The 552,120-nt window shown below is 42.5% G+C and overlaps 5 protein-coding genes and 4 long non-coding RNA genes across 24 annotated transcripts; 5 read left to right on the forward strand and 4 right to left on the reverse strand.

Annotated features, from left to right (window-relative positions):
- Nucleotides 1-15,057: 15,057 nt before the first annotated feature.
- Nucleotides 15,058-18,429, forward strand: MYF6 (myogenic factor 6). Its single transcript, XM_083400882.1, has 3 exons — nt 15,058-16,026; nt 16,251-16,341; nt 17,685-18,429. The coding sequence occupies exons 1-3, from the start codon at nt 15,430-15,432 to the stop codon at nt 17,801-17,803; spliced, it is 807 nt and encodes a 268-aa protein (XP_083257008.1). The 5' UTR covers nt 15,058-15,429; the 3' UTR covers nt 17,804-18,429.
- Nucleotides 18,430-28,753: 10,324 nt separating this feature from the next.
- On the forward strand, nt 28,754-39,275 carry MYF5 (myogenic factor 5). Its single transcript, XM_083400683.1, has 3 exons — nt 28,754-29,528; nt 34,574-34,649; nt 35,588-39,275. The coding sequence occupies exons 1-3, from the start codon at nt 28,977-28,979 to the stop codon at nt 35,785-35,787; spliced, it is 828 nt and encodes a 275-aa protein (XP_083256809.1). The 5' UTR covers nt 28,754-28,976; the 3' UTR covers nt 35,788-39,275.
- Nucleotides 39,276-52,495: 13,220 nt separating this feature from the next.
- LIN7A (lin-7 homolog A, crumbs cell polarity complex component) lies at nt 52,496-88,835 on the reverse strand. 3 transcript variants are annotated; one of them, XM_083401182.1, is made up of 7 exons: nt 88,710-88,806; nt 82,051-82,179; nt 78,534-78,652; nt 63,099-63,170; nt 59,396-59,605; nt 58,287-58,493; nt 52,496-57,171 (listed from the first exon to the last, which is right to left on the reverse strand). In XM_083401182.1, exons 1-6 carry the CDS (start codon nt 88,753-88,755, stop codon nt 58,287-58,289), a joined length of 783 nt encoding a protein of 260 aa, XP_083257308.1. In that variant the 5' UTR covers nt 88,756-88,806; the 3' UTR covers nt 52,496-57,171. The 3 variants fall into 3 exon arrangements, with proteins under 3 accessions (XP_083257308.1, XP_083257309.1, XP_083257310.1); XM_083401183.1 differs by lacking the exon at nt 82,051-82,179 and having other exon boundaries at nt 88,710-88,835; XM_083401184.1 differs by lacking the exons at nt 78,534-78,652; nt 82,051-82,179 and having other exon boundaries at nt 88,710-88,760.
- A 29,866-nt stretch (nt 88,836-118,701) lies between these two features.
- On the forward strand, nt 118,702-191,871 carry ACSS3 (acyl-CoA synthetase short chain family member 3). 3 transcript variants are annotated; one of them, XM_083400963.1, is made up of 21 exons: nt 118,702-119,253; nt 124,693-124,837; nt 132,693-132,881; nt 137,970-138,104; nt 138,432-138,572; nt 140,843-140,923; nt 141,493-141,588; nt 143,345-143,496; nt 145,665-145,768; nt 155,809-155,904; nt 158,781-158,844; nt 165,561-165,642; nt 166,575-166,697; nt 173,538-173,637; nt 173,771-173,946; nt 175,533-175,600; nt 176,922-177,410; nt 177,813-179,193; nt 180,098-180,226; nt 185,671-185,815; nt 190,076-191,871. In XM_083400963.1, the coding sequence occupies exons 1-17, from the start codon at nt 118,922-118,924 to the stop codon at nt 177,010-177,012; spliced, it is 2,175 nt and encodes a 724-aa protein (XP_083257089.1). In that variant the 5' UTR covers nt 118,702-118,921; the 3' UTR covers nt 177,013-177,410; nt 177,813-179,193; nt 180,098-180,226; nt 185,671-185,815; nt 190,076-191,871. The 3 variants fall into 3 exon arrangements, with proteins under 3 accessions (XP_083257089.1, XP_083257088.1, XP_083257090.1); XM_083400962.1 differs by having other exon boundaries at nt 176,922-177,385; nt 177,792-179,193; XM_083400964.1 differs by lacking the exons at nt 176,922-177,410; nt 177,813-179,193; nt 180,098-180,226; nt 185,671-185,815; nt 190,076-191,871 and having other exon boundaries at nt 175,533-175,847.
- Nucleotides 181,733-453,941, reverse strand: PPFIA2 (PTPRF interacting protein alpha 2). Of its 12 annotated transcripts, none has more exons than XM_083400929.1 (34): nt 453,678-453,940; nt 443,993-444,243; nt 311,310-311,372; nt 307,668-307,709; nt 280,057-280,158; nt 274,414-274,578; nt 271,142-271,216; nt 258,966-259,082; nt 250,656-250,877; nt 250,326-250,472; nt 248,801-248,935; nt 241,100-241,186; nt 240,574-240,657; nt 239,678-239,809; nt 239,006-239,068; nt 234,894-234,985; nt 227,921-228,056; nt 227,358-227,578; nt 226,139-226,376; nt 223,663-223,692; nt 223,079-223,209; nt 220,093-220,244; nt 215,452-215,545; nt 200,750-200,831; nt 197,379-197,579; nt 194,983-195,045; nt 193,671-193,700; nt 192,420-192,595; nt 192,017-192,114; nt 191,369-191,544; nt 191,207-191,275; nt 188,253-188,412; nt 185,638-185,734; nt 181,733-183,247 (listed from the first exon to the last, which is right to left on the reverse strand). In XM_083400929.1, exons 2-33 carry the CDS (start codon nt 444,239-444,241, stop codon nt 185,676-185,678), a joined length of 3,891 nt encoding a protein of 1,296 aa, XP_083257055.1. In that variant the 5' UTR covers nt 444,242-444,243; nt 453,678-453,940; the 3' UTR covers nt 181,733-183,247; nt 185,638-185,675. The 12 variants fall into 12 exon arrangements, with proteins under 12 accessions (XP_083257055.1, XP_083257051.1, XP_083257056.1 ...); XM_083400925.1 differs by having other exon boundaries at nt 220,093-220,247; XM_083400930.1 differs by lacking the exon at nt 307,668-307,709 and having other exon boundaries at nt 220,093-220,247; nt 453,678-453,941.
- On the forward strand, nt 196,544-213,647 carry LOC310658704. The gene is made up of 3 exons (XR_014502427.1): nt 196,544-197,172; nt 197,919-197,996; nt 213,477-213,647. It is a non-coding gene; the product is annotated as an uncharacterized lncRNA (long non-coding RNA).
- LOC310658718 lies at nt 255,942-257,816 on the reverse strand. Its single transcript, XR_014502449.1, has 3 exons — nt 257,732-257,816; nt 256,853-256,978; nt 255,942-256,052 (listed from the first exon to the last, which is right to left on the reverse strand). It is a non-coding gene; the product is annotated as an uncharacterized lncRNA (long non-coding RNA).
- LOC310658546 lies at nt 316,615-323,863 on the forward strand. Its single transcript, XR_014502365.1, has 3 exons — nt 316,615-316,709; nt 323,079-323,234; nt 323,332-323,863. It is a non-coding gene; the product is annotated as an uncharacterized lncRNA (long non-coding RNA).
- Nucleotides 453,942-493,662: 39,721 nt separating the features above from the next.
- LOC310657953 lies at nt 493,663-521,672 on the reverse strand. The gene is made up of 3 exons (XR_014502028.1): nt 521,545-521,672; nt 515,524-515,600; nt 493,663-493,741 (listed from the first exon to the last, which is right to left on the reverse strand). It is a non-coding gene; the product is annotated as an uncharacterized lncRNA (long non-coding RNA).
- Nucleotides 521,673-552,120: the final 30,448 nt, after the last annotated feature.

The following is a 552,120-nucleotide window of genomic DNA, read 5'->3' on the forward strand; positions in this document are numbered from 1 at the left end:
CAAGGAGTCATGGGACCGCCTCGCCACTTCCCCCACCTGCCTCCCCTTCTCCACTGGTGCTATGCTGATTCTCTTCCGCAGAAGATGGGCTGCTTTTCCCGATCCCTGGACGCTCTCTGGAATCCCTCTGGCTTTTGCGCTCTCCCTCCGGTACTGATGGCAGTTCCCTGACACATGTTAACTTCAAAATCTATTTAATATAAAGCAGGTTGTGCCTATCCTGGGTTTCTTCCAGTGTTGTTAGACTACAGCTTCCATCATCCATAATCATTGGGCTGATGGGAGCTGAAGTCCACAAATCTCTGGAGGGCTACAGGTAAGCCCCCCCCCCCTTGATTATAAAGATTATTTCATATTTCCCTCAAGCTTTTGAGTAAGAGTAATTTTGTCTCATTTGAGTGAAACACTTTCTTCTGTCAACTTATTTAGGGGTACCTCATCTTCTATATGTTAAGGGATTACATCACTCTCAGTTACTTAGGGGGCTATTTATAGCAGGCTGCCTTCCATGCGTTGGGGAGTGGGGCAAGGTTTTTATTCTTAGTGCTGCTACTAAATTAATCTATTCTGCCCCTCTCCTCTCCCTGATAGATGCTGGACGTTCCAGAAAGGCTTATTTATATTATTGGGACCTGGAAATGGCACAAATGGCTTGCATAGCTCACATGTCACTACACAGCCTGTCCTGATTAGCACCCCACTCCTGCAGTCTTTAATAAGCATAAACGTGCCTCATATTTATGCTGAAATAGGGCTTCCATACATCCGGACTTTTCCAGCCATTACATGAGATCTCAAAGGTGGAATTGACACCCAGGGGGAATTTCTGAAAGGTGGTGCTTTGTCCTGGATCTTAGGCAAGTCAATCGAAAAATCAACAACTTTGGGGTTTGTCTTAAAAAAACACCTCAACCCTATAAATGCCCTGCAACAATCCTTATCTCCTCTATTGCTTTGTTTTGGTCTTTTCCTATTAAAACAACACAGCATCTCTACCCTTCTTCCACTCCATCTGTTGTAACACTGCTGCTATGGAACCATCTACATTTCAGTCTGAAGACTTGTAGGAAGGAATCCTGTTTGAGCACATGTTCATCACTTGAAATCTGAAAGCTGGCCCCTTCAAAAATTGTTTGAAATCTGCTCAGTTCTGCCTGGAAACTGAATTTTCCCCAGAGGGAAGCTTAATTAGGACCCGAACAGGTTACCTGTTGGGATGCTGTGTTTTCCATACAGCTCTTACCAATCTGTATGGAAAAGTTTTTACTGCCACTTCATGGGCCACTGCTGGTTAACCTCACTAAGTTACTGGAAAAGGTGCAGCAATGAGGGAAGTGGCTGTGGTGGTCCAGTGATTGATTGGCAGCTAATTGTAAGGTAAGAGTTGATGGAAGGCACTCTGTGCCTCCAGGGCTACCTGTGTCTTGAGTGACAGCAGTGGATCCAACAGAACCTCTGGTGAGCATTCTTGAGTGCCCCCATCTTCTTTCACGATTTCCCCCCACCCCTTTTGAAAAGATGTTTGGAATAGGGTGAATATCAGGGAGAAGGAGCAACACGCCCCCATTGTTGTGGTAACTGTGTCAATCTGCACTCTCACAATCCAATCAACCAAGGAGTTGATTGGGATTCAACCAAGGATTCCCACCATTAGAGGCCCTGTGCAAGAGGTTCTGCTGGTGCAGCAGGGCTTTCCCATTTCTGCTGCTCTGTGCCCCCTTAAATTGGCTTGGGGCAGGGTGGGGGTGGTCAGGAGAGCCCCTGGAAAAGTGTCACTAGTCTGGGGTGTATTAACAGCCCAATTGTTGCTGTTGCTTTCTTGTCTCCTTATACCTAACTAAACAAACCCAGTGTCCTTTTGCAATGTAATTCCATCCCATTTTGGTGCTGCAAATCCCCCAGAATGTTTGTGGCCTGGGAGGGTCAGCTGGGGCGTTATCAAACCTGTTAACACAATGCGTTGGATGCTTCATCGTGAAATTTAATTTTTAGGATCTATGCCAGTGAAGGTCAACTTGCTGAAAGGTAATCTACTGCCCCATGCCAGAAATGTCACCACTCAGTAGTGATGAAAATATAAACCTGTCTAATAGCCCTCCTCAGATTACTTCTGATCAGAGAACAACCTTACATATGAGGGGGGGGGATTCTTTTCAAAATACCACCTCAAAATGGAGTTCATTGGAAGGCACACACACACATATATATACTCTGTGTGTGTGTGTGTGTGTGTGTGTGTGTGTGTGTGTGTGTGTATCCCTTAAAAATGATAAAGCAGTATGAACGGCTGATTGGCTCTTTCTTAAGTCACATGACTTCTAACCCTCTGGCTGGAAGTCTGGCATAGTTACCTCTGCACCCTGGTGAGAAATTGACATATATCAATTACAGAAGAAGACCCCTGTTGGGTCAGGCCAAAGGTCTCTCTAGTCTAGCATCCTGTTCTCTCAGTGGCCAACCCAGTACAGATGAAAGCCTGTGAACAGGGTGTAAATGGAGCAGCACTCTCCCACTTCTGCTACCCAGAGGCAGTAGAAGATGGCAGGGTGAGCCAGGGGCACTTACCTGACCTTGTGGCAGCAGAGTTGCCAATTTTGGACGGCTATGTTTCAGTTCACATATTTTTTCAGAAAGTAAGAGGCAGGACCGGATTTAGATGAAGAGAGGCTCTAGGCTACTCCATTTGTGAGGCCCCTCCCCATCCCCCACCCTCAAAACTAGAAGAAAATGGGCAGGCTGGGTTGTCCTCTTATATACCTGCTGGGATTGACAAGGCATCTGACCCTCACCTGAATCTCATAGCTCTCCTGTAGCTGCCTCTGATTAAAGGTAAAGGTACCCCTGCCCGTACGGGCCAGTCTTGACAGACTCTAGGGTTGTGCGCCCATCTCACTCAAAGAGGCCAAGGGCCAGCGCTGTCCGGAGACACTTCCGGGTCACGTGGCCAGCGTGACATCGCTGCTCTGGCGAGCCAGAGCCGCGCACGGAAATGCCGTTTACCTTCCCGCTAGTAAGCGGTCCCTATTTATCTACTTGCACCCAGGGGTGCTTTCGAACTGCTAGGTTGGCAGGCGCTGGGACCGAACAGCGGGAGCGCACCCCGCCGCGGGGATTCGAACTGCCGACCTTTCGATTGGCAAGCCCTAGGCACTGAGGCTTTAACCCACAGCGCCACCCGCGTCCCAATTAGTTATCATTTAACTCTTGGGGAAAATAATTAGCTGAAGTTGCCAAACCAATTAACCAACTAGAAGCACCAGTTTTCCTATAACTTGATATTGCTGCATAGTTTTGATGAACTGCAAAAACATTTTTAGTTTGCTTTCTGTTGCCACCCTGGAACTTTTCTTTATTAGTGCCACTTTGTTTTGTACAATTCCTTGCAAATGAAGGGAAACAACTTTTCTGCTTGAATATGTTGAGAATATAATTTTGGTTACTGAGGACGATTGTACGAAAACAAGATTGGGTGCAAGGCTAGGCAGGACATAGGCATCCTGACTGTGACAAAGGTGAGCTGTGTGCTTGCTTGCTTAACAGCTGTTGGGAACTTCAAGGTCCCTGCTCTCCCTTCTTATGGTCTTTGTACTGGACCTGGAGACTGCAATAGAGAGCATTCCATGTCAAGAAGGAGAGCAAGTGGGCACCCTAGCATATGACAGGACAGGAGTTACATGGAGCAGGGCCTTTTCACTGGCAGTGCCCATTGTATGCCTCATTCTTCCCAGACCTGCTCTCTTTTGGCCTGTATTTTGGAGCTTTATAATTTAGGAAGACTTTGGAAGAACTGGTTGACAAGTCTTATCAGTTGCTGACATATGAGCGGATTTTATTTGCTGCTGTTCTGGGCTTCTGGTGCACCAGGGTTTACACCAGCGTAATGGAGTTGGCCAGGATGACAGAAGAGATACAATTTATGAGCTTTCTCCATTAACTGCCCAGCAAGGGGTGTTCAGTCAACAATGCAAAGGCTGAGCTCAAGCATTCCCTGCTGGTTACCTGCTTTCAGCAATAGGGGTCGCTGTTTGGTAGTACCCAATTGGTTAGCTGTCAGATTCTAGAGCTCCCTTTTGGTGGCTCTTAGGTAATTCACAAAATACAGAGTCCGTTCATAAAACAGAGCATTCATAAAGCAGTAACATAAATCTCCATTGCTACATATTGGGTGTATATTTCAGCGGTTGAACATACAAGTTTATGGCCATGCTGTAGTGTAGTGCTTATGTGACTGTGAATAAAGGTGGCAGGCTCATTGTATCAGGGTTTGGGGGGGGGGGAGAGGTGACAAAACTGATTTCCAATAACAAGGCCCCCCTTATTTCCATAACAAGTCCTTGAGTCTGTACTCTGAATGGTAACACCAGGGACCTAGAAGGTGCAGGGCTTGTCAGTCCAACCCCTGCACAGTCTCATCAGGGCTGACCTTAAGGCAATTGGAGCAATTGGGCCAAATTGGGCCCCATGGGCCGCTCCTAAGGGGGCCCCTGCATCAGGGCAATCTAGATGGATTTTATTTATATCTATAAGATTTTATAGACTTTGGCGGTGAACTGGGGCCCTGCAAGGAAAAAAAAAATCAAGTTGCGCCCCACTGCTTCAAATTGGGCCCCACTGGCTAGCCCTGTCTCATAGTTGCTGGGCCTGAGTTGCCCTGCCCTTGTATGAAGTCTTGGGTTTGCAATTTGGGGAGAGGGGAGACTGTGGCACTGGGGAATGGGAGGGCTGGCGAGGCCCCACAGATTTAGAGGCCCTAGGCTTCAGCCTACTTAGCCTATACATAAATCCGGCACTGGAGTTAGGTAGGTTCACCTGTAAATGTGAACTGAATGGAATTTCTCCCCTGCCCCTCATTTTACACTCCCCTGGAAGTAACCTGAAAATTTGTGGATTTGGGGCTTGTAGCGACAATTGGAAAAGGCAATTGAACCACTTGTTTAATGTCTCGCCCCATAGGTGGGATGGAAGTAAGGAGGATGACACCATCTTGCACTTCTCTGTTCTTTTCCAGGTTTTTGTTTTGCCCTTCCCATTGAGAACAATGGAAGACAAATTTACTATGCCAGTTCCAGCGGCAGTTTAGGGAAATGCTTCAGCTCGGTGGCAGAGCATCTTGTCTGCAGAAAATTCTGGTTTCTCCAAGGACTGTGAATGTCTCATGCCTGAAATCTTACCATGGACAGTCTGTGTAGACAAGATTGAGCTAGACGGACCCAATGATCAGACTGGGTATAAGGCAGCTTCTTATGTTCCTAGTTTCCCCCCTGGTTTGGGGTGCCTTCCCCTGGTCTGCCCCAGCTGCAACAAAACATCTCTCTCCCATATTGGTCTCTACAGCCACAGCAGGTGCTGTAATCTCCCAACAGTTTGGCTTTACCCCAAAGGCACAATTCTCCATTGTCTCCCAAGAAAGACGGATGCCAACCAACCAACCAACCTGCTTTCAGTATCAGCAGAGTAAGGTCAACTGATGTTTCTGTCACGAGAGGAAGGAAATATTCAACACTGGGTCTCTCTTTCTGATGGTTGGTGTTCCTGTTTTTAGAGACAAACATTTGATGCTTCCTATCGCCCATACGAGGATGCGGGTAGCGCTGTGGGTAAAACCTCAGTGCCTAGGACTTGCTGATCGTTGGTGGTTCGAATCCCCACGGCAGGGTGAGCTCCCGTCGTTCGGTCCCAGCTCCTGCCCACCTAGCAGTTCGAAAGCACCCTTAAGTGCAAGTAGATAAATAGGTACCGCTTTACAGCGGGAAGGTAAACGGCGTGTGGCACTGGTGCTGGCTCGCCAGTTGCAGCTTCGTCATGCTGGCCACGTGACCCGGAAGTGTCTTCAGATGGCGCCATCTCCCAGCCTCTTGAGCGAGATGAGCATGCAACCCTAGAGTCGGTCACGACTGGCCCGTACGGGCAGGGGTACCTTTACCTTTACCTTTATTGCCCATACAACACCCTCCCAGGGACTGTAGAAGTGCAAAGACCATGAATCCATTAATAATTTTTAGTCTTCTGAACTCTATTTGCCAGTTAACATAGGCAGCTATGTTATCAATATCCTCAGCAAATAGCTACTTAGCAAAATAGATAGATGATAGATGATAGATGATAGATAGATAGATAGATAGATAGATAGATAGATAGATAGATAGATAGAGATAGATGATAGATAGATAGATAGATAGATAGATGATAGATAGATAGATAGATAGATAGATAGATAGATAGATAGATGATAGATAGATAGATAGATAGATAGATAGATAGATAGATATAGATGATAGATAGATAGATAGATATAGATAGATAGATAGATAGATAGATAGATAGATAGATAGATATAGATGATAGATAGATGATAGATAGATAGATAGATAGATAGATAGATAGATGATAGATAGATAGATAGATAGATAGATAGATAGATAGATAGATGATAGATAGATAGATGATAGATGATAGATTGATAGGCAGAAATTTGAACGTACAGAAGGTGGGTAGGATGTAGTAACAGTGAAATTCTAATCACCTAAAATGCTAAACTAAAACTGCTAGCATCTACTCTGTTCACTACAATTGCCTTGTTCAGCCTGGTGGTATATTCTTTTCCAGAAAGAAGGAGGGAAATGCTTATTTTTACAAGAGGAACTTTGAATTGACAGGGGCATGTAACAATGATTAAGAATCTGTTGCTCTTATTTTAGACCTTTATTGCTTCAACTACATGAGCAGCTGTTGGTTCTTTTTTTAATTCAGCAACCCAGAAGGGCTGTTGGCCTACTACACTATACAAAAGTTTGATAAGAGATTCTAGCTAGTCATGGGGGTGCCTATTTGAGTGACACGTGTGGTATCCCAAAATGCTAATTCTGGGTCTTGTCTGGTGGTTTGGGAGGCCGTAGCTCAGTGCTTTGCATGCAGAAGATGCCAGGTTCAATTCCCAGGCAGGGCTGCAAATGCACACAGAGTCTAGAACCCGGGAAAGCTGCTGCCAGAACGTGTAGAAAATACTGAGTAAAATGGACCTATGGTCTGATTTAATACATGGCTGCTTCCTGTGTTCCTTCATTCCATTTGTAAAACCTTTGGATTTCCAGAGTGCTCCTCTGCCTAGGCTGGTGTGCCTCTTCTCCATCCATCCATCCATTTTGACTACTTTCCTGTGTAGCAGTTGTTTGACATGTCCTCCTCTTTCTGTTCCAATAAGAAGGAAGGAGTGGCATTGCAATCCCTTGCTATTTCCCCCAATGACCGTGGGAGCTGTGCCAACCCTTCTAAGAATGTGCTTTTCTTGGAAGATCACCATAGCTGGTAAGAAGAACCCTGGGACACTGAAGCCTTTGCATCTTCAACAGCCAACCAGGCAACTCCTGTGGCTTTGGGAATCATTTACAGCTAATGTTGCTCTTGCCTTTAACTTCAGGCCTATGTGGCCATGACTGGCAGATCTCTAGACACATTGCATAGGCCTTCCAGCAAATGAAAGACAGTTCCTTTGCATTTTGCAAAGCATGGGAAATACAATCAAAGCTTCATCTATTTGCTTGGATAATAGTTGCTCTCTTTATCTCTCTCTCTATATGAGATAACAAGTAGCTACTAACTGCACTGTTTGATATCAAATCATACAATATAAGTGAATAAAAATTATGTGCCTGCCATTTCACTGTCAACAATCTCCATGCCATCACCTCATTGTCTCCAATGATGTTTCTGCTCACAGTTGTTCCAAGTGCTGTTGAGGAAGAAGTAGCCATAGAATGTTGGCAGTCATAGCTACAATATCACCCCTGAAAAGTGGTCCCATTCCCCACCCATGAAATGTTTGCTAATGATGGGGTGAAGACCTGGACCTTTCGGTGCTGAACTTAAAGACAGGGCAGGTTCAGAGGGGTGAAGGCAGTCCTTAAAATAGCCTGTAAAATGGAGACTAGCTGCAACCATTTTGAAGCTAGGTAAGATGAGAAGGCATCAGAAGCAAGCTTTGTGACCTAGAATGTTTCAGGATGACCAAGAAGTCCAAACATTACTGCAAAGGCCTTGTGTGCAGCTGAAAGGGAGACCCCGTGCCGAGAGAGGCCGTAGCATTTCTTAGAACGATTTGACTCTAGTTGCCTTAGTCGCACAGCTTGTATCCATAGTTACAGAGAGTACAGTTGGGAGTACAGTATTATGGATACTCTGCCAGCTTTGCAGCTGTGCAAGGAGTTCTGACACTATGTGTGATAATAGAGGTCACACCCGAGGTTGTCTCCGCTTCTCCGTAAAGAACCAATTTCCCCTCAGAAGCCATTTGTAAAAAGCTTCCCTATGTCTTTCTGTGCTAACAACAGGCTTGTAAGGAGTCTTCTGCAAGGTATGAGGTGTGAAAATGTCTTTAAGTAGAGAAGATTAGGAAGGTGTGCTTATTTTCTGTTCTGTTCTTGGTAGAGGCACAAAGCAGAATCTCTGTATAGGATACATCAAGTGAGACTTGCATAGATCCAAGGATCTCAAATCTGTGCCATTATCTCAAGATGAGGTTTTTTACAACTTTTACATGCATAACCAAACGTATTGGACTGGTCTGAGGATTATGTGGTAAAATCCTTTTAAAATATTTGCAAACATGAACAGCCCAAACCAAACCAAACCCTAACCTTTGGACCTATTTATTATGTTGACCTTTATATTCTTTCTCTGTACTGCTTCTTTTTCTCTTTCTAGACGGAGAGGATCCATAGCAGGGGTCGACATGGCTCAGGGCAGTGGACATATCTGGAACATTGAGGAAGTACCGTGGGCACCAGCCACAAAATGGCTGCTGTGGGCAGGTGGTATAATGATTTTTTTTTGCAGGAGAAGCCGAGCTAATGCAAACAGGAAGTGAGCTGGAAGACCAAACAGTCCCTTGTGTCTTTTGGATTTTTGAAGGGATATTTACTAAGGTCTTTTGTGCAAAACAGGAGGTAGTCCTGACTATTGTGATCATGCCTGCAAGTCCATGAAAACCTAAACATAGGAATAATCATATTAGAGCCTTCAGCCTACTTGCCTATAAGCTACTTACCCTTCATCCGTTTCACACAACACAGAATGCTGTAATGCTCTAGGTAACTTCAAATGATCATACTATCAATATTCTTTTTTTAAAAAGGCCAGAGATGAGTGGCCATATTGGGATGCTTTGTTAGTTATCAAAAGCAGATGGCTCAATGCCCCTAGTTCAGATACAGCTGTTTGACCCACAATAAATGGCCTCTGATGCCTATTCCAAATGGAATGGGTGCCAGGAAATAACTGGAACAGGTTGAACAAGAAACTTCCTTGCTCAGTATCTCTATGGTGTCTTCTACACTACAGAAAGTTCCTTGTATGAATACCATTCACTGTTGTATGCAACTGTTCTCCAAAATTGACTCTTAAGGTGGAATAACTAAGTCTTAACATACTTTAACTGGCATATTATAGTCACAATCAGGGTGGTTTAAATCTTTTTTTCGCTATCTGTCTGAGAAGGTATCAAGAGGGTTGTTAGGCACTTTCCAAACCACAAAAACACATGGAGAAAATGCATTGATTATCCCAATTATAGGCTAAGTGCTACATTTTTACATGAAAATGTAGTGAGTGCTGCATGTAATTTCAGGAATAAAAGCATCATTAAGTCCCCTGTGTCTCAGTAATCAAAACATTTCATATAAATTGACCTTCAATAATTGTGCAGGTTAGCTTTTGAACAACGCTCGGTGACCATCCTTTGACTGTGAAATCCCTGCTGCCACCATTACAAATGGGGATATCTTGCTATAGAATAAATGTGTTTATGCAGTGGTGGTGATTTGTCACTGCAGACCATGACACAGGCATGAAGGCATCTGCCACTTAGAACTATGCATCATAACCACCCAATCTGAGAATGGTAATAAAACACTGCCTTCCTATTTTAAAGTAGAAGTGTCTGTTTAGTTAGCAAGGTTGCACCTCGAGACGACGAGAGGGACTTGTAACTGATCTGAACACAAAAGTCCATTTCTGTTCAAAGGGCAACAATAATAATTAGTAACACTTGCCCAGCCAAGATCTCAGCAAAGTAAGACGCCTCTACCAAGAACAGAAACAAAAAGATCAAACAGAAAATTGGCCATCCAAATAGATTTTCTGATTGAGTCTCACCTTTATTCATATATGTCCACAAAATTTTTATTATTCTAGAGCTATGCGATATTAGCAAGTATTAATTGGAAAAAATAATTGCCTACATTTCAAAGATATGTGTACAAGAGCTAACGTTTAGCATATAGTATGTTTCAATAGGATTGTGTGTGCTTAAATTATTAAAACATAACTAGGTACCTGCTTATTCTTTCAGTTGCTTTGAAATATGAATTTCCCCACATGCTTAGAAACTGCAGTTTGTTCAAAATACAGCTGCAAGATTACAAATCAGGATTAGATATGATCGTATTACACTGTACTTTACAGTGGAATGGGTCCAAATTAAAGTGCTGATTTTGACCTTTAAAAACCTTCATGGCTTGGGATCACAGCATCTGAAGCCTGTCTCAACCTTTGCTTATTCCTATCCTCTCCCCATCTAGTGTGTGTCAGGTAAGAGGGAGAGGGTCTTGTCTGTATCATCACACTGGTTGTGGAATGCCCTCCCCAAGGATGCTTGCCTGACATCTACACTGATGCCACCATTTTGTGGTGCCTCTGCCCCCACCCCAATAACCTTTGCACAAAAACTGTTTTGTCACTGTGAGGTTCTTACATGGTGCTGTTTAGATTTCAGATCCTGCCACTTTTCATCAGTTGCATTTTGGTGCTTTTAAATGCATTTGAGTGTGTTTTTTATTATTTAGCATTATAAACTACCCTAACGGTCTATCAGGCACATGGGATGTAAATTCCAATGATAAACACACATCAAACAAATATTTGCCCTTTGACTTCAATACAGGTCAAATATTGATGGTGGGGTATGATTAAATAATTTTATTTTCATACATAAATGGTGTGAAAGATGGATGGTGATGTTATTAATCATCATAGAATCATAGATTTGGAAGGGACCCTGAGAATTATCTAGTCCAAGCCCCTGAAATGCAGGAATAAGTAGCTGTCCTAGCTGTCCCAAATGGGGATCAAACCTGTAACCCTGGTGCTATCAGCACCATGCACTGAGCTCTCCAGAAGTTACCAGTAAATGGTGCTTGATTGTAGCAAGTGCGCTTAAAAAGTCTCAGGAGGCAAACTCTGCACACCAAACACGAACTACTTAGCCATCCTGCTGCTGTCTCTGAACTAGCTTGTAACAAGCAGTAGAGCATATGGAGAAATCCCTGCCCATTGCTACCTTGCAGCTGCAGGCCCAAGTCGGGCTGCGGCCTGAGGAGGGAAAATGTGGTCCTCCTAACTGCTTCCTCCAATGGCTTGAATGACAAGGCTTCCAACCAGCACCTAATAATAATGATTGTGCCAGACACACCTCCAGGGAAGGCAATTCTGCATGATTCGTCTTCAACTAGATCCCACAAATTCATAGTCAGAGGTGCCCTAGATCCAAACATATCTAATCCAGAGTTATTTCACTTGATAAATGTGACAGCTTGTCATTTATATGTGCTGATAAGTGCCATATATAAATAACTGCACCATCAAATAACATACTGAATGTGCGAAAAAGCAGATGAAATGTAAGGCATGCATCCTTTCCCCTCAAACAGAAGATCGGAGATGTATATGACTGTCTCCTGTATAAATCTTCATTAAATGTGCAGTGTGGGTCATGTGCATTCCCACAACACTTTAAATACTGTACAGTCTACTTACATACTCATCTGCAAGTGTCGAAGTCCGAAGTAATGACATTTTAAAAGATCAAGCAATGTACAGTATATGCATCTGTGAACTGGCTTCACATTTAAGGAGGAGATATATTTGTTTCAGAATGAAGAAATTTCAGAATGAGAGCAAGCACCCTTATTGAAAATGTACAGCTCTTTCCAATGGTCCACAATGGTTGGGGACTTGGTGGTGCAGTCCTAGGATCTCAAAGACTGAGCATTAGGATCCCAGCATCAGCACAGCAGGAAGTCAACTTACAGTATACAGTGGCACCTCAGGTTAAGAACTTAATTTGTTCTGGAGGTCCGTTCTTAACCTGAAACTGTTCTTAACCTGAGGTACCACTTTAGCTAATGGGGCTTCCCGCTGCGGCTGCAGCGCCACCGCACGATTTCTGTTCTCATCCTGAAGCAAAGTTCTTAACCTGAGGTTAGAACTTTCTGGGTTAGCGGAGTCCGCAACCTGAAGCATCTGTAACCTGAGGTACCACTGTATCCTCAGTCCATCACTTGGAGCTGGACATACTCCTAGCACCTGGACAGCAGCAGTCCTCGATCCCTTCAAAGGGGTGGGTGCAAGGGAATGCTATGGAGTGAGGAGGGCACAGAAAGTGAGGTTATTATCAATATCAGAGATGCACTTATCTCATTTGTCTTGTATAAATTGCCACAGTTGGGGTTTTTTGGGTACGAACCATCGTCTATGCATCTGTATCTATCAGTATCTTTTGCATTTTGGATCCCAGCTAAAGGTGGCGTTCTTTGCCCGTAATTTCATCGTAAAATTGTACTCCATGCAACACATTCTTTGCATTTTAACAAGAATTTTGAATTTCAGTCTCAAGGCCAATCAACAAGACTATTTCTGAAGTGTGAAGCTCTCCCAATAGCTTCATTTTCATGTGGGAATCCATATGTGTGAAACAGCCCCATGGGAAAAACTGAAAAGTGGTCATGTACAGAAAATCGTAATTTTCACGCATTTTCCCTGATGTGGTCACATTTTTGTGTTGCCCCACCCACTTCTCCAAGTAGAAGCTGTTTTGCACAAGTAGGAAATCAGCCATCACAGAAAAAGTTTGTTACTTAATGAGATAAATGTGTGGATTCACATCGAAAAATCAAGAGTCAATGCGATTGTTTCAAAATTAGGGATTTTACAAAAAAATGAAATATTGACCACACTATTTTGCTTTTTTCAGCTGCAAAGCAGCTTTCTGAAAAGGACAGGTTAGAACTTTTTTCATGTCTGAAATATGAAATTTGCACCACTTCTGGTCAAGTTTCCGATGTTAGACTATAAAATAATAAAAAAGATAATTAAAACAGTAATAATCTTAAAGAAGGGTGGAAAAGGGTGAGGCAATGGCATACCAGTCATTGCAAATGGACAAGGACATTTGCAAGGTAACTATGGTGCTCCTAGGAAAAAAAGGAAAAGGAAAAGTGGACATATTAAGTTTAACTCTTCCTCCCCTCCTTTTCATTATGGATGAGCCAATCTCATGTCAGAGTTAGAGGTCTGGTGTCTAATCCCCCAGTATCTACTCATTAAAAACGAAAGCCCGTTGACTCTGATACCAGTGGAAAAATCAAAATAGTTTAATTGGTATCAGATTTTTACAAAAACAAAAAAGGCCAAGGAATAAATTGCAACACAGGAATGGGGAAACTGGCAGAAAAACAGGCCTGCCTCTTAAACTCAGTTGTGCTGTGTTCCTAGTCACATATAGCAAGGGTGACTAACCTGTGTCTTTTCTCACGTTGCTGACCTAACCATTGGTCATGCAGGCTGGGGTTGGAGGGTCACAGGTTAGTCACCTCTGACATATTGAAAGACATCTTCTTGGCATTCATAAAAATGTATCTTTCTCCGCAATTTAATCCCTAAACTAACTGAAAGACCCTATGGCCATAGATACAAGCAGAGCATCTATCCAGATCATATATCCAGAGAAGTGGTGACATAATAAAAATTGTCTTGCCAAGTATGTTTGACTTAGCTATCCAATTGTCTCACCACAGATTAGTTGTTTTTTCATGCACACCCAGAGGAATGGCTGGCTCACCTCCGTTCATCACTTTGTATCTGCAGCATCACAGTGGTTCAGTTTGTGCATAGCACTAAATTGTGGCTAAGCATAAATGTGCAAGCATGCTAGAAACCGGGACCACTCCACTCCACTCCTGGTTCTGCTGCTGCTGCACTACCCAAGGCCAAGCCATGGTTTGGTTTAGCGTTACATCTGAACCAAAGCTCATGGTCTGTTCCAAAACAGACAAACTACAAATTTCCACCCTGGCTTGTTCTGGGCTTGCCATTCACATCTGTAAGACTTTCATTTTGAATATTGGCTGAATTTCAAGCTGAACAATTTGAGGTGGGCTGGACATGGTACAGACCCACTCAGTGCACAGCGGCAAGAACCAGCCTGGTTTTGTGATTGGTTAAATTATTTCTGTCTTGCCTTTAATCCAGCAATTTAACCTGAAGTCTCACTAGACAGAACATGGTTTGGGAGATTCCAGGAACAGAGCCCAGAGACACTCCAACATCACCACCAGTACCATTAGAGGCTGGGGCTCTTCTTCCTGGCAGCATCCCCTTGGAGCAGGGATTGGGAACCTGTGTCACCCTCCTGGCATTGTCAGGCTCCAACCCATATCAGTCCCAGTCAGTGCGGCCAATGGTGACAAGAGTTGTCCTACAACACCTGGAGGATGCTAGAAGTTTCCCAATTCCTCTTCAAGAAGCCCAAGCACTACCAGCAGCAGGTCCCAGGCTGCTTTCACTTTATCATGGGGATTGAAAACTTGTGGACTCCAACTTCCACCAGCCCCTGCTGCTAGCACAACCAGCTGTCAAGGTTGATGGGAGATGTGCTCCAGCAACAAAGATCCCCATCCTTGTTTTGCGCCCTTGAGCTGGTCCTAAGGCATTTAGGCCTTAGGAGTGACATGTTGTTGCCCAGATGGGTGGGGTACAAATAAATAATAATAATAATAATAATAATAATTATTATTATTATTCTGTAGTTTGTTTTTTTAAAAAAGCACAACTCCACAAAGTTATTACCTGGCCTATTTGTAAGTATAATCATTAGAGCCTAGCCAGAGTTCTATACTTAGCCCAAGGCTGGGGAGGGAGAGGGGATTTTCGTTTGAAGCCCTTTGGCCTGAAACCAACCTGCTGCATTTAACTCACGCCCATGCCAGCAAGCGATTCCCATGTGTCCAACTTTGTCACTCTGGCTGTGCTGGACGGGTCTGGGATTCAGAAAGCTGGGAGCGGGCTTTGGGGAGAAGGGGATCTCTCCCCAAGGCCTCTTATTCCTCGACTAGGCGAGGATGGTCTCTGGCTGTCGCTCTGTCCGGCCAGCAGCAGCAGCACCCAGAAGGAGCGTCGTGTTGGCCGGGCTCGCCGAGGGTGATGCGCCGCGACAGCTAAACCGGGGATAGGGTTTCAGCGGCGACTCTATATATAAAGCAGCCGGGGGCCCTGATGTCAGCGCGCTAATTAAATTCCGCCGGGCCAGGCGGCTTCTCTGCGGGGGCTTCTCGGTCGGGAGCCCCTCCGAGAGAGGCGCGCAGAGGCGGCGGGAGAGCCATGATGATGGACCTTTTCGAGCCCGGCTCCTATTTCTTCTACTTGGACGCCGGCGACCATGGAGGCCTGCAGGCCCTGGACATGGCCGACGAGGGGTCGCCGCTGTACCCGGGCAGCGAGGGCCCCTTGTCGCCCAGCTCGTGCCCCGACCAGCTGGCCCCGGAGGCCGGAGGGGGCGGCGGGGGCGACAGCAGCAGCGGCAGCAGCAGCATCGGGGGCGACGAGGAGCAGCACGTGCTGGCGCCGCCGGGCCTGCAGGCGCCCCACTGCCCGGGCCAGTGCCTCATGTGGGCTTGCAAAACGTGCAAGAGGAAGTCGGCACCCACCGACCGGCGCAAGGCGGCCACGCTGCGCGAGAGGAGGCGCCTGAAGAAGATCAACGAGGCCTTCGAGGCGCTCAAGAGGCGCACGGTGGCCAACCCCAACCAGCGCCTGCCCAAGGTGGAGATCCTGCGCAGCGCCATCAGCTACATCGAGAGGCTCCAGGACCTCCTGCACCGCCTCGACCAGCAGGACAAGAGCCACCAGCAGCTCCTGCTGCCCGCCAACGGGGGCGCCGTCGGAGACGCCTTCGCCGGCAGCGCCAAGCAGGGCCATGTAAGCGCCACTGCCGCGCGCAAAAGGCGCGGTCGCCTCCCTTAGCCCAGCTCCGAGTTGGCGAGGGGGGCGCAGCCGGGCCAGCGGCGGATCTGCTGCTGCTGTTGCTGCCGCCGATCGGCACTCCCCTTTCGTGCCAGCCCCCTCCCTCTTCCCTCTTCCCCTGCCCCTGCCCCACTCCCGCCCCCAACTCTCTCTCTTTCTCTCCTTCCTTCCTTCCTCAGGTGCCCCCGCCCGACTTCTTGAGCCCCTGCAGCGCCGACTGGCCCAGCGGCTCGGAGCATTCCAGGGCGCTGCCCATCGGCGCCAAGGAAGGTAAAGCTCCACGCTGACAAGGAGACTGGGGGTGTGGGGTGGGGTGTTTCATCTGGCTGGGAGACTCGGGATTGTTGTGCCCCCACTACGCCCTCTCTTCCCCCACCCGCAGCCCAAATGCTTTCACTTCGCAGGATTCCCCTGGTTTAGCTACTTACATTTGCGCGCGCGCGCGCACGCACGCAAAGTCCCACTTTTCTGGCGCCGACGGGTCCTCTGGAGCAGCCCTGCTTCCCAAGGGACTCTTTCCCGGAGAGATGGTGCCTGGTTTGGAATGGAAGGGGAGGGGGCGGCTCACAGACGCCTTTGAAAGTTTCTGGCCTAATAAATCAGGCGCAGTGCCATCCTGAGCTGAGCAGGACCTCCCCTCTACAGCGCGGGTACTTAAGTTTGCAAGCGCGCTCTCTGTCCTAAGGAGAAGCGCACAGAAGCGCACGTTTCCTTTCAACACCAGCTGCGAGTTGCACCTGTTCCGCTCCTTTATCAGGCCAAACCTGGGTAATCTCCCCAATGGGTTTGTTTTCTGGAGAGCTCCCGTTGGATGGCTCAGGAGAGTGAATTGCCTCGGGAGTTGCCTGCAGGATCGCAGCACACCGCACCCCTCACTCCGTCCTGAGCTCACTGACATGAAAGCGGACCCGATTCTTTCAGCGGCACATTTCGCAATAGGGTCCTCCTCAGCCTGTGATCCTAAAAACACGTCCTCTGAGAGGCGCAAATCCCCCCACAACTAGAAAACGTTGTGCTAGTTTACTTTGGATGTTTTGGGCTTGTGAGCAAAATCCTTGCTGGAAATGAATGGGATTCACGTTTCTAAATAACTCCCGGTTGCGGGGGGGAGGGGGGCTAACCCTGTCAGTCTGCTGCATCTGTCTAAGTGGCGTGTGTCCCAGAAAGGTGATAACACACGGAGGGGTCCCCTGGGTGGTCGATCTCTCCGTCATTTGGAATAGATTCCGGCTGCCAATTCTTTTAACGATGAGACCCCAACTCCTTGAATTCGGCGGAGGAAACGAATATATATAGGTGGTAACCAGAAGTGTCAGCCCCGTGCTGACAATAAATGGCCGGATTCAGAATCTCCACCACCACGATTTTATTCTAAACTGCCTGCCTTTTGCACCTGACTTTGGGTTGGTAGATCTTGGTATTCCACCGTTTTGCAACAAAACAGATCTGACGCGCCTGTCCGCCCCTTCCATGATCAGTGTGTGGGTCTTTGAGGGGCTCCTGCCGTGGGATTCTGTGGGTGCTTTTCGGTTCAAAAACACAAGTGGCTCGTGAGGAGGATGGGGCCCCGATCCCGCGTGCGCTAAAATGCCTTTTCCCCCTTCCAAACCCAGGGAATCCCCTTGGCGACTCGTCCGCGTCGAGCAGCCTCCGTTGCCTCTCCTCTATCGTGGATAGCATCTCGTCGGAAGACCGCAAAGTACCCAGCGGGGAGGAAGTCGTGGAGAAGTAGCAGGCCTGGTAGTATTTTTGGAAACATGCAGCAGCCCTGGAAGGGACGGTCTCTCTCCCTCCCTCTCGGCCCCTCCCTCTCCACTTCGCCCTTTGGACTAAATCACAATTAATTTAATCTTCTGGAAATCCTAGATGGGGTGGAGGGCGGCGTTGTGGAAAAGAACACACAGCTGAACAAATAAAAAACGCATCTTCTTAAAAGGAAGTTTTGCCCTCCGACAAAAGTGCGCCGGCCCGCAAAACCAATTTTCAGTGGTATTTTTATTTTACCGAACGTTGCCTCGACCACCCCAACCCTCTCCTTTTATAATTAATATATTGCCTTGTGGTTTACTGAGGGTCTTTTCTTTGGGTAACACAGTTCATTCCTGTTTGAAGGAAGTTCCTGGTTGCCTTGTATTCTCTTCTCTCTCTCTTTTTTTAAAGTTCCTGAGATTTAGGGTTTGTGTTTGCGTGGGTTTTGTTTTTGTATATAATGTTAGTACTTTTCTTTATCTCTTATTCCCTTTTTTAAGAAAGACAAAAAAATTATTATCTATTTAAAATGTGGAAAGTGATCCTGTATATAAGAAAAGCTAGATAAAGTTTCCAAGGTTGTAAAATAAATCTCTTTGTGTAAAAAAAGAAGCTATGCTTGAATATTTTTAGCCTTTTGGCGTTTGTGTGATTCAACTGAAGACTCCAAGCTGGGGGGGGGGGGGGAGAGATAAATGATATGGGTTCTTCTCTTTCTCTAACCCCGACCCCCCAAAAGGAACAATCGGGACCGCTTTTTCAGAAACGTACTACCGGTTATTGAAACGGATGGCATTTCCTCGTGCGTGGGATTATTTTAAGATCGAGCTCTGGCCATTTTTCTACTGAAATAGTATGAGTGCCTCCTCTGAAGTCATAAAATGAATGGGACAACAGCAGAGTAAATGGCTTAGGAACAGAAAAAGCGAGAGAGAGCACTTTCATTATTTGTGGATTGCCTTCTTCGCTTGTCGCTTTTACCCAACAACCTCCCATTCTGTATGTCTTCTCAAGTCGCTAGGCCTCATGCATTCAAAGAGCATCTACTGCCGCGAATCCACGCTTTTCTTGTTCTTTTGCCGACTTTCCAGAGACCACTCCTCCTTTTGCGTCCGATCTCCGCATGTTGCCAGGATCTATTCCCCCTCCCCCCATTTGCGGGTTGTGCGCCTGGGTTGTACTCCAGCCTTGTTTAAAGCAGAATGGATGGGCGTGAGATCCCGAGGCTCCGACAGGAGGCTGTCCAGTCCCTTGAGATGTGGAGAAGGGGCGTCTCACGTGATGAAGGGGTTAAGTGGCTGAGAGGAAGGGGCCAAGCGCGCACCTCTGGAGGAAAACAATCCGCTTCTGAGGCTGGCAAGGCGAGCCTCTTCCTCCCAGGGAGAACAGCCCTTAGTTGTAACCAGAGTTGTTTATCATCCCAGGAAGGGGCGACCACCAAGAATCCACAACCCTCCCCCCACGTCTCTCTTCCCTGACCTCCTCCGGCGTCCCCGCCAGCCTCACCGTGCAGAGCGAGAGGCAACGTTTCCAATGCTCTGCAAGGCGCTTTGTGGGTTTGTCCCGGTTCTGCGTATTTTGTGGTTTGGTGCTGCTACTTTAATTATGTTCTGGGACTCTCATGATATTTATGATTGCAACTTGTTTTTAATATTGTGGTTTAATGCTGCAAGTCGCCCTGGACCGTAAGGTAAAGGGCGGGTAATTATTATTATTATTATTATTATTATTATTATTATTATTATTATTATTATTATTTATCTCAAGGGTGGCAGATCTCTCAGCCTCTCATTCAGAGACTGCTGATCTGGAGATTTTCCCTTGCCTTCCTATCTTAACGGGCTGTGGCTGTCCGAACATCATTCTTTGCATCATCCTAAAGTCTCGATCCTGCGTTCACTTACTTGGGAGTAAGTCACATGGAAATCCGTGCGACTTTCTTCTGAGTAAACATGGACTCTGTGCGCGTGTGTGATTCACAGGCAAAATTGCGCCTGCCCGATTTTTTTTTTTTTTTTTTATCACGCTCCATCCTCAACAGAGAACAGCTCAGGCCTGAGCTGTTAGTATGACAGAATAATCACGATTTTTCAAGCAATCTTGCAGCGTGTGGCCTTGCAGAAGGGCAGTTCTGGGCCCGCTTACGCGGAAGTAAGGCCCTAGGACTTACTTCCGAGTAAAGAGGGATAGATTCACGGTGTCGATTCAGTTCCACGTGTTATATAATTTCGCCTGACCTCAACATTTTGTCCTATTCTTTTCAGTAGGATTTATTCCCGAGTAAGTGCGCAGAGGACTCCAATCTGGCATCTTAGTTACAAGACGAGAATTTTACTCCGATATTTTGAAGGTCGCCTTCCAATCCAAACTCTGGAAGCCGATTGTCTTCAGAGAATAGTTCTTTTTACACACTCCAAAACTGTAATGTTATCTGCACAATTTCATATATATTGCGACTGTCTTCAATGCAGGCTCACGTCACAGTCTTCTTAGCGACTTTACATCCAAGTCCCACTGAGTCCAAAAGCGTTCTACTGCATTGTATAGAGAAAACCCTGGTTTATTATCCTTAGAGCAATTGGATTTAGCAAATCTGTGTGTATGAAGAGCAGCCCTTCGCGAACCTAGATGCTGACCGACCCTTCTCTTTTATTACCAGCAGACTCTTTGTGTCTTAAGGCCTAGAAACTTAAACGCTGTCTGTGCTTTTAAGTTGAAAGGGTCTGTAGGGAAGAGTCCCTCTGCCTTGAGAGACCAAACTGTCCCTGGCGCGACTCTGCCGATCTCGAAGGCGGGAAAGCTTTTAGGGCCCCCAAACCATCCGAAGGAAACAGCAGCTAGGAACGAAAACTATTCCCCCCCCCCCCCGCCAATGTCTGTGGGTCCCCGCCTAGTCCCAACTCTTCCTTGTGATATTTTAGCCTTACCAAACGGTGTTGGGTTCCCCTTCCGTCCTTGTCTTCTCCCTGCAAAGCGCAGTAACGTGAGAAATTGTTTGGAGTAAACGGGACTTCCAAGAAAGTTTCTCATTAAAGAAAGAAAATAGTCTCTCTCCCTGGGCCTGCCCCCTCCCCAGCCCAACGCGACCTCGGTGGCTGCAGCCAAAGAGACCCCGGGTGTGTTTGCAATTACACTGTTTGGATTTGATATTAATAATGATAATCTTTACCTAACTCTAAAGCCAAAGCAAACCGGGCCGTTGGAAGCACAACTCTGGAGAAAGATAAGCAGGTTTTGTGTCTGGCTCTAGTGAGAGGTCTCTCCACCCCCACCCCCTTTTTGCTCCCCTAAGCCCACCCACCAGCCAGGGAGAAGGCGGTCTGCAAAAGGAGCAGCTGGAGAACGAAGGAAAGAGATTTATTCGGCTTGGGGCTGACTGAAACAAGGTCAACTTTACCTGCAGGTTGGACTTGCTACATCCTTGAGTCATCTGATGGACCTCAAAGATTAGGAGATCTTCCCGCTCCTGCCCCTAGCCTCACATCCACACCAGACAGTTAAAGCGCCCAGTTTTCTCAAAAAAAATCCTGGGAACTATACTTTAACTCACATGGAACTACAATTCCCAGCACCCTTAACAAACTACGGGGGAGGAATGTGCTTGGCAGAACTTTGCATTGGGAAGATAATGGGGTGGTCGCAGAGGCAATGTGTCTCTTACTGCATAGCGTCTATAGGCAACAAGCCAATAATAGATTGCTTTGTCTGTTGTTGTTGTTGTTGTTGTTGTTGTTGTTGTTGTATATTTCTTGCCAATTATCCCAAGTGGACACATGGTTCTCAAACAGTCTCCCATTCAGGCATTGTCCAGTCCCAGACTTGCCGGGTTTCAGCAAGCTGATGGCCTCATGCACCCTCTCTCACCATACCATAACCCAGGCTTCCTCAGCCTCGGCCCTCCGGATGTTTTTGGCCTACAACTCCCATGATCCCTAGCTAACAGGACCAGTGGTCAGGGATGATGGGAATTGTAGTCTCAAAAAACCAATGGAGGGCCAAGGTTGGGGAAGACTGCCATAACCAATATGGAGCTTCAGAGAGCTCAAAGCGCTTCACACAACCCTGTAAGGTAGGGCACATTGTTTACCCTGCTGGATTCTGATGGTTTTGATCCACTAGAATTTTGAGAGCTTTCAGATGGGTGTTAATGTTGGGGTTGGAATTATTTATTTTATTATACACACACACATTCTTTAATCAAAGATAAAAAAATTACAAGTGCACAAAGATAAGATGGGGAAAAGAAAGGGCGGGGGATAGAACCCATGTAGAAAACAAAACAGAACGGAGAGGGGGAGAAAACCTGTGTACATTACAAAAAATGGTTATTGTTGTTAACCAGACCTTAACCTAGTATGGTATTTATAAAAATAAAAATTGGAGTTCCGCATGCATGCTAGTTTGCTTGTTTTCAGTGCCCATGTGATGCCGTTGTCATCAAAATGCGGGGCCAGCAGCCCCCCCCATGAGGCCAGGTGTGGCGGGGGGGGGGCACAAGAGGTGCCAAAATATATTGGCTTGGCTCTGTCAAATTGCCAGTTCATACTGCACCCAATAATAATAATAATAATAATAATAATAATCCAATTTACCCTTTGTAGGTGATATCTGATACATTTTTTTTTTAAGTTGTCATTGACCCCTTTGCAATATATCAAGACCGGTTTGGAGTATTACACGCACACACCCCGCCCCAAAGCACCCTTTGTCATGTCAACAAGATGGTCATGGCCCTTTGCTGAAAAAATAAATCCACTTCATCTGTTTGCTGAACACTTGTGGTTCTAGTAACAGAATCCTGAGCATGGAGCCAATCCCATGCTCTTTTTCACCGTGCATAGACTCATACAAAATAACTAGAATGCATGGTGAATCTGAACAGCGTTCCATCTCCTCCACCCTCAGCTGCACGCAGTTTCGGGGGAAATCTAGTGGCTTGAAACCCAGCAGTGTATATCATCTGAACCCGGACCCCACTTGGTCATTTATCCTTCCAGTGAGAACCAACAAGCTTCCCCACCTCACCCCGCCGCCAGACCCTCAGCTAGGATCCATGCTCGAATTGCTTGCTTTAATGAGCATCTGTTGAATTCATTTCTAGCTGTTGAAACTGCTGCCTTGTTTAGATGGGGCTGGCTGGCTGGTGGTGGAAGGAGCTGAAGTCACCAGATTGTTGTGAACCGCCCTGAGATCTACGGATGAACCGCGGTATACCAATTTCATACATACGTACATAGTCATCAGTTCGCCAACCTGAGAATCAGCTCCCTGGAGAGAAACGCAGCCAACGCCTCTGGAACAAGGAACTCGGGAGGGCGCACCCGAGGGCCCAAAGGAGTCCCTGGCCTCTTGTCCCTGGCCCGATGCTCCTGTTGCCTCCCGCAGGCCGCTTTTGATCTCGGCCAGGCCAATGGCTTCTGCAGCTGGGCCGGAGCCCTCCCGCCGCCGGGGCAGGTACGGCTGTGTTGACATAGGTGCGCTCTCGGGCGCAGACGGGCCCCGCAGCCGAGTAGAGGTTGGGGGGAAGGGGGATGGGATCTGCCAGCGGCGGGGGAGTCTTTGGGGACCACTTGAAGATGCCAGCCCCCCATCCCACCCCGCATATGTTGAATGGTGAAAAACTGAGCTTTCCAAGGAGGAAATCATTTCCTTGAGGACCAGCGTCCCGAGCTCGAGGTTTTTCCTTGTCTCGTGTTGCCAACTCAGCCATCTCCATCTGAGCGGGTCTTTGTATAAAATCTCTCTCTTTCTTTTACCTGAATGTTGCTCCGTGGTCCCCCCCCCCCCAAGTCTTCTCTTCCAAATCAATCGCGGCTGTCACGCCGTCCTAAGAAGTTCCTCTGTCCCCAGAACATTTTGGCTGACGGCGCATGGCTGCAGAGCCGCCTGCATTCCTGACAAAGGAGGAAGCGACGGCAATATTTGCTACCCGCCTTTCGCCATGAGATCCCAGGGCGAGTTACAACAATGTGAATCCCCACCATTAAACTCAGTTAAAACGGTTGCCATGTTATCAATCTTAAGACTGCCTATCTTTCTTCTGTCACTTATTTACATCGTGCGAATCTTTGCTGTATACAGTGGGACCTCGGGTTACATATGCTTCAGGTTACATACGCTTCAGGTTACAGACTCCACTAACCCAGAAATAGTGCTTCAGGTTAAGAACTTTACTTCAGGATGAGAACAGAAATCGTGCTCCGGCTGCGCGGCAGCAGCAGAAGGCCCCATTAGCTAAAGTGGTGCTTCAGGTTAAGAACAGTTTCAGGTTAAGTACGGACCTCCGGAACGAATTAAGTACTTAACCCGAGGTACCACTGTACATCAAACAACCTTGCGTTTGATAAATGCAAAGATTTGCAAACTCCTCCCCCACACTGTAGCAAAAAAGTAAGTACTGTATTGGAATTTCCACGGGATGTGGAACAGATCCTGTGTAGCAGAAACCTACGCAAAAGTAGGGGAGCAGGCCAGACTCCTTGTCCTTCGATAGTTTTGGCAACTTATTCTGGCAATGAGAGCTTAGTTCGCCCTTGACTTCCCATTGATTTGAATACTGGCTGGACCTGGAATTGAAAGCAGGTTCAATCTCTAGCCAGCCTCTCGTGAGCCCTGCGTAAAAATCTTCACAGCTTTGTAGAGGCCTCTGAAAAGAGGGAACGGGTCAACTTCTTGCCGGCTCTCTCCCCTCCACGTGCAGCCTCTCACTCACTCAGTCGGTGCCCGGTTCCCACAAGTGCCTCCTGGGGGGGGGCAACTCCTTTGCTCCCCCACTCCCTGCTTCTCTGGTTCCTCTCTCCGGCTGGACGTTTGCAAATTTGTTTTGAGATCAGTTTACAAAAAGGGAGCCGGCTCCTCCGAGAGATACCAAATGCACTTTTGCTGGAGTGACGACACACACAGACCAGCGCTCCTTTTAGCAGGAGAAAGCAGCCCAGGACTTTCCCAAAAGCTCTGGACAAAGGAGACGAGAACTGACGTGCTGTAAGCGCAAATATCCCTTCAATAATCATCACAACGAAGCCTGGAGGGATCGCTTCTTACTCAAGAGAAAGAAAGAAGCACTGGGCTTGCGTACACACCATAAATTTAAAGCAAATAGCTTCCAGGAAAGAATCATGGGAAACTGTAGTTAAGTGTGTTGTTAAGCTCTGTGAGGGGTAAACTACAGTTTCCATGGTTTTGGGGGCGGTGTGCTTCAAACGCGCTCATCAGGTGCAGCCACTGGCTCGAGAAAAATTGATAGTATTGTTGATTCAATGGCTCATTTTTTGTTTCTCTGTGAGGGTGCATCTAAACTCCTTCTCCCGGTGAAAAAACCGAGTTCTCCTTCCAAAATCTGAAGAAATCTTTTATTGCCATATATTTTGACAGCATTCCTGTAAAGGCACTTTCCTCTCTGTACTTTCAGACGTTCAGAAACTCCCTGATAGAAGCATGATTGACTGTCAAGTAATGATTGGAGCTTCGGGGCTGTTGACTTGAAAATGTGCACATTCGCCATAAGCGAGCTTTTTAAACAGAACATTGGCGGGGAATATGCAAAAGCTACTAAGCGCTTTCTGAGCAACGCCTGGCGAATGCGCACAATAACTGGCGTCTCTGCACATTCTCCATTCAGCTCACAAGAATCAGCTCTCTATGAGCTGGTGGTGTATCCTTTATCCAGGCTAGTTCTCGCCTTCTTAACGATTTCTTTTCGACTGCACCAGCCATGCTTCCCATCCCTTTGCGCATCTGCTCGAGTATTTGATGCCCCCTGAGGTCACGAAGCAACAAGGCGAGCGACGCGCAGCGCTTCTGGTCCTCCTGATAGGAATCAAACTGTATTATTAGCCCCGCTGCGAGGCCCTCTCAGCCACCGAGCTGATTTGCAGAGAAAGCGCCCTGGAAAAGGCGGCTGGCGCTTGCAAAAGATCAAGTTTATTTGTGTTCTTCGGAGGATAAATCGGTAAACGGGTTAATTTTCGCCCCTGGGGAATCCGCGAGCTCAAAACCTCCATCCGAGCCAGTCCTCGAGTTACAGCTCACCAGATATCTCTTTCTTTGCTTGGTGGGCGATTCCTCCCCGAAACCAGAGGAACGGATCCGCCGGTTGTCCAGAAGTTTATTTTCTACCAGCGTCTCCTCCTCTGCAAACTGCTTTAGAGCAGCCTTTACCAACCTGGTGCTCGCGACAACCCCCTTCAGCCCTAACCAACGCTATGGTGGCTGGGAAGTTATTAGGGGAGAGAGATGACTCAAAACATTTACCTGTATCAAGTGGGGAATATATTCAAAGCATGTGTAAGAGACAGACACGCCTGTGCTTTATAGCTTTATAATAGGCAGAAATCGCCTTCGCTAAAATGAAAGCTTTATATTATGTATTCGCTTATACACACACACGAAAGGTGAATGCTGCGCGCGCGCGCACACACACACAGCATTCACCTTTCCTTAAAATATTAATTGAAGGCACCTCTGTTACCTTTCGCTATTATTTATTGTAAAGTAGTCCACCATCAATTATTATTGATGATCATTTATTATTGATGATCGATCCACCCCAGTGAAGATGGACGAGATCTCCGATTCTCAGTAAAATTTTCAGGTTTCTTGGGGGGGGGGGTGTTAAGTGTAGACATAGCCCTAATCACTGCTCTCCTTTGAGCAGCGAAGAAGGGACTCAGCAATTCATCTGTTAATTGTTCATACAAGACATTTACTTTGCGTCTGTATTTGTGTACGCCCCTTCGAATACCTTTTGACTTACTTATTACTACTTGTCTTTCGATGCGTTTCAACGCTGAAAAATAAAGTGTTTTTTTATTGTGAAAAAGTAACAAATAAGTTACAAAATGAACCCAATACCCGCACAAAATCAGTATTAGTCCACTGAAGTCAACGGTTTAACTTCCTTTTCGGATTCGTTCGCCTACACTGCATCATAGATAGGAAACATTTTTCAACAGGTGGAGGGCCGCATTCCTTTCTAGACAATGTTCCGGGGGCCACATTCCAGTAGCGGGTGGGTCCAGAAGCAAATGTGGGCGGAGCAACGCATTTTGCCTTCCTAGACGGACTTCTTCCATCCCCCTTTCTCGCATCCAGGCCAGCAAGAAGCCTTGCCAGAAGGCAGGAGCTTTCTCTGCATCTGGACTCAGGAACACGGATCGAAACTGCCCTCTCCCTTCCTATGCGGCCGTTTAATACCGACCTCTTTCCATAGGAAAAGTAGCGCTTAAAAAGTGCAGGATGCGAACTGGGGAAAGCATGTTGGGGCCTTGACGAAGGCTTTCGAAAAAGCCTTTTCCTAGCCCACCTTGAGGCTCCCCCTCCTTCCGCCTGCCCTGCTGCACTTCTTAATTGCTGGGACCCCAGGGAGGCTGTTCCCACCGCCTCGTGTCAAGCTGCTCAGGATCTGTGAGACTCGAAACTTTACCCTGAGAGGAGGGGCGGGGCGGGCGGGGGCAGCTGGAACGCATCTGTAACGGTGCAGAGACAGGATTGGAGCCGCCTCCCGCCGGCGCAGCCTCTGTCAAAATGAAACCGCAGCAAGGGAGGGAAATAGGAGAGCGAGGAGGAAAGGCGGCAGGGCAAGAGTTGCTTGGGCTAAAGCAGCCTGTCCTTGGGCTTCCGGTGACTCCGCAGAAGCAGGGGCTGGGGGGGGGGGGACCAAGTCAAGATTTTAACACCCCATGCGCCCCACTCCACAAATCCTTATCTCTCCCTGCTGCTGTAGTAGTAGTAGTAGTAGTGGTAATAATAATAATAATAATAATAATAATAATAATAATAATAATATAATTATTTTATACCCTGCCCATCTGGGCGGCTCCCAATAGAATATTAAAAGCACAATAAAACATCAAACATTAAAAACTTCCCTAAACAGGGCTGCTTTCAGATGTCTTCTAAAAGTCAGATAGTTGTTTATTTCCTTAACATCTGATGGGAGGGCGTTCCACAGGACTAACAGTCAACGGGGCTTTAAATGTTGACTCTTTGCTTGCCCAATGATCTTAACCATTCGGTTTAAGAAAGCGTCAGCCTTTGAGAGGGTGGGGTGGAAGGAAAATTATGTGAAATTTTCTCCTCCTCCTGCCCATCAGGAAATTCCGAATTGCTGGTAGAACATTAGGTATCATTCTCCAAGCCCGCCGCATTGGGAAGCCAGGAGTCGTGAAAGCTTTGATCAGTCATTAGAAAGGAGCGTGTGTGTGTTCTGGTATTATTACTATTACTGTCCATAGGCAGCTCATGAGACTCTTAATCTTAGGGTTGTGGGTTCGAGCCCTGTTTTGGGTGAAAGATTCTTGCACTGCAGGGGGCTGGACTAGATGACCCTTGGATCCCTTGCAACTCTACAATATGATCATTCTAAGATAGAGACTCTAGGGCTGCGATCGTCCCTCTGAAACTGGGGGCGGACACACATAGTAATTTTTAACTCATAGGAACAGCAGGGAAGTTTCCGAATGTGCCTGCCTAATGGCTTTTGAGCAGGTTCCTTCAATTGCCCTTCGTGTTCCGTTTAGCACCTCTGCTTCCATGGACAAGCGCTGCTACCTGAAATCTTGTCCAAGTTTGTTCTCTTCTTAAGAGCAAAGGTCAGCCCGTTCGAAAGCTGCATTCCTAGCCACGTCTACTCAGAAGAAAGTCCTAAACTCCCAGGAAAGTGGAGTTAGGAATGCACCCTTCCTTGGAAAGAGGACTTTCCCTGTGGGATTTCCTTCTAAACAGAAGGCCTAGGATGGAGCCATCGGCTTCCTGAAGGCGGGAACTGACCTGACACTTAACTGAGCCGCCGCGTTTTTGAAAGGCGGCCTCTCCCCCCGCCCCCGCTCCTGGTTGCTCCTGCTTGTCTCTCTTCCTTCTGCTCTGATCTCCAAAGTGCTACTAATTGAGCCTCCCGGATCCGCGCCTTTAAAAGGCAGCAGCCAAAAGGAGCTGGGAAAGAGACTGTTGTCCCCCTGGGAGAGAGGAGGGGGAAGCTCTACACAGACGTCCCCCCGTCCAATCCCATCCCCAAGTAGGGGTCGTGGCGATGATGCTCTGAGCAAGTAGGCAGCCCCTGGGTGGGCAGCCTAGCCTGTCCTGCGGGTATAAAGAGCCCCGGCCTGGCCTGCCCGGCTCCCAGATCCCGGGCGCCTGGCGCACCCTCAGCTCCAAGGATGGACGAGTTGATGGACGGCTGCCAGTTCTCTCCATCCTCAGCCGTCTTCTTCTACGACAGCTCTTCCTGCATCCCTTCCCCCGAGGAGGAACTGGTGGAAGAGGACTTCGCGCAGCGGGTGGCAGCTTCCTCCTCGTCGTCGTCCTCGTCTTCTTCCTTCGGAGCGCACCCGGCAGATCTGCCCGGGGGATCCGACGGCGAGGAGCACGTCCGGGCGCCCACGGGCCACCACCAAGCCGGCCACTGCCTGCTGTGGGCTTGCAAAGCCTGCAAGAAGAAGTCGAGCACGGTGGACCGGAGGAAGGCGGCCACCCTGCGGGAGAGGCGGAGGCTGAAGAAAGTCAACCAAGCCTTCGAGGCTCTCAAGAGGTGCACCACGGCCAACCCCAGCCAGCGGCTGCCCAAGGTGGAGATCCTGAGGAACGCCATCCGTTACATCGAGAGCCTCCAGGAGCTGCTGAGGGAGCAAGTGCACCACTACTACCGCTTGCCCGGCGGACAAAGTTGCTCCGAGCCCAACAGCCCCACCTCCAGCTGCTCCGACGGCCTGGTAAGGACTTCGGAGGGACCCCACCCGAGGCTGGTGGACCGGGCCAGGGAGGGAAAGGGGACCTCTTCGCGCTCTCCCAGAGGAAGCGGCTGCGCGGGGGCCACGTCGGGGGTCGTGGCGGGTGTGGAGCGCGCGGGGAGCTTCGCAGCGCCGCGAGGGGAAAGGCAGGCGCTTCCTTAAGCCGCCTGGAAACAAAAGGCGCTTCAAGGTTACGCATTGCGCCCGGGCTTCCTGCAGAGCAGAAGGGCATAGCGGTCTTGGAAGACGCTGCCTCCGACGATCATTTTATGTCTAGGTTTGTCCTGATATGGTTTCCGCTCCCGCTTTCGACGCATAAGGCCTCAGTCGAGGCGGCTTGCCTAAGCGCGATCACAATAAATACCGATCGCGCACCCCTATATATATATATATATATAGACAGATTAGAAAAACAAACACAAACCAGCCTATGGGAAGGTAAAGGCTTACAGAGGGGAAACGGCAAGAGTGGAGAATCTTTTGAACCTCGGTGAGCAAGGTACGCGCGCGCACTAAGCTGATGCGAGGATGGAGCATCTCGCTAGTTGCGCGTGCGCGCACTCCCAGAGCAAGGCATTGTGATAGACTGCTAGTCGTCTTTAGAGAATTTCCAATGTGCTTGGAAATGCTTTCCTCATCCACAACAATCATGCGAGGTAGGTCGTTATCCATCTAATCTGACAGATGGAAAACAAAGTATTGAGTTCAATACTCCCAAATAAGCTGGTGAAGTATTGCAGTGCAAATTCTCCTCGCTGAGCACGCGCTTGAACCCAGTCCTCTCATTTAGATAGACCTCTCTGCTGGCGGAGATAGTCAAATACGGGAGCCGTTCGCGTTTCTGCAGATGGTGAGAAATGTGAGCGTATGATATATTTTAATGCTGAACACTGAAACGAATTGACTTACGTCAGAACAAAATGGATTTGGGGTGATTTCATAAACTTGTTGCGTCATTGGCCAAATTGTTTGCTTCTGAGGAAGAGCCTTGCGTTGTTCAGAAGCTAGCAACTTTTATCAAGCCGATCTAAGGTAGGAGCATATCCTTCAAAGCAATGTGACATAATGCAAAAGACTTAAATAACTGGAAGGCTGCAGTTTTAGGCAAAATAATTTGGGAGTATAAGCCGAATTTTTGCTAGGGGGCACGTCGGTTTTACTAACTATGCCTCGCATGGGACCACACGGTTGCGTGAGAAAGTCGCGCGTTTTGCCGCCGCGGCCGGGTCAGCAAAGGAGTAAATGCAAAACTTGCGCTCACTTTGCGCTGCGATCTTACGCGCCATTCTTTGTAACGCGAGGCAATGAGCTTCCGGCTGTGACCCTGTGCGTGTTTTCTTGCAAGCAAGCGAACGTTGAACTCAGCGTGTTCCTTATTACGGAAGTACTGTAAACATGTTTGTGGTTTGTGGTGTTAGTCCTAGATCACTCTTAATGAAAGCAATTAGCCAGACGCCCTGATCTTGAAAAGCCGTTTGAAATCGACAGGCAAGTGAAAAGTCCTTAAATTCTAACTAATCCAGTTCTCTGGGCGTGCTGAAGGAGCCGTTGCCTGCGGTCCTATTAAGCACGTTTCTTTAGGAGGAAGATCCTGGGAAATCGGTGTGTAAATTTCCTTGGATTTAGCCCTATTGAACTAACTTACTTCTGATCAAGTATTGCACTGTCAGAGTTTTCCACTGTATGTTTATTTGATCAAAAGATATAACTATGAACAAGGTAATGGTGGAAACAACAGCTCCCTCTGAGATGACGCTTGTTTTCTCCTAGTTTTTCTTCCCTGCTGATGGAGAGAACGGCCTCCCTCCCACATTGTGTTATGGGACTGTTGTTGTTGTTGTTGAAACCACATTCTTTTCACCAGGCATTTGGCTCCGGATGTGCCAAGCTTTGATGCGCTTGGGAAAGGGTCCTGTCCTGGCTGGCTGCGGCTTTCCCTTGCTCCAATCCATTCTCCATGGTCAGTGCAGCTCACACAGATTGGAGATGCCCCAGGTTGCTTGGCCTTCGTTCCCCTTCTTCCTCGGAGCACAGCGTTGAGGAAATATTGGAAGTCAAAGGGAACTCATAAAACTGCGCCTGGGCTGGTTGGCTGCCTTCTCAATGGTTTCTTCCCTCCTCCAGAAAGCAGAAAATACACTCTGTTCAGGCAAGGGCCAGGCTCCCATCCGATTTAACCAAATTCATAAGAAATGCTACCGTTACTACTACAGTACCAGCTGTGGCAATTCAGGGTGTTCCTGCCAGATTGTGGGGAAGTGCTTAAATCGCAAATGGGCCACTCAGAGCCTATTTTTCTGTGTACATTATTTGTCTGGCACCATCTGTCTGGAACATCAGCTTACACACATTCCTGTCCTCTCCCTCTCTCCCAGTCATGGATTTTCGTTGCTATTCCATTGCTTCCCATCCACACCAGAGGGTGGAAGTTGATGGAGTGTATTGAGAGATAGTATATTCCCTCCTCTCAACCATCCCTCCTCTCCAGTGCCATTTTCTCTTCTGGCCATGTGCACAGGTATTTCTGTACCTCTGTGTATGTGTGAGCACATCTTCTTGAAAAATAAACAAACCAGGGAATGTGCAAAAGCATCAATTATTTTGTTTCACAATCAGAAAATGGAAGCTTGCACTAAACAAAATATATTTTTTTAAATTTTTAAATCCAGGTCTTGTGCAAGAGCTGATATTTACTGGATTAAGGCTTGCACAGGAGAGATAGAGGTGTTGCACAAAACCTCTGCAATGATGTGTTTTTAAAAGTGCACAACGCATTATCATAGAATAGAATAATAGGATTATAGAGTTGGTAGGGACCCCAAGGGTCATCTAGTCTAACCCGCTGCAATGCACATATTAGTCTGCAAGGTGTTCCCACCCAGCAGAGTCCCTGAGAAACCAGCTCCTTCTGACTGGGCTGTTGAAATCTGGCCACATTTTCAGTAGGCTACAATTGGTGGAAATATGTATGCTTGCATTGTTTGGGCACCCAGAACAAAATGGCTAGTTGTGCTTGGGTAAGCAGCAAATAGAAGTAGCAGAGGGAGTGATAGAGGCCACCCACGAAAAGGCCACCACCACACATGTGACAATCCCCCCTCCCCCCCCGCAAATGATGCTAATGAGCTTCCACTCTAGCAGCAAGTGCAGATGTTTAACAGCTTTTTTTAAAAAAAACTTTTGCATGTTCAGCTGTAAAATTAAATTTGAATTAAATATAAAACACCCCCCCCCAAAAAAATATGGGCTTGCAGCCCAATGATATTATGGGGGTATGGGCGCTGCAAAAAACAACACTTGTGTGTGGACGCACAGCAAAAAACTCCTGTCTGGAAGCAATCTCAGTAGCTGATCTGCCCATGTGATTACTACTATTTGTAGTAATATTGTAACAAAGAGTCTTATCACGCATGGGTTTGTGGTGTTGCTGTTCTGCATGTTTTATTGAGAGGCCTCCTCCTTTGGTTCATTAGTAAACTTTTGTAGGCTGGAGTCCATCAGCTCCATGAAGTGTATTCTGAATAGGCAAGGATATATACAGATTTACATATGTAAATATGTAAATATGGGAGGTGGGGGAGCAGGGATGGAGAGAAATGGGGTTGGTTAGAAATGAAGTGCATTTCAGAAATGAAATGGTGATTACAGAGTAGTTGCGGAGCACAAAAACTCATGCAGCCAATTCTTTGTTGCACCGCATAGATTTTAAGCTGCTACTCCGTTGCTTTTCTGCAGCAGCAGCAATACTATATGATTCTATAATAACAATATAGTATCACATACCGGTAGTTGGGAAGGTCTTCCAACCAACTTCCTCTTGAAAGGTAGACAAGATCAAGACTTCAAAGTGAAGCACAGCTCACCAGGGCTCCTTCTTTTAATGCCAGGTCTCAGACCTTGAACATGTGGCATGGTATAGAGAGTCTCTGAGTACATAAACATTCCAATGAGTAACCATACACCAGGGGTTGTTGGGAGCAGGGCTTTCAAGGCAGGTGGCTCCATAAACCGCACAGGCCCAAATCTCTTGTTTTGGAAGCTAAGCATTAGGAGCTTCCATGGGCAGCTTCCTACAAACACTACCTTCCAGGACCCAGAATCTTTTGGACTACGGAAGAAGGAAGCTGCTTCGGCGAAAAAGGACAGCAGCACAACCAAATAGGCAGAACCAATTTCAAACAAGGCACCTGGTTTGAGATAACACAAAACCAAGCACCCACACATCCTCAGTCACAGGGTCATTGCTAGCCACCCTAACCTGGGAGAAAATCTGTCAGTCAGACTATGAGTAAAGTCCATCCATAAAGTTTCTTTGTGAAAGAAAACCTTTATTGAGAAGGTTCACTTATGTAGCTTAGCAGGAGAGAAGAGTTTGGATTTGATATCCTGCTTTATCTCTACCCGAAGCGCAGTGGCTAACATTCGGCTAACATTCTCCTTTCCCTTCCTCCCCCACAACAAACACTCTGTGAGGTGAGTGAGGCTGAGAGACTTCAGAGAAGTGTGACTAGCCCAAGGGCACCCAGCAGCTGCATGTGGAGGAGCGGAGACGCGAACCCGGTTCCCCAGATTACAAGACTACCGCTCTTAACCACTACACCACACTGGCTCTCATGCTTTTTGCATGCTTTTGCATGAAAATGGCCTCAGGTTCAGTCCCTGGCAACTCACAATGCTGAGCTAGGTAGACCAAAGCAGCTTCCCATGTTGAACATAAGAAGAGCCTGCTAGATCAGGCCAGTGACCCATCTAGTCCAACATCCTATTCTCACAGTGGCCAACCAGATACCCTTGGGAAGCCCCCAGGCATATCCTGAGCACAACAGCATCCTACCGACCCGCCGTTTCCAGCAACTGGTATTCAAAGGCCTACTGCCTGTCAGTGGAGGTGGAACGTAACCTCCATATTGCCATAGCTTCCTGTCTTATTCTGGGGTGCTCCTTCTTGGATGCCCCACACCACTGCAGCAGAAGTAGTAGCCATTGCAGGAATTGCTATGAGACTCATTTCTTCTCTCATCTTTCAGGCTGAATGCAACATCCCGATGTGGTCCAGAAGAAACATCGCTCATGACAACGTCTATTGCTCTGATCTCCAAAATGGTAAGGCTCAGCGTCCTTTTCCCACTCCAAGGAAGTGCTGATAAAATCAAGACCAGAGAGGTGCTCTCTCTGATGGAAGATCAGCAAAGGGCCAACAGGAGAGGGCAGCTTCAGTTGCATTTCAGTTATATTCTCTGCCAACTGCCTATTCATTAAAAATGCTCAAGCTGGGATAAAAAATAATAATATACTGTATAAAGCAATGAACCATAGTGATCAGGAGTTGGCAGGTGGTAGATTGAGATCTGCTGGTAGATTTCTGGGTGCTTTTCAGTAGATCAGCAAGGGTGTTTGGTTCTCAGTTGCTTAATAATAGCAACAGCAAAGGAGGCTTTTGCCCCATGTGAAGTTTATGCCAAACAAAGGAACTCAAGCTTCCTACAGACTATACTTTTAAAGCCCATCTAAAGCCCATTTCCCCCCTCAAATAATTTTGCCCAATGCAGTTTACTCCTCACAGAATTACAGCCCCCAGCATCCCTTAATAAACTATTCTTTGAGGGGGGAAATCCAGTGTGAATGTTTGTCATGTTTGCAGCCTCAGATGTAGATTTGTAGAGGCAAATCATCTCAAAGCAGGAGGTAATTGGCTCTGTCCCTGAACCACCATTTTGCCCCTGACTCTACCCCAACACCAATCTCTATTTTGGATCTAGTCTGATTAGTGGATCTCAGTGGTTTTTTTACCCAGTGCTTTTTTTTTCTAGAAAAAGAGATGTCGGTACTTACCGTGAAGTTGTTACAGTAAATGCCACACTCTTAAACAACAACAAAAAGAGGTGCCGGTACCGTGTACCTTTGAGTACCCCTGGGGGAAAAAGCACTGGTTTTACCTAAAAAGAGAGAGAGATCCCACGGGCCTTAAGTCTGCCCATCTAATGCCAAGTCTAATGTTATCACTTTCCATTGAATGTCCTTTGTTTCTTCCCCCGACCCAGTCTATCCGTCTGAAGTGAGCACAGCCCTCTCCAGTCTGGATTGTTTATCCAGCATAGTGGATAGAATCTCTTCCTCGGACCAGGCAGGCCTCTCTCTGCAGGACTCCACTTTGCTGCAGGATTCTCCTGGTGCCAGCCCTGAGTCACAGCCAGGCACTCCGGAGACCCCTCATCCCAAGCTCATCTATCATGTACTATGAGCTGGCTGAGATTTGAAACCAGCTCCGGCCGCGTTCGGACATTGCTGAGAACTCCCAACAGCAACGAGAAGGAGGCTCTCCATTGAAATCTGAGGCCCTTGGAATTCCACTGGACCAAAAATATGTATATAGAGGAGACGTCACTTTAAAATGTGTACATTTGTGAATATATTTGCCCCGTCGCCCTTTTTACAAGGGGAATGACATTATATTTAACCAAGACATCTATATTTTAATATTATATAATTCTATGTTGGGTTTTTAAACTGTGCCGCATTAAAACCCTAGTTATTGTCAAGAATCAGAGCTGGCTCACACATAAAAACACTTCATGTTTTGAGATGCCCAAAATGACAGATAGAATTTAAGTTATATTTTCATATGTGTATTTTTCCCAACTGAGGAGAAAAACAACACTGACATGCTGTTTTTATGAGTTGAGATGAAAATTCTTAGAAGACATTTTTCTGAGACAGGTTCTGAGGTTATCTTTTTCTTGTGGGATGAGAGAAAGTTGGCCACTTTGCAGAATTTTATTTGAATATGTTCTACCATTTTTGTGTGTGGCAACCATCATTTCCCCCTCTTCTATGACCTGGAACAACATCAGGTCTGTGTGAAGGATGCAGAACGGTGGCCAGGCTTTCAACGAAGTGCCGACTGCTTTCATTTGCAACAGGGGGAGAGAATGGAGAGAAACTTTAGAGAAAAGGAATGAAGATATTTCCATGGCTAATGGTCAGCTCCATTCCTAAGAAAATTTTGGATAATTTCTACTCCCTCGTAGAAATTTTGCTGAAATAGCACTCCCGTTTTTCTGCCCACAAATAAAGTGGAGAATTTTGAGAGGCAATTTTCACACACCTCTGCTTTTTATAGCAAGTAAACAGCCTTAACCAGGAGCAAATTGCCATTATATTTTGGCCACTAGGGGAGCCATTGGACACTGATGTTCCTGCCTCTAGGGTTTTGCACTGCCTCTGTCTTTACTGCCATGGCGGTATCATTTTACACAGAAGCCTTTAGAAATCAAATAGCACCCCCAAAACAGTTTTTGATGCTCTATTTTACTATTTCCAGTCAAGAGGCCCCCTCCAACGGAGAGGAGCACTTAAATGTTTTGGTGGGCTTTCTTCAAACTAAATCGGTGCTTGAAAAACTGGAATGCAAATCCAATTCTGGTTTAATTTTTTTATAGCCATGCTTTCAATGGTAATAAAAAAAGCCTTGTGGGGGTTAGGAAAGAAATCTCTGTTTCGGTTCATTGTATGTAAAAGAAGAGTCTTGGTACAGTTTTGGATTATGGAGCAGCTCTTCAATATGATGTACTTAAAGGAAAAAAAGCAGGAAGGCTCAAGCGTAACATTTAAAAGCACTTTTGATCTCCATGGAACTCAATCATGCAGTTTTATGAAAGGAAAGAGTTCTGCAAAGGGCAAAGCACATTAAGGTTTATGGTGGTTAGCAGTTCTTCAGAGACATGGAAAACTTCTCAATTTATATGTAATGTAACCCTGTTATTTCCCCCCTGCCTTGGACATCGGGGTGGGCAGGGGAGAATATGGTGATGCCAGCATAGAAGTTCCAATCTGATCCTTTTCAATGCTTCTACTGCCTCTATAAACTGTAAATTTTGTAAACCAGCTCTGACAGTAATTACCCACCTTTACAACACAACGCTACACAGGTCTACCCAGTAGTTGGTACAATTGAACTCAATGGGATTTGCTTCTTTATGCTGGTGGTGTTTTCCATACTATTCAGCACAGACCACAGTATAACTGTTGCGTATGTGCATGTGCTGTTCTTTTGGTGTGTTCCATGTAGGTTATTTTACACCATCAGCGCCACAAGCAAAGTGCAAAAATCCACTGTAATAAAACATAGCGACTATGGAAAGTATCATCAGCTCCAATGAATGGTGGCCCACTACATACTAGAGAAGCTGTATGGAATCATCCGTTTCAGTTTGTGCCACAATGACCTTGCAAACGACCTTCTGCAAGGCATGCAGTGTAACACTGACAAACCACATGCCCGTAATATAATATACGCCTCTTTCTGGCTAGCTGGCATTTTCAAGAGTCACAAGCAAGGTCAATGGCTCTCTTTTCGGCTGGCAAATGTTTTCAAACAGAGAGTCCTGCTGTTCATTACTTACTATCCCGAAACAGCTGTATATCAAGCTTGAATATCAAGCTGAAGAGCAGAAGGAACCAGGATGTTGGATTTTTGCAAATATTGTAAAACTATCCATGACTCCAAAAGCCTTTCTTGTGGGAACTTTTCTATCTGGGGGAGTGTACTCAGGAGGACACATCTGAGCTGTATCTACAGGGCTTTAAGTGCCAAATCAAAGCACAATGAGAGAAGTGAGTTATGTAACTTCCCATGAGCACACCTTATGTGGACACCCAGAACACAATAATATAAATTGTGCTGTAATATGCATTGCACTGCTCCATAAGGGAAGGTCCATCACAGCTCAATGGTACAGTATTTGCTCCAGGCAGGGTTGGGCGAGATCCTTGACCGAAACTCTAGAGCGCCAGTCAGTGGGCCAATCAGTATCAGCAATACTGCACTAAATAGACCAATAGCCCTCTGCTCCTATCAGCTACACAGCTGACAGGGACTACCCAAAGCTCTGGGCTCCAGCATGGCTGTTAGGACTCTGGGGAATTGTTGCACTACTTTGGCATCTATCCATTTGCTGAAAATAAATTGCTGTGCAGATGGGCTCTTAGATTCACCTGTCTGCTTTTGTAGCTGATTTTAAGGTTCATAGGAGAAAGAGTTCCATTAGCCTTCTTTAGGACTTGCACAGAAGGCAGAATTTCATCAGCTGTGTCTTGACCCATGAAATGCCTACAGTTCTTACAACCTAACCTTATGCCCATCTGCATAAGAAGAAAGTCCCACTGAGTTAAATGGCTCTTACTCCCAAGAAGTAAGTTAAATGGCTCTTACTCCCACCTGAGGCACAACAGGAATGTACAGCTCCCTGCCCTGCTGTGCCCCATCCACTCCACTTCAGCCACCAGCCGGATGCCCCCACCTCTCATCAAACTTGCAGAGAGTCAAGGCGTTGCTTCGCATCTTTTCCACCCCAGAAGATGAGCGGCAAAGCTGTGTGCTGGAACGCCTGCTTCTCACGGGCGAGAGGGAAGTGTTCTGGCAGCAGTGCTGGCTGTGGTGTCATCTTTTCTGCTTCTGCTGCCTGAGCTGGGTGCATTGCCCCACTTCATTGGTGAATTGGCTCTGCTCCCGAGTATAAGTGTGTAGGATTGCAGCCTTAAAAATAAAGGAGCTCAACTCAAGGTCTGAATCTGGCAAGCAATGTTCTGTAGAAATTCTAAAACTAAAACTGGCAATACTGCCTCCTTTTTAAAACCCGAGTAGTGGTTCTACCTGGGGAAATAATTTTATTTGTTTATTTTGCAAGGTTATATACTGTTGCATTGTAATAAAACCTTACTTAAAACCAGTATGTATGGGCTAAAACTCCTTTGTTGACTAGCAAGGCCGCTCTTACACCTCAGTAACTGTTGATACATATACCATTGCTATACTGTGTATTTTGGTTCTATGGACTGCAATAAAGCTCTTTCTCTCTCTGTGTGTGTACATAAAAGGATAAAACAGTAAAACTATAAGAAAAGAAAAAGTTAAAAACACTATTTAAAACATTCGGAAAATAATTAAAATCAACAATAAGTTAAAAACTATATTAAAACACATGTCAGCATTCTAAGTTAAAAACTATATTAAAACACATGTCAGCATTCTACATGTCCAGACAGGCTTGCCTAAACAAAACTGTTTTTAGCAGGTGCCAAAAAATAGGTACTTTTAATGCCGGGTCATTGTGAAATGGCAATCAAGTCTATAGAAGGGACTCTTCAATGTAAAATGAATACAACATGATTAAATATTGCAAGCAAGTGGAAAAAGAATGCCGTACCTATGGAGTCATTTACACTAACCATGGAGAACAAGAAAATCTGTGAGTAAATCTCCAGCTGGGCTTTCTCAGTGCCTGATACGTGCCCATTCCACAGTGTAGGAATTTCTCACACAGTAAAAGAAAAAAGTCTGGAGTTCGAAATCTGAAACTACCATGTCGGTGGTTTTTAATAAGTAGTATTAACTTTACAGCGAGACATATTATTTGGCTGCCAAAGAGCACGCTTGCAAATTCTAAAACAAAGAAAAGCACTGCAAATGTGTGAGGGGAAAAATACCGGGCAACTCATATTGGTTTAGAACTTAGAAATAACAATTACATTACAGAACATGTTTTTTACTCAAAATGAGTATGAAATTAAATTTCATGTTTGTGCTTTTCTTCCCCTTTTTCTCTATAAAAGTAGCTTAGAAAACAGACAAGCAACCGATTTTCCTTAGACTGAAAGAGATTTTGTGCAGCCTTTTATCGGAGTTAATGCTTGTTGCTGTCACAACTATGTTGGTAGCTCTCGCAAAGTACACATAATCTTGAAAATATCGTGGCAGTAGATGCTAACGTTTCAAAATAACATGGCCAGTGTAAAAGAACACAGGAATATTTTTTTAAAAAAATCATGATTTTAAAACCAATTATCACTTTTCTAGCATTTACACAACTGTTCATATGTCAGGTTATCTGTTCTGGAATAAGAACATCACTCATGTTTGTGCAAATATAAGGGAGCTGGAGAATATCCTTGGGTACCACCTCCCCCTCAGAGTACTATTCAAAATCAAATTTGGTATGTACTTCTGTTCTTTTCTATCCCTATATGGTAGCATTTGTAGCTATTTCAAGTATTGGAAACCACAGTTCACATTTTTCCTTGACATATCACTCAACAAGTATAGCAATCCTTCCTCTTTCTGATCAATAGTGGTATTTTTTTTGGGGGGGGGGGTAGTTTGGATGATGCCCCAAGTCCCTTCCAATTCTTGGGATCGTATATCCAGTGGGGGGTTAGAATCTAGTAGAAGAGGTTGTTGAACTGGTCAGACAAGTTTCTTTGTAAAACAATTAGCTGGCCACTTCAGTGCCCTCATCAGCAATAATGAGCTAGGTTGCCACAGCTACAGCGAAGCGATGGAGAATGATAGGCCAAAGGACAGGGAGTGAGGGGAGGGCTGGACTAGACAGTTGTTGTGCCTGTGAGCTGAAAAGCTGAACGTGAGAAGTTGCAGGTAGAGAGATATATCTTATGATTCTATGCTTCTATGCTCTGTGCTGAACCTAAAACTGTGACTAATGGAGGAGCGAGTTCTTTGGGGATGTTCATGCTGCGAGCCTCTCCATCCTAGGCTCAGGTTGTACATTTGAGTAAATAAAACCATATATCTTAAAGACACTGCAATCTCAGCTGACCTTCATTCCAAGAAAATCGAACCTTGGGTAAGTGCTCGAACCCAACCTTTTGGAGGGGTGGCATGTAATGGTATTTTAACTTCTAGCACTCCCTTGCTTAACTCCGGGCTATGCACACATTAGCTACATAAAACACAGCAAGGTCATTTCACCCCACTGACTTCCAGGTCTCATTTGCACTTGCTGCACATACCACAGAGGAAGCAGAGAGTGCACCTGTAACTCTCCAAACACCAATTCAAGGAAGGTGTCTCCTGCACTGATGCAACAGCTGTCTGAACTGTACACAAATCAGCTTAAGTGCATCTTGTGGCTTCAAATGGGATGAAAGCTGGTTTGAGGGGAAACGCATCAAACGTGAAGATTTCTTGTGGGGGGAAATGCAGGATAGATATGTGTCAGGGAACTGTCATCGGAGCCAGAAGGAGAGGGAGGGCTTCAGAGGGATTCCAGAGAGCGTTCTGGGAGGGAGAGAAGCAGCACATCTTCTGGGGAAGGAAATCAGCGTAGCACCAGTGGAGGAGGGGGGCAGATGGGGGAATTGGCGAGGTGGCTCCAAGACTCCTCACCGGGGACCAGCGGGGAGAGCACGGGTCCCCCGGTGCCCACACCCTCCTGGCGCAGAAGGCTTCTGCGCAGGGAGAGTAGGCGGCGACTAGGCGTCAAAGAACTTTTATGCTGGAAGAAGTTCAAGAAATGCCCACTGACGGATTCTGCCAGCGATTGAGACAGCCACGGGTGAGTGGCCTGTCCGGACAGGAAAGGTTCACTCAGGCAATCCAGCCAGGTGTTGGCACTGATTTACGCACGAGCAACCCCTAGAACCATTACAATCTGGATTGTGGCTAACGCCATCTGCAAATGCCTCCAAACACCATTGATGGGAATGCATTGGAGTCAGAGTAAAGGGTAACTTGCATGCAGCCTTGCTTGGAGGAAAGCAATGTTGGACGGAATGGTACCAGAAACAAAGAGGTTAGCCATTCTCTATAGACTCAGCACAGACTTTAAATGCTATTTTACTGATTGAACCACACTCCCATTCTGCCTGTGTATGAAGACAGCATACACAGAGTTCAGATGTGACCTCCCATCGAGCACAAACTGGCAAGACTTGCACCTGCCCAGTTTCCTCAAGGTCACACATTGTGTCTTCACACCAAGCCTTGTGATCTAGTGTAGATGAGGGCACAGCGTGTTTCAGTTTCAGTTTTGTTTTGTTGACGTGACCTTCCCTGAGAATATATCTACTGAAGGGCAGCAAGAGGTGGGTGAGTCACAACATTCATGAAATAAAATAAATGGAGACTGTAAGAAAATGTTGCAGCTGTGGAGTATCCATGGCTGACTGGCGTCTTGGCTGGCTGGGACTTTGCCCTTTTGCTGGACATTCCATTCCATTCCCCCTCCAGTTTTGTATTCTCCCCCCATTCCTCAAGCACCACCTCTAGAAGTCAGTCAGCATTCTGTGCATTTCATTCCCACTGACCTGTATAATATTATTTTTTGCGGGGGCTGGCCTTCAATGCTGAGGGTCCCCCCTAATGTTTTATTGCACACCTGCATACAAAGTGATCCTCCAAATTTGTGGACACCACCCTCTTGTGCATGGTTAGTGCTGTTTTGGCTACATAAGGGTGGAAATAAGATTAGTGTCACAGGAGCAGAGAACCTCTGGCCCTCCAGATGTTGTGGAACTGCAACTCACACCAGTGCTGGCAAGCATGGCCAATGGCCAGGAAAGATGAAGTGCAGCAACATCTGCACTAGAACGTACTTAGCAAGAGTTCCCACTGAAGTTAATGGTAGATCTTGTTTTGTTTCGTCTTAATCATGGCTATTTGATTTCAAATTTATAGAAGAGGACATCTACCGGCAAGATTTGGCAGTGCTATTTGCTTCAGACGAAAGCGTAATCAAATGTGTTTGCACTGACAGTCTGTCAGCACAGAGGCTCAGGTCTGAAAGCAGAACCGAGTAGTATAAGTTAAGTTTTATATTCACTGAAATGCACTTTAACTCGGTGGTTGTGGCATGGGGGGGGGGTGACCTGCATTCTGCAATGTCATTTGTGCCACTTCAAGGGGAACCAAAGTGGGGCTCCGTATGGTGTTTGGAAGAAGGTGTTTGTTTAGCTGAGATCTAAGGACTGAATTTCTTGTTTTATGATGCAGTAAAAATCTCATGTGGTGAGGTGTTAAGTGCAAAATATCCCCCACCTGGAACAATCAGCACTCAGCATGCCAGAGCAAATGCTTTAGTAACTGATGATTTTCTCAAGTGTTGCGTGTTCACACAAACACCTTGTCACAGAAAAACTTTGCGGTAAAGTCACAGTATAAAGCCCATGTAAATAGATATAGGTATGGTTATATATATAGATATATAGTTTCACTTACTGTGCTCCAGCAATTAACACCATTCAAGGTATTTATTTCAGAATCTCTTTTCAGTCCCAGGGCTTAGCCCTGAAATATCCAACTATTTAAAAAAGGGTATAGTTTTCCCAGTACTGATGTATGGAAGTGAAAGCTGGACCATAAAGAAGGCTGATCGCTGAAGAATGGATGCTTTTGAATTCTGGTGCTGGAGAGTCTTGAGAGTCCCATGGACTGCAAGAAGATCAAACCTCTCCATTCTTAAGGAAATCAGCCCTGAGTGCTCACTGGAAGGACAGATCCTGAAGCTGAGGCTCCAATACTTTGGCCACCTCATGAGAAGAGAAGACTCCCTGGAAGACCCTGAAGTTGGGAAAGACTGAGGGCAAAAGGAGAAGGGGGTGACAGAAGACGAGATGGTTGGACAGCATTCTCAAAACTACCAACGTGAGTTTGACCAAACTGCGGGAGGCAGTGGAAGACAAACTGTGGGAGGCAGTGCCTGGCATGCTCTGGTCCATGGGGTGACGAAGAGTCAGACACGACTAAATGACTAAACAACAACATAGTTGGGCATGTTCAGAGAACATTTACTTCACTGAATAAGCACAGCTCTTCCTTTTCCACCCATCTAGGAAGATGGTCTGGATGCAAGATTTCAAGAAGATCTGGAGCATCATGACACCTTTCATTTTAGAATTTAATTATTGCTTTTGTTAAAAGAGTTGAGGAATTATGAAAAAAAGGCAATGCGTCATAAATAAGACCTCATACTTCCTAATATGAAAAGAAAACTAGTTTAAAGACTGCACTCTCCATTTTGAAATCCCACAGAGCCAATTCAGCAGACACGAATAAAATATAACCTTTATTTATTTGGGCTTCTAGAAGTTCTAGATATCTGAACACTGATAGCCACGAGTGGTTAATTTTGAGGTGCTATGTTCTCTTTGAACAGTAGGTGGCTCCCATGATTTGCTGTATTGTGTCATTTTTTGATGCAACTTTCCCTCTGTTCAGAAAAATGCCTAGAAAATATGCATGAATGGCTTTTCCTACCTATTATGAGACTATATATAGCTAGGCTTGCTATACATCAGGAAAATTCCTGACATGTCCTGGTTTTCGGGTATAAAAATGGTGTCGGGGTGAACTTTCGGGGTGAAAAATGGTGCCGGGGTGAATGGAGAAAGCTGCAGAAATAGCTCCAAAAGCTTAAAAAATCACTATTTGGGGGGGAGGTTTCCCCAAAAAAGCTGAACAACTTTGCTGGTGGCAGGAAATTTACTTCCTTAAATATGGAAACCCTACATATAACTGTTGGGTTGCGGGTGGCGCTGTGGGTTAAACCACAGAGCCTAGGGCTTGCCAGTCAGAAGGTCGGTGGCTCGAATCCCTGCGACAGGGTGAGCTCCCGTTGCTCAGTCCCTGCTCCTGCCAACCTAACAGTTTGAAAGCACGTCAAAGTGCAAGTAGATAAATAGGTACCGCTCCGGCGGGAAGGTAAACAGCATTTCCACGCTCTGCTCTGGTTCACCAGAAGTGGCTTAATCATGCTGGCCACATGACCTGGAAGATGTACACCGGCTCCCTCGGCCAGGAAAGTGAGATGAGCGCCGCAACTCCAGAGTTGGCCACGACTGGACCTAATGGTCAGGGGTCCCTTTACCTTTACCTTATACAGTGGTACCTCGGGTTACATATGCTTCAGGTTACATACGCCTCAGGTTACAGACTCCTCTAACCCAGAAATAGTACCTCGGGTTATGAACTTTGCTTCAGGATGAGAACAGAAATCGTGCTCTGGCGGCGCAGCAGGAGGCCCCATTAGCTAAAGTGGTGCTTCAGGTTAAGAACAGTTTCAGGTTAAGAACGGAGCTCCGGAATGAATTAAGTATGTAACCAGAGGTACCACTGTATATAACTGTATTCCATGTACCCTTTTACTTAAGACATTTTATTCTTCATTGTTTGAACATTAAAATATAAAATTTCTACCACAAACACTGGAGGAAACAGAGAAAGTGTCTGGAGATAAGAATGGCTGTCCCACTGACCTCAGTCAACCTATGAGGTAAAGTCTAAATAGTTCATATTAGCCTATTCATAGATGGAGCTGTAAGAAAGAAAGAAGCCTTAATTCTGAAATGTAGGCCATGGACAGAATAAAATAGATCAAATGTTAATCTAGTAACGAGTTCAGAAAACCAGGTTTTGATCCTTACAAACTTGCTCTGCCTTAAAACCCCCCACAAAAAAGTCTATAAACAAATGTAGACAAATTCCAAGGTAGTTTTTGGTTGTCAGAGTACCTCTTGCAGGAGATGACCCAAGTCCCCCACCCCCAAAGCATAGCTTTTAATGTGTTAGGAGTTTCTGTTATTTCAATAGATCCTATTTTGCTGTTATTGATTCTCTTACTTTTAACGTCCATGGATTGGTTGCTTAGAAATGGTTTATGCTGATGGCAGAGCTGTAAATTATCCTTGCAATTCTTTGCCAAAACAGAGCCAGCTGTTTGGCACAACCCTATTATGGAATAGTAACTGGCAGGTAGCATAGCAACAATTTGGGCAGCACCCACGTGCTTTGGAGATGAAAAAATGGTTGCACCGTGTAAGCATGTGGTTGTCCGGACTGAGGCGAGGGGCTGGGGCAGAGAAGAAAGAAGCAGAAATTATATACTCCCTCTAACTTTGTTAACTTTGTGTTGGAAGGTTGGTGGTTTGAATCTCCAAGACGGGGTGAACTCCCATTTATCATGCTGGCCACATGACCCGGAAGCTGTCTGTGGACAAACGCCGGCTCCTTCGGCCAGTAAAGCGAGATGAGCGCTGCAACAACAGAGTTGTCCGCGACTGGACCTAACGGTCAGGGGTCCCTTTACCTTTACGTAACTTTATGTTATGTCATGTTCCACCGTGACAGCCATGTTGTATTATGGCATGGTCCCCCATGGTGGCCATTTTGTGTTAGGCCACATTCCCATGGCAGCCATTTTGTGACCGACACTCACAGCACTCTCTCAAAATTCAAAACGTGCCCACTGGTCCAAGAATTCTGGTGAATCCTGACTTGGTTGGATACAACCCAGTGCATCAAATATTGGCCTAGTCTGCAATCCTGAAAGTATTTGTAACAGTGCAGGCCCCCATTGAACTCAGGAGAGAGACGAGGACAGCAGCGTTCAGAGCTGCTCCATTCCAGCACCATGTTTGTGCTCTGATGTTCATATAACTCTCTTGTGACTGCAGTTTCCCATTTCATTCAGCAGGAGGATAAAGGATGTGTGTGCGGAGCTCCCTGCTCCTGTGAAATGAAAAGTCCTTGTAGGTAGTCGGAGGAGCCTTGTACTAAGTGATCTACAGTGGTACCTCGGGTTAAGAACTTAATTCGTTCCGGAGGTCTGTTCTTAACCTGAAACTGTTCTTAACCTGAAGCACCACTTTAGCTAATGGGGCCTCCCGCCGCCGCCACATGATTTCTGTTCTTATCCTGAAGCAAAGTTCTTAACCCGAGGTACCATTTATGGGTTAGCGGAGTCTGTAACCTGAAGCGTCTGTAACCCGAGGTACCACTGTATTGAAGTACCATTCTAATTTTTCCCAAACAGTAACTATTTTGCTTTTACTGGGCAGCAAAGACCCGAGCAAAATTGTGGCTGATTTCTATCAACATTTTAATCCTAATTCTCGCAACGTGTGTTGCAAATTGCTCTTCCAAGATACAGCTTGCCCTTCCCAGCAGGACTTTGGAGAATTTACTGGCAATAATCAGAACATAATGACATAAGGAAAACCTGCTTCATCAGGCCATCCTGATGCAACTAGTCTGTCATTCTGTTCTCAACAGTGGCCAAGCAGATGTTTGTGGGGAACCCACAAGCAGGAGTCAAGCCCAAGAGCCCTCTCCCCTCCAGCAACTGGGATTCAGAAGCAGGACTGCCTCTTCCTCGTGGAGGAAAACCATCACCATCATGGCTAGTAGCCATCAATAGCCCTCTCAGCCACAGATTGGTCTAATCCTCTTTTAAAGCCATCCTGGTTGGAAGCCATCACTGCCTTTTGCGGGAGCGAGGTCCATCCTTTGACTGTGCATCAGATGCCCCTAAGTCCTGGTGTTATAAGGGAGGGGAAAAATTCCTCTGCCAGCTTTCTTCACGCCATGCATAATTTAGGTATGTAATTTCCAGTTAACATCTGATCTCACTCTGAAAGGAGCCATGCTTGCAATTCAATGCAGTGTTTAAATGCATGCTGAATTGTAACCTTTGTGTTTGCCAGTAGTCCTTAGTTGCGATTGCAGCTTCCTTTCTAGCTATTATTCAGCCCCGCAATAAGGTTCCTACATGTGCTGTGCCATCGCATCTCTTTAGACAGGCAATTTTTAAGAATTTACTTGTTAGAACACATTCAGGTCACATCAAAGATGGCAAGCTGAAGGGTTTTATTCTTGGCCTTCGCTTTTTCAGGATATCTTCCCTGTTTTTTTAACCCTAGAATAACTGTAGAATTTCAGAAGCATTTCATTTTAAAATCAAAACATCCAACATTTCTTTAAGCAGGTAGGTAAACGTCTGGGGCTGGTGTATGTTTTCCGTCATTTCAAAGGCAAGTCAGGGGAATAGGTAGACTATAGATCTTTCAGAAGCATGTTTTCCCCACAACCAGTTCTATCATGCCCCGATCTGCCCCTGTCATGCTCCATGTCAGCCCCTACTGACACTGAAGCTCTGCTCAGTGGCATAGAGAGGTCGTCTGAGGTCAGACCTCTTTCTCTACCCTCAGAATGGGAGGTCCAACACATCCAATTCCCCAGAATGTCCTCAGGGACAACAGAAGGCTTATTTTATTTGTATTATTGTTTTCTTTCTCTTTAAACTTTTTATTCCATGGAAATGCACCAGAATGGAAAGACTTTAAAAATTCAACACAGACATGAAAAAGTGGAAATATAGACTGTTCCAACATGAGACATGGAGAAAGGATAATTACATGCCATCTTGAAAAAGTGGTGTCTCTCTTGAATGTGCCTGTCTTAACTCTCTTGAAGAAATTCCATCCAAAAGGTTTAACTGGATGGCCTCAAGTTCGAGAATTAAGAGAGGGAGAAAAGCTTTCTTCACCCCATGCATAATTTTATACGCTTCTATCATGTCCCCTTTTACTCACATTTTCTCTGAACACAAAAGCCCCAAATATTGTAATATTGCCTTATAAGAGAGTTGTTCCAGCACTATGAGAATTTCAGTTGCCCTGTTCTAAAACTTTTCCAGCTCTACAACATTCATTTTGAGGTGAGGCAACTAGAAGTGTACATGGTATTCCAAGCATGGTCACACCATACATTTTCAAACTCTTTCCTAATGATTCCTAGCGTGGAATTTGTCTTAAAAACAACAAAAAAAAAAACAAAAAAAAAAAAAACAGCTGCTGGACACTGGTCCATCATTGTGCACTATGGCCTCAAGTTTTCATTCGCAGTCAGTCACTGGCAGTTCAGACTCTATTAGCACATATGTGAAACCAAGATTTTGTTGCCCCAATGTGGATCACTTTGCACTTGCTTATATCAAATTCCTTTTGCTGTTTTACTGTCCATTCACCAAGTCTGGAGGCTAGCAGAGCTTTCTTAATTGGGGCTCATCTGTCAAAGACGCCCAGGCCTTCTCTGGACTATCTATGCATCTTTCAAAAAAATATTGAGGAGGTTCTTTATATATTTCCCATCAGCAGACGTTTTGAGATATTTTATGATTTCATATGTTGTCTTACTTTGCACAGATGGAAGATGGTACTCACTGAGAAAGTATCCTTACTGGTTTCATCCACCAAGTGTTACATAACCAGGAATATATCTAAATGCTAAATTATGCTTCTGGGACCTCTGGCGCAGCCGAGATAGATGTTGTGACTTATGAATTCAGGCAGCCTGCTCTTGCTTATTACAGAAGTTAACGGGTAGAAAAGGTTTTTTAGATCAAACAGCTCTTCTCGCTGCTTATGTAGGTTCAGAATATTTGAAGTTGCTCAAGAGGGATTCATTTTGAAACTGAAACTTCTTGGATTAATTCTTGAGTTGTCAACTGAGCCAGAATGAAACCTGGCAGGCTCAACATAATCTCTGTATATGTCAGGCCATGCTTTTATTTAAGCAGCTCTGCACTTGGGGCTTAATTTTTTTACTGAGCTATTTATGGGTAAATTTATGTGCATCACAAATGCAGAAATGTGCAAAACTGAAGCACTGCAGTCAGGTTGCAACCATATGGGTTGCAAACATTTCAGGGGCTCCTCATGCAGCTCTTTAAACAACTTGGAGAAAGCTGCTACTCTCTGTACTTTTTGAAAGAGGTGCACAGGAAAAGCTTAGCAGATTGTTTGCTGGGAGAAATTATCCTGCATCCCAGGGGACAATCAAGAGCCTTCTGAGCTCCATATGTTACCCGGGGTATAGCCATAGTTATAAAATAAAAACAGAAAAATAGTATTCTAGTCAGTTTTATGTTGCTCAGAATAAAATAAGATGCAAATGGAAGGCAACATCTTTTAAAAGTGACCTACTGTGCTTCTTGAAGGGACGCGGGTGGCGCTGCGGGTTAAACCATAGAGCCTAGGACTTGCCAATCAGAAGGTCAGCGGTTCGAATCCCCGCAAAGGGGTGAGCTCCCGTTGCTTGGTCCCTGCTCCTGCCAACCTAGCAGTTCGAAAGCATGTCAAAGTGCAAGTAGATAAATAGGTACCGCTCTGGCGGGAAGTTAAACGGCGTTTCCGTGTGCTGCTCTGGTTCGCCAGAAGTGGCTTAGTCATGCTGGCCACATGACCTGGAAGCTGTACGCTGGCTCCCTTGGCCAATGAAGCGAGATGAGCGCCGCAACCCCAGAGTCAGCCATGACTGGACCTAATGGTCAGGGGTCCCTTTACCTTTACCTTTTACTGTGCTTCTTGGAATAAATTAATACTATGTCAAGAGAATCAGGGTCACACTTAACTAACTTTCTACACCTTAGCAATCCTCAGTTAAAATGTCTGTGTAATGGGATTTTCAAAGGAATATCTGAAATTTTGGTATTTGAATTGCAGCAAAGGTGGCTATGCTCCTAAAATGAGAGGACTTCTCCCATTTATTGTGTCATAGTGTATATCTTAGAACTATGGCCACTGGTGTGCATGGTTAATATAGATTTCTTCTCCATTTGCAGTTTTTCCAGTTTGTTGGCTTTTCTCCCCAATTGTTGGAATGCATCTTTATAAATAATAAAAAGGCTGGGCATGTCTACATTATGAACCTTACATTCTTAAACTTAAGCTATCACTGTTTCTTCCACAAACACCCATGGGACCTGTAGATTTTGGCCCATGTTGTGAATCCTGTATTTTTAAAAAAACAGTGCAATCTGAGAACTGTAATTTCCAGCCCCTGTGTGGAACCATGGGAGATATGCAGTCAAATCTAATGATGTATATTCTTGCTAGTTAGCATGTGAAGGAGTTAAGCAACTGTATTGCTGATAGGCAGACTCAGATCATAGAAATGTAATTGGTAGAGAAAGCTCTGTGTGGTGTCATTTCCCCTCCTCTCCTGGGAGGAAAGAAGCAAATTAGTATTTCCTGTCCCCCCCCCTTTCTCTTTCTCTTCAACTAGCCATGGCAGTGGACACCTGTCTGCTTGCCTGCAGCTGTTTTTGCTGTAGATGCAAGTATTTTACCTGCAATAGTTGTTACTGCTGTTGCTGCTCAGGAGGAATGCTTGACTGTGAGTAAACTATATATTTTAAACTCTCAGTCTGTAGCCTGTTCCTTTGATAAAAGGGGTAACAAAACAAGGAGATCAGCCTAACGGCTAATTCCTATGCTTTCTTTTAAACTGCTTAAGATGGGATTTAAACTCTGCTGAGATTGCTTTCTCTTGTGGGAGGGTCTGCAAAAGCCCTGCACTTTGAAAAAGGCTTGCAACCACATACGTATTCTCTTTGCCTCATCCTACATAAGTGGGTCTGTCGAGGGATAAAATATAGTTAAGATTACCTGCTTAATAAAACCCATCAGGAACCATCAAAACAAAACAGGTTTGAAAATTGACAGTGAAGAACTAAGTTGAAATCATACTTCATGTGCATACCAATCTATACTGTGCATTCCAATAGCAGAACCAACACTGCATTTTGTGGTAGTTTTTAGACACCCCAATTTCAACCCTTCTGCTCTAGCTCCTTTCCTGTCAATTTCAGCCTGGCTGAAATATTTGAAATATTGGTGAGTTTTTTGGGAAGCTGCCATGATTCTCTCTCTCTCTTTCTCTTAAAGGAAGCACATAAATACTGTAATGAAATGCAAATGTTGTGTTATATAGTTATGCAAGCTAGGGATTCATAGCAATATGCATAGCAGCTTGTGCCTTCAGTCATTTTAGATTTCTTTTGAAAAAGTTAAGAAAAGAGAAGGTCACTAAACATGCCTTTCTGTCATCATGAGAATTTGAACATAGAAAGGGAGAAAATGTTAACTAAAAACAACAACTATTTGGGGACAAAATGCCACTCCAGCAGCAGGGATCTGGGCTCAAAAGTAGAATGAGGATGCATAGCAAGTACATATACATAATCTTAAAAGCTCCGTATCAAAAAGCTGCAAGACGCACATCTTTTAAAGCTCTAGTCTCTGCAATTTTCATCCTCTTGCTTCTTTCCTTTCTTCTCAGTGGGGTCCATGATGCCAAAGGAACCATGACTTGGGTTCTTGCAGATCTGTGATGCACTGTTCCTCCTAGTCCCGGCATGTGGTTAGAAAAATGGATGAACTATTGGTGACTTGTGGAAGTCAGCTGGTCGTTCACCACACCTCAGCCATGCGATTTATCAGCAGAGAATGTGGAACCCCAGCACAGACACCAGACATTTCTGCTCCCAGCAGAACTTCCAGAGTCCCTGTTTGACAGAAAAAACTCCTCTCCCACATAGTTCAAAGTAACAAAGTGTTTACTGTCTCCAGATACAAGACAAAGCTAAACACTACTATCTACTATATACAGTTATTCTGGTCTTTGAAGTAGAGATACAAATGTACAGAGTGATCGGCTAACGCTATCACCATGCTAACTAATGCCGCTGTGTAAAACCTACCCAATTCTCTCAGTCAGACCATGGCAGCAAACAGGAATAGTATAACCATCTCTACATTCCTGCAAAGGGTGAATGACTCAGCAAGTCATGCCCTTGACCTTACTGGTGTTGCTATGGTAACCCAGTGAGCCTGGCACTCTTCTCTTAGAACATCCAGATGTGGGAGATATGCTCCTCAATGCATGAGACCAAGCACTGTGTCACATTGCACCAACATGAACTGCAGATTCATACAACTCTCCTTGTAAAGAGGCATACCAGTGGATTCTGTTTCGACATTCACTGTTTAAAAACTTTCCTATGCAGCACGTGGCTCTGCAGCCACAGTCTAAACACCTCTGCATGTCACATTAATAGTAAACTGGAACAGGAAACAAACATTCTGTGCAAATAATTTATTAAACCATAAGATCAAAATTGTGTTGATATTCACTATTGAAATATGAGTGACAATCTACTTATGCAATATATCCTTATGCACTGCCATTTTATCAAAATCTTTATTTTTCTGGTGGAGTTTGACAACAACGTATGCTAAATATATAACAACATTTTACAGGGTTGGCTATAACTGAGGTTTGTATTAACATAATACAGAATGTGTGGAAGGTGAAAACAGCTTCTGTACACTCAATTCTGACATAAACCCTTAAGCAATATCATTTTTAAGAAGCTAGATATTTCTTAACACACATCACAATTGGTAAACACAACAAACTAAAACCCAAATATAAAATTCCACGTTTAAAGTTGGATGGCACAGGGCTAATGTAGTTGCACTGTCCGGTTCCAGACGTCACTGAAACAATACTAAAAACACAATTCCACACAATTATGTTTTATCTCATATTTTCTAAAGCCATGATCCTAAATCTCATGTGTTCTGTGTCAAAGAGCTATGGCCGTAACTTTAATTTGGCCTTAGAAGTACTTTTCTCAAATTATTTTCAAAAATCTTTGCACAAAGCACCACCCGACTTCTTACAAAGAGGAAAGTTTATGTGTGTTCATCGAAACCCATCTAAGCTCTGGCTAATTCCTACGGCTGTTCTTCTTTAAGGATGTTTTTCATAGCCATAAAAATTCTAGGATCGACTTCTATAAATTATTCCCAAGGAAAACGACATCCTTAGCAACCTTTCAACATGACTATTATTCAAATGGTTCTGAAACTGCATGTAAATTTTAACTGACGTTTTAATTTGATTACTTGCAACTAATTCACATGAATTGCACACATTATGAATTATCCTGATGACAGCAGGTGTCGGCATGTCTTTTTATATTCTTGGGTCTGAGATTGGTTTGTTACGATGCCAGCATTTGAAATCAGTGGTTGAGTACTTGCTTCGCATGCGTAAAGTCCCATAAATCCCTGATGTTTCTGGTTAAAGACTATTTTGTATCCAGGTTGAGAAAGAGCCTTGCATGAGACCTGTGGGGGTTAGGGTTCAATATGGGCTGAGTTCATGGCTAAGGCATGAGGATGTAATCTCCTTTCCTAACCATCAGTAGCAATAGACTGGGCTGCACATGTAGTAGAATGGAGTGGTTAAATCCTGAGCTGGTAGAATGGACTGTATAACTCAGAAGATCTTATTTTGAATGCTACTCCAAAGAAGAAAAAGAAGGGGGGGGGAGACTCACTGCAAGTAAAAATAATAATCTAGTATGTTAATAATGTGCTGTGCTGGAACCCAAATGAAGGGAATTGCAGGGGAGCATTCAAAAATATGATGCATCACAAGCAGTTCAAAAGCCAGGAATGTCCCCAAACATTTTGTTGTGTGAGGTGAAGGACCAGGTGGCACCTCTCCCTACAGCACAGACAGAAGCCAATTGAACTGGCTGATGAATTAACTTCAACGCTAGTGACAGGACAGGAGCCTCCACCACACCAGAGGGCAGTGCGGGGGGTGGGGCAGGGCAGTCCTCATGGCAATATAGCTCTGTCCCTCATCAATTTGCCACCATTCCTGACATATGTTGCCTAAGGCAGCCACCTCACTCTGCCCATTAGTAGGACCAACCCTGCTGAGGGGCCAACCTAGAAGAGACACCAATCACATAACGAGCAATTTTGTGAATGGCTTTGTAAAAGTGGCAGGCGTGGATGGGAACCTTGGCATGGGGCGACGGGGCTCTTTGGTGCCAACGGAATATTCTCTTCCAATGCAAATAGCAGGCACTGGGTTCCAATTCCAATTGGGACTTGCAGATGAGGCAAAGGGTTAAAGCCCCTTGCTGTTCTCACCTGGATAACCAACCTCATTTTTACTGCATGTGTAGATCAGACCTATGTTGAACAAGTCAAAAAAATCCTAATATTATTTTAGCAATCCTTTGTGCCTCTTTGGGGAAACCTGCCTTCCCACTATGGGATAATAATAATGCTCAAGGTTTGTATAGCACTTTCAAGTGTCCATTGTGCTTCGTGTGCGCTAACTTATCTAGTTGTAATGCTTACAACAACCCTGTAAGGTAAGTCAGCATTGTTATCCCCCATAAAGTAGGGGGGCGACTGAGACTGAAAGGGAGAGTGAGTTGCCTAAGGCCACCTAGTGAGATTGTGGCAAAACATGAGATTTGTAGCTCAGTTTCTCAGCCACTTGGCTACGCCAGCTTTCTTGACTAAGTATTTGGGTGTATTAAATCCAAAAACATAAACAAAATAAAGAATATATCTGAAAAATAGAGAAAATACTGATACCCTGTTTTATCTATTTTTCCCCCAAAAGAATTTTTTGTCTCATTAACATTATCTTAAAACATTTGTAATATATAATAAGTACAGATCCTACCTCTGGAACACATACATTCTGACAATATATATATGTTGGGGATATATATCTATAGATATAGATTTATTTATTATATCATATCATATATATCTTATAAATATACTGTAAACATTATAGATTTCTGAATAATTATAGCTATAATACTAGCAATATCTATATTTAAAAATACAGTTCAAGGGTCCTCTAGTCTTACTATTTACAGAAGACAGAATTAAACCTGCTGAACAGAATTTATGAATACACCAAGAGTAAAAATGCTTTTACAAATAAAATATAAATTAGGGCTGCTGTTTGATTAAAATAAAGTTTAGTTGATTAATCCACTGATAAAAATCTGCCCAAATGGTTTATTATTTTTATTATTTTTTATTCTGTATAGGCTATGAAGTACACATGTCTACTCAGAAAGAAGTCCCACTGAATTCAATGGGGCTTATTCCAAGGTACGTGGTGGAGTAAGCTGCTACTCCAAGGTACCTAGGAGTAAGCTGCATAGAACTCAGTGGAGCTTACTCTTAGTAGACACGTACAGCATTGTACTGTTAAGGCTACATAGTTCCAAATGAGTTCAAAACTATAGTTTTGAAGAAGAAAAATTCCTCCATTGTTTTTAGACGATGCAAGCATGTGGTGGAGCAAGCATGATCTCAGAAGCACCATTACTTCCTACAAGGTGGAGGAGGAAATTGCCCCCCATGGATTTATAACCACTTGCATTAAAAATAATAATTAACCATCAAAAACAAAACAAATATTAATCAGGAGCATCTCTTTCATCAAGTAGCAATATTTTGATTCAGATCCATTGATTAATCAACTCAACTCTGCAGCCACAGTATAAATATTGTAATAACTCCCAGGAAGGAAAAAAAGTTTAGAACTAGATTACAAACTGGATTTCAGATCAAAGCACCTGTACAAGATTGTGAAGTGAAGATGTTCTGCAAGATGCAAGAAGGGCTTTTGTAAGTGGTAACATTTTATAACTGATGCCATCTCTCCCTGAATTTGTAACGTCTTGGGGCCACAGGCCTCAATCCAGATAGGGAGATTTGTACATTTAAAAGGTGGTCTTCCTCACATGTATCACTTACTGGCTTAGGAACCGTGGACACAAAAGGGGTGGCATTCAATTGTCAGCACCCAAATGTCAGCACATTGCTTTCAGTGTGCAGTCTAGAGCACTTTTCCATCTACATTCTGAATCAGCTAGTTCTGATCCTTTTAAAATCAACTAGTTCTGATCCTTTTAAAAGCATGGCTTAGGCTAGATAGGGCCAGAAATACTGGACAGCTGTTACTCTCAGCAGTGGCCCCATCTTGCATCCATCTGATAAATTCCCACTGAAGTATCACTGTAAAGCAAGCAGGGTTGGACCATAGACACATTCATTCATTCATTCATTCACTACCAAAACTCTCCATTTTACAGAGTGTTCTTTTTCTTTTTTAAAAAGCCTTACCACACGGAACAGGAGTCAAAGAAACCTTTCATCCTAGGACTTCAGTACACCAAAAAACCTTTTTTGGAAGGATTTCACTATGTTATTGACCTGCCAAGCAATTCTTATGGCAGCCTTTCACAGTTTGCTGGTGAATGCAGCTGTTGTATTGTCATTGCTGCTGCTCTTTTACTGCATGTTGGAATTCAAAATACAGCTTTGCTGCTAAATTGTTGGATTCTTGGTTTAGAATTTCTTCTTCGAGGACAATCTATAATTAAACAACAACAACAAAAATACTGAGGAATTAACCAACATCTGTCCCTTCTGTCTATTTCCTTCATTACTCTTTTTCATCTACCATATGTGTAGCCACCAGGGAGTCACTACACTGGTGTTGCCCAGCGTTAATATCGTGCAGCCATTAGTAGCCCTAGCAACTAAGGGCCAGTCAATTGGTCGAGCAGCCAAATGATAAGTGTAGTCTGCTCTTTTTTGCTTTGTGTTTGGCTCTGTAGCGAATGGTGGGGCAGCCCTGTTCACATGACCTCTCGTTGGTCATGCTGTCTCTGCTTACTGAAGGTAAAAGGGGATGGACAAGGTGTCAGGATGGACAAGGATGGCACAGTGCAAATGCACCAGTGGGAGAACTGGATTGGTTCTGCCATTGCATTTGCAACCTTGCCCCTCTCCATCTATGTCTCAGTTAGCAGCAGTGATGTGACCACCCAGAGGTCAGGTGAATGTTGCAAGCCCACCATGCTGCCTGCTACTGGTCTTAATTGTAAAGAGTTTCTATACAACTGCAATTGTGCAATGGAGCCAACAGATACAACAACTGTATTGAGACCAGGTGTCCTGCAGAGGAATCCTATTCCTTGTGCAGGTGATGGAGCAGCTATGGATCCAGCTATGGCCTGCTCTACTCCACATCAGGGTCCAACACTTGATGTCATTGGTGGGAACACTGCTGGAGATCGCTGCTCAACCGCTGTGCTTTTTAGAGGGTGCAGTAAGCCGCCAACAGAGGTCAACGACCAGACACTGCCTCATAACTCCCTCCAGCAGCACAGGTCAGGGGTTAGGACTGATCTGGTATTTCTATATGATTCAGTTCATATTCCTGAATTTTGAACTTGAGCCTAACAACTATATTTGAGAATTCTGCATAAAATATAAGTTATGAAATAATCACCTGCTGCTCTATTATCAATCAACATTGAGCAAGGATTTCAGGGTATGGCATGTCAAAGCAAATTATGGATTAGCACCTAAACCCAAATTGTTAAAGCAGGGCTTGTGAAAGTACAAGCAGGCTATGGATCACAACATGCCAAAAGTCTTTTCTAATGGTAGGCTAAAAGCAAGACCATCGGATTCTCTCACCTACGACATATGGTTTTGTTGTGCATTCTGCTGCTGCTGCTGAATTAGCAACTGCTGCTGTTGTCTGCGCCGTGCTGTCCTTAGCTTCTCAAAGCGAGCCTCCATCTCATCCAACACTTTGGGAGTGTAGCGCACCACTAGCTTGACGCTGTCCTTAGCGGCCTTCAGGAGCTCCACAGCTTTTTCGTGATGCTCTCCTTCCACACTCTGATTATGAAAGGAAAGAATAGTGAAAAACCACATATTGCAAGAGGTGCCTTTCTATTAAGGACTTGGGTTTGGAAGGCAATACCTGAACTTCTTACCCTTTGCCTGCTGGAAAGTGTCCAAGGGAGAGTGAAAAGGCAAGAAAGCAGAGCCCAGGATCAGGGCAGAAAACACAGTTCCAGCAGCTTGATAAATCCTTAAAGTCTTTTAGCTTTTTGCAGTTGGTGCAAGAATTATATTAAATATGCAGTTGGCTTGTATTGATGCACCTACTGCAGGGATGAGTTCTCAGATAACTGGCACTTACAGATTTACTGCACCCCAACACACCCTTCTAAAATCAATATATGGCTACACAAAATCTCCACTTTGCAATTTTTGTATCTGAAATGTCACATTATGACTGCCTGTTGTTATGCTTTGTTTTTGTTTTTAATTATCATTGACTTGCAAACTATTCCTAATATTGCATATCATAACAGCAGCTTTTTGTAACAACACAACAAATGTTTGCAATTCCACACTGATCCCATCAAGACTCAGGAGCTACATATAATGGTTTGTATCCAGATTTCACTCCAACCTGTGGGAGCATCCCCTCAGTGGAACTCATGGGACACTCCCAATGACAGACCAATAGGAGACAGCTGTTGCCTGTTTCTTCCTCCCACTACAGCCTCTTCCACAGTTCCTGAGGGTTAGGTGACTCTCTGAAGCAGTGTAGGGAGAGGGAAATGGCAAAAGTCTTCCATGGATGGAAGGAACATTTCCATCAATGGAAGGTGATGTCTGGACACAGCCCACAGTATTTCCAGCTACGACTTCTTACTTGCAGCATGGGAGCTGAAGCTCCTTCAAAAAGCACAGTTCATAAAAAAATAATAATCAACATGTTCACATACCACTCCATTAACAGAAAGTAACTGGTCTCCCCGTTTGAGTCCTCCATGCCTCTCAGCTACTCCTCCAGGAATTATGCGAGAAATATAAATAGGAGAATTTTGTTCTTTTCCTCCCATTACATTAAAGCCAAGGCCTTCATCAGTCTTTGGCAGTTCTACCACTCGAGGGTGAGAATGGCCTTCACTAGCTGCAAAGGCAGCAACTGTTGCCTAGAAGAAAACACATCTCCTCAGCATATAGCGAGTACAGTGAAAAGCACTGGTGCTGACTTTGTTTAAAATATTAATTTGCATGAAACAGTATTTGCAATTCCTTAATTTTAAGCAAATATATTGTCAATTCTTCTGAATACGAAGTATTGATGGGGAGCATTTAGTACAGAATTGCCCAAGGCCTCCAAGCACAGTTATGTGCCATCATCGTTGGTATTATGACTGGGGTGCATGAATCCCAAGTTCGGAGTTTCACATGTGCTTAGAGGCTCCCATGGAGCTCCTGCACTTTGGGGTACCCTATTTCCATAAACGCAACCCATGCACATGAAGCAAATATGAAAATCAGTTCTGTGCACTACTTGGAGAAGTTTTTCTGGGCAGAGGGATGCCATGATTTCGGTAGAGTTTCTAAATCTATAAGCAGTTTTCTATGTTCTCTAGAATGTGACCTCCCTATGAAACCTGAATAATAATAATAATAATAATTTATACTCCGCCCATCTGGCTTGGCTTCCCCAGCCACTCTGGGCGGCTTCCAACAAAATATTAAAAATATATTAAAACATCAGTCATTAAAAACCTCCCTAAACAGGGCTGCCTACAGATGTCTTCTAAAAGTCAGATAGTTGTTTATTTCCTTGACATCTGATGGGAGGGCGTTCCACAGGGCGGGTGCCACCACCGAGAAGGCCCTCTACTTGGTTCCCTGTAACTTCGATTCTCGCAGTGAGGGAACCACCCGAAGGCCCTCAGAGCTGGACCTCAGTGTCTGGGCAGAATGATGGGGTGGAAATGCTCCTTCAGGTATACTGGACCAAGGCCGTTTAGGGCTTTAAAGGTCAGCACCAACACTTTGAATTGTTATTTAAATTGAATTTTTATAATGCAAACTCTTTCTGCTGTGAATAATGATAATAAAAAGTAAGCTTTGCCAGACTACAAAAAAGGGAGCTGTTTTTTCCTTAAATATGTATTTTCAAAGTAACATTTAAAAATGTTTTAACAGATTTGATTAACAACTGAAAGCTCTGCAGGGCCTTTATGCACACACTGAGCTTCATGCTAGCAGGGGCAGGCATGCAACATCCCTCAGCAGCAAAGTGGAATCTGTATACCATAGTCTTTACATGCGAAGTAGAGCCACTGGACTCTGGCAATGGTAAGGAGTGGAAGAAAAAATACTTTAATTAGGGGAGTTTAGTTTAAATAACTGTGTCGAATAAATTTAGGACTCCTGAAATAAAAACAGTTGCTGAAATTAAAGCAGCAGGAAACCAGGATTGCATTGCTTAAAAACCCCCAACAACGTTTAGAAGTATACCTTAATTCTCAAAATAAACCAATTTGTATTGTGGAAACAGACATTTTCCCACCAGCAACTGTTTTTCAAATTGTTTTGTATGTTTCTTTGGCATGTTAAAATGCAGAAAAGAAGTTAGCTAAAGTTAAACACTTTAAGGGCTTCATTCATTTCCATAGGAGAGATATACACTAGAATCCTATATTTGCATATTCAGAAGTAAGTCCTATTGAGGCTTAGCCTCAGGCAAGTGGCTATAGAATGGTAGCCCCAAGCACATACCTAACTCTTCTATTGAAATAAATGATGCTAGAAAGTGCTTAACTTCTGCTGGAATGATGCCCACGGTTCCTAAAGGTCCTATGAGAGATTGTTCTATTAGGGATGTTTAATGGATGGAACTAGGTAACATGAGTATGAGACCTTAGTTACATATGCAACATGTGTTATCATGCAAAAATTGTAACCATGCACACATTAAATGTCAAACATAAATGCACAAGATAATGCAATGCAGACAGCCCAGAAAAAACCAGGAAATATTGTGATATTGAAACATTGCTCTACAATCCTGCTGTTCTAAATGAATAAGAAATGAGAATGGCAAACCTGGAGAGTTTTTCACCTTTAACTGTACTTTTCCATCCACAGCAGAAATAATATAGAACACACCTTTCTTGGATAAGTAGTTACAAAGCTCAAGCTCAAACCACTCTTGGATATGTGCAATGTTCCAGAAGCTGATAACATAATGGAGGAATTTTATTTAGACCTACCTATAGCTTATTAAAGTTAAAAAGTACTGCATGGCTCAGAATGGTGTGTTTTTTTACTCTCTAATAATCTAAAACACATTATTTTAATGGTTTTAATAATACATTTAAAACAATGTTCCCCCTACATCAAACTTTGGGTTTTCTCCATTTCAAATCAACAGGATTCTTTCACTGGAAGTGTGGAAAGAACATTAGCATTAATTGCTTTGATTTGCAAAGAACGGTGTTCTTAGGTTTGTGTGCATATGCTTTGCAAAAGTTCTACAGTTTTCTTAGTTTTCTTTCCCCTGCCTCACTCATGCAGAGAAAATTCATTCAAGTTTTATCAGTGTTATAAGGCAGAATCTATTCCATGGGGAAATGTGTATTTTATTGCAAACATTTATTCTCTGCACAATGTGAACACAAAAGTACATTTCAGATTTAGTTACAAAAGCAATGGGATGGATTGGATAAAATGCTAAACCACAGTTTAGCATTGCAAGGATGATTCTAGCCTCCCACTGGGCTTGCACATGCCCCTCCCCTCTACACAGAATTCCTGAGGTGTTATGAAGCTTTCACTTCTGCTTCGATGAACCTCAGGTTATTGTGTAATCTGAAGCCACACAAACGGCGGTTAATCTTAACTATGGTTGGTGGAAACAAGCTAACTTCAAACCATAGTTTATTAACTTAACTTGCTTATCTGAACCCCCTTTCACGTTTTAGATGGCATGCCAAACTTTGGTAAATCAAAGATGGAAGAAAAAACTTCCAATCTCTTTGGAGTTGCACCAGATGGGAGAAGTAGGAAGCCTGGGGAAAGCAAAGCTTTTTGTAATGATAAAACCAATGGTTTAGTGTTGCAACTGAACGCAGCCATTGTTTCTCTTGATGTTGGGCACATACAAAGATTTGTAAGGATTCTTCCTGAAATTTCGTCATAAGGCCCTGTTTTTCAGAAGTGATGAACAACACACAGCTGCTGCTGCTGCTTTCTGTTGAGGAAATATGTGTTCAGCATCTCTGAAAGTGAGAACCTTTACTGTCCTAAAGGCAGGCCTGTGCCATACTATGAGGAAAAAAAAATGTTACAGGAGAACTTAGCTAAAGAAGCGCGAATGGCCAGTACATTGTTCTATGCAATGAAATAGTAGATTTGACCTGAAGCTGGCTCCCCGCTCCCCACACTGCAAGCCTCTTTATTCTGGAAAGCATTCTCTTTTCTTAAGCTACAGAAGCAGCAGCACAAAGGTTGAATTTGCCATTATAGTTGTTACCTGGAAAGTAGCACTGGTTCTAGACTCTGGGCTGCCACTGATGTCTAAATTTTCTTACAGTCTACACACGAATACCTGAAACATACACGCGCACAGTCAATTACTGGGGCATCTTAGGAGTGTCTATTTTAAAGCTGCAAGCACCCTACCTTTGCTGTTGCCCTTGCGCGGAATTCGGGGCAGCCATTAACGTTTATGGTTTCATGCATATATTGATATACCTGAAGCAGAAAAAACAAACAGAAGCAAAACGAATCATCAAGTGTTTCTCCGCAAGTCAAAAGCTCTGAATACAATTTAGTGCTTGTTTGCCTGGCCAGTTTGTTTTTTGTATTTCTCATGTCATAGGACAATGCTACCTTCAACAGCCTTTTTGTACTATAGATTTAATAATCCGTATGTCTCCCCTCAAGGCTATTGGAAGCATATTGCCATATTTCAAGCACTCAAACATCTATATTTGATACACAGAGAATATGTAACACTTCCTTGGATTGCCATACATGGAACACTTGAGTGGGCCATAATCATGTAAATGGGTGCATTTCATCCTTCACACTTTATATATTTCTTGTAAAAAAACATGAGTGTTGCACTGGCGTGCACAAAGCAAACACATCTGCCTTATGAAGTGTAGAGCCCTCTTTAATTAAAAAACAAACAAGCCACTTTTACATTTAACTATTAGCAGCATGTGCCAGGAGCAGGTCAGCAATAAATCACACGGCGTCAGTGAATTAATTCTTTCTTCAAGGAAACAAGGTTGACTCAGGAGGCCATGCCTAGTGAGCACAGCAACTCGTCCTGGTAGATCTTGCCCCTATGAGACAGTTGTGGGGGCTGAAGGTCCCCACCTTCCCACAGTTCCCTAAGTCTCCTCCTCGCCTGTGTCCTTCCCAAGCAATCTGATATTCTGCTGTTGTGCCTCTCTTCATACTGGGTCCTGGGAGACCAGGGGGGAGAGGAACTGGTTGTAGCATGAGTGGGAGACCCCCCTGGCTTCTTCACAGCCTGACTCATCTCTGCTTCTTGTGCCCCATCCTCTTCATTCTCCGCTTCTACCTCTGATTCTGCACTGCTCTCTACCACAGCCTCTTCCTGCTCACCAAACCCTGTTACTTCTTCAGCTTCCGATACCTTCTCCACCCAGTCTGCTCCCTCTGACCACTCGTCCCACCACCCATCCCCTGGCTCTAAGTTTTCTTCCCTTGGGGGTTGCCCAGCTGCTGTCTCCCACCACTCCTCTGTACCCAGCCAGTCCATGACATTAAGACAAACAGACACACACACAAGTTTTGCCTGTCTTTTTGTCAAGAAGCTGAACTTGTTAGCAATGTGAACTCCGGTAGTAAGACACCAACAAGAGCAAAGAACAAAACACCACTTTTCTTGATTTCTTTTTTCACACAGAACTACTAAGAAGATAGGCCCTTTTAGTGTGGTTTAATTATTTAACACCAATCAAAAAATAGGTTGCTTTGTTGACTTTCTTGGGGATTTTTTCAAAGTTTTGCTGAGAGTGTTCTTTTCTGCTGTAGAACTGACCAGTGAAACTTTCAGTAAAGGCAACATTGCCATTAAGATACTTTGAACTAAGTTGTCAGTTCAGACTTTGGTACTTTTGATGAAGATATAGATGAAGATATCGACAGTGTGCAAAGCCTGTGAAAAAGGCAAACTCCATGTGCAGACTTCCCCCCCCCCCCACTTTTGGTCCTGGCACAACAGCAAAGAGGAGTAATTTTCTTTTTTAAAAAAATGTTTACTACATAATCTAGGCATGATGTTGGCACATCACTAACGACATTACTGGATTCCCTACGCATGGTCCCTGTTCTATACCCAACAGAGCACAGGATCAGACTCTTTGAATATCTGCGAACTTCTACATTCTTATACAGCGGAACTGCACTCAAACAAGTTGCAGCAAGAATGCTTAGTGCACTGAAGATACCTACTGGCATATTTATTAAATTTGAAATTGTAGTCCTGTGGCTCTAATCAAATACTAAATCATCAAGACATCCTTAATCATCTCAGGTCTAATTTAATGTACCATGACTTATTGGTGTGATAAATAATCAAGTTATAATTGCTTTCACTTGAATACTCACTCCAAGTGAAAAATGTCAATGTTTAAATAATGTAAGAGGCCATCAATTAATTTCAGAGTCTGCTTGATATTATGCTGTTCTGCTCAATAGCAATAAACACAAAGTGGGTACTATGTTTGCAGTACTAGTGTGGAGGGACATATCTTTCTGTTTCTGCTCTAGGATCCAGCAGTGTTTTTTTATAGTGGGACAATAGCAGTCAGTACTGTACTGAGGAGACATCTGTATGTGGGTTTGAGCTTTGAAAAAGGGTTTTTTTGGGGGGATGATAACACCTTTGGCACCTTGTTCCATCTGCTACAGTGTAACACAAGAGCAATTTTCCAGGACCAACAGCACAAAACATAGTTATGTGGACATGTTTTGTTTTTTGAAGGCTCATGGGGCACAGCTGGATGCTGCAATTAGTTCACAACTGCAAGCCAGAAGTGAGGAATAATTGTAAGACCACAAAAGATACATCCAATTTATCTTTTCTTATTACAAGGAGGAGGAATGGATGCTGCAAGATAGTGTGGTTTGTCAAACTGGAAATTAACAATAATAATAATGCTACCACTTAAAAGGAAACTGATTCCGAGTTGCACAGCTAAGTCCACATAGAGTATACCCATTGAAACCAATGGATAAGTTAGTCATATCAATTGATATCCCTTGGGTCTGCTAATGGTATGGCTTACTTGGTCCCAGCCCTCTGAGCATAATTTTTGGTGATGCAAATGGATCTTTGATATCCCTCTAAAATGCACTTTAGTATGATTTAATGAATGAGCAGTATGATTATTTTGACCAGGGTGAATCTGGTTCAAATCCTACATCAGCCATGAAATGTTCAAAGGGCCCTTTCACAAGCTTTCAGCCCAAACCACCTCATGGGGTTGCTAAGAGCAGAAAATGGGGAGGGTAGCATTTATGCTGCATTCAGCTCCTTCAAACGAGGGCAGCATATAATTGCAAGAAAGAAATGCTGTTTTAAAGAGGGAGATGGCAAATAAAAAACAAGGGCCACAGTCCTCCTCATTATTTAAGCTGCCTTCATTTGTGCAGAATTTCAGCAATGATTTAATGAGCTTTAGATCAAAAAAGACTTGGTCCAGGCAGGGTTGACCAACATAGTGTATTAATAATGTTTGCATTTTATCTTAATCTTGAGAGATATGCTTTTTTAAAACAGCACCATCCCTTCTAATTTTGAACTCAGGTGGTTGAGTGCCTATTAGTTTTGAAATGAAACTGAGTCATCCAAAAATACAGAAATGGTTTCTTCATATTTCAAGGATTCCCTAGGCATGCAGAAGGCTAAAAACCCCTCAAACCTGCCTGACCATAACTAGAGTGTTTATAGAATGTTGAGAGGGGTGGGGGAATCTAAAGAAACCAGAATGGAACTTCTTAAATTTTGACAACTTGCAGGTCTGAAAACAGATGTTTTAATTTACTCTTGAATGCCTTGTCCCCCACCACAATACAATTTATTTCAATATACATTGGAAAGGTCAAACAGTAAAAATCTGGCTGATTGACAGAAGTTAGGCAGACTGGGTGAGTCTTTCAATTAGGTCTATGGTTGAAAGCAGTTGAGGCAAGGAATGTTCAGAAGTTTACTGTAATGATAATACTCTCTATATGGGGCTGCTTTTAAAGACAGTACAGAAACTTCAGCTGATACAGAATGCAGCTGTTATGATGCTTGTCCAGGGGACAGGCATTTGAATCAATTCTATACCAGTTGCACTGGCTGCCTATTTGCTTCTGGCCTCCATTTGAAACACTTGTTTTGATTCTAATCAATTAACCCATTTCACTAATAACACATGTGTTCTTATTAACTGCATGTGTAGTTCAATGCCTTTGAGATCTGGGTCAAATTAATAGATCTAAATGATTGACAATTAGCAGGCTGTTTATTACTATTATTAGAAACTGGCAAAAATATCCCAATAATTTTGAACTGGGGGTAGCCAAGACTATATTGCCAATAACACACTTGTGCTTTTTTAAAATCATACTGCCACTCGCAGCTAACGGGAACATGGAAATGATCAGTCTTTGGAGCCTCATAATTAATAGATCAATACATATTGCTTATGTATTGATCTATTAATACAGCATCAGTTTAAAAGTGTAAGATTGCCTTTGCTCAATCTGATCAGTGATCCATCTAATGCAGAATTCTGTTTCACTCATGGCCTGTTGGATGCCTGTGGGAAGTTTGTGTGAAGGACATTAAGGCAACAGACATAACCCGCTGTCTGTACTAACATCTTTATTCACCGCCTCTGAATTCAGGGATTCAGTTTTGTTATCATGGCTGATAGCTGTTGATAGAACAAGCAGCCATCACCTTTGTACTGCAGGGGCCAGCAAGGTTTATCTTGCCTGGGCTGGATCAGTGCTGTGGTGATCCCTCCGTGGACATGCACGCCCGTGATTTCCAGCATCTGTGCATGTGCAGACGCGATTTCAGCACCACGGAAGTGATTCCCCACGCCGTGCTAGTTTAGTGTAGTGCGTGAGTGGGCAGCTCAGTTCGGGGGTGGCTTGTGGGCCAGTCAAATGACCTCCGTGGGCTGCTTCCGGCCCATGGGCCTTAGGTTGCTGACCCCTAGTGTACAGCATCTTCTGGTAGAAAGCTGTTGTAGTCCTATATAAAAGGGCTCTGGCAGCAAGCAAGGATCACTAAAGCTCCAATCCTACCAAGGAGGGCAAAAACCAAAGTTGGATGAACAGCAGGGTAGATGTGAGGTAAAAAAAAAAGAAAGAACACTTGAAATCCTTCTTCCTTTAAATGTATCCCTTTTTAACATTTCCCTTTTCATCATGGGAGAGATTTAGACCAACTACTGAGCTGGTCTAAATCTTCCCTGTCTTGAGGGTATGTCAGAGGACTGTGGCAATTTTGGATTATTTGGCTCCAATATGTTCTCTGGTCCTTCCCTTGCACAGTTCCATCATGCCCCCTTTCTGGCCCTACTGATGTCGTGGCTCTGACAGAGATTGTGCTGGGATATCAGGCGTTCCCATGTTGGTGGGGAGTCAGGATCCAACCTTGGCTCTCCCTCTTCAGTGTTGGAAAGGGAGATCCAATGTATCCTATGGCCCCCGAGATGGTCTCTCAGGGGTAATAGGATCACCCCCTAAATCTACTACATGTTTCTGAACCATTATTGCCCAGGTTATGAAAAACACCCACTGCACTCATATCAATTTTCAACATGCGTTATATGCTGAATGCAGAAAACAGTACCACCTGACTCCTAGATATGCCAGGCAAGGATGCACTGAGGTAAGGAAATGCATATGTATTGTGGCTGTCAAGCACATCAAAAATTAAGCTGATTAATTATAGAAGCTTTAGCAAACTAATTAACCACTACAATTATCATAAATTATAATGTGCAAAATAAAATTATTTCAAAGACAAAATGAAGTTCATTTGCAAAGAACAAGAGCCAACTGTCATGGGGCCAATCTGGAGGGCCACAGGCTTACTGATCTACAGAAAACATTGACGTGATACCCACAAGGGGGATTCTAACAGGCCAAATGATACTTCACTATTGCAGTTACTAAAAATACTGCTTTGACAGGACAGGAGAAAGCATAGTGGCAACAAACCCTTTTTATAAAATGGAAATTCAAATCTCTTGTGAGAATAGGAAAAACAAGAACAGAGAAGAAGCGTAAGGAAAAACAAAAATAAGGTCCCAAGTTCTGCTAATCAGGGAGGCACGACTGCTCAGTTTTGGAACATGATTTGAATACAGAAGATAATGGCAACCCCGGCTAAAAAGGACTCAGCAGATCAGGCCTCTGTCTGAAACATTATAGTACTGCTGACAGCTGATGCTAACTGTACTGTGATAGACGCACCAATGGTTTGACTCAGTATAATTGACATAATCTCCACCAATGCATAAAGAAATGGCCTATTACCTAATGCAGCTTTTACTTTGCTATTTACATTGTGGGCTGATGGTTAAATATATGGGCATATCCATACAGGAAGATGGATATGCTTCTTCGGGCACCTCTGCTGTTGGAGGCAAGGTGGGTAACTGCTGGGAGAGGGATTTCCCAGTGATGGAGCTCCAGTTAGGAATGCTTTTTCAAGAAAGGTCCTCTTGACACTTGCCTTATTCATTTGGCAGCAGGTAAGCGTCGTTTAGGGATGCGGGTGGCGCTGTGGGTTAAACCACAGAGTCTAGGACTTGCCGATCAGAAGGTCGGCGGTTCGAATCCCCATGATCGGGTGAGCTCCCATTGCTCAGTCCCAGCTCCTGCCAACCTAGCAGTTCGAAAGCACGTCAAAGTGCAAGTAGATAAATAGGTACCGCTCCAGTGGGAAGGTAAATGGTGTTCCCGTGCGCTGCTCTGGTTCGCCAGAAGTGGCTTAGTCATGCTGGCCACATGACCCGGAAGGTGTACGCCGGCTCCCTTGGCCAATAAAGTGAGATGAGCGCCGCCACCCCAGAGTCGGTTATGACTGGACCTAATGGTCAGGGGTCCCTTTACCTTTACCTTTTTAAACATCTTTTCTTATTATTTCCCTAGGCACTTTAAAGTCAACTTTATGCCTGCTGTCATACCCAGGGTGGCAGGATTCACCGGGGCAGCAGATCCCAATGATGATCATTCTTCCGCCCTTAATTTAAGCATTTCTATATGAATTTCTGTAATAAACTAACAGTGAAGGTCATTGCACCCACACCATACATTTAAAACGCTTAAAACCACTTTAAGAGTCATGGAGAATCCTGGAAACTGTAAATTGATAAGACTGCTGGGAGCTGTAGATCTTCAGTCAGCACTCTTAATAAAGTACAGTTCCCATGATTCTTTGGAGGCAGCCATGGATGTTAAATTGAGTGCTTTAAATGTAGCACATGCTCCACATCAGGGAGCTATGGGACTTTTACAACAGTCTCAACGTCTCTTGTCCTTTGTCCCCCCTTTTTAAACTTTAAAAGAAACACATATTTTTACATTGTTTTCAGAGCAGCTTCTTTTCTGAAAGTCAGCCTACATTTGCAATTACACACAGAAATAAAAATGTGCAAATTTGTGTTCTGGGTCTGTGCCGCAAGTCTTTTAAAGGCCTAGCAATGTCCCTGCCTTTCATGCAGAAGACCCCTGATTATTGCCTGATAAAGAAAGGATTTGATAGTATCTTATGGAAAATACCTCCTGAGATTCTGGAGAGCTACCATTCAGCACAGACAATACTGGCCTGCATTGTCTGACTGAGTATAAAGTAGCTTTATGTGATGATTTGAATAAAAATAAAATTGGTCTGTTACTAAAGCTGTTAGAGCTTTGGTATGATACTCTTTTATTAATCTGAAAAAAAAAGTCATGTGCTTCTGTCAGGACAGTGTTAGCAGGCCTCCCTTGGAGACAAACATCTGCATCATTACGCCAGCTGTCAGAACAATTGGATGCCATGCAAGAAAACTATGTGTCACTTTGCCTCATGCAGTGGGGATGATGATTCATTAACAATCCCAAACCTGCAATGAACTAAATCTCATTTAGCTCTCTGTGGAGCTATGACATTTTTAATTACAAAACATACCGCAAGAGTATATGGAAAAAAATATAAAGGTCACCTAATGAAATGTTTCTTTGAGAGTGTGAAGAAGAGGAAATTAGACTTATTTTACCATATGGGGGGAGGATGAATATTAATTATAGTTAATTTCAAACCTTATATTTGGAATTAAATATCCTGAAAAAGCATCGCATCTGAACAAAGGAGGGATGAAGTGCTTCCAAATACAAGGATTTAAGATGCTGATATGGATTTCTGCTTTGCACATCTGCCTACTTGCATCCATCTCAGTGTGCTTCCACACCAGATCTGTACTTTGCCTTCTGACTTCACTGTGAGCTGTGGAGGGAGGGAGGAACAGGGTGCTGAATAAGATGCAATGGAGCATTTCACTAAGAAATCCCTCAGCAGCCCAAGAACAAACATCTGATTCTGATCATGGTTTCTTTAGGGAAGAACAAAGATCCTGGTTTGGATAAATTATTATTTATACCCTGCCATTCTGGGGGGTTTCCCTGGCCACTCTGGGAGGCTTCCAACAAAATATTAAAAATACATTAAAACATCAGTCATTAAAAACTTCCCTAAACAGGGCTGCCCTCAGATGACTTCTAAATGTTAGATAGTTGTTTATATCTTTGACATCTGATGGGAGGGCATCCCACAGGGCAGGTGCCACCACCGAGAAGGCCCTCTGCCTGGTTCCCTGTAACTTCACTTCTCGCAGTGAGGGAACTGCCAGAAGGCCCTTGGTGGTAGACCTCAGGGTCCGGCCAGAACGATGGGGGTGGAGACGCTCCTTCAGGTATACTGGGCCGAGGCCATTTAGGGCTTTAAAGGTCAGCACCAACACTCTGAATTGTGCTTGGAAACGTACTGGGAGCCAATGTAGGTCTTTCAAGACCAGTGTTATGTGGTCTTTGGACAACATGGCATGTCAAGGTTTATGGGTTGTTGCTCCTGCTTGTGCTATGGGAGGAGTGAAGCAGCAGGGATGGACTTTGGGGCTTTCAAATTTCAGTGGTGCTCTGTGTGAGCCCAAAATTCAGCACCCCTCACCTTCCGTTCTGCTCAACATCATAGTTGGGACACCCTGCGGTGCCCCTTGGGCTCGGTGCCCAGTGGAGCAGAACTGGTCACGCTGCCCTAAATCTGCCTCTGGAAGCAGGAGCAATCCGGCAGCATACTTTCTCACAGCAAGCCATGGTTTATGGCTTATTGCAACATGTGAACATGGCCTACCAATGCAATCCTATGCATATCTACTCAGAAGTCAGTCATATTGAGTTCAGTGAGGCTGGTTTTCAGGTAAGCATATACAGGATTGCAGCCTATGTCCAGTGCTCATCTTCTGTGCAACACTCAATCACTTTTAATAGGCTTTTTCTCTCTCAAGAGATGTCTCCCAGTGGACTTTGCTAACAGCGGGAATATAAATACGTAGGATGACAGTGCACTGCAGACCATCTCCACCGTCAGCTGCAATTTTGCTCAACAGTGGATGAAGATGAATAGCACTATGTGCTTTAAGTCTAGGATTTTGTAGAACTAACTATAGTACTGCATGGCAAAGCAGAAATTTGCAACAACCTGCAAGCAAAGGGAACAGGTAGGCAAGGTCCATAAACAAATCTTACATAACAAACATGGCTTACATAACTATAAATAATTGTGGCAATAACTGAAGTGAATCAGCATCTACAAATGTGGATTGTTCTATAGAATTTAAGGGACTGACAAGAGCAGCACATCAATATCTTACCATTTGCTAGTCAAGCTTTCTGTATTCATTCCTACCCCCCAACCGTTAGTTGTCTCATCCCCTCCTGAGGGTCATCTAAGCAACCGGGCATAGCTGAAAGTATGTACATTGCTGGTGGTCCAATATTTTCTTCCCCTGCAACTGATTTTTATCTTAGAGTCAGTAGGGGACCTCTGATTACACATCAGTCCTTTCATGTGACTCTGAATTCTGAGGTATTAACATTTGTAGCATCACTGAAAGCAGCACAAAACTGTGTATCACTAGCAGTCGTTTTAGAACTCCTGTAGGGAAGTCATCAGGATGTAGCAGCCGTAAATAGGCTTAACAAAGCCTCTTCTTCAGTAAATCTTGGGTTGCCTAGCCGACTCTTGTAATTAATGACAGCAATCTGACGCATGAAAAAGGCAATCATACATAAAAGTTCTGATTCATACTATTCAGGGCTTTGTGGCAGCAATGCCAGGGAGCCACTGGTTGTGAAAGAAAATACTTAAGTTTGTCATTTGGCAAAAATTACATTTAGTGTCCTACTTGAGCTATAGCAAATGTTATCATTATACTAAATGTATGCAGAAATACCCGCTTGTGTGGCTTTTTATACCATGCATTCTAGCTGCCCAAAACCGTGATGCACAAAGGGGACAGCATAGATTTTTCTATCGCCACCCCCATCCCTGTTTCCAGTCAACTCTCCTACAAATATTCAGGTTCTATCAAGAGAAGGGTATTCTCTATTGCTTTGGAAGACAGGTCACAATTGTGATGGTTGCCCAGCTGATGTGAAGACATGGCCAGTCTGCAACACCCCCAGTTTATGTCGGCTGTCTCCTCTCCACTTCCCCTTCCTTGGGAAAGAGATACAGCTCAGTGATAGAGCATTTGTTTTGCATGCAGAACATCTCAGGTTCAACCCCCGTACATCTGCTGATAGGGATGGGAGAGACCCACAAACAAAATCCTGCAGCTGCTACTAGTGAAGGCAATGCTGAGCTAGATGGCCCCAATAATCTGACTTGGAATAAGGCACCTTCCATGCTCCCAATGCCCAAGCAAAAAGATCTCTAAGAGATGCAGTTTAATTTTCAGCCTGGGAGGAAGGGTAACTTCCCAGCCACCACTGAGCAAGTTCAGCCTCTTAAGTCTGCTGGGTCAAAGTGTATCTTGTGAAACCACGGGAGGAGAAAGTACCCAATAGTGCAGATGGAACCTGTTTTTTGTGTTTTTTTACAAAGTCATGTGGAGGGAGATTTGGGGAGGCAAGGAATAAATCTGCCCTCCCTCCAAGTTGCAATCCCAGTAACAATCAGTTTCCCACAGCTGTAAGCTAATTCAATAAAAAAAACAGATGTTGTTGCATGCAAGACATTAAGCATGACATATACCTCTGACCCTTAAAATGCATTGGTGATACAAGACCAGATATATTTTTGGGCTTAGCAGGCACAAGATCTAATCAGATTTCTAGACAAAATTAGAGAGCCTAGCTGAGCAAGATTTATATTATTAACACAAAATAAAATAAAAACAACATTTCATGCTTGGGTGACATCTGTTATTGCTGAGGCTTTCCCAATTTATCTTTTGCAATAGGTTACATGTCTTCTCCCTAAACCCTGGTGAGAAGCAGATCCCTTCTGAACGCCAGATGCAAAATATAAGCCACATTCACCTAAACCACATTTTAGGTCTACATACATGAGGTGGAATGAGTATGAGCAAAGCCTCAGATTTGCATGCTCCTTCCTCAGTCCCCTGTCCTCCCACTTAGCTGAGGACTTTGTGAGTATTCAGCAACACTTTACATTGATTGGCTTATCATTGGGTATGAATCAGGGCTTATAATCTATCAACCACGTTTTGAAGTTGGCTTGCTTTTGAAAATGACCAGTGTTTGATATGCAGTTAATTATAGACTATAATCTCTGGTTCACACACAACAAACTGAGATTAGCGGGAAAGTGAAAGTAAACACTGGCAAACTCCTTCTCTTGGCCAGATGGGAGTGTGCAAGCCTGAGGCTTAACTTGGTTTCATGGCATACATGCGGCTGCTTTGAACCAGAGGTTCAAAAAGCAGTGCAGGGCTGCATGAAAGATGTTTTGCAAACATCCCCATCTTCCTCTTTGAACCTCTGGTTGCAATCAATGAGAAGGAAATAGGTTGGTGTAAAAAACGGATTTATCCCTCATTTGAGGGGTGTGGGTGTTAGGGGAATGGAAGCATCCATCACTTTTCCTAATGCCCCCCCCCGCCTTTTTGCCCTCTGTGATGTTGGACAGGCACTGACTACAGATCTTTTCACAGCTTCATGGAGGAGTCATAGAAGGTCAAACCTCCCTCTCTGGAAGCATGTCTCAGGGAGGGAGACACAATGAATCTATGGTGCCCCAAACACCTTCCCAGGGACCATAGGATTGCTTAATATTTCTTACTAATGGAAACAGGTTTACCACAACTATCAGCCAATCACCCATTCCCACCACCCTTCTGAGCAATACCCCTCCCCACCCTCTCACTATATATAAGGGTCTGGTGACTTCTGTTTCAGTGTATCTGAAGAGGTGTGCATGCACACGAAAGCTCATACCAAGAACAAACTTAGTTGGTCTCTAAGGTGCTACTGGAAGGATTATTATTATTATTATTATTATTATTTTACAATGGAAACTGAAATAGTGATAGTTCACTGATGGACAAATTTCAAGAGAGCACAATGAAGGTGTTAGTTGTGAGTGTGTAGAGCAGGGGTCAGCAAGGTTTACCTCACCTGGGCCGGTTCACTCCCGTGGAAATCGCTCCGTGGGCCAGATCGTGTCTGCGCAGACATGATTTCCAGCACCGAGGAAGTGAGTCCCTGCTCCGTGCTGTTTAGTGCAGCACATGGGGACTCACCAAACAGGCGGCTTGGTTCAGAGGCAGCTCATGAGCTGTTTAAATAACCCCCGTGGGCTGCTTGTGGTCCATGGGCCACAGGTTGCTGACCCCAAGTCAGGATGGGTTGTTTAATTTCATCCCTTGTAAATGAATCAAAGCCTATGTTATGAGACATATTGACAGTATAACAAAATCAGTGTTCTTAACACACTGATTTGTGGGGACAGATATCTGTAGAGCAAGTAATGGACATTTTGGGATGATAAAGGTAAAGAGACCTCTGACCATTAGGTCCAGCCATGACCAACTCTGGGGTTGCGGCGCTCATCTTGCTTTATTGGCCAAGGGAGCCGGCATACAGCTTCCGGGTAATGTGGCCAGCATAACTAAGCTGCTTCTGGTGAACCAGAGCAGCGCACGGAAACACCATTTACCTTCCCGCCGGAGCAGTACCTATTCATCTACTTGCAATTTGACGTGCTTTCAAACTGCTAGGTGGACAGGAGCAGGGACCGAACAACGGGAGCTCACCCCATTGCGGGGATTCGAACCGCCGACTTTCTGATCGGCAAGTCCTAGGCTCTGTGGTTTAGCCCACAGCGCCACCCGCGTCCCCTTTTGGGATGATACCTTCTAAATATTCCTCCACCATGGCTGAGATTATTGCAAGGCACCAATCAATGCCTCAGTAAGCGTAGACATTTAAAGAAAGTGAAAGCATCCTTTCATTCAACATGTGGTTTCTTTCCAGCCTTAGGCTATGTACACATTCACAGTTTAAAATGCAGCAAGGTCGTTGTGCACCCCCACTCCCATTTCAAGTAGTATTTGCAGGTTGTTGTACACACCAGAGAGGGACTGGGGATGTCAGCACCCAATGTGCCTTATCTGTTGGGTCTTCCTGCCCCTGCAGTACTCTCCCCCCACCTCCAATTCCTATTTCTGAAGCTGTCATCCATGCATGTGCAATGGCTACCTCAAATGTACATACCTCAGCATACCTCCAAAGTGGATGTGCCTTAAAATTTCCTTTAGGATTTAAGCTGCTTTAAAAGAAAATGCACCCAGGAGCAGTTTTTCTCCATAAACTACAGAAGAGCTCTGCATTGTGGGTAGCATCACATGTACACAGATTCAAAAGCCAGTGGCAGGAGTGCACTGGAGCCAGAGTAAGCGGTAATGTGCGCACAGACCTATTTCAAACCCCTTGTCATTTTCTTCTGGTAGGAGTGAATGAGTTTCGAAAAATCAAGATCTTCTCATGGTGTAACAGTCACTCAGCAGTCGTAACTAATCAAGAGTTGATAACCTGAGCATACTTTAATGCAGCTATGCAATCACTTAAGAGGTTCATCTGTTTCCTCATTGTGAGCTCATTTTCTCTGTTTCTGGAACAGTAGTTTCTTTTTAAGACGTACAAGACTAGTCAGAGGGATCATGTTAGGTACTTGGCATAAATATCAATCTATTTCTTCAGAATTCAGCAATAACTGGTTAAACATATAATTATATGCTCTTTAGGCTGCTGTCTTATACCTAATTACCTGGAAGGAAACATAATTGAACTCAATTACACTTACTTCTGAGTAGACATATGTAGGATTGCACTGCGAAACTGAACTTCATTTTCTTGCTATTAATGGGGGTGTGGAGGTCAGCTGTCACTAAACAATAGCCCATAAGAGCTTTTGTGGGCTATTCACTGTCTTGTCAAAGTCCAGCTAGATAGCTTTTAGCTCATTCAACCGATAGTGAATCACAGTCTAAGTAATTTTCTGCTTTCCTGAATTTTGCACCTGTTACAAAGGACTGCATTTTGGCTGCTGTTCAAAACACTCTTCACAGATGAATATAAATGTAATCGACATTCCTAGTAGTATTACAGAAAGGCAAATCTATACCACATAAAGACAAAGCTACAATACAGCCTGTCATCAGTTAGAAGCTTTTAGTTGGTCAAATTAAAGGCCTTCATCATGATAGCTACTGCAAATCAAAGACAGCACCAATCTTTTGCAAAAGAGCAACATTCTCTTAAAAATAGTTTAAAAACATACACATTAAACTACTGTACACTGTGTGTGCTGTTTCTGTTAGCCATCAAAATATTTCTTCATTTAAAAACAGTGTTTCATTCTGTGTACTGTTATTGCCTAGGAACCCTAGTGTTGTTGCTGCTGCTATTGCTTAGATAATAAATAAATCAGAATAGTGGCAGGCAGTCCATAGAGACCAAGAAAGAAAATGGAGGCACTTGCTAATTTTCAGGTACCAATTGCTATTTCCAAAGAGTGTTTGACAACACACTCCTGGAACAGCAACTTTAAGGCTATTTTATCCAACCATCTAATGTTTATGTGGCTCTAGGCTTTATTGTAATTAAAAATTATGAAGCAGATCAATTTCTCTCTTCCTTTCAAACACCTATAAAACTGACATGAACATGTTAATAGAATTAAGAAGGGAAAGCATAAATGGTTTTCTAATGAGTAACAGCAATGTTGTGAAGATGTCCATAGTGCCTTCCTTCCTGCCACAGATCACAAAGTGGTAAATCTACAGGGCTGCAATTAATCAGTTAAGTAAGTTGAAAGTTTATTAGCCAATTTAAAATTTGTCCATGGAAGGATGCTACTGAATAATTAGTCAGAAGATTTAAATATAGAAATGATTATTTGAAAAATAAGTACTTAAAAAAAACTAAAGAAGGCACTTGCCTCTTCTAAGATAATGCTTACTGTTAATCTATTTATAAAACTGGACTTTTCCTTTAAAAATTATTGTTTGTTCACAGGGGGAAAAAATATGCAGGTTTAAATTGATTAATTAAAACTCCTACCTGTGAGAGAATGCCACTGAACGTAGTGTACATCATTTCCTGGTAGCCATGCATGGCATTGTGCCCATAAATCAAACAAATATTTCTTTAATCAGATAGCAGATTTATAAATTAGCTGACCTCACAAAGTTCTCCTTATGTTATGTGCGATAGAAATTACTACACCAATGGAACATATTTATTAAGAATCTGCTGTGTGCCTTAAGACCCTGATCTCTCTTGTTCGACACAGATGATTGGACCCCACGAGGTTCCTGAGTTATTACAAACGTTCATTTTTTTTAATGGAGGCAGTAAGTCTCTGGACACATGCTGCTGACTCTTACGGAAACGTAATAGAACGATTTTCACTTATTTGCATAATACAGCATAATGTGCAGTGGCTCGTGCACATTGTGAGTCTCCCCATTAATAAATACAGCCAGCGATTCATTACCATACCTCTCTGATAGCTGTACAAAACTCACTCTGCAGTACTTTTTTAAGTGACTGCAGCTTGTGTCCTGGTACTTCTCCAGCTTCTTGTAGTTTCTCCAGCAGTTCAATTGCTCTGGCAACATCTGAACAGATAAAAATAAGGCAAAAGGTCAGGGAAGGACACATTTTGACTTGTATTACTGCTGTTCCAGCTACACCAAGGAGCATATGTTGCAATTTTCAAATTGGACAGTGAGATTTTGCCACCCCACATCCCCGCTCCCGTCTGTTCAAGTTCAGTTCTGCGTTTTCACTGACTTAAAAAATATATATGACTGTTGCTTTAGGCTGCAATCCTAGGCAGTCATACATGCAGGCATTGGAAAAGAGCAAATATTGCCCAAGGGGTTTTGAAAGTTTTCCCTACAGTCAATCATCTAGTTAATCAGGTAAGCCCACTTGGGCAAATCTTACAACACAACACACAAGCTGACACAATGCACCAAGCTCCTACATGCTTGACATACACCTTTCCCTCATTTTGGCAGTCTTAGTAAAAAAAGAGGAAAACCCCCCTCAAACAACAACAAAAGAGCAGCAGAGTATTCAATTGTGGGGACTGGAATACCAAGATAATGGAATACATTGGATTGTTCAACAGTGGAACATATTACCTCTCAGAAGGTGGTGGGTGCTCCTTTGCTGGTGATATTCAAACCACCAGTGGTCCAATGGACATTGGCTAAGAGTGCTGTAGTTGCATCCTGCATTTGTACATTTTGCATTGAAGTGGGGTTGGACTAGATCAGGATTTCCCAAACTGTAGTCCAAAAACAGTTCCCTTCATCCCTGACCACTGGTCCTGCTAGCTAGGGATAATGTGCTTCGAAAACAGCTGGAGACCCAGGCTTGGGAAACACTGGATCAAATGACCTCCAAGGTCCCTCCTAACTCCCATGATTAAACCTGGCAGACCTGGTCATTTTGTTATTCCTAGGTTGGTTTGGGTACCTTTCAAGGCTATTAGCATTAATAATGGTCCTCTTTCGATCCTAATGCAGAGCACTAGGCTGAATGCAAGGATCTCATCACCTAATGTATGGCCCACAGATGGCTTAACTTCGGGAACACTAATGGAGAGAAGAGATGATGGCTCTGACCCAGTTCCTCACTCATTCTGGTGACAAGACCTGCCAAAGCAGATCAACCTTCTGTCCGCTGCCCAGAGGGACAGAAATGCAATGACCACAATAATGGGACGAAGAGCTGTTTATCAGCAGGTGCCCCATGTTTGCATGATAAAAAGTTGCTTGCTGGCATGCTTGCTGCCTCCTTGTCTTGCTATTTTGTGAGCTGCATGTATAATGTGAAGGTCTGGTCCTGATTTATTAATTTTGATTGACTGATGGGATAAGGGAAAACTACAGCTTTAAAGACAGTATCATTTTCTCCTGTTTGGTCTAGAGATGTGAAGGCTTGAGGGGGGAAAAAACAGGTGGGACCCAGTTTTGCTCCATTTCCTCCCTTATTTATTTCTTTAAAAATTGGGGGGAAATGGAAAAAATGGGTGAGAGGACCCCTCCCCCTGCCCCATATTTTTCTGTGGTCCCCTCTCTGCTCTGACTGGCAACAGCTCTCCACTGGTCAGGCAGAGGTTTCCCCCAGTCTTACTATCAGCAGAACTGAGCACATGTATTTACCAGGAAGACACGGAGCCCATTCATGTATGCATTTCGGTGTGGCAGGAGGTTTGTGTAGCGTTCAGGCTATACAACAAATCCACACCAGAACACACATTCTGCTAAAACCTGGGAACAGCTGTAATGAAGCATTAAAACAAGTGCTGTGCCAAAAATCTCTCCTATTCCCCCCTCCCATCTATTTTTGATGAGAAAAATTGTAACAAAATTTTTTGAAATAGGAATAAGATTTTTGTGAAATTCTCATGGGTGGGGAGGTACAGTCTCATGGGGTTTTGTTGTGATTACTGGCTGCTAAGGTGGGCATGGGCTACCTTTGAACGCCCTTTCTTTTGTTCCAAAAATAATCTCTCCAGCCTTCCTGGGTGTCCATTTTTCCTGGAAATCCCATGATGCCTTCAGCTGAGCTTCCCTGTAAGCACAGGGAGGTGATAGAGCTACCTATTATGAACCCAACAGCTGTTGTTTTTTTACATGAAATCTTTTTACATTTTTTAAAAAGTGTAGATTTAAAAAATAAAATCAGTGACTGTGTCAATCTGAGATGCTTGTTAGCCAACCTCCTTAACTTCCTGTGCCTCAGTTAAAGCTCAGAATAAGGCATAGTGGAGTAAATTCTCCTATCGGTTTTTTTCTTCCAGATCAAGATGTGCATGCAGCCCAGAAGGTTCAAGAGCACTGGATGAATGTTTAATCTTTATTTTAATGTTTAATCCCCATGCAATGATAAGGTAAGCTCAACCCTGCATTCACTGAATTTTTTAAAAAAATGCCACGAGAAAGAGCCAGGCAAATAGAAACATCTTTTGCACTGAAATAAAACTTTTGAGTTACTGGAGAATAGGGTTCAGAACAACACTAATTAAAACCAACAGTCCTTCTTTACAAGTATGGAAATCAACTCGCATTGAACAAGACAGAGATTCCTGGCTGTTCTACAGAGTGTGATATAATGAAGATTAAATGCTGATAAGACTATGGCTTTGCTGGGATGAGAAATTATGCAACCAATCTCCTTTATTGGCATAAAAAGTGCATGGATATACATGGATCGGAACACAACACAGTTAACGAAACATAGTAGGAGATACTTTAGGATAAAACTACCAGGACATCATGAGGTACAAAGATGGCTCTTAGGACCTATGGTGACGTAATTTCATAGCGTCACTCAAAAATCTTGCCACATTCTCCACAATATCATTGCTACAATCGTTCAGCAGATAAGACACACTGGAAGAGTCTGTGCGATAAATCTCCTCTTCAGTAAGGGGGTCAAATACTTACCATATATTCCTGAATAAAATAGGCAATTAAATAAAATGTGTGTGATGGATTCAACCTGTTTTGTGCCACAAGGGCAGTATCTTTCAGAGTGTGGGATTTTCGAGAATCTACCTTGCTGAAGGTACACTTGCTGAAAGTCTTTGAGCCAAAGCTGAACTACAGTGACCACAATGTGATCAAATGGGTGAGGTACATTGGTAGGAGTGGAATCTATGAGACAAGATGGTAGCCCTGAGCAGCCAGCTGGCTCCCTCTCCCCTAGTCTCCCTTGATTTCAAAGTACAATTGAAGAGCTAGACTCCTGCGGCTTCTATGGAAAAAGAACACTGGTGCCTGCTTTGGCTTCAGTCACTGTTGGAGTTTGCAGCTGGCGTTGGGCAGCCAGATAGCCCCCTGTCCCAGCTCACCTCTTGCTTCTGTCCCAGGGTATAAAAAGGCCAGTCTAACCACCACCCAGGGAGCATCCACCACCACATGATAAAACCCTCCTCTTCTGTTGGTGTCACCACTTGTATCATATCCTAGTATTTTTGGAAGTTCTTGTGCATACATACTTGCTGGGCAAACCTTGAGTTGACTGTCTCCTGTGCTTGCTATTGCTGTTGTGATTGGTTGGCGGCTCACACTTCCCCATCTATCTTTGTCGTGCAGAGTCCTTGATATGGAGCCCGCTCTGGGAAGGTCTGTGACCAAAAAGGCTGAGGGTTGGCATCTGCTCCTTGTTGGGCTGGGGTGGGTGGGCGGGCATGGCACAACATTTGAAAGCTTTGGAGTCCTGTTAATGGCTGGCAAGGCCAGCACCTCCCCCTCCCCAGTCAGAACTACACCCTCCTGCAAAAAGTAAACCCAGCAGGCACACGAGGACAGATCAACTTGTTTTTAAAAATCTACAGGTTTTGTCCTCTTAATTTGAAATTGGCCAGTAAGTAATTCCTTGCCTCCATTCTTTTCTCTCTCACTTGCCTCCGCCCTGCAATTGCAGTTCACCCCAGGGGATCAAAGACAACTTGTCTGAGTCACCATGGCCACTGCTCTAATAAACAAGACTTAGACAATCAACATTATAGTTTGCTTTTATTCCATACAATGAAATGGCCAGAGCTTTTAAATACTTTTTCTACAGAATTACTGCTTGCCTAAACTGAGTAAAAAATCCATAAATTCATGTCTGTACTTGAATAAAAATATTCATGGCTTAAAAGCAAGCAAATAACCAATGAAAAGGGAAGAAATAGGAAATAAAAAAGGGGAAATTAAGAATTATAGTATGAAAACCATATTCCAGCTTGTGGGTTGCGATTATAGGATTCTGTCATTATCCTGTTTTGAATGTTCATATTCAGGGATCATTTTATACTCTATCCAGGTCTCTCTCTTTAGTCTTTATCTCTATGTATCGACATATCCAGCCCATTCACAAGTTATTTGCATTTAGACAGAGGAAGAAAATGAGGTTGAGCTTTGCGAACTTTGTAGTGAAAAGCCTTTCAAATATCTTAGGACAGATTTGAGAGCAAGATGAATCATTGCCGACAAGTTTGCATTATTTTGATGCCATACTCCTATGTATTAATTTCTGGATGGATTTAGAGTAAACCCACCTCAGTCTCCCATTTGCCTTGTTTACAGCTAACAGCTTTGATGAAAGATTAATGGACAACGTAGCGGCATGTGTATCTGTGGCAACAAGAGGAACTGTACGTTCTATGTATCAAAGGGACATTAATGATGTCTTAATGCAAGTAAGGAAAAGATCAGGTCTGCAATTTGCTGAAAGTAGCAGGCTATATATAGGGTGCTGTCCCAAGCCATCCATAATGCGATATTGGATGTTTCATCTAGATAACTTAAAAGTCGATTCATATATTATTACTGAAGGAACATATGCAATCTGCCTCTATTCCACCTGCATTAGCCTCTCTCCCTCCTTTCAGCAACCAATGCAGACAACAACTGCAAAGCTATTCAACAGCCTCTCCTGGCACAGAAGGATCCCTTGGTACCTTCATCACAGCCCTCATCTAACTGCTGATAAAAGTCTATCTCCAACCTCAGAAGCATAATATCACCTTAGGGAGCAAGCCTACATATGAGGCTGTTAAGATTCAGGTAGTCATCCTTTCTCTTTGCCTCCTCTTCCCCCCACCACCCCGCTCACCACATATCAACAACTGTTTCATGTACTTTTGGGTGTTGCAGTTCTGAGATTATTACCTTGCTCTCTACATTAACTGCCTTCAGATTTGCCTGAAAAACTGGCCTACTTAATTGTTCTCCTGAAAGGTCTCAATATATTTCATACTAGGTTCAGCCAACTACCAAACACTCAACGGGCGTTTTCAAATCAGCAGTGCCCTTATGTACATTTTAGGATACTAAATTTTGCCTCTCATAATGAATTCATCATGTATTGGCTCTTAATGAATTTACTGGCAGTGGCTAGTGGCTAATTATATGTTTCACTTCTCTCCTTTCACTCTGCTATGCCTCTCTCCATTCTCAGTTTCTCCCTTACTATGCTCCACCATTCAGCCTTACCCACTATGTGCCACATGATCTTTTGCCTCCCAAATCCCTTAAACCCTGGAACATCTGCAATTCAATCTCCTGGTTAGTTGCACTGCAGCACGTTCCTTGTTCTGCCAGAACAGCTCCATGCAAGCTAAACGGCAATGCCTGTGAGATTAAACTATAAAGTGATTAATTTTTTTCATTATTTCGGAAATGTATTCTACGCAACAGAGAAGTTGTGCAAGACAGTTTTGCAGGTAGAGAAGACATATGCTGGCAGAAATTAAAGAAAGTAACTCCTGTGTTTGAGATTCAAGTAATCTACCACCATTAAATTAGCATTCAGGGATTTACAGCGGGGGGGGGGGGGGAGGCTTTTTAGGTTTGAATTGCTTTACGATGTTTTGTATGGGATTTGTATCTAATTGTCACTCTTGCGTTCATGAAAAAATAAGGCATGATTTTATCTTGCTATAGTACAAGAAAAAGGAATCTTCTTTAGTGACTGGTAATATTTTACACTGTCTGCACTCCTATACTCTAATTAGCAGAGGACAGAGTTGCAACTAACAGAGAAATTCTATGTATTATCTGGCTGCCCCAAAGTTAGCCCCATTGATTTCAATGGGATTTACTCTGCCACAGGCAATTGAGACTGCAATCTTGTACATGCTTACCTGGTAGTAGCTACAGGTTACAATGGCAGAGTGACTGTGTTTCAGCCAGTGTAATTATTACGATCTGAAGGCAGGATCGGAAGACATCAGTTGGAATGCAGGATAAATGCACACCCAGTGGTAGAGTTGAGAACTGGGCTGAAGCATGAAGAATGGGAAGGAGAGCACCTTGGTGCTAGAACCTTTTCTCAGTTGCTCACTGTCTCCTCTCTATCCTGTGCCATGTGGACCAGCGGTATATCTGGTATTTTTGCAGGACTCCAGTACTTGAAAGATACTGGATGGACACCTGTGTAGCAGAAGCAGTCATATCCAACATGTGGCTGCACTCTTTACTCTATTATTGTGATGAGGAATCTGTGGCTGCTCCCTCATACATTGTTGGATTCCAACACCCATCAGTTCCAACCAGCATGGCCAATCATTAGGAATGATGGGAATTGTAGTCCAGCAACGTCCAGAGGACCAGAAGTTCCCCATCCCTGTCACCTTAAATGCTGAAAAGAAAACAATTTTGGTTCCCCTCCACATCAGCATTTAGTAGGCATTTTTTCTGAGGTGAAGGCTTGCCAAAGTTGTCACCCTTACTACTAATGCAGCTAATGTTGTTGTTTTTTATACTTCATATGAATAGATAGTATATAAATCTAAGAAGCACGCCTCTACCTTCTTGTTATTTCCTTGCTGTTTGTCTGGGAACTACTATTTACCCTACGTAACACGGTATGTTACAATGTCAAAGCTGTGAATATTAGCATGGCAACACTAGGGCCTGTTTATGCATTTATGTAAACATGCAGATCATCACTGCTACTAAATGTTATTTAATGTCATTTTCATTTGCAAAATTCAAAACATTGGAAAGTTCAGACTGTTTTAGTAAAACATCAGTATTAATTAAATTTTGACTCACCTATACAGCTATCATGTTGAAGTTTATTAATAGTGAGAGTTTTCAAGTATGTTCTCAGATTTATGTAACTGGTGATACTACCTCCCACCTCCAAACAATATTTTCATTGTTTTATGTATAACTTGCCTTGCCAACTGGGACCCCAAGCAAGGGCATTTTGGTACCTTTTCTATACACTCTTATGCAAGTTCCACCTGCAACCTACATGTAAAAAAGACAGAAGTGTAATTACATCTAACTTTAGTTTGCTAGCCTTTAAAAATAAATAAGGGTCATGGTTGTGTGATACTTTCCTTTGAAAAGCTGTGCTTCCTAATGGATTGCCATCTGTTCAGCCTTTTGCCAGGAAATATTTATCCTGCTTAATGTGGTCACCACAGAGGTGGAGCTGCAGATTACACACTGAGCTTCTAAAAAGAAGAAAACACACATTCTTCCTCCTAACCAATGCTCTCCCTTTTCTTTATCTAACACTTTATCTAAGCTTTCCTTTGTTTGATTTGTGTGCCATAAACCACACATTTCAGAAATCAATTTTAAGCCATGTAATTGTGGACATCATATTATAAATTCCTCTGCTCTTCATCAGAATCCAACAAAGCAGAGACTGTCTAAATTTTAAATGGAGACTGAACATATCTTTTCTACATTGAATGTACAGCAGGAACCTCTCTATCTTGTTTTTAGAGTCTGTTGTAATCCTCTACAGAGCATACAATTATAATGAAGACACTGGCTTTAATCATTCCCAAATCAAGTACAAGACTTTAAAATTCTTTAGGAAGCTTAATCCATACAGATAAAGATTAAAAAAAAAAATGAAATGCTTTAAAGACTCTGAAACCATGTGGATGGAATTTATTTGATTTAATTCAGTAGAATGCACAAATAAGTAGTGTTAAACAGCAAATAAGAAAGCAAATTATTATTCTTACCTGTTTCAGGTAAGCACAATACCCCTATATTTCAAGTAAGCATAATAGGCCAAATGCCTATTAGGAACTATGCCAATCTTTTAAAGTATTTAAAAGATTTTATCATTTAACCATTTTTTATCCCTAGTGTAACAGTAGGTTTGCAATACAAAACTTCATTTGTTTTGCTAAGTTTTAAAAATAAATACAACTTCAGTAATTCTGCCTTGTAACTTAATTATAGCAGTGAAGAATGCAACAGTATCCCTCAGTTGCAGCATCAAGGATAACAGTGATAATGTAACAGTCGCTAAATGGGAAAAATGTGGTATAGTGGTTATTAGACTGGAAGGATATTTAAATCCCCACTCAGTCATTAAGCTCAGTGAGTGAGCCTGGGCCAGTCACTATCTCTCAGTTTAGCCCACCTTACAGGGTTATTCTCAGTGCAATGAAGAAGAAGAATATTCTTCTTTGAAGGAAAGGTGGGGGAGAAATTTGACTAACAACCAATCAATTAGCTGTCTTTAGTGATATACCATGCTCCCACTACAAACAGCAGTGGTATCAAATTAAAAGCCTACAGGGAAGGAATCAAGTGGTTAGTTTAACTAACTTAAACCAAGATAAAAAATTCCCCCTTATATGAAATTCTTAAAGGTATAGTCTCTCTAAGGCTATAGATCTGGAAGCCCTATCTCCACAATAGTCTCCAGTCCCAAATAGTCTCCAGTCCCCAATACTTCCACCCACACCAGGGCTGTCTCCTCTACCTGCCCTTTCCTTGACTCTGGGCTCTCCGCTCCTCATTTTCCATATCTTGGGGGTCTTCTCCAAGTGAGTCTTCTATTTCTCAGTACAGGGTTGGGGAACCTGTGGCCCTCCAGGTATTACTGGAATTCAACTCCTATCTTCCCCAGCTAAAGTGATCATCAGGGATTGAAGGGAGTTGTAGCACAGCAACATCAGGAGGGTTTCAGATTCCTGCCCCCTGCTTTTTGGCATGCTCTTCCTTTCCTAAGGTCTCTATTAGGGTTTAATTTCAGCCAAACTGCCAGCTTTCTCTTTTCTCACAGGAACCAGACTGCAAACATTCTGCCAGTTTGGGAACGGGTTTAGCTATTCCATGGCATCACACCAGCTCAGCCAATTGGCACCAGAAGCTTCACCATAGCAGCGCAATGCAATACAGACTGGGATCAGAAGCACAAGAGCTTTCAAATCAGATTTGATTCTGGTTCTGTACACGTGCAAGCCTTTTCTCACCCTGCGAGGGCTTATTTTTCTAGCAGATGCTTGATGGAGGACGTGACGATGGGCGAAAAGAGCCCCCGAAAAGTAATCCACAGTTCCTCTACCACTGCTGTGGATAGATCAGTACACTGCAAGGAGAAATCAGCTCCCGGCCATGCTATGCAGCGAAATAAGTAAACAGCAATGAAGACTGATTACTCCAAACCACATTAGTAATCCTTGTGCGGCCAAACTGTGACAAATGAGTAGCTTCCCCCTCCCAATGCATTTCCAATGCACGCTTACGTATGGAGTTGCGAATCTCCTCCACACCGATTGCTATTCTGGACCGTGGGCTTTTGCATTTATTTCTGGCGACAGGGCTCTTCTTAAGAAACCTGCCATTTTGGTGCAGGTGGGTACACCCGCGAGTCCCTGATCTCCAGGCAACGGGATCGTGATGACCTGGGGCAATCCGGCTCCCCAGTCTTCCCAAACTGGCGCAGAAGCTCACACAAAGTTTCCCTCTTTTTCATCCTCCCACCCCAAGACCCATTCGCTCGCTGCCTCGAGTCTCCCTCCGCGCTCATCGGAAGCCCCAGCTGATCCCAGCAGCTCGGCCGCCGGCGCCCTTCTCCGAGGCTCGAGGCTGCCCTTTCCCGCCCGGCAAAAGCCGGACGCTTGACTCCGGCGCAGGATTCAAGCGAGAGGTCACTGCGGCGGCGGCGGCAGGTCACGGCTCCCTACTTGGCGCACTTGCCCGCCTGCTCTCGGCTCCTTCAGCCAAAAGGCAGCAGCGGACAAGCGAGGCAGCCTCTCAAGGATGGCTCGGTTCCCAGGACCCTTTCGTGGAAACAGCAGCAATGGGGCTCCAATGGCCCCGGACGGACAAGGCATCCTCGAAGCCCGCCCCCCCCCCCCTCAGCGAGCAAGGCGGGGCGGACCTGAGGCGGCGGCGCGCTTACCTCGGTCCAAAGTGAGCGGCTGGACGGCTGTCAGCGTCGTCGCCATGTCTGCAGCGCCGCGGAGGCTGAAATGACGCTCGGCTCCAGTGTGAGGCGGGAGAGGGTGGCTGGGGGAGGGAGGGGCGGCGAGGGTGGGGCTACGCGAGGAGGAGGGGGCGAAGGGGAGACGCGCGTGGCCGGGAGGGTGGCGCGAGGGCGCAGCGGCGCGCGCCCAGGGGAGGCTAGGAGACGCCGCCGAGCGGACGGGGCAGTTGTCAGGCGGGCGGGAAAAGGGGAAGAGCGGCAGGCAGGGGTCACGCCGAGGCCAGCCGCATCCCTGGGCAACAGCTAGGGCGTGAGCGGAGTTTCAGGGGAGACGTGCAAAGACTCACGGGAGCTGGAAGGAGCCTGGACGCGTAACAGCCCGCTTCTGCCATTCCCACCTCCCCTTCCAAGTCATGAGGTGGTGGCTTTAAGACTCTGGACCCTCGTTCTAGGGGTGACACCGTTCAGACGACCTGTGTGTGACCAGATGAGAGTAGCAGAACTAGAACTTCTTCCCTCCTGCCCCTGCCCCCCGTTCCAAAAACATAAATAAAAAATCCCATGTTTTAGGACTGTTCCTACATTTCTGGACCTGATAGGATAGTGTGTAACAAACAAACCAAACAAATTTGCCAACCCCGTTTTGAAAGAAAGACTCTATGTGCAGTTTTTCACTTTAAACCCACTTCAATCATAGTAAAGTGGAGGTTTGCTCCTGACTTGCGAATAAGTGCTGGGTTGCTGTAGAAAAGGATGAAGTAAAAATCATAAAATGAGCACCTGCAACCCCAGACAATACAATGTTTTTTAAAAAACGTAAGTTTGGAAAGGATGCCATCAGCATCAGTAGTCCCAGGAGACCCTGGGCATGCTCATGCCAGCCTAGGTGCAGACACAGGATGCCAAGCCGGGGAGGCCTACATTTTATCCTAAGACTCAGCCCTAGCTGTACCACTGCCCTTCTGAATAACACATAATGTCAGATACCACAGTGTCCCTCATGCAGGAGCAAACAAGGCACAGCACGGATAACCTGAGATGAACCAAGAAAGTGGGCCACACAAGCTGTGGAGGAAGGAAGAAGGAAAATTAGATACTCCCTGTAGGTGGATACTAGACCATATGTCATGCCGACTAGAAACAACTCGGAAGCAAAACCATGTGGATCAAAGAATCCCAGGTGGTTGTCCTTGCCAACAAATCCACCTGTGACACTTCAGCACCAACGGATCAAGTAACTCACATCATGCAGACTGCGGAAAATGCCACATGCAGAGAGCAGTAATGAACACTGCAAAGCAGCATAACCAGTTATGCTTATACAGAGCAGAAATAGCCCAAGAGGACCCAAATGAATCTACAAAGCAACACTTAGGAAGAAAGCTCTCTCCTCCTCAAACACCAGATGTGATTACATGAGCATAACAAATCCCAGTGGATCAGATCTTCATATATACATACCTACACACAAGCCATGATGTGTTGGCAGCTTTGAAGAAAACCAACAGGGAACCTTGTGGCACCTTAAACACTTAAGACATTTTATTATGGCATAAGCTGAAGAGGAAGAGATGGAGAACAAGGTGTGGGTGGGTGGAGAAATCACACACATCTCAGACACACTTTTGCGCATACACACATTGATTATAGGTAGATACATTTGTACACAGCCCAGATGCATAGCACAGCAAAGAAAGATGTGCAGTCCCTCTGTGGACATACATACTGTGAGAATCAGATGTAGTGTTAAATTCTAGCAGAACAGCTGCACTACCATTGCTGTCTGTTACGATGTCTTAAAGACTAACACATGTGGCATGAGGCTTCACAGACAAGAGCCTAATTCATCAGCTGCAGATTTGTCTGTTTACAAAGTGATATGGAGTCAGATGTTTACACACAGAAAAAGCACACATTGATATGTGTCTGTGAAGTCAGAGTTAATGGTACACAGATAGAAAGGGCCTCACTGAGTGATCTACTCCTGATAGGATTCTGCATTAGTAATGACAACAAACTCCCAGTGACATCTTTTTTGGAGGCTGGCTACTCTCTGGTGCTGCCTAAATATATAATTCCTATTATCTTCCACTGACCCTTATAAGAAAATAATTGGAAAGTTTCCTCCTAGGTGCCTCAGAACAGAAGAACTGCTTCACTTGGGCACCACTTGTAACCAATGAATTTTTGGTAAGAGAAGTTAATGCTCAGGTGCTTCCTTTTCCAGAACTACAATCCTGCCTGGGAAAAATTCACTTCAGCAGACGAATCATGGATGGCCAAAACACTGGACACTTATGTAATGGAAAGTCATTTTCCCCCTTTAGATTTGCCTAATACATTCCATGCCATTCCACTGTTTGGAACAATGTGAGGGATACATTGGAACACTAGAAAGCCCAGTTGGGTCAGCTCAAAGGCCTGTTTTGTCCAGCATCTTGTTTCTCACAGTGGCCTGCTCTGGGAAGCTCACAAGCAGGACAGTGGCACTCTTCCACTATAATTGCTTCTGATGCTGGAGGTACGACATAACACCATGTCTAAGGGTTTATTCGTGCTTCCTCTTGTCCCACTGCTTTCCCACTCTTTAGCACTCAATCAAAGCAAACAGCAATTTAGGTTTTCCTTGGATTTACATTTGTTCTGATCTATCTCTAAATATCAGGTTTTCCCTTGGAAAGGAGCAAGGGCAAGGGGGAAACCTCTTGGACCTATGCTTTCCAGGCACAACACAAGCAGAAGTATGGATGAACCCAACAGTCACCGATAGCCTTAACCTCCATGGAGTTGTCTAAGCTGATACCCATCATCATATCTTGTGGGAGCAAATTCCAACTATGTGTTGTGTGAAGAAGTACTTCCCTTTGAAGAGAATGTGTATTTCAATAACCTCTTAATACCTGCCATTGGTGATTGTCATCTTCTGGGGGCATGTACAGCTGTTTAGTTATTATTGTAAAAGTCACCATCTTAATACAGCTTATGCAATTGCTATGAACACTGAGGTTGTTCTAAGAAGGTAGATATTTATCTGTACAGTTTCCATATATTACCAGCTTTAAAGTCAAATGGTCACCATGCAGACTAAGTTAAAGGAGCCACGTTGCATTTCTTGGAAACTAGTGGGTCTCATTGGGACGGAAGCATGGGTTTTTTGTGTTTTTTTTTTTGGTATTGTGCCATATGTGGACAAATACATCCAAATAAGCTCTTTTCTCTAGAAACATAGACTACAGATTATAGTCCAGTCCTATAAATCTGCTTTGATAGGTGCAATGTTGTAAGCGACATATACCCCAGAAGCTAAAGTGGGATCCTGTGTTTGCCCAGTGGGGCACAGCCAGCCAAATCTGACTTATCTGCCAACAGAACAAAAACACAAACTGGGCTAAAATGATCTGATTCTTCAGCCACTTAAGTGGGCTTTTTAGCATATGGATATGGTGCACAGGACCTACCAGTGGGGCTGTACAAGAACTTCTTTAATTGTATCAGGGGGAAAAATCAATCTTAATTGTAGCCACATTGAGGACTGCTGTCGATGGCCACAGAAAGTTCATATGCATCTGCTTCCACTTGTAAACAAACCACAACTCCAGACTTTGGAGACTGTGGTTTGTTTAAGCTATGATTTAGTCAAAACAAGTCAGGATCAAATTTTAGATCCAGTTTCTATAGTTACTTTGTCATGTTGCTTATTTTTTAACTGGAGCACACATCGGTTCTGTTGCCATTACTGTAATAGCACTCTGTGAAAACCATCTGCTTAAGGCTCTCAAAACGGCACTGCTCTGATTAACTGGAAGTTCACAGTAGAAGCTGTCATATTTGCCTTCAAGCTGACCCACATTCTGTTTCATGCTGGGGGGAAAAAATTCTAATGACTTCAGTACTGCTGATAGGTTTACAATCAAAGGCTTCCACCCTGCCCCAGTGGATGTAAACAGTTCTGGGTGGAAGAAGTGTTCAAAAGACACTCTTAATGGTAAATAGTTGAATTTTTCCTGCTGGTGACAGGGAAGATGAGCTCACTGATACTCATCATGTCAGTTATAATCAAATACGCCGGCATCTAGCTCCTACTATGTCTGTCTCTACTGCTGCTTTTAAAGGTCAAAATAATTTAGGAAATTGAGGATTGAGGGTCAAACTACATGTCTGCATTTGCTTCTGCAGCACACATGAGAGGATACATGGATTGGGTTCAGTGCCATTATTATTATGTTCCTATTGTCACATCATCATGATAGGTGCATGGCAACCTAGTTGTCAGGTACGATGTTGGTGTTCCTGTAGTTTTCTGTTTTTGCACTCTTTGCTGTTGGAAGAGAATAAGAGCATGGCTAGGTTATGGTGGTGTTAGTAGAAGCATAGAATCAGCATAGATATTATGAAGAAACTTTAATTTAGGTTGTGAGTGACAGAGATTAAAATTTATGTGTGTTCAATAATCTCTCCGGGTAAAACTACATGGAGTCCTAAATTGTGAGAATATTTTCTCCAAGGTTTTAATGTTATTATTTTACCCAAACCAGGTAGAAGAAGATGCAATAAAGATTGGAAGTTTACACAGGGAGATAGATCATAGAATTGTAGAGTTGGAAGACACCCCGGGTCCTCTAGTCCAACTCCGTGCAATGCAGGAATCTCAACTAGATCATACGTGACAGGTGGCCATCCACTCTCTGCTTGAAAACCTCCAAGGAAGGAGAGTCCACCACTCCTCCTGGGAGTCTGTTCTACTGTTGAACATCTCTTACCGTCAGAAAGTTCTTCCTGTTGTTTTCTTGGAATCTCCTTTTGTGTAACCTGAATCCATTGGTTCGAGTGCTAGCTTCTGGAGCAGGAGAAGCTTGTTCCATCCTCCAGGCAGCTTCAAGATGAAATATCAATCATCTGGAATCTTTTCTGGTGAGTCGCTTTCCCAAATTTTCCACCCACAGGTTTTCCAGAACAGGGAAAGAAGACATTCCCCCCTATCAACCATGGAAACAACATTTCTTTGCACTGATACTGCATTAGTTTGTAAAGTTCCCCACTTTACCTGAAAACTCCTGTTTTCAACTTTCCTCCTAATACACAAGAGATCCTCTACAAACAGTTACATTTTGATTTCAGAAGTTTGAATTTTTGCTAGTATGTTGCTTAGTGTCATATAGTGTTACTTAGTTTCCTGTTGAGAGAATTCAAGGCTACAAGAGAAGTAATTTGAAAAAGGAAAGACTGTCAAACTCCCAAACTGATTTTTTAAATAAATATTGTAACAGAGGAAGTTGAATTAAATATGCTGATACAATATAGCATCTAAAGAAACTAACTGAAAGAAAATTAAATCCCCTCACCTGTATTGTAAAGGTTTGTTCTTCCAATGTGTAAAATAATAATAATAATAATAATAATAATAATAATAATAATAATAATAATATTCCTTGGCCAACATGCCATCAGACTGGGCATCATCTAGCAGAAGGAAATATCTAAAGAATTCAGAATTTGTTGAATTTACAAACTGAGATCCAATAACTTTCTGAATTCACCCTTGTTAGAATTCCTGTTTAATAATCTAATCCCTCTCCATATGGGAGAAGCTATATATTAGTGATAGTACTTTACACATACTTTGCACACACAATTCCCAGGTTTAGTCCCTTGTACCTCCACCTAAATAAATGCTGGGAAGAAGTACTGAGAAAGACCTGAACCTGATACCCTGGAGACCTGTTACAAGTCACAGCAAACATAGCAACATACCATCTAGCTCAGTACTGGCTACCCTGACTGGCAGCAGCTTTCCAGGGTTTCAGACAGGGATCTCTCTTCCAGCCCCACCTGGAGGTGCTGGAGACAGAACATGAGAATGTCTGCATGCAAAGCAGATGCTCTGTTGCTTTGGACCCCAGTAAGATGGATCAGTCAGTAGTCTGACTTGGTACAAGGTAACTTCATATGTTTATGGGATTTCCTCCTGCCACAGAATCTATCTTGAATATGCTATGAAGCATCAAAGGCAAGAGGAAGCATTTATTTTCTCCCCACCACCACCACGAAATTTCAAAACAATCTAAAAACAATGTCTAAAAAGCCAATGGAAATGATATTATGGTGACATCTGGGGGGCTCATGAGAATTAAGATTCAATTGATTTCAAACTAGGGATATAAATATATTTGCTATCATTGCAGAGCAGTTTGCAGCTGTTACTAAAGGGAATTAATTGGTATCAGTGTAATGTATATAGAACCTCAAAAAAAAAAAAATGATTACAGTTAAAGGTTTCGTTCTAAAACATGGGAGAGATTATTTCAGTGACATTGTTTTCAAAACTGAAAATTGTTTGTGACTATCTTAGAGAAAAGGCTTCTTTTAAACATATGAATGTGGCTTTATGGATTGGACCAAGTACAGATTAGAAATATATAACTACAAAGAGCAGATGGTGTGAGAGTTTTATTTGTAGCAAACAGCCTTTTTGATTCTATTGGGCCAAAATGAATTTAGGCCAGCAGTATGATTCTTTTTTGGGACGCGGGTGGCGCTGTGGGTAAAAGCCTCAGCACCTAGGGCTTGCCGATCGAAAGGTCTATGGTTCAAATCCCCGCGGCGGGGTGCGCTCCCATTGTTCAGTCCCAGCGCCTGCCAACCTAGCAGTTCGAAAGCACTCCCAGGTGCAAGTAGATAAATAGGGACCGCTTACTACCAGGAAGGTAAACGGCATTTCCGTGTGCGGCTCTGGCTCGCCAGAGCAGCAATGTCACGCTGGCCACATGACCCGGAAGTGTCTCTGGACAGCGCTGGCCCCCGGCCTCTTGAGTGAGATGGGCGCACAACCCTAGAGTCTGTCAAGACTGGCCCGCACGGGCAGGGGTACCTTTACCTTTACCTATGATTCTTTTAAAGAAGTTTTCTTATAATATTTGAGTCTGTGAAAGCTCCCCTGCTTCACATAAAACAATGGCTTCAAAAGCTTTTGACGTACGTCCACTCCATAACTGCATATCTCAAGAGTGGTGTTAAAATTAATGTGCATTGCCTAGGAATCCAGAGGAGGAATATATTCCAAATTTTTACAGATTTAACACATCTATGGACACACACAGAGAGAAGTAAGCCCCACTGAACAAAGTTGAAATTATTTCCAATTAATGCCCATAGGTTTGTGCTGCAAGTCTTCCCAACCTTCTCTCCAGAAGTTTTGTTCAACCATTTCCATCTAGTTGACATTGTCAAGGGATAATTGGAAAAGCGCTTTTGGAGATCAGGTTTGGCAGTGGTGTCAAGCTGCAATAAAAGACTTGTTCAGATTTCAAAAATAGTCATTCAACAGCCAGACTATTTACCTGTCTCATCGGTCACTGTGACAGTGCTGTCACAAGTCCAATTAACAGGCAGCGTTCCAGCTGTTCCTTCAACTCCATACCCACTACTCATTAACTGACAACTGAAAGTTAGCTGTAATGCAACTTTCAACAAGACATTTCCAACAAATCTTGTCTTCCAGTAAGGTAAGTTTCAACCAGACATTTCTAGCCCCCTAGTCCTTGTTCAAGGCTGCATCCACTCAATCACTATTGTGTTTTGCAAGGAAGCTTACTCAATATGGAGGTCTTGAAAACTTGGAAATATTTTCTTCCTCGTTGCTTCTTATTTTGGCCCAGTCATATGGTAACTTCATAACCCACTGCAGTGTGGTGTAAGAGAACCAGTGTGGTGTAATGGTTAGTGTGTTGCACTATGACCTGAGAGACCAGAGTTCAAATCCCTACTCAGCCATGAAGCTCACTGGGTGACCTTGGACCAATCACTGTCTCTCAGCCTAAGTTACCTGACAGGTTGTTGTGAGGATAAAATGGGGTGGGGAGAACCATCTACCTTTTTTCAAGTCCCTTGGGGGAGGTGGTATATAAATGCAATGCAATCAATCAATCCATAGAAATTTATCATTAAATTATTCTTCCTGTGTTTATTTATTCATTCAATCATTTACTTTCTGTGGTTATAGATTGCCCTATAATAAAGCCAGGACAGATTACAGTGAGAAATAAAAAGAAATGGAATGATAATGATACATTAAAAAACTGCTCTTTAGCCATAGCATCCACAGTGTGTATCTTAATTACAGAATAAGTTTAATTATTCAGATAACAATATGTATGTATGCATGCATGTATGTATGTATGTATGTATTTAAAATACTCCATTCAAATAAATGGCTTTTCCATTGCCTGTAATCATGGCAGCATCTAAGCTGATTGCTGCTCTTCTTAAGTGACTGGCAGAACAATCTGCTTGGTTGGCTATGGACAAAATTACACCAATTATCCCATCTCTTATTGTTCTTCACACCTCCTTATTCTTTTTGTTATTCATCTTAAAATGTCATCAGTAGGTCTAATTCCCTCCCCCGCAAATATCCCATCCTACAAGCAGAGATGCCTATTCATACGTATACAATGCTTTGAGCAATCTATCTCCAGTGACTATTTAGCATACCATTTCAATATCCATTTTCACAATGGAAGATTCCATAAGTTAGTAGGGTGACTGACATACAGAAGTGGACAATAGGTGTTGACCAGCAGGCTGTGAGGGGCCTTTCTCATATGCCAGACAGATCAGACTATTAAGCTGTGGGGAATTAGCAGTCCTGAGGAAAACTCATGTGCAAACACACCAGTGAGATCCATATGCTTGAAGGAATGATTTGAGTCTTATGACACCTTGAAGGCTAATGAATGTGTGTAGGCATAAGCTTCTCAGAATGGGCCAGAATCCACTTGGTGTCATGCTTCCATCAGAGGAGATGAAGACACTGAACTTTGAAGGCCCAATGGGGCCTCCTGACTCAGAGTTACCTTAAATATCTCCAGCAGAGCAGGAGAAGCTATGATTTGCCCATCTGCAGCAGAGGACTAGAAGGGACCTGTGGACAGGGTTGCTGACTTACCTGCAGCAGTTGTCTCACCTGCAGAATTAGAGAGGGGAGTGCCAGTGTCAGGAGGTGCAGAAAGAGGCAGCTACCTGCCAATTAAGTACATGCCTCAAGGCTCAGAAGAACCAGGCTCCTCAGGAGCAGGTAACTTGAATGGCTGGTGTAGCCAGTTGCAGCTGAGCCTGGGTGGGTCCTGGGTGACCCCAGGGTACAGAAGTTCCCAGTTGCTGACAGGCTCTGAGGATGAGAAGGTTATAATTTCATCTGAGTGAAGAGCTCACTGGGTGTTTTCTGAAGGCACAAGAACCCCAGGGGCTCTGAAGACCCTTCAAATCCATGGTGGGAGGGCGGATCTCCCCATAGCCACCTTCTAATGAACTGTAGTTCTTTTGGTTCTAACTGGTTAGCCAGTGATTCACATGCACACAAAGTATCTCCTTCTCGCAAACAGCACAATATTTCCTGCTTGAGGTTTTCAGGAAGCTTGGCATATATTGTGTTCAACTGGCTCTTCTCATGGTTTTCAATTCCCACCTTCTGAGGCAGGTGTTGGGTGTCCTAAATTGGTGCACCCAAAACCCACAAGGCATCCCCGGGCAGGCACATGGTCCACAGCAGTGACTGCAACACAAAACCCTTCTAGTTGGTACCTCTTTGGCAACATTACTTTGTACCTTTTCACTGTTTCCTGTTCAGAAGTACAGGAAACTAAGGTCTGCATACAGTCTAACCTGACTATAGTTTATTGTCTGCGTTGTTAGGAGAATAGAAGGGTCAATATAACGCTATAAACATTTTCAGTTCTCCATTTCAAGGAGGAGAAACTGAGTACGTTATAAAGAAAGCTTTATGGATATTCTGAACTATCACACTTTGTGGATTAAACAGTTTAAGTTCCTTCCATTTAAAAAATGTATGGATGCCATTTTTTGTCACTATCTCTTTTTGACTGCCTCACTTCCTCCTGGGAAGTGGTTGAGATTCTTTTTATTGACATGATTCTGTTTATTTCCTCTATTTTAAGTGAAAGGTTGGGAATATACTTTCCCCCATCCCCATATATGTCTCCATATTTGCATTATGTAAGCATAATTTCTTGCTGCAAGCTCAAAGTTGCACTGCTAGTACTCTAGAAAGTGGGGGATATTAACACCAGTCCCTTGTCATGATCCCTTCCTGTTGAGATTTAGGCTTTCAGCATATTTTCTACTCTGTGGAGGTGGAAGACCTATTAGGATAGTCTGCCCTCAGAGGCTGATGTATCCAATGGGTTTTCAGACAGCTCTGGGGGATTTTCCAGCTGATAATACTGGTGCTCCTGTCAAAGCCCTGGCTGACTTTTGGAACACCCAAGTGGCTTGGGCCATTGACATGATTGCTCCTGAGTGCCGTCTCCCACTTTGTAGAGCCTGTTTGGCTCCCTAGTATACTCCAGAGCTTAGGGCAAAGAAGCAAGCTCGAATGCCGGTGGAGGAAAACTCCACTTGAATGCAATCAAATACAAGTGAGGCCTCATCATCAAGCCTACCTAGCAAAGAAGGTATACTTTGCTGCCTTCGCTGCATCTTTATTGTGCTGTCCATCAGAGATTTTCCTGGTAGTAAAAGGATGGTTAAGTCCAGTCAAAAGTGACTATGGGGTTGCAGTGCTCATCTTGCTTTAGGCCGAGGGAGCTGGGATTTGTCCACAGACAGCTTTCCGGGTCATGTGGCAAGCATGACTAAACTGTTTCTGGTACAATAGAACACCGCGACGTGTGCCAGAACGCGCGGAAATGCCGTTTGCCTTCCCACTGCAGTGGTACCTATTTATCTACTTGCACTGGCGTGCTTTCGAACTGCTAGGTTGGCAGAAGCTAGGACAGAGCTCATATACCAAAAAAGTTTAAGCTATACTTTGGTAAATACACACACATATATAACATTAATCAGAGTAGACATACCATTACAGAAAGAAAAAAATATGCTCAAATCATGAGACACAGTTATGAAACTTCTTCCAGTTTGGTAGCCTTATTCAACTCAGGGCATATGTTAACTGGACTCTATAGAATTGTTTTGTCAGTCAGCCTCCTCCTCTTTTATTCTGTAAATATACACAGAATGCTAACTGGAAGCAGAGCGACAGAAAGCTTATACAATAAATAGACATGAAAAGCATCAGGTTTTCCTTTTTTGGAAGCGCCAAACTCGCTGTCAATGCTTTATTTCCCATGTTCAGTTTAAAAGACGAAGACATATTTGGGGCATCGTGCAGAGCAGTGATTTTAAAATTTTCTGCCTATGGGAAACCTTTTCCTCATTATCTCATCTACCATGTAACTTCCCTGCATCGCAGAAGGTTCTAGAATATGATCTACTTACTTTTATTGATTTAACATATCTCTGTACTCCTTAATATGGAACATCTAAGCAGTACACTGTATCATATAAAACCCCCTGCCCCCAAATAAATAATAAAACAAATATCAGCCTGCATATCAGCCCACTTGGTTAGAGTGTGGTGCTGGTAATGCCAAGGTTGCAGGTTTCATAGAATCATAGAATCATAGAATCATAGAGTTGGAAGAGACCACAAGGGTCATCGAGTCCAACCCCCTGCCAAGCAGGAAACACCATCAGACCACTCCTGACATATGGTTGTCAAGCCTCTGCTTAAAGACCTCCAAAGAAGGAGACTCCACCACACTCCTTGGCAGCAAATTCCACTGTCGAACAGCTCTTACTGTCAGGAAGTTCTTCCTAATATTTAGGTGGAATCTTCTTTCTTGTAGTTTGTATCCATTGCTCCGTGTCCGCTTCTCTGGAGCAGCAGAAAACAACCTTTCTCCCTCCTCTATGTGACATCCTTTTATATATTTGAACATGGTTATCATATCACCCCTTAACCTCCTCTTCTCCAGGCTAAACATGCCCAGCTCCCTTAGCCGTTCCTCATAAGGCATCGTTTCCAGGCCTTTGACCATTTTGGTTGCCCTCCTCTGGACACGTTCTAGTTTGTCAGTGTCCTTCTTGAACTGTGGTGCCCAGAACTGGACACAGTACTCCAGGTGAGGTCTGACCAGAGCAGAATACAGTGGCACTATAACTTCCCTTGATCTAGATGCTATACTCCTATTGATGCAGCCCAGAATTGCATTGGCTTTTTTAGCTGCCGCGTCGCACTGTTGGCTCATGTTAAGTTTGTGGTCAACCAAGACTCCTAGATCCTTTTCACATGTACTGCTCTCAAGCCAGGTGTCACCCATCTTGTATTTGTGCCTCTCATTTTTTTTGCCCAAGTGCAATACTTTACATTTCTCCCTGTTAAAATTCATCTTGTTTGTTTTGGCCCAGTTCTCTAATCTGTCAAGGTCGTTTTGAAGTGTGATCCTGTCTTCTGGGGTGTTAGCCACCCCTCCCAGTTTGGTGTCATCTGCAAATTTGATCAGGATGCCCTTGAGTCCATCATCCAAGTCGTTGATAAAGATGTTGAATAAGACCGGGCCCAAGACAGAACCCTGTGGCACCCCACTAGTCACTCTTCTCCAGGATGAAGAGGAACCATTGATGAGCACCCTTTGGGTCCGGTCAGTCAGCCAGTTACAAATCCACTGAGTGGTAGCATAGTCAAGACCGCATTTTACCAGCTTCTTTACAAGAATATCATGGGGCACCTTGTCAAATGCCTTGCTGAAATCAAGGTAGACTACATCCACTGTGTTCCCTTCATCTACCAGGCTTGTAATTCTGTCAAAAAACGAGATCAGGTTAGTCTGACATGACTTATTTTTCAGAAATCCATGCTGACTATTGGTGATCACAGCATTCCTTTCTAGGTGCTCACAGATTGTTTGCTTAATGATCTGCTCCAGAATCTTCCCTGGTATTGATGTCAGACTGACTGGGCGGTAATTATTTGGGTCCTCTCTTTTCCCCTTTTTGAAAATAGGGACAACATTTGCCCTCCTCCAGTCTGCCGGGACTTCGCCTGTTCTCCAGGAATTCTCAAAGATGACTGCCAGTGGTTCTGAGATCACATCTGCCAGTTCTTTTAATACTCTTGGATGCAGTTCATCTGGCCCTGGAGACTTGAATACATCTAAACTAGCCAAGTATTCTTGTACTATCTCCTTAGTTATTCTGGGCTGTGTTTCCTCTGCTGAATCATTTCCTCCAAATTCTTCAGGTCGGGCATTGTTTTCTTTATCGGAGAAGACTGAGGCAAAGAAGGCATTGAGGAGTTCTGCCCTTTCTGTGTCCCCTGTTTGCATTTCACCATCTTCTCCTCTGAGTGACCCCACTGTTTCTTTGTTCTTCCTTTTGCTACGAACATACCCATAGAAGCCTTTTTTGTTGCTTTTAACCTCTCTAGCAAGCCTGAGTTCATTCTGTGCTTTAGCTTTTCTGACTTTGTGTCTACACGGGGTTTGATCCCCGTATGGGACAACTGCAGATTCCTGCATTGCAGGGGGTTGGACTAGATGATCTTCAGGGTCCCTTCCAACTCTATGATTCTGTGATATAATACAAACTCAGTTTTACAATAATGATCTGTAATAAATAAAAATAGCTGGAGTCATACTTGTCATGGATGTAAATCACAAAGTGGCTGCCATGGGGGCATGGCATAACACAAAATTAGACAGTGTAATTGTGGTGAAGTTTTGTCTATAACTATATTTTCATGCAGTACTTTAATTTCTGCCTGCCATGCAGCTGTTATAGACACAAACTCCAAGTTTTCTCTTAAATTTAAACCAAATACTGGGCTTACACAAAGAGACTTTCTTCTAATAATAAATATATACCATTGTACTTAAAGTAAACTATACAGTGAATTGTTAATAGCTGTCTGGTCTTTAGCTCCTGCATAGCAGGAGACATGTCCAAGCCTCTTGGCAGCGTTTTCACATTTGGCTTTTGGGAGGGAGGGTGGGGATTGTTTGACATCCTTCCACACTTATTGTGTAGTAGTATCTGCAGTATCTGTGAGGGACGTGGGTGGCGCTGTGGGTAAAAGCCTCAGCGCCTAGGACTTGCCGATCGAAAGGTCGGCGGTTCGAATCCCCGCGGCGGGGTGCGCTCCCGTTGTTCGGTCCTAGCGCCTGCCAACCTAGCAGTTCGAAAGCACTCTCGGGGGCAAGTAGATAAATAGGGACCGCTTACTAGCGGGAAGGTAAACGGCGTTTCCGTGTGTGGCTCTGGCTTGCCAGAGCAGCGATGTCACGCTGGCCACGTGACCCGGAAGTGTCTTCGGACAGCGCTGGCCCTTGGCCTCTTGAGTGAGATGGGCGCACAACCCTAGAGTCTGTCAAGACTGGCCCGTACGGGCAGGGGTACCTTTACCTTTTATCTGCAGAAAATAACTTCTAAGGACTACCTGATCTAAGTTGAACCCACCATAGTAAAGTTGCAAAGGCAAATTAAGGAGATTCAAAGAACTGGAAATAATACAGAAGCAGGAAAAGTGCATGAAAGTGGAGGGGAAAATAGCAACTCTTTAGGACTCTAAATATTCCTAATATCTGGTGTCCAAACAACTCACTTATCAATCACTGCTCTGACTTCACTTATTGGCTAAAAACCTGACAGGCAGGAGCAGCCATACTGGCTCATTTCACAGAAAATGCTTACTTTACTTCATTATTTTCTTTCTAGGAGGGCTGGAGACTTATTAAAAAGTTTTAAATAAAAGTTCCGAGTCCGGTGTGCCTGACGGGGGGAATCAATGAAGGCCATCACAGGATAACAGAGTGCTCAAATCCACTTTAACTGTACAAACTATTTTTCTGGGATGCAGAATCCCTCCTCCATAGTAGTGATAGTCTGGAGGCACGCAAAAGGATTTTTTTGCTTTTCTGTACAGCACAGATTTAGTCTTGGGAAGGCTAATGTGCATTGCCTACTTAAGATTCCATAATTCCAGTGGAGAATAATCCTAGATAAAGCAGCTGCACTCAATAGTCTTCAGCAGTATTTTGTAACTGCAGCATGGTACTGATCTAACCTAAGGATGTCCCACGTTTTCAACCTTGCGCTTTGGAAACCACCAGTGGCATCGCTTTTGTCTCTGTGCACATTTGTCAGCTTAAGTAGCATGGAACCCAATGAAGTATGCATGTGGTTCCTAGTCACTCATCCATCCAGATACTGATCAGACCCAGACGTGCTTAGCTTCAGCGAGAATGTGGCTCCATGTGCCTTGAGACTCTGGCCTGCATTAAACAGGATTAATTAACTTCAACATAACCTGCTAAATATTTCAAAAGAGCTATTCTTTTGGAACACATCAGACAAAACTTTTTGGTAACCAGTACATGGTTACTTTTTAAAGACATATTGTAGTATAGGGGTTTTTTAAAAAAAAAATATTTTTGCAGGAAGGAATATGAAAGTGCAGCTCTAATGATTTCCCTTAAGAGCTTTGAAGGGTTGCTATGATTAATTGAAAGGAATATATTCACACTGACTAACAAGTCCCATTCTTCTTCCTGTTCCACATCTGCCCACACTCTTCATATGAATCTCTATGTTTGAAGAGAGTTTTAAAAGTATGTACACATTAATAGCAATTTTGACAGCTGCATTGTTTCTTGGAGAAGCAATCATCTTTTCCCCTATTAACTCCAGGCTGAAGGTCTTCGCAGTCATTTCAGAGCACAGGTTCAGTTTCCCAAATATAAGCTTCATTAAATTTCCAACAAAACAGTCATTTAAAATCAGACACAGAGGGTAGTTGGCTCCATTGTAGTTGTTCATTTAAGCTTACTGTGACTCATTGTGTTACTAGAATTTGGAGACAGAAAAGAAAGCTGCGAGGATCATCAAAAATAAAACCTTTGGTTTATGTTTTGTGAAATCGGCACAGTGGGAAAATCTGGGCATTGCCTTTCCAGTGTGGCACTGTACTTTAGGCTGAGTGGCTACCCATATCTACCATAAGATTCAAATTGCTAGTAGGCGAATTGGTTCTGTTATCTATACATGGGATCAAAACTCCAGACTAAAGAGTTAATTTAAGAGCCAGCATAGTAGGGCTACCAACAGATTATAGAGATTCGCTGTTTAAATGGATGGATGAATCAGTTATGATAGATGCTGTAGTATCTCAGTACATGCAGACGTTTGAGGATATTTCATGGTGGAAACAGTTTCATTTAATTAAACGAACCAGAAGACATAATAATTGCTTATACAAATTACATTATATGCAAATAATTTCAGAAGTTTAGCATATTTTGCCACGGTGTCTCTACGTTAAACGCTCTTCATCTATAGCCAACAGATTATTTACAGTGCAATCCTATGTATATCTGCTAAGAAATAAGCAGTAGTGGGACTCACTGCCAGGTAAGTGTATACAGTGGACAATCAGGTTGCGAACGTGATCCGTGTGGGATGCACATTCACAACCCACAGTGTTCGCAACCCGCGTCTGCACACGTACTGATTGCCATTCGGCGCTTCTGCGCATGTGCGATTGCCAAAACCCAGAAGTAACCCGTTCTGGTACTTCTGGGTTTTAGTGGTCCGTAACCTGAAAAAACGCAACCTGAAGTGTCTGTAACCCAAGGTATGACTGTATATGATCGCAGCCTTGCAGCACAATTCTATACAACACCACTCCATCCGAAGTGTGGCCCATTGAATTCAGTGGGGCTTACTCTTTGGCAAGTAGGTATCAGATTGCAGTCTTAATGATGCAATTTATATTCTGTTTATATTTATATTTAAATCCTGGAGGTTTTTAAGCAGAGAGTGGATGGTCACCTGTCGTGCATGATCTAGTTGTGATTCCTGCATTGCAGGGGGTTGGACTAGATGACACTTGGGGCCCATTCCAGCTCTACAATTCTATGATTCTATGAATTAAACAAGAATAAAGTACATTAAATGTCTGCTTTTGTTCAGCTGGGCTCATTTCTGAGACTCACACAAGTGTCTTAATACCGGTGTTTGCAAAACCATTTCATTCTGCTTGCAGCACCTCAAAGGATGCAATTTCTTCTTTCCATCTTTAAATTGGGTCTGCAGTTGTTCAGAAAAAAGGTATTCATAAAGCACATTCGAATGAAGGCTACATAAAAACCCCCATTTTAATTACAATCATACTTTGATTTCTGCTTCTGTCTCTGAATGTTTGCGGCTTGTTTTGGTTCAACCTCTGGGTCAGTGCCAGCTTACTAAAATTATATTTTCTCTGTGTTTTGCTTTGAAATAACCCCAGGTGAATAATGTTTCCTGCATTACCTCAGAAGCGGCGGTACGGTAATTTTTGTTTGGGGAAGAGGCTACAAGTCACTTTCAAATGTTAACTTGCTTTTGAGATAATCATATATTGAGTGGGAGCCACCCGTGGAATCCATACTCTGTCTTCCTACTAACACGATTACTACTAACATGATTATAATAGAGCCAGTCCAGTCTACTAAATAAGAAGATGAAAGCATTAATCTTCTTGCCTCTTGGGTATACCTATGTGGCTTGAAATGATAGACAAGGAAAATAATAATATATTATTGTTCTGTGGTGTACTTCAGAATGCCAAGGCTTTTCACTTTTATACTCTGTCAGCAAGCTGACGAAACTCAGTTCTGTTTCTTCTTTTCCAGATGGGGCCCTGAGGTCTCAAAATCCATGCCAGCCACCAGCGGTGGAGTGGATGGTGAATATTTTCAGACTCAATCTAGATGCAGAGTTGATTATAGTGATAAGTCAGTGAGCTTGTTGGCTAGTGCGTTGTCAGGGATGATGGGACTTGCAGCTCAAGTACCGTATTTTTCTGTGTATAAGACTAGGTTATTTTATTAAAATATTATGCTAAAAACTTGGGGTTGTCTTATACACAGACAGTGGAGAAGTGGGATGGGTGATTGGTGGCTGCCGCGAGCTGTATATTGTTTGTGGCATTTTTGCTGGTGATTGGTGGATGCTTCAAGGTCTGCTGGCTATTGGCTGCTGCGGCAATTGGGCGGGCGATTGGTGCTTGCTTTCAGCAAGCATGCAGACGATTGGTGCCTTTGCCAATGTGCGATTGGCTCTATTTAGAGTCCCCAAAAATAGGGGGCGTCTTATACACAGAAAAATATGGTATATCTACGTAGAAGGCACCGCCTTGGCAACTGCTGCCAGAGTGTGTCTATAGCTCAGCTGCACTCCTCTCAGCAATGAAAAAGCATAAAAAGGAGAGAGGCATAAGAGTGCTCACATCTAGAAGAGTTGTGAGGTGTCTGCTTTGAATCCCATGAGCAGGCTCAAGGTAAGCATAACTCTCATCAGAAGGAGGATCCTGTGAATTGCTGCCTTACCTTTCCCCCCTCCCCAAAGCCCTGAGATATAGCTTGGGTTAGGGAAGGTGGCAGCAGTGGGTGCTCTGAATCCAAAAAGTGGAATGGCAGCCATCACAGCTATTTAAATAGTGGCTCCCAGCTAGTAACCTAGCAACATTTTGAACCAATTCTGAGAAGCCTTCAAAGGCAGCCCTTCATACAACACATTGAGCAGTCTAATCTAGAGGTTACCAAAGCATATACATAACTGCGGCCAGACTGTTTGTCCACAATGGCAAGTAGCTGGTGGAAGGTGTTGCATGCCACAGATTCCTCTCCAGCCACCACCAATGTCAGTGCTACAGTTAAAACTACAAATTGTTTTATGCACAAAAATCATGGAGCGCTGTTCATGGAAACTGTTCAGGCTGAAACAAGTCCTCCAATCCCTGCTGTCAAGTCTGCTCCTGAAGCTATTAAGTATTTTGGTAGTTTCATTGATGGACTATGCAAGGTGCAAAAAAGAATGGTTTCATGATTCAGTCAAGGAATCCAAGACCTGCTTGCATTTACATGTAATTACATCAGTGTCAGTAGGCAGCTGCTGGTGGTTTGGTGTATCCTGCTCCATATGTGCTTCAACATCTGATAACATCCACTGATGCTGATAACTAATCTTGTTCTAGCAACAAACCTCTTTTTCTTTCTTCTATTTCTTAATCATCTGCTATCCTGGTTCACTGAATTCCAGAACCACCATTTCGCCTTTCTATTTAATATACAAGTGTACATGGACACCAACTGTGTGGCAACAACTGAAAGGGCTGCTAGGAGATCATCATTAATTAACCTGATCAAGTTTAAGCACACAAGATTTTTGTAATTGGTTTACACTGACTAGTCAATGAAGCATAAACCTACACTTGATGGAATAATCTGTCCTGGAAAGCTTGCTCCCTTTTTACATATACAGTCGTACCTTCGAAGTCGAACGAAATCTGCTCCAGAAGTCCGTTCAGCTTCCAAAACATTCAGAAACCAAAGCACGGCTTCTGATTGGTTTCAGGAAGCTCCTGCAGCCAATCAGAAGCCGTGGAAGCCTCATCGGACGTTCGGGTTCCAAAGCACGTTCGCAAACCAGAACACTCACTTCTGGGTTTGTGACATTCGGGAGCCAAAACGTCCGAGTACCAAGCCATTCGGAATCCATGGGTGACTGTAGTTTATGAAAAGCTTCACAGATATTAAAGCGGGACGCTCGCTTGGCACCTTGGTTACACGACTTTAGGCGCCAGGCAAAAACTGTGGGGGGGGGGAGGGGTTATTGTTTTCTTTTGTTATGTAGTCTTCTTTTTTAATATTGTAAACCACCCTCTGATCCTTGGATGAAGGACGGCACAGAAATTTGTAAGTAAATAACAAATAACAATCTTTTCCTCCACGCACTGCAGGCTTGTCCCCATAGTATTTTCTTTTTAATTGCTGCCATCCTTTCAGATCTTGAAAGATGCCTTTCGAATTAAAGAAAGCACAGCTCCTTAAAAAAACAAAACCATCAGACATTTTATACGGCACAGCAATAAAATCATAATTACGCCATTCACTGAAGAATTTTAAGCAGCAAGCAATTTGATTTTGGTATTTATTGAAAAGAATGACACAGGAACAGCAATATAGCAGGTACACTTTTCTAAACTATGGAAATATACAGTACTATCCAAAATTTTAATCGCAAATATGGCATCTCCAAATTTTATTGTATTAAAAATGCAAATAAACTAGGATCTAATAAATGATTTCATGAAATAAATAAAGGAATTGAATAGAATATACAAATTGTTGTTGTTAAATTATACCTACCTTCTTTCCTGACTGGGAGTTGAGGCGGGTTGCAGATTAAAATAAGAACAGCTAAAAACACACACAATTAAACTCTGATAGAACTAAAACATGTAAAAGGAAACACACAGTAAAAAATTTCAAAATCCACAGTTCGGCAATACTTTTCTTAGGACCGACCAAAATACCACCCAAGTGTTTGACTTCTCCAGAACTCTTTATCAGGCAATATGTCACATAAAGCAAAGGGTGGGGGAAGATGCCTAAAACATGGTTGACTGAATCAAACAACCAGAGAGATTAGTAAGTAGCAGGACATGGGCTTGTTAAGGATGTAATCACATATATATCACCCTAATTTAACAGCAGTCACATTTTAACTAAAAGGAGAAGATATACATTTTAAAGAAACTGCACAGATTTCTGGAATTGCAATTGTGACAGAGGATATATGTTCTTGAATTATTATTATTATTATTATTATTATTATTATTATTATTACTGCAGAGGTAGTGGCACTCTTCCTGTGGAATGCCCTCCCATCAGATGTCAAGGAAATAAAATAACTATCTGACTTTTAGAAGATATCTGAAGGTAGACCTGTTTAGGGAAGTTTTTAATGCTTGATATTTTAATGTGCTTTTAATATATTGTTGTGAGCCACCCAGAGTGGTTGGAGAAACCCAGTCAGATGTGTGGTGTATAAACAATAAAATTATTAATTATTATAATTATTATTATTTCTGCAACAAATATATTAATCACCTTCTAAACTACTGTCTAAAGTTAATTTATACATGAAATAATTAAACACAGTTGAAAACACAAAATAATACCTTTTAAACAAGACTGAAATCCCTACAAGTGGTAAAGTCCCTATTATCCTGTTGAAAAGCCCATTAGAACAAAATTGTCTTCAACTGTTTCTGGAATGTGGGCACTTGCCATATCTTGATAGGACTGCTGTTCGACAGAACAGGGGCAGCCATATTGCTGATACCTGCCTGCCAACTATAGTGGTACCTCGGGTTACATACGCTTCAGGTTACATACGCTTCAGGTTACAGCCTCTGCTAACCCAGAAATAGTGCTTCAGGTTAAGAACTTTGCTTCAGGATGAGAACATAAATCATGCTCCGGCGGCGCGGCGGCAGCAGGAGGCCCCATTAGCTAAAGTGGTACCTCAGGTTAAGAACAGTTTCAGTTTCGGACCTCCGGAACGAATTAAGTACTTAACCTGAGGTACCACTGTACAAAGAAACACACCATATCTTGTGAGGCCAAGCACATTCATTGGTTTACTCTGCCTGGCAGTGGCTCTTCAAAGCCTCAGAGGACTTTCCTAGCCTTGCTACATGAGATCCTTGTAACTGGAGTTGTAAGGAACTGAACTTTGAACATTTTGCATGCAAAGTACGTGCTCTGCCACTGAGCTCTTGAATATTAAGTAGCAATAAATTAAGCCAATATTTAAGAATGTGTAGGTGGACTCTCATCTTAAAGTGGAAGCCTTCAATAATTCATGGTGGTTGAAAAGATGCTTTCTTTTGCCATGTGTGGTACATTTTAAACTTTTCTGTGCCATTAATACTCTAGTAGTATTACAGTGAATCCATACTAGATAAAGACACTGATTTATTCCCCTTTTTTTCTTTTAAAATTCTATAAACCAGGGGCAGGAGATTAATTCGTGGATTTGTCTATTGTGTTCTCTAAATTTGCCATTCATGAATTTCCCTATTGTATTCTTTAAACATATCCTCATGCAAAAACTCTGAAAGGCAACCTAATACAAATGCGGAATGTTCACACTTGGTAATTTCTGTTATAATAGTTAATAGCAAATACCGTATTTTTCGCTCTATAAGACGCACCAGACCACAAGACGCACCTAGTTTTTGGAGGAGGAAAACAAGAAAAAAATTATTCTGAATCCCAGAAGCCAGAACAGCAAGAGGGATCACTGTGCAGTGAAAGCAGCAATCCCTCTTGCTGTTCTGGCTTCTGTGATAGCTGCGCAGCCTGCATTCGCTCTATAAGACGCACACACATTCCCCATACTTTTTAGGAGGGAAAAAGTGAGTCTTACAGAGCAAAAAATACGGTAGTTCATTCTGCAAAGCCTAAGATGGACGGGCTCACAGCATTAACACCCCCTTGCTTCTTCCATAGTCATAGCCTTGGAAATCAATCAGAAATCAAGCATGGCTCTCACTCCCCAGCCGCTGCCAGCAGCCTGCCTCTATCCCAGCTCACATACACTCAACTCTGGCTATGGTCCCTCTCACTGGGTGAGGAAGGGAGGTCCACCCTTTTGTCTTCTGGCACAAAGTCACTGCCTTTGTTTTCCTAACCACCACACTTAGGTGGTACTTAGGACTCTTGCTTGGCTAATTCAACAATGGAATCCTCAATTAGGTTTCAACCCTCTTTGGATCCAGAGCCCAAGAATTACAAGGGACTCAGGCATCATGCTGTCAAACCGCCCCCTACCCGAAAACACACAATATGTATACAGTGGTATCTCGGGTTACATACGCTTCAGGTTACATACGCTTCAGACTCCGCTAACCCAGAAATAGTGCTTCAGGTTAAGAGTTTTGCTTCAGGATGAGAACAGAAATCATGCTCCGGCAGTTAGGCAGCAGCGGGAGGCCCCATGAGCTAAAGTGGTGCTTCAGGTTAAGAATAGTTTCAGGTTAAGTACGGACCTCCAGAACGAATTAAGTACTTAACCCGAGATACCACTGTACTCAAAAATAAGTGCCACTGAGTTTTATTCCTGAGAGTAAGGTCCATTGAATATAATGGATTATCCTTCATAGTAAATATGTGTAAATTTGCACTGTCAAAAGTATCACCTATAGTGTTATCCTCACCATGTCTACTCACAAGGAAGTCCGATTGAACTCAGTGGGGCTTACTCCCAGGTAGGTGCAGTTAGGAATTCTGCCTTGTTTTGTTTTGTTGTAACATGTCTTTATTTTCCAGAGTCTATCTGGGTGCATTTACAGAAATTACAGTATATGATAATATAGTCTCTGCTCTATCCTAAAATCACATTATGGAGAGAACATATAATAAGCTGAAAAGCAGAGTTTTAGCAAATATTTTGTGGTAACTATTCAGACATTTGTTTCTATATTTTACACACACACACACACACACTGGACATGTCCCCTTGAAACTCATTAAACTTTCCCTTTCTGCTTCAGAATATTTTCTCAGGCATGAATAATCTAAAGAGTAAGCAGAATGCTGGGATAAATATGCAAATAACCATTATGAGAGATAGCAAAGTCAGAGATAATGAAAAAGCACTAAAAAGAACAAACAGTCTTTGAAAAACAGTTTCTTTAATTATTGCGTAAGCTGCACTTGCTCATCGTGTTGAGTATTTATTGCAGCCTAGCCCCAAAGATTCAGAAAAGAGGAGAAATTGGATTGCCAGGGCAGGCTGGTAGCTAAGTAGCACTTCAAGCAATTCAGCTGAACAGATCAACAAGTTTATCAGAAAGGGGAGCTAATCCAAAGTCAACAGTTATATTGACAGGGACCTATTAGCTCCTCAAGTCACCTTATCCTGACTTGGATAACATTTGTTTCCTCTGCTTGCAAGCTGCCTTGCTGCTTCAGGGACTGAAGTTTCTATGATCTACCACCATATTTCCAGGTTCAGAAATCTATGAAAGAGAAAAGACAATGTTCCTCACAAATGCAAAGAGAATCCATGAAGAGCTGGAAGGCTGTACAGGCCTGGCCTGTCCCCTGCCATGCAGGCAGCCATGTGTCTCCATTGTCCATGTTTTTGGATATTGAGAAGGGGCCCTACATTGATGTACATACATAGAGCTCCTCCATATGAAGGGTGCGTGTGTCCTAGGTCCTACCAAATGCATGATTGTGAGGGAACACCGGGCATGCTGATAATGGCCACCTGGCTAAGCTGCATGGCCCCTCAACCCCCTCATGAGAAAAGTGTTGAGGGTTATGATATATTTGTGTGAAATTCTTCCCAAATGGTCATCTATCTATCTATATCTATCATCTATCTATCTATCTATCTATCTCTAATCTATGAATGAAACTTTGATGCTTCTTTTTAATCATATGGATAACCCAAGCTTTTCATTTGCAATTTTAATTGGTTTTCAGCAAGTTACGGAAACATTAAAAAAAAAACAGAAGCCATATGAACCAATAGAATCACCTTATAATACCCATTTCTCTCTAAACTGTCCAAAATTGAACAGAATGGTAGGGGGAGAAGCAGATGGCAAGGGAGTGGAGCTATATTGATGAAACTAAATGGATTGCTGGAAAAGTGAAACAACAAATGCTACAAAACTTGCTTATTGTCCATAAAACATGAAATAATCAATAGAAATAATAGTTTAAATATACAAAAGTATTCCCCCCATTATAATTACGCAAAGGAGTGCATTCTGCAATGCTCATGATATAGTATTGCCCATAAAACGTGTGTGATTCATAGTATGGGCTTATATAATGGAATGACCACTGCAGAGGACCCCTCGACTTAGAGAAGCACCACCAAGGGCCCAGGACCAGAGGCTGCCTTTGGCAAAGGAAGACTGAACAGTTCCCACCCACCCAACCAAGACCAGGCCTATCCCAGTCTCCCTTTTGGGACATTCACTGACCAGCCCCTTTACCCTGAGCTACTCCTCAATCCCAGAAATAACTTCAGTGCTTTATTACATGCTCCTTTTTTGGCTGTCCACCAAACCTATCTTCTACTCTCACCCACATTTCCAAACCATGTATGATATATGATGCTTTAAGCTGCCCGTACATTGATTTGGAATTAAACAGCCTCTAGTAAAAATATTATTCAATATTATTTAGGATCTAACAGAACCGAAGGATGAAAGCTTGTATTTATCACATCTGTATGAATCACACAAGTGTCATATTGGTTTAAATTGAGAATTGGCAATGTCAGTGGCAGACTGGGGGTTCCCAAATTTTAGCGGCACCCTGTGTGACTCTAAAATAGGCACCCCTTGCCTCTTAAACTCCATTCTACAGCATTGTTTTGGTGCCCCCTGCAGCATGGGGCCCAGTGTGGCTGCACCAGTTGTACTAACCTAATACTGCCTCTGGCAATGTGCTAATACTGTGGGGATAGACTTCCAAGCTGCTCAGAGCCAGACCATCCGTGGCCAATTTGCTGAGCTTGAAGCACAGATCTGAAACAAGGAAGTGCAATTTGTTTGAAATGTGTTCAATGTTTGGCAGGCTTGTGCTCTTAATTTAGAAAAACAAAAAACTTCCTGTCATTTTGACCTAGATAAGCTTTGCAGGTGTGCATTCTTCATACAATCCTATCCAGTGATTCTCAAATTCATCGTTGAGTTATTGATACAGGTGTGACAACTGAGCATGCTTAGTGTTTTCTGTTGTACTTCCTATCGATGGTTCTCCTGGCTGTAGACTATTTCCATTTACAAACATTTACAACTGGAGCAAATTTTGCTGTTTTTCAGATAGATGTGAAGTCCAAAAAGATCCCAGAAGCATACTGTCAATTAATTGCCATTGGAAATGATGTGTAGTGGTATTAATTCACATTATACAAACGCATTTGCAGGTTCAAATGAGTTCGTAGAATGCTTCTTCATTACACACCCATACCAATTTTATTGTAGAGAAACATTGTTTCCTCCTAAAGAATTCAGGGGAAAGAAAACCAGCACATATCACATCTGTAAATTTGAACATTACTGGAAAAGAAGTAATAAGCAGACACATTTAAACATATGGTAGAAAATAAATAACAGTGTGCTTTGCTGCTTTTAATGTTGTGTGTACTTCACTGATTTCTGGAAACAGACCCAAATTCCAGTTTAATTTGCTTTACTATGTGTAGTATTGTAATTACTACTTCCTTTGATTAGCTTATTCATTTAGTAATAATTCATTTAGCAATAATGGAACATACATGCTCAGGGTTTCATTCATAACTAATCATCAAGCATATCTTTGAGTTAGAACATAACAAAAATGCGTCAAAATTGAGGCAGTTCCTCTTCCACCTTTGCTGGGGGCTGCTAAAGACCTGCATGCCCTGAGGGAAGGCATAAGCAAGGGAGCCCAGGTCAGGGAACAGCTAGATGAAATGAGAAGACTCTGTCAGTCTTTGCTTTATATAATGGTGTTTTTATTTTATTTTTAGTGTTTAAATTATAAACCGCCTTGAGTGCATTGTCAGGAAGGCAGTGTATAAATCCAATAAACAAACAAATTGGCTAGTGAAATGCGTTTTGTTGCTCTGTATTTTGCTGCCTTTAAGTTTGCTATTACTCAAACGACTTGAAACAGTAGCCTTCTGAGCACCATGCTGTGATCACCTGAAAAAGAAAGATGGGGATCACTTAAAGAGGACGCTGGTTATGTGTTGATTTTTTATTGCCGTCCAGTGGATGAAGATTTGCTAGAAGGGAGAGCTATATGTGGGAGAGATCCAACATTCAGATGTGAGTGAATTTAGTAGAAATGGCTCTGGTTGGTGTCAGTGGACGCCAGTCCATTAGGGCAAAAGGAGCACTGCTTTGCCAAGCTCAGTCTTGATTCTTTCAAAGCCTACCCTGCTATCTTATATACAAGCCTGGTTGTCTGCTTCTTCCACCTTGGTCTCAGTGTTGTCCTTATCAAACTCAACAGGGTGGAGAATGGGGACAAAACTAGAATTACTTGGCTCCACATGTGTTTGGCTGTAGTTCCACCTACTGTTGCTCCTCCTGCCTTCCACCCCACCAGTCCCAATGGGCACCAGCAACCACTGGTTGATGTATGTTATCAACAGTTTGGTGATATGTACTTTTTGGTATGCATTGTACCATAAGCAAATCGCTACTAAAGCTGCCAAAAGGGCATTCTCCATGCCCTTGTCAGTAGACTCTGAGTGCCATAACTAAATTGCATTGAATTATACCTTTAATAGGGACGCAGGTGGAGCTGTTGGTTAAACCACAGAGCCTAGGGCTTGCCAATCAGAAGGTCGGCAGTTCTAATCCCCGCGACGGGGTGAGCTCCCATTGCTCGGTCCCTGCTCCTGCCAACCTAGCAGTTTGAAAGCACGTCAAAGTGCAAGTAGATAAATAGGTACTGCTCCGGCAGGAAGGTAAACGGCATTTCTGTGCACAGCTCTGGTTCACCAGAAGCAACTTAGTCATGCTGGCCACATGACCCGGATGCTGTATGCCGGCTCCCTCAGCCAATAAAGTGAGATGAGCGCCACAACCCCAGAGTCGGTCACAACTGGAGTTAATGGTCAGGGTCCCTTTACCTTATACCTTTAATTATTAGGAATGTTTTACATTAGTGAAATACCACAGATTGAAGTGCGCACCTCACCATGGCTGGAACACACAATACTATTATTGGGTCAGTTTTCTTCTTGCTCCATTACTGTCCACTCCAGGGATTGCCAATGTTTTTGGAGCAATGGGAGAATACTGTGGGGTGGCACTGGTCAAAAAATGGCTGCCATTTGGTGGGCAGGGCATAACACAGAACAGGCCCAGTATTGTGGAATATTCTGCCAATAGAGATTCAACAGGCACCTTCTGTTTCAACTTTTACATGCCTGCTGAAAGCTTATGTATTCCATCAGGCTTATATGGCCAATTAAGAATATATCTTTCCACAACAGTTAGCTGATTTCTGATTTTAACATTTTTTATAAGCTTTTTATTGTACGGTTTTACATATAATTGTTGCAAACTGCTCTGATTTTTTAAAATGAATAGCGGTATATAAATGTTTTTGTAAACAAACAAATAGAGAGCAGAATCATGGGGAAACTTTACCCATAATTGTATTCCCATACTAGAAAAGGCATAACCTGTTGAATTTCTGCCTGGCCCCTAGCTCTAATGGCACAAGAACCCTGTTTCCCAAATGCCAACCCTAGGCTGCCATCCTGTGCCCACTTACCTGCGAAAAGCCTTCTTATCCACAAAGAGACTTAACTTCCGAGTAGACATGTACTGTACACCGTTGTACTATAACAACACACAGTGAATTACTTTTGCCTATTAGCCACTCATATTACACACCACGTACCAGTTGATACTGCAACAGGGCATTAAGGGTTAAGGTGCAGCAGCACCCATATCAGCAGTGTTCTTTCAGGTTTTTATTTAGGTGTTCCCATAGCAACCTTGCATGTTCGAAAAGTTTTCCTGCCGATTGTCACAGTTGGGGACTTGTTATGAAATGCTTCTACCTTCCTGGAATACTCAGTATTGGCCATGGAGAAATGTGATTCTCAAAAAGACTACCCCTGGTGTCAGTGCTCCTTTGCAAAAGTACAGCACATTGGTGAAAGTTTATCTCCCCTGCTGCATTACCCAATAGGCAGGCTAAGCGTGTGCTTAGGGCACCAGTAAAAAAATAAATAAATGGGGGGGGGGGGAGGGAAAGAATTTGACATTTGATATTTAAAAGGAGCATTGACGTAGTTTTCATGGGAACAATCAGAACTTTGTTAAGACTTCTTTACACTCCACACTCTTCCCCCATTTTTCTGTTCTCTTATTACTTATCCCAGCATAAACCACGGGGCATTCTACAGACGTAGATGGGAACAATGTGAGGAAATCTGATCCTGTCATGTGTTGCAATAAATCTGTTTTATTTCATTTTTTTATTTTAGGGTTGGTACTAGTCTGCATTGAATTAAAGGCAGCCCTGTTTAGGGACGTTTTTAATGTTCAATGTTTTATCGTGTTTTTAATATTCTGTTGGGAGCTGCCCAGAGTGGCTGGGAAAACCCAGCCAGATGGGTGGGAAGGAAATAAATAAATAAATAAATAAATAAATAAATAAAGCAGCATTGCTTAGTGACTCTAAAGCAGGGGTCAGCAACCTTTTTCAGCCATGGGCCGGTCCACCGTCCCTCAGACCTTGTGTGGGGCCAGACTATATTTTTTGGGGGAAATGAACAAATTCCTATGCCCCACAAAAAAATCCAGAGATGCATTTTAAATAAAAGGACACATTCTACTCATGTAAAAACACGCTGATTCCTGGACCGTCCGTGGGCTGGATTGAGAAGGCGATTGGGCTGCATCCAGCCCACGGGCCTTAGGTTGCCTACCCCTGCTCTAAAGGTACTGTTTATCTGGCACTGTTTATCTCCTAGTCCTTTAAGACCTATTTGGGTTGGTGCACTCCTAAATTAGGAAATATAATAGTAACAGCCTTCTCTGTGAGTGGATCCACACATCTTCTCACACACAGTGAGAGTCCATGGTGAGTTCATGGAATCCCTCCATGGTGAGATCTCTCTGAAACTGGTGTGTCTGAAATGCCTTTATCTGGCAAATCTAATTTTGTTCAAAATGTCAAACGCATCCCTTATTCTGGATAAAATATATGCCCCTGTTGTGGTGTCTCCATATCAACCTAATCCTCTCTAATTCTCCCTCGATAAAGGTTGATAATGGAGATAAATTGTAATAGGTTTTTTTTTTTAATGGTGGAATGTGGTTTTAATATAGCTTATTATTTTAAAATGAAGTGCACTTGCTGGAAGTGGACAGGAATGAAAATTGTTTTCAAGGTAATGGAAAACTGCCGTTTGTAGAGAACGAAACAAATCCGGAAAGAAATGTGGTATTGCTGGGCGAGTTTTAAATACGCCGTTGCCTCTGAAAGCAGATTGCCATGATTTTAAAAAGGATCTTGAAGAAGGAAAGGCGAATTCCTGAATCTGCGAAGTGAGCGAGAAGCAGGGCACTATCCTAAACCGCCTCCACTTACTTCCAGGCACTTAGCAAACTTGGAGCAGTAATAAAAGAGGGAAAGTTGGCCGAGTATCCTGAGCCCCAGAGGTCGGTGGGCGACATTATGCAACCTAAGCAAATCCCAGAGGGCCTCCTCGCTACAAAACAAAGTGCGGGCTGGGGAGCCGACACCAAAGCCCGGACTGGAGCTCCTGCAAACTGGTCGTTTGCAAACACCAAAGTTGGTGGAAGGAGGAGCAGGTCCTAATCTTTGGTCCTGAATCCAGCTCGGCTCTTGCTGCTGACTTTGTGAAAAGGGAATTCATAAGATTCCCCGGCTCCAAAAGTGTGTAGTTCAGGGCGCTCGAGTTTGAGGGTTCTTTTTGCAATTTCACCTCGGGGCGGCCAGCGAACCATGAGCGCCCAGCAGTGCCGGAGAGTCTGGCTGCACCAAGTTGCTCGCAGCGCCCGAGGCCTTCTCTGGGCTCCGCAAGTGGGACTCCGGCGCGTCCCTCCGCTGGCTTTCCCGAGTTGCTGGACGAGGCGCCCGCCTGCAGCCCGGCTCCTTCTCCCGCTCAGCCGCTCGTTGTCCTCGCGGCCAGCCGCTCCTGGAGGCGACTACGAGGCGGTTTTCAGGGCGTCGGTGGAGGAGCCCGAGAAACACTGGGCTGAAGCGGCTCAGGGCATCGACTGGCACAAGCCCTGGGCTCAAACCATGCAGAGGAGAGATCCCTATAGCACCTCCTGGTGAGTGGCTGGAGCAAACCCTCGCTGGGCTCCACCTCAGGGGCAGGCAGAAACTCAACCGGTGCTGTGCTGTAGTCGCGGGTTTCCTGCATCGGTGCTGGGTTGGATTAGAGGACCCGTGAGACGCCTTCCAACTCTCGGGTTCTGTGCATCATTTCACCTCCCGTTTCTGGGAGAAAGTGAGTCACCTGTTGAAGTTTTGCCTAGCAAACTGCTGCAAAAGGCACATTGAAATAAAGCTAGCAAGGCAACCAACTCCTGTTCTTCCTATTAAGTGCTAGCTAGAAGGGATTTGCTGGGTGGGTCCTAGAGACAGCAAATGCTTACCGCCAGGAAAGAGGGGTACCCACCACACTGACCCGGGTGGTTGCACAGCCACTCCTTAAAAAGTCCCTTTTGAACAGAGGAGATTATAATGACTATCACCTGGTTGTTAATATGCCTCTTTGGACCAGGCGATTGAGAAGGTGGGGCCGGTTCATTTTCAGGTGCAGTTGGAGGAATCTAATTACAGTGGTACCTCGGGTTACATACGCTTCAGGTTACATATGCTTCAGGTTACAGACTCCGCTAACCCAGAAACAGTACCTCGGGTTAAGAACTTTGCTTCATGATGAAAACAGAAATCGTGCTCCGGTGGCGCGGCGGCAGCAGAAGGCCCCATTAGCTAAAGTGGTGCTTCAGGTTAAGAACAGTTTCAGGTTAAGAATGGACCTCCGGAATGAATTAAGTATGTAACCAGAGGTACCACTGTAACTGGACCCATGCAATCTGGATTTAGGCCCGGTTTTGGCACTGTTACAATTTTGATAACCCTGATGGATGACCTTGGATGGGAGAAGGACAGGGGGAGTGTGACCCTCTTGATTCTCCTTGATCTCCCAGCAGCTTTTGGCAGCATCAACCATTGTACCTGCCTGGATGGGAGTGGGATGGGAGTTGAGAGCATGTTGACGTGATGGTTCTGCTTCTACCCATAGGGTTAATTTCAGAATTGACATGGGAGGATTTCTGCTTGGGCCTGTGGTGCTTGTGCTATGGAGCACCACAGGGTTCCATCTTGTCCCCTATGCTCTGTAACAGCTCTATGAGGCCACTGAGTGGGGATCAACAGAGAATTTGGAGTGAGTATCTTGATGACACTCAAGCAGATTTCCATCACCCAGGGAAATTGCTATGTGGTGGCACCGGAGAGAGCCTTTTCTGCAGTGGTGTTCTGGTCTTAGAATCACGGAATTGTAGATTCCTGTGGAATCATCTAGTCCAATCCTCCCTGCACCCCAGGAATTTTCTCCCAACGTGGAGCTCAAACCCATGACCATGTTATTAAGAGTCTCATGCTTCACTGACTGAGTTATATCTAAGTTCAGCATTTTTTCTCATTTTGGTGCCGGGTTAAGATATGCCATTTTGCTTGGACAATTTAAGAGCAGGAGTGACTTGTCAGATTTTGGCTGGCCCACATGCATCTGAGACTATAGAACATGGCTCGTAGGCTGTCTTGAACCCCATATATATATATATATATATATATATTCCCATGTAGTGGTAGAGCTTCTGCTTTTCATGCAGTAGATCGATCCCAGGTTCAATCCTCAATATCTTCAGGTAGAGCTGGGAATCTCCCCTGTCTGAAACCCTCACTACTGCCAGTCACTGTAGACAATAAACTCAATTTCCTGTGTTCCATAAACCACTACTAATATATACTATCAGGTACTTAAACAGAGAACTATCTCATATAATTTATGTAAGATTATCCTTTTTCTTCTGTATTTATTTTCCTTTAATCTCTTGTGAAAGGAAAGCACCTCTGAACAATAATATGCTTTCCCTTGGATATGTTCCAGCTAGTTCTGCAATATGATACTGAGTGTGTACTTAACAATTCTTGTGGGTAAAAGGAACACAAGCAAAATTGGCTTGGATCACAGTGGGCAGTGCAACAAAAGCCCTGCTAGTGCTTAGAATGAAAAATCACACTGATCTGTCCTCTTTGTTCCAAAAAATGACCTGAAGTATTGTGCTACTATACCAGCTGACAATTCCTTCTGGATCGTGGTGTTTGCTTTTGTTTAAAACAATGATGCTTCCTAATTCTGTTGTTTCTGTGCAGATCACATTAGCTAGTTCTTGCTGCATAGCATCGCTTGCTTATAGATTTCTTTCTCTTTTACACATGCATGCATGAACACACACACCAGGTTAAGGAAAAAACCAAAAGGCTTCCTGTCTGTTGCCAGATTTAGGCTTTATCTTTAATTTCTGGTTTTGCTCTGTTGTGAGTCTCTTGGATTGTTTTTATGAAAAAAGAACTGTTGGACTTTGCAGTCATTTAGTTGTTTTTTTAAAGATCCATGAAGATTATTCTGTTGGGTGTTCTGTTTTGTTTTTAATATGTGCTAGAAATGTCACAAGTACAGCCATTGGATTATGCACCTGGGATTTGTTTGTTACTCGTTACAATGCTGTATGATATTTATAAGCACCGTCTGATGTGCACAGAAAAGGAGCATTTGTATTCCAGCACCACTGCCAGAAATATATTATTACTAACCTGTTGGATTACACAAAAGGCCTCTTTCAACTAAGATCCCGTTTCCCACAGTTGCCAGCCAACTAGTTGCCTCTACAAGAACAACATGAGGGCAGTAGGCCTCTCCTCCTTCAGTTTCATAGCAACTGATATTAAGAGACATACGGCCTCTAATCATGGAGATAGCACATTACTGCCATTATAAACCCATCTAAATTGGTGTTCATCACTGTAGTTGAGGGAAGAGCCTGAATGGGAGACAGGGGAATTTTGGTCTCCCAGGGTGAGAGGCTGGGAGGAGAAAGGAAAGATCCCAGGTGAGATCTGGAAGGGGCTGCTACCTTCTGTGGATAGTAAGGGTCAATAACTACCTTTAAAAGAGGATTCCATATTCTATTATTCTATTTGCATTTTTAAAAATTTAGATTAGTTTTCGATATCTTATTGTACAGTGGTGCCCCGCAAGACGAATGCCTCGCAAGACGGAAAACCCGCTAGACGAAAGGGTTTTCCGTTTTTCAATGCACTTCACAGGACGAATTTCTCTATGGGCTTGCTTCGCAAGACGAAAATGTCTTGCGATTCTTGCGATTTTTTTCCGCTCCCCACCCCCTTTTTCTAAGGCACTAAGCTGCTAATAGCCTTTTAACAGCTAATCCGCTAATCCCTTAAGCCTTTAATAGCCGCTAATAGCCGCTAAACCGCTAATAGCGCTAATCCGCTAATGGGCTTGCTTCACAAGACGAAAAAACCGCTAGACGAAGAGACTCACGGAACGGATTCTTTTTGTCTTGCGAGGCACCACTGTACTATGATTAACTTTAATAAAAGTCTCATACAAATGAAATAAAACCAAACTGTGTCAACGTCATCTTTTTAACCTTTCATATCCTTCAGTCTTCAGCCTGTTAATGTTTCAGCTAAAGCAGTTGGCCAGATCCTTATGTACCACTTGGATAATGTTAACCCTAGGCCAGTTTCCCAGTGTTTACTAATCACCTGATGAGCAACCATTATCAAAAATATAGCCAAGTCATTGTAAATTCCATTGTTGAACTGTGTGCTGTGCGTGAAGCACTTCCTCTTTTCTGTCCAAAATCTCCCACCACTCCCACATGCAACATGAGCCACATCTTGTGATTTGCAGGGGGGGGGGTGTAAGAAATATCTAAACTGGTTCTTGAGTTAATGTTGTAGGATCTGCAGCAGCAAGCAAAGGTAAAATTATCTTTAGAGCACTGCAGATAAGTTTCTATATACAGTGGTACCTCAGGTAACATACGCTTCAGGTTACATATGCTTCGGGTTACGGACTCCGCTAACCTAGAAATAGTGCTTTAGGTTAAGAACTTTGCTTCAGGCTGAGAACAGAAATTGTGCTCCGGCGGCGCGGCAGCAGCAGCAGGAGGCCCCATTAGCTAAAGTGGTGCTTCAGGTTAAGAACAGTTTCAGGTTAAGAACGGACCTCCAGAACGAATTAAGTACTTAACCCAAGATACCACTGTAACTCCATCTTGTATTGCCCCCCTCCACCATTTCAAGGGTAGTTCAGAGACATTTGGACTTCCCATCCACTTTAGTGCATTGGGGATACCGTATGAAGATAGCTTCTCAAATTAGGAATGATGTGATGCAGGAGAATCCTACACTGATGTTATACCTCCAGTTGGAACCTCCAGTTCCTATCATGTGGGCTTCTGTGAGTGGGGTGAGGAATTGGTGGAGGCTAATTTGCAGGCACTAGTAGTATTCAGGTGCACATTTCAGTGCATTTGGGATTCCTGAAAACTGGCCAGTGCAGATGAATTCTAGTCCATCTTACATCCATTTCTGGACTCGCCATAGCTGAGAAAAAGAACTCTCCTAACGTTTTGACCTTACCAAATGTGGTCAAGGACAGAACTGCACAATGTTTAACTTGAACTAACATTCAAACTACAGTGGGACTTTGTCCTTACTGGGAGGACTTGGGTTGGGATGGCTATGTTCTTATAGCCTACTGGTCATTTTGCTTGGTATTATGACCTGACTAAAAAAAAATATTTTCAGTAAGAGGTGATCCACACAATACTTTTGTTGTTGATATTACATATCTCTGTAGTTTCCCCATTCTTTAGAATGTTGATAGATGCACATATTCAGGTAATATTGTCTGCAATTGCTGAGTTCACAAGGCTGAAAAAAACCCACTGCCTCAATCAAAGAATTGCTAACTGCCATTCCACGGTTTATATACATCCACATGAATGTGTACCCAGAGGTGATTATTGGGTGCACAACAATAGTATTGTGTATACTGGCCTTAAGAGATAGGAAAAACCTATAATTTATTCTGGAAGATAAAGAAATTCAGAAGAACTGCTCTGTATGTACACATAGCATTGTACCTACAGGGATAATGATGTTTTTAATCGTGTGAGAAGAAGATAATGACTTGGATGTTGTAAAATTAGCATCTATATATTCTTAAGCGGAGTCATTATATTCTAGAAACCATAATAGTCAATAAGGAAATTTTGTGCAAAAAATGACATGTACTACAAGATTATGATTAATACTGTGGCTTTCTTTGCTCAGGTTCTAAAATACCGATAGACATAGCTATTGCGATAATCCTTATCTCCATGCCGTGCAAAGCTTCGTTTGCTGATTTCTGCAGGTCAGAAACCTGCTAAGGCCCCATAAATGTATTAGGACATTTTGTTTCTGGCTAGTTCGCAACTCCATACATATACTATAAAGTAATGCAAGGCATGTTGGGCAGGAGGGTCAAGAGGTTGGATGGTTAGCGGTAGGGTTGGCACGCAGTATTTTGCTGCCTGAGGCAAAGGACAAGATACTAATTCTCATTTGGCAAGATTTATTTTTTAACCCAGCGGTTTTCATTCTTCTTTCTTCTCTAGGTTTGTTGGGGGAGAGCTGAATATTTGTTATAATGCTATAGATCGCCATGTCAAGAATGGACAAGGGGACCAGATTGCTATCATCCATGACAGTCCTGTAACAAATGCTAAAGAGTTTATAACTTACAAAGAACTTCTTGAACAGGTGTGTTTAATGGATTTTTTTTAAGCGAGCAAGACAGCCAAATGAAATTGAACAAAATTATTATAACATGGTTGTAACACTTCAAATACAGGAAGCACTTTTTTCTGTTCATTTACCTTGCTGCATGTGTATATATTTCATAAAATTTATATACTGCATGATTGTGGAAAACAAGCAAACCTCCAAGATGTTAACTGATAACATCAACTGATGTTGATAACTAATCTTGTTCTAGCAACAAACCTCTTGTCTTTCCGCTATTTCTTAATCATCTGCTGCCCTGGTTCATCTAATTCAGCAAACAGAACAACCATATCGCCTTTCCATTTAATGTATGAGTGTACATGGACACCAACTGTACGACATACGATTAGTCAACAATTGAAAGGGCGGCTAGGAGATTATCATTAATTAAGTTGATCAAGTTTAAGCACACAAGAAGAGATTTTTGTAATTGGTTTACACTGACGGGTCACTAAAGCATAAACCTAGCTTGTACACATAGGTTCCTATAGGACAAATGATTTTTGTACGATATACAGAACAGCTATATGTATGCAGATCAATCCAGAAAGCTGGGTTCTGCTTTCTGTGTGTGCATATGCCTAGGCTTGATGGAATACTCTGTCCTTGAAAGCTTTATCCCTTTTTACGTAAACTTTACAGATATTACAGGGAGGCTCACCTGGTGCCTTGGTTATCTATCTTTAGGTTCCAGGCAAAAATATTCCTCTTTTCCCAGGACATTGCTAATTAAGCAGTCTGTTGCCTTTTAAACTGGGTGGGCGGGTAGGGTTATTGCTTTTGTTTGTTACCGTGTTGTATATTTTTGTGTTTTTGTATTGTATACCACCCTGTGATCCACCTAGGGTTGGCTGTGGGCAGGATTCCTGCATTGTACGGGGTTGTAATACTGTAGATGACCCTCATGGTCCCTTCTAGCTATGATTCAAGGATATGATAAGCAAATTAAAAACAAATTATGAAAATATTTCCACTCCTTGTATGAAACCGCTTGACATACTATTGCTTCAGTTGAGACAGGTTTCCAATAGGATGCAGAGAACCCCAGAACCAGTTGTGTGCGCCCAAGAAGGCTTTAGATTTTCTTTTCTTGAAGGTTTTATGCTCCTTCCCATCGTGCAAAGCATGCGAGTCAAATCAAAAGAGATTTGTGACATGGTATGGGGAGAAACTATGTGGGGAAATAGCTTAAGCACACATGAGCCTTTAACTGTGATTCCTGCATTGCAGTGGGTTGAACTAGACGGACCCTTTGGGTCGCTTCCAACTGTATGGTTCTGCAAATCTGTGATGCATCTAAACTAGATGTTTAGATCCTGGCCTTAGCCTCCCAAAGCAAATTTGCTTGCACAGCTTCTGCTCAGGCAGTTAAATTTGCCCTAGGCTTTTCTTTGTGATATATTGATACAATTGTATACGCTTTGTCCTATGCAACTAAGTAAAAACTATTTTAAAGAAAGAGGGCAAGAGTTATAGAAGTAGCTGCGGCTCTGGCAAATGTTCAATTGCACATTTCCGATAGCACAACTTGTATTGCAATCTGTCTGAGTTATTATTGTATCGTTTATTTTCTTCAGCACACTTGCTCTAGGTAATCCTTGCACTCTGAGAGCGATTCAGTTTTGTCATCAAGCCAAATGTAAAGGTGAATCATGGTTCAGAGCTGCTTGTTGGCTTTCATTTCCCACCAGCTCTGTACTTTCCCGCGGCAGTGAACTCTTGGTGGAGCAGTGGCAGTGTGCTTAGTTTGTCAGACAAAACACATCACAGATAGCGGAAAACTGGAGTGCAAACTCTCTTCAAACAATATTTTCTGGCTCCTGTTCGTTGAGCAATAGAAAAAGTATGGGTTTATCATAAAATCATAGACTTGCAAGGGTCAGCTGGTGCAAACCCCTACAATAAGTTATCTGCTGTTCTGCTCATACACTGTGGACACAGTTGAACTTCCTCTCCTACCCGCTCCAGCTCTCCAAGTGCTCTCAAATTCAATTCCAGAGGGTTGAGGGAACTCTGGAGCAGATTTTTTGGGGTGGGGTGGGGTGGGTGGGATGAGGAGAAGAATGACCGTGTGAGATAATCTCTGCTCTCACATCATTTCATACAACCCTCAGATGAAACCTTAGCAAAAACCTGTTTGGTGCAGTGCTGGATTTGTGGCAGTGTAACGAAACCTATATTCCATAGCTATTTCGTCACTCTCATATTTGCATATGAATTTGTATTCAACAGTGCTAATTCAGCCTTACATGATCTGGAGGCTGGGAATACCTTATTAGGGAGTGAGAAGAGGTACTGCCTAAGCCTAGATCCACAGACACTGCTCTGTGTCCTGGGTTTTTACAAAAATAAAATATTGTGAGGGCAAGAACTTAGTGGAAGGCCCCTAGCATAGTGGCAAAACATCTGGGTTGAGAGCACGAGTTTCCAGATTCAGTCAGGGTGGGAGATGACCCAGACTGAAACCCTGGACAGCCAATGCCAGCCAGTGTAAGACTATACTGAGCAAGATGAACCAATGGTCTGATTTGGTATAAGGCACCTTCCTTTGTGCCTTCTTTTTGGAGATACCTGTGCTTTGGGATGGTCATTTTATCCACCATTCACCAGTTGCTTTTTAAGGTTGCTTAAAATGTGATAATAAGGGCATTCAGTGATGGGTTTTGATGATTTGAGTTGATTCTTTGTAGCCTACTGGTTTTCACGGGTATTTTGTTGCCTCAGTTTTAACTGCAATTATTAATATTTTAAACAATAATTGTGGTACAATCTTAAAGCTGGCTAAAGGCTAGCTGAAGGGCCATTGGGTGCAGCATAAGTGCTGTTGTGCTGGTAGAGAGGGAGCTCAGCTGGCAAGATGACACCTGCACTGCTGAAAACCCCCTGGAAGGCCACTCAATGACATGGATGTCCCACTGGCAGTGTTTTGCCAGCTGTGGTGGAGTGAATGGCATTCTGGGAGTGAATCAAGGCACGTTCCAGGGATATTCAAAGATCCACAGGATTCTGTGCTCCCTCATTCTCCCAACACTCTCCCAAAGGAGCCATCCAGTACAGTGGTACCTTGGTTCTCAAACGCCTTGGTACTCAAACAACTTGGAACCCAAACACTGCAAACCCAGAAGTAAGTGTTCTGGTTTGCAAACCTTTCTCAGAAGCCGAATGTGCTCCGTTTTGAGTGCCACACTTCCGTTTTGAGTGTTACTCTGAGGTCTGTTTTTGCTATTTATTTTGCATTTTTGTGCCTCTTTTTTGTTTTGTTTTTGTGACTGTGTGGAACCCAGTTCAGCTACTGATTGATTGATTGTGTGACGGCAGTACATTGTTTATTGCTTTCATTTTATGGATCAATGGTCTCGTTAGATGGTAAAATTCATGTTAAATTGTTGTTTTAGGGGTTGTTTTTAAAAGTCTGGAACGGATTAATCCATTTTGCATTACTTCCTATGGGAAAGTGCGCCTTGGTTTTGGAACGCTTTGGTTTTGGAACGGACTTCCGGAATGGATTAAGTTTGAGAACCAAGGTACCACTGTCCTCAGTTCCCTCCCAATGACACTTTTCCCCCCATAAAAAAAGTAAAGGCACAAGAAAAAAATACCCTCACCTCTTGCCCTGGCCACAGTGATCCAGCAAGGTTTACGGAGAGGCAGCAGCTTTGTAACAAAATCTCCCACCACCACCACCACAATAGCATTGCTCTGTCACGATGAAGATGAAGATGTTTGGTACTGTCTCAGGTGCCGCTTTGCTAATGGAAAGTGAGATGAAGAAATCTTAAATCAGCCAGTAAATTACAGTTAGACGGCTTGTTTTGGTCTTCTGTCTTCGTTGGTTATGATAAATCTTTGACCAGCATAATGTAAAGGGATGGATTATTTATAAAATATGCTAGTCAGTCTATACAATTTCATTTCAGGTTATGCTCAGCTCTGAAATTGTGCTGGTATTATTCATTTAAAACAACAGCCATCTTATTTACTTCAGCTGTCCACAGCATTCTGAACTGCATAGAATGTTTATGTGTTTTTTTTCTAATTTAGGTTTTGTGGAAAGAGATGTTTTACAGCTGCAAATTGACTGCAGCACTTCCTAAGTTAGTAAGGTGACATGAGGAAGCCTTTTCCTTTGTAATTACATGATCCTTAGGGATTGGCAGCCAAGAAAGGATTTAAAGGTTAGTTGTCAAAGCATGGCATTGTGTCAACTCTTTTGTGTGTTGAAAATTACCTGAACTGTTACAAAAAGAGAGCAAGCGATCACGTTAAATAGCATTACTCGACAAAAGTGTGTTTTAAAATACCCTTTTTAAACAACAAACCTTTCTGGGGGAGGAAATCCTTTTATTTCCTCTCTCTTTTTCCTGATCTCCTTTTCAACATAAATAAAATACACATTTTCAGCCTATACAAACCACACTTTCTTTTTTCTTCAAAATACATTTTTATTGATTTTCCAATATCGTTCCAACAGCAGCCTCATTATAACAATACCATTTTTAACCAATGAATACAATTATTAATGCCAATTGTTCCAATGTCAAATTATACAATTTAATCAAACTGGTCTCACCATGCGTGTCAGCGGAGCTCACATAAACCCTCCCCATCCTGTTTGCCCCCCCCCTATTCTGTTCCACCTTCTTCCTGAATGTGTGCAAAATTGCCACCTCCTGTAATTGCATGGGCTTGTTTTGATGGCTTGTAACATAAGCACAAGGCACCACTGGATCACCAGTTTGCTATACCCGAGGAAACATGTGGCTGACAGAATCAGTATTTCAGAAATGCTATCATTTCTTCTACGTAGTGTTTCTGATATGTCAGTGACAAAAGCTGCAGGGCTATGGATTGGGCTTCAGGACTTTCACCCTGAAACCACTTCCCACCCCTGGTTATTGAGACTCTTCTGCTCAGTGTTTTGAGACGCAAACTGGAGCTAAAATAATGGGTCAGTGCACAATGAGTAGTACAAAAAAAGCAGGAAAGCTGCAAATATAGCCATGTTACCACATGTGCTCTTTTCAAAACTGATACAGTGGTACCTCGGGTTACATACGCTTCAGGTTACAGACTCCGCTAACCCAGAAATAGTACCTCGGGTTAAGAACTTTGCTTCAGGATGAGAACAGAAATCATGCAGCGGCAGCAGGTGGCCCCATTAGCTAAAGTGGTGCTTCAGGTTAAGAACAGTTTCAGGTTAAGAACGGACCTCTGGAACAAATTAAGTACATAACCAGAGGTACCACTGTATGCATATATGTCAACTTCCAATTGGGTTGCTGTCCACCCAAAATTTCTTGCATCTCCTTTACTCACGGGCCCTCCCCTATAATGACAACAATCATATTCTGTATAAGAAGCACTATAGTCTTTTTAAAAAAACCAACCACACTTTTTTTTTGTCAGAGGGCATTTCTTACAGATCACAACTCAGTTGGAAAAAAGCTGCATAGGAAGCAAGAAAACGCATAATTAGGCTGGAGTCAGAAATGGTTGTTGCAGACTAGCTCCTAGATTTTTACAGCAAAAGTGCTATCCCTTGCATTTTCCAGAACTCCATTAGCACCCTGCCTCTCACTTTCAGCATCGTGATCTGCAAAGCTTTCCTGCTTTAGCTGAACAACATCTGCTTTTTGAATCTTCCAACTAGATGGGAGGTTATAATCACAATTAATTTACTTCCTTTGAGGGTAATTCTTTGCATATGCCTGTTACAACTTACTTTGGCTTGCTTAGCTTCCAACAAATGGTTTATGAACCACGGTTCGCATTAACTGTGATCCTACTGGCTGCATTGATACCTGCCACATGTATACCGTTAATTGAAATTTAATTTCCTGCACCTTGATATTTAGGAGGAGGAGAAGCTGCTTTACACAGTCAGACCCTCTGTCTCCCTAACCCAGGACTTTCTGCATGCAAAGCAGTTGCTTTGCAACTGAGCCACAGACTTTTCCTGTATCCTTCTTGGTGTGGCTCATTCTTATCACGCTAAACTATGATTTAGCATGACACTCGAATGGATTGATTTCACTTATTGTCCTATTAGATTTATTTGGCTAGAACTAGTATGAAATTGGGGGTGGGAAACATGGAGCCAAGTAACTAGCTTGAAATGAGGAGCTCATGTGACGTTGGCAGGATTTGATATAGTCTCATAAATATTATAAGAGGCAGACTTTGTACTCGGGGCACATGCCTATCTGGGTTTACTTAATATAGCTTTATCTTACTTGCTAAAAAGTGCAACTTGCCAAACATGATAATTAAATGTTATACCGCTCACATTTCTAATAAAATGGAGTAGCTCATGAGTGAAATTTATTCGTGTGTTTCTAAAGCATCTTTTACTAATAGCATTTTGATTAGAGCTTATTTTTGGTTGTGGTTTGTCTTTACGGAATAAAGGAATACCAACTTTTAATTTCTTGTTTATCCCAAGTTAACTGATTCAAATCTTCGTTTCCTCCCATACCTTGCCTCAGTTTTTGATCGTGTCGTTTCAAGTGGTATACACTGAATCAGCATGCTTTACTAATTGCTTGTGGTAGATTTATGCAGCATTTTCTTCTCGTAAGAGTTAAACGTTATTGATCTTGAACGTTTTTCCATAAATTGTTTTTGGGGGATAGCCACATTTTGGTCGTTTTAATAAAAGAACAGTCACAGAATCATAGAGTTGGAAGGGACCATGTGGAATATCTAGTCAAAGTCCCTGAAATGGAGGAATATTTTCCCCAATGTGGGATACCAGCCCATGACCCTGAGATTAAGAGTCTCGTGCTCTTATACTCTCACTCTCATAGAACACATCATGTGAATACAGGCCTTGTGCCAGCAGTTAGGCACTGGCCAAGGGCCCCCATGGCTGAGGAGTCTCCTCATTCTCCTCATTCTGGCTCCTTGGGCAGCCAGTTTAACAGTGGGTGGGCAGTGGTGCCACTTTAGAATAGGAACCAAGCAAGCTTCCATTGGTGGTGGTCACCTGCCATTTTAATTCACCCAGAATGCAAATCTATAGAATGCATAGATCTATGGGCCCAGAGGCATTACATCTTGGGGAAATTAAATGGCAGCCAGCACCTGTGGTTTGGAGTAGAGGTTGTCTTTCATTCCAAAGTGTCACAGCTGCCTGTTGTTGTTGTTTAGTCGTTTAGTCATGTCCGACTCTTTGTGACCCCATGGACCAGAGCACGCCAGGTGTTCCTGTCTTCCACTGCCTCCTGCAGTTTGGTCAAATTCATGCTGGTAGCTTCGAGAACACTGTCCAACCATCTTGTCCTCTGTCGTCCCCTTCACCTTGTGCCCTCCATCTTTCCCAGCATAAGGGTCTTTTCCAGGGAGTCCTCTCTTCTCATGAGGTGGCCAAAGTATTGTAGCCTCAGCTTCAGGATCTGTCCTTCCAGTGAGCACTCAGGGCTGATTTCCTTAAGAATAGATAGGGTTGATCTTCTTGCAGTCCATGGGACTCTCAAGAGTCTCCTCCAGCACCATAATTCAAAGGCATCAATTCTTCGGCGATCAGCTTTCTTTATGATCCAGCTCTCACTTCCATACATCACTACTGGGAAAACCATAGCTTTAACTATATGGACCTTTGTTGGCAACCTGCTGCTAAAACATCACTCACTGGCGCAGTTTGCAGGTTGGTAAGTGGTGGTGTTGCTGTGACAGCAATGGCAGAAGAAGAACAAAGTGTGGCTACATTAAGGGTTATAAAGCACATAGGGGATGGGGGTCCATCGGTGCCATTGTGTTGAAGCCCCCCTGGAATCTGGTGCTAGTACTATGTGAGTAACCTCCATATAACTTTAAACTGTTGCCTGCTCAGGTTTCCAAGCTAGCTGGTGTCATGAGGAGCCACGGTGTGAAGAAGGGAGACCGTGTTGTCATCTACATGCCAATGATTCCACAGACGATGTACACAATGCTGGCGTGTGCAAGAATAGGAGCTATACATAGTCTCATTTTCGGCGGATTTGCTTCAAAAGAGCTTTCAAGTCGCATTGATCATGCCAAGGTAACAATTAATTTTGCTCAAGTATGGGAAAGGCGAAGTGAAATGGGTCTTGTAATAAATGAAAGCTGGCAAGTAACCTTGCACATCATCTGCCCCGCTGCTGTGCTACTCACTAGTCAACCGTGGAAGGAAAGCCTTGTAAATGAAAATACTACTTTTAATTTCATTTCATGATGATGATATTGTGATTTTTATTTTCATTTTTTGCAGTCAGGCCACTCAGAGATTTTTTGAGGCTTGGTAGCTTTTATAGACTTATTTGCTTTTAAGGAGGATATGAATTGCTCTAATGGCAGTGTTTTCAGCCTCAGAACTGACCTTTTCCTAAGGAGCTGACATTTCTAATCAGGACTGCTGACAGGTGGGTAGAAGTGGCAGGATTTAGGACCCTCGGTCAGCAGGGACCCCAGCCTCTTAGTTTTCATTAAAGAAAGAAAGAAAGTCAATTGGATATTTCTGAAGAAACTTGGAACACAAAACATGGGGGCAGCTCTAATGCTTCAGCACTTAGCAGGCAGCACCATTAGTAAGGACACTTAATCTCTGTTGCTAAGTGATCAGAGCAAGAAATGCTGAGCAGTTTCACCTGGGACTTGGGAGAGCCCTCCCAGAGCAGCAGAAAAATCAGGAGAGGCTCCTTGCTGCTAGCCTGATGCTGGACGGAGGAAGATAACTGGGGTATGTTTGTTTAGCAATTTCTGCTGCGTCCAAATTATTTCATTCACTTCCCAAGTGTGGTGCCTTTATAGAGTAAAACACAATTGGCTGGATTTGGTATGTTTTACTTAGAAGTAATTTCCTTGAAACAAACAAGGCTTCCTTCCTACTTGGAAAAATGGTGCTCTTGCAATCCCCCCCCCCCCCAAGTTTCCACGTCCCCATTGCTGGTCTGCTTGTCATCACGGGGCTATTATTTATCACTACACCATTAACCATAAATAAAAATATAAAATACAAGGTGAATCAGCAAACACCTTACAGCTGTAGCACGTTAACATTTCTATAAGACTGTACTTCAACACCAGGATACTTTTTTTGTTTATCAAGGTGGGCAAAATGGGCTGCAAGTTGTGAAATTGCATATACTTCTTGCTTGTTGTATATTTGTCTCGCAGTTTTACTCCCAGGAGCTCATGGCTGTGTACTTTGTCTTTCACTGCCCGCTTTTATCCTCACACCAGCCCTGTGAGGTAGGCTAGGGTGAGAGTTGGTCGTTCAGACACTAAAGCTGTGAAACTGCACATCATTTGAGGGTTTGGGTTTTTTTTTTTTTGCATAGTATTAGGAGCGACATTTTGTTTGTTTGTTTAGGTATTTTGCTGTAAACATCAGGACACTGAAACATTGAGGGAAGCTGCTTTTTTTGGCTTTATTTACATGATCTGTGAATGGTAATCCAAAAGAAGGGCCTTCCTGGATTAGGCCCCAGGACCTGAAAGCAATAGCTGTCTCGCCTCCTAAGGTTTCCAGCAACTGCTGTTCAGAAGCAGCTGTGCAGGCAGACAATAGCCGGAGTGTCTAGCTGCCACTGATAGCCTCATCCATGAACTTGTCTGACCTTCTTCTAAAGCCACCCAAGCTGGTGGCCATTGCACTATAGCCTGTGGGGATGTGTTCCATAGTGCAACTATGCAGAGTGTGGCATGTACTTGCTTTTTCACTCAGGAGCTCAAGGTTGTATATGTTTACCGTGTCCCCCTTTTATATGTGCAACAGCTCTGGGAGATAGGATAGGTTAAGTTAATCCAGTGGTACCTCTAGTTATGAACTTAATTTGTTCCGGAGGTCCGTTCTTAACCTGAAACTGTTCTTAACTAGAGACGTGCTTTTGCTAATGAGGCCTCTTGCTGCTGCTGTGCCGCAGGCCATGATTTCCGTTCTCATCCTGGGACAAAGTTCTCAATGCGAGGTAACTCTTCCAGGTTAGCAGAGTTTGTAACCTGAAGAATTTGTAACCTGAGGCATTTGTAACTCAAGGTACCACTGTATATGTACATAGGCAGCAGTCATCAATAGATGGGTGGGGATAGGGGATGGGGGAAGGACATGGGTGGCGCTATGGTCTAAACCACTGAGCCTCTTAGGCTTGCCAACCAGAAGGTTGGTGGTTCGAATCCCCACGACAGAGTGAGCTCCCATTGCTCTGTCCCAGCTCCTGCCAACCTAGCAGTTCAAAAGCACATCAGTGCAAGTAGATTACTAGGCGGGAAGGTAAATGGCATTTCCATGCGCTCTGGTTTCCATCACAGTGTTCCATTGTGCCAGAAGCGGTTTAGTCATGCTGGCCACATGACCCAGAAAGCTGTCTGTGGACAAACGTCAGCTCCCTCGGCCCAAAAGCAAGATGAGTGCCTCAACCCCATAGTCACCTTTGACTGGACTTAACCATCCAGGGGCCCTTTACCTTTACCTTTACCTTACAGGATGGGGAATGGGACAGGGTCCCCGGTCTACCTATAGTGTACTGGGCCCAGGAAATCCTGTTGGCATCCCTGTACCTAATACATTCAGAAAGTCATCAAACATGCTAGATGTGGCTCCACTCTAGAGCAGGGGTAGCCAACATGGTGCCTTTCAGATGTTGTTGACTAAAACTCCCATCAGCCCCAACCAGATTGGCCAATGGCCAGGGACGGTAGGAGTCATAGTCCAAAACATCTGATGGTCACGGCTGCATTAGAACATCTTCAGGTGCCATAATGGATGTTCACCCATACTGTCTACCTTTCACAGTGTGGTTCAGCTATTGCAATATTAACAAGAAAGAGCTCCGTTACAAGTGACTGCTTTTCAGTCAACGCTTGCCAGCTTATGGCTGACTTTGCTCTGGCTAATTCTTGCTTTGCTCTTACTGATATGGTGTTTGCAAGTGATACCAGTGTAAGCAGAGGAATGAAGGGAAACGAACCTCCTTTCAGGCATTGCAGGAGAATAAATCTCCTCAGCATCAGTTACAGGACTTCATTTACACTATTTCTGCTGCCTCTTTCTTTCCTTGTTCATAATTATTTGTTCAAATTCTTTAGTCACGGTGCTCGTTTTAAAGAGGTGAGTACACATTCACTCATGCTAATAAAAATAATTATTTTCCCATTCTGCTCCAGAGTAGCACACGCATCATATCAGTTTTCCGGTGGTTTATCTTGAATTTTAAATAGCTATGGGAATATCACAAAAGCCCACCCTAGATCATTGTTAGTCTTGTCAGGTTATTGGAAGTCTAAAAGGCGAACAGTGATTAAAGATGTGGAATTGAAGTGTAGGTTTTTCTTTTATCTGTTGCAATACACTGAGCAGGCTGTCATGTGTCTTTAGTTTTATGTGACTATGGTTAAGAAATGCCTCCCTTTAATAGGTTTTTTAAAAAAATAAAAAATGGTATAGTGTTTAAAACAATCCTTGAAATTTTCCAGTTGATGGGGATAATGAAATTTTGGCAATAAAATGCAAGTACTTGGAACCACTCCACCAATAATGTTGATTACCTTTTTCTATAAACTGGAAATACATGATAATTCTTTATTTTCAAATTGGAAAAGTTTTGGAATAAATAGGCAGACAGTTTCCCATTGTATTTCTGTGGGGAAAAAAATATGTGTGAGGGCTTGGAATGTGTTCTAATTTGACAAAATGACACATTCTCCACTCTTCAAAGATGTGCAGTCTCTGCTTGCTGCCAGTAAAAGAAAGTGTCAGGCACACAGTGGTCAAGCAAACTGCTCCTCACATGCCCTTCTGTTTCTAATGGGAATTTGCTCACTTGCCCCTTCTCCAGAAAGTAGGTCAAGCACTCTTTCCCCTCAAGTGCAGCCGACAGCTGGCCACTTGGGGGGGAATGGATTGAAGACACAGAGGAACCAAGATGGCAGCTCACCGCATCCTGTTCCAAACCTGCTATTTCAAGGAAATCCACTAGGTGGTGAGGTTCAGTCTTGACCCTTCTTTCTAATGTTTCATGAGTGGTTAAAAAGAGAGAAAAAGAGAAAGTACAAAACTTCACCCAGCTATTTCTCTTTCTCAGCAGCCTCTTTAGTCATCACAGGTTATTTGTATATCTTTCATAGCACGGACACTTCAGAAACTTATATTTACGTGGGGCAGAGGTTATAAAACAAATATATTTTCTTTTATATGTATTTACATAGGCTATAAAACAAATACATTTTAAAGCATCCCTCCTCCTTCCCAGTTCAAGGAAATGTTTTCAAGGAAATGCGTGCTGAACTTTCATTTTAAAAGTCATTTAAAAGTCCATGTAAAATAATTTATTCTCTTAACAATTAAGAAATGTCTACACATAAATGGTATATCAGGTTTTAACATTTGATAGAAAGAAGAAGCAGTGTGAAGTGTGGTGTATCTGTGTATTAGTGGTGAGCTTGTGGTTTTAGGACTGGGTAAGGGAGGGACGTGGGTGGCGCTGTGGTCTAAACCACTGAGCCTTGGACTTGCTGATCAGAAGGTTGCTGGTTCAAATCCCCACAATGGGTTGAGCTCCTGTTGCTCAGTCCCTGTTCCTGCCAACCTAGCAGTTCTAAAGCACCCCAAAAGTTCAAGTAGATTAATAGGTACTGCTCTGGCGGGAAGGTAAATGGTGTTTCCCTGCACTGCTCTGGTTTCGGTGTTCCAGTGCACTAGAAGCGGCCATGCTGGCCACATGATCCGGAAAAACTGTCTGCGGTGCGGACGAACACCAGCTCCCTTGGCCTGTAAAGCAGGCTTCCTCAACCTCGACCCTCCAGATGTTTCGGGACTACAGTTACCATCATCCCTGACCACTGGTCCTGCTAGCTAGGGATCATGGGAGTTGTAGGCCAAAAACATCTGGATGAGCACCGCAACCCTAGAGTTGTTCGTGACTGGACTTAACTGTTAGGGGTCCCTTTACTTTTACGGGATCCCAGTTCTTAGGAACAGCTTAGGGATCTGACTGGAATATGGTTATTTACAGGAATTGGAGGCGGGGCTCCTCATTCCCTAGCCTAATCTCAAAGTACGGTAACTTGTGAAACAACCCAAAGACCCGTGATGATATTGCCCGTTTCGAAAATAATATTTTAACTGATAAAGCTTTCTCTCTTCTTTTAGCCCAAACTGGTTGTAACAGCAACTTTTGGAATAGAACCTGGAAGAAAAGTCGAATACATACCACTTTTAGAGAAAGCGTTGGAGATGATAGAGCACCAACCTGACAAAGTTCTGGTTTATAGCCGCCCTAACATGGTAGAGTTACAGCAAATACTTTGACACATTTTCTTGGACTATTCCCTTCCCTCTCTGACTTCATAATTTCCCTGAATATTTAATTGGAACATTTCATTTTTACGATACTTAAGTAACATTTATTTTTCTCTGTGGCAAAACTTCTATTGCTTTACTTGTTTAAAGCTTATAATTTTGTAAGTTTCAGTACAGCTGCTAAAAGTCATGTCGTAGAGAAATCAGGCATATATTTGGTGCTCCACAAGGAACAGCTATTTTTTCTGAGCCTTTCTTCTTGTTGTTAAATCCAGTTTAAATGGTTGCAGTGCTCTGTCTCTTGACACGCAGGGAGATGTTGCTCTTAAACCAGGGCGTGACCTGGACTGGCATGAAGAAATGGCGAAAGCAAAGCCATGTGACTGTGTCCCTGTCCTTTCGGACCATCCGCTTTATATTCTGTATACATCAGGAACAACTGGCACCCCCAAGGTAGGCCCTGCCTTTCAGTATCTGTGACCAAATTATGCTCTATTCCACATGAGGGAGAATTTAATTAGAAGGCTGAAAATGTTTTCCCAGAGCTTAGCACTCATAAAAGATTAGTGTTGTTGGAGCTGACTTTAATCGTATTTCATTACTCCAACATCACTTTTAATGTCTGAAGCGGTGTTGTCAGTGAATATTTGAGCCACTTGGATTTGTCTTCCCAACCAAAGTATTCCCAGCCTGCTGCTGCACCTTGTAGCAGTTCACCTTGAAGATCCTAGGTAGCTCCACTGTGTCTCTGATCTTCAGATTTCTCTTGATTCTCCCCAGATGACACCACACAGCCTTTTTTTTTTTTTTTTGGTCCTGTGTTGTGCTGGATCAGGATAAGATCAAAGAACTAAGCTCCTGTTTTGTGATGGCATTTGGATGAAATCGATGAAGCAGATGAAATAAACCACATGAAATATATGGAATAGCGTGTGGGAAGAAGCAACATCAAAAGAGAGTGTGTCACACATAAACAAGAAGCAAGAGGAAAGTTTACAGCAACATATAGCTAACTTGAATAGACTAGATGAGGAAAGGGATTGCTAGCAAATGGTCTATGAGGAGAGATGGAGAATGGCCTGAGATTAGGTGTGAGGAACGTCAGGCCCAGGAGCCTAGTGCGGCCCTCCTGGCCCTCCTGTCTGGCCCTTGGGATTCTCCCCAGATGTGGCGCTCAGGCCGAGGAGACTCCCCCACCTTAAGCCTTAGTTAACAAGAGGCATCAGCAGCTGTATTTGCAAATGACTTGCACAAGTGGATGGCGAGGCTTCTCACCATCTCATGCAGGGATCGGGGGGGGGGGCAGATAGTTTTATTTATTTAATTTAAGCCATTTCTATACTGCCCTTTGATTCAAAATTCCCCACTAAGGTTTACAGTAACTAATAGGGACACCATAAACAGTGGAAGGCATTTCTGAAAGTAAACACAGCGGATGGAAAAAATACATCAGAGACTAAAAGCTTGGCGAGTAGGGGGGTGCTTTTGCCTGGCACCTTTGAAAAGAAAAAAGAGAAAAACCTGAGCATAAGTGCCAGGAAAACCTTGCTGGGAAGAGGACTACGAGTGAGATGCCATAGCCAAAAAGGTCTCTTTCCTCTGTGCCTACTTCTGAGGGAAGACCTTAGCGTACTGAGAAAATAAATGTGTCTGTATCCCATGAATGAAGCAGTGCCAACTTAGATGTGCAAGACATTCTGCTATGTATCTGGCTAATCATGCTCCCTGTAGTATCCAAAGCCAGATCCTGTTAAGTAAAGTAAAGGTACCCCTGCCCGTACGGGCCAGTCTTGCCAGACTCTAGGGTTGTGCGCCCATCTCACTTAAGAGGCCAAGGGCCAGCGCTGTCCGAAGACACTTCCGGGTCACGTGGCCAGCGTGACATCGCTGCTCTGGCGAGCCAGAGCTGCACACGGAAACGCCGTTTACCTTCCCGCTATAAAGCGGTCCCTATTTATCTACTTGCACCCGGGAGTGCTTTCGAACTGCTAGGTTGGCAGGCGCTGGGACCGAACAACGGGAGTGCACCCTGCCGCGGGGATTTGAACCGCCGACCTTTCGATCGGCAAGCCCCATGCGCTGAGGCTTTTACCCACAGCGCCACCCGCGTCCCTATCCTTTTAAGTACTGTAACACAAAATCAGGAAAACTAGGGACAGTGTTCTAAGGAAAGGCAAGTAGTGAATTTTCCTCTCTCTAAGAAATCCCAAGTGGAGACCATGACAAGCCAGATGCGTGGATTTTCCAGCCTCTGCTGTTCTCACATGTGGACTGTGAGATCTGGAAGGATTCAAGCAGAACTCTTCTGAAAACATCAGTATCTGGGCGTGTATGTTCTCTGTAGTATTTGGACTGAAAACGACAAGTTTTTATTCAGTTACCCGAGGTTCAGCATAAATCTTGTAATGTTCTTTATAAGTGTGTTAGGGTCAGGAGCAGTGCATCTATCTGGTTTCAGCACAATATATAGGATATAAACCAAATTGCAAAGAGCAATCGCTTTTATTTTAAAAGAACAGCATTCCACACCTCCTCGTTGCAGAGATAAAATCTAAAAGTAAAGGCTATTTCTGCTATTCTGAAGGGCTCCTAGGAGCTAAGGAGAGAGTTGCTAATTGCTTCAGAACGTTAAATTATGGAAACAGTAATTTTCCTTATGGGATGAAGTTTCAGGGCATAATTTATTTACAAACGATCTTAATTTCACATTGCTTCTCACTTAGGGTGTTGTTCGACCAACAGGTGGCTATGCCGTTATGTTAAACTGGACCATGTCAGCAGTATACGGCCTTAAATCTAAAGAGGTAACTTCTATTGATTTATTTTTCATTTTATAAATTGTTTCCTGTGAAATATCCCAAAGTGATTTAACAATTTTTTAAAAAAGCATATTTAAAAACTATTTCAAGTGCACTGCAGAGATTCAAACTGGAATTTAAAATCTCCACTTAAAAGGCTTGTTGGGACAGGAAGGCATTTAGTAGGTGCCAAAAAGATAACAGATATCATGTCTGGTGTGTAACAGAAGGGTAGGTGCCACCACACTAAAGGCCTGAATCCTACATGGTTTCTGTAGAAGGCCTTCCCTGTCGTGCAGTGTGAAACAATATTTTAGCTCTCCTAGTTCCAGGCTGTATAGGGCTTTGAACACCAGTGCCAGCACCTCCCATGCCACCTGGTAGCTAATTGATAGGCAGTGTGAGTCTTTCCAGGACGGTGTCATATGGTAGCAATATTCCACTGCAATTAGCAGTCAAGCTGCAGCATTTTGCACTTGCTGCTGCTTCTGGAACAACCTCAGGGACAGCCTCACCTAGTTCATGCTTATGAAGAACTGCTTATACTTCAAAAATAAAATCTTTCTTTCTTTTAGGTTTGGTGGGCAGCATCTGATTTAGGCTGGGTGGTTGGCCATTCTTATATCTGTTACGGACCTCTCTTGCACGGGAATACAACGGTTTTATACGAGGTGACTGTTTATTCTAATGTCTGTTATTTAATTACTTTTATAGGCTAAATAAGCTCTCGGAGAATTCTGGGGGAAAAACAGAACACCTATGCATGTTTTACTGTTATGTAAGTTTAGCATGGGTTTGACTTGACTGTTCTTCTGCAGCCTCGTGTGTGGACTGAGCTGGTTCTTAAGTAGCCAGGGAAGGTCTACCCACCCAAAGGAGACAGAACTTGGAAAGTCACCTGCTCTCCTGGATCAGGAAGCAGTGGAAAGCCATAGCCTCCCACTATGTCAGTCAGTGAGCCTGAGGACCTTTCCTCTTCTGTGTGCTAGAGGAGGAGAATGGAAATCTTTGCTTCTGGTTATAACTAAAACCATAGTTTCCCATTGCATTCAAATCTGGGAAACCGAGGTTTGTTTAAACTGTACATACTGAGAGCCAACCTGGAATCAAGTCTTGAGTGGTAGGAGGCTTAAACTCTTTGGCACGAATAGGAGCTTTTTCCAATAGTGGGCACATGTGGGCTATCAGGATTTTGACCGCACCAGGTGGCAAAGAGTTAAAACCACCCCCACCACCCATCTCCACTATGGGGTTGCAGTCTCAGCTGGGGCATTCATTCCTGCTATTTGCTTTTAAAAACCCATGCATACAGTGTGCAGGAAATGTCTACTGTCGGTGCATTGGCTTGTTTTTGAACATACATTCCTGGCTTCATCCAAGGAGGCTACATCAGACTTCACATCCATATTTGTGAAGTACTGTGTTCTTGATCTTTAAGCCAGGCTTGATGCAAGCTTTGGGATGGGTGTTCAGTGATCTTTTTCCCTGGTTGTCTTTTCCCTCCCACAGTACATTAAGCTCCAATATGCAGGAGTGTAGTGAACCGGAAGCTGCTTGCCTGCAACAGTTGTTCTCTCAAGTGCGCATTCTGTCCAGTTTCACATCCTTCCTTCCATCCTTACAACAGGAGACTTATCGAGGCAAAATAGCGTCTTTATTTCTAGATATCTGGGAGAAATTTGGTGTGGAAGCTCTTCATCCCATATGTGCTGTTTTACTGTGTATGGATGAGGGGTGGGGAATCAACCCCCTTTCAGAGCTTTCTACAAAGTCCTGCCAGTGGTTTGAGCAGGTGCTTTCCTGTATGTTCAGACCGCAAATTGAATGTTGCATCTAGCTAATTATGTTTGCTAGTCTCCTAGCAGAGTTCAGAGATGCAGGAAGTCACAGCTTGTTAAGGATCTGCTCCTGTAAGACAGAAAAACCCGGTGGGTCAGGCTGTTTAATCCCATATTAATTCCTTGTTGCTTTCCTTTGTTTTCGAAGAGCTGTGTATAGATAGCCAAGGGAGGATTAGTTTTACTTCTCACATACCAGAACAATTCAGAGACAACTCCTTGTGAGGCTAAAGTGGTGTTGATGGTGTTGCAGCTATATACACCCCCTTAAGTGTCTTGGAGAACAGAAATGTAAGTGAATAAATAAGAAAACATTGGTGCTGACACAGCCAAGAAATTGAAATCTTAGACGCATTTCGTATCTGAACGTAGTGCATTTCTGAGCGCACCATAAGATGGAACTAAGCCCTTAATGGAGCAGCAAATGGATGCTTTCCTTCTAGTTGTATAAAGGCAATTTACCAGTTGCTTGAATACACTGCTGACAAGTTGATAACTACTGTTACATTCAGGACTCAAATCGCAGAAGACTCATGGAACACTTTTACCCAACGACAACTTTAAAAACACCTCCCAAATCTCTTTGTAGGGAAAGCCGGTGGGAACTCCAGACGCTGGAGCTTTTTTCCGTGTGCTCGCAGAGCATGGAGTCGTAGCCTTGTTTACTGCACCGACTGCAATTAGAGCAATCCGTCAACAGGACCCTGAGGCTAACTTGGGGAAACAGCACAGCCTGACAAGGTGAGTTTAGATTAAGCCAGAAGCTTGTTTTTACTCACTATCAGAAATATGCCCCAAGTGTATATCTTGAGTTCAGCCAGCTGTAAAGATGCTATAACAAATAGGTTTTGTGTGTGCATATATACTATGGCCATAGGTACATACAAATGGTCAAACCATCGTTGCAGTGTTTCAAGCTTGCATTCTCCCTCCTTTCTCCCTTATAATGCACCAGTTTCATCCTTTCCTCCATTACTAGTTTGAGCAACCCATCATGTGTTGTGACGTATTAATAGGTCAAACTTTGATTTGCACAAGCCGTGGTTTGCTGACAAAGCAGAATTGGAAATCATGACATGAAGTCGGCTTCAAATTCTAGTTTGGAGATAAAGACTTTCCAATACAATAATACCATAAAATATTTGTTATAATAAAGAGAAAGATGTAACCAGCCATCAGAGCCTATGACCTTATGAACCTTTGCAGTGACAAATGATCAAAACTGGTAGTTTGGCAGTCCAAGAGGTGGGTTCAGAATGGAATATATCTCAGGCTTGTTCTTAAAAATTAAAATATCCCATTATTTTACACTGAAATCTCTTTTCTCTCCCCTCCCCCATATGAACACTGCATATGATGACTCACCATCTGTTTTTTACAAAAATGTTCAGATGAGAAACCCTGCAGTCCTCAGACAATAAAAGCCTGAGGGGAAAAATGATTCAGCTGTAATTTCCAAACAATAAAGTGAAAGTGTGTTGAATGTACATACACAAAACCTCGGCTAAATAAATCCTTGTTAACACATTATTTAGATACTCACCAATATTACACTTACCCCAAACTACTAGCCCTCATACCAGAAATTATGTTACCCTTTAAGGCAAGGGTGGGGAGTTGCTAGCCCTCCAGATGCTGGACTCCAGCTCCCCTCAGCCCCAGCCAGCAGGGTCAACAGTCAGGGATCATGGGATCTTTAGTCCAGTAACATCTGGAGGGCCATAGTTTCCCCACCTGGTTTAAGGCATCACAGGCCAGCTGTTTTTAGTTATGAATGTTTGTTGTGGAATTTAGTTATTACAGATACTACAATCTGAAGAAGATATACTGGGAATTCTAGCTATGTTATTTATGACTGTACTGTTTGCTGCTTAAATAGTAATGATTCCTCAGCATCTCTGCTTACCAGAGTGGAGGTAGGATTTTGTGTAGCTTCCAAAGTGCCAATGAGGTGGCCCTGTCTTATAAATAAAGTGCTGAAGAGGCCAAAATGCTGTAGCAAGGAGAGAAGAGATCGACTTGCATAGGTTTGAACATGCCTTTTATCACATTAAACCTAGTATGCATTGTTCTACAAACAAAAAATAAATATTTATGGGAGCTCCTCTGCATAATTCATCTGTAGCTGTTCAGTTGCTGACATAACATATTCTCTGTTTTATTCTGCCATTTTATGGACAGGTTTCCTATGTGTCTCCCTCCTTATAATTTGCAAGTGTCTTTTGCCATTTGTAAGACACATGCCATTGTCATTTCTCATATATCTGTCAATGGTCCTATTTATTTACTGCTTAGCTCCCAGGATTCTACCATGAAGAGTTTGTGGAAACCTCCCTATTGTATGCTTCTTTCTCTACCCCTCTCAGAGCCTGCACTGGGGAGATCCTCCTTTTACAATGAATTTGGTACTGCAATGATTTCCTGGGTAGGGCTGACTCTACCATTAGGAAGAGTAGGGCAGTCAACTCAGGCAGCTGATATTGAGTGTCCTGAAAGGGTAGCAAATTCTTATTTGCTGTGTTTTTACTCTCACAGAGAGGAGTTTGGGGGATTTTCTTCTTCCTTCACCAAATTAACTTGGCCAGTCTTGGTTCTGTGCTCTTGGGGAGGCGGTTGCTAAGTTGCTGTTTCACTTCAAGCAGAAAAAATGCCCTGTCTCAGTCATGCCCCTGGAAGAGAACCCACTTTACCACGGATTTTTCTCAGCTAAGAAGTGTTGCAGCTATTTCTGCTTAACTGCAGTGCATGCTAGTCACCTCAGAGCTCCCTTCAGCTGTCTGTTAAATCAGCTTCATCAACAGGGAAAGTCCATAGCTTATTCTTCAAAGCACGCACACAACACTTACCTTAGTGTGCTTATCTTTTTTATATTGTGGAGACTTGCTGAAAATAATCTTTATTTGAAACAGGTTCCGAACACTCTTTGTAGCTGGTGAACGCTGTGATGTGGATACGTTAGAATGGTGCAAGAAAATCTTCAAGGTTCCGGTTTTGGATCACTGGTGGCAAACTGGTGAGTTCTGTGCATTTATAGCCACCTTTCCGAATAAAGTTTTTGTTTTCAAGCCAATTGATATGTGGAGCTTTTTGCTCTTCTGTGAATTTCTCATTGTAGCTGAAAATAGTTGGGATTTATTCCTCATTTGACCATGGACTCCCATGGCTGTGGTTTAACTTATTCTCCTCCTAATTTCATTTCGGGCCCCTCTTACTATTTTTCTAGTTTCTGTTCTCACAAAACTGAGCTATTTGGTTTATTTTGGAACTGGGAATTATCTGACTATTCTTTTACTGGAAAAAAAGACATGCATCATTCTACTTATTAAGAAAGTGAATGCAGCCCCAAATGGGGCTTGCTGGAAGCACCGACCAACTGATTGGAACTTAGCTTGCAGGGCTTTCTGTATTGCTTCTGTTGCCCCTGCGGGCAAAGAAAGCAGGATTTGAAGCAGCCACCAATTAGCTGCTGCTGCAAATCCCACTTTCTTTTCCCACCTAACTTGAAATAAAAACCACACAAGGAAATGAAGATACTTCACCTGACCTCATGGTGAAACCAGGAGATAGAAAGGTGGGTATTCCCATTTACTTGCCAAACTGGTCTACCTGCAGGTGAAATCTGGATCTGGATTAATAATCCTAAAATGTTTAGCAAATATGTTACCCCAGTAGATAGACTTCACATTCCCATTGCTTCCTGGTGCTTTAAATTCTCTCCCACCTGCTGTTGGTTCAAAGTCTTGTTACTGCTACACTGACTGGGCTCTGTATATTCCTCTGGCTCTCATCCTTCAATACACAAAGGAAAAGAACGCACAGGAAAAACTGTCAACATTCCTGATAATGCCTCTTCAGATGATTAACGGTTAGGGAAATAAAAATATATTCACTCAGTGACAAGAAGACATAAAAGTAGGTGCCAGGAATGCTTCCTTGGGGAGAGAATTCTGAAAGTGGGTCACCACAACAGAAAACAGCTTCAACCCTTTGCTCAGCTGGAGTTGCTTTTCAGCTGATGCACCTTTCTGGATTTCTCAGTGCCAATCAGCCTGCAGCAGCTGGGCCCAGTTCGTTTTCCTCCTGTCCTGAAAATTCAGCAGTTTGATCTCTTTTTCTCTACTGAGGCAGAAGAGCCTTCCCAGGATCTCGCCAAACAATTCCAACTTTAAGTTTTGCCTCCTAGTCCCGATCCCTCCTCTCCTTCTGGTGATGATATATTGGCTGGAAGCAAATAAATAAATAAATAAAAAGAACCCGTTTCTCCAAGTGGTCTGCACACAGGAGCAGTGTAACGTTAGAGCCATAAACTCAGTGAAAAGAAGAATTGGTCCCCCGCACCCTGATTACTTTTGATGAAAGCGGAGCCACAATTGTAAAGGAAAAAAATGTTAGAAAATGATTTAGTAGTAGTGTCTGTGATAATTTTGCCTTCAATTCAGCTAGCATAATATATATTGGCTGCAATTCCCTACTATCTCTTGTCTGAACGATGGGCTATAATAATATCTCCAGACATATTTTGCCCTGCAAAAAATCCCTAGTCTAAAATACTGGGGAGCTGCTACCAGTGATGGACCTGAGGGATGACTTGGTATGAGAAAGCTGCTTGTGTTCCTACCAGACATGTACTTTTCTTTCTTCTGTATTGCATAGACTCTATAGCAAACCATCTGTTCGTCTGTCTGCCACTTTCCCACAAAGTTGTACCCTAGGAGGTTCACAACAGATCAGGTGAACAATTAAGTGAAAAAAAAATATATGAAGCAGTATCAGTAAATAAATACAAACAACAACAACAAAAATCCATATAGGTTTATATAAAACAATTATTTAATTTAGCAGCTTAAAACTAAGAAGGAAAGAGGAATGAGGCCTAACACAGAAACTATACACATTTTTGTATGTTGCTTTCAATAATATATGCATTCACAAACACTTTACCTTAGTATATGCATTTTTTGTAAACGTTACCCCAGTGAAGAACTGCTTTACAAAATTCAGAAAAGTGGGTGGCTGTGCTTTTATGGATGGTGGAGCTTCAGTTTGGGAATTATTTTTGGAAAATGTGAAATCAGTAGGTTTACCTTTGAGTACAAACTGTATTAAATTTCTCCTCCATCCCTAGTGCCACCTAAGCCAGTTGTAGAGTTTCAGTGTTAGCCTGTCTTCCCCATCCCTCTGAAGATCTCCCCTCCACACTCTGCCAGTCTTATTCATTACAATTGTGAGATTGGATTGTATCCATTCCACCTCACTTGTCTCTGATGCTGCATGTAAGTTAAGCATGTATCAGGAATCTCTTCAGTTCCTCTCAACTGTTTAAGCTCAATCGCTTCCTCTTGCCTCTGCCCTTCTTCCTAGCCATTATGTCATTACTCTGATTGCAGGGAAAGGAATAGCTAAATCACATTCAGACATGATTTTGATCTCAAAAGTTATTTTAAGATCCACTAGAAGAATTGGGTTGGAGGGGTCACTTTTTAAATCTTATTTCCATAAGCGAGAGAAGCTGTGACAGCCTCTGGTTTTATATATTTCCTCTGAAAATGTTACAGGCTGCTGATGTCATTCGTGTTGCCTGGCAACACTTTTTTTTTTCTAGTTCAGAGACTGGAGTCCTCATTAGGGTAAAGTAGATGGTTTTACTGATGATTTGAGAATAGGGAACTGAGAGTTAAGCTCCATGAATCTCTTTTATAGAAAGAATAATCCTTTGCAAGATTTAAGGCAGCCACAGCGGAGCCTTTGTTGCAGAGAGGCCAAGAAGCAGTTTATAAAACACTAATCCCTGCTGTAGATAATTTTTACCCAACTAAAATAGTTAGCAGCCCAATCAGTCTTTTTCATCTTTATGGTATTAGTCTGACTAAAGTAGAAACAATGTTTTCTGGACACGATTAAATTGTAAATGAGAGATGCAATTACTTTTTGTAACATCAATTTGCATCTAATGTCCACTGTGCAGCATTATAAAAATTTGCAACAGAGGAAGCTAATAAGATACTTTGATTGAATTAAAACTGGGAAACACATATTGTAATCATGTGCATGAAAAAAAAAAGATTGTTTCTTTATTATGCAGTGCTTGATACATACTGGAAGTAAATGATGGGAGAGATTTCCAAGGTGATTCTTTCTCCCTTAGTCTGAGGAGAATGCTGTAGTTCTTATGCCTTTCCTTGCCTACAACGTAGTAGTTGTCTGACTGCTTGCTTCTTCCTTACATCTTCTGTGGGGCAGTGCTGGAGTCATGCATGCTATGAAAGAAGGGAGCTTGGTTCACCCAGAAAGAAGAACAGGATATAAATGTACAAAATTACAGTTTGAGACTTTTTCGATTAAAAAGCAAATGGATATACAGCTTGATCATCTGTGGAGGGCTTCCATGTTTTAAGGCGGAAAGTAGGGATGGGAATGGAGAAAAAAAAAAGCCCTGTTGCCTCCCCCCACTCCCTATTTTTCCTATAAGGTTTGCTCAACTTAATTAGCAGATTCCACAGATTGGCTGATGTGGAAGGATACCGCAAAGGACCAATCAATAGGGAACAGATCCCGTCGTTCAGTTGACAGATGTTCTATTGCTTTACACAGTGAGGCAGAAGGATGCTGCCTTCAGACCTTTAATGTTCCTGGAACATCCTCTCGCTTTTGCTTCTTGGGCTTCAACTGCATCCAGCCTGCTTCTGCTAGACTCCCTGACTCCCAGGCAAACACCTGGCCTTTTGGCTCTAAGGAGCATGCACATGGCCCCTCTGCTGGAAAATGATGCACAATCAGGACCTCTTTATAAATAATGTTATCCGTATGTGGAGATACACATGGGTCTTTGTACTGGAGATGATCTGAATATATGGTGTGCAGTGTTTTCTGCACAGCAGATAGACGGTTTGTGCAGTAGGTGTGCATATAAACTGCCAGTAATGTGACAGAAGAATCGGCCTTTCGTATATTACAGCATAAAACTGCATTTCCCCCAACACAGATGATCATCTCTATGTTTGAAAAACCTTACTTGTACAGTAGGGAGTTATCCTTCAGAAGGACGAATGTTTCTGCATGGTGACTAGCCTGCTCTTGTAGTGATCTTTTGATTTGTCAGTTTGTTCTGCAGGCCTTTTCTAAGGCTCCATAAAGTGAGTGACAGAAACGGGGGCCAGAAAAACCAGCCCAAGTTAAATCCTGCTTATTTCAACTAACCATAGCGATTTAAGCAAAGTAGCTGGATCGGAACTATAGTTTTGCTTCCTTCGGGATTTCATTGAGGTCATTTTTCTCAATCTGTATAGTGGGTAACAGTATAAAACATTTTATTCCATGAGCATTCAACAAAATTGTGCGTATGCTGTAATCACGCTTGAGGGCGGCATGAGAAGGAGGCAACAGGGCATGTGCCACCCTGTGGGCTGGCAGGGTGTCGTGAGGAAAGTGCCCCCCTAAAAACTGTGCCCGGGGTGACAGCCCACCCTGCCCACACTGTGCCTCCGATATCTAGTAATAACACCTGTGCATACATCAATGTAGGGACGCGGGTGGCGCTGTGGGTTAAACCACAGAGCCTAGGCTTTGCCGATCAGAAGGTCAGCGGCTCGAATCCCCATGACAGGGTGAGCTCCCATTCCTCGGTCCCAGCTCCTGTCAACCCAGCAGCTCGAAAGCCAGTCAAAGTGCAAGTAGATAAATAGGTACCGCTCCAGCGGGAAGGTAAATGGCATTTCCGTGCATTGCTCTGGTTCGCCAGAAGTGGCTTAGTCATGCTGGCCACATGACCTGGAAGCTGTACGCCGGCTCCCTCGGCCAATAAAGCGAGATGAGCGCTGCAACCCCAGAGTCGGCCACGACTGGACCTAATGGTCAGGGGTCCCTTTACCTTTGCCTTTATACATCAATGTTGCAGTGGTCACCAACCCCATCCCAAAGCATTTCTGTATTGGTACAGCAAGTCTTCATGCGAGGTTGGAAGTATATTCCCCCGTAAAATGACTAAATCCACAAGGAAGCGTACAGAAACAAAAAGGTCTGCCACTGAAATGCTCTCCTGTTTTAACTGATCCGTGGAAAACTAGTTTCAGCAGCTTATGAGCCCACTAAAATTAGCACTTAAATTTATGGTACTTACTATAAAAATCATATCTGCCGTGCAGTACCCTGAGAGTAGAACTATTTCTTGCATGAGTTAGCCTCCTATTGATTTTTCACGGGTGCCATAGAAGTGGATCAGAGAGCCATAGCACTGGTGCCCTCAGGTATGTTGAATACTAAAAATAGAACATTTTGTACAGATAGTTGAAGAATATTCAGTTATAGAGTAGCTATGTTTGGATATTTTTACTATCTAGAGAATGGAATTTGTTTTTGAAAGGAAATGAAACAAAATGACATTGGAGAAGTATGTTGTTTTAGTGAATGGATAGACAGCACACTAATTTAGTCTCTCTTGGTACATTTAACCTTTATTAATATTTGAGATCTTTTGATTATTGGCTCGTGAGGAATCCTGTGAGATTTCCTGTGTATATAGCCTTTAAAAATATGACTTTCAATAATAATTTATTGCCTTTGCTGACAGAATCATTGCTTTGCAGTTGTTGTAGTGATTTTCTTGCCGTTAGCTCTCCTGATTTCTGACAGCTTGTATGTGTAACAGAATTAACTGGAGTCCACAAAGTGCTTTTTCAATAGTGATAACAAAGTTACTAATAGTTCTTTACTTGGCAGGCTTTTATCAAAGTAGATTTGGAGAGCAAGAAACCAAGTAGGCTAGAGCAGGGAGCTGTCGAAATTGCTGTGGGAACTACAAAATACCCATTTCACAGAGGAGGACCTAGACATGCTTAGCTCCTTTCTCCAAAACAAAACAAAATAAAACACCTGGTCAAAACAACTACATTGGCCACTAGCCATTATGACTGTATTGGCCCCCCACTATAGGAAAATATGCTTATGTTGTGCTTATGCTTATATTGTCCTGCAGACATCCCATAGGCAACTGACAGGCCTTTATCTGAACAGGGTAGAGGACTATATGGGCATTTGGTCTAATCCAGCAGGCCTATTCTGTTCTTAAAATGGGGGGGGGGGGGAGAGAGAGCAATGAGAAATTTACCTTTTCCTATGCCACCAGTGAAGTTGTAGCATAATTTGATTGAGACCGCTGCTGTTTTTCAGCATCATGCTGTTAAGAAGTTCATTAAGGACGATTTCATCCATTCTAATCCCTCGGAATGGAATAATGGTGTCTTTTTCAGGCCACACATGATCCTTGCATCATCTGTTAGCCAAACCTGCTTTCTGCTTCAGTGACAAAGTTGATATTTATCAAACATATTAACTAAAATTACAGTAGTGCTTTATTGACGTTCACTGGGGGCCTGCTAACCGCTTGAGGGTTGTTGTTTTTTAATGACAAATCTTGAAATGAATTTAAAGGTAAAGGTAAAGGTACCCCTGCCTGTACGGGCCAGTCGTGTCCGACTCTAGGGTTGCGTGCTCATCTCGCTCTAGAGGCCGTGAGCCGGCGCCGTCCGAAGACACTTCCGGGTCACGTGACCAGCGTGATGAAGCTGCAGCTGGCGAGCCAGCACCAGCGCAGCACACGGAAACGCCGTTTACCTTCCCGCTATAAAGCGGTCCCTATTTATCTACTTGCACTTAGGGGTGCTTTCGAACTGCTAGGTTGGCAGGAGCTGGGACCGAAAGACGGGAGCTCACCCCGCTGCGGGGATTCGAACTGCCGACCATGCGATCGGCAAGCCCTAGGCACTGAGGTTTTACCCACAGCGCCACCCGCGTCCCCTGAAATGAATTTAATGTGTGTTTTAATCCTGCTCTGAGTAGGCAGGATGGACTGTGCTTTTGATTATGGCAGTGATTTCTCATTACAAAGTTCTCATTACTTCCATGTTATTATAAACGTATAGCATGGTCATGAAAGAGATGCACCTACAGATTTATGCCAATGGATTTGTAACCTTAGGATAAGGAATCTATATATAAATGACTAAATGCACCCTAAGTAATTAAACAAGTCGCTTTAAGACTAGCTTGAGGCAGTAACAATGTCCATTAGGTCAAAAGGTGCTATTTTTGACTTCCCTGTAATTGGAGTGAAACTGATGATTGCTGAGACCTATTTACATGTACAGTGGTACCTCAGGTTACATACGCTTTAGGTTACATACGCTTCAGGTTACAGACTCCGCTAACCCAGAAATAGTGCTTCAGGATGAGAACAGAAATCGTGCTCCAGCGGCACGGCAGCAGCAGGAGGCCCCATTAGCTAAAGTGGTGCTTCAGGTTAAGAACAGTTTCAGGTTAAGAATGGACCTCCAGAACGGATTAAGTACTTAACCTGAGGTACCACTGTACTGTCTTAATGTACATGTAAACTATATTAATGTTGGGCACAGCTTTCCTAACCTGGAACAAGGAGATTAAAGCAAAAGAGCTGCCACTGTCTCCAAAGCAAAGGCTGGCAGACACTAGCCATCAGCATCATGTTAGTTGTGATGGGTAGAACTACAGCAATTTTAGAAGTTGCTTTATAAACCAGAAGGTTCAGCTATGTGAATTGGTAAATTTAGTCCTCAATGTAACCTTTTAATATATGTATTACAAAAGTATGCTTGACCGCCATATGTTTGCCTAAATCAGGCATCCCCAAACTTGGCCCTCCAGCTGTTTTGGAACTACAACTCCCATCATCCCTAGCTAACAGGACCAGAGGTCAGGGATGATGGGAATTGTAGTCCAAAAACAGCTGGAGGGCAGAGTCTGGGGATGCCTGGCCTAAAGGCTTAAGGGAGTCTCACTGGAAACTTCTGTTGCTCAGATCACATTGAGACAAGTGTGAGCTTTCCCTTGGCTCCTCCCAATTTCTTGAAACCTTATGGGTTGTATCACAGAACTTTAGTGTATGCTGCAGTTTTCTGTTTTCATCATTCTTCTTGTTCCTTAACTCTCTCATTGAAGCTCCATGTCACCTTCTTTTCCCTTCCTCCCACCTTCCTGTTTCTTTATTCTTGTCTATGTTCCATTCCTGTCCTCTTTGGGTTTCACTTCCTTTTCATCTCTTCTTACTACTGCCTTCTCTCTCTCCCTCCTTTCTATTTCTCCTTGCCATTCATTCATCCTTTGATCATTTTCAAGTGCCTTTTTAAGGCCTTGTCCCTGGCTTACGTCTTCTGCCCTTTCGCACTTAAGACTCTTCAAGCTGTGGCATTAGCAGCTTCTGCTGCTCTTATCTCTCTTGTTTGAGATTCTGACCCCTTGGGCAGCTTTTCATGCAGCACAGCTGCCTTCTGAACTGGCCTCTAGTGTAGATTGCCTAAAGGAAGGATTTGGTTTTTTGAATTTCCAATTTGTCCTTGGTTCATATTCAAGGTTCTTTACTTCTTCCTGTGGTGTGTTGAGGCATGAACACGGAGGCATCTTCAAGAATGGGCAGTGGGTATGGCCTAACAACTGGAAGTTTGCAAGTAAATGGGTACAGTTGGGTGAAAATTCTGAACTTCTTTAATTTTCCAGAATGATGCTATGTGATAATGGAGGAATTTACTACCTTCCAAGAGGAGGTAAAGACCTCTCCCCTAAATTTCACTGCATTGTGGCCAGCCGATTCTGACTAGCAGCTGCAGTGACTATACATCTGGGAAAGGACGAAAACCCCAAACAAATAAGCATTTAGATCGATATACAAATGGCAAAGTAACTGATTGCCAGAACCCCAACTTATTGACAATTTGACACCTTTGGAAACTAGTCATGAGAGTGAAAACAAAATATTTTTTTTCCTTCCAGTAGCACCTTAGGTAAAGGTAAAGAGACCCCTGACCATTAGGTCCAATCGTGGCCGACTCTGGGGTTGCGGCGCTCATCTCGCTCTACTGGCCGAGGGAGCCGGCGTACAGCTTCCGGGTCATGTGGCCAGCATGACTAAGCCGCTTCTGGCGAACCAGAGCAGCACACGGAAACGCCGTTTACCTTCCTGCCAGACTGGTACCCATTAATTTACTGTACTTGCACTTTGACGTGCTTTCGAACTGCTAGGTTGGCAGGAGCAGGGACTGAGCAACGGGAGCTCACCCCGTCGCGGGGATTTGAACCGCAGACCTTCTGATCAGTAAGTTCTAGGCTCTGTGGTTTAACCCACAGCGCCACCCAAATCCCTTTCGTGTGCATACCAATAACAAACTTAGTTGGTCTCTAAGGTGCTACTGGAAGGAATTTTTTAAATTTTGTTTTGACTATGGCAGACCAACACAGCTACCTACCTGTAACTAGTCATGAGAATGTCACAGATACTTATCAGTGTTCAGTTTGCACTTCATAAACTTAAAACCTGTCATTCAAACATTGCTTCAGGTAGCAATTTCAATCCCCTAGTAGCTTTAGAGATTTAATTTAAATCCTTGCATAATATTTTCTCCCGTGCCCTGCACCACCAAGAACTCCTTGTTGCAGGAGCCCTGAGAAACTGATCTTAACAGGAGTCACTTAAGCTATTAATAATTCTGGCACTACCACCAAAGCAGACGGACATGTCAGTGATCCATTGCTTGCTCTTTAGTTGTCTTTTTGAAGCCAAGTGAAATTGGTAGCATGATTCATGTGCTTTCCTGAACTGATGTCTGCTTGAGATGTAATTTCACAGGACTGGCCAGATGAGTCTCCTTGAGATCCTTTAGGGCAATAGCTCCAGTTTTATGAGAATCCTTAAAGTTGACTTGCCATCTAAGGGCTGCTTATAGTAATATATCACACATGCTGTTTTCTATGCATCTAAGCTCAATGGACAAAAGCAACTCAATTTCTACACAACCACACATTGTTGATCAGATAGATTTTGGTATCTGCTCAATGCTAAAATGGGGGTTAGCTATCAACCATGTGATATATTCCGTTTGAGCTCATTTTGTTTGTAATAATGACAACTATCATTACCTTGCATATAAGGACATTTTCTTATAACGTGGGTCTTAAAAATGCTTGGTCGATCAATTAATATTAAGTCTTTAACTACCAATCTTATGATATGTTCTGCTTCTTGTTTTACAGAAACAGGATCTCCAATAACAGCTTCTTGTGTTGGCTTAGGAAACTCGCTAACTCCTCCCTCAGGACAGACAGGAAAACTGGTGCCTGGATACAATGGTAAAGTTATTACAGTATTATTATTATTCTTGTAGAATTCCCTCCCATCAAATGTCAAGGAAATAAACAACCATCTGACTTGTAGAAGACATCTGAAGGCTGCCCTGTATAGGGAAGTTTTTAATGTTTGACATTTTACTGTGTTTTCATTTGTTGGAAGCCACCCAGAGTAGCTGGGGCAACCCAGTCAGATGGGTGGAATAACAACAATAACTAGAACAACAACATGTATAACATTATGATACAGTATTGGCTTACCAGCTCTGAAGCACATGATTCCTCACAAGGTGCAACACCAAGACGATATTTAAAGCTGAAATGCTGCTGTATTTAACAGCTGAGGACCAAACCCATTATTGATCTGGCTTCCTTTGTAGCAACATCTCCATTTGTCAGAACACACTTCAGACAAGTCCTCATCAAAACATCCCCCCCCCCCCCGTTCTCAACCTGCTGCTGTCCAGTTTTGGAATTACACCACGGCCCAATAATTCCCTAATGCACAATAACCTACATTCATCATTGCTAGCAGGCATAACAGACTGTAGCATGGATGGGTGTTGCTTCCATTTTCTGCTTGGAAGTCACCTTGAATGAACCAATCTATATGGACCACCACATGTGGGTCAGTAGTTCTATAGGCACAGAAGCCCAAGGAAGTCACTTATAGGCTGAATTGAGGGAGGACATGAATCCAGAAGCCCGAGGCCACTTCTGCAAACACAAATCTTACCTTCTACATGACCCCACCTCCTGGGCAAGTTGGGTCTGCTTGTGAAACTGGAAAAGCAACTGTTTTAATAGCCTAGCCCAAAAGTTCACAGACACCTTTGTATGTGGAAATGCTTCTTGATGAGCATAGATTTTGCTATTTATGGCAAAGCTAGGGCAGCCTCTGCATATAATTGACTGCTTTTAATTAAAGGGCTGCTGCCGTGCTGTTTCTATTGTGTAATTATTGGTGATTTTATATATGTATATAGTTTTAATTCTATTTTTATCAATGCTTAATTGTATTTTAATATCTTTTTCTACATTTTTAGTTGCTCTTGTTTTTATCTGTAAACTGCCTTGAGTTCCTCCAGGGAAGGCGTGGTATAATAATAATAATAAATAATAATAATAATAATAATAATAATAATAATAATAATAATAATAGGATTATGTGTCCAGAGTTGTTTCTGATGTTGTACTGGGTACTTTGTGGAAACTCTGAGTGATAGATCATTCCCACACCTTCCTGCAGCCTTCCTCCTTGGCTAGGGGGACCCTCCAGAGCAGAGAGTACAAGGGGAGGAGAAATGGAAGCTGCCTTGTGTGAAATTGGATATTGTTTTTTGTACATGCATCAGGAGTGCCAGCAGAAACATACACAGGAGGCCATGACATCAGAGGCCAATTGTCCTCATCAAAACTGCCATGTACTCTGTAATGCCCTGTTTGAGAATATGAGCAGTGAACAGATGTCCCCATTTCAGATATTGGTTTTTGATCTCTGTACATTAAATAGCACTTGTGTGTTTTATAGTGTGTAAAGATGTTGCTAGCTAGTCTAGTCAGTGATCCCCAGAAACATTTTTTTTTAGTGAAAGCAAATGCCCATTGAGCTCCGCAAGTGTCTAGCTGTTTTTAATTTAAAGTTACCTGCTTTCCACTTATACCAGGAAGGCAGTCTTCTGCAGAAGCTGATATTTGAAAGGAATGCTAAGCACATTATCTTTAATGTTCAGCATTAAAAAAAAAAAGATTGCTGTAGGAAATGTAGGCTTTGAATCCGTATAAAGCATGAAAGGCAGTAGCTGCCTCTAGCCAGGAAAACAACTGAACAGAACATGTGCAACCGTAAGATTAGGAAAGCTGCAATATTTTCATAACTAGAATTATGGTTTGACCAAAATTATCTAGGGATTAACCTGTTCTTCACATGTAATTGATAGTGTACTCCTATTCATATTTACTCAGACATAAGTCCCATTAAGTTCACTGGGCCTTACTACCAGGTAAGTATTACAGGGTTGCAGGCTGAGATAACTTTAAGATCAATTTCACTTGCCTGAGAATTGCTCAGTTAATTGGAAAGGAAAGAGTTGACTGGTTTTGTAAAACAAAGAAATGGGGTAGGATAGATGAAGGTTGAAAAAGTGCAATGTTTTCTTGCCCTTTATTGGCAGAAGAACCAATAATTATGAGGTGGAAACAAGATCAGACTTGGTGCATTAAGTCAAGAATGAATGTGGGGCATGTACACTCCTTTTCCACTCACACACTGTGTTCAGCGCTTCTAGTTAACTTTAAACCACAGTTTCCCATTACATCCAAACTAATAAATAAGGTTTTGCTCTACAGCAGATAGGAATGAAGTAAAAAGTGGTGGAAGTGACTGTTGTGGGCTGAGACAGGAAGTGCAGTGGCTGTAAATACATACCCTCTGGGCTCTATTTGACCTTTAAAGACAGATGAAATTAGGTGAAAACTGCCACTTTTTGTAAATTGCCATCTATAACCTCCAAGTGCTCTTTAAACTGCATCAGCTCCTGTGTAGTTGTCTGTGCTTGTTGCTGTGCCTTGCATCTTAAACCATTCTAAATATAAGGTATCTCTTGCCCTCTGATAAAGGTAATTTACATTCCAGTTTTGTCCAGCCTTCCTCTGAGTTGAATCTGTAAATTAAAACTAATTTTTCAGTCTGATCTGCAAAAACAAGAGCCCCAAGATAGCCTAATTGGGCACTGCAAATGTTTTGTAATTGCTTTCCTCAAGTTGTGTTTTCCATAGCAATTAAGCTAGAAGCTTTCCTCTGTCTTGAACACTAGTTAAGAGGGGAGGGGAGGAAAAAACAATATTTTTGTGAATCCTTTTGTCTTTTTTTCTTGCAGTGATGATTCTGGATGATGACAAGCAAGCTGTAAAAGCGAAGACTTTAGGAAATATTGTGGTGAAGTAAGCAGCCCACAACCTTTCAAGGGATTAATGCTGTAAAGTAGACAGAAGGAGTGAGCCAAAACACTGGGATATAATTGAATATTGAATGAATATACTTACTGATACTGACCACAAATGTCACCCCTTTAGCCAGTAACATCTTCTACCACTCTAGAGTTAAAACAAATTTATTTTGACATACGAACTTCCCTCTCTTTTGCTCAATTAGGGGCTCTTTGCAGAGGCTGCTTGCTGCTTCATTGATCTGTTTCAGCTTCTGTAACAGTACCATTGGAGAATACTTGAAAGCCAATCCTCATTCCATGTGGGAGCTTAATTGGAATTGAAAGAAAAGGTCCAGGCTTTGAAAGATGCCATTGCAGAGAGGGAGAACTGGTTTTGCAAAGGCCAATTCCAGCTAGTTCAAATTGTGAGTGTTGGGTGTGGTGTTTCATTGCTTCAGAGTCCAGAATTAGGGGGTACCTCAAGCTACTCTGGTTCCTTCCTCTCTGCTTCTGAGAACTGTACCATCTTTGTCATTGTTATGGCTGGTTGGCTTCCTAGAGAGAATGTAATCCACAGCCTAGCACAGGAGGTCCTCTGTGTATTTCTGGGGCACAGCCTGCGCTCTTCTCCAGTACAGACCTGGGAATCTGGCAGGTTGCTGTCTTTATGAAGTCCCACTTGTTAAGCCCCTTCATGCATTGATCATAATTAACTGCAAACTTGGCTGCACCAGTGGCGCTAACTACTCTGATGTTGCATGGCTTCCTTGACCCTGCCTGCAGTTTCAGATGTTGAGCAAGGGGCACCTATGCTCATAGACCTCCAAGGAGCCTAGTTAACACAGGGTTCTTTGGAAACCTAGGCATGTGGAGGCTTGCATGCATAGGCTTCCTCTGCTCAGACGCTCATGCTTAAAGAAAGCATGAATGTCAGGACCGGGTGGGATGGAAGCTGCATGGCATTGGAACAAGGCTCTGTTGCTCCTTTCAACTTCTGGTGTCATGTGAAAACATGTAACTTCCCCAGGCCTTTTAAATGGCTATGCTTGTTCTGCACTGTAATTTCACAATTCTATTGCTGCCTCTCAATGCTTTTAATTCATTATGAATGTTGATTTTTGCTGTATTTGCTGGTGTGAACTGTTTTATTTATTGCCCCAGAAACCATTGGGATGAAGGGCAGTCTAGAAATGAATAAATGAATAGACTCCTATAGTCCCACACTCATTTACTTGGGAGTAAGTCTCATTTAACTCAGGCTTATTGCACAGTATTGTTCTGTCTGTGCTTCAGGGACTCTGGCATGTGCTCTCATTGAGAGTGTCAAATTTCCCCCCACACAATCTGGTGAGAAGGAACAAAATTTTCTTATGAGTGAAAAATTCACCTAGACTACCAATTCTGACATTGATTTTCCTCATGTCCTCCAATTACTTTCATAATGCACACTCTGAATGGAGACAGAATTTATGTAGGAACCAACCCATTATTTTTCTGTTGTGGTTCTTCTTTCATATTAGCCTATGAGTCTATTATTTTGCATCTCCAACCTGGTAGGTTCATGAAAGAATAATACATTGCATAGCACCTTTACACAATGTGAGCTGGGTTTCTCATCTCCTTTTCTGCTTTCCTACCTGTTTTTCAGTTTCCACTGTTTCTCCTTAGGAGCTCACTAAGCTTCTGCTACCATGGTACGTGCTATTTGCATTTTTTGCCTGATTTGCTGGTAATACTTGAGGTGACTATCCTTTTGCTCAGCTGATTATCACTGTTTTAGCTTCAGCTTTTCCTGTTTTCTGCATTTCTGTTGCTAATTGGCAGCAAAGCACATGTTTAACTAATGCTCGGAGGCATTATTGCTTTTATAGGAGTTGTCTGGACAATGTTGGATCACAAATGCAACATCTGTGGCTGCTTTACATCTTATCTTTTTGGACACAAGTGCCAATCGAGGCATGCATGTAACATGCAAATGGAAGCACCTGTGGCTGTTATTGAAACACAGTGCTTGCATTTGCACTTAATGTTAAGCCAGACTTCTAGACAGAATGAACTGCATGCTGGTGCTCATTGCCCAGTTTCTCCAACTTCGCTCATCCCCTAGTGCAAACAGGATAAACAAACCAGCAATAAACCAGAGCTTCAAATTGGTACCAGTAATGCCTTGTTAGGGATTCAGAAACCATAACCCATGGCTTAGATGTAATGGGAAGCCAAGGTTTCCTAGTTGGCTATCTCACTTATGGCAGTAGAGCAGCAAAGCAGCATGCTCATTCCTAATAACCCGCAATAAGCCATTCTGGTTTATTGATTTATGCAAATATGGCCACTAGGCTCTTACTGGTGATGAGTAAATTCATCACAGCACTGTACTTTTCAGTGAAGGGGAAGGTGCTTGCTCCCACATCAAAGTTTAAATATATATATAACTTGAATACTTGTTGGTTTTCCCCACAGGAGAAGGTGGAATGTAAAGGCAAGTCTCTCTGTGTTTAAGTGTGCATGCAAAACATTTTTGCACCTTTTCAGTTGCTTGTCAAACATAGCTGGCAGTGTTTGTATGCGTTCATTTTTTGTTATCATTAAGGCCTACACAGTGTGTTTAACAAAGTGACTGGCATGCTGCCAATTGCTTAAATATTAAACAAATCTAAGGTACCCCCCCCACCCAAAAAAGCCCCCCAGTTGGTATGATACTTTTTATAAAAAATGTAATCACACGCTAGTGTTTCCAAGGGAGGCTAATTCCAATAAAGTTATCCTGAGGCGGTTTCTTTTTTTGTTTTGCAGTTGTACAAAACACCTATGGTTTTTTTTTTTTTGTTTTTTTTTTTTTTTGAAAATTTGCATGTTCAGAGCATCAGTAGTTAGAGGAGCACAGTGGTTTAATAGTTCTAAGGAATAATGCTCTTCCGTAATTCTCCATGTTGACAGACAGGGTGCAACTTCAGTATAGTTTGTGTTAGAATGTAAAACTACTATCCAAAGCTTTAAAATGCTGGACTAACTTTGGAATTAATCTCTAGGTTTTTGTGGGCTTTTTCTTTTCTTTTATACTAATAAATGATGAGTGTAAGCTTGGCCTTTCAGGCAGCTGATTTTCTGATGATTTCAGGAAAGGTCTCAATCTTAAAGTGTCATGTTGCTTTCTTTGCAGCATAGCAGGCACCACACTTTCTGCACATATTGGCTCATTCCTGCTACAAGCTAACATTCATGTCACACTAAACAAACCAATTAGTGTCTATAGTGCCGCAGGAATTTTGACTTTGAGAAACCTCAAGAAGCACTTTGTAAATATGGATGGAGGAAAAAAATCAGGGTTTGTGGGATGTGTATAACGACACATTCTTCTAAGACTTAACTATTGCTAAGTTTTGGCACAAGCGGTGTGCTAAATACAAAATGTCCTTACAAACTTTTGCATTTTCAGTTATGTATGCATATCTATTCTTGTTACACTTGATGTGACCCTGTTGCAAATCACCAGATGGAATTAATTTAACACCTTTTTTAATTTCTGCTCTATTGCATGTCAGCTTTTTAAAAATTATTATTTTTGGAATTCATACGGGTGAAAGTCTGTGTGTGCCGAGAGGTGATGGGCTCTCTTACTTAATGGCTAAGCTGAAAGGAGCAGAATAAAACCAAACAAAAAAGCCCCAGGGGAATCGTTAATGGCTCTGTCAATGAGAATTGTCCTTCCTCTCTGTCACAAGGACTTTTTAGACAGTTAAATAAATCAACGGTGCAACTATGTTACTGGTTATGAATTACTGTCCTGTTGGTACCCTGAATGCATACAAGGTAACTTCTGTTTCCTGAAGGTTTCATTTAATACAGATGCATCTTGACATGAGATTAGAAGTTAGGCAACATTTTATTCTCAACTCTGTTGGAACTGACCACTGAGCCTGCTTCAACAGGAATTAGAACCCAAGGTTCAGTGCAGCCGAGGTACCTCTTATCCATGGGTAGGCAAACTAAGGCCTGGGGGCCAGATTCGGCCCAATCGCCTTCTAAATTCGGCCCGCGGATGGTCCAGGAATCAGTGTGTTTTTACATGAGTAGAATGTGTCCTTTTATTTAAAACGCACCTCTGAGTTATTTGTGGGGCCTGCCTGGTGTTTTTACATGAGTAGAATGTGTGCTTTTATTTAAAATGCATCTCTGGGTTATTTGCGGGGCATAGGAATTCGTTCATCCCCCCCCCAAAAAAATATAGTCCAGCCCCCCACAAGGTCTGAGGGACAATGGACTGGCCCCCTGCTGAAAAAGTTTGCTGACCCCTACTCTTATCCTTCAGTATTGTGCAAAGCACTTGAAACATTTAACCAGCTTTGGAAGCAGTCTTCTTTTCACTGCTCCAGGAACACCAAACAAAGGTTGTGGGTAATGGTATCGTAGTGAGCTAAGGGATTTTGTGATGACGGAACCTGTGGCTGTAAATGCCTGAAACGGTTATGATATCATAGAGCTTTTCACAAGCGTTCTAACTTGTCAGGGATGAAAGCTATTTGTAGAGTGCTAACAGTCTCCTGCGAAGGAGTGTAAAAGTCACCCGAGTTGAGATCAAGCCTCACACATTCCCTATCCCTAGGAAAGGAATAGGCAGTGTGGGGGAAAATGAGGACTGATGCTGAATGGGAAGAGGCAGAGAGAGATGCTAAGGGGACAAGGGAGCCAGAAATGGGAATGTCGGTGAAATGGAATAAGCTGCCATGTGAACGCAGCCTCAGGAGGGACTGTGAAATGTTGAAGAGGGTTGTTTGAAAAGGAAGTCTAAAGTGCCCAGGACCACGGTGTAGGGGGCTAAGGAAGTGTAGGCCAACTTCACTCTGAGTGCCCTTCCTGATTAGAAGTTTGCGTTGTCTTGGGAGTGTTATTCCCTCATTAGCTATGTCTCTATTTGGTGGTGGTAAATTAGATTTTAGGCAGAGTGTAACATGCTCCCAAGAGGAATACTCCCTTTTAGGGGGACATCTCCTTGTATTTTTCTACAACAAATTCTAAGGTCATAAAAAAAAAGGCCGTTATTGTTAAAGGAAGTTTGAAGAATATTGATGGGTTATCTGGAAAACATCAGTTGATGCCGTTTGCAAGCCATTGATTTATGACAGTGTCAAACAGAAAAGTGAATTCAAGGGGAGCCTTCCTCTCCCTCACTTTTTTGCTGAGATAAATGGGAATCTTTCTCATGCCCTCTACCACAAAAAGTGTGCCTCTGAAGTTTTGTCACTTAACTATAGTGGTACCTCGGGTTGAGAACTTAATTCATTCTGGAGGTCCGTTCTTAACCTGAAACTGTTTTTAACCTGATTTCTGTTCTCATCCTGAAGTAAAGTTCTTAACCCGAGGTGCTATTTATGGGTTAGCGGAGTCTGTAACCTGAAGCGTCTGTAACCTGAGGTACCACTGTACTCGGCTAAGGGAGCTTGGCCACTCTCTTTTTGCACTAGGATTTGCAAGTTTAACTAAACACAGTTCTCCTGGGCTGTACCTGAGAAGGGAAGTCACTGCCACCAGCTCTTTATGGTAGGCATGGGGCATCTCAGTCTCAGAGCCTGAATTGCAACCCTCCAGGCCTCTCTTGCCAGACCTAGGGACTCTTCCCAGGATACAGCCAATGGGGGATTGAGAGGCTCCTCTCTCACACATACCCATAGCACTAAGCAGTTTCTGGGAAATCTTGTTGCTTATGTATGCCCCTGGCTCCTGGGACATATTGAGAAACATGCAGAGGCACAGACAGTTGACCATGCACATATTGCTTAGTGGGTCTGGCTTATCTTTGTTCTTGTCAATTGGCTTATTACCTACAAGCAGAGACACACAGGTTTTAAGCAATCTGCTTGTTTTGTTCACATGTAGTTCACATCTAGTGCAGGTGTAGTCATATTTTTCCATGGTGGCAGAGTCTGTGAGCACTGCATTTGTAATATTTTAACATCTATTTTCCTTTAGTTAACAATGTAAACTTGCAATTTAAAATGACAACAGAAATTAACTATTTTTTAAATGTAAACCAATGCATAATATTGTGAATTGATTTTAAATATGCTTAATCATAGTTCTCCCCCCCCCCCACCACAATGCTATGCTTCCAGTTTAGGATAAACACTGGTGTGATAGGTGTTTTTACACAGATTAAAACTGAGGATTCAGTACAAAAAAACAGGTGATAGAATTGGGAGATTTATAAGTGCCTGATTAGCTTGCACATTAGGTGGAAATATTCAGGATTTGTAACGGGGGGTGGGCATTGTGTCTTATGATAGGATAATGTCTTTATAGTACAAGAAGCTACCATAATTTGTGCAATGGATTTGTTAAAAATAGGTTTCATCTCCATCTCTGTTTTTACTATTAAGGGAAGGAACAAAGTAAACCCCTGTATCTCCCAAAAGTATTGTGCTGACTTGAGCAGCAAAAAAATAAATATTTGTATTGGAACTGATTATTAGCTACATGTGTGACATAAATATTTCATATTCTTGATCAGAATGTTTCAATCCTTGACCAGCTCCACTAGGCTTGTAAAGTTAGTTGCTTTTGGCTTCTACCCTTCCAACACATTTCAGGAGATGACTGTTGTTTTTTGTTATTTTTTAAAAACACCTTTAATTGCCATTGTGTAATAATCTTGTAAAAACGATCTGTTCTCCTTGATCGTCTTGTTCCAATTAATTTTGTGTTTTTGTGTTTGCTTTTTTATTTAAATAACAGGCTGCCTTTGCCTCCAGGAGCCTTTCTGGGCCTTTGGAAAAATGAGGATCTGTACAAGGAAATATACTTCCAGAAATTTCCAGTAAGAGGAGTTAAAATGAACTAAATATGTAGTAAGCTATCTTTGGCTCTCTAGCATGAAATGATGCCATATTTTGGAATGCTGTTTTCCCCTTGCTGGCTGGAGGTTGATGGCTTCTCAAAGTAACTGGAGGTCAGCGTGTTGCTTACCCTATGTAATAGAATAGATATATTTTGTAATGCTCAAGAAATACTTTCACTCCCCTTCTCCATAAATGCTGCGCACTGTAGTGTAAGAATCCCATTCATGCCCATGTTTGCATATTCTTCTATTACTCTTCCACATGTCCTTACTAAAGGCCAACCGGCTTCTTATGGGTTGTGCAATGCTGGCGTGGTGAGATAGCTCAGTCGGTAGAGCAATGACTCTTAACCTTGAAGGTCGTGGGTTCAAGCCCCACACTGCGTAAAAAGATTCCTGCATTGCAGGAATGACCCCAGTGGTCCCTCCCAGCTCTACAATTCTATGATTCTATGGAGAGGCATGTGCTAAGCAGCTCTACACAATACTGTTAGGATCGTAAAAGTTCAGCTAGATCAGATCCAAGGCCCTTCTAGTCTGGCATTCTGTACCCACAGTGGCCAACCCAATGCCTACACAAAGCCCATAAGAGTGGTATGAGTGCATTTCAGAGGCTTATCTCCAGTACTAGAGGTAACATCACGGTCAAGATTAGTAGCTGCTGTTTTGCAGAAAACCTGCTATACGAGATGTGGCCCGTAAAGACTGGACAGGAACCTAGGATTATTTTGGAGTAATGCCAAGGATGGGCATGGTGGAAAAAGTGGTCTAGATCTTTGGCAATTTTTGTTGATGTTTCTGTATTTAAGGAACATCAATAAAATGAGCAATAAACATTTTTTTAAGTATTACTGATCTCAAATATTCTGATATATGTATATTTTCCTTTCTCCTCCTGCTTTTGCTCCCAGGGGTACTATAATACTATGGATGCGGGCTATATGGATGAAGAGGGCTATTTGTATGTGATGTCTCGAGTGGATGACGTGATCAATGTTGCAGGTCATAGGATTTCAGCAGGTGCAATTGAGGAGGTAAATGCAAAGCGGTCTGTAAAAATGCTTTAAAAATGCATGTTAAAACTCCAGCTAAGATTTAGATCACTAGTGGAGGCTGTTTCTACATTGCTGCTGCTTATGAATGGTATTAAGGTAATGTGTACAAAGTCACTTTTGTGTCCTTCCTGTTCTTGCCCCTAGGCATTTTAACAGTGAGAACAGTGGCATACATTTTAAAAATCTGACTAACGAAGTACAAAAGCTCTTGTGTTATCCAACACAAAGGTGTGTTCTTTTGAAACTTATCTGAGTGATTTGTGGCCTACATTGGCAACTTCATAACTTCAGAAAAGCCCTGATACCAGGGACTGGATTCTAAGCTCCCTCGCTGTCTGCAGGCCACTGTGACAGGGGAATGGGGCCAAAAACCTACCTGTGGATCACCTGATGTCACTTTGATGTCAGGCACTGTGGGTTAAACCACAGACCCTAGGACTTGCGATGGGGTGAGCTCCCGTTGCTCGGTCCCAGCTCCTGCCAACCTAGCAGTTTGAAAGCATGTCAAAGTGCAAGTAGATAAATAGGTACTGCTCTGGCGGGAAGGTAAACAGCGTTTCTGTGCGCTGCTCTGGTTCGCCAGAAGCGGCTTAGTCATGCTGGCCACATGAACCGGAAGCTGTACGCCGGCTCCCTCGGCCAATAAGGCAAGATGAGCGCCGCAACCCCAGAGTCGGTCACGACTGGACCTAATGGTCAGGGGTCCCTTTACCTTTACTTTTAACTTAACTTACTCTCCCCTCCATGCTACAATTAAACATTTTTCCTGTGCTGATAAGACTTGAATTCAAGCTGTGTCTGCAAATAAAGAATTGGAAGTATACTAAGGTCACACCCACAACATACATTTAAAATACTTGGCTTCTCCCTAAGAATTCTGGGAACTGTAGTTAGTTAAGGGTTCTGGGAGTTGTAGCTCTGTGAGGGGTAAAACTACAGTTCTCAGGATTCTTTGGGGGAAGTCATGACTATGAAGGTGGAACATATGTGGTTAAAATGTATTATCACCATCAATTTATTATGAAGGGACTGTACAATAAAGCCCAAAAACTCTGATACATTGAAGACAAAACCAAATCTCTGAGCAAAGATCCATATATCCTGCTAAGATAGCCTACCAGAATAAAAATGTATTTATTTGTTCCTGGAAAATGCAGATAATGGGTAGCTGTTCATATCTCAACAGGAATGCTATTCTATAGCATTCCAACCTATTGCAGAGCAGGCCTCTGGCTATTTGGAACTTACAGGAGAAACATTTCCGCAGACCACAGGGATCTGCTAGGTATATAAGGGGTAAAGGGGTCTCTCAGGTAACCTGGTCCTGACACGTATGTTAGCACCAACACTTTGAACTTGGCCTGGTAGCAGATGCATGGCATGGAGGTGACCTAAGAGTGTTCCCTGATTCTTCCTTTGCATCAAAAGGTTTGGCAGTTTTTGAATCTCACACCTTGTAATGTCACTGTGCAGGGCCACAGAAAAAAGGAGCTAAATTCAAAAAGTACCAACTTTTTGATGCTTGAACTTTTTTGTTCCTGGCATCATATATGATGGGAAATGTTGGCATGGTTTGTCTGAGATTGCCTGGTGGACCACCCACCAAGTCTTGGCAGGCCTAATCAGGCTGGGGGTGAGGGACTAAGGTTCACCACGGACTTATATACTGTCTTATTTCCAAATAACTTGAATAATAGTAAAATGAAAGTAAAGGTGTAAAGTAAACTGAATCCGGAAAAAGAAATAGGGTAATGAATGCCAAGGGAATAAATGCAGCAACACAATAATGCTTCCAGGCAAAGAAAATAATTAGAGCAGATGAATGAATGAAATAAAGGGCCTATGATGAGACATAGGTAAACAAATCATTACAGTAATCCAAACAAGATAAAATTAACGAATGAGCTGTGTCAATAGGTGTAAGGGTGATATTAGTTTCCTGAAAGAAGTAAGATGTTGGCAGTGATATTTTAGGAGAAATATTACTAAAAAGGAGAAGAACCACACAATATGACCTTGATTCCAGAGAGAGGGAGATATTGGAGTGATACCAGCAACAGGTAAATCAAGAACCAAAATGGGGAAACCAAATAAACTTATTTTTAGATAGTTTAAGGAACTGTATCCAAATCCCAGAAGAAATAGGCAGCAAAGAGGGAGAAAACTCTTATATGATGATGGAGATCTAGAGCAGGGAAATACAGCTAAATTGAACCTACCTAAATATGATAATCAGTGCTAGGGGAATGGATGCAGCAACTGAGACAGCGAAACCTGAACCACGAAGGACACCCAAAAGTAAAGGGACAAGGGTGAAAAACAGCACTCACACCAACTCATGACTGACAGTAAGAAAACCATTAAAGAATAGAACAGGATTAGCCAGACAAAAAGAAAGCAGACTCAAATACTGAAGGATAACGAAGAACAGAAAAATTATACATTGAAAGTAAAAAAGAAATGTGAAGATGAGGCAGTTTATCAAGCCAAATGAATGAAAACTACATTAAAAAGGACCTAGTGTATAGTGATGTATGGAAGTAAGAGCTGGACCGTAAAAAAGGCTGATCTCCGAAGAATTGATGCTTTTGCATTATGGTGCTGGGGGAGACTCTTGAGAGTCCCATGGACTGCAAGAAGATCAAACCTCTCCATTCTTAAGGAAATCAGCCCTGAGTGCTCACTGGAAGGACAGATTGTGAAGCTGAGGCTCCAGTACTTTGGCCACCTCATGAGAAGAGAAGACTCCCTGATGTTGAAGAAGAAGACCCTGATGTTGGGAAAGATGGAGGGCACAAGGAGAAGGGGACGACAGAGGACGAGATGGTTGCACAGTGTTCTCAAAGCTACCAGCATGAGTTTGACCAAACTGCGGGAGGCAGTGGAAGACAGGAGTGCCTGGCGTGCTCTGGTCCATGGGGTCACGAAGAGTCAGACATGACTAAACGACTAAATAACAACAACAAAAGTGTAGTGATAATCAAGACTTTGAAAGAGAAAACACTGCATGCACATTGCTTGGAAACAAAGAAGAGAAACCAGGTGGCAATTAGACAAACCCAGTGAAGTCATCTATGAGGCTAGAAGCCATAACAGAGAGATTCGAAATTATACTAACGGGAATAATAGAAAGTGAGCAATCTGCTTAGAAAACATGAAGGCACGACACTGAGCAAACAAGTAGAAGAACAGAAGAGCAGAAAAGGAAGAAAACAGCCACGAGGCTGTGACAAATGGTGATAAATAAGAAGAGCTGATTAGAAGGAACTCATGAATGAACTCGCGCTGCTTTATCAAAGGCATGGGCAAAAACTAAGAGATAAAAATAGACAAGAAAGAAAATGAGGAATAAGCAGTGAATTAACAAGGGAATAAAAGTGACTAGCCAAAGCAGCAGCAACAGAATGAATTAACCGAGAAAGATAAATAAGATTGCTTATTTAAGGTGTGTGTGTGTGAAGCGTATAGATAAGAAATTGAGAAGTCATGACTAACGGCACAGGACCGTGATATATGAAGGAAAACGTAATTGAGAAGTAATCTATGGCTGACCTGGGGAAGAATAATGGGAGCAGAAAGACAAATCAAATGTACATGTTGAAACAGAGTTAAATGAAGAATCCGAAGCATCAATAATTGGTGCCATAGAAACAGCAAACAAAAGAGGATCAGGAAAAAATAGTCAGGTTGTCAAGGCTGAAAGTTGCAAAATTCTTAAAACAGTCAATAAAGGAAACGCATCAAGCAAGAGAGTAAATTAAAGTAAACGATGTTCAGAGAGAGGACAAAGAGTACACAGCGAGGAGAACACCACAAGGGAGTAATTAAGAGTACCGGTTTCCCAGGCAGCAGGGAAGAATCGGCTCCCCAGGCATATTTTGTCTAACGTATACAGTGGTACCTCAGGTTAAGAACTTAATTCGTTCTGGAGGTCCGTTCTTAACCTGAAACTGTTCTTAACCTGAGGTACCACTTTAGCTAATGGGGCCTCCCGCTGCTGCCACGCCACTGCCAAGTGATTTCCGTTCTCATCCTGAAGTAAAGTTCTTAACCCGAGGTACTATTTCTGGGTTAGCGGAGTCTGTAACCTGAAGCGTCTGTAACCCAAGGTACCACTGTATCTTATTGCTGTAAGCCTCTTTGAGACCTCCATGGTGAAAAGCTGGATATAACTTTATTAGTTAAATAAATGCAAAGTTAAACCCATGCATTATGTGGAAGCACCTCCCTTCAATACCATCACATGCTACTCCAAGAACATGGCCAGATAATTTAGACCCAGTGACAGTTCCTTCCCATGTGAGCTTTGCTTGCCTGCTGTGTAGAGCTGCCTGCAGTATCTATGCACATTGGAGCACTCATAAAAACAGACCATCCTGCTAACCACTGTTCAGCCCCACTCCTGGTACCTTTCACACCTTCACAAAATGGATATACAGTGGTACCTCGGGTTACATATGCTTCAGGTTACAGACTCCGCTAACCCAGAAATAGTGCTTCAGGTTAAGAACTGTGCATCAGGATAAGAACAGAAATCTTGCTCTGGTGGCACAGCAGCAACAGGAGGCCCCATTAGCTAAAGTGGTGCTTCAGGTTAAGAACAGTTTCAGGTTAAGAACGGACCTCCGGAACGAATTAAGTACTTAACCCGAGGTACCACTGTATATGTATGGGGTCTGAATGTTAGTGGGGCATTATTTAACAGAGACCCATCTTTTCTCTTTTCTGTGTTAATTTTCTTGGATCCGGTTTTTAGGGGGAAATGTCATAGAGCCACTTTAAGGTAGGTTGAACTTTTGGTTTTTAAAGAAGTGTTAGGAAACTTACTCAAAGCTCTCGCTGCTTGAGGGGGAAGGTAAGGGCACAGTTATTTTTATTTTTACAGCTTAATTGCTTCTCCATCCTCCTTGCAAAACAGGTGTGAGGTGGTGGTAAACTGACGCCTTATTATTATTGCCGAGTCTGTATTTTTAGGGAAAGAAAACTTGGGCTAAATTAGTTGTTTTGTGGATTGTGCTTTATTGCAGTGCTGCCTCCCTTGTGGTGTTGAAAAAGCTATTTAATTCCTATTTTTTGCTTACCATACAGTGGGTGGCAATTGATTGTTTTGCTGAATGCACAATAAAGTTGTTTGCTGATAAATAATGTATCACCTTTCTGTCTGTCTCTCCTGTTTTAAGGATGACATTAAGTGATAGTTTGATCTACAGCTTAAAATACTGTGCATGTTATTATTCCAAATGGAGACCCACAAAACAATAAAATGTACACTAAAGTAGCGAAAATGATTTATATCAGCATGTTGCTCATGATGAATGTCATTGTCGTTTATACACAGTCTTATGGGCTGGATTGCGAATGTACATTTGTAATTTGAAATATTGCATTCCCAGTAGGTTTATTAATCAAGCTAATAAGCAAATGTTACAGCTTAAAAAAATCTTTCAGTAAAAAGGCACTGAAACATCTCTTTTTGGCAGCAGTCAGACAATAGTAAATAGGTGTGATGTTGTGAGCATGTAGGCCAGAACTGTAGCATCACATAATTCTGAAATCCTGCTCCTGGCAAACTGAGATTTCTGTATTATGGGCACTGTGAATCGCCATAAAGGCTTCATTGTAATGCTGCCTGGAAACTTCAGAAGGGTCAAAATGCTACTGCTAAAATTTTGACAGGCCAGGAATTGGGATCATGTGACATTATCATTGTATTAGCTACACTGGCTGCTGATTCAGTTTTTAATGCAATCAGAGGTATTGACTTTGTACCGTTGGTCCCACACTCCTTGGGGCTTTAATCTATGTACTTGAAGGGCCTGCAAAGCTGCTTGTTTTTTTAGATTGCCTTGCACGTCACACTGCCTTCTGAGGCACATTTTGTGGCAATGCATGGAAGAGTTTTCTCTACGGCAGGACATCATCTGTGAAACTCCCTGCCCCAAGGGGTCAGCTTCCTCTCTTATCTTTGTTCTGCTGGCATCTGAAGAAGTTTGTTTGTTTTTAAGCCAAGGATTTGCTAGTGCTGCTACTTAACTTATTTCAATTTGATTTTTATTCTGGTTTTTCTGTTTTCTGATGATAGGTCAGGTTGTGGTTTTTGTAACTCAGATTGTGTTTTTGACAATGGGTTTTTAGGGATGTGATTCTGTTTTTGTTTTTGTTTTACTTGGTGGTCACTCCGACTCCTTCAGGAGCAGAAAAGTATAATTGGTTTTTAGTGTACGGTATAAAGAATGTATCTAAAGCAGGGGTAGGGAACCTTAGGCCGGGAGGCCAAATGTGGCCTGATAAGGCCTCTCCGTTTGGCCCTCAAAATTACCCAGACCACCCCCCTCACCCACACTGCCTCATAACCCAGGTGGCCTGACTGGAATGTGTTGTTGACCTTTGAGAAGGCCTCTTGCTTGTCTGGATGGAGGATACAGAGGGGTGTGGACTTCTGTTTCAGAAGCTAGGCTCCTGTGCAGAGGTGAAACTCACATTAATTCCTCCACCCACTTTGGCCTCTGCTCCTGCCTACCGCGGGCAAGTGGCCCTCAAAAGGCTTTCTAGAACGGAATGTGGCCCTTGAGCTATAAAACTTTCCCCACTCCTGATCTAAAGAGCCTCCCACACAGTTCTTTAAGTTGCTATCTTTGAAGGAATCCCCATCCAACAGGAAATTACTTAGACATCTCCACTATGACTCTGAAAACTCCCTGTGATATTCCAATTAGGAAAGAAACTGTGAGTTCTGCATTATCAGATTCTCTGGATTGATAAGGAACATGTGTGCTCCACTGACACATGGTGGTGGTTGTTTTCTGTTTCCCCAATCAGGCTGTGCTCTCCCATAGCGCTGTGGCAGATTGTGCTGTTGTCGGCCAGGAAGACTCCTTAAAGGGCCACGTCCCACTCGCTCTGTGCGTCCTAAGAAACGGTGAGACATTTGTTTGAAAAGCAGAAGGAAGCCTTAGGCTCGACTCCCGGCCTGTAGCAGCTAACAAAATGGTTACCGTACAGAAGAATCAGACTACTTTTGTTGACCGTGGTGCTCTTACCTTGCTTATCAGGAGTAAACACTGAAGAGGAAAAGCTTTTGGATGAAATCACAAAGAGAGTTAGAGAAAATATTGGCCCTGTGGCAGCCTTCCGGAAAGTAGTGTTTGTGAAACAGATACCAAAGACGCGTTCTGGCAAGATACCACGGTCAGCTCTTTCTTCCTTGGTAAACGGCAAGCCATACAAGGTGAATTACCTGCATTCTTTTACTACTACTGTGCTGGATATTTTGATATTACGCTGTGCTGTCTGCAGTTTTCATAATCTTTTATAGCTGTCTCTCTAAAGTTATGCCTAGCATGTGGGGTAGCATTTAAGTGGCTTTAAGCAGCAGCATATCTTGTGTAGTGGGACGCGGGTGGCGCTGTGGGTTAAAGCCTCAGTGCCTAGGGCTTGCCGATCGAAAGGTCGGCGGTTCGAATCCCTGCGGCGGGGTGCGCTCCCGCTGTTCGGTCCCAGCGCCTGCCAACCTAGCAGTTCGAAAGCACCCCTGGGTGCAAGTAGATAAATAGGGACCGCTTACTAGCGGGAAGGTAAACGGTGTTTCCGTGTGCGGCTCTGGCTCGCCAGAGCAGCGATGTCACGCTGGCCATGTGACCCGGAAGTGTCTTCGGACAGCCCTGGCCCTTGGCCTCTTTGAGATGGGTGCACAACCCTAGAGTCTGTCAAGACTGGCCCGTACGGGCAGGGGTACCTTTACCTTTACTTTATATCTTGTGTAAAGCAGACCAGTCCCATTAACTTGGCTCCAATACCACCACCCTGTAACAGGGATATAGATTTACAATGTGTAGCCAAACAACCTTGGGAGGGTCAAATGCTTTTAGGATAGTGCCTGCATTTCCTACCCTTGCTATATATACTTCTTTATCCTGACCTTTGACACTTGAGGAGTATATTTTAGGACCCACTTTCAGAACATAACACGTCCTGGGACCTTAAGGTGAAGGCCAGGTAACAAATAAATAGGAATAGTTTTTATCGCATTCGTCTTGACCCATTTCTGCACTAAGGAACCATTTTGTGTGAGATTACCTTTGTGGCATCTACTGACAGTGGTTTGTTACAAGAAGGTGGCAGCTACAAAACGTGTTTTCCAGTGCCACTGCTGACTATGGGCCACTGCTGACTATGGGAGCGGCCGCCGAGACCATATAACACCGCTCTTTAAAGACCTGCATTGCCTCCAAGTACGTTTCCGGTCACCATTCAAAGTGATGGTGCTGACCTTTAAAGCCCTAAACGGCCTCAGTCCAGTATATCTGAAGGAGCGTCTCCACCCCCATTGTTCTACCCAGACACTGAGGTCCACCACCGAGGGCCTTCTGGCAGTTCCCTCACTGCGAGAAGCCAAGTTACAGGGAATCAGGCAGAGGGCCTTCTCAGTAGTGGCGCCCTCCCTGTGGAATGCCCTCCCCCCAGATGTCAAAGAGAACAACAACTACCAGACTTTTAGAAGACACCTGAAGGCAGCCCTGTTTAGGGAAGCTTTTAATGTTTGATGTATTACAGTATTTTAATATTTCTTTTAGAAGCCGCCCAGAGTGGCTGGGGAAGCCCAGCCAGATGGGCGGGGTATGTATAAATAAATAAATAAATAAATAAATAATAATAATAATAATAACGTTACTGCTTTTTTGATGGTGTATACAGGGATTTTGTATGATTTCAACAAAACTAGGCAAACTAAGTTGACTAGACGTGAACTTACTAACACTGTTGTTAACAATAACATAGTATCTTGATTCTTTTCTCTTGCTCATTTTTCCCCAGATAACTCCAACCATTGAGGACCCGGCTGTGTTTAAACATGTAGAAGAAATGCTGAAGACCAAGTTAAAGTAATGGTTAAAACCTATTAAGATCTGAAAATACCTGGAATACATAACTGCATTTAATTAGGCCAGGAGTACCATGCAAATCAAATTACATTGGGACTAATTTTATTTCTGCAAAAGTGTTGCTAAGCCTTATACCGCAATGGCAAGTAATTAATATTGGATTGCTGGTGTAATGATTTATGGTGGATATTCAAACAGTTTCTCCGAGGCTCAAATAGCTATTAAAATAATCGCATTTGCTACTTTCTTGCTGCTCCAACCCCATATCGAATGCAGAGATGAAACTGATGATGCAGGGCACACCTAGCCAAAATTTTAGCACTTTTAAGCACCATCAATTTCAGTGCAACACTTGAATCCGTGTGCTCATATGTCTTCCATTGAATACAGGGGAACTTTAGGTATGCTTATATATTAATATTGTTTCAAGAGGTGGGCAGAGCAATCTTAACTTCCACATCTGTTGGCTGAAGGGGGCAAGGGTGGAGCAGAGGCTGCTGCCTAGCTTTGTGTGTATAGAATTACCACTGTTGGTTCTTTTGTAGCCAGAGTCAGGGTAAGGCAGGGTAGGATGGAAGCAGCCTCGAATCTGTTGGATGCAAGGCTCCTTCATTCATTGGAGGGTTCCCAGGATCAGGGTCCCCTCCACAGGACCCTGGAGCTGGTTTATGTAAGTCCCACCCCCCTATTGGAATCAACTGGAAGATAGAGGGGGTGAGCAAAGATCCACACAGCAAAGGACAAGTAAGTCTGTCTGCTTCGCTGCCCTGGCTGCCACAAGCAAGCAAGGTTTAGAAGTGGAGGTCAGTTTTCAGCTTCACACCCACCCACCCATGCAAACACATTCACAACCTCAGGACTGCACTCAATAATGATGATGATGATGATGATGATGATGATAATAATAATAATAATAATAATAATAATAATAATAATAATAATAATTTATTATTTGTACCCCGCCCATCTGGCTGGGTTTCCCCAGCCACTCTGGGCAGCTTCCATAGAAACAAAAAATACAGTAAAATATCACAGATTAAAAACTCTAACTAATGAAACTATTGTTTACAAGTTTAGAGCTATGAGAATAAAATTTGCCATTTTTATTTTGAGTTGTTTAGATTATATATCACACCCAAGACATTTTCCCCTCCCCCCCCCCCCACATTTCGTCATGCATATTTGCAGGCTACGTTTTGGAAATCCAAATCACTAGAACCCATTTAATACTTACCTGCAATCAAGCCGCACAGAAGAATATTGCTGGCTGTATGCTGAACTTCCTGTCCCAAGGTGCAATTTTGTTTCTTCACTGTAATAGAGTGAGCTCTGCACCTATCTGTATCCAGCTCAGTACTTCAAGTCCAGCAAGTGATTATCCTAATCAACACAGAGAACAAGACTGGAAATAGCAGGGCCTTGGGCACAGAAGGAAAAAATGGCCCTATGCAAAAGCTTACCTGTAGGTAAAACGATGATGATGATAATCAAACAGAACAGGAGATGCCCTTGGTGGTGAGTGGGCTTTTCCATCATTTTTGGACAAAGGCTTATTTTATATTGCCCTGTAAGTACAAATTCATCCCAGTCTTCTGGGCCAGTCTGCACAGAAAATGGAGGTAATGCTGAATATCTTTAGAATGACCATTCCTCAGTGGTGTAGCACACACACTTTTATGCTGAAGGCCCTCTTTTTGGTCTCTGGCATCTCCAGCTACAGCTGAGAAAACCTGGATAGATGCTGCCAATCATTGTAATAGTTAGATGGACCATTGATCTGACTTTGTATAAGCCAGTTTCCTGTGTAGAAGCAATGCCATTTATTTTTTTTTACCATCTTGATATTTTATTAAGGATTTTCTTGTTTTACACAAGTAAGTGTAATGCCTCGTATTCCCCCCCCCCCCCATGTAACATTTTTACAAATCCATTTCATTTGTTGAGGCATTAGGGGGAGAAGAAAAAGAAATAAAAAAGAAAGGGGGGGTGGAGAGAGGGAAGATGGATGGGGGTGGGGTCGGGTGGGGTGGCGGTGTTTCTATTATGTTTAATGTATGTAGAGTTTGGTGTCAGCGTTGCTTGTGTTGTTCACTTGTGTTCCTTTGGTGGTGAGAGAGGTTGGGGTTGGCCTAGGGTGTGATTGTTTGCTTGTGATTGGCTGTGGTGATCTTTGTTTTCGTGTGTGTGTGAGGTGGGTGGGTGTTTTGGATAGAAGCAATGCCATTTTTTGTTCTGTTTAATACAGTTTCAGTCTTAGTACTCAAGGTGCAATCTTATACATATTTGTTTACTCAACCTTAGTTTGCTTTAAGACATCTGTTGCATATTTTGGCTTCACAGACTGAACAGCAGAGCCAAAAGGGGAATTAAAGAAACTTTAGAAAGTCTTCATAGAACTTTGATTAGAGTCAATCAGATGGTTTGAAATAGCACATAGTATTGCCTTCATAGAACTGCAGTTCAGGATGCATGTGAAAAATGTTACATTTCTCCCACTTCAAAAGCATGTTTAAAGCAGCTGCTGGTTCCCGGAAAGCAGTAGTATTGTAGCAGCTGAGGGTGGTGGGAATGGGGAGAATCACATAATTGTTTAGTTGAAAAGGGATCATAAAGGTCATCTAGTTCAACCCCCTGCAATGCAGGAATCTTCTATCCAATGTAGAGTCTCTCCACATCACATAGACGTGGGGACTTAAACATGACCTTTTACATGCATGGGTTGGGGGGGAAAGGGAGTGGGAGAGCAGGGGAAAAATGAGCAGCAATCCCAGCTGTGTTTGTGAGAGTGTTTGAGTGCAGAAGAGGCGGTTGGAGAGGAGATCAGAGAAACTTGTGGACTGGTTTGGAGAGAGAACAGAGGGGTTTGGAGTGTGAGGGAGGTGGTTGGCAGAGCTTCAGACAACAGAATAGTCCACCAAAACACAAAGCATCACCATCATCATCGGCTTCTGAGAAAACAAAAAAGTAGAGGGTGATTCTCATGCTGATAGACGTGTTGGCTTTGTTGGATTGCTTGAGGGCTGGCATGTCTGTGAGTGCTGTGGCATGGAGATTTGGCCAGCATGAGTCCAGCATCCATGCCCATCAAGGTGTATGAAAAGGAGATCCATGGGGCTGTGGCAGTAAGTACACCACTGACCACAGCGAGGTGTAGGACAAGGCTTTGGTGGAGACAGAGAAGGCACTGAACTTGTGGCTGGAGGACACAAACCGGAAACATGTCCCATGGATGGCAAGCATATTGTGCCAAAAGACACCGAACCTCTATGACTTCTACCAAAGATGGGGACCAGCTTGCTATGAAATTTGAAGCCAGGCCAGGTTGACTTAACAGCTTTAAGATCTGCTTGGAAATCAGCCTCAAGTTCATCCATGGGATTGCAGACACTCTGAGACTATAAAAGAAAGTGTTTGATGAGCTCAAGAGACAACATCGGCAGCTGCCAATCACCATGTGCCTCACACAGATACCAGCAGATGTGCCCGTGCAACGCACCTCTGAATCTGAACCATAGCCAAGCACTTCTCAGTCTTCATATAATCAGAAGCATCATCCAGCGAGAGAGGAGGATGACTTCATTCGTCACTCACAGGTAGGTGCCACCATTTGAAAAAATGGTTTTTAAGTGGTCTTCTAGGGATTGTTCAGGCTTTAGTGATTTTGCTTTTACATGCAATGGTCAAGAACATAAGTGAGGTGAGAGTTACCTATAGTTTTAAGACGAATAGAAACTTAAGGGCAAGCCTTTTAGTCAGTATGCTCTCTTATAGAAGGTTAAGCAGAGTTAATTGATGTTGTACATATATGGATTGTGTGTGTGTGTGTGTGTGTGTGTGTGTGTGTGTGTGTGAAATTCAACATTGAATTTGAAACATCATGTTGAACACAATACATGGTACCAGGAGTAAAATATGTTTTGTGAGGGTATTATGGGATATTTGAAGGCTCCACATCTCTCTGTGAAGCAGCTGAGGAATGGAAGAGGGACAAGTGTAAGGAGGAGAAAGTGGTAGTTTTAAACAACTGTAGAGATTCAAACAAAGCAGAGACGGAGAGGAAAATTTTGTGGTTTTAAGCAATGGCAGAGGTTTGAGTAGAGCGAGTGGGTAGACATTGCAGTGGGAAGAATGGCTTAAAACAGGGTTTGAATACAGCAAGAAAGGAGATGGGAAAGGATGTTTCCCCCGTTATTTTTCCTTGTAAAACTATTTTTTAAAAAAACGTATTTCTCCCTTCCCAGTCTATTCAGACCTCTCCCATTGTTTTAAACCACAACTTTCCCCCTCTCAGTTGTCTCTTTTGTCTTGCTCCCATGTCACTGCCGCTGCTGTTGTGCAATCTGTCTTCTCTTTTGTGCCCCTACCCCACTCCAATTTCATGCAGTCAGGATTGTGATGGGGCACTACAAATCCTCCAAAGGGGGCTGCATGATGACACTCTTAAAGCTTTATTATACTGAAGGACCAATTTATCCTAACTTTGTGTCTTCCTTCCAGCTACTTGGCTACATCTCAGAGACTAAAGGCTTATTATGTGTATGTCCTTCAAATCCTGGGACCCAGGTCTCTGCAGGACTGGCTCTTCATTAATTTGGAACAGCAGCATATGGAAATCGTATATGGGAGGTCAGTCACAGGCATCAAAGTGCTGTTTCTCCCATACACACTCATTTGTACATGTGTCCCAGGTATGGAGGTAGGCGGAGCATTAGAATAGTTAAAGGTGGTATTTGTATGCCTCTCACATCTATACTTTTCCATTTGCTTTTGAAAGTTACATGAACCCTAAAGTTACATGTATATATGGGAGGAAATCTATGTTCCTCCCATTTGTTGTTGTTTAGTCGTGTCCAACTCTTCGTGACCCCATGGACCAGAGCAAGACAGGAGTGCCTGGTGTGCTCTGGTCCATGGGGTCATGAAGAGTCGGACACGACTAAACGACTAAACAACAAGAAATGGGAGGAACATAGATTTCTCATTTCTTGTCATTGTCCTGCCTCTTTATGTCTATATGCACATCGTAAAGGTGAGAGAGGTATTATTAAGCCCTATAGCTAATAGGTCCTTTCCCACCTGTAGGGTGTTGTGTGCCCATGCAGGGAACAAAATATACCCACCAGTTTTGGGCAGAAAAGAAAGAAAAACTTGAGAAGCTCTTGCTATAGTTGTCTACTGAAAAGTAATATTGCATAGTGCAACTACTATTAGAATTCGTGTATTTCAGGCTTCCTCAGCCTTGGCCCTCCAGATGTTTTGGCCTACAGCTCCCATGATCCCTAACTAACTGAACCAGTGGTCAGGGATGATAGGAATTGTAGTCTCAAAACATCTGGAGGGCCAAAGTTGAGGAAGCCTGGTGTATTTCATCGTAGTCTTAATTCTATTCTAGGACACATGGTAGCTAGAAAAGAAACTGAGGCATCTGTAGGCTTCAGCAAAAATTCATTATGGCTGCAGTCCTACATACTTAGCCATAGGTAAGCCTCGTTAAATTCAAATCACCTTCCCTATTTATAGGATTATATTGTGCTGTTATATACTGTATTGACTTCAAACCAAAACTAATCATACTTATATCAATGGGACTTAACTAACTTGCTCAGCATCAAACAGTGGTTGGAGAATTAGATTACCAGGTTGCTAGTATGTTTGATTCCAGCTGTATATTGGTCTAAAAGGTGTTTGAAGACATGTTACAGCAGTTGTTACAACAACAGGGTATATTAAGGTTACCAGATTTTTTTCAATGAATCCGGGGACACTTTTCAACTTCAGTGGATTTTGTATGGGGACTGATTTGTAAATCTGGGGACTGCCCCCTGGAAATGGGGATGTCTGGTAACCTTGAGTTATATCCCATAGAAATCAATTGATCAAGCCAGTGTCTTGGCAGTTGTAGCAAAGTTTACTTAGAAGGAACACTTTTTGTACGTTACTTTCTATGAAGCAATACGTTCAGTGCACCATCTTGTGGCAGACGGCATTATTATCTTTCAAAGCACATTCTGGTTTGCTTGTTAATAGAAAACGTTATGTTTATATTCAGCCCTGAAGCAATGTTTGCCTCTTAAAGTTCCATTTGAAGCTGTGACACACCATGCAGTTCCATCAGACACTGAACACATAAAACAGCACTGATTTTCTTTTATTGACAACGGGGGAGAAAAAGAATCTGTCACCATTTGGTTAACTGAGGTCTGTTTAAGTAAAAAAAAGCAAAACAAAACGCAGTAAAACAAATGTACGTGCAGATGTTTTGCAGATCAACCTGCTGAAAGGAATAACCAAAAGACAGGTCTGAAGCTAAGATCAGGCAGCGGGAGATTAGCAAATAGAAGGTAAATGACATTATTAAATAGGTCTTACTTTGAAACTTCCCATATAAACAAAGAATAAACATCAATAACACCACCAAATAAAGCCACAGCAGATAATAGTTTCTCCTCTAAGCTTTTGTACATTATATATTAACTTTTCTGCCTTTCAGTTACTTCCTCTGATAAAGGTGACTTCTGAGAAGTCTCAGCAAGGCCGTCTTGGATAAACATGTTATTAGACAATCAGCTGTCTAATGCCTATTATAATGAAGAAATGGAGGGCAGCATTTTTCTATATAACTGAAAACTTGAAGATCAGGATTTATTTCCCCTTGATGTTTGTTCTATGCCAACGTTGGCCAGCATCTGAAGAATCTGGAAGGCAAAACGTGAGTCCTAGAAAAAGCTAGTTTCTTCTTGGTCCATAAGTAGCCATTGAGGAGAATGTCTCTTGTTAACATCCTATAGTTGATTTTTGATCTTGTTGATATTAAAAAGGAGAGCCGTCACAGTGCTTTTCTACAAGTATATATAACAATTGTGTTTTGCCTTTAGAGGTCCATTTTTGGCTCAAATCTTTCTTTTGAAAATCATCAGAGGCAGGTGTTGAGCTCTAAATATTGACAGATTTCTTTTAAAAAGTAGGAACATGTTGAAGCATCTAATAACTCTGCTAAACATATCCAATTGACTTTGCTACAATTCAAAACTGTAAAAATGGTGGAATGGAAGGATACAAACAGTATTGTTGACACTGTATTGTCAAGTGTTTGCACTAAGACCCCATGTACCATAGATTTAATTTCTTTTAAAAAATCATATTTATATCCATTTACATGAGACTTACACATATTAAAAGAAATACATACACAGTAAATACATAAATTCTAGTATTTTACAATAAAACAGATGAAACAAGTTTAAAAATGAGTGTCTCCTTTTGATAAAAGCTTTCCTGCACTTCAATCAAATTTATGATGATAGATACATTGGGGTTTATTTTATTTCTTTTAAAAAACTTAATTAGTAACTATTACCTTATTGAACTACCCAATGGGCGCAGTCCGGCCAGTACTGTTGCTGCACATTCTTTAGTCATTTCAATGGGGCTGTCTGAAACTTATGTTACCTCCACTGAAATGAATTAGAGTTGCATGATGGTAGTACTTGGCAGGTTGCACCTTAAAACACAATTTGTAAAAAGATCTCCATGTAGTTTAGTCTGATAAATATTCTAGTGTACTTCCTTATACCCTGTTCTTGAATAAAAAGCTTCTTTTCATAACGTGGTGGTAGTGCACTTCAGGTAAAGTAGAAGAGTTGGCATCTAGAGGTGGGGGAAAAATAGTACATTCAGTAATAACTCCATTACAGTATTCTGTTACTGAGCCCAAGGGTCTCCAACATGGTGGTGCCTGTGGGCCCTGCAGAAGTTTTCCCTGGCAATGCAGGGCACCCTTCTTTATCCCTCTACAGAAATTAGGCTCAAAAATCATTCTGGTGTAGCCAATACAACAAGTTGTGGTGTGTGCTTGATTACAGCATGTGGTGCCCCCCAAAAAGGTTGGTGATCTCTATCTTAGGCTCATTGTTAATGAATAGTAAATGGCTTCTAGAACAGTCCTGTTGAAGCAGGCAGGATTATTGTGGAGGAAAGGGGCTGCAGACACAATGGGGAAAATCTGTCTTGAGGCACTAAGGAAATTTAAACATAGGCAGTATCTGTAGGTATTGAGCTACCAGCCCCAGATTCCTTTTACCACTCAGACCTAAGTATACATATTTTACCTGAAGCAATCAAGGTAAATGATACTGTTTTCTGTGAGAATTTGGATTGTAATTGTTTAGTCATACAGTGGTACCTTGGGTTACAGACTCTGCTAACCTAGAAGTAGTACCTCGGGTTAAGAACTTTACCTCAGGATGAGAACAGAAATCGTGCGGCAGCGGGAGGCCCCATTAGCTAAAGTGGTACCTCAGGTTAAGAACGGACCTGTGGAACAAGTTAAGTTCGTAACCAGAGGTACCACTGTATAATATACCGAAGCAGACATGTTAATACAATAAAAAGCCCAGTTGGAATTTCACTATCTTAATTGTTTTGCATCTTTTTAAGGTAATATATTGGGTTGCTTTTTTCTCTCTCTAGTAGAATGTTTCCTTTGATAGATGCAGGTTGGGAAATGTTTCAGATTTCATTGGTGATAGTATTGGTCCATAAATTACTGTAGCTACCAGTGGAATAAATGTCAAGGGCAATGGTATTTGCAATGAACCCATAGACGGCACTCTTGAATAGTAGTAGTAATAGTAGTACTCCTTGCAAACTGCACCGATTCATTTTTCTATACCTTTAGCAAATTATTTTTATCTGCCTAGTGCTGTTTGTATTTCCTAATTTTAGAATTTGTATTCTCAAGCAATGGCTGACGCTGTGGTAGTAGCAGTAGATTAGATAATCATAGGTTTGATATTTGCAAGCATTGGCTCTTTACTATCTGAACTTGCAGTGAAATTTGTAATGCTCTGGGGCACTCCATTTCATACCCTTGGCATGCTAACAACAGCCTACATAGCTCTAATTACAAGCTATTCCATTTCAGTGTTTTTGTCCTCATTTGGTTTAATGTTTTTTGCTTGGGAGAAGGGAAAAGCTTTCCCCCCTCTCAATTCAGAGCTAAACTACACATGGCATTAATGATGTGTGTAAACAAGTGTGCTATGTCTGGCTGCTTTTATTTTGGAGAGAAATCCATCTTGGGGCCTGGTGCTAGAATCTGCTTCAAATGTGGATGGGGTCCTGTGCTAGTTTTCTGCTGAAAAGTGCACCATCATGGTTGACATTTGCCCTGAAGGTGGTGTTTTGCGGTGTCAAAAATTGTGCGACTGTTGTTATTTGTACCCCACCCATCTGACTGGGTTGCTCCAGCCACGCTGGTTTCCACCCAGCTATGCTCAAGGAGCAGAAGTAAGACACATGATAAAACAGAGGAAAGTAAATTGGGGTTTATGGAAAAGAAATATTCACATGCTCCTCAATGGAGCAGTTTAAGGAAGTCTCTCAGCCCCTCATGGGAGCCAGAGGGTGGCGTGATCAGCTGAGAAGTGGTGGGTGTGCAGCCTGTGCAGGGTGTACTCTTCTGGTCAGTCACTCCTGGAGCAACCAAGCCCTGCCCCTGGCTTGTGGAAGCTGCCAGAGCAGTATGGGAGGCTTCCCACCTCTCAGTTGAGTGGTTTAAGGAATCCCCCTCCTGCTCACATCAGCCAGAGGGGAGAAGCTTGATCAGCTGAGGGGCACGGGACTGGGTGATGTATTTCAGCTGCTTCTGAGGAAGAAGCAGCCAAGATACACACACTGGTATTTAGCTGCTTACACCACAATGTTAAAAACCAGTTATCACCCAGCCCTAGTCCTCTATACCCTGTTCTACTCTTTATGCTGCACGCAGGTTCCTTCGATTCACTTGAGTCTCATCCCTAGGCTTAGATGTTGAGAACTCATAGCTGCTTATTGCTCAATGCTGTTAATGTGCAGACAAAGTCTAAGAATAGTCAGAAGTTGTATAGCCCAGGCATACCTTCACTATCCCAGTGCCCAGACGTAATTCAGTGAGTACTTCCCAGGCCCTTTGAGAGAACCCTACACTGCTATGGTTATTGTTTCAGTTCTGCCCACTCCACCCCAACAACAAATAAGATAGCTTTTTAATCACTCACATGAGTTCACCTCCATCCTTTTTTCCATGCCAGCCTTGTCAGCACGAATACGTGCGAACCGTCGAGCTGTCTAGTCTCTGCAATCGCGCTGACGCCACTGCACATTGATAACCAAAACAACAAGAAGAATCTTGGAATTAGAGGAAGAGGGAAAAAACCATGGATCCCACTCTGTAAGGTATTCTCTGTGACCCAACTCTTGAAGCTTATTTAGTGGATTGCGCACACGTACACTTAATGTTCAAAAAGGGTGTACCGTATTTTTCGCCCTATAGGACGCACTTTTTCCCCTCCAAAAATGAAGGGGAAATCTGGGTGCGTCCTATGGGGCGAATGCAGGCTTTCGCTGAAGCTTGGAGAGCGAGAGGGGTCGGTGCGCACCGACCCCTCTCGCTCTCCAGGCTTCGGAAACACATCCGCAGCCTAGGCAGCCCTGCGGGAGGTCCCGCAGGGATGTCTAGGCTGCGGATAGCAGCCTGCTTCCCGGAGCGTTGGGCGCCCTGAAAGCAGAGCGCCGGGCGCTTCGAGAACGCATCCGCAGCCTAGGCAGCCCTGAGGGAGGTCCCGCAGGGATGTCTAGGCTGCGGATAGCAGCCTGCTTCCCGGAGCGTTGGGCGCCCTGAAAGCAGAGCGCCCGGCGCTTCGAGAACGCATCCGCAGCCTAGGCAGCCCGGAGGGAGGTCCCGCAGGGATGTCTAGGCTGCGGATAGCAGCCTGCTTCCCGGAGCGTCGGGCGCCCTAAAAGCAGAGCGCCCGGCGCTTCGGGAACACATCCGCAGCCTAGGCAGCCCTGCGGGAGGTCCTGCAGCGCTCCCCACGCTGCGGATAGCAGCCTGCTGCGAGGGGCGCCCTGAAGCAGAGCGCCCCTCGCGCCAGGCAGACATCGGCCAGCCCCACAAGCTCGGGGGACAGCAGGGAGGCGCAGCACCGCCATCCCGCTGTTCCTCGACCTGATTGGGTTTCCCCGACCTGCTTTTGGGGGGGGGGGAATAAAGGGAATTTTTTTTCCTTTATTTCCCCCCCAAAAAACTAGGTGCGTCCTATGGGACGAAAAATACGGTATATCCAGAGTGCCTGATCTGTGTCCCATATTTTTTTTAAAAAAGATTCTGACCCTGCTATCAGGGCATTTGTATGTACCTTACCTATTTGACCATTATACCCATATGTTATGCTATTTATTTAGATGTTTTGCTTATGCTGGTCTGTGACCGAATAAAGGGAATTCATTCATTCCCACCCAAATATGGATATCTGCTGGAACAGGAGACACAGCAGACAGACCATGTGGTTGGGTGGGAATTGGGGAAAGAAGGTGTGTACAGTGGTACCTCGGGTTACATACGCTTCAGGTTACAGACTCCGCTAACCCAGAAATAGTGCTTCAGGTTAAGAACTTTGCTTCAGGATAAGAACAGAAATCGTGCTCCGGTGGTGCAGCGGCAGCAAGAGGCCCCATTAGCTAAAGAGGTGCTTCAGGTTAGGAACAGTTTCAGGTTAAGAACGGACCTCCGGAACGAATTAAGTACTTAACCCAAGGTACTACTGTACTGCTTCTTAGCTCAATTAGTTGCAGCCGTATGGATGAAGGGCAGGTTATAAATATAAAGAATAAATAGAATGGATAAATAAAATGTAGAAATGAAAAATACATTCACCCCTTTCATGCATTTGAAACTGTGTAAATACAGGTGTGGGGCATGGGGACAAGCATATGAGCTCAAGGTTTGCTTCAGCTCTTTCATGTACTGCTAAATAACGGTTTAGTATTACCGTATTTTTCACCCCATAAGACGCACCATGTTTTTTGGGGGGGAAATAAAGAAAATTTTTTTTATTTCCCCCCCCCAGGCGCTTGTGGGGCTGGCAGCAGGGAGAAGCGCTCTTCTCCCCGCCGCCCGCCTTCAGACCAGGTCCGGGGACAGGAGGAAGACGCGCTGCGCCTCCCCGCTGTCCCCGGAGCTTGTGGGGCTGGCAGCAGGGAGAAGCGCTCTTCTCCCCGCCGCCCGCCTTCAGACCAGGTCCGGGGACAGGAGGAAGACACGCTGCGCCTCCCCGCTGTCCCCGGAGCTTGTGGGGCAGGCAGCGTGGAGAAGCGCTCTTCTCCCCGCTGCCCGCCTTCAGACCAGGTCCGGGGACAGGAGGAAGATGCGCTGCACCTCCCCACTGTCCCCGGAGCTTGCGGGGCTGGCAGCGGGGTGTCCCCGCTGCCAGCCTCCAAACCACTTCGGGAGACAGCGGGATGACGGCGTTCCGCCTCCCTCTGTCCCCCAACCTTGTGGGGCTGGCGCTGGGGCTCTCCTGAAGCCTGGAGAGCGAGAGGGGTCGGTGCGCACTGACCCCTCTCGCTCTCCAGGCTTCAGCGAAAGCCTGCATTCGCCCCATAGGACGCACACACATTTCCCCTTCATTTTTGGAGGGGAAAAAGTGTGTCCTATAGGACGAAAAATACGGTACATCTCTTAACACATTTTATGTGTAAATATTTCACACCAACCAGCACCTGAAGCTTTGCTGCTGGCTATATTGCTTATGCAAGGTCGGCATATTTTCTTCCACATAGATAATGAATGCTTAGACACCCTTAGTTATGAAAATAAGCGTTAGCCCCATACCATCAGTTGCCATTTTTCGTGACTGTCCTGATGTTGTAGTTAATCTGAACCCAGCTGGCAGTGTTTCTGAGGAGCCAGGCATCATGCTGATTCCATGGACTTCACGTGGGGGGAATTGTCTTCGCCAGGAAGAACCTCGCCTGTAATTCTTGTCATCACTCTGTTGACACACAAATACAGTATTTAATTTTGCTAAAACTGAAAGCTAGTCTTCTGCGTAGTTGGAATAGTTATCAGTAGAAAAGTGGACTTCTGCTCGTTACAAATAGAAACAGAAACCTGACAAGGGAATCTTGTTTTAGGCTGGCCAATGAATAGCTTTATCATTCCTTTTGAACACAGCTAGATAAAATGGTCCATATATAGGCATTGCTACTCTATGGCCAGAACGCAGTGAAAAAGTGAGCCAGATAGAGACACTGAAATATAGGATGTGCACAACAGAGCATCAAATGGAATGTAATAAATAACCCTCAACTCATCCTTTGATATGGTCCCCATTGGACCCAAAGGGTAGGAAGATGCTGACTGGAGTGCTGGGGAGATTATATGCTGCCCTCCCACCATTGAGATACTCAAACTAATATACCTCTGTGGTTTTATTATTTAACAAATTACCAAAAGATTAAAGAGGGATGATGTATGCCTATCTAAAATGTCCTATGTGAACAGTGATAATAAGAATATAATCAAAAAATGGGGATAGGTGTGTGGGCCACAACTAATGAAACTGACTAGTATGTTTAGTGTTTTTTTTTTTACTAAAAGCTGTGTTCTGTAAGACTGTAATTGCACAGCCTCCAGTGGAGGATTTGTAGTATTTCATCACAATCCTGAATTTGCATGAAGTCAGGGTGGGATAGGAGAGCAAAAGAGAAGGCAGGCTTCTCAGCAGTAAAAGACTGAGTAAAGAAGGGATGGGAGGAGCACAGAGGGAACAGCAGAGATTTGAATAAAGCAGAGATAGAAAAATGGAGGGGGAATTTTAAAGAATGGCAGAATTTTGACTAGACTGAGCAGAGAGCGACCTGGGAGATCTGCAGGTTTAAAACAAAGCTTGAGTACAGCAAGGAGGAAGTTGGGAAAGTCTCTGTTGTATTAGCTTCTGTGTTGTACCTGTCACTGCTATTTTTCCTTGTTAAATCTGGTTGTGTGTGTGTGTATGTATAAGATGCTTCAGGGCACCCCGCGTGCGGGGCGGCAGGCTGCTATCCGCAGCGTGGGGAGCCCTGCGGGGAACTCCTGGAGGGCTCCCGACGCTGCGGATGTCTGCCCGGCACGAGGGGCGCTCTGCTTCAGGGCACCTTGCCCGCCGGGCGGCAGGCTGCTATCCGCAGCGTGGGGAGCGCTGCGGGGAACTCCTGGAGGGCTCCCGACGCTGCGGATGTCTGCCCGGCGCGTGGGGCGCTCTGCTTCAGGGCGCCCCTCGCTCCAGGCGGCAGGCTGCTATCCGCAGCCTAGACATCCCTGCGGGACCTCCCGCAGGGCTGCCTAGGCTGCGGATGTGTTCCTGAAGCCTGGAGAGCGAGAGGGGACGGTGCGCACCGACCCCTCTAGCTCTCCAAGCTTCAGCGAAAGCCTGCATTCGCCCCATAGGACGCACCCAGATTTCCCCTTCATTTTTGGAGGGGGAAAAGTGCGTCCTATAGAGCGAAAAATACTGTAGATATATAGATATAGATATAGATATAGATAGCAACCCTTCAGTGTCCTTCTGTTCCTGCTTTGCTCAAACCTCTGCCATTGTTTGAGGAAAGCAAGAAGAAAGAATAACTGAAAATAAAAATATGGCTTTCTCAAACCTCTTCCTCTTCCTTCCTCAGCTGCCTCATATGAGGGAGATCAAGGATGTGAAGCCCTCAAATATTCTACAGTACCTCTCCACAATCATGCATATCCTGGTACCATGTGCTGCCTTCAACATAGAAGTTCAAGATTCAATGTTGTAGTTAAAAGAGATATTTCATTAATAGGAAAACACCCATGTATGTACAAAAAGAGGGCATAGAAGGCATGGGAAAGGGTCTGAAGAATAAGAGGAGGTGGTGGCTTCATGGTTGGGTCGAATGTGAAATGGGCGCTTAGCTGCAATGTACGGAAGATGCAAGAGGTTTCTGTGGCGATCACACAGGGTCCCCGGACGTTTCACCGTCTATTGATCCCTGTGTCACCACTTTATTTATCACTGCCACCACCCAGGCTCTACCTGGTACAATACTAAGTCCAGTCCAGGTTAAATTGGAAAATAAACCTTTGTTTATTTATTGCAGTTTAACAAGTGTGTGGTTTCATAAACGGTATCGGTCAATTACAATCATGGGGTGCCTATACCTATAACTTCCAGACCTATAACTTCCGCTAACCAGACCTATAACTTCCGCTAGCTGCACTCACTCACTAAACCACCTCTCAGATATTTACTTGTCTTCCTAGCCCCTAACTATTCCTGACTCAGCTTATTTCGCTACACTAACTCAACCTACTCACAAACTCTATCCCCATTCACTCCCACTCCAACCAACTCCCAACGAACTCCCCCCTTTGCCCCTCCCAGAGCTGGTTTTATAGTCCCTCTGACTCCACCCCTGGGTCCTGATTGGGTAACCTGTTTAACTGTTTCACCTCCAGTACTCTCATATGTTAACATTACAGTCACCATGGGAGTGGTTTGTGTGCAGGGGGCGGGGAGGAAATTGCACAAAAGGAGGGGAGGAGGAGGAAGAGACATGCGGGTGAAGGTGAAAAGGGGTGCAAAGCAGGACTGCAGAATAGAAGAGTGAAGTGGCCCCCAAAAGGGGAAAGGTGAGCTCAGTAGTTGCATGGGTTGGGAAGGAGAATCTCCAGCTTAATAAGGGTTAGTGGGCCAAGTGAGCAGGGGTATGTATATATATGAGGACCAAAATCAACCATTTTGTATTCTCTGCTACCTATTAAGTATAAATAAAATTACTTACTTCATCAAGTCGTCTATCTGTTCCTAGTGCTAACAGATTGTTGTATTCTCTCTCAAGGATCTGCCGTGCCTATGGTTAACCAAATCAAACAATTGAAGCAATGTTTTTAAAAAGTTAAAATCCATGGGAAATAATTACAATTAGCAAATTTAGTTTACTTGCCTGTGTATTCTGTGTTGGAATCTGCAATAACAAAGCTAAGCTGCTGTAATCAAAGTTATCATCCAGGGCTATGAGCGATCCATGCACCCCACTTTCTAACACATTGTTTGCATATTCTCGCAATCCAATTGCTTGTATCCAGCGTATGACTCTGTCATTACTCCATACCAACACATCTATGAAAAGGAGGGAGAAAAGCATTTTCCCAAGGACTGAACTTTCAGAAATGCAAAAATGCACAGAGGGCTGAGCTGAACCAGTTCTGAATTTATATAGAAATTTCATTATATGGACTTTTCAAATCCAAAAAACAGCAATACAATAAGAGGAAATTTCAAGAGACTTGTAATTAAATGTTGCATTGTTCAGATATATTGTGTTTTAAAATTCCCGTTAATTTGTATGATGGCTACATAAAATTTCTGGACACATTTCCTTGTAATGTGCTGATAAGTCTATGCTGATTCCATCTAATAATGAATAAACTTTTAATTTCTTGCTTAGCCTCAAGGAATTATTTCATTTTAGATAAGCCCGTTCTGAGCCTGAGAGAACTTGTTCATATAACTACATTGGGGCTATTGAGTCCAATAAAATAAAAATTCAGAAGACAAGCATTAAATATATCCTCCTTCGGTAAAGTATTACCTTTTATTTCATGCTGACTTGCTTCTCTTCTCCTTTCTAGTTCTTGTCTGTCATAATTCAGTTTCTTTAAACACATGATTCCATACTGCAGACTTGTTCTGTTATTTAAGGTGGGGAAGAGGACATTATAAGGCAAGTTGCAGTGAAAGTAAACAAATTGGAAGATTTTGTGCATTTGAAAAGCTCCACTTAAAACATTTTATAAATACTGTAAACTGTATACTGTATACCGTAAACATCCTCCTTCTGTCCACGAGACAAACTGTGGAAATAATTTATATATCTTTTCCCCAGATAGAAACATTTGGCTTTGGTAATATCAGCACTTTTATTTCTGGTTTAAAAGTAACATAAACATGGTTTTAATAATTAATTAATAAATAAAGATAATGTGGTAACTCACCGATGAAAGCTATCCACCATTTTTAAGTGTACCCGGAGATCTTTTTTTGTCAGGTGATCTAACATCCTTGCATCTACCAAACACTCCATGAAGTAACTTCGATACTGTGGCAATCCCAGACTAGGAAGCCATTCATTACCAATCCATTCATGATTCATGTCACCATAAGCAAGAGTCTGGGGTGGAAGGTGGTGAAGAATAGGAAAATATATTACTAGTATATACCAGTTGTTCCAGAGTATATACACTTGATGTTCCAGTTTCGTTAGTAATATTAGGTAGTACTCTATGTATGCCATAATATCATTTGATCAGCTCCAATCATCAATCAACATTCCTAGTCTAGCAAACAGGCGCACAGAAGAAATAAGGAAATATAAAGCAATATTATCCATGAAGGCCCTTTCTGGTCACAGGAGAAAGGCATCCTATGATAACAAGTGATTCCTACCATCTATATCAGAAATCAAAACTTTCAGAAGCTTCTGAAACCTCAGCCAAAACAAGGTTTGGCATGTAAGTAATAGGCTGGCAAAGTATATACAATGGATTTATATCTAATCCTAATAAAATTATCTTGAAAGATGAAATGGTGTTATTTTAGTTTTGTGGAACTGCCATGGAAAACATCATTTCAGTTGGCCTCCATGTGGCTGGTATAATGTGTAGACTGGCCTTCAAAAGTTTCAGATTCTAGCAGGCATGTATTATAGACCCTTCTCATTCAGATGTCAGCACTGAAGAGAAGGCACAAGCCACTGCCTATAACAAGGGTAGTGAACTTTGTGGAAAAGTGGGTTGTCTTCTCCAGGAGGTCCCTTTGCCAGCTTTTCTGCAAAGTTCATTACCCTTGTTATAGGCAAGTCAGGCCCACAGTCCAGAAGTTCCCCACTCCAGGACAGGCGATCAAGCCCTCACCCATATTCCCAAGGAGGCAATTCTCTCATCACTTGCTACAAGCATCTTGGATTGCCTGTCTTGCAGTAAAAGGGGGGGGGGGGGGAGATTCAGTGTAGGTTAACCCTTTAAGGCACATTGAAGCTTTTGCCTGGGGCTCAGTTATAATTAGCAGCACAAAACCAGCTTGTCTTAACAAAAAGAGAGAAAAGAACAAGACCATTAAAATATCCCTTGCTTCTAATACTTAAATAAATATGAAGAGCAAGCACTGAACTCTTCTGTGGAAGGGCCTGACAGCTCCCTAGTGCCAGATGTTGAGCTATTGTTAGTCACACTGGAAAAGGTTCCTACCTGAGCCCAGCTGCCTTCCTCATTCTCTTTCTGCAGTGTTGAGGACAGCCGTTAGTAAAGTGAGTTAATAACACAAAAAGAAATACAGCATGAGTTAAAAAAAGCAAAACAACAGATACAGCGCCTTACATTAATTGTGCGTTTCAAACAGAAGGGTAATGAAGTCAACCTACAGCGGGGTTAACTGCTGGCTAACAAAATACTCATAATAAAATTAAAAGTGAGGTAAGATGAAACTTCATGCTCTACCCTAATACATCTCACACTGGCCCATCTAAACAGTGAGGAATGCACACATTTTGAGGGAATTTACCAAACTGACAGAAATGTCCCACATGGTCACACAAAACAGCTGATATGGGAACAGTTTGATTCTCATTTTTTCTATCATTGCTTTCAAAGCTTAATTGCTTTCATATTTGGCAGGGAGAGGGGGAATGTGTAAATATAACTGGGAAGATTTATTCACGTAATGGAAATAGGTAAGCATAAGGACAGACTTAATGGTGGAATATGGGACAGAGGTAGCCAGTTCTGAGCTGACAGTATGGACAGCCAACCTCTCTTTGCAGGGAACTCTCAGAATTGTAGCCCTGTGAGGGGAACAGGTGGGTCTCCTAACCATTCTCAGCACCCTTAACAAATTGCAACTCTGAGGATTCATTGGGGGAAGCCATGACTGGTATCATAGTGCTTTAAATGTATGGTGTGAATTTGTCCTAAGTAAACAGTCTGCCATCATATCTCTGGGATTAGTACTATGTCACAAAGCATGTTACTGCGTCAGCAATGCGGGCACTATGTTGTCATTACAACCTGCCATCAATGCACATTTTTACAACGACTGTTTCAGCCAATATATATCACTACAGAGAATTCTTTCCAGTCCAGCCTAGTTAAACAAACAGCAGTAATTGCCGCATCAAGAAAATAAAATGAACGAAGTGATTAAACTAATAGAAACACAATTCAAAATTGTGATTATTGCTACAACTTTATGTACAGTTTGGACTTACTTCTGGCTAAATATACACAGGCTGCACATGGCAACTGGTGAAAAGCCAGACCATTTCTTCAGAAGCACCTCTATTTATTGTTTTTATTTATTTTGGCATGAATTATCTGACACATTAACTGTACAGTGACATTCTCCTTGTATATACGGAATATTCAGTGTACATAGCTTAAAATTCAAATAAATATTGTGTAAAACAATATTCAGCTGTTCTATAGCTTATTCACATATAGTGATAACTGTAAAATCCACGCTTTGACATTGAAGTAAATATGAAAAGCTGTTGTTAAAACTAACCGTTTTAGCTGGAGCAGCAAGAGTTTCCATTTCTTCATGGGTCACCCAAACATTGCCTGAGGGCTATTGCCAATGCCCACAGGGAGGCAGGTAGAATCCGCATTAGGTAAGCAGTGTTAAAGAAGAAAGGCAGCAACACTGTAAGTTAACAGCATACAGCATCACAATGAGCACAACCATGTCCTTGCCTCAGTTGAGCAGCAGCTAGAAACAACTTCAGACAGCTGCTTTTCATCTTCCTCCACTTTGAAAAAAGATATGGAGGTGATCCCCTGAATTCCATTAAATGTGTATTAAGGAATACTAGTAAGATTGCCATTTCCAAACACAACTGTTACTACTTCTCATAGAGCATGTTGAAGTGGTAGAGGTATGCTATTTCAGGTCTTTGGAGACCCAAAGGCTACATACATATGCACAGGGCATTTCTAATATGATAAACCTTTTAACTAATATGATAAACCTCATGGAAAGCACAGATTGAAGCCTGTAGATCTAGGTTGGGGCGCTAATTTTTAAAAAGATAACCATTTAGGAAGCAAACAGGGAACATGGGGTCATCAAATGGCTATAGAATGGAGAAAAAAGAAGACATTGCCTACACACACCAACACACACACACTCACACTCAGAGTTTATTGTTTTGTTTTGCTAGCTCCCAGATGTTGCCTCTAACGTTTTGTGCAATGCAAAATTCAAAGCACAGTTCAAGGGTTGCTTCTTCAGGAAATATATCAAAGAAAGCTAAAAGGGTTGTTAAGGCCATATTCATTCTTTTTTGAAAAATCATATCTAGAAAAGAATAGCCCCCACTGAACCAGCAATTTCTACATTTTATAAAAAAGTATTCAACATCTTGGTACTTTTGCAAGTACAGTGGTGCCCCGCAAGACGAATGCCTCGCAAGACGGAAAACCCGCTAGATGAAAGGGTTTTCCGTTTTGGAGGTGCTTCGCAGGACGAATTTCTCGATGGGCTTGCTTCGCAAGACGAAAATGTCTTGCGATTCCTGGGGGTTTTTTTTCGCTCCCCACCCCCTTTTTCTAAGGCACTAAACTGCTAATAGCCTTTTAGCAGCTAATCCGCTAATCCCTTAAACCTTTAATAGCTGCTAATAGCTAATAAACTGCTAATAGCGCTAATCCGCTAATGGGCTTGCTTCGCAAGACGAAAAAACCGCTAGACGAAGAGACTCACGGAACGGATTCTTTTCGTCTTGCGAGGCACCACTGTATAATGCCTTTTCTTCCAGGAATAAATTCAGAAAATTGGCCCTTGGTTCACATCTTATATTAGTGTTCTAATCTTTGGCTATACCTTAGGACTGATGCATTTCTTAGACAAATGTACCCATCTGTAACCCTCACCTTATTTTGTTACATGGAATTCACTGGGGGTCATGGCAATCATGATTTCTCAATATGTCTCCACAAAACAGACACATGCACACCTTTTAGATCCATGGAGTTTCTCCTACTAATTTGTAAACCTGTGTAGGGAAAATTCATATGTGAAGCTGCTCCCAAATATAATTTGAACTATGGCCAGAAACAGGACTTACCAAAAAAGGGGGAGAGAAAAACCATACTTCTCTGCTGAGGCATCTCTGTCTATTTCAGTGAGACGACAGATGCCACTGCTTCTGCCCAGCTCAACAGGAGAGAGAGACTTGTGGCCACACATGCCTACTTCAGTGGGAGAGAAATATTGTGTGCCCTCACTAATGTTGCTGCCTGCCTAAGGAGACACTGGCCATTGTGACTTTGTGCTGATGCTGCCTGCTAGTCTGACTAGCCCAGGTGCCCTCATACTGCTTTGCCCCCCCCCAACAAAAGTTGCCCATGGCTAAAGCCACTTTCACAGAAAATGTGTTCCTTACACACCAGATGACTCCCTCAACAAATGCCTTTTAGGAAATGGGGACGCTTGCCCTCCAACTCCTGTTGAATATCAGCAAAAGCATCTCTTTGTGCTATGTCTGCCTGCTGAGAGTCATTTCTACAACTAATGCAAACCCCTGAAGAGTTAGCAGTGATCACTTGGGAATGAGACAGCACCAGAGATCCAATCTGGGAATGGCTGAAGTTATTTCCATTGGAAAAACAGTGGGGAAATGGAAGCTAAAATCAAATCCCAAAACATTACCTCCTGCATGTTCTCATCCCATGATTTTTGCTGTCTCCTTGCATGGTAAGAAGTGTTTAAAAGGAAACCAAGAAATTACATGTTCGTTAGCTTAAAGTCCGCCTTGGGTAAATTGGTGGAAAGCATTACTAAAGATGAAACTATTAAGCAAATAAGACAAACAAGCCTTGCTGAGAAAGGAGAGGTCCATAGATGGCTAACTTCCATGCTCAGGCTGAATTCTAGGTGAGTGAGAGAGGAACGTGACTCACCGTTCTAGATGTCGGAGGGGCCGATGGGCTTGTGAGTGATACCATCTCCTGGATTGCCAGACGGAGCTTTAGGCGATGAAGAGGGTTGCTGATTCCAATTTCCCTCTGAATTTCAGTATCTGACAAGGCAGACATAATGGCACCGCTTTTCACATTTGCACGGCAAGCAGCAACATACCAGGCGGGCATTCCCAGCCACAACTGTTGAGAGGGTGGGGTGGAGGGTGGGAAACAACAGTGAGCATCAAAAGTAGCAAATCTGATTCCTGAAGTTTTATGCCTGGAGCTGAAATAGGGTGTGCATATTGCAAACATGGGGTGCTTGTTGTTTGCGTTTGACAGGGCTGCAAAAGCAGACCACACTGTCACCTGTTGCTGTTTCTGGCATTCAGGGCAATGCTCCATTGTGAACCTCTTTATTAACCCCAAGTGGCTGCTGTTTCACTGGCAATTTCTTTTTGCTTTAATACAGTCCTTTCCCTAGTGACAGTGTTAACTGTCACACACTCAGGCTTGGTTCGATTTCCTTTTTGTTACTAGGAAGAAGCAGAGTTATTTTTCCAACCAAAGCATGTCACTGATAGAGACTCTGAACAGGAGTGAACTGGTGCAAAACAGGTAAGGTTTGGGAAGTCTTAATGAAACATTTTCACCCTCTGAAACTGCCTTTCATTCTATAATCCTTTGCTTCAAAACCTCTGGCTTCATCATAGCTTACATGCAATTCAGGTGTAGTGAAATCAGGGGTGAAGGAAGGCGTTGTGACACCTATGACATAGGGCGCATGTGTGGCATCGCTATGTATGACACATGCGCCATACGTAGTGATGCCGAACATGCGCTGTATAGTGGGTTGCTGCCAGTGCCACTCCAGCGCTGTACGGACAGTGTCGGGATCCCTCCAGCACTGCTACAGCCGTGGAGGATGGAGTGCTGGAGCAGCACCGGCAGCAAACTGCTATACAGCACATGTGTGGCATTCCTACATACAGTGCATGTGTGCAACGCCGCACATGCACTGCACTTAATGGTTTGCTGCTGGCGCTGGGATCCTCTGCTGGCTGCTGCAGCTGCGAACGGAGGATCCTCCAATGGTGGCTATGGTTGCATGATGGCTGCTCGTGCCGCCACGAGCCCCGTGGGGTGACTTCTTGTCACCCCTGCAGGCATGGAACCTGGGCTGTATTGCCCCCCTGCCCCCACCACGACACCACTGAGTGAAATGATTTTAAAATTCAGTTTCAACAACAGCGCTGTCATTCCTGGAAACAAGTGCCACCCCCAGAGCCAGATTTAGGTTTGATGAGGCCCTAAGCTACTGAAGGTAATGGGGTCCTTTTATATGTCCAGCTGTCCTTTGTCAACAGCAAATTGTCGCTGTTTTTTGTGTTGAATATATGCTATATGGTAATTTATGGACCTAATAGGTATCTAGGTATCTAAAGCCATTTTATTTGTTTTTTTATCTTATATTTTGGAAATGTACATGCAGTTTTTTTCCTTTAACTTTTGGGGGCCCCCAAGAGAGTGGGGCCCTAACCTATAGCTTGTTTAGCTTATACGTAAATCCGGCATTGGCCACCCCCCTGCTCCTCTTGTTTCCCATCCAGAAGAAGAAAGTTTTTCACCTGGGGTAGATTATAACTCTAGGGGTAAAAATAACATAATATTCGAATAGTCTAGGGCAAAGCCACATTTTAGCCTTTAGCTACAAAACTTCCTCTTACATCAATACACTTTTGGTTACCATCTTTCAGCTAAGCCTTCTTAATAATTTAGGCTTCCTTCACGGAAAATGAATGGAATGAAGCTGCTGCTTTCAGATCCTATGATTATCTGCACTTTTCCTTTTTTAAAAAAACTGTACATTTTACACACTTAAATACAGCACGTTTTTTTTGTATCATTTGAATCAAGTTGTTCCTTCCCCATTAAAAAATCCTAATAGCTCAAGACACACTTTCTCTCTCACAACTTGTAAACCAAGTAGGAGAACATATGTTTGAATACTAAAGCTTATTGGGGAGTTCTGCTTCATCAAACACACTCAGTGCTTCTACCTTTGAAATACAAGTGCATGAATCTCACTTCAACAGTAATAATCCTGCACATTGTGGGTTGAAACACAGCATCTGTTTTTAACATCGAAGGAAGAGCAAACTCTTTAGCTTTTCTAAATGGCTTGCTTTTTAAAGAACAAACAGATTTATAGTGATTGTACTCAAGAAAGTGGAGTTTATTAATGCTGAACACTCCTCTATCTTTACTGATGTATTCAGATTTTAAATATCGCAGAGAGGTTCAGAAGCCAGAGTGATTCAACCCAGAAAGCAACTTTTCATTTAAAAGAACTGAGGATCATTGTTTACAGTGTGGGATGTGGTGTTGCTTGCTATTTGTAATAAAACTTTTTTTTAAAAAAGGAAAAGAGTTTAGAAACTAATGCAGCACAGTAGGTTTATCAACAACTGCTGAATCTGGTTTATCATATCTTAATCATGCCTCTGAATTCTTAAGATTTCATATGCCCACACTGGAAAACAATAAATCACAGTCTGCAGTGACACCCTAAACTGTCAGCACACTGGGCAAAGGAGGACTAGCCCCTCTGTGACATCAAATCTGATAAGCTAGTGGCAGCTTCAAGGATTCACTATGTCATCAAAGCAGATCAGCCAATGGCATCAGGAGACAAGTGGCAGAGAAAACAAGGACAAGGAATGAGAGAACAAACCAGAGGAAGGATGCAGAACCATCAAGGGATTATAGGCTTGGTGGTTCTCATTGCCTGTTATATCTATAGGTCTTTTGCTAGGTTCTAAGGACCTGTATCAGAAGCATAGCTGCTTCTTTAGAGCAGCATGTTGGCTCAACAATTTACCAGAAATTGTAGGTGACTGCCTGTCTATACAAGTGCTCTCACATGTATGAGGGGCAGCCCCATGGGTACAAAAACCACAGGTGTTGGTGTAGTAGGCTGACATGCAAATCCACTCTTAATTCGATCCAAAATCTGAATGCAACAACAAGCAAAGAAGCTGCAAGTAAAAATTGAGAAACGCTGGTTTCTTAATGGGTTGGGTTGAAAAGATCACTATTCATCACAGATCCTCAGATTCGTTTAGATTAATCTGTATTTTTAGAAAGGTTTGGCCATTCTCTGCTTCTATAAGACGACAGCCGGAGAACTTGCTGCTTTGTGCTGGAACGCAGTATAAAGCATTCTGGGAGGCTCTCAGTAAAATGAATGAATTAGTGCTGCTTTTGTTTTTCTTTTATGAATGCCAAACCTGTATTAGATCTTCAGTGATTCATAACATTAAGGTACAATCAGGTATGGCCACCTTTTCAGAAGATTTCCTAGCACTTACCTCTAGCCATGCAACCACTGTGGGCCCATCCCACTGTGCAAAAGGCAAGCCCTTCCTCCGAGCTTCCTCCAGGAGTTCATGCCTAAAAGACCATCACAAATCTATTAAAGCATATGGTGGTACCTGGGAGCACCACAGACACAATTATGCTCAGATACAGTTAGCCTGTGGTAAATCACATCAAATATACAGTACTTTAGCTGCCTTTATTTGTCCGTCAGCACTGTTGAACTGTTCAGACCACAGAGAAAATGTTATTTCCCTTGTTGAGAGAAATGGGCTCCCCTGGCCATGAATTCTCTTGCTGAATTCACAGAATCATCGAGGTAGAAGGGACCTCAAAGGTCTAACCCTCTGCAAATGCAGGAAAACCACTTTTACAGCATCCCTGGTAGGTGGCCAGTCACTCATGAATATCCAACATGTGGACAAAACCACTTTCAACTTTATTTTTCAGCATTACTCAAACTGCATGGAAAACCCATTATTATTCAGTTGTATTATAAACCATTGCATATGTATGTTTGCTCAGGATACCGTTTAGAGAAACTTCTGTGGAAAGTAATTAAGCAGTACAATGAGAGATGGACTCCATATTCACTTTGTTGTAAGAATTAGATTTGAAATACATATGTTGGGCTCTTTCCAAAATCAAATTTCACTTAGTCATTTGAGGGCTTCAGGTGTGAATAGTTACTGGGAGAGGGGGAAGGTTCTTACATCATGGAAGAAGTGTTTTTGTACACCGTATTGTTTTGTCAAATCAATAGCTGGCCATTTGACAAGGCCCAGAACTTTCTGGTACATAGCACCTCCTGCTATGGCTGTTGCAGAGGGGAAAAGTAGAATATGTCACCTGACTGAAATGGGGAACACATATCTTCCACGATGAAGGAGTGCTTGAACACTCCTGATCAAACTGCTTTTGGTGATTTCTCAAAAACGAAATACATAGGTTATATAATTTCAAGTGCTTTCCATTTTGTACACCAGGATACGTAATTCATACATGAAAACTAACTCTGAAAACAGTTTGATAGCAGGTGGACACTATTTTTCACCATTACAAAAAAAGAGACAGTTTTCAAAATCTGATCTTTTACACACATGCAAATAAGTTTTTTTTAAAAAAATATTATCAACCAATCACATGATTAATCTTAACCTGTCTTAACTTCATGATGCCAATTTTGAATTTTGCCACTGAAGTCAGTGAAGGTATCTATATGTTTTAAATATCATGGCTCAAGGGCAAGACTGCTCTTTTGATAATAACATTCTCCAATCCTTCCTAACTGAATTTACTAAAGTGAATTTATTCATATACTTGTTTGTAGCTTCTTCATTAAATTATACAGGATAACCTGAAATATGCTGACATTCAAAAAGAACCCCCTTTTTTTGCTCCATTCCTTTAGGGCTGTTAATGAATGAAATGTTGCAGAGTTAATACACTGCTGTTGGTTATTGCTTTCTTTTTCAATTTAATGCAAAAAAATAATTAAAACTCATTTTGTTCCATTTTAGTCTATGCAAAAAAACCAACAACCCTAGAATTCAAACTGACCTTCTTACCATTCCATTCTACAAGCCATTACATATTCAAACATATATATATATATATATATATATATATATATATATATATATATATATATATATTGTGGAGTATTAAAAATTACAGTAACGTTGGAGTGGAAGAAATTAAAAAGGTCCATAGAAGGGTAAATGGACCTTGATTAGCTTCACCAATGAAGCTAAACAGGGGTGGCAGTTTTGTGGATGGAAGATCCGCTGAGAATACTGTTTGTGGCATTCTGAGCTCCAATTTGTACGCGACATGGAGTCATTAAGAAAGCAGTTAACTGCATGAATGTTGCAAACACTTCCTATTACATTACCCATGCATGCCAACCCAAATGCATACAGTGTTAGCATGCCAGCCTCTCTCACCCACCCACCACTGGACTGCTTAGTGTTGTCATGCTAGAGTTGGGTGTGTATGGGCCTAGCGCACATGGTAAATAAAACTGAAATATGACAAGGTATGAAGGGAATGCTGACCTGGGTCAACGATTTACCTATCACCTGAGCCACATATAATTGGGACCTTAGAAACTTAAAGAAAGGGCAAACAAAGAAAATAATAACCTGGAAATACATGCTAAGTCTACTCGGAAAATGCTAGATAAGGTGACCCCTGTTACTTTTTTAAAGATACCATGGTGAAATCCAATAACAGCTTGCTATTTCATAACTCAACTCAGGATCACTCATTTTTGCAGAAGATGGTGAGCTATGATTTTACCATGGTCAGCTCCTCAGTCATTGCCTTATGCTGTTCATGTGATAGATATGCATAATTATTTGTATTTCGGTCCTTTTGATACCTTTCATGAGCCATCTGGGAAATTAATAGAATGGGTTGCCAAGGCAGTCACCACTATTATTGCGCTGTACAATTGAGAGAATTTTATATGTAATCTTGGCCATTCAATGTCAGGTCCAGTAATGAGCAGAGGACCTACAGTACACTTCTCTGTGTAAGATAAAGGGGGGGAAATATAAATATGAAATGTGAGAGAATAGCATTAATGTTCAGCGAATTCCAATTGAGAACACAAGTGCAGACGTGGGTGCTGACTTTCGTTTGCATGCCATTGATTTTCAGCCATTTTCTTTCATTAAGATATCAGATGAGCAGAAACATTTGCACCTCATTATGCAGATATAATCCAGTGTGGAATGAAATGTTTAAGTCCCACTGGATGTAATAAAGAGTACCTGTTTTTTCTTAGAAGTAGTAACAGGAATGCAGCCTTGTTTATAACGCAACATAGTGCCATAAGCTTAGATTACAGGATAGTATGTATGTTTATCATAGGGAAAAAACCTTGTAAGTGCTGCTGCTGAAGGACACAGTCCAACAGGGAGCCTTCTGCTGCACTTCTGTGACTATCTCCCACTTCAGTAGGGGATTCACAAGAGAACTCCCCAGCTGGAGAAACTTGACTAGAAAATTATGGGACTACTCTCTTCAAAGGTTGGCTGAATGCTGTCTTTGTCAAGGAAGTCTTGGTAGCCACTGAAATTCCTTATTCACTACAGTGGTACCTTGGGTTACATATGCTTCAGGTTACAGACTCCGCTAACCTAGAAATAGTGCTTCAGGTTAAGAACTTTGCTTCAGGATGGGAACAGAAATCGTGCTCCAGCGGTGCGGCAGCAGCAGGTGGCCCCATTAGCTAAAGTGGTGCTTCAGGTTAAGAACAGTTTCAGGCTAAGAACAGACCTCTGGAACAAATTAAGTACTTAACCCGAGGTACCACTGTACTAAGACCTGATCCACACAGAACTTAGTGTCAGGGCTGGCCCATGACATGTTGGCACATGGTGAGGGGTGAGGGGAACCACAAAATGACACACACACATGCCCTCCCAGGGAGAGAAGGGGTGAGTGAAGATCTGCATCAGGAATTGGGGAGGGGAGAGAGAATCAAATCAACCCAATGGTTGAAGTGCAAATCAAAGGCCATTATGCAGGGATGGGGCTGCTTTGAATTATGCAGGGCAAGTGCAGAGCCCAGGAAACTCCAGAGGGCAACCCCTACCATTTCCTCCCTAGAGGTGGGAGGAGACCAGCAGTGTCTCCTATTTGCCAAGAGGCTGCTGTAGAGGCAGCTTTGGTGAGGCTACCAAGGAGGCAGCAGATCCAGCTTCCAAGCAGCCATTGATGTTACTGTGGTGGCGGCAAGCAAGCAATGCACTCCTTGGAGGCTAGATCTGCTGCCCCTGTGGATCCTGTTGCCTGAGGCAGTCACCTCACCTTGTCTCTTGGGTGGGCCGGCCCTGCTAATAATAATAATAATAATAATAATTTATTATTTGTACCCCGCCCATCTGGCTGGGTTTCCTCAGCCACTCTGGGCGGCTTCCATAGAAACCAAAAATACACTAAAATATCACAGATTAAAAACTTCCCTGAACAGGGCTGCCTTAAGATGTCTTCTGAATGTCAGGTAGTTATTTATCGCTTTGACATCTGACGGGAGGGCGTTCCACAGGGCGGGTGCCACTACCGAGAAGGCCCTCTGCCTGGTTCCCTGTAGCTTTGCTTCTCGCAATGAGGGAACCGCCAGAAGGCCCTCGGCGCTGGACCTCAGCGTCCGGGCAGAACGATGGGGGTGGAGACGCTCCTTCAGGTATACTCGGCCGAGGCCGTTTAGGGCTTTAAAAGTCAACACCATCACTTTGAATTGTGCTCGGAAACGTACTGGGAGCCAATGTAGGTCTTTCAAGACCGGTGTTATGTGGTCTCGGCGGCCGCCCCCAGTCACCAGTCTAGCTGCCTTTTGCTTAGGGCAAAAGGCTGGATTTCAAGAGAGAAGTGCACAAGTTTTTTGCCTCTTCCCTATTCCTGCTGTTACTGTGTTATTGAGAAGCAAAGCACCTGCAACTTTCTCTCCAGGAAGCTATACATTTGCTCCTATATGCTGTATCATGGTTTGGCTTAGTGTTGTGTGTGATTATTGAACTGCTCCATGAAAGAAATTCAAAACAGTCAACAGCACACAGTTCTACTCCATACAGTATAGCTAGGTTTCTTTCACAATTTAAAGTCACTATTGAACTTCTCTGGACACATGTGTAATTCATTTTCTATATATATTCTGCTAGAATAAAGGGGGCGGGGGAATCCTCAAAAGATAATAAAAAAATCAAATTAAAAAGTTTCAAAATCTAAAAAGTGGGGAAGTTTGATTACTCTTTTAATAAAAGCACAGCTTGCTTAAATAATGCTGTAATTGCTGTGCATATGTTTCAAGGTGGTGAAAGTTATTGCTTTTTCCTAAAAGCATTCATTAGGTAAATGGAAATATAGTTTGGAATTGCTGAGTAGCCACTAGAAGCCAGGGCCTTAACTTTGAATTATAATGAGAAATAATGACTGTTCAAAATATAACACCACTACCATAATGAATCAACCAGCCTGCATAATATGTGGCCTTGGAATCTTATCGTAAACTTGCGAAATACAATTACAGACCCCTGGAGTTTTCAGGTATATTAAAGCATATTAAATCCATATTTGATTGCACCCATCGTAGAAATACATTTTAACATACAACTCTTAAATTAGTATTTTCTGTCCCTTGCAGCTCCACACACCAAAGGGCTTTTTGTAAGCTTACTGTTTTAATCACAGAGATGTTGGGAAGTTTATATATGTGTAAAATTCTACATATGTTGCATGGAAGAGGCTATACATGGTCTGACTAGGAGTTTTTCTCTCCTACTACCTGATTTTTTTTACAAAAGCAATTGTTTCAACAGTGTAAACCTACCCATGTCGACCCAGAACCAAGCCCCATTTATTTCAGTGGGGCTAACTCCCATGTAAGTGAGTTTGGATTGCAGCTGGAATAATTTTAGCCAAACTGAGAAGAGCAATAAAAAGATATTCACAAACTTGCAAATTAATTGAATTGGTAAGAAATGAAACCAAGAGTGGGAAAATCAATACAAAATATTGTTGTTCTATATATGGGTCATATAGAACAAGTGAATGAACAAATGAATGAGTGAAATACCAGTGAAACAGTTTACCACAGAGGTAGAGCACAAGTTTTTTTCTCATTTATTTCAGCTCATCTAGAATTTCACTCAGTTCATATGAAAATATATTCATATATCCACAAGGAGTAGACCTTGAAAAGGTCTCCAATGTTGCCCAAGTTTAGAATATTTTAAAGTTTGATTTTGGTTCAACTCTCCACATAGATCTGCAAATTAAAGTGGTTATATAGAAATTAAAAAATATAATAAGAGGAAATAAAAGAAGAAATCCAAATATGGTGCTGAAAATGAATATGATCAGCAACCATTGTGGTTTAACTTACCCAGATGTGCTTTTCATGAGATGAAGAGAGATGGATGGAAAAGAAAAGCACACAAATATTAATGAATATATGTCAATCCATAAAAGAAATCATATGATAGAATAAAAAATTAAAGAAGCAGCATAGAAGTGTGATTTTTTAAAATTAAAACCGATCTCTCTTGCTTTAGCTAAATTAAACAGATAACCCTCTACAGAGTAAATACATTTAGATAACACTAATTTCCCTGATAAAGAAATGCAAATTATTCAAGCTTAACCTTGAATTAAAGGCACTTGAATGTAGAACATACAAAATGGATTACAATGACAACAGAACTAGCCTCAGTCAACACGTAAGAAAAAACATACATTTGCCTTCCTTACAGTTCATCAGATTTGCAACAATAACTCCCTGAACCATTATAACAATTTTCCTTATAATTTATCCACGTCCATTAATGATACAGTTCCTTACCTAGGAGCCATTCAGACCCTCATCTAAATAGGCTTACCCCCTGAAGAATGAACAAACTGGTGTACAATCTAGGATGGGGTAAACTGAGCTTCCCATAAATACAGAAGCAACTTCCTAATGGAGATTTCATGCAGCCACAATTGGCAGCATACTTCGCAGGTCCCACTGAGAAGAGCAGGCACAAGGGAGGAGGGCCTAATTCTGCTTGGGGCTGCTATGGGAGCAAGGGCTTACATCTCTTCTCCATGGTTCTGATCCTGTTCCCCATTGTGTACCAGCGGTTTGTTTCAGAGGGAAATCACCAATGCAAGGTCACACTGTGTGAATAAAATGGACCCACGTCATATTTTATGTTCTACATATGAGTGCATCCCTGGAGACACTGTGTTGTATATGAAGAAAGATTGTGACTGAGCGAACTGGTCCGTAGAGATAGATGCAATGGCTTGAGCTGGGAGGTGGTTCATAATGTTTATGCTTCAACCGGGGTGGCTCATTTCCACTGGGCCTGGTGGCGCAGATGGCAGGGAGACAGTCCAGCAGTAGGGGGAGCCAGAATGGAAGGCAGGCAGAGCCACCCATGACTGGCTCAAGATGGCAGGCAGGTGGGAGCTGGCTGAGGGCAACCCGAGATTGGTGGGGCAGTGCCCCATTTGGCAGAACAGATCTCTTATTTATCTTCTGCAAGGGCATCTGCAAGGGACTGAAGGTTTACTATTAGCTGAGTAGCAAAGATCCTAAAATCTGACCCTTCTCACACTACTTTTGTAAAAAACAACAACTACCTAATCTAAAAGAATTATCTTTGCCTTTGCTAAAATCACTGAATATTGTCCTTTCTCTTTTCCGGAGAGGGTAGGTATGGCATTGCAACAACTATATATAAGAAAAAATTATTTGTGGAGGGAGGTGGAAGTTTGTGCGTCAACTCAGAGATATATTAATATATAATGATTTCTTATGGGTCCTGACACAAAAAGAAGAGGCAAACATAGATTTAGTCAATAATGGGCAATTATAAATAATTAAGAGTCAGATAATAATTAAGTATTCCAAAGGGCTAAACAAAAGCTTACACCCTTAGTGGCTAAATTAACGGGGGTTTTTTTCTAGCAATAAGAATCAGAAAAAAGTAGATGGTAAGCAATTAATTCAGTTTTTTGTTTGGTTTTAAATTGCACTTAATTACTAGGCTCATTAGAGGCAATACTGTGTATATGACAATGAGCAAACTTATTATTTTTAGTTAAAGATGAGCAAGCCAAACTAATATAATTAAACACTCAACTAAATTAAAAAGGCCCTGATGATAACAAAGGATGGACCAATTTGGGAAATCGATCTTTACACGCAGACAGGAAATGCTGTAGTTAGAATTTCCTACATCCAATAGCCTGGCACGGAGAAGCTCCTATTCCTGAGATCAATACATTCAGCTGCCACCAATCCTAGTTCCATTTTGGGAAGGAGGCCTGTCTAGGGATTGCTTTTCCCCTCTCATCGGCAATCTCTTCAGTGTGATCTGGAGGGGTCAAGATCTACTGCCTTTACAGATGTATAAACTGAGGCTAAGTAGTTGTACATGTTTATATATTGGGACAGAATTAATCCCCCACGCCATGAAACAACTAGTGTACAATTTGTAACAATACATTTGCTAAAGACTGATGGGATTTTTTTTTCTACTTTCAAATCTAAGGCCAGGTCTGAAGGTTACACCTACTGTGTTAACAGCATGCATTTATAGCACATCCCCCCCACCTAACAAAGAATCCTGAAAGCTGTAGTTTACCCACCAAAAAGTAACAATTCATTGCACCCTTAACAAACGGCAGTTCCCAAGATTCAGGGGGAAGGGCTACATGCTTTCAATATGCTTTCAGTGTCTAGTGCATATGGAAATATTATTAGGAACTGAGCTGTACTGTTGTTTGCTCCTAACAAATCTTGTGTATGTTGTTTGCTCCTGTGCAATCTTAAGCGATCTGCCGATATATATTTTTTCTGTTGTCAACCATGTCCCCTTTTAAAAAACACTATGTCAAGCAGAGTTTGCAATGAAATGGAAAACAAAACTTTCATTGCCATGCCTGCCCTTTCTGAACATGGACATCTGCTTGGGTCAAGCCAACTCTCTCCCCTTGTGTCAGAACTTTGACTGAAAACACAGAGGAAAAGAACACTGGGATTGTCTTCACAAGAATGGGCACCCTGCAAACCGCCCTGGAGGACCAATAACTTGCACCCAAGCTGTGTCCCATGTGAACTGAATGTAACGTTTACACATATCACATGAGTAGGACAATGTGCCCATCTATCACGGAATTCCTGAGTTGGAAAACAGGAGACAAACACTCACGGCATGATACATACTGCAAACAAGACACGACAACTTTACATACCACAAGACAGGTGTAATCAGTCACAAAGGTTTCTGAAAGCAGCAACACTATAACTGCCAACCCAATGCTTAATATTTTATCCACCTAAATAAAACTAATATATATATATATATATATAATGCATGTTATCAGCATTAAGTAGATATCTAAAACTGAACCAGATTGCAAAAGCACCTAAATTAAGCACAATTATGATTTATTAAAGTCTGTATGTTATTCAGAAACTAATACTGCATTATATAATATTGCCAGTTTTAAGAATGTTTGTCTCTAAAAAGAGGAGCCGCAGGATCAGAAATGAATCTAAACAAGCATATAAACAATACACCTGCCATCTCCAAGAAAGGTAATTTGAGGCATTATAATTTTTCTTTCCCTTTCCATTCCATTGCATAAGAAAATTTAAAATAAAATGTCTGTTTAAACTTATTTAGGAAATCAACTCAAAGAAATTCCAGTTGTAAAATGAAAGAGCAGGGTTAACTAATGAGCAATGGCTATGACTGAAAGGAGGAAACGATCACTTTAAGGGCCCTCCTATATACGAACTGCCTAGTTATGGGCCAATTAAAAAATGCCACCAGAGAATAGGAAGAAACTAATTAAGGTGGCAGAAGCTGAGAAGCGGAAGTCACTTTTTAAAAAGGGGACTAAGAGGAAAATTAATGGGAACATTAGCCCTGGGATGCCTCAAAAGCACTTTGCTGGGCTGTGCTGCAATTGCATTTTAACAGTTTAAAGAAAGAGAGCCACAAATCAAAAGTGTAGAAAAGCAGAAGGACGGCTAAAAACACCAGAATACAACACATTAACAACAGTCTCATTTGGATTATTCAGAAAAAAGCTGAGAGAACAAATGGCGTCCATTTCAGATGAAATGGCTAGTGTGGAAGAAAGCTTGGTAACGGGATAGTCCTGTAAGAGCTGCTCCAGTGTTTTGCCCCTAGAGTGATGCAGGACTGAATTCTTCCAGCACTTATTTTCAGTGCTTTTAAAATTATGGTTTCGGTGCTTTTAAAATTTTACCTTTATACAGTAAGGAAGTTTGTACACACACAGAGACCTCCCCCCGCCCCGCTATTCTCCATCCAAACAAGCAAAATACATTATTAAGATTTCCAAAGACACATTCCAGCCAGGCAAAAAATACTCAGGGTGTTAAAGGCAAAGGACCCCTGGATAGTTAAGTCCAGTCAAAGGCAACTGTGAGGTGGTGCTCATCTCACTTCAGGGCTGAGGGAGCTGGCGTTTGTCCACGGACAGCTTTCCAGGTCATGTGTCCAGCATGCCTAAACCACTTCTGGTGCAACAGAACACCGTGACGGAAGTCAGAGTGCACAGAAACAACATTTACCTTCCTGCCACAGCAGTACCTATTTATCTACTTGCACTGGTGTGCTTTCAAACTGCTAGGTTGGCAGGAGCTGGGACAAAGCAATGGGAGCTCACCCCAAAGTGGGGATTCAAACCGCTGACCTTCCAATCAGCAAACCCAAGAGGCTCCATGGTTTAGACTACAGCGCCACCCGCTCCCAACTCAGGCCAGTGGGGTGTGTGGCCTGAGGAGAGTTCTGAGGCCTGGAGAACCTAATTCAGCTTCTCAGGCCTAAGGTTCCTCAGCACTGCTTGATGATGGGAAATCCAATGATACAGAAGACCAGAAGTCATGCACATCTTGTAATATATGGATTTCGGGACACATTTAAATGAATGAATGGAAGAACACCAAGCTTCAGAGCAGGAGCAACTAGTGGCTGCACTGGTCAAGGTGCTAATTATCAGTCTCAGCTCTACCTCACAGAGTTATTGTGAGGATACAACAGAGCAAGGGGAGAACCAGGTAGGCTGCTCTGAAAGGTCGGGTCTAAGTGCAGTCAAGAGAGTGCTCTTGTGCTCAGTTCCTGCTTGCGGGTCTCCCACAGGCATCTTGTTGACCACTGTGAGAACAGGATGCTGGACGAGATGAGCCGTTGGTCTGATCTACAAGGCTCTTCTGAAGTTCTTATGTAAGACCATCTTCACTGACTTTCCACACCTACACAAAAAGCAGAGAGACGGATTCCCCCTATCAAACCAGCACTGATTACTTCATCCCACAAGTTGTTGATTAAGTGGGTGGTTTTGCAGAAATGTAGATCTTCATGGTGCCTCCTGCACCAGTAGATTTCCCATGGGTTGGTATGTGCATCATCCCGCAGCTGGATAAAAGTACCAAACAGTCTATCATCCCTTTCTGTGCCTCCTAAATGACCTTTTCCTAATCCAAGGTGTGGCTGAATGGCAGTACAGAGCTGTCACATCCTCTCTCTGTAGCTCATGATACTCCTTGCAGCAGCAAGAAAGCACTTCGGGAGATACTCCAATAAGATTCTCCATCTGGGAGCATAATAATACGGTTGGTTGGCTTGCCTGTGTCCTTACACCCAGCTTGGAGCCATATGCTGTACCGTTTGAAAAGAAGCATTAAGAATTAGGGAGAACTTGTGCTTTCAGATCCCCTTTGATACTGAGCAAAGGCAAAGAAAGCTGTCAGTTCTCCCCCCTCAAATTATCGCACTGTGTTACTGGTGATAATAAGGTAGCACTAAATTCAGGTGCAAAGGCATCCTTGCCAGAGGCTGAAATGCTGCAAGTGACAAATTTGGTAAGCAGCAGAAGGAATTTGTCAGTGTCAGTGTGGTAAGTGAGTGACTCGAGGGAAGAGGTAGTTGCATTATATAGAGGACTCTGATAATTTGAGGAGTGGCTTATCCTTAAGAATTGCTGAGAAGAGAGAAAACCAGGCTTCTTTCAGCCCTGGTCACAGCTTATACCCACTGCAGTTTAGAGACAACAATTTGGCTGGGACACGTTTAAAATGATGCCTGCTGGCCCTATTGGCAATCTTAATGAATTACGGTAAGTCAATCTATTGTCCAGAGATTATGTGTCTACAAATGGCATGAACCTAGAATCTTTCCATGTGATCTGTACCCTGAAAAAATACAAAGTGTAGCTCCTGCATACGAGCTGTGCACAAACAACTGGTTTGGGTATGTATTGAAGATTAGGTGAATTAACCCCTCTCACGTTTTTACCACCTCTGGCCCAGAATTGTCATTTGAACAGGGCTAAGATCTATACACAGATAAGTAGCAGGGAAAGATTCCATGGGCAAGTCTCAAACACAATGTGTGCAAAATTCAGAGCCCCAGGAATTTCTTGTACGGCAGACATTTTTGGCAGCAGACTGTATTCAGTTAACAATCAAAATCAAGACATGAGAAGTCAATGGGCCAGATACTATTCACCCGATATTTCTTTAAAAGCTGCTTGAATGATTTTGTAAAGCAAACAGATGGGATAAAAGTGCATCAAAATGAACAAGCAAATAAAGACACCAGTGTGGAAATACTGGTCTCTAAAACATATATCCTATCACTAAAATTTGCAAATTTATTGTAGGATAGGAAAACATTTAACTTAAAGAAAGCAAAACACCCCACAGGCAACATGAAATTACTGATTTAATAGGGGAAGATAGGAAACATTTAAGGTTGCAAAGCAAATTGGCGGTAGGACCAATAAAAACTAATTCCTTGCATTTAACTGCATAATCCTTGCTTGCTCCCTTTCATACATTCACCATTGTTTTTTCTAGTAAGGAGTAGGCAGAACTCCAGCAATCTCCAACCCCAGTTGCAACTAAACAAAAGGATAGTAGTTGAAGTAATCATATATTCTTACCCTGCTCACCTCTGCTCCCATTCGCTCATTCCCTTTGGAGCATGGGCCCTATTATATCTATTCTTTGTAAAGTGTGATGGATGGTGTTAAATAGAGTATAGTGCTGGCTGGGGCTGATGGGAGTTATAGGGCACTGGTTGGGCAAGGCTCTGTAAAATAAAGAGACATTGAACCTTTCCTATGCCACACTGTAACCAGAAGGAGGTCTTCAAATTACCGTATATGTTACTGCTTCTTTTTCAGGGGCTAACCACAAGATGTGATTACTAGAAACAAGAAATCCAGCAAAGGTAAAGAATACCAAACCACCAACTAATGAGACAAAGGACAAAGGCAGGACTAAAGTCTCTAGCAAAATTTTATATGAATTATTAGACTCTTTTAATGAACAATGATTTCTATTCCAACCCAAAAGCCATTTTTTTGTTTACTTCTGTTGCTTATACATATGATGGGCGACAGTGACTGATTTCGTACTACACCATCATCATGTGTTATACAGGTATTCTATTAATATTATGTTAGTTTTTCTAGGATGTTAAAATGTAGGGTAAAGTTAAACGTAAAGGACCCCTGGATGGTTAAGTTCAGCCAAAGGTGACTATGGGGTGTGGCGCTCATCTCGCTTTCAGGCCGAAGGAGCCGGCGTTTGTCCACAGACAGTTTTCCGGGTCACGTGGCCAGCATGACTAAACCGCTTCTGGCGCAATGTAACACCATGACAGAAACCAGAGCGTAACCTTCCTTTTGCAGTGTTACCTATTTATCTACTTGCACTGGCGTGTTTTCGAATTGCTAGGTTAGCTGGGACAGAGCAACAGGAGCTCACCATCGTCACGCAGATTCGAACCGTCGACCTCCTGATCTCTAAGCCGAAGAGTCTTAGTGGTTTAGACCACAGCACCACCCGTGCCCCTTTAGGATGTTATTAGTGCAATCCTATCCATGCCTACTCATATGTAAATCTTACTGAATTCCATGGGGTTTTCTTCTAGGCAACTTGGGTAAGGATTTCATGTGCTAGTCATTACAAATATTTAGAAATGGGAAGCCAGAAATAAAACTTAAAAATATTACAGAAGTTATAACCAGAAGTTATTCCTGAGATCCTCAGTAATGATTTTATACCGTTCATAGTCAGAAACCTGTTATCTGATATTTTCTTCTAAATCTAATGGCTATCTTGGCAGCATGATACAAATCCCGGTCTGGTTCTCTGCTTCTTCTATACAGTCATAGCTCAGATAAGAAATCAGGTAAGGATTCTAGTAAATAGCATGGGAAAGATAAAACTCTGGCGGAACAATTCTGTTGGTTGCAGCTTTGGATTGCTGCATCAGGATTTTCATAGGGTGAACAATCAGGTTGAACAATGAACAGTGAACGGTGAAAATACATTTTCTCGAAGTCAGACATGGCATAGAAAACATGGTTAATATGCACACTACAAACAAAGAGTCAAATGTTAGAACACACCTATGGAGAAACTGACAATATTAAGCAGGAAAGATTTGAGGAAAGGATCAGCAGAAGTAAGTTGAGTGAGAAAACTTTAAGGAAATTTCTGAAGTCATACCATCAGAAGCAACAGCAAAACTTCAAAACACTGAATAGTCTTATTCCCCCTATAAGTTTTCCCCCTCTTTGTTTTTTTAAAAAAACAATCTGTTTCCAAACGGAGCATAGCAGGTATTGAGAAGCAGTAGTAATTACAGTTTATCAAAGCCTATGTGTCCTGAATCATAGCAGCTGCTGAATTTAACTTCCAAGTAAATGCAGTGAGTGAAAGCATATAATTATCCTATAATTCATATACACAAAACTCTAGGTTGCCCCCCTCCTAAGGAGAAAATAGAGTCAAAGGAGAACATTTGCATTCTATAACAGGCTGCTCATAAATACAAACAGCCTTTCCTCTTGACCTTCTTTACTGAAATCCACATAGAGAAATGGACACAATCCTTTAGGGTTTGTTTTTTTTAAAGCTGCTTTAAGTGCCAATAAAACTTGTTTTATTTTTGCAAGCTATTGCACTATTTTGATAAATTATATGTTTGTAAATTGTACTGAGTGTTGCTAATCAAATATATTTAAATAGAAAACAAATACCTACTGGATATTCCAAGCAGGTGCAATCCATGCTGAGAATAAGTAAAGGATCAAGGAAATGCACCACAGATGGATGACAGGATAAAAGGAGCATGAATAAGCAACCTACTTTTTCTTTAGTCTTCGGTCTTTCTCTGCCTGAGTTCCCAGTTTGCCTAATCCCAGAGATTCCTGTGCTGCGGCTTCTGTTTCCATGTAACCTCCTGTGTCAAAACAGCAAATAGATTTTCTCCATTGACATTCTTTTCAAGTGGCTCTATTAGTTTAGCATTTGGTCTGTGAAATTCTAAAGTCTGTTTTCTGGGGTGGAAAGCAAAGCAAGATACCTAAATCCAGAAGCGAATTCCACACTATCCACTGGGACATATAAGAACTAGCAACAAGGAAATCGTTTGTAGGTTGGTCTCAACGCCTTAGAAAAAGAAGCAGCAAAAGCCACAGGTGCCTCAACAGCAGATTATTAAAATACAGTCACTCACAGGGTTTCCTGTGAGGTATAGGTAATGTCTGCTGACTGCAGGACTGTTCAATATGGAGGCGAGTCATATTATGTACTGATGACTGCATAGCACTACAGGATAAAAACAGTCCTCTGTGTGTAGGAAACTGTAGTTTCCTAATGCTTTGGAGAAAGTATGAAATTAGCTGGGTTTTTCCCGAGAGCTGCCTCTTAACAGAATGAAAATAGAAAATGGGCTGTAGCCAGAAGTTATGGGAGTGGAATATATGTATGGAAAAGTGCTTGTCCACACTCCTCCTTTTCCTAATACAGCATCCTAGGCCTCTTAAAAGTGTCCTCTAGGGGCACTACATCCTACCAAAACCTTTCTTGAGGACTCCTCAGCTGCCAAGAGGCTTCATTTTTTTATTGAATGCATTTATTAGATGCCCAGTAGCTATTGATCTCTCTTGGTATCACACAAAAGGGGGAAAGAATATGTACAGAAAACGAAGTCACAAAAGTCAACAGCAACAAAATAAAAAAACAGCATGGGAAAGAATTATAAAATGGAGTTAAAACCATACCAAGCAGCAAAATACAACCTTAAAATACCAACAAATATTGGTTGTGTGGGGTGCGGTAGTGAGGAACTGGGGCCAGGAATGTCCCTTTGCATAAGTGGCCTTCCAACCTCCTTACTTATGAATACAACCAATAGTTTTAAAAGTGGTTGAAAATGGGTTGGGTTTTTTTTAGAGGTATCAGTTCCCATTAAGCCTTTCTTCTGCTCGCTGTTGCCTCTAGTCATGCAGGTTTTGCAGGTTTTTGAAACAAGACAAAAGCGCTTGCTTACTGGAGGCAGGAGTAAGATGATTATACACATCCTTCTTTCAGACACCTTCGAGTCTGGAGACACACACAAACACACAGAGCATGCCACCAGCAATATAGACTGTTTGCACAGACAGATGAAAGATGTACATGCAGGATCACTGCCTAAGATATAGTATATCAGAGTCAGTAAATCTCCTCTTGTTCAGCTGTACCATCATCTGACCAAGCACAGTTAGGACATGCATTCTGTTATGGATCATATTTAAGCAAGTGTGAGCTTGAAACATTGGCATGAGCTATAGTGTACCATTGTGCTATTTTAAATTAAAAGCAATACCACAAGGTAACTGGGTGGTTACACAAGTCATATTCTTAAATATTTTCACATGTTTTCTCCATCTCCAATTAGATGGGGGTGGAGGGACCCTGTTCTTGCCAACCAATGTGATACATTATTTGACTTTAAGAAAAGACATCACAGATCCAACAATAGAGAACACAAACAAAAGTTGATGTTTCAAAAGCATGCTGGAAGACTGCAGAGAGAGTCAATGAGACGACAAAAGGACAGCAAGTTCAAAGGATAAAGAAGGGGGAAAAGAGAGAAAGAGTTCCCTACTCTCAATCTTAAATATGTATCGTTGAGTCAGGTTTTTTTGGTCGAAGAATTAGAAAACAACAACACTAAACTAGATCTCTTTAACACATTAGGTGACTTGATCCTAGCTAATCATCAGAAGTGGAAAGCTATGGAAACCAAGACTACAGAAAGGACCACCATGGTTTTCTGAAAGAAAATCTTTGATAATGATCATGGACCAGAGAAGATGCAGCATGGTTGAAGCAACTTTTCTCATTCAAAAAGAAAAGAAAAAAGAAGTCCTATTGTGACACAGGACAAAACGAAACCAAATAACATTGTTTCCAACGTTATAATTGCTGCCATATACAAGAGCACAAATCCCTATCAGAAGGCATTAGATTAGAGGTTGATCTAGACCAGCAAGTACTGTAGATGCCTCCAGGAAGAAGGACTTGAAGGCAATGGCTCTCTCCCATTGCATGGAGGTTCTAGATAGAGGTTCTAGATAGCTAGATAGCTAGAGATATGGAGGTTCTAGATAGCTAGAGTTCGCCTTCTTACGAAGTACTTCATGTTTGAGTACAGATAGCACAAAATACAGTTTATACAAATTATGAAGGATCATTGTGAGCATCAGTTGTGGGCTTTCCATTCCAAAAACATGCAAATGGAAAGCCAATCTTTTTCCTGCCATTGCTTTCACACTTTTTTTTAAAAAAAGGGGAACAGGTATTCTGCAGAATATACAGTGGACACTTGGGTTGCAAACGTGATCTGTGCGGGAGGCACATTCACAACCCACAGCATCCGAAACCCACAGCGGCGCGTCTGCACACGCGTGGGTTGCAATTTGGTGCGTCTGCGCATGTGCAAAGTGTGATTTAGCGCTTCTGCGCATGTGTGACCGCCGAAACCTGGAAGTAACCCATTCTGGTACTTCCGGGTTTTGGCGGTCCACAACCCGAAAAAATGCAACCTGAAGTGTCTGTATCCCGAGGTATGACTGTATTTTATTAATATTGGTTGCATATTTTACTTTTGAACGTACTACTGCTTTGGTTGAACTAAGGTGGAAATGAAAACCCCTGTTTGTTACAAACATTTGGCAGTGATTTACTTCAAGTACTTCTTCAGAACTATGAATGGATTTTCATCCAATTATGCAGTTATGATGTTGTGGTGGGTTACAGTCATGGGGAGGGGGTAGCACATTGGGCAACTAATATTGCCCCCAGGACAGCTTTTACAGGTTGACATCTCTATTCTGTTCTAAAGAGCATAATGGATATGAATGCATTTATTATATCTTGATTCCTGGGGCCTTTAACTTACTAAAGAAGAAGAAGAAGATAATCAGATGTAATAGTATTTAGTATGCCAATAGTATTTAGTATGCCAATATCAATAAAATGGATCTTGATTAATTTAACTGACAATGAATAAGCCATGGAACAGATATGAAGCTTTTAGTCTGTGCAGATGGGAACATCTAGTTTATGTCAAAGGGCTCATCATTAAATTGATTGTGAAATATATTGAATGTACCATATTAAAAAACCCCAAATCACCTCATTTCCCCCAATGCTAGATGAAAGGAGGGTCTGAACTAGAATGTTACTAATAATGAGAAAAGTGACCATTCTGCACTAAGCTAATTATCAACCTATTTATTTTTTGTTTATATACACTATATTTCAGAATGTACAATATTTTACATGAAAAGTTAAAGATATGGGGGTTAGGCAGGCTGTATTCACTATTTGCTTGCCCCGGGGTAAACTGGGGCTGCTCACTAAATATCCTAAATATTTAGGTTAAATATTGGTTTCCTTGCTCTTTCTTGTCAATAGGGATGTGGAAACTGAGAAGTGGAAGTTTCCAATTTTATTTGAATGAAATGATTCAGGATAAAACTTACCTAAAGTGTTGCCCCTGAATAACATAAATGGACAATGATATGAAGATATTAAATACGAACTGTAAGACACTGTGAAAATTCTTCATATTCTAACAGGATCCATAATCACCAATATGTTCTGGCCATCTGTTTCAAATGACAGTTACCTAAATCTTTGTTTTGTTTTTACAAATGGCAACTTAGCAAAGTCACTAAAAGGTGTAGTTTTATTGAAATGAATAGAATTACAACTATTAGTCACTTTACTAAGTCAGCAGCAGCAGGATTGGGGCCAGAATTGCCTGCCTCCCCTTTTGCTGCTGTGAGTGACTGGCTACAAATGTGCTAGTGGCTCTGCAAACCACAGTGGCATAGGCAGGCAGTTAGCATAGCTCTGCCAGTGTATGGATAATTTTGTGTCTTATAATCTATCTGAGTATAAGATCAAAACAGATAGGAGCCTTGTGCTATGAAGACTGGAAAAGAATCCAGGAGGGGATTCATGGCAAGCAAACGAAGGCTAAAAGCAACTTCATTCATAATAGGAGCAAAAGCATGGGAACCAATGCCACTTTGAGTTTTCTGCTAGCCAAGTCTTCTGTCAAGTTGGATGCTAAACAAAACTGAAAAAGGATGGTGATGGTGGTTGTGGAAAGGGGCCTTTTAGCCAAGTCAACAGATTCATATGTTTGCTGTCAAGGTTTTTTAAACTGTGTAAGTGTTAGCAAAGTTACACTTTCGTAATTCCGTAAAGGCAGCAGAATTAAGTAAAGGAATCTCATCCTATCCCCCCTGCTCATTTAGAAAAACACAGTGAATGATGTGACAGTCAATACTAGTTATGGTATAACAGAATTATGTGGAAAAGATCCCACCAGTTTAGAAGAGAAATGAATGTTTGGAAAAGCAAAATGAAACTGAAAAAGAAGCCAAAACCATTTAAAAAAAAATACTGAAAAACAGCGACCCGAGCCTGGTACAACTAATTCCTTACTGAGCTGTCCAAGTCGAGCCTTCTCTTTTTTACCGAACAAACGTCCTATTGAAGACTTGATTCCTTTCTTCTTGGGAGCTTTGTGTAGGGAATCCTGGCTGCTACTGACACTGCCAAAACCAATGCTTTCTGGCTCCAAGGATGCAGGCAAGCTACTATAAAATACACACAAAAGATAGATAATACATTATTGCCCTTATGAGGTCCTGTGCCCATCCCCTCCTAAGCAGCTGTGCAAACAAATTATCTGGAATCTAATAAGAGTGTCTTCATAATTGGAAACATTAATCAGGTTCTGATGGCTTCTTTCCTGCATCATAATAATATTTAGAACAGCACAATGGCTAATTTTCATGTCTCACTAATGCTGATCAAGATGATTCAATCTAACAAAAAGTGACAGAAAGGAGGTATAATTCATCAAAGCCCTATTAATATATTTTTTGGCTGGAAAGTTCAGAGAAATATGTGTTGAGAAGAACCAAACAAATCTGAGTTGTGACAACATTGTTTTCAACCCAAAATGGGATTTTTTTAAATCTTACCTGAGAAATTTCTATTCTGAGCAGGAACAGGGTGAAAACCTAGTGAAAGGTATTTTCCTCCTACTAGGCATGGATGCAGAGCAGTATTTCTGAGCGTATCCAGAGAATGAGTCCTATAAGTTCCAAAAAGCAACCAACAGCCATGGCACTGACTGGAGGTAGTGGTGGTGGTGATAGGCTTCTGGGAAAGATTCCCTGCTCTATAGCTGGGCTTGTATCTGCTGCAGGTAGATCTAATCTCTCTTCAGGTGTTTTGATGTCATGCATTCTGATCATGCAAAGGGGTAGGGCTATAGGGAGGGGCATGTTAGCCTTGCCATTTTCGAACATGGCATCAGAGCACCTGAAGAGCGCTCTCGTGTATGAACTCTGGCTTGTAAGAGAGCTCTCGACCATGGGAAGGTGAGCTAAGACTTGTCTTTTGACTTTTGCTCATTTGCTGCTGAACAGAGGTATAGCTGGTGAGACAGAAAGTCTGGAATAGCATAAATGTAAACTGGATTTCAAGGTTTTGAGCCATTAATCCTGCCATTGCATTGCATTCCGATTCAGAAGCAGAGATATTGCTTGATCCTAGGGTCTTGGGAAACCAGGTCTTGGGAAAATGATGATTCTAGGATCTCTGCCTAGATGTAGTCAGCAAAACTGTTCCAGCTTCCAATTCCAGAGATACTTAATTTCCCTGCAAATGAGCCGTCTTCCTGCTCCACACCATAAGAACAAAGACACGATTCTTACAAGGGCATTTTGCCTCATAGTAATAAAAGCCTTTAGAAGTGTACTCAACATACTCTGGAAACCCTTCAAACTCCTATGTGGAGGGCACTTTCCATGGAAAAAAAGAGAGCTTGCAAATTATGTAATGTGATCAAGCTCAGATTCCTAGCATAAAACAAACACAAGTGATATTATCAGAGTAACAAACTATGCAGAAGTGGCATGCTATGTCCTACTTGGTGGTGATTTGAACATTAGCAATGTGTGAGGGGGCAGATCAACAGTGGCAAAAGCATGCAAACTAGGAATGGGGTGAAGTGGTGGCTAGGCTGGGAGCTCCGAGTTGGTGGTGGTGACCTCACAGGTGCGCCTGCACCTGCAGGATGCTGATATCACCTACCCAGAGTTCCCTTGACCTCACTGCCTCCACCCCCTACCTTATCTGTGTCCCAGTGGGCACCTGGAGGGCACTCCTGGACTTGAAGTGACTCTTATTCCATGGGACGCAATATTACCAAGGCTTTGCAAATGCCCACTCTGCATATTCCGAACAATGTTATAGGAAAACTACATCTAGGAGGAAGAGCTCAATAGGGAAAAAAGTTGGTTGTCCTGATTGAAATTGTCAAGAATTTTGCAATATGGGGTTCAAAAGGTTAGTAGTGGTCTTGTCAAAAATTGCAGTCCTTCACTGGTCTCCTTGCACAGGTCAGCCTAGATTCAAGTTATTGGTTGTATTAGTTGCATTTCTGCACACAAATATCAAACCCCATCACTGAATCCAATATGGATTTTTCATTTTAATCATTGTTGTGAGCGTTGCCTTCTCCTTAGTTCGCTTATAGAGAGCCAACAGCAAGGCAGTAAGAGCAACCGCAAAAATATACCATTTTGCTCCAGCTCAATTACTTAAAGCATGAGAGGGTAGACTTCAGGCTTGTGTGGTCTGTCTTGATTTTTACTAGAACCCTGAGATCTACAACTGGAGCCTGGAGCCAAACAACATACCCTTAGAATTATAGCATTCTGAACCCAGGAACTTATTTTGAGGAGCTCAATGTCCTTCCACACCAAAATCCACTTTTGGTTATCCACAGCTTTCTTCATTTCAACAATGTAATACAGGGCAGGGGGTGATCTTGTATCTGCCATCTTTAAGCAACTGGAAGTCGGAATCCTTGCTCATATACCACAAATTACCAAAAGATCTACCAGTAGATCTAGATCTGACTTCTGCTCACGTTTGATCTAAAGGGGCTACAAATGGGAGACCAGACATCCAAATCAGACTGGAATTCAAGGAGTCAAGTTGTAAGAGTTAATTCCCACCTTGGTGATGATGTACAAATTTTTAATTAAGAAACAATTACTCTTGGAGAACTACATTTGCACCGTATAAGAGGCCTGGGTGAGCTATGAACTAAAACAATCAATGCAAGCAGGGCAAGCACGATCAATGCAATGAAAGCCACTCTTTCACAAAGAAACTTGTCCAGTTTCTCCTTCAGATAAGCTACTTCTCATGGATCCTGACATGAAGTGGTGAAAAAAAGAAAAGCCATCACAGCGTGGAAAAACCCCCCAGCAGTCTGCATTTCCAGATAAATAGAATACATTGGAAGTTATGTGGAAGTTCACCTAGAAGTCATAAGAATGGGTGCATTATAAAAAGAACACAGCACATTCAAGTTGTGAATTACTGTCTGAAGCAATGAGCTTCTTACCTTCTAGCATCATTGTGGTATGAAGAAGGTAGAGTATGAGTCATTCTAATGGCTCTAGGTGTTGGAGGAGGGGAGGTTTCACATTTTATTGTGGCTTTGTCTTCATGCCCATCTTCTTCGACGACTGCGATCTACAAACAAACCATGTCCATAAAAGGCAGCTTAGAAACCAACTTCCTAAGTTATTTGCAAGAACTAATTCAAATTGTGCAGTAGGCAAACTGTTTGGAATTCACCATACTTTCCAAGCAAGCATAAGGGCTTACATAAAAACCACATTCCATTCGTGGGACGCAAAAGTAACAGAAGAAAAACACCAAGGAGATAATCGGATATGATCATGGCCCTACAGAGAGCCATTCAAGTCCCATGTTCCAATCTCTGAGGCCCAAACTGGCCCAAATAAGCACACAGCTGGCCATAAAACATATCAAGCACAGGACAGTGCAATTACAAATGCAGAAATTCATTTTGCAAAATTACTTTAAAAAACCTGTGGAAAAAATCCGGTTAAACTGAGTTTTAAATGCACATGGGAGAAAATTCACAGTAGCATGCTAAAAAAGAGAGAAAAGTATGCATACCTTTCTCCGGTGCTTCCTGAGATCACTCGGCTGGAGTTGAAAACAAAGGAAAGAACAAAGGGGAAAGATCAAAGCCGTGTAGGTAAAATAAAAGATACTGATATCCTATCCATTTCCATTTTTCAACATCAAACCGGAAAATCAATGTTTTGGAAACTGCAAAACTTCAAGTAAAATACTATGGCTTGGATCTAGAGTTAACTTGTGTAAGGTGAAAAGCACTCCCACTTATGCAAAGCAGCCCCATTAAATCTCCCCCAGTTTCCCCATATTGCTGCAACTCCACTAGCCTCATCCAACATTGTTCAAGGTGGTATGTTGAGCCTCAGAAGGCTTTTCGGAGATTATGGGCTCTGTAGTAGATGGGGGAAGGACTCAGGAAAGTGCCACTGTATGATGAGAATTCTGCTTAGTTTTCTCTGGAACCAACTCCACAAACATACTTGAATCTTTTAATTTGCAGTTAGATCTTATGCTGCTATTTTAACTGCAGCAGGAAAAGCAGGGCTGCCTTAAGTCGCATTTGTTGCCATGCAGCAAATTAAGTTCTGTCCCCATGTAGTACCACCCAGTGCTATTTTTCTAGAACTCATCATCTTCCTTGTTCTATTATGATAGCAATGGTGCCCACCTGAGAGGTGCTGGAACTGAATCCTGGTGAGTTGCAGCTGAAGAAAAGCCCTGGTACCACCCCACCAGTCTTTAATAAAGCCTTCTTGTGACTCTGTTTTGCTGTTGCAACACCAGGAGTTGATTTGGATGTCATGAATGAACTCTGTAGTAGGCTTCCATCTCCTTTCCCTTCCCTTTCTTCTCCCATGCATTCTACTTTAATAGTAACTTCCTGACTTTTGACAAACCATAGTTGGCCATGATATCCAAACTGGCAAACTATGGCTTGAATAACCCCTTGCAAACCAGAGTTGGGAATCTTGTATCAAACTTGTAAATGGAAGTTCATACATGCAATGCCTTTCAGTTAGTAAGGCTTGGGGATGTGGACAAGGTGTTTGGATTGGTCAGGGTGACCACTAGCACCCTAGACCCTGAGCTGGTAATATCTAGGAGGGAGGGGACAGCAGGCTGGGCTAGGGAGGTGATTAATGTCTCCTTGTGAGAGGGGGTGGTCCCTGCCTGCTTGAGGGAGGCAGTGGTAAAACCATTCCTCAGGAAACCCTCCCTGGATTCAGAAAACCTAAGTAACTACTGCTAATATCTTCTTCTTGGGCAACGTTCTTAAACAGGTGCTCACAGACCAGATCCAGGTACTCTTGGAGGAAACTGATTTTCTAGATCGATTTCAGTCAGGGTTTAGGCCTGGTTTTGGTACAGAAACTACTTCGGTCGCCCTGTATGATGACCTCTGTTGGGAGAGAGACAGGGAAATGTGCCCCTGTTAATTCTCCTCAAGCCCTCACCAGCTTTTGATACCTTTGACGATGGTATCCTTCTGGAGCAGCTGTCCGAGTTGGGGGTGGGTGGCACCACTTTGCGGTGGTTCTGGTCCTACTTGGATAGTTGTTTCCAGAGGGTGTTGCTTGTGGAGGATTCTCCAGCCCCATGGAGCCTTCAATGTGGGGTTCCTCAGGGTTTGATTTTATCCCCTATGCTGTTTAACGTCTACATGAAACTGCTGAGTGGGGTTATCGATAGGCTTGGAGTATGCTGTCAGCAATACACTGATGACATACAACTCTATTTCTCCTATATATCTGCAGGTGAGAGAGTGGATGTGCTGGATCATTGGTAATGGACTGGATAAGAGCCAACAAACTGAAGCTAAATCCAGTAAAGACTGAGGCACTGTTAGTGAGCAGTTCCCTAGACTGGGATGGCTAGAAGGTTGCTTCCTCTTAATAGGGTTACACTCCCTCTGAAGGGGCAGGTTCACAGATTAGGGATATTTCTGGATTCGTTGTTGTCACTTGAGGCTCAGGTGACCTCAGTGGCATGGGGTGCCTTCCATCAGCTTCAGCTGGTCTCCCTGCCCTATAGTCTTTTTACAGCACAGCCACCAAGGCCTAGCACCTACACTGTGCAAACAGACATGATATATCTGAGAAGTCCTTTTATTAGGAAAAGCACTTAAGGATTCTCACACAAATGCCATCATAAATTTGTTAAGTCTTTAAAGGGCTGCAAAACTTTTCATTGTTTGGTATCTTAAACAGCTTTCTGGAGCACTGACTGGAAACATAGTGAAGAGTGCTTATCCCAGCAACCCACAAATTCATTTCATTACTATTTTTTATTGTTTACTGTATCTTGTGTAACACTGGCAATGGCCCTATATGAAATCTTATTGCATTTTGTATTATTGGTCAACGTGATTCTACTACAGACAAAAACATAATAATAGGCAAATAAATAAATGAGCAGGAAAAGAAACAAGCTATAGGGAAAAAAAATCTTATTTAGAGAAGTAATAAAATAAGTGAAACGATCAGCACAAAACTGTATTTGTACATTTTCTTACCAGTGTCATGATGCCCATACGATCCATCTCCCTGGCTGGGCTGCGGGGAGTGAGTTTCGGAGTAGAATGCCCACTTGGAGGAGAAGAACTTGCAAGGGAGGAAGCTGTAATGGAGCCAGTAATGGATGTGCCAGGATGGACCCTGGCCAGGTTTAAGCCTTCTAGGCTTACACTGGCTACTCTATTTTCTATTTCTTCAGCACGCAATTCCGTTGATTCTTTTTCCTCTTGGATTAACCTATAAACATGAATTGGGAGCCAGCAGAATTAAAACAGCTAATGTCATGTGAGTGGTATTCCAATACAGTGGTACCTCTGGTTATGAATTTAATTCATTCCAGAGGTCTGTCTTAAGCTAAAACGTTCTTATCCTGAGGCATGCTTTTGCTAATGGGGCCTCCTGCTGCATGCGCAATTTCCGTTCGCATCCTGGGGCAAAGTTTGCAACCAGGAGCAGCTACTTCCGGGTTAGCAGAGCTTGTAACCTGAAGCGTTCCTAACCAGAAGCGTTCGTAACCAGAGGTACCACTGTACAGCGAATTGCTTCCTTGCCCTGATCCCTGGCAACAGTTTAATAAGGTGATTTTCACAAATGATATAGGCTTCACCAGTACATCATGTTGGAGACCCATCAGTGAGCTTTAAATAAGAAGATAATAGTAATAATAATAATTTTATTATTTATACCTCCGCCCATCTGGCTGGGTTTCCCCAGCCACTCTGGGTGGCTTCCAGCAAAATATAATAAAATAAAATGTCAAACATTATAATGATGTACACTGTAGTCAAAGCATCTATTCCAATTGATTTAGCAATTTTGTAGAATCAGTTGCTTAAATGACTTCAAAGGTTCACCACAGCTGAAACATTCCACCTTGAAAGGTGGAAAACCTACACAACAAACAGTTGAAATGTTAAGGGGCCTAAAAGGTATTGCGTAGTCGTCTCTTATGGCTGTATATTACATGAACATAGCTGAACTAAAGGGTCTACTTTTGGGGAGACATTAAATGCACATTTGCCTTTTCTTTTGAAAACGTAATAGGTGCTTCAGGATTGCCCTGCTGATATGAATAAAATTCCACCTAAATTGGTTGTTCTGCTTCCCTCAGAGACCAGCCAGATGCATGTGAATAAACACATTTTATTTATTGCAAGCATTTCCACGATTTGTTGCCTGGGATGAGAAAGCCCTTGCTTTTTGGTGATGTACAAGTACCTGATTTCTTTGTTGATTGCATCCAGTTGTTCCTGAAGCATCATAGCAAGGGTTTGGGCATCAGAATGTCCACTTGGCGACAGAAGATCCATGGAGCTAAATATTGTATCTCTGTCGTCATCATCAATGTCAGACATTTCAGTGTCACTCTCAAAATGATGGCTGCTCAGAACACCCATCGGTTGACTTCTGCTCCATTCATGATCTCCAAGGGATTTCACCTAATTGGAAAGAAATGCATACCGATCAGCCTCATTTCAAATGTGAATTTTGAGGGAAATTAAAAACAGAAAGCCTAGCATGTTGAAACACTGTTGGCATTGATTAACATGTTTTAGTTTTCTCAGGTCACTTTCCAGAAAGAGGAATGGCCTTGAGACAAGGCCTTGGCTGGACTACAGTTCTTCCTTACCAAGCCAATCTTCATGAGCAGCAGTGAATGTTGTGCCTCTGTCACTGATCATCCAGACTCCTTGGACCACTATGGCTAAAACTTATCCATTTCCATTACTATAATAGGAGCACTGCTTTTAATAAACAAAGAACAAGATAACAAGATAAACCTTTGGTTCGTCTCTCCGGATTCCCATACGGCCTCTTCTAGGTCTTCTTATCACCTTAGTAGACCTATAATCTGGTTGGCTATCAACTAGGGAGCTCACAGAGTACCTCAGCTCTGCTGATGAATCAAGATGTGGTCTGAAAAACAGTTGCAGCACACGAATTAGCAGATGCAAATAAATAAACCAAACTGTAAAAAATAAATAAATGTATCAATAATTTATCAACTATTTTACAATGTGCGGAGACGTTCATCCTATGAAATCTCATTCTATACATAAAGAAAACAATTTTGGCTGATTTCCTGAAATGCTACGAGGGTAATAAAGCTCTGTGATGTATCTGAATGGAAACTAGAAATAATCAGTAAAACTCAAAATGACACGTTTTCCTGAGAGTCAGTGTGGTGTGGAGAGAGCAATGAAACTTGAACTGGCAAGACTTGGGTTGAAATCAATCAGGATTCAAGACCAAATGAACAACTCTTGGATGAAGCTTAAGTTTCCCATTAGCTTTTGCACTTCCCAAATGTTTCTGCATGATTCTCAGCTCAAACGTTTCATCATTTACAAGGGTGTATTTTGAGAACAGATACATTTTAAAAGACACACTTAAATATACACTTGAAATGTGATCTTTTCCCCTCCCCCAGATTGAAATAAAACTTAACGTGGAGATGAAGCAGAACAGACTTATGGGTAACTGTATATAAAAGTCATACAAATCAGAAACAGGCTGCATTTACATGAAGGTTATTCCATTTCCCTAATTGTTAATTTCTGCATTGCATGTGAGCTTTCACGTGACATAAAAGCCATTTCCTGAAAACCAGTGGCACATGGTGCATGTTTAGTGCTCACTTCCATGTTATTTGATTCTAGAAAAAAATTAATCCTTCCAGTAGCACCTTAGAGACCAACTAAGTTTGTTCTTGGTATGACCTTATATATAGTGAGAGGGTGGGGAGGGGTATTACTCAGAAAGGTGGTGGGAATGGGTGATTGGCTGATAGGTGTGGTAAACCAGTTGACGCCTGTTAATGACTACAATTGGTCTTACAGGAAAAAGCAAGCGGTGAGAGGGCTAAAAATAGCTTTATCATGTATAATGAGATAAGAATCCACATGTATAATGAGATAAGAGATGAGATAATAATCCATCTCCTTGCTTTTTCCTGTAAGATCAATTGCAGTTGTCAACTGGTTTACCACACCTATCAGCCAACCACCCATTCCCACCACCCTTCTGAGCAATACCCCTCCCCACTCTCTCAATATATATAAGGGTCTGGTGACTTCTGTTTCAGTGTATCTGAACAAGTGTGCATGCACACGAAAGCTCATACCAAGAACAAACTTAGTTGGTCTCTAAGCTGCTACTGGAAGGATTTTTTTTATTTTGTTTTGACTACGGCAGACCAACACGGCTACCTACCTGTTACTAGAAAAAAATCACTTTGCAGCCCCTTAACCCAGAAAATCATGGAAGGGACAAAATTGGGGGTGGTACTGTTGTGACGTGGGGTTTGTGATTTCAGCTCTCTTGACATAATCTGCTGGAGACAGTTCTCTAGTAACACTTCTTTATTACAGCAAACAAGACTGAAGACTGAGGAGGGGAAAGCTACATTTATAGGGACAGGGGACTAGCTAGAAAGGATACATTTTGGAGGGAACAATATCAGGCAATCACAGTCCTGCCTTTTGGAGGAAACCAATAAGACAGAGGATCCAAATACAGCAGTTTAAATGAACCAATAGTAGCTGTACCCCCTGAAACCAAAAGGCAGTTACTTTACCCTAATGCAAATATAGACAATAATAATACAGATATAAAATCCTTTGACTCAATACACAACACCCCTCCCCCCCTAGTGAGCACAGCAGACGTAATCTCTCAGGTACTGTGGGGTCCTACAACTTCTACTTGATCTCCTGACAACAGGCGTTGCCGGTTCTGGATTGGGTGTTACCTGTGGTAGAGGGGCTGCTATAGGGGTTTCCTCAGGAACAGATGGAGTCCCAGACATCTCAGGGTTCCCTACCTGTACCTCGTCATCATGAGGACTAGCAGACCCTGGTTCATTTGCTGAAGCCCCTGGTGACTGCACCTCTGGGCCATTTTCACTCTGGTCTTGCAGCTCTGCGTCGTTAGCCAGGGATGAATTATCTGACTCCTCCCTGCTGAGCGCCCGGCGCCTCAGCTGATCTATATGTCTCTTCCAAACTTGCCCATTTTCCAAGGTTACATAATAGGACACAGGTCCACTAGCCCGGGTGACCACACCAGCCACCCACCGCGAACCTCGTGAATAGTTCCTCACCCAGACCAGATCTTCAGGGGCGAGATACCTTGTTGTGTCAGTCTCAGCCTGGGGGGTTGCTCTTGAATTATGGTTTGGCATTTTATCCGGGTGGACATAATCCAGCACCGTTACCAGTCTTCTACCCAAGAGCAGCTCAGCTGGCGACTTGCCCGTCGCAGTACACGGCGTCGCATGCTGCAAAAATAACATTCGCGCGATGCGAGCTGACCAGTTACCCTCCATTAAGCGCGCAATGGATTCTTTGGCTGTTCTTACCATGCGCTCAGCCTGCCCATTGGAGGATGGGTGAAAGGGCGCGGATGTGACCCCTCTTATGAAGTTATCAGCCAAGAATGCCCTGAATTCTTGGGATACAAAAGCTGCCCCATTATCTGATACAATGGTCTCAGGTAACCCGTGGGTTGCAAACAGCTGCCTCAACACCTTGATTACGGCAGCTGATGCCATGCTAGGGACCATCGCCACTTCTAACCATTTGGAATATGCATCGACGACAACCAAAAAGACCTTCCCCTGGAATGGCCCAGCAAAATCTAAGTGCAGCCGGCTCCAGGGAGATCTGGACTGCTCCCACCAGTGAACTGGTGCTCTGGCCACTTCTGGCCGCACCTCTTGGCATGCCTTACATGTTCGTACCCATTGTTCTATGTTCTGGTCCATTCCAGGCCACCACACATAACATCGGGCTAGCGACTTCATCCTGACCATTCCCGGGTGTCCCATGTGAAGCGTCTCAAGCACCCTGTTTCTCAGTGGTGCTGGGATGATCACCCTATCTCCCCACAGGAGACAACCCTTATGCATGGACAACTCGTGCTGCCTTGTCGCATAAGGCCTGAATTTGTCTTCATGCGGACCACCTGGCCACCCCCTCCCCACCCAAGTGAGCACACGGGAGAGAACAGCATCTTTCCTCGTTTTCTCAGCTATATCAGTAGCCGTTACAGGAGCCCCCGGAAGTGTTTCCAGCATCATTATGTGCTCCGCTGGAGCGGGATCCTCATTGCTCCCGCCAGGAAGGGGCAATCGACTCAGCGCATCAGCGTGGCACAACCGTTTCCCCGGCACATGGGTCAAGGTGTACTGGAACCCGTTCAGGAATATAGACCAACGCAACATTCTGGGGGAGAGAATTTGTGGCGTTTGTTTGTTCGGGTTGAACAACCCTAACAGTGGTTTGTGGTCCGTTTCAATGGAGAAATGGCGACCGTACACATAATCATGGAACTTTTTGATTCCTGCCACAATTGCAAGCGCCTCTTTGTCAATTTGAGCATAGTTGCGCTCCGTGGGCGACAACGTACGGGAATAGAAAGAGATGGGCTTTTCCGACCCATCCAGTTCCCTATGACTCAGCACCGCCCCCAGGCCGTATTGAGAGGCATCACATGCCAGGACCAGCGGCTTTGACTCATCATAATGAGCAAGGACGCTCCCGCTACTCAGCATTCTTCGCAAGGAGTCAAAAGCCTTCTGCTGCCCCTGCCCCCATCGCCACACATTCTTTTTCTGCAACAGTCTATGTAATGGTTCAGCTACCGAAGCTTTATGGGGTAAGAACGAATGATAAAAGTTAATAAGTCCCAGGAATGACTGCAACTCCGTCTTGTTCTGTGGTCGTGGTGCCTCGATGATGGCCTTAATCTTAGCATCTGTGGGGTGGATGCCTGATGCATCAATTTTAAACCCCAAGAAATCCACAGCTGGCACCCCAAAACTGCATTTTTCCTTTTTCAGTTGCAACCCCACCTCCTTGAACTTGAGCAACACTGCACGGACACGCGCAACCAGTTCCTGTGGGTCTTTTCCAGCAATCAAAACGTCATCAAAAAATGGCAAGACCCCCGGCAGACCTCTTAACAGGCGTTCCATGAGCCCTTGAAAAATCCCTGGGGCCACACAAACTCCAAATTGTAATCTGTTAACTCTGAACGCCCCTTTATGTGTGACAATAGTCTGTGCTTCCGCTGATTGTGGGGTTACTGGCAGCTGTTGGTAGGCTTGTGCCAGGTCAATTTTGGCAAACACCTTGCCCCCAGCCAGTTTAGCCAACAGATGTGATACGACTGGAATGGGGTATGAGTTTCCCCTGAGTGCCTTATTGATAGTACATTTGTAATCTGCACAGATCCTGACTTCCCCATTTGCTTTAAGGGGCGTGACGATTGGAGTCTCCCACTTAGCAGAGTCCACGGGTGAGAGAACTCCCTGCTTGACCAATTTATCCAGCTCTGCTTCGATCTTGGGTTGCAGTGCAAATGGCACTCGCCTTGGTTTGAGTCGGATTGGGGCCACCCCAGGGTCCAACTCGAAGTCAACTGGGGGCCCTTTATAACAACCCAGTTTTCCATTAAAGAGACCAGCAAACTCTTTGCATAATGCCTCGCTCATCTCAGGGCAGGTTTGGATTGAATTAAGCCCTGATATACTCAGTCCCAGGGCGGGGAACCAGTCAGTGCCCAGGAGACTGGGGCGACTGCCCTTCGCAATCGCCAGTTTGAGTACAGCCTGTTTGTCCCGGAACTGAACTCTCACGGCACACATTCCCATAACATGGATGCGGCCCGCTGAGTATGACTGCAAGGTTGCCGGGAAGGGCTCCAGAGGGGGCAACTTACCCCTGGGGAAGAATGTCCTCGCGGTCTGGTCCGACACGATAGTGAATCCAGATCCGGAGTCCACCTCCATGTCGCACTGCTGACCCTCAATCTTCACCTTGACGTGTGCCTTGCCTTGCGCTGGGAACTGCACGACCCTCCCGTTGATCTCCGTTACATAGTGGCAGTCCTTTAGAAAATGGGTTGCTGTGGGCGGTCTGCGATGCTCCAGTCTAGGTGTTCCTGTCGCTCCCAACGCCGCCGATCTACAGACCCTGGCGATGTGACCTGTCTTCCCGCACGTCCGGCACATAGCATCCCGGAAACGACAACTCTTCCGCTCATGGTTTCCGCCACAACCTGGACACCTGCCTCGGTGATCTTTGTGCACTGTGCAGGCCTGACGCACTGACTCGACCCCACGGACTGGGCTCTGGCTCGGAGTAGCCTCTAGCTCGTCCATGGCATGCGCAACTTCTATCTGTGGCTTAGGGGCCTTGCGACTGGCATCAAGCTCCTCTCTTTCATAATTCTCCGTGGCGGTGGCCTCCTTCAAGGCTGAAGCAAGGGTAACCTCTTCTTTAGCCACGATGCGTCTTCTGGCTTTCTTGCTGCTCAGACCACCGATAAACCGATCCAGGAGAGTCTCTTCCAGATTTTGGAAGTCGCAGTGCTGAGCGAGCTTCCGCAGTTCAGCTAGAAATGCAGATACAGACTCCCCAGCACGCTGCTGCCTCTCATGAAACTCCATCCGCCGGGCCATCTTGGTCTCAGTAGGCGCCAAATGGCTTGTTAGGCAGGCAAGAATATCTTTGAGAGATGTCTCACTTAGCTTCGCTGGAGCAAGCAATGCCTTGGCCAGCTTGAAGGTCTCAGGCCCACAGTAGCTCAGGAATGTGGCCCTTCTTTTGCTGGCATCGGTGATCCCTTGAGCCACTGCGAAGAACTCGAAGCGTTCGACGTAGTCTTCCCACGTGTGGGGCTCTGATGGCTGGAAGGGCTCCAATACCCTTGGACTCTCCATTGTCCTGTGGCAGGGTCGTCTTCTCAGCTGGCCAGTGAGTCTTGTTCTTAGCTGCAATCCGGACTCTGAGGCAGGGCTGCGTTTAACCGCTCCTCAGCATTCCGGATCCCACCTTCGTCGCCAGTTGTTGTGACGTGGGGTTTGTGATTTCAGCTCTCTTGACATAATCTGCTGGAGACAGTTCTCTAGTAACACTTCTTTATTACAGCAAACAAGACTGAAGACTGAGGAGGGGAAAGCTACATTTATAGGGACAGGGGACTAGCTAGAAAGGATACATTTTGGAGGGAACAATATCAGGCAATCACAGTCCTGCCTTTTGGAGGAAACCAATAAGACAGAGGATCCAAATACAGCAGTTTAAATGAACCAATAGTAGCTGTACCCCCTGAAACCAAAAGGCAGTTACTTTACCCTAATGCAAATATAGACAATAATAATACAGATATAAAATCCTTTGACTCAATACACAACAGTACACTGGCATGAAGTACTTTCCTGCTGTTTTCATGGGGACGTAATGGAGAAACAGAAGCACATATGTGAAAGGATGAATGGGGGAGCATCAATCTCGTCCAGCGACATTCACTGTGTGTCACACCGTGACCACTGATGTGAATGAATGTTAGCACTAAATGCTACAGGTTTCCTAATGCAACAGGTATTGCAACACGAAAGGAACATTAGAAAATGGGACAGATGTGCTAGCATTATAATCAGGAGAACTAATGCAATATTCATCACATCTGAATTTAAGCATGGACTTATTTGTCCATTCCTCTTCCTGCCACCACTTTCTCAAAACCCACGTAAAACAACCTATAAATGCCTAAAGCAGATTTCCCATTGGCAGTTATGAAAGGAAGCACTTAACCCAGTGCCTTAGAAAATGACGATGATTAAAGTGATAACATTTTCAAAGGCTGCTTGTAACACATGGTGGATGGTGAACTGCAAACAGTATTTTCAACATAGTATGATTTTAAATATATTAAAATTAAGAAAATATTATGGTTTTCTTAGGCTACCTTGACAACGTGGGATCAATTAAAGAACCTGCTCTTATTTTCAACTGGTCAAGTTCAACTCTCAGCTTGTCTATTTCATCTGCCAATCTTTCCTGGAAATAATAATGATAATAATAATAAGTCAACAATGTTTTATAAAACTTACATTTATCAAAATTAATATCAGTGAACAACATTAAGCTTCTCGGCAACAAAGTACCAACTTACATTGTATCAGCCTAGCAAGGGGTTGTAAAAATATTATTTTCATTAAAACTAATATTTGTTAAATAAGTAATTTGTTGGACTCATTACTTATTGAATAGCATTACTTATTAAGGTTAAAGTTGCAATAAACCAACTAATCATTTTAAACAGCCCAACAAAACACGTCTATAGATATTTTTACAATATGAAAAATAAATTATTAACGGGAGAATTCTAGAAAAAAATTCCTTTGTTAGCTAGACAAACTAATCATTGGTGATTTTTAGTGATGCCAGACATAACAAATGGAAGACTATAAATACATTCCAAAGATTCCAGGTTTCACCAATTTTGCATTCCTTCTTTGCTGTTTTAAAGTTTATACAGTCAAACCTCAGCTCCTGAACTCCTCCGTTTTGGAACGTTTTGGCTCCCAAACAGTGGCGTAGCGTGAGTTGTCAGCACCCGGGGCAATGCAAGTAATTTGCACCCCCTAACCCATGGATTTGCGCCCCCTAACCCTACCCCCCAGATGTTGCGCCCGGTGCAGCTGGCCCCCCCCCTGCACCCACCACGCTACGCCACTGCTCCCAAATGCCGAAAACCTGGAAGCAAATGCTCTGGTTTTCAAACGCTTTTCAGAAGCCAAATGCCCAATGCAGCTTCCTGCTTGAGTGGAGGAAGCCTTGCAACCAAACGGAAGCCATGCCTCAATTGTTGAACATTTCAGAAGCCGAACGGGCTTCCGGAATGGATTAAGTTCAAGAATCGGGGTTTGACCGCGCAGAGTTCTTAAAAGAATAACTTTGCAACAAATACATAAATCCAGCTAACGTTAGTTGTCATTGAGGCACACTGAAAACCATCAGATTTGAATCAATTGTTTCTTACTTGTTCTTATGGGTCAGTCACAAATAACAGGATCGAGGACAAAGAACACTTCCCCTAATTTTTTTTAAAGGTCTAGTACAGCAGTTTGAGCTCAGTTTAGCATGATAAAACCACTAGCCCTCAATGAACAGGGGTGAACTGCATAAGCAAGAAACTATTCCTAAATTAATATAGTAACAACAACAACAACAGGAATCTAGACACTTCTCTATCGGGCGGGGGAAAATGCAGCTCGAATTTTCAACGAAAGCAGTCAAAGAAAAATGCACAGGATTTTATATACGAAATCATTTGGCTCGGATCCAGACTTAGGTTTGGAATAGTCCTTTTAAAAGAATTGATTTGAGTATTCTACTCTAAGTATGAATAGGTCCAGATCCAGCTCATGGAACTCCCTTAAGGAGCAGCTATCATGGCTGTGCTGCACTGACTGATGGAAATTGTTGTATGAAACATCTGGAGGGTACCATGTTGGGGAAAGAGGATCTACCTCTTCCTGTGAAACCTGCCCCCACTTGTTCTTGGTATCAGGAAGAATCATAGCATCCTTCTGCTGTGCCACTTATTCTGTACTTTTAGCTAAGAAAATGTAAAAAGGGGGGGGCAGCATGGTATGGTGGTTAGTGTGTCAGACTAGGGCTAGGAAGACTCCAGTTCAAATCCCCACTGAGGACAAGAAGAAAACGGAAGAATCTTGGGTCATCCACTCCCTCTTGGCCTATCCTAGCTCACTGGGTTGTTAGGAGGACAAAACATGGGGCAAGCATGTCTTGAGCTCTTCCGGGGTGGGGGGGGGGGGGAGGCAGGCTATAAATGCAGTAAATCAAAAACCAAATACATGAATAAATTCTGGAAACATATTTTTCAACTGCACAAAATACATCTAGGCAACAGCTATTTACATTCCATAAATGCTAAATATAACATCCCCCCCCCAAAGATCCAGTCTCTTCCTGACAACAAGTATAGACAAAATGTGGGGGAAAGCATAATTGGAAGGAAGCACACTGCTTCGGGTACCATTCTTTGGAACAGAATGTGGCCAACAAATTATTAAAATAAACAAATGAAGCAACAAGGAGCTCATGAGTCATAGTCAGAAGTCTAATCCCATCCATTCCTTCTGAAAATTCTCTTTTTAGGAGCAAATGGCAGCCAAATAAAAAAATGTATTTGTCTACAATTTCTTCCCTTCATGTTTGGTTCCGATATCAAGTATTAACACTTATTTTGCCCCTAGACTCAGGGCTCAGCCACAATTCTTTCCCATTCCACTCCTTCTATTTCTATTTAATCTGATACCTAGCAAAATTACTTTCTGCTTACTTAAATATGATTGGTTGAATTTATGTTATCTACTGGCTGTAGAATTAGAAAAATGGCATTTGTTATAAATGTTTGTAATGAATTTGACTGGTTCATTAAATCAATGGTACAGGGGTTAAGCTGTGTTGACTTGCAAAGGGCAATTTTGATGCTATTTTTAATATGACTGTCAGGATTGGGTAGATGTGGGGCCGAAAGCTCAGGACTCATGTCCTCAATAAGTTTCTGGCCATTGACCACCCAGAACTGAGCATTCTATGGAAACAGAGCAATCAAAATGCATCTCTAGAGTGGGGAAGGAGGTATTTACATAAGAATGTGGCAGTTTGGAGGAAAGTCTTTCATTCAACCAAATGGATCCAGCCCACATATTTTGTGGGGGCAATTCATGCCTGCACTAGGGTCCATAAATATTATCAGCAGGCCAATGAACACTACTTGAAGTGTACAGCCCAATTTGATGCATGCTCACTTGGAAGTAAGTTGCATTCAGTGGGGCTCACTCCCAGAGAAATGTGCCGAGGATTGCAGCCTACAGAGATGCAGGTTCTCTAGTGTATGGCTGAACGCTGATGCTGTGTGGCATGTAGCTCTCTCATATCTTCACTTGGATGTGTGAACAATAGCACTGTCCAGTTTAATTGCTCACACAATGAAACTTCTGCACCTTCTCCTTCCATTGCATCTCCTGCAATCTGATTTGGAGGGTTGAGGGAGCTCCATATCAGATATAGAGGGGGTGCAAGGGGCACACAAAGGGAGGCATGGGCAGGGATGAAGGAAGGTGCCGTGGTACCCGGGGCGGGCGTCACGATGTAGGACGCATGTGCAGCGTCGCTACGTATGACGCATGCACCGTACGAAGTGACGCCACACATGTGCTGTATAGTGGTTTGCCGCCGGCGCCACTCCAGCGCCGTATGTACGGTGCCAGGATCCCTTCGTTGCTGCTACAGCCGCGAACGGAGGATCCTCCATTTGCAGCTGCAGCCACGAGCAGAGAATCCTGCCACCGTCCATAAGGCACTGGAGCAGCTCCGGCGGCAAACCGCTATACAGCGCATGTGTGGCCTCACTACGTACAGCACCTGCATGTGACACTGTGCATGTGCTGTATAGCGGTTTGCTGCCGGCACCACTCTAGCACCGTACAACGGTGCTGGGATCCTCTGCTCGTGGCTGCAGCCATGAACGGAGGATCCGATTCCTCCATTCGCAGCTGTAGCAGAGAAGGAGGGATCCCGGCACCGGCTGCAAACCGCTATACTGTGCATGCGCAACGTCGCTACGTACAGCGAATGCATGTGACACTGCACATGCGCTGTACTTAGCAGTTTGCCGGTGGTGCTGGGATCCTCTTCTCGCAGCTGCAACCGCAAATGGAGGATCCTCCACATGTGGCTGCTGCGGCGCAATGGCTGCTCGTGCCACGACGAGCCACCACAGGGTGACTTCTTGTCAACCCTGCAGATATGGAACCCAAGGTGTACCGCCAACCCACCCCCCATTGCGACACAACTGGGCGTGGAAAAAGAGCTTCCCTTACACAAGTAGTTGTTCCTCTTGCAGTGTCTTAGTTGGATACAACCATAGGTTCTATTATCTTTAGGAACATTTTCAGGTTTTGAATTCCGAAGATTACTACTTCTTTTTTGGTAATCAGTTGCTTTTTAAAATAAAGGTAAATGCAGGTAGGAAAGGAAGAATACCTTATCATGTAATGATTCTTCCAAGTTCTTCCTAAAGCTTTCTGATTCTTGTATTAAAACATTCTAAGAAAGAGAAAAGATCAAAAGTAGAGAAATTACAGCAAAACAAAACACATTTCTGCAGAATCTGCATTTTTTCACGCTTCCGATTGTAATAACAAGTATTGACTATCCTTTTATGAATATGTTAAAAGTTCTACTATTAACACTGATAGCTATCAGACGGCATCAATTTTGGACTGACATTTTGCCATCAACATAGGATTAACATTTTAAACATTAAGCACATGGCCCAGTCTGTGTACTGCAAATACCCCTGAGCACATGAGTAGCTCCACTGAGTTTTGAAGAAAGCTGGAAGGAAGGAAAGTCAGTGAGGATTTCACATACAGGAAAGGAACAGGAAGATTTGATGGGCAAGGGATCATGCCCTAAGTATTTATTTGCTTTCCCCCCATAGTATCAAGAACAGAAAAAAGGAAACCAAAAGTACAAATCAAGGTAAGTATTGGACGATATTCAATTGGGTCATACACTCAGAGTGTATTGAGCTAGATGGGCCAATACTCTAAGCAAAAGGCAGCTTAGTACATTTCTTCTTAGGCTGATCCATTGATTCTGTTCTGAGCATGACTACCATTGGATATGAACCATTTGTTTTGCTCATTTTACCTTTTCTTCCAATGCTGCCATTCTTTCTTTTAAATGTAGCTGCAGGCGCTCATTAGATTCTGTCAAAAGTCTGTCCACAGTATCTGATAATCTCTTGTTGTGCTCTTCATTCATTTTTTCTCTTTGCCTTGCCTTCAATAAAGTATCAAGGAAACAAAATGGGCGGTTCCAAAGTTATCTAAAATGTTATCATTAGTGAAACACGAGTGGTGGATTATTGTAACTGAAATCACAGTAATGATACCCTGGTACGGTAAAGGTAAATACCTAAACCATTAGGTCCAGTCGCAGACGACTCTAGGGTTGCGGTGCTCATCTCGCGTTATTGGCCGAGGGAGCCAGCGTACAGCTTCCAGGTCATGTGACCAGCATGACTAAGCAGCTTCTGGCGAACCAGAGCAGCACACGGAAATGCCATTTACCTTCCTGCAGGAGTGGTACCTATTTATTTACTTGCACTTTGACGTGCTTTCAAACTGCTAGGTTGGCAGTAGCAGGGACCAAGCAATGGGAGCTCACCCCATTGCGGGGATTCGAACCGCCAACCTTCCAATCAGCAAGCCCTAGGCTCTGTGGTTTAGACCACAGTGCCACCTGTGTCACAGTACCCGTGGTACAGTAGCGCACAGCAAAAACAAATACTGCCAGAGGATAAAATTTATTAGCACTACTGCTGAAGCAAACATTCAATAGCTGATAATCGTTCCGTTCATATTCATCAAGTCAAAAAATAAATAAATATAAGCAATTCAGGGGAAATTCTGATTCTTCTCTTCCAGTTGAGCTTCTAGATACGAGACTCGTTTTTTAGGTAAAAGGGGGACTATGTGAAACAGTGTGATGCATTTAACTTAGACGAGTCAAACTGTAAATGAAATGATCAACAATACACATACTCTTTGAAGCTCCTGGTTCTTCTCCTCCAGTTGGGCCTCCAAGTGTCTCATGCGCTCTTCAATGTTGCCATGCCTTTCTTCTGCCTATATAAAAATAAATAAACATACTTCTTTGAAACTTAAAGAGCTTTCTGAGCCAAAATCTCAATTTGTTTTAAAGAAAATGTAAAGCAAGCTACTACTAACTGCAAACTTAGTTTTCAAAAATAAATGTTATTCAAACAGGCAGCTGAACAGCATTGCTTGAAATGTGTCAGCTACAAAGGCCTGTTACATCCAAGCATCCAGCAAAACATTGGAGTTATTTATGAGCAATGAAATCAGCCAAATGTAACATGCAGACTGTGCATGGTTTGAACACAAACCTGCCATCATAAAATTGTAAGCTCTTTAAGCACTGAACCGCACAATGGTTGATTATCAATAAAAGAAATACATAAATTTTTAAAAAAGAGTTCTTAAAAATAAGAAAACAAAATTAGATGGATTCTATTTAGCAATAGAAAGTAAAGTCCAGTAGGACTACCTTCCTACGTATGGAGATCATTTCTTGCAGTTTAGCTTCCATAACATATTGATAATCATCAGATGAGGTAGAAGAGGTTGGATCAGACTAACAAGTCAAGGAAAAGGAGAGGGACAAAATTGAAAAATCAGAACTAAAGACACCAACACTGAACAGAACACAGCACAGAATGCTCAAAAGAAAAGTGTGATTGCAAATTTAATACTTTAACTGACAGAATTTTATGTAGAATAAACCACACTTACAATAGGGTGACATGAGGCAGTTGATGCGGATGAACTAAAAACAATGGGATGCTAAAAAAGCTAACAACCTAGGTATGGAAATTTCAGGTTAGTGATGGCTGGCTGGTGAGAATTACTCTTCCTCTATAGAGGGATCTCAAAGCAATTATGGCAAATATAAAGCCTGATTGGAATTTGGATAAACTTAAGACCAGAACACAACTTTGAGGAGCCAATGCCAGATTTTTTTTTTTTTTTTAAATAGACCATCCTACAATTTTATCATAACAAAAACAATGTATATTATGTTACAGAATATACTAAACCAAATGGGTTAGTCATCTCTAGAATAATGTTATGGTAGGTTGCCTAAAAGATATGAAAGCATATAACTAAAGGAAATATCATAACTTTCCCCGGCTTACTATGAAAGGGTTACTGAGTCTGTGGTGAATGCAAAGCAGGTGTCTGGTTGTTCCACAAGCTGCTCACATTATGTCTGGCTATGCCACTCTTTAGTTTAGTGAACAACGATCTGGGCAAATGCTCAGTTAGGTAATGTGTCACAATGGATCCTATGTTTACTGCATGTCCCATTAACACACACCATGGACTTCTAAAAAAAGTCAATGTGAATTACTCCTTATTTAACCCAGAATGAATAATGGGTTGTATCCCTGTTAGCCATACTCAGAGTAGACCCACTGAAATAAATGAACATTACTGACTTAGGCCTACTGATTTTAATGGGCCTATTCTGAGTATGACCAATTCTGGATTTTGGACTAGTTAACCCCTTTCAGCCTAAATTAAAGTTCATTGCAAACATTTTAGGGTACAACCTGCAACCCCACCCAGCCATATGCAGCCCACCTGGACTAGGGTCTGCCAGGTCTTTGACAATCCCCCTGCTTTTGTTTTGCAGTCCCAGGCAGGCCGCAAAAGCAGAAGGATTATCAGAGTACCCTGGGCAGATGACCATACGTAGCTGATGGGCTGCATTTGGCTTGGCGACTCACAAGACCAAAGTCAAAATTAAGAGAAGACACTCCTTATAATGTGTCAGTATATGCTACAAGATAAAAAGAGCACTCAGATCAACATGAATATTTAATATTAATAAAAAAAGTCTCATCCAACAATTCAACACCTTTCCAAGCATAAAATGAAGCTGATAATTTGTTTGACAGTGGACTTTTTTCTTACCTGTAAATTGGCTGAGAGGTGTGCTTAAAGAAAGACCTCCCATCTATTCAGTTAAAACATTAGAGCTCTACAAGCCCACAGTTGTCTCATTCAGATGTAATGCTAAACCATGGTTTAACATAGAATGCAGCTTGGTCCCCCTTCCCTATTCCTCCTTCCAAGGAAGACTACAGACATCACCTGCATTACAATTTACTGCAAGATAGCAGTAAGTTTAGTCTGAACTCAAAGTTGTGATTAATCTTATCAATGGTTTATTGAAACAAGCCAGAAATTGGGCTGTCTTAGTAAACCACTCTCAAAGTTAAGCATAGTTTGTTTGGGACTGGATATAATGCTAAACAGTGGTTAGTTAAAAACAGAAGCAACAGCTTCTTTTCGCCTCTTTGTAGCTGGAAGAGGAGAACAGGTGGGCTGAGGGGAAATCACACGAACCAAAGGCTCACCAAGGCTTGATCATGTAAGGTCAATAGGTGCAACTTTTTCCCCCTCAAGGAGAAATGGTTTAAGTAAGAGCAAAGAAAAATACCCCCTGAAGCTTATAGAAGACATTTACTTTAAGGATGAAGAAAAGGTGAGGCTCAACATTTCTTTGTCCTTAGCAAAGGCATATAGGCCCTTATTGACTGCAACGCTGAAAACCTACAGACAAAAGCAATAGACACAAGAAACTGCATCTAAAAGATTTTGATTACCAAAATTGCAGCTAAGGTAGACATAGTGGTATAGCATTAAAACTGCTAGCACATTTGCAAAGGCTAAGCCAGGTCTGGTCTGGTTTCAGATTGGATGGGAGACTGCATGTTGAGGTAACTGCATTGCAGAGACATGGACTAGGTGATCACTAGGGTCCTTTCTAACACTATAGTCCTGTGATTTTGCATTTTGAGGTAAAATCCAATAAGAAGTGAACCATTTCAGTTCTTGATTTACATCAATCTGCACTCTGTGATTTTCTGGATCATGGGTAGGAGTGGCACTTTATATTGATTGGTTGAAACTTAATACTTGATTACTTTAAAATGAAGCCTCCACCCTGCACAGCTGGAAGCCTACTGGTCACCTGAGCCAGCCTGCTAACTTTATTTCCACTAGGGACATTAGGTGAAAGGCAAATAAATCTTCTTCCACCTTGGCTATGGGCCTTGATGGCATCCTGTTGGAGCATGAAAGATCTCATGTATCTCTGCGGAGTCCTGACCATTCATTTCTTGTCAGGAGACCATCATTCCTAGACTGCCTAGTACATAAGAATTATTCCTGGCCAACCCTGGTCAGCATCCTTGCTATCATTGTTATTCTTATGTTATGGATACAGCATTTCTAGTCTTTGGATGGGAGGAAAAGACCTCTTAGTCAGGTTGACAATGAAGTGCTGTTTTCTGATTTAGGCAAGGCACAACTGAACATCATTCTTTTCTTCATTCCTGGGTAAAAGTCAACAAAGGTATCATTTGGGTAGGTTTCAAAAATAGAATAATCATATTTTGTAGGCCAAAGTGTGACACTAAGGCCACATCAAGAATATCCACAGGGTTGGCTGCTTGAAAACACGCAATACTGAGTGTGAATTAACAATGCAAAAATGCTTCCTGGGGTTGAGGCTACAGCTGGATAGGATGAAATACACTTCTGAAATGCTTATAGATGTTATCACTTCAGGATGAAAACTTTGCTCTCATCTGTTTTTAATGCAATGACTGAACTTCTCTGGGGTGAAAATGTCTAGATTGTCTTGCTTCTTTGGAGTCCCATTTAATTGGTCTTTGAATGCCTTTAGGGCACTTTGTGTAAGTCCAGCAGATATCTGGCGCTATCTTCTAGTGTCTAGACAGAGATCTCATTTTTGGAGTTGCACAAAAACTATTCTTAGAGTAACAACAATTTCAGTTTCCTTTGTTGATTGAGTTGATGTTATTTTGATACAAAGTGCTGAAAATATTCTCATTTTGAAATTGAGGATTACACTGAGTACTAGGGCTCCTCCAGATAGCCTATTTATTCAGGATTCATCCTGATTTGTTGCAAAAAGTTTGTGGTGGTTAGACTATGTCCAGTCTTTATTGAACATTCATTCTGATTTGTTTATGGGGTGGTTATATGACAAAGAGCATTCATTCTGCATTTGCTGGTGTTTACATATCTTCCCATTAATAATTTGCTTATCCCACAATTTTTAATAAATCTCCTGATCATTTTCCAAAAACTCAGTTTCTGTGTTGTCTCCTTCTCTCTCAGAGTGGCGAAGTTTAACAGCCTCCCCAGGACATGAAGAAGACTGCAGATCATCCAAGTGTCCCTATTTTCCACGGACGTCACTAATTTGGAGAAGCTGTCCAATTTTCTGATTTGATCCCAGAATGTCCCACTTTCCCTTAGAATGTCCGTATTTTCATTGGAGAAATGTTGGATGGTATGGAGTTATCAGACCCCCCAAGCCGTTTGAAGGCAATCCTGTATAGGAAAGGTTTTTTAATAATGTTTTATTATGTTTTTATATATGTTGGAAGCTGTCCAGAGTGGCTGGGGCAACCGAGTAAGATGTGTGGAGTATAAATAGTAAAATTATCATTATGGAATGGGACGTCCCTATTTTTATCAGAGAAATGTTTGCGGGTATGAGACTGAAATCTGTTATCCACTATACATGCATATAGATCAGAAGCTAGGCCTCATGACTGGCTTTTGCTTTGCTTTAGGGAGAACTGCTTGCTTGAAAAAGGAGGTACATCATCTGTAAATTGACATTCCTCTTCAGTGTGACTGCATTAATACTATGAAATTGATAGTATGAAGGAGCAACCAAACTGCTGGTATTGAGATAAAAACAAAGTAGGCAGGCAGGAGGAAGGAGGTGCCAGTCTGGCAAGCTGCATAACTCATCACTTTGTATCCTAGCAATTTCACTCTGATTGTAGCAAAAAAAGGAGGAAACACTATCCTAGACATGATGATTGCCTCCCTCTGGAACCTTGGAAGAACTCTTGCGGAGTTTTGCCTTGCAGCAATTTCAACGTGGAAGTTTTTGAGCTGTTTACAAGAAAACATAAAATCCCTTGACGAAGTGGGTAGAAACATGTTGGCACTAATAAAAAGCGTATTTCACTTCAGCATCTTTGATACTTTCTTTTGGTCTTTTCCATTGGATGCTTCCTTGTTTTTGTTTTGCTGCACTTTTGCTTCTTCGTTCAGGAACTCCCTTTCCCTGGAACTCACTGAGAAACTGGTCGCAAGCAACTTAAATATACTAAGAATGAATTGGCTCCAGACTTAATCATGCTTAGACAGTCTCATTAAAACCAGTGCACTTAAGGTGTGCTTCAAGCTGCTTCAAGCATGACTAAGTCAAGATCCAATCCAATATATATTTAAATTTAGGGGTGCAGAATAGGTTTACTTTAGTTGAATTAGTTCATTAATTTATAATATATTTATTATTATTTGAAACACAATGTTATGAACAACACAAGCCTACTATAGAGTAGTTATAAGACGAGAAAATTCATAACATGGCTATAGTTTTACCAGATTACCAATACTTCCTAGTACAGGAGGTTCTTATGTGAACTCCCACCCAATATTCAAGGACTCCTCCATTGACTTCAGTATCAGTGGCAAAACTGCATACACATCTCTTCTGTATCCACATCAAGGCGGCCCCCAAAACTGTAATCAGTGGGTAAGTGTGATCACCTAAGAACTGTTGATCGCACCAGAGGGAAAAACAAGATTTCAGATTTCATGTGTGTTAGACCAGTTTAAATTGATGTCAGTTTTCTTCTTGCTATGTAACATTTGAAATCTTATACAAATTGATCAACAGAAAATAATGTGTCAGAAGTAAAAAATCTGGTTTTCTGAGCCCAATACATGAAGCATCTTTTTAGTAGAGTGAATTGTGGGGAGGGTTCCAGTAAAGTCTGTTCTCGCTTTTATCCACTGTTTTTATGGAAGAAGTCAGTTATGTTGATGAGCTTGCTTAAACGTAAAACATAATAACAGTAATACACTAGGACCCTTGATTTCCCCCTGATTCTGCCCTCTCTGCTGGCTTCAATGAAGCTGGCAACTGAGTTGGCCAGAAAACTATTTGGGGAGAAGTTAGCAGTGGGTTAAGGGCCTTGACTCAGTTGGGATGTAGAGTGCAACTTGCCTTTGACTCCCTCCCCCCACACTAGGCAGTGCAAACAAGGTCCCTGATTGGCATTGCTGAGATCAAGTAGGCTCTTGCTTGGCATTCAAAAGAGGAGGTCACTAGTGCCATCAATGGCTACAGATGTATTGTTGGCTATGTTTGGCTGCATTGCTTGTGATCTTGTTGTCCAAATAGTAGTTTTGCCCTCAATTAAGTAACATATACATTCTGTCTCACTCAGTTCCTGATATAAATTGCACAACACAATCTAGATGGAACACACAGATCATATATATCTAGTTAGCAGGGAGAGAACTGAAAAGACACAGAAGGGCTGGGATTCCTATGAACAAGCAATTTTTTCCCATTTCTTCTCATCAATACAGAAATGATCATTCAAACAGGCTAGAAATCTATGCAACTTATAATCACAGAGTGGTTACTATACTGTTTGGGTTTTTTTGTCTTCCCTCCACCCACCCAATGGATGAACATGGCAACCTTCCTTTTCTAATGTCACTTACAGTAGCTCTTATATTCGCTGACTACAGGACACATAAACACTTCAGTCTATGGCAGCATTGTGCGTGCTCCATTTTGGAGCTGCTGTGCATGGAGATTTCTCCATTTGTTCCATGGAGGGAGTGGGAGGAAAACACATCTAATAATTTTCTTCCCACATGCTGAGCTCTACAGAAAAGACTTTAAAAAACCCCCAAAACCAACCTGTGTGCATTGGAGGGCCCATTCACAACATCACTTTGTTAGCTTGGTGTGACTTTTTCTGAACACTACAAGGAAGCTTAATGAAGGAAGAAGATATTCACCCATGAAACTACTTTAAAAAGGTAAAGGTACCCCCTGACCGTTAGGTCCAGTCACGGACAACTCTTGGGTTACGGTGCTCACCTCGCTCTATAGGCCGAGGGAGCTGGCGTTTGTCCGCAGACAGCTTCCGGGTCATGTGGCCAGCATGACAAAGCCACTTCTGGCAAACCAGAGCAGCACATGGAAACACCGTTTACCTTCCTGCCAGAGCGGTACCTATTTATCTACTAGCACTTGACGCGCTTTCAAACTGCTAGGTGGGCAGGAGCTGGGACCGAACAATGGGAGCTCACTCCATCGCAGGGATTCAAACCGCCAACCCTCCGATCGGCAAGCCCTAGGCTCTGTGCACATCCAAAAAGCATTAGAACAGATACCCACAGGAATGAGCCATTGTCTTTTGGTTTGTTTTTTAAAAGAAACATGAGAAGCATTAAAAAAATCCCTCCAATTTTTGGTGACTTTTCTGAGTTACTGATGAAAAATCTCTCTCTCTCTTATATGCCATCAAAGATTTTATTACTGTGTTCCAGAACACATTTGTAAATGCATTTGCACCCTATTCAGATATTGAGTGCCAATCAGTTCAGTGAGGAATAGACTTCCAACAAAGTGTGCATAGAAATGGAGCCTAAGTCCACAGGGGTGGGGAGGCAAGACAAGAGTGGTTTTAGGCATTATAAAGAAGAGCCAGCAGAATATATGTGACTGACATGTGCCTTTTCTTTTTGAACTTGTGTATCATCCAAACTGGCAACTTGTATATCTGCATGAAACTTGCGTGATGCTGCTTTCTATAGGAACATTCCACTGGGTATTTCTCCTATCCATCTTATGCTCTCATGCAACCCTGATTCATTTTCGCCTGGAAAATAAAGTGTCTATTTTCTTTTGGTCTGTTTCAATGAAAGTGATCACTGTTGTTTCTTTGAATTAATGTGATGTGGAAAATCATGGAAAAAATTCAATGGCAAATAAAGTTCATGATTTTTAGCTGAATTGGATTAATCATAACTCTTTTATAATACAAAGTATTATAAAATAAACTCCTTTGGGATTTTGGGAGAAATGGACTCAAGCCATACAAGAAATACGAAGCAATACCTCTGCCATTAAATTAAGCTAAAGCAAATAACGTCGTATGTGTAATTAGTATTTATTTACGGTGCCAATAAGTAGAATCATCTTGTCCACTCCAAAACAGGGTTTTATTGCTGCTGATGGTGCTGAAGGAAGGGAAAAGGGATGAAAATCAACGTTAAAGGAAAACGTGTTTCTGAAATTCACCTGCTCTCAAGTGTACAATACCTTAGTCAGGGCTGCGATTCTCTGAGCCAGTTCAGCTTCCACTTCAGGCAAGGTTTCAGCTTTCCGCATTGTTTGTTGCAGCTTTTGCTCAGCTAGTTCAAGCCGTTCCTGCAGCTGTCTATTTTTGTCTTCCATCTGAAACCCAGAAATGAGACGATTAAATAAATAAATAAAAGGCTGAATCAGGAAATTGCTGCCGTTCTCAGGGGATTGGACTTCCAATGGTTCATCCTGGTTGGCTCTCGAAGAGCAAATCTTCCTCAATTTCTCAAACCCAACCGATGAAGCATGTAATGATTTATATAGAGATGTACTGAAGAAGTGTTAATATAGAGAGATGTACCGAAAAAGCATTAATATGAATGAACACTACAACAAACTGGAAAGTTAATAAAACATATAAATAGGAGCAATCAGTAGCTTCTCCCTTGCTCTCATGAACCAAGACATATCACCTTCAAGTGGTTTCTTACTCTTATGAGCAAGAAACTTCCTATGGCAAGTTCAAAACTTTCTTTTTTTAGCACGCTCTTAGTTTACCACTGTAATGTTTCCAAGGGGATGCTCGAGAGTAAGCAAGCAAATATTTCCCCGCTTGGCTGCAAAGCCTTGCTTTTGCTGCCAAACTAAACCTTATCTGTCTGGAGCCCCACTCTCCCCTGGCTGACTCAATCGCTGGCAGAATCCGTGAGTGAGCGGTTCTTAAACTTTCCCCAGCAAAGCAACTCCTTGACGCCAATTCTGCGCCTCCCCTCTCTGCATGAATGCTTTCTGCGCAAGGAGGGCGTGGGTTGCGGAGGACCCGTCTCCTCCCCGCTTCTCCCAGGCACGGAGTCCTGGGACCGCCTCACCACTTCCGACTCCTGCAGCTCCTCTCCACTGGAGGTGTGTTTACTCTCCTCAGTTGATGAGGAACTACTCCCCATGATCCTTGGGGGTTCTCTATAATCCATTTGGCTTTTCCTCTCTCCCTCCTGAACCAATGGCAGTTCCCTGACAACCACTATTTTAGGCTGTTTTATATTAGCAAACATAGCTTGCATGCTGCAGCCACAGATACTTTCCTGGTTGGCCCTGCACATCATTCACCCTCCCCCAAAATCTACTGATGTTCAAAGTTTATGATCCAGCCTGCATAGTTCATGTGTAGCTCAGCTTGCTGCTATAAACCTGCCATACTTTCCCTTTCTATCTTACCTTGATTTTCCTTCATCTCACCCAATCTGGATTCACTCCCAGAATCTTGCCATCCTGACTTGATAAGAGCCAGGTTTGACAATCAGATATGTTCTAGCCTTGTCTTGAACATCTTAGCTCTGGAAAAAATAGATCCGGGCCCAAATCTTATCTATCTTTGACTCCTCTTGCTGGAAAGAAAAGTCCTCATTCCCTTTTGATCCACATCTACCAATATTTGGATGGCAGAGTAAGATCATAGCAAGCACACACATTTGCCTTTCTTTTCAGCTAAATGATGAGCGGACACTTATGAAGAGTCTCTTAGCAGTGATCCCAGATACTGAACCTGACGCAGGAGAGCTTCCTTGTTTGCCAGCTCATTTTCCAGCTTATCATTCATGTCATGTATGGAGGTGGATTCCCTCTGAGCACTTAGGTAACGCTTTTCAAGGGTAGTGATCCTTTCTTCCATGTCTTCCTTCTGAGCCATTGCCTTAAAAGAACAAACAATACATCAAAAGACTACAATTCACAATTGTTGCCAATATTCATGTAGCTAGCAGGAGGTCATTAGATGGCTTATAATCTAAACTCAACTTTGAGATGTACCAGCTTCAAAAGGAATGAATGAATGTACAGATGAATGAAAACAAATGGAGGTGGAATAATTTTTTACCTCCCTAATGTCCCTCTGATATTTGCTGTTCAGTTCTTCAGTTTTAATGAGGTCTTTCCTAGCTGTCTCTGCATCTTGCTCTACCTCCCCGACTCTGGAAGACAATCCAGCCAAGCGGTCCTTCATCTGTGCCATTTCATAATTTTGCTTTTCAAGAAGTTCCTGCAGTTCCACCAATTGGCTGGTCTCATCATTTGAGTCTATGGAGCCATTTGACAGACGCTATTAAGAAACAAACAAACCATAGACCACTCACATTAGCCTACTTTCACCAACTTAGTGAAAAAATGGAGTGTATGAAATCAACAGGAATATACTGTTGGCACTTTTCCATGTGATTCAGATTTCTACGGTGGTTAAGTCTTCAAAATAGATTGCTACTGCTTATCAGAAAAAGAATGAATGAAATCTTTATTGCTAAAAGCTATAAGCCATCACAATTCAACACAAGTTGGGAAATGGTCACATGGGATACAAATAATTGCATGGGATACAAATAATTGAATCAAAACTGAACAACAACAACAGGAAAACAGACTTACCAAAATGCAAAATCACATCTGCATAAGTTAAGAACTTCACTTCTCACACTCCCCATTATAATACTTGTCTTGGTACCTAGTTCTCAACTTACTTGCAGACAAAGCAAATTTTGCAACTAGTGCAGTAATAAATACATTATTGCCAGGTAGCAAAATAGAGATTTGCTCAAGGGGAGGTCAGCTGGAAAATGAACAAAGGATGTAATCGAGGAATTTTTGTCTAGGGGATGTATATAAAGGGCATCGGAACAAATAGTGTTGAATGTCCTCCACGTCTCCCGACTCACAGATGCAGAGTCTTTGGTACACAGGGGTGCTATTAAATCTTCCCGTTAGATAGGCGGAGGGCATACACTGAAAACGCAAAGCTGTGAATGCTTTATCAGAAAGAGAGACCAGGTGCCTAAAACGGCAGCACTCCAAACCTAATTTAAATAAAGGAAAACTCTCACACAACTATGTTCAAATGTCTATCCTCAGCGACTTTTCCCATGTCTGAACACAGCTCCTTACAGTATTTTCTCATGGTGTCTTGTTGCAACAACAACAAAAGCATCACAGGCAATAGTGGAGGGCAAATACACACCTGGCAAGTGAGCTGTTCACATATTCCTCCCCCAACATTTTAGTGGGGGAAAAGCATGGCGTTATCTTGCTTTCTGTAGCAGTCATCACTTGTGTTCTGGATCGTGTGTAACTACAAGAGGGCATAGTTGCTGATATGCTCCAAATACGAGTAATTGCACAGATAGCATCCCGTCTGTGTTATAAATCTTGCTCAGTTTATATGACCCCCAGAATGACAGAACACACAGACCTGTGAAAGATCTAGTCTCTTTTATTCTCTCACCTCTGGTAAGTCTACATTTGAAAGCTTATATTTGCTGTATAGCTCCCAGGTATTGTAACGGTTGAGTGATGCTGCAGAAAATAATAGTATGTGCCTTGCTTTTTCTTTGCAGTTATTTTTCTATTCAACTTACTATTTGCCTTAACCCAATTAAAAAATATAGATGTCTGCACATGCATTAAAATATCATATTAATTTAATTTCTTTACAGCTGCTGATAAAACTGATAGACTTACATTCATGTTAGCTGTAATAGATTTTTTTTCTGAGATTCATTAGGTTAGAAACACACAAGCACTGGAATTATATTATGTGAAGCACAGAACCGAACTAAGCTGTATTTGCAAATTAATATAATAAATCCCCACCTACCACCACACGAATATTGTTGTGTAATGATAATAGCTAAAGCTGAAAATTCTATCATTCGGTTTTGGAGCTGGTTCATACGGTATATCCATCAGCTCATTTTCACAAATAACTGCTTTCATGAATGATCCATTTGTGTGGTAAAGATACTGAGGAACACATAGCTGCAGCTTCTTTGAGCAGTATTTCCATATTCCAAAGATATCACACTCACGAAGGCTGCCACCATGACTTCCATGAGCATTCTTAAGACTTAATGATGATATGTATGTGCTGCAGTGGCCCCTTCTGACCAAGGGAGAGAGCTATAACAAGGGGGTACCATACCAACCTTTACAGCCAACATGGGCACATGACTACAGTCTACACTGCTGTCCTGTTAAAGGGAACCTATTTATGAATCAGCATGGCCAATGTCTACATGCTGTCCTACAATAGCCCCAGCGGGCCAGCTAGGGTGATAGGCAGCTGCGGGATGGATTTGCTGTAGACCAGTGCCAGCTAATTTGGTCTTCAAATGAAGCACATTTTTTTCTTTCAGGGGATATGCTGAGCCATGCAAACAGTTAATTAAATGACTATAACACTTGGTGGGGGACTTGATGATGTAGTACTAGCATTGTTAAATTAAGATTTATTTTTTTTAAGAGCCTAGGCAAGCAATTTTAATAATTTGGCATTCAAACAAGCACACCTACTACAGTGAATCACTTATTTTTCAGCAGCTACCAAAGACGATAAAACACATTAACTAATCAACTTATAATTTAAATGTCTTACATGTACTCCATCACTTCATGTTGATTTTCCAATGTCCCTAATAGCACAGAGTTAAACAGTTTGCCTCTACGAGACCCCCTAGCTGGAAGAAGAGATGGTTAACTGAGTCTTTCAAAGCTGACTGGCTGTCTCTCAGAATAGGCCAACTGAGCTGAGTAGATTCCTCTTACTGGTGAAAGTCTAGCTTACTTTTGCTGCTTTTTGTGTTGCCCATTCAGTTATGACACTTGGAAGAGCCTGTGATCTTGTATATGATTGTATGTTGGCTAAAAGCCACTTAATACTGCTTATAGGGAAGAAAAAGAAGAGCTGTGTTGGATTGTGAGTCCAGTTCATTTTATTAGTACTTGTCTGTGGATTAATAATGCTTTATATACAGTTTTTCATTGGCCTCCACTTTTTAAAAAATCAGCACCCTAGTATTTCATATACAAAAATCTGACTATGTATCTTTTCAGTATCCTGGGTTTTCAGTGTGGTGTGTTCTCCTGGCCACTTTATGGGTTGTATGCATGTCAGAAGACCGGAGTGACCGAGTGACAAAAAGTGTTTCTTGCTGTTTCACTGATTGAGGGTGGTGGTATATAATGTGGGCCATGTAAAATTAGGTAGTGGGCCAGAAGCACTGCCAGATTTACATATAAGCTAAACAAGCTAAAGCTTAGGGCCCCACTCTCTTAGGGGCCCCCAAAAAATTAAAGAAAAAAAACCTGGATGTACATTTCCAAAATATAAGATAAAAAACGAAATAAAATAAAACCTACATACAGCAACAGTGTTTTGTTTGGTGTTGTGTAGGCTCCTATGATGTAACTAATGGGCCCCGCCTGCTAGCCTGCTCCCTAATATACCACTGGTTTGCTCATTTCTATATACAGTGGTACCTTGGTTCTCAAACTTAATCCGTTTCGGAAGTCTGTTCCTATACCAAAGCATTCCAAAACCAAGGCATGCTTTCCAATAGAAAGTAACGCAAAATGGATTAATCCGTTCCAGACTTTTAAAAACAACCCTAAAACAGCGATTTAATATTAATTTTATTATCTAACTAGACCTTTGAGCCATAAAATGAAAGCAATAATCATATAAAAAATCATTTTAAGTTAGAGCTTAATAATTATTTCACTATTAATATACTACTTCTTAATTGTATTTCAGTTCAACAATTACTTTGATAAAATTCATATTTTGTAATGTGCACATTGTTTTCTTCATGGAAGGAATATGTGCACATTCTCCTGGTGCACAATGGGTGGTTATTAGGCATGTTAACAGCTCATATGTGACTGTGTGTGTTTGTGTGTTTATGTGCATGTGTGTATTCATTCCTCTGGTTGCAATTTGAAGTGGTAAAGGCAATTTTACTCTCACAAGACTTTACTGTAACAATCTACAGCACATGTGGTCCCAGTCAAAGAGTTATACGAAGACCTCACCTTGAGAAGATTACAGGCCACTATTTATGCTGCATCAGCATGTTATGGATTTATTTATTTAAATATTCATATACTGCCTTTCCAGGAAATGTGCAAGGCAGCTTACAATAACACAATTTAAAATGGTATGATTGATAAAAACAGAAAAAAAGAGTAAACGTTTTATGAAAAGAGTAGCATTGTTAGGAAGTTAGGCATTGCCTACACAGAGAAATGCCAGCTGTGTGTCATAAATATGGGTACCACTTTGGGTAGGGCGATTTGTGGGCTTCATATTACTACCCACTCCCACTCATCAGACTGACAAGAATTTTGCTGGTTAAATGCTTAAAAAGGGAAAAGGGAGCCACTTTCATCATGCCAACTCCCCCCCCCCCTTTCTAAGTCACCCTAAAAAGCAGCAGCCAAGTCTCAAGAATGTGGTGCATCTCTGAAATCAGCACCCATATATGGTGGAAGCGCAGCCGAGTTCTTTGTTGGAAAAGAGCTTTAATAGCTGTCCAAATATAGTAGTAATAGCCCGGGGGAGAAAGAGAGAGATGAAAGTGTTATCAAGCAAATCTGATATCAGTGATGGTATTAGCTACAACAAAGCAGGCAGGCCATGGAGAAAATCAAAGTTCAAAAATACCCTGTGGGAACTTGTGCCACAAAGCGCAATGGAGATTAAATGTGGAAGAGGTCCAGGGGGGAAACAACCAGCACACGCTATCAAACTGAGACTGGTTTGTAAGAGAAGAGAAGAAGAGGAAAGCATGATCATGGTCTTCCCTTCCTAAATTGCCAGAAAAGGAAAGTCACACCGATAATGTGCTATTTCTCCCCTCTCTCCCTAGATCAAAACACAGCAGCAACTGCAAACTAGTGTCTCAATAGACAATGTATCTGCAATCAGACAGAGACTCAATATATGGACGTATATAGCCAAAATTTCTTTTGTGGCCCCCAATTACCTATCAAAATGAGCAGGAATGTAATTGGTTACTAAGAAATTAAAATTAAATATGCCAGGGCAGAGAGAGGGAGGAATTGCAGATATTAGCAATGTAATGGGAGAAAAATTATAGATAAGGATAAAGCAGTGATTATTTCAGGTTCAAGGATTGCAAGATTGACTTTTCTATTTGTCTGTAGTTTCTGATCTGTATTTTCTTGCATATGACTATACTTCCTAAATTTGTTTAAACACATTTATGACTTGGCAATGCTTTACAGTGTGAATAAAAGTGAATAAAGCTGCCATAATATTAAGGCTACAATCCTATGCATGCTTACCTGAGCTGGAAATAAGATTTAACCGATCATAAGACTGGGATGCATTATTTATGTTCAGTTCTCCAGAGGTTCTTAGTTATTCCCCCATCTCTGGATTCTCATATTCCTGCTAAAATTCTCAAACCTTAAAACTTACAAATACCATCTGCATCAAGAGACACGGTGTTAATCAACTTTCCACTATTTTATAATCATGTACTTTTTATTTTATTTTGTTGGATAAACATTTAATTCTTCAACAGCCTGGCATTATGGCCTTGAGGCTAATATCTCAATCTATTTAATCTTTAACATGTGTAAATGTGAACATTATAAAACACCCAACCAAACCGAGGCTACATCTCCTGTCCTGGAACAGTGATCTAGAAAGTAAAATATTATTCTCTCTCTCTAATTTAAGAGTTTTAGGTGGCTAACAAGAGAAACACTACAAGCCAACCAAAATGAAAATAAAATACAATTATCACTTTTGTCTTAAAGCACATAAACCAACACCACTTGTCTTCCAAACTGAAGAGTGCAGAGATGACAAAGCATCATGAATAGAAAATAGAAAAACTGCCTTGTATTGAGCCAGATCTTTACTTTATCTAGCTCAGCAGCTTTTCAGGATTTCAGACTGTGCTCTCTCCCAGCTCTACCAGGATATGCTAAGGACTGAACCTTGAATCTTCTGCATGCAAAACAGATGCTCTACCACTGAGCCACAGCCCTTCCCAAGGTGGTAAGATTGTGCGACTAAATAAATCATTCCAGTCTTCTCTACAGTCCACTATAATTACTAAGCTTAAAAATGTATTACTAGACCACATTATATTTTTTCCTTGCCCACAATTCACAACACACCTATCAAGACAGCTACACATCCCATTCCACATTCAAAATAATCCTCAGATGCTTCCATCCTCTCCCCACCCAATGCCTATTACACCTGGGACTCCTTACCTCTCCTTTGTCCATTTTGCATTCCTTGTAAGTCCTTTTGCCAATCTTATGTGCCAAACAAGTAGATGTTTTGATCAAATTCCATGCACACATAGTTTTTCAGTAAAGTCTATCAATAACCATCCACTGAACGAAGTAAAGAATTCAAAAACACAGGCAGTGTATGCGTTGCTTCTTAGACTAAACCATATTGTTATGAACAGCTACATTTTGGGCTAGAATTGTATTGATTTTCTAGTTGAGAATGTAAATCCTCGGAGGGCAAGGATCAAGCCTTTGACCTATGTTTTACACATCAAGCATAATGACTATATTTAATAAACCACAAAATTATAGCATCAATTCCTTGAAGCAAATTTTCTCCAAGTTATAATCAACCTCTGAAGGTCAGTGATAGCTCCCTATATGTCTCTTCCCTGAACTGCTTTGCACTGTCTTTCAGAGAAAGACTCCACAGTTCTTTGTCATCGTTTCAAAGTATTGCATGGTATTAACACAGAAACACTAATGCTGGAAACAATTCTGTAACTTCCTTGCAAAAAATATGCAGATGATCAACTTGAAAAAGAGATTTCCCCCCGGTTGAAGAGCTCCATTCATGCACCATAATTTATCTACACATGACAAGAAGTAGATATCAAAAGTGAAACTAGAAAGTTACAAAAGGCAGTAGAAGCTGCTAAGATGACAAGCTGCTACAAAACAGCTTTGATTATTATTTTTTTTTACATCACCGCTATAAGAAGTGCAAGTAGATTTGCTTGTGAGGAATGTTAAAATTGTCTTTCGGCTGCTAAGAATTTCTTTCTTTCTTTCTAAAATACGTTTGGAATAAAGAACAGCTGAAAATCTCACACATTGGTGTTGTATTAGACCTACTGCTAAAAAGCTTCAGTTTAAGGCATACTGGCAGAACCCTTTTGAGGGACCATTTTCAAACCCCACACGTTAAGGCTGATTTTCCTAGCACTGACTTTAGAATATCGAAATGGTTTGCAGCGTCAGCACTTGGATCACAATAGATCCGTTCTGAGGTCATGAAGTTCATTTATATATGAAGTTCCTATAGAACCACTCACCTTCCCAGGAGGGAGGAGTTGCAAGCTGGCCACAAGCACTCTCCGTGTACAGCAGGGGTGGGGGTGGGCGTGGCAATGCCGCCCATATCATTGGGAGTCCCGGCTGCCTCACACCCCACGGCTGACCAATCTGGTCGACCAGGGGTGTGGTTTACCTGATTTAAACATCTGCGCGGCCAGGGCACAGTCTCCTCTTCTCCTCCTGCGTCGGATCTCCCGCCCTCCCGCCCTGTTTTCATGCGTTCGTCATCTTGGCCTCGCTATGGACCACAGTTGGCCACCTGTTGAGGGGGCCAGGTAGGAATTTTCCCACTTGACAAATTGGCACCAGCCATGTGGTTTTCGCCTGCCTTGTAGTAATCATCAAAACCTAGAAAGGTTTGGCGGTTAGGCATTGGTAAACCTGGTTTATGGGAGGGGAGGTTGTGGCCTTCACCTGCCCCTCCTCTTTAAGGGTATTCTGTTAACAGGGATCTGGGTGTGTGGTTCCTGTCCAAAGCCCAGGTAAGGGCTAGGGCCATGCCTGGGGGAACTTGCAGTTGATGTACATCAACAGGGCTCCCCCTACTGATAGTTTACCCTTATGAGACTACCTGCATGACTGGCAGGAGTCAGATATAGTCAGTTCAGTTCCAATGCCTAAGCCAATACCGCTCACATCTGTAACCAATAAAGTTGTGGCCTTATTTATCCCATTAACCCAAAATATTGGTGTGTGTGTGTTTCATTATCAAAGAAATGGGGTGGGGCTCGGGGCCTCGCCATGCAATCAGATGCCGTACGAAACTTCTTCACTACTATCTTAATTAGAAAGAAGCAGCTTTAATTTCTGTAGGAGGGCATAAACAAAAGAGACTGCTCAAGGCATTGATTCAGAATACACTAGCGACTCATCTTGCATAGGTGCCAGGTTTTATTCATCACATTAAGTTCATCTTAGAAGGCAGAAATGGATTTGGGAGCTTAGAGCAGTGGGCTTTGATTTGAACTTTTCAAATGACGAAGACTCTCAAAGGGAAGCTGTTACTTTATACCTTTTCATGAACTTTTTGTCCAGGCTCCATTCCTTTGATAAGCTCTGAGTCAGTAGGCCCCTCTCCTGATGCCATTTTCCTTTGAATGTGTGCATTTTGTTCACGCAAAGCTAGAATCTAGAAAAGAATTAAGATTAAGGTCAGAACAAACAGCAAGTAAGAATTTCATTTCTTGAGCATAAATACACAGCATTTCAAGCAGTAATGTGACAATAATTTAACATTATTCTTCACATTGTAAGAATATGCTGCAAATCTCAATGTGGAAATCATCTTTCTTCATCACCCTTAAATGTTATCATTTTATGTCCTCCTTCAAGCCTTTATCAGCTATGCATTTGAAAGAACTAGTTTACATGATTATGAAAGGTCAAACTAAGCGTGATGCAGCAGTTCCATGATTGGAACTTGCAACATATTTTTCCTCTGTTAAAATGCACTCACAGTCGGTGGGGGAGCTGATATGGATCAAGACCATGGTCAGGGAGAGTTTTTAACAATAAGTTTTATCAATTTGGGGAAACATTTGCATCGAGGGGCCGTTTCCAAAAGGAAAAGAGAGCAAAAAGGGGCAACTCATCTTCTCTGTACCATAATCCTAACTGAGGACACCCCCCCCTTCCCACACAGCTATGCTTTGTAAAGGAAAAAGATGAAATCAAACCCTTTAAGAGAATAGTGCACATCATCAGCTTAATAGGTTTATCAGCAAAATTGTTAATGATACTGCACTTTACAATACTAGAGAACCGGGGCCGTCTTATCCATAGGTGCTAAGGGTGCAGGGCACCCGGCCACCGGGCTCTCAGGGGCGCCAGGCTGAGAGTCCGGGGCCTGAGAGTTGAGTCTGGGGAAGAGCCCGTCCGTCCGTCGGTCGGAGCGCTGCAGTGGGCTCTTATGCTGTGGGTGGCTCTGCGCCAGGAGTTTGGGGATACTGAGCCAGCAAGAAGCTGAGGCGGCCGGCTGGCTCCGCCCTCCTGCGCACCTGGGACTGGGCAACCTGGGGAGGAGGCGCCAGGCAGATCTTTGCACACTGGCGACGCATATACTTAAGACAGCCCTGTAGAGAACACACCCCTCAAAAAGCAGAGAAGCCAGCATGGTTTTACTTCAGCATCCCAATTTCTGTTCGTAAGACTGATACTCAGAGGAAAGTAGTATATGTAGATTGAAATAGTTTGATCTCATAGACACTCAGATCAGCAAGATCACTCAGTACAAGTTTTACACAAGGTTGTTTCTAACTGATGTGAACAGAACTTCAATTTCCAAAATAGCTCTATTTTTCAAAAATTGTATTTAACTGTGCAGTGGGGGTGATGAAGCAATAACATCCTTTGATTTCTACCATTTGGGACACATCCTTATTGGGTTAGAAGAGCAGTACTGGGTTATGCTATGGGACACATATGCCTTCTTCATACAGTGGTACCTCAGGTTAAGAACTTAATTCGTTCTAGAGGTCTGTTCTTAACCTGAAACTGTTCTTAATCTGAAGCACCACTTTAGCTAACGGGGCCTCCCGCTGCCGCTGCGCCACCACTGCACGATTTGTGTTCTCATCCTGAAGCAAAGTTCTTAACCCGAGGTAATATTTCTGGGTTAGCAGAGTCTGTAACCTGAAGCGTCTGTAACCTGAAGCGTCTGTAACCCGAGGTTCCACTGTACATTAAAACCACAAAGCAGCAAACCCAGCTGAAACAGGCTGTGGGGCCATGCCTTCCCTCACTGTTGTCTTTCCATATTCTCAGATAACTTTTGGGATAGGGAGCCTTGTCCACTTTGGGGGGGGTTCCTTGCACAACTGAGGATATGTTTAAAAATGGTTCTCCACGGCAGCAGTTATAGCAGAATACAGGGTAGCTGGCTTGAGTCATCAGGCTAAAAGGCATAGTCCTGAATCCAGTCCTTTCTCCCCCCTAAAAAAATATTTAGGGGTACTCTCATTTTGACTCAAGAAAATCACCAATCAGGAAAATCAGGAAAAATAAATACAGTAAATGGACAAAAGGCAGCCATCGGGGGTAGAACTGACGATTCACCATGCTAGAGAATAAACTAATTTTTAAAAAAGTTTTAAATTTTCTTCTCCTGCTAGATTCACAAAATATTTAGGGGTATGCGTACCCATGTCCCCCCCCCCCGAAAAACAGCACTGCCTGAATCCCTTTTCTACTCACATAGTGCCATCATGGTTGCCATACCTGAAGAGGGCTGTAGCATCTGCCAATCAAAACTCCCTGCCAACGTCTAAGTAAGCAACTTGTGTGACACAACCTAATTGGTCCTGAACCCCTGCAAGAAGCAGCCAATGAGGAGGAAGGGAGGTGGGGGAAAGTAGAGTATCAAAATATCACATTACACATCACACTTAGTTTGGCATTACTGGGATGAGGTGACAGAAGTGGGGAAAGTGATGTCCACCCTGTTGCTGTCATACACAATTTAGATCTAACTGTAAGGAAGCTCCTTATACCCTTTCTTTTTCTAGAAAAGGAAATACTCGCGTTATAAAGGATATAGAAAGACAACAAAGGGCAATGTTTGAATTCTGCTGAATCACTGCCTCAATTTTGATCACAAAGTGTGTCTAGGCATTTTAGCTGCAATGTTGACAGTAAAAAAATAATAATACTGGGAAATGGTAAAGCAATCAATGCCAGATGAGCTCCTATTCATTTTGGTGAGCATGAAATTCCGACAGTAATGATACATGTTATTTATTTATAAACTGTCTTTATCACTGTTTATCCAAAGCAGAAATAAATCTAAGAGAGACATAAATTGGACACAATACATTCATAATGTAACATGCCATTACATGCAACCATTTCACAGCTGAAAGGATTAATAAAGTTAAAAAAGGGGGGGGGGGTTGCTTAAATGTTGCACAGCAGGGTGGAGATCTACCCAGACTGGTCACATTGCTCAACTATGAATCAGAGGCTGTAGAAATCACTATTAGACTTGGTGGCGGATCTATGAAATGGAACAGAGACCTTCTGCTCTGATGCAGACATAATGTAATTCTGAGCTAAGTAACAAAAACACACTTCCATTTCATTTCCTCCGAAACAGAAACAGCCCAAAATTAATAGGAAAAGGTTCACATTCGTTTTACACCCACCTGGAATACAGATCATTTATCTTAAGAGTCATAGAAATAAAAGCTACAATGGGCATAACCAACACCTACCTATTGGACCCCTAAATTAAACTGGTGTGTTTCCATTAACTTAATTTCCAGAGGATATCATGGTCCACACTTGAAAACAGAAATCCAGGTTGATGTCTGTGCATATACTTGTGTCTCTGAACTATACTTGCTGGCCCATGCTGAAACACAACACAGGCAGAGCGAAATATGCCTTTAAGGAAAATTTATCAGGCACCAACCTGTTCTTTCATCAGGAGGCCAAATATGAGAACTTCCTTAAGCCTTAGCCAAAAAATAAAAGAAACAATCAAAATGCAAAAATGGAGGGAAATGGAAAGAAAATACAATGCTGTTAGAGAGGGTGGGTAAACTCTGGGCCAGTCCATTTAGCCCATAAAGCTGATATGGACAAGCCACACCAATCTGCTTTACACCTGAGGTCAGGGGGGACAGGGGACAGAGTAAAGATTAGTGATTGGACCAAAGTAGTGTGACCCCCAATGAGCTGGATGGAAGAGAAAAAGCCTATTCCCCAAACCAAGGTCTTTCCTCTTTCATTATAATAAAGATTTCAGTCTCTGCATTATGCATTATGCATTTACTTTATGGAACAGAAATAAATAAAAGAAATTACATGCAGTGGTGGTTGATTATTAAAAGCAGACATGGCAATGATATAAATCGGCTTCTTACCCAAGGTAAAGCCAATGCTGTTTTTTTCCCCCTTAATGTTCCTTCCATTTAAAAACATCAGTCAGCAAAACAGATTAAATTATGTCAGTCTAATTATCTTGATTGGAATTTGCTTCCAATTCAATCACTTGTCTAGGATGTACTAAAAGGGCTTAATTTAATTAACAGTATAGTAAAAATGTAAAGAGGTCAAGGTCTATTTTCAGAGAAGGTTTGTCAGGTGTGTATAACATTTAAAACACCTTATCTCGTATCTCCTGTTAATTTGCAGTTCTTTTTTTCTTGGGGCAAAAATATGCTTTTCTTCTTATTTAAAGGAAAACCAAAAGTACAAGTATTTGCTCTGCAAAATGGTGTCTCTAGGAAAAGCAAATAGTGGCAGCCACGCTATGCCCTGTGGGTTCTTTGCAGGGGGTGGGGGCAGGGACTGTGCTTGGCACCTGCAGCCACAACTAACAGCCCTGCCACTTCCTGGCCACCGAGTGAGGCTCGCCATCACCTCCCTTCCTAGAACATGAGGCATTGCTGACACTGCTACTGCTAGATTTTAGTGGCAGAACAAAAAAATTGGGGGTACCATCCTCATGAAGAGAAGGCGTCAGGGAGGGGATGAAGCCAATGGGGCCCCACATCTCCCAGTCATGCCCCCGGTTGGAAGGCTATTCTTTGGAGGATAATAATAATAATAATAATAATAATAATAATTCCAGCAGAATATTAAAATACAAGGATTCAGCAAATATTAAAAGCTTCCCTAAACAGGGCTGCCTTCAGGTGTCTTCTAAAAGTCAGATAGTTGTTTATTTCCCTGACATCTGATGGGAGAGTGTTCCACAGGGTGGGCGCCACTACTGAGAAGGCCCTCTGCCTGGTTCCCTGTAATTTCACTTCTCACAGTGAGGGAACCAGCAGAAGGCCCTTGAAGCTGAACCTCACTGTCCAGGCAGAATGATGGGGGTGGAGACGCTCCTTCAGGTATTCTGGGTCAAGGCTGACCTAGAGCTCTTAGAGGAATACCCTGTGTTAAGCACCCAGGGCCCTCAGGGAAACTGGCAATCTGACTTTCCCTTTTCAGATTCCAAAAACAGCTGGAGGACCAAGTTTGGCCCCTACAGTTTTACATGGTTTTGTATGTTTTGTGTATTTTATGCATTGTGATTTGTTGTTACTTTTATTGATTATATTTGGTAATTCTTTGTTGTGGTTGAACTGTTTAATTATATTATTTGCTGATGTTTAATTTTACTGTTTACTATTAGATTCGGATGGATTGTTCAACGTTGCTTTGTTTGATATGTTATTTTAAAGTTATCGTGACTTTTATACTGGACAGATTGTTACTATTAATGTTTTATTTTAATGTTTTATTCTGTTTTTATGTCTTGGAAGCTGCCCACAGTGGCTTGGGCAACCCAGCCAGATGGGTGGGGTATAAATGAATTATTATTATTATTATTATTATTATTATTATTATTATTACTATTGACTTCTACTTGACTACATCTTAGATTGCCCCTGTTGATGTCTTGCTGCTCTCATCTATGTGCAGTCTGAAGCAGGACACCCCCCCCCCCCAGGAAAGACCTGGCATGGTACTCTAGCATAACATAACATTTCCTGTCAATGGTTTCATTCTCACCTCCCGCACCAAATTCTCTTAACCTTTAATCACTCAAGCTTGTTTTCCTGACAAACTGTAACAACTTTAACATTTACAAACAGATGTTCCACATCCTATTAAAAATCTAGTGGGAAACTATATTTGTTTCACTGAAGTAAACAGTATTCAAAATCAGGCTTCCTTCTTTGGAACAGATTTCTTCTACACAGAAGCTAATGCTAAATAAAATGTCTTGTGTCAGACCTCCATCCTGCATCTAAAGCCTTGAAGAGACAGATAATTGAGAAAGCATCTATCCACATATGTTCAATTCTATACTAGTCAAACAAAATCTTGAGAGGAAGCTGGAATGAGAAGGATCCCCCTTTGTCTTTGGAAGGTAAGCTTATGTAAAAATGTAGATTTTGCCAGCTTTGTGACCACCATGTATTAAGCAAACAATGCAAAATGACCACATTCACACTTCACAATTGGGGATAAGAAAATCTGTCCATTTTGATTTCTCTCAGTTTCTCATTCCCCCCCCCCCCCCAATTTTAAGTTTGGTTCCCCATGTTTCCAAAACAGTTTGTCATCTTTTATTTTTAAAGTCTTCATTAAAATTCACCAGCATTTTAGTGCAAATTTATCTTACTACACACTTGATTGGATGCAGTTTGTATGCATAATGTGCTTCTGCATATTATTTCCACTAATATATGCATTTATATGCACACTTTATGCAAGTATACGCATTTTGGTACAACTGACTTCACTGGAGAACTGCAATGCAAAATTCACGGCACAAAGCATAGTGTGACGTTGTGCTTGGATATAAGCTAAGAAAGATAAAATGTTATGATTCTGTAAGCAAAGACTACAATGAAGACAGAATAAATGCAAATAAATTATATTTGGCATTTAAGATACAGCCTGCTTGCTCAATTTCTGCTCCTGAGTTCTAGGTACAAATTATACTCAAGCCTTCTGAATAATAACAATAATTCTCCAGCTCCTAGTGTGGTTTCATTCATTTCTAATCTGATTAGTCACCACTTTCTCACTTAAAATAGGGTGCCTGCTTACACATTCAGTTTAAAAGATATATATTTAGAATTGGTGGGGTTTTAAAATCTAAATAAATATACATTATTTAGATAAATAGCCTACTTTTGTTTGTATCTAACAGGGATATCTTACATATAACATGTATCTAACAGGGATATCTTACATTTAAACAGCCTTGGCCTTGTATACCTGAAGGAGCATCTCCATCTCCGTTGTTTAGACCAGACACTGAGGATCCACCTCTGAGGGCCTTCTGGTGGTTCCCTCACTGCGAGAAGTGAGGTTACAGGGGACCAGGCAGAGGGCCTCCTTGGTAATGGCACCCACCCTGTGGAAAGCCCTACCTTCAGATGTCAAGGAAATAAAAAACCACCTTACTTTTAGAAGACATCTGAAGGCAGCCCTGTATAGGGAAATTTTTAATTTTTAATGTTTGATGTTTTATTATGTTTCTGTATATGCTGGAAGCTGCCCAGAGTGGTTGGGGCAGCCAAGTCAGATGGACAGGGTACAAATAATAAAATTATTATTCATTATTGTTATTAAATATGTGTGCAAAGACAACTGGATTTTCAAGAAAATTGATCAGAACTGAAACCTAAGATTTTTATATCAATAAGATGTTCTATATATTTTAGGTTGGAAATTGCCATGGGATGCCATTTATGGTGGCAACCTTGGGGCCAGAATAGAACATATCTTGCCTTTGTTCTTTGGTTGAGAGGCAACTTGCCAAATGATAGCTTATGGTCATAATGATAGGCTGATACGATGCTTAAATGGCCACATGCCACATTTGATGCAAAAGTAACATGTTCAGTGGTAACTTGTTTTGAGTCCGGGATCCGTTCTGGAGCCCCAGACGCTTGACGAAAGGGACGCTCAATGAAAGGGACGCTCTGGGCACACACGCAGAGTGGTTTGCGCTTCTGCGCATGCACGAGCAGCAAACATGGAAGTAACCCGTTCCGGTACTTCCAGGTTTGCAGCGGACATTCGCCGAAATGGACGGTCAACAGGGTGGACGTTTGTGGAGATATTACTGTATAATATTTTCTCAGATAGATTGCATCACAACTCAATGGTATACAGGCTGTGGCTACACCATCTTGCCGGAAAATTGTAAATGCCTACTTTCTTAGTCAGTGATGGAACATGCCAAGTTCAGTGAAGTTTATTTCTTTACATACTGTATTTGTCAAATTTGTGACCCCCTTCCCATTTCAAGCTTTGCAAACAAGTTTGAACTGCTTCCTCCAGTGCCTTCATAATTGCAATGCAAATGAATGCAGTGTTAATGAGAACCTGCAGTTTAATGTGTGCTTCTTTGATGTGATAGGAAGCTAAAGCAAGAGAACCTTTTAAAATTCTGATTCTGTTAACCAACATGCAGAAATTCCCCACAAACTACTTTAATATTATGTGGGGGGGGGGGGGAGGACACCTTAGGTTAAATGCTGAGGTTAAGGCTGAAGAGATGGCTTGAATGCTAAAGCACTCAAGATTTCCCATTCTCAACAGCAGGGGGTCTACTTCTTCGATCTGTTATTCGTTTAATAGCACATATATGGCATCTGTGTTGTGAAAAGGCAATCAAAATATTTTCAGCCACAGGAAGACGAGACGTTGCAGTAAGGACGGCTTTATATGGCATTTATCACTAGTGCAAGTTGCACTTTAAGGGAACAAAAGGCAGAAGAAAAGGCCTTTCAGAGTTTCAAAAACTGGTTTGGGATGTTGCTTTCAGCAACCACAAAGCCTTTTTCATCCTCTTCTTAGGTGAAAGGATGCTATAAAGCACCTTTCTACCCAAAATGGGTTTCTTTCTCTCCACTTCAACTCTTTAAAAACAATGGATTCTATCTCAGATAGAGTTCTAGCACACTCTTCCTAGAAGAACCGTGGAACGAAATCTCAGTGAAAACCACTTATTCTACACAATTGCCAGCTGCACCACAGCACAGATACTTTTACCCAGGGCTGGAGTTGATTTACAAAACCAGGTAAAAAGTAAGCACAATTAGCATTGCTGTCAGCATCTGCATAATGCCACGTAGGCAATGCTGATGAGAAGAGTGGGTGGATTTGTATGGAAGAGGAAGAAGCGTGCCTGAATATCATCTTGCTTTGAAAGTGAAAGCTAGCTTTGCAAACATTTACATGCCAGTTGATTGTAATGAAACCTCAAAGTGGTTTATATATAATGTATGTGACACTTAAGGAAAGTAAGTATTTAAGTAGAGATGAACAGGACTTCCCCACATCCCAATAAATGCAAGTGCCTTACTAAAACTTTGGATTTTCTCATCCCTCAGATTCCTCAAATGTTTCTCCCTGACATATATGCCTGGAAGTTCCCACAGTGCCCAGCCACCCTGAATAAGTTGCCCACAAACAGGAGCAGCCACTGTCTTTTGGGAACCTACAAGCACTTTTTCACACTATCTCCCCTCCTCTGACACGTAAAGGGGGAAAAAAGGGTAAAGGGCCCCTGGACGGTTAAGTCCAGTCAAAGGTGACTATGGGATGTGGCGCTCATCTCGCTTTGAGGCTGGGAGAGCTGGTGTTTGTCCACAGACAGCTTTCAGTGTCATGTGGCCAGCATGACTAAACAACTTCTGGCGCAATGGAACACTGTGATGGAAACCAGAGCGCACGGAAATGCTGTCTACCTTCCCGCTGCAGTGGTACCCATTTATCTACTTGCAGTGGCAAGCTTTTGAACTGCTAGGTCGGCAGGAGCTTGGACTGAGCAATGGAAGCTCACCCCATCATGGGGATTCGAACTGCTGACCTTCTGATTGGCAAGCCCAAGAGGCTCAGTGGTTTAGAGCAAAACCACCCACTGACACGTAGACATTAGCAGCAGCCCAATGAAGAAACCCGGGCTAACATCTGACTTGTGAGGGACTAACATCTGGGACCAATTCCTGGCAAGGAGATTCAGCTGCAGAGCAGTAGCTAGAACATTGGAGGATGGAGGAGACTTGCGAGAAACATCAACAGCAGCCCGGTGCGGGGCCTCTGGGCTGTTAAGGAATTAACATCTGGTGCTGTATTTTCAACATACTGGAAACTACTTCAAAAACTTCACTTAGTAGGCAGGGTATAATAGTCATAGAATCATAGAATTGTAGAGTTGGAAGGGACCACAAGTATCATCTAGTCCAATCCCCTGAAATGCAGGAATATTCTGTCCAACATGGGGCTTGAACACACAACCCCAAGAGTCTCATGCTCTAGTGACTGAGCTACCAAGGCAGATGATAGATAGATAGATAGATAGATAGATAGATAGATAGATAAATAATAAACAACAATAAACAAACTAAAGAGTGATGGATGGCAAGGAGGACCCACATTGCACTGGGAAGATATAGTGTGCTCTTACCAGTGCCCAGTAACATAGTTTAGTTTGTACAAATGTGTTACATTTAGGTCTGATGCCAGACTCCTTGGAGAAGATGGAAAGGCAGGTCAGACGTTGCAGGACCATGGATAGCTCTGAGTGAGTAACTTGCCCTGATGAAGCTTGAGAGCAGTCAGAGTCTTTTTAAGAACCTGCCCCCAGGCTCTCTCTTCTCAGGGTCCACTATCTTGTGGATTACTTTAGAGCCTTAAATGGCCAACATTCTGGAGTAAAAATGAAGACTCCTCAATTCCATAGCCTCCATCCTGGCACATCCCTGACATTGCTGATCCAGTGAGGAACAGTGGGAGGCACTAGGTTCCTCAGGGAACTATGCCCATTTTCCTTGGAGCTCATTTTGATCATTCTGGGATGTCCCAAGATGATATGTAACAGGATTATAGTTGCCTCCTGATCTCCAGCAGGAGACTTAGAAGCTTGGACCAGGTCTTGCTCCTTAGCTGGAGACTCTACAGCCTCTTACTCAGAGTCTTGCTCTGCTGGACTCTGGGGTCATGACAAAAAGGGGCCTAAATAGCCAGATTGCAATTTTGTGGGGAAAGATAGGTTAATTTCTGGACATTCCCTGCATGTCCAGGTAGTTAATCAGGCTTTAGGGGATTAATTTTAAACTGGACTGAAGGGGGGGGGGTATTATTTTCTGCCTCTACATAAATGTCCTATCTCATATCTCTCAAATCTTGTGATCTGTAGAAGGTATTTAGATATTTAGTACTATATTATTATTTTTAAAACTCACTAATAGAATTTGTGCTCCTTGCTAGTACTATTGCAATACCTATTGTTAACAAAAACTGGTGACATATAATCTGTAATTATGATCCAGGAAGGTGAAATGAAAATCCCACGCTAAGAAATACACCGAGGCAGTTATGAGGGATCAAAGTTTTGTGAAGAAAAAATATTCAGCTGCACACAAAAAAGGCAGACCAAGTAGCTTTGCCAGAATAGACTTCAAACATTGGATACTCAGCAGGGTACCGTTTTAACATATATTTCAAATCATCAGTACACTGCAGGTGTGGAGGAAGATAAAAATAGTAAAACTGGTAAGCAGCAATTTTTGTAGCTTTCCCCCACTCTTGCCTCTTCATTTCTGTTGTGCCTGGATTCCTCCCTTGGTTAAACAATTAGTAACTCTCTGAGAACAATAGGAGAAATGCCCAGATATAATGAATAGCTAGCTGGAACCTTAGGCAGGAATACTTCTTAGAGAGGAGACACAACTGGGATTTTCAACAGAATATTGCAGTGTCTCCTTCCTCTTAATAGGAGTGCTCCTGTCCAGCTATTCTTTCATAACAGAGCCTTCCACTTTCCTCACTCCTCTGTTCTCCACTTTTCTTCTCCACCTGATACTCAACATTCTGCAGCTACTGAACATGCTCAGTTCTCATTAGATTGTGTTTTGCCCCCTTCATTTATTTAATAAATGCTTTGTTGTGCTTCTCCAAACCTCAATATTCTCCCAAGCCTGCAGAGACCTTCCTCTTATTTCTCAGTAGCCCCATTTTTGGCTCAGCTTTTATTGGTACTTAGCACCTGAGTTCACTGTTAGAGGACGTAATGTATGTACTCATGGAATCAAGTAAAGAAACCATTTTTAAACACTTCAGTAAAAGGACCATTTTGCAAACAGCAGGAACAGAGGAGTGCTCTTGTTCATACATTTGCTGGGACAGCATCCCTGCTCATAGAGTGGAGTAGCAAACTTGCTCCCTCACTGCTACATGTAGATAGCAGTGTGAACTGAACACTCCACAATGGCTGGAGGTCCAGTTCATATGATTCTTCCCATCTTCAAAAATAGGAGGGAGAAATTGCATGATTATGACAAAAAATGAGCATCGGATTTAATGTCCCAAGATGTTATTCTGTATGGTGGTGCTGATAGAGGGAGGGGAGGAAGCACCTTGTGAGTGAAGACAGAGTTTTGCAGTGAATGTATTGAAAAAGGAGCTGTATAAACCCATGCTTTTCGATTGTAACATAAGTATCACAATTCGTTTTTAAACTTTCCTGCTATCTTTGATGCTGTGGGCTTCTAGCAACTTAAGGCAATCCCCTCCCCAGAAAAAACAAAAATCATACCCCTTTAAAAGTAGCCTAAAAAGGTTGCCTACAGGTTGCTTAAATTTTCAGAATAGAGCCAAAGCAGGTTGTAAATCCACAAAATGATATGATTAAAAAGTTACACCATACAAGACAGAGAAAAGTTCTGTATTTACCTCCTGATTAGCAGCTGCTAGTTCCTCCTCAAGTGCTGAGACTCTTTCTAAAGAAACCCTCAGTCGTTCCCTTACCTAGAAGAAGAAGAAAATTGTACCATTCAAATTATTTGTGCTCTAGAACTTGAAATAATAAATAGATGGGAGCACTTGAGGCACATATACCCCATTGTGTGGCTTGGGTGTATTGCCATGCAGTTTTTATGGCTAAAAGGAACTGGGGAAGACAGGGCTCTAGCGAGACTTATGTAGTTTCTCCATATGAAGCTGCTGCACCCACACATAATTGAGTCCATCCATTTGCTATACAGTGGTATCTTGGTTCTCAAATGTTTTGGTACTCAAACAACTTGGAACCCCAACACTGGAAACCCAGAGGTAAGTGTTCTGGTTTGCAAACTTTTTATGAAAGTAAAACATGCTCTGTTTTGAGTGTTACGCTGAGGTCTGTCTGTTTTTGCTATTTATTTTGCATTTTTGTGGCTCTTTTTTGTGACTGTGTGGAACCCAGTTCAACTACTGATTGATTGTGTGACTGCAGTACATTATTTATTGCTTTCATTTTATGGATCAATGGTCTCGTTAGATAGTAAAATTCATGTTAATTTTTTGGGTTTTTTAAAAAAAGTCTGGAATGGATTAGTCGATTTTGCATTACTTTCTATGGAAAAGAGTGTCTTGGTTTTGGAATGGACTTCCAAAATTGATTAAGTTTGAGAACCAAGGTACCACTGTTTTTAACTTTCAAGATTCCGAACCAGTCTGCTCTAGAAGCCTTTGTTGAATAACGGCCTATGGTTAACTTGACCAGTCATGTAAGAAACATCACCAAATACCCAGATCCCAAAATCTCTATTGAGTTGGGTAGGGGGGGAATAACCAATGAACCTTCAGACATATCCCATTAGTTGGTTGGGACATGGCTTACTGGGCAATTGGGGAGTGCTGAATCTGCAAGTGAAGTTGTGGTTACATTGTTGCTGCATGTTGCACTCAGACTGATTCCATGGGCCGGATGGATTTATGATCAATAATTCAACGCGCCAGCATTCAATCCACTTTTGGAAGGTTTGTAGCAGTTCTGAAGGTCTGGTGAATCACTCAGAAATAAGCAGGCAATCACCTTAGTGCAGATTCAACGCTTACCACTTGCTTCGTAACATACCTGGTGTCACTCAAACCGCCAGAGAAAATCCTTCAATTTCAATTCTGAGTTCAAAACACAAAATGTACAATACGTAGGATGTTTCTGATTAATTGCTTGCAGAAAGTTCAAGTTCATTTCTCATTAATTAAAGCAGTTTGAGAAAACAAGGCGTTAGCACTTGCCTAATGGTTTTTTTCTTTTTAATCAGTTTCAAATACTGTAAAGTGAAATTAGTCTATAAACCATACTAATCTCCAAAGACTACTGCTAGTAATGCTCCATTATGTAAGTCCCAGCTACAACTTAAGTTCAGCAGAAAACCCAAAAACTTCCAGGGACTTTTAAAATATTGTTTAAATGTCTTTGCATAGCATTGGCCTCAGTTACTCATCTCTTACTATGCACAGCTAAATTGCAAAGCTTCATTTCAGATAAAAAAGCACAATAAATGATTTTCATGTCACCTAGAAGGAGCATGTCAAAATATGGTGCGATCATGATTCAGGCACAATACGTACTGCCCTATTTAGACTGTAATGAATCTCTGTGGGATTTCTTCCTAAAGGTAATATAGTTCCCTACAAACAGACCACTCTACACAAGCCAGATTCTAGGGCCATAGACAAGTGACCCATATGCCTTGACTTTCCTTATTTATCATAGCTGCCCCTCCCTGCTGCCTGGTACCTGCTCCTGATAAATCACTATCCCGTTTTTATTTTTATTTTACAATTTTGTTAGTGTGAGATACCATTGTTTAGGGGTTCCCCACGGTGTTTAAAATTTAAATCTCTGAGTGGATGTCAGATGCATCGTTTCTAGTGCATATTCATATCAACACATAGGCGTGAACCCTCTCAGGCACCATGCAGGGCACAATCTGCCAGTTCACACACTTGCAGCTGCTGGTGGTATTCTCACAAACTGTTGACAACGTATTGCAAGACAATTTTATGTTTTTCATGAACACTGTCTTGGCTTTTAACTCAATAGAAGACAGGCCATTACACTATTAATGAATACAGGAGGAGGAATAGACACATTTAAGCAATGTAGGGGAACTGAGACTGTTATTCTCATAGTGGAAATAAGAGACAATAAAATTCCTGACACCTGCAAAGTTGTTGAGATTTTCTTAGGAAACTACCAAGATTGTTGAGCTTCTTTGGGGAAATATTTTCCCAAAATAGTGACTTTAAGGTTTTGGAGCCGTTTCTGCTGCTTTTTCCATCGCATTGCCATATACTGTAACTGGGTTCCCCCTGACATTTTGTGGATTTGGCAAAATTCTTCCGATGCCATTTTTACACCAGAAAACCAGGATATGTCAGGAATTTTCATGACTTATGGCAAGCCTAGGTACCCCTGTATTCATACATGAATATGGGGGTCCTTTCAGAAATATTAGCATTCTGCTGATCAGTTGCTTGTGAAGGGGAACAAGGATTGGGTTAAACCCCTCCTCTCTCACCTCCTTTCCTCCCATACAGTTGAATGATGGGTTTTTAAACTGTTTGAAACGACTGCACATTTTTGGATCAGGCAATCACACCCACACCATACATTTAAAGTACGTAACTTCCCACAAAGTATTATAGGAACTGTGGTTTGTAATGGGTACTGGGAATTATAAGCCTGTGAGCTGTAAACTGTAGCTCCCTGGGTCTTTAAGGGAAGCCATGACTGTTGAAGTAGTATAAATGTGCTTTAAATGTAGTGAGAATATTTAGTTCAACTTGGATGGGTAAATGCAGCTTGATAACTTGATGCCTGCTTTGGGGACAGCACCAGAGATTTTCTCTCTATCTCCATCTCCCCTCCGCCATCTCTCTGGTCCTAAAAGGGAATATAAACAACTTACAGTATGCTACTAGCCTGAATGGACTGGGTTTGACTTCCTGGAAGGGCCCATGGCCCTGCATAAGTCCCTTGGAAATCACCACCACCATTCAGGGTTTGAGGCCTGGTGCCTCTGTCTTGACCTTGGAAGAATACAAAATGGCACCCTGAAAACACTATTATGCTACATATGCCAAGAGAATGAAGAAACTAGTCTAGTGTAGGCATCCATGACAAAGCTTAAGAAATATATGCTGAGTCAGTAAGCTGATTCCCCATACTTTACCTTCTCATCTAAAGCCTTGTGGTGTTCAAACAACGATTTCAGTGCTTTCAGAACCTCGACTTCACTGGAGACTCCTGAGGGGGACTGTGCTTGCCGTTTCACCACTGTCATTCTCAGCGACCTTTCATGTCTTGAAACAAGGCACTCCAAATGTTCCAGTAACAGCTATTGGATTCAATATATATATATAAAAAGAAAGTTAGCTCATTTTCACCTGAAGGTCACCGGCACCATAATTCTAGTTCAAAATGATAATGACACAGGCAGGTTTCACTGTACTTGAAGGTTTATGGTGACTCTGTTTGGCAGTTTTCCATGATATTATTGCAGAGAATGTAAAGGGGAATGAAGTATAAATGTGATTAATATCTACTGAACTCTCATGCAAATTTTCCAAGATGGCAAATTGTTCCACTCACCTTTGTTGTGTCCAAACTAAGACATTTTAGGACATTGAAATATTGTTAAATGGAACTACTTAAACCGTCAGATTAAAGAAACAAATCGCAGTGCAGTATGTAACCACTGCTGAAATTAGTTGCACAACTGCATTTCAAAATGTGAACAGATATGCAAAAAACAAACAAACATTTTTCATTAACATTTTTAGTTTCTGTATTTGATCAAAGGGGGTTGTATCCAGTGCCAGCACTCGTGTAACAAGCTCCCTATTGTAACCATTTGGAATGTATTTCCCACATTCATGGCTGCAGGAATAGACTTGAGGAGAGGTGAATAAAGAGAGGGCTTATCCACACCTTTTGCTCTGCTCTTTCCAGGCACAGGCTCATACTGAAAAGCTCCATGTCTGAGCGCTCTTTTTGTTGCCCTAGAGCTTTTCCCATGAAAACCCACTCTTTAAAGCTGAAGCGCAACAAACAGCAACTCAGGTTTTTTCCTGGATTGCAGTTTGCTCCTATTGCTTCCCCCATAGCCGCAGCCTTGGATTCAAACAGAAATCAAGCTCTGACTCTCTTGGGCTTCCTGGTCTGCAGCTTTTCTTCCAGCTTCTAGCTCACCTCATGTAATTCTCAACCCTGGACATTTCTTTTTAACTACCAGTCAGTTGAGGGAGGGAGCCCACCCATTTTCATCTGGCATAGACCCATTTCCTTTGTTCCCTTAATGGCCCATTACCTAGGCTATCACCTCACCAGGAAGCTAGCCTGGCTTATATTTTAACACTTGCTGGATCCAGGGGTTAGAAGGGTCTCAGCAAACAGCCTACTTTCCCCCTGCGCCACAACTCAGAACAGTACTTTAACATTGCCCCACTCATTTATGCTATTTTATAGCAAGCACAGCACATCATAGTGTTGTTGTTGTTTAGTCGTGTCTGACTCTTCGTGACCCCATGGACCAGAGCACGCCAGGCACTCCTGTCTTCCACTGCCTCCCGCAGTTTGGTCAAACTCATGCTGGTAGCTTCAAGAACACTGTCCAACCATCTCGTCTTCTGCCGTCCCCTTCTCCTTGTGCCCTCCATCTTTCCCAACATCAGGGTTTTTTTCCAGGGAGTCTTCTCTTCTCATGAGGTGGCCAAAGTATTGGAGCCTCAGCTTCACGATCTGTCCTTCCAGTGAGCACTCAGGGCTGATTTCCTTCAGAATGGATAGGTTTGATCTTCTTGTAGTCCATGGGACTCTCAAGAGTCTCCTCCAGCACCATAATTCAAAAGCATCAATTCTTCGGCGATCAGCCTTCTTTATGGTCTAGCTCTCACTTCCATACATCACTACGGGGAAACCCATAGCTTTAACTATAGTGTTACGCTGAACTAACTCCAAGAAGTGAATAATGGATCCTTTACTTTTCCCATACCACAAAAAAATTAATTGCAGCTATAGATGCATACACCGAGGTCAAAATAAAGACTTTTCACTGAAGGGTTGTTATGTTGTAAAAAACAAAATGTTCCACTGGATAGATGAAAACATGGAGTCAAGGGATATTTATGTCTGTCAACATTTCTGAGTGCCTTCACAATTCCTATCTCAGAACAATGCTGTAAGAATCGGAGTAAGAAATACGACTCAGCCCGGAGTCAGCTTCCGTGACTCAGCAGGGATCCAAACCTGAACCTCCCACTCCATTCACTTCCCCGCACTTCCCCTTGCATGTCTGTTCAAGCATTTAACAAATACATACAGGATTTAAGGCCTATGAAGGTGAGCAGCTCCTGACAGTTAAATGTTTGTGCCAGGGTGCATATTTATCTTAAGCAACTATAGAGAGTTTTTCTCTACTGGCATAATATATGTTGCTCCCTTACGCCCAATTACACCCAATATTAACAACCTCAGATATACAGATGACACAACATTGATTGCAGAAAGTGAGGAGGAATTAAAGAACCTCTTAATGAGGGTGAGAGAGGAGAGCGCAAAATATGGTCTGAAGCTCAGCATCAAAAAAACGAAGATCATGGCCACTGGTCCCATCACCTCCTGGCAAATAGAAGGGGAAGAAATGGAGGCAGTGAGAGATTTTACTTTCTTGGGCTCCATGATCACTGCAGATGGTGACAGCAGTCATGAAATTAAAAGACGCCTGCTTCTTGGGAGAAAAGCGATGACAAACCTGGACAGCATCTTAAAAAGCAGAAACATCACCTTGCCAACAAAGGTCTGTATCGTTAAAGCTGCCCCAAACAATTTTTTTGTATAATGTTTAACACTTTAAACCTTCTTGCCGTGTGTGTTGTGCTGAATACATACAGCATTTCTGTGTCAACAGTGCATATCTTTAGAAACAGTATGGGGATGCTGCATACATTTGCACTGCTACAAGGGGTAAGAAACTTTCGCGTAAGGACTTTTCAGCAGCCATCACATGGGAACTGTAATATTTAAATTAGACATCATGTTGAACAAAAGCAGCGAACAAGCAACTATTATAACAATCCCTTAACTGGGATGTAGCAGCGTGATGTTTCTTTGTGTATTCTTAATTCTAGTCTGTCTTTCTAGTCTTGCATAGGAAAAGGCAAGTTACATATATTTAGGGTTATTTACTGTCATTTTATTATTTGTAAAATCTGAACATGACTATTTTTATTTATTTAATTTATATTTTGCCCTTCATCCAAAGATCACAGGACAGTTTGCAGTATAAAAACACAAAATACATAACAGCAGCAGCAAAACACAACACCCGTCATAAACATTTAAGGCCATAGATTGTTTAATCAGCCCAAGGCTTGGGTCAACTTCAGCCAATCATTGTAGACAGTACTGAGTGAAATGGACCAATGGTCTGACTTGGTATAAAGCAGCTTCCTAGCCTATCTTCCAGGTATGAAAGAATGGCTGTGACATATTTTACTTATACAGCAGGCTTCTGCTTTTAATTTGTAAGATGGCTGTAAGGTGGAATGATTTCCTTATTCAGTGAAATCATAAAGCACTACTTAAATTTTTAATTGTGCTTTTTTAAAAGACTGCCCATTAATAAAAGCACACAGTAATTCTTTTTCTTATTAATTGCACATTCATTTAGAGTTGAACCCCCCCCCCCCTAAAAAGATTGTTCAAAAACATTTGGATTGCCAAAAGTGCGAGGGCAATGTAGTCGTTTTCTTGCTATGTTTTCTTTAAAACAAATTATGTGTGGGTTCTGTTGTCTATTGGCAACCAATATGTCTATATTTGCATCTCTCTCACTGCAGAACATGGCATGGTATGTTTTGCTTTTTAATAGAATAGCAGATTGTTTAATGGCTCTTTGGTAAGAACATATAGGAGTTTCCCATTATATATATTAACAATTTTTGGAAAAACTGGGCAAGACTCTGCTAGAGCCTATAGATTGTATCCAATTAAGTTTTCCCCAGAGCAGATCCATTGAAATTAATGGTCCTAAGTTAATCATAGAGTTGGAAGAGACCCTGAGTATCATCGAGTCCACGGGTCAGCAACCTTTTTCAGCTGTGGGCCGGTCCACCATCCCTCAGGCCATGTGGTGGGACGGACTATATTTTTTTTGGGGGGGGGGATGAACAAATTCCTATGCCCCACAAATAACCCAGAGATGCATTTTAAATAAAAGCACACATTCTACTCATGTGAAAACACCAGGCAGGCCCCACAAATAACCAGACCTAACCAGAACATGGAGCATCATCAAGGGGGCTGGATACTGAATGTCTGAATAAAACTGCTGCCAGAGACAGGATACATATCCAGGTGATGTTGAGGATCCATGCAGGCAGCAGTACTACACAATTGTTGTTGTCGATTAGTTGTGTCCGACTCTTCGGACCAGAGCACACCAGGCACTCTTGTCTTCTACTGCCTCCCGCAGTTTCATCAAATTCATGCTGGTCGCTTCTATAACACTGTCCAACCATCTCGTCCTCTGTCGTGCCCTTCTCCATGTGCCCTCAATCTTACCCAACATCAGAATTTTTTTCCAGGGAGTCCTCTCTTCTCATGAGATGGCGAAAGTATTGGAGCCTCAGCTTCAGGATCTGTCCTTCCAGTGAGCACTCTGGGCTGATTTCCTTCAGAATGGATAGGTTTGATCTTCTTGCAGTCCATGGGACTCTCAAGAGTCTCCTCCAGCACCACATTTCAAAAGCATCAATTCTCCAGGCGATAAGCCTTCTTTGTGGTCCAGCTCTCACTTCCATACATCACAACTGGGAAAGCCAGTAAGGGGGTACTAGACAATACAGCTCTTAAATGAAGAAGCTGCCAAAGATATGCCTTTTCCTGTGGATCCCAACTTCTACAAAGAGGTACTTGCTTTACCAAATGCAACTTCTGCCTCGTGGATGAAGGCATCGAAGATACTTTTCTTTCCATACATATATTTATCTATTCCCAAAGATCACTGTGAAAGTGGTAGTACATGGGTTGGAAGAAACATGAAACACATGACCAGGTTTCATCATGCTTATAACACTAACTCCAAAATTCCATATATAAACTGGTTCAGTATAAACATTGATCAGAAAGGTAGGGAGATAGGAATTCTGTAAGGAAGACTCCTCCACTCATCATACATTGGCACTCTTTGGTATATCACTGCTCTGAACAGTCAGAACTGCTCAAAAATTATCCCAGGAATGTTCACCAGTCCACACACTGTTAGAATGATGCTTCATATTCCAGTAACAACATTGACCATGAAAAGGTTTTGAAAAATCAACTGATTAGAAGCCAGATTTTCCCTGTCAATCTTTTTGGTGCTAGCCACTGTTCAATTTCACACTTTGATCAAAAGCCAGACGGGGAGAAATCCAGAAAGTTAATAAATGCTAAATGAACCCAAATCTGATCAGTGAATGTCTACTTTTAAACTACTCCCCAAAGAGCAGGTGGAAAATAGAACTCAAGATATGAATTTCCAAACAAACCACTTGAACTATCAAAAGGCTATTACAAAAGAATGACATTGATGAACCAGTGGCTCTGAAGATGTTGTTGGATTCTAACTTCCATCAGCTGCAGCCAGCATGTCAATAGTCAGGCATGATGGGAGTTCTGGTCCATCAACATCTGGAGAACTACAGACTCCCCCACCCAGGCACAGAATGCATTTTCACAATTCTCATAGAATTTTATAAGATAAAAAGCAGTGCTAAAATTATCTGATACATTGTTATGCAAAACACGCATAACTGATTGTTTTTATACTTACTCTTGTGTTATTCCTTTCAGCTTTCAGTTCAGAAATTTCTTCTTCTTTTTCCAGTAGTTGTTCCCTGCATGCATTTAGCTCTTTTGTAAGTGCAGCAAATTCCTGCAAAGATGGAGAAAATATGCAAGAGGAAAACATTTAGCATGAAAATATTGCATTGCTTTAATCTCCAATTTCAGAAAATCTAACAGAACTAAAGGTTGGGTGCTGGAAAATTTCTGAGAACTTTTGAAAACAATGGAAATGAAATGCCTCTCTCAGATTAATATGAGGGGCCTATGCCCTGCTTTGAAAAGTACCCAAAGTCTACAGCCATATTCCACTGAACAGTAAAATATGCTGTCAGGTGTCAATATAAGGTTCGCATAATGTATTTTAAAATTCTTGTAACAGAAGCCACCAGTATTATATTTTAGGGCAAAACTGTGTGTTTCCCTAGCACTCATATGTCCCCAAACCTATGTTTTCTGAGGTAACATAAATGTGTGGCTGAGTCCAGGGCATTTGTATGGGTTAACTGACATGCCTTTCCATCATCTGCCCACTATTCTGCAAATGCCCCCACCCTCTCATTCTGGCTTAGTTCTGATCTTGGAGATCAGGTGAATAAACACTGGATCAAAACTGATCAGGAGGAAGCAATTTGCCGCAGAGAATTATTGGCGGGAGAGGAGAGCCGAACACTTTCCTTGTAACTATATCCTTCCATCCCTTAATTTGCATTATAAGGTAAATCTTTGATGAAAGTGTTTTCTGTTCAACACAGTGACATTATATATACCCGTGGCATAGTAAAACACACATAGTATTATTGATCAGTCCCACGGAAGCTCACCTCCTATGCCTTTCAAAGCCAGTGAGGCTACTATAGGTATTGACTGCTACAAATCACTCACCTGGCAGGATGGAACTTGTGGGATATGCTTAATATTTTAGATCCACCAGCCAGAGCCCAGTGCAAAATGGTAGTCGGGTGGGAAGATATATGCTAAGAATTAAAAAAAAAGGTGCCTCTGAACTCATGCCCAGCCTAGGAATTTGTGAATGAAGCTTACAATTCCTTTCACACAAGAATCCACCACTGGTTTTCCTGCCAACCTTCTTTTTCAGCAACCTATGTAACTTAGGAATGGGGGGATCTTTAGTTGTTGCTATTAGGCAACTAGGAGTCAGATACCCTTGACAATCTATTGCAGGCATTGACAACCTTCAGCCCTCCAGATGCTTTGGACTACAATTCCAATCATCCCTGACCACTGGTCCTCTTAGCTAGGGATCATGGGAGTTGTAGTCCAAAACATCTGGAGGGCCGAAGGTTGCCTATGCCTGATAATACCCTCAATGTCTCAAAGGATGTACACAATAATCTGAAGCATATATGTCACATTTCCAATCCATTATGTTATTGTATTCTAAAGACTCTTCTGAAATAATTATACCTTAATAATATAATTCACTTAGTTTAATTAAACCACGGTGAAGCAGATCAATACAGTACAGAGAGAATATTAAAAGCTTAAGCAGGAGTGGATTCTGCAGGGGAGTGTGTCTGAGGTTTTTATAAGGTTAGGCAGTAAATTACAGATTTGATGATTTATAGTTTTTGCAGAGGTTAATCATTCATCACTCTGATGCAGTAACTGTTTAAACTAAAATATCTGGATTTCAGCCAGCTTCATCTCATCGAGGAACTAAAATTGGTGTTTTGACTTAGCTGCTTTTAGTTGATGACTTGTTCATTCATTATTAGAAAGGAACACAAAACCGCTTACCATTTCGGCAGCGGCAGCAGTTGCAGCCTGGCATGGCTATGGACAAACTGGGAGGGGGGATTCTTTCCCATGGGGCCAGCTGCTGTTGTCATCAGCCTCAGCTGGCCATGGGTAAATGGACAACCTTGCTATGGAGTTACTTGGTCGCTGTATTTGGGACTAGGGAAGAATTGGGCCTATCGGGCAACTGTCACAACTTGTTGACAGAAACAGGCATTGAGTCAGATCCTCAGCCTAAACAGAGGGAAGGAGTCTTACACACTATTTCTTGATCAAATATCAGGGTACCCAGTTAAAGAGGTCCAGGGGGAAGGATTCTGTCTGAATGCCCAGATGGGGGCAGTGGCAGAGCTAGCCTCTCGGGCACCTGGAGTGGACATGCTGTCTAATTACTTTTGTAAGTTAACATCAGCAGTGACATTCACACACATATATCCATCGGAAAGCAAAGGCTTGTCTTCAAAACTATTGTTTTAATTGTATGCAAATCTATATGGATTTAATCAATTACTGTACTTAATCAATTAAAACTAACTTGATTTTATTGGAATAAAAGCCCAAATTAACACATGCATTGCTCGCTAAATTCACATTATTTAGACATCTCAGTATTGCTGACACTAGATCCCTCACCCCCCACAAACCAGTAAATTTATTTTGGTGTTAGGTGTAAAAAGCATCAGCTTAAATTTTCTGTTTACCTGCACCTAGGCAGGTGGAACTGTGGGTTAAACCACAGAGCCTAGGGCTTTCCAGTCAGAAGGTCAGCGGTTCGAATCCCCATGACGGGGTGAGCTACCGTTGCTCGGTCCCTTATCCTGCCAACCTAGCAGTTCGAAAGCACGTCAAAGTGCAAGTAGATAAATAGGTACTGCTCCAGCGGGAAGGTAAACGGCATTTCCGTGTGCAGCTCTGGTTCGTCATGCTGGCCACATGACCCGGAAGCTGTACACTGGCTCCCTCGGCCAGTAAAGCAAGATGAGCGCCGCAACCCCAGAGTCATCCATGACTGGGCCTAATGGTCAGGGGTCCCTTTACCCTTTACCTAGGTTTCACCTAGCTACCAAAAGCTTTGGCTCCTCTGTCCTGAAAGGAAACAGACAAAGATCTTCCGCTGGGGATATAATAGCAGCCCCCCCCCCCCAAGATTGCCTCAAAGGAAAATTAAGCTTTTCTTTCTGCTTTAAAAACGAGATTATTTCCGTTATGCTTGGCTCCTGAGGGATGAATTAATAATGGGGTAAGACAGCAGTTTTGAATTCATGCTTGACAAAAGCACAGGTAAATGCCATTTGTTGACACAAAAGTTATTTTAAAGTTGGATATGTAGCTTGGCTCTTAGGCACTGTCGGATAGCTGAGTCTCTAAGAATATGTTGCCCCACGTTAAAGCACAGGAATGCATGCTTTTGTTCTATGCAGTTACATAACAGCTTGTGATGATAATGACCTCTGCTCTGCATTTGCCTCATAGATGCACAGAAACCAAAGGGATACTGTCATCTAGAATTATTGTTTGCAGCAGAAATGTTGCATGGTCAGTCATAGTTTGGGAGGCCTCAAGGTAGAAACTGCTGCATAACTAATACAGTTTGACAGATCAAACTGCACTCTTAAAGTTTACAAGGCAACTGTGGGGTTACCACAGCAATTAAAAAGTGAAGCAGGAAAATTACTCAGCAGATAATCCCACTTTTTAATCCTGAAATTTGAAGGACTGAACATGTTGCGCCACACGATGTTTAATTTTTTTATAACACACTTTTGGAAAGGGGGCTTCAATAATTAAAGAAAAACAAAAAAATAGAATTGCCAGAAGATTATGGGGAAAGAATAACTAGTTTTCTGATGCTACATGGTATTCCATGAACACGAACATTTATCAGGATAGTGTTCAGAAACAAGTCACAAATATCTATGGCTCTTGACACATAAGTCCGAAAAAACACATGCTTGGGAAGGGAGATACCAGCTGCTGTGCCCACATCTGACCTCCATGTCCTCATCTGCTCTCTGCGCACAGAATTTATGGGTTAGCTTCAGATTTAGGCCACATTCACACCATACATTTAAAGCACTATGAGACGTCTCACTGTCATGGTTTTCCCCATGTAGGGTGCTGAGAGTTGTTGAGATGCCACTATTCCCTTCCCAGAGCTTTCTGTGAAGAGGGCTTGATTGTTAAAACTATGCTGCGAATTATAGCTCTGTGGTTGGAATAACAGTCTCCCTATGACTCTTAGCACCCTTGACAAACAGCTCCTAGGATCCTTTGGGGGGCAAGTCATGACCGTTTATAGATGTACAATAGTCAGGGCCAGATTTAGGTTTGATGAGGCCCTAGGCTACTGAAGGTAATGGGGCCCTTTATATGTCCAGCTCTCCTTTGTCAACAACAAATTGTCACTGTTTCTTGTGTTGAATATATGCTATATGGTAATTTATGGACCTATATGGTAATTTATGGTAATTTATGGTAATAGGTATCTAAAGCCATTTGCACATAACAAAATATGTATTTTATCAAAGTAATTGTTGAACTGAAATACAATTTTAGGGAGCAGGCTAGCAGACGGGGCCCATTACTTACATCACAGGAGCCTACGCAACACAAAACACTTTTGCTCCTATGTAGATTTTATTTAATTTGTTTTTTATCTTATATTTTGGAAATGTAGATCCAGTTTTTTCCCCTTTAATTTTTTGGGGGCCCCGAAGAGAGTGGGGCCCTAAGCTATAGCTTGTTTAGATTATATGTAAATCTGACACTGATCATAGTGCTTTAAATACATGCTGTAAATGCAGCCTTAGTCATGCTTAGGAACAGACCCCGTGAAATCAATTTCAGTGATTAATTTATCATTGATTTCAATGGGGGTACAAGTTGCACACATGATCTGCGACACAGCAAAAAGTAGGAATCCAGATAACACGGAAAAGTTCTACCCAGGGAACGCTCAGAGCACACAGTGCAGATGAAGACTAGGAGATGGGAGGTAAGGACAGTGAAAGTGGTCGCAGGCATCTTCTACATATTCTCATTGTAAATGGTTTCAGACAAGGTGAAAAGGTGCTGACAGTGATCCTCACTCTTCTTTCCCACCTTCCTCTGAACAAGAGAAACATTTACTGCATGCACAAATTCTTTTGCCATATAAACATTCATATTTCATGTGCAGTAAAAGAAGGCGGTCTTTTTGAGGGGAAAGGGAAAGAATAAGCACCCTGGCGCAGAAATATTGTTGCTTTTATGTTCAGCTCGGTTAGGTCTCTCTGCGATTATCTTTTTTGATCCACAGACTTAGAATTGTTTTAGATAAATCCCGCCCGAGAACAGAGATTTGAGTTCCAAACATTTGCCTTCAAAATAATTAGGCTACTGGTTTCATTGACCCATCAAGCTGAGGTGTGGACAGCTGTGAACTTGAGGAGAGAGAAACTCAGTATGACAATCGCATGGCACCCTTAATGGAAACAGATCTGTTAATTAAGCCTGTGATGAGGCTGACACCTCAAGAGAAGGTGTCCCTACAATGTCATCAGTGATCACGTCTGCCATATTGAAACATAATCATCTGCTGGAGTGAACAGCTTTCTCTAGAAAGGAGATGGGAGTCTGAGAACAGGAGCAATCATGAGTTTTTATGCAATAATTTCACAAAGTTTGCAATGGTTTAAAAATGCAATGGCCTGGTTCATATGACACAGAAAGCCATACTGGAACTGTACAAACATATGGGCTTCCAGGGAGGAGCTTGAAGCTGGTTTGCTCCTTTCTGGTCCTTTCTGCTCCCAAGCCATGCTTACCTAAGCCAATGGCTGTTGAACATGCCATCCAAACCCTGTCTTGTGGGTTTGTCAAGAATTTCCCCATCCGCCTGAATACATTTTAGAAACAATGCACGATCATATTTCTCAGTTGGCTTGGATAATATTTCAGCCATGCACACAGTCCTTCCTTTTGTGCCTTAGGATGTTCCACATTTATTTAACACGAATCTATTTTTCTATATTTGATTGTCATGTCACGTTCCATACAACCCAGATGTTGCACATTATGAAAGCCTTTTCAATTAATATGCAACATCTAATGCAACATGCCTTTTACTTTGCACTGTCAGAGTGGTAGAAAATTAACATTTCTTCTGCCACCATAATGTCCAAATGCCACTACTGTAAGCTGACCTATTTTATATAGAATGCTTACACAATGGCAAGCAATTTTAACATACAACTTACGATACTGCACTTCAATGGGAATTTTGTAAACAGAAGGAGAAAGTCTAATTTTAGTAGATTTTCGTGCTTTACTGTTGTTATTGTTCATCTTGAAAAGGACATTTGGCAAGGCAATTGTTTCAAATTGCATACAGATGTATGTATTAAAAATGTATTCTGTCTGACAACACAATTTCGTTTTATGAACAACAAACAAATGGGTCTCATTCAAGATTTTCCCAGCTGACATGGGGGAAGAGGAAGTGATTGTGGCTACACAATGGCTCAAATCCAGAGAACAAGAGACTCAGCAGGAAACTGCATGCCTGCTGCTTTGATCATAGATCACCTTCATCCAAACCTAGCTGATGATCAGCACTGCCAACCCCAACTATCTCTTAGAGATAGGGGGAAAGAGGATCTCAAATTCCCACATATCCTGGAAACTGACATGATTGCAAAAGAGACCATGCACCATTCTTCTATGTTGCCAGTAGGTAAATGGGAACAAATACTGTCACAAGGACCTGCCTAGAAATCCTCATGATACAAATTTTGGTATCCTCTCTCTGCTGGTCAATATCAGTTTCATCACTGACCCAAGAGGTGTTTCACAACTCATTTAAAATCATCATCATCATAGAAAAACATACGGATGCACCCATCCTCCTATATACATAAACATGCAAGGCTATCATGCTGTGTCCACCACTGAAGGATCTGTCGTGCCGCATCACAATCCTGGATTTGTATGAGGTCAGGGTGGGGCAGGGGAGCAAAAGAGAAGGCAGGCTGCACAGCACCAGCAGCTGTCAAAAGAGAGTGAGAAGGGAGGGACCCTGTCAGGGGAAGAGTGGTGGTTTAAAACAACAGCAGAAGTTTGAGTAAAGCAGGGGTGGAGGTAACTGAGAGGGAAACGGTGATTTTTAACAACAGCAGAGCTTTGAGTAAAGCATATGGAGGGGCACAGAGGGAAACTGTAGCATTAAACAACAGCAGAGGTGAAAAGGGGGCTGAGTAGTTGCAATGTGTGGGAGGTCACTAGGGGGGCTGGTGTGCGTGTAAAAGGGCTGCACAAAAGGAGAGGGGAGCAAGAACGGACATGAGGGCATGAGGGTGAAGGTGAAAGCAAGGGTGGAAGGCAGAATTGCAGAAGAGAAGACTGAAACGGGGCCATGAAGGGGAATAATGAGCTTAGTAGCTGCATGGGATGGGAAGGGAAGGGAGTATCTGCTCACCTGGGACTCTGGGTGGGTGGCCATTACAGCATGGCATGACAGTGGTGGGTTCAGGGAGGCTGCTATCTTCCAGGCACGGCCAGGGAAAGGAATAGCTGGCACTGCCCACCTCTGGCCAAGTCAGACACTCAAGAAAGGGTGGGCAGTGCCCGCTGCAATCTCAGCCCAGCCTATTTAAGGGGTCATCCAGGTGTCAGCTGCCCTCTTGGCTGATTGTCATGGGATTTTTCCATCCACCCAGTCTTTAGGGGCCCACTGGGGTGGGGAGGGCGGAAGTAGGCACATTGCCTATGGACCTTGCTGTGGTTAACTCGGTCGCCATATTCAGGGCTCCCTTTCTCCTGTAAGCAAATGGGCTGGGCTTGTAGGTTTTTGCCTACCTCGTAGCAACCATCATGACTTGGGAGGATAAGGCATTGGGCTGCATCCTTAGTCATCCTGTTAGAGGGGTCCAGGAGGGATGTCTCTGTCCAGGAGTCTGCTGGGGGGACCAATGGGCCCATATACCTCTCCCAGCAGTGGCCTGTGTGGGGCTGTGGCATCCAATCCATGCTGGAGGCTACTCCGCAGCAAAGGTTTGACCCCACCAGGTTCCCATCAGGTAGCAGGTAGGATACATGCCCAATGCCTTAGCCAAACCTCCTCTTTCCTGTAATCAATAAAGTTGTGGCCTAATTCAACCCAATACCAGTCTCCTGTGTCATTCTTGTGGCCTTCCCTTCACCTGCCATGGCCGTTATGCGTCTGTGCCCGCAAAACTCCAGGCAGTTAGTAAGGGGGAAATGGCAGAGGGGTTGGTGAGCAGGGGCAGGGGCATAGCCCCTAGTACCAGTGCTTCCTTCTGGGGCTACTCAAGGGTAGAAGAAAAGCAGTGGTTAAAAGCGTGACACATACTGCAACAACTTTATCATGAGCATTGCCACCTTATTTCTAAAAGAAAAGCACTGCCTAGTAGAAATAAAAGTCTAAAATCACTCTATACAGTGGTACCTCGGGTTAAGTACTTAATTCGTTCCGAAGGTCCGTACTTAACCTGAAACTGTTCTTAACCTGAAGCACCACTTTAGCTAATGGGGCCTCCTGCTGCCGCCGCGCTGCCGGAGCCCAATTTCTGCTCTTATCCTGAAGCAAAGTTCTTAACCTGAAGCACTATTTCTGGCTTAGGGGAGTGTGTAACCTGAAGCGTATGTAACCTGAAGCGTATGTAACCCCAGGTACCACTGTATATGGTGCATGCCAATAAGAGAGCTGGCTATTCAGTTTATTCGGTTTGCCATATTGTTTCCTTTCTATATTAGTTTACAAACTTAAATAGATTTTCAATCATCTACAGGACTTTCACTTGCTTGCGCTCACTTAGCAATGAGCAAGACATTTGATTAAAAATGCCCAGTTCTCTTACTTTTTAGTAACTTACACGATATAGGCTTTACTGGTCTTTATGAAACATGTTTTTTTTTATTAAAAAAAAACCAAACCAATAGTACATGCCTCATTTATTTTATTCTGTTATCTTTGAGAGTCATGTACTATTTAGAGTGATGGCCTATGAATGACTTGACAGCAATACGTGTTACTTTTTCTGAAATAGTGACATGACTCATCCCTCCCCCTCGACTGCCCTTTGATTTCTCAAATACCTTTACCACCTGGACCAAATTATGTAAACTCTTTTAGGATAGGACAGAGCCCTGAGTCACCCTAACATGACTTGAGAATCACACTGAGTCTGACCAAAACTATTTCCTCAGATGTAAAAATAAACACGTTCCCCAGCTGCGTTACTCATACCTTGTTCTGTATGGACATTTGGACACACTTAAAACAATGAATTGCGTAAATGGGTGCAGTTTCATTGAACTTTGAAGACAGTAAGTGGGGCAAAATGGTGACGATGGTAGAATTCAAGGCTCAGCATACAACAAAAAATAATCAGGAGATTATTCTGCAGGTAAATGTGAACCTATCACCAGAATTTTCTAATTTCAAAAGCAAACATATCAGCAGAAAAGCAAGTAGTCTTCATCCTTTCAAGGACCTTTCAAGTCCAGAAAAGTTGTGCCTGCATAACTTCTCTACAGAGCCTAGGACTTGCCAATCAGAAGGTTGGAAGTTCGAATCCCCGCAACGGGGTGAGCCCCCGTTGCTTGGTCCCTGCTCCTGCCAACCTAGCAGTTTGAAAGCACATCAAAGTGCAAGTAGATAAATAGGTACCGCTCCGGCGGGAAGGTAAATGGTATTTCTGTGTGCTGCTCTGGTTTACCAGAGGTGGCTTTGTCATGCTGGTCACATGACCCAGAAGCTGTACACCGGCTCCCTCGGCCAATAAAGCGAGATGAGCACCGCCACCCCAGAGTCGGCCACGACTGGACCTAATGGTAAGGGGTCCCTTTACCTTATTTAAAGATACAGACATCCTGCTCTGTTTGCATCTCGTCATTCTTTCTCTTTCTTTTATGAGAAAAGAAAAGTAATGGCACTGATACAACTCATGCTGCACTAGAGTAGAAAGGGAGGGAGAGATCAGCTTCAAAACTTTTTAAGAAGAGGAGCAATGGCACCCTCTGCCCCAGCATAAACTACAGAACCTGCCTGATGCTGCAGATGAATGAGGTGATAATAAGCAGATTTAGGGGAGCGCAACCAGTTTCATTGCACTGGGAGCAGAGCTTTGGGGGTGCCACAACTATGATGCAGTATGGAAGGCGAGAGGTGGGGGGCACCAAATTTTGACATAGCACAGGGCACTTGAGATGCCAAGGTCTGCCACTGTAATGAGTTATTCAAGTTCTACAGTTGTCACAGCATAGAGGGGATCGGAAAATAACGAAAACAATCATGTAGAGGCGGGATATTTCTTTCCTTTTCTTTGATGGGGTTTCTACTTCATGCCAGCACTCCCCCCTGAAGTTCGGTGATGCTTACTCCCAGGTAACTACAGTATAAAATACAGTACAGTATTTTAATCATGCTTCATGACTGATCAGGGACAGCAATGTCTAACATGGCAACCTTTGCTAGCTCAAGGTATGGCTATGAACTCCTTTGGGGGACGTGGCTATGACAAGTATCATGACAAGATCCTACTCTACAAAATTTACCAGCACACCATTTATTGCCACCCATCTTAGGTGGAGGTGTGTCACCCGCTTGTGAGGTGTAATCTATCAGCAGGATGAGTGGTCTAAAGAACAGAACTAAAGATATGTTTACCATAGAAAAATTATCTCCTCTTCAGCCACTTGACCAGTCATTAGTTGTTGTTTTCTTAATCAAAATCTGCATAGGACACACTACTTTAAATGCTCTACCCTGGATGGAGTGAATGAGGTCAGACTAGTAATGAAAACATAGAACATAGCTAAATGTTTGCCTCTGGACAGATTCCAATACCAAACAAATTATTCAATGGCAGTATTGTCACTCTGCAGAAGTGAAGGATGGTAGAGGAAAATTATTTAATCATACAACCCAATAAAACAAAGAGAAGGTCAAAAAACATTTTGTCGATATTGCTGCATTTTCTTTTTTTTAAAGCACAACTGTCTCAAGGCCATAGAATGAAACAGTTTTGGCATCCATTTGTATGAATAAATATCTAAAGAGGGGGAAAATGTGTGTACTTAAACACATATTTCTAGACAGGAAGAACTACCTTCTGAACTAGAACACCTTTCAAAAAACAACATTGGCAAGGATGCCAGAGAAGTTATTTTCTAGGATAATAATAATAATAATAATAATAATAATAATAATAATAATAATAATTTATTTATACCCCACCCATCTGGACACAAAGCAAAGCAAAGCTTCTATGGATTATGCCAATATTTCAACTTCTGAGGGTGCTAAAAAATTGAGGCATTTACTTCTGGGTTTTCGGCATTCGAGTTCCGAAACATTCGACTAAAGAGGCTTTCGAGAACCAAGGTACCACTATACTATGAAAGGCTTGTGGTGGAAACCACTCACAGCACTGAGCTTGAACCCTGCTCACTTCTACAAACCCACTCAAGAGTTCCTGAGTTTCCTGTGGGCAAAATATAATGCTGAATTAATAGAACTGTAATTGTTACCCCATGGTGCCAACATTTTTTTTAAATGACTACTTGTTTTTAAGGAAAATGTTTGCTATAGCAATGAGTTACTACATCAAATCCTACATTCCCTCTGTATTTTCAAGTTCTTATAATCATTTTAACTAAACTGTCCTTTGAGTTTATATCCTAGCTGTCACAAGAAATGAGATTTTAAACTGTGACAGCTGAGCTTTGATCAAAATAAGACCTTTATAATGAAAATATTGGCTAGTAAAGGCTCTACTACTATTAAAAACTGGGCAAGTAGGGCAGCTCCATTAGCTTATACTTAGCATGTAATGGATAGCCACTAAAAATACAGCCAAGCTGTTGTGTTAATGTTGTCTCCCACTAAATTGATTTTTAGGGGAAAAAATCTGCCAATATGCGACATAAATCAGAACCAATTCAGAATGAAGCATGATGTTGTGGGGAACACACATTTTATATCCACACAAGTTCCGTGACCATCTTTCCCTGGCAAGGCTTGAATCTTGTGGAGTATTTCTGCTGGGTGGGGCCACTGGAGACAACTCAAAAAGGAAAGGGACAAACTCGGCTCTGAAATTCAAGCCAGTGTTTGGATCCAGGAAAGCAGTTGTGTGTTGGAGAGGAGATGGGTTGTAGGAATAAACAAGAGAATGAAGAAAAGTATAAGCTGGCTGTAGGAAGCCAGATGACAGAAGAAAAAAATTGCTACACAAATGAGCCCCCCCCCCCCTTTTAAGAGCAGCTGCATATATGAGTAAGAGCTAAAGGGTACTCCTTGATAGAAGAACAAGAACTGTAGGAATGAAATCAGCATGGCTTCTCCAAAGATAAGTCCTGTCCCATAAATGTTTTGAGAATGACAAGCAGCGTGTAGATAGGGGTCAGCCAGTAGAGAATGCACATTTGGATTTGATGAAGTTCCTCACCAAAGATTCCCAAATAGGCCTAGCAGGTAGGACTTTTTCTTAAGTCCCCTTGTGAATACAGAATAATTCCATGGGCACTGCTCATGAAAATAGGATGGCTTTGTACATTTCACATGCTACTTTCAAGCATGACTGCAGTACCTGTGGCCCTCCAGATGACTAGGGCCCATCAGCCCTAGTCAGCATGACCAGTGGATTGCTATGATGGGAGCTGATCTACAGTGGGTAGCTATGATGACCCTAGTCCTAGTTTAAATCAATAGCACACAGCGATGCTGGGCCCCATCTGCATTATACATCTAAAGAATCATCATCATCATCATTATTATTAGAATTTCTATGCCACCCTTCATTAGAAGATCACAGGGCGGTTTACATTATAAAAGCACCAAAATACATTCCCTAATAACAAACAAAACCAATACTCTCCCCCCCCCCCAAATAGTTTAAAAGGTCATAGATTGTTTAACCAGCCATAGGTAAATGTTTTTGCCTGGCGCCTAAAGATGTCTGACAAATGTGCAAGGCGAGTCTCCCCAGGGAGATCATTCCACAAGTAGGGAAACACCAATTCTTGGTGGTTTAACTGTCAACTCCTCTTCCAAGGGAACTCTGGGAATTGTACCTCTCTGGGGGAAATAGGGGTCTCCCAACAACTCTCAGCCCCCTTAGCAAAATACAGTTTCCATGATGTTTTGGAAGAAGTGATTACTGTTTAAAGTGGCATGGCATTACTTTAAATTTACAGTGAATATGGTGCCTTAGTTATAGTTTCTCTCTTTTTGTGCTATAGATACAGCTATTTACTTTATTGATGTATGCCCTACAGTGGTGTCCTACAACAAATGAAACTCTGGTATGTAGGGAAACATTTTCAAATGAACACAGCAGACACAAGAATCAAGCGACAATGAAGCATATACAAATAACTTAAAACAAGGCAGTGTGGCACAGTAAATGTAAAATTCTTTCTTTGCCGTCACTGATGCCATGTTATAAAAGATTGAGAATGTGAAGGATTTGACAGCTTGCACCCACTAGTAAGCCAAAGGTTAAAGGTTAGAAAAACACGGCTTTCACAACTAAGTGCTTTCCTGAATATTAGAATTACCAAATCAGTAATGCTGACAGGAAGTGTCTTTTGCCATGCAATTAATCAGATATAAACATTGCATGTCCAAAGGGAAATTTTATAATTAGACATTACAACTGGGACTTGAAACATGCCCCTTTCCAGGATAAGCCATTCTTTCTGCCCTCCACCCCACCATAATTTTCAGTTTCCCTCCATGCCCCAAACAGACACTACTGTAGTTCTGTGCAAGATCAGTTTTCACTGGGTTGCTTTAGGGAAATCCTTTGGGGGCTCCCCGCTAACATTTTGTGTTCTTTTTGTACTACATACATTTGGGTTCTCTGATGCTGCTAATACTTCTCCTCTTGCATGTGGATGGCGCCATGTTGGCTACATAAGAATTGGCACTCAGGAGGGTGAATATGCTATTGGTAAATATGGTGTGAAGTAGGGGTGACTAACCTCTACTCACTTACCTCTACTCACCCACTCAGATGCTGTTGGATTCCCCAAGTCAGAAAGGCTAATAATCAGACTTGATGGAAGCTGTAGATCAGCAAGGGGGTGGGGGTGGGAATAGGTTAGCCACCCTGATATAAGGTTTAAACATGGTGCAGGTATACAATTTAAAAGAAAAGTGCTAATTAAGGGCACCTCATAAAATACTGCTTGCAACACATGGCAGTGAAAATTATATCCTGACTGTCAGCCAGTTCATTAGCATGTATTTTTATTGGTACTTAGGCACAAATGCAGATACATTGAGAACTGTTAGTTAAAAGGACTTTAAAAATAGACCAAATCCCAGCTCCCTATTGATCTGCCTCACAGTTGTGAATTGAAGATTGCAGCCCAATAAATATTAAATGATTATCTTGTTATATTTACAAATTCCAGGGGGAAAACGTTCATGGAGGACTCCATCAACAAATATATAGCTAATTTGTATAGTTCCTTTTACAAAATTCATCCAGTGCAATGTGAGCAAGAAAGCCAATATCTGTTTCAGCAGTACCGCACACCTAATGCTTAAAACGTTATCAGTCTTGCAGTAGTATAATAGTTGTAGCCAACTAAGTTGTGTTCAGAAAAGATGCACTGATGTTAATGGGCATGACTAACTTAGGTTCATTAATTTCAGTGGGCCTACTCTGACAGACAGAACCCAAAATACCATCAATATCATCACCATCCAGAGTGAGAGGATGCTCTCCTAAATATAGGCCTTCTATTAACCTTTTTTAAAAATGATTTTGCTGAGTAGAGTGGGACCACAGTGGGTATTTTAGCTAGAAAAGTGGGATCAAAGTAACAAATTACTCCACCCTATGTGCCTCTATCTGACATCACAATGGCCAGTTCTTGGCCAATAAAAAAATAAAGCACCTCAGTCACAAAGCTCAGAGCAGTCTGACAACAAGGAGAAGCTCACACGCTAACCCATTATAATGGTGGTGGGGGCGGTTGCAAGGGGAGAAAGTTGACCAAAATCACCACCAATTTACTTTAAAGGATAAAGAAGAAATATGCATCTTGCTTGCCAATATTCTCTTTGCTTAAAGAATACATTAGAAATTAGGTTGACATCTTGGCTTGACTACTTTAGCATTGCTTATTGCCGGGTGTAAGTGGGACCGAAATAATAGTTATAATTGGACAGTTAATCACAGCAAAGACTTCCAGTGTTTTTTGTTTTTTTTTTACGATAACACACTGAAGTGACACATTCAGAAATCCAGCAGAGAAAAGAGGAAAGTGGTGTCTGATTTCAACAGATGTTCCTGATCAAGGATGGTGAAGAAATCAAGATTAGTGACATCCTGCAGAAACAAACATAGCAGCGCCCTGTCTGAATGCTATGATCATTCATGTCATTAGAGGAGTGCTAAAAGCATAGCAGGGAGGAATAAACATTCCAGCCATTAATTAAACACCTAAGCCATCAGTCAGTGACAAAATCATCCCCTGAGCAAAACTTCCAGCCATTTCTAAAGTATAATGAGCAACCTAAACAGCTGGAACAAAACTACAATAGCCTTCCTGCTCTTTGGATGTCAGTGATGAAAGGAACCATCTACAAATGGCCCCATAATGCTACAAGCCTCACTCTGCAATGCGTAGCATTCATAGAATAGTAGAGTTGGAAGGGACCCTGAGGGTCCTCTAGTCTATCCCCCTGCAATGGGGGAAGCGCAAACGAAAGCATCCATAACAGACGGCCATCCAACCTCTGCTTCAAAACCTCCAGTGAAGGAGAGTCCACAACCTCCTAAGGGAGTCTGTTCCATGTGCAGGTAACGCTCCGCTTTGCGAAGGCAAACCTCGCACCAGACATGCAACAGTATGTCAAGGAGCATTGCGCCTGTTCTCCCTGATCTTTTGCCTTCTTGGCTAGAAAACAGGGGTTTCCCCCTGACCGTTTGTCCTCTCACAAAGTATTTGCTAGACATAACGCTTGGCTGGAGCATGACGGGGGACGCAGACGTAATCAAGTATCGGGGGGAACATTTTAGGGAAACATCTGCTGACACATGTATTTGCTAACGCTGGAAATGTTCTTAGATGGAAATTCGTTAAGTTCAGGGTGGTTTCACTACTTTCTCCAATTGTTGACTTCTGCTAATAAAAGGAGCCTCCACAGACATCCTTGCCAGCGTGCTTCTGCACAGCTCACCTGCATCCAACCTCCCGTCGTCTCCGTTATTCCTACAGTTCCATTGCCAAACAGCTAGACTATCCCTGGCTCCTTTATTCTATCCCAACCATCAACACGGATGTCTGTTGCTGCAGCAGATTGTAATGATCATAACTTATCATCTTCCCCGCTGCACAGGCTTCCACAGGCTGCTGCAAAAATAGCAGGCAGCAATCATACCAGCCTGATGCATCAAAAATAGCTCTGAGTAGCCTTGAACTATAGAAGGTGGGAAATGACAGGCAAAGAATATTTATGATCTCAAAGGAGGCTGCCATGATTTTGGGGGAAGAAACCCTTACTTCTCTTTTCAGGGTAGCCTATGAAATACCAGAAGTGCAACAGTTAGATGAACAAAGTCCAGATGCAGACAAAACTTGTATGTCTCACTGATGGAAAGCTACACAAGCTCCAATACTCGGGAAACATGGGAAGTGAAAAACCACGTTTCCTCTGCCCTGCTTTTCTGTAACATCTGAAGCCATCAGCAAGGAAGTCCTATACCTTTGATGTGCTTCAATAAATAAACACCATAATATGCCCAGGTTTCTCTCCACTGAACTGGGTACCAGAGTCTTAATAACAGAGTCCCCCCCTCCAACACACTACCAATCTCAGCATTTGCAACTAAGTGTTCGGTCATTTGCTATATTTTTACCCTGCCCTTTCTTCCCCAAGAACCTAGAGTGGCATACACATAATCAAAACATTTAATCAAATCAAAGCATTGAAAGCAGCCACATCTGCATCTGTGCATGATCTGATACTCCGGAAACCTGAAGGTCCAAGAGTGTGCCTACAATTATGTGTAAGCTCTGTAAATATAGTGCCATTAAGTGTGGATGGACACCTATAAAACATTTATTATGTTACCTTTCTTTTAGAAAAGGTCAAGGCAGCTGGCCACATTAAAACAAAATAACTAAAAGCAGCAGATAGTCAGCCACATAAACACATGCATAACCAGCTGTTGAGTATCTTCCAGCAGGAAAAACAACCCAATACAGCAGGCATAGGCAAACTCTGGCTCTCCAGATGTTTGGGACTACAATTCCCATCATCCCTGACCACTGGTCCTGTTAGCTAGGGATGATGGGAATTGTAGTCCCAAACATCTGGAGGGCCGGAGTTTGCCTATGCCTGCAAGACAGAGTCGCTTAAAAATGATTCATGGCCCAAAGTGATCCGAAGCAGGAAAGTTTTAAGTCATTTGGCAGAAGGCCATTAAGGGAGTATGAATGTGTGCAGGTTGGGAGGGTCTGTGATCCCAGTGGGGACATGTCTTATTTACTGAGAGTTCATCCTATATATATATATTTTTGCACAAAGTTTATAATAATAAAAAAATTTTATTTATACCCCGCCCTCCACAGCCAGGGCCGGGCTCAGGGCAGCTAACACCAAATATAAATTACAATAAAATGTAATATGAAAACAAACAAACAAACAAACAAACACCAGTTAATTAAAATATGGCTTAAAATACAGCCTCATTTTATTAGTAGCCCATAAATCAAGACCATAAAGGGAGGACATATCAGATATTGCCCCGAGCCAACTATCAGCCATTTTAGATCTGGTCCTAACCAATGTCGATGACCTGGTTAATGGGGTAGAAGTGGAAGGATCATTAGGCGCAAGTGATCATGCTCTTCTGAAGTTTACTATACAACGGAAAGGAGCAGCCAAGCATACTAGGACTCAATTTCTTGACTTTAAGAAAGCCGACTTCATAAAACTTAGGGAAGTGCTGGGTGAGATCCCATGGACAGTAATACTAAAAGGAAAGGGAGTTCATGATGGCTGGGAGTTTGTTAAGAGGGAGATAGTAAAAGCACAACTTCAGGCAATACCAATGAGACTGAAACATGGAAGGTGCCTAAAGAAGCCAGGGTGGCTATCTAAAGAACTTTTAACTGAGTTAAGATTAAAAAAGGATGTGTACAAAAAATGGGAAAGGGGGGAAACCACCAAGGAGGAATTCAAACAAATAGCCAGCACGTGTAGACACAAAGTCAGAAAAGCTAAAGCACAGAATGAACTCAGGCTTGCTAGAGAGGTTAAAAGCAACAAAAAAGGCTTCTATGGGTATGTTCGTAGCAAAAGGAAGAACAAAGAAACAGTGGGGTCACTCAGAGGAGAAGATGGTGAAATGCAAACAGGGGACACAGAAAGGGCTGAACTCCTCAATGCCTTCTTTGCCTCAGTCTTCTCCGATAAAGAAAACAATGCCCGACCTGAAGAATTTGGAGGAAATGATTCAACAGAGGAAACACAGCCCAGAATAACTAAGGAGATAGTACAAGAATACTTGGCTAGTTTAGATGTATTCAAGTCTCCAGGGCCAGATGAACTGCATCCAAGAGTATTAAAAGAACTGGCAGATGTGATCTCAGAACCACTGGCAGTCATCTTTGAGAATTCCTGGAGAACAGGCGAAGTCCCGGCAGACTGGAGGAGGGCAAATGTTGTCCCTATTTTCAAAAAGGGGAAAAGAGAGGACCCAAATAATTACCGCCCAGTCAGTCTAACATCAATACCAGGGAAGATTCTGGAGCAGATCATTAAGCAAACAATCTGTGAGCACCTAGAAAGGAATGCTGTGATCACCAATAGTCAGCATGGATTTCTGAAAAATAAGTCATGTCAGACTAACCTGATCTCATTTTTTGACAGAATTACAAGCCTGGTAGATGAAGGGAACGCAGTGGATGTAGTCTACCTTGATTTCAGCAAGGCATTTGACAAGGTGCCCCATGATATTCTTGTAAAGAAGCTGGTAAAATGCGGTCTTGACTATGCTACCACTCAGTGGATTTGTAACTGGCTGACTGACCGGACCCAAAGGGTGCTCATCAATGGTTCCTCTTCATCCTGGAGAAGAGTGACTAGTGGGGTGCCACAGGGTTCTGTCTTGGGCCCGGTCTTATTCAACATCTTTATCAACGACTTGGATGATGGACTCAAGGGCATCCTGATCAAATTTGCAGATGACACCAAACTGGGAGGGGTGGCTAACACCCCAGAAGACAGGATCACACTTCAAAATGACCTTGACAGATTAGAGAACTGGGCCAAAACAAACAAGATGAATTTTAACAGGGAGAAATGTAAAGTATTGCACTTGGGCAAAAAAAATGAGAGGCACAAATACAAGATGGGTGACACCTGGCTTGAGAGCAGTACATGTGAAAAGGATCTAGGAGTCTTGGTTGACCACAAACTTAACATGAGCCAACAGTGTGACGCGGCAGCTAAAAAAGCCAATGCAATTCTGGGCTGCATCAATAGGAGTATAGCATCTAGATCAAGGGAAGTTATAGTGCCACTGTATTCTGCTCTGGTCAGACCTCACCTGGAGTACTGTGTCCAGTTCTGGGCACCACAGTTCAAGAAGGACACTGACAAACTAGAACGTGTACAGAGGAGGGCAACCAAAATGGTCAAAGGCCTGGAAACAATGCCTTATGAGGATCGGCTAAGGGAGCTGGGCATGTTTAGCCTGGAGAAGAGGAGGTTAAGGGGTGATATGATAGCCATGTTCAAATATATAAAAGGATGTCACATAGAGGAGGGAGAAAGGTTGTTTTCTGCTGCTCCAGAGAAGCGGACACGGAGCAATGGATCCAAACTACAAGAAAGAAGATTCCACCTAAACATTAGGAAGAACTTCCTGACAGTAAGAGCTGTTCGACAGTGGAATTTGCTGCCAAGGAGTGTGGTGGAGTCTCCTTCTTTGGAGGTCTTTAAGCAGAGGCTTGACAACCATATGTCAGGAGTGCTCTGATGGTGTTTCCTGCTTGGCAGGGGGTTGGACTCGATGACCCTTGTGGTCTCTTCCAACTCTATGATTCTATGATTCTATGATTCTTGATTGATCCATACAGATCCCACGTGGGCCAGCAAAAAAAGAAAAAAAGAAAAAGAAAAAGAAAAAAAGGGGGGATTTATATACCAAATCCCATATAAGGGGTCAGAGTGAGTCTAAGCCGAAGGCCAGGTGGAACAGCTCCATCTTGCAGGCCCTGTGGAAAGATGTCAAATCCCACAGGGCCCTGGTCTCTTGTGACAGACCAAGTCGGGGCAGTGCTGAAAAGGCCCTAGCCCTAGGCTGAGACCAATCTAACCACCTTGAGGCTCGGGACCTCCAAAGTGTTGTTATTTATGGACCTTAAAGTCCTCCGCAGGGCATACCACAAGAGGTGGTCCCGAAGGTATGAGGGTCCTAGGCCGCATAGGGCTTTAAAGGTCAAAACCTTACAGGGTTTTGTAGGATGTTTATAGATTTTGATTCTATTTTGCTTGTAAGGAGGTTATACAATATCTTTTAAAACAACTGTTCTCCCATGCTTCCCAGTGCATTTTCCTGTCAGCTTCAGCAAAACATCCGACTTTTCAAAAAGTGGGATTATTGCACAAGAGCATCAAATCCACTTTAAATGCAGAACCTGAGTTTTCTGCTTTGTGGTTGAAGTTCCTGTTTACCCAGGCCTTTTCAGTCAAAGTGGGAAATGTTTGTCTTGAACAGCAATTTGTACTTCTTTAGTTTTGTATTTGCTTTATTCACTTGTGTAATTCTGTTGTTTCTCCTTTGCTATACATCCCCTTGTGCTCTGATGGGTGACTCATAAATACAGTTAACTATGAAGAAGAAGAAGAAGAAGTCTTATTTAAATTATAGCATAATTCTGTACACATTTATTTGGAAGGAAATCCCACTGAATTCAATGGAACTTACTCTCAGGTAAGTGTAAGCAGCTTTAAGAGCGAACACCAATTGTGCAATGTGTTAGCCTTTTCAATAATCTTACATTTTTCTGTTAATCAGGCTCTAAGATTTAGTCAACTCTTCTGAAAGTTAAATTAGGCAATGTCTTCCTTGAATCGCAGGGCAAATCCTATAATTGCTAAAATATGAATACATCTATTTAGAAAAGACCCTCCCCTTCTGACTAAGCTGATCTATGTACAAAGCTACAATTTATATCTTGCCCCAGGGAGCCTACTGAATTCGTTCTGCTTATTTTCCATAAGTTATTTTAAGATATAAGCAACATTATTCTAGCACCGTCAAACAATGCTTCTAAAACTGCACCGCATAATTTATCTTGCTGGCCTTTGACATGCTATCATTGTTTATTTTGGAATGTGAATATTAGGTGCACACACACCTTGTATATAATTTAGAACAGTTGGATGATTCAACATAGCCAATATAATATTCCTCCCCAGCCCTAACAAGCATGTAAAAAACCAAAACCAAAACCAAAGAGGAAGTTAGGATTATTCAAACTGGATCTTTTCATTCTCACCCGCTCTGTACACTGGAGTTACTATGTAGCAAACCCATTCACAACATCCAATACAACTTATTTCAGCAAAATAAATATGAAAAGCTCTACTTTAGGCATTATCACCGAAACTGCTTGGACTGGGGTGGCAAGGGAAGAGTAACCAACTCTGAGATACTTCTCTGCTCTTCCTCCTTGCCTATGGTGGCTTTTCTTGCAAAGACAGACAGACAGACAGACAGAAAGAAAGAAAGAAAGAAAGAAAGAAAGAAAGAAAGAAAGAAATTAAAAGGGGAAGGGGCCTGGAAATTGCTGTGTGTCTTTCTGCATGTAATAGTAGTTTGGCTGTAACATGTTCTGGGTGCAATGACTGTTCTTTAGGGCTCATCACTTAAAATCCTATCCCTGTGTTGCATGAGCTGCCTCTTAAGCTTTAAGGCTCAGGTGTCTCCGTAAACAGCTCCTTCTATTTTGCTTCCCTCTTTCTGTCACCTTTTTGTCAAGTCAGGCTGCATTTTGCTAGCTTTTGTGGCATACTTCCAAAAACTGCACTGCCAACTGTGTTACTGTAGAGCCAGAGGCACCGTTGGAAGGGGGTGGGGGAGAGGCTGTGGCCTAATTCTCACTGAGCCTTCTCATGCCATGTCTGCCTGCTCCTCCAAAATGTCTTACTCCTGATGTCTAGAGCCCATGCAGTGCTTGTTGCCATCATTAACACAGCCGCTTTTGTATGGAGCAGCATTCATTCAGGTGACACTGCCCACCCCTCTGCTTGCATGCTGTCTGAAGGAGTGCAACCCAGATCCAGATCTGGCACCTTAACGAGAACTAGGACTGCATTTCCAAGCACGTGTGATTATTCCCAGAGGAGCCCTTAGACCTCCGTATATGATGAGGTATAAAAAACAGCCAGGCCGAATGCTCTCAAAATGAGCTGCTGCTCTGCAATTTAATCTTGAATATACCCAAGAGCAGGCCCTTGAGCCTTGCCCTCTGCAATCGTTGATATGTCTTTGCTCTCCCTCCCACACTGAAACCATAAAAAAGAAGCCAGAACTGCTGAGTCTGCTGACTGCTGCAATGAAGAGCTTGCAAACTCCGCAGAGAGACCTTCTTCACAGCTGCCACACAGACACCTTCCTTCCAGTATAGCAGGGATGGCCAACTCCCAAGAGACTGCGATCTACTCACAGTTAAAGACTGGCAGTGATCTACCCCCTCTTTTGGGGTGCAGGGCAAAAATGTTGAGCTTTTTTTCAGGGAGCCAAGCTTTGGAGAGAGCCAGTGATCTACCAGTGATCTACCAGAGATGTCCAGTGATCTACCATTTAAAACAGAATGCAATATCATTACTCACTACACTGATCTGGCTCTGCTCCCTAACTACATTGTATTGGGGGGGGGGGTAGGGAAAGCAGCAAGACGGTGAGTAACAGCCCTGCTACTGACCTGCTCAGTTTAATGTTTGTATAGATCTTACATGCAATGGGCTGTTTCTGCAGGATCAGAAACACTGGAAAATATTGTTTAGCGCACAGAAAGAGACATAGGTGCTTTCAAGTTGTATATTCATATATCTTGGAATTCAAATGGCTTATTTGCCGAACGTTTTGGCTCACGAATGATCAAAAACCAGAAGTGATTGTTCCAGTTTTTGAACATTATTTTGGAAGCCAAACATCCAGTGGAGTTTCCTGCAGCCAATCGGAAGCCGCGCCTTGGAAGTCGGACATTTTGGAAGTCGAATGGACTTCTGGAATGGATTCCGTTAGACTTCCAAGGTATGTCTGTATTAAGCTGAATAACTAGAGGTGCTCTGTCCTGACCACAAGGGGCACAATGGATAGCCAACGTGGCTGGCCAGGTGGATGACAGGGTGAGCTGGAGTTGCAGGACCTTGGACAGCAGCAAAGAGCAGGACTAGAGCGGATCAGGAACGGGGGAACATGCGGTTAAAAAGAGATAACTTGGGGGATTTGTGGGCAGCGGGAAAGAAGTGAGGTTGTGATTATTTGGCTCTAATCCTAGTATGGGCATGCAGTATTTTTTTAAGAAAGGTCCGATAAGAGACAGACATTACAAAGGCAAACTTCACTGGGGTTGTGAGAGGAGTACGTGAGTCCATATGAATAGTCATGCAATTGACTCATAGGATATCATCCACCTTTTCTAACAGCATGATACTATCTAATTATAGCTGTGAAGTCAGAGGAAACAACCTGTCAGGTGGCTCTGGCTATCTGTGACTAGGTGCAAAATGCACTCCAGGATGGATGCTCAATGGGGCCACAAGAAAAAGACTGCCTTGCTAAGCACACTTACTTGAAAGGAAGGCTGGCTGAAACTAATGGGACTTTTCAGTAGCAATCTATGGGTAAAAGCTATCAGAGTCTCCACATGTTTAGCCTTGGGGCATTGGTTATTGGTTACTACCTGAACAAGGGAACCTACCTACTGATCAGCAGTAGCTTCAAAATGGACAAAACGAAGTACAATAGCACACAAAGCATCATGGAATTTAGATGCACGAGATACAGTGATTGCTACCAAGTTAGTTGGCTGTGTGCAGCCTGTGTAGGCTAGAAAAAAATATTAGTCACAAAAAGGCCTATTAAGCCATGATAGCTAATAGAACATCCTTGTTCGTCCTGAATATCAGATGTGAACAAGGAGAAGAGGGAAGCAGGGTTGCTTTCACCCCCTGCCTGGTACCTAGTTAGCCACTATTGGAAGCAAAGGAACAAAACCTCACTTATGTCAATCACATGTTAAAAGGAAAAAACTGAGCAGGCACATATCAGAAAACTAAATCATTGACTGCATTGCCAAGTCTTCAACTACCCATGACACAGCTACTTATATCCATAAGTAAGCAGGAGTAGCTGGAGGTCTTAAATTTTGTTACTTCTACTTACACTGTTGATATATGGGGACTATACATTATTTCTTGGTACAGTCACGGGCAGGCGCAGAAGCGGTGAATCGCGACCCGCACAGACGCAGGTTGTGTTCTGTTCAGGTTGTGAATGGGCCTCCGGAACGGATCCCGTTCGCAACCAGAGGTACCACTGCATTGATGAATGTTATTTTATTACAAAAATATTAAAAACATGGGCTGGGAAGGAACATAGGAAACCGCCTTATACAGTCAGACTATTAGTCCAGCTAGCGATGCAGTGCCTTCAGCATGGAAATAATAATTTATTATTTATACCCCGCCCATCTGGCTGGGTTTCCCCAGCCACTCTGGGTGGCTCCCAACAGAATATTAAAAATACAATAAAACACCAAACATTAAAAACTTCCCTAAACAGGGCTGCCTTCAGATGTCTTCTAAAAGTCAGGTAGTTGTTTATTTCCTTGACATCTGATGGGAGGGCGTTCCACAGGGTAGGTGCCACTACCAAGAAGACCCTCTGCCTGGTTCCCTGTAACTTTACTTCTCTCAGTGAGGGAACCACCAGAAGGCCCTCAGAGGTGGATCTCAGTGTCCGGGTTAAACAACGGGGGTGGAGACGTGCCTTCAGATATACTGGGCCAAGGCTATTTCGGCAACCTGTACCCCCCAGATGTTGGGCTATAACTCCCATGATCCCTGGCAATTATCCATTCTGTGTGGGGATGATGGGAGTTGGAGTCCAACACCTTCTGGAGGGCCATAGGTTTCCCATACCTGGTCTACAGTGTCTGCCAGCTGACCTCCAACATTTGAGGCAGAGGCTCCAGTATTTTGAGGATTCCTAGTCCTAACAGGAGATGCTGGGGATTGAACCTGGGAACTTCTGAATGCAAAACAGACGCTCTACCACTGAGCTATGGCCCCTCCACCAAAGGATTCTGGATGAGATAGAAAGGTGGATGCTAGTTTGGAAGGTATGATCCACCAAAGATATGCTGTTCTTATGATCTCAAGACAAGTGATAAGCCTATAGGTACAATCTCATATGCATTCCCAACCCTTCTTCTGGTGCAATATGAAGAAGCCCATGGCCAGCATAATTTCGAATTGTATTTCGAATTGCAGTGTAAGCTGATTTAAGAGCTCTTGCAGAGCAAGTAGACAGGGTATACGTTTTAAATAAATAGGATATGTAGCAGTGCCAAACTGGTAAAAAAACCAACAACAGTCTGGCTTGCTAATTTTCTAGAAAGTTGTAAGTGGCATAAACCCCACCACAGTGTCTGTTATCTCATCATTTTCTTTTTTAATTGCTTAAAATTTTCACACTTCTCTTTACACCATCAGTGTGGCTTTTCTGCTCACACAACTGCGATATTTTCAAGGCATGAAAATGGAATCTGTACCAAATAAGAAGAATCTTGGAATCTGTACCAAATAAGAAGAATCTTGGCAAAATTACTACTAAATTAGCACAGAGAGATGGTCAAAGGGTTTTGATCTGGGGTAGTTTTTTTGTGTTTTGTAAGATTTCAGTTCACACATGCATAAAAATTCTTTGTGAATGAAGCCCTGCTCAATATGTATTCTTGCATGTGCATATGTGCATCTATATATATGTGCATATACACATGCAAGAATATTATATATATATATATAGGGACGCGGGTGGCGCTGTGGGTTAAAGCCTCAGTGCCTAGGGCTTGCCGATCGAAAGGTCGGTGGTTCGAATCCCCGCGGCGGGGTGCGCTCCCACTGTTCGGTCCCAGCGCCTGCCAACCTAGCAGTTCGAAAGCACCCCCGGGTGCAAGTAGATAAATAGGGACCGCTTACTAGCGGAAAGGTAAACGGCGTTTCCGTGTGCGGCTCTGGTTCGCCAGAGCAGCGATGTCACGCTGGCCACGTGACCCGGAAGTGTCTTCGGACAGCGCTGGCCCTTGGCCTCTTTGAGTGAGATGGGCGCACAACCCTAGAGTCTGTCAAGACTGGCCCGTACGGGCAGGGGTACCTTTACCTTTATATATATATATATCAAAAGAGGTTTAAAGACTGTCTCAAGGCAAAGCAAAAAAAATGTAGTATAAACATTGACAACTGGGAAACACTGGCCTGTGAGCACTCCAGTTGGAGAACAGCCTTTACCAAATGTGTCATGGGCTTTGAAGACACTTGAACTCAGGATGCAAGGGAGAAACGTGCTAAGAGGAAGGCATGCTTGGCAAATCCACACCATGATCAACTCCCGCCAGGAAACCAATGTCCCCACTGTGGAAGGACGTGTGGGTCCAGAACTGGCCTCCACAGTCACTTACGGACTCATTGTTAAAACCATGTTCATGGAAGACAATCTTACTCAGCTACGACTGATAGCCAAAGAAGAAGCAGCAGATACAATGCAGTAAAGAGACATGCTCAAGGAAGCAAGATTCACAGGCAGAATCAGGGTATATTCATTACCACCTTTTACTACTAATCTAGTCCCAGCTGAGTTGGCAGCCTGTATCTTTTGAATGCAGATGAAGATACACATGCCCATTCGAGAGCTACTAGCTGCAATGTACAACTAGCTACTTACATCATCTGAATCAGGGACATGTTGCATTTGAACTCAAATAAACTTGCAAAGCAAAACACAATTTAGTGAATCAGTGCTTGTCAGAAGTTCTGTCAATATGTGGAGAGTGAGTAGTAGACTGTACTTTCTGTCCTCACCGGGGCCACATATATTTGAAAGCTGGAATGGAAAACAGGTAGGCAGCCAGTGGCCACAACCTCATTGTATTCACATGCTAATGGGCAGTTATCCAATGTACTCAATTCTGTTAGTGCAAGGATTTATGCTTGTGCAACAGAACTTTCCTGCCTCTTTTCCTCCCATGAACATCCCACACCCTCCCCAAAAGTGCTCTGGAGGGTTGGGGAAAACCCCAGAACAGATTTAGGGAGTTACAGGGGGAGAAGATGGGTGGGTGGGAATTCAGTTGTACAAATCCTTGCACTGGTGGATTGAGTGACTTAATGCTAAACTGGAGCTGCCCTATTCTTCTATTACAACAGCGTTCCACTTTGTTTCTCCTGGGACTCAGCCAGACTGGTAAAGAAAAAGTGATTTATATGCGTTGTATATGCGATATAACATTGTGCCACCGGATGGCAATGTGGAGTCCTGTTTTTCTCTACTTGTTTTCCCTGTTTAAATTTACAATGCTTTAAACTGACACGCTTCTTTGATGTGTCCAGATCCAGCGCTGGTTTGTTTTAAAGTGTTTCCCTTACTTTCTATGTAGTATACATTACTCTCTCCACCCAACCCTTGCTATTTGAGACCAAATTATTAGGTTTCTTCCACATGAATGTGTGTATGTGTGTGTATATATATATATATATAAATATATATCGCACTAAAAACAGAAAGGAATTACTTTCACCTGTTTTCCAGAACAGTAGCTGCATTGGTCTGCATTGTTCATCTAAAAAACAAACACAAAAATTGGAGTCCATTATCTGCGAGAAACCCTACCAAACTCACTGTGGTTACTGCACAGAGCTTTCTAGGATGGGGAATTTTAGATCTGAATTGGCCATGGTGAAAATTGAAGCAAAGTAGTCCTTATTTCAGATTAGTTAATCCAATGCCTCTCTTGTCCTGCAGCATGGCTGTAAGGAAGAGATTAGAATCTTCTGATCTTGGTCAACCACAGTTTAGTATGTCACCTAAACTGTGGTTTACCTTAACTATATTTTGATAACCCGGTTGCTTAAAGCAATGGTTTGAAATTGGCATGCTTCACCAACCACTGTTAGGGCTTAACCAGAGTTTGTGAGGGTTTGGGACAACACAGCAGGCTATCAGTTAATCTGCCACAGAATTGAAACTGTGCAAGCTCCTTCTTGCGGGAGCACTGGAGGAGGAGAGTCTGAGATTTGCCTAGACAATGGTTTAGCATTATGCCTTAAGCAGCCTAGGCTCGTCTCCATATTGAACACTGTTTTCGCAGAGCTCCCTATATTACACAGAGTTGCATACATCTGTAGGCTCTATTTCAGCCAGCAAATGAAGGCACCCAAGCTCAGGGGCAGAGTGTGCTGCCATGATCCTGCACACATTCAGTACATATAGATTCATTTCTGAAAAGGACTGTGGTATGACAGAGGGGAAAGAGATGGTACTAATGAATAGCAAATTTAAGTTGTACAACATTAAAAAAAGGGAACACTATCATTTAAAGGGGAAAAAAAACATAAAGCTAGTAATGCAGTAGTATAAAACCACATTAAACTGAATAAAAATAAAATTCCAGGGAATTCATACGGGACGTAGGAAAAAGGAACCCAGTCTTAGAGACCAAGGAAAGCCAGATCAGGTTTTCCAAAACTATAACATTCTGTGAAATACAAAATTCCAGAATGGTGCCTCTTATTATTTAGGGGTACATGCCCAATATTACTTGGGAAAGAGGGTACTTAAGTGCTTTTAGTTTTCATTTCATAGTCCAGCTTTTCTCATGCAAAGAATATCCAGTAATAGGACTAATAATGAATAAAACTGAATAGACATAGGAGAGGTGGTGAATTGAGGTCTGCAATGAAGACCACTTTCAAAGAATGCCTGTAAAGGAAATAACAGCTTTTGCTAGCATATTGTTGACAACTAAGTACGCCCAAGTATGGAGTTCTTCTGATCCCCCCAAATCTGATCTATATTACAACAACATTATTAACAACAGGCCACCTAGCAAAGAGAGAGACCAGACTCTGCAACAAACCCAGATGCTGTTAATAATGCTGTTACAGGATCAAGTAACAGAATTTGCAACAGTTATCGGCCCATCTTTTAATATGTTATTACTTGCCAGCAAAGCTTTTCTGCTTCCTATATATAGGACAAACAGATAAGTTTCTATGCAAAAGAATATACAGACACAAATCTGACATCATAGAGGGGAAACACTTAGAAATCAGTTCTGGAAAATTTTTATTACCCAAGACATTCCACTGCTGACCTGAGAGTGGCCATTCATCTATCAATTTTTAGGCTTCAACTGAGACAATGTCCCACTATGTGTGTTAACATAATCAACCTGATATTGTTAAGTTAAATATCTTAAAATACTTTTGTTGTGAATGGTAACTTTGCCTATCTTAAACTATATATAGAATGACAACAGCCTGTACTTTAAGTATTTCACTGCCATTTGACCTCACTGCTTACCATTTTTTCTCTATACCAATGTATGGGATTAACATGTATGCCTATATGTGCCAGCTGAAGACAAGACTTCATGCATATGATGCCCTAATCCACAAATGCTTATGCCACAAGACTCTTTGTTATCGTTACTGCTACAAACTAAGCTTTCTAGAAGCTGGATTCTGGTTACTTAAGGAAACAACTTCACCCATACTAGCCTGAGATTTGAATCAGAATTCCTCCGTAAGTTCCTCTGTATGAAGAATATTTCATTGGTTGGCACTCATAATAGGGTGTTCTCAGTGATTGTCCCACATCAGTTACACAGCCACCTCAGCCTGTGGCAGCATGGTTTAAAGTCAGCACAAAAGGAATGAAGACTACAACTGAAAAATGCTTACGATATAACTGGGCCCTAGGTTTGTATGCTTAAAAAGCCCAAAACGTCCCTAGTTACAGTACTGTCCTGGGCTTGTTTACTTAGACCCAATGAGTTCAGTGGAGCTTACTCCCAAGCAAGGGTGCAGAGGTTACCCACTAATCAGGCATTAGCTCCATAGAATTCACTGGGGCTGACATCTGAGCAGAACACCTATAGCAGGGACGGCCAACTTCTAAGAGATTGTGATCTACTCACACAATTAAATACTGGCAGTGATCTCCCCCTTTTTTGGGGGGGGGGGGTTCAGGTCAAAAGTTGTTGAGCTTTTCTTAGGGAGGAAAGCCCTCCCCTTTTAAGAAGGAAAATCCCATGGGGGGGGTGTCAGGGCGAAGGAATGGGGGGGAAAGGCGCTCACAAGGAGATCGCTAATGAAACAGTCAGCATCACAGCGAGAGCTTCGTCTTCCGGTATCACGATCTAGAGGGCGGGGCGAGGGGGCAGGGCCGGATGGAGGAGCCAGTGATTGACTACGATCTACCAAAACCTCCCTGAGATTGACCAGTAGATCAAGATCGACCTGTTGGACATCCCTGACCTATAGGATTGCCCTGCCAATAAAACCAAAGAGGCTGCTCTGATAGTGACTTCTATGGATGATTGAAATCTGCTTATTCAAATAACTGTCCTGTACATATGTAAATGATGCAAGAATATATTAAATTACGTTCCAGATTTTGACCAGTTTTCATATATTCTTATGTTGTGTGTATGCTGGGGTGGGAAGGAAACAGCAGGAAGCAGAGTCATTGAGTATCCTAGAGGATACATCTGAGATGTTATATTTCAGTATATAAAAAAATTGTCCAGTAGCACCTTAAGAAACTAACTAAGAAGTGTGCATGCACATGAAAGCTTATACCAAGAACAAACTTAGTTGGTCTCTCAGGTGCTACTGGACAATTTTTTATTTTTTATATATATATTTTGATTGCGTCAGAGCAACACGGCTACCTACCTGAATATTTCAGTATATGATAAATGCAAATTTATTCATTTTCTGCAAGTGGCTGTTGTTGTTGGGGTGATAGCGGATTATGTAGAATGCAAAGACTGCTACTGTACTACAAGCTTATGAATAAGGTTTACCAAGAAAGAACAACTTTAGTTCCTTGGGTGATCAAGCCAAGTATAGAAGTTAAATAAACATGGGCTTGAAGTGCTGCATCCTTCGTTCCAAATGATGAGAGCACTGCGCTGGAAGGAAGCAACTCTGAGAGAACTGTGGCAATGTAATCACAGACATTACTAGCAAAGCTGTCAAATTATAAGAGAAATGCTTTAACGGCAATTCAGTAACCAGCTTAGATCCTTCACTTGTAGTATAATACACAGCATGCCTGGAATGAACATGATGTCGTAAGATGACAGAAGAGCAAATTCACATAATGAGATTTTGCATTTATAATCAGACAAAAATCCAAGATATGTAGAACATACATTAGGGCAGGATATGGTCCTTTGAATGTTATTCTCAATGCTCGTACCAGCAGCAACCGTCATCTGAAAAAGTGTGCAACAGAGAGTCCACTGAATTGAAAGGATTTGCTTTAAAAACAACACACACACATATAAATAATGCGACAGAAACATCAGTGTATTTTCATTTCCACTCAACTGCAACAGTTAACCTTACTGCAAAGCGTGTCTTAAAATCTCACATTGCAAATTAAAAATTATTGTAGATTAGCATAGTAAGAACATATTGCTGATTGTAGAGCAAACAGGTTATTACAGTATTGATTGAAAAACGCCAGAAAACCATTACTTGTATGCAATATGCTTATAGTTTAGTTCTGATGACTTTAGAGTAAACAGAATGTGGGGTTTACTGTTCAAGGTCATGATCCCGCAGAGGAGTTCTCCTGCACAAGGCCAACTGCAACAAATGGGAGTTGTGCAAGAACACCGCAAAGTCATTATGTCGGTCCCATTCATTTTTAACAGGGCATGCACAAGAAAACATCTGCCTGGATTGTACCCCATATCCAGGGCCCTATCTGCACTATACATTTAAAGGGTCCTCAAACCACTTGAAGCAGTCATGACTTCCCCCAGAGAATCCTGGGAGCTTTAGCTTGTTAGGGTCTCCTAACAAAGCTCAGCACCCTTATTTCCCTCACAGAGCTACAATTCACAGAGGTCTCTGGGAAGAGGAAGTGACTGATAAACTACTTTGAGAACTGTAGGTCTGTGAGGGGAAGAGAGCGCACCCTCAAAAAACTATAACTCCCAGAATTCTTTGGGCAGGAAGTCACAGCTGATTAAAGTGGTATGCTGCTGCTTTAAATGCACTGCATAGTACAGATGGGGCCCAAATCAATGTGTGTTGCTATCAACATTCAAGACTATTCTGCGCACAGTACTTGCTGACAACTCACACACTTAAGAGCATTATGAATCTTGAAGTCACACAAACACATCATGCCAAAATTTGTTATGCAACCAATTTTATTGGCTGAGCCAAGCCTTGCAGACGTTGAAATATATACAAATGATTTATATTTTTTTGCACTTTTTAGACATATTCATGAAAGGAATAAAATTTATAACACAATAATAATTATGCTTTCTCTACTTTACAAGATAAAATGCTTTTTTATTTGATGCAAACATTAAATTTTCATAACCTGGAACAAGTAGCTTTTGTCCACACATGTTTTAAAATGCTCTTTCTTTTTTATGTTACTGCTAAACTGTCTGGCAGGAATTTACAATGCATTGGTGAAATTATTTCTTGCTGCTTGCAAAGGTTTAGAAATTTAGATCACGATCCAAGGGACTCTGTACAAATCTTAATTCCACCTCACTCCCGAGAGTTTTAGTCTCATAAGGCACATTCAAACTGCCCTTTAAACTCACTTGAGTTCAAACAAAACAGTCAGGATTTGGCACAATGAATATTTACAAAAAAGTGGGGTGCGGCAGTAGCACTATCAGCTCTTTCCTTTTCAAAATTCGCAAAACTGATTTTTCACGTTTAAAGAGAAACACTCAGGGGGAAAATGTTACCCTGTGTTTACAGTGTGTATGTGTGCTTCTGGAGAATGGCTATACAGACTGTGACAGGACACCTGAGGAAGTATTCAACAAAGTTTTAGAGTAGACCTACAAAGAAATTATTGGACCTAACTTAGTCACATTAATGAATTTCAGTGGGTCTACTCAGTTGCAAACCGCTCATAAGATTTAATCATTGAGCCACACATATCAAGCCTCCTCAGTGGAGGCTGCTCTAGAGTAAACCATTTTAGACTTCTAGCCCAAATGCCCTTTGACTAACAAGCTTAAAGTGTACAGATAACATGCAGGTCTAACAATATCAATATTCTTTTGTTGTTGTTGTTGATTTACCTTTTCAAGGTAAGAAATATAAGCTTTGTTCCGAAAATCTGCCTAAAAATAAACCCTATATACTCATCAATATTATAGATAGGGATGAAATGTGGGGTGGAGGAGGGGCAGAGAGCTAAATTCAATATTATTTAGGAATGGACACTATTAAGTTCAGTTTGCTGGGAAAGTGAAGCACAATGTCACCACTTTACAAACTAAGCTCACATTAAACATGCAGGAGAATTCTTAAAAACTGGAAAGTCACCGAAGTTTTATAAGAACCATTGAAAAAGCAGACGGTAAACTGCTTTCCCAAAACTGTATGTTCACAATGAAAATATGTCATAATTGTAGCATGCCGTGGCCCCATCTGCACAATTAAAGCAGTACCATACCACTTGTCATGGAAACTGCTGTTTCTTTAGGACGCTGAGAAGTTGCTAGAAGATTCCTATTCCTCTCTGCAATTCCCAGAGTGGTTTAGCAATAGATCCCTCTTCCCAGGGAACTCTGGGAATTGTAGCTGGGAGTGGGGGGGGGGTAGAGATCTCCTAACAAGTCTCAGCATCCTTGATAAACTACAGTTCTGAAGATTCTTAGGGAGGAGCCATTATTGCTCAGAGTGGTCTGAAAGCACTTTAAATGTATACATCCATGTTTATAAAAGGGAGAGAGTGAGTATCTGTCGCAGTAAACAGCAGCGGCCTTACCACGCTACGTGCAGAACAGCAGCCAGGATTCCAGATCTTGATCCTCTGTAGCCAGCCAGCCAGATCCATTGAACATACTCAGCTGCCATAGCACAAACAATCATTTGCTCTACGTCAGCTAAAGCAGCCCTCTGGACTTGGCAAGTGGGACAGATGTGCCCAGCTCTGCTCAACTTGCCCTTCGACCCCCTTACACTAAGCAGTGATTGTTGGCTTTCAGGGCTCTACAGGGCATACGAGCGGCTGTTACTTTGGACCCCCTCCCCTCCCCCGTCTAGGCACCAAAAAAGATGGCTGGCAATCCTTGGCTGAAGGCAGATGTTGCATCAGTGCTGCAGAAGTGAGGTCACAGAGCTAATGCCAAGGGGTTATTGTGCCCTCAGCAACTGCATCACACCTGATTCTATTATTCTTTGCATGAGAAAAATGGCAGAGTCATAACTTTCACTTTAACATTTCTAGAGCTCCTTCCAAGAATACTGAAAATATGTCTTTTGTATATTCACTAGTGCATACATTTCATTTGTGTCACAATTTACTTTGAGGTCTGCCCCCCCCCCAAGCAAATAAAGTAGGTCCTATCATTAATGATTTTGATAATACTGCATTAGTTTTACCCACTTATTAATGTCATTTTGTTCAGGATCCAACTAGTGCTTTAACTGATTCAGAAGGTATATCCATGTCTAGGCCCTTATTCTCCATAGCAAAGTCCATTGGGTATGATTCAATGACTCTGTCTGTGTTCAACACCACACACTGAGAGCATATTACTTCTTTCAAAGAACCCTGGTAACTGTAGTTTACTCCTCACAGAGCTACAATCTCCAGCACCATTTTTAAAACTACAGTTCCCAAGATTTGGGGGGGGGGGGAGTCATGTGATAATAGGTGATTTAAATGAGTTTTAAATGTATGCTGTGCACACAGCCTGTGACCTAGAAGGCATCACAGCTGTACTTGTTAAAAACCAGAAGAGTAAACTACACATGTTATCAACCTTGACTTTGAATCCTTCAGATTCTTTTTCATGGCTTTTTAAACCAACAACAACCAGAGAATGCTGAATCCAGATCAGGAACTTGGCACAAGAAGAAAAGACTTAATTTTTTGCCTCATGGCAGTTCCCCGCCCCCCCCCCCTTCTCCAAGCTACAATTTGCTTCAAATAGCAGCTTCAGGAAAGAGGATCATTTTCATCTACAGATCTCTGTATCGTGGTTCAGATCCAGACCAGGTCTTTCTGATCATTTAAAAAAAAGAAGAAAAAAAATTCCAAGCACAGAATTCAAAGACATGGTTAATTTTGCATCTAAAGGTAAAGGGACCCCTGACCATTAGGTCCAGTCGTGACTGACTCTGGGGTTGTGGAGCTCATCTTGCTTTATTGGCCAAGGGAGCCGGTGTACAGCTTCCGGGTCATGTGGCCAGCATGACTAAGCCGCTTCTGGCGAACCAGAGCAGCGCACGGAAACGCCGTTTACCTTCCCACCGGAGCAGTACCTATTTATCTACTTGCACTTTGAGGTGCTTTCAAACTGCTAGGTTGGCAGGAGCAGGGACTGAGCAACGGGAGCTCACCCCAACACGGGGATTCGAACCGCTGACCTTCTGATCGGCAAGTCCTAGGCTCTGTAGTTTAACCCACAGCGCCACTCGCGTCCCTAATTTTGCATCTAGTTTGAACCTAAAGATCCTATGGATGTATCTGATGCTCTCATATGCATTTGAGCATCATATCTAATTCTTCAGCCTCTGTGATCCTAATAGCCTGATCCTGTTCATGTTTACTAGAAAATAATTCTGGAGGTACTCAGATATTAGCATGCTAAGGAGCACAAATTGAGTCTCTCTCTCTCTTTTTTAAAAAAGTATGCAGATAGTTTCCCCAGTGAAAATCATATAAATGACATATTTCTAGAGCTCCTTTAACTAGAATAAAAAATAAGCATAGTACTTGAAGATTCATTTTATATGTTCCTTGCACAATGCTCAGAATGACCCTTCATTTGGTGAATGAAGTGATTTATACGGCCCACTCTCTTCAGGTCCATCAAAGTTGCCTTTGTGACTGTCACCTTATCTGTAACAGTCAGCTTGTTCTATGTAGACATTGATCTTTTGTTGTTAAGAGTACTGAATCAAACAGCCTGCTTTTATTTCTGTCGCCTTTTAAAAAGATAAACCACTGATTGATTTGCCTGTTGGCTTTGCCCCTATCATCCTTAGCCAGCCAATTTTGCCTTATAGCATCATTCTGAAACCATTTACCTGGGAAGCTTACCACCAAAACCAGTCAGAACACTGTCTAGTAGGCTGTTGTCAAGATTTCATGTTAGAGTCTTTCTACATGGGTCAATCAATGTGCACCTCCCTCCAGAATATTTTAGGCCAGGCTTCCTCAACCTCGGCCCTCCAGATGTTTTGAGACTACAATTCCCATCATCCCTGACCACTGGTCCTGCTAACCAGGGATCATGGGAGTTGTAGGCCAAAAACATCTGGAGGGCCGAGGTTGAGGAAGCCTGTTTTAGGCATTCTACCATCATATACATTTATGTGTGGTAATCTTCTGTCCTCTGACTCCACAGTCCTCAACCATTTAAAGGTCTCCTACATCCTCAAAAGATTCCACCCTTTCTGCTCCACATTCTTAGAACTACTTCTAAGAACCCCTGTCTGATTCCAAACCTCTTACTTAGTGCCCACAGATGCCGGTGTGCCTGCCAGTATCGTCTAAGGTGACTATGAAATGTCTCAAGTCAATGTCCCTTCAGAAATCCACAATACACAAGGTAATGTTTGCCCTTCTTGTTCACTTCCTGTTTGCACTTCCTCAGCCTCTCCAACATTGAACATGCCTGCTTAAGCATACCCATATTTCATACCCATATGTCACCACTGGACACCCTCCTTCCTTTCCATTCCAAACAGAGGAGAGGTGCAAAGAGCTTATCTCAGAGAGTGAACACAGGAGTGCTGATGGATGCAGCAGCTAGACTGGTGACTGGGAGTGGCTGCCAAGATCATATAACACCGGACCTGAAAGATCTTCATTGGCTCCCAGTATGTTTCCGAGCACATTTCAAAGTGTTGGTGCTGACCTTTAAAGCTCTAAATGGCCTCAGTCCAGTATACCTGAAGGAGCATCTCCACCCCATTGTGCAGCCTGGACACTGAGGTCCAGCGCCAAGGGCCTTCTGGTGGTTCCCTTGCTGCAAGGTTACAGGGAATCAGGCAGAGGCCCTTCTCAGTAGTGGTGCCTGCCCTATGGAACGCCCTCCCAGCAGACGTCAAGGCAATAAGCAACTATTTTACTTTTAAAAGACAACTGAATGTGACCCTGTTTAGGGAAGTTTTAAATGTTTGATGCTGTATTGTTTTTAATATTTGGTTGGAAGCCGCCCTGAGTGGCTGGGGAAACCCAGCCAGATGGGCAGGGTATAAATAATAAATTATTAGATTATTATTATTATGTCGATCCTTTTTTTACTCATCAATGGGGCAGCTGATGGGGGGAGGCATGCCTGCATCATCTTGCACTCTTCTTTCTCTTTCCCTCTCTCCTTCATCCTATCCCTCTCCCTTTCCAGTTTGGTGGTCCCTGTGTTATACTAGAACCCCACAGTAGCCACTTTGTGATTGGCACCGCCCAGCACTCTCTTAACATTCAAATGTGCCCAATGGCTTTAAAAGGTTGGTGACCCATATCTCATTCCCTTCAAATCACAGAATTGTAGAGTTGGAAGGGATGCCAAGGGCCATCTAGTCCAACCCCCTGCAATGCAGGAATAATTCCCTCCTCTTCACTCACCTTTTCCATGAAGATTTGGGTAGAAAACCCAAGTTGCCCCACCCTACTGTAACTCTGCCAAAGCACATGCATCTGAAACAGCTACACATACTTGCCCAGTTTAACCCGGCTTCTCCTTAGCTCTCCTTCCACCATTGCTTCTCCTATGCTAATCCTTATCTTATTCTCCAAATATATTTATGAGACACCCACCGTCCTTACAGCTTGGCTGCAACAGCTTTTTCCCCTCCTGCCATTTCCCCTGGTGGTAGAAAACATGCATAAGGTAAAGGTAAAGGGACCCCTGACTGTTAGGTCCAGTCGTGGACGACTCTGGGGTTGTGATGCTCATCTCACTTTATTGGCCAAGGGAGCCGGCGTACAGCTTCCGGGTCATGTGGCCAGCATGACTAAGCCGCTTCTGGTGAACCAGAGCAATGCATGGAAATGCCATTTACTTTCCCGCCGGAGCAGTACCTATTTATCTACTTGCACTCTGACGTGCTTTCGAAGTGCTAGGTTGGCAGGAGCAGGGACCAAGCAACGGGAGCTCACCCCGTCACAGGGATTCAAACCGCCAACCTTCTGATCGGCAAGCCCTAGGCTCTTTGGTTTAGACCACAGCGCCACCCGCGTCCCAGAAAACATGCATAGAATACTGTAAAACAAGCAAATGCATGCAAGCATCTTGGTTTGCACCGCATATTCTGATCACAAAAAATTAAGTTTCCCAGTTCCTTTTTATCCACATAAATATCCTCCCTGCTACTCTCTCCCATCTGATCTGTCCTGTGTCCCTATATGGTTTCTTACAACAGAAACATGGAAAACTTTAGTGTCTGTCATCCCCTACTTTCAAAATCACAAGGCTTCGAATCAGTACTTAGTCAGAGGTAAGAACGTGATACAAGATTGATGCTTATGATTCAGAGGAAGACTTTTCTTGGAGACCTCCCAAGAAACTATCCACGCTTATGCCCACATAAAAACTGATCTACAAAAAGACTGACTGCATTAATTAGGCAATACTACATATATTTCCATATTGGGATGGGGGGGGGGGCAAAACAGAGCTTGGCGTTCATAGCCATGAGTCTCTGACAAAAGCTGCCTTGAAAAGAATAAGAAAAACTGCAACTTTTAATAAAGTTGCGACAGAGCATTCTGTCCTTTGAAGTGTTAGCTTGATGGCTATACAGAGAGGGACTCATAAAATGATGGCAGAAAACATGTGGTAATTAACTTGACATGCACAAGGTCATATCCAACACTGCTGCTCAGCTAGCGCAGCAGACATCAACTTGCACATAGGAATTTTTCCTCTTCTGCTGCTTCCCATACACCTCAAAATTTGGAGGACCCTTCAGAGCCAATTTTGAATGAGTGTGGGGAAGTTGGACTCCACAAATATAGTATTAGATACAACCTACAGCCTCCCTCTCTCCCCCACTCCCTGTTCAATAAGTCATTTTTGTGGCATATCCCCAACAAATATCTATCCAACCATTTAGCGGAGATCAAAGTCTGCATTCCCCACTTGTAGGCAACAGACGGCTAGACTTAGCTTACGCATTATAGGATAGTAGCCCTAATATAAAAATACTGAACCAATGTTTCACTCCCAAAAAAGAAAAGTAAAAACAGAGCCGAACAAAAAGACATTTGCTTTAAGACAATGTCTAGTTCTGCAACTTTGACAGGCAGTAGCCCTATTCACAAATTACTTGTGTGCATTCTGAAGCAAATAATAACTTCTAACGGTCATAGACTGAGGTATGCTTCAAAATTCACAATCACAAATTGTTAATTCTGTGTTGGATTGTCTTCCAATGACTAATAATCAGAATGCTGCTCCTAAAATAAAGTTATTTACCCATACAAAAATGGATTGAAATTTACAATAAGCTAAACAGTAATATAGTCAAAATGAACAGCCCAAATACATGTGATAGATAGATAGACAGATAGATAGATACAGATCTGCTTTCAATGCCACCATCAAAAACTTTCCTTTACTACATCCCTCAGAAATGCTGTGATTCAGGTACATAGCATGTAGGTGGGGAGCTTTCTTCCCTTTTCCTTCTCGTCACAAAAGAAGGTTAGAAACAACAACAAAATGTCAAAACACTGGAATAACTCGCTACTCAAATGTCAACGACCAAGCAAGAATGTTGATACTGTCACACACACAAAAAGGTGTCAAAGGAACAAATACGCAAGAACAAAAATTGATAAAATCTAAGCACATATCAATACCACCTCCATCAACAGCTTCAAAAGTCAACCAGTGACAGCACCACTCATGCCTACCCACAACACAGAGCCATCCCTGTCTCTTCAGCGTAAGTCACCACAGCCCACCATCTCCCATTAATAACCCCAAAGATTCCCTATTATAAGAACAGGGAGACTTAAGAATAGGAATGTTTCTAGCCTAGATCCACTTCTGGTTCATCTAAGTCTTCATTCCAGCCTTCCAGATCCCTAACACCACGCCCTGATCCTTATACAGCAATGTTTCCTGACTCTGCCTGTATCATAAAACAAGTCAAGCTGTTGGTCCAGGCACTGGGGGGGCCTGTGTCTATTCTTCTTCTATCCTGTATTCCTGCATCTTCATACAGTCGTACCTTGGCACTCGTACGTTTTGGCTCTCAAACATCGCAAACCTGGAAGTCAGTGTTCTGGTTTGCAAATATTCTTTGGAACTCGAATGTCTGGCATGGCTTCAGTGGCTTCCGATTGGCTGCAGGAGCTTCCTGCAGCCAATTGGAAGCCGTGCCTTGGTTTCTGAACATTTTGGAAGTTGAAAGGACTTCCAGAGCGGATTCCGTTCGGCTTCCAAGGTATGACTATTTCAAATCACAAAGCCGTTTTGCATTTCAACCACGTTGCGTGGCTATTCCTGCCCCCTCCCACAGAATGGAATAAAGAAAGACACCGAATTTAGGTTAATGGGCCACAACTTTTTTGATTACAGGTAAGAGCGGTATTGGCTTTAGGCATTGGCCCTATCAGACTAACCGGTATAACTGGGAAGGGTTAAGCACCAACAGGGGGAGCCCCCGAGATGCACATCCCTAGGTGCTCCCCGAGGGGTTACCGCTCGGGAGCGCGCTTTAGGCCCTAGCCTCCATAGGTTTCGGACGAGGCGACGTCCCCCGGAGTCCTTTAATGAACTACCCTTCAGCATTTGGGGGAGGTGATGGCGTTCCTCCCCCCCCCATCTCTTTTGCATAATAATACCCCTGCCAATGCCTAACCGCCAAAACCAAGGTGTTGTGACGTTTTGCTACGAGGTAGGCGAAAAAACCAAGTGGCTTCCAAAATATAGCCAATTAGCCAAATGGAAAAACTCCTACCAGGCCCCTTGCGGCAACCAGCCGAAGCCCATAGCAAAGTCCAAATGACAACCTAGAGGGCGGGAGGGAGGGAAACCGCAGCTGCTGAAAGGAAAAGAAAGGGGCGAGAATGGGCTGCCCCAACCTTAAATGCCCCTTACAAGTCCCGCCCCCGCCGCCAGCCAATTGGCTGGCGCGGTGAACAATGAATACTAATGATCCCGGGATTCCCTTGGTCCCGCGGGGCTGCAGCCAGCCCCACAAGGGTGTGAATGGGGCGCGAGCCCGCAACCCCCCCCCCCGGATGTCGGGAGTGGCATTTTGATGATGTATACAGACACAAATTTATTTTGAACCTACATTGGAACTCGGGGTTTCTAGCAAATTCCCTGAAATTCAGGTAACTAAGGTGCAGGCCAATATCCCCCACTATATACGATAATGTTGAATAAAAATCTCAAATGTCATACCCTTGTGGTTCCATGTGTGGACAAACAAGTAACATTTGATTAATGAAGCATACAGGCCTGTTAACTCTTCTGCTTAAACTCTTCTGCTACCAGATAGGCTTCTCTGTGATAGTTGGAGAAACCCCACTTGCCACCTGAGGGAGGTCCTAGAATTTGGCACTATTTGTAATGCCTTGTGTGCTCTTGTCGTCTACTAGTTATAGATTTGGAACTTCTGTCTCCTACTGATTGTACATGATCCTATAAAACCCCACAAAAAACCCCACCACTCACAAATAACAGCCCTCAAGCATCAAACATTTTGATGCCTATGAAGTATCACAACAATCCTTACTTACGAAAGGCATTTGTATTTGTCAAACATGAAGTTAGTTGGAAATAAGTTACAGAAGGGATTCATGCTATCAATCATGGTTACTTGTTTCTTGACAGCCGACACAATTTCCCCAGTATAATTTTGCATCTTGTTGCACAGATATTGCTGTGGGAGAAGGGGGAGGTGTGGGAGGGAAGGAAGCTAGGGAGATGTGCAAAGAGAAATATAAATTTAAAATGGGGGAGAAAGGAGAGGGGTCGGATAAGAGAGTTCTGTCAACTTTAGCAAAAGCAGAGACAGCACAAAACCTTTACAAGAGACCGTGATAGCCACCAACTTGGATGACTTTAAAAGAGAGAATAAGACATATTTGTGAAGGATTATCCATGGCTACTACCCACAATTGCTATGTTCTATCTCCAATGGTGGAGGCGTTTTGCCTTTGACTGCTGGTTGCTGGGACAGATGCAGTTACACCTTGTCTCTGCGTGGAGGTTTCCCATGAGCATCTGGTTGGCTGCTGTGGAAACAGGGGCCTGGGTTAGATGGGTCCGTGGCCTGATCAAGCAGGTCTTTTCTTACATTCTTTCATTCTTATCGTTCATGGAGAAAACAGGTTGATGCGAGGCTAGGACACAAACAACTTTGATCGAAGGACTGGGCAGAAAGCAGAAGTAGTGAGGGAAAGGGAGACAATGCAGAACCCTTATAACAGGGGTCTGCAACCCGCAGCTCTGGAGCCGCATGTGGCTCTTTTACACCTTTGCCACGGCTCCGGGGCGGATACTAGCGAGGGGAGGAGGCACATTGTGCGCCCCGACACTCCCCACTGTGGCGGGCGCTGTACTGGCTGTGACGTTGCATGGGGGCAGTGCGTGCGTTAGTCACGCACCGTCCCGACGTCACCTTCCCGCCCACCCGCCCGCTGCATTGTAAGGGGCATGTACACTGGTCACTGCATTGAAAGGGGGCATGTACGCTGGTCACTGTTTTGAAGGGGAGTGAAGAACACACACACACAAAAAGGTAACTTGTTAATTTAACGTCTATTTCTATGAGGAGGAGTAATTCTGAGGGGTCAAACAAAGAAATAATAAAAAAGTGACAAAAAAGTTATTTTTATAATGACGAGTTTTGCGGCTCCCAGTTTTTTTTTCTTCGGAAACGGGTCCAAGTGGCTCTTTTTGTCTTAAAGGTTGCAGACCCCTGCCTTATAAGATCTCAGGATCCTTTGATTCTAGGCTACATCTTCTCCCTCTGCTTAACCCAGAAGACCTGGCTTCTTTCCGCTTCATAAAAAAACAGGAAGTTCACCTCATCACAGGCACTAGGTGCTAAATGCGATCTGGAGGACTCTTCAAATTGGACAGAACAAGGAAGCAGTAAAAGTATGGAAGGTATGGCAGTGGAAGGAGCAGGAAATAAGAGGGAGGAAAGAGGGCGGAAGGCCTTGCAGGACCAGACTTGGGAGCAATTCTTTCTTTGCCATTTCAGATCCATCACAATGAAACTGGAAACATCATAACATGATGCGAGTGATCTTTACACAGGAAAGTATATTTGATCACTCACTAATGCACTCTTTAAGCAGCTTAATTTGCTCTGGTTTAGCATTTTCTTAACAGAGGGACACCACCAGACTGTCAAACAACCCCACAAATGACTGGATTAATTTGTAAATATGGAGATCAGAAAGGAAAATCAAAGAAAGGATAACCCCACCTGCTGGTAGCTGTGTTCACACACTGCCCATCTAATGAGCCAATGCATGGTATTCTGAGAAAAATAAGGTTTCTTTCCACCAGCTGTTAGTTCAACTAGTGACACAGGAGCCACAGATGAGGCTTTCAGGGAATGATGCAGTTTCCCAATAAACACACACACACACATTTGGAGAAGAAAGAAATGGATGCTGATTTTTCACTACTGCTGCTTCACATTATTGAGTTTGCGAAGGTGGCAGCAGCGGCAGCAAAGCTGCTGCTTTTATTTTATTATTTTATTATCTCATAAAATCTATACAGTATACCACTTGATTGTATTTTTTATATTAAAAGAAACCCTCAATGATTAAAAAGTTTAACGCAGCCTTTGCTAATATGGTGCCTCCCAGATGTCTTGGACTACAACTCCCATCAGTGCCAACCAGCACAGCCATGTTGGCTGGGCTTGATGGGAGCAGCAGTCCAAAGGAGATAACCAGGTAAGTGAAGGCCAGGTTAACTACACCTATTGAGAACAAGCTGATGGGAGGCAGCAGCAGCAGCTTCCTGTCCAAAATCAAAGTGTGGGAAGACACTACATGCCAGCTCTTCTCTAGCTGTCTCCTCATTGGTTTTTGGAAGTGAAAAGAGTCTGATGATGGAAGGGAACCTCTGCCTGCTATCACATCCTTCATTAAGGTGGTCAGGTGCAATGGAAGGAAGATATTCTGAAGCTTTAACACTTGGGTAGAAGAATGGAATTTCAATTGATATAACCTGCATGACATTCTTTTTTTTAAAAAAGAGACCCCTTCCTTTTATCCAAGCATATATAAAGAAGTGTGGGTTTCCCCCCCCTCTCTTGTACATTCCCAAAAAAGGTAGTAGGCTTTCTGGCACTCTGCTTCAATGAATCATTGTCTTGATAAATTAGAGTGTTCAAGGGGCTTTATCAAAGGTGTTGAGTTTTGATGGGGAGCACACAACCAGCTCTCTCTGTGTTACGGGGGCTTTTATCTTTTTTGCAACTGCAGTTCCTTCACACAGCATAAGCATCTTTTCAGAAACTCAGAGGAAACTTCAAAAGGTGTTGCAGTGCAGCACAGGAAGGGGGTGGGGGTTATATTGTACCATAAAAAGACACCGTATGCCCTGAAATCTTTCAATTTCCTGAAATAGATTAAGAAAAAGTCACAAGGGTCAACAAGGTAGAGCCCCATGGCTCAATGATTGGTCCTGCTGACTAGAAAGGAGGGGTCAAAAAAAGGTGGCATGCTCTAAAAAACAATCCATTAACCAAGAATGAAAAATCATTTTAGGCTTAAACTCTAAGCATAGAATCACAGAAAAGAGTTGGAGGGTTGGAAGGGACCCCTAGGGTCATCTAGTCCAACCCCGTGCAATGCAGGAATCTCAACTAAAGCATCCATGACAGATGGCCATCCAACCTCTGCTTATAAACTTCCAAGGAAGGAAAGTCCACAACCTCTCATGAGAGTCCATTCCACTGTTGAAACAGCTCTTACTGTCATAAAGTTCTTCCTGATGTTTAGCCGGAATCTCCATTCTTGTAACTTGAATCCACTGTAAGTTCATAGGGAGTCAGCCCTACTGAAGACTGTGAAACTTAAAAGGTAAAGGTAAAGGGACCCTGACCATTAGGTCCAGTCGTGGCCGACTCTGGGGTTGCAGCGCTCATCTCGCTTTACTGGCCGAGAGAGCTGGAGTACAGCTTCTGGGTCATGTGGCCAGCAAGACTAAGCTGCTTCTGGCGAACCAGAGCTGCACACGGAAATGCAGTTTACTTTCCCGCCGGAGGGGTACGTATTTATCTACTTGCACTTTGACGTGCTTTCGAAGTGCTAGGTTGGCAGGAGCAGGGACCGAGCTCACCCCGTCGCGGGGATTCGAACCACCGACTTTCTGATCTGCAAGCCCTAAGGCTCAGTGGTTCAACCCACAGCGCCACCTGCGTCCCTACATCTTACATCTGAGTAAATAGGCATAGGATTGTGCTGTCATAAAAACATAGATGTAAGAACAGAAGAAGAGCTCTGCTGGACCAGACCAAGGGACTATTTAATCTAATTCCCACATTGGCCAAGCAGCTGCCAAGGGAAGCCCATATGCAGAACCTGAATGCAACAACACCCTCCCCACTTGTGATTATCAGGAAATGGCATCCACCATTGGATGGTAGCCATTTATTTTGAGAAAGAAAGAGGTTCATTTCCAGCAGCCCTTTCCTAGTCCTGTGCTGCCAGCCACAGCAGAGCTCTGTGGAAGGAGAAGCCAGCAGACCAGCCAAGTCTCAGAGGGGTACTTGCCTGGAGGCAGAGTCCATATACAAGGTCCAGTCCAGTCCTAAGGTCAAGAGTATCTCAGTTCACATAGTCAGATGATCTGGGGGTAAAGAAAGCCAAGGGTCCAAGGTCGCAAGAAGCAGCAAGGTCTGCTCAGGAACGACAACAAATATTGTTCCCAGCAACTGATTGAGGCTGAAAACCCTGCTTAAGAAAGCTGGAGCCAGCTGGTTCTCATCAGCAGCAAGAAGGCTGATCAGCAGCAGGTGGAGACAATTTGCCTTCTGCTCCTTCAGGCTGCTGCTCAGGAGGTGAAGCCGACTCCTGGCCCATGACAAGCCCATTTACTCAGATAAGAGAGCTCCTTCTTACATACTTCCATTTGGAGAGCTCGCTATTTATACCTGCCCTCCATTTCCTGTCCCTTAACCCGTTGATTATTCATCTCTCCTCTTTTTCCATAACTGCCAAGCTTACTCAGCAGTCTTTGGTGAGGGACTTGATCAAAAGCTTTTTTGAAAACCTAAGTACATAATGTCTTCCACATCAACTCCAGCCGTATGCTTATCGGCACTCTCAAACTGCCAATTGTTTTCTTTTTAAAAAAACAACAACGCATTTGCTAAAGTCTTGCCAATGAGTAGTTGTTCTGCTTAAAATGGATGCTGGGAACAAATTGGCAGAAAAGACTCAGTAAGTTACATTTCCAATTCCAAGCAGAAGATCTACTGTCTTTGATTTACTGTTAACCGAAGTCTGAACCTCGTTCTGACTTTGGCTTTGGCTTTTCTTCAGTGTGAAATACATGTATTTATGCAAAGGAAATTAAAATTGTGCACTTCTGACTTTTTAATTTTTTTCTGCAACAATCTGCAGTGAATAAATGAATGAATATTTATCAAACTTCAGGGCTTTTCCATTCCTAAATATGCTTTAAGTATTTACATTTTTAAATGATCTTTCTCTATGCATTGTCTGCCCATGTACTCAGTTAACATTGCCCTGTCAATAAATTGCCACCAGAGTTTGCAAGACCATTTTTAGAGCAGATTTCAGTAGCAGAACTCCAGACTGTTAACACTATTTCTAATTGTACAGAACTACTGGCAAGCTGCTTAAACCCACTGTGGCTATAATAAAAGGAAACAGATTGAGGGTGTAATATTTAACAACAATTCATCCAGTCACTCTTTATTTTTTGAAGTAATTTATATATTTGAAATCAATTAGATTGTCAAAGGCCAAACCACTAATGAATGTAATTTAATACTTTGTTACTAAGGCACAAATAAACAATCGCATGGGAATTTCCAATTGGGAAATCTTCCTATTTCCTTTTTTCTCAAACTGAAAGAATAAATGAATATATCAATTTGCTAACCTGTGAGTTGTCCCGTATATATTTTCCATATAACAAGCAAAGCAGGACATAACTCCATAAAATGAAGAAGTATTACAAAATATCCTTAGTCATCAAATTCTAGCATAGCCTCCTTTTCTAACTTTAACTGCTAGCTTAGCAACGTTCTGCACAACTTTCACGTTTTCTGTATCATTGCTACTTATTAGTCATCACTTATAAAGATTTAGATTTGTAAGTGAAATGGGGGGGGGGGACCCTGTCTCTGGACTGCATCACTGCATGATGCAATATTCTCCCAATATTCTTTCTGAAAACCTAGAGGGTCGTTACTATATAGTATAGACAGCACTGAGTTTGATGGGCCTGTTGGACTCAATATCAGGCAGCTTCCCATGCCCCTATGCAATATCTAATTTTCTCTATTTATGGGGGTGGGGAGCGTATGGAAGAGAATTCAATCAGGTGAGTCCCCACCTGAAATCTGGCTGCAATCTCTAATTCTTGTTTGTGAAAACCAAGTCCAAGTGAAGCTGGAAAGGCCACTTCTGGCTGCAGCCACCATCTAAGGCTTACAGGACAATCCTATGCATATCTATTCAGGAATGATTCATCGGTGGGAATTTCCCACTGATTAAAAAATGCAGTCTTAAGCAGCAAAGCTGGATCCAGGAGGATCTCCAATCTGCTTCTTCTTGGAAGAGTTTAACCCTATCACAAAATAAGCCAGTCAACAGTTCTTGCATAGCCTGAGCCAGGGATGAGGCAACAACAGCTCCCTTGAAGCTCTCTGGTAAGCTTCTGTCCTTGACTGACCAGCTGTCAGATTCCTACCCGTGAGTTTTTGTAGAACTGGGGAAACGGGCACATCCATGGGGACATTTGTTCCAGAATGTGGGTAAATAGAATACTGCCATAAATGGGACAGTCGTGGAATTCCCCCTTCCTTTTGATATAGTGTGGTCCAGCTTGCTAGACCTTTGCCTCTTCCTCTTGCCTAGTCCATTCATGGAGAGATATGGCCTTCACAGTCTGCTTCCTGTGCCACGTTAGGCTGCATCCTGCACTCCTAGAGGACCAGAAGCAGCAGTACACTGGAAGTTGAGTATGACCAGTCAATGGAAGCCACTTATTGGATGTTTTATTTCCAAGGTGAATATCTAAAGTCCCCCCCCCCCAATTTTTTTAATCATCATCAACATGTTCATCACCAGTTTCCTTCCCCCCCTTAAGAGCAGAACTAACGGAAATAATTTTATCATAACTTTTTTATTTTTTTAAATTGTAGAATCCTTTAAAATCGGAAGACTATGGGCAGTTCAGGCTTTAATCATTGTGGTTAAGACAACCTTTTTAATAGAATCACAGAATTGTAGTGTGGGAAAGGACCGCTAGGATCATCTAGTTCAACCCCCTGCAATGTAATAATTTTCTTTTTCTTTTTGCCCAACGTGAGGCTCGAACCCACAACCTTGAGATCATGAGTCTCATGCCCTACGGCCTGAGCTATTATATAGTTCTGCATAGGAATGCATTTAGTGGCTGCTATGGCATGCAATTCGTGAGTGAGGCATTTAAAGCACAATCTCAAATTAAGTCCTTGCCCTTTGTTTATGTGGGGCTTCATCTTCTCTGACATACGTCTCTGACCACAGCAAAACCTCTTGCCACAGCAATGTCTTGGATAGTCACATTATATACAGCTCAGAGTTTATGTAAAGGTTATATTATATTTTAAACAACAATGCAATAACATGAGTGAAAGGTGAGCACTCCAGGAAGAGTGCCAATGCGAAATATTGATTCAATGAAGTTCTTTCAAAATACAAGATGCAAGGGCAACTCAACCACTTTGGTACCAGGGCAAGAGGTTTTGAGCTCTCTACAGCAATCTATTTTCCAGTTTTCTGCTTTTTCCTTCCCTTTTCACTCTTTTCTTTTCTTATGGCTCAATCTAATAAAGTGTTGAATAGTGAATACTCCAAGATTTGCTATCCTATCCTATCCTATCCTATCCTATCCTATCCTATCCTATCCCAAACTACCAGCGATAGATTACAATATAACCTTAATATGCTTCACAATAGTCCTGCAAAATAAGGCAGGCAAAGAGATGGTGATGTCTGGCAAGCTTAATGGCTGAGCAGACATTTGAATCTGAGCCCCTAAGTACACTCTCCACTGCAATTAATAAATAATAGTAATAACAATACTACTACTAATAATAGGATTTCTATATTGCCCTTTATCAAAAGATCCCAGGGCAGTGTACAACATTAAAAACATATTTTACAGAGCATAATAATAATAATATAAAAAGCATGACACTAGATTCCATAGGGATGTTTATGCACATGCTGAAACGTCTTTTAAATAATTAGCTGGATTAATCAAGATGTTATGCAGCGTCAGCCATAATAGGACCTTAAGTACTGTATATTATTCACAAAATCTGCATCGGGGTTAGAGAAGTCCAGATAAGGACCACTTACATGTGGTGTTCTTTTCTACAATGCTACACCCATGTTGCACATGTTGTATACATTATATGTGAGGGGTGGTAAGGGGACCTGGCTTTCTCTCTCTCAAATTCATGAAGCAACTCAACTATAACAGCTATGTTTCATATGACAATTTGCTGTGGGTAACCTCGTTCAGCCCAAGGGCCACATTTCCTTATGGGCATCATTCTGGGGGCCACATGCCAGTGGTGGGATGGGCCAATAGTGCACAGAACAATGACAGGATTCCTCCATTGGTACAACAGGCTACATTCTAGCCGTGCAAAGGTCAGAGGTTTCTACAAACACCACACCCCTCTACATCCTACTTTCCAAGCAAGCAAAAGGCAAGATCACAATTCAAGGAAGCATTCCAGCTCAGCAAAAGCAGTCAAAGAGCGGGTGGCAGTAATCCAGAGAGCATCCCGAAGGCTGCAAAGGACTGAATTTGGCCCCCAGATCTGAAGTTCCCCCTCACGGCCAGGTCCCCAAAATTTCTAATCAGTGAAACTAGAAGATACCTCACCTCCCAAATATCATATACAGATTACAGACGCTTCAGGTTGTGCATTTTTGGGTTGCACACTGCGCCAAACCTGGAAGTACCGCAACGGATTACTTCCAGGTTTTGGTGCTCACACATGCACAGAAGCGCCAAATTGCGACCCACGCATGCGCAGTGCTGCGGGTTGCAAACGCTGCGGGTTGCGAATGTGCCTCCTGCATGGATCATGTTCGCAACCCGAGCGTCCACTGTATAACCAACCTTAAACTCTCAAAACAGCGAAGGGCTTTCACTCTGGCCCATTGTCAGGCCCTCCCCTCAGCCATTCAGGAAGGCCGTTATAGGAAAACACCATACAAGGAGAGGAAATGCCCAGGAAACAATGGAACATGCCTTTTCCTATTGCCAGTACTATGTAGACCTACGAGCCAGGTTTATCCTGCCTATCCTGCACAAATTCCCAGGACGTACAGAACAACTCAACATCTCCCTACTACTACAGGATGAAAACCCAGATGTTACACCCTCAGTGGCTAGATTTTGCACTGCCATGATGGATATTCACCAAAGGATGGTTTGTACTACAAACCAGTCCTAAGCAGAAGGTCCATAAAGCAAGACCGTTACTCCCCCAAGCTCCACCCCTTATAGTTTTTTCAACTTTGTGTTCTCTAGTTCTTATCTGTTTTAATTATCAGTTCTTATTCATCTGTGTTTAATCTCGGACCCTATTCACATGTTTTATCCTATGCTTGTTTCTTTGTTCTTATTTGCTTTAGCAATTACCTGTTTAAATCCCAACTGCTACTTTATTCATATGTTTCTCTTATGCTGGTCTGTGACTGTAAAAAGAGTTTATTCACTGTATTCTGAACAACTGCAGAGATCTAACCACAACCCTGTGCCCAGCATCAAGTAGCTATTTTCCACAGTTCGCGATTTTGAGCACATTAAGAAGGAAGGGTTAATTTTCCTTGGGGAGAAGCAACATGTACAAATAAAAAGCCAAGCCCAAATGTGGCTGCTTCATATACACCCCCATACAGCTGCTACGCAGTGCCCACTCTCCCATCTGTCCCAAGCTGTATACCAAATTGGAATTGTCATGATCGTTCTATTATTATCTTCCTGGCTGTGGAATCGTGCCCTCCTTGCATCCGTGGTGCTGGAAGCTCCCTTTGTGACTTCAGCCAGGGGAGATAAAAGGAAAGGAAGAAACGAGTGGGAAGAAACAATGCCTGATATTGCTGCCTGCTTAAGAAGGCTATGGCAAGTTGCTATGCAGTGTTGCTAAAATGCCACACTGTGGTGCGTTTCTTTGAAACATATTACAGGGTACAAGAGTTAAAAATTTATACTAGGAGGCTCACAAAAGTATAAAAATGCCAGGACTTCTTTCCTTTCCTTTTTTATTAAAGAGGGAGAGATTTCATTCTCTGGGAGTTAACATAATCTTTAGCGTATTTATGGCCACATGATTTAGAAGACTAAAACTTAGTACACACGTTGTGCAAGAGACTCTGATGAACAGAGACCTCTGCAAAGGGGCATTTGTACATCTTCCTTCAAAAACCAGCCAAAAACTGCACCCTAAAATGGCAAAGGTCCTCCTATCTCACCCAGAAAGCTGAAGTGCATATGTCTTGTAAGATGTATTAAATCAGGGGTAGCTAACATGGCGTCCCTCTAGTTGTTGTGGACTGTTGCTCCCATCAGCCTAAGCATTGGCCATGGAAAGGTCCACCACACCTGCAGGGCACCAGGTTGGCTGTTCCTGCCTTATATACTACAGAAGTCTGGGAGTGACATTGCACCATCCCTCTCTCAAAGGGCGAGCATGAAATTTGCTGCTAAAGGATTGCAAAGTACTTCCACATAACAAGAAATTGAAACTGGTGCCTAGACTCTGTGGTTTCTGCAAGGGTATTTAAATGGGACATTTTTGCATCTAACGCAAACGAAGAACAAACATAGCCTTAGTCTCATAACAGAGGCAGCAGTCCAGAACAGAGCAAGCAAAGCCACACAGAGGATAGAAGTCCCCTTGTTCCCCATAGAAAGTGGGAGTTCCAATGTCTCTTTACACACCTGAATCAGCCTGAGGTGGAGCAGGATTTCCAGTACCTAGGTAAAGTGAAGGGACTGCTGACCATTAAGTCCAGTCGTGGACGACTCTGGGGTTGCGGCGCTCATCTCACTTTATTGGCCGAGGGAGCCGATGTACAGCTTTCGGGTCATGTGGCCAGCATGACTAAGCCGCTTCTGGCGAACCAGAGCAGCACACAGAAACACCATTTATCTTCCCGCCAGAGCGGTACCTATTTATCTACTTGCCCTTTAACATGTTTTTGAACTGCTAGTGGCAGGAGCTGGGACAGAGCAATAGGAGCTCACCCCGTCGCGGGGATTCGAACCACCGACCTTCTGATCGGCAAGCCCTAGGCTCTGTGGTTTAACCCACAGTGCCACCTGCGTCCCTTTTCCAGTACCTATGTTTGAGTAATTATTTTGATTATTTATATGGGACTATATGAGAGAGATGCATTTGGGACAACAATACAGTCACTTTTGAGAACCAGCATTGTGTAAGAGTTAAAGCCTTACACTGGGGAGACCAGCATTCAAATCCCCACTCCTCATCACTGTGGGATCTTGGGCCAGCCATGCTCCATCAGCCTAACTTACCTCACAGGATTGCTGTGAACTAAAACGTGTCTTCCTCCCTGAGTAAACCAAAAGCCATTTGAGAGCTTATTTACTCCTGTCACTATTCATTTACATATGGACACATATACTACCTTTTTGTATGCTTTCGGTCATGAAGAGCCCAAGCATGAGTGCAATAACGTTTAATAGGTCTAAATCAAGCAGACACCTTGTAATTATATCAAGAGGTACTTAAGAGGCTCTTGTTTCATACTGAGCCTGGAATCCGTTTTGCTATGGAAGCTATTTTATAATATAAATAATCTATTTTAAAAGTGCCATTATGTCAGAGGACTGTGACTGAAACACCTCCAGGTTAAAGGAATGCATTATTCATTACAAGGCCTTAGATAGTCTTTCCAAATAAATCATACCGTGCCCCCCCCAAAAAAAAGGACAGACAGACATTTTTAGGGCTTCACACATAAAACTAACTATAATCACACAATGATTAAAAGAATCAAAATTCCTGGTGCAATGACCACAAGTAGATGTGAGATGATGGAGCAGAAGTAACTTTGTAGGAACTGGAACAGAGACATGTAAAGTCACATCTACACAATGTATTCAAAGTACTCTTACACCCCATTAACCTTTATGGGTTCCCCCAAAGATACCCAGGAAATATAGCTTGTGAAGGGGGCTGACATCACAGAGATATAAATTACAGCATCCTCAACAGATTACAGTTCCTGGGATTTTCCATGACCATTGCAGCGAAGAAAGAGTGCTTTAAATATATGGTATGCAGAGAAAGCCAAGGAGGAGGAGGAAGAAGGAACTGAACCAGAAAGAGAGGGAATCCTTGCTCAGCTCAATGAACTTTTGCAAAATAACCTGGGAGGTAGGATATCCAGCTTGACCAAGCAGCCCAAGACCCTCACAGGTCTCCACAGCTCTGAGCTGTGTGCAAAGCTGCCGCTCTACACACCTGCCTTGAGCTGAGAGAGGCAGGTTGTGGCATTAGCTACATCAGCTTCTGAAATGGTTAAACAGAAAGAAAGAAAAAGACCCAAAGATAAAGTACCAAAGGTTTGGCCTCCCTTGCACATGCGTTGTATGTGTTCACTGTAAGGAGTCAACAAGAATAAGGTGTTTTCCCCACTCTCAGTTCATCAAGTTGCTCCAAAAACATGCTCAACAGAAAATTATAGAATCCAAATAAAGCATAGAAATGATCCCTTGCATTAAAAGCCAATCCAGGCAGTTAGCTTTGACAAATTTTTCTTTTCCTCCTGAAGCCTTACAACATTTTATACTGCAGGTTTCCATTCCTTGTAAAAAAGTTCTGTTGTTTTGAACTCTGCCAGTAAAAGATTCATAGACACATAGAACTGTAAGTGACTGTGTGGCCATTATAAAGACCCTGGTGTTGGGAAAGATTGAGGGCACAAGGAGAAGGAGATGACAGAGGACAAGATGGTGGGACAGTGTTCTCAAAGCTACGAACATGAGTTTGACCAAACTGCGGGAGGCTGTAGAAGACAGAAGTGCCTGGCGTGCTCTGGTCCATGGGGTCACGAAGAGTCGGACGTGACTAAACTACTAAACAACAACAACAGAGAGGATGGATCATCAATACACCAATCACATTTGCACTTTCCTGTCCACAAAACCACTCAGGGAGTGTGAATTTTTGGTTTCAGCATGGCTTGCTGTTTTGTCATGGTGCTTTTGAAGTTTGTTTTTGCCACCACTACATGCTGCAGTTGTGGCTCAGCCAAACTGAACCCCACTAATCAGGACTGGAACAAGACATTGTGGTTCCTGAGGTGAAGGACAAGAGGTGACCTCCCTAATTTCATGTACAGATTACTAGATTGACCATTCAATCTTATTTCAATACTGGCAGCAGAAGTGTATTCCCCACCCCACTTGATGAGAGCAGGCTAGATTAGCAAGGCACAGGGCAAACTGCATAGTGCACACAACACTTTGCCACCAGTCCCCACACCCACAAGTACACCTAATGCTAAGACCAGACTTGCCTCTCAGTGGTGCTGCATCATAACACTCAGTCCTTCCAAGGGAGACGTGGGACAGATGTCAGCCATCAATGCCATTATTATTATTATTATTATTATTATTATTATTATTATTAGTCTGCCTTACTCATGTAGCCACTCAGCCAGGGAAACACAGCCAGATTGGTCGGGAATAATAATAATAATAATAATAATAATAATAATAATAATAATAATAAAAAATAAAAAAAATAATAATTGCTCTCATAATTGCCTTAATCCTGTCAGCTTGGTTAAACTGAGAGATAGTGACTGGCCAAATGTGAGTTCCATAGCTAAGCAGCAATTTGAACTTGGGTCTCCCCATTTCTAATCTGACACTCTAACCCCCACACCATACTGACTCCTCTCATACCCTTAACCCCTTGGGGCAGCGGTGGACTTTAATAACATGGTGCCTTGAGGGAGGCTAACATTTGACACCCTCCGCCCAAATATTTCATATTTTCACAATAATTCCTTTTGGTAAAGTTGCTTTTTTCATAGATTGTCTCAACAGGTACCTGTATAAATATAGGTGCTGTCGTTGTTGTTGTGTGCCCCCTCGGCTTGGCACCCTGTGAGAGAGAGCCACCCACACCATCTTAAATCCAGTGCTGCTTGGAGCGATACTACTTTGTATTTTAGTGGCATTCCCATAGGCAAGGACGATGTGTTTATGTGTTTGCTGCCATTGCTGCTTGCTGTGCTGGCAACCGCACATTTTATAAGGAGACAGGAAGGGAAACACTGCTGGCATCCAGACAGCATCCAGCCCACACCCACAAAAGATCAGTGAAATGCCCCAAATTTGCCACCTTCAAAAAAAATTGGGTGTACTTGTCTCATCCCTAAATTGGCTCTGGATTCTGCCTTTTCCCCTGGACAATAGGCAGCCTCAGCTGACACTATTTTCCTCTTGGCGCACTGGAGAATTCTGTTTACACTTCTTTGTGTCTATTCCCCTCCCCATTCCCGTCCCACTACCACAAAAGTATCTAGCATTATGGATCTGTAAGCAGAGCCAGCAGGCATATAACTCCACTGAAGCCATGGAAAAGAACTTAGTGTGACTAGATTACTTTGGGGGATCTTACGCAACAAGCTGCATGCATACAAACATCGCATAATATATGCTGAATGTTCAAGAAACACCAACACTGCACAACTATCGCCCATCTTTTCTCACACAGCTGAAAGAAAGGAAACCTTCACCTCTTCCTATAGAAGCATCAGCCTCTCCATCTGTTTCTTGTATATAAAAGCAGCTTTTATCTTTATAGCCGGTAACCACAGTTGTTACAGATAAGAGAGATGGAATAGCCCATTTTTACTTATTCAAAGGCCGGTTCCTCAAATACTGTCGGGCTCATTTATTTCACAATGGATAATCCCCCAAATAGATGAAAATATGTTTGAAATTGTTATTTTGCACTTTCATTGTGCTCCTGCATTTAGAAATGCATTAGAACAAAACCATAATGCATTTCCCATGGAAACTTTTCTAGACTTTTTTTTTGGGGGGGGGGGGAAATAGCTTGGGGGGGGGGAGAAATCTTACTTGGAATCATTCCAAACTTCTTTCTGATGATGTCACAAAGTTCAAAGATGTTAGGAGCCTATTTCACAAAGTATAGAAGAGGTTCAGAAAAAGAAGGAAATGAATAATTGGTCTTTAAGGTCGGTCCTTAAAATATTTCTTTAAGAATACAAGTTAACCCATTTGCTCACTGGTTCTTTATCTACCCTGAAAAGCAGCTGGCAATTTGCTTGGGCTCAACAATCTTAAAACATTTATACTGAATGTAAATTTAAATTGCAAAGTTGCTAGACAGGATTAGAGACTTAGTATCATAGAGCGGGACGCGGGTGGCACTGTGGGTTAAACCACTGAGCCTAGGGCTTGCTGATCCGAAGGTCGGCGGTTTGAATCCCTGCGACGGGGTGAGCTCCCGTTGTTCGGTCCCCCCTCCTGCCAACCTAGCAGTTCGAAAGCATGTCAAAGAGGTGCAGGAAGGTAAACAGCATTTCCGTGCACTGCTCTGGTTCGCCAGAAGCGGCTTAATCATGCTGGCTACATGACCCGGAAGCTGTGCGCCGGCTCCCTCGGCCAATAAGCGAGATGAGCGCCGCAACCCCAGAGTTGGCCACGACTGGTCCTAATGGTCAGGGGTCCCTTTACCCTTTACCTTTCATAGAGCTTTAGGATTGGATTGGATTGGACCCTGCCCCCCCACCCCGCTGAATATAAGATCCGCTATGCAGGATGCAGCTACAGTAAAAAGGTAAATAAAAGTTAAAGGACCCCTGGACAGTTAAGTCCAGTCAAAGGGGACTACGGGGTGCGGAGCTGATCTTGCTTCATGCCAAGGGATCCAGTGTTTGTCCACATACAGCTTTCTGGATTATGTGGCCAGCATGACTAAACCGCTTCTGGCACAATGTAACACTATGATGGAAGCCAGAGTGCAAGAAATGTCATTTACCTTCCTGCCACAGCAGTACCTATTCATCTACTTGCACTGGTGTGCTTTCGAACTGCTAGGTTGACAGAATCTGGAACAATGCAACAGGAGTTCTCCCCGTCATGTGGATTCGAACCTCCAACCTTCTGATTGGCAGGCCCAAGAGGTTCAGTGGCTTAGACCACAGCACCACCTGCTCTTTGCAGCTACAGTATCTCTGAGGGACAACTGCCTAGCCTGCTCCTCAATATCTCCATTGACATAGAGACCATAACCTCCAGGAGGCAGTCTAACTTTCCACTGTCAAGCACTTCTTTTCTTTCATTTATTTTTATACATTACATGACAATTTATGAAAAGATGATACAAAGTTATTAATCCACTATCATAAGAGAAACAAAACCTGAATCATAATATTTAATTAAGGGATATAATGCATATAATATAAATATGGTCTGTTACCGTACTTAAATTTCTACGTCCAGAAGGAATTAAAACTACCCAAATAATTTCGAACAATACGTTTTGTTTTTCTTCAATAGACAAAAAATGCAAGTTTATACTTTGTAGTCATATTTTATGTACTAAAAATATTGGGGAAAGGGAGAAGAGATTCCCCCCGCCGCCCTAGCTTCAAACAGTTCTTTCCATTAGGCCATTTCTCCTAGGCCAGCATTACACTTCATTAACAGTCACAGATTCCTTAATGAATCCTGGGAATTGTAGCTTGTTAAGGGTGCTGGGAATTGCTAGGAGCTCCCCTTGTTTCTCTCGCAGAACTACAATTCCCAGAGTTCCTTGGGAAGAGGGATTGGTTGTTAAACTACTCTGCAATTGTAGCTCTGTGAGGGGAATCAGCTGCTTCCTTGCAGCTTCCACCATCAGTCCTAATTCTGCCCTTTGGAACAACAGAGAACAAGCCTGCTCCATCTTTTGCACAACAGCCTTTCAGATATCAGAGGACAGCTATTATGTCTCTCCTTTATCTTCTCTTCTCCAGGCTAAAGTAGTCCTTACTGAAGTAGAAAATAAAATACAAAATCAAGTCCTTCTAGTACAGGCCTGTCTGCCTTACAGGCAGCATCAGATTCAGCCCCCAAAAAACCCGAGGGATGGAAAAGGGGGGGGGGGGAAATCCTGAGGTGCCATTGAAGTGCTAAACACAAAATGAGATTTGCACTTCATAAGATGGTTTTACAGACTTAAAGGATTGGCAGTGCTCCTTTGACAGTGTTAATTACTCCAGATTATTTATATCCTTGACTTTACAAGCAGTCAATTGATGACAAACAATCGGGCTACTGTGGAAAAGAAAAGTCACAATGCATTACTTGAGGGTTTTTTGTTGCTGAGCTAGTCCCTTATTGTATTATATTATAATATTACAGTGGTACCTCGGGTTACATACGCTTCAGGTTACAGACTCCACTAACCCAGAAATAGTACCTCGGGTTAAGAACTTTGCTTCAGGATGAGAACAGAAATTGTGCAGTGGCAGCAGTGGGAGGCCCCATTAGCTAAAGTGGTGCTTCAGGTTAAGAACAGTTTCAGGTTAAGAACAGACCTCCAGAACGAATTAAGTACGTAAACAGAGGTACCACTGTATATTATTACACTAAACTACAAGTAAATCATACTCCAAACAGACCCACCAATATCAATAGACTTGTCCATGTATCTCAGTGGGTCTACCTGAAGTATGATCACTCTCAATTCCCATGTACATTCCAATTCTTCTTAGATTCAGAAAAACACATCTCTCCTTAAAATGTAGATTTCAGAGACACACTATCCTGTCGATCCCAAGGATATACCTTGATTTCTGTTTTTTGAAATCCAGAGGAAAGAAAGGAACAGAGTCAAGGTTTGCCAAGGATGAGCTTACAGTGCAAATAAAGCCTGCATATCCCTCATTTGACACTTTGCATCCTGACAGCAGAGCGCTCTCTGCAGGGGGTCTGCCTGGGATGCAAAAAAATAAAATAAAAATAAAATAAAAATCCTCCCAATTCTGTCTGGATGCAGCTCAAGGTTGCTCTGGATCAGTAGTATCTCCCCTTTGGCATCTGCTCATGACAACAGGGGAAGTGGAGGGAGAGTTTAATTAATTCAGGGCTATAAATATCAAGGCAATTATGTCACTCGTAATGGTCTGAGTGTAAAAGAGCCAAGGTCTCGAACAGAGCTGTGGCCAGGCGTGTGGGATGAAAAAGAGCACGACGGCAGCTGTTACACAATAGAAATCTGCTTGTTCTCAGAGCAGATCATAACCTAGTAACATATTCCCACTTCCCGGGTACAATTACCCCCATACATTCTCGCATGTTGTGCCTGCGTGCTGGCCTTTTACAAACAGCAGTTCTTAAAAAGCGGGCCACCGTGAAAAGGATGCTATTTGGCACACCAATTCCTCCTTGATCTTCTTCCCAATTTGTCATTTGATTCAACTAGGAGGAATTAGAGTTCCAGTCCACCTTCTCCCCTAGTCTATGCCACAGAAGAGGCTGGATACCGCCATACTTTTTGTGTTGTGTGTTCATTCTGATGTGGTAAAGAGCTAGGGTTTTTCATACTTTGCCATCCCTTGGGTTCATGGACCATAAGTTGAGAGCCAGTTGAAGCTCAGTTTTTCAATCCTGGCTTTGTGCCTTACTCTGGCTTCTGGCAAATACAGTGGTACCTCGGGTTAAGTACTTAATTCGTTCCGGAGGTCCGTATTTAACCTGAGACTGTTCTTAACCTGAAGCACCACTTTAGCTAATGGGGCCTCCTGCCGCCAGAGCACAATTTCTGTTCTCATCCTGAAGCAAAGTTCTTAACCTGAAGCACTATTTCTGGGTTAGCGGAGTCGGTAACCTGAAGCGTATGTAACCTGAAGTGTATGTAACCTGAGGTGCCACTGTACAGCACTGGCCTGATCTGTATATGATGACAAATTATGGTTACCATGAGGCAGTGAACTGGAGCACACAAGTTCACAACAGGGCGAGGCACATATTAGCCCTATTAAGCACCAGCTCAAAGGAGAGTACATATTCATTCTGGTTTATTGATGGCAGGAGGTTATAGGACATCACATCAAACAATTGTTATCTGACATTTTCTAGTGCGTTTTCACACCACTTTCCTTACCACAAAAGTCCATTTTTGGGAGGGGTGGAGCAGGTGTGTTCTACAAGAGCAACAGGTCCACTTTAATTGCGCAACCCAAAAATGCGGAAAAGCTACTGAATCCCACCTGCAAACTGGTGACAGTTGGAAGTAGCCCAACTAACTTAGGCCTGACAATGTTATGTGTCAGGCTGGACAAATCTTTAACCAGTTGCTTTGATCCTCCCAAGAAGAAGAAGAGTTTGGATTTAATATCCTGCTTTATCACTACCCTAAGGAGTCTCAAAGCGGCTAACATTCTCCTTTCCCTTCCTCCCTCACAACAAACACTCTGTGAGGTGAGTGAGGCTGAGAGACTTCAGAGAAGTGTGACTGGCCCAAGGTGTGACTGGCAGCTGCATGGGGAGGAGCAGAGACGCGAACCCGGTTCACCAGATTATGAGTCTACCACTCTTAACCACTACACCACACTGGCTCTCCCAAATGAAACCTATCTGCAGCTCTATGCCTGGCAAGGAGCATCAAAGTGAGAGTAAGCAAAAATGTGCACACAACTATGGTCAAAAAACCCCTATGAGCTGGATTGCAGCCAATATTACTAAGCACACCACTTCAGAAATTTGAAGCTTTCCAAGTCACAGCATTGCCAATCATTTTGTACAAGTGCACAAGCTTACTAACCCATCTCCAAAGCCATTATAGCTTCAGAGCCATCAAACGAAGTCGTGTACAAATGCATTTAAGCACATTGTACTTTTTTCTCAAGCCCACTGCAAACATATTCAGATGGTAATCATTTAACCAGGCTGCCACATTGGAAGAAGATATGAAAAAGGTTATTGTACTCATGCAGCAGCAGCAGCAATAAAGATGCTGTTATCAGACTTATCCATCACAAATTTTTATAGCCAGGTTTGAATACATTTGCACGCATACAAAGGTGGGTTCTGACCTAAACAATGAGCACCTCTTATCACCTTGTGTATGTAATAACAAATTAAGGAACAGTTATCATGTGTGATTGTTCTTCTGTTGTCACTTATGATGTGGAGTGGTGTGGGGCAGGAAAAAGAGAGTGTCACAGGTTCCCCATCCCTGACCTACACCGAATATAATAATAATAATAATAATAATAATAATAATAATAATAATAATAATAATTTTTACTTATATCCCGCCCTCCCCAGCCGAAGCTGGGCTCAGAGCAGCTAACATCAGTAAAATAATGCAGCATTCTAAAATCAATTCATTATAAAATCAGTTCAAATCAAATTGATGGAAACCATTGGGCAAAGTTCTGTGAAGAATTACCAAAGGAAGGGGTCAGGCTGTGCCTTGGCCAAAGGCCTGGTGGAACAGCTCTGTCTTGCAGGCCCTGTGGAAAGACGTCAAGTCCCGCAGGGCCCTAGTCTCTTGTGACAGAGCGTTCCACCAGATTGGAGCTACAGCCGAAAAAGCCCTGGCTCTGGTTGAGGCCAGCCTAACCTCTCTGTGGCCTGGGACCTCCAAGATGTTTTTGTTTGAAGACCGTAAGGTCCTCCGTGGGACATACCAGGAGAGGCAGTCCTGTAGATATGAGAGTCCTAGGCCATATAGGGCTTTAAAGGTTAAAACCAGTACCTTAAACCTGATCCTGTACTCCACTAGGAGCCAGTGCAGTTGGTATAGCATTGGGTGAATGTGATCCTGCAGCGAGGACCCCATAAGGAGTCTTGCTGTGGCATTCTGCACCCGCTGGAACAGCTCCAGTGTTTCATACTGGGGTCTCTCTCAGCCCCACCTGGAAATGCCAGAAATTGAACCTGGGACCTTTTATATGCAAAATAGATGCTCTACTACTGAGTTACAACTCTTCCTTCCATCAAGCATTTCATGATGACTGAGAGTGTTGTTTTGCCTTTTCACTGCTATGCAAATTGTTAAGTGTATTGTAGTTTGCTGAAATTGATCACTGTGTGCTTGATTCTCCTGTTTTACTTGTATTTTAATTGTATATATGTTGCTTTAGGGGCCTTTGGCCAGAAAGCAGCACAGAAGTAAGCATGAACATTCATGTGTGCATTGGCTGTGAGGACACAGAACTTACACACACTAAGTTCTACACACTGTGGGGTGGTATTCAACTAGGTTTTACTTAGAGTAGATCCATTGAAGCTAATGGTCCTCATGTCCTCATGTCATAATGTTTAACAACAACGACAACAACCCCACCTGAGCTGCTTCCAACAGATATAAAAACATAATAAAACATCAAACAGAGGGCTGCCTTCAGATGTCTCCTAAAAGTTGTACAGTGATTTATCTCTTTGGTCCACTCACAGTAAAAGTTAGTTGAACAGCACCCATAATCGCTAGGCCCAATCTGAGACCCTGAGAAAAGAGTACGGGTTTCTGCCTGGACCAGGTAGTACTGGCTGTGTTTGGGTAGCTTGAACACACATTTAAATTTTTTTTTTGGGGGGGGGGCTTAGGTTCCAGCCACATGCATCATTTTCCCACTTATGTGCTAAAGCATAAACTATTACGCAAGTACATCATTTTTTATCTCTATTTTGCCAGGCTATGTCCAGTCAGAATGTTGCCAATGCAAACTAGGAACTGAACCTCAGCCATTTAAAAGCCACATTTACATGTAGGATTTCTGTTCAAATTACAGATGTGGGAGAGAGAAAGCACAATGTGTAGAATCACTCGTAGTTTGTTTATAATGACTTTCACGATGAGTTTCAAAATTCTTTTCTGCGTTTGCTGGAGGACTCCACAACTGAAGGAAAGAGTTTGGCGGTTTTCCAGTATCTATACTGGCCTCTCCTTGCTTTTTGAGAAACAAATTAGCATAAAAGCACTGGAAGCACCGGGTCAGCAGGGCTTATTTACCCTTCTTCCTGTTGCCAGACATCCTGTTTAGCACAAGCTGCCAATCAATGTCAACAAATGGGCTTGAAAATAAGTCAAGACAGGACAGCACCGTCTGAAATTTATAAGTAAAAAAATGCTGGCATTTATAGCCTTCTCATAAAGATGCCCTGAGATGGTCTGAAAGACAAGAACCTGAGTTTGAATTTGATGCTTAGATGTCTTGTGGAGTCTGTTTCTTCAGGTTATGTGCATTGAGGGGAGTGGGAATAAGCCCATGCTCTCATCCAGACCTGTTACTCTAATACCACATTCAACATAAAGTCTTTCATCAGAATCCCTGCAGAGATGGAAAGCAACATGAAGGGATGTTTACTGTCATCTGAAAGCTTTAAGGGATTTCTATCCAACTCCGTACACTTGCAATTATAGAATAAGACTGGGGAGAAATGCGTTCATTCTCACCCTCCTTGGACCATTTTATTCCGTTTCCCTTTGCAAGGAAAATGTTACTTTAGGGCTACAAACCACCTCTGAATATCACATATTGCAAATAAAATAAAATCAGGCATATTTTAAGGGGGGGGGGGAGGTACGATAGCTGGAGTCCTAGGGTTGCCATATTTTGAAGAGCAAAAAAGAGGACATATTTGGTGACTTCTAACTATGGATCACTATGACAACTCTCATTTTACATCCCCATGAAAAAGAGGACATATGGCAACATATGGCTCCTGGACACATACTCCATCTGCAACAATGTATAAATCCCACCCTCATTACATTTAAACACTTGGCAAATGGTTACAAAAGACCATGTCAGTTTGACACATGAGTTAGCTACTGGGGATAGGTCTATGCAAACTTGTGCTATACAGTGGTACCTTGGGTTAAGAACTTAATTTGTTCTGGAGGTCCGTTCTTAACCTGAAACTGTTCTTAACTTGAAGCACCTCTTTAGCTAATGGGGCCTCCCGCTGCTGCTGCGCCGCCAGAGCATGATTTCTGTTCTCACCCTGAAGTTCTTAACCCAAGGTACTATTTCTGGGCTAGTGGTGTCTGTAACCTGAAGCATCTGTAACCTGAGGCATATGTAACCTGAGGTACCACTGTCATGTCAATGGCATTTGCCACTTCCATAAGAGACCTGTAATGGATCTAATACTTAGGCTGAAGTCCTAACCCACCTTACCTGGGAGTAAGCTCTGCTGAATTTAAGAGGACTAGCTTCCGAGTTAGGATCACACTGTTTGCCAAGTTCAGAGTAAAGCCAGTGAAATCAATTAACTTCAGTTAATCATGATGAACAAAGCCCATTGATTTCAGTACATTTAACCTGGGTCTGTCTTAGTTGGAAGCTGTCTTTTGTATATGTATTTCCTGGGTTGGGTCCTAGGTTTGTTGGTTAGAACTTTATGAGATAATGATCCATAGGAACATGAAGCACTTTGCAGACATTCAATTTACAGTCCCCTGCCCTATGCACATGCAGTATTTTATAGGCATGGTAGATGCGTACAAACCTTTTAGTCCATTCAGTCCAGACACCGAGCTCTAGCTCCGAGGGCCTTCTGGTGGTTCCCTCACTACAAGAAGTGAAGCTACAGGGAACCAGGCAGAGGGCCTTCATGGTAGTGGCACCCTCCCTGTGGTATGCCTTCCCATCAGATGTCAAGGAGATAAATAAATACAACTTTTAGAACACATCCGAAGGTAGCCCTGTATTCAGAAGTTTTGATGTTTGACATTTTATTATGTTCTTACATATTAGTATTATTTTAGAGGATTCCTGTTTATGTGCATAGATCCTGTGTAGACTGCCTTCCCACCCTCTTCCCAATCCCCACTCCATGCAAAATACATTGAATGTCTGCTAATGTACGTCTTTTCACTGATACCCACCTCCTGATTAATTCTCAGATAATACACCATAAAAGAGAGAAAAAAACCTCAGCTATCTTTAACATTTGGATCCTGTAATTTTGCAGAATGTAATTTACAAGATTTAGCTTCTTGTTTTATAGGCATGCATTATTTTATATGCATTTTCCAAATTTGTATATTTCTTTTCTGAGCAGTGGGAAATGCATACTATTGAGGAATGTTAACATGCCTTTAAAATTACAGCATTCTGTCAGGTATGTTATGAGTATGCCCACAAGGGTGATTTAATTTTGTGTTGTGAAGCCAACACCAAAGAACAAAATACGCAGAAGACAATGTCCATCTACTTTGCGAGAAGTGTGAGAGACGTATAATGTGCCACAAATTATGCTAGCAATATTTAGAGTTAAAATCTGTAGCAACATCTGTGCACACCAGGAAACAAAAGGGCTTTTTCCTTTCCTACTGAACAGATAATCCTCAATCCTTTAGCCCCAGGAATAATCTCCTTCAAACTCTTTTCCCCAATATGGGATAGTAAGAACCACTTGATTTGGTGAATAAAGGAAACGGCGTATTTATTCTCCTTCATTTGCAAGTCTATAAATGTCTACTGCATTAAAGGAAATGCATAGTAAATGGTAACGTATTATTTCCCCATGCTTTCCAGTTTCTGATTTGAGTTCTAAACTTGAAAATGCTCTTGGATCAAATCAGATGCCCAACACACACACAATGGTTGTTCACTGAAATTGGTATCCCAGCTGTTCTGTGCTATCCTTGCATCATGATCTTTATTATCACACTGCATTTTTTAAAGGTGCTTCCAAAAGGTCCAATCCTTTCCCCCCCAAAGCTGATTAATTTTCTATATTTAAAACATGCACTAAGGGAGGGAGGGATGAATTAGGCTATTTCCAGCCCAGGCCGCTTTCATATGCACTGACCCATAAGTCTGCCACATCCTGTTTCCACATAATCGGCATTTTAAAAATAATAATAATTCCACACAACATTTGGCACCATGCTCTAACAAACTGAGCTATCCAGGCTGTGTTTAAAAAAGGTAAAGGGACCCCTGACCATTAGGTCCAGTTGTGACCGACTCTGGGGTTGCGGCGCTCATCTCGCTTTATTGGCCGAGGGAGCAATTCCCTAATGTATCAGGATGGAGTCTTTCTGAATGGAAAACACCTGCTTTGCTGCTGAGCTGTGTTCTTTCCCTTGGAAGTGTGGATCATGTGAGCTCATCTTGGAAATCCTCAAGCATCTTTACACTGCATGTACAACTGAGTGTTGGTGCTGACCTTTACAGCTCTAAACGGCCTTTGCCCTGTATAGCTGAAGGAGCATCTCCACCCCCATCGTTCAGCCCGGACACTGAGGTCCAGTGCTGAGGACCTTCTGGCGATTCCCCCACTGAGAGAAGTGAAGTTACTGGGGACCAGGGAGAGGCCCTTCTTAGCAGCGGCACCCACCCTTTTAGAAGTCATCCCTGTATACAGAAGTTTTTAATGTTTGATGTTTTGCGGTGATCTGATATTTTGCTGGGAGCTGCTCACCATGATGGCACCATGCCAGATGGACAGCATAAATATAAATATTAACAACAAATGACTTATTCTCCACATAAAAACCATCGTATTTTTTTTTTGCTACGCTGAGGGCTTTCTATTCAATGTAGTTTTTATAGGGGAAAAGGATTTGCAGATTCTAAAAAGCAAATTAAACATGAACATTTATGTTTAAGGTCCCTTTGGCTCACACTGCCAAGTTGTCAAGTGCCTATGATGCAAGTCCTGTAAAGGTGTGAGATACAGGTTGGGTGAGAGCACTCTGCTATTCTCTAGCTCCGAAAGACTTTCTTTTGCTCCACTTAAGCTGTCATTTTGATACTTCATTTTTTTCCTAATTGATTCCATGATCATTTTTACTGCATATTTTATTTAAATGCATATTTTGTTTAAATATACTGCTTGACACAAGTATGCAAGAACCTTCTCGCACTTCAACACCAAAAGAAAAAATTAAGGAGGCTCAGGGGGAAGAAAGGCATGGTGCAGCTTTCTCACACCAACAGTACATCTTCTGATGTGTGAACTCTGGCAGCAGGGACAATTTCAAGATCTTACCAGTTACTTTTATGCAGATGGTATAAGCAATATTCAATCAGCTTTCCTCTGAAGCTAGAAAGTCCAGTGGGGGTCAGTGGATGAATGGTCTAACCAGGAACAATGATTCATTTTAGTAGCTATAGTAATTTCTACCTTTTCTTTAAGAAACAAGCTATAATTTGTGGGGTGATGTGACTGTGGGCAAGAGTCTTTGCTTCAGTGCTCTATAATACGAGAAAGGCAAATCAGAAGCAAATATATGCGTTTGTGTTCACTTACCAAACTGACAAGCATGTATAACTCCATCTGTTTTGCCAGAGGCTGGAATCATTGCTTGCTTCTACAGTTCTCAATGCCTGCTCCCCCCGACCTTTCTGACAACTGCTGGCCCAGCATAGATTATAATTGAATATTAAGGTGTCCCTTAGTAATACACTAATTTTATAAACAAATTTATAAAACATGTACACAAGAGCACAAAACTTGATTAAAATAGCCACCTGTTTGCCCATTCAATAAACATTACTTTCTCCTGAATAACCAGACAGACACAAAAAGGAAAGTGCACACGCTATTATAGGCGAGTCTTTCTGCTGTCTAACAATGAAGGGTGTCTACTTCATAATAAACCTAGACTCTTCAGCGTTCTATAATACTAATAAAAAGAGAAAGCAGCCATGATAATACTTTTTATAAATGAACCCTCCAAAACCCACAGCTTGGGCGTCCTATTATAAGGGCCAACCAAAATGTTGCAAAATAGTGTCATTCAGGTACTTCGGAATTCTTCATTAGATGGGAGGGTGATGCGGAAAAATAAAAAGCACAAAATTAGACCCAGTGTTGTAGCCATAAGGTCAGTGTCTAGGCTCACTTCCAAGATGGAGATGGCAGAGCAAATCTCTGCTAGGTGCTGTATCAGCTTACATAGCTACAATTGTGGGATAAAGAAGCAACAGTCATTCCCCATTTCTGAAAACACAATGGCTGGCTATTATCCAGATTTGCCCCATGTTTTAAGTGAAACTCAGAGTTAGGAAGAGAACAGGAACAAAGAGCAATGCCGCAGTCTGTACACTAACAAAGACAGCAAATTCTTTTGAGTGGTCCAAGTTGTTTAACAAGGGTTAAACTGAGTTGAATAGGATCCAAAATGCAGCAGTCTGATTGGTCCTAGAACAATAGGATCCAAAATGCAGCAGTCTGATTGGTCCTAGAACAATGCAGAAGTATGATTGGTCTGCAGGAGCCACCCAATCCGGCTCCAGATTCAAGTGAATCCACAATCTGATTGGCCTACAGGAGAATTCCGGAATTAGCAAATCACGTGCAGCCCATTGTGTAAATAATGTATATAAAGCAGATACTTTGAGGGGACATTCATTCCTCCTCACCACTATGAGCTGAATAAAGAGCATGAAATCCACTCTCGACTCAGAATATATTTCAAAGGGCAAGCCACATGGAACATTTTACTTCAACACAAGTGGTTCCCAACAGACCTAATTCAGTGCTGGCTTTGATCTCTAAAGCCTGAAACAACCTGGGTCCTGGATAGTAGTTCATGGTCCACCTTCTCCCACTGGAACCTGCCCAGCGTCTCTCAGTCCTCAATTCCCCCCTCCCCTTGATTCAGAGGAAAACCCAGAAGGGAAGAGGAATCAGCCATCCCCTGCTCCCAAGGCTTTGCTTAACTCCTCAGACTTGGAACACACTCTGCTCAATGCAGTCCTCACCACTCCCTTTTTAAAAAGCAATAGCCCTTAAAAAAAACAGACAGCTTGTTGGGGAAGAGGGGGTTAACTGGAGCCAGCCTTCATAAAGCCTCTGCATGCTGTGCTGTTAAGACAGCAGCTCTCTCATACACACACACACACAGAGAGAGAGAGAGAGAGAGAGAGAGAGAGAGAGGGAGGGGGGGTTGCTGTTCTATGTTCCCCATTAATCTGAACTGTGGAAGTTTGTAAAAGAGAGACAGGCCTCCTCTGTGGTTGTACAACTTGTTTCCAGGGAAGGTTTGCCTTGCCCCTTTCTCAACTGGTTTTTAGGTGTCATGTGACAGACAGATAAGTGAGTCAGCAAGTAGTTGGGCTAATGACAGAGGACCTGAGAGGCAGGGTAGTAGTTTGGCAGAGGAGTTGGTTGGGGCAAACTAATGGCAACTCCTTCTACTGCAGTGTTCTTCAACCTTTGGCCCCCATATGTTGTTTAGGGAAGTTTTCAATATTTGAAGTTTTATTCTGTTTTTAATGTTCAGTTGAAAGCTGCCCAGAGTGGCTGGGGAAACCCAGCCATATGGGTGGGGTAGAAATAATAAGTTGTTGTTGTTGTTGTTGAAGTGTCAGTTCATCAACCCCAGCTTACATGATGGGAGTTGTTTATTCTTTTTGTAAACCACTTTGAGGGTGTGATATATACTGTATTTTTTGCACCATAACTCACTTTTTTCCTCCTAGAAAGTAAGGAGAAATGTCTGTGCGTGTTATGGAGGGAATGCCTACGGGTGGCATGCCTACGGATTTTCCTCCTCTAAAAACTGCTTGCGTGTTATGGTTGGGTGCGTGTTATAGAGCGAAAAATATGGTATATATGACAATCATGTGGTTTCTGAATTTCATGAAATTCATATAAATAATAGTCCAACAACATCTGGGGACTCAAGGTTGATGAACGCTGTCTAATGCCATGCTGCTACAGAGACCTTTCAGGAGTCAGTTAACAATGTCAACTGGGAGATCTGTGTTACTTTTGACTGAAGTAGTTCTACAGCTTGGGATATAGTTTGCCTTGAAATCTTAATCCTTTGGAGTTTTGGCCAAGTGTCATACTTGGCCCCATGAGCTTTCTTTGTCTAAATGTCAGCTTGACTGTGCCTGGAAGACTCACCCTACACTTTTCTTAGGATCAATACTATCCCATGATGAGGACATTTCAATACATTTGAAATGCTATTTATCCTTTTACCATTTTATACCACTCAGCAGTCAAGCACAATGGCTTACAACTATGGCTTTGTCAGACAAAGCATGCATTGAATACAGCAATATGCCTCTTCCTATATAATTTCTGAAAGCTGGGGATGCTATTGTATATTAGCAACATTCTGTTTGTCGTTTCTGTTGCTAGGATACGAGGATGCCACCCACCCTTGCCCCAGTCTATGATGACTTTGTCAATATTAGTCAACATTTCTTCACCCCAACCCTACAACATCCTAGATATTTTTCCAGCTAATATGCAGTATTAAAAATGTTGAACTTGGCAGATTATTCTTGTTTTACCAAGCTTGATTTAGCAGATCATTTTAACAACTGACACTTTGTGACACAGAAGGATGTATATTTAGTTCCAATAAACCACTGATACTCCTCCTGCTTTTCTCTGTCATTGTTAATACTGACAGATAAGTGCTTCCTCTGATTCATGAAGGCACAATGCTCCAGCAAGTCCAAGAGTCCTGTTGACACCTTCCCACATCCTGCCTGGCTTTGGGAAGGAAGCAGGAGCGTTCTAGCATCCTGTCTGAGGCCTGGTGCCTCTGTCCCAAAGCCCAGGGAGCTTCTGCCTGGCTTACGGAGGGATGCGCAATGCTCTCATGCATGATGTCAAGGCGTTTTTTCCCTTTCCCCCACGCTGCAATCGCCCTCATAAGCTGGTACCTCTGGCCCTAACTGTTCCTCTACACAAAAATTTACCACATGCCACTGCTACTATTGTAGGCAAAGTTCAGGTTCCTCTAAGAGAATCCTATACAACGGCGCTTGAAAAATGCAAAACGATTCCTCTTTTTGAGGTAACGTCCTGTGTCATGAACTAGGCTGATCATTTCATTTCTACAAGATTAGATACCTCTCATAAGAAACTCCTCCTCTGGATAGTCCTGAGGGAGAGTTGTTGGGTGTGTGAATATTTTGGGAGTCCGTCTGTCATCAGCGACCATTTATTTTCCTAGTTTGACATTTTTATCTTTAAAGAGCACACTTTCTGCATAACATAATCAAGAACAGCATAATCCAGAACAGCATCTGCAATGAACAGGCTACCCTCTGCTATGAATGCCAATCTCATTTCCAGTTTCTTACGGTACATTCAACAAAAGCCAAACATATATAGTGCTAATGTTTCACTGTATGTTTCACTGTTCTGGTCTTCCCCCAAAGAATCCTGGGAAACTGTATTTTACCCCTCACAGAGCTACAATTTCCAGCACTCTTAAGAAACTACAGTTCCCAAGCTTCCTGAGTCATGTCTTTTAAATGTACTGTGTGTGCACAGCCAATGGTTACAACAATGGTGGGAGGGTGTGCTTCTAAAACTAGGTTTGGTTGCAATGATGGAAGGTTAGCAAAAACCTTGCTTGACCCCAAGTCTCCCCGCAGTGCAAAATATGTGATTTATCGTCAAGATATAACAGCTGAGGCTGAAAAACTATTTGCATATGTGGATTAATCCTGCATTGACACAGAAACAAGTATGAAGCACATATGGTTTGCTCCAATATCAGCAGTATAATACTTAAAACATAAATTATGTTTTAAGGGTTTTTATAGGAACACAATTATGTTTATAGGGTTTTTATAGGAACACATTGCACTCATATGGCTAAGCACACCATTTTCTTCAAATGAAGGTTGGCATAGAAGAGGATTGATTGAGTTCTTATTTCGAAATATTAATACAGAGGTACCTCGGGTTAAGTACTTAATTCATTCCGGAGGTCCGTACTTAACCTGAATCTGTTCTTAACCTGAAACACCACTTTAGCTAATGGGGCCTCCCACTGCCGCCACGCTGCCAGAGCACGATTTCTGTTCTCATCCTGAAGCAAAGTTCTTAACCTGAAGCACTATTTCGGGGTAAGCGGAGGCTGTAACCTGAAGCGTATGCAACCTGAAGCGTATGTAACCCAAGGTACCACTGTAGGTCACATTTCAACATAATACCGTATTTTTCGCCCTATAGGCGAAAGTGGTGCTTCAGGTTAAGAACAGTTTCAGGTTAAGAACAGGCCTCCAGAACAAATTAAGTTCTCAACCTGAGGTACCACTGTATTTTACATGGTTGCTTTAGAAAGCCAAACCAAAATTCTGATTTTTCCCATTGAAAAGATAATTTCATCAAGATAACTGACTTCTTTAGCACCTGACAGTTGTGAAATCCTTTCTGTAATGACTGGTCAGTTTAATTACAGATCAATAATTTGACTGTTTTTAATACACTTGAGTAAATTGCAGAAGGGTCCTTCATCTATCATTGTATTTCCTTAGGAGCTTTCCCTACTGCAGTCAACAGCCTAACATTTAGCATGGGAAAAGCAAGGTGAATGCAATTACAAATATTTATTTGTGTTCTTCCTTTGTTCTAGCAGGGGGAATTTCAGGCCTTCAGGGCAGCCTTTGCATCATCAGTTTCATTTGGAGTAATGCATGCTGGAGACTTGTAGTATCTTTGTGATAAGATACAATAATAATGATTTACTTATTTGCCAATTGGATAGTTGTTATGGAGGCACAAAGCAGGACAGAAACAGACATTGGAAGCCTGAAAGCAGAATCAATCCTGTCCTTAAAAATCCAACTCAGCTTTTTTCCAATCATATCTAAAGTTCAAGAAATTGGCTTTCTATTGCATTTTCTCAATGGTTTCATGGCCCATTCTCTTCATCTTCTTCTTTTTGCTTCTCCTCCTCTTCTTCCTCATCACTGGGGAACAAAAATCTGACTACACCTGCTTCTTGTCAAATGCAAAGGGTGCTGCAATGTACAATTTATCACCCATTAACAACAGAAAAGGGGGTTGATTATTTCCCATTTGTTCTTCTGATTGTTTTAAAGGGATACCAGCTGAGTTTTACTATACTCCCTGTCCACACTTGATTAAAACACTTGTATATTTGGCAACTAGCTATCCAGATGAAAAGGCAAAATAAAAAGTGAGAATTGGCCATCAATCAATGTTTATTCCTGTCTGTCCAATGTGCCAACCAGACTGTAAATCTCCGGCTTTGGATAGTTAATTTTATTTCCCCATCACAGTAAATTTTAGCCTGTTACATGATTAGCCATTTTTATTTTTATTTTTATTTTTTGCACTGCTTGGTTTGGATTGCAAGGTTGGTTTTATGGAGACAGAATTATTTAATCGCTGTGCATCTACTTAGAATGAAAAAAATTGTAGGTTTGTGTGTTCTTTTATCCTGCTGCTATGTTGTATGTTGTGCTTTATATTGTATGAGTTTTAATGAATATTTTAAAATTATCCTTAATGACATTTGAAGAAAGGTGGCTTATAATTTTTTAAAAATAAAGCTCCAAGTCCATAAGCACAGATGAGGAGAATGGGTGGGAATAATGCACAATTTTATTCTAGACCAGGGGAGACAACATGGTGCCTTCTAAATGCTGTTGGACTACGTCTCATAATCCCTGGCCAATGGCCAAGCTGACTAGGGCTGATGGGAGTCTAACAACATATGATGTGCCACTATGTTGGTTACCCTTGTATGTAAAGTACTAGAAACCTTTGTAATTAAGCAGTATATAAATACCTTAAATTAATAAAGTATCTAAATATCTACTACATCATTCTCTAGCTAAACAGTAGCGAACATGATGCCATCCAGATGTTGCTAGACTTCCATGGCCAAATGGTCAAGGAGGCTGGGAGATGTAGCTCAAAATACCGTATTTTTTGCTCTATAAGACACACTTTTCCCCTCCTAAAAAGTAGGGAGAAATGTGTGTGCGTCTTATGGAGCGAGTACAGGCTGCGCGGCTATCCCAGAAGCCAGAGCAGCTAGAGGGAGCGCTGCACAGCACTCCTTCTTGCTATTCTAGGTTCTGGCTTAGCCACAGGAAGCCTCCGCAGGGCACGGGGAGCCTTCATCCTGCTGCCCTGCAGAGGCTTCGCGGGCTACCCCAGAAGCCAGAACACTTCCCCCACCTCCCACAAAAGCCAGGGATAGCCGCGCTCCCTTTAAAGAGCCGTGTGGAGTGTGTGTGCAGCTCTTGGGGGCTTTTCTCCGAGGAGGGAGAAGGGCAGCCCATCACTGACAGGCTGCCCGTCTCCCTCCTCGGGGAAAAGCCTGCAAGCGCTGCACACACGCTCCACGCGGCTCGTGAAAGGGAGCGCTGAGCAGAGCCTGCGATGCATACAGGCTCTGCTCAGCACTCCCTTTAAATAATATTTTTTTTCTTGCATTCCCCCTCTAAAAACTAGGCGGGCCTTATGGTCAGGTGCGTCTTATGGAGCGAAAAATATGGTACATCTGGAGGGGCCCATGTTGGCTAGCCCTATTCAAGGCTTTTATAGTCCAGCAGACTCCTCTGAATATTAGGGTTTATAATGAGTTTTCTTAAAGGAATGCCACAAAATCATGGATGCTATCTCCATTCATACCAAAGGTAAGAGAAGAGCCACTCTGCATAACAGAGCAGCGCGAGTCTCTACAATATTTCATTTCATAAATCTAATAAACTCAGTGTCAATGAGGCACTGATAAGCACACATCCTTTTGACTGATAAAGGACTTCCACACAACATTTCCAATTATTTGGACACCGTTGTGAACATATTTCAACTTGCTTCTACAGGCAGATTGCTCAAGTGCATGCCAGCCCCACAACATTTCAGAAGACAAGACTAATATTGCTACAATCACTAAACAACCCAACAGGCTAAACAACATATCTATTCAAATGTCTTGCGCTGAATAATGTTGGTTGCACAATGAGATGCAAGAATGCATCCTCTAATTGAAGTTTATTGTTTTTCCAAGGAAAGTCTAGAATAGGGATCAGAAGCCCACAAACAGAAATCAGCTGGGCTCAGAAGCAGAACACAGGGTTGTGGCGGCGCCACAGTTCCTGGTACTTTTATGGTCACCAACATCGCTTTAGAGCCAGATGGGACAGCAGTCTAACTTCTTTCTTAGCTTAGTACAAGTTAAACTGAGATACAAAATTCTGAATCTGGAAATTCCCCTTATTTGGGCCAAACTAGATGTGACATGAAATGGCTTCAGTGTGAGGTTTTCCCCAAAGCAAATAGCTTCAGAGAAGGATTTTTTCTCAGGGCTGTTGCTGGGTAGGAAAGGGTTGATTTCTCCCCTCCACCCCCTTAATTATCAGCCTGATGCTATTTGCAACACACACAAACACACCCCTACATGTTCAAATCAGTGCAAAAACTTCAACTTCATGTAGAGTTTGGCTCTTCTGTTTAACTTGCATTGCTAAACGAATGATACACTTGAATAATACGTTTTTCAAAGAAAGGTCCCACTGAACTTTTGAAATTGTACATCACACATGATTTCTGAGCACAGGTTGAAGGTTAAAGCTCAACTTCTCTCCACATGATGTACATGTGTGGAATTCTCTATGCAATTAGAATTCTGAAGCACATGGGCTCTGTTCTGACCTTCAAATATCTATGATCTGATTTGAGGGGCAAGAATATCGTCACACACAATCAAAAATAGAATTGTCCTTATACCTATATGTAAGGATGTGGCGTGAATGCACTTGAAATGCACTTTGCTGGCTACCAGATCTCAAAAAGGGTATCACAGAGCTGGAAAAGTTGAAGAAGAACAGCCCAAATGACCAGGGAGCTGGAGAAAGTTTCCTAATAAGGAACAGTTGGGTTTTTGGGTTTTTTAGTTTACAAAAAAGGGCACATAAATGGGGGACGTAGGGTTGACATATCTGGAATACTGCAGTTGGAATCAGTGTCCGGGCAGAAATCACAAAATGTATCGACGCACGGCAATCTATGTCGGCAGTGTCGTTTTGGGCTATTTCCCTCCAAAACAGCTCAAAAACTTCGAAATATGGCAACGGTAGGGGGACATAATAAAATGTTACATTCTCTCCCTCTTATAAAATCCAGAAGCTGGAGAGAGATTCAGAGCAGACAAAATACCAACATTTTGGTCACTGGTGGGAGGGGCTGTTTTGAACTATAAAAATGTTGATGTTTTACATGACTTTTCTTCTCCACCCTTGTTTCTTTTATGGTATAGTGCATTTATGTTTATGCTTTTAAAAGTTGAGTCGCTTAGGCAGCAAGTGACAAATAAGTTCAATAACTGGGAATGAGAATAATAGGGGTTTTTTTCTACCCAGCGCATAGTTACATTTTGGAATCTGCTAACAGAAGATGTGGTGACTGCCACCGACTTAGAAGGCTTTAAAAGGCAGGGTGCCCCCAAATGAGAACAGCCGCAGGAGAAGGCTACTGCCTTCATGTGCTGGTTGTGGGTTTCTTAGCATCATGTGATTGTCCACTGTGGGGAACTTGAAGCTCGGCTAGATATCCCCTTGGTCTGCTCCAGCAGGACTTTTCTTATGCACATAATCCTAACAACACCAACACCAAGCATGGGTAGGCTGTCTGAAATGGTCTAGAAAACTACTTGCAATGCAGAAGCAGAATACAGACATCTAGTCCACACTTTTAAAGAGATGGAGCTATCGCTTTCTATTTAGGAAGGCTGTATTTTCATAGCAGTATGGCACCATCTTTGTCCACCAGAATAATGTGACACTCATCAAGGGAAATATGAAGTATCCAATATTCAACTGCATGTTAAATTTAACACATTTCTTTCCTTTACTCAATATGGCATAAATCTTAATCCATTCCTATTGTCACATGGCATCTATGTGCTCCTGTGTGTGCCCTCTCTGAGCGTTCCCTTTTATAGTGGTACCTTGGGTTAAGAACTTAATTTGTTCTGGGGGTCTCTTCTTAACCTGAAACTGTTCTTAACCTGAAGTACCACTTTAGCTAATGGGGCCTCCTGCTGCCACCGCGCCACCGCTGCACGATTTCTGTTCTCATCCTGAAGTAAAGTTCTTAACTCAAGGTACTATTTCTGGGTTAGTGGAGTATGTAACCTGAAGCGTCTGTAACCAGAGATACCACTGTAATTGCTTTGACTGAGAAAACCCCACTGGATCTTCCTTTAGAGAACTGTTCTGATCCCAATAAGCAGTTCAACTTTGGATGAAACAGGATCCAATGTGTACAGCAATCTATTCATGATTTTTTTAAAAAAGTATGTGTAGATATGTCATTTATAGATACACATATGTCTAAATATAATCATTAAACAATTAAGTAATGTAAATTGCTTCCAGAACATTTAGCATTTTACTATGCATCAGAAACTGAATTAAAAGGTGCAGGTTTTTGGGTTGTTGTTGTTTTTTAAAAAATAATACTCAAATGAAGTTATATTTATTCACTTTCATTCATATGGTAAATGAAAATTTAATTTTATAAACACTGAAACTAATCTGCAGGAAAATGCCCGCATTAACATAACCAGCTGGAAAAAATACACAAGAGGAAGAACCTCTGATTGTGAATCTTATTGGTGGGATTGTCATAATCTTATGGAACATTTCACCACTGAGTGTCTTGTATATGTCAACTCCAAGCCTCCTTTCTTAACTGTGCTGTACTCAAGAAAATATAAGCAAATAATTGGCACAAAGAATAAAAATAGGCAGGTGATAAAACGCATACAAATGAAGCATTTTTCTAAACTGCATATGCATTTCATCACTTTGTAATTAAACTCAGCATGTAAAAGAATACATTTGAAAAGGATGGATTTCATTTAAAAATCCACAATACCTTCTGCTCTGCCTAATAGATAACCAATAGCAGGTAAATTTATATAAGGGAAATATGACTCATATGCCTTGTGTGTTTAACAATATCTTATTTCCAGTATGTGCGTGTGTGTTTCTATATATAAATATATAAACTTTGCTGGCTGGATGTACTGAATATGCAAATGCGATGCAGGCTTATTTTAACAGTATTACTTGTAACTATTAGCAAATATCACATCTGGACTAATTTTAAACACAAAACATCAGCAGGACTATTAATAGACTTGAGGCTACTCACACGATTAAACAGTTGCAGATTAAAGGGACTTGCGCAGGAACCCAGTTTTGACTGAAACTTAGCTGATGATCAAAGAGTTTAGAAAGACACATAACAAGTCAAGGGGTAAGTGAGGGAATTACGATGAACTTGTGGTCAGTATAAGAGACAAAAACTGAGGGTGTCAGATGGAAAGGAGATGGAAAGGGAAATAATTCTCTTCCACCCCAGCCCTCCACGATATTCCAAGCTCTGTCACCCAGTTCTACAGGTCCACATATCTACCTGCTCAACTGCAGTGACACCACAGTAAAATCAGTGGTGCAGATCTATCTTCTGACGCAACCAGTTTGTCAAAATCCCATTATAGCCAGTTGTTATAATTCACACACACACACTGAACCAACTCTATGTAGCTGGATCTATGGTAAACGAAAGCTGATGCCTACAGAGAGCTGTCTCAGGTCTGTTTCCACCCCATTTCACTTGTATTGGGCCCTACGCTCACCAGCATAGGAACTTTGCGTTTAACATGTGGTGGGGAAAGTGCTTGCTGGTACAGCAATGTTTACAAATGGTGGATGAGATAGATAGTGCTCTTCTTGAGAACTCTTGCACAGTCCATAACCTCAAATCCAGTTCCGAGGGCAACTTAGGAGGACTTGAAGAACAGTTTGGTTGACTGCCCCCCCCCCAGCAATGCTCAGTATGGCATGAATATTATAAACTCTTTACAGTGGTACCCCAGGTTAAGAACTTAATTTGTTCTGGAGGTCCGTTCTTAACCTGAAACTGTTCTTAACCTGAAGCACCACTTTAGCTAATGGGTCCGTCTGCTGCCGCAGCGCCACCACTGCACGATTTTTGTTCTCATCCTGAAGCAAAGTTCTTAACCCAATATATTATTTCTGGGTTAGCAGAGTCTGTAACCTGAAGTGTCTGTAACCCGAGATACCACTGTATAATGCTGGGCTGAAAAGGAAGAAGTGTGGGAATGTAAAACTAGTCACAACATCTTGTTTGAATGCCCTTGGGACTCATGAAACATGGTATCCAATGGCAAAGCTACAGTCAGGGCCTTTGATTTATGGCCCAGGAGTGGACCAGAGGGAGAAGGTTCTCAATAATAATAATAATGTCTTTTTAATAATTATATCCCACCCATCAGACTGGGTTTCTCCAGCCACTCTGGGTGGCTTCCAGCACATGTAAAAAGTAAAAAAAAAAGTAGAAGTAAAAGTAAAAAACATAAAGGACCCCTGGATGGTTAAGTCCAGCCAAGGCGACTATGGGGTTGCAGCACTCATTTTGCTTTCAGGCCAAGGGAGTCAACATTTGTCCACAGACAGCTTTCTGGGTCATGTGGACAGCATGACTAAACTGCTTCTGTGATGGAAACCAGCAAGGAAACGCCGTTTACCTTCCCACTGCAGCAGTTCCTGTTTATCTACTTACACTGGTGTGCTTTTGAACTGCTAGGTTGGCAGGAGCTGGGACAGAGCAACGGGAGCTCACCCCGTCGCAGGGATTCAAGCTGATGACCTTCTGAATGGCGAGCCCAAGAGGCTCAGTGGTTTAGACCACAGCGCCACCCGCATTCCACAGTAAAAAAGTACAACCCACAGGAGCCCACTGACACTGCTGTTGGGTGATGTCACCACTCATAAATTGCTAACTTCATGCCTAAGTCGCTGTGCCAGTCCCCGCCCCACTCCACCAATACCCACATGGGGACAGAGGAAAACTTCTGGGCAATGCAGGAACCCACAACATTTTGAAAGAAGCACAGTATCTCATCCAAATGTTATTTGAACCAGGAACCTTTAACGAATAAGTACAAGTGTGTAAGGAAGCTATTCATTATAGCTACATGGCAGTATAAATGGCTGAGATAAACAGTAGATACATTCTGGATAAAACATATGCTATATCCTTTGCTGCGATATTTAACAACAAAAATGCCACCCTCCTTTCATGGAGCAGCTACAGTTGGACCCAATTGAATCTACTTCTCAAGAAAAAATGCCTGAGGTTTCACTGTACGTAACTTATCCCAAAGATAAAATATAAAAGATACAGTACCCTTTAGTGTTATATCTAATCTTCAGTCAGGGGGAAGAAGTTGTTGGGGGGAGGGGTGGAAGGGGAGGGGGTTACAAGTGAGATATGCATCCTAACTTCATGTTTTAACAAGGCATCCATTTTTAATAGAGCGCTTGAAACCTGGTGTTCTGCCTTAAGATTTAATACTACTGCTGTCTGTGGCCATAATTCAGAATGTGACCAATTCACAATTACTTGTTTTCCCCATTCCATTCCATTCCTTGCCCTGCCTTGTCTGTGCAGTTTCAGAAGTGTTTTATGGTGTGGCTTGGGAATGGGCTGCTGCCTGAAGAGGAGAAGTTAGCAGCCCCAGCACACCTAAGAGAGCTCTCTGAATCATGGCCTATAAAACAAAAATAAATTAATAACTCAAGCAAAAATATTGTGGTGTTACAGTCGATCTGGCTGAATATTTCTAATGTAATACAAGGAAATGTACTGAATTTTCATGCTTGGAATTTGGTCTCTAGAGCTGAGAAGTTCAATGTGCTCACAGAGCTTCAAATCTCCCAGGCTTCCTATGTTCTCTTCTGTGAGACAGAAAATGCCCAGAATGGGGCATCTAGAACCCTCATGTGCATCTCTTCATAAAGAGATTCGGAAGCACCAGGTTTTATGTATTAAATGTTTTAATATATGTTGCCTTTCGGAGTAGACCTTTTCAAGGCAGCTTACAATACTATGCAGTGATATAAAAAAACCACTGCGAATCAAGAAACAAACAAATCAGGTAGCCCCTCCAAAATGACTAAAGTATAATCAAGGTCAACAAACCATTTCTATTTTATTTTTTTTTAAGCCCTTCATGGGAAAGTCACTGAAAGCAGGTGAGTTTTAAGATCTTTCTGAGAGGCCTGCAGCATTGTGGTCTGGTGGAACCCACCAGGCAAATAATTCCAAGGCCATAGTTATGCCCACTTAAGTTTCGTTTAGGTGCACAGACCTGCTCATCTGGACAAAGGATCACTGTTAAGTTTTAAAATAAAATAAAAAAGTTGAAAACTTATTTGGTAGGGGTTGGAGGCAAGTAGGAAAAAGGCTGGGGCAGAAAAATTGGGAAGCTCTTGTTGGACAACTCCTCCCACCATCCATGCTCATGTTGGCTGTGGCTTATGAGAGATGAGTGCAGCAACATCTGTCCATGGAACAGGGTTCAATACACTAAGAATATACAGGAACACATATGGGAGACTGCAGAGTTTCAGCTGTGTGTCTGTAGGGAGAGGGAGAATTAACCAATCTGGAAATGACCAAACTTTGGAACACTCACATTCCTGAATCACTGCCAGGATCGGCAGAATATCACTGTGTGAAAGATAACACACTGTTTCAGCACAGCCTTCAGCTATCAGCAGATATCAATGTAGAAAAGGGCAGGATGACAGGGTTAAAAATAGCACCACAATAGAGGAAAGGAATATGACCTGAAACAAACACAAATATATTGCAATACTTCCAGAGTCGGTGAGTGAGATGGATTGCTTTGCATGTTATAGACTTTAGCCTAAGCATTTTGTTCCTTATTTAATTATGATTAAATCATTAAAGACCCATCACAGATTATTACTTTGTAACTGCCAAAACAACAATGGATTCAAAACGAAGCATGGGGAGCTTTATTTTAATCCTGACCATATAAAGAGGATGAAATGAAAAAGGCATTGCAATTTTAAATAATGGTGTGTGTGGATTGCTGTAAAGAGACAGATATCTTTAGACTTGATCTGTTGTGTTTATTTGTTCCCCTTTTCTTCTGAATAATTGAGTGGGGGGTTGAAACCGAGTGTGTGTGGGAGATTACATATTTATCTTAAAGCATAGCATTAAGGATTTCGTTTAATCAAATGACATGGGGATGTAGCTAAGAGAATGTCAGCTTTACATCTCAGGCATACCAATAAAAGGGGAATGATTTCATACCATTCTTTGTAAAGCAATGAAGAAAATGTCATTCATTTTAGCTGATAAACTAGAGAGCCTGATAATCTAACAGTAGATAACGCTGCCCCTTGGCATGCACAACTGTTCCTGCCATCCAAAAGGACTCCAAGAAAAAGCCAGACATCATTAGCTGGGGCTTTAAGGTTGTAGAAACGCCTTTCCTCTTCTCCAAGTATATCATGCAAACTTTCGCAAAGCATTACTGTATATCGTACATTATTAGCACACTGCAACTATTTCAGGAATGCTCTTGCAGCTCTTGCCTCAGAAATACAAAAACACATTTCTACCTGAGAAATAATAATTTAAAAAAATCTTATGATTGAGCACATTTTATGCACAGCACAGCACTGCAATAACAATAATAATAATAATAATAATAAGAAGAAGAAGAAGAAGACACTCTTCCTGGTTTCATCTAAAATGACAGATAACCTTTGCTGGGGGCAACACTATGTTATTTTCAAATATTTACTGCTGAATACTTGAAAACCTCATGTTCTGTTTTCCCTTGTATCTCCCCCCCCAAAAAAAACTTTTAAGAGCAATTAACTTCCTAATAACTTGAGTAATTAAAGCTCACTTACCTGGAAAGTATAAAACCGAGTTCCATTCGGAGGATATACCTTTGGGGACCCAGAGACAGTGCTCATATCAGAGAAAATCATTTCTGCTCACAGACACAATAAAATCCACAAGGAGCTACAGAAAGAGGCAGAGCAGAGCACTATGCTTACAGGCAAATCCTTCCATACATTTCAGGGAGGCAACTGTAGAAAATTGCATCTGCCCCATCCATTCAGAGAGAAGACTGACAGCATGTGAATTCCCCCATGCCTGCATTTGAGAGCTTAGCTGGAAAGTCGTCAGTCAACAACCTTTAGTTCAGCGAGTTCTTTTTAAAAAAATGCCAGAAGGGGGAAAAACACACACACATATACACAAGACTTTGTTTTTTCTATATCAAAAAAATTACAAGCTAGAACAACCTACAGTGAAATGTAGCTGGTGCAGAATCTGGCAGTGTTTTGGACCCTGCCCATCTGTTCTTAGTGATAATCACCTCCCCTCTTCTACAGACTAGCAGAGTGATTATGCTAAGCATCCCAGTTAACCATTAGCACACAGCTTCCTTGCAAGCAGGCAGGCACAGTGTAAGACAGGGGACCTCTTCTGACTAACCCGAATCATGTCACGTATAATGCTCAGAGACGTAGGTGACGAAAGAAAAGAAAGGATTGTATTAGTTCATTGCAATGCAATCTACTTCTAAGATCAAGTTGTGTATATTTCTTGCCCCACTGACTGCACAATTCGTTTTGTTATACATGTGCAACACAGGGGCAGTGAACTGGCAACAACGGTAATGCAGTATTTTGATTACTAAATGTTTGTCACCATCCTTGTTTCACAAGAACAAAACTCCTCCGAGCAAGCATTTATTTTTAACAAGCAGCCAACATTCACTATGTTGATTGGGCTTTGCCTGCCAAACACACATACTTTCGGATGCTCTGTAAACAGCATGATATATATATATATATATATATGCAGGTTTTGGTGTCCTCGGGTGTCTTCCCGTGTAAAAGTTGGGGTGTCTAGGCGACGTTTCGACGAGGTCTCACTCGTCATCTTCAGGCTGGTGCTTTCGGCTTCTTGTTACTGGAACAGAGCAGGATCTCAGTGTTTGAGTTCCTATAAATACTGTTGAGGAGGTGTGGTGTATAGCCTCCAATGTTCTGGGCAGAGAGGAGGTTCCCAGGCTAGTGTGCCTTTTCTTCTTTTGTTCCTTAATTACTTGAGGGATATCTTGAGTGATTTCTTGAGTGATTTCCTGAATCCCACTTAGGTGGGTCATTAGGTGTGGATTAGTTGCTAAAGCCTTCGTGTCTTGAACTCTTGAACTTTGTGAAGAGTTTTTCTGAGAAGATGGCTGTACTGCACTTGGTTGTGCTCTGGCTTGGCTTCGTGTATAGGGGCGAGCTGTGGTTTTGTGGCCTGTGCCAGCCAGATCTGTGTAGGGATTGCAGGGGGGTGCAGCATCCGGAGGTGTCACCCTGGTTTGGCTACTGGATGGTGTCTGTAGATTTTGTGTCTCCCCACAAAATCTGACACCAGATCCAGAGGCACACAGAACGCCATCACCAATCAACCACACCAGACCCAAACCCAGACCCTCTCCACAGATAAATTACAGACACCATCCAGTAGCCAAACCAGGGTGGCACCTCCGGATGCTGCACCCCCCTGCAATCCCTACACAGATCTGGCTGGCACAGGCCACAAAACCACAGCTCGCCCCTATACACGAAGCCAAGCCAGAGCACAACCAAGTGCAGTACAGCCATCTTCTCAGAAAAACTCTTCACAAAGTTCAAGAGTTCAAGACACGAAGGCTTTAGCAACTAATCCACACCTAATGACCCACCTAAGTGGGATTCAGGAAATCACTCAAGAAATCACTCAAGATATCCCTCAAGTAATTAAGGAACAAAAGAAGAAAAGGCACACTAGCCTGGGAACCTCCTCTCTGCCCAGAACATTGGAGGCTATACACCACACCTCCTCAACAGTATTTATAGGAACTCAAACACTGAGATCCTGCTCTGTTCCAGTAACAAGAAGCCGAAAGCACCAGCCTGAAGATGACGAGTGAGACCTCGTCGAAACGTCGCCTAGACACCCCAACTTTTACACGGGAAGACACCCGAGGACACCAAAACCTGCATTCCTGTACCCGTGAGAATCTACGAAAGCATATATATATATATATATATATGCAGGTTTTCGAAGCTAGCCTAACCAAAATCAATCCAGATGAAGCCAATAAAATCAGACTTGAAGTCACCAACATCCTCTGCTCCAGCAAACCACCCAGAAGCAATTTACACAAAGAAGAACAGAAAGCACTCACCAACCTGAGGAAAGACAACAACATAATCATTCTCCCAGCAGACAAAGGTAATGCCACTGTTGTGATGAACACATCGGACTACCAAGCAAAACTATCAAATCTACTCCAAGACCCTACCTACCAACCTATAAAAACAGATCCCACCACCTATCTGGAAAAAACCACCAAATCCAAAATAAAAGCCTCTCCTATCAGTGAAGAAATCCAGCTAAGAATCATCCCCAGAGAAAAATCATCCAGATGCCCCAAACTCTACGGCCTCCCCAAGATACACAAAGAAGGAACACCACTCAGACCAATAGTCAGCTCCATAGGCTCACCTCTACAAAATCTCGCTAAATTTCTCGCCAAGCAACTTCAGCCCTATGCAGAATCCATCTCTTCACACGTTCCAAACTCCTTCCAGTTCATAGAAACAATAAAGAAGCAAAACCTACAACCCAATGACCTACTTGTGAGCTTCGATGTTGTATCTCTCTTCACACAAGTGCCCATTAATGAAGCCTTGACAGCCATTCAAAACAAATACAATCCCCCCGAATACATCTTGGACCTGACCAACCACTGCCTAACCAACACGTACTTCATCCACAATGGACAAAGATACAAACAGATAGAAGGAGCACCTATGGGATCACCCCTCTCACCGGTCATCGCTAACCTGTACATGGAACACTTTGAAACCAATGCTTTAGACAAGTCAGAACACAAACCCAAACTTTGGCTCAGATATGTTGACGATACCTTTGTAATTTGGCCACACGGGAAGGAAAAACTGGATAGCTTCCTCACACATCTCAACAGCCTACACCCCAAAATACAATTCACTATGGAAATAGAAGCCAACAACCAACTTCCCTTCCTTGACGTCCTAATCTACAAAAAACCTGATGGCTCCCTAGGACACACTATCTACCGGAAAAAAACACACACCAACCGCTACTTACATGCACAATCACACCACCACCCTGCACAAATAAACTCCGTAGCCAAGACTCTCATCTCCAGAACCAAACGCCTGGCTGACGAAGACCACTTGACAACTGAGTTACAGAATCTCTCAAATGTGTTAATTGCCAATGGATACCAGCAAAACAGGGTTACGAAGCTAATCCAAAAAGAAACACCCCCCAAAAACCAAGACACAGAAGAAAACAATGGCATAGCCCTCCTTCCTTATATCAAGGGCACTACAGATAAAATTAGTAAAATCCTCCATAAACACAATATCAAAACAGCCTTTTGCACCAACCAAAAAATAGCCAATATCCTCAGAAACCCCAAGGATAAAATTCAGTTGGAAAACCAAGGGGTCTATGAAATACCCTGCAAAGTCTGCCCAGCCACGTACATTGGACAAACAAACAGACGAATAAATGCACGTATCGCAGAACACAAGAATGCCGTCAAAAAAGAAGAAAAAACTTCCTCTCTTTTCCAACACATGAAAGAAACAGGACACGAAATTAATTTTGCAGATTCCAAATTGCTCTTTAACATGGAACATCACCACAAGAGAATAATCATGGAAGCCATCGAGATAGAGAAACACCCTCACAACATGAACAAGCGTGACGACACATCCCGCTTGCCAGACATCTGGAAATTAGCCCTCCCCACAAAATCTGACACCAGATCCAGAGGCACACAGAACGCCATCACCAATCAACCACACCAGACCCAAACCCAGACCCTCTCCACAGATAAATTACAGACACCATCCAGTAGCCAAACCAGGGTGGCACCTCCGGATGCTGCACCCCCCTGCAATCCCTACACAGATCTGGCTGGCACAGGCCACAAAACCACAGCTCGCCCCTATACACGAAGCCAAGCCAGAGCACAACCAAGTGCAGTACAGCCATCTTCTCAGAAAAACTCTTCACAAAGTTCAAGAGTTCAAGACACGAAGGCTTTAGCAACTAATCCACACCTAATGACCCACCTAAGTGGGATTCAGGAAATCACTCAAGAAATCACTCAAGATATCCCTCAAGTAATTAAGGAACAAAAGAAGAAAAGGCACACTAGCCTGGGAACCTCCTCTCTGCCCAGAACATTGGAGGCTATACACCACACCTCCTCAACAGTATTTATAGGAACTCAAACACTAAGATCCTGCTCTGTTCCAGTAACAAGAAGCCGAAAGCACCAGCCTGAAGATGACGAGTGAGACCTCGTCGAAACGTCGCCTAGACACCCCAACTTTTACACGGGAAGACACCCGAGGACACCAAAACCTGCATTCCTGTACCCGTGAAAATCTACGAAAGCAAATATCTCACCTCTACGGGGAGGAAACCTTCCAGCTGACAAGAACCTACGAGAAACTAGAAATCCGAAGAGCCACCATCTTATGTGATCTCTTGTTCCTACGCAACTGCCGAGACAACAACTTAATTCCCACATGCTTCCAACTTAAATTCCACTCTAAAACCCCAGCTACCGAAAGGATCCTGAAACGAACTGAACTATCTCTAATCAGAAACGAACTACACAAGAAAAGATACCTACTAAACCAAACCAACAAAGATCTACTCACTCTTCACCTCAAACTCTGTAACAAAATCCACCCTGCACTCTGGGACAAATGCAAACAACTAGCCGTCTGGAGAGCTGAAACGGAGACCTCACACAAGACAGACACACACACCAACAAACTCCACAAACTAGAGAAACGCCAGAAGCCCAGCCACCCTCCACAACAACCCATGAAACAAACAGTACATAACATATCAGACAGGATCCTCACCTCAACTGAAACCAAAGTACTCTCCAAAGGTTTCAACTTTGCAGTCGCCCCGAGACGCATCCCCACGGAAAACATCATATGCGGAGTCGAAGCTAGCCTAACCAAAATCAATCCAGATGAAGCCAATAAAATCAGACTTGAAGTCACCAACATCCTCTGCTCCAGCAAACCACCCAGAAGCAATTTACACAAAGAAGAACAGAAAGCACTCACCAACCTGAGGAAAGACAACAACATAATCATTCTCCCAGCAGACAAAGGTAATGCCACTGTTGTGATGAACACATCGGACTACCAAGCAAAACTATCAAATCTACTCCAAGACCCTACCTACCAACCTATAAAAACAGATCCCACCACCTATCTGGAAAAAACCACCAAATCCAAAATAAAAGCCTCTCCTATCAGTGAAGAAATCCAGCTAAGAATCATCCCCAGAGAAAAATCATCCAGATGCCCCAAACTCTACGGCCTCCCCAAGATACACAAAGAAGGAACACCACTCAGACCAATAGTCAGCTCCATAGGCTCACCTCTACAAAATCTCGCTAAATTTCTCGCCAAGCAACTTCAGCCCTATGCAGAATCCATCTCTTCACACGTTCCAAACTCCTTCCAGTTCATAGAAACAATAAAGAAGCAAAACCTACAACCCAATGACCTACTTGTGAGCTTCGATGTTGTATCTCTCTTCACACAAGTGCCCATTAATGAAGCCTTGACAGCCATTCAAAACAAATACAATCCCCCCGAATACATCTTGGACCTGACCAACCACTGCCTAACCAACACGTACTTCATCCACAATGGACAAAGATACAAACAGATAGAAGGAGCACCTATGGGATCACCCCTCTCACCGGTCATCGCTAACCTGTACATGGAACACTTTGAAACCAATGCTTTAGACAAGTCAGAACACAAACCCAAACTTTGGCTCAGATATGTTGACGATACCTTTGTAATTTGGCCACACGGGAAGGAAAAACTGGATAGCTTCCTCACACATCTCAACAGCCTACACCCCAAAATACAATTCACTATGGAAATAGAAGCCAACAACCAACTTCCCTTCCTTGACGTCCTAATCTACAAAAAACCTGATGGCTCCCTAGGACACACTATCTACCGGAAAAAAACACACACCAACCGCTACTTACATGCACAATCACACCACCACCCTGCACAAATAAACTCCGTAGCCAAGACTCTCATCTCCAGAACCAAACGCCTGGCTGACGAAGACCACTTGACAACTGAGTTACAGAATCTCTCAAATGTGTTAATTGCCAATGGATACCAGCAAAACAGGGTTACGAAGCTAATCCAAAAAGAAACACCCCCCAAAAACCAAGACACAGAAGAAAACAATGGCATAGCCCTCCTTCCTTATATCAAGGGCACTACAGATAAAATTAGTAAAATCCTCCATAAACACAATATCAAAACAGCCTTTTGCACCAACCAAAAAATAGCCAATATCCTCAGAAACCCCAAGGATAAAATTCAGTTGGAAAACCAAGGGGTCTATGAAATACCCTGCAAAGTCTGCCCAGCCACGTACATTGGACAAACAAACAGACGAATAAATGCACGTATCGCAGAACACAAGAATGCCGTCAAAAAAGAAGAAAAAACTTCCTCTCTTTTCCAACACATGAAAGAAACAGGACACGAAATTAATTTTGCAGATTCCAAATTGCTCTTTAACATGGAACATCACCACAAGAGAATAATCATGGAAGCCATCGAGATAGAGAAACACCCTCACAACATGAACAAGCGTGACGACACATCCCGCTTGCCAGACATCTGGAAATTAGCCCTCCCCACAAAATCTGACACCAGATCCAGAGGCACACAGAACGCCATCACCAATCAACCACACCAGACCCAAACCCAGACCCTCTCCACAGATAAATTACAGACACCATCCAGTAGCCAAACCAGGGTGGCACCTCCGGATGCTGCACCCCCCTGCAATCCCTACACAGATCTGGCTGGCACAGGCCACAAAACCACAGCTCGCCCCTATACACGAAGCCAAGCCAGAGCACAACCAAGTGCAGTACAGCCATCTTCTCAGAAAAACTCTTCACAAAGTTCAAGAGTTCAAGACACGAAGGCTTTAGCAACTAATCCACACCTAATGACCCACCTAAGTGGGATTCAGGAAATCACTCAAGAAATCACTCAAGATATCCCTCAAGTAATTAAGGAACAAAAGAAGAAAAGGCACACTAGCCTGGGAACCTCCTCTCTGCCCAGAACATTGGAGGCTATACACCACACCTCCTCAACAGTATTTATAGGAACTCAAACACTAAGATCCTGCTCTGTTCCAGTAACAAGAAGCCGAAAGCACCAGCCTGAAGATGACGAGTGAGACCTCGTCGAAACGTCGCCTAGACACCCCAACTTTTACACGGGAAGACACCCGAGGACACCAAAACCTGCATTCCTGTACCCGTGAAAATCTACGAAAGCAAATATCTCACCTCTACGGGGAGGAAACCTTCCAGCTGACAAGAACCTACGAGAAACTAGAAATCCGAAGAGCCACCATCTTATGTGATCTCTTGTTCCTACGCAACTGCCGAGACAACAACTTAATTCCCACATGCTTCCAACTTAAATTCCACTCTAAAACCCCAGCTACCGAAAGGATCCTGAAACGAACTGAACTATCTCTAATCAGAAACGAACTACACAAGAAAAGATACCTACTAAACCAAACCAACAAAGATCTACTCACTCTTCACCTCAAACTCTGTAACAAAATCCACCCTGCACTCTGGGACAAATGCAAACAACTAGCCGTCTGGAGAGCTGAAACGGAGACCTCACACAAGACAGACACACACACCAACAAACTCCACAAACTAGAGAAACGCCAGAAGCCCAGCCACCCTCCACAACAACCCATGAAACAAACAGTACATAACATATCAGACAGGATCCTCACCTCAACTGAAACCAAAGTACTCTCCAAAGGTTTCAACTTTGCAGTCGCCCCGAGACGCATCCCCACGGAAAACATCATATGCGGAGTCGAAGCTAGCCTAACCAAAATCAATCCAGATGAAGCCAATAAAATCAGACTTGAAGTCACCAACATCCTCTGCTCCAGCAAACCACCCAGAAGCAATTTACACAAAGAAGAACAGAAAGCACTCACCAACCTGAGGAAAGACAACAACATAATCATTCTCCCAGCAGACAAAGGTAATGCCACTGTTGTGATGAACACATCGGACTACCAAGCAAAACTATCAAATCTACTCCAAGACCCTACCTACCAACCTATAAAAACAGATCCCACCACCTATCTGGAAAAAACCACCAAATCCAAAATAAAAGCCTCTCCTATCAGTGAAGAAATCCAGCTAAGAATCATCCCCAGAGAAAAATCATCCAGATGCCCCAAACTCTACGGCCTCCCCAAGATACACAAAGAAGGAACACCACTCAGACCAATAGTCAGCTCCATAGGCTCACCTCTACAAAATCTCGCTAAATTTCTCGCCAAGCAACTTCAGCCCTATGCAGAATCCATCTCTTCACACGTTCCAAACTCCTTCCAGTTCATAGAAACAATAAAGAAGCAAAACCTACAACCCAATGACCTACTTGTGAGCTTCGATGTTGTATCTCTCTTCACACAAGTGCCCATTAATGAAGCCTTGACAGCCATTCAAAACAAATACAATCCCCCCGAATACATCTTGGACCTGACCAACCACTGCCTAACCAACACGTACTTCATCCACAATGGACAAAGATACAAACAGATAGAAGGAGCACCTATGGGATCACCCCTCTCACCGGTCATCGCTAACCTGTACATGGAACACTTTGAAACCAATGCTTTAGACAAGTCAGAACACAAACCCAAACTTTGGCTCAGATATGTTGACGATACCTTTGTAATTTGGCCACACGGGAAGGAAAAACTGGATAGCTTCCTCACACATCTCAACAGCCTACACCCCAAAATACAATTCACTATGGAAATAGAAGCCAACAACCAACTTCCCTTCCTTGACGTCCTAATCTACAAAAAACCTGATGGCTCCCTAGGACACACTATCTACCGGAAAAAAACACACACCAACCGCTACTTACATGCACAATCACACCACCACCCTGCACAAATAAACTCCGTAGCCAAGACTCTCATCTCCAGAACCAAACGCCTGGCTGACGAAGACCACTTGACAACTGAGTTACAGAATCTCTCAAATGTGTTAATTGCCAATGGATACCAGCAAAACAGGGTTACGAAGCTAATCCAAAAAGAAACACCCCCCAAAAACCAAGACACAGAAGAAAACAATGGCATAGCCCTCCTTCCTTATATCAAGGGCACTACAGATAAAATTAGTAAAATCCTCCATAAACACAATATCAAAACAGCCTTTTGCACCAACCAAAAAATAGCCAATATCCTCAGAAACCCCAAGGATAAAATTCAGTTGGAAAACCAAGGGGTCTATGAAATACCCTGCAAAGTCTGCCCAGCCACGTACATTGGACAAACAAACAGACGAATAAATGCACGTATCGCAGAACACAAGAATGCCGTCAAAAAAGAAGAAAAAACTTCCTCTCTTTTCCAACACATGAAAGAAACAGGACACGAAATTAATTTTGCAGATTCCAAATTGCTCTTTAACATGGAACATCACCACAAGAGAATAATCATGGAAGCCATCGAGATAGAGAAACACCCTCACAACATGAACAAGCGTGACGACACATCCCGCTTGCCAGACATCTGGAAATTAGCCCTCCCCACAAAATCTGACACCAGATCCAGAGGCACACAGAACGCCATCACCAATCAACCACACCAGACCCAAACCCAGACCCTCTCCACAGATAAATTACAGACACCATCCAGTAGCCAAACCAGGGTGGCACCTCCGGATGCTGCACCCCCCTGCAATCCCTACACAGATCTGGCTGGCACAGGCCACAAAACCACAGCTCGCCCCTATACACGAAGCCAAGCCAGAGCACAACCAAGTGCAGTACAGCCATCTTCTCAGAAAAACTCTTCACAAAGTTCAAGAGTTCAAGACACGAAGGCTTTAGCAACTAATCCACACCTAATGACCCACCTAAGTGGGATTCAGGAAATCACTCAAGAAATCACTCAAGATATCCCTCAAGTAATTAAGGAACAAAAGAAGAAAAGGCACACTAGCCTGGGAACCTCCTCTCTGCCCAGAACATTGGAGGCTATACACCACACCTCCTCAACAGTATTTATAGGAACTCAAACACTAAGATCCTGCTCTGTTCCAGTAACAAGAAGCCGAAAGCACCAGCCTGAAGATGACGAGTGAGACCTCGTCGAAACGTCGCCTAGACACCCCAACTTTTACACGGGAAGACACCCGAGGACACCAAAACCTGCATTCCTGTACCCGTGAAAATCTACGAAAGCATATATATATATATATATATATATTTAAAAATCCCACCATGCTCAAATTCCTTGGCACCTTCCGAACAGCAAAAATAATTGGCTTGATTTACACTCCAATGAAAGGTGGTGATTCAAATGAAAATTAAAAAGCAGCGTCAGGTAGGGAGGAAATTGGGGGGAGGGGAGAGTTGTCACAAATGTTGGACCCATACAAAAACACTGCTTTAGTAGTAGAAAGTATTAGTGCGTGGCAAAACAGCTTAAGAAATGGATCTTTAAGAAATAAACCCAATCAACAGAATCCTTTCACATTTGACTTTGGACTAGTTCAACGTTTTAGCAAAATGTAACACCGTGTCTCCTGTAAAAGGTTTCCACTGCAGTTAGCATATTCCCGGAGGAACATAGATGCATTCTTGTGTAAATTTGCCAGCTTCCAATGCTGCCAACATTCTGTTATGGAACATACAGCAGAGATGGGAAATCCTACAGGATTCCATTCCTTCTCTCATGTTTTAACTCCTACTGCTAAAATTCAGAGCACAATGATCTCATCCAGTAGATTACTTCCAAAAAACCCAGCAGGGCCAAAATGGTTGCATCAAAAATAGACTTGAGAGAGAGTTGGCATGGGCCCAGAGTTCAAATCCATGCTTGACAATGGACGCCTACTGGGTTCTCCAAGCTTCTTCACTTACCACTATATATGGAACAGTAGAACCAGAATAGTCAGAGCCAACCAGTGAGGTTCTTCCCAGTTAAACAATGACGACAGCTGGCACCACCCACATCATTCTGGGTTTTCAGGCTTTACAGACTAGAAGCATATCACTTCAGGATGCAGATGGGAGATCAGGTATTACAATGCTGTTAGGAGTCAAAAACTGCCTTAAATATTTAAAAGTAAGCATGTCAGAAAGAGGAATAGGCTAGGAGCTTCCACCCTGGTGTGCTAGCTTTGGAGGGAAATGATGAAACTGGACAGATCTAAATAATCCCAGTATGCAACACGAAAGCTTGCTTACTATTGAACTAAAAATGCTGATCTTGTTTATATCTTACTGAGTATAAAAGAGGCCTTACTCTACACATCTGAATATATTAAACATATTTGACAGACAATTGACCAAAAGACCTCCTCTTCCAAGAACAAGGTTATTCCTGCCTTCGGGCTATGTGTATTCCCCCTACAGACTTCAGAGGCCCAGGAAAGTGGTGGAGTGGGGGGATTCAAAGAGCCCAGGAGGCTGATATAAAAAAGGTTGATAAGCTAGAGCACTGGCATTAACAGTGGAGGAGGAGGAGAGGCGGCAGATGGCGTCAACTCTATATTATTACAAAACATTTCTATTCCAACCCTCAGAACGAAAACTACATACCAACATTATTAAAAATACAATTTCAGAAGTCCCACCCCCCTCAGAAAAGGGTATGTATAGCTGTTCAGTGCATTGTATGTTTCTAATCGCATATAAGACTAGAGCTGGAGAAATATTCCTATGACCGTGATGTGTTGCAACCATTTTTAATGCTGCATTTTCAATTGTTGCAACTGACCCTGGGCGACCTGCTGGTGAAGGGTGGGTAATACATTTTACAGCAGCAGCTCAGGGGGCAAATCTGGAGCACTTTCCAGTCTGACAATCTAACATAGTCAGAGGTACCCCACAACACAGGCAGTTGTGTCTTGTGACCCACTCTGCAGACTGCATATAAAAGAGTGCCTATGCCTAGCTGAGGCTGGCATGCCAACTATGCCCATTCCTAGAGACTACAGAAATGGCCATGGTAACGCATGCTTTAGTTACATGGTATCTGGATATTTATTTATACGTGCATACATACATACATACAGGGGATGTGGGTGGCGCTGTGGGTTAAACCACAGAGCCTAGGACTTGCCGATCAGAAAGCCGGCGGTTCAAATCCCCGTGATGGGGTGAGCTCCCTGCTCCTGCCAACCTAACAGTTTGAAAGCACATCAAAGTGCAAGTAGATAAATACGTACCACTCCAGCGGGAAGGTAAACAGTGTTTCCGTGCGCTGCTCTGGTTTGCCAGAAGCAGCTTAGTCATGCTGGCCACATGACCCAGAAGATGTATGCCGGCTCCCTCGGCCAATAAAGCGAGATGAGCGCCAGAACCCCAGAGTCAGCCACGACTGGACCTAATGGTCAGGGGTCCCTTTACCTTTACATACATACATACATGCATACATACATACATACATACATACCCCACCCATATGGCTGGGTTTTCCCAGCCACTCTGGGAGGCTCCCAATCGAATATTAAAAACACAATACAGCATTAAACATTAAAAAGTTCCCTAAACAGGGCTGCCTTCAGATGTCTTTTAAAAGAACTCACTCTGAAACTCACCTACAGGTGCTACCTAACACCAAGAAAGCTAGCACTGATACGCCCAGGAACCTCACCAAAATGCTGGAGAGGGTGCACCTCCATAAGCACATACCTCCACATGTGGTGAGAGTGACCCAAAATCCAACTATTCTGGACAACAGCCATACGAGAAATATGTAAAATAACTAAGCAAGTACAGTGGTACCTCGGGTTAAGTACTTAAATCGTTCCGGAGGTCCATACTTAACCTGAAACTGTTCTTAACCTGAAGCACCACTTTAGCTAATGGGGCCTCTTGCTGCTGCCACACCGCCAGAGCACAATTTCTTTTCTCATCCTGAAGCAAAGTTCTTAACCTGAAGCACTATTTCTGGGTTAGCGGAGTCTGTAACCTGAAGTGTATGTAGCCTGAAGCGTATGTAGCCCAAGGTACCACTGTATTAGAAATCACCCCAGAATTGGCCCTACTAAACATCTTCCAAGACAATAATGCCCACTTATAACCTCATTTTAACCCATTTTAAATTAACTCAGAAAATGGGACATTTAAGAAACAGTCTAACCATACTCACTTTGCCTACAGATGAGAGAAACAGGGGGGTTCTAAGCCTGCTGATTCTCCTAGATGTCTCAGTGACATTCGGTGCCACTAATCACAGTGTATATTTTGGGCTGGCTCTGCAAGTTGGCAGCAGCAGCAGCATGTTACAGTGACTCCACTCCTAGCCACAAGTTGCTTCCAGATGGTAGCACTGGATAACTTCTACTACATGACACAAGACTTGTACTGGGAAGATCCCACAGGGTTTCATTTTTCCCTATGCTGTTCAATATCTACATAAAACTGCAGGGAGGTGTCAAATGGGGATCTGGAGTGTGACATTACCAAATTGCTGATGTTGCCTAATTCTATCTCTCTGTTCCATCAAATATAGAATGCTGCCTAAACTTTTTTGGAGGAGCATAACTATTACAAATATCCACTAAATTTAGAGTCAAAGTCTCCCATGTCTAAAATGGACCATCTCAGTGTGCCCTCTTGAACCTTCCCTATTCAGCCTATAAGCTACAGGAGTAACGATGCATCTCTATTATACCATATTGTATCACTGAATAATGAAATCCCTGCCACAGAGTGTCAACAAACTTAGAACGATGCATTCAGATCTTTGTGATAGATACCCATAGATGCAGAAAATTATCTGGATATTGATGCTTTCTCAAGAGCCTAGTGATTCAGTTTCCCCACACAAAAAAAATCATATACAGGGCAGAAGAAAACAAATCCATCTTTTCTATCCTAGTTTAATGCTTCACAAATTCAATATGGTGAAAGGATAGAAAAGGGAAACGCTATAACTTCTAAGCAAGAAGGAAATGAAACAGAGTTTCCAGTCCCACAGGCAGATACGGCAAGTTACACTTCAGTGATGTAACCTTCAAGTCATAGTGTGTGAAATCTAGCATGCTATTGTCTCCTTGGGACGCAAGAGATGGAGAAAGAGTCTAGAACCCAGTTAGAACCATGAAACATAGCATCTCAGAAGGCAAATCAAGGATCGCTCTTCATGAGAAAGAATCCGGATGGTCATTAACGTTTCTACAAGGCAAGCCCGAACCTTTAGATTTCTTAGTCCATCCGAAAATATATCTGAAATAGCAAAAACAGTAAAGCTGCTGAACACTCGCCTTTTCGTAAGAGGGCTGTTGATTTTTTATTATTTATGTCACTTGCTGGTTTTATCAGGATTGCTTCACTGCTAAATGTGTTTCATTGATTTTGTGCATATTGTTTTAAATTTGTACACAACTTTTTTTTAATGAAAAGTGATAAATTAATCTTTTAAATAAACACACACGTACTTGACTAATCTCTCTCTCTCTCTCTCTCTCTCTCTCACACACACACACACACACACACACAAAGAGAGTTATATTTGCTTTTATTTTCCCTCGCCACCCCACTTGCATCTAAATAGAAGCTGCAAGGGGTAATATATAACAGATAAATGTGTGCCATAATTTTGTGCTATTTGGATGACTTTAAGTGGCCTGTCTCATTATCACTATATGAACGTTTCTGAAGAGCAGAGCACTTACAGGACAGAAATGCGAGAGAAAATAAAGACTATCTTTGCAAACTAAAATGGATTTTATATAGAAGCATTTGCATGTCTACTACTTGAATTGAAAAATCATGGACAGACAAGTGTGTGTGGATCAGACCAAGGGCCTATGGAGAGCTTATAAGCAGGAAATAAACATAATAGCCCTTTTTGAACGACAGTTGAAAAGCAAAACTATGGTCCAATTCACAAGTAACTGCAAACCATAATTAATGGCTTACCATAAATGAAGCGATTACTCCTCATTTCTCCCCCGTTGTGAGCAGGAGCAACAATCCTCAATCCTGGGGATATGTGTGCTATGTCCAAACTGGGAATGTGGTTTGTTTTGCTCTAACAGCTGGTAAGCCAAGAAATAAAATATTATTCACTGCACATGCGAGAGCCAAAAAGGACATAGCTAAGTGAACCCCTCTGGGATGGTGTTCCGACATCTTGGTGCCACGGCAGCAAAGGCCCTGTTCATCATATTCACTCACTTCATCTCCAGACATAGCTGTCAACTTACAGATTTGAAAATAAGGGATCAGCAGCCAAAAGAAGGGATTTTAGTCAACCAGCTGAAATGCGAAGTTAAAAGGGACCAGATAATTTTGGAGAGCAGCCCCGGTTTTTAGCCCTTCGTTTCCAGAGGTTGCTGCTCAAGACACCAGCCGATGAAACACTGCAATGAAATAACTACAAGCAGCAACCACTTTTCACGCAAAACGAAGTCCAAGCGATGAAGATGCTGCTGCAGTTCTGTATCTTTTCTCTCGTGCTCCATCTGCAGCTCTCAGTTCTATCAGGCGGGGCAGGAGGAAGGGGGGTGGAAATAGCGCCTGAAGTAAACCCACAGATCAAACCATCTATGCTAGTGTACCACTACAAATCTATGGGAGAAGTGCTTGCAGTCCTTCCTCCACTTTCCCCCTCTATGGTTAGCCCTTGGAACACCTGCCTGCACATCCGCCTCCTCCTCCTCTCTCTGAACTGCTTTCTCTATGGTTGCCTTCGCTCTCCTCTCAAGGCTCCTCAGCAACTCATAGGCTGTGCCAGGCTGCCCATCTCATCTGGGTCCTTTGGCAGCGCAGCAGCAGTACAGTCTAGCGGGAGCGGTGGCAGCGACGGGCAGAGGGGAGGCCCCAGGCAGAGACGCTCAGTTCGGCGGCAGTGAGCAGGATGGTGGTGGAAGGGCCTGAGGCTCCCACCAGTCCCGGCGGGGAGGGGCTCCCGGGGGCCGAGGCTGGGAGAGGAGGCCGGAGGGGGGTGGGCCAGGCAGCCAAGCAAAACAGTTGGAGCCTCCCTCCTTCCTGGCCGGCAGGGAGGGAGGGAGAGGAGCTGCTTCCTTTGAAACCCAGGAAATTTAAGGGACATCATCAATAAGGGACAGCAGCGGGACACGGTGCTGGGATAAGGGAGTTTCCCGCCAAATAAGGGACAGTTGACAGCTAAGTCTCCAGAACAAGCAACAAGACCTTCAATGACTCTTAGTGTTTGGGTAGGACTATGTGAAATGAGGCTATTGTAAAGGTAACTTGGCCCCAGACCATTTATGGCTTCAAAGGTCAGCACTTTAAGAGGAAAAGTGTAACTGTAAAACTTTTCTGGAGCAGGAAATGCTGTCGTACTTGTGTACATTTAATAAACAGCCTGTTTATTTTCTTTTTTTAAAAAACCCACATAAAAGACAAATGATGGGACATTTTGTAAGAAAAAATGTTTTGATTTTTAGTAGAGACTTGTCTGCATTAGATAAAAGGAATACGCTTTCCCTTTCAGTGTTCACAGCATGAGAGGCTAAATGTCATTTCTCACTAACCACCTTGCGCAGAAAACTACTGTTAAAATAAATAGGGTAGAAAGCGAACATTCTTGAATACTTGGACCAGCAAACCAAAAGATTATTCAATTCCAATTTCATGCTAGTTACAGAATAGAAATGAGCACAAATCAATAAGAACCGGATGATTCTTGACCCTAATCACTATTAACGTTAACAATGCTTGCAATGGGAGGAATGTCCAGATGAGGCATTCCTTCTCTCATTTACTGAGCATAGTCTTAAAGGTGGGCTTGGAGATGACTGCTCTCTCTGGACTCTTCCATCTACAACAAAACAAGTGATTCATTTCACTGCTTCCTCTGGGCTCTTGACATAGTAGGCCCTCATCATGCGTTGTACCCATGTCAAGGAAGTAGCACCCACATCACCCCCACTCGTAAAAGCTGCTATACAGGCTTGTTGTTGCATCTCCTTCTCCCTCACGTTTACCTCCAGAAGGCCAATGTATGCATCTCTTTTCACTATGTATAAGAAACAGCAGTTGCAACAAGTGCCATCCACAAGAGGCAAGAGTGGGACATTTAATTTCGTAATATTAGAAGAGATAGTTGTAAACCATAAAAGAGATACAAAATAAATAAAATAGGTGTACATGTTAATGAAACAGAAGCCAACTACAAAGGTAGGTGCACCCATTTATCAAAACATTCTAACGTAGATTGAGATTAGGGAAGACAGAGTTCCATAACACCAAAACATTGGAGCATTCCTATGTTAAGTTTATCATATTATTATTATTTATTGAATTTATATACCACCCATACCCAGGGGTCTCCTATTACTGTGTGCATTTTCTAGATGTATAATTGAGGTCAAGGAATGTTTCTTGGGGTTACTCTATGGATCAAGGGGTACACTGGAATTCAAATTCAACCACATCATATGAAGACCTGCCCATCTAATTAAATACTCAATATTCTGACAACTTGTTCCATTTCTTCCACTAATACAGTGTAGTTTGGATTCCCTGCTTTATCGGTGCGGATGGAGAGCTATCCAGGGGAGCTTTCCATACAAGGAATTGCACAGAAAAGGAAAACAAGCAGACATGGTGCACTATGCTAGCAAAGCTGGGATCTGATTGAGCAGCTGGGTTCCTGGCTCATCTGCACTACCAAGTATTGGGAGACCCTGATCCTTTGCTTCCTTTCCTCCAGAACAAGCTATCATGTTGTGAAGGATCATACAGTGAAACCCAATCCAAGTAAGACAGAGACACTGTGATTAGGTGGTTCTGCTGTCCAGGTAAGTGATGTTCAATCTGTTCTGGATACGTTTGCACTCCCCACTGGAGGAGCAGAGTCATAGCCTCAAGATTCTTCTGGATCCATCACTATCACTTGAGGCACAGGTGGCCTCAGTGGAACTGAGGTAGCAGCTTCAGCTGGTGGCCCAGTTACACCCCTATCCAGATTGGGTTAGACTGTGTTCAGTAACCTATGCTCTGATATCTCCCAGGTTGGAATGATGCGATGTGCTATACATGGGGGTGCCTTTGAAGAAGGGCTGGAAATTGCAGCTGATGCAGAACACAACATCCAGCCTGCTAATGGAATCCAGACAATCCAACAATATTATACCAATTTTGGCCCAGATGCTCTGGCTACCAGTACATTGCTGAGCCAAATGCACAGTGCTGGTTTTAACCTATAAAGTACCCCGTGAAACACCTCCCTTGACCCCAAAGTCATCATCATCTGTGCCACCATGCAGAGGTTTGGAAGGTGGCAACAGAGAAAGGGCCTTTTTCGTTGTCCTTTGTTTGCCTCTATTAAACTGATCGCCGAAGAATTGATGCTTTTGAATTATGGTGCTGGAGGAGACTCTTGAGAGTCCCATGGACTGCAAGAAGATCAAACCTCTCCATTCAGGAAATCAGCCCTGAGTGCTCACTTGAAGGACAGAAGGACGAAGCTGAGGCTCTAATACTTTGGCCACCTCATGAGAAGAGAAGACTCCCTGGAAAAGACCCTGATGTTGGGAAAGATGGAGGGCACAAGGAGAAGGGGACGACAGAGGATGAGATGGTTGGATAGTGTTCTCGAAGCTACCAGCATGAGTTTGACCAAACTGCGGGTGGCAGTGGAAGACAGAAGTGCCTGGCGTGCTCTGGTCCATGGGGTCATGAAGAGTCGGACACGACTAAACAACTAAACAACAACAACATTAAACTACTAAAAAGGAAGATCAATGTGATTTCCTACACAAAAAGCAAATCACCTGGAAATTCAAAGGAATGCCCCACACCTATCTGAAAGAAGTAAATTGGCAAGGAATAATATTCATAAACACTTAATTTGTACCAGCACCCAAAATCATTGTGCTGTCACAACTATTTTTAAAATTAATATTATTTTCAGAAGTCTGTGATAGATAGAGGGAGGAGAAGGAAAGCAAGTATGATTTAAAATGACTCCAAGATGTCAATTTACAACCCTCATGTTGAATATCAAAACCACCCCACCCCACACTGATGATGGCTCATTCAAGAGTTGAAGCCAATCAAGTATCCAAACATAAATCATTGGCTTCTTGAAACGTAGGGTGTGTGTGTGTGAAAATGACACTAATGTACCCTAACATTTATCACACATTTCTGCTCCTTTTGCCCACACAGCCATCATGCATCAAACAAATGTACCATAGTGTTGCTCAACATGAAACAAACCCAGCCAAGTTCAGCTATTGGAACTCTATCTCTGTGCACACACAAAAACAACTTTCCACACACTTACTATATACAGTTACAATCTGGGTAGGAAATCTCAAACCTCTGGTCCAGGGGCTCTCCAGGTCTTCAGAAATATCCTTAGGCTACACCCTCTCTCCCTAGGCCACACCTCTCACTGGCTCTTCTCTGTGCCCTATCTTTGAAGGGCTTCATCTGGCTGAAATATACCAAAGAACTGTGATAATACCTCATGCTTGCCTGGACACACACTCTCTCTCTCTCTCTCTCTCTCTCTCTCTCTCTCTCTCAAAACCCCTGACATTTGTGTGGTTGGAATATGCCTGTAGCACAGTGGTACCTCGGGTTAAGTACTTAATTCGTTCCGGAGGTCCGTTCTTATCCTGAAGCAAAGTTCTTAACCTGAAGCACTATTTCTGGGTTAGCGGAGTCTGTAACCTGAAGCATATGTAACCTGAAGCGTATGTAACCCAAGGTACCACTGTACAGAGGTAAGGGCCACCCTAATTTCTCTGCCCACTTTCGCCTTGTTTTCTGCCCACCTCCGGTATGCAGCCCTCAAAGGATTCTCTCCCATGAATGTGATCCTTTGGCTGAAAAGGGTTCCTCATCTTTGTGTTACATTCTTCATTAGTCTCAAGTTAAGCCATCAGTCTCTTTCCCCCACTCAACCAGCGAAATTCTCACAGCCCATACCAATGCAAACAGGATACAGATGAACTAGAATAGCTTTCTGAGTGCCCTTGAATCTTGGCTGTGTGAACCAAGGTACTTTCCTTTCCAAAAGTTCCTGCCATTGCTAATTATAGGTGTACATGCTGGGTTATCCGCTCCAAGTTAAAGTGCAAAACTTTAATACCCCAAGACAGCAAATTAAAACAGTATCATTTTCTGAAAAACTGCATTTATCTCTCAGATTGTTAAATGACATAAATGTTGAAATAGTAATAGAAGCAGTGCACAATGATACCTAGACAGAACACTATGAAGAATAAGCCACTAATGAGTCAACAATTTCAATAAAATCTGTCATGCTAATATAAGACTATAATGACTCACTCATTTCCCCTTCCCCCCGCCCCAGATTTGTCTGTGGCAGAGTTACTTGCTTTAGTCAGAACAGCCACTGACTGAACAGATGCATTTAGGTTCAAATTAATTATCAGCTCTCTTGGCTAAGATATAATAAAGCTACATTAACCGGCTGAATTTATGCTTTTTAAATGTTTGAGGATTTAATTCTACTGCTCCATTACCTATCTCCAAAATTGGCATAATGTTTATATTTGCCATAGAATTTCAATATTCACTATTTGATCCCAGTGCTTTTATTTCAAAAGTGGGAGATGGTTAGCCTTGGGAATGTCCTCTTCTATATTAGGGGTATTCTCCTGAATGTCAAATGTATGGATTCATGTTCAGGTTATCAGTGGTCAGATCAAGCAATAGAACAGAAGGAGAGCACCCACATCCCAATATGATTTATGACAAAAGGAGAAATCACAGAAACATAGTATGGTAGAGCCGGAAGGGACTATGAGGCTCAACTAGTCTAAATCACACATTTAACCTATACTATGTTTTGGCCAGCCAATAAATTAGAGATAGGGAAAAGCAGTCAAAGGAAGAGAGAGATGAGAAATGAAAAATTTTAACTCTTACGTGGAACAAGAGGAACCCATTCCTAGTGGGACATTTTAATTGCCCCCAGGAAATGATTTCTTACATGTTTTTAGCCATAAAAGATTGATAACCCTTGTAACTGACTGCTACTGAAAAAGGAAGCCTCTTGGATACTGAAATTAGAGGCGTATTTTGGAATCTTATGCATAGCTACTTGGGAATAAGCCTCACTGAACTGGCTGAGATTTATTTCTAAGTGAACATGGAGGGAATCGGGTTGCAAGACTGCCTACAATTAAGGCACTTAAGGCCACAGCTGAAAGCTTGTTTCCTGGGGAGCAAGCCCCACTGACAACAGTTAGACTTACTCACTGAGTAAACATGCATAGATTGTGCCCGAAATATTACTGAAGCTTGTAGAGTTTCAGAAACCTGCTTGTGCACAGGATTTCAACCAAAGGCTCCAAGGGGGATAAAGCAGAACAATGAACCGAGTGTCTTATCATCTATATCATGCTTCACCAACCCAGTGGCCTCCAGATGTTTTGGACTAAAGCTTCTATCAGCACATGCCAGCACAGCCGTGCTGCCTCCTGATGTTGATGTGAGTTGTGCTCCAAAACATTTGGAGGACACCAGGTTAGCTGATCGACATTGAGTATAGAAATCACAGGTCCTGGTACACTGAGCTTTCGAAGGGGCAGTGGCGTAGCGTGGGTTGTCAGCACCCGGGGCAAGGCAAGTAATTTGCGCCCCCCCACTGCACTGTCCCTCCCCCAGATAGTCCCTCGCTCTCTCTCCGCACCGCACGCCTGGCACCCTCCCCTCCACAGTGGGCAGCGACCCGGCGGCTCGGATTGGATTTGCACAGCCAGCACTGCAGTGAGAGAGAGTGAGTGAGCCAGGTAGGGGCAGAGAGCTGCGAGTGCTAGTGCGCCCCCCCCCAGATGTTGCGCCCGGTGCGGCCGGCACCCCCCATGCTATGCCACTGGGAAGGGGACTTGCTCAGTGGTAGAGCATCAGTTTTGCATGAGAAAATCCCAGGTTTAATCCCCAGTCCTGTCTGAAATCTCAGAGAACAGCTGCCAAACAGCATAGATAATCCTGAGCTAGAAAGAACAAGGGCCAAACTAATAATAATAATAATAATAATAATAATAATAATAATTTTATTTGTACCCTGCCCTCCCCGGCCAGAGCTGGGCTCAGAGTGGCTAACATCACTTCTTCCTATGCTCATTTCCTTAGGAAATGAAAAGTTTTCAGTAAAACAATTTTGAGGGAAGGGAAAGGTGGTATTTTGTCTGGGATTAAAACTTCACACAGAGACAAGATGCAGACTGAGAAGAGATCCCCAGATACAGGGAAGAAAAGTGTGCAGATTAAGCTACAGTCTGAAATAATGGCTGCTGGGTAGACAATAAGGCTAGATCATGGGTAGGCAAACTAAGGCCTGGGGGCCAGATCCGGCCCAATCGCCTTCTAAATCTGGCCTGCGGACAGTCCGGGAATCAGCGTGTTTCTACATGAGTAGAATGCATTCTTTTATTTCAAATGCATCTCTGGGCTATTTGTGGGCATGGGAATTTGTTCATTCCCTCCCCAATATAGTCTGCCCCCGAAGGTCTGAGGGACAGTGGACTGGCCCCCTGCTGAAAAAGTTTGCTGACCCCTGGTAGATAATAAGGCTGGGAAAGGAACATAAGAAGAGAGCAATGTTTTAAAATGTTTGCATTTCCAAAAGGATGAATTTATCTGTACTTTCCTCTGGGAAGCTTTGGTTCTTTTCAAGTTATCTTTTGTAAGGTAACTTAATTTTTGATTCATGTGTCTTTTTTTACCATTACTTTAAACCTATTTCAACGAAAGCCTAAATTGGCTCCATTTCTTCAGGGATGTCATTAAGTTCTCAGTAGAAACCTGCAGCTGAAAAATGGTCTGCTTGGTCCAAATAAGAATGAAATTCTGCCTCTACCCTCCATGGGAGGAGAAGGGTTCAACGCCTTTCCAAACACTTCTTGGTTCCCATTTACCCAGGTCACAATGTTGCAATAACAGTCGACACCACCACCGACATGCAAATTATCCCTATAAAATTGTAGAACTAGCAATTCCATGCTTCAACGGCTCCCCATCAAACACATTCCAAATATTCCTTGCCAGTTCTCCTGTTTCTTAGCCTGCCCTGCTCAGCAACTCTGAGCTCAGCCATGCACTTTCTCATGGGCCTATGGACCTGAAGTCTTGAGGGCTGAGAAATGGTTGAACTTCTCCCTTGGACTCTAGCAGGGGCTCATTCACTGACGCTGCAACCCACCTTGAGGATGCTTTGCAGGTCACCCCAGGGAGGCTCTTCCTAGACTCTCAGTATAATGATTCCTGAGTCCAGCAGCAATCAAGACACAAAGGCAGCAGAATATCTAGCTAAAGAACCAGGTCAAGGCTTTGAGCCTGCTTCTGGTGACTGGGAGACCACTAATTCTGAGGCTGAGAGACAGGAGCCCATGAAACAAGCTTCCATATCACCAGGGCCCATAGGGCTAGAGCCAGGATCCTCATGGACATATTCCCCTGAGCCTGGGAAACACAGTGCCTCCCATAATAGCTCACCAGTCCAGTGGCACAGACAGCACATCAGGCTATAGAACAGAGGTGGTGTGCTCTTCTTCAAGCCAGAGAGTTGCCCTTTTAAGAATGCAAGTTATCCAAAAGATGGTGGAGCAGGGAGTAGTGGCTTGAGGGCAGAGGCTTAAAAATGCTCAGTTGGCTCTCAAACTTAGTTGGAACATTTTGCTCACTTGGAGCTGTCCGTTGTCCTGCAATCTCTGAGCTGCCTTGCTCTGTGGGATCCCAGATCTGATGACTTGACCTGACCCTCAAGATCTCCAGAACCAGTGACAGGGGACCTCACCTGTTTCCAAATCTTCAGTCAATGGGATGTTTGACTCATCCTCTGAGGAGTCTATGCTCAACTCCAGTTTAGGGCTGGGCATGAGAAAGCCTTACATGTTGTTTTGTCCCAGTCATACATTCTAATTGACCCCTTCTTTCCTCAGGCCCATGAGTTCATCACCCCACTATTTAGGTCTCTGTTCTTCAGGCTGAAACCTACTTTGGCCCACCTCAACTGTCTTTTTTCCACTCTTCTTAGAGCTTACCTTTTCTATTTTGACAAATGTTGTTTAATAAATATGTACCTCCAAGATGAAAGAGTCAGAAAGACTTAGAAGTCACAAAATGACAGGCTTGATAATTTGGATTTTTTTAAAAATAGTCCTTGCAGCAATGAAATCTTAAGAGAAAATGTTACACAGGAATGGACATCAGAAAGGTAGCATTCCTAGGCTAAGCAATAAACAAATAGATACAATTAAAGACCTGAGGGAGCAAGAGAAAGTCTGTTACATAAGTGGAGTAGTTAAAATCAACAAGCGCAGACTTCAACCATACTTAAAATGTCTGCCATTCAAAATGCCTTCTCAGGAAGGCATTTTGATTCCACTCCAGTGATTCTCATGAGAAGGAAACTTGGACAAGTTATGGAAAATGGGAACCTTCATTATTATGTTTGAATAATGTATGATATCCATGAAATGGTGACATCTTAGCCCATTTTGCTCACCAAATTTAGCAAGTATTATGTAGATTAGACTAAACTACAAACAGATCCCAAATGCCAGGTTGAGTACTAAAATCTTAATTATCCAGAGCAGTCTCCAAGGACTAGTCTTGTGATGGAACTGCCACAGTGTTAAGTCAGTAGGCGAGATGTCTGGTAATCCACACTACTGCTGCCTGGAAGTTCCCTGTGGAAAGGATGTCTCAGAATTGATCAGCACGGTGTGAGAGGAAAGAACTGACAAGCATTGCATCAAGCGTGCAGGGACTAGCTTGTTGCTGCTCTGTGAAGAGACGCTGCTACACACAGCTAATAAATGCTATTTCTTCATTTCACATACACTCCTTCCCCCCAGTATTGCAAGTGGGCAGAACTCAGCTGAGCACTGGATACCTAAGTACTGGGTTGCAAATGCGGGGATACCTGCAAGAGTCCTGGACTCAGGTATGCAATAACATGGCACCTGGCTATCTGATAGCATGCACACTTAGTACCTAAAGAACAGCCATAAGAGCTTTGCTGAATGGACACCATGGAAGACTTCAATGGGTAAAGACATAGGGGAAGCTATCCCTGTGTTTGGTCTTTCTTCTAAGACACAGTACCACATGTGTGGCAGAGGATGTTACGCAGTTACATTATGCCCTTTGGGACAGGATGGCTGGTAATTCCATATCACCTTTGCCCTCCTCCTAGTATCTCACAGCCACGCAGCACCATAGTTCAGTCAATATATATTCAATTTGTCACTACTTCAAGATGCAATTAAGCTTCATATTTAGCTCCATAATACAGTGGTACCTTGGTTTACGAACTTAATCCGTTCCAGAAGTCCGTTCTTAAACTAAAGCCCTCTTAAACCGAGGTGCATTTTTCCTAATGAGGCCTCCCACCACCAATGCCCTTCCACCATTTGGCTTCTGTTCATAGACCAAGGTAAAGTTCGCTAACTGGAACACTACTTCCGGTTTTGCAGAGTTTGTATACTGAATAGTTCATAAGCAGGGCTGTTCTTAAACCAAGGTACTTTACATTATTCTTGTACACTTATGCAACCATCTCAACTTTATTAGAATAATAGAAGCCTGCAACCAAGGAATAGTCTGATTAGTCCCAATCAATGTCTGTAATTCAACCCCCCCACCCCAATTTCCACTGGGCACATTGTGCCCTTTGTAGTGGTCTAATTTAGGCAGTTTTAGACTCTGCCAGAGGCACCATCTTGCATTCAAGATGGGGTGGGGCTGGAGTGTGTGTGATGTCATGTATGTAATTCGTGTGTGCAACATCATGTGTGCAACATGCGGTGGTTTATTGTCTCTACTACCCCCTCTCTAAAATCTTTACCCACTCTAACCCTCTGTTTCCTAGCTTTCTAGTCCATTGCCTATACTGCATCTTTGCTTCAGTCACCTTGCCTGCAGGCTTGCTGACGTCCTGGGATCTTTCCCCAGTCTTCTACTTGCCCTGCAAAGGTCCTAAAAGCCCATGTGACATTTTAATCCAACAAAAACTAACATATTCCCTTACCTCACAGAATCTGGACTCCTCAAGCAATTAGAATATTCATAAATATTCTCCTCAGTGCCATCCAATCAGTGACAGAAGCCACAAGAACAATGCTTTATGGGTAAATGTGAATGTATGCATGGAATTTTGTCAGAATTTTAGCCATTAAAACTGATATTTATCATAAAATGAATGCTTTTTTGAAAGTGTGGTAATGATTACAGTGCTTTGGTTTATTGCATTTGTTAGCTTTAAACACAATGGCGGGTTAAAAAAAATAATAATCCAGGAGGTACACATTTAAGTGACCTTCTGTGAGATGATTCACAGATTATTTATGCATGAATTGCAGGATAACAAGATTCACTTCCTTTGTACATTTGACTGCAAGTCCAGGAGGACACAATTTTGTATTAGAAAGGGCCACAATGAAATGGGCAGGCTAAGTCTATAAATAATCAACATTGGAGCAAAGGGCATTTTCTTAAATATTTTGGCTTTGTTCCTTCACGAAGACTCCTGAAAACATCTCTGGCACTGTGCTTGAAGCCGAGGGATCTTTTTTCTGCTGCACACCAACTGCTATTCCAAAATCAATATATTTTTCTTTCATGCATATGTACATTACACTGAAAACAGAGGAACTGACTTTCTAATCTCCAAAAGGCAGCTGTTAATGTGCTTCTAAAAATATATGGGATATTTTTATGCTTGTTTTAGCATGTTTTCAATACCTATTTATATCCTACGACACAACTTTAGAATCTGACACTGAACCTTTTGAAAATTAAAAGTAGACAAGTGAGCATTAACACAACAGAAACTAATGCTCATTTTCATGTGCAAGGAACACAGGATTTGCATGTATAAACTGCTTCTAATTCTATTGAGAATTTCCCATTGAAATCACACCCTTTATGTTTATTTAAAGTCCAGTATCATATTAACAGGAAATTGTCACCTGTGCAGACTGGAAGGGGCAGTGAGGTTTACATGGGTGGGGACAAGGCGCAGGGAGAGAGGGGTAAATTCTCCTGTCCTTGTATATGCATCCCCTACATGAATGTATGTGTGAGAATGATCTCACCCAGGCCTCACTCACCACTAGACTACAGCTGGGTCTGACACTGTGGGGCAGGGCTTGGTGGTGTTTGGCTTGGATTTCTTAAATGTATGTTATCATGCAACAATGGGAGACCAGGGGAAAATGACAACTGGCCACAGAAGCCTGTGCTTATGACAGGAATCAATGGCAGCAATCATTTTCAGACAAGTTGTTTTTCGGAATAAGGATAATGGAAATTTCTTTTTTGAACACTTAAACAAAATATATCAGATTTTAAGTGTGCAGTCATTTAGAGTAACTACTCAGTATGATTTTCAAACACAACAAATGCTTCATAAAGAGACTGTTCAGCTTACAAAATTAAATGTAACTCTTTTATCCAGTACATCTGGATTAATTGCCTTACACACTACTAATACATTTATGGTGAATGATTTTGTAATTTGCAAAATGGAGAGTTTTAAAACAGCAAAACCCAGACGCTCTGGCTCAACTTAAATCTTAGGTGAACTGGGGCAACACTCCAATTAAAGGTAAAGGATAAAGGTACCCCTGCCCGTACGGGCCAGTCTTGACAGACTCTAGGGTTGTGTGCCCATCTCACTCAAAGAGGCCAAGGGCCAGCGCTGTCCGAAGACACTTCCGGGTCACGTGGCCAGCGTGACATCGCTGCTCTGGCGAGCCAGAGCTGCACACGGAAACGCCGTTTACCTTCCCGCTAGTAAGCAGTCCCTATTTATCTACTTGCACCCAGGGGTGTTTTCGAACTGCTAGGTTGGCAGGCGCTGGGACCGAACAGCGGGAGTGCACCCCGCCGTGGGGATTCGAACCGCCGACCTTTCGATCGGCAAGCCCTAGGCACTGAGGCTTTAACCCACAGCGCCACCGCGTCCCACCAAACACTCCAATTAAGCTTGTTCAATTCACAGAACTTTATGACATAATTTGCATGCATTTCACAAGAATTTTATAACTACAGATCCTGAAATACTGATAATGAACTTTTATTTTAATGTTCACGAGTAATTCTCACACCTATTATGCTTCTACATAAATATTAATTGGGTGTAACTAAGAAGAAAACAAACAACTGAATTGACAGCTTCTCAGCTTGGTTATTTATCTTTAATGACATATATAAATTAGTAAAGCAACACACTCACACTCACCTGAACCTACAGGACATCAAATGCACTAAAGTTAGACTCCCAGTGTCTTCATTGCAGGATCTAACATTACTTCAGCAGATTCCTACTTTTACTACATATATCTCAACAGACTTCAAGCTTCTAGTTCTCAGGTATTAGACAGTTGTGTATACACCCTCCTGTCCCTGAATATGTTAAAAGTTTTTTGATACTAGCCCCAAATTGGGCATTTTATAACTGCAGTTTCCCCCATTTCAACTAATCTTTCCAATGACTGCCATCCAGTGGTTAATGTGAAAATAACACTTCTCATATGCTGAATTTTATATGTATAATCTCTGACAGAGCCCCAAGCAAAATAATTGTAAACTACAAAAATTATCAGTTCCTTCCACAACTTCAGATGAGCCAGTGCAAATTACTAAGTCATTTATTCTGAAGTTACTTTTGCTACCTATTTTACATTTGCTAATTATATTCTTCTCTAATTGAATCGGTGTAGATCAAGCTGGCAGAGCCCAGTAAAGGTAGGCAAAGTCAAGTTACAGCAGGCAAGAATAGATCAAGACAAGCAATGTTTGGTCCGAAGCTCTCTTATGCAGCTGACAAAGTTTAACCTTGGTGGTAGGATTGGCTCCTCTGGCTGGGAGGGCTTCAAAGAAAGTACTGATGGTTCTCTTCTTGAGGTAGTGGCACAAGCCTCATCCTGATAAGAGTCCTTTGCCATGCATTGCAAGGTCCAAGGGTTGGGGATGATGGCAATGCCACACTTCCTTCGCATGTGAAAAGAGCCATTTGTGTCTTCAATAACCTCCACATACAGTGGATGCTCGGGTCGCAAACGTGATCCATGTGGGAGGCACGTTCGCAACCCGCAGCGCCGCATCTGCACACGCGCGGGTTGCGATTCAGCACTTTTGTGCATGCGCAAAGTGCGATTTAATGTTTCTGCGCATGCGCAAGCACCGAAACCCCAAAGTAACCCATTCCGGTACTTCTGGGTTTTGGCGCGTCTGTAACCTGAAAACACTCAACCTGAAGCATCTGTAACCCGAGGTATGACTGTATTATATTTATATTTAAAAGACATGACCTTCTGATTCTTTTGGATATAAGAGTTTGAACCCAAAGAAGTCATTCTGTAAGCGAAATGGCTTCTGCACACACCACAGATTTTGCACATGTGCCACTCCTCAATCTGCAACAGGGGAAATCCCCAGAGCAGATGGGGGGGGGTAAGTGTGCATGGGGAGGAGAGGTTTTTTGTGTTGATTTAGCTGGATACAACCCAATGCATGTTTATATTCTAGGAAATTACGATCTGTATCACCAGTCTTTTTGTTTATTTTCTTTTTTAGCTGGGTGTGGGGTGGTTAAGTTTGTGAAATGTGTAGTTGCCTTGCAGGTACTGGCACACTTAGGAAGATATTTAATTCCTGAATGGTAGGTAGCCTGATTTCTGGAAGCCAACAACAGCATCCTTTTAATTGCATTGGCACCCGTTTCGCTGCAAAATGTCGCTTGCAGAATTGAGAGGCCTGACAGGTTTTTGAGGGACAAGTTTCCTGGTTTTTATGCCATCATTCAAAGATCACAGGGCAGTTCATAGCAGAAAAATACAAAACAAGAATACATAATAAAACAAAAACAAACCCAGAACTTTCTTCCTGCAAACACATTTAAAAAGCCATAGAATGTTAATCAGCTGAATGCCTGGAACTTTTTCCCCTGGTGTCTCACAAAAGGCCTATACAGATTGCCCTACAGATTCTAATTCTGTAGATTTTTCTGAATTAAACGGCACCTTGTCAGGGCCTTAGCTAGGGGGTGGTGAGGTGGGCCCCAGCCAGGGGCGCAAGTGAGGAAGGGGACACAAAATTGGCTAAAAAATATGTCCATAAATATGTCTATAAATATATTGATTTTTGCCTCATCAGAAAAGGTTTTAGAGGGTGAATTGAATGGGGAGGGGGTTGGATGAGAGGCAGAAAGAAGAGCTAATTTGTCAGTGGCTAGGGGGTGCAATCTGAACAGTTCTGCCAGGGGCGCAAGATCACCTAGTCACTGCTCTGCACCTTGTGTCTTTCTATCGCAAGTCTGACTATGGAATTACTCATGCTCCTAGACCAATTTGCTCAACAACACAGAAGCACCTGAAGGCCAAACTAGATTTTAGCTTATTAACATAATCAAGTTTCTCTCCTAGGAAACATGGCTTTCACCTATGAATGAGCTGTTTTCTTGTCAGAGGCAATGCAACATTTTGAGGCATTCACTCGCATTATCTGTAAAAAGAAAAGAAAATCTCTTAACAGAAAATTTGTTCCATAATTATCAGCGAACAAAAAGATGTATAATGTTGCCTAAGCTCATTAACAGTTATAATCATAGCTTGATTATGTTAGATTATATTTCAGTCTTCAAGGAGTTAATATAGTTCTTTAAATAATAATTACAAATCAGATGAAACACATTAGAGTATACTAACTACAGCAATTATGTGCTAAACATTCAAATTTGTTTTCAACGTGTGTGTTTTTTAATAGCAAAAGTCCAGGATCTTGCTCTGAATCTAGCCCTTCAACACTGCCAGGTATGTTCCTACTCCTAACTGTCCACAGTCTCAACACAGCACAGAGCCAGACCCCAGGCATGCAGACCTCAAGGCAGGACAAATCACAGTTCATTGGGTCTCTAATCAGTACTGAACTTTACTAGAAAATATTAAGAAACACATGTGAAGTCGGTAAAGAATGAGACTCATAATCTCTGGGTTGTGGGTTTGACCCCCCAATTTGGGCAAAATGATTCCCTCATTGCAGAAGATTGAACTATATGCCCCTCCTGGTCCCTACCTATTCTATGATTCTATGAAGTATGAAGAACTATAGCAGTTTAAATTAGCCTGCCTTGATTGATTGATTGATTGATTGATTGATTGCATTTATAGCCCACCTTTTTCTCCTCTGAGCTCAAGGTGGCGTATATGGTTTCCCCCTCCTCATTTAATCCCCCACCACAACAACCCTGTGAGGTAGGTTAGGCTGAGAGGCAGTGATTTGGACCCTCGTTTCACAGGTCCTGGTACGACACTCTAGCCATTGCACCACACTGGCTCTGGGTGAGATTCCGTGAGACCAGAGAAACAGAGCAAGTGAGACAATTCTTCTAATTCCATCCACTAATTTAGTAGCTTTTGCAATGGAAGTTCACATTTCAAATGAGCAAGTTAGTGGTGGCCACCAATTCAGATAGCCTTACTGTCTCATCCTCTTTTTAAGCTATCAATGGCAACCCATCACAATGGCTATATTCTGCCTCTGCTATTGAGGGCAATGAGCCTCCAAATACCAGTTGTTGTGAATCAGAAGCAGGGAGAGTGCTTTTGTGCTCAGGTCTTGCTTCGTTCCCGTATAATTGCCATTATCATTAAATCTATTACCCACCCTTCACCAGCAGGCCTCGGGGTGGGTGACAAAAACTGAAAATGAAAAACGGCTAAAACAGAGTAGAATCACAGGAGAAGTGTGGGCCCTGAAAATGCAGGTATCTGCTTGACCACTGAGGGAACTAGGTATTGGACTACATGGGCCTTGGCCAGGGTTTTTTTTAGCTAGAACTCACTGGAACTCAGTTCCAGAACCTCTCAGGTGGGCGCCATTGCCATCCTTAGAGAACGAGGGAGGCGTTCATGGTGAGTTCCAGCACCTCTTTTTCTATAGAAATAGCACTGGCCTTGGTCCTGATCTAACAAGAGTCTCCTGATGTTCTTAAACAAATGGTGTTTCTATTCACTATCCTGTTAATAGAGCTATGTCACAGCAGCTGAGAATGAACTGATGGTGAATGCATTTTCTGATCATTGTACAATCATCAGTGTACTTGAAGATGTAAACTGCAGACTTGGGATTGCAATCTTAGCTTATACAGTGGTACCTCGGGTTACAGACGCTTCAGGTTACAGATGTTTCAGGTTACAGACTCCGCTAACTCAGAAATAGTACCTTGAGTTAAGAACTTTGCTTCAGGAAGAGAACAGAGATCGTGCGGCAGCAGTGGGAGGCCCCATTAGCTAAAGCGGTACCTCAGGTTAAGAACAGTTTCAGGTCAAGAACAGACCTGCAAAACGAATTAAGTTCTTAACCTGAGGTACCACTGTATTATAGGGAATAAAGACTGAGGAAATGTTTTGCAGTGGCACCTCGGGTTACATACGCTTCAGGTTACATACACTTCAGGTTACACACTCTGCTAACCCAGAAATAGTGCTTCAGGTTAAGAACTTTGCTTCAGGATAAGTTTCAGGTTGAGAACAGTTTCAGGTTAAGAACGGACCTCCGGAACGAATTAAGTACTTAACCTGAGGTACCACTGTACATATATTGTTAAGTAGTAGATACAGACAATTGCAAAACAGTACAAGCACAAGTGGGCACAAGTAGCAAGCATTTGCACCTTTCAGGAAAACCATGATCATCATCTTAGCCAGTTTTCGCCAGTCTCCTTTAACTCAGTGTTCTCCAAATGTTATTGGACTTCATCCCCAATCAGTACCAGCGAGTTTGGTCAATGGTCAGAGATGATGGGAGTTGTAGCTCAAAACATCTGGAGGTACTAGGCTGTTCTAAGCAACGATTCTGTTCCAAGCTTCATTTGTGTATGTGTGTTAGATACTATGAGAAGTTTAAAAAGAGGAAAACTCCTATCATAAATCCAAAATAGAAATGGTTTGGTTTTAGACTGGTTTTATTCCATGGCATTACAATACAATGAGTACGGTCACTTGCTCATATTGAGGCAATTGCATGCTTTTTTATGTATAGCTGTAGCCCCAAACTGGAACTCTATTAAAGAGATTTTCTAAGTCAGATCTGTAAGCTCAAGGGGTTGATACTGATTTTCTCCAGCTCTGTTACCCAGAACAAATCAGTTATGGTATAGAACCTCCACAGAATTAGGCTTGACAAGAAAATTAGAGGGGCTTGGCGAAGCAAAACATTTGTGGGAAGTCCAAGGAAAGTCAAAATTATTTGGGTAGGATTCACTAACTTTCATTCTGCATTGGCAAGGAAAATTACGGTACTACTTGTGCTGCCTTTCAGAACTTACGAAAAAGCACATGCAAAGTGAAGGTGTGTGACCTGCACCAAAAGGAAAACTGTGCTACAGACAGAGTTTAGGCGACTGTCGCTAAAAAGTCAAGAAATAAGCTAAACTGAGCACTGCCTGTTTCAAAGCCAAATATTATGCACATTTTGTTCTAGGGCATTTTTCAGAGCTGCAGCCAAACACAGTTGCTGTAAATATCGTACCTGTATGGGAGCACTTTCCCTCTCACACACTGACTGCTCATGATAACTGGTGGTGGGCCAAAGCCTTGCTGAGCTGACTGAATAGAGGCCACTGTAGTGTGATGGGCAAGTCATACATCTTTGCATGGAAGCCACAGTTATTTCTCTAGCATTGTGCAGAAAGCATTGCATATTCCATGAGTCTGAGTCTGTTCCAGAGGGCAAATGAAAATGCTGTTTGTAGTAGGGATGGGTAAATCTGTCAATTTTGTTTTCTCTCAGTTTCTCATTTTCCCCATCTTAAGTTCAGTTCTCCACATTTCCATATTAGTTTGCTTTTTTTAAAAAGAAGATAATCCTTATGAAAATGCATCCACATTTTAGTGCCAATTTCGCTTAACAAACACATTTTATACAATTTTGCCTAATATACACATTTTTGCAAAGACGTTCCCCCTTAAACAATTTTTTTTTTGGTATGTTATATTCATTACCATATGCATTTATATCGATACTTTGCCCCAATATAAGCATTTATATACACATTATTGACTGGAGAACTACATTGCAAAATTCATAAGAATGCAAGTTTCAAAGAATGGGTGCGTTACAGTTCTTGCATTGTTTCAGAAACTGCAAATGAGGTAGTTTTGTCTTCAAATTGAATTTGTTATCTTCCCCATAACTAGATCCCAGTAACCCCACAACGATTAGCTATGAGGGTATATGAGATGGGGGGGTTAGAGGCTCTTGATGGTTTTACTTATTTTTAATTGTAGTGTTTTGCTGAGCTGTTGCTTGCTGCCCTGGGCTCCTTTGGGAGAAACGGCAGGAGAGAAATTAAATTTCATACATAAATGAATATCAAGTCAAGTGCAATATCTCAGTCCCTTCCTACAACTTGTTGCACATACCCTTGCTTTTGTCAGTGACACCAGAAACCAGTTCATACATGCATTTCCATAACTTGTTGAGTACAACGTCAAGTGATGATGTGGCCAATCTAAATGTGCCAGCACAGGATCAGTGCCATGTGAGATTTCACCTCTCATCCAAAGTCAAAAAATTTAATTGAGTTATTCAACACATCCTTTGAACTGTAGAGATATCAAATGATATAGAGTGTAATTATGAACCAGCCCTAGCAAACTATACCGTGTCAAACGTAATGAGTAAAACTTATTGCACATTACATTTTCTGTATACATAAGAGCCCTATTAAGTGTCAAATACATGCCTCTCTAGTCTGCACTACAACCTTGCCTAATAAATTAGCTCGGCCACTGCCTTTCATTAATGCAGACTTCACACCCATTAATTAAATCCAGAAGGATTTTAGACCTTATCTCAACATTCGGAACACAGAAATTCATTTCTCTCCACGAGGTGGTGCTCATTCTTTTAAAATCAGTTGCTCACCAAGCGTAGGATGAGGGATGCTGGTGAAAGAAGAGTGTAGATGGGGCTCAAAGACTGTTCATTTTCCATTTCTCTAGCACAAATTTTGCAAGAGCAAAGATAACTAACATCTGTATCACAGCTGCAAAAAAACCTGCAGCAATGAGCAACTAACTAACAAATGTAATTTTTTGCTTCGAGTAAAATTGTCAGATAAACATTTTAAAAGGAACATTAGGCAGTATTTATAGGAAGTTGGGTACATTCATATACTATTATTATAGCCAATGCCCATAATCACCTTGTGACAACGGTTCCAAGCAACACGGTCATGACACTTCTGCTCAAATCCTGTGGGAAAACAATGGGCTAGTTCACACTTGCCAGCAGCTATTCTGTGTGTAGAACGCTTGTGGTTAAGTGCCATTTATGTGGACTCAGCACAACTCAGGGTTGTACATATAGCTCCTGCAGCTGACTGGGTGCCTCTAAAATCACAGTAGTACCTGCAAAATCTCAGTTCCTGTTTAATCAGAAAAGAACTCAACCCTGAAGCTCTCATTCAAGTCCTTTCTGTTGGACAGGATGCCAAGAGTTAAGATCCTATTTCCATGTGTGGTGGAACTGCAAACCTGTAAATATGCAATACTTGCTGCATTACATATTCAAGTTGCTTTTTGTAAAAACAAAATATAATATATAGAATATATACTTAAAACAATTTTAAGGACAAAGGAAGTCAGTTCAGTATGGGCATTAGCCACACACGAACAACAGAAGCTGTTTAACATTTCCCTATTAGCATGACCATGTAAGAAAAAAGAAAATGAAGAGAAATGTCTCCTTCTTTCGTAATATTAGAACTCAGGGCCATCACATGAGGCTGACTGTAGGGAGATTCAGGACAGACAAAAAATCATGCAGAGATGGCAACTAATTTGGATGGCTTTTAAAGTGGCTTAGACATGGAGGATAAGGTTAAAAAAGGGTAAAGGTAAAGGACCCCTGACAGTTAAGTCCAGGCGCAGACAACTCTGGGGTTGCGGCACTCATCTCACTTTACAGGCCGAGGTAGCTGGTGTTTGTCTGCAGACAGTTTTTCCGGGTCATGTGGCCAGCATGACTAAGCCGCTTCTGGTGCAACAGAACACCGAAACCAGAGCAGAGCACGGAAATGCCATTTACCTTCCCGCCTGAGTGATACCTATTTATCTCCTTGCACTTTTGGTGTGCTTTCGACCTGCTGGGTTGGCAGAAGCTGGGACAGAGTAATAGGAGCTCACCCCGTTGTGGGGATTCGAACTGCCAACCTTCTGATTGGCAAGCCGAAGAGGCTCAGTGGTTTAGAATACAGCGCCACCCACATTTGCCACAATGGCTGTGTACTATTGCCACTGTCCAAAGTACAATGCATCTGAATATCAGTCATTGGTGCTCAGAAATGGGGAGAATGCAGTTGTGCTCAGGTCTGCTTTGTAGGCTTTCTGCAGGTATCTGAGTGGCCACTGTGAAAACAGAATGCTGGACTCTCCTTATTTATTATGGACCTTTCATAACATACTTCTGAGAACTAGATGCTTTGTGGTTGGGGGGGGGGAGCAAAAAAAACATGGGAGAGTAAGCTACCATGGCTAAACCTTGTTGGAAGTACAATACTGGAATAGATGGAATCTTGATGTGAGATAGCAGGGTAGTTTCTGAGTAAAGAAGATCTTTGAAAATACCTTTGGTCCCCCCCCCCCCTACTAAATATTAAATGTCATTTCCTTTTACATGGATCACAGACTTTTCAAATGAGATCATAATTTCAATTTTCTGCTTTGAACATATTTCAGTTCAGCTGGAGAAAAGCCCTCCAGCAACCTGTTAAAGGCAGTTTGCTACAAATACACAGCAAAAACACTGCTTATTGCTGCACAAATGGAAAATAGTAGGAAGATTCTAAGGCCAGAAACTAATGTGTTTCAAAGTTAGTTATCTATCTTAGGCCGCTATAAAACATTGATAAATAAGTCCCAAGTTTAACTCACAATTATCTGCCACCCATCTAAAAGTGAATAAAAACGTCAGTGGACCATGAAAGATATGCCATAGGATGTTATGCTAAGGTTTTCATCTGATTTTAGCTTTTCTGCAAAGGGAAACGAGTCAGAATCCCAGGTCTCCCTGTGCTCTTAGATTTTCTAGTCACACTCCGTTGCTTCTCAAGTAGTGGTACAGAATTATGGAAGCAGCATAGGGGTAGAAAAAGGCAAACCATTTGAAGCCAATCCATCACTAACCAATAAGAAGAAGAGATCAAACTAATTGATAATGAACAAAGATGAAAGACTATAAACACAAGTGAAGACTGGGGGCAATGTCCCTTGCCCACTTTTTTTTTTTTTTACAAAGAGTGCAATAATATTGAAATGAGAATAAGGAGTTATATGATAGCATACATTATACTCCTAAGATATTCCCTGGCAGGAAACCATTAAAAATAGCTGCAGATGCATGTATAAAAACAGCATCATGTACCAAAAATAGCCTACCATATTAAAGGCGGAGAGCCCACATACAGTGGTACCTCGGGTTAAGTACTTAATTCGTTCCAGAGGTCCATTCTTAACCTGAAACTGTTCTGAACCTGAAGCACCACTTTAGCTAATGGGGCCTCCTGCTGCTGCCGTGCCGCCAGAGCACAATTTCTGTTCTCATCCTGAAGCAAAGTTCTTAACCTGAAGCACTATTTCTGGGTTAGCAGAGTCTGTAACCTGAATAATAATAATAATAATAATAATAATAATAATAATTTATTATTTGTACCCTGCCCATCTGGCTGGGTTTCCCCAGCCACTCTGGGTGGCTTCCAACAAAGATGAAAAATACACTAAAATGTCACATATTAAAAACTTCCCTGAACAGGGCTGCCTTCAGATGTCTTCTGAATGTCAGGTAGTTGTTTATCGCTTTGACTTTGAAGCGTATGTAACCTGAGGTACCACTGTATTTATTTCATACTAAAGAGAACAGACCTTATACAGAACCACTGGCCGTTGTTCTACATTTTTATGAAATATTTTCAATGTTAAGTCTGGCATACTGAAAATACATCTAGGAAGAATCCATGCAGCATTTGGGGACAGGGACAAGGTATCAACCAGTACTGCCTAATTCATGAACAACTCATTTTTTTAGTGCCTAGAATGTGTGGAATTGAATGTAGGGTTGCTACAAATATTTGCTATGCTCAAATACAGAAAGTTGTCACAAAATACATTTTCACCCAACTGCTTATTTATTTCAAAGCCTGGCTACCTTTTTACACACTTGTGGAGAAAAATAAAACTAAAAGTTGTGTAGCCTCAGGAGATAGAATGATAAAAATAAGGGTTTGGAGTGCAGACACCGCACTGCAAGATCACGTTCGCAACAGAGGAGCAAAGCAGCAAACTGAATTCAGCCTCAAATCCCTGTCTAGCTTTCACCAACCACTGGCTCCTTCCTACCATCTCTGATTCCTTGGTGTTTAGGTGGTAAAGTTAACCAGTTCACCAGCACGGCATCTTTCAGACAGAAGCTGCACAACTTCCTTTTATCGCAGGTGCCCACTTGTGGCACAGTGGGGACAGAGGATGGGGCAGCGGTGGGCAGCAAAGGGAGCTGGCATTGGAGTGAGGATCTTGAAGCAGAATTCAGGTTACTGTTCAGACATGAAGTTGCAATGAAGTTGAAGCATGCCAATCACTTTTTTAAAAAGTGTTTGGCACCTGAGACCGGCAGGGCAATTTAAAATACCACTTTATGTTGGGGAATGGGAAGCAACACCCTCCTCATAACCCTACTTCGAAAGTGTTGAAATCCCATAGCTTACCACAGAACTCTAAAATTCAAACAAACTTGTTCACCAAGACTTCATGGGATGAGCAGAACAAACACAATTCTACACGGGAGTTGGCATAAATAGTATAAATAACTATAGCAAGGTGACACATTCATAATGCATTCTGCCATTGGTGAATTGTTCACACGAACAGACCCAGACACTCCCCTCTCTATAACTGATTTGTTCTGTATCCGGGACAAATGATTTCCAAAAATAGTTATTGGTGCACAGCTCACTCAGAAGCAGCTATTGTTTTACATATTTGACAGACTAAATGCTGTGTTTAATTGACATTTTCAGTTCATGTTTCTGTCCTTAGCACTATAATTACAGCAGGATGGGTTTGGAATCTGATTTAATTTTAATGAAGGCAGTCACAATTAGGATAATGAGGTTCACAGTCCTTAGATAAAACATATTGCTAGTTAAGTGCTTCAAGAAAATTCATTTAAAATATATTTTTACTTAGGAAAAACCCCTGCTGTAGACTCGCAAAAGTAATCGTAATCCTACATTCATAAAATTACATGCTATCTAATAAATAAATAAAATATACTATAGTGGCTACTCTTTACTTAGTTTAGCAAATTTATTTCCTTCTTGTGTTCCAAGAAACACAACGGCTACCTCATATTTATCTCTGTGAGGTAAATTAGGCTAAGAGATCATGACTTGCCTCACGCTGCCTTGGGAGGGTCATGTCTGAGAAGGGATTTGAACATGAGGTATTTATTCATACTTTGTAATAATACTTGTCAATAACGAAGTATCTACATGAACATTATAAAACTACCCTTACAAAATGTCCGGTTCTGCTGTTTACATACTTCTTTACACATTCTCACACTTTAAAGCTGAAAAATAATTAATGATCACCCATTACTACTTTTTGACAGAAGAGGAAAGGAGATGGGGTGGGGAGGTTTTTGAGGTAGAGATGTTCAGTAGGGGGCAGTGATTTGCTTAAAGTTGCATCTCCCTCATCTTTTGAATAGCGTGTCTCAGATTTTCACCAGATACCCCTGAAAGTCTCCCTAAGCATAACTGTCTGGTAGTATCAGCAATGTATCTTCGTTCATTAGCCATCCTTAACAACAATCATAGCCAACATGGAAAGCAGGAATCATGAAGGAAGAAGATACCAACGGTCAAAAACAAAACCTATATTAGATTGCTAAAGAGAGCATGATATGTTGAACAAAGCTCTAATTTTGTAAGGGGGCATAGTGGGAAACCTAGCCACAAGCTTCTCTCTAACTGGTTGTTCAAAGTTTCCTTCATTACACACTAAACCAGAGCGGGGAACTAGCCTGTGCCCCCTCTCCAGATGTGTCCTCTGACATTTAAAACCCTAAACTTGGGAGCAAAACACCTGCAAGACTGCCTTCCCCCATATTAACCAGCTGGGGCTTTAGGATCAGTACATGAGACCCTCTTGGTAGTCTATAAGGGATGAGGTAGATGGTGTGAGGGCCCAGAAATTGCCCTTTTCAGTGGTGGCTCCTTGTGTGTTTGTATGGTCTCAGCAGAGGTGGATTTAAGGCCGTGCAAGTGGTGCAGTCACAGCAGGTTCACAACCAAGGAAAATGATTTCACCAGTTTATTTGGTGGCAAGACTGGCCCTAGCTACTATCCTTTAATATATGATGTGCCCTTTAAAATTGTTTTTTCTTAAAAACAACCCCATGATTTAAAACCTTCCAGCTGTCAGTATTTCACACATGGTGCAACAGTTTTATCATATAATTCTGTTTTTTCAATCCTGTCAACATACAGTTGATCATTTCCTCTGCATCCTTCAGGAAATCTGCTGGAAATATATGTGGTCAATCCACACTCAAAATGCACTGTACTTATTTTTAAATCATCTTTGGAAATAGGCATTCAAATTAGATGGAGCTCAGGCACATTGCTGATGCAGCTTTTGCTGTCACAATTGTTGGGTGTCCCAGTTTAGAGACTGAAAAGGTTGCATGCTTGAATCTTGCTGAATGTACAAACATACCAGTTTTCTTTTCATTCTCAAGACACAGAAAAAACTCCAGTGAGTTTAATACAGCCACGTGAAAAACATCACATTGTGGTGCAATATTCATTGTACTGGATAACTTTTAAAACTGACCTATAAACCTAAGAACTCTTGAGTTAGAGAAGAATCTTGCTTAGAATGAAAACCGAAGCAGGTTTGGCATGGCTGCCTGAAGGCGGTTTGGGTTGGTGAAAGGAATTACGTCAACATTTCAGGAAGTCACGAAGTTTCTGTTTTAATTTAAAGAAAGAAAAATTCAAATTGAATCGAAGCCCCATTCAATTATCTTCGCCTAATGTGCAAAAATCAGATGCAAAATTGTTCTGCATAACTCACTAATATGTCATTGTAGCTGCATTTATACCAGAATAGTTATGTATAAAGATATCCTGATTGTGCCATTTTGCTCACTAGGTGGCACTTGGGTATAATTTCAACAAGTTCAACAGAATCATTGTTGCAGTACAGTTGCCTGTATGCAGTGGATTCTTAAGTGGCAAATCTCTTCCAGTTTTATTAGGCCAACCTAAAATCTTATCTGACTGCTTCCTATCAGCAAATTTAGACGTAATATCAAATGTATTCAGAAAAGTGTGGGATCCATCTGCTGACACAGATCTTCAGCCCACTGGATATGGTGCTGGTTATTTTACAAAGCCAAGACTGCACCCTTTATACAGTGGTACCTCGGGTTACAAACACCTCAGGTTACAAACACTTTGGGTTACAGACTCCACTAACCCAGAAGTATCACCTCAGGTTAAGAACTTTACCTCAGGATGAGAACAGAAAACACGCGGTGGCAGCACGGCAGCAGCTAGAGGCCCCATTAGCTAAAGTGGTAGCTCAGGTTAAGAACAGTTTCAGGTTAAGAACAGACCTCGGGAACGAATTACGTTCATAACCAGAGGTACCACTATATATCAAAAAATGGCAGATCACAGGTAAAGGGCCTTTGCTCACTGATAGGGTTTCTAGCCTGTGGGCTCTCTTTGGCTGGTAAACTTAAACTTGGCTTGGCATCCCTCTGTTAAATAAAGCATGTTATGCAAGCATTTTTAACACTATTAAAACATAATACAGATATCATGAGCACCACCTGAAAAAGGTATCAGAGCTAAAATTCAGCCACAATGGTACTGTCCTCTTAAAACAAACAAAGTTCGTTGCTGGAAATGCAATTACATGCATGAACATATTCTACATGAAATAGTGGCTGTGTCAATATTGGGGTAAGATATTGCACAATGATTAAATAAACACCTGGCTATGACATCCTATCAAGTGGAGAGGATAACTGAAATTGTGAAAATTAGATAGAGACAAACCAACCCCTCTCAGTTTGCTTTAAGGCTGAATGGATATTTGAACCACAGTTTCCCATATCCATTTTTTACGTCAGTACACCACGATGGTTTTTACATGTGATCCAGGAGCGATTGTCTTGGGGTCTCAGTATATACACTTTGTCTAGTTGTATAGTTTTTACAGATGCTTTGCATTATTATATTTCCCTCTTTTTTATGGCTGATAAAGTTTTTATGCTTTTTTTTTTACACAATTTAGTATCCACAGGTTGCTTTTGATTATAGAAATTACCCCAATGTTAACTTTAAAGAAAAGGTAAGAAAGACATTTAACAAATGTGTGGGAAACGGACTGTTATTCATGTCTTAAAAGACATAATAGCATTAATCTCACTGTTTCAAAAGTTAATGCTAGCTCTTAAAAAAACCAAAACCTTTTCTCAACATTAAGTAAAATGCCAGGAAAGAGGAGAAAATGTTCTCCTGATACTAGATCACCTTCCCTTTTTTTTTTTTTTTTTTTTACCCAAATTGTACATTAGTTTTAGGAGCCAATGCATGAATGATTATAATGTAAAGGAAAAGCCACATTTGGCTCTCTGCAATCTCCCATTGTAGTCTGCCACACATGCCCTCTGGCAAGGTTCTGACATACTTGTGAATGGGCACCATGCCATCCAAACAGATGGGTGAGAGCATAGGTTGCTACAAGACCATGAGTACATGTCAAGCATGGGTGCTAGAGGCAACAGTTCCAGAATGAAGACTAAAATATATGCTCATTTGGAAGCAACGTGCCTGTGATTTAAAACAACACGCCACCACTAATCCAATTTAGAGTTCAACAACTGCTAAAAATAGAACTGTGCAAATGATTCCTGGGCCCGATGCATGGAAGTGAAAAAAGCAGATAGGCTGAATCGCGTTAACTCCTGCCCTGAGTAAAGGCAGGCATAATGGGGACAAAGGCAGAAGTCCCTCCTTAACAAAGTTAGATTAAATTGCTCAGACCACTCTCTCTTAACCACGGCCAGCTCACCCATCAGGCAAGTTGAGGCAACCGCCTCAGGCAGCAAGATCTACAGGGGCAGCAGGTCTGGATGAAGGGGAGGGGAGAAGCAAGAGAGGAAACCTTAGATAGGAAAACAAAAATGTAAAAGTTACTGTTGCGTGTCGTATATACTCAACCCATTTCCACTTAATAGTCTCCTTTGGGAGAAAGAAAGTCTCTCTCTCATGCTACAGTCTAAGGCTGCATCAGTATCATTCTGAGAGATTATAACTTAAAACATATGAATCATATCACATGCTGCAGTAAACATTCTATTTTTGAGCACTAGACTTTACCAACTAAAGCAGTAAGCTGCTAAACTAGGAGAGGCTATTTTTTACATTTGTTTAGTAATATATAAATACACGGAGCATCGTTTTTTCCACTTTAAGCCTATGATTCTTGGAGGAGAGAGAAGACACAGGGGGAGAGCATCTGCTTTGCATGCAGAAGGTTCCAGATTCATTCCCCGCTCCCATCTCAATCCAGACAGGATAGAGGCACCATTAGGGTGTTTCTTGGACTGGATGGGGGAGTTGGGACCTTATCTGGCTGGTCGCTGGTGCTACCCTTCCTCACAAGTATATTGCTTCTGGATCCAATACTGTTGCTTGATGCTCAAGTGGCTTTAGCCGTTTAGGATGCCTTCCATCAGCTTCAGATGGTTACCCAGCTGCACTCCTGTCAGGAAAGGGGTAGCTTAACCTGTCTAGGCTCTGGTAACGTCTAGGTTAGACTACTGCAATGCAATCTACATGGGGCTACCTTTGAAGACTGTTTAGAAGCTGCAGCTGATGCAGAATCTGGCAGCTAGATTGCTGACCAACACAATACAGTGTAAACATATTTACAACAATTATGGCATAACTGCGCTGGCTTCCAGCTAGTTTCCAAGCCCAACTCAAGCTTTTGACCTATAAAGCCTTATGAGACTCGGTGCTCTACTACCTCAAGGAATGCCTCTCCCCACGTGAACCAGACCCTGTGGTGAGGCCTTTCACCATGTCCCCACCCACCCACACACACCAGGAAGGTGCAGAGGGTGTTGACGAGAGAAAGGGGCTTCTCAGTGGTGGCTCCCTGCTTCTGGAATGTTCTTTCCACAGAAGCACACCTGGCACCGTAATTACTTATCTTTAGGCACCAGGCAAAATCATCAATTTTCTTCCAGGCCTCTGGTCTTTATTTATGGCTTCCTTTAGAGAGTGAAATGTTTTAGTCCTGCCCTTTTATAATTATGAATGTGTTTTTAGCTTTTACTCTGTTTTAGTTCCATGTTGGTTTTAATGCATGTGCTTTTTTGGTAAGTGGCTTTGAGTTTTTCTTTTATTTTAAGAAATAAAACTAATAAGTTCAACAAATGATCATATCTGCAGATGGGGCTGGGAGGGAACCCTGCTTGAAATCCCAGAGGGTCACTGCCAGTCAGTGCAGACAATATTGGTGCTTCTAAGCGGGGGTTTTTAGCAGATAACAGAACAAACTGAAAGGACAAACCCACATCCAAGTTCCACCCTGTTACCCCCAGACACTCCTATACGCCAGGCAGGCTAGTAAAAATCAACTAAGCATGCCTGCTTCTAGTAAAAAGAATCCATGAACAGCAATACACCTCCGAGGCCCTTCTGACCATTTCAGTTGTATGTTCTGCAAAGGATCTTACACAACAATCTGAAGAATATCTGTTATGGGAATTATATTGGAAATACTTTGCAGTTGTGTTAGGACAGCAGCAGCAGTTAAACGTTCCCCTAGGCATGCAATAAGTCAGGTTTTTAGAAAATAAATAACAGAACAACTGACAATTTATGTGCATTTGTTTTTCTTGTTGCCAAATGTAAGGAGGGGGGAATTGAGAGCCATATAGGAATTGGAACAAATCTACACATCTCTTTGGCAAGTGTCCTCAGAAGCCATTTAATACTACTTAAATAAAATCGGCTCATGCATTCAATATTGCATAGCAAAGATTCAAGGAAAAGCAAAAACATCTATATTATTGTGCAACCGTGTCCTTATTTCCGTGGAAAGGGGGAGCTGTCACTACAAAAAAATTCTGAAGAAGTGTGCATGCACACGAAAGCTTATACCAAGAACAAACTTTTTAAATTTGTTTAATATATTTTGACTGCGTCCAGTGGCGTAGCGTGGGTTGTCAGCACCCAGGGCAAGGCAAGTAATATGCGCCCCCTAACCCGTGAGCCAGGTAGGGGCAGAGAGCTGCGAGTGTGAGCGCGCCCCCCCAGATGTTGCGCCCGGTGCGGCCGGCCCCCCCTGCGCCCCCCACGCTACGCCACTGACTGCGTCAGACCAACACGGCTACCTAGCTGAATACAAAAAGGATAGTTAAGTTTAAAAGTATTGTGTTAAACGGCATATATTACTCAATTCACATTACCTGGTACAGATTTTTTTACTTTTTATTTTCACTTTTAAAATCACCCATTCCTTTACAAAGTGGACACAGGGCAGCTTACAACAAGCTTACACTATTTTTTGTTTTTAAAAAACAAATCTCTGGTCAGCAGTGGGATCACAAAAAAGGACTCCAATGCTAAGCAGAGTTTCTGGACAGACTAATCTGAGACAAGCCCTGGCTCATTCAGATGTGGGAAATACTGCATTAGATTTCCTAACTATAATGCCTGCACTTCTGTCCTGTTTTCTAGTCTTTCTTTCACACGGCATTACCTGTTGCATTCTGGAACTGTGGCTTTTTGACTGACATATCAGAATGTTGCACGGAATTTCGTTCACAATATCACACATCATTGGACAATGTTGTTACTCTCCTACGCTTTCCACAAACGTGTGCTTTGGTCCACCCCACAATTTCCCATGAAAACAGCAGGAAAGAATTGTGTGGACGCAGGTGGCGCTGTGGGTAAAAGCCTCAGCGCCTAGGGCTTGCCGATCGAAAGGTCGGCGGTTCGAATCCCCACGGCGGGGTGCGCTCCCGTTGTTCGGTCCCAGCGCCTGCCAACCTAGCAGGTCGAAAGCACCCCCGGGTGCAAGTAGATAAATAGGGACCGCTTACTAGCGGGAAGGTAAACGGCGTTTCCGTGTGCGGCTCTGGCTCGCCAGAGCAGCGATGTCACGCTGGCCACGTGACCCGGAAGTGTCTTCGGACAGCGCTGGCCCCCGGCCTCTTGAGTGAGATGGGCGCACAATCCTAGAGTCTGTCAAGACTGGCCCGTACGGGCAGGGGTACCTTTACCTTTTTATACTGCCCCAAATCTTGTCACTTCTGTGATTTTTTTGGTTGATTTTATTGTTATTGTGATCATTGTGAGCAGTTTTGTACTCAACATTTGTTGTTGGAAAAGTGGAATACAAATCAAATCAAATATGTCATTTGTTAATATGAAAAACCTAAATTAACACCTCTAATATCACTACGGAAGCAATGTTGGAATTAAAGGATGTCTGATTTTGTCTAAGTGGACGGTATAAGTGAGAGGTTGTAATAAAACTCCAGCTGTGAAACTATTATCTGATCATCAGATATCTAAATACAGTCAATCTCCTCTATAGAAAATAACAGAACTGAGACACTCATTTTCCTGATAAAGAAAATAAAATATGCTCAAGTAATTAGGAATGACACACTTTGGGCATTTGATCTGATTTTAAGTGCCACTGACTAAACCTCTACCTTGGTAGAATTGGGATTTGGGGTACTTGATCTTACCAGCTGTTAAACACTAGAAAATAAACATTTTATAACTGATGTGAACCATATTTTATGTTTATGTCCTTAGACTTTTAAAAAGCCATAGGAAAGGAAAACAGAATTGTACTAGACAGAAGAGAGGTTTGTGTGTAATATCTACTTTTTATAGTACAAGCTATAAAATAAAGTATATATTGTACTCATAATACACACTAGCATCATTTTGCAGAACATCAAAACGACATAAAAAATAAATTCTAGGATTTGGAACAACAAAACGACACAGGGAAAAAAATGGATTAGGCACAAATGGAACAAAGAATAATTGTAATCCACTTCCAGTTTATTGCTCAACAATGAAATCAAAGGAAACTGCAGCTTCATTTGGTGCAAGCTTCTGTAACTTACTCCCAGGTAAGTAAATTACATATAGGACTGTAAGCTTTTTCATTTTTTTAGATTTTTACTTGTCCAACAGATATCAACCAGCCTTAAAGAACATTTCAGTTTCTCTGGGTTACACCCAATGGGACATAAATCCATATTTCTATTAACCAAATTATCAATCCAAATTCATTTAAATGCTTTTTAAGCAATTAAATATACTTCAAAGTTGTTGTTTTTTAAGAGATTCCCATAGCGGGGGGGAAAATCAAAGTCTTTATCCTCATTTATCACCCTACGGGGAACCTATTGACAACCCTTCAAATATTTTGTGCTGTTTAATATTATTTGCTGGTGGCAGTATTTTCAAAGTGACAATCTCCCTAGCTTTTTTTTTTTTAAAAGACAATTGGATCTACCTCAAAGAGAGTCAAGTGTGGGTGTTGTTAGACCACAATTCTTATTAGCCCAAACTCCATTTAGCCCTAGGCAACATGGCCAACAGTCAGGAATGAGAGTTATAATCTAGCAACTTCCCGAGAGCACCATATTGGCTGCTCTCGATCTTTTTATTTATCTATTCTACTGCACAGCAATGCTGTGTTCTACCACATGTCAAGATAGAGATGGAACTTTTTTCTTTTGCAAAACTCCAGTATACTTTCAGAACAGCAGGAGAGAAGAACAGAAGCAGTTTGCAAGATCAAAGTTGCCTTGAGCTGAACTGCTTTTCTGTTGCAGTTGCCTAAACATTGAAGTGTGATGCTGTAATATTTTCATTGGCTTTCTGATGGGTTACGAACATCTAATAATTGAAGGTGCATTTCCCTGTGCAGATATTCTTACAATGGGCGGTATCCAACTTAAGTCGTACGTAAGAGGAGAGCCACTGAAACAATGGACAAATTGGTCTGTTATTTCAATAGGTCTACTCTGAGTATGAATAAGTCTGAAACCACCCACTGCCTGAGAACAGAATGGGATCACATGGAATGTCACATGTGTGTAGATAGCTCAATACACATAGGCTCAATGCAGACCTTCAGCTTAATAGTTATTTACTTGTTTATTCAATTTATAATTTTTCAATTAAAAAAACTTACATGTGGAGATGGAAAGCATAGAAAGCAGACTCTCACTGTGTGGCCTCACCCACTGAAACAATGTCTGCATATAGTAGGTTCTGCAGGATGTGATATATCGGTTGTCAAAATACTCTATTGTCATCGGTGAGCAGTCTGAACATCACAACTGTGCTGCTAACACATAATGTTACCATTGCTCCCCTGCCAAATGAACACAAAATAGAGATAAAGGGAAGAGAACTCCACACTTTATTGTGGTATGGTTGTAATTCTACCAAGTTGCTTAATGAGAACAAGCCCCATTCACTACACACAAGCATATTTCATTGACAATTGGGAATGATTACAGAAACATCTGCCCATCTCTGCGGCAAAAGATGTTCAGTTATAGCTCTCAGATGAAGGGGTGTATGTGCACATATATAATAAAATAGCCTTCTGAACCATCACTGAAATGACAGATCACCCAGAAGCCTATTTTGAGTGCCAATTGTCACCTCCGAAAAAATAGAAGTGAATCATAAAGTTATTAATCACAAAGAAAGCTGTATACCATCATGAAGACAAGCAGAATTTTTTTATAGATGTGGTTGATGCTGCACTTTTTTAAAAAAAGTCCTATTTAGATTGAGGGCTAGTTTGGCTTGGATCTGATCGTTGAGACATATCCCATGTTGTAATACGTCTATGACAATGAATTCCCTCCAGCAGCTGCCTGGTTATTCAATAATGTTTTGTCATGAGCATGGGAAGACTGATGCAGATGGCTTACCTTATTCCCATTTTGGGACCAATTTACAAAAATTAACAAAATGGATGGAAATAAAGTTAGCTATGTCCTGACTTTTATAAGCAAACTCTTTGTAAAATATGCATTAACCAACATATTACTTCAAATATATTTGGAGCAGATCGTGATCCCTCCTTGTTAACGGCAGGCGTTGTTAGCTCTAACATCTGATGAGGAACTAATAAATTTTGGAAGTAATAAATTAGACGCAGTCAACATAACCAAGTCAGTGCTAGACACTCCTAAGTCATCCCACTTTCCATGGAAATATTAAGCATTCAGTTACAGATTTCTCCATTATTGCTTAACTTCAGTTGGATCAGTGACCTGTGTGTATCTTATAGTACTTTGCACTATATATTTTACTTCCTGTGCAACCGTACATTTCCTGTCCACTCATTTTTCTTCACCTCCCAGGTTAAGCGCTCATCTTTCTCCAAATACCCCATATAGACCAACAACCATTTTTAACACGTATGCGTTGTACACAGAGATTAAGAAAACTATTTTTTTTATGCTGTATTTAAAATAAAATTGGAATAAGAGCTATCCCAAATTTATTCAAAAAAGTTCTCAGAATTCTCGGAGAACCTTATGAGGTGATGCAAAAGGTTCCAAGTTCAATGCCTAGCATCTCCAGGGAGGTTTGGGGAAAATTCCGGAGTGAAACACTGAAAACCCAGTCAGAGTAGTTATTAGGGTGCTAGATCAGCCAATGGTCTGATGTAGTATAAGCCAGCTTCCTAGATTTAAGGCAACCCTTGATTAAATATGCTACAGAAACTCACTCTTGAAAACTCTACAAGAAGAAATGGGGAATGATGAACCCTGAATGCCACAATCATTCAAAATATGAAATTCCAGGCCAGCAATTACCAATTTGGAAAGCAGTTTGGTGCATGCAATACTGCACAAGCAGTTTTTGAAAGGAGAAAATGCTGTTTAATAAATGGGTAGCTTTCTGCAGAAAGTTTACATAAGCCACAGGCATTCAAGCTGTAATATGCATTCAAAGACTTACATAGGTCTAAGTCAGTTGAACTGACAGAAAAGGTATTACAGGTTCCCAGGCTAAACAGACCCTGTGAAGAGGATATTAAGCTACCTGAAGCGATATTTAGTCATGGCCAGATAGCCAGAACTATCATTATTGGATTATGATTTATTTTTTGCTTGTTTTGTGGTGATGCTTTCCTCTAACTCTAGACTGGAGAAAGGATGTAGCACATGGGTAGAGGGAGGGAAATCTTTTTCTCCCCTGTGTCTGAAACACAGAATGTGTAAAGGCACTGAGAGCAGGCAGCTTGTGTAACCCAATGAAGACCTGCCACCATCACAGACAGAGTGAGATCCACCTAATTGGCCCCACCCCCTTGTCAGATCCTTGTCAGAGGACCGAGTTGGAGTTGATGCTTGACAACTGCCAGAAGCCAGTGAGGGAAGAAGATCTGCTCCCATCATGGGTTGAACAAGCTCCAGCTTGGGCCAGCCACTGTCTCTTCAGCTCATCTACCTCACAGGGAGAGAGCCATGAACTCCATTTTGAGCTACTTGGATGAAAAGGAGGATAGTATGTTACCTGTCCCCAGTAAATATCATTCCCTTTGTGTCCACCTCTATCCTTACACACTTTATGTGCATCATGTTCCGGTCCTGAGGCTCTCCTTCCAACACTGACAGATGTTTGATTGGGAGAACAAGAGGGTCCCTTCTCCTGTGGCTTCTTGTGGACCATCTTCCCAAACATAGACATCTGCTCCTTCCTTGTCTGCTTTTAATGAAGCTCTTAAAAACTAGTGAAGTATATTGGCATGAGGATATAAATTCACCCACCTTTTTATTAAGAGTATAACTGTCACTGGTGTTATTTCAGCATTCCATCAGATTATATTTATATAAACTGCAGAAATGCTTAATAGCTAGTTGCACTGCTTTAATATTCCCTTCTGCAGAACTTTATATATTTTGGCCTAATGCATATATCTATGGTATTAACGTATGGCTGTGATATAGTCTAAAACATTTCAGTGAACACTGACAGGAAGAAAAAGACAAGCTTATACTGCCCATCAAAAGCAGACTGAAAAAAACTTTACAAAAATTACAAAACCAACTTACATTTCCTAAAAGAAACCAGCTCCACACAGCATAAGAAGAAACAAGTGTCAAAGTACATCTCTGATAAACTATTTTCTAGTTTACTAAAAGTAGGATCATTGTAATTTTTATGACCATATGTCATAACCTTCCAAACATATGTTTCAACCTACCTACTTGGTTTGATAGTCTATGTCATTTGCCAGCCCAGTAGTTTACTGTCAATACAAATTTTCAAAAATTTCAATAACGTTCAATACAAATTTTCATAAAATAATGCTGTGCAGCTGCAAGCACCAGGAAAATCTGCAAATCTTGCTAATAAAGAAATGCCTGAGACTCGCTCCCAGAGGCTGATGGGCTAACACCCACAGCAGTATTTTATTCATGGCTGTGAAAAGTACTTAGCTTAATGAACTTCTTCATCTTCCATAATGCTAATCTATAGGGCAGGAAGCAAGTGGCAGAGACTTGCCAAGTTGGCATGTCTTTCAGAAGCCTTCCAATACCTTTTTCACTGGGATTCACTTTCAACCTGTATCAGGGCTTGTCTTTAACTAGCTTTTTCCAACTCTTTTGAACTGCATAGATCTATTTTAACTATGGCAGTGAATTCAAACCATATTTCTATGGCAGGCATGAAAGGCACATCCAAGCCATGCAGCCCCATTTGCTACTTCTAACTCCTAATATTTCTCTTGTGGTAGGTTCCATGCACTAAGCCTCTGGATTCTAGTTCAATGGGTCTTTCTTTGGCAGTGCTGCCATCTTCTCTGCTCTTCCTCTCTCCATTCTGCCAGCATCTCACATGCTGCTAATCTGAACTTCTCAGGAAGAGCATGACTTGGGCTGATCAAACGCAAAGGAGAGCAGGACCCCTGGACCCGAAGCAGTTGTGCAGGAAAGGGAGTTGGTGCAGTGTGGCTGCCTCTGCTACACCAGTACTGGAGACAGAAATGGATCACAGCATTCCCTTTCACTGGCAATAGGCTCTTTATATCTGATTCAGAGCTACCTCAGACAGGATTACTTCTGAATTTCCCTCCTTTCAAAAGACCGCCCCACCAATTTAGTTTCAATCCATGGCATTCCAGTCAATGTAAGGAATTCTTCCTTGCTTCCATCCAGCTTGCATTTCCAGAATTTGTAAAGACCACTGCAACTGCTACATAGGTGTGCGGTGTGGTTTTCAAGTGAAATATCAAGGCCAGTAAATTAGGTTTTTATTTTTAAAACAGATTGTGCGTGACTAGCACACTTTTTTAAAAAAATGTCTTTTGCCTTGGCTAGTTAGCTGGGGAAAGGAGACAATCGGCTTGCTGGTTTGGGGATTATTGCTGCTTTGTCAGGCAAGGGAATGTGTGGGATAGTGCATGGTTTAGCCCTCTCTCTCCTCCTGCAGTGGCAATAGATATTGCCCTGAGACCTGAGAAGGGGGTGTCGGGTTCAGAACAAATCAGCCCGCAATATTCTAAAGCACCTACAATTCACATGATTTAGTGACCCACCCTAATGTAATCTTTCAATGATCTCCCTTTTCAGCCAATGGTAAGGCCAGCAAGAAGTCATCTCAAACAGCAATTTAAGAGCTCCCTAATTTTGTCTTAACATCAAGACATTACCTTCACTAAACCACTGAATTATTCACCTGTATTCCAAATTTCAGGGACATTTGAAATACAGAAAAGGTACAGTGGATATCAAGCATAAGAAATACTATGCAGCAAAGGACTACAGGGCTCGGTAATATTTTTTAAAGATGTACAGTACCTCCCAGAAAACTTTTGTCACAGACAGTTGCATTTGTTTTAAAAAGCAGCACAATAATAAGGCAAGTTTTAATCTGATATAACCATTCCTGCTGGCTCCCAACACAGAAATACCTACAGAAAAAAATCAATCTGATTCGCATCAGCAATCCTTTTATACTTAAAGCAATCAGCAGGGTGACTTCCTGGTGTTCTGCAAAGGGTATTCTAGGCAGAGCTTTGCCTCAGTTGATTAGAGGACAAAATAATATTTATTAAATCTGCCTTCCCAAACCCGATTGTAAGGTTTGAACAAAATTGATCTCAATATCAAAATCTTTCCCCGTTAGAATAAATTGCACCACGCAGTGCACAGCGGCACGTTTCATTCTGGCTGGAAATAAAGGGAATGAAGATGTAGGAGATTTTTATCAGGAAAAATGACAGGTGAATGCCCATTAGAAAGGGAGAAGAAATTGAGTGAGACACACATTGAATACACGTGCACACAAATTAGGAAGGGGTAGCATTGAGAGTACTTTCCAAAAGAGAAGCTCAAGTAGATTTACATATATTTAGTTTTTTTGTTTTTTAATTTATTTTGAAAAAATAGACAAGGCATGTACTTTTGTAGATTTATATATATTAATGGGCCAGGTCAGTTGCAGCCTGAAGAGAAAAACCACTCCAATCTACCAATGCCCTAGAGTTCATTAGCCATGAATGCTCTCGTAGAAGCTCTTTGGACTACATACTAAAAAGCAACTTAATATTATCTGGCAGTTTTCTTCTATTTTGTAGAGCATCTGACAGAGCCTGCCCTGGGTTTTGAAGGGCCCTGTGCTAAGTGAGATGTGAAGAGCCTAAGGCAGACATTTGTAGCTCATGTCCTAGATGAGTGAGGTGAAAAGGGGCAAACTCTGTTGGGAAGCCAGGCAATGCTCACTGCAAACATCTGTAAGAGGCTGTTATCTTCCAGAAGAAAAACAAAAAGATGAGTGTTTGTTTTACAGCTGTCAGCCATGGTAGAAAGGCTCTCCGGCCTTATCTTGAAAGTTCATGAGATAAGAGGAAAAATATTTCCAGGTCATTCTGTATGATGGACAGGGAAGGCAGCGGGGCTTACTTAAACGAGAATACAATCATAGTCAGCATGCTAGCATTTTGTCATTGCAAAAGAATAAACAAGCTCGCGATACACGTTGCATTAAGAAAAGTTGAATTAAGATGATTACGTTACCATGGAGGGGGCATTGCTATAAATCCCCAGAGAGACATGAACTTATAGAATTGCAGCTACATATACAAAGCGTGTTCTCCAATAAAATGAGAGCACGTGTTGCGGTGTGGACTGCCGGGCCAGCCCTATGTTGCCAGGCAGGTTGATGGTTGTTGCCTGCTGCTTTATTGGATAACCGGGTTGCTGGGGCAAATTGTATGTTGCAAATTTGTGGGTGGGACCATAGTCTTTAAATATTGGGGCACTCTGGTTTTCCTTTCTCTTTTGCAGAGTGCATCGGATCACCTGCCCGCCCGCCCTATTTTCCAGTTGACCTTGCTTTGCCTGTCGTGGGGTTGCCTGCCTTGGTGCAGGGGCCTAGTAGGAATTTTGCCATTTGGCTGATTGGCTGTGCCATCTGGTTTTTGCCTACTACTTAGCAATTCGTCACAACTTGTAAGGTTGCGGTTAGGCATTGGTTATAAAAAGCTGGTGGTGGAGGGGTCAGGATAGGCTGTACCTGCCACTCCAATTGCGCTGAAGGGAATTCTGTTAAAGGAATCCTGGGGCTTGCCACAATTTTGTCCAATCCCTGTCATGGGATCAGGGCCGGCAAGCCTTGGGGAGCTGCTGGGGTGAGCGGCGTGGGTCCGACACTCAGCTCAAATGATCCCCAACATTGACTTTCCCTTCTACTGGCTACCGATCGGACCTCGGTATGTCAGTTCTGTCCCAGGCAGGGGGACAGATAGTCATAACCAATGTCTAAACAACCACTCACTGATTTTGTATTTTAATAAAGTTGTGGCCAAAATAGTGACCAAAAACCAAAACTAAAATTACGTGTGAAGTGTGAATATGTTTGAGGGGTGGCCTGGGGACCTACACACGCAATGCAGAAACACACACATCAAAGCATTCAATGGCAAGCTAGAAAACTGTATATAATTGCAGCACCAACTCTAGTCTGGAAAGCCTAAGGTCAGCCACAAACTCCCTCGCCACAACCCATGGAGTCTCTTTAAATGCACTCATGCAATGCAAACTCCCCATCTTCCTTGACAGCATCTCTTTGCACTCTCAAAGGCCATTTTGAGACTTCAAGTTTGGGGAGTGGAGAGTACCGTAGTTTTTCCATCAGTGTGGAGATTGCAGTCTGAAAGCAGGGACAAGGAAGCTTCCCTGTGTACAATACTCTTGCTAGACAATTCTCTAGAGCACTTATTCTAGCTTTCCAAACAGCAAATACAAGATTAGTCAGCTAAACTGAGGCATTGTGTAATTAGCTGTCCCCCATAGATGGGCCTTCTATGAAAGGCTACACCAACTCCAGAATCCATGCCAGGATTTCTCAGTGTTGGCAGAGATACTACAAAATACACAAGCTGTATTACTTTCAGCTAAAATTCCCTTTTATGGGAGCTAAGTACTCTGTTGGTCACAGAAATTTCCCTATGTTCTGTCTCTGTACACTTCACTCCAGGATGAAAGGCCTACTACTGAACAAGGAAATATTGCATTTAAATACAAGATCTTCCTGATACAGCAAAATATACTCTGCTCCTTTTCTCAGAACCCCAGAGGCTAAGTGGTGACTGAACAGAACTGAATCATAAGATGGGAACTGCTAAGTAATATCTGCCAATGAATTAAATTACATTTTCCTGCAATCTAAATATAATAATCCAATAAACCATTCCTTTTTTTAAAATGTTGCTTCATGTTTTATAGCTGGTTTGTTTAGAAAAGATAAGCTTTTTAAATAAAAAAAGAATATGGAAATTATGCAAATGTGTAGACTGCAAGATAGTAAAAGTATCAAATGACAATCTGGTTAATATTGACCTGTTTGGTCTGTTATCCTAACTCTGATAATGCTGAGCCATTAGTTTAGAGATAGATTTAGGATGCAATAAGCAGGCAGAATATGCTGATTCTGCTTCCTTCTGGGATTAAAAACCAAGTCCCTGAACAGAAATAAATTTACTTCTTAATTGGCATATAGTGGATATCATGAAGTGTGTCTCACAATGGAGGGATGTAAGAAGAGGGGTCCTTCAGGAATCTGTGCTGCAATTGGTGCATTTTAACTTGTTCATACATCATCTGGAGTTAAGGGTGGCAATGAAGTGATGAAGTTTGCTGATGGCACCAAATTGTTCTAGATTGTAAAAACAAGAAAGGGTTTTGAAAACAAATAAGGATTGTGAAGAGTTCTACAAGGACCTCTCCAAACGGAGTGAATGACCATTAAACTGGCACATACAATTGGATGTAACCAATTGAAAGTGCTGGAAGAAGGAATGACTGGATGCCAAGACATGTAAACAACCTGAAAACGAGTCAGGATGGATGCAAGATGAATGGTCATATAACTGTCCTGCAAACAAATAAAAACCAATATTCAGTAAAGACAGTGCTATTTTTCTAGAAAAAGGTGCTAGAACTCACCACAATCACCTCCATCATTCTCTTTCAATGGCAATGGCACCCATCTGAGAGGTGCTGGCAAGTTCCAGCCGAAAAGAAGCCCTGGCCATATATCATCTCTCTGCCATTAAGCTTTGTGAATGTAAATCAGGATGAGCATTCAATAAACAGATAATCTGGACAGGCCCTAATATTGGCAAATTAGCACCTGTGATTAATTCAGTCAATACACATTTTGGTTTTGTGCGCATTAAATTACTTTGACTTCAGATAAAGGGGGGAGACAGTTCTAGACATCAACAATTGTTTCTAAAGCTAAGCACCAAGTTTTGGACTCCAACAAGGTTTCAGGATTGCAAATGAAAATGCTCATGCTTGGAACTGCCCCTTCTATACCCAGATATTTGCTATGCAGTAACCTAGCACTTTGAGCTGCAGTCAACCCACAATGCCGTCAGAACAAAATTGCAGAGCAACCTCCATGTGGACATCGAACTGCTATTTTGACATTTCCCATTGTGGTCTACGGGGAAAGCCTGTGACCTACTTATTTACATTAGTGCTGTCGTAGTGGCCACTCATGCACTTGCAGTAATGCATTGTTGTACCTAAAGCTAATCTTGAGAACTTGGCATACTAATGCACTCAAGGGTTTTTAATTCGCCACTCAAGAGGAATTATAACTGGGTAAAGGAAAAACAACAACATCATTATTCAGGACAAATTACCCAACCTAATTTAGGGCATTTCTTCTCTTATCACAACCAGAAATTTCTCCACAAACAAAAAATATTCATCAGCAACATTTATAATTGCCATGTTATTTCTCAGTAGTTCCAGTATTGCTTATTACTTCTGACATTCCTTAAATTGCATGTTATATGCACCACAGACTGTTATTGTCTTGTAGCAAGAATGACTATTAATTAAGTTGTGCAAGTAGGGTAGTCTAGATTTGAAATCGATTGAAATAGAAGGCATTGGGAATCAAAGGTACATTGAGATTCCAAAAAATATTTGCAGCTGTTCTGTTGTCACCCCTCCTAACTCAACTATGCTCACACACTGCTTAGTATAGATTTCAAGACATGCAATTCACTGCAGTACCAGTCTGACAGGTAGTTAGTTTTCGTTTCTCATGGGTTAATCTGATGGTGGGAAGCAGGTAAATGAAGATTCAGTTGCCTGACCAGTTTCAATCATTATGGCTGCATTTGAGGGGGGAGAGGGGAGGATCACAAATCTATCGTAGAGAGTAACATATATACCAGAAATACAGAACCCGTTCCATTTGATTGAACTTTCACTCCACATTGCATTACAGTTTTTGTTGTTGAGGGGCATGTCAGGGAAAGATTACATTCAAAGAGGCTTGCAAACTTCTGTAGCAATGCCTGCATGGGGAATTCGCCCTTCGCCTCTTAGCTCGACTCTGACACAGATTGAAGAGGCTGCCTCAGACAGCAGATATTACTGGCAATTAAGGTGGTAGCTAGATTTGGGGTGTAGCAGCAGGAAAGGTCCTGTTGTGATTTAAGCTTGAAAATCCCATAGCTTAAAAAATGGCAAGTATTGAGCAAACATGGCATACACAATCCACCTAATGCGGTCTATGAATATGCCAGATTTTCACTGTACCTAAAACTGCATGCAGAGATCACTTTCACCAGGACTACAGTGTTTGCAGATGAAGCCACCTGAGGGATAACTTGTGCGATTCCCATTGCTCTAGGTATGAAATAGAACAGTGTCATGCCATGCTGAAACAAGGAGCTGCTAATGGGTTTTTCTTTTGCCAGTTGACTCATTCCGAAACTTAAGGAGCTGTCCCCACCAAGCATCTCCAAAGCAATCCCAGATGTCTTGTAACATGTCAGCTGATAGAAATCTCAACATGGCAGTGAACAAATAGTTTGTGGTGAACAAAAAGTTTGTGGTGAGTCATCAGAAAGGCGAAGAGGGGCCTCTCAGTCTTTAACTCATCTTTCCAGCTACTGACTGAAGCCACAAGCATGGGTCAATTCAGAGGAGAGTTTCTCCAGCCATACAGTAAGGCTCAAGCGCTTCATAAAGCCATATAGGACCAGGACAACAAGGGACACTCCATCCTTCTTATCTGGATGTGAGCCTGAAAGACCAAGGAAAAATACAGGTGCATGGAGAGCAGGTCATAAGCAAGCACAATTTGTGACACTGCACAACATCCATGGAGATGACAGGGTGCATCTGATAAGACTTAGCTTCCAATTTCCTGGTTTTGTGGAGCTTGAACCTACACGAGATAGCCTTAAATCCAATATTAAACTGTAAGGTTTTTATTAAAAAAACAGCTGGATTTATATTATAGCTAAAACATCTGGAGGGAATGATGAGAATGAGTAGAATCTAGAGACAGGGCAGATCCATGCAAGGGGTTCAAGGAAGGTGACTAGTTGTGAAGACAGAAAGGAAACTTAGTCAAATAACTTTTATGGAGCATGGTATTTCTCCATAACAATTTCTTCTGAGAATTTGAGCACACGTCAAAACATTCCATCATGCTCACTGGACATATAACACAGACATCAAATTGTCTCCCTGCAGTTCCAACAAGCATCACAGAGAGATTGCAACTCAAGTCTGTTTTTTGAAGAAGCCCTGTAAATGGAGCATGTTCACATACAGACACTGGTCTATATTCTTTTCAAGAGCTACTGCTAATGGCTTATGATAGTACTACATAGCATTTCCAGTTTATAATGATGATTATTTTACACCACACCCTTCTACAGAAGTATACAAGACTGCTTATACAAAGGAGACACACTAGAACACAAGGTAAAAATGCAACCTGAAAGCAAGACAAACTTACAAGCAGTGGCGTAGCGTGGGTTGTCAGCACCCGGGGCAAGGCAAGTAATTTGCGCTCCCTAACCCGGGGCAAGGCAAGTAATTTGCACCCCCTAACGCGGGGCAAGGCAAGTAATTTGCGCCCCCCCCCGCTGCACTGTCCCTCCCCCAGATAGTCCCTCGCTCTCTCTCCGCACCGCACCGCACGCCTGGCACCCTCCCCTCCACAGTGGGCGGCGACCCGGCGGCTCGGATCGGATTTGCACAGCCAGCACTGCAGTGAGAGAGAGTGAGTGAGCCAGGTAGGGGCAGAGAGCTGCGAGTGCGAGCGTGCCCCCCCCCCGATGTTGCGCCCGGTGCGGCCGGCCCCCCCTGCACCCCCCACGCTACACCAGTGCTTACAAGCAAAAACAACAGCAGCATTTGCATTGGGGGAAGTGTCCACATCTCTGCTTTATGGATGCATTGATTATATTCTCTCCATACTGGCAGGAAATGGCTATTAAATAAAAGAAATTGATGGTTTCTCCTTTCACAAAAGTGAAAATGTGAAAGCATTTTCAAAGTAGTTAGTCCCAGCTGTCAAAAAAAGAAGACAAATTAAAGCACTTTCCTGGCTGCTTTTATTGGGTTTTCTGAGTTTATTTGTTGTTGCAACCAGCTGGGAAAACCAACACTTTTAGACCTAAACAATCAAAAGTTATCCTGAAACTATACTTCACCCATGAATTTCATGTTTTTAAAACGTCAGATAACAAAGGAAATGATAGTTTGCCGTGATCAAGCACCATCTCTCCAGTGTCTGCTCAGAATGCCTCTTGCTCCCTTATTTTCCTCCATGCTGTCCAAGTCTGTTGAGGGCAGGTTCCAACACAAGCGAAGAACGTAGCTCCCTAAGAATCACAATAGAAGCTTTCCTCCCTTATTGCAGCTGCCCACACTGCTACGCTTTGGCAATTTATGTTTATCAGTATTGCTACTTTAATGCTTTCGGAGGATACTGCTAGTTCAATGGTGACTTACTTATATTTTAGGCTTTGGATGTTTACGTGAACTGCTTTTAATCAAAAAGGTGGCTTAAAAATACTCAAATAAATTAAATTATCATCAAATTCTTAATGGATTTCATCATGTGAAACCATTGCCCAGAATAAGGTACTGCCGTTTGCAAAATGCAATGGGAAATGTCTTATTTTTACTCTTTTACAGGATATATTTTTCCTTTCTACTAATCTATAAAAAGGCACTTCAACTAATTTCCTGGGCAAGAGTTCAAACGTGATACAGGTCAAGAGGTATAAAAACTGTGCACTTGGGCAGAAGGGATGGTAGCTTTGTCATCATGGTTGGTTGCCTAACTATTGCCCAAGGACATTTGCCTTCCCTGCTGAGTGGAAAAAATTATCTGTGCTTGCCATGATAAAGTATTGCTTCAAAGGGCACTGCTGGGTTGACCTATGGACCAAACTCACAATTCCACACCTGTACGACCCATATTTTGTATTTTTATGTTGTGAACTGCCCTGTGGTCTATGGATGAAGGATAGTATACAAATTTAATAAGTAATAATAATAATAATGGAAATTAGCCCCGAGTGCTCACTGGAAGGACAGATCGTGAAGCTGAGGCTCCAATACTTTGGCCACCTCATGAGAAGAGAAGACTCCCTGGAAAAGACCCTGATGTTGGGAAAGATGGAGGGCACAAGGAGAAGGGGACGACAGAGGACGAGATGGTTAGACAGTGTTCTCGAAGCTACAAACATGAGTCTGACCAAACTGCGGGTGGCTGTGGAAGACAGGAGTGCCTGGCGTGCTCTGGTCCATGGGGTCACGAAGAGTTGGACACGACTGAACAACAACAATAATAATAATAAATGCTTAAAGTTGGTTTTAACAGAGTATGGATTCATTTAACAAAGGTTTACGGCTATAATGTAATTCACTTTGTTATGATTATCATCAGTTACATTTCACCCCAACTTTCCTCCAATGAGCCCAACACTGCTAGTATCGTTCTCCCTATATGTTATTCTTACAGCAACCCTGCTACGCTGAAAAACAGCGTAAACTGGACACAGGTCAGTGTCTTAGTTGGGATTTGAATCTGGGTTTCCCCAATCCTGGTCTGATGCTCTAACCGCTACCTGACACTGCCTCCTTGTATACCTTGCACAGATGATCTAATTTATTTCCTGTGAATGATTGCAAGGAATGAGGTTTGGGTTTTTTTTTGGGGGGGGGTTGTTTTGTTTTTTAAGAAGGTTAATTGTTGAAAGTTATTCCTCTGCTTTCCATTGTAGAACTCCTCACTGGTACCAGTAGGGCAAGGCACCTGCTCTATTGCATGACTCAGCTGAGCAATAAACTGTGATGCAACTTTGTAGTGAAAAGGACAGATCAATGCTAAGCTCATTAGACTCTACTGAAAGCAAAAGCACTGCAGCCCATCAGCAGTAATCAGCAGTCCGGTTTACAAAAGGTACTTACCAGCTGTGTGTTTAGCTTGGACCGGATTGAGAGAAAGAATTTGATCAAAAGCAAGAGGAAAAGGAGAAGAATGCAGCAGCCAGATTTAGATGGGACATGAGCATGTACATTTAAATAACTCCTGAATTACAAGCGTGAAAAGTGAATGGGAGCACTATCCCTGGCAAAAGAAAGAAGAGGATTAGATTTAAATAAAAAAAGATAGGAAGAACATTTGATTACAAATAAGAGGTTCACTCAAAATTGTCAGGGCAGTAATAGCAGAAGCTATAGATGTATGCTATACTAACTCAAACAGAATCACAAAGGAGGGGAAAAACAAGTAGCTTTCCTCCAGCTCTCATTTTCTCTTTTGCTGTGAATAAGGCAAGAGCAGCTTCCAGTTTTATGATGAAGCACTGAAGAGGATTCTCTAGAGTGAGAAGCTTTGTGCAGATGTTTTACACCACCAGCACCTGAATGAGGAAGTCACTGCATATCTGGCTGGCAAGGCGGGTTTGTAACATCCGAAGCCTGAGTTTCTCTCAGTACTCTCCCATCTCTGTATGAGAGGGAATTTGAGTGGAGGGAATAAGGGAAACAAATAATAAAGATAAGAAGAACTTTGACTTCATGTGAATAAATTCATCCTATCACATCGAAAAGAATTGTTGTTGTGCTTGGGAACCAACCCATTAATTGTGCTTTAAATGAATCTAGAAGAGGCATAGGCAAACTCTGGCCCTCCAGATGTTTTGGAACTATATTTCCCATCATCCCTAGCTAACAGGACCAGTGGTCAGGGAGGATGGGAATTGTAGTCTCAAAACATCTGGAGGGCCGGAGTTTGCCTATGCCTGATCTAGAACATGGATACCAAAATTAATAAATAAAGCAGTGCCTCCTTAGGAGCTTTTCATACCTCACTTCTGTGCATTTCTCTCTCTTTGCAAGATACAAGCTCAGAGAGCTCCTTAAGTTTGGGGAAAATAATATGGATACAGAACATAATAGATGTTTACAAATGGGACCCTGCAACAATATGTTGCAGTGTGGAGTGCAGGGTTCCAGCCATTCAATTCCATCCCCGCTCCCTGGTTTTCTAGTTTTTATTTCAACCGTCAATGAGCAATCTGAGCCTGCAGCTGCCAATAGCTTCCTTTGTGTGTGGCTGTTGCCATTTTAGTTACGTAAGCAACTGCTCAAAGGTTTACGTTGGAATTCGGCTGATGAAATTATGGACGGCGCAGAGAATGTGAAGTTTGGTTTCTGCCTCAGAATACTACAATTGAGGGGTATACAAAGGAATCAATCAGCAGTAGACTCAGAACGGGAGGGGAGCACTTCTTCACAAAATGCCTAATAGAGCAGATGGAGTTTGTGGTTACAAGCTGTAGTGATGGCCACCAGCTAACATAGCTTTTAGAGGGGGATTAGGCAAATTAATAGAGGATTGTTCTATAAATGGCTACTAACCATGGTGACTTAATAAATTCCCCAGATTCCAGGAAATTATTGAATTTCTGGTTGCTGAGTGCTCCTTATGTCCCATTGGTGAACATTCTAGAATCACCTGGCTCAGCCTCTGTTGGCAACAGGATCCTGCGCTAGACGGATCTTTGCTTTGATCCACCAGGGCCTTTCCTTTGTTTTCATGTGCCGTAGATGGAACCAGGAGGTGGTACAATACAACATGCAACTTGGTATAGTGAAACCTGTGTAAAGTTTGCCCCCTATTCACACAGTTGGCCATGTAAACAATGAGTAATGCATGGAACTTCTTCCCTACAGAATGAGAATAACTGAGATGTATTAAAAAATATCTGTGTGGCATGCTTTTTGTGAAGGATTGCTCATTTCTATGGAAGACTGACATCATGTGTCAGCCCATCCTCCCTCTTTCTCTTATCTGCATGCATCTGATGTCTAAGACTTTGTCAGGATCCGCTGATGGGAATTCAGAGATTCCTAACAAAAATGTGACACTGAGAGAGGTATGGGAGAGAAAAAGCCCAGCCCAGCATTGGAGCAGTGATAAACGGCGTGACTAGAGAAGCCAAGGAACCAGAGAGTTTCTTTTTATTCCATAACCAACATTTTTGAAGTAACGCCACAGCCTGTGGGGGCTGCAAAAGCCCTAGAACAGTTTTGCTGCTGCTAGAATCAAAATAAGCAAGAGTGCACGCACTTATTCTAGGTTAACTCATCTGGAAACCCTGCTGCTCCCCGGTTCTATGCTTACTAATACAGTTTACCAGTACTTCAGTTGACAAATAACCAATTCCCATAACAGGCACAAAGATGGATGGAAACCATCTCTTTTTAATGGGCCGTGAACCCATTGTTGGTTGAGCAGTTAGATGTGTGAAGGGCCATGATCCTGTCTATTCACCTAGGATTGTGATGGCAGGAGGGTGAGTAAAGAGCTAGTCCAAATCCAATAGCTATTTACTTCCCAGATGCCCCAGTAATGAACTTGTGAGTTAGGTCTTCCAAAATTTGATTCTGCGTAAGTTAAGGTATTGCTTTCATGTTCCATCCTCGGTGCAACTGAGTGCACTGGTGGGTTATCCGAAATTTGTACATTAGTAATGAATATAAAACAAAATTCTCCAAATCAATCAATCAATCAATCAATCAATCCCCCCTTCTTTGTTTGCCCTGCAGCCTATAGCAGCAGCATACCCCCCATGCTATTCCAAAGGGTTCCTCAACCTTCCAGAGCAGTTTCATAGCGAGAAACAGGGGTGTACAGGAGGAAGGGGGGATTAGCAAATGGGAGAAATATGAATCATACTCTATGATCAATCACTGAGCTTACAAGTGCCTATTTATTTCCAGGATAAAGTAAGAGGCTAAGCTTCACAGGTCTCATGAAGAATAGCCCTTGGGTACCCTTGTATTAAGGGACGTGGGTGGCGCTGTGGATTAAACCACAGAGCCTAGGACTTGCCGATCAGAAGGTTGGCGGTTCGAATCCCCGCAATGGGGTGAGCTCCCGTTGCTCGGTCCCCAGAGTCGGCCATGACTGGACCTAATGGTCAGGGGTCCCTTTACCTTTACTTTACTCTTGTATTCTTGCAGACAGCCCATCTTTATTTCAGTTAACAAGGAAGAAAACTGCTACCAATTTGATTATTTAGGAAAATCTTGTGATTAATTACTTTCAGGCACTTGATATAAAACAGATTGTCATTTAGTAATATCTTAGGGATGCAAACTATTAGTATGACCTCCTTCCACACAATCATAAACAGCAGATGTGATCATTGCCTAGTAAGTCATCATAATTCATTATACAATCATACTGAAATTGGGTTTGTTGGTATTTTTTTCTTATGCAAATATATTGCATAATGAAAACAAAAATTATGATAAGATTATCTGCTAAAGATTGTGAAGACTTTTAGAGCATGCTTGTTATGTGAAATCAAGGGATTGAAAATACAAATGTAATCTTTAGAACCTTACATTAGAAGAACTAATTGCAAGGGACCTAAATTGCTTTAATTGAAGGTAAGCTGTTTGTGTCCATGGATATGAGCTATATACAGGCAAGCTGTGCTGCTTAAACTTTTATAGACTACTTAGGGAAGAAAAATAAAGTAAACGGACTAAATTTAATACTCTTCCATTTTAAAGAGTGGGCATGTTACACTGGCATATGTCCAAATAGGGTATCATACTCATTAATAGCAGAAATAGCTTGTCAAAACATCCAGGAACAGGAAAATATTATGCAAAAACCAATTAACAGTGTTAAAACATTGAAAGCAAATTAAATAATGTAAGATTCCAATTGGAAGCCTCAGAATGACTCAATCAGGGGAGAGAAACCTAGTGAATTTACAAGTATCTTGCTAAAGAAGAAACAAACCACTGGTTTTACTTCTGTACTGAGTGTTAAATTTATTTTATAGGTATCTTAACATTCTTTGGCTTTCCAAAGGTGCTTTTTTAATGCTATACATACATCATGATCTCTTAGGAAGGACATGCTGTGGAAAATGTTGGTCAATTTTGCATTTCAGGCATCCTAAGGATAGGACTGTGATGGCATGTTAAGCAATGATCACCACTTTTATCACACTTGAAATATTTAGTTCTTTTCTTTGAAAAGTGGACATAACTCTCTCTCTCCACACAGACACACACAGTTCCTCCTTCTCAGCTGATTCATGCAGATCAGTTTAGTGGGAGGCATCAATGCCCACTCTCTGCTCACCAAATGATCCATCTGTTGATCAAAAGAGGGCAATTTGCATCTCCATCAAGACAATGGGCTCTGCAACCCCAGCAGAGTCCTTGCATTTGTTTTGCCACCACTGCCAAAATTCATGGAGTCTTGGTGGAGCCATAAAAAATTGCTGGTGGGCAGATAAGTCCCTCCAAAATAAGAGTTAGCTACCCCTGTTTTAAAAACACAAGTTAAGGGAGAGTACGGGAATGCTTTATTTCTTCTTTGGCTGTCACCTCCAGGAGATTTCAGGTCTGTTTTCACAACACACACACACAAAAGTGATATGCTAGTAATGTATATTTAATGTTTTTGCTCTCTACCCAGTACATTTCTATACACACAAAAACCTGATTCATTTTACAGTGCCTCCCCTGCTCTGCACTATTAATATGCATAGATGTGCAATGATATCATTTCCCCAGCTATTTTATTTTTTTAAGTTGTGCCATGTGTAGCCTAACTACCTTAATTTCCAGACCATAGCTCCAACTTTCTCTATTGCTGTATCTCCTGTCTCGGTCTAGTGTCAGGGTAATCCGGATGTGCTGGTTCTCAAGGAGAAGCCAAGGTCAAGCACAGTGGGGCAGTTCATGGCTATTTGTGGTCCAATAGCAGAGACTGAAGAAAAGGCCAAAGTCAAACACTGCAGAGCAGGTTCCCCGGGTCAGCAGCATGAGGCCAAGGTAGGAATCAGGAGCTGGGTTACCAATGCTAAGAACCTGTGTTTCTCAGAAAGTGACAATCAGTAACTGAGTTTCTGTCTGATTGCCCAAACCCTGCAGCAACTGCTTACCTGAGCCTCCAAGGTTCTTGCTTCTGAAGAGGCCCCTTACTCCTGAGAAGCCTGCTTCTTCCAGGCCTTGAGTTGACAAATGGCTGGCTCTGCCTTCTGACACTTGTTCTCTGGGGTGGGGAGGCTGCTCAACCTCTCCCTCCGAGTGAGGACCATTGCATGCCAGTCCCTCCAGGTCCTCTGCTGCAGATAGACTTGCTACTGCTTTTCCAGAGATGCTAGAGTTGTCTGGGGCAGTGCTGAAGTCAGCAGACCCCATAAGGTCTTCAAATTTCATGTCACTGGAGGAGGGGCAGTCATCCTGGCTTGTGCCTGGGACCCCACGTGTCTTCACTCTAACATTCAAACATTTAATTTAGTTTAGGGAAATTATGGGGGTGTCTCTGTAGATTTCACACCCATCCACCTGCCTATCACTCTAGTTCAGTGGTGTCCAACCAAAGTTGTTGAGCTTTTTTTAGGATTTTAACCCAGGAAATAAACTGCCACAGGGGCTGGATTAAACAACTGGCAGGCCAGATTAGGCCCCTGAAATGAAGTTTAGACATGCCTGCTCTAGTTTAAACTGTGGCAGCTATGTGGACACCATTGTGTGCACTTTTTAAGCTACTTAAGCTTTGCTAGATATATATATAACAACAGACACACACTCTTTCTTTTACAGACCTTCATTAACTTTCCATATTGCTAGCTCCTCCTCCTAGTCTATAACACAAGGACTACCACCCATAGAACTGTTTTTCCACACATGATTCCACTTATTTTTCTTTAGTTAAGTTTCCTACAGCATCCTCCACAATGCCCTCCAGATGTTTTGGACTTCCACCATCCATGACCATTGGCCATACTGGAAGACACCAGGTTGTGGGATGCTGCCTGCCCCATCTATTTTATTTGTTGCTCTCCTCTCTCAGTCACATCATCTACATTTTTTAAAAATGCAGTCTTCTAGGAGTTGAAGCAGACATGACGACAGCCATGGTTAATGTACTGTCACCAGGAGTGGTATGTCTAGTGGGATGGAGCTGTAGAAAAAGCCTTCTGGATGTGGACTCACTGCTGCTTTCCAAGATGGGCAGTGCCAAGGTTGGGGCTGTGTGGGCACACCACTGTGTCATACCTTGGATCTCAAATGCCTTGGCTCCCAAACAAATCAGCTCCCGAGCAATCATAACCCGGAAGTGAGGGTTCTGGTTTTTTAATGTTCTTTTGGAAGCCAAACGTCCAGTGGGGCTTCCGCGGCTTCTGATTGGCTGCAGGAGCTTCCAGCAGCCGATCAGAAGCTCTGCTTTGGTTTCTGAACTTTTGGAAGTCAAACAGACTTCTGGAATGGATTCCGTTCGACTTCCAAGGTACGACTGTACTGGACTGGCTTTGCAGCCCTGACCTTGTCACCACCATCTCAGCCCTTCCGGTAAGTGGCAGTGATGCCTGCCAAGAAGCTGCTGCTGCAGTTCTGCCCCACCAGATAAATATGTGTAAGCACTCCCCACATTTCACTTTCACCTATAAATGTGAGTTTGCCTATACATGTATAGGGACAGCATACCAGCAGTGCGCCTGCCAACTGATGTCCTGACTCTAAACATAAACTGGTTAATTCATGCTCTAAGTACGCTTATGTGTGGAGGGTACCCATCTAATGCTTACACAAGCAAGCAATTGACATATGCTTGCCATCCTCCCCAATATGTTTCTATCTTCCTGTTAAATGATTGTGGCAGCTTTTCTCTCTCTGATTTTCCCCTTCTGCCAATGCTCTGCTGCTTACCTTCTATCACTCTGCTATGTTTCACACACACAAACCCTTTAGTTTCAGAAATGTGCATCTGGCTCAAACCTCCCTGTGATCATGTTTCTTTCAGCACAAAGTATATCTGCTTCCTTGTTTGTAACGCTGGAAGTGTCATTCATTCTTCTGTGTTCACACATGTGCACAAAACTGCTCTACATTTGTCCATTTTGCTGTCCATTTTCCTTGGTATCTTTTGGCACTCTTCAGGTTCTATTATCAAAGGACAGCATAATTCACACCAGCTGCAACTTCCTCTGCTCACACTTCATTCCTTCCCCTTCCCCCAAGTGTGGTCTTTGAGGCCAAACAAAACACCTGCTTCACTGACATTCAAATCCTCCACTGGTTATCTGCTTCTTGCAAATGCACAAAACCCCCTAACCAGTTTGGAATAAGGGTTAGAGTGTTGGACCAGGACCTAGGAGACTGGAGTTCAAATCCCCACTCAGCCAGCCTGAAGCTCATAGCATGATCTTGGGCTAGTCACCATCCCCAAGACTAACCTAGCTCACAGAGTGTTGTAAGAAACAACTGGGAGTGGGGAAACCATGTATGTCACCCTGAACTCCTTGAAGCAAAGGTGGAATATAAATGTAATTCAACAACAACAACAACAACACAGCACTACTACTGCTAGTCTTCAGAATCCTATAACTGCACATGCACATCACAGGTTGCCAGTTTCCCAGTTTGGGAAATACAGCTTTCCCCACCCCAAAATTCTCCATTTTCCTGCATATCTGCAATACCTGTTGTGCTTATCAGCACAGACCCATTCTCACCCTTGCCCCTAGTGTGGATTTTCACAGCCCAGGCCTGAGAAGAGAGAAAATTTCTTCCAAATGGCACAAAACGTTTTTTGAGACTTTAGGATTGCCTGTTTTGCATTTCTTGCAGCTGAACTTTGTGTAAAATGCTAAAGAAAATGTGATCTGTTGAAAAGGGGGTGTCTTGTTTTATCTATGCAAATAGGCTTCATTTTGCTTCAATAAATAAGCAAAGTAACCGTGAATTAGCCTTGCCCTTGACAACTAATATTTAATTCTATATTTATTTTCTGCAATGCATTCTTGCACTAAGTCATCCGTTAATAATATGTGCTAGATTTTTCCTTGCTATGGATGGACTCTGCTTGAGCAATACACAATTTAAAATGTAAATTATTTTATTTTTAATAAACTGCAGTGAGATTGGGCTATGTGGTAAAAGAATTTAGAAAAGTGACGGGGAAGCTGATTTCCCCCACAATCTGCAATGAAGATGCATAGCACATACCGGTAGCACAACCAACTTTCAAATACATATATTCCATTTTGATATTAGTGCCGCTGTTATAAAGTGTGTTTCCCCTTCGTATGGCTGAGTTTCATCAAGTGAGCTCCAAGAAGTGCTGAACCTGCTGTTGGAAGATTTACGTTTTGAATTACCCTCTACCATACCAGGAAGTCTTGAATCTTTTACGTTTAAAGCAGAGGTGTGGAATCTCTGAGCTTCCAGATGCAGTTGAAGAAGACCGTTCACAATCACTGGCCATTGGTCATGCTAGTTGCTGCTAATGGAGTCCAACAACATTTGGAGGATCACAGGTTCTCCCCATACTCTATTAAGGGCTTCTTCACGGTTCTGCCTGCTGCAGTAATGGAGTTTGGATCAAGCCCTTAGCTTAATTTTAAAAAGTAAGTTGACCCAAAAAGTGACTACACCCTCTTCCTATAGGGTCACTCCTCATCCTTATCCACTACAGTATAATGGTCCTTGTACTCAACGGTTTGAAGAAAGGCTATCTGGTACACATGGTACTTGATAAAAGCATAATAATAATAATAATAATAATAATAATAATAATAAATTTTATTTATATCCCGCCCTCCCCAGCCGAAGCCGGGCTCAGGGCGGCTAACAACAATTAAATAATCAAACAATCAAATAATCAAACATTCTAAAAACATTCCATTATAAAAATTAATTAAAGTCAAATTAATGGCAACCGTTGAACAAAATTCTGTGCAGGTTGCCAGAGGAGGGGGTCAGGCTGGGACCTGACCAAAGGCCTGGTGGAACAACTCTGTCTTGCAGGCTCTGCGGAAAGATGTCAGGTCCCGCAGGGCCCTAGTCTCCTGTGACAGAGCGTTCCACAACCATGGAAACATCTAAAATGTTAACTTATCAAGCCACTTATCATCCAGTTACGTTCTGGAAGCCTATGCCAGAATTAATAGGAGCAAAGTCTGGTGAAAAGTCACCCACTCCATAGAAAGAAGCAAAACAAAAAGTGAAAGAAGCTATTAGGAAGCACCCCTCCAAAATTAAATATGACAGAAGCCAGAGAAGTCACAGGAATATAGTGGGAGTTTATACGTCCATTTTAATAAAGACACACTAAAGCACAGCCCAGGGTATAAGATGCAGCCCTACCACTTATGCGTAGAGCTATAGAGATGGACAACATCAAAGGCACCCAAACAAATCTTTGCAGGCACTGGAGTTTCAAAAGAATCTTCCTTGCAGTTTCATAGCAATATAGGAAAATCCTCACGTAGGACACCCATCTGCTCTAACTGGCAGCACCTCCACACCCCACACCCCCAGCCTCATCATATGTCTTACTCCAGTTCCTGTTACCAGGCCTTCCTTAGGTGGAAAAAAGAAGGATAAAATGAAGACCTTCTACATGCAAATCATGTAGTTGAGGTGGTGACCACACTGTGGCATTGATATATATGTGGCGGTGTTTGAAGGAATGCATTCACACTGGGCATTAGTTGTCTCTTCCCCTCAGCTAGTACTTCCCTACCCTCCATAAGATCCAGAAAACTGAGGTCCATTATGGGTATGCAATGCAAATACTAGGTGTGCAAGTATTTGGATGGGGAATATGTCATGTGGATGGATGGCACCCCAAAAAATCGAGACACATAAAGCTTGAAATCCACATTAAACTCCCACATAGATGGGCCCTGACCTGGCCTTCCCATGCTCAAAAGTAAAGCACTACAAAGACAGGAACTGGTTCTGAGTGGTAGAGCAAAATGCCCCCCTTCGAGCGGAGTTCACTATGCATCTCTAAATAAATACACAAAAGATCAGGCTGTATGAAAAGTCAGTCTTCTATATGTCTGCTCAGAAGTAAGCCCTACTAAATTCGCTGGGGCTTATCCCCACACAAGATTTCAGCCTCAGAAACATCACATAACCTGGAAAGAACAGTCACTTTAGGAAGCTTTGGGCTTTCTGTCACCCATAGCTTTCTGCAATAAATAAAACTATGTTTTTATAAAGATACAACTTGAGGTTTGCTTCCCTTTGGTTTTCTGTTCAAACGAAACAACAGAGCCATTAATCTCAGACAGACAGCTTCCTTTTGTAAGCTTTTTACTTTAATTATCATTAAAGTAGCATTTCCTTTTGTTACATTGTGCCAGGTGCCTGCTTTTCATCCTTCAGGGTTTTTGTTGGGTTTCTCTCCCCACCCCACTTGCCACTTCTGCTTTATCCTCAGAGGCAAAGTATCTAAGAGGCAACAAACACCACACCATTGACCCGTCTGGATTTATTTTTATCTCATGTTTATGCCATGTGTCTTTACAGGCTTGGAGATAATGAGCCATCAAATAGTTTATGTGCCCATTAATGTGTCTGCTCCAAGTTAAAGTAACTGATAGGGACATTTATGAACCAGAATTAAATGTGGAGACGGGGACACACTGTTCCTGCTGAAAGCAATCTTGCCACGGACAATTTTTGCTGGATACTTTTATTTTGTGCCTCACCACCCCCACCCCCCACCCCAGGATATCCTTCCACTGCATTCTACAAGGCAACTCATGTTCTTTGACTTGAGGCATAACATTTTTTTGGAAAGAAATGTAAACATCCAGAGTTAGGCTGATCAAAGTTAGCATCAAAGGATTGCAAGGCACGCATATGCAGTTCCAACCATATATATGCAGCAGTTGCAGAAGATTAACATGTACCATCCTTATTCTACTGTTGTGGGGGACGGACACCTGCACAAAATAGCTGGATACACCTTAGAGGTACCCCCCCTTTGAAAATGACAAGGACAATCCTCTTCCCCTAGGTCCCTGGTCTTCAACTGGTGACCTGACCCAAGGTGGGTCGCAACAGGAGCACTACCACCATGCAAATATAAAAGGTTAAGAAACGGGTCCCCCAAATGCATGCTTGAATTTAAAGTGGGTCCTGGGTCTGCAAAGGTTGAAGACTACTGCCCTAGATAACAATGCACATCAGCACAGTTGTGGCAAGAGTGAATGCATTTCTTGGTTTGCTGAGAAATACTTGCACTACCTCTGTCTGCCCTCCAGGTATTTTGAGCTACAACTCCCATCAGCCCCAGCCAGCACAGCCGCACCACCAGTCTCAGCCAACAGCAAAGGATACTCTATCCTGTGACCTGGGTAAGACTAAGCTCTAGTTTGGGGGATAGCCAACATGGTATCCTCCAGATATTGTAATATGTAACTCCAATTAGCCCCATTCAGCTTGGCCTGTGGTCAGGATTAATGGAAGTTGTTGTTCGAAGGCTGGGCTAGAGCACAAGTGTGCTGATTCAGATTAATCTGGAAGGCATGACTTTGGCTACTCCTACTAGAGTCTCTCGCCCTTCTCTGATATGGGAGAAGTCGAATTGCCATATGTATGGTGTGATAGCACTGCAGCAATCCAACACATGTGTAATCATTTGGATGCTGGCACAGAGCCCAAGCATTTCATGGTTTCCAGTTACACAGAGAAAGCACTACACATGCACATCTGTAAAGGAGAAGATGCTACACAGACTGGCCAATGAATGCAAGTATGTTTCGGGTGGGGCTAGCAGCCACAGTCTCCCTCTTCCCTCCTCCCATATCCATTCTGCCCTTCATGCTGTCTAAAAGAGCTTTGCTGACATTGTACGAGGCTCAGACATGAATCAGGGGATTCCAAAGATATATGCATTGGCTTCAGATCTGATGCTTCCATTGTGAAGGCTACACATGTTCAATAGTTATTAGAAAACTCAGTACACACATCTTTAAGAAGGATAAGACATTGCAATAAACCCTGAACTAGAATCAGCACATCCCACTTATTTCTATGGAACACAGTCATGCATACACACAAAAACATCCTTTAAAAAGTTAATATTAAATGTTGCAAATGTGCCCAGATTTGTTATTTATTTGTCTGCATGTCTGATTTATATGAGGAGGTTTTTCTAGTATATGCACAGTGACCAAATCAATACTGTTGTTGTGGAGAAAAAATAATGAAGGAGAGAAGAATGGCAGGTTGCTACTTTCATGTTATTAAAGAACCTAATTATTTTCTTCCCAGATTGCACTTCCCTTCCCTGAATCAGCAAAATCCTTATTGCTCAACAGTAATGAAGAAAATGTAAGACTATCATGAATTTCCTTAACACAACCCAATTAAAGCTTCATATTGATCAAATTGCATGTACTGGTTCAATAGAGCAAGGTCATTACATTTCCTTCCCTGACTATTTCCTTTTTACCCTCCCCCAAGGATTCCACAAGCTTGCATTCTAAAGACAAAAAAACAAAAAACCTCCAGAGCATTTCTTCCAAGTAAATACCACAGTGCAGGTCTCTTTGTCTGCAGCAAAATTTACAGCACAATTAGATATTGAAACTATTGCAACAGAATTAGATACTGCAATGCTTGCAAAGCTATTGTTGATCTGCACCTCTTCCCTCCCACAACCACAACTGTAGCATTGAGTTCAACAAATGTGTGTGATGATACATTGTACTCTGTATATGAACCATGCTGGATCTCACAGTCTGTGTACTCCAACACCTTTTTCCCAACAATGGCGAGACATGAAGCTTCTAGAAACCAGCAACAGGACATTATATATGTATGTATGTGTGTGTGCTTGCATACGATTGTTTTTAAATTATTGTTTTTCTTTGTTTTTAGTGGTTCTTATATCAGGTGGCGCTGTGGTCTAAACTACTGAGCTTGCCGATCAGAAGGTTGGCGGTTCAAATCCCCGTGACGGGGTGAGCTCCCGTTGCTCGGTCCCTGCTCCTGTCAACCTAGCAGTTCGAAAGCACGTCAAAATGCAAGTAGATAAATAGGTACCGCTCCTGCGGGAAGGTAAACAGCATTTCCGTGCGCTGTTCTGGTTCACCAGAAGTGGCTTAGTCATGCTGGCCACATGACCTGGAAGCTGTCTGCAGACAAACATCGGCTCCCTCGGCCTATAGAGTGAGACGAGGGCCGCAACCCCAGAGTTGTCCGTGACTGGATGTGTGCTCTGTGCTGAGTTTTATATAACGGAAGCAGATTTGAGAGGCCATGCTTCCTTAAGGCTCAGTCCTCATTGGGCTGCTTTAGGGTGGGACAGGGGGTGGCCATGCTAGTTCTCAGTCCCAGCAACATTAACATTGCATCCAACTAAGTGTAGACCCATTGAAATCAATTAACACAAGTAGCAATCTGCATTACATCACTTAAAAGCCTCTCTCTCTTTCTCTGACACACACACACACACACACACACACACACACACACAGAGGAAGTCTTTGAATTATGCCATTCATTATTCAAAGCAGCTGCCTAGGCATCTATTTCCAAGCAACACATTTAGGATTAATGTGGAAGTTCATAAAAAGAGAAAAATAATAATCACAATGGGGGGGGGGGTAATCCATGTGGTGTTTGTAAAACTTCCTAAATTTCAAGAAACCTTTTCCACATTTTTGTGTCTTCCAAGGAATCGCTGTGTGCTGCAACAGATCCTCAAACTGCTGGCTTGCATGAACACAGTACACCTCATTACACACCCTGCACTCTTCTGTAACCATGCACTGAAAGGAAAGGAGGGTCACACAAAAAGTGTTTCTGTTCAGGTGACCCTTCATTACCAATATTCTTGTGCTGGAAACTCTGATAAGTAAAGGCTTCAGTGCTAAGCACACCAACTAGATAGCGAGTCCTAGTGAAGTTTCTTCTGATTAAACCAACTTAGAAATGGGCTACATTGAGCCCAGACACCAATACAGAAATGTACCGAGGTCAGCCAATGCCAGGCATTGTGGGGAACCTTTCTCAGCCTAAGGACCATGTTCCTCATGGGCAACCTTCCAGCAGCCATGTGTCAGTGGGGAGCAGAGGCAAAAGGAGGCAGAGCAATGGATATGAATCTCACCTTTGTACAGCAGAGGACATTCCAGCCATGCAAAAGTCTACACGCACATACATCTCTCCATCCAAATTGGCAAGGCATATTATGAAAATTCAAGGACACATTCCAGTCATGGGGAAAGCAATTGAGGAGAATGCAGGACAGGGTCTGTGGGGGGTGTAGCCTAGGGAGAGGGGTGGAGCCTAAGGAGAGTCACAATGGCTGAAGGGAGAGGTCTTGGGGGCAGAGGTGCCGGCTTTGCCAGAGGATTGGGGGGACCCAACATGCCATTGTGAAACATCCTGACATTGACGTCATGAGGAGCCAGGGGCAGAGCCAAATGCCCTCTGGAAATTGAGGGGGGCGGCCTCCTCCAAAAATGCATTTGGGGGGCCAAAACTGCCTTGGCCCCTAGGAGTTGGCACCTATGCTCAGGGGGGTGCAATTTGTTTCCATGCCTGAGTCTCCCCAGCCTGGTCTAGTAGACGACTGTAAACAAAATGGCAGAAAGCGGCACGTACGGTAATATCTAGATCGGATGAATTCACAGAGGATGGAAATTGCTCATACAGGAGGTGGCAGTGGCCACCAATTCAGACACCTTTAAAAGAAGACCAGCAAATTCATGGAAAATAAGGGTATCATTGGCTACCAAACCCAATGGCTGTGTTCTGTCCTCCATGGTTAGAGGCTTCTGCATAAAGGTAAAGGTAAAGGGACCCCTGACCATTAGGTCCAGTCGTGACCGACTCTGGGGTGGCGGCGCTCATCTTGCTTTATTGGCCAAGGGAGCCAGCGTTTGTCCGCAGACAGCTTCCAGGTCATGTGGCCAGCATGACTAAGCTGCTTCTGGCAAACAAGAGCAGCGCACGGATAGGCCGTTTACCTTCCCGCCGGAGCGGTACCTATTTATCTACTTGCACTTTGATGTGCTTTCAAACTGCTAGGTTGGCAGGAGCAGGGACCGAGCAACGGGAGCTCACCCCGTCACGGGGATTTGAACACCGACCTTCTGATCAGCAAGTCCTAGGTTCTGTGGTTTAACCCACAGCGCCACCCGCGTCCCGTGCTTCTGCATACTAGTTGCCAAAAACCACAAGGTAAAAAGTGCTGTTGTGCTCAGGTCCTAATTGCAGGTTTCTCAGGGGCATCTGGGTGGCCACTGTGAGAACACAACACTAGATGAGCCATTGGTGTGATCCAACAGGCTCTCATCACGCCCTAAGAAGATGAGCACAGATTCTGAACACTTCTCTTTCCCAGAATTACTACACAGTAACAAAATCCACATGCTCCACCCTTTTGGTGCTAGATTACGATACTCATCCTGCCTAGCTCTATTTTGTAAAGAAACAAGGATAGGATTTGAAATGTGCATCATTATTTGATGAGAGTTCAATAAGACTAGCTCTGTCATTCCCAGTGGGCACCACTTCCACATGGAAGATAAAACTATTTTTTTAAAAAAATAAATCCTATTTCTTGCCAGTCTTTTGCTTCTTGAATATGTATGCATCAGAACTAAGTCTCTTTGCATAAGGAAAAGATCATATCCCTTCTTCACTAACTGATTCCAAATAAAAGCTCATATACAGTTTCTTAAATTAGCCATTTATATTCACAGCAACTACTCAACCAGAACTGTAATAGCGGAACATTTGCCATCTCACATATTACATAAGTAAGGTTAAAAACAGGCCTTTGTAATAAACTAGGAATGAAGCTGGATATATCAAGATCTGCATACCCATCCCTGCTAAAGTTCAAGTGCTTGCTAAATCCGAAATAATGTGCAGCTCCTGAGAATAAATGCGAAATGCCAGATTTTACTAAATACGGGCAGATTGCTGCCTACCATATTTATTAAATACTAAATGGTTAGAATACACTCTAGAATATAACTCTACTTGCTCCAATTATATTGAAGGTACTTCCTGCTTTCTTTGCACTACCGTCCGATTCCATCAGATTGTAAATGTGATCCTATTCCATGCTTTAAATATTGCAGCACAAGCCTCAGGACAGACACATAAGCCCACTTTTCTGAGGGGGGGGGGGACCAAATTAATAGGTGTTCTTTCTCAAGTGCTACCAAACATTGCCAAACAGGCTTCACATTTACCAGCAGCATATTTTGCCTGCCTTATTTTGTGATGGCACTGTATAACCACTGACTACAATGCACAGGAAGATACTGGTCTCTACAGGTGGCTAAAGAATATCAGGTTCCATTTGTTTGGGCAAGGTGAAGTTCAAAGACAATAGGTAGGAAGAGGAAGGAATCCTAAGGCGTACTGCAAAGTTTCAAACTGCCACCCTTTCATCTACATGGCTCAAGAAATGGCACATGTGCTTTTTAAGGATTCCACTGTTGCCTGGGGTTAAGACAGAACGTAGTAAGAAATGATCAAAGTCCAGCTGTTACTGCCATCCAGACATGCCTTAAGTCACACGATTTGTGAACACAAATAGCAGTGCCCAAATACCATTTTTCTGGGCCTAGTTTTTTTTTTTTTAAAGAAAATCATTATAATGTCCTTGACTTCCCTACAAAGGGTCTTATCTTGGGGGGGGGGGGGGGTTTAAAAAGAGAACTAACTGTGTCCTTTAGCTGATTTAAGTTCCTATATTCAAGCTTCGTGTGTTGCTGGCTTCCTGTTTTGCAACTTGTAGTAAAGCATAGCAGAATGATATGTATGCACAACAATTATTAATGAGTTATGAACTCTGTTTAGACCAGGCACCCCCAAACTTGGCCCTCCAGCTGTTTTGGGACTACAACTCCCATAATCTCTGACCCCTGGTCCTGTTAGCTAGGGATGATAGGAGTTGTAGTCCCAAAACAGCTGGAGGGCTGAGTTTGGGGCTCCCTGGTTTAGACACTGTTCCCTATCCCTAGGATCTACTGTCAGTTCCTCTCTGCTTTCTGGAGCCCAGAGGTCTGTCTCATTTACTCATATATGTTCTGCAAGTCCTGCCACCACTATTGGTTCTCAATATCCCCTGGATCTCATTGTCCCCAATTTATTATCCAGCTTGTCTTTCCCTCCCTGCTGTCAGTCATACAGGCTCCTCCTACCTGGGAGTAGAAAATGCCACCAGGAAGTAAGGCTGTCTGGGACTTGGAGGGCACACACCTCAATTTCTCTCCAAACCAAGTCCCAAGAGTTTTCTGTGTAAGGACAATTGTCCCCACCTACCCACCCTGCTTCAAGGCCTGGGCCAACAGCTCACTGCTCAGAACGCTTCTTCTTCTGTTCCATCATTGGTTAGTTCCAGTTTATCTCGAGATCTGTACACCCATATAAATAAAGGGAAACATTTCCCCCCTCCAGCCCCTTGTAGCCCATGCTGGACACCTCTAGACACTCAGACATGGTTTAAATACACTCAGTCCTTTCCTTCCCACCATAGTATGTTTGTTTTGGGACCAGAGTGCATGAGGAACACAGGGCAACAGGGCTCTTAGACCTTTAAGTGGGATGTAGAAGAAGCATTTTCCAGCATAGCATTTGTCCTGTTGGGATAGCTGCATCTGGATTCAATGATGCTCCCTCTTCTAGACACCTGTAAAGCAGGTATTTCACCTGACCCTTGGGACCACCGCCCTTGACCATCAGCTGTATAATGGAAAGCAGCAGAGAGAGGGGAGGGGAGGGTTTTGATGCTGTACAACTTGATGTCTGATGCAATTGCAATGCTGCAAGATCAAAGCAAGGGGGTAGAAATAGCTCAGCAAAGAGACTTGTGCTCCTTGCTGTATGCAAGAAGTGTCTTTACATTTTGCAACTGCTTGCATGTGGTTTGCAACAGCATCTTAAAGACTGTAGCTTTGAGGCTCTGATATAAATAGTATCAGGGAGCTTTTAAAAAAAAAGTCAGTGGAAAAGCTGGAAGGAGAAACCTGAGCAGAGTTACCAAGAATTGAATACATGCCTCTATTTCCATGGGAAATATATTTGCAAACTCGTCTGTGACACTGTGTGCAGTAGTGGCAGGCAACGGGCCGTGGGGCTGCATTGCTCTCCAAACTTCCCAATATGGTTTTCTGTGGGATGGGCATGCATTGGCATGGCTTTGATGCTAGGCTACCCTATGCCTGATTTGGCTCAGGTGAAGAGCATCCTTTCCCTTAGACTAATTTACCAGGTATGTTCTATTAATTGGCTTAAGTTTTTATGACTTTTATGTTTCTATTGCATTGATATTAGATTGTACACTGTCCCTGAATCAATTGATAGATACATTCATGTTGTTTCCTGTCTTCCTAACTTTAAACTAAACCTTGAAATGCAGCGATCGTCATCTAAACCCAGCAAACCTGTTATGTAGAAGAGATCCAATGTGCAGAGTTCATGTGCAGGGCACCCCATTCCATCTGTAATGTCTTGCCATTCATTTCAGAGGTAAGGGTAGCATTGTGCCTACAAAGGGATGCATTGACATGCTTTCCTTTCTACTGAAGGGAATGAGAAAGACTGCTTAAAGTGCATAGTGGTTTCACCTGCACACTGGAGCACATATAAAGCTCTGGATCAAGGCATACGACTTTCTGATGGAACCAGAGGCAATTTGCACATCCAAGGGCTCAATTTCCTTCTTATTGAACCTATATATATATAACTAGGTACACTAAGTGTCAGTGCTTAAGTCCAATAGCTAAACCATACAAAAAGTGCTTTGTAGCTTCTTACACCGGATCTTTAAGGAACGCATATATTATCCAGTGGCGTAGCGTGGGGGGTGCAGGGGGGGCCGGCCGCACCGGGCGCAACATCTGGGGGTTAGGGTTAGGGGGCGCAAATCCATGGGTTAGGGGGCGCAAATACATGGGTTAGGGGCGCAAATTACTTGCCTTGCCCCGGGTGCTGACAACCCATGCTACGCCACTGATATTATCCATTGAGATTACACGCTGCAAGCACAATGTTTATGAGTTAAAATGACCGGGAATGTAGGGACACCCAACGTACCTGGGGCAATGCAGAGTTGAGCTGCCGCTGGAGAGCATCTCTATCATAGATGACATCCTGGAGGCGTTGCTGGGCCAGAGAAAGGCTTTCCTGCGTCTCTCGAAGTGTGTCCAAGAGACGGTCCCTCTCATCTAGCATATTCACCATAAGCTGCTCAAAGTGAGAATCTGAGTCCGAGCCACTGCTCTGGGACCCCCTTTGGCTCATCGGGGTGTCCTCGTTTATCGTGGGCATCACTTCACACATCATTTCTGAAAGCAAAAAAACAAATGGAGGGAGGAATGAAAAATAATCCTCTAAGTACCAGTAGCGTCTAGGAAGCTATTATATATAATAAAGTCAATCATTTCAAGATTGACTCCCTTCCTGGCAGTAAAATAATTAATAACAATAATAATGGATTTATTTATTGAATTATTATAATCATTTATTATTAATAATATTGTTAATTATTAATAACAATTAATAAGTCACAGTTCTGGAAGTGTTCCTCTTTCAGGAGAGGGATATGTTTAAAGTCTCACCAGCAGATTGACACAGACAGTGTCCTTTGAAATCATGTCAAAGATTTCATTTTCAAAGTTCGTTTCTTTTATCTGACCTTTATCCACCCACTCTCCTGCGTGCCATCTTCTGACTGTTTGTAGTGGTGCCCATGGCTACTATTAATTGCCAAAGATAGTACTTCCCAACACTTTCCTATAGCAGAGCTCAACTTCAATGCTGAACTCAGCAGAAAGTCAACATTTAAAATGTCATAACGCTCTACCCTTCTTGGCAGCCTAGGGTGCCACTTAGGTGATCTCTTCCAATGAGAAAGCTAATTGCCCTTCACATAATTCCTTCCTCAAAATGAGGAGGACAGAAATGCATTTCTACAAAGCTAATTTGTTCCAAGATTGTTGCAGCCTAGCCTAAGGGTAGCTTTTGGAAAATCAATTAATGTCACAATTATCATAACCTATCTTAAGGTGCCTGGTGCTGTGCAACACAAGGTAATTTCACAAATCCAATATGCTGTTGGATATTTCTCAATAAACATTTATGGCCAACATCTTAGAAATTCTATGCTAGTTCAGAAGATTATTAACCTTAAAACATCAGGAAATGAAAATGAACTGTGTACTAGCTAAAATTATTAACTAATATGCCATCCATATATTACAACTGTATCATCAAACCATGACCATTCTATTTTGCCTTTGATCGCAAGTGATTCTGCCATTCTAGCCCATGTTATTGGCTCCCATTCTTGTTCTTTTCCTAGATGCTCTACTCTTCTTGTGTGTTAATATTCCAAGTGGCTTATATTGGTGTTTTATCTCTGCTTTTGGACTGGATTCCTTTTATAAAGTACTTGAAGGACTGAGTGGGAAAGTGAGCCATACCAATAAACATGGCTCAGTTATTTACAACTGGGATAGATACACACCAATTTTGAAGCATCAGACAGCACTTCAGACAAGTTTGCTGCTTACACCTTAACACCACCTAGCCTCAGCCAGAAGATAATACCTGAGATCACATAGCAAGCTTCAGTCTCCAAACCCTCTAACTGCCACCTTAGCTACAGCACCGTTTTAACTGTATCAGGGCAGCCAAAGAAAGCAGAAGCCAAAAGTTCTTCCTCAAGACTTTGGTACCTTTGTTTTGTTAATCATATGCATTGACCGAACTGTATTGTTGCCTCTGTGTATTGATGGAAAACAGCATATAACTTCCAATGCGACATAAAAATGTTCTCCTGAAATAAGAACTCTAGGAAGGCTATTTAAGCTGCCTAAATGTGTCAGCTGTACATTGCTCACTTTGTTTGGCTATATTTATATAGCCCGCTCCCCCCCCCCGAAACGACACATGTTCCCTGGGCCGTGCAATGAACATTAAAAGGGTAAAATATATCAAAACAATAAAAAGCAATAGAAAAATATGAGGGTAGGCAGAGTGATTGCTATTGTTCCTTCTGCCTAGAACTCTCCCTGACAGCTGGGAACTGTTAGTAGGCTTGCTACAGTGACAAATTGCTACCTGTTGATTGGTGCTGTTACTGTGTGCTTGTTACACAAGATGCCTGTGAGCAAAATCGCCATTGGTGGGTAGCTGCATCTTTTTGCTATAAAAGAGATTGCCAATGTTGTTGCATTTGTTGCTCTTGTGATGCTTCCCATGTGTGGGTAAGTCACTGCTGGCTGGGTGCGGGTACCAGAAAGCTAACATGGGGGCAAACAGAGACTCAGAAGCAGACATCCTAGGTGCACCATACAATTGGGATACTCGGGACACATAATGAGCAAGGCACCTAGAAGTAGTTGTATTTAATTTGGCTACACTAGAGGTTTAAGACCTGATAGTTCAAAGCTACAATTAAATGGGTTCTGAGCTGGACAAGGGTGAAGTAGGAGGCAGTGGATGAAAGCATGATCCATGAACGTATATTTCTACCCCTAGTGCATTGTCTTTTCTTTTTTCACCTTTTCTTTGCCACTAATGAGTAACTTTCCAGATTTTTCACCATGGTTGCAATCCCACAAGAAACACGTAATTGCTCTCTTCTCAAAGCACAGCAATCTAGCAAGGGAAACAAAACGCAGTGCCGTAGAGCCAAATGGTAGCGCTCTCCAAGGACCCAACAGCACACTTAAGGCAAACCGCCATTGATATCTATGAACATTAGGGCCAATTTCAATGCAACAAGGTCAAACCAAAAAGCTTATTCTTCAAGCAAAGGAAGACCCGGAATTAGGGGAACCTGTAAACAACAACTAATGTTACATTTTGCAGTGCTCCTATTCAATGTTGCAATCAGCTGTAGGATACTGCATTTCCCTTTCCTCCAGATTTTCATTATTTCCCCCTGCTCAACAGACACTCAATATTCTATGGCCACTGAGTGTGCTCAGTCCTTACTGGACTGCTTTTGGAGGGCAGATCTTACCCTTTCAATCCCACCCCCTCGTCATTTTTGCTGCTTCTGCACACCTGCATGCCAATATCAGCAACTCTGCTTTCACTACACAGCTGTCATAATGCAGCACCTGAATTTGCTATCGGTCTCAAGCAGGGCAACAACATTTTGCACCAAATATATGCATTAACCCAGGGCTGTGAAAAAAACCCAGCATCAAAGACATGAACCTATGGTTCAGCTTGGGTCTTACATCATGGCTTTTTAACAAAAGTTTTGGACATTTGAAAGTGCAATAGGTCTGCAGGCAAGTCAACAGAGGTTTCTGCATACAGCTGAGTGTTTGATTTGTCCTGTGAGGATGCCTAAGGGGTCAATTAAGCAGAAAGACTGGCCTCTGCTGCAAACTGAAAGGTATGGGAATTTTGACTGGAAATCCAAATAAAGGTTACTTGCAATATTAAAAGCTGACTATACTGTAGGGTTGTTGTGTACTATGCCAGTGGCAGCTGGCAACATTTTGACTTGGTAGGGCTGCAGTTTTTAACCTTGCTGTTTTTCTTATAACAGGACTTGTTTAGGAAATTGTGCTGGGTGCTCCTGTCTCCTCACTAAAAAGCATCAGTTATTCTCTGCACATCTGTGGAGTTGAGAATAGCTTGCATGTAAGAGGGCCACTATGATTTTCAGGCAAGATTGACTCCATACCTCTTATTTAGAAATTATTTCATACCACATGACATAAGATTTTGAATTCACATATTCAACACTACACCTGCACATCCATTGCCAAAAAGTAAACAAACTCAAACTTTTTTAAATGTAAGAAGCACTTGCTACAAGTTGCATGCTTCCCCCCCCTCTCTTCCCAATCAATTTAACTTTTCATTATATAAAACACTTCTTTCCTCTAAATTAAAAGTACAGAACAAAATGCTCCGACCAACAGATGAAAGATTATTGCTTTATTTGAACCAAGGCACACCAGAACATACTTGCAATGCATGGCTGTGTAATAATCTCTGGTCATGTGCAGAGTTCACCACACCGGAGTAATTGTAATCAGCCTCTTATAACTGAGATTAGGAATCATATTGTCCAGGTTTGGGGGAAGATGGGTAGTCAGTCAATGTGATATGCAAACAGTCATAGAGACCAAACTTCTCATTTTAGAAACTGACAGATAAAGTCACAAAAACACCCAATATAGAAATAATGGCAAGAGCATTTCCCTCCATTACTCCATATTCATGAGATTCGGAATTAGGAAGGGGCTTGTTGGAAGCAGATCCACACACCAGTTCTGGAAATACTCTGGAAAATACTTGCATTTGGCTTAGATCAGCTTGCCCTGCTCTGCTCTATCCAGCAGCAGCTGCTGCAGTTTTTAATGTGTGTATGCAGGGAAATTGTTAACACAGAGTTTGCTGCAGCACATGCAAAATATGTCCATAATTTCTCCTTCCAATTCAATTCATAAAAATGAATGCAAAAAAAAAAAAGTTTAAAAAAGCATATATATATATATATATATATATATATAATAGAACGAGACTCACACTGTGACCACTGTTATTTGCTTCCCTCTCTTGCAAGGAAGGTCATGAAACAAATTCTAAAGAAAACAAAAATGTCCTTCAAAGTAGGAAACACGCCCTGTTGCTTCTCTGGTTAACAGAACATGCTAAAAGATATGAGGAGATCTAGCCTTCAAGGAACAAGCTCTGAGCATGCTCACAAGCAAGGCATGATTTGATACTCAATGCAGATTGCCTTGATAACAACAGAAAGAAGGGGAAACGGAAAAGCTGGTAGTTCTCCAAGAGACACATGGAAGGGACGTCTTTACCAGAGTATACTTTTGGATTAGGACTGTCAGAGTGATGCAGACAGCTGATTAGCCAGAAAACAGAAAATGGTCAGAAATGTTTCCAGAGCTTCTCTTGAGTTCAAACGGATGCGTGTGAAACAGGAAAGTGTGTGTCTTTGGGGGGTTTTGTTTGGTGGCGGCGGTGAGTTAAAAACATGCTTAACATTCTCCTTGTGCTGTGTCCCAATAGTGCAGCCCCACCTGCAATGTGGGTATGAAAGCAGTGGATAGCAGGGTAGGATTTTTCTACTTTCTCAGCTCAAGTTCAACACCTCTCCTGCAATACAGGTGACAGCAAGATTGTTGCACATGTTTTCTCTCACCCACACATCCTTCCAGGCCACAATAAAGGCAATAAAGGGCACTTGCTTTTGAATGTGCATTAGCATTCATTTCAAAAGTCTCACACCAAGTAAGAACAGAGTTAGAAAGAGCGGGAACGCTTTTTCCTTTGCTGCTGATACCTTTTGAGGGCACTTGTGGGGAGGGCCTACTAGTGCACCACCCCACCTTGATTAAAATCTTGATTTCTGTGGACAGCTCTCTCCCCCCATCCCTGGGGACATGACCTATCCAGACAATGAGGTAGTTTGCTCTACTTTTTTATATTCATGTGTTGTTTCTTCTCTCTTCTTTCTCCAGTCACTCGGTTCTATGTGTGCTGTATGCTGATTCTTGTTGTGTGTGAATAAAACCTATAGTCTTCTTCCCCGCAAACTGTGCTCATTGCCTTCAAATCACAAAGAACAGCTGCCCTTTGGCGGACCAGTGGGCTTCTCCCCCTCTTCTCCAAGATGCTTTGTACTTCTGCAAATATCAGGGTTCCACTGAGTCTGCTAATAGCTGCCTTATGTGCTTGAGTGCTGATGTTCTGGCTACATAAGCACAGGCACTCTCCTCTAAAGATATTTAAATGGAATTTAAAATATTATAAGAAATGAATGATTAAGCAGAGACTAGATGGTAACCTAACAGAGCTGCCATAGCAGCTGATTTCCTGCACCGTCAGGGAGTTTGCTCTAAGATCTTAGAGATCTCGACCAACTCCATTGTTTAAATTAATCACAACAGTGGAGTTTCTCCTAAAAGTCACTTTTAAATAAGAAAGAGGAATTAAAAACAACAACACTCTTTAACCCCAAGAGTGTTCATAAATCAATTACAACCTAACTCTATTAAAATGCATAGGACTTTTGCTATTTACCACATCTATGGGAAAGCGATTGCGTACTGCAGTTTTAAAATTACTCCTGTAATTTGAGTTGTTATGCCTTCGCAATGATATATCTGAATTAAGTAGAAAAAAGATATTATTTAGTGACTGTCAGCATCTTTCTGGAAAAATATATATACTAAGATAGATCTTCACATTAAGCTTAACCATGGAAGGTTCAGATGTTTAGTAAAAATGAGGGAGGGAGGGAATCTATCCAATAATATACCATGTGTGCCCTTTCTTCTACAGCAGGCTTTCACCAACCATACTCTTATTAACTGCTGATCTTTGGATTCATTAAAAGGTTCTGATGAGGTAATTGATTAACAAACTTACATCAAAGCTCACAAGCCTATCAAGTGCCTTCACCTTACAAGATGACTTGAACAGACAGCAAGACAGAGATAATGAAGCACAGGGCTCTGTGGTTATTGGTCTGAAATGCTTTTAATGCCACTGTTTGTTCTTTATTGCAGAACAAATAAACAAATGGGATTGGGGGTTTTCCCCCAGAGATGTATTTTCTCCTAGCAAATAGAATGACAATATAAGTCAGTAAGAAACTCAGTCTGATATAGCATGAGAAAGGTACAGAGTGACAATTTGAGTTGGGCACTAATCAAGGAATTCACGACTTTTCATATTAACATGAGCATCTAATTCCACTTCAGCTAGTCTTGATTGACTGCACATCTCATGGAATTAATGTTTCGTTCACAATGTCCAGCTCTTGGAGATCCTGTAATTCATTTGTTGGGGATGCAAAGCTGAGCAAATGAAGAATCCTAGATCAAGCTTAAAACTTGGATTTTGTGACTAAATTTCTTGGAACTTTTTTTACACCACAAAAATTGTTTAATGGTGAATTCAAATATGAATTCTTTTCCGTGATCTCTTTGGGTTTGCGTGCATCAGTTCTGTCAATAAAGAATATTGCATTTCCGGAAGTAATGAGATTCCTATAAGGAGCAATAGACAAAAGTTAACGTAGACCCTTTGGCGAACTTTTAGCTGGACAATATCAACCATTATAATATCCTATAATAGCGAACTCCTTCTCTCGGAAGTGGTGCACACACTCTCATATACTCTGCATCCAGTGTGCTCCTGGTTGGATACAATCCCTATCTACCCTGCTGTTTCTTATGAAATACTGCATTTTGCTGCGTTTTCCCCAAACCTGCTTCAATTCAAATTCAGAAAAAGGAGGACTCAGCTGCATTTTAAATCACTGATCAGTAACCCAGCCTGAACGTTCATCTTTCTTTAGCAAAAATGGCACCACTCCCACACAATAATTCCTCTTATCAGGAGGCTTGGGGGAACCCCATGATATATAAAAAAGAGGAAGACAAGTTTTTGTGGTGAGAGGAGAAACTAGAAGACATCCCAATCAGGACTGAGCATGCTCAGTGACCACAGAACACTTGGGTAGGAAAAGATAGCTCAGCTGGTACAGCATGAGACAATCTCAGAGTTGTGGGTGGGGCAAAAAACTTCTGCCTTGCAGGGGATTGGACTAGATAACCCCCTGTACCCCTTTCCTTCTCTTCCATTCTGTGAACCTGTGGGAGGGGAACGCAGTGGCGTAGCGTGGGGGTGCAGGGGGGCCGGCCGCAACATCTGGGGGTTAGGGTTAGGGGGTGCAAATCCACGGGTTAGGGGGCGCAAATTACTTGCCCTGCCCCGGGTGCTGACAACCCACGCTACACCACTGGGGGAATGGCATATCTTGGGAAAGGGCACAGTTCTCTATCTGGAACAAGAAAACTCCAACATTTCTTGGGTAACATATCATCACTGGTCCATGTGACTCCAACATCTCAGCAGAGGTCATTCCCAAACCAGAAATCTTTAACTTTAAATATTTAACTGGAAATATCAGGGGTGGAACTGGGGACCTTTTGCAATCAGAACATGTGCTCTGCTATTGAGCCTGCCCCAGGATATGGTTTCACAATACAGTACTAGTACTATCAGAAAGTACCATTTGAGATGACTGCTTTTTCTATAAAAGCAATTTTTATCAATGTGTTTTACATTATTGTACAAAGTGCTATGGGTGGTATTCAATGCTAGTCCTACTCAGAGTAGACCCACTGAAGTTAATAACCCTATGTCAGTCATGTGTATTAATTTCAATGGGCCTACTCTGGTACACAAAGCTCACATACATGGTTTAGTGCAAACTGCAACACATCAGCTAGAGCAGTTGGTAAAGTAAATTAACCATTAAGTCCAGTGATGAGATTTACTATTCCAAGATGCATGAAAAATTAAAACAACTTGTATAATTCAAAATTACCATAAGGAAGCAATTATATAATGGTATATATCCACTCCACCCCAAACAACAGACCATTACAGGCCACAACTTTGGGGCTTTCTGATGTGCAAAAGGCAACCTGTATCAATCCTTAATTTGATCAAAATTTCTTTTTATTCTGAATCACTACCATGGAGAGGATGGTGTGTGTGTGTGTGTGTGAGAGAGAGAGAGAGAGAGAGAGAGAGAGAGACCTCTGCAAACAGCACAGCAAGTCAATCCTAGTTCTTTCATTTTGACCCCACCCACCAGCTTCTCTCTACCTCTTGATATCAAATGCCCCAGATGAAAAAAAAAAGCTCAGAAATCAGAAGAGTAATATTCACTCCACTCCACAGGTCAGTCACGTTTGTTCCCTGGCACATGTTCATTGCCATTCTTCCTTTTTTAATTGTAGGGATGTGAGAGGAGCAATTTGTGAGCACAACTGACAGCTCAACAAAGGCTCCCTTCTTATCACACTACCGTTCAGCTATAGTTCACCTTGAAGGCTTCCAGTTTCAAAGGCTCAGGGTGTGGGAGGGGTGTGGTTTCTTCTATATTCCGAAGATGGTACTATAAGGTGACTTTCCCCTGTTCTTGCTAAACCCTTCCCTTGGGAACCCTGCGTGCAATTTCATTTCTCCATTCAGGGAGAAGCCAAGTCTTTAATTGCACGAGCTACTTTGCCCCTTCGGCTACATCCGCGCCATCCCCCTTCGCTCCGTGCCTGCCGTGACATCATCAGCAGGAACTCACCCTGCCCTTCGGATACTACTTCACCCAACCATATTTACAGCACCTCCAAAGAGACGCCGCTGCTGCCGCTGCTCTTGCAGCGACCAGCAATTCCTGCGATTTTCTTCTCCCTCTCCCGCCCCCCCCCACCTTCCCCTTTCCAGATGCTGTCAGCTACACCTCACTTCACCCACGGAGAGCAATTCCTGGAGGAAAATCCGTGCCATTGTCTGACTTGCACACTGCATGCATCTTTCTCCTCCTAGTTAACTCCTTCCCTCCCGCGCTGCTTCAGCTGAACTGTGAGATCACCTTTGAAAAATTAAAAGAAGGAGAAGAACGTAGAGGGTTGGAAATCGAGAGAGATCCTTTCCACTTATCCGCACCCCCCCCCCTCCACCAGCAAGTCTTGGTATTAAGAGCTAAGTCTTGCAGCTGTAACATCTGCCACCCAGAAGCCCAACCCATCCTTTAAGGGAATAAAATAGCCTTAAGAAGTTGACTTCATTGAAAGACTGGGGTCTCCATTTCCAAGGAGAATCTTTAAAAGGCAGCAGCCCCGGCCCCACCACCTTCCCTTTCCCTTTGCAATGGGATGTGCGGGGCGTGGGGGTTCGAGATCTGCCTTTGCCCTCTGGCTTTGCAACATACCTAAAGCTTGGTCTTCTCCGCGCGTCTCTCGGGAATCGGTGGTCCTCGCCCTGGCTCCGCTGGGCGCTCACACACAGCCGGGCGCCGCCGTCGCCGCCCCTCCACTCGCCTCCCGGGCAAGGCTGCCAGGACCAACGCCGCCGCCGCCGCCGCTCCTGCTCAGGGAAGGCAGCCCCAGCGCAGCCCGCCACCCGCTTCGGCCGCCAGCAGGAGCGGCTCGGCGGCACCTCAGCATTTTCCTCCGCCTGTCACTTCGTCGGCAGCCGAAAGGGGGAAACATCCATGGGGAAAAAATGGCATATTACAATTTTTTTGCTTTGAGGAGCTAGAGCGCGGTTGAGACCATTGTTAGGAGGAGGAGAGGGGGGAGAGGCGGCTCTTAAAGCTCCAGCAGCCCTTTTTTCTCCCCCCCCCCCCATCCGTGGCTGGGAAAGTCAGCGGATTAGGGGGGGGTGGAGAGAAAGAAAGCAGGGATTTTGCTTTTCTTGGAATTAAACTTTGCGGAGTGACAGCTGGAATAGCCTGCGCTAAATATATATTACAATGGCCGGAAAATCGGGCAAGCTGGGTTCCTTACCCGCGCAGCGCAATCCTATGTATGGATTTTGCACCTTCTTCGGTGGCGTTTAGTAAGAAGTAAAGGAAATAGGGGCGGGATCCGGTGGGCTGCTCTCAGAATTAGCAGCGTAGCCCTATGCATGCCTACTCGGAGGTAAGCCCCGATGAGATCACTGCCAAGTAAGCGGAGTATAGGATTGCAACCCCTAAACCTCCGCGCAGTTGTTGCGGGTTTCGTTAACTAAGGACTGCAGCCGCTGAGTGTTCGCGCCGCATCATTACCTGAAAGGCTGAAAATCAACTCTGATGATGAACAGGTGCATGCATTCATTGAGGAATAACCACCACCACCCCTTCCCTAATGTACAAATATCCATATCGGCCGTCAGCAAGAGAGCCGCATATTGTAGTTCCATATTTCCCTACATCATGTAACACACACACACACACACACACACACACACACATCCCGCCTTTCTTTCGCCCTCAAGGGGTACACACAGTTCTCAGGCATGGACCAAAGCGGTGTTGGCAACCTGTCGCCCTCCGAGCCTTCTGGACTACAACAGTTCCCCGCCCCCCTCACCTTTTTCTCCAGGGTGGCTCACATTATCCTTCCCTCCTCATTTAATCCCAACAACGACAACCCTGTGAGACAGGTTAGGCTGAGAGGCAGCGACAGGCCCAGCCTCATCGAGTGGGGGATTCGAACCCTGATCTCCCAGGTCGTCGTCTGACACTCTAACCACTATACCACTCTGCCTCAGTCCCTGGTATCTCCAGGTGGGGCTGGGAATCTCCCCAGTCTGACCGCCTGCGGTGTTCAGTGCCGAATTTACATATAAGCTAAACAAGCTATAGCTTAGGGCCCCACTCTCTTGGGGGCCCCCCAAAAATTTAAAGGAAATAACACACCTGGATGTGCATTTCTAAAATATAAGATAAAAAAACAAGTAAAATAAAACCTACCTACAGCAACAGTGTTTGGTGTTGTGTAGGCTCCTATGATGTAAGTAATGGGCCCCGCCTGCTAGCCTGCTCCCTAAAATATCACTGGTTTGCTCATTTCTATATCAATTACTTTGATAAAATACGTACAGTATTTTATGTGCAAATGGCTTTAGATACCTATTAGGTCCGTAAATTACCATATAGCATATATTCAACACAAAAAAACAGCGGCAATTTGTTGTTGACCAAGAACAGCTGGACATATAAAAGGCCCCATTACCTTCAGTAGCTTAGCGCCTCATCAAACCTAAATCCGGCCCTGGAGGTGATGCTACCAGTCAGTGTAGCCAATATTGAACTAGATGGACCAATGGTCTGGCTCAATTTAAGGTGTCTTGCTTTGTTCCTATTCCTTGCTTTCGCTAATCCCCCCTCCCCTGTTATTTTCATACATCTCTATAATTATCACTGCGTGGATAATTTATCTCCAAGAGGCTATTACAACGACAGGGCCACCGGGTTGATCTAATCCGAGGAGCCAAAGGGGGTCTTCCCTCCTTTCCCTCCCTTCCCTGTAATCTTCGGAGAGCCGCTGCTATCAGTTATATCATCTGACACGGAGAGGGAGATCTGCTGGGAAGGCGCCCCGGAATGCCTGCGAGAGGAGCGAAGCAAGAGATCAGTTCACTGACTGACTCGGGAGTTTGCGGGACGTGGGAATCCGGGGAGCGGAAGGCGTGTACGGTACGCAATCGCTCCCTTTCTCAGGGCTTGGGGTTTCCCCTGGAAGCTGCTGCAGTGGTTTCCACCAGTCTTTAAATAAATTCTGAAGTAATCACGTCGGCTTCTCTCTCACGCACGCAGCCAGTTCCCCAGATGCTGCCGCGGCGTTTTCACAGCTCGGATGCTCCGCCATCCGCCCCCTCCCTCCCCAAGGACAGCCGGTTGTTAGGAGAGGGAGAGATGGCAAGGCAAGAAGGAGCGGCGGCTAGGTAGCCCGCGACAACACTTTCCCCGCTTTGGGGAAAAAAAACACCATACAAAATAAGGCTTTTTTGTCCTCTCTTCACTTTAGGGCACGGGTTTCTCCTTCATGCAGATGGGGCTGGAGCAAACGAGAGCTCAAGGACGTGTAAGCCGGCAGGGAGTCCTGCAGAAGTTCTGTTGCCAAATAAAATCAGCCAAAAATGCAATCCTATACTACAGACGTCAGTGAGTCTCACTTTCGTTAGGTGGTCATAGGAGTGCAGTGTGGGCAGTTCGGGGGTGCCAAACTACATTTGACCCAGGTGAAATAAAACCTAGTTTCATCCCTGGTGTACCCTGGTTAAAGTAAAGGTAAAGGGACCCCTGACCATTAGGTCCAGTCGTGACCAACTCTGGGGTTGTGGCACTCATCTCGCTTTATTGGCTGAGAGAGCGGGCGTACAGTTTCCGGGTCATGTGGCCAGCATGACTAAGCCACTTCTGGTGAACCAGAGCAGTGCACGGAAACACGATTTACCTTCCCGCTGGAGTGGTACCTATTTATCTACTTGCACTTTGACGTGCTTTCGAACTGCTAGGTTGGCAGGAGCAGGGACCGAGCAACAGGAGCTCACCCCATTGCAGGGATTTGAACCGCCGACCTTCTGATCAGCAAGTCCTAGGCTCTGTGGTTTAACCCACAGCGCCACCTGCGTACCTATTACTCAGAAGTAAATCCCGCTGAATTGCATAAGAGTTGTGTGCCTAACTAAGGGTGCAAAGAACTGCAGCCTCTTCCTGCTCACCCACCACAGGCAGGTATGTTGGGACCACCAATGTCCACACCATCCCCTTTAAAGCACATTTAACCCACATTTCAAGCACATGGTTTCCCCTCTGTCATGGGAACTGTAGCTTAAGGGTGCTGGGAAGTGAAACTCTGGGGTGTGTGAGTGGGTAAACTACAGTTTCTAGGATTATTTTGGAGAAGCCCAAGGTTTTAAATGCATGTGACTTTTGCTTCATCTTTTTCCATGTTCTGAGCCACTTATGGTAGAATTCAAAAAAGCATGCATGCCTAGGTGCTTCCATACACATATGTACACAGGTACTAGATTCATAAGAGCATTAACACCTGTGGGTTGGACCAGGCATCCATCTACTCTAGTTTTGAATGGTGGACAGTTGGGATGCTTCATGGAAGCCTACAGATAGTGCTTAAAGGCTCTCCCTTGTTTTTTGTCCACAGATTAAACATTCACATGTAGAGGTTTTCCCGTTAGCCCAAAAATGGAAAACGAGCAAGGTCCCAACCAAAGAATAACGGCAACTTAAGCTGATGGAATAAGCGCAGCTTGCACACTTAACATACAGAATAAGAGGAGGAAGATAACATAAGTTTAGAGAAGATGGGGAAATGTTTATTGAATATATGGGGGAGAAATGTGCTCACTTGAAAACGTTGGCAGCATTAAGATAAATTCAACAGTGTAAATTAGTTTTGATGAGTGTAATAATGGAATACTGAATGGTTTAGTTTATGTAAAATATGCTGGGATGTATGGTATGCAAAATGCACCACAAAAAGAGAAGAAGGGAAATCATTGGATGTTTAAATAAGTATTCAAAATTGTAAAACAGAAAATTTAATAAAAACTATATATAGAGAGAAAGTTTTCCCTGTCCATTTCTATCCCTGCAACAGCCAGCTGCTGAACCTCCAGACTGAGTATTTACACTCATGGGAATTAGCAAAGTTCTGTTATTATAGGTTGTGCTTTGAAGGAGTCATCTCATCATGTTTTATTGTAGTGTGGCATAGTATTGTAGATCAAGGGCCCGAAAGATCTGCAAGTGCTGTTACACACTTCTTAAGAAGACAAGTTGTTGAAAATTATACTTTGCCTCCGACACTTCCTCGGAGAAAGAGTGGCTGCTTAACCAGGGCTCCTGGGCAACCTCTCATCCAGCAACTGATCAGACTAAAAGTTCCCTCAGACACAGATACGGTATGTGAAAACGTTCAGGCTGTGCAACATACTTAATCATGCAGAGTCGTTGAGCAGCTTATAATCGCATGCGATGTAATTTCATCCCCTTTTGTGCACACCATCCATTTAAAGCTCATTGCATCCCCCCAAAGTAACCTGTGGACTGTGGTTGGTTAAGGGTGCTCAGAACTGGAGTTCTGTGAGGGGTACACTACCAAGGGGATTATTGGGGGAAGTCATGTGCTTTAAATGTATGGTGTGGATTTGACCTAAGAATAAAGGGGAAGGATTATAGTTGCATGAGAAAGCTCATGCTCTGCGTAGAGAAGGGATAAAGATCAATCTCTGGCCTCTCTGTTTTTGGAGCTAATGGAATGCCCTTTCTGGAGTGACCTACCTACTCTGGGCTCTTTAAGGCACCACGAAAAGACCACCCTGTCCTGCCCCCCCCCCCGGCTTTTTTATGACTATCTGTTGGATGCTTCCATTTCCCCCCACCACATTCCCCTTTGCTCTGTGTTGTGTGCTGGTTTTAATTTTATGCTGGCTGTTTTAAGTGGATTGCTTTTGTGTTTTATTGCTTATGGAAACCACCCAGAAAACTTGTTTGGGTAATAATAAAAGAACCAGGTGGGAAATGTTTTATTGGTATTTGCTTATGAATAGTCTATATCATGCAAGCAACTTTGAGATCATTTTTTAAAATTATTATTCAATGATCTATAAATCTTGTTGAATGGATGAAGAAAAGAATAAAATATCTCTGCCTGAGATCTTGGAGAGCTGCTGCCTGCCAGAGTGGAGTCAGGCAGCTTCCTGCTCAAACGCCTGATTCAATCAACTGCAGCCTTTAGCTTTATAATCCTAATCCCTTTACTGGTGGAAGTTCGTTCTGAAACCCATCACCACTTGCTTTCCAATAAATATAGTTAGAATTGGGCAGCCTGGTTTGATAAGTCATTGGGAATAACAAACCAAAGCTGTAATAACATGTCATGTATAACCTTTATAATTACTTTTGTAATAACTCTGGAATTAGAGTAGCCTAACCGAAGAACTCTATTTCTTTTCTTTATTAAAAAGGCCATGTTAAGCAAGAGAGAAGATTCCCTGAAGTGAATAAATGATCTCCTGGTCTCTTCAAGCAATAAAGTTTTTCTTTCCTCTAGTCGAATAAATATGGCCCAATGCCATGGTGTGTGTGGTTAAAAAAGGGAGGAGGGTGGAATTCCGTGCGGCAGATGGAAGTGTGAATATATATGTGTACTGTTCTGCTGATATATCACTTGAGCTACCTAGGTCTTTGATTTTGGGTGCTGGGCAGGGTTGAATTAGCCTTCGCTGAGGCCTTAAGCTATATCAAGTATAAGAGGCCTCATGACATTATTCTAACAGACAGGACAATGAAAATTGAAATAATTAACTTTTACATTTGCATATATACCAGTACATAGGCATGGGTGCAACAAAAAACGAACGACTTAAATCAAAGTTGCATCTAGCAACAAGCCTATTTATATACGAAATACCTTTATATGAAAACACCCTTATGATCTGCTACTTAGCATGTATGAAAGCTTTTAAAGTTCAGCAACACGAGAGCAGTTAAACATAAAACTCATTACTTACAAAATGGAACAGCCAATACAATGTGCACTGCATGTGTCCTACATATGACATAACATTTAACATAATTTTGTGATTAGTTTTTTTTAGAGAAAAGTCATTGAAATTTAGGATTGTTTCCCCCTCTTGTATTTAGAGGCCCATTATAATCTGAGGCCATCATCTGTATACAGCCTACTTAGTTTGTGTGGAAATCCAGCACTGGGGCTGGGGAATTATGGCCAGCCAAAAAAACAGGAGTCCTGACCACAATCCTCTAAGTCCAATTTATTGATTCTATTATTTATTTATCATATTTGTGCATTGCTTTATCCAATGTTTTCAATCCCACACATTTCCCAAATCAGCACATGGTATTTATGTGCATAATGTCTTGACTGTAAACATGCAGAATTAGCCACACAAATGAGAACAAGCAGTTTAAGGAGCGGGAGGTCTGCTCTCAAGATGGATGCAACGTGTTGTTAAAATTCACATCAAAGCCCTCTTTTAGTGCTGCGCATATTGATCAGAGTCTTCTCCCTAAAACAAGGCTAGTCAATGCAGTGTCTGCCAGATGTTGTGGGACAACAGCTCCCATCAGCCCAGGACAGCATGGCTCATAGCCAGGGAAGATGGGAAATGTAGTTCAACAACATCTTGAAGGCGCTAACCTGGGTATCTCTGCCCCAAAAACCACGTCTGAGCTGGCAGTTTTCCTGGGATGAAGAAAAGGCAACATTCAAGCTGAAGGATAGGAATCATTTTTCCTCTTTCCTTGACTCTACTTCTTTGATCTGAAGCATGGAGAGGAAAAGCAGTCTGTTAAATTAAGATGGACCATCTACCTCTTAATAGCAAAGAATGAAAACACACGGACCACAGCCCAAACCAGTGTTAGGTGCACTTAAAGCCATTGCTTTTAATGAGCTTAAGTGTGCCTGTGTGCAGGATTGTGTTCATGGGCATCGAGCCATTCATACCGCTGCCAAATTTCATTAACGTTATTCCACAGAGGACAACTGGGTGGAATGTCTGCTTCTTCCATTCAACACTTTGCATCTTTAGCTCGTGTAGTCTTTTGTTGAAGAAGTGCTGCTATAATTCTGCATCAGTGCAGCTGCTGATTACTTAATCCAGCTTCATGCACATGAACAAGCAGCAGCTTTGGAGAATGGTCTCAAAAACACAGGCATTTGGTCAGTTCTTTTCCCTTCTCCACCCTCCTCGTTTTGTCTTGGAAATGCTTGCACTAAAAATAGCAGGAAGTAAAGACAGAAACAGCTAGAGCTGTAAAGGCTGTGGTCCTTTGCACAATTACTTGTGGACAGGGCTCGATAAAGTTAAAGGATAGGACTAAGCATGCTCAATGGGCATGAAATGCTGATATGGCAGGCAGGGAGAATGGAAAACTGCGGAGTAAAGGAGGAGGATGCAATGTAGTATCCTAGAAAGGGCATGGCTGGCCAGCATCCTAAGTAGGAGCATGTCACACTGCCAGATCAGATTCAGGAGCAGAGCTCCAGCCATACAGTTCTTTCCGCAGACAGCTGACTTAACTGTTTCCTGCATTGCAGAGGGTTGGACTAAATGACATTTGGAGTCACCTCCAACTCTATAATTCTGTGATGGGAGTTCCAATCTTCATAGGAGGACTAACAGTTTAATAATAGTACCCCTATTATAGTTACGGTTTAATAACTTTAGCATAGTCGGAATAGATAAAAATGTTAAGAGAACTTTTCCTTCCTCCAAAACTTTTTTCCCCCTGTCCATGGAGAAAATGAAAAAGTGAAATTTGAGAACATCTTGGAACTCCTAAGTTGGATACCACTCTAAGAATGCAGGGTAGTATTCAACTACATTACACACAGTGAAATTAATGGCCATCCTTAGGTCTGTTGATTTCAATGGGTGTTCTCTGAGTAACCATGAGTTGGATACAACTCATTGACTTTATTGTATTGCCCAAGAAGTTGTAGTTTATTTTATTCCCCATGCTCTTTACTTTTTATTTACTCTTTTGTAGCAATATTATGTCATTTGGTGTATTTAGTGGCACAGATCCATTTAACAGTGGACATCAAACATACAATCTCAGAAGAAAGGCATAAATGATGATTGGGGTGGAGGATAATTTATGATTTATTGACAGTAGCTACTTATCAGATCAATTTCTAGCTTGGGAGAATAAAGAGGAAGTCTAGAATTGCACAGGAAATGATTAAATATTTAGTTCAAGCCCTCCTTCCAAAAGTGGGCTCCATACTACTTGAACGGAGACCATCTGAACGGAAATGTAAATAAACTATTCATTCTTAAATATTATCCCTGTGATGGAAGGTAATAGCCAATTACTGAAGCCAAAAGAAATATTATTGACAATCAGTGTGACTCTGAGGCTCATTTACATTATTGGTTTGTCTCTGTAGCCTCGATCCATGCATCTAAAAAACAAGGGCTTCCGTATCTTAAATACAAAAATCATGAATGTTAGTCATTGCATGAATGGATAAAGTCCTCTTTAGTGAAGGCGCACTTATGAAACCGACACACTCATAGAGTAATACAGGGAGTAGTTTTGTCTATTTATTTTTGCTGCCCATAGCAACAGTCCTTTGTGCTGTCCATAGCAGTTAGGAACAAAGAAGGTGCTTTATACTGAAGTCTGATCTCTGGAACATGGAACATCTAGGAACCTAGGAAGCAACCACCTTCTACTGAGTCGGATTATTGGTCCATCTAGCTTAGTATTATCTCCACTAACTGTCAGCAGCTGTTTAGGGTTTCAGACAGGAGACATTTCCACCCCTACTTGGAGATGCCAGTGATTGAACTTGAGACATTCTGCATTTAAAGCAGAGGTTCTACCAGCTCAATATTGCATACCCCTAAGGGTAGTGTTCGCAAGCCTCTGCAGGAGGTACATGTCTTACATATACACATTCTAGGAGTCACATGAATTAGTATTTCTAGGCAGTGGCATTAGGACACAGGGACAGGTTTACCTAGTAACTTAGAATCATGCAGATCTTAAAATGGGGGTAAAGGTAAAGGTAAAGGGACTCCTGACCATTAGGTCCAGTCATGGCTGACTCTGGGGTTGCGGCGCTCATCTCGCTTTATTGGCTAAGGGAGCCAGCATACAGCTTCCGGGTCATGTGGCCAGCATGACCAAGCTGCTTCTGGCGAACCAGAGCAGCACACGGAAACGCCGTTTACCTTCCCGCCGGAGCGGTACCTATTTATCTATTTGCACTTTGACATGCTTTCGAACTGCTAGGTTGGCAGGAGCAGGGACCGAGCAATGGGAGCTCACCCCGTCGTGGGGATTCGAACCACGACCTTCTGATCGGCAAGTCCTAGGCTCTGTGGTTTAACCCACAGCACCACCTGCATCCCTTAAAATGGGGGTACAGTTTACTGAATACACACAGAGACAAAATTTACTAATTTAATACTGCAGTGAAATGTTATCTGTTACAGCAATGATGAATAGCTTCAGCTTTGGGAGTATTAGCTAAATAATTCTAACCACAACTAAACTTAACACATGTGTCAGGATTGCTCCACCCCCCTCTGCAGGATCTTCGGAGCCTCAGGGTGTCTCTTAATTTAAGACACCACCTGGTGAGCCCCTTACTCTCACAATCCTGTTTGTTTCATGTTTTATTTCCTCAGTTGGTTACTCCTGAGTACAGCCCCACAAGCTTTACTGTAGCATCAGCCCTCTGCCTCACAGAATCTCTTCTTAACACCTTTAAGCTAGCCATTGGAGGTTTGCGGGGCCCCAGACCTTCCTCAGTGACTCCTCTTTACTTCTGTCTTTCTTGATTTTCCTCTGTGGCAATGCCTGTCAGCTCTGTCCATCCACCTCTCTTCTTAGCAGTTTATTCTCTCCTCCTCCTCCTCCTCCTCCTCCTCTCTCTCCTTGATCTTTGCTGGCTCACCTCCTCACTTCCAGTCTCTCCTGACCAGCTTCTACTCAGGGTGCAAGATGAAAGGAGCAGCAGGCAAGTTGCTATGACACTGTCTTCCAAGAACACACAGGGCATGCACACAAGACTGAGCAAGCACATGAGGCATAAGATGGATGAGGCTATAGAAGGAAGGGCAAAGGAGGGAATGTGAGAAAGTGAAGGTTCTGGAGAAAAGGTGTGCCCAGCATAGCTTGAAGAACACCAGTCTGCTCATTCTTTCTGGGCTTCCATAATGGAAGTTGGTTACATTGCATGCTAGGCCTCAGCCATGCACAATTGGCATGAACTCAGTGGAAGGCTGGGTTAGGGAAGGATCAAAATACTTGTCTAAAACAATCTCTCTCTCTCTCTCTCAAATATATTATAGGCGTATTCATGAAAACAGACTTGTTCATAATTAAATGTAACATGCTGCCATTTTTAAATGTGTTTCTTTAAAAAATAAAAGAGAACAACAAGCTAATAAAAACTGCTAAATACTTCCAGGTGTCTTAATTTGTAAATCAATGTATACATAATTGGCAATGTGATGCATCACATTGTACTCCCTCTAAACTTCATGTTTTCATTCTGCTAACATGTTGTCACAATGAATTCATGTACACCCTGGTATATTGTAAATATCTACTATTTCTTCCATGCCTACCGAATCAAGTATTGTACATACAGTGGGAGAGCTAAATGACCAACTCTCTTGTTTCAATTAAGGTTAATACACTGAATTACCTGAAGTTTCTGCTTTATTGTGTTTACCTTATGCTTTGGAATGATGCCCAGAACAATAAAACATCATCGTGCTTGTTTAGGGCTAACCAATTACATTTTCCTTTGCTTTCTAAGATTGGGGCCCTCTCCTTGCATCCCAACAGCTAAAAGAGCATCTCATTAAGGCAAGCAGGGGTAAAGCTGCTCCATCTCATCGCATTTGCCAGGAAATGAGGGAAGGCAAAGGCAGAGAGCATGTTCATTGTGTGCATAAATTCCAAGGTTCAATTCCCATCATCTCCAAGTAGGACTGGGAGAGATCCTAGTGTGAAACTCTAGAGAGCTTCTGCCAGTCAACACTGAGCTAGATTCAGACCAATGTTCTGAATCAGTAGGAGTTTCTAAAGACAAAAGGAAGCCTTTTTGGGACAGCTGGTAGCTGGAGGGTACAGAAAGTGGAACCAAGGTTAGTGCTAGAGGGTGTGGTTGTAGCGGTTAGAGTGTTGGATTAGGACCTGGGAGACCGTGGTTGAAATCGCCACGCAGCCATGAAGCTTAATGGATGACCTTGGGCCGGTTGCTGTCTCTCAATGTAACCTACCCCACAGGATTGTTGTGAGGATTAAGTGAGGATGAGAAACATGTAAACCACCTTGAGCTCCTTGGAGAGAAAGGCGGGATATAAACGCAATCAACAAAGAAACTCTTTAAGATTCAATACGTTTTACATATTCTAACACTATCCTAGAAAGCCAGATTACTCTTTGAGTCGGATTTCTTGGTAGTTTTCTTCATTGCTCTATTTTGAGAGAAGACGGTTGAGTTTGACAAACATGTACAAAATTAGAACTAAAAAAAGAAAGAAATACTTTAGTCGTTTTCTTAGCATTTAAGCAATGTTTCCATATTATAGGTGCAATTCATCTGTCTTGTCATTCAGACTGTGGGACATCACAATAATGGCTTCCTTTCAGTTGCAGATCAAGTACAAACTACTTACCTTTGAAGGTGTCCCTGGCTACACCTCCCCATCCCTCTTCTTTCATTTAGCAATATGAACTTTGTGAACTTTATGAACTTTGGCCCTCCAGTTCCACCATCCTCAGCCCTCCAAAGGACTCATTCTCCCTTCAGCAACAACTTCTCTTGCCACTACAACTGTCGGAACTTCCTACCAAAACACAAACGGGCTGCTTCATATTATCCTGATCCTGACATCGCATAGAGGGGGCACAAATTGGTATTGTCTGTCTCAGAGTTTTCCTTCTCTGAGATTGGCTACCTTCCTAGGTTGACAACCTACAATTTCCAGACTGGCTGAACAACCAATTCCTCATCCTAAGGAATGCTGGGAATTGTAGCGCTGTGAGAGAAATAGGGGTCTCCTAACAACTCTCAGCACCCTGAACAAACTAGAGTTCCCAGGATTCTTTGGGGGAAGCCATGACTGTTGAAAGTGGTAATGATACTGCTTTAAATATGTAGTGCAGATGGAGCCCTTGTGAGGCGCCCATGCACACTGATGGCATTGTCATTGTCCTCTCATTGTCCTTAATACTGTGATAGTCTAGTCATGTTGTTTCTTCCAGGCAAGAGATAGTATTTTGCTGTTGGGGGGGGGGGGAGGAATCATTGTGCATATGGATAGACTTTGGCTGTCTTGTTTGTAGGTGTGCAGATCCAAAAATATATTTTTGAAAGCAGCCAGACAGCAGAATACTCTGAATTTAGAACAATAGAATGCAATCCATATTTCTTTACTTCAAATCCGAGGGGGTAGATTGCAACTGTGGGGGTGGGGTGGGAGGCAGAGACAGCTTTTCAAATACTTCACAACACAGAACATTGTTAAGCAACACATAATTTCTACCTTTTATATTGGATTTGCACCCAGTTTGCTTGAGATAATTATGTACAAGCTGAGTTCCACGGACTGTTCTACACTTTGCATCAGCCACACGGATGCCCTGAAATGGCTTCTGAATGAAATATCTTCTCAGTGTGGAGACTTTTATGTTTGCTGTTGCTACAGCTGCACTTTCCCTAGGAGGCAATAAAACTATACTATTGCAATTCCTTTTCTTTCTACACATAGCCCGTGGTGTATTTTTATTTATTTCATTTCTGGAATAACCTCTATGAACACACATTTACACTTCACAATCAAAGAATTCTAGCAAACTTACAAGAAATATGTGGGCGTCACTTTGGACTGATGATCCAAACCACTTAGTAGATTTTTAAAACACAAGCAAACTGCATGACTCATCTAGCTTCAATATTCCTTTATTTTCTGCAGAATGTGATAGGCATAGGGAAAGGGTTATTGCTCTGGTTTGAAGGCAATAGACCTTTTAGGGCTCTGTAGAATGCTCCCAGCCTCTGCTATGTGCTTTGTCATTTTATATGTGTGTGTGTGTGTGTGTGTGTTTATACGTCCTTGCATTGGGGAAAACCAGAGGTCTCCTATCTTGAATATTTCATTGCATGAGAAACACAGATATCTTCCTTATGCAAATCACATCTGGTTCAGTATTGTCGACCCTGAGTGGCAGCAGATCTACAGGGTTTCAGATGGGGAACATTCTCAGCCCTACCTGAAGATGCCTGGGATAGAACCAGAAATCTTCTGCATGCAGAACAGATGCTCTACCACTGAGCTACAGCCATTTGCCTACCTCTGTATAGGATTGGGCAGCTGCAGAAGACCGCAGAACACCTGCTGGCATAGCGAGGCAAGTCCAAACAGTTCTTGGGACTGGGCAGGGGGAACCCACAAAGCAAAGGCAAGTAGCATCATAAATGGTAAAGAAAAGTCTTCAGAAGGCCAAGGCAGCACAGGAAAAGGCTGCAACAAACTCAAGACCATCCTGGGGCTACCAATAGTGCAGGTAGATGCACTGAAGCTGTAAAATCCTAGCAGTCTTATCCAATGCCAAGAGGGAAAAGCAAAGTTAATAGATCCCACCAAAGGCCCTAATAAATTCTCATAGAACTATGGTGGATTGGATAGGATGATGGAGCTCCCAGCTACCACGAGGCACAGGAGGGGATCGAGAATCCCTCAGTTTCCCACACAAGGGCCACTTCCAGATCACCAGACTTGTTCGCACAACGTTTGCAAGGAGATTATATGATGTCTGCTGTTTATTGAGCATTTGTTCCGATTTGTTTGTGGGGATGGATATACAACGTAACATCAAGCAATTGTTATCCCATACATTTCCCCATCACTTTCCTTACCAAAATCACTTTAATAGTGCAGCCCGGCTTTGCTGGTATGTGCATGGATCCTACTCAGAACAGAGACAGCCTGGGAGAACCTTGAGATTTAGGAAAGACCTGGAGAGCTCCAAACACCAGTTTGACAACTGAGAGAATCAGCCACAGTAAATACGGCAGGAATTGAGTGGATTGACCCAAGACAGACTTTCACGTTCCACTAAACTACAGTCTGAAGATTCTTTGGAATAAATCGTCAGGAGTTAATCTTAGTCTTGCCCAGTTCATTGAGAACATGGACCGTCTTTTGTCATTATAGTAGTTTTGAATGATGCAATCAGTATTCATAAGCTGAACATGCGCCCTTGTGTCTGGATTTCCTTATTATAATCAGCACATCCTTAATGGAAAATGAAGGTGTCTTTTTTGTCCTCATAGAAATCAAGGAGTAGCAGACTTGCAACATTTGTGCAAAGAGATTTTTATTTTATTTTAGGAATCTCACCTCCTCTTCACTTTGAAAGGAGATGGTGTTTTCCAGTTAGAGAGAACAGCATGATGGAACTGAAAAGGTCTCTCATTCCTTATTTTGTCCTTAGAGACCCTCAACATTGTTTGTGCCTAGACCCCAAATAATTGAACCACCTCTCCCCATATAAACCGACCCAGGCTCTGTGTTGATAATCTGAAGTCCTTCTTCATGTTCCTCCTCCATGTGAGGTCCGGAGGGTGGAAACACGAGAACAGGACTTTTCTGCAGGAGCTTCCCTTTTGTGGAATGTTTGGTCCAGTCTGGTGCCTTCCTTATATATACCGTATTTAGGCACCAGGCAAAAACATTCCTTTTCAACCAAGCCATTTTGCTGATTAGTATTCTACAGCGTTTTAATTGTGTTTCTGGGGGGGGGGGGGGGGCTATTGTGGTGTAGTGGTTAAGAGCAGTAGACTTGTAATCTGGGGGAACCGGGTTCGCGTCCCCGCTCCTCCACATGCAGCTGCTGGGTGACCTTGGGCCGGTCACACCTCTCTGAAGTCTCTCAGCCCTACTCACCTCACAGAGTGTTTGTTGTGGGGGAGGAAGGGACAGGAGAATGTTGGCCGCTTTGAGACTCCTTCGGGTAGTGATAAAGCGGGATATCAAATCCAAACTCCTCTTCTTCTTCTTTCTGTTTTAAGTATTTATTTGTGCTTTTATCACATGTTTTTATCTTGTCAACTGCCCTGAGAGCATTAGATGAAGGGCAGTATATAAATCTAGTAGTAGTAGTAACAATAAATTTCCTGGGTTTTTTGGTAAGTAGGAAGCTATGAGGGTTAGATGAATTTATGCAAGCGATGAGGTGAAGTTTTAATGAGCTAGACAATCTTTCAGTTATAGCTTTGGTTGACTAATTTGTTATGCTGAATCTTCCTGGCCCCCTCAAAAGTGGATTAGTCACAAGTATACCAATAAGCCAAAATGTGTAGGAGTCCTATCACCAATAAGCGGGGCAAAAGCACAATATGCTGTTCACAGCTTTCAAATTCCTCCTTATATATTTGCTCCCTCAGCTGACAAAAAATAAAAACAAACAGCATGTGGACCCACAATTAAATGAAAGACGGTTATCCACTTTGGAGAGCTATTTGTGATTGGGTGTCAGAGTTAATGTAATAAATTCCATCTTTAGCAAGTGGTATAAACACAAAGAGATGCTAGTGGACTCCAAATGATTTCTTCCCATGTATGTTATAGCTGGCTGCTATACGGTCAGGTTGGAAAGAGCCAACATTGGCTTTTCACATTAAAAAATGGCCAGTATATTCAACACAGTAGGATAACTGCTCATGCTAATGGTTAGCAGCTAACTGACAGGGCCGGAAGGATTTAAGGCACAGAGTTGACAACATGTGAACGATTTTTTAAAATTTTCCTTTCGTTAGTGAGATGAGTGGCCAATTCCTTGAGAGTAGATCATAGGACCAAAATTAAAACTGGATTAAGCTGTCATATGAAATATAAGGTATATATATATATATATATATATATATATATATATATGCATTTAAATCATCCCATGCCTCTTTAAATTTAGGTATTAAAAGCCAGCCCAAATAAAACACCTGTTCCAGAAATCAGGGTCAGAGGGAAGGTGGTGAGATTTACTGCTGATTGTATAGTCAAGTTCTTCCTGCATTCGTCGAAAAGGAGTTCTGTGAAGAAGGCATAACTGAACACACTGAAGAAGCCTTGTTGCAGAAGGTTGCTTTGAGAGTACAGTCTAATCTGTACCTTTGCCTCCTGTCTCTTTCACTGTTTGGTCTAGGAGCAATTAGCAACAAAACAGACCATCCTGGAGTTGGTGGCAGGTCAGGCTACTCCAGGAAAGTGATACATTCTTACGTAAGTGAGAGTGTGAGTTACTAGCAGAGAAGTCTTATATGGGGATCAATTTCCCATAATAGACTTGCCAACACTGACAGTTTGACAAGGGCATTATAGATAGATAGATAGATGATAGATGATAGATAGATAGATAGATAGATAGATGATATAGATAGATAAATTTAGGTAAAGGGACCCCTGACTGTTAGGTCCAGTCGTGGCCGACTCTGGGGTTGCGGCACTCATCTTGCTTTATTGGCCGAGGGAGCCGGCGTACAGCTTCTGGGTCATGTGGCCAACATGACTAAGCCACTTCTGGCGAACCAGAGCAGCGCACGGAAATGCTGTTTACCTTCCCGCCAGGGCGATACCTATTTATCTACTTGCACTTTGACGTGCTTTCAAACTGCTACGTTGGCAGGAGCTGGGACCAAGCAATGGGAGCTCACCCCATCGCAGGGATTCGAATCGCCGACCTTCCGATTGGCAAGCCCTAGGCACTGTGGTTTAACCCCCAGTGCCACCTGTGTCCCATATATATATATATAGAGAGAGAGAGAGAGAATATAAAAACACAATTAATTAATTAATTGTGTTATATATATGTGTGTGTGTGTATATATATATATATATACACAATTAATTAATTAATTAATTAATTAATTACCACAAGACATGTATTTTAACAGTAAATTACTGTAGTTTAAATAAACTTGGCATCTAAAATTTGACTAAATATGTCCAGAACTCTAAAGGCTAAATATCTGGAACAGGCTGACATTGTCTCCTGCCTCTGACTGAAAGCAGACTAAGGACCAGTCACTCTTCATACAGATCTCAGTAGCGGGAGGTATGGTTAGGAGCCAAAGAAAAATATTTTCCCAGACATTACCAGGATTTCAAAGGTGGAATTGATGTCTGGGGTGGATTTCTGAAAGGCAGTTGTTTGTCCTGGATCTTAGGCAAGTCAATCGAAAAATAGTGGGGTGGTTTTTTTGTGTGTTTTTGTAACCAAACGCTCAACAGCTTTTACTTTTTGAAATATGGCAACCCTACATGAGTATGTACAGAGTGCACCCACTCTCTGTGCCGCACACACACTACCCTCCCTTAGGGCAAAATGAGATTTCAAAAAGGACTCTAGGTTACACTTCCACCATCATCCCATGTCTTCTTAAGACCAATGGGCCTTCTCATTGCTTCAAAGAAGAGTGAGTAGCCAGGCCACCATTTTAAGAAGAGTCCTTATCCTCAGCTGGTACTGTATCACCAGTGCTATTTTTCTAGAAAAAGAGGAGTGGAACTCACCATGAACGCCTCCCTTGTTCTCTTAGAATGGCATTGGCACACACCTGAGAGGTGCCAGAGCTGAGTTTTGACTGAAAAAAAAAGCCCTGCATATCACTGTTTTAAAATGGCATAAATATTATAAGCACCACAAATTAAAAAAAACAAGTACCATACAATAAGAGCTCGGGAGCTCCTCCCAATATCACCACCATTCAAAAAAGTTTTATAAGCTGTTCTCAATCAAGGTTGCATAAAATTTTGACTCACTTTTCCCACTGATGCTACCCTTTCTTCCCACGCTGGCCAAATAAAAAATAGCAAATACGAGAGGAAGCTACCTGCTCAGGGAGATGAGGGAGCTGCCTAGTTCTTAGCAGAATGCGGCTCTGCAGGTGAGTAAGCAATTCTGCAAAGAAACCATTTGGGGCTTGTTCAGACATTGAAGAATGATTCTGATTTAGCTTACCAGGACTTCAAATCCAATGTCCACCTTTCCATTCTCCATCCCAGTGTGCTCACAAGAGTTTGAAGCCTTGGATCTTTCTAAAGTAACTGGCCTAATCAAGCCCAATGAGTTGCATAGACACAGGTTTCGCTTAAAAGAGGACAACAAAGTCTAAACCAAAGTTTAAAGGAAAATGTGAACAGCATCAAACAAACACTTTGCTTTCCCCAAATGTAAACTGGGGCCAGGCAGGGTAGGAGTTGAGACAGGACTTCTTCTGTACTTTATATGCCAAAAAAAATGCCCTGAGATTGAAGGAAAAAGTTGGGCAGGATGCTGCCGTACCTTAAAGTCATCATAAGTGCAGGAGGAGGTAAACTGATTGTTATATGATTGTTATAAAGTATCATCCTAAATAGTCTTTACATGGATATAACACTTGTCAAAATAACTGCTACTATTTCTGATTAATTTGTTAAGATACCATTACAGTGACTTTTATTTTGCATTAGCTATGTGTTGCATGCTCTTTGACCACTGAACACCTTCCACAATTTAGCTCTCTAAGCGTCATACGCTAATATTAGCAACCTAAGTTTCTACATGTTGCTGTTTCTACATGCTACTGTATTATGCTAAGATCCATAGATCTTCTGTATTCCATCTGCTATTTTGTGCTAAAACCCTGCTATATTTTAGCATTATATAACAATATAATATAGCAGCATTATGGAGGTGGCTGCATTAAAAGCCATAATGACCTAATCCATGATTGAGCTGTAAACTGTACACTTGTATTAGAAGTATAAAGATCAATGCACCTCCTGAAAACTTTCTTCCAGATTTCTGGGGTGAGTTTTCAGCACTGTTCTTTTATACTGATTGAAGTTTAACTACAAACTGAAGCCTGTTCAGAGATATTCCTAAAGGTTCTGAGAAGGCCAGAGGTTTGTTATTACTATTATTTTTAGAAAATACAGCTTTTTATTTATGTGGATGTTGCAAACATAGGCTACAGACTTCTATGAAAGAAATATCCTAAGGTTAACAGCCTTGTGCCATGTTTCATTCCAAATCAATTTCATCTTTTGGCATTAAGAAGTCATGAGTAATACAGTTACTCTGCTGAAGTGTTAATAAATGTAATATCTCAGAAAGGTCATTCTGTCTTTGATTTACACTACAACACCAGGGGGTTGAAATTAATGTTTTTGGTCATTGGTCACACAAGGCTATGGGCTAATTCTGTTACTAATACCCAAGTAATTTACACAACTCAGGGTTTTAGTTTTCATTTACTATATATATATATATATATATATATATATATATATAGTCCCTGGAGTTCTCACCACTATCCAGGGAGGGCCATGAAAAGTCAGCTTCCAAGCGGGTATTTCTGAATGGATCAGACACATGATTGCAAAAACATGTTCTGTCTCTGTGCTTCTACAGCTTGAAAAGTCAACACTGATCAAAGAACCAAGGCTGAATGTATCTAATCCTATGCAGTTTGCCAGCAATAGTTCTGTTCATCTCTTCAGAAGGAACGTGAAAGGCCCCTGAGTCCAGAATCAGGCAGATGATAGATCCTGTTATCCATCATCTAACAGCAGCATCAGCCCCAGCTAATGACTCTGCAGCCTGATCCCATTCATTTCTATGCAGAAGTCCCATTGTCTGCAGTGGAAATCCGAATTAATAGTGCAAGCCTAGGCATATTTACTCAGAAGTAAGTTCTACTGTGTTCAAATGGACTTACTCCCTGGTAAGTGTGTTTAGCATTTCTGTCTTACTGAACATAAGTTTGCCGTCACAAATATGCTGCAGTAATAGAATTAAAGCCAATATAATCCCCCATCCCTTGGTGATTTCCCCTTGCTCATAACAAGATTGGTTGCCCTGCCTCTCTTTTTTGGCTTCCTATATAAACAATTTGTCCTCCATTGCCTGGAATCCTTGTCATATCAGCCAGTCCCTGAGGACATAATGTCTTGAGATATGCAAGCAAACTAGACATCATAAGAAACAGATTCAGCTGGAAAATAGCCAATGAAACAAGAGCTTCTGCATAGTAAAAACAGGACGGATGTCCAAAACATAGCTAGTAAGGAATAAGTTCCACTGAACTCAGTGAGACCTACCACCAAGTAGAGGGGCTTTGATTGGGGAAGACAACATTGAATATCACAGCTGCCAGGCATCTTATTCTCAGACATTTGGGCAAATAGCTCAGGATCAGACAGTAAGATGTTGGGTGGCTGGTAGGCAGGCAGAAGTCTGATAGTCCAACAGTGCAGAGCTATAATGTAGTGGCCTCCTCCTTTAGCAAGCTGATGATGACTTTTCTATTAGACAGGGAAGAGGATTGATGCTCCAGTAATTAAGGTGGAGGATGAATTTGTTTGGATAGTGCTGGTGTCTGTCTCTTGTGTCTGTGGCAATGGAAGTGGAGATGGCCTGGCATTAGGCTTATTCCACCCACCTCCCCAGAGGAGGAAGGTTCCTCAAAAAAGGAGACAATAGGCTAGGCATCTTCAGAAGAAGAATGGTAGGAGGCTTCTCTGCCAGCCTCTTTGAGCATTCTCTGGGTCTGGATTTCCAACCCTTATACTGCTGGGCCCCTCCCAGAATTGATGTCCTACAACCCAATGGGGCCCTCTCCTGGGTCTTTCAGTGTTCACTATCTGAGCTCCTCCCACTCATCAGGATCTGACCACCCCCTGCACAACACCTCATGGGACTCATGGCCCCGTGGCAGAACCTGACACATTGGTACCTAGGGAAAGTCCCAGGTAAGCGAGGACACTCTAGTGGCACAGAGGGAAACAAGATGGCCTCTCTTAAAATTAATACAAGAGCAATATATCAAACAGCAGAGCAGGATTGGCCTTCTGGTGCTCCTTGCCCCCAATTCCTATGGGCCAGGACAAGTCTGAGATGTTGTTTAAGTAATGAAGCTTAAAGCTGCCTGCCCTTCATCAGTACCCTGATAATGCAACAGGGAACTGGTGTATCATGATGGAGCTACCCATCAAATTCCCTTGGTGTTTTGACTCTTCTTAAATGCTCTACTTTACATTTCTGCCTATAAGAAATATGTGTGACAAACTACTCAGCAATACATGAGATTTATGTACCCAGAGAGATTAAATAATACATAACTCACAAGGTTTCGAGATTAAGCAATGAGTGCTCTCAAAAGTAATTAATGATTGAAAAAAGTTAAATAAGATTATATATAAATTTATAGAAAATTCTCACTTGTCTCAGACTATACAGACACCAAGGAGAACTTAATTTTTTTTGGTGATCCTGATATTTGTCATACAGCAAGCAAAGCAAAGTCTAAATTTTAGAATTCTACATACCGTTTTTTCACTGCTCTCAAAAGTCATTATAGATCAGCAGGATTCTTGGTTGCCAAAAGTAAAAAGTGATTAAGCATCTGGATAATTTTAGACTCTTCAGTTCCATATATTTTTAAAAAACCAAACCAAAGAAACCCACAACAAGTGTATTAATGAGCTTCTCCTGCTGTGATGCCCAATTAACATTCTGTTCCTTTCCAAATTATATTTCAAAGTTTCAAAGAGCTGTGCCCTCTTTCCTTTTTGAATACAGGGAAGATAGAAAACTAGAAGATGACTCAAATGGTCTATTTTTCATTTTCCTAACTTAGAGAGTCTTTGCACTTGTTGGCACATTAAATATCAAATTCATATTTGAGTTATACTGTTGAGTCATGCCAAGCTACAGTTTATATCTCTATGGATTGAGACCCTGGCTGTATATAGCATGGAGCTGTGTGTGGGATAAAAGGCAGTTCAATAACACCCCACAGCTTGGAGATTACTCAAAGTTACTAGATCACCGGAATCTCTTGGAATTTCTTGCTCCTTCTTGGTAGTCAAGGCTATGTAAGACTCGAAGTAATCAATGTATTAAGCACAAGTTATCACCAGATCGAGTGCCAACATATCGCACACAAGGAAAAGGCATTGCTTATTAAAACAGGGATGGACAACTGGTAGCCCAGGATTTGCACTCACCCACAAGCTGGTTCTGCGCCTTCTGAGATAGCACTGACATGTGGCTGTTGAACTGAGTAGCACTGCTTAAGTCAAATGATGCACGAGAGGCCTCTTCTAAACTGATCAAATGAGTAAGCCTCAGATGGCCCAACACTGCAGGTAAAGACCTACAGAGGTCCTTGTTATAATTGCAAAAGCCACAGAGGTATCCTTTCCTACTGGCATGACTGAAGGATCTATTGACTTGGATCTAGAGTAGAAAAATCAAGCACTGTACTACCATCACAACCTTGGCTGCGTTAATTCCTAGGCACACCTTGGGAAAGCAATGCATCAAAACACAGCACGGTCATGCAGGAGTGAAGCCATCTCTTCAGCATTCTTAGCAAGGAAGAGGCTGAAGAATGAGTGGACAGCTCATACGTGCATGCTGAATGAAGCTCAGGCTGCATGACTTCTCAAGGAAAGTATAGTCTTCAGAATTCAAGAGAATCCTGCCCCACCTCTGCCCTGGTCCACCCTTTGGCTGTCTCCATGCTGGAATGGGGGAGATGCTTCGGGGGCTCTGTGATTATGCAGCGCCCTAGAGAGTATCTCCCTGTTTCACACTGGAGGGCAAAGCTGAGAGAGGTACAAGTATCGGAAAGGCAGCTCTGCTCTCAGGCTTCCCTCCAGCTGGCTTGAACTCTTCTCAGTCCTAAAAAAAAAGGCTGCAGTACGCTAGGCTGCAACAGATGTTCTCAAGGGAAAGCAGAAATGGAGACAAAAACACTTACATTTTGAGATATGACTTGTGAGGTTGCAGGATTGTCTAAAAATGAAACTCCAACATCTTGTTTTATGCTGCTGTGAGGGACAACATTTGAGGAGTCTGTTTCCCAACATCTGTCTGCAATGTCAGTGTATTGACAGCTTTTATATTATGCATGTCTCACAATGCTACAGCTAAACAGTTTGATCCTTTCCAGTGAATGGTTGCTTCCCTTTGGTGAGAATGAAAGATGAACAAAATCCTTTTGATTAAACTAGTTGTGCATATATGTACCAAGTACAGTCATAATTGAAATGTTCCTTGTTCGATGGTTTCTTAGGGCTTTCCTCCTACCAGTTCTCCCAGATTTTATTTTCTCTGTATTTTTATTATTTAAAATGACCACCTGCTGGGATTTGGTTTGATTTGAACAGATGAAAGACTGTATAGAAAAGAGGAAAAGTCATGTAGATAAAGGCTATTTGTTGAATTATAATACTACCCATGCTTAAAGTGAGCAAATCATTTCTTCTTGATCTTCTGAGGTGGTTTGTCCCAGTGGAATATAATGGGGACAATGTGCCTCAGCATCACCTGCCTCCCTTGGACTACTTTTTCAAATCTTGGCAATTTTGGTCTATTGCACATGAATTATGTTTTCCACATAATTGTCCCTTCTCCACAGAAAAGAATTGTGATTGCCTCCTTCTATTCATAAAATGTTTCTTTTCTCACAGCCTGCTTTTCAGCTAAAGTCCTCAAAGTGGCCTGACTGGAGCAAGACTTGGTGCCTTATTTGCTTTCTCTTATTCCTTCTATCTGGGCATCAGGTAGCAGGTAACCTTGTCTTCTTCTTCTTCTTTGGCAATCACTCATAGCCGAGTAAGATTGTCTTCCATAAACATGGTTTTAACGAGTCCATAAGTGACTGTGGAGGCCAATTCTGGACCCACACGTCCTTCTACAGTGGGGACATTGGTTTCCTGGTGGGAGCTAATCACGGTGTGGATTTGCCAAGCATGCCTTCCTCCTGGCATGTTTCTCTCTTGTGTCCTGAGTTTGAGTGTCTTCAAATCCCATGACACCTTTTGGTAAAGGCCGTTCTCCAACTGGAGCGCTTGCAGGCCAGTGTTTCCCAGTTGTCAGTGTTTATACTACATTTTTAAAGATTTGCCTTGAGACAGTCCTTAAACCTCTTTTGTTGACCAGCAGCATTACGCTTTCCATTTTTAAGTTCGGAATAGAGTAGTTGCTTTGGAAGACGATCATCAGGCATCCACACAACATGACCAGGCCAACGAAGTTGATGCTAAAGAATCATTGCTTTAACACCGGTGATCTTGTAGTGTAGATGGGGTTCTATCACACCAGAGGTCCATTTAGTCCAGCATCCTGTTCTCACAGTAACCACACAGATCCCCTCCCAGCACCTTCCCCACCTGTGATTGCCAGAAACTGGTATTCAAAGGCATAATGCCTCCTACAGTGGAAGTGGAACGTAGCCATTCTGAACCAAAACTAACCCTTTTTTTAGTCGCTTTAGACATTTGTCATCATTTCAGCCAAAGTTGCATTAACTTTTTGTACCAGTATTCTTTTGTACCTCCTTCCAAATTCTTCAAAAAATGGGCAATCAGGTTCTTTTCCTATTGTAACATTAATGATACATTAATACCTGGACCAGGCACAAGGGTAAGCCCACACAGAGCTCATTGCAATAATCAAGTATTGAGGTTACTAATGTATGAATCACCACAGCCAGGCTATTCCTGTCCAAGAATGGCTGTAGTTGATAGTTATCAAAAGACATTCCTAGCCACTGAGGCTACCTGAGTGAGCCTCAGGTGACATAGATAGATCCAGCAGCAGCTCCAAACTAAGCAACACAGGCAGATGGACAACCTCTGAGATGCTGGAACCACCCGTTCACAATGCCTCCATCTTCCCAGGGCTCAAGCTCAGTTTATTAGTCTCCATCCATATAACATCCCTCTTAAAGAAAGGTTGGGAATTTTTATTTTTTATTTTCATCTCTCTTCAGCCTTCAGAGCACCAGATTGAATGTATTCTATTGAGTGTGTTTTTAAAAGCTACAACCACTTCACTATACAACTGCTAATGTACATTATTCTGTTGAAAAATGTGGCTCTTGTAACTGACATTATGATATAAAGGTCATACAATTATGCTCTGGAGTGATTCTAAGAGCATGTAACAGGGGGGAACACACACACACACACACACACACACTGCCTCACACTTCTTTTCACTTGACAATGGAGTACCTGATAAAATCAAACTTGGCTGTGAGGTGACAGCAGAAAAAACCAGCAGAAAATAAACAAAACCATTAATCAAGCTGTCTTGACAGAGGCAAGGAAGCTGATTGGATCCTAGTTTTCAATCATCACAGTCAAATGTTTCTGAATTATACTTGTTTTTAAAAACTGATTAGAAGGCAGGCCTTGGGCCAAAAAGGCATCTTATTTTCTACCTTTGCAACTGGGTAAAATTAGCTTACAGAAGCCTTTCTGGGAGAGTGGGGGGGGGGACAATAACTCCATCTCATGCAATGGTTCCATGTATAAAACATGAATGGTATGTGGAAAGCAACAGGTGAATTTTTTGCACTTGTGTTAGATGTGGAAGCTTCACCAGGAGGTTGCAATTCATCTGCCAATAGGCCTTTCGATATACTCTGGATATGGTTCAATATCATTATGGGATGGGAAGCTTGGTTGAATGGTCTCTTGGGGTCCCTTCCAGCTCAGTTGATTCTAAGAGAGAGAGCTAATGGGCCTGAAACATGCCAGCCACATGTGGCCCAAGTACATCATCTGACCAAGTCATATCCATTAGATTAGAGTTGATCTCAGAAGGGGCCACCATTGCTGCAATTTTCATCTAATTCTGGCAGAAAATAAAAAAGAAACTTCTTTTAAAACCGTTCAATATTCACTTAGGGTTAGGGAGCCCTAATATTTACATTTGGATTCGTTGTTTATAATTAATGTTTTCTCTCCCCCCCCCCAACTTTCTCCTACAAGAAGATCTGGCCCAGCAAATTTAAAGACTCTCTGTGTTTTGCTGCTGCTTATTCCTAAGCTCCCAGTCGATATCTGCCTGTGCTCAGGATGAATGGCAGGCAGGTGTCTGGAGGTGCCATTTTCCCTATTACACTGTCCTTCCTCACAGGGACCCTCCTATTTAGCTATCCATAATAAGCACAGCCTACTTGCACATCTTCACTCATGTACACAGCAGTCCACACTGCCAAGGTGATTTCAGTTGGCTGCAAAAAAGGTTAACCGTCAGTGACATGCCAGAGGACACAAAAAACATGCTTGGCAATACTTGTCTTTCACCTACAGCTAGATCACATCTAATAACCATCACTGCTATGGCAGTATCCTCCCACACTGACAGCTGACATATAGAGGACAGTGCCATTAATCTAGCAAGACTCGCATGAAAGTGAAAATCTGATGTTCTGCAAGGAAACTCTTTCAATGAGAAAGGTGTGTGCACGCACACACACACACAGAGAGAGAGAGAGAGAGAGAGAGAGAGTAGAGCAATTTGCTGCACAACCCAGTTTGCCTGAGTAAACCGACATAATCCCATGGCAATCGATAGCTATGAATATCATGTGTAGATTTCCCAAGTTTCTTTTAAATTGTGTCCTGCTTAAGTGTCATATAACTTTGTCCTGATTGCATTCCACTATGTTTTCGAAAACGTAACAATAAAAATCTACAGTAACGCCTTGCCCCCGCAAAAAAATACCCCTTAGCATGGAAAATGCATCAGTTTGTTAATCAGATACAGATGTGCAGTGCAGATTCTCTTTCCTCCCTATAAGTGTGAAGGAATCTTCCTAGCTGAAGGGAGAACCACAGTACTCTCACCTATTTATAGAGAGAGCCAAGGAATTCACTCCCTTTACCTATGAGCTGAGATGTGTTGATTCCTCTAAGCACAGGGAGCTCACATGTGGAAGAATGAACGACCCAACAGGAAAGTCCTGCCCTAGCAGCATTTTGTGACTGCAATGGCTATAGCTTCACTGCTCACATAAGGTCCCAGTACTGTATGACATCGGACTGTGCAGATATTCCCTCTGTTGCAACAATACCATAATTCACACCAATGTGCTGATGTCAGGGCTCAAGTCAGGCATAGGCCAGTAAGAAAAACAGTGAATCACCTGAAGCCAGTGAACTTAAATCTTTATTCAAGGAAACAAACCACAGCTTGGGTCCAGGGCCGTCTTAAGCATATCTGGCTCCGGGGTGCAAAGATCCCTCTGGCGCCCCCCCCCCCTTTCCCAGAGATAACCTTTCTTTAGGGCTGAAGGAAGCGGGAAGCAGCTGGAGGGTGGCAGAGGCTGGATGCAGCACCTCCTGGCTCAGCTGGCTGCTTTGTGCCACGGTGGCCATGGCAGGCAGCACACCGAGCAAGCAGGCCAGGCGAGAGTCCAGGGAACACCAAATGAGCACCGAGCAAGCGAGGGCGTGTGCGCCGCTCCCGCCAAGAGTCAGCTCGGTTTTTTCCCTTTTAGCCTTCTGGCGCCCCCCCCCCCCAACTCAGTGCCTGCAGGCTAAAAGGGAAAAAACTGAGACGCAGCTCGGTGGGAGCAGCACACGCACCCTCGCTCACTCAGTGCGCTCATTCGGTGTTCCACGGACTCTCGCCTGGCGCCCTCCAGAACTTTGCGCCCTGGCGCCCTGCGCCACTAGCCTCAATGGGTAAGATGGGCCTGAGTGGTCTCCAGCAACTCTTTCTAGGAGGTCTTGCCCTGATGAAGCAGTTGAGAGGACTGATGGTCCCCACCCTCCCATTGCCCACTAGGACTTCTCCTCTCCAGGGTATTTCCCACACAGTCTCAGGCTGCTGCAGCCTCTTCCAGTTCATGAAACCCTGTCACCTCTCCTGCTGCTGTCACCTCCCCTCCCAGTCTGCTTCTTTTTCCTCTGACCATGCATCATCATCTCACCACCAATCCCCTGGCTTGGAGCCTTCTTCCCTTGGGGTTTCCCTAGGGGGTTCTGTGGCTGGTGCCTCCCACCACTGCTTTGCATCCAGCCAGTACATGGCATCTAATAACCAGAACACATCCTTAGACCCAGCTGCCAATGTTGCTGCTTTACTGCAAGAAACAGATTACAAGCTGGCATCACACAATGGCTATTGCCCTGAAATAGTGCCAGTGGCTTTTGGATCAACCAGAACTGCAGAGGCATGCCTTAAGGACAGAGAACTGCAGTGCTGCATTGACCACTGGTCTGACGCAGGACAGCTATTCTTATGCACAAATCTATCTTCTCTTGTTTTCTCATCTCTGTTTCCTCCTTTAAACCCTAGAAATTTGAAAAGACTGCAAAACACAAGTTTGAGAAGCCTGCAAAATCAAACACCCAGGAATTAAGTAAAGTGCAGATTATACTTATTATAAGTATGGAATGAAGGTTACGTTTCTGTGACATGGAACTGGGGACACAAATGGATAGTATAAGTGAGCTTCTTTCTGGCTTGCACTTATTCTTTTGCAGATATTAGTCATACTTTGAGAAAAGGGAGAATGTGAAATAATGGTTGAAAAGGAGGCAAACTGTTGAAAAGTTGGCCTCCTCAACTCAGTCCACAAGCAGGAGAATGTAGACAAATTCTAAGAAGAGATTCTCAGATCAGCAGCAGGGAAAGACTAGCTTTGCCCAGCATCAGATGACTTGGGAGAACCAATTGCTGAAAGATGTGGATGTTGGGAAATAAGTTGGAAGGTTGCAGGGTACTCTTTTATCTCTTCCCACCCCAGCATAGCTGTCAACGTTTCCCTTTTTTTAAGGGAAATTCCCTTATTCCGAATAGGATACCTCGCAAGAAAAGGGAAAAGTTGACAGCTATGCACCCCAGTCCTCAGCACTTGCCTTTACCTTCAAGATTGTCCCTTCCTAACTTCTAAGCATCTCCTCTCATCATCAACACCTGGGGCAACAAACCATTGGCTCACCAAATGTTTCTAGAACCCAGCTCCCGTCAGCACCAGTCAACATGGTCAACTAGCAGGGATGATGGGAGTGAGGAGGACCTCAGTTTCCCAGCACTGATCTACATCTCTGAACATCTGTTTGCATTTGGAAAGCTATGAATCTGGCTTAAGTAACCTTAACTCTGTCCCTTGTCCTAATTTTGCAAAAGTATTTCCCGCCCCCAAGCATCCTGTCTTGTTTTGTTAAGTGATGGCATAGCCAAAGCATTTTGACAGGCAAAGAGCCACCACTTGAAGCAATCATTCACATAATTATAGCCCAGAGTGCCTAATTTGAAAGTACAGAAACCAGCAAGTCAAATTCCAATGTTATTTATTTATCATTGTTTGTCAGCAATTAAACAGTATTTAAAGCTAAGGAAGGTCCACAGGGAATGCCAAGTGAAGCATTTATTTAGATTTGGTAGCATGAAAGGCAGGGAGCCATTATGTGGGACAAGAACAGTTGTACACTTTGCTTCCATTAGCAAAAGGAAAACAGTCTGTGTGGTAAATAGTTTGTGAGGTCTTGATTAAAACACACATATGCACACTCACACAAGTGTAAGCTAGAGATTCATATTTAACCTATCATTAAATATGATGTGAAGGAGTTGTATAAATTAAAGAGAGATTTGTGATAGTGTTGTTGTTTTTAAACAACAACCAAAAAATAGATGTATAATATGTTAGTACAGTATTGGGACAAAACACATGTAATTTTCTCAGCATGCTGTTTTGGAATGCCCACATGCATATACAAATTTGCATCCTAACTCTGGTCACAGTCACACCATACATTTAAAGTAACATGAAACCAGTTTAAACAGTCATGGCTTCCACCATTGCCAGACTTGGGGTTTTTAAATTTCAGCAGCACCCTGTGGAATGCCAAAATTTGGCACCTCCTTGCCTCTAGCCTTCTGTTGTTCATCATTGTTACAGTGTCCCCCGTGGCACCCTCTTGGCTTGGTGTCCAATGTGGGTTACACTCCCCTAAATCTTCCACTGCCTCCCCCAAAGGATTCTGGGAGTTGCTAGGAGACCCCCTATGCCCCTCAGATAGCTACAATTCCCAGAGTTTCCTGTTAAAAGAAATTGACTGTTAAACCACTGTTAGGTAGTACAACGTAGTGAGAAGACAAACACTTTCCCCCTTGGTTAAAGAGTGTGAAAAGCAGCTCAGAAAGAATATTTGTTGCTTAGTTGTTTAGTCGTGTCCGACTCTTCGTGACCCCATGGACCAGAGCACGCCAGGCACTTCTGTCTTCCACTGCCTCCCGCAGTTTGGTCAAACTCATGTTCATAGCTTCGAGAACACTGTCCAACCATCTCGTCCTCTGTCATCCCCTTCTCCTCGTGCCCTCAATCTTTCCCATCAGGGTCTTTTCCAGGGAGTCTTTTCTTCTCATGAGGTGGCCAAAGTATTGGAGCCTCAGTTTCATTATCTGTCCTTCCAGTGAGCATAGAATCATAGAATCATAGAGTTGGAAGAGACCACAAGGGCCATCGAGTCCAACCCCCTGCCAAGCAGGAAACTCAGGGCTGATTTCCTTCAGAACTCAGCACTCAGGGCTGATTTCCTTCAGAATGGAGAGGTTTGATCTTCTTGCAGTCCATGGGACTCTCAAGCGTCTCCTCCTGCACCATAATTCAAAAGCATCAATTCTTCGGCGATCAGCCTTCTTTATGGTCCAGCTCTCACTTCCATACATCACTACTGGGAAAACCATGGCTTTAACTATTAACTTTAACTTCTGGTTTTAAACACCCTTACAACCACTAGATACCATTCCAGCCATACCATTAGCCCCTGCTCCAAAGATTCTGTATTAGGGAAGATGAACTGTCCCTCAGGGATCCCACTGTCCCTCAGGAATCCCTCTGTCCCCCTCTCCTCACATTCTGTTCACAGCCACCCCCATCTATGGAAGAAACGGCTGTAGAGAAAATTTGGTTTTATCAGCGCTCAGATAGTTAGAATTTAATTGGAATTAACTTCTAGCAGTTTCTTACAAATGAAGCTAGAACTTGCTGTTTCACCTATAAATCCCCCACATTGGCAGTGCTGTATCTCCTTTTTCTCAATCGGCAGTTCTTCTCAGCTCTTATTGAATTATGTGGCATCACTTCACTCTGAGCACTGTAAATAAATGCACCAGTTACAGTAACTCACTCTAAAAGTCTGCCTTCTATTATATATTGCCATCTGGTACATGTCAAAGACTATGTAGTTTTAGTCTTACTATCCAATTACCTGAGCAAAAAGAACTCTGACCAAATTAATTTTCAGCAGAATAATGGCCCTGTCTTTTGCTTCTCATGGCTGAGTTCTTCTTTTTCAACACAGAAGAACAAGCCCATCTATAAGACCACGGACAGTGTAATCCGAAGCATGTCTACTCAGGAGTAAGCTGTATTGCGTTCAGTAGAACATATTTCCAGGTAAGTGTGTACAAGTTTTCAGACTAAGTCTCACAGAACCAGTATTCTAATACCTTCTTTTTAATTAGTAGTGATCTAAATTGAGAATGTTACTGTTTTTACATGCATCATTTTACATTTTCAATATACATACACACATAATTTTATGTTTATGCCTCCTATTCACAGTTGAAACCATGCTCAAGGTGGGGCGGAAAGGCCTGTGAGGCAGGGAATCTTCCAGGACTCACAGCCAAGATATGATATTATATCACATGTGTTCTTAAATGTTATGTAGTTATTTGCAAACTAATATATATTTCTTCCATTAATATGCATTTATTTGCAAATATTTCTGTATTGTCAGGCTAATAGAAGGAGTGAAGAATATAATATCATAAATAAAATTACATCACAAAAAATAAAATCACATCAACAAGTCAGATACTTTAAATCATTTGTTTGCATGTTTGTACACACACAACACTTTATCATGTATGCAGTGCCATACATTTATATTCCATCCTTCAATATTATTTCAACTTCCATTAAGTAGTCCACATTTTAGAAACATGTGTGCTTGGGTTTATTTTGCTAGGTGTGTGGGGGAAATTTCCATACATCTCATCTGGGTACTTCCCAGACATGAAGAAAAACACTGGGTAGCTTATTTCACTGAGGACTGAAATAGCTACATCACTTCTATATCCCATAGTTCCATAGCTTGGACAACTTTAGACCATGGCACATTTTAAAGCAACTTTCCAAAATGTAAGTTGAAACTGAAGCTGAAAAAATTACGTTTTGTCCCTTGTGCCCCTGTTCAGTTCTTGTATGGAGAATTCAAAGTATAGAGAATAAGTATTGGACACAGAATAGGTTTTACACAGTGCTACTCAAATACAGTTCTCTTGGTGGATAAAACTGACTCACTAGCAGGTGATTAGCAAGATATACAAACATTATTAATGTAGGCTGTCAGTAAGCCTCTTGTGTATTAAAGTATGGGCACATGTGGTACATGATGTATTTTCTTCTATAATTGTTGTTGGGTTTGAAAAAGTATTGCATGCATAATGGTAACACCCAGTGCTATCGGAATATAATATCACACTGTATTAACAGGACACATCTATTCTGTTTCTTGAATAATCCATGCCAGGAAGTAACTATTCTTATGGGATAAAACAGCTATATATATGGTAGGCAGGCAACAAATGGAATCCATTACCTAGAAGGCTTTAGACTGAATGTTCTGCAGAATGTTTTGTACAGGATACATGATAGGCAGACAACATCTCTCATGAGCGCACTGGGAATTTTTGAAAGCTGCTTGCATTAGTGTGTGAAATGTGGGGCTCAAATAGGCTCTTCCTGTCTACAAAGCAATCTCACCTCTGGAGGGCAAATGTACAGCAATATAAGATGATAGCATGCATATTGATGAGATGCATGCAGATTAGGAGGTTCAAAAGTAAATGTCTACAGCTAACCTGAAAAACCAGGAACAAATGTTAACAAGTCATTCTGACCAAGATGTACAGAGACAGTCCTCCATCATATTTTAATAGCTAGATATGGGTAATTAATAACAATTAAAAATGTATTTCAGACAGTTCTCAAACCCTGGCGGCATTTAGCAGAGTCAAAGTTCTAAAAAGACTCTTAAATCTAGGTCATGTAGTTAGAAAGAGAATATCTGTCATGATTCCTTTGTCTACTAAATCTATGGATGGGGAGGCACATTTTGGCCTTTGAATGATAGAGCAGATCCACACATAATGCCAAATCAGAGCTAAACAAACTATGGCATACTGAGAATGAAGAAGTTTGCTGGTGCATGCTGCCAACATTGCACCCATCCTCTTTTTTTGCTATGATAGGAAGAAACAAACCAGGATATTGACTTAGTATAATGTGCTTACAAGGACTTATGGTTTGCTTCTCACCAAACAAACAATGACAATCAGCCAGGAACAAACCATTATGGGTTCCCACCCCTCTCGGCTCATTCTAATTATTTGTTTGAGGTTAATGAGAGGAGGGATGGGAGGGTGCAATCTGCACAGTATGCATCAGCTTACCTGCTCATTCCTGGCAAGCCATTGTTTGTTAAACTACAATTTACCATTACAGGCCATAGTGCTGATACAATGGAACCTCGGTTTTAAAACGTAATCCATTCTGGAAGACCGTTCGACTTCCGAAACATTCAAAAACCGAAGGATGCATTTCCGGAAGCATTTACTTACGGAAAACTCAATACAGAAGTGGCATGCTCGACTTCTGAAAATTGTTCAGAAACTGAAACGTTCGACTTCCAAGATGTTCGAAAACCGAGGTTCTACTGTAGCCCTTTGCATGTTCTACACACAAAAAGTACACCAAAAAAGTAATTCCATGTTCAATTATTTTTTAAAAATCATTCAGCAATTTGTAAAGTATCTGTGGGTAGCCTTGGGAGTAGAGTACAATTTTGCATTTAAGCAAAATGTATATGAGCATTTCAGTTAAATGCACATCCTGGCCCTACATATTTGCTCTGAAATACCTGCCTACAATGCTGGTACAGAATTCTGTCAATGAAAAGTCAGGTTTAGCGATGCCATGTTGAATTCCTAAATACACAGCCATTATGCAGACACTGAATTTTCAAAGCCAACCCCTGCTTCTCTGCTGAAAAGTCATATCAGGGAGGTGCAATCAGCAGTGGACAAATGATTGGCAGGAGGGTGTTTAATTCCCCCTCCCCTCCTTTCAGCCTGCATGGTTTGGGCTATATGTTTCCAAGTCCTGGGATAGACTGCTGTGTAGTAGTAAAAATTCCCTTTGGGAGGACTTGATGGATATAAACATGTCAGAAAATGCCAGAAGCCAGATCCAGAAATGGTATAAATATGTATAGCCAATGAACACAAGGGCTGCCTCTTTCCCATTGTGAAGTTACTCTTTTTTAAAAAAAAGGCTATTTAAAAGCACACAGTGATTACAATTTTAAAATGTTTGTGTTAGTCAGATATTCCTCTTGTGCCCATTGCTCTCCGTCAATTGCTCCATAGACTAGATGAAACTGCAATTCTGTAATGGGTGAATTGATTTCTGGGTTAATAAAGCATTCTGGAATCAATTGGTCTGGAATGTCTTACATAAATATGAGAGAAAATCTGATTACACTGAAATAGTTGGCAAATGTCCTGTGATAATTTTAAGGTGAATGCAGTATTTGGTTCTTTTTGACAGTTTAGTAAACAACAGCCTAGGTACTCAGTTATGTTAAAGCCTTTAAAAATAACAAGCTCATTATCCCTAGATATTATAGGAGATCACAAGCAAGCTGCACAGGAACAGTAAAAACCCTTCAATTCAGGAGAGAGACCTGTGTGTCTAGTGATTGCTGGATCAGGATTTTGAAGCACAGATCAAAGTGCACTTCAGAATGTGCATTCAAGTGAATTGCTTTCAATGGGATACAAAAATTATTTTCAGCAATGTGATTTTGGGCTACATAGCAATGCTTCTTCTTCTTGGGGACTATCTGAAAAGCCTGGGTTTTATGGACAGCTTGAGTGACACAAGGAACTGGAGAAATATGATGACCACTAGGTGGAGTTCTGCATGAGCTGGCTGTTACACAAGAGCTACTCACCATGTGGATGCTTCCAGAGCAGGCTATCACTGCACAATAATCTCCAATAAAAGTATCTCCCCACCAAACTCAATGGGACAGTGTTCTGCTTCTTGAGCATGCAGTGAGACAACTATTATTTTCTGCATCATTATTTTCTGAGGTCATTCATGTCAGGACAGAGTTATAGGCAGCAGTGGAGAAAGCCATGGAACAGAATTGTGCCAGGGAATCAGTGCTTAGGAACCAAGCAAGGAATTGGAGCTGAAGAATGTCAGAGCCAGAGCCATTGTCAGTCAGGCAAAGTCCCAGCCCAAACAGGAAGCTTTTACAGTACCTCCTATTTAGGAGGGTGCAATAGCCAATCTGGGTGGGTGGGATCAATCCAGAGACTCAGAATACTTTACTACCAAAGAAGATGCTCTAATATGTAGCTAGAGTTGGAAGGTCTCTCAAGGGCTACCGAGTCCCCTGTCTTGCTGATGCAGAATATTTGCTGCTACAGTATCCCTGATGGGTGGCAAGTCAACCTTTGATTAAAAACTTCTAATGAAGAGCTTCTACCATCTGTGGCAGTCTGGTCCACTGCTGAACAGCCTGTGCCATCATGAAGTTCTTCCTTATGTTTAATTAAAATTCCTTTTCTTGCAATTTGAATCTTGATTCAGGTCCTACCATATTGATTCAGCTCCTACCATCTAGGCACATTCCAGTTTTTATTGATAGCCTTCTTAAACTATAATGCCCAGAATTAGTGCTTCACCATCTACTCCAGATAGGTTCTGGCAGTTCACACCACACTGGGCAGTTGAATACAGACAATGGTTCCCAGTTTAAGCCTTGCGGCTTCTGACAATTTAATTACACCCAGCCATTGGTCATATTAGCTGGAGTTGATGGGAGTTGTAATGCAAAACATTTGGAGGGAAGCAGGATGGTCACCTCTGGGCTAGGGAATTGTGTATACACACCCTCCATTCAGCTATGCTTCTTTCTATTCTTCAGCACAGATTCCTCTGCATGCTAGCAATAATGGATTTCCATGGTATCCTTCCCTGTTATTAACATGGTGCTCTGTGTGTCTGTCTGAGCAATGAACACCTCAGTAGCTTCCTATCACAAACACAATAGATGCCTTCAGTGTAATACTCCAAATACTTGCTTCCTGTCATTTAAAAATAACAGCTGCCTTTCAAGCTTGCTCTAAGAGCTCTGAAAGGTCACAGGGTGGTATTCTGCAATGTCTGGAATGAAAGCTGCTGGTCTTCTAAATCTGCCAAGCTCCTTCAAAACTTTCCTCCCCAACCCCCATCCCACCCTGGCTTCTTTTCTTTTCTTTTCTTTTCTTTATGGATTTTTCTTGAGTTTTACTAGTTAAAATATATTTCTTAGCTATTTATATAGCACGACCATTGCACACCTATATTTGATGTAACATCAGTGCAAACAAGAAAACCATCATTAGCAAAAACTCAAGTGAAAAAGACTTTAAAAAAACCACACAACCAAGCAGTCACAGACCCATCCACAAATCTTGTACCGAGAGAGCAAAGTTTAATCTCTATCAAGAGCATTTCATTAAGCATAAAAACACACAATCAAATCTAATTAGAGCATAACCAATTATTCAGTTTTTATCTGGTCTTACTGGGTCTGGTTGCACACTGAACATCTGTAGCATAAAATGGAAAACTGGCACGTGCAATTTCATTGTTTAAAGGCTGACAACTCCATGGAAAATAGAGATGAAAAAAAATCTCAAGTTGGGGAAGTGGCCAATATGTGACAAGTTAGCTCTCATTTATTCTGAAATCTTCCAGCATTTTCCGTTCTTGAGGAGAACAGTCAGTTATGAGCAATCTCTGTGGCCTTTCCTCCACCCCCAAGTTTGCAGAACCAGAAAACAATATTTAATATGCTTGCTCTGCCAAGCTTTCCATATGTGTAGCTATTTGATATGCAAATACGATGCCCGTTATCAAGGGTCTGTAGAAATCTGTTGCTGCCTGTTAAAGAACCACAACAGTACAAAGGAACTCAGTGGTGAGCCAAGAAAAGCTGAATTGGGCAGAAAACAGCAATCCATGCCAATCACCTCTAATAACAAATCCGTGTCAAAATAACAGCACCTGCTACTATATCTTGCATTTAGGTGGACCTTTCATGATTGAAGAGTTGAATGTCTATATTGTTTGGGTTTTCTTTTCTTTTTTTCTTTTGCTTGAGCTGAATCAAAAGAACCCGTGAACATATTTGGCAGAATCAAAAAGCATCTACTTTTGATATTTTTAAAAGAATTGCTTCAGCGATTTTTTAATCTGTTTAGGAAGCATTAGCCTCACTTGGCATCAACTTCATTCTGCCCCCTCCCTGAGGTGTCATCTAGTCAAAGCTGATTGGTTATCTAGAGTTGTGTTCAGTGGGAGGGACTTGAGTGATCAAGGTAAGGGGAGAGGAAGATTAGCTGCTGGTCTGGAATGGGGAGTGGAGACAGAAGAACTGTTGGAAGGGCAACAGCAGAGATCATTCCATGTGTAATGGAAGGGTTAATTCTGTTGGTATTACAGTCAGCTAGCTAAGAGCAGGGCAGATGGAGGTGTTGTTTAACAACCAGACCGAGTGGCATGAAGGACAGATTGTTAAGCAACTCTGGGATCTGAAATCTGGCACCAGAGATAACCACAAAGGAACTTGTCTCTGCTTATTTCATGTATGCACCACACCCAAATGTGCCAGTGTGGTGTAGTGGTTAGAGACCAGGGTTTGAATCCCTACTCAGCCATGAGGCTCATTGGGTGACCTTGGGCCTCAGCCTAACTTACTTCACAGGGTTGCTGTGAGGAAAAAGAGGGGATGGGAGAACCATATACACTACTTTGAGCTCCTTGGAGGAAAAGGCGGTAGATTAATGTAACAAATAAAATAGGGCTCATCTTCTTCCATGGACTTTGGACCCAATTGCTGCTTTTTATCCTCTTTAAGCATCCAGGACTTGGGACTGGTCCTGAGCCTTCCCCCCTTGCATTTTCATTTTGGTCTTGGTGAAAAAAAAAAAAAACATTCTCTTCTCAAGTGCTGCACACATAGAAATAGTGGCTCAATTAAAATGCAAATGTATGAGAAACGTGTGGTGGCTGGAGATTAAATAATAGGACGACTGTTACCATAATTCCCTTAGCTATTATAAAGATCAATTGATGAAAGGGTTTTCCTTGCACTGGGAATAATGCAACATGCATCTTCAACCATGTTTATTATCAGGCCTCCTCAGGAATTATTAATATAGCTGCTTACTGCTACAGTTTTGGACAATAAATATTCATAAAAAATTAATTAAAGTCTATATTTTTTTCCTCAAGAATCTGTGTTTATGACAGGACACTTGGGAGTTGTTGCCTTGGATTCTGTTGCTCTCATACTACAAGTGCGACAGGGATACATTTAGCTATTTTACATGTTGCTTCTTTGGCAATTGCTGAGGAAGTTGTTGACAATTGCAGCATAGATTCGTATGACTTTATTTGGTAGCACGTAACAGCAAGGACTGTTGCTATTCATTATGCAGCACAAGATTCCCAAACATTTAACTTTCTTAGAATGGAAAAATATTCCACAAGATCATTTTTTCTTCCCCCTGCTCTCATCTTGCAATTTGTATCTTGCAAATACAAGATGGTTCCATCTTTATGTTCTAATGCATGTAGCAGGGGACCTGCATGGTTAAGCTATGTAGGTTTTCAAAATGACCATTTCCTTGATGTGCTCAGTAGGAAGCAATAACTGCCTTCTTGCGCCTCTTAATTCAGCCTTAATTCAAAGCAGTCCATGGCTTTGCTTACCTTTTTGAATGTCATTAATGATTGCCCTTCGGTTAAAGCCAAGACCTTTGTGGTAGCAGCAGTCACAGTAAGAAGGCATGCCTATAGACACTAAGGGGGGCATCCCCAATCTTTTGCCCTCCAGATGTTTTTGCCTACAACTCCCATGATCCCTAGCTAACAGGACCAGTGGTCAGGGATGATGGGAATTGTAGTCCAAAACATCTGGAGGGCAAAAGGTTGGGGATGTCTGCACTAAGGAATAAGTCCCAGGGACCTACTTTCAAGTAAGAGGCATAGGGTGCATACACTTGATAAGAATTTGGAATATACCAGGGTGATTCTGCAGTGACTTATTTCCTTGTATCTGGTGATGCTGAATATGCTAATAAGAACATAGGATAAGCCCTACTGCATCAAACCAAAAGTCCATGTCCTCATTTCTCATAGTGGGCAGCCAAACCTTATGAGGAACGGTTGAGGGAGATGGGTATGTTTAGCTTGGTTAAGAGGAGACAGAGAGGATATATGATAGCCATCTTCAAATATCTATGCTTTAGTTGAGATTCCTGTGTTGCAGGATGTCCCTCATAGTACCTTCCAACTCTATGATTCTAAGTCCTTCTAGGAATCTCACAAACAGTGCATTAAGGCAATAGCCCTCCTCCACTGCCACCTCCAGTAATTAGTTTTCTGTGGCATAAACCTTATGTAGTTTAGGTCCCCATATCTGAAACTACATCGCTCCCATAACCAACCTGAGGTTATCTTCAGAGGTTCTCCTCCAGGCTGCCACACCAGGGGCTGGTAAGGGACAAGGACAAAGCCTTCTTAGTCATTGGCACCCAGTTCGCTTAATTCTCACCCAATGAAGGACCTCCTGGTATAGGTATTGTTATCCTTTCTGCAATGAAGCTGCACAATGGATAAATACTGCCTGCATTTTTGGACTTTCCTTCATGGCATGGCTGTGGAAGCTATCATGTTGAGAACCTGTGCATAAACATTCTCTGCAATGCCATCGATTGCTTTAGTTATCCTTTTCTGCACTTTTTCATTTGTACCATATTATTGTCCTCAGTAGTTGCATATTGCCATCAAACCAACCTTGAGAGTGGTATGAGAGAGAGAGATGGCGGGGGAGAGAATATAACACCATAGAAGACACTTGGTGGTATTCATTCAGAAGTTGAAAATGTGAAAAACACTACAGTACAAACTAGATCTCTAGATATTACCAATACTGAAAGGAACAGTTGAAGTGAGAGTTTCCACCTGCAGGGAATCTTGAACTAGGGTATTTCAGCTGTAAAAAAAAGAAAAGAAAAGAAAATTGCCACAGGGACAATTGCTGCTTAAGCAGATATTTAGGACTGGAAGGCTAATGTTGTGGTTTAGAATAAAATTCGATTAACTACTGGCCTATCAATGCGTAGAATGATATCCAGCTAAATCATATTCAGAAACGCACCACTAAAACCAATTAATTTAAGTCCATTCATTTCAATGAGTCTACTCTGAGTATGATTGTAATTGGGTATTGCCCATGAGAAATTGACATGTAAAGAAACAGAATCTAATCTAAGCTTCATTCTCAGTTGCTGATAGAATCAAATAAATAGAACACAACAGAAAGTAACAGCTCAGTGGCAAACAAATTCATTATCTTGAAAGAGCAGCCATGTTACAGAAGGATTAAACCATTTAAGTAGCCAAATGAAAAACAAATACAATTATGATTAACTTGGATCATTCCCCAACACTGAGTTCCCCAGAGTGTTTCGTAAATGTTTTTTTGCAATCTGAATATCTTAGCTGCATTAATTTTGTCTTGTCTACCTTTATTATTTCAGTTGCTTGCTGTTCTCAGTTTGATTCTGTTTGCATTGTTTCATCTCTGTCAACAGATTGCGATTTCATTTGGGTAGTTTGCATGTATTGAACGTTTGTCCTTCAGATTAAGCCCCAGCACAACTTGTGCTCTGTAAAGAGTCTCTCAGATGCCTATGGCATGGAAGTGATACTTATCATATAAATGGGTCTCTTTAGTTCTTTAGGATTCCTTTGTTGAAGGGGCAAAGCCAAATCTGGATGAAAGCATGCAGGGTAACCTTTTTCTTAACTTGTTGCAAAGAGCATAGAACCACAGAACTGTTATGGGTCACATGCCCATTTATTTATTTCTACATTTGCACCTAAGAATGCTCTGATAAAAAGGCTCATTGATGAGAGAAAGCCTCTTCCAACTCTTGCCTTTTCGCTATATTGTAAGACTGTTAATAATCAAATTGCAATCTGCTTCAGGTGTTCCTTATCTGTGTAGCATAATCACATAAGGGATGACTGCACCAGTTCCATATCCCCTCATTTTTTGTCTAGTCATTGCCCACAATCATGTTTGTCCCCATGCCCCCCTCATGTGATTATATTGCATAAATAACAAACATTTGAGAAGGGGTTAGGAATGGAATTTCTTTCCTGCAAATTTTTCCACATCTTGTATGAAATGTGCATTTTTAAATGCTGTAGAACAGGGTTTCCAAAACTTGGGTCTCCAGATTTTTTTGGACTAGTATCATCCCTAGCTGGCAGGACCAGTGATCAGGGATGATGTAAATTGTAGTTCAAAAAAAGTTGGAGACCCTAATTTGGGAAGACCTGCTCTAGAACAAGGGAGACGGCCTTTTCAGTAGTTGGGCCTAGGCCAGGCATCCCCAAACTCAGTCCTCCAGGTGTTTTGGGACTACAATTCCCATCATGCCTGACCACTGGTCCTGTTAGCTAGGGATGATGGGAATTGTAGTCCTAAAACAGCTGGAGGGCCGAGTTTGGGGGTGCCTGGCCTAGGTTGTGAAACTCCCTCCCAAAGAAGGCTCATCTCCCCCACTTTTTTTACTGGTTTTCTGCTGAATAGCAAATACTTTTTCTTTTCAGGTGACCTATGTACTCTGACACATAAGCCTATGACAGAGCATTGCCTCTTCTCCTTTTGTAACCCATTGCTTAAGGTTGGGAGAAGACAGAAGCTTCCACTTACTCATCCAGACTGTTTTAGTCACCAGCAACAAGTGGAATAGTAAATGTCTGTGTATGTACAGCAGATGCTCACTGTCAATAGTGTGCACAAGTTAGCAATTTCACACCTCAGAGAATCCCTGATGACTGACTACTACCGCCCACCATAGCTGCAACCTTCAGAGCAAGGGACTTACTAGTGGAACTGTTTATGACATACAGTATCGTTCATATAAATTACTGTGAACAGTATCATCAACAAAACCAATCACGTAAACTTAAGAACTTGGGAGGAGTTTTAACAATGGTTTTAGTACAGTGGTGTCCAAACTTTTTTCAAAGAGGGCCAGATTTGATGAAGTGAAGGGCCGTGAGGGCCGACCAAAGGGCCAACCTTTTCTTTAGGATTGAAGTTGTTGAAATAAACTGCCACAGGGGCCAGATTACACAGACCAGCGGGCCAGATTAGGCCCCCAAAACGGACTTTGGACATGCCTGTTTTAGTGGCATGGACTCAGATTAATCAGACTTCTTCTTTACCATAGCTCAAGGAGAGACCACATGATTTGCAAGCGAAAGGTGCATAAACATAACCCAATCTGGAAGTTACCAGAGCATGGAGTACAGTGGCAAAGTCATTTATGGCCGGAGCTGGAGACAGGTACTCCTAGCCACTGAGGCCACCTGAGGCTTCAGTGACAGTGTTGAATCTAGGACCATCTTGAACCTGTGGACCTGCTCTTTCCAGGGGAGTACAGCACTGTCCAAAACAGGCCATCTCGCCACCATGGGATCTCAGAACACATAACACCTCTGCCTTTTCAGGATCCAACTTTCTTTTATTGGCTACATCCAGGCCATTTCAACCTCCAAGCACCGCCCTAACATCTCAATTGTCTCTGCCAATTCAGACGGAACCAAGAGACAGAGCTGGGTGTTATTTGCATTTTGATGGCAGTTCTCCTGACAAAAACTCCCAGGGGCTTCATATAGATGTCCTTTATAATTTTTAGCAGTGCAGTTAAGTAACATTGACATTTAGGTATTCATCTGAACATAAGCAGGGGTATTCCAAACTAAATCCAATTAATTTCAGTGGGCCTTCCTGCCAGGTAAGTGTTCTCAGAACTGTAGCTTTTATTGCAAATGATCCCGGCTGCTGAATTGTTTGGTGAAATTGATGACAGCAATTAGACCTCCCAATTTGTGCACTCTCACCCCTGTATTCAGTAGATAAGTTTCCAGAAGGAGAAGACAATCAACATTTTCATTAGCTTTATTTAAAACCAAGCCTGATTCCTTTCTTTACTTCTTAACATTATGACAAAGAGTAATAAGAATTTTTGCAGTCTGCAAAGTGTCTGCTTCCTGTAGCTAATTTTATGCTAGATGTCAAAGCCATTTGCAATGCACTTGCTGCTCTAACGGCAAGCTAGTTAGGTTCTTTAACCTTTCTTTAAAAGTAATTTTGCATTTCCCCCTCTAATTACATTTTCAGGCACAACTGTAAATTAAAGTTTGATGGCAAATGTCTTTATATGGGAGTAAATCTTTGGAGTCTTTCAGGAAAGGACACATTTTTAAGCCAATATGGAAGATCAGGATTGCAAAACTATACTCTGTGCAATTGGTAACTTTATTGTCATGATATTCTCAGTTCAGCAGCATTATCAGGAATACAAATTTTGGAAAGATGTTGTTATTTCAAGAAAAATATAGGATTTATTTTTTTTGAGGGGGGACCATAGAAATTCACTTATTTCTATTGTGATTTATTCAGCAATAGATTGTTCAAATCATCTATGGTTTTTCCCTTCACCACAAGCTGTCTTTCTTTGATAAAATAATTGTAAACCAAATGTAAAGCTATACAAGTTCAGTCCAATCCTTTCTCCAGCTTCAGTTGCTGTGGTGGGAACAGAGATTTGAACCACAAAGAACAAACAAGTAACAGGGTGATGGGTGGTAGCAGTCTTTCCCAACCTGTTGTCTTTCGCATGTTTTGGACTACAGTTCCCATCATCCTTGACTATTGGCCATACTGACTGGGACTGATGGGTGTTGTAGTCCAGAACCTCTGGAGAACACCAGGTTAGGGAGATTCAGCTTGAGTGATCCAGCTTAGTTCTTTTTTTCCAAAATGTTTTGTAAAGGAGCTGCTCATGAAATATTCATATCCATACTTGTTCTAGTTAATATGAGTTAAATAGGCTCCTGCTATTAAGCCTGCAACTCTCTGAAATAACGAAGAAACACGAGAGAAAGCCAGCCTGTCACGTATTTGCTACCCGGCATACATCAAAGCAGTGCCTATTTTCAAATGACTTCTTTCACATATTCCTCCCTCCTACTGAGTTCAAGATACATATCTTTTCCACCTTCTCAATGGACTCTCATATCTTAATTACAACCTGGTGGGAAAGTAAATTTCAAGAACCTACTCCTGATTTGTCGACTTCAGCTACATGACTACTTATATCTGGATTAGCTGAATGTGACTGTCTTTCATCCACCTGTTTGAGAAAGTAATTTTAAGAATGGGCCCAAATCTGATCCTGTGGGCTTTCAAACATAGCCCTTTTACTGCCCAAGGGACTAACAGGCTGCCAGGCTATGGGGTCAGTTGAGAATACAATTGATGACTGAAAGGGGGAGCTGTCCAGGGTCCTGAGAGTCTTGTACATAATCAAGTTCCAAGGAAGTTACTTAAGTCTATGAGTAATTGCTCCTGAAAATGATTTTTGGACTGCAGTAATTAAGTTTTACAGCCTGTCCTATTGTATAAATTTCTGAGTAAGTAATTTAATTTGAATTACAAATTTTGGTCTGCTGCTAAAGTAGAAAAGGGCACTCCAAATCTATAGCAGCCTCAGAATAATTCCAGTTTAACTGTTTTCACATTCTCACAGATGTAGGTAAGTAAGTAATTCAGTGAGTAGTAGATGTAAAAGTTTCTAGGGAGTTTAGCATAAGTGGTATAACACGGGGGGGGGGGGGCATTCACATCTCTAATTTGGTTTAGCAGTTATAGGTGGAGATACTGACATAAAGGACCAGCAGCCCTCAATAGTCTTGACGTACTTAATGCAGCATCTTGTCTGCATTAAGTTAAGGGTTAAATGTTCTTAATGACTGTGGGAATGTTCAGGGAGGCAGGAGAGGATATATTGTTTAATTATATCCTTCCCAACTTGTGTTAATAAGTTCTACAATTTAGCAGAGTAACATTCCCCTTGTAAACTTACACAGCGGATAAGTTTGCCAGGTCTGCTTAAGTCTCTAAAATAAGTTTCCTGGTAATTCCCCTTTTATTCCCTCTTAGAAAAGAATAGACATGACACAGTCTTGTATAAAAGTATAAAATAGTTTACTCATTCTGTTCACAGATGGATCCCAGAAGGCAGACTTAAGTTACAAAATATATATACCTGGAGTATATCCCAGAGGGCGATAGTTCCTTCGTCCTCTCTTGGAAGCCAAGAGAGCATCTCAGGCTGATGCTTCTTCGATGAAAGCAAAATGGAGAAGAGAGAGATGTGGTGGCCAGCCCTGTGCTTTTGTTACCTGTACAGGTAAAGTCACGCCCACCTCTGGTCACATGTAGAGGAAGTTTGTCACAGCCCAGGAGGAAACAGGAAGTTTATCTACTGGCTAGACAAACATCCCTCTTCATGTCTAAACATGTCCACTCTAGGAATGTTGTATTTGACTGCTCTGTGTTTCACACCCCACAGTAACTAATAATCATGGTAAGTAGTAGCTAACAACCATTGGTAAGCATTAGAAAGAACTTTTTGGTGGTAAGAGCTGTTCAACATTGGAAGCAACTGCTTTGGATGGTGGTGGACTCTCCTTCACTAGAGGTTTTAAAACAGAGGTTGGATGGCCCTCTGTTAGGGATTCCTCAGCTATAATTCCTAGATTGCAGGGGGTTGGGCTAGACGACCCTTGGGGCAGCTTCCACCTTTACAATTCTATGATTCTGAGGATGTACTATCCTTAAGGATGTTCCTGGGGGGAAGTCAATATTCAGTGCCAGCTTTTGGAGGTCCCTTGCTCAAAATACTGTCAGTGGGTTCCATCCTTGAGTGGCCTGTCTCCTCTTCTGTCCCTGTTGCCCATTCATTTACTTTTTCTCTTTAGGCTCAGTTTGTGCAACCATACACAGGAAGGGTGCATGGGAACAAGAGGTGTTGCTCAATCTGCTCACTGCTTTCAGGTTCAAACAAAACAGGTAGATAGGCAATATAAGCAAAGAGGAGGGGCAGTATAGACAGAAGGCTGGGGAGGTTGTCAGTGAGCCCCTCCTCTTCTAGTTTATAAACTCTGAACTCTATTTCTTCCTCCTCCATAAGTTCCTTATTTTTGTATAGTTTCTGCTTTGCATAATTCTGCTGCAGGTGTTATATCCCAAGGGTAGAGAACCTCCATTCCTTGGGCCAAATTTGGTTCACTCGCCTCCCCATTTGCCCCTCCCCATGCCATTTTGGTCAAATAACACCCACCTGCCCTTTATCCAATATCATATATGATGTTCCTACATCTGATAAAGTGGCTTTGGCTCTCAAAAGGTTAAGTCAAAGGCTGTAAGGACCCATATGATTGTTTACTGTCATCTTTGCAGTTCCATACTGCACTTAAACATTTTTTAAAGACTCCAGGACATGGCAAAACTCTAACTTAGTGATCTGCTGTGGGTGTGGAGGCCCCAATACGATTATGGAATATGGACGTTTTCTGTGCACAAGTTCTGCCCTATTCACTTCTTATGATGGAGGCAATCTCCTCCCTACTTGAAATGTGTGTGGAATACTATGTGTGCCTCAACTTGGCATGCAGTGTATATGAGGCTCTGTTTTAAAGCAGCTGAAATAGCCATTACTATGGCAGAATGCTGCAAAGCTGGATCTAGTCTCCTGGTGTGATTTTCTGCTGTGGGCATAATTTTAGCTTCTTTCTTGTCAGATGTCTCTCCAGAATGCAAGACAGAAATCCAAATTGTGTGCAAATGTATAATTTGACTATATGAGTGAGGACTTATTTGCCATCTTATTGATTATCTAACGTTGCTCTATTTTGAATGCTTTAATTCTAGCTCTTAAATAGTCCCCTGGTGTATTCATTTCTTCTGTCTGTTCTAGCTTGTGACTTGCTGGCAGATGAATTTAATTGGAGCCTTCTATTTTCTTAAGTGCTCCAAAGACAGGAATTTTGTCAAAATAAAGCTATGGAGGGTCCAAGAGAGCAGGAACAAAGAGTGGGGATAGAACATTAGTTTTCTTGCTAAATAGTCTGGGTAATTTTAGCAATGCTATATCAGGAAAAAATTGATCAGGAAAGCCCTTTAAAACAGAATTTGACAGGGGCAGCCAATCAGGTTCCCCACCAGATGCTGTTAGACTACAACTACCACTAGTCTCAGTCAGCATGCCCAATGGCTGGGAATGATGGGAGTTGTAGTCCAGTAACAGATACAGGTCTAGATGATGGAAATGAAGCACTTTCTGGTCGTGAACATTAACAATTTCCTGTAAAATACCATGATATGATGGAGTAAGTTTCAGAATTTTTGAAATCTATGAAGACTAGAGATACCATATTAAAGATTAATAAGATTTATTTTAAGAACATTTCTGGGTTACTCCTTCTATGTTTCTACCACTTGTGTGATTCACCTTAGCAAGTTATCCCCAGGCCCTTTTTGTTGTGGGATGAGTTTAGGCAATAAGAGCAGATAAACCAAGGTGGCCCACTATTAGGCTTTGCTGTTATATGCCTGAGTTGATTATCCAACTTGGTTATGGACTCCAGCAATTTCACAATTCTTGACTTCATTTTTTATTTCTTTAACGTGGGGAAAAATAGTAACATGCTTCACCTTGCTATGTTGTGAAAATGAATCAGGCTCCATATGCCCTATACATTTAAAGCAATATCATCCCACTTCAAGCAGCTATGGCTTCTTGCAAAGAATCTTGTGACTTGCAATTTGTTAAGAGTGCTGGGAGTTGTTATGAGACCCCCTCACAAAACTACAATTCCCGAGGTTCCTTAGGAAGAGGGATCACTCTGAGAATCGTAACTCTTGTGGGGGGGCGGGGACAGGGGTCTCCTAACAACACTCAGTACTTTTAACAAACTACAGTTCCCATATTCTTTGGGAGAAACCATGGTTGTTTAAAGTGGTGTGAATGTATAAATGTACAGTACAGTTGGGGCCTTAGATCAATATAATAAATCACTTTCTATATTAAAATTTTTAAATCGCTCATTCATAATGAAAACACAGTCATCCTTTTCATACATATTATGTCCGGATCATTACAATGAGCTCTTTTGTCTCATCCTCACTCCACCCAATCACTGATAAGACTGATATTTTTTTTCATTGTTCCTTACAGTTCCTTGAGAAAGATCGCTCTCATTTCTTCCTTGTTTGCGGGGGGGGGGGAATTGTTCCTTGATTCTCTCGCCCTTGGATTCTTTTATGCTACTTTGGGCACAATAATAATCATGCTAGCTACATTTATAAAACAGCCTAGCATTTTGTAGGCTTGCCAGGAATGTCATGGCTACCATGGTATTCTATGAACACTGGAGCATACAAAGGTAAATGGGAATTGCAATGTGAATCACACTTAGCACTGCAGAATGAAGCTTGACAGGAAAACTACATCTGACCCCACTATATTATTACAGGGTCCTCCCTCTCCCCCTCCTGGTAAGCAAAAGTGACCCACCTGCTAGGAAGCTAGCATAGCAGTTCCACCTCACCCAGCAAGCCACTTCTGAATGCAATAATTTCACATGGCTGCAATAACCAGCAATATACTTGACCGACAATTTGAGTATGCCTCTATGCTACTTTCAGATCCACAACATTTACAAGGCAGTTTCTCCTTTAAAAAAAAGCATCCTGTCTTCATATATCACTTTCCCCTCCTGAACATGGATATTCATTTTCAGTTGCTTTGTTGATAACCAGTAATTTCCTCAAGATGCTCCCTTTCTCTCATTTGTGGATTTCTAATTGCTGGTGCATCTGCTCCCTTCAAAAGGAGCCCGTCTTGCCTTTGGGCTCCTCCTTTGTCTTTTCTGGGATATTTCATACATTACTTTCAAAAAATTCCAATTAGGGAGATATTTGATGGACAGCGTAAATGTTTTATCTGCCATAAGCCTTGCATGCAGTGGCTTCCAATGGGTCTAATTGCAGTGGCGAAATTGCACTAATGTATCTCACCTTTCAAATGTGACAATCTATGCCTGTTTCCAGAGATTATTTCAGATTTGGAAACACAGAGCATATCAAGCTGTCCTTACCCACACTTTGTGGTGCTGTCAAGGCAGGACTGTAAGGCAGAAGCCCAAGATCCCACTCAGCGAAACTAGCAAGAGAGCTTAAAAATGTGGGCTAGCTTACCACATTTTGAAGCGAATCTAGCGCACACGACTGTCTAAAGATTCTCCCTCGCACACACACCCCAATTAAGTATAGAGTCTGAAATTATGTAACTGCTCCACTGTGCACACACTTACTTGTCACTGATAACTTTGCTACTTTGCACTCACCCTAAAAACTTGGGGGCTGCCCTAAAATATACATTTCTCAGATTGTAAAGGGCTATTTCAGAAAGTAGCATGCAGATAGTCAACGGGAAAATGTAATTAGCCCAATTTAAAAACTGGAACTGCTAATCACATTAAAACCATCTGGGTAAAAAAATTAAATTAAAAATTAAATCACAGATTATTTTGATTTAACAAGAAAGCAGTGATGAATGGAGGGCGCCGAAGAAAAGAAAATGCCTGTTCCAATTTTAGAATACTGACATCAATGTCTTCCAGAGTCATCCCACACAATCTGTCAGCTGGCAGAGTCATACATTGGAGGATCAGAGTTGCGTAAGGTCACAGTTCTGCCTCCAGCCATTCCGCGTGCACACATCCCTCTGAGACAAACACTGTAAGCAGCTCTTTGCACAAGGGGTAAGGCAGCCGATCAATCATCTGAACCAATTCTATCCCAGTCAGCATGTAATGGGGGTTTCCCTCCTCCTCTAGAGAGGTAGAGCCATGTTAGCCTTCTGAAGCCAAAACAACAAAGTCTTGCAGCACCTTAAAAAACTTAACACTTATTACAGCATAAGCTTCAATGGGCTAAAGCAGTAGTGGCTGGTGTGGTGGAACATCACTGCTCACCTGACCTCTAGTTGGATGCACCTCTGTATTATCCTCGACTGGGAAGTTTATAACCATGTTCATGAAGATGGGGAAAGCCGTGGTGACCAGCAGGAGTGCCAGCTTGGCCCTGCGACCATGGGTGCCTGGGGCCAAGGGTGCTATGAAGTGTGCCTGGTCCTGGCGCTGGAATTTGTGGGTGCCCGGCCCCTTCATGGGGAATTTTGTGAGTGCTCAGGCACCCAGGTTCCCAGGAAGCTGGCACCTATGGTGACCAGTGAAGTCAGATGGTAATAAAATGCAAAAACAGTGCTATGTGACAATACAGTTAAATGGCCTTTCACAACAGCAGTAGTATGGGATAACCCTATCATCTTAGCATTGTAGCGTGGCAGGAAGCCACTGTCCCTCCTCATGCCTAGAAGGATGGAATCAAATTTCCTGGTATGTTTTTATTTAGTGTTTTCACACTGGAGTCTCTCCCTCTTGTAATTCTTCCACAGTACTTTCTGGAGTTTGTTTCCTGTGAGGAATTTCAGTAGTTAGAGTGGAGAACACCTTTACAATAGCAATGGTTTAAAACAGGGGTCAGCAAACTTTTTCAGCAGGGGGCCAGTCCACTGTCCCCCAAACCTTGTGGGGGGCCGGACTATATTTTTTCGGGGAAATGAATGAATTCCTATGCCCCACAAATAACCCAGAGGTGCATTTTAAATAAAAGCACACATTCTACTCATGTAAAAACACCAGGCAGGCCCCACAAATAACCCAGAGATGCATTTTAAATTAAAGGACACATTCTATTCATGAAAAAACACACTGATTCCTGGACCGTCTGCGGGCAGGATTTAGAAGGCGATTGCGCCAGATCTGGCCCCCGGGCCTTAGTTTGCCTACCCATAGTTTAAAAGGCTTTGGATGAAATCTGTTCAGTGATGCACTTAGGTAATTAGACTTAATAGCCTTATGTCCCTCCCTCAGCATTTAAATGGCAATGTGCATTTTGCTACTTACTTCAAAGTGTAGTACGCCAACCCTGCTCCGTCTAGCAGGTCCCAGCTCATCCTTGACAACATCTGCCCCAAAGTCTTGCCCTGATAGCACCACTGAATCTGGAATAACTGTTCATTAACACCTCCCCATTTAACACCATTGCTTTATTGCTGCTTCTGCTCTGGTTTTCTTATTTAGGGTGATTTACTGTGTTTTATTTGCTTGCTTTGCATTGTTGCTATGCTGGCCTTGTGGATCTTGATGGATGGAAAGATGGCGCAGAAATATTTTTAAACCCACCTGCCTCCAATACTGCCATTTTCACACTACCAGTTGAAATAAATGAGAGTTGTACATGAGCTTTCATTTTATTTCAAGTCACAGAAGGTTGATGGCGGATTGGGCACTAGGCTTAGCACAGTCTCAGGCTCCAGTGTATACACAGTCATCTGAGAGTAAGTCTCAGTGAACTCAGTGGTGCTTACTTCTGAGTAGACACATAGAAGACTGTGCTGCAAGTGATTTAAACATGCTTCTTTAATGGGGGAATAGAAAGGGTATATTTTGAGTGGTGTACAAAAGAGGAGGCAGAGGAAAATGCTCCCTAATAATGTGCCACGCACCTGAAAGCTTCTTTCAGAAAGAAGGCTGTTTAGCATAACTAAGGCACTTTGGAGTGAAGTGGCAGTCACACAGTTCATCTAAAAGGCTGCTATAAAACAGGAACCAAAGGTGTAATCCAAGGCTTCTACTGCCATAAGAGAAGAAAAGTGCAAATATTTTCTGTCCATTTTTTAAAAGTCATTGTTATTATGCAAACTTTCAAGAATTGGCCCACTTGCCAATATTCAACCTCTGTACCAAGTAAATCCTTCAGTGAAAAACCATCACCATAGCAAAGAGAGGCTGAATGGTGTAGGTAGAAATCCCCATTCAGCTTTGAAGTTTATGAGGAGACTGTGGCAGTCATTTACCTGTTTTCCACATCATGGTAAACTGAACGATAGCTACAGATCATGGTTAAGGAGGTGAGATGGCATGTTGAAGCATGGTTTAACCTCTTTTTTGTTGGCCTGTCTTGGGAGTGACAATGGAAGAGTGTACCTTCAAGGATGAAGTCAAACCACTGGAGAGTTGCAGCAGCTGCTGTGGCTGTAGAGCCATGCAGTGGCCTAAAAGGTCTGTGGAAGAGCAAAGAGGGAGAGAACTCCTCCTCAGAAGCCAGTGGATTTGAGCATTCAAGCTAAGCCATAGTTTGGCTTCGTATTATGTGCTAACACAGCCATAGACCCTCAGCTGAATTTACCTCACAGGGTTACAGGGAAGATACAGTAGGAAGGGGAGAACCAAGCACACCATCCTGAGGTCCTATGGGAAAGTTGGAACATCAATGTAAAAATAAATAAATAAATAAAATTGGGCATTTGGCTTCTTCAAAACCAATAACAGGATTTATATACCACTTATGTGCCATTTATATACAACTTAATCATCAAAACCTCAAAGCAGTTTACATAAAATACATTATGTATACATTAAAAATGCTGTAAAAATTTAAATGTTAAAAACACACTGACTTCAAATTTTCCAAAACATAAATGAGTTAAAATATGTGGTTGATAATAATAATAATAATAATAATAATAATAATAATAATAAGTAGTAGTAGTAGTAGTTACATAATATGTAGTTACATATTAAAATACCTGTCAACTTCAAGGCCGTATCTAAAATAAGTTCTGAAACAATGCCTGCTCCATTTTTAATAAATATCTGTCAGAGTTCAAAAAGCAATCTACCCCTAAACAGTAACACCGAAAAATGCTAGCAATATGAAAGCTCACAGCCACCAACTCTTTTGCTCAGTGTGCAGGTACTAAAGGTAGCGCTCTCAACGATTTGGGTTAGTGGAAAGAATATTAAGGTGTGGAGAAGTGCCAAACATCAAACCCCTTTCATTGAAACTTTCCGATCCTCCTGGCATTTTGAGTAACAAAATGTTACTGACGGGTTTAAGTGACCTGGCAGGGCAAGCAGAACCACATTGTGTTGGCCTCATTCAGTCTTCTTTGACAGACCCCAGAGAATTCCCCTCCTGAGCTGCATGAGCATTTGTTTTGTCAGTCACATTCACATATTGATAAAATAAAAACCATTGTATTTGTACCCATCTCTGGAATGAGTATAACAGTTCAAAATAGAAACTTCAAAAATTCTTTAAAAGAATAAAGTCAGAATATAATTGTGTAAATGTTATCATTTATAAATGTTATCATTTATAAACAATAAGCCTGGCTCTGTCAATAATTTTTTTGTCCAAAAAATGATCACAAATTATTCCTCTTGCTAATATTATTAACCAGCATATGTTATTTATTCTTACTAGCTTATTCTTACTTATCATTTATAAACAATAAGCCTGGCTCTGTCAATAATTTTTTTGTCCAAAAAATGATCACAAATTATTCCTCTTGCTAATATTATTAACCAGCATATGTTATTTATTCTTACTAAGGTAAAGGTAAAGGTACCCCTGCCCATACGGGCCAGTCTTGACAGACTCTAGGGTTGTGCGCCCATCTCACTCAAAGAGGCCGGGGGCCAGCGCTGTCCGGAGACACTTCTGGGTCACATGGCCAGCGTGACATCGCTGCTCTGGCGAGCCAGAGCCGCACACGGAAACGCCGTTTACCTTCCCACTAGTAAGCGGTCCCTATTTATCTACTTGCACTTAAGGGTGCTTTCGAACTGCTAGGTTGGCAGGCGCTGGGACCGAACAGCGGGTGCGCACCCCGCCACGGGGATTCGAACTGCCGACCTTGCGATCGGCAAGCCCTAGGCGCTGAGGCTTTAACCCACAGCGCCACCCGCATCCTTTTATTCTTACTAGCTATCCCAAAACATTTACCATGTTTAGGGAAGTTTTTAATGACTGATGTTTTAATGTATTTTTAATCTTTTGTTGGAAGCCGCCCAGAGTAGCTGGGGAGACCCAGCCAGAAAGGCGAGGTAGAAATAAATTTATTATTATTATTATTATTATTATTATTATTATTATTATTAGTGTTGTCAATCTCAATTATTGAGTCTGTTATCTAATATCCTTCAATTATGCATCTAGTTATGCATCATTGATTGGCACCTGGGTTTCAACATCCTTTTTCTTTCGTTCCATGCTTTAGGACTAAGAGTGGCAGAAAGTTACATCTCAGAATCAGGTGGAGCGACTTTCACACTTAGGTTCTGTGGCCTGGGATCAGCCAGATGCAGTTCTGGCAGCACCTAATCAGGCCTGTTAGGACTCTCCATTTGAACTGCAAGCCAAGCCACACCCACTTTCTCTATAGGTGATCGATGCAGCATTGGATACTCTATAAATATCAGTGCAGCATTGGAGAGCAGTGCATCAGCTCAATGGATGTGTTGCTGCCATGCAGATGCTGTAGTCATATTGACTGGCACATGGTTAAAGCATTTACAGTCGTACCTCTTGTTACATCAGACTCCGGCTGCATTTTTTCAGGATACGAACGCAGCAAACCCAGAAGTGTATACTTCCGGGTTTTGCCATGCGCGCATGCACAGAAGTGCTCTATCACGCCATGCGCGTGCACAGAAGCAGCTCTCTAGTTGCAGATTTTTCGGGGTGCAAATGGCACCCTGGAATGGATCGAGTCCGTAACTAGAGGTACCACTTTAAATGAGACATTTCTGGCCTTCCCCGGTTGATGGTGAAGAACTTGAACTCCAGTTCTGTGAAAGGCTGTAATGCGTAATCGTATTGGTACATAAGTCATGAGTTATAGGATTCAGCACATTCAGCTGGATGCATTGCTAATCTCAAAGTAATGCATTGATCTAACAAGCAACATGCCCCCTGCACCTTTCCTTTGAAGGGAGGAGAAGAGTTCTGAGATGAGCAAGCAAACAGACATTCCTTTGAATCAGCTGCCTCTGCAAAGCCCATTTGTCCTGGTGTCTCTCCAATGGAATGCAGCAATGGAAGCAGCAACAGAGCTGGTCCAGCATCAGAATTACTTCCACATTCACAGGGGACAAAGGCTCCGGAGTGATAGGAGGAGGCTTAGGTGGTGGTGGGTCAGGACTGCCTCCACCCAGAGCCCTATGAATCAGCCCAATTTGGTTCAGGACATGGCTGAATCTGGTGCACAGCCCTACAGCACAGCTGAAAACTGTCAGCTCTCCAGTGTACTAGATGAGAAAGATTCTTCCAATGAATTGTACATATTGGTGACAGGTGCCAAAATAAACTTGTCTAGTGTTGTAGTTTTCAAAAAACTGCAAGTGACTCGAGCACAAAAATAGTCCTTCAAGTCAGCGAAAAGCCAAAAGAAAACAAACAACCCTTGCAGTTTCCTGCCAATGTCCCATTAATTCAAAATCGCTAGGTAGCTCAAGACTAACTTTTGAATGAAATTCTGCATCTGATGGGTAACTCTGCATGCCAAGAAGCATCACAAAATAAATTATCATGGTTAAATTATGAAGTCTCCAGTAGGAGAATTAAAAAAGAAATGCTGACAAGCCGTGCAAGGCAGCAGTGCATCCAGATGCTCAGAAACGGCCTTACAGTGGTGCACAGTGCATGTAGAACAGGGTAAATGGTTACAACATTGTCTTAGGACAGGGGTAGGCAACCTAAGGCTTGTGGGCCGGATGCGGCCCAATCGCCTTCTCAATCCGGCCTGCGGACGGTCCAGGGATTAGCGTCTTTTTATATTAGTAGAATGTGTACTTTTATTTAAAATGCATCTCTGGGGTATTTGTGGGGCATAGGAATTAGTTCATCCCCCCCCCCAAAAAAAAATATAGTGCAGCCCACCACATGGTCTCAGGGACAGTGGACTGGCCTACAGCTGAAAAAGGTTGCTGACCCCTGTCTTAGGTTGTGCCCAAGCCCAGCACTCTCAGTATATTTCAACAGTTCCATCCCTTAACTATCCTGAAACAAATCTTTCTGTGTTTCCAGTACATACAGAATGTGTGTTTCTCTCCCATAATCTTAACCCTGGTGTTTTTCACCTTAAAACATACCATGCTGAGACACCCTACAACAGCAGTTGGCAGCACAGTGCCCATGGGCTCCAGCGTGCCCACCAGTACCTCCTATGGCACCCACAAAAGTCTCAGTACCGTAATTATCCCCTCAAAAATCCACAGTGCATGAGAGACTATTTACTCTTCTTGCTCAGTTCCTATTTGCATTGGCTCATGCTCTCCTGACGTATCCCCGTGGCAGTCATTTTGCATTATGCCACATGCCCAGTGTCAGCCATTTTGTGACGGGTTTCCACAGCACTTTCTCAAAATTCCAAACATGCTTACTGGCCCAGAAAAGTTGATAAGCCCTCTTCTATATCACGTCCCCCGGCAAAATGATCAATTCCCAATACACTGTGGTTACCAACTCACTGAGAGATGATTACAAAGTGCCTTTCCCTTCTGCTCCTCAGGGACTCACTGGACCAGTCTTCTAATAGTGGACCAGGACCACCGGTTGCCTGCCATCTTAAATGAGGATGGAACTGGTCAATGAGACCTGATGGGCTGGGAGAGGCAGGATGTGTTAATGTCTCTCAGCAGTCTCCACATAAGGTGGGAAAGTACTAAGATATAAGCCTGTTCCTTTGATGTCAGGCCCACAAAAATGTTACACCCATTTTATAGGTTCCCTTTGGTTTCTAAGCATATAGCAGTTATGTTAACCTTCTCATATTTTTTGAAAACCATTCCACCCGGATCATATATGGAATATAATTTCTGTGAATGAACCTGAAATGAATTTTTCATAGAGGAACCACCTTTAGTCTCATCCTTGTCACATCTCTCCGGCTCTAGTTCTATGCGCTGCATATGGATGGGGAGAAATGACTTTGACTGACATTTAATGCAAACCTACCTAATTCACATTGTCCAAACCAAAATGAAAACAGCTTTCTTGAGAAATTCTCACTTCTCTGAATTTTGTTATTTATCGTCAACCAAATAATGGATACAAAAATTTGTGCACAGCAAAAGGCTTGTATTAGTGAAAACAATTCAGTTAGGAAAATTGCTTGCAATAATGTGTATAAGCATTCCATGCAAACATGCATATGTTAGGAGAAATGTGTGTGGGATTTTTTTGCAGGGTTTAGAAAAATCTGAACACTGATGTGGAAATGGGACAGACTGAAGAAACGTAAATGAACAAATTCATCCACCCCTAGTCATGCAGTTGAGGTCAGACAGGGCCATTCCCTACAGCCTATTTTGTTGTTGTTTAGTCGTTTAGTCATGTCCGACTCTTCGTGACCCCATGGACCAGAGCACGCCAGGCACTCCTGTCTTCCACTGCCTCCCGCAGTTTGGTCAAACTCATGCTGGTAGCTTCGAGAACACTATCCAACCATCTCATCCTCTGTGGTCCCCTTCTCCTTGTGCCCTCCATCTTTCCCAACATCATGGTCTTTTCCAGGGAGCCTTCTCTTCTCATGAGGTGGCCAAAGTATTGGAGTCTCAGCTTCACGATCTGTCCTTCCAGTGAGCACTCAGGGCTGATTTCCTTAAGAATGAAGATCTTTTTGTCCCAGCAGGCATTCACTATGCTACTACAACTCTTGTGTAGTGTCAGCTACACATGCTCCTTCATCTGAGTGAAATTCCAGAAAAATTGTGATTCCGGAATAGAGGCACAGATCACAAGCGTTAAGCCAGCAGAGCTGCTGTTGACACTTAACCCTGAACATTTGTTTGCTGACACGGTGACTTAGAAGATTGGGCCATTGAGATAAAAGGGATATGAAATTGCTTTATTTCTGTTGGAGCAAATTGATGTGCAACCCAGTACCATAGCGTTACATTTGTTCACTTGCTGCCATCCCACTGGTATTAAAGCTGCTGGTTTTCAGGTAGTTTGTGGATCACAGTTTAATCTCTCTTGCTTGAGTTAAAGCAACTCTGCCCATGATGAGTTCCTTTAATAATTCCAGCTTGCTTCAAAGCAAGGAGCTGTTAGCTTGTAATAACCTGGCTTTCATAATGCTTTTGACTCTAAAAATACGGCTGGTTTGTGAAAAATCGAACCTATTAATACAGGGTGGGTGGGGGAAATATGAATGCAAAGAAGTTTAAAGACAGTATAAACAATGAAGTGCCATCAGCATGAAATCAGGCAAAGGATGATAATATTTTATAACCCTCTAAAAACCATTGCCAAACATTTTGAAAGCATTACATAATATCAGTGTTTTGGGTGTGGGTTAATCATGTTGAGCTCAGAAAGAGGAGAGAGCATAAATATTAGATGGCACAGCATACTTTGAAGGATGTGATGCCTCTAAAACATTTTGAGATCCTGCAATGAAAAAGGTGAGTAAAGATCTCAAACTCTATTAATGAATTATTCAAGATGCAGAACTTGGTTTTGGGAAATGTGACATTTCTGTAAGCAGTCTTCTCTTCATTCCAGTGCCACCCCAAACAATAATCATCCCCGGCTATCTCAATGTATAAAGTGCTTTACAATTCTAATCTCCTTTTATCGTCACAACTCTGTAGAGCAGATAAAGCTATTTGCCTGCAGTTATGAGTTTCACTGCTGAGCTTCCAGGCCATTGAGTATCAATAGCAAGCAATGCAGTGGCTGAGTACCTGAACTGCAACAAGGACTCTCATTGCCCTCTGTGGAACATTTTGCATACAGAGATCCTCAAAAATATAAAGGAGGATATAAACAGCTGCCATATGCCTGGTAACACTGGTTCTCTCTCCTGCCCTGTACTGAAGGGCAGCAGGTCTCTAGACCTTTGATCTGAAGTCTTTTATGTGCTTTGTTAACAAAGGTACTCTAGAGATGGCAGCACTTGAACCCTGGACTTTTTGCATAAAGGTAGCAATGTAAACAAGGAGATGAAGATGTAGTTCAAAAGACAGAATTCACAATTTCAGAATATATTATTATTATTATTATTATTATTATTATTATTATTATTAGTTTGGATTTCATATCCCGCTTTATCACTACCCGAAGGAGTCTCAAAGTGGCTAACATTCTCCTTTCCCTTCCTCCCCCACAACAAACACTCTGTGAGGTGAGTGGGGCTGAGAGACTTCAGAGAAGTGTGACTAGCCCAAGGTCACCCAGCAGCTGCATGTGGAGGAGCGGGGACGTGAACCCGGTTCCCCAGATTATAAGTCTACCGCTCTTAACCACTACACCACACTGGCTCCCTATTATTATTATTATTATTATTATTATTATTATTATTATTATTATTATTAATTTATTATTATTATTATTATTATTATTATTATTATTAATTTATTATTATTATTATTATTAACAAACTAGAACATCTGCAGAGAAGGGCGGCCAAGATACTTGAGGATCTGGAAACCAAGCCATATGAGGAATGGTTGAGAGAGTTGGGCATGTTTAGCCTGGTTAAGAGGAGACTGAGAGGAGATATGAAAGCCATCTTCAAATATGGTTGTCACGTGGAAAATGGAGGACGCTTCTTTTCTCTGGCTCTGGAAGGTAGGATCTGAACCAATGGATTCAAGTTACAAGAAAGGTAGATTCTAACTAAATATCAGGAAGAATCTTTGGATGGTAAGAGCTGTTCAACAGTGAAATAGACTCCCTCGGAAGTTGGTGGACTCTCCTTTACAGCAGGTTTTTAAGCAGAGGTTGGATGGCCATCTGTCATGCATACTTTAGTCGAGATTCCTGCATTGCAGAGGGTTGGCCTGGATGACCCTCAGGATCCCTTCCAATTCTACAATTCTATTATTCTGCTTTTCAGGTCTGCTCTGATAGACATTGTCCATTCACTCTAAAATTATGCATAGGATGTTGTATTTAATGGAACAGACCACTCAGTCACTAAATTGACTGAATCCTGTTGGGTTAGAAAGGGAGCACCTTTCCCCTTCTATACAGTTTGTCATCTCTTTTCCAGCAGATGAGAGCATATCTTCAACAAACAGGATTGGGGATGAGTAATTGAATTCCCTTTCATTTATTCTGCTCACTCTTTCAGAAATGATATTATGTGACACAGAAAGCTACATTCAACCCCATATTTTGTTAAAATAAAAGACAACTTCCCAGAAGAATGACACATTTCTGCAAGTGGATAGATTGAAATGCACAGCTGATAAGAAACTGGATTCCATTTTTCCTCTCCAAAAGCCTTATGCACTCCAACATCAAAGTGCCTTCTTAAGGACTCTTTTCTGGCAGTTCATTAGAGTTGATGCCAGGGCAGCAAATCACTGTCAGTTGTCCTTTAGACTCCTTACAGATCACCCAGTGTAATAATGCAGAGACTTAGTAAGGCACCCAGGAACATTAAATAAAATAAAGATTACAGAGATCACAAAGGGCATTCTGTGTTGATATTTTGTCCTCAGATGTTCATTCCTTCGAATATATTATGCAATATTGATATGGTATTAGAAAATAAGAAAGAGCAACGCATTCCAAGTCCACCTTGTGCTGGGTTGTGGCTAAGCTGGCATCTCCAACACCATTACCCACGACTCACAAATCCTCAGCCATACTTAAGAAAGTAGCTACATCTGTCTGTCACTGCCCACTACCATATTCAATGGGCTTGGGTTAAAACATATTTCAAGGGGTGCAATCCAAACATGTATACCATTAGCAAACTCATTTTCCAAGCATCAGTCTTCATGCTTCAGGGAACCCCAAGATTTGCAGAAGTACAAAAAACAAACAAACACCACAACCACCCTGCAAGGGTAAAATCCAAATCCTACAGGGTGGAACCCAAAAGTAGTATGATGAATACTGAGCTTCCTGGGTGAAAACAGAATGCTCAGTGTTTGGATGAGGGGAAGGAAAACTGGGGATTAGAGTAGCCTGACTGGACTCCTGAACAAAGGTTCTTCTTGTAACTTGTAAGTTGCTCTGGTTTAAATGCACACAGAAAAGGCAGGGTATCCAGGCATCCTTACTTCATTTCCCCCAGCTAGTGAGAGCTGTCTTAGGATGCAGTCCAACAGACATGTATAGACTCGACCTTCACAAAAAGTGTATGCGGCTGGACAAGAAGGCAGTGGTGATCATTGCCCAAATACTGGCACCACCAGTTTTGTAAAATGTGCCATGGAAATGATGAAGCTTAAAAAAAACTAGTAGAGAGCTTGGAGGGAAGTATAAATAAATACTTTTGAAATTAATGGGTCCTTCTTTCCCTTTATTATTTCATAGTTAGCCACCTTATACATCAAGCAGCAGAAAAACACACAAAGAGGAATAGAAATAAAGAAAATAGTCAGGGAAAATATTGCATACAATCCTTTGGCCTGGAGCAACTATCGAAACATACTTTCAGTGTTACAACAAATCAGCAGGAGGAAGAGGTTTTTTGTTTTGCTTTTAAGAATACTTGTGGGCACTTTAACTTTCATCCTAGCCATTCATGTACAGTCTCTGTGTTACTATCATTTTTGTGTTCAATGAAAAATAAAGGCAGGGGGCTTAAGTCGTTTGGCAAATTATCTGAGCATACTTCAGGTGCAAGCTTCTCTCTTCACCAGCTCTCCTGCCCAACTAGCTAAAGGTCACTGAGTGCAGGAGAAACCAATCAAAATGGTGGTAAATCAGACCAGTTCAAAATGGCAAAAATCAAGCAGCATTTCATTTGACCAAAAAATGCTTTTCACAATTCTGTGAAATAGTGCGGGGGGGGGGGGGTGTCATCTTGCTACTGACATGAAGTAAAGAAAGTGAGAAAGATTTCTGAAAGGGGGGGACTTTAGCTACTTTCTACAAGGACACATGTACACAGGTTTCTTGTTAACATGAGTCGATTTTGATTCATGATTATTCATAAGCATCAGCTATGAACTGCATAAGTCGTCCTTTACCTGGTGGTGCATCTGGAATGAGGGAGAAAATAGCAGCAATGGGGCCCAGTTACGTGTTGTGAAGGTTTCAGGTTTCACTGCGGGAAGAAGAAGCATGCAATGGTTGTCAACCTATCTCTGGAGATATAAAATCCAGCTGTCACCCAGGTCTATCTCCACCTTTGGTGAAGCATACAGGTCCCTTGGTACATGGAGAGCATGGTTGAGTCCTTGGAGATAATGTACTAAAAAATGGGGGAAAGTGTTATACTGTGGTTTTACATAAGCAATATATGATGGGCAAGAAGCATTATCATGACAATGGCATGCTTAAAGTTATTTTTCAAAGGTTACCAGGGCTCAAATTCCATGGCTCAAATTTTTGAAGCTTGTGTGAATCAGCATATGATGAAATTTTAGTACCCATCTCCTCAAACCAAAGCACAAACCGTCATGTTGAGTGGCAGAAAAACCTTGAACAGTATATTGATGGCTGCTTTTATGTACCCTTTGGGACAATGAGCACTGAATGGGCATGACTCATTTCATAGAATCATAGAATCATAGGATTCTATGATTCTATGAAATGAGTCATGCCCATTCAGTGCTCATTGTCCCAAAGGGTACATAAAAGCAGCCATCAATATACTGTTCAAGGTTTTTCTGCCACTCAACATGACGGTTTGTGCTTTGGTTTGAGGAGATGGGTACTAAAAGGGACTTGTTGAAGATATGGCATTCCTGTATGCACAGGAATGCTTGTATTTCTAGTTTGGCTTACTGTAGATAAGAGCACAGGTTTTCATGTAGTTCTAAAGCATTACATCTTAGGAAGGAGGAAAATGCAAAATTCTACATCCTGGAGGGCATTTCCATTTCAGAAAGCCTATCCCCGTTTCTGTCTTCAAGGTAAAGGATCTGCGGCTCAGTGGTAGAACCTTGCTTTGAATGCAGAAGGTCCCAGGTGCAATTCTCGGCATCTCCACGTAAAGCTGAGGGATAACACTGGTTGAAATCCTGGAGAGCTGCTGCAGTCAGTCTAGACAATACTGAAGAAGAAGGGGCAAATGATCTCATTCAGTAGCAGGCAGCTTCCTATGCTCCTCTGAAAGGTAAACAGACTCTTCTGATCGGAAATAAAATCTAAGTGCCATGACCTAAAGCAGGATTAACCCTGCCATGGCATCTTTCAGAGTCATGAAATGATAGTATTTTATTTCCAGCATCTAGGTTGTTTACCCATGGCCATATGAAATCTATACCTGCAAATAAGCATGAGCGTAGATTCCAAACCTTTCCCTGTCTAATTTACTTACCCACTTTGCATGCAAAAGTTGTGCTGTAAATTCCAGAACAGCATGGGATTTTAAATGACTTCATTACAATGCTCAAAGGCAATGTTTTATTCCTTTAGCCCTAGATTCTATTTGGGTTCGCCACCAAGGATAAAACGGGAGGTGGTACTGTATGCCAACAAGTCACTCTTCCTCTGGCAGCTTTTAAAGGTCCAATTCTCAACTGTTGATTGGCGTTTATCTCCTGGATTTTGAACCCACAGTTTCCACCCATCCCACCAGCTTGGGGTAGTTTACAATGTGAGACCACCTACTAAAAACAAGCAAATAAAATGCAAGCTAAATAAAGCATGTACTTGTTTCTTCATACCTACCAAAGCTTCCTGATCTGATGAGCCTCTCTAATTGACTCTACTACCACCAAGGATGATCTTCAGTGGCAAGAGGAAAGCATGCACAAACATTCCTTAGCCTGCCATGTTTCTGAGGGTTTTTTGTTGGGGTGGGGAGGAGTCTAAGTCTCTCTGTGTGTGTGGTTATGTATATGTGATAGTTTCAAATCAACATGGTTCAGGAGCAGCCAGTGGAAGGTTATTGTTGCACACCTTGCATATTATGCCAGAAAGACTGGGGTACCCAGGCCAGTTACAGAAACTTTTAGCTCTTGTCTAGTTCTGGGAGTCTCCTGGACAGCTCCTCTGCTCTTCAGCACTTGACCCACTGACTTGTGTTAATCTTGCTGAAACTGCTGGACAGCTCCCCTGGCTCCCCTGGAAATATGGGGAGGACAGACTGGAAGAGAAGTCTAATGATATTTAGTTAGGATCAAATTTAGGGTACACAATAGACCTTTAGCATATAGAATGTAGTATATGGAATGTAGCTGAAGTCATGCCCCAAACTAGAAGTCGGGGTATACTTGAGGACAGAGTTTGTGAGCAAAGAAAACACAAATACATTGAAATGGATTTAAGTCTGCAGTGTTGCTAGGATGTTTTCTGGGCAGTAAGGGGGATGCTTTTTAGAACATGAAGACTTGTGTATTTGTTTCTGCTCCATCACAACCCCTTACTACTCAAGTTGCATATGTGCAGATTAAATGGCTTGTTCCAATTCTTCCTATGACAAAAGAAATTTCTTTCTCTGTAATGGCTGCCCAGAAATTCCAACAATTCAGTGAATCAGGGAAAAATGAAACAATGTCTATTAGTGTATTTAAAAAGAAGATAGTGGAATTGATGTTTTGAAACTCAGTACATTAAACTGAAACTCTTTCTGGATAATATAAGCATAGAAAAGCAAATGCATACAGTAAATGCATATTATTGTCCTGAATAATATAACATTCCACTCAAATGTATTACAGTGGATTGCCCTAGCACATGAAAATAGGAAAAGTCACTTCAGGATTCCAATCAGTAGAGAGAAAAGCTGTCTGGCAAAATCAGTCGGCCAGCTACTACAGCATCTCTGTTCTATTTATAGAAAGCCTTTCAAAGCAAGCTCTGCTGCTGTCTGTATCATGTAGCAAAATTACAACTGCAGGACAAGCATTTTGTAGTATCTGTGGCACTTGGCAGGAAGTAAGAATTGGTTCCCAGCCAAGGAGACAAAAAAAAATTGATATGGCTGATTATGATTGAGGGGGTGAGTGGAATTATGCAAAGGTAGTCACTGGAGTAGCTTCCGAAGGAACATTAGGCAAAGGCTTTTGATGATCCCAAGAATGTGCTTTGCTGCTGGGCTGGAATTGATGCAGACTTCATGAGAAAGATATGGGATAAGTGCACCGTCAGGCCTCTACAATTCGCGACCCATCAAGCTGACCCACTATATTTTGTGGCCTCTTCAAAGCTTAACAGTCCAGAGCAAAAGCAGAGAGATTTATTGAGTATCTCCTGAGCAACCCTTCCCTGCTTAGTGGCTTCATTCTGCAGGCTTCACATATATTCTCAGCAGGAAAAATGCTCACAGAACACTTGCGCTGGGCAAGGAATTGATGCTATTTTAAAATGTATGGGGATGCTATTCTCCTGCAGTCGATTGGATGTTTGGCCTTTTAGAAACGAAAAGAGGGCAGGCATATTGTCAGCATCTCTCCCTAAATAGAAATGCAATGCTTAGCCCTGTGACTACTTCTTGCCACAGCTGGACTCCATATCCTTCATCAGAACTATATTGAATACCGATTTTCTGTACTGAATGTCTAAATATAGACAGCCTGTGTGTGCTGAGAAAGATTTGGAGTGGTGAACTTTGCATGTTTGGATGAATGCACATAGAATCCTCTACATCAGGGTGAAGTGCCTCCAGCCCAGAGGCTCAGAGGTTAGGCAGCGCAACCATTTTGAGCAAAGCACATCCACCTGACATGTGATATCTGGCACAGAAAAATTAAAGCTGTGGCTGCAAAGGAAGAATCGGGAATGTGCTCCTGATTCATCCTTTGAAGTCAAAATTTGAATTTGCAAATAGCTTTCCTTTGCAGCCATGCCAGCTTGAATTTTTTTATATATAAAAAATGGCGAATTCAAGTTAGAGATGCAGAAGCAGAATCTTCATCTGCAGCCATGGGTGGCACTGAACAGCCATGCCTCCCCCCCGTCAAAGTGGCCTATTGAGGGTAAAGCCCTCTCCTTGATCACTTTTAGATCAGAGTTGCTGATCACATCACAAATCCCAAGCACATTCAGCCAGATGTACAAAAATTTGGGCTCATGGTACAAAGGGTTAAGGCAGGGGTCAGCAAACTTTTTCAGCAGGGGGCCAGTCCACTGTCCCTCAGACCTTGCGGGGGGCCGGACTATAATTTTTTTGGGGGGATGAACAAATTCCTATGCCCCACAAATAACCCTGAGATGCATTTTAAATAAAAGCACACATTCTATTCATGTAAAAACACCAGGCAGGCCCCACAAATAACCCAGAGATGCATTTTAAATAAAAGGACACATTCTACTCATGTAAAAACACGCTGATTCCCGGACCGTCCGCAGGCTGGATTTAGAAGGTGATTGGGCTGGATCTGGCCCCCGGCCGTAGTTTGCCTACCCATGGGTTAAGGCTTCAGCCAGTGTAGGGAGTGTGGCTCTCCTAGTCAATAATAGCCAAGAGGATAGAAGTTAAGAGACACTTGCCATTAACCAAAATGGCAATTGTATCGGCTGAAAGCATCAGGAATGAGACCAATGGATTTATGTATGTGGCACTTCATTAGAAATTTGCTGTGTGAGAGGTGCAGGATTTACAGTGGAGGACTGCTGAACAATCTAAAATGTATTTTCAATAAATCTCAGAAAAGTGGTACCCAGAGATAATTTGAAGTTGGGTAAAAGGGATTGAGAGAGGAAAGCTTTTTTGGGGGGTGGAATTAAAAACCCTGTAGCAATCACAATGTTTCAAAGAGAGCTTCCCACAACATGTTAATGCCTTTCCCAGAGTGGCTAGGGAAATCCAGCCAGATTTGGGGGGGGGGGTTAAATAATAAATTATTATATCATCATATCATATCATCATATCATATCATATCATATCATATCATATCATATCATATTAATTATAATACCTATGAGTGACACAGGTTACAATTTAAGTTAATGGCTGCAAGTACAGAATATTTTCAAAGTTATTCTAGGTTGATGAATGTGGAATCCAACGATTAGGACTGGGTGGTAACTGGTCTTCAGCTAAACATCATGATATACCAATTTATCACAATTTCTGAAATAAGGATGGTGCATTGGCTGGCTTCATGGTTTTCCCCACATTAAATCACATTGTGATTTTTGCATAATAGTGCACACACACACATCCATCACGATTCACAATATATTGCCAGGTCAAAAATTATGAAACCAATATCATGATATGGACATCAAACTGGTTTTGGAAGGGGCATTATATTGAGTGTGTGTATGGTAAAGAAGGAGCCTGCCATCAGAGATAGATTTAGGGAGCACGACTGGTTCAGTTGCACTGGGTGTGGGGCCTGGGAGGACTGTATGAGGAGGTGCCGCAACTATGATATAAAATGGAAGACAAGAGGTGGGGGGCACTGAATTTTGGTGTTGCATAGAACGTTGCTGAAATTTGAGGCCCCCAAGGTCCGCCTCTGCTGCCTTGCCATACAAATGGCATTTCCCCTGTCGATCTGTTGATTTAATTTTCGTATCTGCAAAGAACTGCTGTCTATTTGTTGTCAGGCTACATCGGCCCAAGGGCTATATTCCCTTCAAGGCATCATTCTGGAGGCCAAATGCCAGTGGTGGGCGGGGGCAGAGGCAAAAGTGTCTATAAAGGTTGTCTTTATAGAATAGGCTGGTTCCTACTCACTCATCCCTCTCTATCCTTTATTCAGGCAAGTAAGATGCATTATCAAAGTTCGGTTACGTGTTTTAGCCAGGCAAAAGCACTCAAAGAGAGTGCCCAGTATGGTTGATGAGTGGTATGGCCTGGGGAAAAGGAGTGTGGCCTGAGGAGGAATCTCAAAAGGCCATACAGAGAGGCCTGGAGATCTGCATTTATGCACTAGGCCTGAGGTTTCCCATTGCTGGGCTACAGCATCTGAGCATCCACACTTAACCGGATGACTCCAGTGGAACTCAGAGCAGGATTTCACAACCAGTATCCGACTCTTTAAATGGCTTACACATGCCCCCCCACAATTTGGCTAAAGCCAAGAACGTGTTGACTTGACCGATCAAACAGAATGATGTGATATGAGTTATATAGAGCAAGTTATACATACGTAATTGGGTGGTTACAATGGACTCCGATGTGATTTAGTGGAGAGATGACAGGCAATGCTGTAATAATTGAGTAATATAGATGGGTCTATAGGCTAAGGCCATGATTTGACAGCGGTCCTTTGCTTAAATGGAAGATAGTGGTGTATGTCAAAAGAGTTCAAGAGAAAGATCTTTACATAGTTTATGCTGTGTAGTAACCGTGCCAATATCTGCAGTGGGAGATCAGAGCATTGCCATGGCAACAGTTGTAACACACAAAAAACAGGTACGTAAATTATGGATGCATCCAAGTAGCTAATCATTTGAAGCGTCTTATGCTCAAATGTAATGATTTCTAAAATACATAATTCTAGGAATTAAAGAGAGCAAACCACAGCTTTATTTATATCTATTTACTACTAGAGCATAAAAAAAATCTAAGTGGTTTAAAACAATCTGAGATAGTATATAACACAAAACATCTTAGATTTTACTTTAGAAATATCTTCTATTGCAGCAGGCTTAGTTAAAAGTACATGGTATAAAGCTTGATGAAGACGAAAGTCTTCAGTGGGGTTATAATTTGCTTTGTTCTATTTTGCTAGCTTCAATATACTTGAAATATGTTTATGCTTTGTATAGCTTTCTCCTGAGCCCAAAAAGCAAATCTGTCACCCTTATCGTTTCCACCCCTTTTAAGCTCCATAGGGGATCAGTCATTTTTCTCTGAAGGATTTCAGGGTTGCTTGTGCTGCCAAATGGGACATGACAGAGACAATATCTTCTGAATCATATTATAAAAATTGTCATCTTGACACTGTCAGGGTCTAAGGGGAAATGACATAAATTTTACTCATAGAGCAGGAAATTCTAATCAAAACTGATTCTGCTCTTAAAATATTGGCAGGACTGTTCAAATAACTTAGAAGGTTACTTGTTATCCTGTCAAGTAAATACATGGAAATATACACCTCTAATGATGAGGTATGCTATAAACATAGACAAGTGTCCTTTCCTTACTTTATTTAAATACACTGCATGGTTCCCTGAACTTGGAATGACAGGCGTTCTGAACATGGCTCACAGCCAGAACCGGGAACCTGTGGCCCTGCAGATGTTGTTAGACTCATAACTCCTCTCAGCCCCAGTAAGCATGATCACTGGTCAACACCAATGAGAGTAGTCTGACTTAAATCAATACTCAAGGTGCAAGAAATATGGATGAACATGCTTATCACTATTGCCCTCTGCATGTTCCAGGGCATTGATCTGCACTGGAGAAGGCTGTTCTGCACATGGAGGCTTCCTTACATTTTGGAACCCTGGATATCTAGATTCCAAAATATGTGAGATTCTCCACGTGTAGAGGTGGTTTCCTTGCTACAAAGCTAGTGCTCCTGCACATACTTTCCACTCCTTGTCTGTTGTGGGTGAAGTAGAAAATGGAACTACATGATCTCATCTGGGGCCCCTGGAGGGAGAACTCAGGAAGACCTCCCTACTTTTAGGGAAAGGGGTGATATGAAAAACTACCCATCTCCTTGGGCAGAGACAAGGCCATTTGCTTGGGGAATCCATTGAGTCATTTACTTCTGTGGGTCAGCTGTAAATGAATAAATGTGGATCTAATTCAGCCCACTTACCTCTTTATTTCCAGCTTCAGGGTCAATGCAGGAATGGCCTCCGCTGCTGTTTTCCACACGCTCCCTTCTCACAATCTTTCTTCATAGCAAAGCAATAGACAAAAACAGAAGCACAGCTGTCCTTGTAGCCTATGCAACAAAGCTTCTCTGTGTGCATCACCCAATTTACGACTTTTAAACAGGATGCACATCTAGATATTAATTCCCATCCATGTATTCATACATAGAAACATGCATCTTTTTGAAAGCAGCGCAAAGAAAACACATTTGCACTCCAGAGGGCTTTCAGATGTGCATCTGATTTACACCTCTAATCTAGAATTTTTTATATTCATCTCCTTAGCTAATGTGTGGCAAAGAAGCACAGGACTTTCTTCCCCCCACCATTTTTTTCTTAATCCCACACAACAAATATAACAAAAGAAGATCATTACGTACAACCCACAAGGTTTCCCCCCACAGGCCTACATTTGTCACAGTTTGTGTAGCTTGCTGGCTTTTTATTGGTTAGAAGTTTAGACTACCTGTTATATTGGTTCTATAGAGTTCTGAAACAGCAAGTCTAGTAGTTGAAGGACAAGAAAATCTCTCTCACTCTCTCTCTATTGTGTGGTTTTTAATACTTCAATCGTTGTCATGGCACTGCAGATGCATTAATGTTGAATCTGGTCATACAATGTCTCTTAGAGTCCCTTTATAACCATTATGATACTTGACTTCAATTGGCACTTTCATGACTAAGGAAGAATATCTTGATATTTCTTTGTCTTGGGAAATGTTGGCTTCATTGTATTAAAATTACAGGCTTGGGGTCTTGCGGTGGAGGAGCGATAGTGCTTCCATCCTACACAAAGAAAGATCTGTGTTCTCAAAATCTTGTGACTTGCTTGAAATGTAGTAATTTGTATCCCAACAACTTATTTGGTATTCTCATACCCTATTCCCCCAAACAAAGTTCCTCTTTCTCTGTAAGCTCAGTTTATCTTTCGACTATTCAAATGAAATTGAGCTTTGCTTACAAATGAGAACTTTTTAAATACCTTCCTCTAATCTAACGGTAACCTTTTCAGTTCTAACATTGCCGTTGTTACACAAGACACCTTCACGGGTGCTCATCTATACTGTATTGTGCTTGTGGTGGTGAGACCTCTGGCACTCACTGGCTGAATGTGTGTTTTAATTCAGAATGTTCATTTGCTCATGGAACAAAGCAGTTTACAGACTGGCTTCTGTGAGGAATGGGAAAGTTGTCAGCATGGCTGGGATAAAACCACAGGGGATATAGCTGAAGAAGAGGCAAAGAAATGAAGGAAAGCTAATAGATTGGGAGCTCAGAGGCATGGTGTAATTTGGGAATATGTGCAAAATTACACTAACAGCTTTGTTTGTGTCTTTAGTTACCCTTCCCCTGTGTCTGATTTCTGTTCAGAGTTGAGATGCTAGCTGTAGCGGGCATTTTGAAACAGCTCAAGGCTACAGGCCTCTGGCACGACTCACCCACCCCCACCCACCCTTTCTCCAATGAATGTGGGTATGTGCATAGGCAGGTATAAAGCCAAGGCTGGATTCAGCAGTGATGTGGGAGGGTGTTGGTGATAATGGTAGAGCTCTCTTCAAAATTGGATCTCTTGATATACAGGTTGCTGTACTTATTGGAGGTTGCCGCCCACACACTTCTACTGTGCTTGCTGCTGGTGTGGTGGCTGCTCTGTAAAACCGCTTTAAACAGCTTGCAGCAGAGTTTCTTCCTGGCGGCAGACGACAAGAGACTACGAGACTTGTGCAAAATTCTCAGTCAAGTGTTGCTTTATTTCTTGGCTAGTTCACAAGCGACTATATACAAAACTATTTACATATGGTACATACAGTATAAACTCACAGCATGTGGGTACTCTTTCCTCATGCAGGCAAATGCAACCTGCAACTTCCTCTTTTTTATTTTCATCCCAGGCTATAACCAATCAGCCTAGATTGTCACTCCTAACTATTAAAGAAAACTTATTTATAAGAAGAAGAAGAGTTTGGACTTGATATCCCCCTTAAGGAGTCTCAAAGCGGCTAACAATCTCCTTTTCCCTTTCTCCCCCACAACAAACACTCTGTGAGGTGAGTGAGGCTGACAGACTTCAGAGAAGTGTGACTAGCCCAAGGTCACCCAGCAGCTGCATGTGGAGGAGAGAGGAAGCAAACCCGGTTCACCAGATTACGAGTCCACCGCTCTTAACCACTACACCACGCTGGCTCTCTTTAAAGCTACAAACACCTTTTTCTGTTTCTTTGAAGAATGACTTCCTAACAGTACATAGTAGTATAGTTTATGATGCAGCAGCATATCTTGATTTAATGTACATCATGTGTTCGAATTGTCTTGTGTCTTGAAGCAATAAAACACTTTACACTTAACTGCGTGGGCATGGAGTATTCTTCACTATCTACTCTGGAAAGGCTGACAGTGAGAAAGGAGAAGATTCTGAAACTTTGCTGGACTATTCTGCTGGTGATGCACAACTCTGCTAATCATACTATTATAGGTGTGATATCAAAAGACAATCAAAGGAGGATTAAGGGAGGGTGAAGAGTAGGCAATGAACCGAGTTTGGGCATTAAAATGTAGGGGTGCTTTAGGACACGGTCTCTATGAATTCCAGTGTGAACTGGTTAGATCCATGCCTCCTGCACTAAAATGCAGATTGGAAGGTAATTATCGTTCAGATTTTGCACTTCTCAGAATTTTGCAGCAAAGTTCCTGGCTCAAAAAAGTATACCAAAATGCATTTCAGATGTGTCTTTTAGAACGTCATCTATTTTAGAAATATATACACTGGAATAAAAGATGTATTTAAATACATATTTGGGGATGACATACAAGTGTTCATGCAAAGCCACCCCTCTTAATCAGAGATTAATGCAGAAGTGGGACAGTACAGAACTATGAATGAACATATGGAAAACTGGCATGGACTGGGAATGGGATGCAATTAATTAAATGCAAACAAAGCCTCTGTGGCAAGCAGTGCTCTGAAAAACAGGCCTCTTTTAGCCGACTCCTATACTGTACTGCGAGACTGTAACTCAGCGTCTTTGCAGTTCCCCTTAGCTAGCTGCTTAATCTATTACCTCACTAATGCAGTGGTGGAAATAAAATGAATTTGGCTCATCTGAACAGCCTTGCATCCTAATTAGAAGGGATAATAAGCTAATGAGCTATTATAGTTTTTTTTGTTTTTTTTTTTTTTTTTTTTGAGGGCCATATCATATTCCAAGGGGGGTTGAGTTTGCAGCTCTTCATCGATACACTTAAAAGTTCCTCTGGTAGCCCTCTTTTAAAGTATACATTTTGGAGAAACAGTGTGATGCTAGTTTCCCACAGGCATCTGGGAACAGGAGGGTTCACTAGCCTCATATTCTTATATTCTTATGTTGCTTGTTTCAACAATTGATCTACCACTTAACATGCAAGTTCCATGTGGTATACAGTAAGATTACAAAACACACACACAGTGGATAAAATCAATTAAAATAAATCATTATACAGTGGTACCTCAGGTTACATACGCTTCAGGTTACATACGCTTCAGGTTACAGACTCCACTAACCCAGAAATAATACCTCGGGTTAAGAACTTTGCTTCAGGATGAGAACAGAAATTGTTCTCCGGCAGCGCGGCAACAGCAACAGGCCCCATTAGCTAAAGTGGTACTTCAGGTTAAGAACAGTTTCAGGTTAAGAACAGACCTCAGGAACGAATTAAGTACTTAACCTGAGGTACCACTGTAACAGAAAACATACTTCACTTTAAATGTCCGTTGAGGTGGCCTGTCTGATCTCAGCCAAGAGGAAGTTCCACAGAATCAGACCCACTATACTGAATGCCCATCTCCTGGATACAAGCCATTCATCTGAGTCAGATGGGTCCATGAATAGAGACTCTACCCAAAATCCCATGATTGGGCATGGATTTAAGGGGTTTCTAGATGCTAAGACCCTTAGACCAAGCTGAAATCTGCCTCTAGTTAGGAGATATACCCCTAGAGGATTAGTTCATAGTATATCCCTATAGGTTTAATACCTTGCTCTTTCTCCTTATCCCTAATGCTTCTTCTTATGCCCTCAAGTTCCTTTCTCTTGATGCTTATCAAAGCCCCTTTTCACATTCATATCTCAGATTTGCATTTCAAATAAGAAACCCAAGGAATGAAGTAGCACATCAAAATGCAGCAGAGACTAAAAAGCACACACCACATTTTATGAATGTTAACTAAAGCCTCTAGGTTCTTCCTGTGGCTAATATCACTTGTGTAACAATTCTGCGGACACTGTAGCTCAGTCAAATGTGTATTAACAAAGAACCAGTTGCTGGGGAACAGCAACAGAAGAGCACTCCTGCCCTCCTTTCCTGCTTGTCGGCATCTGATTGGATACTGTGGGAAACGGGATGCTAGACTAGGTAGACCTTTGGTGTGATCCAGCAGAGCTATTCTTATGTTCAACTGAATGACATGATGTTCGATCAGTGGCCCAATTCAGAATTACTTCTGACAGGCAACAGCTCTTGACGGTCTGAGACAGGTTCCCCCACCCCAGATGTTACCTGAAGTCCTTTACGTATAAATGCCACATTTGATACTTGCAAAGAATTTGCTCTACCACTGCACTGATCCTCATCTCCATGTGGGAAACCATGACAAATGCTCTCTTCTCCTGCAGTTTAATGGTGCTGCAAGGCCAACGAAAGAGGCTATTCCTACCACCTACCAGCAACAAAAGTATCACACTTCACTCACAGCCTTTCATAAAACCTCATTATCTTTTGCAAACCTGCATCATCATCATCACCTGAGGCCCTTCACTGCATGTGCCCCCTTCATGAGAGGTCCAGAGGATGACAACATGAGAATGGGCCTCTTCTGTGGTGGTTCCTCATTTGTGGAATGCTCTCTCCAGGGCCTTCATTACATACACCAGGTGAAAACATTCTTATTCTCCTATACCTTTGGCTAATTAAGCAACCCATGGCCGTTTAACATGTGTGGGAGGAGGGGTATTGCTTTGTATTGTGTATTTTTGTGCTTTTAAGTTGCCCTGTGATCCTTGGATGAAGGGAGGTAGAATTAAATAAATAAATAAATAATCAATCTGTGTATGCTCGGTGGTAAAAGTCTGCTTGCCCCTACCTTTGCCCCCACTTTTAAAACCTGTGGTAGTGCAGTCACACTAGACACAGAATTGTGCATGCATGTAGCAGCTCATAACATGGAGAGATTACATTTTTACATCTTCACAACACTTCTCTAATAAACAGGTGGAGTCCTGAAATCATTTTAGAAGTCACTGGGCAATGCATTTAAAAATCAAAAGTTTCAAACGATTTTGAAAAACTCAGAAAAATAGCCCACATTCAACATAAGGATTAAATCGTGTCTCTGTTTTGCAGCTTTCCCCAAAGGTCACTTGATGCTTACAGGGTGGGGTTTTTTTTGGTACACATGGCTCAGGGCGGGAAAACACTTAAAACGTGAAATGAAAAAATGACTAATCTGCAAATGCTAAAGGCAGATTGCCCAGATTCAGGGGAGCCCTGCAGGTATGTCATCTTGTCTATGTTATCACTCATTAATCCAAGAAAGAATCATGACCTCACTTGTGGAGGGAAATGAATGTGTACGCTACTTAATTATAGCACCCATAGTGAGTGGGACCTTAGGTTTATTTCCAATCCTTCAAATGTTTATTATTTTGAAATGTGATCCGAGTATTTAAGTGTTGCAGGAATCCAATGTGCTTGAGAGTTAAAGCACTATTTGGATTCTATAACAGCCATAAGTAAAAATCTCTGATGGATCGTCCATGGTTCAGAAAGGCCATGTTTGCGTTCTCTCTCTCTGAGATGCATTGCAAGCTAAAAAACTGTATCACAAAGAACTTCATTTGGTCTTCATTTCATGCCTACAAACATATATTTGTCATGCAAGAAACTTAATTAGTACTGTTCTCAGAAGTCTTCTGCACTTTTCTTTGCCTCTTACATAAAGCCAATAGAGCAAATATATTCCTGACTGATGTCCATAATGGGTGGGTTTTTTTTGGGGGGGGGGGGGATAACCATACTCTATTCTCTACATCTAATAGACATATTTTCTTCTTCCAGCCATTGTGAAATCCTGCAGCAGTTTAACTCCTACTTACTATTTTAAGGTTCAGAATATATTGCAACTTTTTTTTTAACAAGTCAATTAATAAGGAGACCTTCTGTTTCTCGGACAGTTTCTCAGGTGTCAAGTGGACTTGACTCCTATTATAAAGTCATAGGCAATATCCAAAGAAGGAAAGAATTACAGGGTATTAAAAATGACTTACAATATACGACTGGTGATAAAAAAAATCACATACAGCTCTTGCCAAAATATTAACACTTATTTAAATAAAATTTACCTTCAATCGCCAGACTGCAGAAGCTAGAAATCCATAACTATCCAACAAGATCATGGTTTGCAAATTCAATTTGCTGCCTTTTTCTGGGTAACTGGAAGCACCCCGAAGGTCCAAATTGGCTCCCAGATGAAAGGGGGAAATATTTTTGGTGCCTTGAATTGTATTGCACAGTTAAACCTATCACACTGGAAGGCAGAGAAATGTCAAGCTGATCAGCACTTTGCATTTCAACCACAACATACAAAGGAACATAAGATCCTGCTTTATACTAGATTAAACTATTTATCCACTTAGCGCAATATATGTCTGCTTTGACTAGTGGAGTTCCTTCATGATTCCAGGAAAAGCCAGCCTTCTTCCTACCCCTTTTGGCTAGAGATGCTTGAACTTGGGACCTTGTGCATGCAAAACACCTGTTTTCTCTACCACTGAGCTATGGCCCATCCCATGGGATAGGAAGAAGAAACCAGTTCACACTTATCGCTGGGAACTAACAGAGAATTCTCAGCCTCCTAATAAAACCACCATGCCCAGGATTTTCTGGGGGAAGCTGTGCCAGTTAAACTGGAATAAAAAAACAACATAGGGGCACAATGACATCCTAGAGTAAAGCCAACCCATGCCCAGCAGACATAGTCAAGGCCAGGCATAGGCCAACTCGGCCCTCCAGATGGTTTGGGACTACAACTCCTATCATCCCTGACCACTGGTCCTGTTAGCTAGGGATGATGGGAGTTGTAGTCCCAAAACATCAGGAGGGCCGAGTTTGCCTATGCCTGGTCAAGGCCTCTCAGGCAAAGACACCCGGAGGAACTGCCAAGCTGGTATGCAAATACTGTGGTACCTCGGGTTACATACGCTTCAGGTTACAGACACTTCAGGTTACAGACTCCACTAACCCAGAAATAGTACCTTGGGTTAAGAACTTTGCTTCAGGGTGAAAACAGATATTGGGTGGCGGCAGTGGGAGGCCCCAGTAGCTAAAGTGGTGCTTCAGGTTAAGAACAGTTTCAGGTTAAGAACAGACCTCCAGAACGAATTAAGTCCTTAACCCGAGGTACCACTGTATATTCTGCAGGTCAAAGAAAACAAGTCCAGAAATTACAAGCTCATTAAAAGCAAGGGGAAAGTGCAGCATCTTAGTTCATCAAGCACTTTTGCCATCTGATCCCGGCAACCATACTGTGGAAAGCAGTAATAAAAGAAAGACATATGCAGGTCTGCATCAACCCAAAGGAAATTGTCCCTGCCTAATGAGGGTCGATTTGGCTTTATGTGCCTCATCACAATAACAGTTACCAAATCCACCAAGGCAGCTGCTAGTGTCAAAGCTGAGGTTGGATGGTTACAAGAGAATATGAAGCATCATTTGTTTTCCCTGAGCAAATGAGAGCACCATATATTATATATCAACATTGTAGGCAGTCGATGTTCTTCCTTCGCTTAGTGGTTTTTAATTCTCAGGGAGTGTTTACATGAAAGATAAGCGTACATTGCTTGATTTATTTGTCTGTAGGAGTATTCAAGAGGTGATGCACAGTTACTTCTGTACAGTGTAGGAGTCAATGATCCTGCTCTCCCCACCCCCTTGGAAGATAATGTTTTCTGACACAATGTGAACACATCCCAGATTCTTAGCTGCGCTTCCTAGAGTGGAAGCCACTATATTCTCTGCTGTAGATCCAAATGCCTGGGTTAGAGGGCTATATGGCTACAATGTTCTGGTGAATTTACTCTTTGGAAATAAGTCTGTTTCTTTGCTTTAAAAACTAAATTGCTCCTCACTTTCAAACATCTCTCAGAACCACTGATGACACCCACATTACAAAACTCTCCCACGTGACTTCACCACCACAGAAAGGATATGGGTGGCTTCTTGTTTAGAAGGCCCCATGCCATGTGATTCAATCTCCCCAAAATGCGAAGCTCACAAATCAAACATAAGGTGATATTATGGCAGTGAACAAAGTTGTACTGTAATTTTTGAATAAATGTTTTTTTAATTTAAAAAAAGATAAGATGTTCTAGTATCTCTGTGCATTTCAGTTGGTTATCAGTGAGAAGAGCACAATAATTCAAGAGTGTTAAGGAGTTGGAATCCATAAACTATTTGGAAGTGTTTAATTCTGGCTGTCTTTGAGTGGGACCCAGCCTAAATGAAACACTTTCAGCTACCATTGATTTAAATGAGCGATGGGGAGAGAAATGCTTTCCTGTGACTGGATTACACCATTAAGGCATTTGTGCAACTGAATTGTGTCTGGTTATGTGAACATGGCCAGAGATGTGATCATGGGAGAAGCACGTGGATACAGAAAGTTGCACTTTTCTGATCAATGAAGATCTGCAAGGGCCATACTGTCTATGGCTACTGAAGAGTGGCGTCCAACAAGAGCTGGAGGGTTTCTCATTCTTTATATAAAACAATTAACAGAATTCATTGCCACAGGACATCATAATTGTATTCAATGCTGTTCCCCAAGGACATGTTCTACGGGAAGCTGGCTTCCAGCACCAGGCAAAACGTCTGCAAACATGACATGAAGGCTGGCAACATCAACCCCACCATGTGGGAATTCCTTGCAGATGACCCCAGTGCCTGGAGACAGGCAGTCAAGTCATGTATCCATAGCAGTGACCAGAGCAGAAATGACCGCTAAGAGGAGCACAAAGAGAAGAAACACCATAGTGCATTTGCAGCAGCACAAGTAGATGCCTTCACATGCCACAGCTGCAACAAAACATGTCTCTCCCACATCTATATCTATAGCCACAGCAGGCGCTGCAACCATCCAACAGTTTGACCTCACCCTCCAAAGGCACACTCCTCCATTGTCTCTCAAGACAGATAGATGCCAGCATCTAATGCTGTGCCACCAGAGTACCGCTGGTGCAATGAGGCTGTCATTCACTCTGCTTACCCTGCGCAAACCCCCAAAAATTTGCTCCGGAGAGCCCCCCAACCCTTCAAAGGGTTGGGAGACTGGAGGAAACAGGAGAAAAAGGGAAAGTTCCATTGCACACAGAGAAATCCCTTGCACCAATAGAGCTACAGTGGTGGATGCAGCCCATCAGTAGCTTTTTGAAAAACGATGAGACAAATTCACAGGGATGTTGTTTACCAGCAACCATTAACTAAGGTGGCTCAAAGCGGAACATCCATGTGCAGAAGCAGTGCACCTTAGAATTACTAAAGCCTAGGGGACCGGAGGGGAAATGGTTCTCCCCATAATGTCCTTTTTATGAGCATTCTGAGATGCACTATTGTTGAAGGTAGAGCAGTGAACCAAATGTATCTTTGATCTGATCCAACAAGGCAATTCTTACATTTTTCTGTTCTCCAAATGAATGAGCAGCTAGTTCATGTGGCATGCCTCCAACAAAGCAAAACAAACAAACAAACAAACAAACAAACAGGGATGGAGGGAGGAAGCTACCTAGGAGTAAAAGTAGTTACAGAATGCATTGCAGTCATCAAAAATCCTCATTCTTCTCTTCATCTGAAAACATGAGCAGAAATGCTTATCTTTCTTGCAAATCAGACATAAATAAGACCGAGAAATTGCTCTTAGAGCACACCGGGGAGTTTAAAAAGGAAGCACGTGAACCTGCTTGGAAAACAGGATGGGAAAGCATCAACACAAAACAAGATGAATCTTTTCCCATGTTGCTACTGCTAAAGACTGAGCATAGGAGTCCCAGTACAACTTGTAAGGGATGAAAATCAGGAGGGGAAATGCCTCACACCAGTCCACATTTGTCAGACCTCACCTGGAGTACTGTGTCCAGTTCTGGGCACCACAGCTCAAGAAGGACACTGACAAACTGGAACGTATCCAGAGGAGGGCAACCAAAATGGTCAAAGGCCTGGAAACGATGCCTTATGAGGAACGGCTAAGGGAGCTGGGCATGTTTAGCCTGGAGAAGAGGAGGTTAAGGGGTGATATGATAGCCATGTTCAAATATATAAAAGGATGTCACATAGAGGAGGGAGAAAGGTTGTTTTCTGCTGCTCCAGAGAAGTGGACACGGAGCAATGGATCCAAACTACAAGAAAGAAGATTCCACCTAAACATTAGGAAGAACTTCCTGACAGTAAGAGCTGTTCGACCGTGGAATTTGCTGCCAAGGAGTGTGGTGGAGTCTCCTTCTTTGGAGGTCTTTAAGCAGAGGCTTGACAACCATATGTCAGGAGAGCTCTGATGGTGTTTCCTGCTTGGCAGGGGGTTGGACTCGATGGCCCTTGTGGTCTCTTCCAACTCTATGATTCTATGAATTCTAATGTAAAGACTGAAATCAGTTTCTTTCTCATTTTTTGGACTTTCTAGTTTTTAGACTGTTATAGCAATTTAAGCATGCCATTTCAGAAAAGAAAAGGTCAAGACACTTGCCTAGTCTGATTAACCCAGAAATCAAAATCCCTATCACAGGGTGGGGAACCTGTGGCCCCTTTCCATCAATATTGCCAGTGGTCAGGAAGGGTTGGTGTTCCTTGTCAAAGTCAACAACTTCTTTGATAACTTCCTCGTCAAGGTTGCCTGGAAATAACTAAGAACTCCATCCAAGCTTGAATTAATCACGAGGATAAATTTATATGAGGGACAATGTGCTATAAATGTGCTCAAGCATTCCGGAACAAATTCCATTTCAAAAGAAAGTGTGCCATACACACAAACCTTAAAATCAACCCCCTTGTAGCCACTTCTCAGGAGCATCTGAGGAACGACTCCTTGTTTATCTCTTTTTCTGGAGAAGTCTGCATTGATTATGACAATGATATGACATTGTGTGAGCAGAGAAAACCTCTCATGACCTTTTGGAGCAGGCTCCCTTTGCTTTGTTAACATTCATCATATTACAGATGTCTGACTTTGCAAATCCATATTGGACGACATCTGCCTACAAAACCCCAGGAAACCTGTTGTTTGCAACACTGCGGGGAAGTATCAGTACACCACCTCCTCATAAATATTTTTGAGCTCGCATGAGTCACAGGAGAAGCAAGCTCGTTTTCTTAAATAGCTACAGCGCTGTGGCAACTCTCCTCCATTCATGTGCGCTATAACTAGCAGCCTCCAAGGTTATTACTATTTCCATTAAGTTAGATATCCATGTGGAACTAAATTACCTGAGATACCTGTAGGTACAGGATGGAAAGCAGGAGAAAGATGAAACTCCCCAAGGGCACATAGAAATAAAGAATTTATTGGCCAAGGTGGTTTGAATTAAAATTCTTCTTCAGGATAAATGCAAAAAAAGAGCAATGAACACTGGGATGCCACAGAAGGTGCTTTAAACCAGCACAGGCTTCTTTCAATGGAAGGAGGAGGAAGACCATATTTTGCAAATTCCCCTTTTCACCTGCAGCCATCCCCCCCCCAGGTGCCTCCCATGCTATTCCAAAAGGGGCCCCCAATCCTCTGGAGCAGATGTTGAGAGGTGTGTGAGCAGGGCTTTTTTTAGCCAGAATCCGCCAGAACTCAGTTCTTGCACCTAGCGGGCTCCATGCCATTCTAAGAGAATGAGAGAGGTCTTTATGGTGAGTTCCGGCACCTCTTTTTCTAGAAATATAGCTTTGGGTATATGGGAAAAGGAGCACCAAGGAGAATTTCCTTCCTCGCTTTCCCGTACTGACTCCTCCACTGGATTAAAGAGCCTCCTGGTGAATGGAAGAAAGCACAATTGAATAAGACCTTTGTACAAAGTATAATACCGTACTTCGTGCGGAGTATTTATACCTTACAATATAAGGGTAAAGCGAATGTCAATAAAAAAGATAGAAGATGATAAAGCTCTTACATAACAATTGTAACACAGATGTTAAAAACACATAAATGTTCCTCAATACAAATAGGAGTGGAACAAAATGAAGGTCAGAACTGCCAGATGCCAAAAGCCTTGAAAAGCAGCCCCAATGTTCTCTAGGGAGTTTTGTCAGCAAATGGATTTGAGGTCCAGCTGCAAGTACCACCTTTAGGCATCAAGCAGCGTACACATCACACTTGTACAGAGCTGCAAAGGAAAAATCAATCATTTAATTATATTTCCGGGTCTCTACCAAATGGGGAAAGCATGTAATCAAGAAAAATGGATGTAAATCTGAGAGAAATGAAAAAGTGTTGGGGGGGGGGACCAAAACAGTTATCAGACACACCTGTAAAAGCTAACAATCCCCACACCAGCAGAAAAATAACTATCCGGAAAAAGGGAATGAGGAAATCAATAACAATAAATAACAGAAGCAATGCAAATCTTCTTACTGTAGGTACTAAGCTATGTACAGTAAGTATACAGTGCTTTTTTGCCTCTTATCCCTTGCCTAATGCTGGCATATTATTATTATTATTATGATGATGATGACTCTGGAAGGTGACACATAAGGATATGCAGCCCTTGAGTTGCAAAGGATTCCAGTATTAGATGAATATGTTGATAAATGAAACATTGTGGCCCGATGCATGTGAATAAACAGGTTTTCTTTTGATGGTAGGGTCTTCATATTTGACATTATTATTATTATTATTATTATACATTTTAAAATGTCACACTGACCTAAAATGTTTTCGTTTTAGATGTGATTGTAAGGATTGCTCAGACGTTCACTTCTAAACTGGAAATCTTTTGGACGGTGATTTTTTTAAAAAGGGATAATTAGATGCCTTCTTCCCTATTCATGAAATCTTCTTTTGTCACCAAGCATTGCATTATGTCACATTTTGTTATATGGCACCACATCATAAGGCTTTGCATTCCCTTGTTGTAACATGTGTCAAAAATAGCAAGAGTACTTTTTAAAAGACCATTATGTCTGCCTTCCAAAGTTCAGGCGACTGTGGAGTAAGAATAGAAAGCACACATGCACAAAAGAATAATTAACCATTTGAATTGTAATAGTAAAACATAAAATATATAAATATATTATAGTGGATAATTTGGTAAATACTAATACTTAAAATTGTTAACTACAGTGGTACCTCGCAAGACGAATGCCTCGGAAGACGAAAAACTCACAAGACGAAAGAGTTTTTCGTTTTCTGAGTTGCTTCGCAAGACAGATTTCCCTATGGGCTTGCTTCGCAAGACGAAACGTCTTGCGCCTTTTTTTTAAAACCGCCAATGCATTCCTATGGGAAACCGTCAATACACAGTGGTGCTTCACAAGACGAAAAAACTCGCAGAACGAAAAAACTCGCAGAACGAATTAATTTCGTCTTGTGAGGCACCACTGTATTCCCAATTAATTCCTACGGAAGTTAGCATTCACTAATTTCTTATTTCTTCATTTGGAGATGCATGAGTGAAAGCTGGCACTCTAATTTAGGTAAAATTGTCCAGCATTCACTAAGTGTATCTCTGAATTTTTCAACATTCAAATGGTCTGGGATTATCAATATTCATATTCACCACATTTTAGACATTCCCTGTTGATAGATAATATAACTGGTGTTCTTTTTGTCCTGATCTCCATCACGCAGCAGTATATGTTGACATTTACCACAATAGCCTCGTGACTCAAAGATTTCTGACATTCTCAGAATCTCACATTCTAAAAAAGTATCTACATAGATAGTCTCCCTCTCCCTTTAAACATTGCTTGAAATCCACTCACCCTATAAGACATAGGGCAGTATTGAGTCCTACTCACAGCAGACCCATTAAAATTAATGGACCTGACTAATTTGGTTTCAGTGGGCCTACTCTGAGTAGGACTTGGTTGAATATTGCTTTTGGGGTTTAAACCACTAGCCTTCATCCCCCACAGAAATTCTACCTAAATACATATTGTTTGCACACAATCCCCCACAATTTTACCCCTTTTCCCATCTCCCACCTCCCAGCAGCAGACCTGCCTCAATATCCTAAAGATTGAGAAGATGAATAAAAAGGACAGTAAACAACTTCTATTGAATAATGAATTTTTTAAAAATACTTTTCTAATTTTGAGGCTCAGCCTGTTACATTTTTTAGCAGGTAATAAGGTGCTGTAATATTTGTAGGGCAGCATAAACAATCTCATGCATCATGAGAAGAAATTGGTTCAGTCCACATTTTAATGCAAACTTAACTGATTCATAGTTCCCGAAACAATATGCAAACCAAAATGCAGTTGCCCTTCTGAATTAACACTTATTGGAAATTTGCAATGCAGTTCTCCAGCTGAAAAAAAAAGTTTATAAGAGTGCATTTTCTTAGGGCAGTGTGTGTATAACAATGCATATATTGATGGAAGAGACATATAAAACCACATACCATTAGGTAAAATTACTTGTAAAAATATGTATATTAGGCAAAACTGCATACAAAAATATGCATCTCAGGAGAAAAGCAATGTGAAAAGCTGATGAATTTTCATGAGGTCTGGAAAAAAGATCTCAAGGTGATGTGTAAATGTGACAAACTGAATACTGAAAAATGAGAAAATAAGAGAAACCAAAATTGACATTTCTGTCCATCCCTAATCATTACCATGCTGTACCAAACATTAAAGTCCTTCCCTGCCACGCTGTTCCTTTGCTTCATGCTTGTCTGCCTTCTTCTCCTAAAGTGGTTTTTATTATTATTTTTCCTGAAGTGTGGCTGGAAGGATATTGTGTCCTTGAAATTCCTGCCAGCTGGTTGGGGTTTTTCTCTTTCTTTCTTTCTTTCTTTCTTTCTTTCTTTCTTTCTTTCTTCCTTTCCTTTCCTTCCTTCCTTCCTTCCTTCCTTCCTTCCTTCCTTCCTTCCTTCCTTCCAATGTTTTTAGCCGTGTGACACATTGTGCCTGCTTAAGTCACTGCACAATCTGACAGATGTGACTAGGCAGAGCTATCATAGCAATGACTAGCTAGCCTGGGAATATAAAGAGCAAACAACAATGCCACTTCTGGCTGAAACTCAATAGAGCTGGACTGCAGAGTTGAAAATTATAAAGACCTCAAGCCATCTCCTTCATGCCATCATTGTCTCATTAAGCTTATGCTAGTTTCTTTCCTTTGGCAGGTTACATGAAATGGGGGAGGATGTTGAGAATTCCATTCCTCCCTTGCTGCAGATGCGTGGGGAACGTTGGGGAACATTGCTGGATTTTTGCCTCACAAATTCTGGATTTCCCCTGCCTGAACCTCCTCACTGCCCACGGAGGGCAGCAAAGAGCTACCACCAATAACTTGTGATGTAGCCAGAAACCAGCAGAGAAAGGGTCTTGATCCCATGGCTGCTACTCTGCTGTAGAGCAGCTTGGTTTTCTATGAATGGGGAAGTTATAGAAATGGAATCATAATTCCCTGTCCAATGAGATATCCATACAATTCACTTTGAAATGTGTGTAAGAGTAGAGACAATAAATTTTAGGACCAATCCACCTCCCATCATGTATCTACTGATCCATTGTTGTCGTATTAAATTGGGTTCAGTAATTCATTTTAAAAGAGAGAGGCCATTCTCCTGAAACCACTTACTTGTGACTTGTGGCACTGAAATGAAAATAATCACTGAACATTGCTAAATGGGACCTATCAGGATTCAGTGATTTAAAGATTCTGTCCATGTCTGAAATTAAGGTGGTTGCGTGTCTGTCTTTATAGCAAAGCTGAACACTCATATGACATCTTGACATATCAGTTTCCCATATCAACTATCTTTTTCTCCTAATATTAGTTCCATATTTCTTCCACCATCATCTAACCATGATGTTAAGTAGCTGCATTCTGCCCATATAAAATCAAGAATAAATTATTCACACATCAGGAATGAATTCTTCACAAATTTGTGGATGGAATAATTCAGCCACCCTGGTAAATTGCTCAAAGAGCAGAGTATGAGAGGAATTCAATGTTATGCTCTTCAGATCATTCAGCTAACACAAGCATTTCTGCTTGTCAGATGGAATGGTACCCCCGCTCCTCCTCACATGCACTGTTCTGGGAATTCTTTCAAATTTGGGGGAGGTGGAGGGGGGAGGAGACTGGGGAAAACCCCATTGTGCTAGTGGAAGTCCTGGAGCATGATGGATTAACTAAATCCATCCCTACAAATCTTAATAAACAAATTAATAAACCATACTAGATAGGAATTTTATTGAGGCAAATTGTGATAGTGTCACAATAATATACTCACTCTGTATTTTTCATTGTTCTTGTAAACACTGGCCTGGGCCCATTCAAATCAACAGATCTTAGATGTATCAGAGTGTATACTGGAGTGAAAACATTATCTATCATTTAATTACTTCCTATCCAGCCTAAAAATCTCCAGAAGCATTCACATTTTTTATAAAAAAAAATACAGTTATTGATGGGATTATCTTTAAGGCTCTGACTTTGTGCAAATAGCACTTAACTTCTGGATATACATTTTAAAAGAATATTTTGTGGAACTAAAACATTTCAAAGAGTCATTTTAACACTGCTGTTGGCAAGAAATTAAATTCTATATTCATCAGATCATCATGCTAATTGCATCATTAAGAAGAGAACAGAGAACAATGAGTAGCATTTTTAAGACAGCACTCTTCCGGAGAATGCCTACTGGCAGATGTATGTGGATTCCTCTTGGATATAGATGATTTGCCATATTTTTCCTAGTAAGTCTTCTGTGACCTGTTTGATGGGTAGTAAGTCAGCAGGACTAGTTTCTACTGGTATGGAGATAAAGAGTGGAGAAAGTTTGATCCATTGCATTCTTGCTAGCTGTTGTAGCAAATGCATTAGTGCCAAAATTCAAAATATGCTGAACTGTGGGTATATGGATTCCCATGAATATAAGGAGATCTGGAGAGTGCTCTATAGGAAATACACTGTGTGACATGGGAAATGTAAAATTCCAAATCCAATTGTTAGGAAAGCACCTCAATTAACACAAAAATCCAGTGCTGGGTATAGCAACGAGAGACAAATGTGTGTCTCAATGCTACTGCCCTAATGTGACTTTTTGTGGTATTGTCTATTTTGATGCAATGTGTGACATGACTTTACTGTGTAGCTCAATATCAGGGGTGAAGTGGGGCAGCAAAATGCAGAGTCTGATAATGTTATATTTGGTGCGGAAACACCCCCCCCCCAACATTTTTGGAAAATGGGGAAAGAGACATGAAGTAGCAGGTCATATTTATACATCTCTTATTTCATACAAACATGTTCAAACGCAATCATTTCAAGTATAGTCTTTACCTTACTACCTCACAAATTCCTTTGAGGCTTAGAATAACATTCGGTGTGGTGATTCAAAAGCTTTTTGAGCTTCTCCTTCATAACAGTCCTCCTTAATGGATTCCAAAAACAGCATTGAATAATCAATTAATGATGAGAGTTTACTTCTGGGAGTATGGCCTAAAGTTTCCTGAATAACTGTTATCTGGAGCCATCAAGAACTCAATTAAAACAGACTTCCTTTTATGCATTTTAGTGCCTTGTGGATGGGGTGGAAAGGCATTCCACAGGGCCAGTTATACCCTGATCAGATGTGATCCCTCCTCTCAGTCAATGGGAAAGAGAAAGGATATCTTACCTTGGGGCAAGGCAGAAACTAACACCAGCAAGTGCTGCTTAGCTGTGTCAGAATGGGCAAATCTGGGACCTCAAAATGGAAGCATGTCCGATCTCTGCTTGTGGAGGTAAACTGGGAACAAGTTCTGAGCTCAAGGGAGGGAAGCTGCATCTGGTCCACTATATGATACTATCTATTTGTTCCCTGTTCCTTTTATGCTGTCAAGTCACAAGCTGGAGCTACTGAAATGCCCTCTTCTACACAGCTCTTAAAGGCACAAGAGCCTTCACCCCTTTTTTCTAAGTGGCCGTTCTAGCTTTGGTAGGATATACAGCGTGGTGTAGTGGTTAAGAGCGGTAGACTCGTAATATGGTGAACCAGGTTTGCGTCTCCGCTCCTCCATATGCAGCTGCCGGGTGACCTTGGGCTAGTCTCTCAGCCCCACTCACCTCACAGAGTGTTTGTTGTGGGGGAGGAAGGGAAAGGAGAATGTTAGCCGCTTTGAGACTCCTTAGGGTAGTTATAAAGAGGGAGATCAAATGCAAACTCTCCTCCTCCTCCTTGTTTCAATAAGCAGGTACAAGGAAGGGAAAGAGTAAAAGATTTTGCCCCTTTATTACAAATTGCAACATCCTAGTTCTGGATTCACAATGAACATTAGCCTTTTCTTTTCTTAAAACCCCCTTCTCTCAGCAATAAACCAGCAATTAGTGGAGGGAGAATTGTAGGAATGTCATCACCCTACTTGGGCAGGACCTGACAATGGAGACTTGTGGTCCAGAGGTAGAACCAGAGCACAGGTGTGGTGGCAGAGGCCAGCACTGGATTGGTTTAGGAACAGATCTAGTATTTCTCTGCGGGTCTCAGAGCAAATCCCAAACAAAACTTGTCTGTTTCACTTAAGATACATAGATAAAACAATAACAAACCACTGGGGTAAGAGGAAACTAGAATTACCTCTTGCTTTTCTAGCAACTGTGCAGGTTTTGCACTTTGCACAGGGTTTCGTACTTTAAAGCTTAAGAGAAATCAGGATCTAATTAATGCAGTCAGAGCTCACTTTAATCTGAGGCTGTATACATAGTTGGTCAAGGGTGTTGGGAATTGTAGCTCTGTGAGGGACAAACCGCAATTCCCATGATTCTTGCAGTGGAGGATAGAATATACTTTAAATGTATGGTGTTTTGCATTGCAGTGGCATTTTGGATTGCTGGCTACAGTCTTTGGTTTGGGAAACAAAATAAGCCACAGTGAAGCCTCTGACTAAAAAATAAATAAAGTTCAAAAGCATTCCTAGTGTTTCATGTGTTTAAATACTTCTCATGATTTGATAAGCATTAAAATCACTTGAATGTGGGAACGTTTTCTGTGTAGCAATGGTTAGGACACAGAGCGCAAGCATTTACCATCTCTGTCAAAAGCCACTCGCAGAACATGGAGCCAGAAGAGCAGAGAGCAATGGGTTTTTGCAATCAGTGCACATTTCATCCTTTGTGTAACTGCTAGGTGGTTTGTTGTGCAAAAGGTTAACAGGTTTTTTTCAACCTAAGCTTTCACTGAACCATTAACGGCAACAGTGCTTTTGCTTTAGCCTTCAGAAGAATGTGTGCTGCATTTCAACAGCATGTGAAGTGTGCCTAAACTTGCTGCAGCACATCACAAGCCTTTATTTATTGATTGCATTGCATTGCACTTCTATTCCGCCTTTTCTCCAAGCAGCTCAAGGTGGTGTACATGGCTCTCTTCCTCCTCATGTAATCCCCACAATGCTTTGAGGTAGGTTAGGCTGAGAGGCGGTGACTGGCCCAAAGTCACCCAGTGAGCTTCATGACCAAGTAAGGATTTGAACTCTGGTCTCACCGGTCCTAGTCTGACACGAGAGTCTGACACTCTAATCACCAGACCACACTGGCTCTTAGCCTCATGAAGTGATTTGAAGCAGCCTTTTTAGGTAGCAGATTCTGGAAAGAACACCCTTCTCCATCCTCTAAGTCCCGTTTATTATTTTGATGCCACTAACAGCAACTTCCTCTGAGGAGTGATCCCAGTAACAACAATTATGCTTCAGTTTCTGTGGGAGTTACTTCCAAAACTGGCCTTAAGATCATAGCATAGGCCAGTGTTTCTCAATCTTGGGTCCTCAGCTATGATTGGACTACAACTCCAATCATTCCTAGCTAGAAGGACCATTGGTTAGGGATGATGGGAGTTGTAGTCCAACAACAGCTGGGGACCCAAGGTTAAGAAACCCTGGCCTAGGCTAGAATGCCCATCTTGATTTGGGTGCTACGCTAGGCCTAGCTAGTACAAACAACAGGGGCCAACTGACACGTGGTTTTATGTCTTGGCTACATAACACTCTTCTTCTTTTCCAGATAATTAAAGAGGGAGGATGTGTTTACCCGATTCTAATGTTCATGGGTATATGCATTATTGCTTAATTAATGGTGTTAAGTGTCTGAACAGATGAAATTGCTCCCCCAGTACAAAGTAAACAGGGCTTTTAGAGTGTAGTAAATTAGGAAATTGAAAACACTCAAGCAGAATGAGTGAAGGGTTTTAGGGGCTGCTGTGAAGAAAATTCAACCGTGAAATAGATTCATCCTTACTGGAGATGTGTGAGAAAAAAACGTGTTCTGTTGTGAACTTGCTTGTTAAGGGGTGGCCTTCTATTCTACCTGGCAACAAGGGGGGCTCTAAGTCACTAGGCACTGTAGCATTCTTGCTGTCTCAGGTGCTCCCATATGAATAAGGTATCATGAACTACTCGGTTCTGTAACAAGTCACACACACACCCCGAGATAATTCAGACATTCAGTACCCAGAATACTAACATGCCGAGATTCATCAATTAGAAAACAGCAGGTGTTTGTCCCATTAGATGCTAACAGATGCAAAGATATGAGCTTTTTACTGCTCCCATAAAACGAAACAAGCTCAGTCAAAAGGGAAGGAACTCTATAGAAAATCAGTCCATTAAGTTTGTCTTCACTTATTAAGGATGATTTCTGAGGACAGTCTGGGGATAACTCCTTTAACTCAGATCAAAGAGGCAATTTGATCCTTTAAATTTATCTTTTTTATTTTTTAAAAAAAACAATTTATGTCCACCCGAGCATATATGCAATGCAACAACAACATATTTCTGCTGCTTAAGAGATGTAAAATGTGACAGATAATATCCTAGCCCCCCAGGTAGAAAAGAGAGTCACAGGTGTCTGAAATCTTTTTGTCAGACCAAAAGAATGATAATTTGAAGTGGTTTTTGGGGGGAGGGGGGAGGCATGGGAAGGGTGCTCTCAGCTAGACTATTTCTCTAAGTTCACCCACCTCTCCCTGGCATAGCTGAGGCTTCCCGTATTCATGCCTCTCCTTCCATAATCAATCCAAGAGAGATGATGGCAAGAGGGCAGAAGTTTCCACCCCTTCTCACTGCTGCCCACTCACTCCGAAGGATTAGGTGAATATGTTGCAAGTGTAAGAAAGGGCGGCAGCAGACTCCATGGATTCTTTGGGTACCCCCACAAGGGCATGGCCCTGATCATGGGCAGCTTGACAATGCAGGAACCTGACACTACACATATACCAAGGTCCATCTCACCAAGCATCTCACTTCCCATAGCAGCCAGCCTGGTGCTTCTGGGAAGCCCACAAGAAACACCTGGAGGCATTAACCCTTCCCCCTTGCAAGTTACCACCATTTTCAGCAGCTTCTGAAAATGGAAGGCCCTTACAACCATTATGAGTAGTGGTCCCGTTCTCCAAGCATCTGTCCAATTCCCTTCTATGTCCCTCTAAGCTTGTAACAACTCTCGATTCTATGCAGTTGCATCCAACACTGGTCTTCTCCCTTTTCCTCTCTCTTGCATCCTTTTTCCTGTTGCATCTGAAGTCTGGAATTGCTTTCCCTACTTGACCTACCAAGCCAAATTACTTGCATCCTTTGATATCGGCCAGATGAACGTTTTCCATGAGACTTCCCATTGAATCTGTTACTTAACATTCTACCGCCCTGTCCTTGCTGAGCTCTGCTAGGTCCTGTTAGCTTTGTCTTCTCAATTTTAACTTCAGTTGTCTTCCTTTGAGGAAGAATTGTGTCCCATCTCCATTCCTCCTAACATATCTTTGGTGCTAAGTTAAGGTTTGAATCACTATTGCAGTATTCCCAGTGGGTCCAGTAGGTCTGCTTGAGGGCAGAGGCAAAAATAAGTGAGTCATACTATATATCCATTAAGAAATATGGTGCCCCCATAGCTCTGAATTATCTAAACCAGGGGCAGAGAACCTTCTTTAGTCTGAAGGCTGCATTCCCTTCTGGAGACCACATGTCAGTGCTGGGCAGGCCCAGGGACAAAAGTGGGCAAAGCAATGAATGCCAATTTTACATTTTTACAATAGGGTAGTTTCTATACTCAAGGGACGCGGGTGGCGCTGTGGGTTAAAGCCTCAGCGCCTAGGGCTTGCCGATCGAAAGGTCGGCGGTTCGAATCCCCGCGGCGGGGTGCGCTCCCGTTGCTCGGTCCCAGCGCCTGCCAACCTAGCAGTTCGAAAGCACTCCCGGGTGCAAGTAGATAAATAGGGACCGCTTACTAGCGGGAAGGTAAACGGCGTTTCTGTGTGTGGCTCTGGCTCGCCAGAGCAGCGATGTCACGTGACCCGGAAGTGTCTTCGGACAGCGCTGGCCCTTGGCCTCTTTGAGTGAGATGGGCGCACAACCCTAGAGTCTGTCAAGACTGGCCCGTACGGGCAGGGGTACCTTTACCTTTACCTAGTTTCTATACTCACACACTCCTCTGTATCCTCCATCTTGACAAGCAAGAGAAGGCAAAAAATGATCACAATGTGAAGTAGGGTGAGTGGAAGGTATGGCCTGGAGAGACCTCTGAGAGCCAAGGATCCAGAGGATCACATTTGGACCCTGGGCCTGAGGTTCCCCCATCCCTAGTTGACAACCAATGCTTTACAAGCTGTTTCCCAAAGAGCATTGCAACAAAAATGTGCATGCAGAACTAATGCAATCCTAGCTGTGAATGGCTAAAGAAAAATCACATCAATCACACCATTCAGGTTAAGCCAGGCCTGCTAGCCTGCATTTTGTGGCAGTTATGTTTTTATTGTAAAGCAGTAATTTTCTCACCGAGAACACAGCAGGAATTAGATCTAAAACTCCCTGGGTGATTTCTTGGTATTTCTTAAAGCAGCACCTGAATACAGGCAATTTTCTGTGGCTTCCTCAGTGGGACCAAGTCTATCACTTAGCAACGTTTGCTAAGGAGCGGGTTTGCAAAGGTAGCTGTAGTTTCTCCCTCTCCTCCTAGGAATGACATCATTCACTTGTGGGAAATGTAACAAGCTAGCCTGTCATTGCCAGGTTTACAAGCAAGGCTTGAAAACCACTCAAGCTAGCAAACTGCTAGCTAGCTAGAGTCAGACTGCTAGCATAAATTTATGTGTTTATGTGACTAAACACATACTTCTGAGAGACGAAATGGTGGTTTTAAACAATGGCAGAGGTTTGAGTAAGTAAGGGATAGAGAATCACCAAGATGAAAATGGTGGTTTTAAACGGCAGAGGTTTGAATAAAGTGGAAATGGTGATTCACTGAGAGGGAAAAAAGTGGTGATTTTAAATAAAGGTAGAGGTTTAAGTAGGGTTAGCAGGAGATGACATGGCTGGGGGCAGAGTGGCACTTTAAAACAAGTACAGTGGTACCTTGGGTTACATACGCTTCAGGTTATAGACGCTTCAGGTTACAGACTCCACTAACCCAGAAATAGTACCTCGGGTTAAGAACTTTGCTTCAGGATGAGAACAGAAATCGTGCTCCGGCGGCGCAGCGGCAACAGGAGGCCCCATTAGCTAAAGTGGTGCTTCAGGTTAAGAACAGTTTCATGTTAAGAATGGACCTCTGGAACGAATTAAGTACTTAACCCAAGGTACCACTGTACAGCAAAAAGGGATTTTGGAAAAACTCTGTGTTATGTTAGCTTTTTGGTGTTGGCTGCGGTGTTGTACTAATCATTGCTATTTCTCTTTGTTAAAAACGGTTCGTCCTTTTAAAAATTAACAGTGAGGCAAAAGTGGGTGGAGAAATAAATGCAAATTTTAGTGTTGTACACTGGGCTAGTTTCTATATGCGCTTGTACACCACTCTCCATTGTCCATCCAGGGAAACAAGAAGCATAATCAGATATCAGGGACAAATTCCAGCCAGGCAAAAACACTTGAGGTGTAAAGGCAAGGGCCAGAGAATGGTGTGGCCTGGAAATAAGGTGTGTGGCCTGAGGAGGGTGCTGAGAGCCAGATAGGCCTGGAGGGCTGCATTAAGCCCTTGGGCCTCTACTTCCCCAACCCTGCTTTAGACCTTGGACATAATGGCCTTACACCCATTCTTTAGATGACTTTGTGTGTTACTTCAGCTGTGAGACATACAACTGCCACTTCACTTCCACATTCAACACCATCTCATGCTTTACACATGCTTCAACATTTCTGATACATTAGAGCAAAAAGCAAGAAAACAAAACAAGGTTTTCTACCCTCATGGGGGGGGGGATTATCCAAGTATGGGCAGTTCTGCTTTTAAATTCATTTGAATCATAGTACCATCACAATTACAGGAATAATGTGGCATTTGCTTCTGCTGCCTTGATGCTAACCAATGTTTTAGCAACATATTTTTACATGCCACTTCAATCTCCAAGTAGTGTGAGATTGCCAGGATACCAGGTACACTTACCAGGGTCTGAGTTTCTTTTTGAACAATGATGCACAGAGGAGACTGCAGTGTCTTTATGATATATGGTTTCTTTATATATATACATATACAACCTGAGTACAGAGCATTCACCTTCTAAGAGGGTCCTGCTCCTTCCCTTGCTGCAGCCTTGGATTCCAAGAGACCCCAAATTTCATGTCTGACCCTCTCTGCAGCATAAAACAGACCACCCACCTCGTGTTCTGCCCCACCCTCCAGCTTCCAAAACCGACACATTTTATTGTCTGCTTACCTCAATGCCCAGCGCAATTCTATCTATCTCTCACCTCAGGCAGGGGCTTCCCCCATTTGCTGCCCTGACCAGAAAGTATCTGTTAATGGCCTTCTTAATCGGACATCACCCATTTATTTGTACTCTTTTAATGATTCATTTACTACAGGCGATTACTTCTACAGGAAGTCAGCCTGGCTTATACTTTAAGATGATTTACATCTTTAACATTCTAAGTTGAAAGTTGGGCACCCTGGAATTCGAAGAGGGGTCCAGGCACCACCAAACTTACAACAATATTGTTGTAGAAAACAATCACAGAACTAGTTTGGACCCAAGTCTCATTGTAAATAACCAGCTGATGGGTGGGAATGTTGAATGGTGGGTGGAAATGTTGAACGGTATTGTCACAGAAAGGAATCAGTGAAGCTAAAAGATCGATGTTAGGTGGACTTTTAAAATATTCTACATCTGTCACTTTCTGAGCTTCGTACTGCTAAGATTGTGTGCTTTGTTGACACTGCTTTGAAGCTTCCGACAAAAATCTCCTCCTTTGCCTTGACTCCTCTCAACCTTTCCTATGATCTGCTCACCTGCATCTATCTTTTACACTAGAATCCAGCAGCCAGCAGTGCCATCTTGATGCAAGATGTCTATCTTTTATGAGATCTCTCATCTCTGTGATAAACAACTGGTAGTATATTTTCTACCTAGAAGAGGAGAAGGGGGGGGGGAGAACCACTCCTATTACGAGGCTTAGAGGCAGCTAAAGCAATCGTTACAATTAATAAAAATGTGTCTTTTTCCAGCTCATTAAGAAATCTTGCTTCTATCATGTTAAACAGAATGTTTTCAAAAGCTCCATCTAATTGAGAGGCCTGCAAGAGAGCAATTAAAAACAATTACCACTCTCCAAAGGGTCAAAAGAATCAAGCAACTAGTCTCTCATACCCTAGGGAGGGTTAAACTAATTCCTTGTATGGGACATATGGAAAACTACTTTGGAACCTTATACTCAGAGATTTGTGAATTCATTGGAACTCACTTCCAGGTAAAAAGCCTACACAGAAATATAGTTTTTCATGATACTTAGCAACAAGAAATAAAAAAATATATGGGAGCAGCTCCAATGCCTAGAATTGCTAAGACTGAGTCCCATTTCAAATTAGTCATTAATGAGGAATTCTAGAAAATATATTTTTGAATGTTTAAGGAAAGAAATTTGGTCACAACAATTATTGGGCTAATGGAAAGCCTGAAGTGGAAATAATGCATGAAAATAGAATAACCAGCTTTCTCAGGTGTTCAGAATTCTGTTTAATGATTCTCTCCCTATCCACCTTATGCTTTTGTGTCTGGCTTTATCTAATTCAGTTGTTTAAAGTGACTTACAAATCTCATAAATATATAAAATCAGAATAAAAAATAAAGGATTCCAGAAAACAACAACAACAAAACCAAACAAAAAGTGCACCCAGTGAATTTTTAAAACCAACCAAATAGCATCTGTAAAATGTATAATGGACCCTTTTTTTAGCCCTTCATTGCTTTCTAAAAACCAGCAAACTGAGGCTGAGATGGAAATTACAAAAGGACACAGACCTAAAATGAAAGCAGTTGTTCTGACCCTGAATAGATCTGACTTATGGATTCTGCATGAATGGGCTGCAAGAAGGATCTGTCAATTTTGGTTCTCTCCATTCCACATTTTTCCAGGCTTAAATTGAGTTAACCAAATTCTCATAGAAACTCATCAGCATTTTAGTGTGAATTTCTCATGATAAATACATTTTTATACGGATGTCTTTACTTTAATTACACCATTTTAAAGCAATTTCCCTTAATTTAATGCATTTTCACCTACACATTATTGCTGTCCGAAAGTGCTATAGGGCAACAAGACAAAAATTAACCAGAACATGTGTGGTATAAAAGGCTAAGGCATTTCAGCAGGAGAGTATGAGATATGCATTGCTTGCAAATGAAACAGTGTGACACCCTAGAACCTTTGTAAGTGCAAACAGTATTGAAAGCGGAGTTGGGTATGACCATTCCAACAGCATCATGAGCACAAATCATCAGGAACGTACAATAAAAGAATGTCTGGAGGAGAGCTTAAGCTGAGAAAAAAGCAACTTGCCTGCCAGACTTGCCAAGTGAGTTGACTCCAGAACTGGATTCTGGTTTCAAGTCCAGCATTTTCTACACTGTTTCACACTGGCTGCTATGTCAGAAGTCTCCTCTAATCAAAGGCCAGCCGTGTTGATTGAAGCTGGACCTCTTAAAAACAAACAAAAAACAGGCAGAGGAGAACAGAGACTGATTAAATTGAAATGACAAGGGAAATTCTAATTTGGCAAAGAGTGAATACCTGAGACTGAATCTTAGCCAAGATACCTACAGCTGCAGGGAGGAAGCCAGATCTGTTGTCCACCTTTACACAACTTTTGGAAGGGGGAGGAGGACAGAATATTGTGACCAACAATACTTCATGCCTCTGTTTTCTCCCTCTGAGCACAGTTTTTTTTTTTTTTTTGTGGGGAGGGAGGTCTTGAAAAATATGGTTTAAGGAACTGGATTCAACTAATTTGGTGCACTAGCAGATGTCACCACAAGGACTGCCGCTAGTGCAGTGGGATTCCTCCCCCCCCCATGCAGAACAATCCTATTAGCATGATTCTGGATCCCACCCAGGACTTTTTTTTCAGGCAGAACACTCGGGAACAGCATTCCAGCACCTCTCAGGTAGCCCCCGGAAGTGTGGAGACCAGCTTCAGCAAAGCCCTGAAGGGGACATCTTCTATAGGTTCTGGAGAGGGTCCCCCATGAGCTGCAGGCTTAGCAGGGCTTTGCCGAGGCTCTTCAACCTCCCAGATAATGGCGGATGTGCAGGAAAGCAGCACCTCAGCTGAGCAAGACACTGTGCTGCTCCAACTCATGTGAGACAGGGAGGTGTGTGAGCTGATGCAATGAAGGCTCCCCTCCCCTCAGCCTCAAGAAGCGTCTGGCTGGTGAGGAGACACCCCCCACCTGGAGCCCAAAGAGTTCCTTTTTGAGTTCTGGAGAAGGTCTGTTTCCTGGCACCTTTTCTTCTTGAAAAAAGAAAAAAGCACTGATTCTACCTGTTGTCCTAAATGCTGAATATTTTAAGCCCAGCTTCCTGAAATTGGGGTCCCCAGATGTTCAAGTATAACTCCCATCACCCCTAGCCTGGGATCCATAATCCATTAATGGCTGGGTACTCGAGGTTGGTTTACGCTCCCTAATAAAGCTGAAACTCAAGAAACGATCTTCCGCTGCAACTTTAATTGGCGGTTGCTTCACCACGGTATTGTGTTTTCAAAGTTAGGCTCAGATTGGAAAGAGTCATCTGTTGGCATCTAGTTGCAAAAGAAACATTGGAGGTAATGCTAAATTCTATTACATATAGGGAATAGAAGTCACTTGTGACACTGCCATTTCTCCTGGAATCTAATGCTGTGAAGACCCAGTCCTGGAGGCTGCACTTACATGATGGGGGAGATCAATGAACAAGATCTCTTTCATACCATTCAAAGTGAGGAGCTGTGATGGCTTAAGGGTTTTTGTGACGGTCCCGGCCTTTTGAGGACAGTTGGAGGCTATGCTTCTGCATTTTAAAAAGTGTTAGTTAGAAAGGAGGGTTTGGATCTCTGGACTCTGGCAGCGGGGAACAGCTTTTAAAATCATTCCCCCTTGATGTTTCTCCAGTAACACCCACCAAGCTACTGTTTACCCTGCAGACTGAAATATACTGGTAAGAACAGCGTGATACCTGTGTTTTGTCCTGTGGTGCAACTAGTAGCTTTGGAAAGAGCTTGGGAAACTGTGGCCTTCCAGTTGTTGCTGGAACATAGTTCCCCTCATCCTTGACCATTGGCCATGCTGGTTCCCCAACCTTTTCAGAGACCCCTGGAAAAGCCAAGTCAGACAAGGATCCAGCTGAGGATTTTGGATAATGCTAATATGAACTAATTCTAGTGAGTAAGATGCTCACAGGGTCATTATTCTAAAGCACAGGTTGTTTTAAAGAGAACATTGTGTTCACTT

Source organism: Podarcis tiliguerta (genome assembly GCF_965153285.1).
Source record: "Podarcis tiliguerta genome assembly, chromosome: 10".
Classification (NCBI taxonomy): Eukaryota; Metazoa; Chordata; class Lepidosauria; order Squamata; family Lacertidae; genus Podarcis; species Podarcis tiliguerta.

Bases quoted from the DNA above. Each gene is read 5' to 3' on its own strand.
- MYF6 (XM_083400882.1), top strand. From the start codon at position 15,430: ATGATGATGGACCTTTTCGAGCCCGGCTCCTATTTCTTCTACTTGGAC. The intron at 16,027-16,250 runs GTAAGCGCCACT...TTCCTTCCTCAG, and splicing joins GCAGCGCCAAGCAGGGCCAT to GTGCCCCCGCCCGACTTCTT. The intron at 16,342-17,684 runs GTAAAGCTCCAC...TTCCAAACCCAG, and splicing joins GCCCATCGGCGCCAAGGAAG to GGAATCCCCTTGGCGACTCG.
- MYF5 (XM_083400683.1), top strand. From the start codon at position 28,977: ATGGACGAGTTGATGGACGGCTGCCAGTTCTCTCCATCCTCAGCCGTC. The intron at 29,529-34,573 runs GTAAGGACTTCG...CTCATCTTTCAG, and splicing joins CCAGCTGCTCCGACGGCCTG to GCTGAATGCAACATCCCGAT. The intron at 34,650-35,587 runs GTAAGGCTCAGC...CCCCCGACCCAG, and splicing joins TTGCTCTGATCTCCAAAATG to TCTATCCGTCTGAAGTGAGC.
- LIN7A (XM_083401182.1), bottom strand. From the start codon at position 88,755: ATGGCGACGACGCTGACAGCCGTCCAGCCGCTCACTTTGGACCGAG. The intron at 63,171-78,533 runs GTATGGTAATGA...TTTCTGCTTCAG, and splicing joins TTTGTACAGCTATCAGAGAG to GTATATCAATATATGCATGA. The intron at 58,494-59,395 runs GTATGTGAACAT...TTTCATAATCAG, and splicing joins TACTTTCTGTTAATGGAGTG to AGTGTGGAAGGAGAGCATCA.
- ACSS3 (XM_083400963.1), top strand. From the start codon at position 118,922: ATGAGCGCCCAGCAGTGCCGGAGAGTCTGGCTGCACCAAGTTGCTCGC. The intron at 132,882-137,969 runs GTAACAATTAAT...CTCTTCTTTTAG, and splicing joins GTCGCATTGATCATGCCAAG to CCCAAACTGGTTGTAACAGC. The intron at 143,497-145,664 runs GTGAGTTTAGAT...TATTTGAAACAG, and splicing joins AAACAGCACAGCCTGACAAG to GTTCCGAACACTCTTTGTAG.
- PPFIA2 (XM_083400925.1), bottom strand. From the start codon at position 444,241: ATGATGTGTGAAGTGATGCCCACGATAAACGAGGACACCCCGATGAGC. The intron at 223,210-223,662 runs GTATGCATACTT...GTTTGTTTGTAG, and splicing joins TCAGGAAGCACCGGAGAAAG to ATCGCAGTCGTCGAAGAAGA. The intron at 197,580-200,749 runs GTAAGTGCTAGG...CCCTCTCAACAG, and splicing joins CAGTGGTTGCATGGCTAGAG to TTGTGGCTGGGAATGCCCGC.